Here is a 544,793-nt window from a genome sequence, read left to right on the forward strand (position 1 = left end):
GCCAGATTCACTTAACCAATTTAGCTTAACTGCAGTGATTCACTTAATAACCGTGGCAAGAAAGATTGTAAATTGGGGCAAAACTCATTTATTATTTATTTATTTATTAGTCATATTTCTATGCCGCCCACTGTCCAAGGACTCTGGGCGGCTTACACCAAAGACAGTATACTAAATAGCATATTGCCCTCAACAATCTGGGTCCCCATTTTACCCACCTCGGAAGGATGGAAGGCTGAGTCAACCTTGAGCCGGTGAGATTTGATCCACTGATCTGCTGAACTAGCAGTCAGCTGAAGTAGCTGCAGTACTGCACTCTAACCACTGCGCCACCTTGGCTCTGTGGTTAACAACTTAACAACTATCTTGCTTAGCAGCAGAAATTTTGGGCTCAACTGTGATTGTAAGTCAAGGATTACCTGTACTTTATGCAGCAGCCTGTTACCAATTGACATTTCAGTCAGGACGTTTCTCATGATATCCAGCTGAACCTCATGCCTTGTGCATACTTCATCCTTAATCACCATATGCACTATACATGTATCTACGCATACACAAAGTAGGAACTATTTGTTTTAGCTATGAAAAAAAGTGGAGCTAAATTCTGTGGCAACAAAAGCATTGTCTAAATTTCACGGAGTAAAGCAATATTCACTATTATATTTTGATTAAATCTACAAAAGAAGTTTTTAAAAATGTTTAAAAAACTATCACCTGTAAGTCAAATATATGTAATGATGGAAAAATATGTGCAGAAGGTTCACAGAATTGCCCCCATCCCATTTACATTAATATAAAAATACATGCAAATCTTTCTCAATAACTGGTGCTTATTGGGTATGGAATATCCTCTAGCAAATAGCAATAAATTAAAGATTAATGCCTTCCATTTTCAGAAATAGATTTAATTATTGATTCTCTGTAGATGTTTTTTATGCTCACATGATAAAAAAAAATCTGATTGTATTAAAAACAAATCCATTAAAATAGAATAGAGTTGACATGTTACTTTTCTTCTTTTCCAGCCTATAATCAGTATTTCCCTTTGGGGACTGCAAAACAAAAACATTGTTAGGCTTCTCACCACTGGGACAAAATACTCATATATACTAATTTACTTTTCTGTTCAGTGCAGCAAGCTGAAGATGTGTTTTATTTTTCCATATTAACCCTTTTTTAAAAAAAGAAAAGAAAACTTATTAAAAGAACACCACACAGTGCTAAGGGAGAAGATACAGAACAAAGCTGATATTTCAACTGTGACCATAAGTTCCATTACCTTAGTTTGTAAATAAAACCAGCTGTAACTGTATGATTCAAGAAAACATGTTCCACAGTATTGCACTGAGTTGCATAGAAGAAAGTATCTCTACATACATTGTAATTAAGAGAGAGAACATTTCATAAATATTAAAGGCATGAGAGGAAATCCCTCTATTTAAATGCTCAGAAAAATGTGTACTTTGTTGATATATAAAATAATATAAAATTATAATATTGAGATATTATATATACTCAAGTATGACTCAGTACAGTGGATCTTGTTCACAGATAATCACACAGAAAACTGTAATTAATTGAAAGAATATATTGACTGTACAACATTGTAAGTAAATAAAACATACAAGAAATATAAAGGCAGTACTCTACGCTGTCATCGCACAATCTTTTTTTTCCCCAGGGAATATTAAAATTGAGTCAGTATCACATTTTTAGTGAGACTATTATTTCATCAGAAATTATCATCACAATATGGACTAGCAACACACATGAATATGGAATTAAAGTTGTAATATTACTGAACTCTTGAATGTAAAAGCTATCTGCAGAAGTTACCTTAAAGGAAGGATAAAAAAAGTAAATGAAATGGAAGGGCTAGATCAGAAGGATCTTATATTCAAGTCAGTTCTAAACTTTTCAAACTAAATCAAAAGTATAACAAAAAGAAAAATCTGTAATTTACACATAGCAAAGATAGTAGTTCCATTATTAAAGACAGGATCTGGAGCTGTATTCACTATTTGGCAGCCATACCCATTTTGTTCAAAAAGTGAATGTTGTAATGAAAAGCAGAATTGAGGTGCTGAGCATTTAAGTATATTCCTGTCATCTCCACTCAAGACTGTTTCAAAGTAAAAATGAATCCCTAATGAACATGAACCAGGTTTCAGCCATCAACATGATCCACAGTGTTAGGGAGGTATTTCCAACATCAAGTTCCTAGTTGTAAGGAATAACATCTCTCACTGCTGATGTGAATTTAATATATATGGAATAATTTTGTAAAAGTAAATTCATTCATTGTGTGTTAAAATATTGACATATAGGCAGTATAGGGATTTTCAGTTTGTCCTGAAATGAACTCAGGCTAAGTGAAGCATTTCTGGGTGTGTCAACAAATTTAAGCGTACTTGACTCAGCATTTTGTAAGATCCAGATTTACCATCACAAAAAGTGAAATCTATTGTCACAGAATCAATATACCACAGGGATTGAGGGATGAAAACTATTATTATTCCAAGATGGTGTTTATTAAGCAATCCTTACTTTGCAAAAAACCATCCTACTGTTTCCTGAGTATTTTATCAGGTGAGGTGTTCTGAAGTGAGTTATAGAAAGTGTAGTATAGTAGGGTGTGAACTGTAGTTTCAATAGTCCCTTGTCATCAGGAGCACAGTCTGAGCTTGTATGGAATTATTTTATGTTAGCTCTCCAAAACTGCTATGGGAAGTGCACTGCAGCATGCTAAAATTAGTGCCCTTCAGAATCTGGAAACAATTATATGATGTAAGTATCTTGCTGTTTTGAAAAGAGAAGTTTGATTGCTCAAAAAAACACTGTTAGGAAGAGCAGACTGATTTTGTTGGGCTTCCAAGTCTTTGATAGGTTGTTTAAATCAGCAGCCCCCAACTTTTTGGGAACCAGGAACCGGTTTCGGGGGGTGTGGTTTCGCATGCTGGCTGCATCCCGCGGATGGGGCTTTGCTTGTTATCGCAGCCCAGTTTGTGGCAAGCTGTGGACCGGTGCTGGTCCATGGACCAGGGGTTAAATACACTTGTACCCCATTAAGAGCACTTCCCTCTTAATTTATATTAAATTGTGTTATTTTTCAACAATAATTTTTATTTTTCAAAATCACTTCTAGCAAATATTTTAAAGACGGAGTTTGAGAAACAATACACAACCAAAACTTGTAGAGAAAATTTACAGTTTTATTTCTGACCTCTGAGATCTAGGACTCATTCTAGACTATTTTTCAGTAAAATGTATTTGTTGTCAAATATCTGTGTGATTGGTAAATTACATAATGTTTTTGGTCATGTTTGGAAAACAAGTGACCAAACAAAACAGATCAAACCAATACATTAAAAGGTAGACTAGAATTCATTAATATAAAAATACTGCACATATTTTATGTTGTATAACAGTAGGGGCATATCAATACAAATTTCAAAACTATTTGAAGTTTGACAATACAAAAAAGGCTTTTGTATGTTATGGAACAGGAAATATGATGAATTGCAAAAATGATTTATAGAGCCTATCTACCCATACTAGATAGGGATTATTTTGTTAGTATAATGAAAAACTATTTGCTTTAACACACTGAAATGATTCAAATGGAGTATGACATTGGGAATTTTACAAAAAAAAATTCAACCATGTATGTCAAAAGCAAATAAGTACAATAAATTGTTTATAAAATTAAGAAAAAAACAGTTACCCAAATTTCATTGATAAAAGTTTAATGTAGAGTTGCTTATAAAAATGGAAAAAATATTACACCATACAACTAAGCATCCTGGCTCTGACTATTAACTACAGGGATGGTCATGTCAAAAACAAAGTCTAACTTCAGAGTTATCTGCTTAAAAGGAAGCAAACAAACAAAAACATCTCTGCAAGTAATAGGATGCTTTACCTAGTTCTTAAAGCTAATTATAAAATTATTTTTAACTGGTCCAACAATTTCTTCTTCTAGCAGAACTGTAAAAAGAAAATAAATATTTATGAGATAGGCACATATAGTAGTAGGTTCACTCCATTTGTTTTCTATAAATGCAAATATGCATATTTTACTTCTTGGACATATTCTGAGTATTCTACTTTAACATCAGGATTTATATCAAAATTCACTTCAATTTTAAGAAGGTTTTCTTTTTTTTGCTTTAATTTATATGCCGCCCTCTTCCGGAGACTCAGGGGGGCTTATAATGCGTTAAACAATAGCTTTCACACTTTCGTATATTTATACAAAGTCAGCTTATTGCCCCCACAATCTGGGTCCTCATTTTACCTACCTTTGAAAGGATGGAAGGCTGAGTCAACCTTGAGCCTGGTGAGATTTGAACTTGCAGTAATTGCAAGCAGCAGATGTTAATAACAGTGCTTTAGTCCACTGTACTACAGGCTCTTAATTTTAAGAAGTTAATTCAAAAACATAGAGGATCTGTTAAATCTACTTTTCTTGAATTGCAGATATCAGTTTTACATTCAATTTCATATGCAGAATCCTCTTTAAAAATAGATATATCCCAGAATGGCAATTACGAAAATTCCACTTCGTATATTTACTATAGTTTTATTGCTAACTCTTATAAATTCATTAAAATAAATATTATATTACTGTCTACATTCTGAAATAGTGCCCTCTATTTTTTTTAAAAAAAGGTTCCTCATAGAGCAAATGTAAACCAATAATCAAGTTAAGTATACTTTTTCCAATAGAAAAAATTAAAAGCTTCTGACAAAACAATCTGTATATAATAAGTTTATCTTGCTTATTATAAGTAAATCTTGCTACTTTAGTTTTCCTCTTTCTATTATCATTTATGCAACATTTGGCAAAATCTGACCATAAAATTATAATATTTGCATTCCCATCTTATTTCTCTTTTAATATTAGGCTGCTTCATTTTCATTATTCTGGTTAAATATATATAGAACAACGAAACAAATGCTTAATAAAACAAAAGCTTTAACATTACGAAAAAGAACCAATACTGCACAAAATACAAACGAAGCTAGTTATTTTTACCTTCCATCTGTTTCCACATTCATTGCATACAACAAAGGTTGTCATAGGTTCATCGGCACTTCTGGTCTGAACCTACCAAAACAAAAACAAAAACCAAACCCCAAACAGCAATGTTACTTGGCTATAGTTATATAATTTTCTTAATTTGTGGTACTACAAAATGCAATCTGATTTACTGATAAAAATAAGTGAACCACCCAAAAGCCAAAACTCTCTAATCACAATATAACACATTAGCTTGAATAAAAACGTATATGATAAGATCAAGTTAAATGCAAAACACCATACAAACTAGTCAGCTGCAAAGTGGACATTGAAAATGTAAAACAATATGAATAATAATACAATTAGAAGTCAAGCCTAGGAAAGTGCAAAGCTCTTCACCTGGGGTCAAAATGATGCTAATGTGGATATTAGGCAAGCCTCACTGGAATGGAATTCCATAACTGGATGCCATCTCAGAAAAAAACTCTGTCCCTTGTAGAAACCCACCTTACCACCTTTGAATTGTTTACTCAGATATAAAAGCCCAGTTTGTTTAATCACAGTTAATCTTTTGGTTACTTAGTAATGTATGCTAACAGTAACTTTTAATTCAATATTACAACTTTAGTCCAGAATATCAATGAGTTCATAATTTTCATATGAAATATTAAGTGAACCCACAATCCTTCTCTTTAACAGCTAAGATTCTCTCTTTTATGCCTCTGTGACAGATGAATTTTTAACTCCAATCTTCTCTAGGCAGGATAGCGAGCGGTAAGAAAACAGAGTATAAAATCTGGCAACACCAAGAAGACTACATTTTGCCCGTCATTACTCTCAAAAACAGTTTTCCATATCTTATTTGGTTATGAGTGTTTGGGAAAAACATTCAATTGTGCTTTTGCCTTCTTGTATTGGGAATACAGTTAAATAGGGAGTGAAGATTTAGTGCTAAATCTGATGTGGAGAGAGAAAAGCTAAACATCAAAGAATATGCCCCAATTACAGATTACAGTAATGTTCTATTTGAAAAATATACTGTATCCCAAGACAGCCAAATTATGGTTTGTTCAAAATTATATTTCAAAAAATTATAGATAGATAGATAGATAGATAGATAGATAGATAGATAGATAGATAGATAGATGTTACTAACTCCAAAAGTTAATACTGTGATGGGCATGTAGAAATGTCTAAATCACAAACCAGAGTATCTATAAAACTATATATTTTTTAACTGTTAAGATAGTTGAATCTTTTTCCTGCCTTGTTGGTTCCTTATAATATGTTGCGAGCATATTATTTAATATTATTTAATGTATTTCACAAAATTGCAAATGATTGAATGCTGCTTGAATACCTGGGTGTAAGTACAGTTCTTCTTTTTACATTTACCACAGGTAAATAGATCAGTCTGTGTTCCTCCTGTTTTAGCCATCTGGTGCTCTCTTATAGCTTCTTTGGTAAGATTCTTCCTCATTTCTTTCAGTTCATCACTTGCCATCTCCTATAGTGAGCACAAAAAAAATATTAGTTTTACACTTTTTAAATACACACACATACATACACATACTTTATTTACTAGGCAGCAGGCTTACCCTTTAATTTGTGAAAGCAAAAATATTACTTATATTTATGATATATGCATTAACCTTATTAGTTAATATTAGATTATTCTACATATCGGATTATCAGATTCCTTTTGGAGGCTTACAAAATGACGATTTATTTTACTGAAAATCCAGTTTAAGGACTAGAAATCATTCTTGTACGTCAGCCTCTAAAAGTTATCAAAAGATAATACCGAGTGGCTGCTGTCTGAAAATATAACATAGGCCATGTATCTTAGGTATTGTACAATAGTTTGGTTATTATATAGAACTTTTAAATGTTTTATGCTACATAGCTGCCTTCAGGAAAAAAAATATTTTCTTCAAATGGTTGAAGTGAACAGATTCAACATAATCTGATTATATATACAGGTAGCCTTACAAGGCAGTTGGGACAGGAATTTCCATTACTAAGCAATGAAGTCATAATACAGGCAACCAAGTTAGGAGGCATTGTAGATTTAAGGTTTTTGATCCCTCTGCTGCTTCTGACTGTTTTTTACCATAGATATGGTAGCCTAACTTGGGCTGAAGATTCTAAGGACCATCAGGGTTTTAAGCTATTCTGAAAAGTCAAAAAAAAAAAAAAAAAGGAATAAAAGAAGGTAATGGCAAAGGGTTCTGTATTATTGCCAAGAAAACTGAACTATCACCTCCAGGAAGTTGAGCTCAAACTGAAGTATTAACTTTAAGACACTATACCCATAATGGCGAATCTATGGCACGTGTTCCACAGGTGGCATGCGGAGCCATCTCTGTGGGCATATGAGCTGACGCCCAGGTCAGCTCCACCGTGCATGCCTGCGCACTGTTGGCTAGCTGATTTTTGGGTCTCTGATGGGAGACGTGTGCGCATGTGCAGGGGGTTCACTTGCGCATACATGGGGGTGGAGTGGGTGTGTTGCCCCCCCCCACCCCATTTTTGGTTCCAGAAGGCTTCAGGGACAATAACAGGGGTCGCACGTGCATGCATGGGGGGCGTGGGGAGGGCGCGTGCGCATGCAGGGGGTGGGTGGCGGGACCTGGGATGGGCGTTGCATTATGGGTGTCGGCACGTGCACACACGCTTTCGGCACCGGAGGAAAAAAAGGTTCGCCATCACTGCACTATACCCAGTTAGAGGAGTGATCTTTCCGGCATAATACTATCTATATCAACTGAATGTAAGTCTTCAAGATTTCAAGTAGAAGCTTCTCCAAGCCATATCAGGAGATGCCAGGAACTGAACCAATGACTGCACGCAAAGCATATGTTGTTTCATCTATTTGTGCTATTCTATGGAGACTTGACAGCAGTAAATTATAGCCTTCTATGTGCTAAAACATGTGAAGTATAAATTTAAATACTTTATAGTATAATTTAACAATACATTCAGAATTTTTTCTCCCAAAATACAAATAATATTTTATTTTTATTTTGGAAACAAAAAAAAAATCATAGATTTTTGCTTAAACAAATCATGTAGACAGGAAGACTCTGATACTATTTTCAACTGAGATATGTAAATGTTGTTTTAATGTGTCAAGTAAATGTGGGTTCATACTTGTATCTTAGATTAAAGAAATAAAAATTATAATATGCTGAATGTTTATTACCTCTGCTGACATTTTAGCAAATCTATCAGGAGCTATATTTCCACATAAAACATTTTTTCTTAAATTAGGATTTTTTGTATCTTTAAGATTTGCTATCCTGCTGCGCACTCTATTTTTATATTTCATGTCAGTATTTTTTAGCTCCTGAAATATAGGTATTCACGAATTAAGGAAATAATGTGTAAAACACAGAATTGATTTATTTTACAAATATCTGACCACATTTTATAATTGCATTTTTAATTAATAAGAGCATACATATGTAGAAACTTAACTAAATTTATATTAGCCAAAATATTGTTTGTCTTGCTTATATGAATTAAATATGCACAAAAGCAATGCTATTTTAATGGTATGATATTTTAATATTAAAATATTTTAATATTAATTTTTTTAATAATCTCAGCTATCTCAAAGGCATGTATACACTTTGTACTGTTATTAACAAATCCATTAATATATACAATAGTGTAAATATATATTTTTAAAAATATATCCTTTTTCTACCATACAATTTGTTTAAAATATTACCTGATCTAAAATACTTTAATAAAATTTATAAAAATATAAGTATTTTAATGAACACAATACAGACTAATGTAAAAAATTATAGGAGCCCACAAAAAATTAAAGAACCAAATATTTTAAGAGAGATTAAGAATTAAACTACAGAATAAAGTAGAATTTTCATTATATAAGAAAGGATATCTTCTTCAATCTGAGAACCTAGTTCTTCGTCATCAGCACCAATAGCAATATAATCATCTGAAAAATAAATTAATTGGGAATCAGTTTTTTGTAAGATGATTATATACATATATTTAAATGCAAATAAAATTATGTTTAGTAAAATGTGCTCCAAATTATACAGTACTATAACTGCAGTGGATTCTATCCAGAACTAGAGAGTATCATAAAAACAAGACAGAAAAAAAAAGTACAAAAATAAGTGTAAAACAATCACAAGGTGGCAATCCAAACAACAATTCAAACATAAAACATCACAAACAGGGGAGTTCCATCCACCCTACCCCAAGGCCTGGGTAAATAGATTCTCAAGGCCTTCTGGAACATCAGGGTGGGAAGCATATGGATCTCAGGGATAATCTCATTCCAGAAGGCAGGCACCCCTAAAGAAAAGGTGAATTTCCTAGGTATTGAAAGAGGATACCATTTAATTGAGATGACCCAAAGCATACCACTCTGCAACACTAATGGGCTGTTGTTCTGCCCATATCAGATGGGCAGAAAGTGAAGAAGATAGGTAGCTTAGGCCCAATACCATATATAGGGTTTTAAAGATAATAACCAGCAACTTGAATATTTCATTTGGACCCTTAATTTGTTAAGACTCTGGGCTATTTATTTCTAGAACTGAAAGAAAGTCAGTTCTTTCAGTTCTCTTTTTCACTTGCCTCTTTGAATTAGAAATTAACTTTCTAACACTTTTTGCAGTGAAGACTTCCATCTGATATTAACTGGTCCAAGAAATTTCACTAGGTTATTTTTCTACTAGGTCATTTTTCACTTCACTTCTCCACTGCTTTTTTGGTGTAACTTATAACTTTAGACCAGCAGAAGACTTTCTACAGTACTGACACAAGACATTTCTTTATGTAATATTGGATGTGTATCCGATCAACTTAACTGTAAATTCAAAATTGCAACAATTATCAGTTCAGAGCTAAGAATAACAATTTAAGGCCTATTGTGATCCGCCAGCAGCCTGCGGAGCTGGCAGCGGAGTCGGACAGCGATGAGGCTGAGGAAGAACATGGGCCAGTCCTGGATGCTGGGGAAAGGCCAGATGAGGGCTCTGCGTCGGAGGAAGAGATGGGGCCAGGGTCATCAGGGAGTGATATGCAGACTTTGGAGCCTCCAGAGGCTGACGGTAGAGAGGCAGAGGAACAGGAGGTGCCTGTTCCTAGTGCACGTATGAGAAGAGCTGCCAGAAGGCAGGAGCAGCTAAAGCAGAGAGGACGACTCGAGAGTAGGGCCAAAAGTTGATTGGCCCCTCCTATAAGGCTTAAAAGACCAGCAATGGCTCTTGGCCTCTTTGCCGGAAAACAACCGTTGAGAGAATTGCTTCTTGTTTGGCTGTAGTTATTTCTTCTGTTCCTGAACTGTTGCCAAGAAAAGCCTTTGGCAGTTTGCCTAATTATCCCAAGGTCAGAGATAAACTAAAGACTGGTGTTTTAAGGACTTTACTTTCATTTCATTTAGAATATGGCTGAGAATGAGTTAATTCTCAGCTGTTTTAATAAAATCTGTTTGTTTTTTGGAACTGTTTACATTTAATATCAACTACGTGGGCCTGGGTCACAACAAGGCCATTCTTAAAAAGAAATATGATAAATTCACAGCAACTAAAAATAAGCACACATACTGCAACATATAGCGGATCCTCTAAAAAAATGTTTTTCACCATGCACTTAATATTGAATCACAGCCGGTTTCTTAATAGCCTTGCATTTTGTATTAAATAAAAGTAGAAAGAAAATATGGAATCGAATGAAAAATAAGTATAGCACAGTACTATAATTCTTACCCCCCGTTTTAAGAGCTGCTGCCAACATTTCTCTGCATTTCATCCGTACAGAATCAGATGTGTTTGGAGCCCGGGGAAAAGAAGAGATATATGCGTCTGATGAAATGTTAGAATCCTCTTTCTTGCTGTTTGAATTGCTACTGGAACTGCTAAATAGGCAAACAGACAAACACTTTTTTTTTGTTCTGTTTCATAACGAATCAGCAGGATCCATAAGGGATGATTTGGACCCTCTTTATCACCCACCCAGACACTGCTTTTATTGATCAAATGACCCTTTTAAATATCTAAATCAATAAACAAATCTTCCTGTATTAAATATATTTCCATTTGTATAATGAAGTTCATAAATGCATAAATAAATATTCCGTCAATCCCAAGTGTTAAAGTAATACAAAAATGAAGTCTCTCCTCTGTACATATTGATTATTTCTGACATAAATATTCCAATCTAAACTGACAGGATTTCATTTAACTAAGTGTTAAATGTTCCTGTACATGGTATAAGACTATTCTGTAATCTTTTTTCCATATATTCTTTCATCATGTTCTTTAATATTACCCTTGAGTTTGTACTCAAGTTTGTAAACATTAGGATGACTTAATGTTAGTAGTCTTCTACCATTTAAGCAAAAAGGTTATAAGAAGTACCTTTCTTCCCTCGCTTCAGGACTATTTTGTGACGATGATGCCGATTCTTTTTTCTTGTCTTCAGATTCTTTGTCATTTGATGGTCCATCTAAAATGCATATATAATACATAAAAGCAATAATAATTCAGTTGATGAAATAAGGGGATGTCAATCCAAGATAAATAAAAGATTAGGGAATGCCTGACAGCAATGAATGAATTTAAGTAATTAATTAATTATATGTGATTAATTAACTAATTAGCTTTATAAGACCAGGTTAGATAAATCTTTGCTTCCTGTTCTTCTTTCTCTTTTGCCCTTTATGTAGCCATTTCATTCTACTTAATTACTATTTAGTTTTGTCTAATCTCAAGATGACACATAATACTAACTATGCATAACTGAGACCTACCAACAAGCATCAGAGGCACAATCGACTTTTCTAATTCTTAATTTAAAAAATGAAAATAACTATCATCATAAAGAACATTCAAAGAATATTCTTCTGCTATTTTCTAAATCTACATCTATTCTAAACTGCTCTTTTCCACAGGTAGAAAATTAGTATTTTTTTCCACGAAGTATAGCTAGAAGGGGGATATGTAAGAAATAAATCTGTGGGTAAAAGTGTTACATTTCTCTGTCCCAGTGTAGCAACTCTGAAACAGCTCATTGAACCCCTCTCTCCATGGTAACAGGATGAAAGTTTGGATGTCATAATAGTTTAAAATATAGGGAAAATACAAGGAATAAAATCAAGAAAAGACAAATCACAGGAAAACTCTTGAAGACAGAAAAATGTATTATCATTGTTAAGGAATCAAGAATCCAAGTAAAAGGTAGAAGTTGGATTACAAAGGAAATAATTATCCCATGAACATTACTGTATCTTAATCTCCATATGCTACAGTATACAATTTACCGGTACATCATTCTGGTTATAGGCTAGCTAAGATCCTTGTCATTCATATCAAGCTGGACAAACTATAGATTTTTGAGAGAATTTTGCAAGATAGATTCATCAGCACTGTTTAATGTAATGTTCTTTTTTAAAGTTTACTGAAAGGTTACTGTAGTAAGACTAGTTTCAAAAAGGTTTCTATAATTTACTGATCCATCTTCAAAATGCTAGATTATTAATAATTATTAGATTGTTATCTTTCTTATGCATAGTTTCCCAAATATATTAATTATATTTTAATAGTTGTAAAACTCTTCGTTTATATTTTAAGTTTTCACTATATTCTCAGTGCATTAAGTTTGAAGGTATTATTTTTTTTAAAAAAACGTACATTTCAAAATGCTCTTTTCCCATGCTTCAACCATTTTAAATTGTCTAACGCACATAATAAACTACTTGAGAATATTCCAGGATATCCAACCTCCCCCACCTGTAAACATATTCCTCAGATCAACTAAGTAGTCAGTAGCACATAGAATAATCAAGAAGGAATATCTCTTAAGGTATGTTATAGTTTCATTCATCACCACAGCCAAAAACCATAAGAAGAAACTGGATATACAAGACCAAGAAAAGGAATTAATATTTAGATTAATTTGAAAATCATCTAGCAATGAGAAAATGCAAAAGTTTAGTGCATCTGTACCTAACAATTTCTTCCATGATTTAATGAGAGATTTTGCTAGAGATGTAACTTCTTCATCTGTACTTTGTTTCCGAATTGCATTCACAGACATTCCAATTCTTGTAGACTGAAAATTAAAATATTTAAGATCAATGACAGGTAATTGTAAGATGATATATATATATCCCATTAAATCTCCCCCTCCCAAAAATATGTTGGAATAGTTATTGGTTTGGTAAATATAAGAAGTTTCTAAATCTGGTATCAAAATTGATACATTGTAAATAATTATTTAAAGTTCTGGTTAAGATTATGGTGATAGATAAATGATATAAGATTTCTTTATTTTCTTAAAGGTAAAGTATTAAGATAACAATGCAAGTTATTTCAAGCAGTTTGAAAAGACATTAGGAACACTTTTATGATAAGGAAAAACATTAAATTTTACTTAACTATTTTATGGCTACGGTATGATAGAGGTTAACTTTCTTGATTTTTAGCTGTATTGCTGTGCATAAGTTTCAATTTAAATTTCTTTGTGAAATAAAACTGAGTAGATTTTAAAAAAAGATACAATTTTAAAAGTTTCACATAATGATGGAGACTTAAGTCTAGTCTGACTTATTTCTTACCTGTAGCAGAACCTGTTTATGCAATTTCTTTCTTCTTCTTTTTATATATTTTCAAAATAAAGCATGCTGATCTACTACTATCTATTGTACTAGAAAAAAGTGCATAAGGAATTCTTATAATTGAACAAACCATCCATTGTTCATAGTAAAAAATTAATACTCAATTTCCAATGTTTACACAAATGTGTTCTGTTTTAATTCTATTCTACCTGAAACAATCTCATGTGTAACAAAAAGAACATAAACTAAAAATCAACTGTTCCTTTTCTGTTAGCTATGTGTTCTGGAGCTAACAGCTTTATGTATACACATCAGTTTAGAATACTGATTTCATACATGCTTGCATAACTATACCTAGATTATTTACATTATTAAACATGAATATTTATAACAGACTAGTGAGAAAATAGATATCTTAGGTGAATTTTATACTTTCACTCCCTTTGAAAAAATCATAGATTCTCTGATCACCTCATCTGCAATTTCAGTCACCAAGGTGACAGATCTCTTCATAGTGATCTGAAGAGGCAACTACTGTAGCTTTCCTTTAAATGTCTTATGAGACTAACTCATATCCTGATTTTATGAAAAAATAATGTCCTTTTTATATATTTTTTATCAGCTTTCTGCATTTTGTAGAATAATAATTTTTATTTTTTATACTTTTTAATATTTTCTTTTTAACTGCCCAGAATCACTAAAAGTTAGGTGGCATATAAATTTATAAATAAATAAATACACATCTCCAAAATATGAGACAATCACTGAAGCTCAACTATCATAGGATACAGGATATACAGGTAGTACTCAACTTACAACAATTCATTTAGCTACTGTTTGAAGTTACGTCACTGAAAAAAGTGACTTATGATCATTTTTCACTTACAACCATTGCAGCATGCTCATGCTTATGTTATCAAAATTCAGACACTTGATAACTGACTCATATTTATGACAGTTGCAGTGTTCCCGGGTTATGTGATCACTTTGTGCAACCTTCTGACAAGCAAATGGGAAAGCAGAATCACTTAACAATTGTATTACTAAATTAATACCATAGCTGCAGTGATTCACTTAACAACCTTTGCAAGAAATGTCATAAAATGAGGCAAAACTCACTTAACAAATGTCTCATAGCAAGAGAAATTTTAGGCTTAATTGTGGTCGTAAATTGAGGACTACTTGTATAAGCATCACAAATCTACTAGCAAGATCCAATAATCATAACTAAAATTATTTTTCCTTATCAATACATTTATAGCATTTATGCTTGAAGTGAAGATCTGACAAATCATTTTCTCTTTGTAAGGAATCCGAAATATCACACTGATGAATGTTAGCTTCTTTATCTCTGTGTTTACAGCATAATCAACTTCAGTATTTGCAGACAAAAAAAAAAAAAAAGCATACCTGTAACAGTTCCAGCGTCATGGGTATATTCTTAAGTTCCTTGAGTAAATCAAGAGCCCCACCCTGCAAAATACATTGAAGATTAAATATACCTATTGCCATATACTTTAAAAAGTCATCTTCAAATCTATGATATAAATGCTAATGAAAATGATACTGCTATACATTTGAAAAATATTTCTTTATGTTTGTTCCACGAATTGACAACTCTTCTCTTCCTTAAAAATGTGAACTAGGTCCATCCTAAAGTAAAGACTACCTAAAATGACATTTAATTAAAATATTCTGAAGACTAATTTTTCCAATATCTTGCACAATATTTAAATTCAGCCTAAAGAAAAATTATAGAATTAGCAGAAAAGCAAATACTATCCAAGATGTCCCAGGAGGAGGAAGCTACGTTGTCAATAATTTTTCATTATATTTTCACTTGTTTATACAGTCTTATTTCTATTTAATGCTGAGCTAATTTATTTTTAAACATAGTAAAAAGGGGGAAGGGGAAAATATACTTTACACAGCATTCAAACTGTTTAACTTCTATAGGCACAATCTATCAGTTTTAGATTATACTCTTATATTGATCTGATTGAAAAGTTAGATTTGTAAGATTTATAAAAATTTACTTCTCTAGCAACACGTAAATCATAAGCATCAAAAGAAATATTCTGGTAGATATTATGAAATAGAATTGAATTGTAAGAGTAATTTAATGGAGTATAACCACAATATATTAAAGGGACATATTTGTATCAACTTTATTTTTACTACACAGAATTTTCCTTCTATTGAAATAATAAAATTCTTTTTGTTGAAAGAGTTTTAAAAAACTATCAATTAATGTCAACTTTATATTCATGTCACAATTATTGAGCACTGAATCACAACACTCCACAACTATAAAAAATCCTATCCAAGAAAGGGAGACAATTCAAATTAAGGCAGTTCCCATCAGACTTTGGCTTCATGTCACATAGTGTTGTAACTCCGACTCCCGAGCCTGACCTCATGGAGGAAGAGGACTCAGAAGGTGAGGGGGAGGAACTGACAAGGCCTCCCTCTCCAGGACTCTCCTCTCTGGCAATGCCTGAGGTTCCATCCGAAGGCCAGGAGGAACAGCCTGGGATGGGCCAGGAGGAAGGCATTTCAGAGCACCCACTGATAGAGAGTGATAATGATGAATCCTGGCTTGATGTCAGGCAGCATCGGAGGGAGAAGCATGCGCAGCAAAGGAAGAGGCGTGGGAGGGCCAGGGATTGAGCTGAGTCACTGAGCCATGCCCCACAAGGGATAAAAGGAGGCGTGATTGCTCGGCAGGCTTTGTGATGGACAAAAGTTTAAACTCTAAAGAATCACATCGTGAATCCTGCACTTCAGCTCAGATATATTTTGGACTAAACTCTTGTGGATAATTTGTCGCTCTGGAAACGGACTGCAGATAAGGCCTCTCCTGCTTTTGGGGAGTACTAATTGGACTTGGCAGGCGTTTTACAGTTAGCTGCCAGAACTCTCGTCTGCCAGGAATTCTGGTCTGTTTATACAATAAATTATTGGCAGGCGTGTTTGATACTGCATTTGTCTGTGTGAGGAGGACGGGGGACAGAACACATACATTTTATTGCAAAAAATAAGGAATTCTAGTGATAAGAAAGTATGAATAAAATGTCTTTTGCATAAGGCAAGCCCTATTCAGGACACATGAGAATTTAACCAGTTAGTAAGATTTGTCCACTTAAGACCCCAACAGATACATATATACAAGCCTAGTAAAACATGTAACAAAGTTATTCAGGAGGTGAAGAAGTTGCCTTTCCAAAGACAAGATCAAAAGAAATACTGTATTTTTCAGTCTATAAGTCGCACCGGAGTATAAGATGCACCAAGATTTCGAAGAGGTAAAGAAGAAGAAAAAGGGTTTTGCCCTCCCCGGCTCCCAGGAGCATTCTGCAGGCCTCCCAAACACTCTGCGCGTCCCATTTTTGCGAAAAACAAGCCTGTTTTTCACAAAAATGGCACACATGGGGTGGGGTTTTGTGAGGCCAAAAATGGTTGTATTTGGTGTATAACACGCGCCAACATTTCCACTCTCTTTTAGGAGGAGAAAAAGTGTGTCTTATACTTTGAAAAGTACGGTGTCTTATAGTCCATAAAATTACTAAAATTTTCACTAAAATCACTAAGACACTACAACCACCATAAATATATGCCAGTTGCCAAGCGTTCAAATTTTGATCACATGACCACAGAGATGCAACAATCATAAAGGGAAAAAAGATTATAAATCACCTTTTTCAGTGATGTTATAACTTTGAATGGTCACTAAATGAATAGCTATAAGTCAAGGACTAAACTGATTTTCTTTTGTTAAGCAGTATTTCTGACAGCAAATCTCAGTTAATTTCAAGATAAAATTTCTAAGAAACTGAAGCCATCTACATGAAATATAACTGTAAAACAGGCATTAAAACAACATTCAAAAATACTTTCTAAACACTTTCTGAACAAAAATACTTTTTGCACAATACAAACACATACACAGTATTTGCTTTTTACTCTTTCATTAATTTGCAAAAATTTAACATGTACTACAAAATATGTCTAAAATTAATAATTTCAATTATTACTGCAATTTTCTTTCCTTATCAAATAATACAAAAGCTGCCGAAGAGGCTTTGGATAGTGAGATGGGCAGATAGATGATAGATGATAGATGATAGATAGATAGATAGATAGATAGATAGATAGATAGATAGATAGATAGATAGATAGTTAGTTTCAGTCATAACCCTGAAATTATTAGAACCTTTCCACCATAGACATGTTCATTAATACTTTATTTATCTCATATCTAAAGATATCCTCATTCACATATGTTTATAGTACAGTTACTTTGGTTTTAATATATTGTTCTACAATATTTACAAAATAGATGTCACTACTGATATTATGGCTTTTGTTCTTTATCCTGGTGCTCTCAGATGTGTTGGGACTACCAGAATTCCCAGCCAGCTTGTGGCAACTCTCTACAAAAAACAGAACAGTTCTAAAACTGCAGTAAAAATACATGACCTACAGATTATTAAGTTCATGGGGCCTCCAAACCATTTTTATGATAGCTGAGTCCCTAAAATATTACAACACTCCCCCCACTAAAAAAACCCAAAACCCTGCAGCAAAGGGTAAATATACACAACAACCAAAAAAAAACAACAAAAAAACAGAAACCTAACCAGGCATTTATATGACATTACTGTTTTTGAATCTTCAAAATTTGATTCTTGTATATTAAAAAAAAATGATTAAGTTGGCTGTGTAATACAGGTAGTCCTCAACTTACGACTACAATTGGGCCTAAATTTCCACTGCTAAGCAAGGTAATTGTTATGTTTGCCCCATTTAACTACTTTTTTGCCAGTTTTTAAGTGAATCAATGCAGTTATTAAGTGAATCATGTGGTCGATAAGTGAATCTGGCTTCTCCCATTGACTTTGTCAGACGCTGGTTGAAAAGATTACAAATGGTGATCACATGACCCCGGGATAGTGCAACTGTCTTAAATACATACCAGTTGCCAAACGCCCGAATTTGGAACATGTGTCCATGCGACCATGATGATGATATAATGGTCATAAGTGTGAAAATCTGTGATAAACCACATTTTTCAGTGCTATTGTAACTTTGAATGGTCACTAAACTAATGGTTGTAAGTTGAGGACTATCTGTACTAGAAGATTTCCAATTGCAGCAACTGAATAATGTCACACAAGCATTAGCAACACAAGTTCATTACATGGTCTAGCAGCTCAAATGCTTTATTCCTAATGAGAATTTAAAATAATGTATACCTAAATGCTGGTACAGAACATGGTAATCTTTTATGGAAAAATTCTAAACAGCAGTTCTGCTCAGAATAAACACATAAAATGACCTAAGTATACATGGGATTGTAGTTTACATGTTAACTCTTCCCAGATAGACAGATCACATGCCCTATTTTTTAAATGTCTACTGGGAATACTGGGGCACGGTAAATTTATCAACATTGAAAGCTACCTTACATGAATCAGTCCCTTAAATCATATCCATTATTCCACAGATAACACAATATAATCTATACTGGCAAGCAGTGGTCTCCAGGATCATATGGAATTTTTTTTCAGTTAGACACAGAGCTGCCACAGATCAAACCAAGAATACATCAGGAATTTAGAATTGAAACTGTAAGCATACATTGTGGGGGGGAAAGGAAGATTCTATTGAAAAATTTCTAAAAGCTGTGCCTGAATCCTATAGGATTTCTCCCTCCTCCTCTTTTTCTCTCATATTTTACTTTATGCTATCATCATAAACTATGCTAAGGTTTCACTCAATTTGGTGGGTCTTACCTTTCTTTACAATTCACATAATTAAAACTCAGCTTTAACAACTTAATATTAAAAATATTTTAAAAGTATATTTAATTTAGCATGGAAAACAGCAGATATGAAGATTCTAAACACATAGAACTATTGCTAATCAAGTGTTTATGAACTTTGGAAATAATTCTATCTATATTTTGAAGTTTGATTTAAAACTACTCAATGACACATGACTGTAGTCTTTATTAGTCTTTTTTAAAATACCACTAAAATATGATTCTATACTCCAAGTCTTAAGAGTCTATACACAGAGGTGCTGCTGTCTATAACAGAGAAAATACTTTTGTGCCTACTCAAAAGTAACTTCTACTAAATTAAATATCATTTATCTCAGGTATGAGTGTATAGAATGGCAGCATGATGCACATGGAAAAATATTAAGTACACTGATTCTATATCTAATAATAGGAAAAGCTACTGCTTACCTTTTCTTGTCTAATCTTACTCAACTGCTCTTGATTTTTGAATATCCATATGTGCAACTTTACCTCTGTCAACTTGAACCTATTCATTACACAATAAGGTAATTCATTACACTAAATATACTATAAAAAGCATTAATAGTTACTAATATCACTATAATAAAAGCAATTATAATCCTTAACAATACTACCATATCATGGTTCAAGGGGCTTAAGAGACCCTAATGTAAATGAAAAAATATCTGTGCACAAGACTGCATATTAAATCCATACTAAAATAAAGAATATGAGAGAGCTTGTCAAAAGTTCATGTAATTAATAACAGAAACTTCTTACCCTTCTAGTGGCAAGGCTGGCTTTATTCTAAAATTCATTGTATGTGTGTATGCATTAAATAAAACATTTTAGCAGACAATACTACTTTGTGCAATATCTCAGTTTGTCTTTTCTGCAAGTAACTATATTGAAAATAAACTGCAACATATATAAACTAGAACTGCAATTATCCCAAGCTAATGTTTTTATATGAAGTTTGTGATTTTCATGTAGCTTTGCATCCGAGTATTTTTATGGTTGTTTCGTAATGGTACCAAGAAGTTTTTTCTTGGTAGTCACAGAACACTTTTGCTATACAATGCAAATCACCTATTTCTTAACACCAAAATCTGAATTCTTCCAATGTACTTCTTCATTTCACAGTTGGCACTTGAAATTGCTCAGAGATGCAGAAAGTGGTAGCTTAGGAACATCTAAAATCCAGAGACTCCCTCTCTCTGGAACAGGTAATGGAGTGTTAGATTAGTGTTTTAAACTTACAATTCATAGAGTCAGATTAACAGAGTTGAAAGGATCTAGTAGGTCATCTAGTCCAACCCCCCCACCACCCTGCCCAAGCAGGTAACCCTATGTATCTTATAATTATATAGTATGGACAGCATTTTGAATCAAACCTTTTGTTTGTTGATTGTAAATAAACATTACAATAAAACACTTCCAGAGTTCAATATCCACACACAGTAGTACTGCAGTGCCGCATTTAAATGTTAATAAGATGTTTGGAAACAATCTCAATGGATGCTCAAATTTACAAGGGTTAAAACAATGCAGTGTACTGAATTACAACTGCAAAATGGAAGTTTGATATATACCTATAGGGTAAGCGTCTTTAAGACATTTTAGACTATGGATCCTCTAACTCCAAATAACCAGAAAAGTCACAACGTCTTCGGGAAAAGGAGAAAAGGGGCTGGCATCGCATTATAAAGAAGAGGAGAAAGGTAGCATAGTCTTAAGGATAGAACAGCTTTCCAACAAAAAAATGTTCCACAACATTAATCTGCCCCAACTCTCTTGGAGGCTCCAGTGGGCTCTAATTTCTGATTTTCCGGAAGTGAAGAATTGGGCCTTTCGCCAGGGCAATAAATGCCGCCACAGGACGCTTCCCCTGGATTTGAACTCGACGTACGACTACGGCTCCTTAGAAACCAGGAGAGCTACCACAACTGGCCCAGACACAGAGCTCAGGGTCCCCGTCACGCGAACTGCGCTTTCCACAGATGACAGTTGGAACATCACAAAAGAGAAACTGCTCGCGAACGAAGCCTGCCCTCCAGTAGCCCCTCATTTATCACCCCCCCCCCGGAAAAAGGCGGGCGCCCCGTTGAGGTGCAGCGCCACTGATTGGTCGGACAGAAGTTGAAGTCGGGCGCGCGAGGGGGCTAACGGATATTTCTCCCTCCCTCCCTCCCGATGGACCTCACCGCGTTCTTCTTCTGCACCATCTTGTCCATCTTCTTAGCGATGCGGATGATTTCATCTTCGGTGCTCATGGCGGCTGCCGGGTCCGCGGCGGCGCCTCTCTCTCTCTCTCTCTCTCTCTCTCTCTCTCTCTCTCTTTCTCTCTCTCTCTAATGAGCGACTGAGGAGGAGTGAGCTTCAACCTTCGATGCTCCTTCTACGCCACGAATGCCGACGCTTTCAGCGCAAAAGCAAAGATGGAGCCGCCAAATCACTGTCGGGGTCGCTGTGAACATCAACCGGCCAGGAGCGACAGCTCGGCAGCCGTAGCGCCAGGCCTTGCTGATCAAACCTCGGTAAAGAGAGCCAGGAAGTGCTCTGGAAAACCGAAAACATCGATTAAGGGGGAAAAAAATGGGGGGTGGAGCTTCGTCTCCCTTCAGAGTTCCGACCGCTCAGCGGAAATGGAGGATAATAAAGCTCTGCGTGGGGAGAAGGGAGGGAAGAAGAGGTTGTCGTTGACCGAAAATGACACGGAGGTGTAGAATCTTTGTAACTTTGTAATGTCAGGACATTGGGCTGAGAGTTGTTCTGTCTTGGCAAATGGAAAAAGGAGTAGCAGTGGTTGCGATCTCGGGGAGGTAACATAACTCTAGGCGTGAGGACCTCCAGGTACGTTGGACTACAAAACCCATGACTCGCAGCATGCCCAAATGATGACACTAGTTTGCAGTCCAATTTATTTGGAAGGTTATGGATTGGAATGGCTTGTCAAAGAGAGGTTTATCTTCAAGGATCCAATTTCCTGAAATTAAAACTACTGTAGTTTGCAAATTTTCTCATTTGTATATTGCTTTTTTGTCCTTTTTGTTAAATATATAAAAATTAGAAGTTCTCATTGGCATCCTTCAGTCTCAAGAGACTATGATATCGTGCTCTGGAAAGAGGTCCTAAAACAGCATCTAGTGTGACTAAAAAGTCCAATTCGAGAGTGGCAATCCCTCCCACATTCCCCTGCCCAGGCCCCCCTCCCCCCCCATTTCGCTGGTTCCGGGACTGCCTCTTTGCCTCAGCCTGCCGAACAAGTATCTCTTCCAATTGGAGAAGGCCATGCTGCGTCTTTAGCCTCCAAACTGAACGATCGGAGGTCAATGTTTCCCAGTTGTTACTGTCCATTCCCAGGGCCTTTAGGTCCCTCTTGCAGATATCCTTATATCACAGCTGTGGTCTCCCTCTGAGGCACTTTCTCTGCACTAATTCTCCATACAGGAGATTAAAAATTTCTACTTAAAAATTAGAAGTAGAACAATTCTAAAACAGTATTTTAGAACAGCCATGGGTGCAAACTTCTCTGTAGGCTTTAAAACTGTACTAAAGTATTTAGGGCATTTTGAATAAATTTATTTTGATCTAGAACGCAAGAGAAAATATAAAGTTCAGTAAGTCTTTGGCAGGTATATTTAGTATTTATTGACTGAAGGAAAGTATCAGTGATTACTGATGTATTAATTTAAATTGTCAGAATGGTTTTGCAATTATGTGCATTGGGATTTCATGAAGAGATGGATTTATATGTAGTTCTACTTTCCATTGTAAACTGTAATAAAGTACGTTTCTGACAAAACTTCTGCCTGAGCTCATTTTATTTTTCTTGTGAACTGTATAATACCAAAAAAGCTATTACAGAAGATTAAGGTTCACAAAGCATCTGTAGTTTTTTTCTTGCAACAAAAATAATGCTACAAAATATATACTTTACTTACCATGGAAATAACTGATTTTTTTTGTATCTATACCTGCTTCTGCATGTTTATAACTGCAGTTTGAATTGTGTTCACATTTAAACATGATTAACAATGGTTGCTTTGTTGATATACTAAGTCACACAACCAAAGTTTGTAGCCAAATTTTATAAAGCCCATTTTTATTATTATATAGATTGGTGAATTATAAAATATGAAAATGTGCTGACCAAGTAATTCTACTGATTCTATTATGTCCCTACATAATGATTTACCTAACCATGTATAGTGCAAATGTGTCTAATTTTAATATAATGGTTTCCCCAAGCCTTGGCATTCTGCATCAGCTGCATGGGATGATACTGATTCAACGTAATATTTATTTTTATCCTGTTTAAAAAGCAATCCAAGGTGGTGAACAAATCTTTCTTATTCTATTTTCCCTAAAACACAATCCTATGAGGTAGATTGGGATAAGAGATAGAGTGACTGGTCCAACGTCACCATCTGGCTTTCATGTTAAGGTGGGACTTGAACTCATAGTCTCCTGCTTTCTAGTGTCTTAACCAGTATATCACACTGGCTCTCTTTGGTTTATGATATCTATTAATATGCTATATATTTTGCTTAATATCTTCTAGGCATCTGAAGGCTTGCCTGTTATATATGAAACACATAAACAATTGGATAAATTTTGTGAGCCGGATCATTAAAGTATCTTAGTGAAAAGTATGAATCCAAATATTGTTTCTCATATGCTGCACTTAGTTTTTTTTAAATGTATTTATAACTGTTACTATATTTCTTTAATCAGGGGTGTCAAACTCAAGGCCCGTGGGCTGGATGCAGCACACAGAATGCTTAGATGAAGGACCAGCCCACTGTGGCCAGAGCTCTGTTTTCAGCTCGACAGCCTCCTGCAGTGCTCTGCTAACGAAAACGGAGCTTGGGACAGCCGACACAAATGATGTTGAGTTGGCCAAGCCCTCCCAGCCACGTCCATCACACTCCTCTCCCGAAGTCAAACAACCCTGATACGGCCCTCAATGGAACCAAATTTGACAGCCCTGTCTTCAATGAACAATTTATCATTTTTCTTGTTTAATAATTGTAGAGATGCAAATAAGGGATATAGCATTTGTCATACAACCAGAATTGTTTCATTCATTGATTGTTCAGAATTTATTCACAGTAACATATTACAATTTCCATCTAAGATGTTTCAGTAGAAGATTTCTTGCCATAAACATAGTATAAAATCAAAGTGTTATCTTAGCTATGAACCTCCTAAAATATAAGATAAAGAAAAGCCAAATTGTTTATAAAATACTCCAGCCTGAACATATGGCTTCATTTACATCCTATACATACTTTCTGGAAACAATATTTGAGTCAATAGCACCTATTTATTTAAAAAATGCATTTAGAATTTACTGAAGTGCAATACACTTCCTAAGGCAAACATTCAATTAACATACCAGAAATTCATGTTAGAGTATGCCTTCAGCAATTCATTCACTGCAATGAACACTATATTTCAAGATAAACTTAAAAACTAACCATATCAGGATAAAAATCCTGATGAATTTATTAGATTTGCCTCAATTGTCACAGCATTTAAGGTATGATATAATACAATAAAGACTGGCAATTTTATTAAAACATTCCAAGTAAGAACAATTTAATACTCAATACTCTAAAGTTTGATTGTTCAGCAAAGTATTGTATGTCAGATTCCAAAGTAAACTGAACATTATTTGGGGGCTACTATATTTTGATGTCAGTAGTTCCACATAAAGTTTTTTAAATTAAAAAATGAGATTAATCAAAGTTTTGGTTTGTTTTGCATTTCTTATGTTTAAGATAAGAACTGAAGCAGTTACCATTACATAATAAATATTTTAACAGACTACTTTCTGTTAAGCCAATGTTCGAAAATCTTGCATGTTTATCGCTTATAAAAAATCTCTGAATACTGTCAAAATGCTTTCTTCTTGGAGCATGTAAATAACTAGTCTCTAATAAAAACAAAATAAACTGATAAAATCACTGTTCCCATATTCAAGTCCTATGTACACAAACTCTCGCAGAGATTCCTATAATTAAAATAGTTCAGAGATGCTTTCAGTACAGAAACATTTACTTCTTTCAAGAGCCAAATTCAGTTCATTAGAATCCACAATCTGCATTTTAAAATATTGTTTCAGGATGCAATAGGAAACAAACTTAGGTTTCCTTGCTTTCCAAATTCCATCATATAACTAAATAAAGAGTAAGCCCAATTAAACCTCCATGATATTGGCAATACACACAAGAAAACAATTTACAATTTGAAGTTATGTATTCCACACACAGCTTTCTTGCCAGTTCTTTCTGCTGGTATATAGATTGCTCTCAGTTTAATTATCTAAAGCCCAGCAAGTATCAAGAAACATGCCAGAACCTACACAAAAGTGCTAAAGGCCATGATTTACTCCACCAACATGTAACTGCAATTATATTTTTAATTCTATATTTTAGTGCTTACAAGCTGCAGATATGAGTGATTCCATTAGGTTCCGTGTCTCCTCTTAAATAAAATCACATTAATGAATAGAAGAAATTTCAGAAGATGCCATTTCACCATACATAGTAGCAATGTGATGCTAAAAAAATCAGCAAAATATTGGGATATGGTAAATGGCCTGAAAGAGAAAGAACATGTCCAGTTTTTTCCCCACACATACAATATTGACCACAAAACTTGTACACTATTTCTAAAGGATTCTTACAATTATGCTATAGAATTATGGATTTTTTTTATTTCTATATGTACACAAAATACATATAGAAGTAACATGTATGTATAGAATTAGCTGTTTATATGTACAAAACCTGGAACTTCTGCAGGAACGTGTATTTATCTGAAATAAAATTTCAAGTCTTAAGAATTTAGATGGAAAATTTGTCATGACAAAGGTGAAGTATCTTATTTCTGAATGACCTGGTCCAGGGACATTGAAAATGTTGCTTGCACAAACTGTTCCAGAACAGCTAGTTTGCGGTGCTCCGCACCAAACTAAACCATGCTTTGTTATTCAGTGGTGGAGGAAACAACAGAAAAAAGCCAAGGCTGAAGGGTTGCCTTGGTGATGGCATACTGGATATCAGTCGCAACTGGGGAGAGAAAGCAAATGCTAGAAAAATCCTCTGTAGGGTGGGTGGAACAGACAGGCAGTGTGATATGCCATGCTGAATATCAGCGGTAGTGGTTGAAGGCAGGCCAGGGGAAGAGCAAGGAGATGGCAGCAATGCATATGCCTTGCTTAAGAGGAAATAATGTGCACCAGTCTTATCCTAACTTTCTCCAAAAAAAACTACCCTGGTATCCCTCTAGATTTCGTTTTGAACAACCAAACATTACATTTCTGCTGAGCTGTGGTAGATTTAGAACAGCTCAATCAAATTTTCACACAGTGATCTTTTTCAGCTTTAAAATAAAATATTCTTTGTATGCACTCCTCCTCGTCTCTTGTCAGTTGATTGTGCAATGCTTTAAACAACAACCTTGATTTCATTTTTGATTTTTTTGAAGCAGAACAAATTAAGACTAATACATACAATATATTTTCTGATTTTGATTTTTAAGAAGTTAGCTACTTAAAAGAGCTTTTGAAAGCTCAATTTTTGCAATATATTAAAATTTCTAATGACTTTTGTTATATTCTATGTATAATTTAGTGACATCTATGTCTAAATTTATCTCAGTAAGGACAGCTGAATGAGAAACATTTGTTATAAAGATAAATACTTTTTTTAAGATTCTAAGTAGCAGGGTGCACATTTAAGATAAAACACTGCATTCCTCCAAGGTGTAGGGATAATTTAAAGACTTGAGTCTTACCTTGAACATGCAATAATATTGGTTAAATGTGAATGTTAAGAATACTCGTTCTACCACTGCATGCTTAGTTTTATATACTGCATATAGAAGTGTCAATTTAGCAAGTAGTAATATAACAGGATTTGGGGGAAAATCTTGCTCTGAATTATAAAAGGGCTCCATACTTTAGATTTGGAATGATCTAGCAAGGAAGAGAATACCTAATTATATTCCAACATGCCTTTCCACTGCCATATATCTATGTTATGGCCAATGGGATTTAAAAGGAATATTGTTTCTCATGAAGTTATAGTTTCTAATCTTTGCAATACAGTTAATACTGTAGGCACAGAGATGCTTTAGAAATAGCTACATGAAAAAAAATCTAGTACAGATGATGCTGGTGTATTTAACCAAAGGCTTCTCATATATTTCAGTCAATTGGAGGTAGGTGCTCGTCAATAAATTGCTTCACATCCATCATTTCCTATTTAGGAATGAAAAACAGTAATTTAGTTTAGATGGTTTGATACTAATATTCTCTTAACTACTACAGAAAGAACTGGGCTCCTCACCATGCAAGGAACTTTTTGTTCTGATCTTCAATCAACACTACTACTTCACTAAAATCAGGTTTTTCATTCAGTGTCCTGATTTATATCTTCAACTTGTCTGGATTAAAGTTATAACCAATTATATTGAAGCAAGCGCCACTGAACTCATAGCCACTGAACTCTCATGATCACAATTGCCAATGTCAGTTTCCCACAAGCAAAGTCAATGAAGAAGCCAGCAAGAAGTCAAAAGTTGCCCTCATGTGTCTCGCTAATAAACCCACATGGTCCTCACTTAATGATAACAAGTGAGGCTGTTGGAATTGTCACCACTCACTCCATGGTTGCATGATGTCACACAAGAGTTCCTGCTCCCAACTGCTGTTGTAACCTAAGGACTACATGTACCTCTTAAATTATTTTTTTTCCTGATTAAAATAACTCATTCTTAATGTAAAACAATAATTACCTCAATACATGAGCTATGCATCATGCCTGAGTACATTTTGAAAGTTATGTTGCCAGGGTTTAACATTTTCTTTAGTGTTTCAGAAGTCACACTTCCAAACATTAAAGGAACCAAAGGATCACGATCACCATGGCACTGGAGAATAGAAATGTCTTTGTTGATGCAATTGATGGAACCCTAGAAAAAATGTTACAAGAAGTCACATTATGAGAGCAAAGCATATTACACAGGCTGTTTATTTGTTATATGTTCATATTTTTATTTCAGCCTACCTCTAAGCAGCTTTATTCCACCATCCTTTTTATCTACATAATCATATAGTATGGAATGCTACGCAGAGACAGTATTTGGTTGGTATCATTTGTTAAGTTTTGTGATCAAATAATTCTTCAAATTTCAGGGTCTTTAACCCAGGACTCTACATTTGCCGTTTTTGACATTTTTTTGAATACAGGATTGGAATCTAGATATCTTTGGTTTTCTGGCAGACAGTGGAATTTATTAATCCCTTTAAAGTTACTGCAGCATTTGTAAAGCAAAATAAACAATATAGCAAAATAATTATTATTATTAACCAGTTGTAAACTTTCCAAAATTGCTGGCAGTCAGCTTATAAATTTAGTAAATTATTATGGTTCATCACTGTCAACCAGATGTTTAGGATGTCTGGCATTTTTATCAGTCTACAAAGCCCTTCCCAAGGGCCTGAGATAGGCAGATTTCGATGTTTGTTGCAGGATGTAATCTATTCCAAGCAAAGCTACCTTCTACAATTGATCAATGGTGATTTTGTAAATGCCAATGATATTCAAATGGTGCTCCAGTTGTTTTGGGATTGCACCCAAGAGGCCTATTACTATTGGTATTACTTTTGCTTTGTTTTTCCACAGTCATTCTATTTCTATTTTCAGGTCTATTTTTGATTTTTCTCCAGTTCTTTCTAGTCTGCTGCCTTCAGGTACATCCACTATCCAGACTTCCTATTTAAATACTCATATTCTAAACATTTCATTTAAAGTCATTCAATACATTGTGTTTATGAAATGCTGGTTATATTTTTTCCATATTTAGCCAACAAAGAAGAGGATCTTAAAGATGCTATTAAAATGCTATTAGGATCTTATATTTGACAGTATAAATAAAAATTAACTCTCGTTTTTATGAAACCAACCTGTGGAAATGAAGTCCGCAGTGGAAGCCAACAGCTGAGTGCTACAACACCCCCTAACTTCTGTTGCGTTGTGAGGGCAGTGTATAAAGATAAAGCTCCTCCCTAATAAAAATCAACATAAAGTCCATTAGTAGCGTCTTAATCAAATACTGAACAACAAACACAACTTACTTTTAGAAACTGGAATTTCAATTATATTTATTTTATAATATTTAAGAAACTAGTCAAGCATTTATAATGCAGTAGCATTAGTTGTTGGATTGTCACATCAACTAGTTTAAGTGTAGAAACACTTGCCAGAAGTACATTTCTGTCTTTCAAAATACTTTTGTTAGTGGTGTATCACTTTCAAACTTCTTTTGTTAACTATGAAGCATTTATTGTGCAACTGACATATCTTATAAGAATTTTAAAGGACATTAAGAATCCATGGCTGTAGTCAAGTCAATATTTGTTTACTTCTGAGTACGGACTTAAAACTGTGAATCTTTGTATAATTGTTTAATCCAATTCATAAGGTATTTTAATGTAAATCATTTATATGCCCTATATATGTGTTATCTTATATTATCCCATGTACATTTTCATGTTCATGTTCATTTATTTAAGAAGCTAGCACTTGATGTGAACATGGGATTAGGTTATCAACCGGAAATCTAATACTATTTGTGTTCCAAAAATGTCACAGACACATAGACAGAATTATTTTAATTCTGCTATACAAGAAAAATTTATCAAGACAAAAGCATTTGCTATAAACTATGCAAAATATATTTTGGATAATACAAAATTACCAGTATGATGAAAACAATAATAATTTATATGTCACCTCTCTCCCGGTGACTCTACATATATGTAGAAACTTCTGTTTTAGTATTTGTATTGGTCTGAACATCGTTATTCATTCTGTACTCTGAAGGGAAAAAGAAATTTAAACAAGCATATCAAATCTACCAGTAAAACTAGATTGTGTTCATGCTGCTACAAACTAAATACCTACAATAAGCAAGGACCTAAATAACCATAACTGAAAAGGTGTTTGGGAACTTTTTGTAGAATCAATATTTTGATTGATAATCCAAAATGATTAAAAGAATGATTTGAAATCCAAGTAATCAGTTAGTTACAAGAGTTTTACCACACTGTTAGGGTTTCCATAGAATTGGAATTGTTGTATCAGTATTACCTGAGAAAATCCTCCCAAAATTATTCTGTTTGAGGGTATTCCATTCCTTACTTCTTGTTCTATAAGTGTGTTCACTGAAAGAAAGAACTGAATGTTAACTATGTTTATAAAAGAAATATCAGACTACCATAGATAGATACTATGGATATAATACTTATTTAATGGTTATATAGTTCCCCTCACTTTGGAATTTTCACTTTAGGATGGGTAGGGATTGACATATTAATTTTTATTTTTTACTATTCTATTTTCTTATTTAATTTTGGAACTATATAGATTTCACTGTTTTACAATGAAGCCTAAATAAAATAATTGGTTATATTTATGCAATAATTACTTAATATTATTAAATGTGTATTTTAAATTATGATAAATTTCATTTTTAGTAAGCACAATTGTTAAAAAGAGTGTATTACAATATGTTCTATTATAACCTTAAAAATACATTATTTTCTTGTGTTTAAAAATAGGTGATACAAGTGGTGTGTATATCTACTGAGGCAACAGATGAATATATCAAGGATCAACTTGAAACAGAAGTCTCTAGGGTTAAAGTGGTTAAAGCAATGGTGAAAGAATCCAAGAAATATAAAGTGAAAAATATTCATAGTTATTCTCAAAAAAACCATCAGTATTTATGGAGAATTCCTTTAGAATATGATACTGTAAACAGTTGATAAACTTTACAGGCGACACAAATCATCATTAAGTCTATCAAAATTTCAAGGCTCTTAAATGCAATGCTACATATTATGGCAATGCTTGTTCTATTTAATTATTTAATTATGGTAATAATTAAGAAAGGGCATATTTAGACTCATTGTATAATTCCAACATTTTATTTCAGCAATCAAATAAATCATATGGAATCTAATGAGTTGAATCTAATGGCTGGGATTTTTAAGTCACACATCTGCCTCTACAAGCAATTCTTAATTCCCCCCCACCCCACAAATGCACTAAAGTTTCTCCAGAGCATACTGGGGATTGAAGGGACAGAATGATCAGAAATCCTGTTAAGTGAGCATAGTACAAACCAATATTGACCAAAATTCCCATCAATACTACTGGCCCATTAGTACAGGTAGTAGTATAGTTCTTCAGCTGCAATAATTTACACAAGAGTTGTTCAAATTGTGTTCAACAGAATACTAGGGTTGAGCAAGAACTTGCTGGGATTCTGTGAATCCCCTGCCCCAATTTTCAATCACAGTAGAAAAAGTAGGACTGATATTCAGTTTGTACCAACAAGAACTCGTGTGTATTTAAAAGGAAGACAGTATGCGCTCTAGGGAATTCTTGATGTTAGAACAAAGTTTGCAATGTAATCTGACCAGGTGGAAAATCTGGGCTGATTGGAAAAAGATGCTCTTCAACAGGAAGAAATGGAAGGTATTATATTTAGGAAGGGAAATATGTCATATGTACAAGACTAAGGATTCATAACTTGGAAAGGATTTGGGTATGGCCACTGACAAGCTCAATATGAGCCAATAGTTGAGATAGCTGCTAGAAGAGCTAGTGCAATTCTGGGTTGTTTTAGAAGCAGCACCATGAATCCACATACCTAAAATATTTTATGTAGCTGTCCATCAACAAAGGGTTAGAGTTCTCCATCACGGAGCATTTTAAGAGGTGGCTGGACAGCCATGTTTTAAGAATAGTATAATCTTCCTGATACTGGGAGCATTTGACTAGATGATTGTGTTCCCTCCCAACTGCACAATTCTATGAGTCTGTATCATTTTGCTGCCATCTTCTGATCATCTGGATTTCTTCAGGATAGATGATATTCTCAGTGCTTGATTTTCACAGAAACCGTTCTTGCTATTCAATGCTATTTTTTAAAATCATATCAGACATATTATTTTCATATGTAGTTTGTTGGCTGGAGTACGTATTTGTTTATTCATTTATATGGCTGCTCACTCAACATACAACTCAACAGTACTGTTTATGTAAGAAGATTATTTGCACTATTCTATAATATCAATGGAACATAGCTAACAAAATACATGTTTATAAGTAGAATGGAAATTGGTAAATTCCCAAGCAATTATAATTATGTACTTCATAAAATAAAATATGATTATACCATTTTCTGATGCTTGTTTGATTCCAGCTTCATCTTCCTGTGAATCTGGAGCAAGTCCAAAAATATCGAACCTTTAATCAAACAATTACATTGTATTATATTATGCAAGTAACTTCACAATTATTAGAATAAGCATAAAGTTATACAGGTTCAATCTTGTATCCAGCAGGCTTAAGCTCAGCCTTCCAAATATACCTGTAACTGAAAACCAAGCCTTGAAAAATGAAATCTCAGGATTTCTAATACTTTTCATAGAATAAGGAACTCCTTTTTCTTCCAAACATCCCTATCAGCTAAAGCTGTTCTGGTGAAACATACCAAAAAACATTTGCTCAACAAGTTCATATAAATACATTTAGGTGAAAAGGACTCATGAGAATTGGCAAGACAAAAATTAGCCAACTGCAGGATAAAGTTTTTCAGCTTTATATCAATCCCTAACACTGTAAAATTGGAAAAGGGAACCAGTCAGGCGCCACAAAGAAGTTGTGCTAAATTTTGGCTTCAAATTTGAGACCGGTGAGTATACAGGGTAATGGAAATATCTTCTCAAAATATTTAAGGATGTCAGATGAACTCTATGCATTTTCACCAGAACAGTCCCTATGGATTATTTTTACTACTAGGAAAATGAAGACTTGCTCAAACTTGCAGCCATCTATGTTACAGGATAGTTCTTGGACCCTTTGGCAAGTGCAATATCAATACTTGAGTTCTAATTAGTCTTTCTTGAAACACGTGGGTAGGGCCTTCAATACTATTTTAAGACCAATAATATTCTTAAAAGTACTGCCTACATAATGTAGAATAAAAAGGTGTCTTCAAATAAATTTTGGGGAAGAAAAATGTATGTCATGGAGATGGCCCACCAAAGAATTAATATAGAAGTTGAATAGGTGTTGGGCCAATATGCAGTCTTGTTTTAATGCCTTTTTCAGTTTTAAAAGCACTGGTGAGGGCATGGGGTTAAATCTTAATCTGAATGAAATGCCTTTATGTATCATACATATGAAATGAAGTAAATGCTGGTTGATTAAGAAGGCCTCCAACTTCTTCCATAATTTAGCTCAGTATATGGAATAAAACATTGCTTAAAATCAACAAAAGCAATATAGAAGAAGATGCGAGAAATATTTTTCAATGAAGTGCTGCAATACAAGGTTCTGATTAATGTCAATTGACTTCTTAAAAAATCCATCTCAAGCAGACGTTCTTGTTTCAACCAGTTCCAGAATGTCCACTGTAGGTATCTTGCATCAGCTTGCTGCTGGTGTTGAGGAGGTCAATAGCTCTATAATTAGAAAGATATCATCTCTCTTTTTTATAATTAGGAACAAATATTGAAAGTCTCAAATCCTTGCAGATTCAGCCAAGGAATCAATACAGGTAGAGGGAAGTCAGATTAGAGGCCCAGAAAACCAGATTGCTTTTAATGGCCTGTATAAGGATTTGGTCATGAGTGTCCATGTTGACAATTGTTTTATAACTTGCATAGGATTCCTAATTCTACAAAAATGTCCTCATAGATTTCAGAAAATACATTTCCTGACTCCTGAGGAAGTATACATAATGATGCACTGTTATGAGAGCTTGATGTGATATGCCGAAATGAGGCTGAGTCATTAAATGTTTCTGCCTGAATGAGTTGTATCCAATTGTTTTTCAGGACTTCCCTTTTCTTGCACACCAACTGTTGTTTATTGTATGCCTTCTGCTGGAAAAAATCCAGTGCAGCTGTACAATAGTAGGTACATAACAAAAGCTATTTTTATAATTAACACAGTCCTTTAAGTGGTAGTGGTGTTGCTAATTATTGTGGGTTAGGCAGTATTGGTTCTCTTTGGAAAAAGTGTTGTTCTTCATTAGTGCATTAGGGGATATCTAGCTGATGACAAGGCAAATTGAACCCTTTGAACGAGATCTGAGTCCAAAAACTCATTTATCATTTGATTTAGTTGATGAGGGGTCCACTTGGCAAGAACTTTTAAGACTCTTAACTGCGTGGCCATTTATCATTCTGATAAGGAAATAACTCATACATAAAGACTCTTTGAATGCCATAATGAATGCCATTATGAAGCCATAATCTGTTCATTTGTTTGTAAGTAAGGGAGAGTTGGCTGGTTGAAAGTTAGAAGCATGTGCTGGATAAGTGAAAAAAATGAGATCTGGAAGTTAAGCCTTGAAGCAGGAAGGTCATTATTGTCTTGCAGTTACCCATCTATGGGCATTGACATGGATTTCTAGAAAGAGTTGTTTTTTCTGCAGGGCACATTAGTAATTGGCTGCATAAACTACTTGAAGATGACTGATGGGACAGACTGCTAGAGTGTTAATATAGACAGGTTCTGCTGAAGTTTTAACCCCCTAAGTACCTCGACAATGTGTAGATCAAAGGCTTATTGGAAGCATGGCTGCAATATTGTTTAGTCATTGTAATATAAAGATGTGTCTGCTCATAATAGATAAACATCAAGGAAAGCCTAAATGATGTAGATAGGGTGGGGGGAAAGTAGGTACTTGTTTCAGAGGTTACCTCCATTATCACTCTGCTCCAGAGAGTGGCTTGAATTGAATCTTTTGAGGGTCAGGAAGGCAACCTAGCTTCTCCGTTATGATTTCAAGGGGGGTGGGGAGAGGAGGGGAACCTAAAGTTATAAATCTATTATTCGTGATTCATGCTGATTCTGTAGTATGGATATAGGAGTTGATCTTTGTCTGTTCCCTGCTTTATTGGGTTTATGAAATCCAGCATCATTACTGGAACTGGTCTGAATTCTTTTCTTTCCTCTATATGACATTTAAGCTATAAGGACTGAACTAGAGGGACAAAGCCAGTTACAAGCTGAGTCCTTGTTTGAGGAGCTACTATTAGTAGCCAACTTGGCTCCTTGCCCCTTATAAACTATAGACAGGACACACTTGTGGCCCAATCCGATATATCTTATCAAATATGTCATATGAAATTAAAATCAGTGGCTAATTAAGTCCCTTTCCATTTATTCTTCATTATTATTTTTTTTAGCATAAACAGTATAAATCACAGGAATAAATAAGCACCAGAATGTTTCAAACTTAAAAACAAAGAACGGCGGGGAAAAAACTAATCCCTCACTTACCAGGAAGGCATGGCCATATTCATGTTGAGAGAAACTGGCATGACGGGCCTTGAAATTGTGTAAAGAAAGATTCAAGTTAAGTCAGCAAGAATGTTTTAAATATTCCTTTCTGCATTTTAACAAATGTTAAACTATTTTTTTTGTTTTTACTTTTTTTAAATCATAGAATTGCATTATGCTGTTCCCTAATACATCTCTTTTCCTCATTTTTTATCACATTGTGATAATCTATATTAATATCTATTCAAAGTTTAAAGTAGCTTAAGGATATTCCAGAGAAGATGAAACAATTGTTTAAATTCAGGTACCTTGCAAAATTAATCATGAAATGCCAAATAATTAGAATACAATTGACATCCTTTTCTTTTAGGATTTAGGACAGATGCTTTTCTATATACCTTAGGTAAATAGATTTAAATATCTAAATCTATCTGAAGTCCAATTGTTTTTCTTTCTTTCCATTTAATTTCAAGACCTGGTACTCTATTCAATTTCCTGTTTACAAAGAAATACAAACACTAAAATGATGGGACCATAAAGCTTTCACTAATATACTGTCAATCCAAAATAAAGGGAAGTTGAATTTATTGTAAAATAGAATTTCTGACTTCCTGCATTGCTTTTACTTTCTTGTAATCTTTTATGTTTCCCTGTGATACCGTTATCTTTTTATAATCCAGTCAATAGTGTCAGAATTCTTGATGATATTCAGCCATGCATGCATTGCTAAGTATGTGGCATATTCCTTAGATATACACAGTCCAGCCCAAACAGGTTTTTGTAACTATTTGTTCTGTCAAACAATTAAAAATTTTAGATGGCGGTTCTGGGAATTTGCTTTTCTGCCCTATCTCAGCTCATGGTAAAATTAAGGAATAATTGGGGAGAAGGGCGGCATAAAAATTAAATAAATAAATAAATAAATAAATAAATAAATAAATAAATAAATAAATAAATAAATAAATAAAAACCTTATAAGTTAAAACAACTTATGGGTACTTGCTTCCTGACGTATTACTACTTCTATTAAATTGCTCCTCACCATCGCCAAGCAAATGGTTAGCCCTGAAGAAACTGCTGGTCATAATTCTCATGTCTCTCATTAAGTTTAAAGCCCTATACAAGAAATTAGTTTAGGCTTTGAGTCACAGCTCCCTGGCAGCCCACTGAATGGAGTGGGGGGGGGGACGACTTGAGAAAGAAGAAAGGAAGGAAGGAAAAGGTCAGAAGATGGATGGATAGGGAGGGAGGGAGGGAGAGACAGGGAGAGAAAGCTTTGTGCTTCATATAATGTGGAATGGAACTCACTGCTGGGGAACTCACTGTGGCCAACTCAATGTGGCAACTCAATGTGAGTTAACTATAATATTGTTATTACTAATAATATTAAGATAGGAACAAGTCTAGATTACCGTTATCTCTCATTAAGTTATCCTGCGGAGAGTTGTCCCACAGCAAGTTGGCCATGGCGAGCTGTCCTGCAATGAGCTGGTGATGGCAAGATGGCTGCAGCAAGTTGGCCACAGCAAGCTGTCCTAGACCTCACATAATGTGTGATTACTTGGTACACAGGAATTTACAGGAAATATCTATCTATCTATCTATCTATCTATCTATCTATCTATCTATCTATCATCCATCCATCCATCCATCCATCCATCCATCCATCTCAGTGTTAGTTTTTTTGTTTGTCCCAACTCATTGGCTAAGAATTAGCAGTAGTACTTAGACTTACAGTATATATAGGTAGTTTTAGACTTACAACAGTTTATTTGGTGACCGTTCTAAGTTACAATGACACTGAAAAAATGATTTATGACTATTTTTCACACTTATGATGGTTACAGCATCCCCATGGTCATGTGATCAAAATCCAGACATTTGGCAACTGACTCATATTTATGACAGCTGCAGTGTCCCAGGGTTATGTGATAACCTTTTGCAACCTTCTTATAAGCAAAGTCACTGGCGAAGCCAGATTCACTTAACAACCACATTGCTAACTTAACAACTGCAGTGATTCACTTAACAACTGTGGCAAGATAGGTCATAAAATGAGGCAAAATTCACTTAAATGATTCACTTAGCAACAGAAATGTTGGGCTCAATTGTGATCATAAGTCAAGGACTATGTGTACTCCTCCATAGTGCTTTACAGCACTCTCTGTCTACAATGTCAGCATACTGCCCCCAACAATCTGGGTCCTCATTTTACCGACCTGGAAGGCTGAAGGCTGAGTCAACCTTGGGCCAGTCAGGATCAAATTCCTGGTGTGTGGTCAGAGTTAGCTGCAATACTGGATTCTAACCACTCTGCCACCACAGCTCTTAATTAGGTAGGCTGGAGCTTCTTCAAAATTAAGCAATAGGAATAAAGAAGCAGATCCAGGGAAAAAGAAATGGGTATCACTATGGACTTTTGAAGCCAGTGTCTTAAGAGCGGAAGGGCTGCTTTTGGGAGGGACTCTTTCTGAAAGAGGTGGGGAACCTTTCTTCCACCTTTAAAGACACAAAAAGTTAGCACTTTGATGGGACAAAAATGGCATGCTGGGCCGATGAAAATAATTTTTGGGGTCCAAGCTTAGTTTCCCTAGCCCAGCGCAGGAATTTCCTTCTGTACATAGAGAGGAGCTACCTGCCCTCTTTTGGCAGGGAGCTCTTTCCCTCTGTCTTTTCAATGATTTACAGTTGCGTAGTGACTGCACCTGGAAGAATTAGGGTAGCAGTCATTGAGAGAGGCAATCACATGTAATTTCTTTCTCATAAACGGGTCACATAATTCTTTCAGATTTATTATTGAGAACTGTAAGGAAACAACAACCAGAAAATATTAACATACTTACGCATGTGGACAAATATACTTTACGTGTGGACTCCTAATACCAGCAAATGCTTCTGCCCAGCCATGCCTATAAAAATATGAAAAACAAATTCCCATTCAAAATCTTCTCAGCTACTGGTACTTAATGTATTTCTAATTTCCATTAATCTCTTCTCAAATATGGAAATAAAAACTATTAATAATCTTAACATTCAGAATTGTAAGGTGGTCTGTCTTGAATGGAGTCTGATTCTTGGTGATTTTATCATCATGAACCCTTCTTAGCAACAGAAATGGTTTGTTACAGCTTTCTTTCAGGATGCTTACAACTTTCCAATCTAGTCTTCCCAACCTAGTCTAAAGCTATGGGATTTTCTGGTAATCTCCTATTTAACCTAACCACCTCCAACCCTACCTTTTCAAGAGCATTTAAGATCACTGGGATATTCTGACTGTAATAGATTAAATTTACTTACGGTAGCAAAACCGGTAGCAAATTAAACCAATTTTTTTCTACATATTGTCTGCTCTTTAAAGAGCCACAGAGTGCCATGCCTTCTCTGTATAGCACCTACTCTGAAGAATGATGCCCACCCAGTTATCAGTATCTCTTCCACCTAATGATGTTCCAGGGATCTTTAAAAATATGTCGGTTCTCTTAGGCTTTGGGGTTACATAATACTATCAGCATTCCATGGTATCTGGGTGCTACAGATTTTTAAAAATATTTTTCTTTTTCAAATTGTAAGCTGCCCAGAATCATTCTGGATTTAGCCAGCTCCTAAATTTAAGAAATAAAAATTTCAAGATGTAAGATCAAGTATTAGGTACATGAATGGAGTTATGAGATACTAAGCATACTAAAATTATCCAGGTGTTCTTTTCTACCAAGAGAAGAATACTGGGATTTTATCTGCAGTACTCAATTTGTAATATTACAAAATCTAGGAGTATATAAATAATTCCATGGATGACACTCTGCATTCAAAATGACTATTTCAGGAGTTATGAAATTAGAACTTTGGGACTATTTTTTTTCCCTCCAGTATTGTTTGATATAGTGTCACACACACACACACACACACACACACACACACACACCAGAATTATATAGTAAGATTTTATAGTGTATATTTTCCCACTTTATGCTATACTTTTTTAAACAACTGACCTAAATAAAATATGCAGTTATTTTTTAAAAATGTTTTTAATCCATAAAGAGAAAATATTTCACAGTATAGCATTCCCTAATGTTCCCTTCAAATGCTAGTGTTCCATTAATAAAATGGAAACAATTTTATTTCCAATGAAAAAGGCATTAAAATTGAGGTACTTTTCCTTTCAGCATTCATATCCTAGATTACCAGGAACTTTTCACTCAATAATTAAGAGTACAATACATTATATCTGCACCTCCTAACAGGCTTACTAAATTCTAAACATTACTGACTACATCAGGACTTATTTCTGAATATATGCATATGAAACTTCACTCAAGATCATATAAAAGATTTATGTCTAAAGAGAAATCTACAAGGAAGTTTTGTATGAAAAATCCTATTCTTGTTTTGACTTAATTGTGGCAATTTTAAGTCAAATAACAATCTGCACATACTGAATTTTATCAAAATAACTAAAAAGGACTATTCGTATAATTCAAGTTCTTTCATTAACTGAATCTTTAAGAATTAAATCCAGAAACATGCACTAATATCTTCCAATATCCAGTTCTCCAATTAATACTGGTACCATTAAGTCAGTTTCAACTCTTAGTGACCACACCATCTATCAAATGAAATGTAAACACTAACTTCAGCACAGCAATTAATGAACGCTACATTTTTTTCTTTGCAAATTGCAAGTAATAAAAGGTGTTTCAAAAGTACAGATTGTTTATTTAAAAAGCCATTTTACTTACCCAGTATCTCCTAATCCATGGAGAAATATGACCTAGAATTGGATAGTATATGAATAGCGTTACTACATGCTGGAAAGTTAGCTCTTCAACATTGTTCTGTTCTTATTTCCCATAAATCTAACTGCAATAGACATTGCTAAAGACAGTGTGCCCATTTAAATATGACAAATCTATTAAAAGGACATAATTTTGGTAGTATCACCAAGTGCACTCTTGACATATTATTTATAACTGCTACATACCTATATACTGTCTATGTGGACAAAAAGAGAGAAATGTATAAGATTTTCAATGATTGAAAATCTGAATAATTTGTATTATGAATAGCATATTTTTGGCATTTAATTAATAGCAATTTAATCCATTCTTTACTGACAACTGTGCTTAGAAAGGGACGTTGACTAACCTGAACGTCCGTTTTATCCTCGCTGCGACGACATTCCACTGATTGGGATACTCTCAGTCTCACTGGACAGCCTGGGTGCCACTCAAACTTCCTCTACAGCTAGGATACGCCCACACCTCCTGCGCACGTCCAGTCTTTTCACGAAGTTTCATCTTCATATCCTTGATTTCTTGCTTATGTCCTCAATTTCAGACTATATTCTATCTCGGACTGCAATCACTGTAGCTGTAGAGGAAACAAAACAAATTCCCCCAACCTTGGCCAGGCGATGGACTTCAACAGGGAGGGACGGAATGTCGTCGCAGCGAGGATAAAACGGACGTTCAGGTTAGTCAACGTCCCTTTTTCCACCTCGCTGCTCCGACATTCCACTGATTGGGACATACCCAAGTCTTTCTTTAATGGGAGGGTTTTGAATCCATCCCCTGGCCCCTGTTGGGAATTACGTATTGCAAAACTCTTCTACCGAATGATGCATCCGCTGAAGCATATGCATCCACTCGGTAATGTTTAATAAATGACGATATTGATGACCATGTGGCCGCTTTGCAAATATCTTCTATAGAAGCCTGTGTGGCCCAAGCAGCTGATGTAGCTGCACTTCTAGTAGAATGTGGTACTATGCCTCCTGGTACCTGGTAACCTTTCCTTTTATATGCTGAAGCAATGCAAGCCTTAAGCCATCTACCTATTGTAGCTGAAGATACTTTTTTTCCCATCGTCGATGGTAAAAATGATATCAGCAATGCTTCCGACTTACGGAATGATGCTGTTCTTGTAATATAACACTTCAATGCTCTACGAACATCTAATGTATGCCAAGCCTTCTCTAATTGATGTTTAGGATTTGGACAGAAATTAGGTAGTACAATGTCTTGAGATCTATGAAATAGCGAATTAATTTTTGGTATGAATACTGGATCCAGTCTCATCACCACTCTGTCTGGAAAAAATATACATAGATCTTTACGAATAGACAATGCTGCCAATTCCGATACTCTACGAGCTGATGTTATGGCTAGTAAAAAGGCTAGTTTTATTGTAATATGACGTAAGTCCGTATCTTTAATAGGTTCATATGGTTCCGAAGTTAATGACTGTAGTACCAAGTTTAAATCCCAAGTTGGATATCTGTGTACCACTGGTGGTCGTAAATTTGCTGCTCCATGTAAAAATGATCTAATCCTAGGATCTTGAGATAAAGAATGACCTTTGTCAGTATTTAACACTGTTGCTAGTGCTGCTACCTGACGTTTTAATGTAGCTGGAGCCAGACCTTTGTCAAATCCTGACTGTAAAAATTTTAGAACATCTTGAACATTCGCCGAAGTAGGATCTGTATGATGATCCAAAGCCCATCTGGCAAATTTTTTCCACGACGCATTATAAATACGTATGGTTGCTGGTCGTCTGGCAGCTTGAATAATATGAATTACTTCATCTGGTATTTGGTCTTTTTTTAGATGAATCCTTTCAAGCGCCAGACGGTCAACTGGAACCATTCTGGCTCTGGATGATAAATTGCTCCTTGACTCAGTGACATTTTGTTTACTGGCAGCTTCCATGGTTGTTGGATCGAACAATCCCTCAGGTCTGCAAACCACTCTCTGCGCGGCCAATATGGTGCTATTAAAATCAGATCCGCTTTCTCCTCTAATATTTTCCTGATGACATGTGGAATGATGGGAATTGGAGGAAATGCATAAAGTAGCCCCCGAGGCCATTGAACTCTCAGCGCATCCAGAGCTTCTGCTCCTGGAACTTGAAATCGGGAAAAAAATCTCGGAAGCTGGGCATTCTTTTCCGTTGCAAATAGATCTACCTCTGGTTTTCCGAATCTCTTGACAATCTGCTGAAACAAACTCGGGTGCAACTTCCACTCCGATTGGTCGATGATTCCCCTGCTCAACCAATCCGCTTGTTGATTTAGTGATCCTGATATGTGTTCCGCCTTTATGGAAAGGACGTATTTTTCTGCCCATTCCATTAGTCTTTCTGTTTCGTCCATGAGAATTTTCGATCTTGTTCCTCCTTGTCTGTTCAGATGCGCCTTCGTAGTCATGTTGTCTGTTAGAACTAACACATGTTTTTTTGTTACTTGTCTCTGAAATTTCTTTAACGCCAATCTGACCGCTCTCAATTCCAACAAATTTATGCTTTGTTGTTTCTCCACCTGAGACCAAGTGCCTTGTGCTATTTGAGATCCCAGATGGGCCCCCCATCCACTTAAACTGGCATCTGTGGTCAACTTGATTCTGACTGGCTCTAGAAAAAGAGTTCCCGCACTTATTGCAAAAGACTTCCACCATTCTAGTGATAGTCTCACTTTGTGAGGAACTACAATTTTGTTTTGAGAATCCGCTATGCCCTGCCTTTGGAAAGGCAACATTAGCCACTGTAGTTGTCGAGAATGACGTCTGGCCCAAGGCACTATGTTTATACAAGAGATTAGTTTTCCTAGCAGTTGAGACAGTAGGATCAATGAAACAGTCTTTTGTGATAGAACCTGAACTATCAGACTCCGAATGCTGGATTGGCGCTCTGGCGATAGATATACTAAGCCCTGTCTGGAGTCTATTACTGCTCCCAGATGTATAATCCTTGTTGTTGGTACAAGGTGACTCTTGTCCCAATTGATAGTTAATCCATGATCCTCCAATGTTTTGAGAACTACAGTTCTGTCCTCGTTCGCTCGGTCTATTGAAGACGACAGTATCAATATGTCGTCCAGATAACAGACAATCCTTACTGATTTTTCCCGAAGTGTTGCTGCAACCGCTGCCATCAACTTCGTGAAAGTTCGTGGGGCCGATGAAAGGCCAAAAGGCATAGAGCGGTATTGGAAATGTCGATTCGCATAAGCGAATCTTAGATATTGTCTGTGCGCCTGGTATATGGGTACATGTAGATACGCCTCCTTCAGGTCGATGGATTGCATCAGATCGTTGGATCGGATACAAGCCAATACCGACCTGAGGGAGTGCATCTTGAAGCGGCGATATCTCACATGAAGATTCAACCGCTTCAAGTTGAGGATGGCTCTCCATCCTCCCAAGCTCTTGGGCACAAGAAATACTATTGAATAAAATCCTTTTTGTATCTGGTCCGGTGGAACTAATTCTATGGCTTCTATTTTTAGTAAATGTTGAATTTCCAGATCCATGAGCTTTTGTTTGTCTAAATGCTTTGGAAAGGGGCATTGTATAAAACAATTTGGAGGAGTTGACGTGAACTCCAGTTGTAGACCGTCCGATACTGTGCGAATGATCCAGTTGTCCTTTGTTGAAATCTCCCACTGGTGGTAAAACAACTGGATTTTTCCCCCAATGGGACGAGGAGTCAATGAGTCATTTACCCCTGCGGAATGAGCGAAAGCTCGTTCCTCTGAATGGACGTTTGAAACCTGTCTGGCGTCTTCCTCTATCACGGAATGTTGCTCTTTCCGAAAAGCTGGAATATTGTTGAAAAGATGATCTAGGAAAATAGGAACCGCCAGGTCCCTGCTCTTGCCGAAAGGGCTGCCTTGGATATGGTGAGAAACGACGATCTGGACGTCTATATGATGATGGTAGCACCTTCTTTTTATCACGTCCTTCTACTAATATTGCATCCAAAGAAGAACCAAATAAAGACTGGCCTTGATATGGTGCAGCTGTAAGACGCCATTTTGATTTCATATCGGCTTTCCACTGTTTCAACCAGAGTAGTCTACGAGATGTTATTGCGGAAGCCAACGCTCTGGATGCAAATTTGGCTGCATCCAAAGCTGCATCAGCCGAATACTCTGCTGTAGCAATTAGCTTTGCTAGATCATGTTGGGTTCTTGCATCTTTTGGAGACACCCTCTCTTTCAACTGTCGAAGCCAAGTTAACGAAGCTCTATTAAAAAATGACGCAGACGTTGCTGCCTTAATAGCCCAGGCGGCCGCCTGATGAGTTTTTTTGAAAGTCATGTCTGCACGTTTGTCTTCTAGTCTCAGACCTTCACCTGCATCACTAACCAACATTGATGGTGAGGTAAGGCTAGCCACTGATTCATCAACCGAAGGTAACAGAAGAAGGGATTCCAATTCAGGTGAACTACAATAAAGCTTCTTATCAAAAGAGTTAGGACCTAATATAGATCCAGGTTTCTCCCAGGGTTTCTTAATGACTTGAGAAAACAATTCTGGTAAAGGAACATAATCATAGTCCTTAGATGGAACTGGAAATAAATTGCTAGAAGTTCCGGCATGTGAATTTAAATCCAAGGATTTATCACTACTCAGTTCCATATTTGTTGCTATCCTTGCTTTACGCAGAAGGGATTTAAACATTGAGGGCTTAAATAGACCTTGAAAGGCAGGTTTATCGACCTCCATCTCCTCATCGTCTGACAACTCAAATTCTTCCAAACAATCTAACTCTGGATGTTCCTCCTCAGTATGTCCACACTCAGCCACCAAATGGTGAGTTGGATTTTGATGAACATTAAAGGATGTCGATGGTATTGGTTCTGCTAAGAACCCAGACTGTTGTAGCCCCGCTTGAAATATGCGTGTAAAGGTTTGTGAAAGTAAGGCCTGAAAATCTAAGTTTTGGCCTTGAATTGACCCTTCTCCCACACGGAGGCCAGCGGCCGTAGGGGTGAAAGTAGCTTCAGGAGCATGCTGAATTAAAGGTTGTTTACTAGTCTCCACATTTACCCTGCTCTGGGTATTTGAATACAAATCATTAGCTGACAAAGGCATGTCTTGAGTAACTGAAGTAAACTCATCTTTCTGCCAAACACTCTGTTCTTCTTCTCCCAATGGAGAAATTAAAGATTCACTAGTTTGAGGTAACAGTATCTCCTGTTCCTCTCTTTGGGGTCTAATTTGAGTAGCCATTCTGGCCTTATTAAATTGCTTTTCAAGGGCATTATGCCTACGTTGTTCTTCTTTTGAAGGCTTTTCCACCTGTCTAGACATAGGTTGGTCCACAAACTCTCTAGTTCTAGCCTTCCCTTTTTTTGATTTAATACCCTTAGGTGATGGCATTCTTGGAGGTGAGACAACTTGATCTAGTTCTGAGGAAAACTCCTCTGTCATTTTTTTTTTTTTTAAATTATAAATATAAACCCCACAATAAAATTGAGAATAAGAATAAATTGTTACTTTCCTTTGAAGAATGAATTCAGGAGAGTAGAAATTGACACACAATGTCTGTGGTCGTTACTTAGTATCCTCTTAAACAGCCTCAAAACAGCTCCTGCGGAAGGCACTCCCTCAGACCGCTCTGTCAATTAGCGGCTAGGCACTTCAAACGGCAGACAATTAACAGCAAGATATCGGAGCCTCAGGCAACGCTCCTCACTGCAGCCTCTTTCTATTGCCGGTAACTCTCCTGATAGTCGGAGTTTGCTACAGCGCAGGGACTCCCAAGCCGCTTACAAATAGATTCAATTGAATTTAAGCTATGGAGGGTTTTAAAACGAGGGCGGTTATCCCGGCGCGCCGGTTAACCAGCTCCCCGCTCGCGGCTCCAACGGCTGCTTAGAGACCGTTACTAGGTCTGCTTTCTTATGCGCTGATAGATCTATCCCAAAGCGGTTAGCACCCCAGCCAGGAAACGCGAAAACCGCTCAGCGCTAAATCCTTTTGTTATTTTAAACGGAACCCTCCTAATAGCAAATCTGGTCTAACATTTCACTAAAACACCAAATCTGACAGTTTTGACTGATCGCAAAAGGCACACCAGTCTGATCACCTAAGCCTGAGTGAAAAGACTGGACGTGCGCAGGAGGTGTGGGCGTATCCTAGCTGTAGAGGAAGTTTGAGTGGCACCCAGGCTGTCCAGTGAGACTGAGAGTATCCCAATCAGTGGAATGTCGGAGCAGCGAGGTGGAAAATTATTAATCTATTCAATATTCTTAATTTAGGTTTTGAACATTTTTATTTTTTAATCCACTATAATCTATAATGCTAGAACTTGTTTTGTCTTAAGTAGAAAATAAGTTATTATTTATTCTTTCTTCTATGGACGAATACAAAATATTCAAAGGTTTTTGGCAGGATTAACAATCTTTCTTGAATTGAGCAAGTTTGAAGTTACAGCAGTGCTGAATGAAGGGACTTACAATTGGTAATGTTATGGCTGTTAGTGTCCCCATGGTCACATGATCAAATTTTGAACCTTGGCAGCCAGTATTCACTTACAAATGCAGATGGACTTAAACTGCCCCAATTTATCTCCCCCCCCATGCCCTTCTGGCCCCTGTACTCTGCAGCCCCTCACCCTAATTGACATTCACCATCTTCTTGCTCTCATTGCTGACTAAAGCATGCCCAGTCTGGTCTTTCACGAGTCAGTTCCTGGCTGTACAAGATAGGGTGGATTTGATTTAAATCGAGTTGATTTAAATCACAATTTAAATCATGATTTAAATCACTAGTAAAAAGGCTTGATTTAAATCAACTCGATTTAAATCATAATTTTTTAAAGAGCAACTGTCATCTCTGCTACTCCTTTGACCCATTGTTGACTCACCGATAGTCCCAGTGTTGCAGAATATACAGCCTCATGCTACATAACTAAGCTCCATTTCATGCTGAATAAACTAAATTAGTTATGTATCTTAAATAGAAAACTATCTTACGATAGATTTTTACCCCAAAAGTTTTTTATTAAAATAAATTCGATAAAAATCAAAAAAATCCGATTTAAATCAAAAAAATCTGATTTTGTGATTTTTTAAAAAAAATCATTGATTTTTATCCACCCTGCCTAGCCCTAAGTGCTGCCACAAAATCCATAGTTTATAATTTAGCTATATGCTATGTGAAAACATATCTCCTTCTGATGATCCTGAATCTCCCCATATTTAGTTGCAGTGCATATCTTTGAGTCCTAACGGGATAAGATAGGTAAAAGAAGAGTGTCAAGAGTAAATGAGTTCTGAATAGAAATGTGCAGAAAATATATATTTTATGATATAGTACCGTGTTTCTCCCAAAATAAGACATCCCATAATAAGCCCAATCGGGCTTTTGAGTGCATGGCAATAAAGCCAAATACTTATTTCAAAAAAATATAAGACAGTGTCTTATTTTCGGGAAAACACGGTAATAATATATTATTTTATAATATAAATATAAGCAAGTTTCAGATGTTTCTGTAGAACCTTTCTAAATCAGTTAGAGTTCAAAGAAATAACTCATCCTGATTCCCACCTTTACCTGTATCACCAATATCTCAACACATATTTCACCAACCTGTCCACCCACAATATTTCCAACATTTTCTCTTCTTTTCTTTACCTGACATCCTTCAGCGGCCAATGCTTAACTCCCACTGCATAGTATATCAGCGTGCTTACTCCATAATCTTCCCAGAACATTCTCTCTTGCCTCTCTCAGATGCTACCAATATCCTTACTTTTCCCATTCTTCCATAAAACACCTACTCAGAGCACCTACATTTCAGACCACATGGACCAGAAAACAAACCCATTTTGTTCCATACTCAAACCAAACATTTTAAGCACAAACAGATTGCAATGAATTATTTGAATCATGAAACTGTTCACTGTGTTTTATTATTAGTGTTGAAAGAAAGTAGAGTGAGTATAAAATAGTGTTCAGAGAAATTAACTGTGATTTAGTCATATAGAAAGATTTAGAACTGAATTACAAATTTTTTTTATGAAAAGTGAATGGGTTGAAAGGAATTGGAAAACTAAGAAAACTGCAGTTATATGGAATTGAAGAAGTCTTCAAAACACAGAATTGGTCTATATTTGTGATATCAAAGGTAGATATGAAAAGTTACAGTGAATAGTACTGATGTAAACTACATTTGATTATATTTTCTTTGCTTACCTGGTGCCCTTATTTCTTTGCTATGCTATTTTTTACTTATTTGCTACATTTTGTATAGACCTTCTTACCCATAAGAAAATAGCACCTCAGCTAAGTATGTAGGTATGATTTTTATCCTTTTTCTTAAAATATTGAGAGTGGGTTGACATTTTCATGTCCATGATAACTCAAAGATCACTTTTTGGTCACTGGCAGATCAGATTTCATTAACACAGAGATGAAGTTCAGACTTTTTCTGTCAATGTATATAATTTATATCTTTTCACACTGAACTTAATAGCTATACTGAAACTGGATCTCTTCACAATTCCCTTTTTATTTTATGTCTTTGAACAGTTTGTATCATCAGGAAATGTAGTCATTAAATGTTCATCTAAAATTAAATTTTGGGCATCCAAAGATATCAAATTATCTACCCTTCATCTAAAATCATAATGATCCAATAGTATTGCTAATAGAAAATAGGTGAGAAATATTCTGTACAACATAATTCCATTAAGGTTTTTTTCACAAATTTCACAATTTAGCACTTCAAATCATTTTCTTTTAAGGCTATTTTTTTAGGACACTCTTGAATGGTAGCTGACATTAACACAATTCTTGCTAATTCACACTTCAGTTATTTTGATGCAAGAATTCACACCAAGCCACTTTGGAAAGACACAATTAAAATGGTGAAAAAGTGATTATATTTCAGCTTAAAATATAAATGTGTTCTCTTCCCTATACAGCATCTTTTCAACAATTTTATGTCATGGACCTGACTTTTTTTTTTTTTTTTTGCTTTTTTAAAAAAATACTACCTACACCCTTTAAGAATTTACAGCAGACTGTAAAACATAAAGAGTTTTTCACATAGACTTTGAAGCTAACTCATAAAGTATTAAAAAGTTAATACTTTAAGAAGGAAATTACCAAAAGCAGCTGTCCTATTTAAATTTCTAAGCATGTTTGATGACCTACTAGGAAATGAGAGCGCGGTGGACACTGCTTGAAAATGTAAGTATCAGATTATTAATCTTGCATTCTTGCTATTCGACCAAAACCCCTCCAGATCGCAAGCAAACGGTCAAGACTCAAAGACCCTCAGAAAAGCTCAGGCGTTTCTGGGGCAACATGGTATTTCCAAGAAATAAAGAGGGCGTCGCGTCGGAAGCCTCCAGAGCCAAGTCAATGTCAGAGGCGGCCAAGTCGCCTGTCCGGTCAGAAAACATCTGCATGGGTGAGTCTATGTTCGTTACTCAAAAGCAAGGCCCGCTGCAGGAAGCCTTGCTCAACCTGAACCGACCCTTCCTCCTCTTCTCCCTTTGTCCGACCAGCTCCTATCCCATCGCGCCTTCTTGCCTGCCGCCCCCCCCCCTCCCCCCGGAGATAAGAACCGCCAGGAAGTCAGTTATTCACTCACCGCGGCGGTGGCCTTCTTGGCGGCCGGGACAATGGCTGGGAGCGGAGCAGACATGGTGTTGCCGCACATACACTGGGCTCCCCTCTCGCGTCGGCCAGTCAGACACTGACGGGGCGGGCGGCCGGGAGGTGGGGAAAGGAGCGGCACAGGAACCCGATTGGAACCAGAGAGACGGAGGTTACTCAGCAGGCCCGCCTCCCTTCCCTGGGAAGGGTTGGGAGGAGGGGGGGTGCGCGTGCTCCCGCTCCCTCCTGCTCAGTTGAGAGAGAGCGGAGGCGGCCGTTGAAACGGGGGCGGGAAGGAAAAGGAACGTTCGAGCGCGAGGTCCTTATGCTCCCGCGCGTGCGCTCTGCTGGTCTACTCGGCGTAGGCGGCGGCTCTTGCCGGAGATTTCAGACTTTCAAACCCCTGCGGACCCCCGTAAAAGCCGGCCAACGGCAAGGGATTCTGGGAGTTCCCAATTCGGGTCACGTGGTTTCGTCTAGAGTCCGCTAGATGAAGCCTTGAAATATTTTAATAAATATTTTAATAAAAAAAGTATTTTAATTTTAGAGGGGAAACTAACCGGATTTTTCTTTCTTTTTTTCTTTTGCTTTTGATACCGTGCTTTTTTTTTAGCTGATGCGAAGATCGGCAACATGCGATCTTCCAAACGCTGCCATCATTCCTCACCATAGAATTACTATTCCTTTTGACAGTTGGGCTTCCATCAAGAAGCGGGGCGGGGCTGTCATATTTTCCATCTTTAAAGAGCAGGTTTATTAAAAGTAAATAAATAAAACAAGGAGACAATCGAAAATTCTCTTCCTCCTGCTTGTCTCTCCAAAGAGACAATCCTCCTTCCTCCTATGTTTTTCCCCACCATTCTTTGAGGTGAGTTGGGCTGAGAATTAGAAATGGCTTCTTGTTTGAGGTGTTACTCTGCCCATTAAATATCTTTCACGGAGGGAAAAAAGACTTGGAGCGATCAATTCCCTAAGGAAACGCGGCAGTTGTTCAAAAGAGAAAGTAATGCCAAAGCCTCAGATTTTGCGAGTGCTATTAAAAACCCTGCGCGTCCATTTTTAATATTTGTATTGGAAATGTAGGTTTTGTTTTAAACCCACCTGTTGGTATATGGAAAAATGGGGTAGGTGTAGTCAGCCTGCACCAGTTCTGACATGTAATTTTCATTCTAACAGTTAAGTTGGTTAAACCAAGAGCTTTAGGTGACTATTGAAAAACAAAGTTTTTGAGAACCCAGTGCCGTATTTTAATTGACAACCTTTTCCAAAACAGCTCTCCAGACAGCGCAATTTTTAAAAGTGCATGTTATCAAAAACAAGCCATGGAATCGCTATGCATTCAGATGCACAAGTGGTTTAAGAGCATTACTTTTCACACAGCCCCTTTGCGTCTTCACTACCGCATTATAGTTTTATCTACCCCATTATAGTTTTACCAAAATCAAACTAAAAGGATCCCACAGAAAAAAAACTCAAGAAAATTTCCATGTCCTGCGTTACAATATTACCCAGACCAGAGGTCTTCAAACTTGGCAGCTTTAAGACTTGTGGACTTCAACTCCCAGAATTCTCCAGCCAGCATAGCTGGCTGGAGAATTCTGGGAGTTGAAGTCCACAAGTCTTAAAGCTGCCAAGTTTGAAGACCTCTAATCCAGACCGTAACGCTGCGACTTCCCGACAACTGTTGCCTCTGCTGTAGTTTTCACGCGCATTGACATTGCAACAGCCGCAATCGGGGTGAAAAGCAGACCGTTAATCAAACCGTGAGGGAGACTCCTCATTTTTCGTTCCTCTCTGTCTCCCTGCGCCTGCGCAAGAGGCCGCGTGCGAGCCTGCCCCTTTCGTGCAGTGGGACTGTTCTCCTAGCTACCGCCCTTGGGATTAATTTCGCTAAGGCGATGGCGGCTTCGCGGGCGCCTGGCGGAGGGAACAGGATGAAAGCCTTGGAGCTGTTGCAGAGCCTGCCTAGGGTCAGCCTCGCCAACCTACAGCCTAACCCTGGGTCCAAGCGAAAGGTGAGTTGAAGGTTTGCTAGGCTTCTCGCTCTCCGCTGGGCTGCTGCTGCTGCTGCTGCAATGTAGGCCGCTTTTGCTTTGGTTTCGCGGAAGCGAAGGAAAGCCAGGCGTCCTTCGCCACGTGAAGTCAGCCCCGGGGATTCCCTTCTCTCCCCCATCCCCTCCGCTTTGCTCTTTCTGTAGTTTCTGCTAGTAGTCTTTACCTTTGTCCCGCATTCACTTATCCTATATTAGTGTCTTACGATTTTCTTTCACTTGGATGTTTTCTCTAATCCTTTTTAAAAAATATGCTGATTTGTTCGATTGCCGAATAAGAATAGAATATGGAAGGAACCTTGGAGGTTCCTGCTCGGGCAGGAAACGCTATATCAGGGGTCAGCAATCTGTGGCTCTGGAGCCGTATGTGGCTCTTTCATCCCTCTGTTGCGGCTCCCTGTTGCTGATTGGCTCCACAATTGATAGGGCTTACGGTTAAGATAGGTAGAGGAAAAAGGATGCCACGCTAGGAGGAGACTATGGTGGGGGAACCAGACTTCCGGTCAGCAGAGGAGAAAGGACCCCACACTAGGAGACTGATGGGGAAACCGGACTTCCGGTCGGCTCCAGAATTGAACAGGGGCTTCCAGTTAGGACCTTTGTGGCTCTTTGAGTGTTTAAGGTTGCCGATCCCTTCCCTAAACCATTTGAGATAAACGGTTGTCCAATCCCTTCTTGAAAAATTCCAGTGTTGGAGCACCCACAACTTCTGGAGGCAAGTTGTTCCACTGATTCATTGTTCTAACTGTCAAGAAATTTATCCTTATTCTAGGTTGCTTCTCCCCTTGATCAGTTTCCATCCATTGCTTCTTGTCCTGCCCTTAGGTGCTTTGGAGAAAATAGTAGAGAATATAAAGTTGTTTCAGTATCTTAATGGTGGGGAAATGAGATATTTTACAAGGGTTTTTGTGCATTCATACTGGAATAGAGGTGTAAGGAATGGGATAACCTATGAGAACAAAGGAGTAAAAGAGAAGGCCGAAACTGAATTACATTTGAATATGAAATTCATGTTAACATATTTTTCTTTTTAAGTTTAAAAAACAAGGTCGTGGAAGATATAATCCTCCAAAGAGAACTGGCGGCCAAGCAAAATCTGGGTCACTCCCTCGATTAGGCTTTGAAGGTGGCCAAACACCATTTTATCTGGTTATTCCAAAATATGGCTACAATGAAGGACATCAGTAAGTTTGTTCAATTATTATATGTACAAAAATGTGAAATAACATCTGCTGGTGCTTCAGCTAGTGTTTGTCTTCATGTACATTGAATTGTCCTATAGGTGTAGTATTTGCATGAATCCAAGATGACCTTATATAATTGACAGATGGAAATGTTGTCAATGTACATATTTTCTAAATGGTGTCCAATAATGATAATAATTTATTATCATCTTAGACATAAAAGCTGGCTAGGTGACTTTGGACCAGTCATTGTTTCTCAGCCAACCCACTTACAGTTGTTATGGGAAAATAGGGGGTAGAAGTATTAAGTATGTTTGCTCATATCTATTAAACTATGTATTAATCTATATAATGGGATAAAGATTTTATTATAACTTTATTTTTGTAAGAATGTGAAATTAATCTATTCTTTCCCACTGGAACCCTTCTTCAAATCTGATTACAAATGACTTCTGAAACAACTGATAGTTGATTTTCACAATGAAAAACAAATGAACCTTCTGAGTATTTTGATGTACATTCATCTAAATTGTAATGATTAGGTTAACATTTTAAGTAGTGTTCTTAGAAGTGATAGAATTGTCCTTTAAAGTCTGTAATTCTCATAATTTCATAGCTAATAATACAAGGGACAGTTGAACGAGAGTGTGTATTCACAACAATTTAAATTAAGGAAGATATATTCATATATAATGTGTATCTTTAAGAGTGGCTTACTTATCTGTACTCACTAGAAGTATCAAATCTTTAATCCAATGAATAATCAGGGCCATAAATTTCATTCCAACATTATAAGAATGACATCTACCATGTAAGAAGTATATTGTTCAAAAAATATGGACATCTAAAATATTGAATATTCAATGTATTCAATATTGTATTCAGTATTCAATATTCAAAGTGTTCAACTTGAAATTAAGTAAATAATTTTACCAGAACATGATAATTTCAGGTCATCAGAAAAACACTTGTTTTAATTGCATTATAACTGATATTGTACTTCCTTTCTTTTATCTTTGTATTTGCAATTTATAGCTGTTAAAGAGAATTATTTAAAAGACTTTGTAAGAGGAATGTGTACCTTTTTATTTCTGAATTGTTAAGTGGCATGCGTTCTGTCAGTGCACAGTATTAAGCTGTCTTTGTTTTGCAAAACATGTTTGCCACATAAAGATATGTAGGCTTGAGTGAATCTGTAGGATTGCAGAAGAATATTCCATAGATAGAACAATTTCATCTTTCATTGAAGATGGTTGTCCAAGAACAATGTACTGATGTATTATACTATCAATATTCTTAAATTACTTTGAATTGGATTTACTTTCTGAATGTTTATTTTCTTTTCATTTCACAGTCTCAGACGTCAATATCCACCTATCAGTCTCAGAAAGCTGCAATACCTTATTGACTTAGGCAGAATTGATCCCACGCAACCAATAGATCTTACCCAACTGACAAATGCCAGAGGTGTAACACTGCAGCCATTCAAAAGACATTATGGTATCCATCTTGTGGAAGAGGCAAGTCTATAACATGTGTTTTAGAACTTAGTTTTGAAAGTATTCTCATTCCCCCAGCTCCCCACATTGATGTGTTGGTAAAACGTGGCTGCAGTAATGTAGTTATTGAACAGTTTCAATAATATTCTCAAACCACTGTATTTTTGTTTTGTTTTTTGTTAGTAATGAGGTTTTTTTCTCTAGGAGCTTTATGCATCTGAATATTTTCAAAACAATTATTTAATAGCATTTTAGAAACATCTACCCCCATAAAATGGCATATAATCAATCCGAAACGACCATATTCTTAAACTGAATGGACTACAATTTCAGGCTAAAGGCTATATTTGTCAGAGCTCTGTTACTGTTAGGAAATACCTATGTAATTTATAGGAATTATCTGGATAGGAGACCAGGAAGGCAGAAAATGAAATGTAATCATCCCCAAAGGATGATCTAACAATGAGTTATCAAAATAAAGTTACTTTTCTTGTGAGATGTTACTGTATAAGCATGAGAATATGAAAAGTATGGGTGATCCTCGGTTAACAATCACTGTTCAGTGACTGAACTTAAAGTGGCACTAAACGAGTGATACTTAAAACTGTCCTTGAGGTTCCTGTTGTTGTAACCTTGCGGTCACATGATTGCTTGACAGCCAGACTTGATTTTCCACCATTTCTATCCCGCAGTCATGTCATTGCCATTTGTGAACTTTCCTGCCGGTTTCCCACAAGCAAAGTCAACGTAGAAGCTGACAGGAAGTTGGAAGTCACAATCACAACAAAAATTCCAATCCCAGTGAGCGTTATTAAGAAATAACTAACTATACAAATTCTATAATGTTTTTCCTGCTTTCACACTAATTAATAATGTGTTGTACTTTATGTACAGTGAAGAAATATTTCCTTTTTAAAAAAAAATATATTAAAGAGTTTTTTAAAAAACAAAAACATATTTATTTTTTATTTTTATTTTTTTAATTTGATTTATATGCCTCCCTTCTCCGGAGACTCAGGGCGGCTTACAATGCGTTAAGCAATAGCCTTCATACTTTTGTATATTTATACAAAGTCAGCTTATTGCCCCCACAAACTGGGTCCTCAATTTACCTACCTTAGAAAGGATGGAAGGCTGAGTCAACCTTGAGCCTGGGGAGATTCGAACTTGCAGTAATTGCAGGCAGCTGAATGTTAATAACAGGCTATTAAGTCTGCTGCGCCACCAGGCTCTTACATCTTTACATCTTCTTTTCAACATCTTCGCATCAGTAATCCATATTTATACATTTTCTCTTTCTTATCTTAATCTATCTTTTATACATATATTTCTAGTATATCATATAATATATATATATATATGTGTGTGTGTGTACAGTTAATATTTCGGGTTTCTTCCCGTGTAATTGTAAACATATCCCTAAAAGGGTAGTAGCAACGTTTCGACAAAATCACATTCGTCATCTTCTGGCTAAAGTTCTCGGTTTGGTGCTTATGGGCAAACTGTGTGAATGTAACTGACGTTTTTCTATGAAAAGAGGCAAAGGTGCATTCTGATTGGTCAACAGTGCAGTTATATTCTGATTGGCTGATGACGTAGCTGTATTTTGATTGGGTGGAAGTGCTATCAAAATACAGTTACGTCATCAGCCAATCAGAATACAATGGCACTGTTGACCAATCAGAATGCACCTTTGCCTCTTTTCATAGAAAAACGTCAGTTACGTTCACACAGTTTGCCCATAAGCACCAAACTGAGAACTTTAGCCAGAAGATGACAAATGTGATTTTGTCGAAACGTCGCTACTACCTTTTAGGGATATGTTTACAATTACACGGGAAGAAACCCGAGATATTAACTGTACACACATATATACCTGTGAAAACTTACATAAACAAATTATATAGATATAGATATAGATACACTTTTAATCTAAATATTTTATTTACATTTAACATAAACAGGTACCTAGTTTCCTTTTCACAATTTATATCTTCCCATTTATTTCCATATTCTTCCACCTAATGAAGAAATATTTCCTAATTGAGTAATCCTTGTTTCTGGAGTTGTGAGTCGGTTAAAAACGAATATTGAAACTCCCAATGGAAAGACTCTATTTCTTCTTTATCACAGTACGACTGAATGTAATGATGAGTGCTCCAGAAGGCTTGTTTTCAAATTTAAACCTGATCCCAATTACAATCCAGACCACTATAACTTGTACCAGGTTGAATTTCCTGGCTGTCTTCAAAGACAGTACAGTACAAAATAAACTCCACTAATCCTGAAATAACAGGCTGATATCTTGCATTTTAGAATGGGCAGGTGGATGAATGATATTTTAAAGTGATGTTATGTAATCTAACTTCAGTTTATGTAAACTTACAGGGTGCTGATACTTTTGCAGCAAAAATAAACATTGAAGTACAGTGGGTATCTGAACTAGCCATAGCTGCTGTTGAAAAAAATGGTGGTGTAATTACTACAGCTTTCTATGATCCAAGGAGTTTGGGTAAGAATTTTCAATACATCTTCATGTCCTTTGATCTTGCCAAATATTGTTTAAATACATCAATCTGTCATTATTTAAAAATAAAAGCTTTGCAACAATAAAAAAAAGGATCTGTGATATTTTTCACCAGATTTAATCTGAATGTTAGTTTTCTAGTCTTTGCCCTACAGGTATCATTAAAGCAGAAAAATATGATCAGGTTTATTTTAACAGTACAATATACAAAATGTAAGGAAATGTATTTTGTATCTTGTGTTAATACAATTATTCCAGAAATTGGATTGTTAATTTAAAGTAATATTTTATCTCTTTATTCCATGTTTTATACATAGAGGTTCTTTGCAAGCCAGTGCTATTTTTTCAGAGAGGCAAACCTATTCCAAGGCGAATGCTTCCTCCTGAAGATCTTGTCCGTTACTATACAGATCCTGCAAACCGAGGCTACTTGGCTGATCCTTCAAAGGTTGCTGAAGCAAGGATGGAACTTTCCAAAAAATATGGTTATATCTTGCCAGATATTACCAAAGATGAACTTTTCCAAATGCTGAGTACTCGGAAGGACCCTAGGCAGATTTTCTTTGGACTTGCTCCAGGTTGGATAGTAAATATGTCAGAAAAGAAGATTTTGAAACCAACAGATGAGAAGTTGCTAAAATATTACAGCTCCTGAATACTGAAATTGGATATGCCATTTAATGTTTATATGTAATATAAATAATATTGAATCTGTTGTAAGAACAATACTATAATAAAATATGAACATTTTTCTGCATTAGAGTTTATTTTCTTTATGTCAGATGCAATTTTTAGTATGATCAATCCTCAGTGTACACAGACTTATTCTGTCCCATCCTTTAAATCACTTACTGCAGATTTCTGGGTTTTTTTCCTGCATTGCTTTCTTCTAGGAGTCCAGTAAATATGCCTTTCATATCCTTTTAGCTTGGAGATCCAGATAGGTAGCAAGTTTGTGTAATGGTTATGCTGATTTCTTGTTGGTGGTTCTATATATTTTTATACTTCAGCTGCTGAATGTGTATGTTCTTTTTTATAGTTATGTCTTTTGGTGATTTCTGTTGTTAGCCTTCCACAGTCAATCTGAGATAGATGAATGTATAAATTGAATAATTGACTGAATAAATATAGGATCAGATAATGGCATCTTAAATGTTTGAATAATAATTTAAAATACTGCAATTATTTTAAGGTATATCTAGTATAATTTTTTAAAAAATAGTGTTTAAATTATACAAAGATATTCTCTTTACAAGTGAGGCTTTCAATGTTTTGTTTTAAAGCACCAAAGCTTATTCTCTTTAGCAAGAAAACATGTTTGTGCTGTTCCATCTCCTTCTACTGGCTCACTTACTTTTATATTTTGATCGCTATATCAGATTAATAACTCCTTTATGGGCAACAAATCTATTTATGCCAAGGAATTGAAGAAGTAATGTTGGTATGGACAGTGTATGTATTTATCAATGTATATTTACTAGTGTACTCAGAATAAGAAAGTATACATCGTTTTCAGAGTTGATTCTCAAAGAAAGTTGGGGCGGGGGAAAGGGAATTCTAAGAGCTTTCTGCTAACTAGAAGTTCCATAAGCACTATAGGTATATATATATATATATATATATATTTAATTTGATTTATATGCCGCCCTTCTCCGGAGACTCAGGGCGGCTTACAGTGCGTTAAGCAATAGCCTTCATACTTTTGTATATTTATACAAAGTCAGCTTATTGCCCCCACAAACTGGGCCCTCATTTAACCTACCTTAGAAAGGATGGAAGGCTGAGTCAACCTTGAGCCTTGGAGAGATTCGAACCAGCAGTAAATTGCAGGCAGCTGTGTTAATAACAGGGTGCTTTAAACCACTGTAGTACCAAGGCTCTTCAGTTTTTTTAAAAACCATTTATTTGGTCACAGATTATCTACTTGCCATATTTGTCAAGGGGACGGAGTGTGTGCGTGTGTGTGCATGCATGTAATTCTTTTTAATACCTCTGCAGATGACTATACAGATATATGACTATTAGAGATTAAAGTATGGTGGAGTATCGGGTACTGGAATTCAGCTGAGTTATGCATCCCTACTTTTTGTTCATTTCATATGTTTAAATGATTAATGTCGGATGGCAATATTGATTAGTAAAGACTCGGATATATAGATTTTGTCACTTCTATGCTATATTGGACAGGTTTCTTTAAGGTGGTTACTTTAGTTAAAAAATAAAAGGCAATAACTAGAGCATAGTTAATATAATATTTCTTTTTATATTGTCCTGTCCTGTATTCTGATATTAGATTAACAAGTTATATCTGTTTTTGCAGGCGTGATGGTTTAATTTGAGAGAGAATAAGGACAGGAAAATATGAGTAGACTTCCCCCATTGGATAGCACAACAATTCTTTTTCATGAGTTGATTAATTATTGCATTCCAGAATTTGAGACATTGGACAGGGAAGCTAATTGACTGGCAGTAAGATCGGAAGTTACTCCTGCAATGAAGTGTAGGCAAAAGTGTCTCTCTCTAAAATATGTTTACATATGTTATAAAGAATAGAAGACTTATTTCCACTCAGTTCTCCTAGGTTTGATGAGCAAGTTGCTGTATGTGTTTAAGGATACTGTTCACCACATTCTTAATATAAAACATACATACTGTAGTGTTGTATTCTAAATAAACTTCAGGTGAAAGGGAAACTCTGATAAAATGATAATGGGGAAAGAATGAAAACAGGAAACAGATGTCTAGTGACGTGCACTGATTGGATAGTACATATTTGTCAAGCACCCTTGTAGTCACAAGGCAGCTGTATCCTGATACCAATTTTGTAATGCTATCAATATGTTAAAGAGCCAAAACTGCCACGTTCCACAGAATCCGGTTGTTTTATTTTAGAAAGGTAATTATGATCAACTAAAAATTAGAAAGGAACAAAGATGGCAATGCTATATTTAAGAAAAGAAAAACCACTAATTGTTTTTAAAATCCTCTCTTCAAATACTTTCTAGAATTTTATGATAGCATTATTTTATATATTAGTTTTAAATCACATTGCTGTAAAGAATTTCCTACTTATTACCTATCAAAAGCTTATCTGTTACCAGATATCTACCACTGCCCCTTCCGCCGGGTAATTTTTCATATGTTGACTTCTTTTAATACGAGCCAACCAACTCCTCAAATCAAAGAACTTGTCTAAAAGCCAAATCTGTTTTTCACAGATTCAAGATGAATTGTTGCTCCAGCTTTCCTGTTTTGTTGTATATGTAGAAATCCAAAAGTGCCATAACAGGAAAAGCAGTCGCTAAACTTGCTTCAGGATAAAGGACTTACCCTAGTTTTAGCCAATATATATTGAAGAAATTGTTGCAATGTTGTGAAACATTGTTTACTGAGGATGAGAATTGGCTTTGGGCCAAAAAGCTAACTCAAAAGTGAAGATTAGTGAAGAACTATAGAAATATTTGTTTCCATTGAGGTGAGTTTTATTATGTTGTAATTATATATGCACATCTAAATGGTTTGATCATTGGGCATACGCTAAATTTTAGGAGGATTGATAAGTCTAAGGTACTGCTAATGATGTATCGATTTCATTATCTTCCAAGCTGTCTTGTACTCATTCCAAAATGGAAAGAGGTGAATGTAAAAAGATGGCTTTGAAGTTTGTCTTTCAGAATAAAATTAATAATGAAAATATAATTGCTATGATAATATAAACAAATGTTATTTTTGTTTCGTCAGATCTCAGCTTTTCAATTCTGCTAATGGCTATTGGCATTTATTTTGGAGATGCTTTGTAATGCCAGTTTATAATCCTTGAATGTAGGCAAGTAAGTATTAAAGATGGCCATCACCAGGACAAAGAATGGGATTGCTTTTTATTTATTCATCACTCCACTGAACAGATTCTAATAAATAAGAATAAACATTTGAGGTATTTATATTAGAAATAATGGGTAATGAGACATATCACTGCAGTCAATACTGGCTCCCACTGTTGTCCTAAACTGTTGCAAATTTGTTACTGATTTCATTTGCTTCTTTGCGTGCATCAAGTGTGTGCTCTGCATACAAATATGGACTCTGCATGTCTGTGTTAATGCAAATCACAGAAAACAGCAAAAGAAATTAAAAGGTAAGACATAATAGAAAGCAAATATAGTTAAATCTGGTTTACATCAAGACCATTCTTTGTATCCCTCTATAACTATGTCCTTGCAAACCATCCTTGCTTCCACCACATTCACAAGCTGTTTCATACATAACTTTGCTCTTCAAATTTTTCATCTTTCTTTTTTCAACTCAGTTCAACACAATTTTCTTGACACCATTTTTACAAGTTAGGTGATGTAATAATCACATATTTTCTTAACAAAAAAATATTAGAGTTGGCAATGTGCACGCTCCAATTGCAAACCGGTAGTAAAAGTAAGTAGAACCCACCCCTGACATACATACTGGATGATAAGCTTTGCCTATCATATTCTCATTATCTAGTCAGACGGGAGAATCTGGGACAGTAAATGCCATCTTAGAACCATATCTTTGTTACTATGATTAATGAGCACAACAACCTGGCCATAGGTTTCACCTGTGGCTGAATTTGCCTAAATAATTCAGTTTATATCTCCTTTCATTTGTTGCCATTTTAGGCCATCTGTGGCTATCATTCTTACCTTCTGCTGAATGACTCCCAAACAGTATTTACAAACTTTACAAACAAGTATTCTCTTAATTGTCATTACCAGCAATGTGGTACAGTACAGTAATGTCTGTCTGTCTCCTAAGTTTATTCCCGTAGCACAATCTCTAACATACTAGGTTCCATTCCTCGAAACAATACAAATCAATCCTGTGATTCTTCAACTTCAGTTTCCAGTACTCTGAAATTACACGGGCTCTTCTCACCTGGTTCAAGAACAACCTCACTGGCCTTTTTGCACTTCATCTCATCTGTGAATGGGAGGAATGCAAACCGGACATTCTGAATTCTCAGCACAGAAGGTTTTGACTCTGTGGAAGTGCTATGCAGTCACTGGCTGTTCCTGGAAAGGTAGCAGAGGATAGGTGTACACTATGCTTCCTTTGCTATTTCTAATTGCTTCATCCTTACAAATTCAAACTTTCTGGCTGGTTGCATAATAAGGTGCCTAGAGCTGCCACATATTCTGAAAAGGAAAAAACAAGAATTGAAACACTGAAGTACCGTAACTTTCCCCTTGTCTCCTTAACGCCCTACTCCCTCAATCTGATCCAAAAGAGAGAGTTTTGTCTGATGGACATTCTGTTATTTGTATTTTACCTCTCTTTAAAAACTTAATAAAGTTGAATTTTTTTTTAAAAAAAAAAATCTGAGATGTTGGACATTCTGTCTCCTCCAGTTGAGGAAGAAAGGGTGACCAAGCAAAGTGGGAAAACATATTCCTTTCCCCTGCTGAGGTTTGCTATTATACTTTGTAAAGAAGAAATCTCTTCTCATCTCAAAACACATGGTGGCAGCAGCACTGTGCCTGGGGAGGAAAAGGCTTTTATCCCAGCCATGAGATTAAGCAAAGACATAGTGTTTGGCCCAAAGTTGTTTTAGCTAAATGAGGGCTTGATTTTAGACCAATCCTTATCCTTTTTCATTTTCAGACATTCTGAAGCCATATAGGATCATTATAGATGATTCAAATTCAAATATAAATAAATAAATAAATAGATTGAAGTCATAAACCTATAAATACTTCTTTTGGAATAAGTCCCATAAAATAACAAAATTAGCATTCAGCGAACTGCTCCCTTAATATCTAAATTTATAGGTATGGTAGACAAGTGCATGGCTTTTGGAAGTATTGGGATTATCATTCCTGAAAATCATCAGGATAACAACTAACCCTACTAATAAACAGTGCATGTACAGTTGATTCATATTTGTAAATACTTATTAGCTAAAATTTATTTGCAACTCCCAAATTAATATTCACAGTGCTTTCACAGTCATGTGTGGACATGCAAAGCAGCAAAAAAATTAATTGCCCAATACTGATGTTTCCAGTTGATGTTTCCAGCTGTAATTCAGTGTTCACAGTGACATTATAGAATGTACTTACTTTGAATAGCAAGAATTGCTTACATTATTTTGAAAATCTCGTGTAAGATTTTAAAATAAACCATCAAAGCAAAATAACTAGAAAAATGTGCATATTTTGGAAATCATAAAACCATTTGAAAAAGGAAGACATGCCAACAGTTTCAAAATGCAAGCAAAGAAGAATACTGTCAGATTATCTGATGGTCAGAACTACTAGTATTTACCTGTAGAAGGCAGAGAGATTTTATAAAAAAAGAAAAAAAGAAAGAAAGAAAGAGAGAGAGAGAAAGAAAGAAGAAAAAGAAAGAAAGAAAGAAAAGAAAGAAAGAAAGAAAGAAAGAAAGAAAGAAAGAAAGAAAGATACCCACAATGAACACCAGGGGAAAGTATTACATTTCATTTAACTTGGAGTAATATTTTCTTACTCCCTGATATCTTATATCTTATAATATCATCTAATATCTTATAAAAGGATGTTAAACTACCCAATAATTATTACATGTTAAAACAAAGTGATCTTTCCTAACTTTGCTAATAAAGCATGCCAAATTCTATTTGTATTCTGAAAAAACAGCCTTTGCGATCTTATGACTCTTAAATGTATTGACACCACAAGTCCAAGAATTGCTGGACAGTTACAATGCCAACTGGGAATTTCAAGAACTGGGGAAACTGGGAAGACTGCTTGCCTCAAATCAACATGCCTCGGGCAGTGTAGCTTCAGCATAATTGAGATGTCCTCCAGATTCACATTTGACTAAGCAAGTCTTCTGCTCACACAGGAAAGAACATTCAAGGTATGTTTTATTTTGATGGCTTTAGGTATTGTGACAAGGAGGGCATGACATTCATTATTCCAAAAGAAGTGTGGATAGGAAAAACAGCCTTGTTCGATCAGTAGTTAGGAAAATGGCAGTACCAGCCAGACCTTGAGTTAAATAGTACAGTAGTCCCCAGCAAATGTACAGGAGCTGATTAGACTGAAGATTGAATGACCACATTCAATAGTATCCCCAAAATGTGATCAAAACAGTTGACAGTGGCTGTAACAATGTAATCAAAGCTATGACCATTTTTATGTGTGTTGCACAATGATGCACAGTAAAAAAACAAAACTAAACTAAACTTTAACCACGCTGTTACAGCCCCAATACAATTTTCTTTTCCATATCTTTGGACAACTCTGATTGTATCTGCTCATGAGTGACAAATTGGCTTCCTGACATAAGACAAGCTGTACAAAGTGCTCTGTACTCTAAGAGATGGGCATGTTCAGTAAGAAGAGTCATGTGATTGCCACTACTACTCCAACCTATTTCAGGGCAGGACCTTATGTTCTGACATCAGCAACATCATGGTCATTGCTAGTAGCAGGCAAACAAAATTATCTGATAAAGTTTTCTTCTTATATCTTTAAAATATTAGATCTAGGACAGGGATTCCCAAACTTTTCAGTTCATGGTGCCCTTAGTGCACAAAGATACAACAACATAAATGGGTAGTGCAAACATTTAAAATATCTATGGCAACTTTGCGAGTTTGCTGTGCCCTGGCGCACAGCTGGAAACCACAGATTTAGGGTATTTTTCTATCCCTTGCATTTTTGGAGGCAGATTGAAGGAGCTGAGCGGTTTTCCAGTCTTGGGCAGAATTGTATTTTCACTCATAAATTACTGTGTGTCATAGCAGTACAGAGAACCATCAAAATGCAGGAAAAGGAATAAATCAAAACAACCACCAAAAAATGAGATATAAAAGCTAGTGTTATAAAATCTGATAATCAGATTATCAGGCAAAGTCCATCTCAGAAATCCATCAGAGATTTGTTTACAAAGGGAAAAACACTCCCGGTATGGCACAACTATGTTATGCTCTTTTCAGGGAAATAATTTGACATTTCCATCTCTTTGTGGTTGTTACCATATTTTTGGGAGTATAAGATGCTCCAGACTATAAGACGCACCTACCTTTTTGGGGGAGGAAAACAAGAAAAAAAAACCTGTCTCTACCTCCCAGCAATTTGCCTCGTTGCAGCAAATAGCCCATTTCAGCTTCAGCTTCAGCACAGCCTGATTAGCACAATCAGCTGATTGTTGGTTGGATCAGCCCCTCAAAGATCAGCTGTTTCAGGCTGCAGGGGTGTGGGGAAGGCTGTTTTTGCCCTCCCCAGGCTCCTAGAAAGCCTCTGGAGCCTGGGGAGGGTGAAAAATGGGCCTTAAGGGCCCACTGTGCCATCATGTGCTAAAAGGGGGGGGTACATGCGCAGGGGTGGGGCACATTGAATTATGGGTGTGGACACACACATGGGCAACTTCACCATGCTCCCGCCGCTTTTGGCACGCGACAGCAAAAAGGTTAGCCATCACTGCCATAGCCTATTGCTACCTCCATTTGCCCCATTTTCCGGTGGGTGGGTGGGGCTACATTCGGTGTATCCTCCGTTATCCCCTTCTGCTTTTGCCTAAAAATCTTTCCTAACATCAGGGTCTTTTCCAATGAGTTCTCTCTTCTCATTAGACAGCCATAGTATTTAAGCTTCCGCTTCAGTGTCTGCCCTTCCAAAGAACAGTCAGGGTTGATTTCCTTTAGGATTGACTGATTTGATTTCCTTGCAGTCCAAGGGACTCTCAAGAGTCTTCTCCAACACCACAATTTGAAAGCATCTCCTAAGCAATAGCAAATCTATTTTAAAATCTATCTTTTTTGTGATTTTAAATAATTTTACTTTTCACAGTGCTTTTATTGCTTCCATTTGCTGCCTTGAAATCATTGATAAAAAATTTCAAGGCAGCAAACATTAAATATTAAACCTTATTTTCTGTATTACATTTATTTGTATCCCACCTTTATTATTTTTACAAATTCAAGGTAGCGAACATATCCAACAGACATTTGTTCTCCTATTTCCCCACAACAATCACCCTGTGAGGTGAGTTGAACTAAGAGAGAGTGACTGGGCCTAGGTCAACAAGCTAGCTTTCATAGCTAAGGCAGGCAGGACTTGAACTCAAGAATTCCTGCTTCCTATCCTGCTGCCTTAACCACTAGTCCAAACTGATTTTATCAAACTTAACCACTAGACCAAACTGGCATTTTAGTATGTTTGCCCCCAAATGAAGAATAAACAGAGTAAGGACAAAGCAATCCCAACTGGACAGTTTTACTCAGTACTTCCACAACTGCCCTAGGATTTGTTCTTTGTGTTGTAACTCTTTAAGGTGAGAGGAAATCCAATTTGGTGTTATACAGGTAGTCCTTGACTTATGACCACAATTGAGCTCAAAATTTCTGTTGCTAAATGAGACATTTGTTAACTGAATTTTGCTCTATTTTTACAACTTTTCTTTCAACAGTTGTTAAGTGAATCACTGCACTTGTTAAGTTAGTAATATGTTTGTTACGTAAATATGGCTTCCACATTGACTTTGCTTGAGAGTAGGTCGCAAAAGGTGATCACATAATCCCAGAACACTACAACCATCATAAGTATGAGTCAATTGCCAACTGTCTGAATTTTGATCACATACTGTAATCGTGGGGATATTGAAACGGTCGTAAATTTGAAAAACAGTTATAAATCACTTTTTTCAGTGCCGTTGTAACTTTGAACAGTCACTAAGTGAACCGTATAAGTCAAGGACTACCTTTAATTGAGGCATCAGTTTAGAAACTGTGAGTTCTAGTCCTGCCATGGGCACTGAGCCAGCTGGGTGACTTTGGGCCAGTCACTTTCACTCAGCCCTAGGAAGGAGGCAATGGCGAACTAATTCTGAAAAATCTTCCAAGAAAACTGCAGGGAATTGTTCAGGCAGTCTATGAGATTCAGATTATGGCATAGGAATACTCTTACTTTCTCTTGCCAAAGTGATAGGAATGAGTTCAACTAATGCATAGTTGCTTCAATGAGTATTCCGCCTCTTTTTAAAAATAGATATGATCTAGCACCAAGCCAATCCATTTCTAATATCTTTTTTAAATGGAAAATTCATTTAAACGTATTCTTTTTCTGCAACTCCACTCGCATTTCTTGAATAGGAACAGGAACCGGCAGAAACAGCATACATTGAATGGCACAATCAAGTAGCTGGCATAGTGTACAGGAACATTTGCATAGCATATGGGCTAGACTCTCCAAAGACCAGATGGGAGATTCCACAGAAGTTTCTGGAGAATAGTAGCGCTTAGATTCTGTGGGACATCCTTATCCAGACCGGCAGGCAGGGAATGGCCAATCAACCAGACATTGTGGCAGTAAATAAAGACCAATAGGCAGTGCTGGTGATAGATAAAGTGGTGGCAAGTATGAGAAGCTGAAGAAGTACCAGGGCCTGAAGCAGGAATTAGAGAGGATGTGGAAAGTAAGGATCAGATTGACTGCAGTAACAGGTAACAGTAACAGAGTTGGAAATGACCTTGGAGGTCATCTAGTCCAACCCCCTGCTGACACAGGAAACCTATACTAGGGATTCGAACCGCGAACTGCCGACCTTTCTGACCTTTCTGATCAACAAGCTCAGTGTCTTAGCCACTGAGCCATCTAGCCAGACAGTAAGGCAAGGAGCACTCAGGATTGTGATTCCTAAACTGGGAGAGTGGCTCAAACAGATCTCAGGAACATCATAACTCCCTTTCCAGAAGAGTACAGTTCTAGGTACGAAATCCTCAAAGTCCCAGGCCTTTGAAGAAGACATACTACCTCACTAGGGGTGAGAAGGGAATGTTTTATATATAAAATTCCAATAGCCTCAACCTCATGTATCATGATTTCTCTTTAACAAGTACCCAGATTAATGTAAAGTTTTTGTTGTTTTATTAACATCTTAGAGTTGCCAATGCAATTAAAGTGGTCTAAAATTTATCGTTGTTGTTTTTCATTGTCTTCTTACCCTAAATGACCCTAAATGTGATTCCCAAATGCCTGAGATGATTAAGGATTATTTTTTGAACTTCTTGTATGCTGAGTTTCCTTTGTAGCACAGGGTGGCACTTTTCTGTGTACTAGAATTGTGGGAAAATCAAAGATTGTGTCATAGGGTAAGTACAGTGATTTTGGCTTGCTCATGTTCTTGGCTTCTCAGAATAGAGGATGGAGTGGAAGATGGGGTTATAGTTTTTCTGACTTTTCCATTGAAAAGATTATTGCTGGAGAAACATCCCATCTCTTCCTTTTGTGGGTCTTTGCTTGCTGGGAACTTTATTCTGTTTCCCTGAGGTGGAGCTCAGCCCTGCCCCATTTCCTATTGTAGAATTGTTTTACAAATAAACTACTAGACAGCACTTGGATATAGTTTCCTATGAATTTTCTGCATAGATTCTATCCTTCCCAGCCCAAGGTCCAAGTGACTTTGTCCAAAGCAATCATTCCCTTTACATGTTCGCCAGATACTTGCATTGCACTTATTTCTAATGCAGATGTCCGTATTGATACTTTGAGACCTGACCCCTCCTTCCATGCTGCATGTGCATGGACCATAGAACTGCATTTGCTCTGGATCTCACAAGGACATTGATGAGGAGGAGGATCTAGCTAAAATACAAGGCGATTGTACACAAAGCAATATAGAGCTAGTTGCTAATTTAAATAATCTGTCGTTTAAAAAAAAATGAGAGGAATTTTGTGCTGGATATGAAATAGGATTCCTTGCTTCTGTATCAAGAAGGTTTGACGTAAGTGCAGTTGGATGGCATAGGTCACAGAAGGAATGTAACAGGCCAACCACCTGCTGCAAACCACTAAAGAAGTAAGGGAATCAATGGATAAGTAAGTATAATAAGCCCATTCAAAGCTTCTTTTTCTATCTTGAAAGCCCAAATAATATTCCTCCCTTATGCAACGAAAGCTAGCCTGCATTGCATTTCTGTGTTACTATTGTTGTAAACTGTTTTGAGGCATAAGGTAATCTTCTCGTTTAAAAGAAAATCAAACTGATGCTGGAGAAATTTCTGTTTCTTACACATAATATAGCAGAATGTTAGTGTATTCATCCTTACATGCATCATTTTTTGTCTAACTAAGCAAAGATGTCTCTAAAGCACAAGTTGCTTGGTCTTTTCATATATATATATATATTTCTGTCAAGTTTAGTAGGAAATCCACACAGCAACAGTGAGAATGTTTATTGTAGTTGGGGAACTTTTGCCCTGTGAAGTCACCTCCTTCTAGTCATCAGTAGCTTTCTGATATTCTATCACAGGAAATTCCTGGTAGCCCACAAAAGCAGTCCCCGGAGTGCAGCTGGTAATAAGAAAAGTATTACACTCCAATCACAACTGCAGAGGCTGTGTCATGTCCATAGCGGGATGGTGCACCTGTGCCCTGCAAAATCTAAAACCATATCTTTTCTAAGACAATGTTAAAATGCACTATAGAAGGGACAAAGGTCAAGTGAGTCCTTATTGTGCTGGACTTCATTGAAAACAAAACAAAACAAACAAAAGTAGTAGAGGATGTGCTTTGTCTCCTACAAGGTATTAGAGGAATATATTTAGGTTTCATGCCTTTGAAGAACATGGTAACTGAACCATATAAGTGCTCTTTTTTGAAGTAGCAAGGAAGTTATAATCCATTAGCAGTAGGGTGGGCAAAAGTGGGTGAGGAAGACATTGGTTTTATTTCATAAAAACCATAGAGCTTTAAGGGACCACTCAAATTACTATTGAGCCAAACTCAATGTTTAAAAGAATCCAAAATAAAGCTCCACAACAGATGGCTACCAGTCTCAGCTTGAACATATCCATTGAAGGAGAGATTACCACCTCTCTTTATATTTCAGTTTTGTGTGGTGGTTAAAGTGCTGGTATAGAAACTGGAAGACCATGAGTTCTCCTTCCTTGGGCATGAAAGTTGTGTGTGTGTGTTTAGGCCAACCTTTAAATGTTTGGTGGTGTTGTAAGGAAAACTGAAGATAGGAGCATTATTGTATGAACAGAGTGCTTTCTTAAATCGTATAAAATAAAGATGGAATATAAATCTAATAATAAAAACAGAATAGGTAATTTATTCCACTACTGAATTGCTTATAATGTTAGAAAGTTTTTCCTAACATTCAAATAGAATTTACATCTCTGGGACTAGAATCCATTTCTGCTACTAGTGTGTCCATGAACAAATCTTGCCCCTCTCTGGGATTTAATACCTGAAGAATATTATTTGTTCCTTTTTCATTCTTTTCTCAAGGCTAAATATATTCACATTTTTCAGTGTACTGATTGGTTGGAAATTAAATTATGGGCATTTGTATACCAGTCTTTAGTATCAAACTCTGAAACTCATCTCAGAAAGAATGTTTTATATTTAGAAAATTGTTGCAAAAAGATGAGGAAAAGCTGACTCATAAAAAAATGTGAAACTGAGCATCCCTTTACGGTATGTTTCTCTCTTTCTCATGTTCACTTTACCTCAGAGACTACATCTAATCTCGCAAAATCACCATGTGCTGTGAAACATTATGATCTCTAGGATACTATATAGTTTTTGCTGCTGCAGTTTAATAGTTTTATTCATCTCAAGCAGTTTAGACAGTGAAGACTGTTTTTTTTTTCTCCAAATCACCAAACACAATACTATACAATTTACAGGATGCAAATATCCCCAGGCACCTTGTACAATGACTTTTAAAAACAAAACAAAAAGCTTCCCACCCCCTCTAAAATAATACACATTGTAAAAACTGTACAGTAAACAAAGATGAAAACATTCAGCTCTTAATAAGCTACAACGATATTACAGAATTGTGATAGTTTTTGAAGATAGCCTTCTCTAGAAGAGAAGTGGATGGAGATTTCAGGTATTTCGATGGAGGACCTAATTTTGCAATCTTACATTAAGCAATCTAATTCCGTAGTGCAGCAGAATTTTACAATCTATAGGCTTCCAAAATTACTTACAGAAGGGAGGTGGATGTTAGGAACAATAACAAATTGACCAGGCAATACTATGAGCATAAGTACCACTGACATTGATGCTTGCTTACATAGCACCCTTTCTTACCTCTTTAAAAAAGATTTCCAGGTATATGTAAGTGTTCATTTTTAATTTCATGTATAAACATTTTCTACAACAGAATAATGCTTAGTATTACTAAACTAAATATGTTTAGTATCCATTTTGTCAAAGCAAGGACTATGTAACCCCTACAAGGTATTTTATTTCAGAAGACTTTATAAATGACACTGTATGATCAAATTACTTTTTCTTAATCATAATTGATTTTAATTTTTGCTGTAATGTATCAGGAATGTAGCTGCAACTATAAAGCATGGAAAGTAACAGGCAGAAGAAAAACATTGTTTTTCTTCTAAGGACACCTAATCATCACCTCCCACACCCACAAATAAGCTTATTCGGAGCAGAATCTGAAATTACTTACCTGAACCTCTGAAACAATTATAAATTCTGTGCTGTAAATTTCAATCTTGGTACCAGCTAAAACTAAAAGCCATAACCTGAATGTTTTATTGCAGTGGCCCCCAACATTTTGGGCACCAGGGCCCATGTTCTGTGGAGAGAGGTTTTTCTGTGGACTGGAAGGGGCGTGGTTTTGCATGCTGCCTGCATCCCGCAGATAAGGTTCCTCTTGTTTGTGTGGTGTTTCTGGCATGCCGCGGACCAGTGCCAGTCAGCAGACCAGGGGTTGGGGAATTCGGTTTTATTGTACGACTGTATATAGAATTCTTTCTTTTGTGTGAAAAATCCGCAAGCTACACTGTATAATGTATGCCAGGTTTTGTGTCATTCTTATGATTTACATATTTTTATATATTTATTTATTAATTTATATGCTATCCATCTCACAGTCACATGTCTCAGTGGTGAACAACATAATAAAACAGTATTAAAAAAAATTGAACAGTAAGCATAACATTAAATTAAGAATTAGCTAAGTTAGCAGTAGCATACAATGGGGTGGGATCTTCTATTCAGTAACCACTTTGTGGTGGTATTAGATGCAGATGGGATTGTCACAATCATCTGTCATTTTCCTGAATGGGGAGCATGAAACTAGGTAAAAAAAAAATGGGCAGATTATGCTTACTTTGCCCATAACATCCAGTTCATCTTATCTGTGGTTTTCTTTGAGCTGCTATACTAACTCTGCACTTACCATTTTGTTCATCCTGTATGAAGTCAGCAATCCTATTTGATTAGATTGTGAATTGTCCTGTAAGCTGCCTTGAGTCACAATGTGGAAGTAGGCGGCAATATAAATTTTCTAAATAAAATAATAAATAAATTTCCAACTAAGTTATACTCGTGTTCTATATAGGTCTTTTTAAGAACTCTGGTTGAGAAGGGAGGAGGATACAGCATGTTCTTTGCCTTTTATTCAGTTTTAAGCCCTCATATGGACAAGCAAAGTCATAAACAGAGCTAATATTAAGGGGGGGGGAAATATTTGTTTTGATGTATAAGCATGGAATGGCAGATAGAATTAACAGAACATTTCTCGTTGATTATATGCTGTAGGAATGCATGAGTCACTGGACTACTCTTTGATCTTAATCCTGACAACTCATACTTCTATTTATTTATTCAATTTAGGTGCTGCCTGACTTCAGCTCACTTACAGTATATGTGCCCATATTATGCATAACACTGTGGGTAGATGGAGAAACATATCTGCTCAGAATTTCTCAAATTCCAAAAACTTCATTGTTTTGGACAAGAAAAGCTGTGAACATTTGTGGCAATGCACAATTATTGGGATGGAGCTCATGTGTCATCAGAAATAAGCAAAAGTATGCTTTTCAGCCTATTGATCATCATGTGTCCATTAGGACACTTAACGTGAAAAGAAATCAGGAGTGTTCCACAATCACATTTGCAACTGCTCAGAGATCTATATAAAAACATTTTATTTTAGCACTGCATCGTGCTGAATCAAAAAGGACAGCATTTCTGTCCTTTTAAAAAACTACTGTTTAAATCTGATCCATATCTAGCCAGACTGAAAGTCTCACAGACTACTACTGTTGGTCAGTGAAAAGTTGAAGTTTGTCTTTGGCTTTATGATAGTGAACACAATTTGCATGAAAGATGGAGGTAGGGGGAGAGATCAAACCTGGATCTGTTATTAAAATCTCTTTAAGAAGCTCTTCCTGGTCCAATTCAGAAGCTAAATTGGTCTTTGATGAGCCTTAATTTTGTGTGGCTCTGTTTACAGCATAGCTGCAGCAAAAGGAAAAACAAATGTTGCATTAAATTTACTTTAGGGACCTTTGTCTTTTGCTCTCTCTTTCAGTCTCTGGCAGCATGTCAATTTCTATCTGTTGACGACAAAGCTCCTTCAATTGAAAACAATTTGTGGAAATTAATAAACATCTTTATTGAGAAAGGTCACTGGCAAATCAGAACAATTAATCTCCCCATTTTCAAGGACATATTAAAGATCAGCTCATGGAATTCACAAACCTGCCCATCAATAGTGATTTTGTTGATTGTTTCTGAAATCTATAGACATTGTCAGTCATCCAGGTCATGGTTGTCCCAAAGATGCTTTTTTTGTTTCTGAAGTCTTTTGCCATTTTCATCTGCACCAGAACACATGGAATTTGCATGCAATTTTAGCAGCTGTTTGCTGACTAAACAACTCTTTCAATTGAAAGCCTAGAATTCCTAGTCAACATGGATAACACATTCCAATGGTTGCAAAAATGGAGAACAACACTAAACCAAGGACAACATTGGAGCAGTGGACATTTAAAGTCTTCATATAAAGACTTTTTATATTTTGACTGGCACCTGTAAATAAGTATTATATGGAAAGTGATGAGAATAATGCAGAAGGCAACGAGGCACTGGTTCAAAGAACTTTCTCATTACTCATTGGGACAGCAGATGTTTTGGTTTCATTCCAGGGAAAGCAAGTTACAAATGGATGATGCTTGGCCTGAATTAGAAAGAGGTCTGGTATATAGTTTTTATCACATTTGTAACACAACTAGAATTTTGAAGCACTATATGCAAAATAATTTTGTGAGAAGTTGTAGGTGTAAGATATATCAGAGACATGATGAGAGCTGAAGGGTATATATTCACAGAAAAATATGGGAAGCAAAGTCATGAGAGCAGCCTCAACACATACGCATGTATGTATGTATTATGTATGTATGTATGTATAGGATAAGAAGATATTCAAGACTCAAGCAGGAATATTATGATCTATTACCAGTTGTGTCTCATACCAGTTGCTTCACTTTTTGCAAGTTCACCTCAGCCCTCTTACGATCCACACTGCACTCATTAGGGTACAGTATTGCCTATCTTGATAAGAATTAGCAAGCTTCTTTTCCCATTATTTGGCCCCTGTTGTAACTTGAGTCTGGTGTGAATGCACTTCAATGAGTATAATGTACAGTAGATACTTCTTAGCCAATGGGGATGATATACCTACTGCTAAGACAAGAGCATAAAATTGAATTACTTGTAAATTAAATTACTTTTAAATTAAAAAGCAGACAGATAGTATATTTGGATGGCAAAGGATCAAGCTTAATCAAGGAGAAAGAATTTTCTCTTCAGAGAAAGAGTAGTGTGTATTGAAGGATATGGCTCCAAAGGAAATTACTGTCTGGCACCTATGCCTATTTCAGCTTACATGATACAACTGTGAACAAAGAAATAGCTCTGCCTACCTTAAAGAAAAAGATTAAGTTCATTAAATTGAACAAGAGTAGGGAATGCATACAAGCAATTTTGAAACTTTTTATAGCAACACCCTAGCCCCAAATCTTGTAATGATTCTGTTGGGACCATTTCCACACTATACATCACTTAAAGCCATACAAAGCTTTGGTGAAACTGTCCCAAAATGTCTAGATATATATCTTACTATGATGCTCAGAGAGGAAATAGAGGTGAGAGCATGGTTGTTACTTAATAACTTGAATTTATTGGCTCAAATACAACTTTTACCCAGAAGGAATGATTCCATTAGTTCTGAAGACTAATTTCTATCTTTGTAGCAACAAGTTACTATGGGGAAACTTTAATTATTAAGGCTTGTCATTTGAACAATTGCTTCTTTTGGAATATAGTTGAGATAAAAGAATCATTCGAGAAATGATCCTAAATATAGAATTTCAGAATGAAACCAGGCATATGCACCAGAGGTGGGTTTCAGCAGGTTCTGACCAGTTCTGGAGAACAGGTAGCGGAAATTTTGAGTAGTTCAGAGAACTGGTAGTAAAAATTCTGACTGCCCCTGCCCCCATCTATTCTCTGCCTCCCAAGTCCCAGCTGATCAGGACAAAATGGGGATTTTGCAGTAACCTTCCCCCGGAGTGGGGAGGGAATGGAGATTTTGCAGTATCCTTCCCCTGGAGTGGGGTGGGAATGGAGATTTTACAATATCCTTCTCCTGCCACAGTCACCAAGCCATGCCACGCCCATCAAGCCACACCCACAGAACCAGTAGTAAAAAAAATTTAAACCCACCACTGATATGCACATATAACACATTTAAGTTAGCATGACTCACTGTAGAAGGGACTTGGGCAAATACTTTAGCCACTCCTGGCCAGCAAAGAGCTTTTCTTATAACCAGACTATATTTTGCCCTCTATAGTTTTAATGGGAGATTTACTGAAGTGTTTATGTGTATGAGAGTTTGTCTCTACATCTGAGAACATCACACATTTTCCACTGCCCCTATCACTGTCATTAGTGTCAGTACAGTGGATACAAAAAGTCTACACACCTCTGTTAAGTGCCTGGTTTTTGAGATGTAAACAAATCAGACCAAGATAAATCACTTCAGAATTTTTCCACCTTTAATATAACATATAAGCTGTACAATTCAATTGAAAAACAAACTGAAATCTTTTAGGGGGGAAATAATAAAAAATGTACAACAATATAGTTGCATAAGTGGCCACACCCTTAAACTAATACTTATTGAAGCACCTTTTGATTTAATGATAGTATTCAGTTTTTTGGAGCAGGAGCCTATCAGCAAGGCACTTCTTGCCTTGGGAATCTTTGCCCACTCTTCCTTGCAAAAGCACTCCAAATCAGTCAGATTGTGAACGCATCTCCTGTGCACAGTCTTCTTTTGGTCAATCCACCAATTTTGATATGGATTCATGTCTGGGCTCTGGCTGGGCCATTCCAAAACTTTGATCTTTTGCTGAAACCTTCCTTTTATAAGTCTCATAAAATACTCTCTTTAACCTACATTATTCCACTTCTTCTGGCCCCTTCTTCCAGTTTGAAAAATACAGTTTACTTATGCTCTTTCATGGTTGATGAATAAACAGATGTTAGATCTAAAATTAAGATCAGAAATAGTGTAGTTGTAATATCAAACGTTTCTTCTCAATTTTCTAAACAGCAGCAGTCAAACAAGACTTTTAAAGGATACTCCATTCCATCCTCTATTTCTTCCTCCTTTTCTGACAGCTGACAGTGTTTTTTGACAATGAGCTTGCTCAGTCTAAAATCAACTGCAGTTGGGTTGGCTTGGTTCTCACGTGAGCAAATGTTTCTTAATTTCCATTATTGTAGTTATTTTGAAAACAATGGTATTCTCAGAGAAGTTATGTATCATTAGCCTCATTTTGATTATACAGTTAGCTCCTGATCTGTATTTAGTTGTGCAAAATTTCTAAATTTTATTATTGCTCCATGCTTCTGGAAATAAATGCATCATTAATAATATTTAATAATATTAATAATATAATTAATAATATCTAGAAATACAGTGTACAATTTTAAACACATATTCTGATCTCTGAGATAATAGAGGCTATATAGAATTGCACACTGAAGTAACATTTCTTTTTTTTTTTGTAAAAAGTTTTTTTTAATTTTTTTACACATACACAAACACACACACAAACATACAATGTATTTTTGCTGAAGAGAGTATTTGGCCAGTTAACTAATTTAAACAGTTTTTAGTCATTTCAACTAAAATTACAATTTCTATACCTCCTTTTTGCCATAGTATTTATTTTTATCTATTTTTTACCAATATTACCCTTCATTTTCATCTCTAATTTTAACCAAATTTCATTTTCCCCTTCTATTCTATATTAAACCCCTTCTCATTGTCATCTGTTTTTGTATCTTTCATCAAAGTAATTAATTTTGTGGTGTTACAATTGTTCAATTCTTATAGGAATGAAGTAACATTTCTTGATACAGGATGATCTGATTAGAGTTATCGATATCCTGATTTTAAAGGTAAAAACACTCCAAAAATATTTAAACAATCATAAATAAAAATATAATTATTATTTAACCATCCCCATCCCCATATGCAGACATACATACCTTCACATTGGACAATTGGCCTGTGATGGAGATGGAAGAATTCAGGTGAACAGGATTATCTGATGGTTATTGCCTACTTTCTCCCTCTTGAGGGAACCAATTAGTAATGATAGTAAATGCTAGAGTCTTCATTGAAGTTATAATTGTTTCAAAAAGAAAGAGTAAAGGTCAGAATTATTAGAACTGTTCCTATAGTGTTACATTATTTAAGACGAATGTGATTTCTCTACAGGTTTACATACTGATGATTAACCAAAGGTATGTGGAGGATGGAAATACCATTAATTAGAATCTATAACAGGTATCTGATTAAATCTGGCTAGAACATTAACATCCAATGATTATAATGTCTTCCTTAAACAACATTGCCCCTGTCTTAATTTATCAGATATAAAAAGAACTCCTATAAATGAACGCCGATGATTAATTCCTTTGCATAGAAGATTGTGGAATGATACACAGTTAGGGATGAATGTTAAAATGTTAAAATAAATTTTAAATTGATTTTAAATTGGGTTGTTTTAATTTACGGCCAAAATATTTAATTATTTTAAACTGCTTTTAAATTTTGTATGTTCTGTTTTTTACTTTGGCTGTTTACCGCCCTGAGTCCTATTTGGAGAAGGGCGGTATAGAAATAGGAACAAATAAATAAATAAATAAAAACAATTGTGGAACGATACACAGTTAGGGATGAATGTTAAAACAACAATTAAAATATTAAGGCTACTGTACCATTAGGTTGAGATGTTTTTATGGGCTTTCATAGAATTCACATACTGGAAATTTTAAGTCCAATTTACTTTATGTTTATGTGGTTGTGTTTATAGTACCTGTGTAAATCCTATTGCTCATTTAGAACCAGAATATTATGATGGCAATGGGTTTATTACATTGTGTCATAATAGTACTAGTATACTATGCTGGCATCAATCCCAAGGGATACATTGTGTTAACCAAGCACCAGATTATTTGTTCATTAGTTTTACAAAGATATTTATATCTCAATTTTCCATTATTAAAACAATACACAGGATAGCTTCCAGCATATGAAAATAATGAAGAAAAGGTCAGCATTTTTAAAAAGTGGCATAAAAGTTGCCTGGACTAGAAGATTGGTATCCAGAAATACAGCCTGACAGCCAATTTCTTCTAAACATTTAACAGCCTTCAGATGTGTTTGACTTAAATGCCCAATTTCCCTACTAGCTTGGACAATTATAGAATTAGAAGTTCAACTTACCTGCAGGACATAATATTTGGAATTATCTGCTATATACACTTAGCTAGAACTGTAGTTCTGTTAAATTAAACTAAACCTTCCTCTGTGTGAGTGTGTATGTTTGTGTGTGTTGTAATTTTTTGTCTTCTGCCCAAGGATCTTTCTGAAAGAACAGAATGGAAGCTCTCGAAAGTGATGGACAAATAAATAAGAATGCTCGGAATTTAGCTTTAGCACACAGTCTGAGAAGGTAGCAGCTCAGGAAGACTATCATAGGCAAACATATTTTATTTCTTTTAAAAAAAGAGTAATATAGTGCCCAATCATAAAGGCAGGTGGTTTACAATCATGACATCTATAACATCAGCATTAAAACATCCCCCAGTCCCCCCGATAATATCACATCACTTCTTTAGACAGAAAACATATAGCCAGAATTACCATTTTCTGTTAAATTTATTTCACAATCCTTACAGAGCTCATGGAATAACAAGAAACTCCCATTTGGCTAGTAAAAAAAAGCAAAGGATTCTAGCTAAGCTTGGAGGAAGAGAGACAGAATGTCTCAAAAAGCGATATTCCCACATTTTTTAATTGTGCAATTAATCTTCCCATGACAGGCTTTTTAAAATATATTCTGCAGCTAAGACATGGCATTGTTAAAGAATTAATCCATTCAGAATCCAGGACGCATTCTAGCAGCACCCAGAGTTATGTTGGAATTGGGCAGTCTATAAAATTAATTAATAAAATTGTATTCACTGTTGATGAGCTTTTGGGCCTTCCATAATGGCCATCTAAAAAACCAAAAGAGAACTTTGGTAGGGTTTTGTTCTCTGAGCTTGCTGTTTAGCTCCCAGAGGTTTTGTTACCAAACTAGGTAACATCTTCAGTGGGGCTTTGGGTGACATCTCTTGTTCCATTTTTCTTCTGTTTATATAGGTCTTGTGTGGTATTATGGTCAGTTGGTTGTGTGACTGGTTGTTCACATGGTGAGGGGGTTGATCAGATCCGTCATTGATTGGTCATTTGGATGATCCAGTTTCTTATAGGTTCATATGCTGGTTCTAAGTCAATGTATTTATTGATGGATCCATTTGTAGAGTGCCAGGCTTCAATCAATTCACACGCATCAGGGGTAGGTTCTACTTACCTTTACTACTGGTTTGCAATGGGGTCACGCGCGTATGCTTCTGCACATGCGCAGAAGCTTCCTGATGACATCGGGGTCGGTGGGTGAAGCCTCCCGCTGATTTTACTACCGGTTCTATAGAACTGGTCCAAACCGGGGGCAACCCACCACTGACACGCATGGTGAGTTTTTGGCATAGCCGATGACTTTGGTTTTGTTCCAGTTGAACTGGTTTTGTTTGTTGTCAATGTGGCTCAATATCAGGGACTTAGGACTTCTAATTTTAGCAGTTTTAAGAGTTATTGATAGCTGAGGACCATTTTTCCCCAAAACTTTTTGCAATAGAATAAGTTTCTAGAAGAATAATAATTTATAATCACAATAATAGCAGCAGCAATAACAAAATGATCAAAGATTTATATCTGAATAAAATTTGCACATGGAAATATGATTGCTACAAATTTGGACATAGACACTGTAAGATAAATAGAAACACAGGACATGTAGTGAAGATTATGGCCAGTTTTATTTCTGCCTACCGGTATTTGATTTGTAATTAGATTCTAACTATTGTTGCTTTATTACTTTTAACCAGGAGTTGCTAAAACGCTTTAAACTAGCAAATAGTTCCTAATAGAGAACTATAAAGTAGGACCATTGGCCATTGCAGTAGAGCAGTGGTTCTCAACCTGTGGGTCGGGACCCCTTTGGGGGTCGAACGACCCTTTCACAGGGGTCGCCTAAGACCATCAGAAAACACATATTTTCAATGGTTTTAGGAATAATTTTATGGTTGGGGGTCACCACAACATGAGGAACTGTATTAAAGGGTCGTGGCATTAGGAAGGTTGAGACCCACTGCAGTAGAGAGTCATCCTAAATGTTAATATATGTGTGTCCAATATTCTGGATGGCATCAATATACCTCCTGCATTTCTCCTATGTAGCTGGCAATATCATTTAAGAGGTTTCAGAACATTTGGACTATGACAGATGTTTTTGGGACATTATAACCTTAACCCTAACTCTTCAGCAGTAGCTTTTAAGATTCATGATTACTTGTCTCTTTTCAGTTCAAGTTCACAGTGATAAATCTTTTTTTCCCCCAAAGATAGGTGTGGTGTACTGATAGCATTCATGATTAAGTGTTTTCCTGTGTCAAATATAGCCTGTCATATACCACAAAGAGACCCTTGATTTTTATACAAACTGATCTGGCTGCTAACAGGCTCTATGATATTTTATAGTAATACTTAAAATAAATCTTGACACAGGAAAGAAAGTACAGAATTATTGTTTTAAGTGAACTGTGAGTGCTTATCTTCAAAGTGGCAGGGTTTCCATTGTATTTTGTAAAACTGTTCATTGCACTGGTTACAGAGGTTAGGTAGTATATAAGAGGATGGAAATTCCCAACATATATTCCACGTACTACAGCTGACTGTAAAATAAAAACTGGTGTATATACAGATTTTAAGAAATATATATATATATTAATTTGATTTATATGCCGCCCTTCTCCGAAGACTCAGGGCGGCTTACAATGTGCTCAGCAATAGCCTTCATCCTTTTGTATATTTATACAAAGTCAGCTTATTGCCCCCACAAACTGGGTCCTCAATTTACCTACCTTAGAAAGGATGGAAGGCTGAGTCAACCTTGAGCCTTGGCGAGATTCGAACCCTGCAGTAATTGCAGGCAGCTGGTCTTAATAACCAGCTTAATAACAGGGTGCCTTAAACCCCTGTACTACCAAGGCTCTTTACATTTTCTTTACATTTATTATTTTTTAGGGAAATCTTACATGAACCAAAATTAGAATTTTTATAATTCATATTTGTTTTTTAAACTGCAACCAAACTATGTGGCTAAAACCGGTTTTAGCTGTGTTAGTGCAAACTAAGGCTATATGCAGTGAGATTAATTTCTGGATAAACATGCAAAGTATTATGTTGCAAATGCTACAAAAAAAGCAAGGTTTTGTGTTCTGCTAAAAAAAATTAAATACCCACAGTTGGATGGTATTTTTATGACTAATATTACAAAATAGTAAGCAATCATATTAACAGAATCCTTAATCAGCTGGATGATTAAAATGGGAGCGATTGAGAAAATGCTGTTTTGAAATCACAACGCCTGGACTCAGTAGTCTCAATTTGAAATTTAAAATTTAATTTTTTTAAAATGTACTTACTTAAATAGATTTAACTTTCAAAAGTGATCTATCAGACTGGAAGGTCATTTCGAATATCTTTTCTTTCCATGAAACTTTATCTCGGCAATAGTTGCATCATTCACAATTACAATGTCTGAATTCCACAAGTTAATATCTGAAAAGTGAGGATTCAGTATGGAAATACTATCAATTTGGTTAAGAGGGAAACATATTTTGGCTGAGTTATCAGTTTCATTTTTGTTTTAAATTTTTCTTTTCTCTTTTTTAAAATTGCAAAAACACCAGAGACTATATCATTATTGCTAAAAGTGTACATTTAAACCTTAAGGAGGTTAAAGTGAGATGTGATAGACTGAGCAGATCCATTAGGTTTCTCAGTGCCAACTTTGTCTCTTTGAAGCTAAAAGAAGTGGTGAGATTGTTCAAGCCAACATCTTTGGTTGCTGTGCACTCCTTATTCATAGGGAGCCTGCCTAAATTGTTGTCTTGGGTTAAAAATAGTATAGAATCTCCTGCTTGAGCAGGGGGCTGGACTAGAAGACCTCCAAGGTCCCTTCCAACTCTGTTATTCTGTAATTACATCATTGTTAATTACAGCAGTCCTGAGCGAGAGACAATGGTTAAAACAAATAAGACAAAAAAACAAGATAGGAATCCAAAAGCAACTACCGTTTTGTATGAACTAAGAGACAAGACTCTGGAAACTGCAGAGCCTATCTCAGCCAATAGAATGAGATTACTAGCCCAATCTTAAACCCAATCTTTGGTCTATGGATTTGGATTGAATGCTACTCAGTATGCTGAGTGTCAGTTAAGAACAGATTTGAAATATTCTCTCTGGGCTTTCAACTATTTAGCCAATCCCAAATCATCAAAACTGCATTTGTCTTCACCAGGTATGTCAGGAGCTGGAGTTTAGAAGTGTTTCCAAATTCAGCCCTGCTGTTCTCATGGAGTAAGCTTGGCTACAACCTGGCTGGAAACTTCATGGAAAGCTCCAAACAATCAGTCATGTGCAAATTATTTTCAGCTTCTGTTAATTACCTGCTGGCTTTGTAAACTTCAAGGGAAATCATGAGAAGTAGGTGTTCCAGAGCCTTGCGGGATCCTTACAAAGCTTCATCAGACTTAGGATTCCTCCTTAATACTACTCACCCCTAAAGAACCTGGTAGAAAATCCTCTCCCCTGATTCACTCATTACTTGAAACAATGTCTCAGCACAACTCCAGATTAGAAAATGGTAATTATACTGATAAATCCTTCACTAAGAAATGGTTTTGAAGTTTTTTTTATTTCAGAGGCATTGTTTGCAATCAGACCAGTATCATTTCCATTGTGTGCTTGTGTACCGTGGCTGATAATGATGTGAACACTAGGAAAATTACCCTCTTCTCAAAGCATCTACGTTTTGAAATGTTTATCGTGTAGCCCCTAGAGTCACATGCAACTTGGCAGGCTGCAATAAAACTCAAATCCTTTTGAAGCACTGATTAGGCTGGGGCTTAAATTTTGCTTTTATAGGGGATTTAGGCAAATGTTGCCACTGCTTCTGACTTCAACAAGGCTATGCATGCCTCATTACTTGTTTTCCAACACTGGATCTCAGAATGACTGTTAAAAGAAATGAAACACTCCACACAGCAATATGAAAATCCACTGATAGTTCATGCCAAATATTGTATAATGTATATTTATAATACTGGTATTTTTGTACATTTATATCTACAAAATATAAATTCATTTGTATAAAATATGAAGATCAAAATATTAAGACTATGACTAAATTCATCCCGCTGGGCTACCACCCCTTTTTATTCCAGAAGAAATTTTTATTTATTCCATAACATTCAAATATATGTTAATAAGGGCATTTATATTCCTTCATCAATATTGGCCTGTATCCAATTCCATATTTTTCAGGAGGGTTTTCTAAAACTTCAGAGGACTACAAAATAAGATATTGTTTTCATGAATTTTCATATGTTATCTTGGAATTCAAGCCAGACTTTTTTTTAAACCAAAATTACAGTCTTTTACAGTATTGTTTGATCTGGAGGCATAGGACAACCCAGTCATTTTTATTCAAAAGCAAATTAACTGGCTATAGGAAAGTTTATAAGGCTGCATCCTTAATCAAGGCTAGGTCATAGGAAGGCAGATTCTATAAAAATGTTAGAAAAAAATACGGTAAGGACAATTTGAGAATCAGTAAGGCGAAGTTTTTCTTCAATAGATTTCTTCTAAAAATGGAAATCCTTTATTAAGGATGCTTCATTCCAGATTTTGCACTAAATTGAACTCAGTGTTCCTAATAGCTCTTTCCAAATGTATCTAAGACAAGGAAGACCAAGAATTGGTAAGACAACCAATTCTTATACTGTATATTGCTACACCATCCTCAGTATAGATCATAAGCAATTTAATAAATCCTCCTAAAACATTTATGTTCAATGTAAATTATATTTTAAGCATTGTCAACTTCGCATATTAATAAACTTTCTTATGTTCATACAGTATATCTTAATTTAGAATAGCACCTAAACTGGGTCTCCAGATGAAAAATGAGAATTTAAAATACACTTTTATCAAAAGTTAGATACAGAACCTAACATGGAACAAATATAAATTGCCCATTTTGGAATTAGAGGCTCGTTTTTCATTAGAATCACCGTGTTAGTAGACAACCATGTCTTTTCAATCTTTTGAAATTAGCAATCTACAAATTAGCTCATAATTCTCATAGCATAGAGATAATCAAATCTGGGAATAATCATCTCGCAACAGAGATATTTTTGGTGTGGGTATAGTGTTTAGCTTAAGCAGGAGAAAGTGGTGTTAATAGCGGTATCCTCCAAGGCAGTGTTCTAGGACCAATACTCTTCATATTATACATAAATGACGTTTGCGATCATATTATAAGCAACTGCGTTATCTTCGCCGATGATGTAAAAATATTTAACACCACAGACAATGCTGCTATCCTTCAAAAAGAACTTGACTTTGAAATTCTGGGCTTAGAAAACTTAGAACTATGCCACTTTTGGTATGACCTAAGCATAGCTCATAAAATTATCTGCTACAATGTCCTACCTGTCAATGACTACTTCAGCTTCAACCACAACAATACACGAGCACACAATAGATACAAACTTAAAGTGAACCGCTCCAAACTCGACTGCAGAAAATATGACTTCAGCAACAGAGTGGTCAATGCCTGGAATGCGCTACCTGACTCTGTGGTTTCATCCCAACCCCCCCCCCAAATTTTAACCTAAAACTGTCTACTGTTGACCTCATCCCATTCCTAAGAGGACTGTAAGGGGCGTGCATAATAGCACCAGTGTGCCTACCGTCCCTGTCCTAAAGTTTCCTCTATTTGTATCTATTTTATGTATCCAATCCATGTTTATACTTATGTTTTAAGCAATGTCAGCAATTCTTGTCAGACTGCATCTAAATTCAAATCACTGCAGTTGTGGTATAGGTGAAGATAGCAAAAGCAATGAGCTTTATTTCCTTCTTTTTTGATAATATAAACCCATCCTACTCAACTATGGGGCATTTGTAACTTACTATTTTGGAGCCATTCAAGGCTATGAAACTGATTGATGTTTTAATGAAAAGGAGCAGTGCATCTTGTAATATTAATAATGATAGAAGTTTCATCATAAAACTCTGTGGAATGGAGCTTAAACAAAAAAAGTTAGACTGCTTATCCCCACACTTTTCATAGCAAACACTGCAGCCTTACTTCTTATTTATTCAGACCACAGTTAATTTGAAGCACAGAGCCATCTCAGAACTAATTCTCTTTGAAGTGGTAAATCCCTGAGCCTTATGATTTTCGGGCCTCACAGGATTCAATGGTCCTCTATCCATACAAAACAAGTAAAAATCTCCACACAGAAGAAATCATTTTGAAGGTTCTCTGTTTAACTAAAACATTAGCTCTCTCTTTAAACTTTTTCCATGGAAAACCTTTGGGGGGGGAGGCACATGACAATGATACTGCTAGACACAGAAAGATCTACTGTGTTAGAAGGCGCCTTTATCTTTACATTGAAGTTTACCAGTTGTGATTTATATCTTAGCTCAGCACTGTAGCTGAATTAAAATATACAAGTCTCCAAGATTGCTCTTCGGCTAGCACATCTTGGGGTTGTCCAGATGTTTGCTGCAAAAATATGGACAGCTGCCAAATGTCAGCAAAATATACAGAAAACATTAATTTTTTGTTGTCACCTTGGGGTTATCCAAGTGTTTACAACCCATATATGGTAGCTCTAGTCTAGGCCAATTAGACTGCTCAGTGGCTGCACCTCTTTAATTGTATAATTATCATTAAATAATGATAATTTATTTCAGATAATAACAAGTTGTGGGGCTTTTAATACAATTCCCAAGACAAATCCATTGACTACTCCAAAACCTGTCCACTTTTCCTCAGAATTTAAATGCTGCCTTTATTTTGGAAGTAGAATCAAAATAATTTAAAAGATGTTTGTTTTGTTCTCTTTCCAAGTTATTGTTGGCAAAGTGAACAAGATTAAAGAAGGGGGGAAAAGCCCACAATTCTGTATCTCTTATGACTAAGTCAAAATTATTCTGACATGTAAACTAGTGTATGAAATCCAAATTTGTAAACAGCCCCTTTTCAGACTGGACTGATGGTGATAAATTGCTTGAATTATTGTATAATGATGGAAAGTCCTTTCAATTTGTAGTCCAATTTTTTGTCATCATTAACATAATGATAAGCTTAACATGTTTCCACTGTTCTCTTTTTTCCAAACCTTTACAGTGTTCAAAGAATTATGAACACCCACAAAATGGAATTACCGGTAATATATAAAAAATGCAAAACAAAGCTACTTTAGCTCATGATCATATTATTTGAACACTGGTACTTTGAGCATAAAATATTCAATTAACTAATTATATCTATATCTATATATATCTATCTACCTATCTATTTTATATTATATATATACTGTATATAATAAAATATATAAAAGATACCAGTATTTTGGTAATTTAATAATTTTAAATCTACCGAAATATCACAGAGTTGTCATATTTATAACTATAGTTATTATTAGTCTTCATTGATGTTTATGCATCTATATTCTAATTCCTTATCACATATAGCCCCTTTTCTGTTAAAAAAATAGTTTAATAATTCTGTTTATAAATAGGTATTACAGATATATTATTTGGCAAAGAAGATGTTAATTCTTCTAGAGGGTTTCCAATACACGGAACATTTCCAGCCTGCCTGCTCAGAGTTGCGAATCTACACTTATTACATAGTGTAATAAGTTATTACAAGTCTGCATGGATGTACAGTTCTTTTTAAGCTCACTTGTCTCGAGGAAACTTTGCCAAAAATAATATTAATCACCATTTAACTGTCCTAGGCCTCATTTTTGTCCATGTTACAAAATCTATACATTACAATCCCATTTCATGCAGAGGAACTCACCTTTATACTTGCAGATGAAAAGCTGATTTCTTCAGTTAGATATTAGCTATGTCAAATAAAACACATAATCGGTGTTGTGCTTCCTCATCCTTCCAAGAAATATTTCTATGTGAACTGCAAAAATAGATTCTTTTTATTTCAGAGTACCCAGAAACAGGGTTTCTCAAGCGGCCAATTAAATAAAATAATTGATGTCCTTAAAACATACAAAATTGAAGTTTATCTAAATCTAAAAGCAGTCTTCCAAATTTGTAAAAACTGTTTAGAAGTCTGTCTCAGAAACTCATTTAGATTAATTATTCTGGGATTAAATAGAAGAGGAACCTTGGAAAAACTAGAAAGGCGGAGTTGAGAGTGGTTGGTTTCAATCCAGATGAACTGTCTGTTCTCATTATTTCAGCCAGAGGAACTAAACCGAAGGACAGAATGAATATCCAAGTCTGTACAGCAGACAAGGACACCAAAATGTGAAGGGGGTCTGAAACCCGGGTATTTAATGCACCATTCCCTGTTGCCATCACAATGAGGCATTGTTGGGTATAGAATCTGTGAAACAATGAATCCTTGATAGGACATAATACCTATTCAGCTTCACACAACTTGCCCTTAAAAACATCCTTAGCTCAAATTTACCTTTGTTGCACATAATCCAACAAAGTGATTGACTGCTTCTGTACACATTCATCTATTTTGTGTAGTTCACTGATGGGCTTATCTCTCCTCCTCTGGAAAAAAAAAATAGGCTCAGCACTGACCTTAAAAAAACAATGACTGTATAATTAATGTCTATATCATTAATTAGCATATAACACAAATGATTCCTTAGGATAATATGGAAGAGTCACTTATAAAGTTTTGTTTTGTTTTTTAGAAAATGCGACTAGAGCATTCCTTAAAGCCTGCAGATTGAAGCATGTGCTTTCTATAAATTTCCTCTAATCTACTATGTCCTCCAGATTTATTGTGATTGAAACTCAATTACCACCACCATGAACAAAGAAACTCCCATGTCCAACATACTGGATGATGCCAGATTAGGAAAAAAATATTTTAACTGCTTCTTGGTAATTAAATTGGAAGAATCCACACTGCCATCCACTATATTCAAGACAAGAAATTTATGTCTGAGAATATTAGAAGATTGTCAAAATAATATGCACAATAGTAATTTTCTATATATCTGTCAAATTCAAAAGCACAGCCATGTACTATAGCAACAGATTTAGTTACATGAGCATACACATGCAGATTTGATTGAAAAAACAAGAATAAACATTTATTTGAGCAACATCCCATCCCCTGCATACAAACAGCTATTAATGCAATCTTTTGAATTGGTAAGGTCTCTTATATGTCAAATATGATAGTATTTGTACCATTTACTAAAAAAAATTTTTTTGGCTTATTTTTGATTTAGTGCACACATTACTAATGCAGTATGTAAATAATGATTTAACAGCTGATGTATTATGTAAATTCAGCCTATTTTTTTTCAATTAACCACAGTTAAGCAGACAAGGCTTACCACAAACAGAATGCTGTGTCAAAGGTTGCGCTTGTACAGCATGCTAAGGCCAGATTAATGACCCAGCATGCTGTCTGAAGCTGGACATTGGATCAAAATGTGGTTAAAACAGAGTAGCGTTACCACCCTTTATACCCAAGGTTTGTTGGCTATCCTGCCTAAATTCCTATTTCGTATATCCAAAGGATTTGCAAAAACTCAAGATAGATCAGGAGGAGAGTTACAGCTGCTACTGAAATGGAGCTTGCTTGAGCTGACTTGGTATTTGATTTTCATTTTCCTGCAGTAGATTTGCATAGATTTCAGAAGTATTTTTAAACTATTTTTTCAAAAGGAAAATAACAGTCACCCAACCACCCAACCATAGAGTTGTCTAGTTACCACTGAAGATGCTGTTTCCAAGCAACCTAGATATTGTTCTATCAGTAAGTGCCTAGCCATAAAAATGTCAGACTGGGATAAGTACATTGGGAACCAAATATACTACAGATAATACTGCTGAGGGACATAAAGCATCCATTATAGCTTCTGCTGTAGCTTGGATATTATTTTTCCAAAGCCTGGAAATTTGGAATCTTCTGAAGCTTTTTTATTTCCCCATCTATAAATCTATTACATATCAAAGTCCACAATGTAGACTTTACTTTTTCGTAGGCACCTCCAGATTCCCCAGAAGACTGTGTTAGCTTAAGAGCTGAGGTGGCACAGTGGTTAGAGTGCAGTACTACAGCTACTTCAGCTGACTGCTAGTTCAGCAGATCAGCGGATCAAATTTCACCGGCTCAAGGTTGACTCATCCTTCTGAGGTGGGTAAAATGAGGACCCAGATTGTTGGGGGCAATATGTATACTGTCTTTGGTGTAAGACGCCCAGAGTCCTCGGAGAGTGGGCGGCATAGAAATATGAATAATAAAATAAAATAAATAAATAAATATTTTCTCTATCAATAGGTACAAAAATTGTTTCACGCACTGCTCTGGACAGTAATATGAGATTAATATTGAGATTAATATTAATATGGTGGTGACACAGTGGTTAGAATGCAGTATTGCAGGCTAATTTTGCTGACTGCCAGGAATTCGATCCTGACTGGCTGAAGGTTGACTCAGCCTTCTATCCTTCCAAGGTCAGTAAAATGAGGACCCAGATTGTTGGGAGCAATATGCTAACTCTGTGAATCGCTTAGAGTGCTGTAAAGCACTATGAAGTGGTACATAAGTCTAAGTGCTATTACTATTAATGGAATAATAATATGGTAGATCCTGAGCTCTAGTGGGAGGTCATACAGACTAGCCTTGCCTATGTTGCACCTATCATTTTCTACATTCTGCAGTTTGTTAAGAGTCTGTACACATGCAAGATACTCCTCTCCATTAGTATAAGGTCTGATGAGTAAAAAAAGTCTCATTCTTAGAATTCTCAGAACTTTATGCAAAATCATTGTTGTAAATCTCTTTCACTTGCCTGCTGTGCATAAGGGAGGTTGGCCTACACTGGGCCAGACATCAAAAAGGCAGCTAATTCAATTGTCCTGTCTTCATCATGGCCATACAAAGCCTGCCTTCGATAATGGTATAACAATAATTTCTTAGAGAGTAGATAGGCTCCATTATGCAGCCATAATCATAATAATTGCCTGCCTTAATTCAGATTCATTTTAGTATCGTGCAAGAACTTGAGCTGAAATGAAAAGGAACATATGTTTTTGTGGTTGCCTTGTTGCTTTGCCTCTTAACACAAAGCACCTTAAAACTGACTTTTGGACCATCTGCTTTTAGCAATGCTATTTTGTTAGAAAATACACTGAATTGTTCAAGGTTAAAAGGTAACACTTATTTTTATGCTCCCTCCCTAGCCTCTAGATTGTCATTTGCTACCTATCAGTTGAAGCCTCTCTTGTGCGAAACATCCCTTACCTGATTTCTCCCCTGGGAATACTGTGTTCCAAATGATCATTCCTACTAGAAGGATGCTTTTGAACATAAAGGAAACATCTTGCTAAGTAACTTAAATATATTGTGTGAGAGAAAGTATGCTCTGAATCATTTTAAAATTAGCTCTTAATCACAGCTGAAAGTTGAGGAGCCAAATTCCCAAAGTTCACTGTTGCAAAGGAGCCAATATGTATAATGTCTGATTAGCAAGCTAGGCTGCCATGTAAATATTGAGTATATTTACACAGTGGCATTTTAAGATGACGTCAATTCTTTTCCTTTCCAACCTAGTAAACTGCCGTGACTCAGTTCTGGTGCTAAACATTTAAAAGATTAAATCGAGGACACCAGAGTAATTGCTTTAACAGTTACTTTAAGGATTTCCCAAGCAGAAGCATCATCTCCTGGGATTTCACGAAGTTAAATAGGATATAAATAGGAACAAAATTCACCCTCACTTTTAAAAGATTGCTTAAAAACAAATGGGTTGGAGATTAGGGAGTTGTTCTGTTTAGGTTTTTTTTTTTTAACAGATCAAAATAAGGACATAATAATATGTAGATTTTCAGCCACTCAACTTGTCCACTCCTGACATCCAATGGGCCTGTTTGGGTTTCAAAGAGAGCTGAAACTATCTGCTGATGTACTACACAGTCTGGCAACTGCCTAGAATAGGGAGTCTTCCTGAGCTCTAGACATAATTGCACCTATGCAGCCTCTCCAGGCACATCACTCTTATTTCTCTGTGGTTCACAGAAGAGTTGAGACCATTGAAAAGGTCAAGAGATGCCTGGAGTTCCACTGAAGGAAAACAAAGAATGAACTTGATCGAACATGGGATAAAGTCATTATTAAGGTTTACCTCATGGTGATGATTAGTGAAACGTCGATACCTCTCAGGTCTTATAGGTCCACAGAATGCTGCCCAGCGGCCCTGTTTAGGGTCACACAGATCCTCCTTGGGAAGGGTGACCAGGAGATCCATCTCCAAGGTCACATGGAGGAATTTTCAAGGCATTTAGAAGATAAAATCAGTCAGATTTATTCATAGTTAGATTTCAAGCATAGGGCAGATCCCAAGAAATTGATTTATCCAGTTGTTATCTGGGACCGATTTGATTTTGTAGACTTGAGGAAGTGGTCAGGGTCATGTGAAATATAAATACCACTACCTGCATATTAGATTCATGCCTCTGCTGGCTGGTTAAGGCTGTCTGGGAGGTATCAAGTGGTTTGCATTGGTGGATTCATTCTTGTCAGACAGGTATTTCTGACTCCTTTTAAGGAGACACTGGTTTACCCTCTAGTCAAGGAACCATTGCTGGGTCCCTTCATATTGGACAATTTTCATCTAGTCTAGAAGCATTGCAACTCCAGAGGAACATGGAGGAAATGGATTATCTGGACCATTTTCAGGCAGGTTTTAGGCCTGGATTGGTTTAGGTTTAGGTACAGGATTGTAGCTGGATTGGTTGCATTCATGATCTCTGGTGGGAGAAGGATCAAGATGGTGCTTCCATCCTAGCTCTCCTTGACCACTCAGTTTGTATTAAGAACAAAATTTCAGCCACTTTTTTAAAATTGACTTTCCTCTTTCCAAAAAGCTTATATTAATTTTTATTAATTCAGTTGACATAATTCTACTCACTTAATGTTTCTTTTTTGTTTATAGCAGATCATTCAGGATCACAATCGTACTTCTTGATTAAGTTAAGTTTCTTTCCCTTCAAATGTAATCAGGGCAAACCAGATTTTCTTTCTGATTGGCTTCACAAATTGCACTGTATCATATTTATTTGAAACCATTGTTTATCAATATACTAAAATGCAACAAATTGGCTGGATTCACACAACACAGGAAGCCAACTATGATTTAGGACAGTGTGTAAACCCAACCATTTTATAACTTCCACCTCAATCTCTACTGTTTCTTCTTTGGCAGGCCAAGTATTCCACTGTTGAAAAATGATTATGTAACCTGAAACATTTTCATACATGCACACTGGGCAAATTCTTAATCTGACCATATTTCCAGAGGATGTCCTTTAGCAAAAGGACTAGACTTTAGGCAAAGCCCCAAGCCCTGGAACAGAGTGAAAAGTGAGTTTGTTTCCCTATCTGTCCCCTGGCTGTCCAGTTTAGTCAACATGGTGGTGAGAAGAGTAAAATGCTGCAAGGAAGGAACAATTTAAATCAGTTTCTCAAGTCAGATCCAGAGGTCTTTATTTTATGTTGTTACACATCCTAAACTTTATTCTTTGATTTAGAACAGTGTTTTTCAAAATTTTCAATTTTAAGATTTGAGGACTTCAACTCCCAGAGTTTCCCAGCCACCAGGGAAATTCCGCAGCCACCAGGGGAATTCTGCTGGCTGGGGACCTCTAGGAATTGAAATATACACATCTTAAAGTTGTCAAGTTTAAAAACAGCGATTGAAAGGATTATAAAATATAAACAGATTACCAGAATACACAGCAATAACAACAATAAAACGAAACAAATGAAAAAAGAAGAAAATTAGATTATGGTCACACATAATCTGTGTACCCACGAGTTACTGAATAAATCACAATTTCATGTATTTACAAATCAGACTAAATTGTGAAATCATAGTTTACTTATTACAATTTGTACAATAAGGAAAGACAGTGCAGACAACATTCTGCTTTAGCATGGTGTGCAGGCCCAATCTTAGCATTACTCAGTTGTTGTGCATTGGTTATGCCGAAACCTGAATGTGTATGCTCCCAGATTGTTTCCACCAGACACTCTAACAGGGAAGGCGTTAGCAGAAGATAGGATGAGTGTCGGAACTTATTCACTTTTGTCATTTGAGCTGACAAAATGCATTGTTCTCACTGCACTGGATCCTGGGCCTCTAGCCCAGCTCACTCTATGGCCCATCTCACAGCTGATAATAGCAAACCAAGTCATTGGTTTGCAAGAAATAAGAGATATAATACCTCAAAATATTTTTATGTACAAGTAGTCCTGGACTTACCACAGTTCATTTAGTAACAGTTCAAAGTTACAATGCACACAGAAAAAGTGACTTATGACCATTTTCACACTTATGACCATTGCAGCATCCCCATGGTCATGTGATCAAAAATTGAACTCTGGGCAAATGACTCATATATATGACGGTTGCATCACACCAGGGTCATGTGATCCTCTTTTGTGACTTTCTGACAAGCAAAGTTAATGGGGAAGTCAAATTCATTCAACAGCTGTGTTACTAACTTAACAACTGAAATGATTCACTTAACAACTGTGGCAGGAAAGGTGTAAAATGGGGCAAAAGTCACTTAACCACTGTCTCATAACAGAAATTTTGGGGTCCATTGTGGTTGTAAGTTGAGGACTACCTGTAAGTTGATGTTTCTTTTCAATAGTCTCTTTTCACATATTTTATACTACTGTAGCTGTGTGTTGAGTGCCTTCTTCAGAAATGGTGATATTTTTCAATGAATATGCCAGTTTCCTGTCTTCACTTTGCTGCTCCTAGATTCAGTTTAATAGAAAACAGTTATGATAAGATTCAAGACATTAGAAAAATCTACTGAAACTGATTCTTATGCTTAGTGATTCTTTCACTGAAGTAATGTGCAATGCTTGCCATCAAAGTTCACTGAAGTTAGTTGAGAGAGCTCTGTTTACTTCAAAGGGCCTTGGATCAGGGCCTCAGAGTACACTTTAAGAAAGCCCATAGAATTCCAGCCTGCTTAACATGTTTATCTTTGATAAGATTTGTAAGAAATGCAAATAGAATACATTTACTCAGAGTGATCAGCAAAGCTTGATAGTGTAAAGCAAGTTCCAGTATACAGCATGTCCTAGAGATTCTGTTATATCTTAACAAGATATAAAACACCTCTCAAAGAATGCTTGTTTAGGTTATCAGCTGATTCTCTTTCAATTCAGTAGCAGAAGAAAAGAGGCCTGTAGAAAAGAATATAAATAATGCAGTAGGTTGCTATTATTTTTACCTCATTCAATACTTATATTTTAAAAAATTATATATATATATATATATATATATATAGGAAACCATATGTGGTATAATGAGGAAGCTATTGGACTGGCACAGGTGAGATGCAAGTTCAAGTTAAGGAAAGGAAAGGAGAACAAAGAGGGAAGGGAAGGGAAGGGAAGGGAAGGGAAGGGAAGGAAAGGAAAGGAAAGGAAAGGAAAGGAAAGGAAAGGAAAAAAGAAAAGAAAAGAAAAGAAAAGAAAAGAAAAGAAAAGAAAAGAAAAGATTTGTGGAGATTCAATTGTTGCAAAGCATTGATAGATTTAAGGACACTGACTTAAGTGGACAAAGAGTTGAATCAAGTGACTTCATGAAAAATGTTGAAAAATTAATGCCAGGGTTTTATATTTGCAGCAGAATGTTCTGAATTCTGCTATGTTTATACCTTTCCTAAATTCATATGCCACAAATTGAACCTCAAAAATATCTAGGTTAGTTAAATTCAGAGTTATATTTTATAAAAAAAATCTCTACACTTTAGTTGTTTAAAGGAAGTTTCAGTGCACTATTCTACTCCAAGTTGTAAGTTAGCCTTGAATAACAAAACAAAATAAACAAACAAACAAAAAATAGGAATTTATTTTACTCCTAATAAGCTACCCATGGAAAATAGTTCCATGGGTAGCTTTAGCTCTCACTATTCTAAAAAAAGAGCCAAACCTTATTTTCTTGACCTTTTAATTTAAATGAAAAAAAATAGTTTTGTAGAGTTTTGTTATTGTTCTTAACTGTTTTAACTGCCTTCGAAGAAAAGGGTAAGAAAAAAATTACAGATCTGGTGGTAATTTTACAGAGCTAAAAATATACAAAAACGATGTTGCAAGCTCTCTCTACTCCCTAGAACGCCTACAGGATGGAATTTGTAAGTAAAACTTAGTTTTTCCTTAAAGAGGAATGGATTATTTTGAATTCTAAAAATAATGCCTAAACTGAACTTTTTGCTGGTAGAGAGAAAAATGAGGGAAATCAGTTTTAGAATTATTTTAAGAACTCAATCCCAATTGTCATAAGCATGAAGAAATTATCATGTGATTATGTCTATGGACACTCTTAGTTATCCAGGTCATGGTTTTCCCAAAGGTGCTTTTGTCAATTGGCAACTGGACTTCATTTTTCCTTGAAGACGTTTCGCTTCTCATCCAAGAAGCTTCTCCCATTTTGAAGAAGACAAAAAAAAAGCACCTTTGGGATTATTATGTGAACATTTCAATATCAAACCAAATATTTGCTTTGTACAATGCAAAATTTCTGTGTATAAGATGCACTTCCCCCCACCACAAAAAGTGGGTCTTATACAGTGAATGTTGCCAAAGCTCCGCCCACCTGCCAGCCCCCACCCTTCGGGCTCTGCCTCCCAGCAATTTACCTCCTTGCAGCAAACAGCAAATAGCCTGGCCAGCTTCAGCACAGCTTGATTTAGTGGCCCCCACTGATCTAACCGTCAATCAGCTGCTTGTGCTAAATCAGGCTGTGCTGAAGCTGACCAGGCTTTTTGTTGCAAGGAGGTAAATTGCTGGGAGGCAGAGGCAGAGGCAGAATTTTTTTCCCTTGTTTTCCTCACCAAAAGCTAGGTGCATCTTATACTTCGGAGCGTCTTATAGTCCAAAAAATACAGTAGGTAAAGTCAAGAAGAAAAGGAGCAATGGATTATTATAGTAAGGAAGAATAACAGAATCTGAATAGCTCATTAAGAGTTTTTTTTTCTGATCAAAATGGGATCATTTTGAGTTCCTTTCTCACTTTCTCAAGGCTGAGTAATTTCCCCCCTCCTTTAAGGGTTCATTGGTCCCTCTCCAAAGAGATCTATATTCTTTCACAAGTTTCCTGGATTTACAGTATGGTAGCCATAATGTGGTTTGTTGGGTATGGGCTTAGGTCTGGGTGAATCCAGTTAATTGTAGCACTTAGTGTATCATGGTTAAATAAATCATGGCACAATATGGAAACCAAATATGAGTAAGTGTAGCAGTATTCTAATATTTTGGCAGTTAAACTAGAAAGGTCTGTGTCAACATATTTGTACCTCTATCTACTGCATTGGAGAAAAAAGTCCTATTATAAATACCCATATTTCATGTTCTTCCTGAATCCTGAAATTAATGTCTAAAGTGCTAAGAAAGGGAAAATGAATGAAATTAACATCAGGAAGAAGCCGATATATGGCTCCTGATGAAATGTTCATATCTTCTGAGCTATTGTGTAGTTTATCTAATTTTCACAGCTATCTGATCAGGCCTGTTTATTTCATAGCTGAATTATTGCTGAAGTTTGAGAGGGCATTGCTGGAAACAATGGAGTGAGTTAGCAACATTAGTAATTCATTTCCATGAAATGAAGCCCGGTTCATGAGACAGTTTTCCCTTGGCCTTGGAACTTACTTCACTACAGTTTTAGTGTTACTTCTAAAGAGAGAATCAATTATACAGTATATTGGTTTAAACATGGATGTAGCTTCAAACTGTGGGCATTGTGGTGATCATGAATACTTTTTGCTTTGACCACCTCTATTTTGTGCCTTACATTATTTACTTGCAGGCCTCCTATATATGTGTATACACACACACACACACACACACACACACACACACACACACACACACAGAGCTGAACTGGGAATTCATACAATTCATGCACTATCCAAAATTAGAGCATATAACTACTGGTGCAAAGTCAATGAAATGGAGACTGATAGACTCCCCAAGTTATGTTTACTAGAGCAAATAAAATTACAATCATAAATCTCCTGGATAACCAAACTGACAAATTTTGTAAGAAGCTGTAGCCTCGCTGTCTCTTGTGTACCAGGAGAACAATTCAAAAAAAGAACTGCCCAAAGAATTAAGAATATAGAAGCACAAAATGATATAGCTATCCCAGTGGTGAAATTCAATTTTTTTTTATTACTGGTTCCGTGGGCGTGGCTTGGTGGGCATGGCAGGGGAAGGATACTACAAAATCCCCATTCCCATCCCACTCTGGAGCCAGCCAGAAGTGGCATTTGCCGGTTGTCTGAACTCCTCAAAATTTCTGCTACTGGTTCTCCAGAATCTGTCAGAGCCTGCTGGATTTCACCCCTGAGCTATCCTTAGTAAAGTGGGTAACTTGAAATGGCTGAGCAAATACAAACATACTTTCCAAGTAGACAGCTATTTGAAGTTACAACTGCCGAAACATCTTAGGGAGATATTTACGTGAGCGAGATTCAAGCAGCTTGTCACAATGGTCAGATATGGGACATTCCATTCTATACCCTACAATGGACGTCTCTGCAATTACGGAGCAGCAGAGGTAGAAGACCTGACTCACATCCTATTTGATTGTTGCTTGTATCTTATCCTATAACTATTGCACTCTTATTTTAAATTGTTTGTATAAGATTTTATTGGCAATATGTGTTTGCACCTTGTACTTTGATATGGCCTATAGGCTAATTAAAGCTATCGTTTTAAACTGTATTTTATTCCAATTTCATTTTAAATCGTATTTTTTTCCAATTCCATTTTAAATTGTTTTTATCATCTTTTAGTAAAAATTTGTGTCTAGAACTCTGCACTTTGATATGGCCCAAGGACTAATCAATAAAGTAAACTTTAAACACACACACACCAGAGTTGGGTTTCAGCAGGTTCTGACCAGTTCTGGAGAACCAGTAGTAAAAATTCTGACTGGCTGCCCCCTTCTATTCTCTGCCTCCCAAGTCCCAGCTGATCAGGAGGAAATGGGGATTTTGCAGTAACCTTCCCCTGGATTGGGGATGGAATGGAGATTTTACAGTATCCTTCCCCTGCCACGCCCACCAAGTCACACCCTCCAGGCCATGCCACGCCCACCTAGCCACACCCACAGAACCGGTAATAAAAATTTTTGAAGCCCACCACTGACACACACATCACTTTCCAGAACACCAATGGACAGTTTTTAACTCAGAATCCACACTGGATTCCTATTTTTGTCCTTGGTAATTGTTCCCTTTTTTCAGTTTTGCACATTCATAATCTCACTGATGGTGAAAAAGAGAAGAGCCTCATACTGTTCATTCTAAATTGTGTCTTACAATTGCCTACAGAGAACTAAACTGAAATGCTTTTCTTTGAGTTGGTTGAAAGAAAAGAGCAGGGGAGGTTGAGGTGATTCTTTTATCTTTTCTTTTGTAGGCAATGAAGGCATCTGAACTTAAAATGTTTTTGATAATTCTATAGTGGGCGCTCTTGTGCTAATTCCCTAAAAATAGAATGGAGATGATTCAGAGTTGTCTTTGCTGCCACTGGCCTTGTAGCCCTGAGAACATACCCTGATAACAAATAGATGGCGGCTATGGTTGTGCAACAACCACACAATCAATCAATAACCCTACTCGATGCTCAAAGGAAGTAAAACAAGTTAGCCACACTCTTTACTCCCAGTCATGTTCTTCCTTAATAGATTGCAGAGTTAGGGTGCCTTTAAATGGACTCTGAAGATAGCTAGCTAAGCTTCCAGGACCATTCCTTTGCTTAGAAAAAAAAAAAAGTTGCATGTGTGAGGTACTGTTTTAAAAACTCTTCTTGTTCTGTACAACCTTGCTGAAAGCACAGTACTAGTAAATTGTTTTAATTACACATTATTTGAGAACAAAGTGTACTCCTTTGTGCTTGTCACTGGACACTCTTTAGTAATAGTTTAAAGAAGTTGGCCTGTGACAGAGCTGCCAAATCAGCATCTGAAATACCATAAGTCAGGGGAGGAGATCTGGAATGGTTCCCATGAATCCATCTTTGACTGTTCTTTTTTTCTCCCAATTCTGAACCAGAAATGGATTGGTTCCTTATATATATCTATATGCAAGGAGGCAAAAAGTAGATAAAAAGGAAGTGGAACGAACAGTGATATGCCCTATTATATTTGAAAGCCGGGGCAGATCATTTTTGTGTGTCTCTCTTTTTCATTACTGAGAACTACTTTAATGTAGTGGTTAGGATTTCATTTAGCCACTATATCAAACTAGAAACCAGGAAACTGAGTTTTAATTCTATCTAATCTATCAGGTTAGTTGGGTGATTTTAAATCAATCTCTTTCCTCAGCCATAAGAAGCAGGAAATGGCAAACCATTTCTGAAAAACTTGCCATGAAAACTGAAGGGGGGCAGTCAGCAGGAATCAGAACTGACTTGAAGACCCAATTATTTTCCTCCATCTCTGCTGCCCTATTGCCTGTAAAATAATTGATCGGCCTGTGGGCAGCAGTGATCCAACTACTCACTTGTTATTAGCTTCCTTGTGTCTTTGCCACATCCCTGTTACTGCATTGACCTAGGGCAGTGTTGGCGCCAGAAACAGGAAGAACAGCTCCCCGGCGCACATGCATGGGAGCACCGGAAACCGGAAGAGCAGTTCCCTGGTGCACACAGATTCTGGCGTGCGTATGCATGCCGGTCACCTGGTCTTTTGGTTTCTGGTGCACACGCATGCATGAAAACCAGCTGGCCGTTATTAGCTTCCTTCTGTCTTTGACACATCCCTGTTACTGCATTGACCTACGACAGTGTTGGCGCCAGAAACCGGAAAAGCAGCTTCCCGGTGCACACGCACAGACCGCCGGAAACCAGAAGAGCAGTTCCCCGGTGCACGTGATTTCTGGCTTGTGCATGCGTGCTAGTCACCTGGTCTTCCTGTTTCTGGTGCACATACGCACATGAAGACCAGCTGGCCAGCATGCATGCATGCACCAGAAACCGGAAGGTCAGCTTCCCGACAGACACATGCACAGCAGGGTACCGCTCTTCCAGTTTCTGGTGCTTTTGCATGCGTGAAAGCCAGGTGGCCGACGCATATATGCACACCAGAACCCGGAAGAACAACAGGTAACAGCTGGTGTGCCTGGAGAGATGGCTCTGCTTACGGCATGCGTGCCATAGGTTCGCCATCATGGACCTAGGGCAAAACACCTTCTTGGTATGACACTAGGAATGAATTAGAAAATTTCAGAGCCAGAAAAGGGAACATTTCACAGTGCTATATTTTATTGGAATTCCTATCCATGACATAGACAAGCAAAATGTTTGTTAATATAATTACTGTTAATGTGGCTATTCATGGAATGATATATAAAATGCTTGGGGTACAAAGTTGTAATTGTTGATAATGGCCCACATTTGTGAACATTAGATAATACATTATTATTGGCAGTGACAATTGACAAGGTTTTATTTTTGCTTGTACACAATTTGCTTCTACAATGCATTAGTCTTTGAAAGTTTTTATAAAAAAATCTTAACACTTTACTTCTATGTGTTGGAGTTTATCTTTCTTCTCTTCCCTTGATATTGATTTAACAAAGAGTTTGCTCTCCCATCACTTTTTCTTCCAAATTCCACATACCCTGAACTCAGTATTAAAAAAGTATTCCTAGTTAAGAATTAATAATTCCTTTAGTATTGTGACTTTATATCTCCAGTTACTTTTGAATAGAATAGTTTATTTTGTACTACAGCAGTGAGGCAGGTGGAACAGAGTTTTTCTTCTTCCTGCAAAGCCTTATAGTAATTGGTCCAACACACCTGGAGGGACAACAGTGGTGAAAACTCATGTAATACACCACTTTTAAAAACTTTTCACATCTTTAAAAAAAAATTCCCATCAAAAGAAGCAGATGGTTGGGACTGTAATGTTTTTCTTATCTGAGCTTATCAGGGACAAGGTTTAAATTGATGGAACTTGTTAAAATATTTAGATGTTTACTGGAAATCTTGCAGAACACTTGAAAAATTTGGGAGAGGCTGCTAGGCTCACGAGTGGTCTCTCAAGATATCCCACAATTGAATTGTCCCGAAGCAGTCAGTTCCTCCTTAACTTACATCTAGAAAGCAACCAATTGTGTGACATTACAGTCAGTAGTCCCTGGGGAGACTAATGGAAGGGGAAGAGGGGGTGAGGTGGGTAAAGGCTGAATCAGATTGAAGTATCCCTTTCTAGTTCCTTGTTGGCTGCAGCTGGGCCTCACCCACTTCTTGCCTTTAAGTTGTCGGTAAGCCAGTGCCAAGCGCTTCAGCCAAGGAGCTGTTGATGACATGTGAGCTCTATTCTTTCCAGATTGGTTTTCCTGCTTTGCTGTAGGAAAAATAAATGAAAGCTGTACCCCAACAAATATGACAGGAAAAATAACAATACTTGCATGGGGCTGATACCGGATCTGTGCTCTCTCAGCTTCTCTCTCCCTCCTCTCCTCCTTCCCAGCAACTAAGAAATAGTCCTAAGGAGGACTATTTTCAAACTAGGGAAAAAACAATCTAGAAGTCACTAATTATTAAGCAAAGAATAAAACCATAGGAAAACCTGGAAAAAGGAGGAGGAGGGGGGAGGAGATTACTAATCTGCTTCAAATATCTTGATCTTCAGGCAGTGTTTCTCCAATTTCATACAACCATCCAAAAGAGTGTACTAAAATAATCTGGTTCTACAACTTGGATAGTTGGTTGTAGTTACACAAATATTAATATCTCAGTTACTTCCACATGGAATATCAGTTCCTGATAATGTTAAAAATCCATCAAGAGTTCCATATGAATAGTGTGTTGAAATTTATCTTTCAGCGTTTGCTAGATTTTATTTTATTTTTTTGCTTTTGAAAAATGTTTTCATGTTTCTGTCTCATTCTCTTTACTGATGTGAATGTGCTAACAATCACATCAGAGGTGAATCTGCTAACAATCTTCTTCACCATAGAGTATGGAAACAAGGTTGTAAAGAGACACAGGAAGAGAAGATACATCAACAGAAAAGTGAAAGACAAGTACAACATTGCTTACACTTTTATCTTACTTTTCTTTCATACTGGAATTTAAGATAACAAATGTAGAGTTGTGAAATGTGCTGATTAAATCAGAGGTAGAGAGTGTGGACCTGTCTCTTCTCTTTTCCATTCACCTTGTTAGTATGGTAAATGTTAAGGGGCACTAAGAATTATAGAATTCTTATTACCGGTATTTAAGTCTTATAAGAATTAAAGAGCTGAAGAAGCTTCTTGGATGAAAAGCAAAATGTCTTCAAATAAAAAAAGCTAGAAAGTCCAGTCTTGAAAGTCTTGAAAAGTCTTGAAAAGTCTTGAAAAAGAATCTTTGGGACAACCATGACCTGGATGACTGAGAATCTTCATAGACATTTAGTTATGTACTTTGGGATGAATAAGAATAATATTTAGCAATATTAGGAGAGCACACATATCCAACCTTTGTAGCTAATTTTCATGTTTCAAATGCCTTCAGACTATCCAAGTGACTAATATAAGAACTTTAGTAAGTAAAATTGAGTAAGTTATTTTCCAAATTTTGTACACAGATTCCTGGGCTTTTCCTGAAGATTAAAAACTGATATCACAAATAACTTACACGCTACATTTATGATACCTGCTTATGTCCTTTAAGTATAGCTGTTTCATATGTTAAACATGCCAAGAAATTAATTCACCTTTCATCATTGGTTGCCATCAATCTATACAGCAACTAGACAGTTTCTCTTGCCACACATGCTGTACAGCTTTGGATTTGTGGAGTTTCATCCTTCTGCAATAATAGTTGATCCTCACTGACTTTGAGATTCTTGTGTGTGACAAAGGCTGTATTTGTTTGCTGTTCTACAAAGTAAAGGAGAATTTTGGCACCTGATAGCTTTCTTTTAATTAGCTTTGATAAGTCTTGCCTTAAACAATGCTAGTTTAGATGTTTTATAAAGAAATGGCCAATCCCCCATTATTCCTAATCACAATTACATTGTATTGGAATGTAAGCACAATAAGAGTTTTAGCAGCAGATTGAAAAACTCAGAGATGAAAGAAAAGACAGACAGGTGTCGTGGAACTTGAAATGCTTCTTTGTAAATAGAGATGGAGTTTTTAGTTTTCATGAAGCTAATGTGAGAATCTAAACAAAACAAGTTCTACATTGATATCTGAAAAATATTACTAGTATAAAATAAAATACTTGGGAGTCAGTAGATTCTTAATTATAACAGTACAACTTTATGGCATAATAAATGTTTGTGGATAACAATGAAAATACAATCATATTTATAATCCTGTGTATTTCATTTGCAAAATTCCATGAGCATTTTTTAAATATTTCCAAAATATAGAATATATAAAGTATATGTCTGTACAGTTTATGTGCAATGAATGGGAAGAATGAATAAAAGTAAGAACAGTGTGAGAGTTCAGAAGCACTAAGAAGTATGATTTTGGATAGTACGGTTTGTACTCATCAGTAAATAAACAATGTAAGAAATGGATGAGAATGCTGAAAATTTGATTTACTAGTACAGAACTTGTAAGACATTGTAATAGCTCAAAAGCAGATCTGCGGATAAGAAGCTGTTAAACCTTCCCATGGATTAAATGTGAGGTACAAAAAAGTGTGAGAAACCTTATACCTTAATCCATAGACAGCCTTAAATGCTGGGATTTAATTAGTTTCTCGTTTACATTTTATTTACCTGATCTCCATAGAGTATTATTGTCTTGGGTAAATAACTGCATAAATGATGATGCATAGACATCTGCCTTCACTTTAATCAAAATGCTGATGGAGATTATTAATTTTTATTAGCTGTAGTACATTGAATCTAATCATCAAGGATCTTGATCTCAATAAACACATCAGTTTCATAATGTTACAGTATTTATATAAAGAAAGAGAGTCAGGTAGAAGCCATAGATATGCACATATTACATTTGTGAAAATATATTTCAGAATACACAGTTTATCTGGGGTGCATTTCATAGGAGTTAAATGCATATAACAATGCATTTCATGCAATGCCATTTTTGTATGATTCTTCTTATTGTACTTTTCTGTCTTTTGCATATGTTACATCTTCATTTTGAGATAACACCAATTTTACTAGAATGCCACCACTGATGGAATGGTTCATATTGGTTGCTCTATAACTTCTCTTGATTGTATACCATTAAATAATTTACCTAACTGTTAATACAAGGGTAACTTTAGAGAGACAAAATGCAACTTCATGAGATGGAAAACTCAGCTAACATAGCAAAATTAAAATTAAACAATAACATACTTCTAAAGTTTCTATGGGATCCTTCTATTATTGGCCACAAGAGGTCAGGACCTTTAATCACAAAAATGTTTCATCAATAGCTATCATTTGCAAAAGGGAAAGTGAGAGATGAACCAATAAGTAGCCAAAGATTTCCTATTGTCCATTTTCATCCTTTAATTGCCTTCCAATTCCTGTATATGAAAGTTGTATGTTACTTCCTGGTTGTATTTGTACTTCTCTCAGTTTCTAAGTCTATGGGAAAATCTGGTCATTCTTAAGCTTCCTGTAACTTGTGATGTCTTTTCTACAGGTTCAGATAGCTTCCAGCAATTAAATGCAATAGGTAGATAATAAAGAAATGAAAATAAGGTCCTGGCTTTTAAGTTTATTTTTTTAACAAATATATAAACAGGCTGTGATGATCTTTGCAGAACGAAGCAGATTAGGTGAGTGTAAGTTTCTTGAGCAAAGAGTTTGCTTTTTTTGCTAAGCTCCAGCAAAATATTATGAAATTCTAGATATCTTGGGAGACCACCCTAAGGGATATAGGGTAGATCTTATTTTCCTAAGGCTGATTGGTGAGCTTTGTTTTTAAGGCTGTGAGGGGGATGTTGCTTGGGTGATACTAGAATACTCCTTTTGGCAATTTTCATGCCCTATCTTCCTAAAATCAAAATACTGACATCAGAAAGGCTTCAAAGGAGACACGGAGCATCCCACCTTTCCATCATGCCCCCCCCAAAGGACTGAATGCAGAACAAGGTCAGAAGTCTGGAGATATTCATGAGCATGGAGGGTTGATAAGTCCTTGTCATTCTCTGGAACCAATGTTTCCTATCATCTCTAGCTAGATAAATACTTCAGCCCAGTAATTTCTTGCACACAAAGCACTTTTATTTATAAGAGCTTTACTATTTATTATAGTCGAAGGAGAAGCTTTGAATATTTACAGAACGATGCATTTGCACCATTTCCAACTTCAGTGAAGTAAATATGGATGGCTGATCAAATGCAACTCAGAGCACACTTTGGTTTCTGCGCTAGAGTAACTGGCAGGTTTCATGTTAATTTCACCATACAGACTTTGGCTGAAACAATATCTCAGTAATAGGCACCTGATATTTACATGCTGCTGTAACAATAGTGTGCTTTGGCTCATTATGTGGTTTTCCACTTATCATGTGAAGCAGTCTCATTAAGAATATTGTCTTTTGTATACATGTATATACAAAACTTTTGTATACTTGTATACAGGTGGCTAGCATGCAAGTTCAGCATGTGGTTGCATCACTAAGTGGTTAGTCGAACTGTGTTGTGCTTTGAAGCTTAATTACGCTGTGCAGAGAATGGATCCCAGCAAATGTCTGATCATTTCTCTCCAGCAGTAAGCTTCTCTTGGTCTGAGAAATTCCTGCCATGTATTTAGGGAGCAGTGCACAGTTTACCAATCTTGCCCAAATAAGACACAGCTTCACATGTAAGTAAAACAAAGGAATTATCTCAAATGCAAGACATATATTTAGCAGTTTTAAACAATAAGTAATTTAGCTTTCAGGGATTTCCTTGTTTTCAGCAGTAATAATATGCAGTGGATTATAATGTGTTCTTTTCCTGCCTTGTTTTTAAATGAATACAGAATGGTCTTGTATTCATGTATACATTAGGGAAAAGTTTCTTACAAACAGAAGGAAGCAATAAGTGACACCCAGTATCTGGCAGTAATAACTATATTACTCAACCAAAATTATTTTCAAAACCAGAATATTGGTGTAGTATTTTTTCCTGTATCTTCATCTACTAAAACACCAATAGCAATTTTATACACAAACATCCATTTATTCATTCCTGGCATTGATATTTTGCCATTAAGACTGCAATCTGCAATTAACAAGGGAGTATGATAAAGGGGTCCCATTTCACCCTCACATTTTTGTTTAAAAAGCTAAAAATAAATGTGAGACTAACAAAGAGATGGCAACTAGAGTTATTCAATTCTGCAGATTCTCATGTTTTCCATATATATGTCCACAGATCAACAGAAGACCAAGATCAATCATAAACTAACTGTCCCCATCCAATTGATGATAACACACGAAGCCATTAATAAGTTGATTAAAACTAAGCCACAGATGAAAATGGTTAAATGTTTGCTATACAAATTAAGCTCAGTTACACCATGGTTTGCTATATTAGAGAGTCTGGGAAACATTTGAATATTTATGTGTACGTTTCATTTTCTGGAATGCTGGACTATGCTTCAGAAGGACTACTCTAGCTTTAAAGCATAAAACCCAAATAAGCCTGTTATGTTATTGTTCCTGCCATGACTTTCATATATTATTTGATGGGTATAGTCACCATTTTAAGGAAATTGTGTTGAGACCTTGCAGGTGCACTCATATTGGAGATGTACATGTTGACTTGTTGATGAAAAGTTTTCTTCTTTTGATGCACATGGTTGATGTTTTTTATATTAGTCATCATATGGTGGGTATTTTCTGGGATAGTCACAGCTGTTGGGCATGTTTCCAGAAATATACACTTCTCTCTACTGCTCTTTTCTTATTGATTATTCCTCTGGGAAGTGGTTTTCATTCCTTCTGCTCCTGATTCTGCTGATTGGCAGCTTCCTTGTTGGTGACAGGACAGGCTCTTGTTCTACCAGAGAATTAATCATATGCCTTAAAATAAATCAAATAAATATATAAAGGATTGACTGTACTTGCTCATGTGTCATCAGGGATCATGAATGTGGATGAATAATTGTTTAGCTTCAGAGAATTGTCAGATTGCTCAAATGTCTCCATAAAGTAGGATTTTTTTGGGGGGGGGATACAACCACTGCCTTTCCAATTCTAATTCATTACAGATGAACATTCAATGAACTTGTGAAGTAGAAGTTTTATACTGCTCCTATAGAAGGATTGCTTAGCTATAGTATATGAAAACTGAATTGAAACAATACTTATCAATCATAGGGAAGGAAGAATGGGAGACTAATTATGCACAAAAAATCCATTCCACATTAAGCAGTGCTTAACCAAATGCACACATGGGAATGGAAAGCTCAGCATCCAGTTATCTCTGTCAGTGGCTTTACATCATGGGACCATACTGAGTGTCTGATTGTAGCTTCACACTTGCTCATGAAAAGGAAATTCACTCACCCCACTTTTTCCTAACCCTATGCATCCCCCAAATCGACTCTTAAACATCAAACTCGTCTTCCAGAGTAGCTGTAGTGGAGATGGACAGGGTGTAATCATTGGTTCCATTGGCCAGTGGTATTCCATTTCTAGAGATATTTGAAGAACCCAAATATAATCCTGCTGTTCCATTGTAGGTTTTCTTATTCTTTTATGCAAAAATATTATACCTCAAATGCCATGCCTCCATCATACTTTTGGAAAGTGTTATCTGTGATAAAGATGTGAACAGAGTCTTCAGGTTAAGCAGAATTTTAGGTATAGTAATTAAGCAACTGTGGGGAAACAAAGTTAAATGTTTAAAAAAGACATTTAAACATTTGTCTTTGGGAGGGAGGACTTTCCCTTTTGTTCAGTGATCTGCTTCGTACTGAGGTTAAAGCAGGGGATGGGGACAGGAACATGCAGGTGGCTTCGGGAAATGTGCCATCGAAAGCTGCTCATTTTTAGCTATGGCATAATGGAAGCATTTTTGTATTAAATCCATTTCCTTCAATATGGTCAAGGTCAACTTGAATTGCTATAAACAAGGAGCTTTGCTTCCTAGAGCCAGCAGTGGAGAAATGATGTTTTTGCTGCAGTCTTGGCAAAACCCACACAGGCAAAACAACAAAACTAGAGAGGAGATACATTTTCAATGGGGACAGCTGTGCAGATTTTTGACTCGTAACTCTGCTTATCTTAAAAAAAAATAGATTCGGTTGTTCTGCAGCCTGAATACAAGAACCTGTCCTGCTCCCTTCACTTTGCAATCGTTCTTTCTGGCCTGATAGTACTTCCTTCCTGACCTCTCATGGCTTCCTGTTTCAAGCCTTATCACTACAAAAAACTTGCCACTGGGCTGGCTAGGCCAATTGGAATGCAGGATTTCTATAGTCCATAAATGGAAATCTGTTCTTTTTTATCCTTTAAAAAAAAAAAAAAAACCTATCATCTTTGAGAGGTCAATCAGTTCTTTTCTCCCAATACACTGATTCTTTTACAGGTTCAGAATAAAATATCGGAGAAAAGCTGTATGCAATGGCAAAGTTGAATTGTTTGTTTATTTATTCAGTTTGTTTGAATATTGTTTATGTTGTTTATGTTTATGTTTATTTGATTTATATACCTCCCTACTCCCAAAGAACAGCCACAGGATAAAAACACATAAATACAAAATTTAAAACTGAATAAAACCGAATTAAACAATTTGGCCGAAGACAGATTTAAAACACCCCAATAAATTAAGAATGAATTAAAATTTAAGTTTTAAAAAGGGAAAAAAGGGAAAAATTAGGCCAGGCCAGCCTGATGGAATAAAAAGGTCTTGAGACCGCGGCGGAAGGTGCGTAGATCCGGGATCATCTGTATCTCCGGGGGTAGCTCATTACAGATAGTAGGTGCTCCCACAGAGAAGGCTCTCCCCCTGGGGGCCGCCAGTCAACAATGTTTGGCCGACGGGACCCGGAGGAGCCCCTCTCTATGAGAGCGTACAGGCCGGTGGGAGGCTACTGGTGGCAGCAGGCGGTCCCGTAGATAACCAGGTCCTAAGCCATGGAGCACTCTAAAGGTGGTAACCAAGACCTTGAAGTGCACACAGAAGACCACCGGGAGCCAGTGCAGCTCGCGCAGGAGAGGTGTTACATGGGAACGCCATGTTGCTCCCATAACCACCCGCGTGGCCGCACTCTGCACCAGTTGGAGCCTCGAGGTGCTCCTCAAGGGGAGCCCCATGTAGAGAGAGTTGTAGTAGTCCAGGCGGGAAGTGACGAGAGCATGAATGACCATGCGTAAGGAGTCCTGATCCAGAAAGGGATGCAACTGGCGAATCAGGCGAACCTGATGAAAAATCCTCCCAGTCACGGCCATCACATGCTCTTCTAAAGACAGCCGTGAATCCAGGAGGATGCCCAAGTTGCGAGCCCTCTCTGTGGGGGCCAGCGATTCGCCCCCAATAGTCAGTGATGGCACCAACTGACTATATCGGGACGTCGGAAACCACAGCCACTCGGTCTTGGATGGGTTGAACCTGAGCCTGTTTCTTCCCATCCAGATCCGCACGGCCTCCAGGCATCACTTCAAGGGCATCGTTGGGGTGGTCCGGGGTGGAGATGTACACCAAATTATATTAATATAATTTGTATCCCAATGTTCAAAAGCTAGGGAATGTTGAAACGATTAATATTGCTAGTGAGTATACTGAGTGTTTGAAAAGAAAGTGAATAAGTAAACATGAATTCTCCTTTACCTGGTTTGCAAATAGTTTTGGGTAGATGTGCTGGATGAAGTATATTGAAATCAAATTGGTGAAATCAAAATTGATCAGTGGGACTACTTTAGCCTTACTTTCAACATCCTCTATAGTTCCTCCTTTAAAAACCTGGTACGTCTGTAGCTTCTCATACTCCTTCTTCCTGATGTTGTTGCCACTTGTCACCACAATATTTACTAATACCGCTACTGTTTACTACTACCACAGGGCATGGTTGATTGACCAGTATTTGCCTGCCTGTTTTCTTCTGGAAGTCCCACAAGATCTTAGCTTTGCTATTCTCCACCTTCTGTGGAATCTCCCACCTGGACTCAGAGGGTCTGGTGGTCCATGTAACGTGCAGGTGTTCCTGTACACAATGCCAGCTACTTAGTTATAGCTTAGTTGACAAGGTACAACGAAGTATATGCTGTTCCTACCTATATCTTATTTAAAGGGGGTCCATGGTGAAGAAAAGGTTGAGAACCATTGGTTAACACATTGTGGTGGGGTGCAGATTGTCCCACTGAAATTAATTTTTTTTTTAATTAGGAAATTGTGATAATTCTTGACTGCATAGAAGTTCAGTGGTTGCCAATGAACACTGTCCAACAGCATAGAAAAAAAAACCATAATGAATTAAATATCAATGATTATTTCAAAATGTAAAAATTATCACTGACTGAATAAACAGATTGGGCTAGAACATATGGTGTGTCTGGTTGCAGCTTTCATAAAAGTGCCAATAGGGTAAAAGTTCATATTCTTTTGCTTAGGGCACCAAGCTAATGTTGCTAAATGACTATTGTCTTGAGAATATTAATATTCCCTTCACATTGTGTTTATTTCTCTTTTTTAGCCTGATTGCCTGCTTGTGCCTGATAGTGGTTATGTTTGTATATGAGCACAAGGTTATCTGATAGCAATTCAGAATGCCACGAGATAAGCACTGTTTAAAATGGGTTCAGGCCAAAACTGTATAACTTGGGATATAATTTTAGAAAGTCTCATCAACAACAGAAACAGTCCAATGTACTTCAGAAGAAGCCACTATATGATCATCTCAGAGGAACTTTTAGGCCAGCAATTCACATTGAATGTTAGAATGCATTGGATAATCCTATTCAAGACTGATCAGTCCAACCATAAGGCAGAATGAAGCAGCTGCCTCTGAGGGAAGATCCTAGAGAACACGTACTGGAGGTGTTGGAGAATAGAATTCTCATGAATGTGTTTCTCATGACTTGATCTTTGACCTGTAACTGATGCAAGGTGTTGCTGACATCCCTTCAGTTCTAGTATTTGAACTAAAATATATAAATATAGTCTTTTTTCTTAAGCACGTTATTATTTTCTTAAGCATGTTATTTTCTTAAGCATCTCCGCCATTGCTCCTGCCCTTTGCCCCCAGGAGTGAGGTCAACTCCCACCTGCTTGACCTTCCATAAGAGCCTCTAAACCTGACTCTGTCGGTTGGCCTGGGGCTTCAATGGGGGAGCATTACATTGGAGGTGATTGATAATTAATAAGAGATCCCACCTCCACTCTGCTCATCCTACTCCTTCCTGCCCCATTTCTTAGTTAGATTTGATAATTTGTACTTTTATAGTATTTTATTTGTATTATATACTTTGTATAGTTTTATCCTTTAACACTGTAAGCTGCCCAGAGTTACCCTGAGGTAAGATGGGCGGCAAATAAATTTAAAACAAAATAAATTATTATTATCTGTTCAGAATCGCAGCTGCCAGTTCTCTAGTTGGAGCTGGCCTACATACACACTGAGTTCTTCCCAAGAACCTAGGATATTGTAATGTATTGGTTTAGTCTGTGCATCAGTGGTGGGTTTCAAATTTTTTTACTACCAGTTCTGTGGGTGTGGCTTGGTGGACGTAGCATGGCTTGGTGGGCATGGCAGGGGAAGGATACTGTAAAATCTCCATTCCCTTCCCAATCCAGGGGAAGGTTACTGCAAAATCCCCATTTCCACCCAATCAGCTGGGACTTAGGAGGCAGACAATAGATGGGGGTGGGGCCAGTCAGAGGTGGTATTTACCGGTTCTCCGAATGACACAAAATTTACGCTACTGGTTCTCCAGAATTGGTCAGAACCTGTGAAACCCACCTCTGCTCTGCATGCTATATCTAAAGTAATTGGGGGTTGTGGTGGTGGCGAGTAGTCTTCGACTTACAACAGTTCTTTTAGTGACTGTTCAAAGTTACAACAGAACTGAAAAAAGTGACTTGTGACCATTTTTCACACTTGCAAGTGTTGCAGCCTCGCCATGGTCATGTGATCAAAATTTGGAAGCTTAGCAACTGGTTCCTATTTACAACAGTTGCAGTATCCTATCTTTTGCAACTTTCTGACAAGCAAAGTCAATGGGGAAGCCAGATTCACTTAACAACCATGCTACTAACTTAACAACTGCAACGAGGCACTTAACCACTGTAGCAAGAGAGGTTGTTAAATGGGGCAAATTTCACTTAGCAAATGTCTCATTTAGCAACAGAAATTTTGGGCTCAATTGTGGTCCTACATTGAAGACTACCTGTCTTCCTCTAGGAGAAAATGAGTCTTCTAGGAGAAGGGTTCCTAGAGGCTTTCTTGGAAATCACGTTGCTGGTGTCACCCCATGGCATGAGATGACAAATGAGAATTGAATGGAGAGAATAAAAACAGAGATGCATTTGCAATTGTTTTAGCATGAAGCAATATGTTATTACAGAACTCCTTAGGTAAGGCAAGTGAGTTAAAACATGAAACATGTTGTGCAATAGTATCATTATGCAATTACCACTTCTTACATGTACTTATGCCAAACACTGGATGCTAGTACATAAGAAGGACATCTGCATGATGACATACATCAATGGTGGGTTGCTCACAGTTCGCCCCAGTTTGGGCGAACTGGTAGCGGCGGCAGTGGGAGGCTCCGCTCACCCGCCCAGACGTCATCAAAAACACTCTGCACCATGTGCTCGCAAAGCGCCCGTGCACGCCCACGCACTACCGATAGCAAGCCGGTAGCGCCGGCATTTGAAACCCACTACTAACATACATGTTGTGATTTTGACATCACTGCAAATGCTACTGTCCTTTTTAATTTGTAAGCCATGGTATATGATTTAGTTTTTTGTTTGAACAAACCACTATAACTTCCTCAGCTCACCCTGACAAGCCTTAGTGTAGCATTTGAATTCAGCATTGTTGAATGGACAGTAGGAGGGGACCTCTTTTCCTCCTGAAAAAATATTTATTGAATTAAAATTGGGAAACCCCCAAATTGCAAGGCCCTTGACCTCACTCACTAATTTAATCTTAGTATCACTAACCCCAGCTTGGGGTTTGCTGGATAACCAGGACTGCCACTAACATTGGTGTCAACAAAAATCAGTATAATAATGCTTGATCTTTTTTGTGAAAGAAGTGTGAGTTTACCTTGAATTCCACACGCTTCTAGCCATATCTGAAAGGAAGAGATATGCATATCTTCCTCTGGAGAGTCCTTTGTGTAGTATATTTGTGCTTTAAGGTCCCTCCCATGGGATTCTAGCAAAGGTAATTTAGTCATGTGGATGAAAATGCAGAGAGAAATTAGTACATTCTGAATAAACCTGAAATTAACTTGTTGGTTATTATTCTTTATTATGTGTTGGATTAGCACTTGCCCTTCCATCAGAAAAGATTATTAAAGACAGCACCTTTTTGCTAAATATATACCAGTTACCTCCTCTGCTTTTTCCTGATCACATACAAACAGTAACAGCAGCTGTCAAAGAATCATTTTGTCAACAGAAATCATTAAAAGTAAACCCCCAATTGATCAACATTTATATTAACAATTACTTAAAATGATGTGATATACAATGCTTATGTTTTAACACTTGGGACTGTGTAAGGCCTGGGCTTTCAGGCCACAGAGCACTTACTGGTTTCCTTTGCTGTCTGATTTTCTTCTTCATTTCTTTTAAAATAACACACTGTCCTTCCAGAGTAAACAGTGAAGGGAAATAGACAAGTGGATACGTCACCACAAAAATATCCAAAGAAGTGGACTGTTGAAATGAATAGAAGCCATGGCTGTTGTTTCATTCTGTTTCTTTCAGTAACTTCAGTAAAGTCTATAGGTTTTTTTTTAGCCACATATAAACTAACGTATTTAATCAAATGCTCTGTGCCAAAAAATGTCCTAAACTAAAAACCATATGTTTTGTTTATGTCACCTATTTTTACAGCTTGAATCCAACTTCCTTATGCTTTACTGCACAAGAGCAGAGGCTGAAGATCCATCAGTCCTTGTGGTAAAGCCAACCATTCCCTTGCAGCTTGGCAGTGTCCCTAAGAAGATAGAAGAGGTTTGGCTTTATTGTGGGGTCTAGATTAGAAGGAAAAAATATTGGGAAGGGGCTCTAAAACAGCCTCCCCACCCCTTGCAGTAAATATACCCTTCACTACTACAGAATATAGATCACAACATTTAATATAGGAGAGCATTTTGACAAATCAGTCTTCCAAAAATGGAATGGGTACTTTAATGCCTAATCTATAGGAGTGTAGCTTTATTGCTGTAAATTGCCTGCTTAAGGCATTTCCATTTCCTTCTCTCCCCACCCCCACCCCCACTCCATAGAATCAGAGAACTGATAGCAGAAAACCTACTGCCTCCCTGTTGTCCCTCCAAGAAAAATACTTCCCTCCCATTGGAGGGAGACATTTCCCTACTCCATGGTTTGGGGTGCAGTTTTGCAGGTCTCACAAAAGATTAATGGAGAGTTGTCAAACCTGTCAAAGTATCCAATCCACCAGGACTGAGTGCACAGCTTTACCCAATAAGCATGCAACTAAAGAGCATTTCCCTGATACATTTCTCCTACTAATTCCCAAGCCCTAGCAGTCCATGGACCTGTGCTAAATCTGACATGGTTGGCAAGAAAAGTAAGAGAGATGGCTTTTACACAGCAGGAGAGCCTTGAGTCTCCCAGTGCTGTTGAATGGGCCTGAGAATTACTACCCAGAAATTGGATGGGGAGGGAGATTTATCTGCAGAAACCTTGTGGCTAATAGAAGCAAAGCAGCATCCTGAACCTAACCGTATTTTGATATAAAATGCCACAGGAAAACTGCACAACATGGTTTCTGCCAGAAAACATCATTTTAAAACTTGAAGGAGAAAAAGATAAGTTCAGGTTGTTTTCTCAGTGGGACTGCTCTGTCTTGAAGATGACATTATCTGTTTCTCTCTTCTAAACACAGTTTAGGTGTCTCCAGCCTGTGGTTGGCACGCTGTGTAGAACAGCCCTTCAAAAAGAAGAGAGTTGGCTGGCAAATTTATCCAACTGACATAAAGTACCATTGGTCCTTCATTTTTTTCAAACTCTACCAGCAATTAGTTACTACCAATTCTAACCTTTAGTTTAATTTTTCACTCCAACAGACATTTAGCTGAAATATTGCAGCCTCATGACAATGCCTCTCATAATACAGTATGATATCTTTTACTAGCCTGCATGAAGTTTTATTTGTTGTGCAGTAGCTTTCTTTAGACTAGTTTCCCAATGCATTAACAAACATGATCACTTTCATGGTCAATAGGATGCTATAATGCATAATGCATAATATACATGCACTTTAAAAAGTAAGGTAAAGGCTCCCCTTGCACATATGTGCTAGTCGTTCCCGACTCTAGGGGGCGGTGCTCATCTCCATTTCAAAGCCGAAGAGCCAGCGCTTTCCGAAGATGTTTCTGTGGTCATGTGACCGGCATGACTAAACACCGAAGGCGCACGGAGCACTGTTACCTTTCCAACAAAGTGGTCCCTATTTTTCTACTTGCATTTTTTTACGTGCTTTCAAACTGCTAGGTTGGCAGAAGCTGGGACAAGTAACGGGAGCTCACCCCATTACGTGGCACTAGGAATTCGAACTGCTGAACTGCTGACCTTTCAATCGACAAGCTCAGCATCTTAGCCACTGAGCCACCATGTCCCTTTTTAAAAAAGTAGTGTTAAATTAATTTACAAATTATAGTGGAGAGATGGGAAAGACCTTACAATGCAAGAATTTGCTGTTCCAAAAAGTTGCTAAATAGTGATCTAAACATCTTTGTACAATTGTATAAAGTAGTAAAGGAAGCAAGTCGCCTACACATTAATATGCTCCTTGATGTTCCTCTGAGAATGACCTTTATGTCTGTTACACATCGCCTTCATAACTGAAGTTTTCATTTCCCTGTTTTGTTGGCAAATGCTGAGTTTGACATTTTGGCTTAGACATTTGTTTATGTGTATACATTGTCTTGAAAATTGAGCAGAAAATGATCCCTGCTTGACAGAGAATTATATCAGCATAAAAATCCCCCATTTACTTCCAAATGAAGAAACAGAATGTATAGACTATATTTCTTGAAGTAGCTGAGAGTTCTTAGGAATTTCCCTCCCAATATTTATTTCGCTGATGTAAGGGTGAAACTGATTCTTATTTTGGCTCTGCTGGCATCTTTCATTATGATTTGTGTCTGTTTCCATTTGAAGTGTCACTGCAGCAGAAGTATCCAACTATTTTTTGGAGCCAAGAATAGCAAATGGCCTTTAAGGGAAGTCCTAGGAGATGTACTTCAAAAAGTGGGGCAGGAACAAAAGAACATTATTTATTATAATGTTATAAAATAACAACTTAATTCCATTCTAAATATAAATGGATTTAAATTAAATTTAATAAAATACACATTAGACCCATTTTTTCCTTTTATCGTATTGAATATTGTGACTCAAAAATAATATTTTTCAGAGATCAGAGTGCAAACCCAAGGTTTTGAGACTTGTGACTGCATATCTCTGGGCCAGAGGCCGGCAACCTTAAATACGCAAAGAGCCACAAAGATCCTAACCAGAAGGTCTCCTTTCAATTCTGGAGTCGACCGGAAGTCTGGTTCCCCCACCATAGAGTCTCCTCCTAGCGTGCCGTCCTTTTTCCTCTACCTGTCCTAACCAAAAGCCCTATCAATTGTGGAGCCGACCGGTGACAGGGTGCCACAGCAGAGCGATGAAAGAGCCACATGTGGCTCCAGAGCCGCAGGTTGCCGACCCCTGCTGTGGGCGAATAATATATACAGCATGTCTGATGCTCACTTTGCAGAAATGGATCTCCATGAAAGGCACAGACATCCACTGTAACTCAGAGGGAACTATCAGAAGAAATAAAATAATTGCATATGTCAGTTTTGGGTCACATATAATTAGCTTATTGATTAGCATATAGTTAATTTATATATATTATGATAGTTATTTTTCCAGGTTTTACCTGAAGAATAGGTAAATGTGTCTTAAATAATTGATCGATTGTTTGATTATATACTATCACATCATTCTTGATTCTTATCACCTATATAGATAGATTTTCTCCATGGCACTCTGTCCCTAATATGGTCCTTCAAGCCTTTCAATGGTACACTCATCACCACTGTGGCAGAATCTATCCACCCTGTCATCCTCTTCTTCTCTTTCCTTCTACAGGTGGTCATCGATTTAATATCATTTGCTTAATGATGGGTTGAATTAACAATGGCTTTGAGGAAGCCTAAGCCACTTTTGACCATCACAAAACATGGGACCAACCCTTGCAGTCACATGATCGCAATCTGGGTTCGCTATTGCACCCTGCAATCATGGGTTCGCTATTTGAAGTCAATGGGGAAGCTGGCAGGGAAGTTTGCAAGCTTCTTCCCCCTCCCAAGAAGACTCCCTCTCATCTCTGCGGGTTGGCTGAATGAGCTACTGATTTGTTTTATGATCCATTTGTTTTCTTGGCTATCGACCATCTTCTCAGGAATCTCCTCCAAAACCAAAGTTTTAAAAAAATCAATATGTTTTCCATCCTATTTCTTCAATGTCTAACTTTTGCTTCCAAAGAGTGTCACAGGGAACACTACCGCTTCCACATTTTTTATCTTTGTAGGTATACACACAGCACAGAATCTAAATATTTTCTCCAAAGCCTCAGGTCTACTGTGTTACTTTGCACCATATTTCTCGACTGCTTGTTTCTTTTCTGTTGATAGTTGATCCTAAAGGCAGAATATATCCACCACTCAGTACCTTCATTATCTGTTCTAACTCTGGTTTGTTCTACCTATTATCATTAGTTTGATCTTCTTTATGTTTAATGGCAGTCCTATTTTTTCATTGTGCTTCTTGACTTTTATTATTTGGGCTTGTAGATGCTTTGCATTTTTGGTATCAGATTAGAATCATTGGCAGAGCACAAGTTAGTTTCTTCCTCCAGTCTGAAGTAAACTTGTATAAAAATAGGCCTTAATAAGATTCAAATTATATTGATCTCCATTTCTATCTCCAATCACATGATTTAAGATCCTTTGTTTATGAGGCCTTAAAGCAAAAAAAAATTACCTACTGTATCTAACAATTGGGATTTCCCTTCAGAACACTAGCTTTAAAAGTAGCAAAATTTTCTTTCAAACTCAATATAATTTCTCTTTAAATTTGTAAACATGGCCATAAATTTGCATATGAGTAACCAGCCATTTGTAATCTGAATTTTCTTGCCTATTCTGCAATAATGATTAGATGACCAGATATATTCCAAATGATTAGATCACCAGATATATTCCAAAGAGATATATTTAAAAAAGAGCTGGTTTTGAAAATGAGTATTGATAGCTAATTTTGTTTATGAGAACATTGCATTCATACGCTATGTGGGAGATGGAAAACTGCTTTGGAATAGAATTCCATTCACTTCTTCACATGCACAGTTCACAGGGATAGGTGTTATCAGGCTGATACTGTCTTATCAGCGAAACCTTTGCCCTTCTAAAAGGATGAAGGAGAAGACTTGACTCTTCATCTACATTCGTCTTGCAAGACAGTGCCTGCTCAGCCTTGCTGAAGACTGGAGACATTCTGTTTTGTTTTGTTTTAGTGTTGTTCTAGATACTGTTGTTAAGTTATGTTGATGAAATACTGGACAATGACAGGATGATGAGTATTATTTTATATTTTGACTAATAAGAAAAAGCAGGACAGTCATTTACAACTGACGATCAAGGAGTTGCTTTACCTGAAATGTAAAAATGAGAGGTGAAACCTGCATATCTTTTTATACTGACTTCGGTGTGCTTATTCTGACCTGAAAGGTTATATAGCAGAAATGGAAAATTTTATTTCTGTGAAGAACATTTGACCTAAGGGATAATCAGTGGTGGATGTCATTAAGCATAGGTGGAATATAAAGCTCTTTATGCAATCATTCACATGTGTTATCTGTTCATTTTGTGAAATTAGCTTAAAAGTAGGCATGTATATAATTACATGCCGATCTCAGCTATAATATTTCAAAAACAGGTCTTTATTTATTTGTAGGTTTTAAACTACTACTCTTTTATTCTGATTTATAAAAACTAAATGTAAAAACAAAACAACAGAAAAAGCAAATTAAAGCATAAAACCGGGGGGAAAATAATTAAAATATCCATTAAAATTGTGAAGAATTAATAACATTTTAACATTTGACATTTTAAAATAATAGCTGTTATTTTTGAAGGCATTTGCAATAGCCATTCACCCAGTTTAAATGGAAAAAGATAATTAAAGAGATTAGATGAATATTACATTATCACTTTTATGTCAGTCCAGTTGACTTAAGAACAACATCTAATTTGAAACCAGATCTGGAAAATACAACTTTGAGGATTCTTGAAAACATAAGAGGTTCATAAAAAGGTTTGTAAAGAGTAACTTCAGTAGAAAGATATGCATATAATCAGGGGTGGGTTCTACTTACCTTTACTACCGTTTTGCAATGGGGCTGTGTGTGAGCAAAGTGAGCATGCATGCTCCTCTGCACAAGTGCAGAAGCTTCTGCACATGTGCAGAAGCATTTTGATGACGTTTGGTCGGTGGGCGGAGCCTCCTGCCAGTTTTACTACCGGTTCTATAGAACCAGTGCGAACCAGGGGCAACCCACCATTGCATATAATGGGTTGTGAAAAATAGCAACACATGGGCTGTAATATATATACATTTAAGCATTGTTCAGTAAGATATCAGCAGCTAAATATAATACTGAATTATTTTACAGCTAATAAAACTACTGAATTTCCTTTTGGATAGTTAATGTTTCAGGGCTATTTCTTGTATCACTTAAATGTGATGATTCACATGGAGCTTGGCTGTCTGTCAGGTTAAGATGAGTAAGACTCCATCAAATGGGTAAAGAGAAATTCCTTCTAAAAAAAAAGACTGAACTTAATCCCTTTCATCAAAAACATTTATTTCCCAGATATCATTTGAACTTCCTGTCAAACCTCCTCTTATTTTCAAAGGGTAAAATAACAGCTCCAGACTCCCAATTTAACCCATATCTTATCAGATGGAGACTGGATACAGATAAAATAAAGCTATATTAGCTGGAAAACCTAAGATGTCTTGACATATTCTATAACCTTATGTTGCCGATGGTATCAGTGCTTATAAAGTAAGGGAATATTTAGTATAATAAATGCTCCATATTTAATCTCTGACATTTTCAGTTGAAAAAGTCTATATTTCCCAATTGAGAAAAGTAAGATAGAGGTCCTTTCCATCAATTATTCATCATATATATGCTATTCAGCCGGTTCAAACCGGTTCGGATGAACCAGTAGCGGAAATTGCAGGTGGGCCCAAGCCAGGGGTGAAATGCAGCAGGTTCTGACAGGTTCTGGAGAACCAGTAGTGGAAATTTTGAGTAGTTCAGAGAATCAGCTAATACCACCTCTGGCTGGCTCCAGAGTGGGGTGGGAATGGAGATTTTGCAAAATCCCCTGGAGTGGGGCGGGAATGGAGATTTTACAGTATTCTTCCCCGCCATGCCCACCAAACCACGCCCACCAAGCCACACCATGCCCACCAAGCCACACCAAGCCCACCAAGCCACACCCATAGAACCGGCAGTAAAAAAATTGGATTTCCCACTGGCCCTCGCCCTCTCCCCTGCCCCGGCTCTATGTTGTCCTATTTTGGAACATTTTTGAGGCCAGGCTCATGTGTGGAAGGCACGGAAGGCCGGGCACATGCGCAGGAAGCACGCACATGAAGCAAGCGCATATGCTCGGGCCGACCCTTTGGTAACAAAATGTGAAATCCACCACTGCCTACATAGCATAGGGCTTCTTTATTCCCACAGTAGCAGTCCAGGCAATTTGATTCAATGGGGTTGGCATGCTCTGGATTCCTCAGATCAAGCAGTACCATCTATCAGGACCCTGGAAGCTTGATTTCTCTGTTGTGATTCTTGCCATTTTGAATGAGGTTCCCTCTGAGATCCAGATGGGTTTAAAGGCCCTCTGGTCTTAAAGATCTGGGTCTTCTCCCAGGCTTTGGCTAGAGTAGGGTAGTTGGAGCCCCTTACTCTGTATGTATGTTGCTGTTGGCTCTATCATCTGTGTATTGTTCATTTACTTGATTGCATATTGCTGTGTATTTTTATGCTGTGACCCTTTGGAGTCAGGCAATGCCCAAATTGAATAAATACATAAATAATAAAATTAAAGAAGGATAATAGTGACTTTTCAAAATATAGCAAAACATTTTTTCTTTAATTTTAGGTTTATTTTTAAGAGGGCTATTCATTTCTAACAATGCCAATAAAGACTGTCCAGGAAAGGGAAGTTAGGTATAATGTAGTATAGTTGTCTGCTGTATAGCTTTACTTCCCTGACTGGTAGAAAATATTGTGCATTCATTATGCACATAAACAAAAAGATTTTCAGTGAAGCAATAGTTTCCTCAAAGCTTCCTTGCTTTTTCTCTCTCCTGTTCTCTTTCTTTGATTGCATTTGCAAACTGTAGGAATGAAACATTTCTGAGTTTCTAAATTGCTACTTGAAGGAATTCCAGCTGTTAGAAATGAAGGGCCAAATTTCTGCCTTGCATAAAATGTACTTGTGATAAATTGAGGTCTCTTTGACCGAATCAAAATCTACAGATTGATATTTCTTTTGTTGAACAGCTTCAATTTCATTAATTTTACAGACAGTAATTACAACAAGCTGAATTTATGGAGAACATAAAGAGAAATTAGTGAACCACATCTGAATGTCAACATGCTCAGCTTGCTGTGAGCTGCTCTTGAGCTTTTGGTGGGCTGTTGTTCTAGCATCTGGGAGTCCTGGTAACTCAGATTTAAAACATGGTGTGCCTTCCTATCATTTGCCCAGCCCTGACTACTTGCCTATATATTTTTATCCTCTCTCTTGGTGCCCATAATGTTTATGAGTTAGAGAAAACGAGAGACAAATCCTGCTTTTTTTTTAAAAAAAAAATTAAACTTTTATTAATTTAAGAAACCACATAATACATTTATAAATGCAAGTAAAACAATTTACAACAAGCATCATCTTAATGACATCTACCTATAATATCTGAATTGTTACAATATCAATATCCTATATTCTTCAATATACATTATTTCTCTCACCTTATATAATGATATTATTTTATTGATATCTGGTGTCTCTTTCTTAAATTTCATTTGATGTAAAAATTTATTTTACTCTATTGATATCTTTTCTTTTATTTAATTTTTCTTTCTTTCTTCTTCTCTTTTTTTTTCACTTCCCTCTAACCATTTATACCACTTTTGCCAGACCAGATAATATTCAGATTCTTCCTTTCCTTGGATCTCCTTGGTGAGTCTATCCATCTCAGCGCATTCCATAATTTTGGATATTAATTTCTCTTGAGTCGGGACCTCTTCTTGTTTCCAATTTTGTGTGTATATGATTCTTGCTGCAGTCAAAATGTGTGTTATTAAATATATTATTTCTTTTTCATATTTGCTTGTAGGTATTCCTAATAAGTAAGTTTCTGGTTTTAATGGTACCTTTTGAGTTATTATTTGTTCCAGTTGCATTTTTATATTGTTCCAGAATTTTTTAGCTTTGGGACATGACCACCATATATGATAGTATGTCCCTTTATCCACTTTACATTTCCAACAGAGTGGAGATGTACTGGGAAACATTTTAGAAATTCACGCCGGTGGTAGATGCCACCTATAGAACAATTTATAAGCATTTTCTTTGTATGGTACAGATAATGTTAATTTATTAATACTTTTCCACAATTTTTCCCACTTATTTAATTCTATTGCATACCCAAAATTCGTCTCCCATGTGATCATATTCTCTTTAACTACTTCCTCTGCTAGTTTATATTCCAATAGAAAATTATAAATTTTGGTTATTAATTTCTCATTGGGGCCTAATAAAATTTTATCCAACTGATTTGGTTCCATTTGAATTCCAGTTTTTTCCGTATCAGATTTATACCTGGATTTTAATTCCAAATATTACCACCACTCTATTTCCACATTTTGCATTCTCAATTCTTCTCTTGTTTTTAGTTTTCTTTCTTCATTTAAGATGTCCTTAGATGTTTTTAATTTATTTGTATCTATTGTATTTGGATAAATATGTGCTTCCATTATGGAAGTCCACCTAGGAATCCTATCATAGTGATATTTTCTGATTTCATTCCATATTTTAAGCAAATTGTCGCTTACAATATGTTTGCGAAATTGTTCTTGTTTTGTAATTTTCTCTTCCCAAAGATATGAATGCCATCCCCTTGTTAAGTCAAAACCTTCCAATATTAATGTTCTTATGTTTTTGAGTTCGATCCAATCTTTTATCCATATTAACGCTGAGGCTTTGTAATAACTCTGCCAATCAGGGAGTCCCATTCCCCCCCTCTCTCTTTTGTCTTGTAGATGTTTTAATTTAATTCTTGCTTTTTTCTCTGCCAAATAAATTTTAATATCATTCTGTCTAAATCTTTAAAATATGTTCTTCCTGGGTTTACTGGTATTACCCTAAATAAGTATAACACTCTTGGCAGAATATTTATTTTAATGGTAGCAATTTTGCCTAAAAGAGACAATTGGAGTTTTGCCCATCTTTCCAAATCCTTTTCTATTTGTTTAGCCAATTTAATATAATTGTCTTCCTTCAACGTTGATATTTTGTTTGTAATCCATACTCCTAAGTATTTAACTTTCTTTGTTGTTTGTATCCCTAATATATTTTCCAATTCTTCTTCCTGATACTTGTTAAGATTCTTTGTTAAAATTTTAGTTTTTTGTTTATTAATTTTCAATCCCACTACTTCTCCATATTGTTGTACTTTTATCATTAATTTTGGTCCAGATTGTATGGGTTTATCTAAGATGAATACTATATCATCGCAAATGCTTGCAGTTTATATTCTTGATTTTTTATTTTTAGTCCAGTTATTTCTGTATCTTTCCTGATTTCTTCTAGTAATATTTCCAATGTTAATATAAACAATATAGGAGATAATGGGCATCCTTGTCTCACTCCTTTCTTTATATCAAATTGTTCAGTTATATCTCCATTAATTTGTATTTTTGCTGTTTGGGTGTTGTATATCTTTTTAATCATTTTTATAAATCTTTCTCCAAATTTCATCTCTTCTAATTGTGCTAATAGAAATGCCCAGTTGAGATTATCAAACACTTTTTGCGCATCTAGGAAAATTAGAGCTAATTGGTTTTCCGATCTTTGCTCATATAATTTCAGAGTGTCAATAATTGTTCTTGTATTGTTATGAATTTGTCTTCCGGGAATAAAACCATTTTGATCAGGATGTATATAGTATTTGATTAGGTTATTCAATCTCTGCGTTATAATTGATGTGAATAGTTTATAATCTACGTTGAAAAGAGAAATTGGTCTATAATTTTTAATTTCCGTGGGATCCAAATCTTGTTTTGGTATTAATGTGATTATTGTCTCATTCCATGACTGCGGAATTTCAGCTTCCATTATTGCATCATTGAAAACTTGTATTAATATATCATCTAATGGTTGTTGGAATATCTTATAAAACTCTGCTGGTATACCGTCTGTTCCCGGTGTCTTGTTATTTTTTTGTTTCTTCCTCGCTTCTATTAATTCTAACATTGGTCTGAGATTGGTCTGTTCAATAATTCTATATGTTCTTCTTCTAATTCTTGAATCTTTATTTTATTTAAATATTCTATGATATTTTCTTCTCTAATCTCTTCCTTTGCGTATAATTTTTTGAAAAATTCCTTTGCAATTTGTTTTTTGTCTTCAATATTCTGGTATAAACAACCATCTACATCTTTTAACTGTATTATAATATTCCTCTGTTTTTCTATTTTTAATTTATATGCTAACCACTGTCCGGTTTTGTTTGCTACACTTGTGTTTTTCTATACTACTGAAAAATAATTAAAATTTGGCCCTTTTTCTATTGAGGGCCATATTTCTACAATTCTGACTGAGATTCATTAGACAATCATCCAACCAATTCAATTTTCTTTAGTTATTGTATCCTGCTGTGCTGTTTAATTGAAATAGAAGCCAATCTTTTAAACAAATTGATTCAGTATTAAATCTATTGGTGGAACCTTCCAAATGTTGGTCATTATAAAATTTGAAATCTGGTATTGTGTTAAACCATGGTTTGGTTAACTATAGATTGTTGAATGTCACGATGATATGGGTTCATTTAATACACTAACCATGTTAAGTATTATTGAACAGTCACAAAATAGATTTACACAACATGTTAAGCCAACATATGAATCTGGTCCAAGAATCAGTGGGTCGTTAAGTAATGAACTCAAATGACCATGACTTCTGATTTCCCCATTGATTTTGTTTGTGGAAAGGGAAGGTAGCAGATTATGATTGCATGAACCATAGAATGCTGGAATAGTCATAAATTCTGGCTCCTGAATCATGATTCCATGACTGCAGGGGCTCTGCAATGGCCAGAACTTTGGTCTTGAGTACCACTTGTTCAGTACCCTGTTAAGTTCATATTCCAGGTTTAGAAGGCATACCCCTAGATACCCTTAAAACAATCCAAGTGTGAATTTGCTAAATCTGTGTGGGTGTAGCCACATCATCACATCTGAATATCATTTACACCATACTTAATTTATCCATCATTTTATGAAAAAGCCACAATAGCTAGATTCCTATTCATCACTAAGCTATGTTATATATAAGAGACAATTGTTGGGTTCTTCTTGCCATAATTGAAAATCAAATTAGCCATGTCATTGCTTTGGTCAACTTGATCAGTTTAAGTAATACATCAATGTTTTCTAAAAATTCTGTATTTCAGGGGTCTTCCTGAATCTTGGCACATTTCATGGACTTAAACTTTCATGGTTCTCAGAAAAGGTCTTGCTAGAAAATTCTGGGAATTGAAGCTCATGTACTATATCTGTGGGGTGCCTAGGATTGGGATGGCTGTGTCCTCTTCTTTAGGATGCAAAAATGAATGTTGTTCATAAGGAAAATAAACATGCCCAATTAAAATTGCAGTGAAATATAGGTACATTCTTACCTTAGTATAGACACATATAAGAAAATTCATCAAAGCTTTGGGTTGCATTAAGTTAGAATTCCGTAGCTTAATTAAAAATTATATTTTTCCCTCCGTGGATTAGGGAAACATACTTACAAAAATGCACAATGACCCCAAAATAGGATCCAACAGCATGAAAGGGTGCCATTCAGGATCAGGAAAAGCTTGAATGGCTCCTGCATAAAGCCAGCCGTTGCTCTAGATTGCTTGATTTCCGTACATTGTGGCATAGTTGTATATGTCAACAGACCAGTGGGTGTGAGCTGTCTTTCCACACTCATGATTTCACTGCACAATCATGAATTTAGCAAAATACTAGAAGAAGTTGGAAAACCTTACCCACTAACTTCCTAATGGAAATGCGCATGCTGCAAAATGTGCTACAAATAACTTTTTGGAAGGTGTATTTTTCTCTATAAATATATATTTATATCCTAGAATGAATGTAAATATTGCAAAATTCCCAGTCTTTGATAGTAAAGTCATAAAACTGAGGGATAGATGGAAAATTGATTATGAAATAAGTCACAGGATCTCATCATTCAGATTAGGACCATATATAAGGTTTTCCCATGCTAAAATTTCATTCAGACTCCTTCCCCAATTTTGTTAGTTTCTTTAAGAAGAAATTTGTATTGGCATCAGAACAAATTTCCTTTTAAAGCAAACAGCATATTTAGATGGAATTATTGGGTTGCTAAGAGTTGACAATTACTTGATGGTACATAATCAATCAATCAATCAATCAATCAATTCTAATCCAGGAGAACTGGGCTGCGGTTAATCTTCATCTCATCTGAATCAATCTTCCCACTCCCCTTACCTCTTATACTTGACGAAACCCCCAGAAAAATAAAGATATCTTTAATTTGAAATGTAGTTTAGCTTCCAATGTAAGATAATTGTGAACAGAATTACAGGCTTGAAACTATTTTATCCTTAAAAAGCAAGAAAGTTGGGCATTAAGAACATGTGGACAGTTGTATACAGCTATTCTGTTTCTAATTTCTGATATAGCTTTTAAAATGCAATAGGATATGGTGGATTTATTCCGGAGGAAGCAATAGGTATAGCTATTTCTCTGTCTTGACTTGCTGATATCTTTAGAATTGCTGTACTTCTAAAGGACAGTGGATGACAGTGGCAGGCTAAATGTTTAAACTGGCTCTTTCTTCTCCAATCTGATTTAGAACTGGAGGTGGGACACAACTGAGAATGCAAAAAAAAAAAAAAAAAAAAAACACCAGGTAGGAAAGAGTTCACCCTGCCCTGGCATTTGCCTCCTACATAACTTCCTCCTTGCTGGGAGACCAGATGAGGATAAATGATCACAGAAGGTGAAATGTGGGAGGGCCATGGATAAATGCCAGTTTGACACTGCTTTGATGTTTTCATTCTTAGGATCACCCAATAGATATTTGATGCTAATCTAGATTTTTCAAATTGTGGATAGTAGACTACAAATATTTGAGAGTTTCCAGATGGAATTTCTTCTCGCATCAGGTGTAAATTTATACTTTGGATTGTGATTATTTGGGTTAACTGCTTTGAAGTAACTGTAAACTCCCACATTTCAGTGAAATTAATTGATTATGTGCCATCAAGTTGATATAATTAGGGGGCAGGGCAGAAGAAATATTAAGACGAAATGGTTCTATATTTTTGGGTTGAGAAGCATTTTAAATAGTTTCAAGACTGTAATGCTTAGATTCAAGAACCTAAATCTAAAGTTAAAATACAATAGGAATACTGGTGAATTCTGTCACAGGGCTCCTATTATGACACTTCTTTATTATATATGTGCCATAACAAGTCAAGACAAGGGTTATTGAGAGAGAAGAAGAATATGGCTTATGCTCATCCTTTAAACATTGTTTGTGATTTTCAATATATTCCCTTTAAATCCTCTTTTCAAAAGTACTTTATTTTTGTTGAGATTGCTCAATGCCATTCCTTCATCAAGCAGCAGCTTTTTAAGCATAGGAATTTGGAGCATCATCTGTTCGTGTTACAGATCTACATATTGATTTTTGTACCTCTCAGTGGCATCACCTGAAAAATCTAAGGCCATAGCAGCCATCCTGTGTATCGATTCCAACCCCCTGTCGCCAGGTGAGTGTATATTTACCATGCTGGGTGTCTCATCCTACACCTGAGATACAGCACAGAAGCTTTCTTGAGGGGAAAGGGCACAGATGAAAGGATCCAAGTTGCTAATGATTAATATTAAGGCCAAACTAAAAGGAGATCAGCTTTCTTGGCATTCTTTCATCTCTTGGGTTTCCTGTCCCAATCTTTCCTACCCAGTTTCTAATTTGGGGCTAAAGTGGATGAAATCTGTAATTAATTCACTTTCCTTTTCTTCCTTTTTTTTTAAAGCAGACATTGCCAACACTTAATCTGGATTGGGATTATGACTTTGGGCAGGGACCTGATGCATAAGGCCTGCTTTTCCGTACCCTACATTGCTCTAAACACTTAAAAATACTTTTTGCAATAAAATTAGAGAAGGAGATTTACATTACGAAAACATTGGGGAGGAGAAAAGATGAAAGGCATTCAAATAATACTATAGCTCAGATTCAATATGTTGCCAAGAATGAATGGGTTTGAGAGAGAACTATGGAGACCCAGATATGAATCTTAATGTATTGTGTACTCCAGCTCTTTGTAAGAAGGAAGTTATCTGTATTCTCCCTACAGCTTTCAGAATGTTCTTAGTTTTATAATCCCAAAGGGAAAAAAAACACAAAAATGTGCAAAATAGCAAATTTGAAAAGAACCTATAGTTGCTAACTCATCTTTTTACTACTACTGAATTTATTTATACTACTATATACTACTTATACCACACATAAAAGTAATAGTATTCTCAGAAAGTTTAGTATTTTGAGCAATTGCAGTCTACTCCATTCAGCTTTCCTCATATAAACTCTGGCTCTCTTCACACAATACAAATAATTTAAAATGGTACTGATTCCAGACTTAGTCAATGTTACAAAAATGCACAAAGGAATATAGAATTATCCTAATTAAAGCAGACATCTTGACTGAAAGCTCCATCACCAAAGCTGTGGCTAATTCCTTCATTATTTGCTATTGGGTTGTTGTTTTTTTACACTTGGAATAAAAGAAAATCCATGGAAAGAAAGTGAGAATAAAGCCACAATTGAGACAATACAGCTGAAACAGCCCATTTTTGTAGGATCTCTCTGGCCCAGGCATGTCCACTCATGGCCCGTAGGCTGCATGCAGTCATGGACAGTTAGTAATGCAGCCCCACAAGATCATAACCTTTTAACATTATTTATGGAGTTTTAAGAAGTCACCTAATTGGTTCTAGTTCTGTCTGTTGGCAAAACTGACAGCTTGATAAATTTGGGGTGGGGGTGGGGAGAAAGGATGAAGAAATAGAAGTTGAGATAGCATGGTATACTTGGTTGATCAGTGACACACAGGTATTTTCTAGTTACAATCTTACCTGAAGCTACACTGAACACTCACCTAATTGAGGGTTTATGTCATTTAAATCTGTAAGAGAGGAATAATCTTCCATCTGGCCTGTGGACACAAAGACATTTATCTATCATCTACCATCTACCATCTACCATCTATAATTATCTATCTATCTATCTATCTATCTATCTATCTATCTATCTATCTATCTATCTATCTATCTAAAATTTCTATTTCATCCTTTCTCTCCCCCCCACCCCAAATTTATCATGTTTTACCAACAAACAGAACTAGAAGCAATTAGGTGACTTCTTTAGACTCCAAGAGCTTCTGTTAAATATTTTGTATTGAAGACAGGTTAGAAATACCATAGGAATTATAGTACTGATGAACTTCATAAGCAAATCCTAAACATAGAAATAATATGTAAGCCTTTTTGCACCATGTTCTATCCCCCCCCACCTCCCAGTATAACAGGTAGCCCAATTTTTTTTTTTTTTTTTTTGGCCTGGGCGATTTGCACCTCACTTGCTTTCGTAATGGTCAAGTTTTCTATTACGTTGCTTCTCATTGTGTGAGATCGGTCACACTAAAGTGACTTTGTAACCTTATAATTAGGATAATATATTTACATCTGGCATCTTGCATTCTCCCAACAGAGAGTTAGAGTAAAAGTTAGAGTAAAAGGAGAATGCGGCAATTCTGTCTTTCCCACCTAAAGAATTTGCTATGATATGAATGTAATGGAAAAGGCCCTGGTGGATGCTAAGATTACAAACCCAAGGTGTCAACTTGGGGGGTGTTCTTTCCCTTCTAAAATTCAGTAAAAGTAGCCCAGAGATTGCACAGTGAACTTTTGAGATCAGCATTCTTTATTTTATTTTTGAGAATGCTTGTCATTGGATTAAAGAAGTCTTAGCTGATTGTGCTTTAGTTGATTGATTAATGAATAGAATTAGTCCTCTGTTGGTGGGACTACCTCCATTTCCTAACCCTCCTAGATTGCCACGGCCAGGGAAAGGGTGTTTCCTTATCTTTCTTTTGCTTATCTTCCTTCCTCTGCTCTTAATGCCCTTAGTGGGAGGGAATTAACTGTGCTAACTCCAGGGCATGCAAGATTGAAGTGGGGGATAATGTCAGGAGGAAGAAAGATCCCTAAACAATCCACCTCTCCCAATTTTCTCCACTGTCAATCTGCAAATGGGATATTAGTGCCTTTAGAGGCTTCTATTTGATATATTGGGAGGATTCCAGCAATGTAAGTTTCCCATGGACAATAGACACAGAACGATTTAACTGGTCTTTGGCTGAGGTTTAGGATTCTTTGGAAAATGAATTATTTTAGGTAAAATTTGTGTATGTTGATTTTTAGAACATTACACAGCAATTTGGTGTACAAATGTACATCAAAAGCCCATTGGAACAAGATGGCTTCAACTGCTCAGTTGAGGCTAGCAAGGTGAGAGCTCCTTCTATTTTGGGAGGTATTCATAAGGCGAGGTATTCATAAGGCAGGGGTGAAATCCAAATTTTTTTACTACCAGTTCTGTGGGCATGGCTTGGTTGGTTGGCAGGGGAAGGATACTGCAAAATCTCTATTCCCACCTCACTCCAGGAGAAGGATACTGCAAAGTCCCCATTCGCTCCCCATTCCTAGGGGAAGGATATTGCAAAATCTCCATTCCCACCCCACTCTGGGGCCAGCCAGAGGTAGTATTTGCCGGTTCTCTGAACTACTCAAAATTTCCACTACCGGTTCTCCAGAACCTTTCAGAACCTGCTGGAACTGTGTGAATGTAAAACAAAAAAACTAAAAAGAAAACTGCTTTGGAAACATTTTCAGATATCCTTAAAGAGGTTGCTTACTTACTGATGGGGCAGGCGGGGGAGGGGGGGAACTAACTAAAAAGAAAGTGAGAAGTTCATAAATTAAATTAGGTGTGCACCTAACAATGAGGTTCTTGAATATTATGGAAAAGCCTCTCCCCCTCAACTCCACCACTCCCCAGGGTGGTTTTCCTGCCAAGTTCCCTGACATAGTCCCAACATTCACAATGCAGATTGAACAGTGATAAAGTGTGTAGGTCACGGTCATGAGTAACTCTGTGCACCCTGTCACATGAATGCCTACGTTCTCCCTTAATAGCTATTGTTTGTTTTTCAGTGTTGACACAAAGAATTGAAATGTTGTGTCTTGTTTCCAACTCTCTGCAGAAATTGCCATTTCCTTACCCAGAGTGGGCAAATATTTGCATGGGCAGTCCAATGGATCAGTGTATAGGAGATACATGATCAATTATAAGGCTACTGAAGTCCATAATGTGACAATTATTCCCACAACCAGTTTCAATTCAATGGACAATTCAAGATAATGCCAATAAGTTGTGTAGATCTGTCATCAAGTACTGGATTCAACTCTTTGCATTTTCCTATGGGCTGTACAGAAGACCAATTGTTGATGATGGACCATATACAGATAAGAATTTACATGTGCACTTACAAATTTACACATAAATTTGAACAGGATTTCCACAAATGTATTGTTTGCATATTACTTGACACAAAAACAAATGTGCCTTTTTTTTTGGTCACAAATCACTTTGTACACACAGTTAATAATTGTGATATGTATGTTTCATAATTTATTTTTAGGTTTATCTCTATTATAAATATAATTTCTACAGTAATAAATGAAGCAGCTGGATATTGATTATGACTGGAATATAAACATAAACATTTTGTGCTCCCCCAACTTCTCTCCTTCTCTGCCCATTCAAAATTATGGCAACAAAATAATCCAACAAATGTGTACGATGTGTAAAAATTGGCACATTACCAGTTGTATTTGACATGACAATTATAAGAACTATCTTTAAGAACTCATATCAGATAAACTCATTAGCCACAAGATTTCTCAATGGTATTTAAAAATAATCAGCATTGAAACTGAAAGAATGTCTTCCATACAGGTTTTGCATAGAAAGAGTACAACAGTTTCTGGTTTTAGTAGAGAAATATGTAAGAAGCTCTTTTCCAAACTTCCCCTAATTTTTGCATGAAATGAAACAACCTATTCTTTAACCTAGATAGCCCTCAATGCTTCAAGTTATTTAACTGTATTGGGTTCAAGTCATTTAATTATATTGTGTAAATTTCTGGCTCACAGTCCAGAAATCTCAATCTATTTCAACAGCAGTCTTTATTTCATCTATATCCAGTTAAAAGGAACATTGTGTTTGCATCATGGATAGAAGATAAAGTAAAATTTTCAAGTTGATAGTGATCAGATGTATCAAATAATGTATCTGCAAATAATACACTTTTAGAATATCATTCCCCTGGGACTTAGATTGCCCCATTCTTCTGATCTTTAGAAAGGCTGAACACTTGTCTTTGTCCTCCAGCTTTGGGTCTAGCAGTAGTGTAAGCCTTGGCAATGTCTATATTAAATGGATATATGATTTATATTCAGCAACTGATTGTGATTTATTGAATTTTTAATCATAGTTTTAGGATAGCGGTTTGCTGTTGTGTTTATTTTTTTTTGTTTCTCCTGTTGTTTTAATTTCAATGTCTCCAAATACTACCCAAATATCACATGTAAGATGTTGCATAATATGATGTAATAAGCAATAAATATATTAATAAAATGGGAAGCCAACTGGTGGATTTCCCACTGTTACTTAGAATTGGTTCTGCTCTCAGATCTTCATGGGGTACATACACAGGTGTAGCATATATTGCTGAATTCAATACATTATTATTATTTTTTTTTTTGCAGGATTTCACACCTATCATTCAGTGGAAAAATCCCAGTTTAGCAAAGTTTCCTTTGATGTAATTATTTTAAATCATATTTATATGTTTGGTGTGAAATCATGAAATTAGTCCTGCTAAGCAATGTGATTTCAGTAGCTTAGTATCCAGCTTCCACCTCTCCTTTGCTCACAAAGAAAAGGCATGCCCCCCCCCCACACCCAACGACTTGGCCATTGGAATTCAGTAGCAAAATGGCCATATTAAGACAGTGCGCTTTTGCTTCTTTCCCCTGCAGATAGAAGATGGACATAAAGGCAATTCTTCTTCTCTACCTCTAAAAACCCAATTTAGAGGGAGGGGGGATGACTAAATGTCTACGATGCAGTTGCTTAAGAGTATGAGTTACAGCCTCTGGAGGAAGTTGTCCATCTCTGTAATAAAGCAAGTTAGTTGCTTTAACAAACACTTCAAATTGGTAGTTGTTGCCATCTGTTCACCTGGTCATGCATAGAATTTCACAGTATGAGCCTGGGGAATGTCACCATGCCTCCTGAAGTTTTTTGTTTATGGTTGTTTGCAGTTGCATGTTGAAAGTCAATCAATCAACTTGGCAGTGCTACACATGAATAGTCTGATGTGTGATTGTTGCCCAACTCAGAGTGATTTCAAGCAGTTTTTACATGGCAGCTCTTGCCAGCTCACACTTTCTGGCAGCTCATTGGAAGTGGAAGTATCCAATGGAAGAGGAAGTAGATAGCTATTTTCTGTTATTTCTGGTATATTCAGATGTTGCCATATTGGTCCCATGTTTTTTCCAAAGGACAATGATACAGCCGGTAGTGCCGGCTTTCTAGAAGGAGGGGGGATAAGCCCATAGAGCAGAGGTAGAGAACTATGGACCCTTTATGATTTGTGAACTTCAACTCCCAGAATTCCCATGGCTGGCTCAGGAATTCTGGGAGTTAAAGTCCACAAGTCATAAAGGGGCCATTAGTTTCCGACACCTGCATAGAGGCTATCACTCAGTCTAGCCAATTTGAACAACTATCAGCCAATATCCAATATCTTCCCTCTTTGGGGTGAACATTTCTGAGAAGATGATGGAATATCACTTACCTGGGGATGGATGGCTTAAGGCAGGGGTGTCAAACTCAAGGCCCGCAGGCCGGATGTGGCCCACAGGGTGCTTAGATCTGACCCGTAGGCCCACCCTGGAAACAGCAAAGGACTGGCCCACGGTGCATCTGCCAGGAAAAATGGGGTGCATGAGGGCTGTGCACGGGCCTCCTGGGCTCCATTTTCGGCAATGATGGCCTCCTGCAGACCTCTGTCAGAGAAAATGGAGCCATGCGGTCCTCCTGGGCTCCATTTTTGTTGGCAGAGAGCTGCAGGAGGTCGTTGCAGCCGAAAACAGAGCCTGGGAGGGCTGTGCACTGCCCTCACGAGCTTTGTTTTCGCTGGCATAGCAAAACAAACTACTAGCAGAAGTGACATTTGATCACACGAGTGATGTCGAGCTGGCCACGCCCTCCTGCCCCCTCCCCTCTGAGGTCAAACACAACCCTGATGTGGCCCTCAATAAAATTGAGTTTGACACCCCGCCTTAAGGGGACCCCTTCTGCCTTTTAGCCTTGTTAATTTCTAAATTTTGATTTTTGACTTTTAATTGGATTCAGTTAACAACTGTTACTAAATTAACTGCAGTGATCCACTTAACAACTGTGACAAGAAAGGTTGTAAAATGGGTCAAAATTCATTTAACAACTGTCTCACTTAGCAACAGAAATTTTGGACTCAATTGTGGACATCAGTCAAGGACAAACTGTACTATAGTTTGTCCTCACTTAAGAACCCTACTTGCAAATGGAATCTCTGTCTCCTAAACAAAGAGGTTGTTGGGCAAATCATAACATGCCCACTTAGCAACAGCAGTTCCAGAAGTCACAGTTGCAAACATTATGTAAAGTTCTCACACTTTTCCTGCCCTGCAATGCTCATCTCCATTTCATCTCTCCCATCCACCTATTTCCACCCCATCTCTGTCCTTTTGGCTTCCCTGCACTCTGCTGTTGCGTTTCCCCACTGCCCCCAACTGATCTTTCCCATTTCCTTCCACTGCTGCTCAGGCAGCTGTTGGCCCTGTGCAATTCTTTTGTGATACAATATGAGGCTTCCCCAAGACCATGAGAAGGCCCATTGAGGCCTCCACAATGCTTCAAGCATGAGGTCTCATGAGAACACTTGAAGACCCACCAGCTTCCTTGGCCAAGTGTTCCTCATCAGGAGTGGCAGGAAGAAGATGGTAAAAATCAAGAGTGGAAGGCAGCAGGAGTAGGCAGCCACATACTCCATAGTGACCAAAAGGGCAGAGATGAGGAAAGAGGAGGAGATAGACAGGTGGGAGGAACTGAAGTGTACAATATGATCATAAATATGGATGCTCTATCAAGTACCCAAATTTTGATTATGCGACAGCAACAGTGTTGCAACAGCCATAACTTTAAGGACTGGTTGTAACTACCATGTGTTTAGTGCCATCTTTGAAAGGTTACTGAACGAATAGTTATTAAGCTAGGACTACCTGTGCAACTGAAAGTCCGAAACGATAGCAATTTCTGTTAAATGTTCCAGGTAGTAATTGGATATTGAAAAACTGCCTGACATCTGTTAGAACATCCAGGACTGGTTTAAATGGATCAGTAGTTTGACCTGTTCTATTCACGTCTGTAGTATTTTGAAAGAGAAGGCTGTTATGTGCCATTAAATCGAATTCATCACCCACCCCCATGAGTTGGATATTAGATGTGTAATCTGGTAAATAATCAAATGAAATCCCTTGCTTCGTTTGGCAGCATTGATTCCCCCCACTCCCAAAAACGAATGTTTCACCTAGTGCCAGCAGGGGAAGATTGTTGCTGCCATTAAGAGAAAGGCACAATGTGACAGATCCCTGCAGGAGTTTCTCCAAGGAGCCTTCCCTCAGAGATATCTTGCTTTCTCTTGTGTGACTTTATCCCAGGGCAAATGCTGCAAAGGCCAGCCGCGGCAGGAACCTGGAGGTAACTCCGACTGGGGTGGGGGAGCAGCAGCTTTCCTAAAGACAAAGCCATGAAGTCTGGAGCTGTAGCCAGATTTCCTTTGCAAGGTGAGGTGTGGCCAGCTCTTTGTGGGGAGCTGCTGGAGAAGGATCCACACCCTCCCCCAGACTGGAGAGCCTAAGGCTGGCCATAGGCCAAGCAGCCAGACGCCAGCCTCTGGGCTCTCGGCACTGGGAGAGGTCGCTCGTCCTGGTTATACAATGGCATTATCTCAGACTAACCACCGCTGCAGAAAGTCTCAATGTTTCCTGTCCTTGGGGTAGCAGCACAAACTGTCCGTTTTCCTGCCCATTTTCTTACACATTCACCACCACTTGGTCGCCAGGCAAGCTGAGCAAACGTCTACAGTTCCTTTCTCTCTTGGGATCTGCAGCCTAGGCAAACTGCAATTCTGGCTATTTTTATCCTCTTCTGTCATGACTGACATGGCTCTGAGTCATACGAGAAGAGGGAGTAGGCTCCCACTTTAGATGGTTTAATATCAAAGCTGCTGGAATCAATGTTTTCCATTTCACATTTTCACTCTATAGGATATTCTGCTATCAGTAAAAAGTTATTTGTTATTTCTTTGAATGCATAAAAGTTGCTATTTACTATGCTTCTTTTTGAACGTACGATTAGTCAGATTTGTGCCATAAGAAGATTTTGACTACCACTTTTTGGGTGTGAGTGTGTGTGTGTGTGTGTGTGTGTGTGTGTGTGTGTGTTTATTCAGGTCCATACAGGGAGATGGAGAGAAATAATAAGAAATACTTTCAAGCTATTTAGTCTACAAATGCTAATCTCTAACTTCATGTATTATTACTGCCTTTAAAAGAAATTCAAAACCACTGTATAATAAATATGAATTATTATAGTTATTGCATTGTTACTTTTTATTGAGTATCTTTTTAAATATAATATTTTTTCAAATATTTACATTATGCGCAGTTTTTTCCAATTCTTCACCATTGAAATATGCTTAATCATTCCAAATATTCTTCTTAATAATAGTTGTTCTCGTTAGTGTTAAGATGACAACAATGATTTTATTACACATTAAAGTGGGCATTACCACTAAGAGGCAAGGAAAAATAAACAAAACTAGTCCTCAAACCAATGTTTTTATGAATTTATTCTTTTCATTGGAATGAGAAATATTAGGAAATTGTGTTACTGAACTTCAGAACAGATGTCTATGGAGATTCTCAGTCATCCAAATCATGGTTGTCCAAGAAGCTGGATGAGAAGCTAAATATCTTCAGAGAAAAACAAGAAAGTCCAGTTGCCTCTTGAAAAAAAAAAACATCTTTGGGTTCAGAAGTGATGATTATAGGAGATTTCAGGATATGCATTTGACCATTCAACCCCATTTTAGAAGCTGCAAGAGCATAAAAAGATATCTGTTCAGTCATGGACTGGGTTATTTATAGCCATTATACCTAGTAATTATTGTATTTTTCGGCATACAAGACGCACTTCCCCCCCCAAAAAGTAGGTGGAAATGTCTGCATTTGGCATGCATTGCGCATGCATGTGCAGCATGCATTTGGTGTGCACTGCACAAGTGTGTGCACATAGCATGTGTTTGGCATACACTGCACATGCATGCACAGCGAACTGGTGGCAAGCCTTGGAGGATTTTACCACTGCTCCACACATCCCATTTTTGGCCTGTTCCAGGCAACGGGGATAGGCAATGGCAGCAGCAATCCCCACCGCCTGGAATGGGCCAAAAACTGGATGTGTGGGCGCTGAAAATGAGGCACACGGAGGCTGAAAATGGGATGCGCAGAGGCTGAAAGTGGGGTGCGCAGAAGTGGCAATAGGTGGCAGCAGTGATGGGTGTCGACAGCAGTGACAGGCAGTGGCGATCCTACAGTCTGGAACAGCTGATAGGCAGTATTCAGGGAGTCAGATCCAACCACCAATCAGCTGCTTGTGCTAAATCAAGCTATGCTGAAGCTGACCAGGCTGTTTGCTGTTTGCTGCAAGGAGGTAAATTGTTGGGAGGCAGAGGCAGATTTTTTCCCCCTTGTTTTCCTCCCCAAAAGCTGGGTGCATTTTATACTCCGGAGTGTCTTATAGTCCGAAAAATATGGGACTGATACTCAACCTGGTTGGTTCAAAAGTGATTGACTTCTGGAAATCAATTGGAAACATCGTGGTAGCGCCTTTTCTTCAATGCTAGCACTCCTTTTTCCGAGGGCTTTCATTATAAATTGTTCTGCTGGAGCAGGTTTAGAGCAAATCATCAAGTTTAAAAAGTAGCTTCATTGGTTGTAAATATATTGCAGGATTTTTTAAAAGACATTTTGCTGAATTTTCAGATTAAACAAAACTGAGATTGTAGCAGAAGCTATAGAAATTAAGTTAGATGATCTGGCCCAATCTGATGTAATTACCAGTGAAACGTCTTCAGAAAGACTCCAATCAAAAAGAGGAAATTTTGAATACTTTTATGATTCCAACAGATGGACTTAATTTTTCTAGGAAAATCTTTCAGATGAACTATTGTTTTACAGACTATATGTATTTTAGCTTGGAAGTAATTTCTTAGGATTCCCGCTTAATTCAATTGGGGTTTGCTTTCAGACGAATGGATAAATTAAGGCAGATTACAATCTTGAAGTATCATGTTAATATATTGTTCTAATCAAACAGTATTTGATTAGTGCTGCTTAGCCTTTTTTACTGTGCTAATAGCTGGATAAATACGAAGATTTCCCAAAAACAACCAGCATACTTTCAAGGTGCATATGTTCTTCCATTCATGAAAGTACTTCACTTCCTACAAATGAATTAAAGCTTAATTAGAAGTTACCTACTTTAGGAGCTAGAGATAAGCACACACACAAAAAGAGGACTTTTTTGCCTGACCCATTTTACTGCCTGAGATGAAGCCACATACCCATTTTCACCGTCTTGTTTATTATATGCCCAACTCAGTGGTGAAATCCAATTTTTTTTACTACCGGTTCTGTGGGCGTGGCTTGGTGGGCATGGTGTGGCTTGGTGGGCGTGGCTTGGGAAGGACACTGCAAAATCTCCATTCCCATCCCACTCCAGGGGAAGGATACTGCAAAATCCCCATTCCCACCCCAGTCCTGGGGGAAGGATATTGCAAAATCTCCATTCCCACCCCACACTGGGGCCAGCCAGAGGTGGTATTTGCTGGTTCTCCAAACTACTCAAAATTTCCGCTACCGGTTCTCCGAACTGCTCAAAATTTCCAGTACCGGTTCTCCAAAACCTGTCAGAACCTGCTGGATTTCACCTCTGGCCCAATTTACAAACAGAAAACCTCATAAATATTTTGCCCCTTCCTGATGGTGAAATGCAAATAAATAATCAAATTGCATTTCTTTTATAATGACAACAACCAAGTTAATTCCCCAATCTGCTAGAATCCAGTCTGCAGTTTAGGATATGTGATCATAATAATGTTTTCCTCCAAAAATAATTACTGTAGGATACATTAGGGTACAATAAATATATATATTGAACACATTCAAACTAATTGAAATAAATATTGTAAAATAGTACCAATAATCATGAAGAATCTATCTGCATTTATTTTTTGAATACTAAAATAAGATAGTGAAAACTCATACAATCTGTCAAGCGATATTTATGGCTTTATTTTGTTGTTGTAAGGCACCCAAAGTTGCCTTGCAGTGAGATGGATGGCAAACAAATTTAATTAATTAATTAATTAATTAATTAATTAATTAAGAAAGAAAGAAAGAAAGAAAGAAAGAAAGAAAGTCAACAAGAAAATTATTATCCATTTTTATTTGCAAAAGAACAGATGTATACATTTGGAGTTTTGCTTGTGTATTCATGTCATATATACATTCCCCAATTGTAGATAAATGTAAGAAAATCACTCCATATAACATCTTTTGTTTTAGAAGTCTAAACGGAAACAACAAAATGCCTGTGATTTTCTGGAAACCAAATGGCATTCTATTATAATAAATATGGAAAGATACTGGCAGGTAGAATTTTTCTTCCCTTTTTCATAGTAATTAACTTGAACATTTTTTCCATGTATTTGTTTAATTTCAAAAAAGGTGCAAAATTCTGATCAACATCCTAGAATTGTCAGAAAATAAAACAATTCTTTAATATAACTGATGGCAAGTGAACAATTGACTTTTTAAGTGGAACTAAGCTTGGCAATTTTATTTTCATTTCCTTTGACTAATTTGTTCTTCTGCTCAAAAGCAAAACATTCCTTTGGAATTGTGTAAAGCAGGTGAGTAGCAAAAACTTCCACAGTATCTTTTGCCTTTATTAATGCAGATGCTCCAAAACAAATACCTAATTTTCTGTTGTCGGAAGTCTTTCTGACTGTTTTTGATACATTCCATTGCTGGATAAGAACATGTCTGCTTAAACAATTAAATGTTTTATATAGTGTTGACTGGCTGGATCTGCTTGCAGGTTTTTGCCAAGAATTTTGCCCAAAGACCAGATAGGTCATATAGTTCTTCCTAACTTTACAATCCATGTTTTGTCTCATTATTTTGTACAAGAATCTATCAGACAAATAATGACTTACTTTTTCCTTTAGTCTGTCATAGTTCTATGTAACAACTGGGATAATTTGTGGCCTTGACAATATGTACTATTGTTATCAGTATGATGTCTCTGCATTTCAATAGACTAAATTTGTCTTAGTTTTAGTTTTCCAAATAGCAACCTTTCCTGTATTTCATGGCTAGTCACTATCCCAGTGAACTTGTGATCAGAGGAAGATAGTCTATTATTATTTCTACTATTACCATTACTTTTCTCTTGCCTATTGAGCAAGGGACAAGACCTCTCTTCATTTTCAGCAAAAGATTCCTTAATTCTTCTTTGCTTCCATCTGTGAAAATATTATCAGCATATCTCATGCTTCTGTTAATTCTCTCAATAATTTAAATTTTAATATCTGTTTCTTATAGTCATGAGTTTTACATAACATATTTTGCATAGAAATGAAATAAGTTGTCACTATATAATTCTTGCGCATCATAGTTCCCAAACTCGTTAAAGTTGCTTTCTGGTGGGAGATTTGATTTCATCTGATTTAGTCTCTCATTGTAATCTGACAGGTAATGCTAATCAAATTGTTATCCATTCTCTTTCCTTCTGAATCTGTAATTCTGAAGATACTAGATGTGTTGGGTCTTCGTTTCAGAGATATTTCCCTACCCAAATAGAGAAATAGAATGACCAAAGGCAGGCTAAAAAAATAAGTGGAAGCAGTAGTGACTTGCAATTTCTAGCCTGATTTCTCATTGAGTTTCCTTGTGTGAATCTGGCAGGAGTATTGGAAATCTTGCCTTGCCTTGCCTTGCCTCCCCTCCCTTCCCTTCTCTGCTTCTGGGTGGGGGAGGGAGCAAGGGATTGCAAGATTGACTGGGAAACTGCCATGGAATGTTGAAAATGAAGATCACATGGCCACAATTGCAACCCAGCAGCACAGCTGCAGCCAGTATCACTGCAGCAGCCAAAACTTGGTTCAAAAATTGTTATCCTATAATGCATGGTTTTACCTAGTTACTGGTCTTAAAAGCAAGAGTTTTAGTAGTATATACATTCTATAGTCAAGATGAAGTTATACAATTATTAAATCTCTTTTTAGTTTGGCCAAAGTCTGGAGAAAAAAACCCAAGTATTATTTTTTGATTATAAACTATAAACTATAAACTTTTCTCTTGTACTACATAGTACTCCAGCAGCTGTATTCTCAACTTTAATAGTTTTGATTCCCAATTTCTGACCTTACAAATAAGAATCGAATCGAATCGAATCGAATCGAACAGAACAGAACAGAACAGAACAGAACAGAACAGAACAGAACAGAACAGAACAGAACCATATATAAAGTCTATATAAGACCATTCAGTCCAAGCTCTTGTTAAATGCAGGAATCCAAACTCAGAATCAATAGTTGTTTAGCCTTCATTTGAACACATAAAAAAAAAAAATTAAAATGAAGAAACGTCATCTCTTGGATAAGTAGTTCCACAGTCTAAATGCTATTACTATTAGAAAATCTTTTTCTAACATTCAGTTATCATCTATCCTCCTATATTGAATTACAGGAAGGCAGATCCATTATTCTGTTTCTTGCACTCTGGATTATTCAGAACTGGTCTTCAGCTTCTATGTGATATTCTTCCATGTATTTAAAGGATTCTACCAAATAGTTTTTTAATTTTCTCAACGTTGTATATTCTCAGTTCTCTTAGTCTCTGTTGAACCATTGTACAGTAATTCAAGGTGCCTGCTGATCCACCTTCTCTGATTCTGTTCTAGTTTGTCTGAGTCATGACAAGGACTAGATATCAAATACAATTATACCAAAGCATACCAATATTTTTCCTTAGGTGACACTTCAGTTGCATATAATTCCCTTTAAAAGAGAAGTTTACCAGAGTAATGGAAAATTGAAAGTTAAAATTCCTTTCTTCTCCCGGCAAATGCTTTTCCATTTCTATCATGGAATTTGTTTCCGAAGTTTATAACTCGTTCAAACTAATTTTTCTTTCTTGGGAAAGGCTTGGAAACTCATAATACTTGTTCTATTGTAATCTTTGATGTCCTTAGGGAACCTATAGTGAAAGTGTAATTTTAATTTTGCTAACAATTTGAATGTAGGCCCCTCTTGATCTTGAGGCCCTAGGCTGAAGCCTAGTTAGCCTATAGGAAAATCCAGCCCTGCATCCAGATTAACTTCTTCCTGAAAGTTTCAGTTCTGTATTTACTTTCAAAACTATATCCCACAATCCTCTTGTAAAAATTCTCTGTGGCCTAGGAAACATGAACGTCAGAAAAGGTTCTTCTATCAAGAATTGCTCCCTTTTCACCTGAATTCATCTGTTTCTATGTGATTTTAGCAAAACCTAATTCTATTCTCTTTTGCTTCTCTATTTTATTTTTGTTTTAAGAACATGATTACAGCCCAGATATCCATCAGAAGGATATTTGTTGTTTTTTAACAACTGTATTTAATAGACCAGCATTTGTAATATTAGAAGTTATATATAGCCATCATAAATGACCCATGCATTCCTTCTATATTACCGTATTTTTCGGAGTATAAGACGCACCGGACTATAAGATGCACCTACCTTTTTTGGTGAGGAAAAGAAGAAAAAGGAATCTGCCTCTGCCTCTGAGCAATTTTGCCTCGTTGAAGCAAACAGCAAATATGCTTTACTTTCATTTTCGTTTTCAGCATAGCTTGATTAGCATAAGGAAAAAAAAATCTGCTCCAGCAATTTACCTCCTTGCAGCAAGCAGCAGAGCCCTGCACAAAACAGCTGAGAGCAAAACAGCTGAAAGTTGGGAGGCCGATCCAATCAACTTGTGCTAATTCGGCTGTGCTGAAGCTGAAAGGAGCTGTTTTTTCTTGTTGTTGCTGCAAGGAGGTAACTGCTGCAAGGCAGAGGACAAAGGATGGGGGCCAGTGGGTGGGCAGGGCTATATTCAGTGTATAAGACACACCTAAATTTTCACCCCCTTTTAGGGGAAAAAAAGGTGCGTTGTATACTCTGAAAAATACAGTAATTTCTCTGCTCTCTTTTTTGAAACTATCTAAACTGGTGGCCTTAACTATGTATTCTTTAGTGAATTACTGTACATATTTAAATTATATGTCATACTGTTCATATATACTGTAACTGTTTAAATTATATGCCATACAAAGAAATATTATATTTATTAATCCTGAATCTCTCATTATATTTTATTGCAAAAGCCCAGGCCCTAGTATTAAGAGAACAGAAAAATACTTCACAGTTTTTTTCTTTCTCTTATACTACATAGGGTTGTTTTTCCCATTCAAAGATGCCTACATACAGCTGCCCTTTGCTTGAAGGCTATTCCCCTCATTCCCAGATCTTTCTCACTCATATATGACTGTCTTCTCTCAGTAACTTGGAACGTGCCTTTTATTTTGGTTTATCAATAAACCGTTTATCTAGGAAAGCTCTGATCTCAGCTCTCTGTTATCATGAGATCGGGGATCTCTACTACCGAGAATAAAATGCCTCGTGAGTCAGCACAGTTGCGAAAACCACATACAAACAAAATGCTTGATTTGGTTGAATTGCAATTGGAACAAGTCAGAAACTACCTTATGTTCGGTAGGAAGAAAGCACTATTAGCCTTTGGTAACCAACAATCAGAATCTGATAACACCATGACAGATTAATACATTTTATTTAAAAACATAAAATAATAAAATAAAACCTGTCAGTCTGAAAAGGTACTACCAGACTCATTTGGATTCATAAATTCTGCCATTTTCAGCTGCTCAGATGATTATGTCTGAAAATATTTGTTTTCAGTGAAGCAATAAATTATCAAGAGTTTTAAAATAAAGCTATTTTGAACACACTTCAAGCTCAGTTTTTGACATTCAGCATCCCTCCAATTTTATCTTTCTTGGTCACGGTATTTGCTTGTTGATACTGAACCACTGATAAAAAGCAGTGCTCATGTAGCCACCTTGTGACATTTTAACCTAGGTTCAAAGCATCCTTCACAGTGCAAGTGCTCTGAGAGAAGCTTTGAAGTTCTGCTTCTGATCCACTTCATAATTTGCTATTGTCTTTGCTGTTTGCTTTGGTGAGTTCTGTTTGCAAGAATATGAAGATAGGGCAGAATAATTGAAGCATAGTCTTTCTTTAAATCTTGCAGCAGATAATTACTTGGGAACACACATGTTTTTAAGCAAAAACTCCTAAACCGGTCTATATACAAACATTCCATATATTTTTACATGTGTGTATTGAACATGTTCATAGTGTGAGTTTGGGGTTAGAACTTAACATGGGAATCAAGGTTGAATAATATTGTTTTTGAGCTTATCTACGAAAACAGTTAAAATGCATCCTATTTGTTTTTGCATCCTCATCTACAACCCAGTTAAGCAACAGGTAAGTTCCTCTAATGATGGTGCAGTCTCCGCACAGGGCTACAGGGAATGCTAAATTCTGCTAATCCCACAAACACTGCTACGGCCTCCTGATACTGGTTTTTCTCTGAATGGGAAAATGAGATCCAGCTTTGTCAATGCCACTTTAAAAACAGCAGCGTATTGCTGCCTTGTGTTTCAAAAGGTGTTCCAATTGTGGGAAGTGGTTACAAAAGATGACTTCTAGTCAGTGGTGAAATTCAATTTTTTTTACTACCAGTTCTGTGGGCATGGCTTGGTGGGCATGGTGTGGCTTGGTGGACATGGCAGGGGAAGGATATTGCAAAATCTCCATTCCCACCCCACTCTGGGGCCAGCCAGAGATGGTATTTGCCAGTTCTCCGAACTATTCAAAATTTCTGCTACCAGTTCGCCAGAATCTGTCAGAACCTGCTGGATTTCACCCCCGATTCTAGTACTGCAGACCACAGGAGTTTGAAAGGCTGCTGAGGTTTATTGCTATGAAGCTGTTGGAAGAAACATCCTTCTAGGTTCTGCTCCAAGTGGGGAAAACAGACACTGGAAACATGGAGACTGCTTGGAAAGATGGTTTAATGGTGGACAGGATCACATGGCTTGAGTTCCTGAACAGAAAAGGGGCAGATACAGTAAATCCTCGGGTTTTTATGCTCTCTCTGGCTCTGCATTTCTTGGGGCCCTGAAAGAGTATCCTGATTGGTTGTCAGACTCCCAGGGGGTGGGGGCCTTGCTGGCTGATGGTCACATGTGCTTCCCAGGTCACACGTGGTGAGTTTCTGCTGCTATTGTGTAGAGGGCTAATCCTATCTTTGACAATTCCTACTATGGCTCTGCCTGAAGGAGGTAGATCTTTGTTATGTAGAGTAGACTGGCCCAGGCCTTAATGGCCCATTGACAAAGGGTGGGGGCAGGAAGATGGGAGCTGCTTTGTCTGTAAAATATAATTCTCATATTTCTCATCCAGGGAAATATAATATTCTGCCTTTTTCATATTTCCTAAAATATTTCACTCTTCCAGGAGAGGGGTGGGTGCTAACTTCCTACAAAGCTTTTAAGTGGTTTAATTTAATCTTTTGTTTTAAATATCTCCTCTTACACAGATTGCCCCTCAAACTGCCTCCATATTTTTTTTCCTTCCTTTCTCTTTCTCTCTCTCTCTTTTTCTTTCAATTTTTTTTTTGTTTTACAAAACAATGGATGGATGTTCAAACATGCATGGACCATATGAATGGGGAAATGATAGCAATTTATTTTATTTCACTGTCAGTTAATGGGAAGCTTGAAAAGATAACAAATGAACAGTAATTGACTGATACAGTAATTCTCTGCATCTCGTAGGATTAATCCATGCCTGGATTAATCTAGGAGATGTTTTAAAGTGGAATGAGAAGGAGTGCAAGAAGCAGAATATATTTAAAAATAAATAAATAAAAAGATTCAATTTTTCCAAAAACTTCGATGAAATAACTTAGAAAACTGGGAACTACTGGCAACCATTTAACAGTGAGAGACATTTTTCTCATGATGTCAATGTTGTTTCTTCTTTAGTATAGGTCAATGTAGCAAAATAAACTCTGAAATTTAAACAAAAAGTGTGATTTCAATTATGCTGAATCCAATAAGCATGAATGAGTTTAAACACAGCAACTTCTGTTGGGGTCAATCAGCTTATTTAAACAATCTGTGGACCTTAACAAAACACAAAATTATTTTAAAATCCAAAATTATATAATTGAGTTATATAAATATAAGCCTCAATATCCTTATATAAATTAACACCAATTTGCTTCCTTACCCTAATAGCTCCAGTTAGGAATTTTGCCACTATTGAAGTCACTTTATGCATTTGAACATTAACATCACATTAATTTGGCTGTCCAAGGGAAGGTGTTAAAATTCAATATTAATTTAGTATTATACATGCTATAAAAGCAGCATCTGTGTATTTGTGCATGCGCATGGGTCAGTATCTGCAAGATGGCAGATGCAGCATCACAATTCAAGCCCCAATTTTTTAAAAAATGTGCATGATATCAATTCATATACAAAATGGATAGGGCTTGGATTGTGATGCTGCATCCGCCATTTTGCATATTTTGACCTCAAAGAAGCTAAGCTAAATGATTTCCCATCTGATATGTTATGGGGATGACAAAAGGAAATTAGCCCCTTTGAAAGAGTGTGTCCCTTTAATAACCAGATATAGTGTCAATAGAACATATACTTTTCTATCAAAATTCTATGTTAAGTGTAATGGCCTTAAATCATTACATTTTAAATATAAAATTTTGGTACGTTTACCAAAATTTACCATACATGTTGGTATCTATGAATTATATCTGCTATGTTTAATTATATCTATGGATGTATTTGTTAATTTCTCTGTGTTGAACAAAAAGAACATAGTTACTTTTCTCTTGTTGAGAAAACAGCTGAACAAGGACTTTTAGTAAACATCTCTAGGAGATTGCCTTGCACCAAGATCCTGGGAGTAGTAACATTCCTGAAGAATTGAACAGTAGTGACATGATACAGAAAGTATGCACAGTAAAAAATAACAGCTATAAAGCCAGTTTCAGGGATATTGTACATTTGTTATTTATTTTAGTTAAAAGAACATCAAATGTAAGTTTCACTTTGAAAGGTCCCAGGTTAAATTCTTATCATTTCTAGGTATGGTTAGGAAAGAATCTAGTAATTAACTACTACTACTACTATGACTGGATCATTATGAAAAACATATTATGATGATCACAGCATACATTTTAATCAGAAACAAATTAAGGAAAATATTTGGCAAATTGCTTGAAATCAGGTTCTCCTCCCATTAAGAATTATCTCTAAAATAAGATAGCATAGAGCCGAAAGTGTAGACAAGTGCTTCACACATTTGCTACCAGTCAAAGTAGCCAATTAACAGGTTAGAGACATGGAAGTTGCCTTCATCTATGATCTGGCATTTGGGTTATTTTTGAACACAAGTTTAGCACTGTTCTGAAAAAGCAATGCATCCATATTCAAAATTAATCTAGCTGATAGGTCATAGAAATGAAGGATGCTTCTGCATGTAAATGATAAAGAGAAGAACAAATCCTCAGAATTGATCCTAGAGAAGAAGGTGTTCCACTTGTAGCCTTTTTTACTTGTATTTCAATACATAAGCCAATGTCTATCACAGCTTATTATGAAGTATCAGATATCCACAAGTCTATCTGGCCCTCAAAACATACATGAAGTCCCTATTTTCTTCTGTCTCACATTTTCCCTTTCACGGTCCACCATAAATCATATCTAGGTTGATGATATGATGCAGTTAATGCTATATCCAAATACATTGGGACTCATTTTTTCAGAGAATAAGGAAGATGGCCTTGGCAGAGATATGCAGGAACCATTGCCTAGGCCAGGGTTCTGCAACCTTAAACACTCAAACAGCCATTTGGACCCTTTTCCCACAGAAAAGAAAACACCAGGAGCCACAAAACCCTTCCCGTGCCTGATTATTTCTTGAGTGGCCACAAAACTAGCATATGTAGTTGAATTGAACGTTCCATTTTCTTTGGAAACTTTTCTTTTCTTGGATTTATCCATGGTTATCTTACCGGGGTTTGAAAAGCTCAATAAATCGCGTGCCGGCAGGAGTCGCATATTGGTGGTTGTAACACATATTTTGAGTGACAGGGAACTGCAGCAGAGGGGTGAAAGAGCCATATGCGGTTCCAGAGCCGCAGGTTGCTGATCCCTGGCCTAAGCAAAAGAGGTTGGAAGGTTAAGATAACACTTGGAAGTGGCTCAGGCAGATACTTCCCTAATTACTTGAAATATAAGAAGGAGATACGCACAGCCAGATTCTCATGATTCTGTTACTATAGCCAATCTAAGTAAAAGTCATTTCATTCTTTTTGCAATGTTGATTTTTTGCTTTGGTCCATCCAGTGAGGCTGACAGTATTTAAAAATAAATTTATTAGTAATAAATTATAATAAAATTAATAAATTGAGTAAACGTGCATGGGATTGCATAGAGAATTGGCGAAAATATTAGCATATTTATATATTTAGCCTTAATATGTTCTTTCAGAATTTCCATCCTACTTTAGTAATTTAAAAAAGGAGTTAGGCTGTCACTAGTAATATTTCTGGGCACTAATTTTCCATAGGAAGTCTGTGATTCACTAAGTTATATTACGTTCCTGATGTTTCCCTTGCTAACCTAACAACCTATTCTCACCTACAGGATCATAATTATAGGGGAATTAGTACAAGGAACAACAATTTCAGAGAGAAGGTTTGGTTAGTGGTTAAGGCGTTAGGCTGGACACCAGGAGCTTGAGTTCTAGTCCTGCTTTAGACACGAAGCCAGCTAAGTGACGTTGGGCCAGTCACTCTCTCTTCATCCCTAGAAAGGAGGCAATGACAAACCACTTCTGAAATCTTGCCAAGAAAACTGCAGGGATTAGCCAGGCAATCCCCAGGAACCAGCACTGGCTTGAAGGCAAACACATGCAACAACTCTGTAGAAACCAGATGGTGAGACAGATCAACTCAGTATAATAGAATAGCTATATGACAATTTTAACTGAGTGGGAGGGCATCAAGATCCAAAAACAGCCTTATTTTAAACCCCCATGGAGAAAAACTGTATTTGATAAGATTCATATGCAAGGGATTCTGATAAATATCCATAAACAATGTTTGCCTACCTCTACACTTACCTTGCTTTAAAATATAAGTGACAACCAGTCATTGTTAATAGTCCAATGTTCAGAAGTTTTGTTCTTATAAATATTGTGCTGTTCCGTGTATTAGTCAGAACAATATGTGCATAAAGAGACTGGGAGGGATATATTGATTCTAGCTTAAAATATAACTTTGAATATTTTGGTATAATTATTTCTTAGTAGGCAGTATTCCAACTGGTACCAATGCATGGGCTGTATTACCGTCACTTGTTTTAATTTAGAAAGACTATTCGCTTTGACGGATCAATCAAGAACTTTGAGAATTCTTAAAAATAATGATCTTAACTGATTTTACTTGAAAAACTCAAAGCAATTTTAAAACTTCCCCAAGTCATAAACAATCTTGCTAACCATTACCCATTTCAAAACTCAGAAAAACCTCTCCCATCATTACACCCAATCATTCCATTAGATTAAACCTACATGAGCATAACATTAAATAAAAGCTCAAGTACATTTGAAAATCTTAATCTGGAGGTTCAAATTCTGCCAGCCCATCACTGTAAACTGTCTCCTGTTCCTCTTTGGTTCCTTCAAAAAAAATTAGATGGGGTAATTGAAAATGTCTGCAGACAGAAAATGTAAATTTTTAAAATTGGGTCACATTCATCTCTTTTTAGGGAATTGCAGAATTCCTAATATAGAATGGCTTGTATACTTTTCAGTTTACCATGACTTACTCTATATCTGCAATTTTATTACAATTATATTTACTTAAACAGCTTACATACTGCTTTCTATATCAAGAATATTTAAAAACAAATGTGTTATACCCTATGGCTATATATTGTATACTACATATTATCTTCTATATTATGCCAGTATTTTTTTTTCCACCGAAAAATTGAGAATGAAAGAGAGCAAACATTTCTATGATTCTGTAAAAAAAAATATAGGTGAAGGGTTGTTCTCCAAAGTATGGCTCAATTGAGTCTAGACTAGGAACAATACTGATTTTGCATTGAATCATTTCATATGAGAATTGGAAAGAAATTGGAAAGAAATATTTTGGTGGTATAGTTGCCTGTTACAAAAAAAAAAAAAACCCCAACCCAGAGGAGGTGATATGGGTGTTTAAAATAACGTATCAATCAATAAGGGCAGCATTTAAAAATGAGTAGAAAATATTTAAAAAGTAAATCAATCTAATATATTGTCTGAAGTGAGAGGAGCAATGTCTTTCCTACTATCCTTTCCCAAATGTATTTTGATTCTTCTTTAGATGGTGGCTCCAAGAAGTAGCACTTGTCTGATTCTCATCCTTTAAACAAACAACTTTCAAAGGGAATTAAGTGTTGATCTGGAATGATACTGCAAGAGGTAGCATGGAGGTTTTGCAACTCTACAATCAGTCAAGTCAGGGAACCTTAGAATATCAATATAATCCTGTTATTCAGTCTGATCAGAGACAAGGACCTACCTTCAGTGATAAGGCAGCCTTCTAAAAGGTGGGGATTTGTAGTTTAAAAGAGAGACACTGAACACCGGTAGAGTAGTCAGATAAAAGTATAGGGTAGAAGGCAGTCTTTAATCAAATAAATATTGGCTGTTGACAGGTTGCCTATTTCTGTGATTTAAATGCTTTTTAAAAATGTTGATTACCAACTAAAAGTATGAAGAATGAAGATGAAATGCTCACATGAAGAGGTTCATGGATGTTGGGGTGCTGTCAGTAATTAACCTGCTTGTCATTTAAGCAGCATTTCTGTGGGGTTGTTTACTCTTATAAATTTAGCATCATTGGATTTTAATTGATAGGTTACATTTGGATTCCTGGAATTTAATCTCAGATAAATCTGATTGATTGCAGGGCTTCTTGGCCTTGATTATGTTTAAAATCTGTTAAATTTGTTACCAAATAAATTAAGTTGATAATATTAATGTCAGGCTATATTATTATTATGATGCCTATAATGAAAAACCTTTCTCCTACACTATCCAGTATCCCAGCACCTGTATTTTCTATTTTAATAATTTTGATTTCCAATTTCTGACTTTACACATGAGATTAGAATCATACAATTATAAGGATCTATAATAGACCATTCGGTGCAAGCTCTTGTTAAATGAGGGAATCCAAACTCAGGACCAAGGACTGCCTAGCCTCCACTTGAACATGTAAAGAAATGAGGAAACATCATCTCTTGGGAAAGCTGTTTCACAGTCCAAATGCTGTTACTATTTGAAAATCTTTTTCTAATATTCAGTTGCAATCTTCCTTCCTATACTGAATTACAGGAAGACAGATCTATTATTCTGTTTCTTGCACTGTGGATTTTACAGAACTGGTCTTCAGCTTCTGTGTGATATACTTCCGTGTACCTCAAAGGTTCTATCAAACAGTGTCTCAATTTTCTCAAAGTTGAATATTCCCACTTCATTCAGTCTCAGTTGATCCAATGTACAGTGCCTGATGATCCTCATTCATCTTCTCTGGTTTTTTAAGATATCAATATTTATTTTAGCTGTTGCCATGTTAACTATTTTTTAGAGATAAATAAGCTCCCTTTCCTTTCCTTTCCTTTCCTTTCCTTTCCTTTCCTTTCCTTTCCTTTCCTTTCCTTTCCTTTCCCTCCTTTTTTCTTTCCTTCCTTTTTTCTTTCCTCCAGGAAGTAAAAAATAAAATCCTGAAAAATAGGCAATCTGGCAATCATTTCTGTTTTTGCTGAGAAAAGGAGCTCATCTCATTGAGGTTTTCAACTTTTCTTTAAGTAAAATTGCTTTATAAAAATAATACATTTGAAAATACCAAAAAGCAATCAAAAGCTTTGCAACAAGGCACTTTGCACACACATTTTGGCCTGGGTTTGAAAGGATGGGGAAACATCATTCTTCAAAAAACAAATCATCTAACAAATAAAATGGGACAAATACTGAAAAGATAGAAATTCGCCAAAAGTATTCTCCTCTTCAATTTACCTGAGAATAAAGCATGAGCCATTTATTAGAAATGTAAGTAGCTAATTAGACATATGTAATTTATCTTATACAATCTGTGGGGAGAAGCAAAAAGGGGGTCTTTTGACTCAAGATAGGTGTGGGAGAAGGCATTGCACTGACACTACTGCATTTGGTGGGGGTTTTCAAAGGGTGAGCTGGAATAACCCAATAGCACAGCATTTGCTAGTTTTTATCCTATGTGTATTGCATTCCTTCTGACTCATGGCCAACAAGCGTTGCCTTGATTTGTTAGGTGTGCCAGTCATGATAGGCAAAGTGACTGTTTTTCTTCTCTGGGTTTGGTGCACTCCTCTTTAGGCATATCACTAGTGATTGCTTAAGGAAGACATCCAGCAGCAGCTCATTGCAGCAGGAATGGGACAAATCTAAGCTCACTTTAAGCTTTGTCTCACTTTAGGCTGGTTTGCCTGTTCCTCTTCCCTAAACCCATTTGGGCACCCCTATGTTAAAGTAATACAAAGAAATCAACGCTTGGGAAGATAGCAGGGCAAGATAACCCCAGAGAAAAGAGAAACAAATCCTGTCAGGATTGTGTAACAAGGTAGATCACAAAACTGTTGGGCAGTTAATGTTACTTCAAGGCAAGGAGGTGGATGGACATAAGTGAATCAGAGAAACACAAGCAGTCAAGTTAGCAAAATAAAAATAAAAATAAAAATCCCAGGTCAGCCTCTCTCATTATTTTCTGGACATTGCAGTAAGACAATGCAGGGCTGTTGTTTCTAAAAGTAAAACAACCCGACTGCCAACCCCATTTCATAATAAATTTAAAGCAGAAATGGCTGTGATATGTTCCCTTTCTTCCCAAAATAAATGAAATCACATGTCCTTTCTTCTTCCCCTTATAATATGGTAGAAATCTTCTCTCATTTCTGCCTAGCCTTGTTGGAAGGAAGCTTGGGCAAAAGGTGGAGAGGAGATGGGTGAAGGGAATGCAGGAAACAAAAAGATAAAGGAGAGAACAAGTGTGGAATGATATTTAGCTGATTGAAAGCCAAGAGTAGTTTGACTTATTTCTGTGCGAAGGAACTGCACAACTCTCTCTTTATATGGAAATCAAGGGAAATGGGCCACAAAGTGCTATTGTCGGATTGAACTACATCCAATATGTTATCAGTTAAGGAAGGAAAGGAAATAAGGAGAAAAAAAAAGGAAATAAATGGATTAGCAGTTGGTCCTAAACCCATTTGATTTGCAAATCTCCACTGATTATATTTAAATATAGCTTCAAAGGAGGGCTTGCAAAGAGCCACAGGCCCAAATGACCTGAAATCCTCTTTTCAAGTGTAGATGTTGGAAAAAGGTACTCTGGGAACCTAAGCGAAGCGCCCCGAAGTCATAAGAAACCCAGAACTGGGAGAAACAACGTTGAAAACCTCACGTAGTCATTGAAAGAAGCGCGAAGCTCTTGCAGTCACGGCCGAAATGTCACTTGTGAGTACACAAACAATAGCGGCAATGCTGCAGTTGTAAAACAGACTTGGGCTCAGTGGAAGAGAAAGACTTTTTTTTTACTTTTACATTTAAAAAAAACAAAGAATAGAACGCTCGGACCGAATACAGTTCACGAGATCCTGAGAATTTTCGAGTCTGAAAAAAGGAGAAATGTTTTAGGCTAAAGATAAGGGAAGCAGGATTCGTAATACCCTTTCGCTGCTTCAGGTTACAGGATCCCTTTGGTCCATTCACGCTTTTCATGTTTCTGAAAGCACTTTTAATAGAGTTGTTTTGAAAAGGAATGACAACACCCGCTCCCCCCCTCCCCCAAATACTCCGATCAAGGCACAGTTGTTGTCTCCGCTATTTCCGCTTTCCAGGTGGGTGTCAAAGAAGCGATCCAAAGACAGGTGCGGGAAAGGCCAGCCTTGCCAGTCAATAGAAGGGCACTGGAGCCAAACAGAAAGTTCTCCCCGGGGAAGAGACCCTATTGCATCTCTTAGGATATTTTTGGAACAAGCCGCACGCAAATCATTGTGGCGCAGCTTGCGCACAAAGCCAGTTTTACAGGGCAGCGCCCAGGCGTACAATTAGTCGACGACATTTTCCAATAGGAAACTTTCAGACCGTTCCACTCCTCTCTCTCCACCCGTTCGCAGTTAAGTGCCTTAAGGTTCAGCCTCCTATTGGGGCGTACGTAGTTGTGTGTGGGGGGTGGTGGTGCAGATTTAAAACGCTGGCGTAAGGTGTGCGTGTGTAATTTCAACTCTCCCACTTAAAAATCCCGGGCGGGGAAATGGGGGCAAAGCTAAGTCTGCAGAGGCGCCCACGAACAATAGGAGCGTGTCTGCATCTCTGCGTCCTGCGCTGCTGAATTCTGCCTCCGTGTGTGTGTGTGAGTGTGTGTATGTCGGCCTCCTGAGATTTGGGCGCCTCCACCCACTGCCCCCCCCCGGAGCCCTCCCTCTTTTTTCTCTCGCTTGTCTTGAGAACTAGCGGCGGCTCTCAGGAAGCGCGCCGGATGTTTGCTGCGTTTCATGTGGCATTTGTGGCCGCCTCTGATAACGCTGCCGAGAGAACCGCATTCCGTCCGTCCCGTCCCCTCTTCCTCCTCAAAGCCCCCCCCAACCCCACGCCACGCTTGGAAAAGCGGTTGGAAGGGGAAAGAAAAAGAAAAGCAGCGCCTGCTCGGGGTTCTCGCCTCTCCCCAGTTCCAAGCCGCCACTTGATAAACGGGATTTCGGTGTGAAAAGGCCAAGGCCACCGGCCACTTCGAATTGAGGGCTCTCGAATTGAATTGAAGGCGGAGGGGAGGGAGCGGATCCTGCTAATGCTACCTTTATGCTCGAACCGATAACTTTTGAGGGGTTTGTGTATTTTTTTAAATGCACGAACTGAACCTATGGACACGATTCTGATTTTTGACACGAGGTTATTCTAATCCCGCCGATCTCAATTAAACACCCCAGTCTGGCCGGGGAATTCTTTCTATTGGCAAGGCGTCCGGCCAGGAGGCTTTAGGGGAGAGGAAAGAAAGGGGTACACGGTCCTTTCTTTACTTAGAATCAGGGGTGAAATCCAGCAGGTTCTGACAGGTTCTGGAGAGCCAGTAGCGGAAATTTTGAGTAGTTCAGAGAACCGGGAAATACCACCTGTGGCTGGCCCCAGAATGGGGTGGGAATGGAGATTTTGCAATATCCCTCCCCCAGGAGCAGGGAGGGAATGGGGATTTTGCAGTATCCTTCCCCTGCCACGCCTACCAAGCTACACCACGCCCACCAAGCCTTGCCCATAGAACCGGTAGTAAAAAAAATTCACCAGTACTTAGAATAGACAAAGTAGAATAAAAAAAAAACCATATGAAAGAACATACGAAGAACGGTTGCATGAATTGGGTATGGCTAATCTAGAGAAAAGAAGGACTGGGGGTGACATGATAACACTATTCTAGTGTTTGAGAGGCTGCCACAAAGAAGAGGGGGTCAATTTATTTTCCAAAGCACCAGAAGACAAGACAAGAAACAATGGATGGAAACTAATCAAGGAGAGAAGCAACCTGGAATTAAGGAGAAACTTCCTAACAGTGAGAACAATTAACCAGTGGAACAGCTTGCACCTTCAGGCGTTGTAGGTGCTTCATCACTGGGAAGTGGGGGGGGGTGGGGGGGTTAAGAAAAGACTGGACAGTCACCTGTTTGAAATTTATAGTGTCTCCTGCCTGAGCAAGGGTTGGACTAGAAGACCTCCAAGGTTCTTTCCTGTTCTATTCTGATTGATTGATTGAAGTATCATCTAACAACAATTCGTTAGGTAGGTCTTGCACATACGGGTCGGAGATGCAATGGATTTAATCTGTGAGCAGAGGAAAAGCAGGGCAGGGCAGAGCAAAACTGGTGTGGACATTAATGCCCACATGATCTATGTCAATTAATTATCATTCCTTACCTGTTTAATAAAAACCCTGGAGTTGTCAATAAAGTTTCGATGCCTCTGATTTCAAATTTACATGAGACATCCGGCCTGGAACCAATGGGTTCGTCGTCCCCGGAGCAACGAGGGCAAAGCGGGGTTCTTAAAAATGCCAAAATGGTGGCAACCGGCGCACAAACGAAACCCCGAGGTTTTTTTCCTCTTTTTTTTTTACTTGTGTCGCAAGCATGAATGGGTTTCTATTGTATTGTCCACAGATGCCATCTTTACTTTCTTGACTCCCATTTCCTGCTCCTAATGGTGGTTATTGAGAGTCTCCCCAATAAATAAGTTAACTTTCATGCTAAATGTCTATGGAACTGAATAAGCTTCTTAGATGAGAAGCGAAACGTTTTCAAGGAAAACCCCAAGAAAGTCCGGTTGCCTTTTGGAAAAAGCACCTTTGCGCACCCACTCATGCTAGTTTATTCAAGATTCAGAGCACTGAGACGTTAGAAGCAAACGACCTCCGTGATTTCGAGTTGACCGAGGGTCCTGCCAAAGGCGCCGATTCTTTGCGATTACCGGTGTAATCTGTTCCTGCCCAACCTTTTTCTCTCTAGCAGCAACGAAATGCAAACGCCGCATTTACCGGACGTCCTATGCTGCTCCTTAGAATAAAATACAGGTGCAAAGCTGCACAGAGGCGGTGGCTTGGCAAGCGAAAGACACCGGTTTTGCCGCCAGGGCTTGAAGGGAGGGTCAGAAGATCCACTCTGAAGCCAGACCCGCTTGGAATAAAGTCCCTTTCTAAGAAACCGCCGCTAACCGGCAAATACAAAAATCACGACTTTCGGATCTGGGCCGCGAATCTACTATTGGGATGCCCAGGCGCGAGGCTCACCTGCCGTCTTCCTTCCGTGCGATAGGAGGAGGGGGGGGAGAAGGAGGGCAAATAGGTCAGCTTTCCTCTTTTTGAGGTAACTTTGGGGGGGCGGGTGATCCCATTACATAGCGAAAAGCCCGACTTCACTGACTTTGCGGAGCCGCTAACAACCATGAAGTAAAAACTTAGCGCGCTGTGGGAAAGCCCCCCCCTCCCCCCCTGGTCTTCATCAGAAACGAGAAGGGAGTGTGAGAACGCAGCCCTTGGGGGAACACGAACACAGGCCAGTCTGAATCGCGGGTTTTCTGTGGAAAATTGTGATTTGGGGCTGATCTCTTAATAATTTCGGGCGCAATCGCTTGTGTCAAGATTGGCGCGGTCAGGCCACTTCCTCCGTAGCTGCTGCGGGAGTCGTAGCTACTTTTAAACGGTTCTGCTCTTCCCTGGGGCAGCTGCAATAGGCTTTCTCGTGATCGGAGGGGTTGGAAGTGTTCCGACGACGGGACATCCCAAGGACGCTTCGCACCATTGAAGAGGCAGCAAAGGAAGGGAGACCGGGGGGTGGGGGGAAGGGACGGCGAAGGGGGATTCTTCGTTTTCAAAACCGTCATTTCACTTTTATGGTTTGAGAGGGAAAACTTGAAGCCAAGGGGGAAAAAATCTAATCTTCCTCTAAAGGAAGATCTCAGCATCAATCTATTTGCACAGGAGTTGCAAACACACATCACAGTGAAAATTTTTGCAAAATTAAAAAAAAAAAAGTACAGTATAAGGCATTTTCAGATCCAGGGTTTTAGAGTCATTTGAGGATTGTAGCCGATCTTCCAGCGAAGCTAATCCACTTTCCACAGCAGCAAACTTGAATTTGGAGTTAAGATTAGGATTACAACGTCTAGTGGGCCACAAGTATTAATAATAATATTCTATAGGAACCCAACTTACATCAAGGAAGCAGAATCAAATGCCAGCCAAATAATAATAATAAATAAATAAATAAATAAATCTTCTGAAGCTACCTGGAAAGTTACCTGTTCCTATGATAATGGTACGACCTCAAGTCCTAAAGTGTATTCTGATGTATCTTTATCTGTGAATAAATCGCACTGGGGCTGCCCTATTAAATATGTTTAGAATGGCAACCTTCAATTGCTAGCTAAAATAGAGTAGACGAATATACTTACCAGTAAATGTTATGATGTAAATCAAAGTAAATTGTTCAGTATCATAACGCAATTCAAACATTATGTCTAATATATGAGGTTCACGGTATAGCTATTTTAATAGAACCAATATAAAAGGCACGGCTAAAGCTGAAATCGCTTGGAAGAACATAGACGACGTATCAGTTACTTCCGGTTGTAAGTATTTTCACTTTTTTCGACATCAGATTTACTATATCCGGACAAGGTTAAAGTCAGTTTCAACAGCTTGTCCAGGGTATGTTAAAAGTAAATGCATGTGCTAAAACCCCTTTCACTTTGTGTCTTAATTGTGACAACGCATCACGCCATCTTGCTCGTTTAGACTTGCTTCAACCTAGAACGAATTCCTGTGCTGGAATAATCAGAATTAACAACAATTAAAGAAGCAAACAGATTAAATCAATACTTTTACAAATAGAATTACCATAGTAAATTTGTTTACAGTAATTGCCATATTTATCGTATGAGAATATTCCAAAATGTCAATATGCATACTAACAACATACAAATTATTAAACGCGACCGCAATGTTTATAAAGAAAGCAATATCTAAAAAGTAATTAGTCCATAAGCCAGTTCTTAAAATAGAATTGCTTATATGGTATTTGTTAGAACATATCCTGTCTGGGAAACGCGGTCCAACAGACAGGAAACGGTCGAAAGAGGTCGAAAGTGCTTAATCTTCCCTCCGTGCACGTAGAAGCAAACTATCTAACACGAACAAACAAACATATTTTCACGGATAAACTTTTAATTTTCCCTTTTCTTTTGTCAGCTCTAATAAGTCATTTTCGAGTCTCTTACTTACTTGAAAGTAGATCCCATTGATCTCAATGGAATTTACTTCCACGTAGACTCAGGTCATGGAAAAATCCACTCCTCGGTGAAAAAGGTTATTTCTGGCTCAATCCCATACAGGTGAATTGCAGATAAAACTGGTCCTTTCCTCGCTCGCTCAGACTCTTTGGCCACACCCACGCCGTCCGATTGGCTATTGCTCAGTTTAAACGGAGCCGCGCGGTGACAGCCGCCAGCTACTCAAGGACTGTCGGAGCTCTAGGCTTGCATCAGAGGCGCTTCCAAGCTTTATTTGCAGCGAACGGCGAGGCGGAAGAACTACTAACTCGCTCGGCTGCTCGCCTTCTGGAGGCACCCAGAGGGGCCCGACACTGGCCGGGCCGGTGGAGCTCTGTGGAAATGAGCAGCCCCGATGCTGGATACGCCAGTAGCGACGACCAGGCGCAAGGACGGTCCTCTCTCCCTTCCGTCATGATGCAGTGTCAGTGGGCAGAATCGCTCAGCCCCTTAACCGATGGCAAAGGCAAAGGCGAAGCGGCAGCCGATCAAGTACAGCAGGGAGCCTCGGGCCGGGCCAAAGGGGAGACCCGCATTCGCCGCCCCATGAACGCTTTCATGGTCTGGGCCAAGGACGAACGCAAGCGGCTGGCGCAGCAGAATCCAGATCTGCACAACGCGGAGCTTAGCAAGATGCTGGGTAAGTCCAATAGGCGTCGGCGGAGCGGTCGATTGCTGGGAAAGGAGGCTGAGAAATACTGCGCAGTATTCCTTTTTTATATGCCATGTCATCCAAATATTGCGCAGTATTTATATGCCATCCAAATATTGCGCAGTATTACTTTTCTATGTGCCAGCCCGTCGCGGAATAACCCCTGTTGTCTTCGGAAATGAGACTACGGCAACTTTTGTAAAGGAACTAAAGCAGCAGGCTCGTGACCCAATAGACTCGTTTGTGATTTTTTTTACAGACCGTTGCGCAATCCGACGCTAATCCAGGGGATTTAATTCCCTGAATCGACGATGATTTCTCCGGCAAGCTTTTAGGAAAACACTTAAATTTTCTGGAAATTGCCTCACTCTCCCAATAGGCGGGCAAAATCCTCGGCAGCCTTCTCATACTCCGCTAAAGATATAAGATTTCATTGCCCCGCAGCTCGTTAACAGACGGGCCATTGGAAGAACCAGAACGGGGCGAATGGAAGAATCTAACTCCAGCTGCACCCGGCCATTGCTGGTCACTGCTCTTCTAGCGGCGCAATGACAATCGGGTGATTCCAAGAAAACGGTTTATTAGTTACTGCCACGAACTCAAAAAAAAAGTTCTATAAACAACGACGCCTTGCGGTTATCGGCTTTTCTTTGGTAGCTTCTTCCTGGGGTTTTTCGCTTACTTTCCACATACTGCGGGCCGCAGCTGGGCGGGATCGAAAGGGGACCCAATGGCAGATGAAAACAGTCGCTTCCTTGGTAGAGGAAGAGGCCACAAGTTAGCTAGTCGTGCCATAAACCAGGGGTCTCCAACCTTGGCAACTTTAAGCCTGGCGGACTTCAACTCTTCAATTCTGGGAGTTTTCCAGGCTTAAAGTTGCCAAGGTTGGAGACGCCTGCCATAAACCACCACCTTCCCTAAGAAAGGTGGGTCTGGGTGGGAAAGCGACTCTCCGGCAAAAGCAGTGAATTCCCCACCACCACCCACGAGCCCAGTCACAGCTTGGCCATCGGTTTCCGCTCACTCCCGATTTCTCCTTTGCCTTGAACAGGACAGTCGTGGCGGGCGCTGACCCAGGAGGAGAAGCGCCCCTTTGTAGAGGAGGCGGAGCGGCTGCGACTGCAGCATATGCGGGACCACCCCCACTACAAGTACCGGCCGAGGCGCAGGAAGCAAGTCAAGCGCCTTAAACGCAACGACGGCGCAGTGGACGGTGGGAGCGGCTTCCTTCCAGTTCAGCATCACCAGTTGGGCCTGCCCGGAGAGGCGGGAAATGGAGGCAGCTGCGAGGGGCTCGGTCTTTCTTACGCAGAGCAACCGAATTACGCCGGCGGAAGCTTCCATTACCGGGACTGCGCGCCTCTCCCGCTGTCGGCTTTGGGCACCCATTTCGGGAACTACAGCCTGCCTACTCCGGAGCCCGAATCCCAGGGGGGCGCCTGCGCAGAACCTGTTTTTTTCCCGCCACCCCACCCGGAGGAAGGCGGCTGCCTGCTGGGCCCCTACGGCTACCCGACGCCGCCCGGGTCCGAGTATCCGTGCAACGGCGTCCCTGCCGGCGGCCACGGCAACAACGGCGGTAGCCCCAATGTCGGCGTCAGCCTTTTCCGTAGTCGCTTCCCGGTGCCCTTGGCCTCCTACCCTTCCTCGCCCGCCCCGGACCACGCTCAGCAGCAGCCGCAGCCACCCCGTCGCCGAGCGGAGGCCCCCGCGGGGCTCGAGCAGCTGCCCCCGCACGACGTGGACTTGCTGGCAGATGTGGACCGCGCCGAGTTTGAGCAGTACCTGCCCTTCACCTGCCGCCCGGGCGACCTGGGGCTCCCCTATGGGAGCCACGAAGGCCCGGACGCCAACGCCGCTGCCTATTACTGCGCGGCCGCGGGTGGGGCCGGAACGTATCCCGAGTTGTGAGTCCCAACGTCTCCAGGCGGGTGATGAGGGCGGGACAGGTGGACCCCGCTAAATACTATTTATTGTAATTTATTGACTGCGCTTCTCTAATGGCCGTTTATGGAAACAGAGAGGGAAGGAGCTCCCGAGTTTCTGAAAACCGGCACGTCCAGAGGCCGCGAGGCTTGTTCTTGCAGGAGTCTCACTTCGCGGGAATACAGGCATATGTTGCCTTGTTCAGGTTTTGTACAGAATGTGTTGGGCTTGGACTAAAGCACCCCGATTAAAGTTTGACTTGGAACAGCTTGGCAATAAAAAACAAACCTGCCCCCCTCCCCAAGAAACCTTCAGGTGGTTTTTACACCAGGGTGTTGTGCAGTTGTCTCATTCTTCAGAGATTTTACCTCAGAAAATAACATGCCATGAATGGTTGAGTAAGCCCCGCTAACTTTGCACACACAACTTTACAATTTTGCTTTGCACATCACAATACAATATTCTCATAAAATCCAAATCAGTTGCGGTGGGCCTTAATGTGGCTGGGTAATCTTGAAACTAGAAGGTCCCAGCTGAGCTCCTGGAATGGCTTCCCCATAAAGGAGACCCCACAACATCTGTTGTGGTTTCCCTGGGCCAGTGTGCTTGCGAGAGGCCGATTACATGGGTGGGGTCAGGAGGTAGATTCCATAATACTCTAGTCTAGTGTGAAGTGAGACCTAACAAACTCCCTAGCGATTTTCAATAGTTTTCAACCCTTTGGCCTCATTTTCTTACCCGGAAAGCATTCCAAGCAGTAAATACTGAAAGGATCCCAAAGATAATCAGACGAGAAAACATGAATGCTTTTGCCTGGCTTAGATCTAGTGTTTGAACATGCTTCGTTCCAGTAAATGTCACCTACTGATAGTAGGTGTTGGGAAAGTTAGTTTAAATAAAGAGTCACCTTCCCTCACAATATTCTCCAAAGGTTCATAGCCTGCCAAAGTCTTCTTAGCCTTAGAAGGTGTGTTTTAAATCTGATGTGCATTTAATGCCTATTATTAGTATTAATTTGAGCAAATTAAATGTAATTAAATGTGCTGTTTCTCGGTTCTATTCCAAGAAATAGAATTTGTATACCTTGCTCCCTACAGAAAAGTCTTTGACTTTAGTATCTAAGGAGATTACAATCCTGAGTTGTTTAGGATTGCAGTAAATGGGTGCAAGTTGAGTATTTGACCACTATACTACTGCTTGACTCTCACTTTAATAAGCTGAACTGTTCACACTTAATATCATCAATTTAGGACTACCAGAGCCAAGAATCAGCAAAAATTGGGATAGCAACTAAGAGAAAACCTGGTGTCTCGATGTTTTGCAGCTCTAATCAGGTAATGAATTGTTGCAATTGATGCAAATATATATATATGTGCCAAAAATTTAAAAAGATTATCAGAAAAAAAAATATATGGAGGGGCCAAGATGTAGAAAATCTTGTTGCCCTCTTAAGTAGGGCATTACCTAGAGTATAGTCAACTGAACCAAATGAAAATGCTGTTGAGAATTTGCTAAGACAGTATCGTTCAGAAGAAAACAAGCAAATTCAGCCATCCTAAATTGATAGCAGTCATAAAAAAAACTGGATCATGTGTCAGAGGAAGGGAAGGGCAGGAGCCTTTTATATTGATATCCTCTTATTTTGTACCTGTTGGCAGTAGCACTACAGTAATACTTGCTATTAAAAGTACAGAATTTTTCTGATTTTGGTCCATATCTGTATCCCTTTATAAAAAGAGTATGAATATGATGCATATTTCCTTTCAACGTAGAAAACAAAGGCAGGTAGAATGTATTGTGATGGATATGGGTTGGAGTCTGCCTTGCAGCAAACAAATAAATCCTGGTAACACAAACCCTCAAAGAGCAAGATTGAGATTATACAATATTTGTGTAGTAAACCTGTGGATATGCAGATAAGTAATTTCCCATCTCGTTGCCTGTAACCTGAGTATGAAGACTTACTCAGGAGTATGTTCCATTGATCAGGATTTAAATTTTGTAATAAACATGATTAACTTTTTCAATTCCAAGTGTCTTGTCTTTTATTTTAGTACTGGGAAAAGCTCTAATCAATCCCATTTTACGCATATTTCCCCCAAGGACATCTGGAGGATTTGAGATTCCATCTCAAATCTCCCCCTCTTCTACTTCCTCTCCCTTTCACTCTCTCTCTGAATTTGAACCCTGACCTTTTGGATCTAAATTGAGGAATTACTCCCTAAAATATGAATAGCCATTTCCCTGAAAGTCTTCCTATGTAGGCTTATATGATACTTTGATTTCAAGACTAATACTACAGCATGAAAAGTCAGGTTGCAATTAGTTGGATTCAAATATTACATTAAGCAAAAAATTAAAATATCCTCAAATAAATCACTCTAGGGCTTAATATCCCAGAAAATATTGTTTCATTAGGCTGTACTGTACAACAAGGTAAGTCTTACCGTATATGGAAATAAAACACGTAGCTTATTTCTTATTCAAACCTTTTTGGGAATCACATCTTCAGCAGAGTTCAGACATGCTTCCAATTAAAGGAAAGCACCTTTATTAACTAGACATTTTAAAAGATTCCTTTGCTATATCAACGTAACAACTTGGTATCACAATGACACAATGACAGTAAAATCAAGTATTTTCCTCACTAAGTGGGCAGCAGGAGAAAGTTTTGAGAACATGGAGTAGCTGAGGACTATACAATACTCACTCCTGAAATACACATCTGTTCCTAAGGAATCTGTCAATAGTTAATCTAAATTGAGTTGGTCACTAACACAGACTTCTGGAAAAAGTGAAAGTGCCATAAAATTTATACACCATGGCTTGTGTTGGATTAACCAGGAAAAGCTAGTTATTTTCCAGAACAAGTAAGATCATAAGTCTGCTTTAAATATGGGAACAAAGCAAATGCCAGTCAAGGGAATATATGGGGATGATGTAAACTATAAATGTATACATCTGAATGGACACGCTGTGTTTTACCTGTCGCCTAGTTCTGTATTCATATAATAGGAAGAAAATCCCTGTTAAGGTCAATGTGCTGAGAAGGCCTGCTGTCACTCGCAGCCTGGATGCCTCACATGCTGGTCACACCCACACCCAGCTTAGTGAAGGAAAATAAGTCGTGATATGTCACATGACACCACGAGTTTGACACCCCTGAGCTGGAGGATATCCAGTTGCCTGCCATTCTTTAAAGTATGGCCATAAAAGTGGAAATGCAAGAGCCAAAACACTCTGAAATTGTCACAGAACATTGCAGGGTAATGGAATGCTCATGATTCCAGCTAGCCTGCTGGCCAAGATGGTGCCACTGAGTATGCTTAATTCTTACTCATGTCTTACATAGGTACCAAACTCTTACGTGAGAATGGTGTCAATTTGCTACATAAATGATTTTAAGGAATTAAAATGGAGACCCAACCACAAAGTGATATATTCCTGACCTTAAATGGTCAAAACTCAAAATGGAGACTGCCCCAAATAAGTAAACAGGAAGGTACTAGCTGTTAAAGTCTTCTCTCCCTTCTTCTGTTCCATCATTTCCATTCTATTGAGTAGAAAGAGCTAGGGAGAAGCAGCCCCACAAAATAACCTGGCTCCATGCTACAGGTGAGAAGGAGTACCTTGAATTTCACATGGAAATTCAGTCAGCTTGTGGAACAGAATTGTAACTTGAGTATATCAAGATGGTATTCATGACTGCCCATGATGCTGCATTCTGAACCCAGTTGCAGTTTCCAGATAGTGAGGGCAGTCTCACGTGGCGTGTAGTACAGTAATCCTCTCAGGAGATGACAAAGTTGTGAGTGACATGAGCAGTGCCTCATGGTCCAGAAAAGGATTAGGGAAATGAAGGCAAGTAAACCCAAAGGTGTTTTTTCAAGAGGCAACTGGACTTTCTGGTTTTTCTTTTAAAAAGTTTCACTTTTCTGAAGAAGCTTCTTGGATGAGAAGTGAAACGTTGTCAAAGAAAAACCAGAAAGTCCAGTTGCCTCTTGAAAAAACACCTTTGGGACAACTATGACCTGGATGACTGAGAATCTCCATAGAAGAAAAGTAAAGTTGTACAAAACCCACTTAGCCATGGCTGTTCCTTCTCTTCAAATGGGAACTATCAGTCCAGAAAGACTACCAGATTATGCATAAATCCTATTTCAAGTAGCACAACCCCATCCAGAACGAAAGACCATTAACATTATTATTACATACAATGTATACACAGTGATAAGATGAAAAAAGTGTATATATACGAAGCATATTTCTAAGATATAATTTTGACTCCACAATATCTAAATCACTGCTCAAATATAAAAACAATAATTTTATTGGAAAATAATTTCCATTGCCCAGTATCTCACTCACATTTGGAGAATTGCCTGTGTTTTGTTTATTTACTTTAGATATAAGACACATAATGGTTGGCCTTTTTAATTTCCAGCCCATCAAGCTAGATAAAAACACTACAAAATGAGGCTAATCCTATGGATACACACTTACACTTTTTTGTTCTTTAGGCCAAGTAAGTGGATCTTACCTAATTGGTGAGAAAGTAGATAAAAAGCACTTTAAGTCTTTCTCAATAATTATGTGCTGTGTTTTTATAACACAGACCTTTATAATTAATGACTTAACTGTCCAGTTAGTTAACTTAGCATATTATGTTTTTAGTTCTAATTGCCTTGTAAATTGTTTTCTTGCAATAGTGAGTAACGTTGAACAGCTTAGGTATTGGGACATGTTTCATTGGAAATGATATATATAATACAACCGTAAATATATATGTTCAGCTGTATAATAAGGTAATTATTATGTTTGCTTAGAATCAATCAGACATTTTGATAATATTTTTATTTTAGGAAAAAGTAGCATTTGCGAGGAGGAGGAGGAGGAGGAAAAGTGGTGGTTGATATTTCTTTTTGTGGAAAAATAAAATGGAGTTTGTACAGAGAAATGAATGCTCAGAAACTCAACAAAAGACTCATCCAAGCAAAATAAAATCAGATTTTTTTTGATTCTATGAATATTAGTGTATGTGTTACCATGACAACAGGACTTTTGAAAGACTAGTTAGAAAAGAAAGTATGGCAACTATATTAGCTACGTAGCTCATGAGCAATCAAGGATTTGCTACTGTTGATTATGTAATCTTGTAATCTAAGTGTTGATGTTGTGGAAAAAAAGTAACTGTTCTTCTGTTCTCACAGATAATAGGATATTATGTAAATGTAATAATGTGTGCATTCATGGCATAAACATTCTAATATCTTCTCCTAAAAAAGGATAATATTCTTACCAGGCCATACAAATACAAATAATCCTTTCCTATGAGTAACTTTAGGGTATTAAAAATCCTGAATACAGAGTGATTTTATTTTCTTCCTTGAAGTTATTCTCTAAATACTGGATGTGTTTAATGGGATTTTGATCAGCCTGTTTTAGATTTGAAAGCTACTTGGTAAATGGGGAAATAACCTTTTGAAAGAATGAGTGAAAATAATAAGGGAGTTCCTGCTAAAATGGAATAGTGCAATGCTATATAGGTCATTATTGTCTTCTCTGAAAGTTGTTCACAGGAGAATCAAACAGGAAAGGATTTCTCTATTTTTGTTTGGTTGTGGCTTTCCACTAGCATCTGTAGAACCCCTGTGGGTTCAGCATTCTGTGGAAATGAACCTTTGGCCAAGCTAATGTTGCTCTTCCTATATTTTTTAAAAAATCAGTAATGTTCTTATGAACATCCTACACCTCTTACCAGATGTTTTGACACCTGAAGTGAATTTAAGCTTATATCTTTTGCGATTTCTTACTTTTATTTATTATTTTGTATAGTCTCGTAGAACAATCATGTTTGTTTCATATTTTGTTTTCCCTACTTCATCCTCTATTTTTCCTACTTAATATGAAAAGCAATACAGTACTATTTATATAATGACACTTAAATGTACTTCAACATAATTACTACAGTTTTTAGCCTTGGATCCAGGTGAAGCATTGTAAGATTGCAGATACTTTTAGATAGGTAGCCAAATCTTCAGACAACCAGTCTGGTGTAATGATTGAGCCGAGGTGGCGCACTGATTAGAGTGTAATACTGCAGCTACTTCAGCTGACTGCTACTTCACCAGATCAGCGGATCAAATCTCATCAGCTCAAGGTTGACTCAGCCTTCCATCCTTCCGAGGTGGGTAAAATGAGGACCCAGATTGTTGGGGGCAATATGCTATTTAGTATACTGTCTTTGATGTAAGCCGCCCAGAGTCCTCAGAGAGTGGGCGGCATAGAAATACGACTAATAATAATAATAATAATAATAATAATAATAATAATAATAAAGGTCTGAGGCTAGAAACTGGGAGACCGTACAGTTCCTAGTTCTGCCTTAGGCCAGCTGAGAGACCATGGGCCAGTCATTCTCTTTCAGCCTTAAGGAACAGGCAATAGCAAACCATTTTCAAAATCTTGCCAAGAAAAATTGCAGGAACTATTCCAGTTGCCAGGAGTAAAAAAAAAACAACAACTGACAACAAAGCATCAAACAAAACAAAAGAAGCTTTTCCCCTCAAAAAAAAATCAAAACAAAAAACTCAGAGAAACAAACCAATTACTGTATCCAGTAATTTGTGCCACTGTCTTTTAAATTATCCTAAAGTTATTGCTTGTTACATTATTAGATTTGCAATGTAAGACCCTAACATTATGCAAGAAAATAACTTTAGGATATTTCAAAATATATCATTAAACAAATTGTAAAACAGCACAGGGTGAAGAATAATAATTGTTGCTATCCCATCGAGACTAACAATCCATTAAAGAACTTTAGACTGTTCCAGTGTTTCATTTCTTTAATCCAGTATTGGCTAATCTTGATTTAACAGGTGTAAATTGAAGAAACAGAGAAGTTGTTGATAGTTCAGAGCTTGACTGGCTCAGAGGCTAAAGCACTTAAGGAAGCTTATGAGGATCTTGGGGTTTTTTGGGGGGTGGGGGGAATAGTTTACTTATTAGCAGAGGTCAGGCTAATCCAACCTCAGGTTATAATTATTGTCCATTAAAGTTTTAAAATGCAAAGCAGGATGAGCCATGGGGCAAATACCATACGCAACACACACACACAACATACACACACATACACACAATGATTAAAATTCAGCACATCATGGCTACATGATAACTTAAGTAATTGGTCCTGCTGATATTTTGGGTTTTCCTGAAATTAAAAATAAGATTAGTTTTGATTCCAAATGAATATCCTGTTTAATTATACAAATGAAATGAAAGTGCTGTTAATTCCACAAGAGCTATAATTTTGTGAGAACCATATTTTTTTTTTGTCTTCTGCAAATCTTAAATTTATTATACTCCAACCTATCGAATTCCTGATGGCTAGTTCCCTAATCAGGTACATACTTACTCAGAATTGTATTTACATTTAAAGCAGAAGTTACCCTTAAAAAGAAAAAGTGAGCCCACTTCACTTTTGAGCCTCACCTATAAGTAAATATAGGAATAAGAAATATTCCTATATCTAGGAATAAGAAATAAATGTGGGCTTTTTGCTCACCTTATAAAAAGTAGACAGGGCAAAGATAATGATAGACAGGGCATATAAAAGTAGACAGGGCAAAGATAGACTTAAGACTTTATTTGATTCACCATTAATTCAGATGAAATAACTTACAATACTGTGATTTCTTCCTCAACAGGTGACAGCCCCTGGTTGATCTTGTCAGGGTTCAGAAGATAAGCAAGGGCAAACTCAATTAAACATTGTCATACTGCTAGAGAAACACAAGGATGTAGTGTAGACTAAGAAGTCAAAAGACCCTGGAAGAAGTCAATGGCAAACCAACTTGATAGAAAAGCTTAAAAAAGAGTGCGAAGTATACTTTCAGGTTATATTGTAAGTATTCAAATATATTTTTAGTGCTATTAGAATTCACCACAACTTGAAGAATGATAATTGGAGCTCTGAAACAAATGTAAAACCCTAGAAGCATTGGAAGAGAAAGAGGAACCAGGCTGGAAAACAGGAGACTGTGAGTTCTAGTTCTGCCTTAGGAATGAAAACTGGGTCTGTGGGCCAGTTATTCTCTCTCAGCCCAACTCCACTCACCTGTTGTTATTGTGAAGAAAACTGGAAGAGGAAGGAGTATTAGGTATGTTATCTGCTTTGAGTTATATAAAAAATAATAAAGGCAGGAGGAAAAAAAATTAAAAACTGCTATGAACCAGACCGTAGTATTTTATTGGAAACATATTTTTCTTTGTTATTATAAAGAACATATCAGTGATGATAGGAAAACATGCTGTTTTCATTTATATGGAATTTGTTTTTGTTTTTTTTAAAGGAAAGCAATTTAGTGCAATTTACCTTCAGACTTTTATCTGTCCTTTACTTTCAAGAATGTTCATAGGATGTAGTCACAAAAGTCAATATGGTACCTATGGTGGTACAATCAAAGCTCAGCTTGAGTTTTTTGTGTTTGTGAGTTGCATAAAAATGATAGAACTTTGTTTGCCACCATCTTTCTTTTTTTAGAGTTTATTCCATCTTTATTACTTTATAATTAAATTGAGCAAGCAACCCAGTGGTGGGTTTCAAATTTTTTTACTACCGGTTCTCTGGGTGTGGCTTGGTGGGCGTGGCATGGCTTGGTGGGTGTGGCAGGGGAAGGATACTGTAAAATCTTCATTCCTTCCCCACTCCAGGGGAAGGTTATTGAAAAATCTCCATTTCCTCCCAATCAGCTGGGACTTGGGAGGCAGAGAATAGATGGGGGCGGGGCCAGTCAGAGATGGTATTTACCGGTTCTCCGAACTACTCAAAATTTCCGCTACCGGTTCTCCAGAACTGGTCAGAACCTGCTGAATACCACCTCTGGCCAGCACCACATCCTTGTTAGTCCTATGAATTATTTTTGTCTGTAAAATAAAGCAAAATGGGAGAGTCATATCTAATTATTTCAACTAGGGTTTTTTATAGAAAAAGGAAAGGATTTTTAATTTAGCAACATCAGAAATAGGAAAAATTAAGTTTCACATTTCTGTTAGCCCACCTGTCTTTGTTTCCTACTTTACTGACCTCTGTCTGCCCTTTAAATGATAGATTAGCTGTGAACATCCTTTAAAAAAGGAAATAGTGTTCTATAAAATTCACACCATCATTTCAAATTTAGCATCAGGATCAGGACATCCTAAAATAAAATCTGTGTCAAAAATAGATTTGTGCATGTGTGTTGGGGAAACTGTCAGGTTGAAAGCAAACAATCTACTTAAAGTTAATCTGTGAGAAAACATGTATAAAAGGAGTTATAGTATCTTCTTTCTTTGCTTTGTATTGTGCTGATAAGAAGGGAAGCTAAACAATAGCAATAACTTTGATAAATCAAACTAATAAGAGCCAAACAAAATAAAAATGGAAGCTATATAAATCAGAGCCTATAAATATATTACAAATAACACATTCAGATTTATTTAAATCAAATAATGATTTAAATTTATAATCTCATGATGCTTTGAATTTAGAACACACACACACACACAATTTAAGTATGCTTGAATGATTGTTTACAATACAATGCAAATCCATAATTATTTGTGATACGTAAAGCAAAATATAACTCTTTTGCACACTTCCATTAAGTTTACAATGAATTCTTACTTTTAGAAATATTTGTTTACACTGTCAAATTTTATAGTAGTTTTTATTATTTATTATTCTGATGCATCACTCAAAATGACAGAAAATCTAACTGTGAAGAAGCATAATGATTGTGATTATTAAATACAATAATGTATTGTCTTCAAAATTCGAGCTTGCACAATAGGGTAAGATGAATCATTCATATTTATAAATTGAACAGTTAATTCTATTAGGGACAAAACTCCCATCTCCTATATGCATGATGGTGAACATATGGCACGTGTGCCACAGATGGTACGTGGAACCATATTGGTGGGCATGTGAGTGTTGCCCTAGCTCAGCTCCGGTGCAAATGCGCACACCGGCCAGCTGATTCTCAGGCCTTCGGGGCCCACTGGAAGTTGGGAAACAGGCTGCTTCCGGCCTCCTGAGGGCCTCCGGGGGTAGGGATGGGGAAGGCCAGTTTTTCGCTCCCCCCAGGCTCCAGAGGCTTTCTAGGAGCCTGGGGAGAGGGAAAAACAGGCCTAGCAGGCCCACCATGCCATTGTGTACCAAAAGCGGGGGAAGCACAGGGGGTCACGCATATGCACTGGGGGATGAGGTGCATTGAATTATGGGTGTGGGCATGCGCACGCACGACCCCCACCACGCTCCCCCCACTTTTGGCACACGATGGCAAAAATGTTAGCCATCACTGTCCTAAACAATGAACTATATATGACATGAACTCAGATCAAGCATTCTGACACAGAGGTCAATACTGAAATACAATGACATCAACATCAACAATAGCATCTCCAGTGAAAATGTCAGAGATGCTATCTAGAACAATATTGACAGAAGGTAACGAACAAATCTGGAAATGATTCCCTTCAAATATACATTGTGGCAATGAGCAGTGAATTATCAGCAATTCTCTTGAATAGCGTTCCTTTCAAAATCAGTTTGACTCTTATTTTGTTGGTTATTTCAAAAGCCATTAATTCTGTCTCTTCCACTTGAAAGTAAATTTGTGATGAGAGAGAGCCTCCTACTATTGGTTTGGGTCCTTATTTATTTTGTTGTTAGTTCTTTATTACTTTCTTATAAATAAATAACCAAAACAAGAAGTACAACTTTTCTGCATAGAACAAAACTTATATTTATATGCTATTCTAGCCACAGAACCTCAATTAACATTTAATTTATAATAGTTAAGTTGGCGTCTATCTTGCATAGAATCTTTTTTTAGAAAAATTGAGTCTTGTTTTGCAGGGATTAGATGAATCTGTATTCTCTACTCAAGACAATTATTTTATTTTGGTCCTTTGAATCAATCTTTTTTATGTATAATTTTATTAAAACATTTAAACTTCTCTCTCTAAAGTTACATCATATTACTTTTCTTTGTATAATTAATCCTGATATCAATATCATAATTCACTAGTTCATTTTTTTCATTTTTGCACAAAAAGTACATGCTTCTAATCAGCAATAAATATAATGTATTTTCTCCAAGTTAATTTATACATTTCAGCAAAATCTATTAACTTCACCAATCATTTCTTCATAGTAAGTTGTGTTGGATCCTTCCATCTCTGGAAAGTAATATTGCTGCTGTGTATGCAGTGATCTTGCTGCTGTGACAGCAGCAGATTATTTATGGAAATAATGTTCCATGGTGGTCCTTGGAGTTGGTCTTGACTATTTCCAGCTGCATCGACAAGTCTTTCAATTTTCTTGAAAGTCATTTGCCATTGCCTTCTTCCTAAGGCTGAGAGAGAGTGACTGGCCCAAGATTACTTGGTTTCTGTGCCTAAAGCAGAACTAGAAGTCATGGTCTATTGCAGGGGTGTCAAACTGGCGGCTCGCAGGCTAGATGCATCACGTGTAGCCACACCCACTCCAGCTCCATGAACGGGGAAAATGTCACAAAACCTTGAATGACAGCAACGTGACGTGGCAAGTTTGATACCAGTGGTCTATTGAATTCTAGCCAAGTGCCTTTAATCAGTACAAAAACTGGCTCTTTAAGAGAATAAAATCTAAACAATTAAAATATAATTCTAAGTGTTATTTTAATATTTTGGATTCCTCCAAACTCCAGGTTATGAACTTCTTAGAAAGAAAAAAAAAAAAAACGGAGAGAACACACTCAATGCATAAAATGCATAGAACATTATGATTCTGGAAATCTGCCTTTTCCCCTTCCATTAACTAATTCTGCATCTTGAGTTTATTTTTAAAATGAAGTGGAAGAATGTACAGTGTATGCTGTGATTTATGATGAACAGCATACATTGAGCAAATGTTCATATATATTGGGATATAATGGGGATTAGACTTGTAATGGGGTATGGGTTTGGACATAATGTTAGTTACTCAGTAGTCATATGCATGCAGTATGACTGTTTTAAATAAATCCCAACAACCAACAACATAGGTAAAATCCAGTAGAATTCCCTGAACCACTTTCCCCAATGTGTTGCAACTCAGCATCTTTCAGTTTGTAGTTGAGTTGGGTCTTCCAGATCTGGGCTGTAAAACTCTGGATAACCACTAGATGGATGTTTTGTGAAGCATTGAAAACAATAAAGTTTTGTTGCTACCTACTAGTTGTTTGCAATTTTGCAGCTGATAGATCTAATTGTGTATAACCCTAGAATTCTATTTGCTATAACAGTTTGCACTAAAGAGTTGACTGACGATCCTTGTTCCTTGGCACATCTGTTGCATTTCTTAATAGTGCACAGAAAGTGCCAATGCTAGAAATCTAGAACTAGACTTTTTATATTTATAATTGTTTGGCAGTTTTACTCAATTTATACACACAAACACAAACATACATATATACATATCTCATTTCTAACCTGTGCTAATTTCTTAGATGTTAAGTACAGTTGTGAAAAAAATATGACCTTATGAACTCTGTTTAATCAGATGATTAAGTAGCCTACTTTATTTATTTACATAGTATATCCAGACAGGAAATATTCCTCCTCCCCACTGCTGCCTTGTTTTTGTGATTGTGTAGATCATAGATATTGGCTACATCTGTTTCCTGTGGAGTAAGCTCATGCTACTTGTGCCCAGCAGAGGGCAGACTTGCTGCAGTTTTGGTGAATCCTGCAATAATAACAGAAAATGCCAAATATTTAATTTAATTATTTAGAATAAAATGTCCATATATGCAGATATACATCAGAGATTTGTAGAGTTACATATGTAACTGAGCCTATGACTGAATCTAGAAAATAATTAAATCTGGAAGACATTTATTGAAGTGGTAGATTTGGAAGAAATGCCCCAGTTTTCATATAAATAATTCAGACAATCTCATGATATATTTTGACCTCTTACTTTTATTTGCACAAGGGAAAAATTAATCTGAACTGAACTAGCAGCAATGTTACATATTCAGGTCAAATGCTCAGCTCTACCTGACAGTCACCTGAACTTAATGGCTCAACATCTAGGTATGGTAGATGAAAGTTGATTAACAGAGTTAATGAACTGAACATGAAATGAAAGTTGGTTAACGGAGTCCTATTTGTTACTTCTGTGACAGGAGACTTCCTAGTTCCTTTCCTGTTCCCTTTTTCAGAATCAGAAATATACTAGATAATCTGTGCCCTGTTGGGTCATTGTTTCAGAGAAACAGGGTAACCACTGGTGGGCAAAAAGTCAGTGAGAGCCGGAGCAACTTCCAACTTCTTGTTGATTTCACCATTGAATTTTCTTGGGGAAAGCTGGCAGGGAAATCTTCCTTCCACCTTCTTTCTTTTCTTCCCTCTCTGTTCCCCTTCCTTCCTTCCTTCCTGCCTGCCTGCCACCTATCCTGACCTGCCATGTCCTTTCCTTACCAATAGGCAGGTAAGTGGCTGCTGCTGGGTGGGGAAGGCAGAGACATATTATAAGACTGGCTGGGAAATGGTCACAGAATATTGAAAAATGGAGACCATGTGACCATAGGAGTAGCCCAGCACAACAGTATTAGGTAGTAGCACTGAAATAGCCATAATTTCCACAAATTTCATTCCCTTCAGTCAGGAGTTCTGGATTTTGGATGCATCCTATGTTCTATCCCTGTAGTGTTTTGTATGATCTTACCTGTCAGCTCTTCAAGATAGACTGGACTAGGAAATCTGATACTGCTGCTATTATAAGGCTATAGTAACAGAAACTTGCAATTATGAATGCGCTTCCCTCCCTTCCTCCCATTATTCTGTTAAGAATAAAGAATCGGGGAATCAGAGATCTTTCTCAAAATATATTTCTATCCCAAACTCATATTTTGTTTGACTGTTGCCTTGGATGTGTTTTTTTCCACCTGTTTTTCAGGGTTACTCCTCCTCCTCATTTCATTATCTGACCTGTTTAATGGTTATGATGACTGCAGAAGTCATGATATAAGAAGAGACGTTAATAGAAAGTATAATTTATACATTGTTTTCCTGTATCCTTTCATTGGACCTTTCATGCCAACATCAACCCTGATGTAAGTACAGATCCAAAGTATTAAAGTATGAGACTATGATCAATAGTGTATGACGACGAGAAAGCAGTAACATGAATGGTTAGTACTGCACTCCTTTAGTACAGTGATCCCTATTTCTGTTGTGTCTTTTATTAATATAACTTCCGGAAAGCATGATGCTCAAATTAGAAATGTTTATTATGCATCATTTCCAAGTGCAGGTGGAATTATAAAGGGATAAAACAGATGTCTGCTAAATGAAAATTTCGGCAATTATTTCTGTCTTAAAATTGGTATTAATTGGATGCATCCTTCAGAAGACATTGAGCATTCCTTATGAGCAGCATTTGAAACATACTGTTTAAATAATGAATTATTTGTGAATCCCACATATTTATAGTTATATGATAACTGTGAAAAGTTTATAATGGAATACTTATGAGAGGCTTATAATTTAGGATATGAAAAGGACTTCATATTGTGGATTTTGTTATTTCTTAGTAAACCTGGTTTATGAAGCCCACGTAAATGAGTGTGTGTATTTGCAGAAGATCCTTTGACTTTAATTCCTTTCTTTCTTACTGCTAACATAAATTGCAAGGTGTTTTTCAGCTTCTTAGGTCACCCTTCAACATACAAGCAACCTGATTAAGAAATTCATGCTGGGTCTGTGGAGATGGTAAGAGATAGAAAACAGATTGAGCTATAAATGCTGGGCACTTTGCTCTGTGCCCAGCAGTTAGCTGCCTGTCCTCAGGTATCCTAAAAGAATCTTCTTTTAGAACAGGGCTGTCAAACTTGTGGCCCGCGGGCCAGATGTGTCACATGTTGGCCACGCCCACGCCCAGTTTAGGGAAGGGAGAAAAAGTCCTGCTATGTCATGTGATGCTGTGACGAGGCAAGTTTGACATCCCTGTTTTAGAAGGACGGAAATACTTTTAATTTGAAGTCTGAGCAATATTTGTAGATGTAAGTAACCCAGACCAAGTATGTATTTACCCCAACGTGTTATTTCAACCACTATTTCATCAACTATATCAAGGTAATAACTCACTGGGGAATTATTATTTTCATCCTAGAATTAAGCCAGTCTTCTGAGCTCATTTTGTGTTCAGGATTAAAAAATAGTTTTCTGCTGAAACAATGCCTCACCTCAGCAACAAGGTGTTCTAGGCCGCACTGCAGCCTTTGTTTATTAGTACATGTAAGTTACGTGACTTGTTTTGGGATAATTCCATAGGCATGGATTTATCCTTTACAAGTTATTTTCTGTTATTTGGACTCTTAGTTAGAATGCCCCCCCTCTTCCTCTTTAAAAACCATAGTTTTAGAATATTTAGATGTATTTAAGCCCTGTCATGTCCTTCAATGCTATTTTCTTTTTCTTGCCTCTTCTCTCTCACTACATGCAATCTAGTATGACTATGACAACATATTCCAGAAAAGAAGTAAATTTATAAAGCAATGGAAGCGAGGAACCTAGGGACAGAACAAAATGCCCAAAGTTCTCAAACTGCTTGTCAGTTTAAACACTTCCCTTTAAAAAATATAGCATTTGAATTTTCTTGTTCAATAATCAAGTTTTTTTGACCCCACATAAAATGGCAGAAAGCTCTAAAAACAAAGCAAAAAATAGAAGAGAAGATGGAAAATAGGAAGATTTGCTAATATAAAATAAGGCAAGAGTGAAACTGTACACATTGAAGTGATATAGACAGCATGCATTAGCTATGTTTTTGTTTGTTAAGTGCCCTAATTCATGTATTCCTTCTCCTAGTTGAGCAGAAGAGGGGAGATTGTATTGGCATATCCATCAATTTAGCACCCAATTGCTAGAGAACCACAATAAGGGTGATAATTTAGACTATCAATTTTGGGGAGTCACACACATATGTGAAGGGTAATAAACCATTGCATGGGGTTTTGTGTGTGTGTGTGTGTGTGTGTTCAGTTTCTTGTAGTTGTAAGAACACTTGCTTGAAAACTTATTCTACTACAATCAGTAACCTTTACTAAATACCAGCAATTTGATGTAGTCCAGATCACAAAACAGATTCTGCAAGGATTCCTGGGATGCCCCATCATTGTGATAGCATATAATAACAGAATCTTGAAAACCTATCAGAATTTTATTATGGTCCATTTTATACCAAACAAAATAAAAGTGGAATTGTTTTGAGTTTTTTTCTCATGCTTTCCATTTTCTCAGGACTGCATTTCCTGAGAAAAGCATCATTTTAGTTTAGCCATTGTCTATCTACCTCTTCCACATATTTCCAATCCATATGAGCTTTCTTTTGTCAATTGGCCCCACAATACTTGCTGATATTGCTAATCTGTCTTGTTTTAGATCTCTTTTGTGAACGCTTTTTATCAAGTAGGATCCATTCTATGACTGCTTTGCTCCACCTGTGATCAGTTCTTCTTACTATGTGACCAGCCCATTTCCAGTTTTTATATCTGGAGAAGAACTAGATGTAGTAGACCACTACATATACCTCGGCAACGGATCTCAGTGGAAGGAGATGCAATAAAAGAAATTGAAAATGTGTTAAATATGGTTGGCAGGCATTCAGCAAGCTAAGCAGAATTTTCAAGAACAATCTCCCCCTATGCATTTCCATTATATCTCCCTAAATGGCACCTTCCTTTCAAGGTCATCACTATATCTTTTTAGAGAGTCTAAGAGGATATTAGGAGATAGTATTCATGCAGTATCAATCTTCTCATGATTAATTCATGTACCACATGACTGTCAAGACTGCATAATCCTCAGAAAACAATACATAGCTCCTCTGTTTTCAAAAGTTTGTTTGTTGTTGCTATAGCACCCATACAATAGGTAGTGCTGTGATTGGTACTAAATCAATAGCTGGACTCCTGCTCAGGAGAAGAATGTTTGTATATAACAGCAGCCTAATTATGTTGAGAGCAGCAGACCAGATCTTCGGACTTGGATTTTAGGGAAAGAGCTCTCCTACTCGTTCTTTTTACTATCTGAAAGAACTCTAGGAACGTGGTTCATCCTTCAAGCGCATCCAGGAGATGCCAGGTACAATATTGTTTATTTATCTCAGTAATTTTTTTTCAACATATGAGAAGTTGGTTATTCCATAATTAATGATAAATGGTATAGTAGCAGAAGTTTCAGGGATTTTTGTCTTTGCACAGGATCAGATTAATTCTTCAGCCTTTAAAAATCTTGAAATTATTGAAAACCTGAAAGATTGAAATATAGCAAACCAGCTTTCCATGATCTTAAGCACCATAATTTTGATTTAACGGGAAGAACAATTTTGTTGCATGACAGACACTATGCAAAGCAAGAGTTTACAAATTTATCAAGGCATTATATAGGAAAGTCCTATATGTATTTGAAATATGTAATCTTTGATTCAGAATTACTAAAGGACATTTGGATTGTATTGATGGTATTTAACTTCAAGTCAAAACTGAGGACCATACAGTCTTAATTGATAATTAGTTAACTGGTATAACTTTTCTATTTTTATCCCTATGGTCAGATTTCTAGGGGTATGGCGCTTGGATGGACTATGGACAATGAACTACCCTCAACATATGAGGAACTTGTTTTGGAGAGAGATAGAGATAATAAATCCCCTGATATGTGTATTAAGTTTATTAACTTTGATAGTTAGATTTGAAAATAAAAAGATAATGTATTAGAGAAAGAATAATATAATGACATTCATAGTCTGATTCCCTTTTTGGAATTCTTTTTAAATAAGTAATAAATATATTTCTTTTTTTAATACACCAGATTCTTCGCTAACATAAGCATAATTAAACAGTGAGACCTGCAATTAATCCATGTTCACTTTTCTAGGAATAAATATCAGTGGCACAGGATTTGGCAGTTACCATGTAAAAATTTTACAAGGGCAAAGGAAGACATCTGTCTTAAAATTATAAATTTAAAATGTTTTAGTTAGCCTAAGTTTTCTCATAAAGAAAATTCTTCATGGATTGGGTAATCATTAGATGAATTGGCTCAAACTAATCACACTATCAGGGTTTTTTTTGTTTCTCAAAATCAAAAATATCTCATCTTTCATAGCATTGGCACTGGCATTGATGAGGGATGAAGAAGAGATATACCTGGAAGGCCACATATTTCCACTCATGTCTCACGAAAGAGTTTAACTTCTAAATCTTTCTGGTTAGCTCCTTACATCTCCATTCTAATATCCTGGCTTGACCTGCGTATAATTTTTGCTTCTGTTATATCACAGCTCAGTTTCCTGCCAGACAATTATACCTTTTCTGCCTTGCTAATCTATATACAGGAAACCACTTTTTAAGACTTTTTTTTTTAAATTGAAGACTGTGGAATTTTAAAAAATTATACATATTTATGAAAAACATCTGATTATTTTTAAAAGAAAAACAAATATTGAAACAAAATATAGTTTTGTAATATTATGCATTTTTTTCATGCATCTAGTCCACTCATTTTAAATCTTAAGAGGATGATGTATATAGTGACATATTTTAATTATATTTTACTGATTTAAGAAAACTTGAAACAGCATAATGTTTAAACTATTTCAGTATTTGATCTTGGCTGAAGTGAATGTTGAACATTTATATTAAAGATAAGACTTTTGTGTCTTTTCACTGAAAAGCCCATATTTTCTGTTAATTATAAGCTAAATATTTTCTGGTTCTTCCCCCTCTCCCCAATTGCTTTCATAGGATGTCTGATAAGAGATTTCCCAATGTATAATGTATAATTTTAAATAATTCTCAACCATTCATATATTATACACAGATGCAATATAGAGAGAGTGGGTACAGAAATAGGCAAAAGAGGCAGTGGTAAAGTTAGGCAGATTTATTGCTTGTGGACAAGAACTGGGAAAAGTAGAGATCACACCTCATTCACTGATGTGATATCTTCAAACCACAAAGTATGCTGTAAAGAAACCCCTTTTTTCCTACTGGAAAGTTGCTTTCCTCTTGGAGGCTATTAAGTGGATGAAAAAAATCAAAGAGTAATTGGAGCCAGGCTCAAACAACGATGGAGATGTTTCCTTTTTTTCTTATCTTATTCCCTCTCCCTCTCTCCCCTCCCTTTGCCCTTTCTCTTTCTCTTGCTGTAAACTATGAGAAAGATAGGCTTTATTTAGGTCTGGCTCTAGCCTAAGGCCAAGTAGACGCTGGTTTAGGGTTGTGAAATTTTAAGGAGTGCCAAAATTGAAAAGACTTCTGAAAAACATAATAAAAAAGTGAAAAGCAGTAGGGCACACTGCATCCGCTTGAGGGTTAAACAAATTTACCCCAGAATAAATAGGGTGAAAATATCCGGGGCTGAAAACTGTCACTATAAAGTTCAAACACTGGAAATAAAAAAAAGAAACAAGTGAGTGTCTTTTTGAAAGTCTTAACAAAATCAGAAGATGAGTCAAACCATGAGGGGTGCCAGAATATAACTTTGCCTAGGGCGCCGACATGTCTAAAGCCAGCCCTTCCTTTACTAGAATTCTGACCTGATTTGTTGCTGGGAATTTTTGGAAATTAGGCTGAGGCCACATGAAAGTAGACTAAGGGCCACAAGCTGCTAATTCTAGAAAAAGCAGCCAACATATTTTAGATTTGATGCTAGTATAATGACAACAGTGAAGCATTGCCTCACCAGGATGGAGTTCATTGATTCAACTATTAATAGCAACTATTTAGCTTAGTTCAATTCATAGATAGACTTTGCAATAGCATATAGTGAAGCAATTTATTTTTCAAAGAGTATCCCTTATTTACTTATCCAATGGAACATTTATGGTTTTTTTTTCTTTATACATGTGTCTAGGAGAGATTTCTGTTGACTTTGTGTATCATTTACACCATGGCAATACTCTTGGGTTTTGTTGATATGAATCATACTGCCTTGGTATCATACTGAGTAAATTAATAACACATAAAAATAAACAGTGTCCTTAGAAACTGTAAACTGATCGTGAAATTGTTCAGGGTTCCTGGAATTTTCTTTTTTAATTGACTTTGGTATCCTGATACACCAGAAAAATGTCTCGCACATGATTGGGTTGATAACAGTTACATGAAAATTATTGTGTTCAATTTATAAATTAAATTGATAAATTAAATTTATAATAAAATAAATTTATTAAATTTATTAAATTTAATATTTAATTTATAAATTAAATATTATAAATGCCCAGGGAGGGAATTAATTTTTTCTGTACTTAAGCATACTGAATTCACATTGATGCTTAAAGTTTTGCATTTACAAAGTCATTGTAACCCTTTATAATGAGATTTAGATTTTAGGGCAAGGCAGGAAAGTTCAAAGCATATTGGTATTTCTACGTGGGCCTTACCTAAATCCTGTTTTTGTGCACTGGCATCTACAGATTCTAGGTGCTCTCAATCCTCTGTTATACTCACAACTCCTGGACAGCATAGCATAATCTATTAAAGCAGAAAAGTAATTCTGAAACATTATTCCATGATAACTTTAGCTTTAGTCATATTTAGTAAATGTTAAACAGGTTTGATTGGAACTCAAGGCTTTTTAAAAAAGAATACATCAAGAAAAGGATCAGGAAGAGTTTTGTTCAAATGCTTTATAAGTTAGTTAATATGTATTCTTCTGATAACAGTATTGCAAACTGGGGGCAGCTTCCTTTAAAAATAAAAGCAGGGAAAAGTGTAGAGAAAAATGAACACTACTGTTCTGTATTGAGGCAGTACAATATTTTGAGAGATGTTCCTCCTTTAAAATAAGACTAGTAATGCTGAGAGTCAAATTAGGTTGTTTTTTTCTCAAGCATGCATAGGAGTCAGAACTGGATATTTCGTGCAGAGAGGGACTAGATACTATCCGGATAAAATACTTTGCAATATAATGATTAAAATCTTTACAAATAAATATTCTGTTCACAATACAGCACCGATCTGGCACTGCATAGTTTATAGGTACAAATCTCTGGAAATGGTATGTGGTACTAGCCATATCTGTTTTTCACATATAAGGGGTTACTTATGCCATATATGGACATATGGCAGAGGCATAGAAAGTTGAAAAGCACCTCAGGAATACATTTTTCCTTGCCAGAGCCAGGGGTGTTACAATAATAGATAACAATTCAATTAATAATTGGAATTGCTCATGAAGAAGCAGGTCTCTCCTTCTTTTAATTTTGGAGAGGAAATTAACCTAGGAGGATAGGATGGTATTCAAGGAGGGCAGAGTGCTGTGTGAACCCAACCTGTTTTGCACTAACTTCCTTCTTTATCCCCATTCAAAGAATCATCTAATTCAGGGGTGTCAAACTCGCAGTGTCACGGCAGCGTCACATGATGTATTGTGACTGCCCCCCCGCTTTGCTAAACTGGGCGTGAGCATGGCCAGCAGGTGACGCATCCGGCCCACGGCCCGCGAGTTTGACAGCCCTGATCTAATCTAATCAGTAATCAAGTCCTAACTGGAGTTCTTTTTTTCTTAATGTTTAAATGTTTCTTTCCCCTTGACTTTATTTAGGGAACTGGCTGAAAATAGGGCTGCTGTGGTGATTTGTTCTACTTCTTCTGAGGGAAGTGGACCTGGGACACATGGCTTCAACAACTTAATATTGATTCACGCAGCCTTGGTATGGCTGCTGAGTATCTGCTGGCCTTAATCCAGCATCAAATTTACAACTGGTTTTCATAAAAAAAAAAAAAAGCAAACTGCCAAGATAATACCTGTAAGAAAAGAACTCACTTAACACCGTTCAACCTCACTTAATACTGTTAACAGGAAGTGCTTCATAAATCATATATTTAAGTTTAGATTTAATATCTTTAAATGGCACAAATCAACTTTTAATACCTCTAATGGCACAAATTAAGAAAAGCTATATATTATCTTCTTGCCTAATTTAAAAGTTTGACTTTTTTCTTCAAGTCACTCTTGACTCTTAGGAACCATATGGACTTTCTCCAAGATGATGTCCCCAAATCTAGCTTTTGAGGTCTTCCACTGGTGTACTCCTCACCTCTGCAAGTGATTCCATCCATGTTGCTGCTAGTTCCTTTCCTTCCACTTTTCCAGCAATGGAGGAATAGCCTGTTATTCAGGGCTTCCTTGAAGGCTAGCGGGGTAGGGACACTGAAGACTTATTAATATATTTAATATTTAGAAATAAAAAGGCTGAACAAAAGTGGATGCATACTTTAAATACTCCAGTAATTATAATCAGCCATCAGGACATTAACTCTGTAGGGACACATCAACAATCTAAAATATTGACAGCTGTAACTTAAATCCTGGTGTTTTTCTCTATTGTTATTTGTGTCTGGACATCTAGATAGCTTCATCTTTAATTAAAAGGAAAAGAGTCTGCTCTTTCAGATTTAGCAGCATACCCCCAATTATCTTGTACAAGAAGCAATTAATTTACTATTTAGTTCCCATGGAAACCAAATTGCTGTTTAATAGAATCTATTCAGACTCTTTATTTTAACAGATTGTCTGGGCTGCCTTTGTCCAACACTCTTCTTTTCCAGACTCTCATTAGAATTTGATTTACTTTATTTTTACAATGCTTCTCCTGTGCATAATTTAGAGTAACATGGTTATTTTCCATTTTAACCTCACAACAACTGTGTGGGAGTAGATTGAGAATTTATAACTGGAAGATCATAAAGCAAAACAAGAGTTTGCTTTCTCCTGTGCACATTCATTGTTGTAGGTCTTAAATAAGCCTTGAAATGAACAGAATAGAATAGATTCTGCACTCTTCATTTAATCTTATATTTATATATGGTTAGGTACTATATCTGATTAGTAATACATTAGTCACAGATTAGACTCAAGGGACTACTGTTGCAATTAAATTAATAGTAAGTACAAGAGTATGTGTTGTATTAGTCCACAATTTATCTGAGGCTTTCAGTATTATCAAATTGCAATAAAGCCTAATCAATAGGGATTAGTCTTGATGCATCATGTCATAGACAGAAACAGCCTCAGTAAAGATCATTTCTCGAAAGCAACAAATCAATTCAGGAAAATAAATCCATAAACCTATCCATGATCTATTCCCTGCCATGGAATATATGACATAATTTCTGGCTGCTTTACTCTATTTTTCTAAAGCTGCTAAAATATTGAATGATGTAATTTCTTAATTTCTTTTAATTTCTTAAAAAACATGCACCTTGTAAATTGTTCTATTTTGAATTGTATTTTGTATTTTTCAAGAATCAAATTCTTTTGGCAATCTCAACATAATGGGGCATCATGTTAATGGGTGTCCTAGCATATGTCAGCCCATTGTTCTTTGGTGATTACTACTGGCTGTTTGACAATCATTTTTGCACTTGGTTCATAAGACACAACTTAATGAAGTTCATGGAAAGTAGTCTGGCATGGAAAAACTAATTTGAGGGCAAATCAATCTCAAATCTCAGCTGTTTTAAGAACACACATAACTTACTTATACCTTATTTAATTTATATCTTGTATTTATAAAACACATTTCTAAGGCTGCCTGGCTCCAAAGTGGCTTACAAATTAAAGAAAGATGACAGCTGCCCAGAGGAAACAATGAAAACTGTCTTCTCTACACAAAACCCAACTTAATGGAATCTGTCAACCATCCTAGCTCAAGGCCTAGAGCAGGCCTGTCAAACTCCTGACCTATGGGCCAGATGTGTCATGTGCTGGCCATGCCCACACCTGGTTTAGTGAAGGGGAACAAAGTCCCTATAAGTCATATGATGCTGCTGTGACGAAGTGCGTTTGACATCTCTGGCCTAGAGGGAGAGAGCCATATTTAAAGGCTCATTTAAAGGGAACAGGATAGAGGCAATTGGAAGCCCTTGGAGGAGGAGAAGGTGCTGTAACAGAGATGTCCCCACTTCCTAGGTTCCATTAGACGACACTGTTTAATCAATGGAACCTAGAGCATGCTGACTCTGCCTGATAGCATACAATGGGCAGAACCTTGGGGGAGTTTCTCTTTCAAAGATTACATATTAATATTTTAAAGGCATCTCTTTCTAACCTATGTCTTCATCCCATTCAGGAAAATCTGTTCCTATAATCCTTGGTATTTTTAGGATTTAGAGACCATTAATTGGCCAAAGAAATTTTCCTACAGGATCTTTTTACTTCAAATAAAAGCTAGATACATCATTTCTACTCTTTCCTTATGCTTAATTTGATCTAGGCTGCATTTTTGTTAAGCTTGCTAAATATTGCAAGGACCACTAAGAACATGAAGTTATGAACAATGGTTAAAATTGGAGATATCACTAAAAATGAAGTATATTTGAGAAATACATTTCTAATTTATTTTGCAAGAGGCAATGCTGAAGCAAAGCCGATAGATTATACAGGTTAGGGCCAGCAACCAGGTTTTAATGTACTGACATTTTTAATGTTCAATGTTCTGTTATTTGAGCATAAAACATTCTGCACCAGTTGATAAAGTATACCTTCTTTTTTGTTTTCAGTCAGAGACGCAATCCTATTTCTACCTCTTAGTAGACAATTATTGTAAATTTAGAAATGTTTTAATAGGGGAAAAAAACAACTAAAAGACTGTACTTTGGTTTCTCTATACCACATACCTATGATAATAAAATAAGAAATAAGCTCTTTTTCTCCAAAAAGCTTGATAATTTCATTAAATTGAGATAATTCACTCACCACCTTCCTTTTCCAAGCAGTAAAAATACGGTCATTTGCATATTCCATAAGGATCCCCTTTTGGTCAGTTTTTCCTACAATGGCAAATTTTCAAATATTCTATATGTGCTGATCTTTTAAATAAAAATAGGCTTCAATACAAGCTTCTTGTATTGCAGGAAAGGGGAAACAAGATAGGGTAGAAGCCGAGGGATAGAGAAAGAGCTACAGGGAGTCCTCAACTTACGACCATAATTGAGCCCAAAATTTCTGTTGCTAAGTGAAATATTTGTTAAATGAGCTTTACTCCATTTTATAACCTATCCTACCACAGTTGTTAAGCGAATCGCTGCAATTGTTAAGTTAATAACATGGTTGTTAATTGAATCTGGCTTCCCTATTGACTTTGCTTGTCAGAAGGTCGCAAAAGGTAATCACATCACCTTGGGACACTGCAACTGTCTTAAATATGAGTCAGTTCCCATGTGTCTGAATTTTGACATGTGACCATGTCTGTAACGGCTGTAACGGTTATATAACTGTGAAAACAGTCATAAGTTACCTTTTTTAGTGCTGTTGTAACTTTGAACGGTCAATAACTTTTGTAAGTTGAGGCCTATCTGTAATTGGATAGATATAATTTGGTAATTATATATTCTCATCCAATTGTTATACTTACAAAGAGTAGGATAGAACATAATTATTATACTTAAAAACAAAAATATAGTAAAAACAATAAACAGATGGGTATGAATGTTAAATTTGAACTTTTTAATGTGGTTTAAATCAGGGTTCCCAAACTTTTTGGGGCTGAAAGAATTTAGAGAAAGTAGTCTGTAGTCTTCCACTTGGAAACTTGATATTGACAGAGTGGTTGTTTGAGGAGACATATGTCACTTACTAATTTTAATTTACTAAAATATTAGTTCCCAATCCTTCAATCATCTTCCACAGAATGCTTCTCACCACTTGCCATTTTTTCTTTCTCCAGGCATATTGCCAAATGAAATGGCAGGTTGCAACCAATTACAGTTTTTATTTTCTGAAAAGGCTTAGAGACCTTAGATCAATACAAGAAAATTTGATCTTCCTTGTGTTGACCAAACAAATATCAAGAATGTTCAGTGCTGCAGGTTAGCTGCAGATTTGTTTTTCCATCTTGTATGATTTTCTATTTTGTTAGCCTCCTTCATTCTGCTTTTGTAAAACAACTATATCTCCCATACTTCTCCAGATAGTGAGATCTAGATGAAGAGATTATATAATTCACGGGATTGGGTAGAATAATGTTACCTTCTTTCAGAGTTGTCAGGGATAGATACTATGCTAATGAAAACAGAATTAATTGGTTATCTACATACTACATACAAAGAAATAATCGCATCAAAGATCAATAGGCCAGCATAAAGAAGATTGAATACAAACTATTTTTTTTCAAAAAGCTAAACAATATTAAAACAAAAATTACACAAAATTTAAAAACATAAAAATACATTTAATATGCATAATTACAGGTTTTACATAATTACATCTGACAGTATTTAACCAGTCCTGCGCAGAACAGGCAACATATGTTGTGGCAGGATAAGTCTCTGGAAGCAGCAAAGAAATATGAAATTGTGCTGTGAGCCCTAGTTATTTATACAATAATGCTAACATGAATGTAGTACAGGGATTGGAGAACCACATGTGTAGGAATATATGTATATAGGTTTTTCTGGAGTCTTGATGTCACTTTAATAGTTTTTGATCATTGAATTATATTTTTGTTCTCGTTCAACACCCTTACATATGTAAGCAGTCACATATGTTTCTTTCATTTCATTCATTCTTTTTTTAAAAAAAACTTGCTACAGTTTTAGACCAGAGACCGATTCATTCATTCATTCATTCATTCATTCATTCATTCATTCATTCATTCCATAGAAAATATTCATACCTGAAAGTTCAGAATATAGAATTCACTCTTCAATAAAGTAAAATTGAAAAAAAAACAATGAAAAATATTGATCTCTGTGTGAAAATAATTAATCCCATCATTGTTCATCTGATTTAATTTCATAGATAAAAGAATATAAGCTTTAATACAAAAGAACTAAAGCCTTATGAAGGATAGTGTTAATCAGTCATTTTAGAACAAACAATTGGAATGTTATGTTTGTCCTAATGAGTTTAAATGATAAAATTAATCTTACTGCATAAAAATAAATGTTTCAAAATCATGGGAACCAGCTATTAGAATTGTAGAATTAAGTTGGTTTCTTTTAAATAAATTATTCTGGTCAAATACAAGCTAATCTTAATACATATTTTTACAGATAATCCATCAGAAAGATATTTGCTAGTTAATTAAATCATATCATTGTTTTAATGGTTACAATATCCAAAAAGAATTTCAGAAACCACCAGACTATGTTCTATGGATTACAAAATATTCAAATATTGCAATAAGATTTTTTTGGGGTGGGGGGGGAAAGTGATTTTGCCTTTGCTTAAAATCTGCATAGTCTGGATTGTCATAGGATTTCTTTCTTTTTCTTTTTTTTTTACTGTGCTTTAATATATATTTTAAAAAAGCCCTAAGAACAAAAAGATGACACAACAAGAAGAAAAAACCCTAAATCAAAACAGTAACCTGAAAGCAAAATGAGAAAAATATTGTAAACAAGATAAATAGGAAAATAACTCAAGATTTAAATTAAATCTTGACCACATGGTTCTTAGCAATACATTGTTAGTAAGCCAATTTATAGATGAGGGTGAGTGGATGGGTGAGCACATACTTGGTATTGTGGCATAGTGAGTTATTTATATAGAATATTTTTTTAAAAAACAAACATTGATTTGTTGAAACTTCAAACTTTTTGTTCCGTATTTCTTGCACTAAGAGTATCTGTCTCAATGAGTACCTTGAGTTGTTTCTAAAAATGAACTGTAAATTTGGAGTCATCCAAAACTCTATATCATCATCATTATGCAGGAATTTGTTGTTACTGAATGATAATATATTTAATTTAAACTGCTGTGACTTTACAATTGCAATATGAAACATTAGCTGTATGATGGGATTATCTCAAGCAAATATTGTATAAATGTCTATACTAGACATCCATTATATACATTGTTGCAAAAGTACAGAATAATAGAGAATTATATTCTGATTGAAAACAAGGCTTGGCTTAAGAGGTGGTTTTTCCAATAATAGAACAATATGTTTCATCTAGTGGATCATTTCATTGTCAACTATGTGATACAATGAAGATCAAAACCATATTTGCTACATGTTGATTTTATTGCCACTTTGATTCAATTGATAGGAGTAAGCTATGGACAAAATTAGCAGTTAATCATACAATTTTTTTAAAAAAATTGATTTATATGCCGCCCTTCTCCGAAGACTCAGGGCGGCTTACAATGCGCTCAGCAATAGCCTTCATCCTTTTGTATATTTATACAAAGTCAGCTTATTGCCCCCACAAACTGGGTCCTCATTTCACCTACCTTAGAAAGGATGGAAGGCTGAGTCAACCTTGAGCCTTGGCGAGATTCGAACCCTGCAGTAATTGCAGGCAGCTGGTCTTAATAAGCTTAATAACAGGGTGCCTTAAACCCCTGTACTACCAAGGCTCTTGTCAACCTTCATTCTTTTTGCAGCATCCCTAAAAGAGTTCAAACTGATTTTTTTCCTATAAACGACTTATCTAATTTTTTCAGTGTTAAGCAAGGTTATATCCAGATTCTACTTCTTTTTAATTTCTTTGACTGAACCATGTAACCATGTAACTGAACTGAAATTACAAAGAAATGTAATTTCTTTGACTGAACCGTGTAACTGAACCATGATGATTTTTTTCAAGTAAAATTATGTAAGAGTTATTTACAAATAACTCAAGGGAGCAAAGCAAACATATCCAATTTACGTTCTTCCTATTTTCCCCACAACAACCCTGGGAGATGATTTGGGCTGTGAGAGAGTGGCTGGCCCAAGGTCATCCAGCTGGTTTTCCTGTCCAAGGTAAAACTTGAATTCATGGTTTGTTGCTTTCCAGTCCAGTGCCTTAACCACTAGACCAAACTCTATTTAAAAGTTTATTTCGGTCAAATACTATATGCGCAATCATTTCAGAGCTTATAAAACTGTGTGCCTGTTCTTTTATATTTCTTGCTATTTTTGTGTTTCATAAACATTGAGGGAATATTGTGATGATTAGATATCATATGACTGAAATACAATGTGTTAACTAAAATCTTAACTGGAAGAATGGTTAAAAATAAGACATTTTCAGAAACCTCCGTGGAAGGTCCTAAGTAGGCTAGGTATATTTAGAGAAACCTAACCTAGATTTTCTATATTATGATACTTTCCTTTCCAACTGAATCAATTTTTCTAGGTCCATAATTTACTGAATGATCCAATTTAAAAAATCTCACTGGGTTAAAGGTTGTCAGAATTCTGTGATGTGAGCAAAGTACAGATATTTCTTGTATCCCAAAATCAATCATATTAACTTATCTGTTTTTTCAGCTTAGTATTTTAATAGAGTAACTCACACATTTAAAAAAAGCCTTACTAATTATTGTTCCCTTGGAAAATCTTGAACAGGAGGTGTAAATTGGAAGATTGATAGTAGGTATTTGAAAGCATGCTAGTCTATGTTCTATAGCTTTCCTGAGTAATAGAATGCTTCATTCAAAATGAAAACTTAGCAAATCATTGTCAATAATTTTAATTTGAAGGAAACTGAGACATAACATAGAATAACAATAAAAATCCCACTGAAAGCCTTGACCCACATTTATTTAAACAAGATCAAAGGGTTAATTGCCACTCCAGAAATGGACATTGTGCAGGTAGACACTTCTCATAATGTCTGCCAAGCTCAGTTCCCTCTATTTTTCAAAGATGATTTTAATTAAACAATAGAAATACATGGGAAGTGGTCACAATTGTATTGGACTCATGAAACCCAGTTTCAAGTTGGAATGGGAACATTTAGGCACTGACCTTTGGCCATGCCCACATTGGTTACAATTGGCAGTGAGAAGGGTGATCGTGGGGGCTGTGGAGAGGAACTTGCAATGGATAGTGGGCGGGGTGATCACAGGGGCTAACCCTTTGTGCACTATACCCCCACAGCTTCCATGATCTCTCCACCCACTGCCAATTGTGCACTACACCCCCAGCACCATTGCTATCACCCACTGCCAGATTGGCTGGTGGATATTTGACCAGTACAGTGAAATGCCTGGGTAAAACCATACCTCAAGAAATGGGCTGGGATGAAGGGCTGGGAGTGGGAGGCTGAGGCGCCATTGGCAGTGGACAGTGGAAGAGGAAAGCCACTGTGGGTCAGCAGCAGTGGTTGGCTGGCAGCGAAGTGGGTATCGTCAAGGGTAAGCATCTGTATGTCCTAGATCAGCTCATGTGCATCCTCAGCTACAAAATTCACTGAGTGACTTTGAGACAGTCACTTCTCTCTCAAGAGGTTTCTCTGAGAAACCTCTTGAGAGGATAAATAGAGGGGATGCTTTGTATGCTTCTTTGTGCTCCTTATGAAGAGTGTCTAACAAATAAATTTGTTTATAAGAAGATATCAATCAGTTCTTTCTATCGCCCTGCTTCCCACAAGCTTCCAAGCTAAGTATAGTGTATCTGAGTAACCAATCTCCAGATAATTATATTCTTAGATTAAGGAATGATTTCAAGATATATGTTGTTATCAGTTAAATTACAACAACGAATCATATTCTTCATTCTTGCAGTGATGTTGACAGATTCTACTTATCAAGGAGATAGGTGGGCATGGTATACCAGATAGTTGAAGAAGTAAAAGAGGCATTGGAAGAATATTTGAAGGATAGTGAAGAAGATGCACTGAATCTAGTATATCATGAATATCAATGAAATCAAACTTTCCTACAAGGAAGATCAAATGAAGAATAGAAAATAGACATGGCAAGACAAAGAAGCAACAATGATGCATACGTTAGAAATGAGAAGACAGCAATAGGCACCAAATGTCATCTTCTTAAAGAAGCTAAAGAAATAGTGGACCACCTAGTTAGTTGCTCGAAGAAGACTGCAGAGACTGATTACAAAAAATAGCATGACAAAGTAGCAACAGTAAAGCATTGGAATATCTGCAAGAAATATCATTTGCTTACAAAAAGACACTAAAGTGCTCTGGGACTTCAGAAATAGACAAGCATCTGCCACATAATCCTCCCAATTTAACAGTTGTCAATAAGAAACAAAAAATGTCTGGATAGGTGCAGTACCAGGAGAAAGCAGAATTGAACAGAGTACAAAGGCCTGGAAATAGAGATAGACTGTCTGTGGCAAAAGAAAGCAAACATAGTAATAATAGTAATAGGCACCTTGGATGCAGTCTCAAAAACATCTGGAACACTACTTTAACACTATTGGCATTGAGAAAATCACCATCAGTCAATTGCAAAAGGCAGTTTTACATGGAGCAGCTTACAGCCTGCAACAATATATTTAATTAAGTAAGCTTAATTCAATGACAGCTGTCTATTTCATATCTTTCGAAAGCAGTTGATAGGTAGATAAAAATGCCAAATCCAGTCTAAACATCTCACTGACTATGTGACAAACCATAATTCCTTGAAATCCAGATGGTTTAACAGTTGATATTAGTGTTAGCTTTTTCTGTATTTATTTTTCATCTCACGATTACTTGGATTTTGGCACTCCCAAACTCAGTATCAGTATTTTTTTTACAAATATTTTTGCTTGTCCCAGAAAAAGCTGGAATCATTGAGAGCTTCCATTCTATTAAGAGGGCTGCATAAGGATGATAGGACATATCTCCACTCACTTGCCTTCTGGTAATAGTGTTCTGGGATTGGCCTTGCTCACCATAGTAACCATACTGTGAACAGGACAAAAATCCATCCATGGCAGTCATTTTGTGGGAGCATTGAATGACATACATTCTTAAAGTTCTAAATGCACACACCCCATTAAAAAGTTTGTCTACCTTTGACTATGGATTGAATGTCAACATGTGGCTAAATCTATGATCATATTTTTTTAATAGTAAACTATGATTGGAAACCAGAAGGTTTTTTTTTTTTAAAAATTCTGAAATGCTATCTGGTGAACTACTCCACCAGATAGCATTTCCTCACACAATAGTTCAAGATACATGCAAGACAGATATTGAATGGGTTCAAGCAATATAAAAACCAAATGAATCATGTTGGCTAAGTTTTTATATAATGCTAAGATGTAAACCATACTTTTACTTTTTTCTGAGCCATGATTTATTGTTGGTTTAGCATTGTGGTATTTATTGTCCAATGACATCATTCTATATAAAATGACCGGTAGCTGTTTTCAGATGACACATCAGACCCTGATCCAGCATGCTATTTCCCTGAGATAAAACAGAATATGAAACTGCTCTTCAGATGATACACTGGCTGGGCAAGTTAGTTTAACCTGACTCCTCACCCTGGGTTTTGGATTTTACCCTCCAATTTCAGTGCTGACTGATTACAATGCTCACACGATATGCTAATCCCAACTTAACCCAATTAAGCACATTGCACGAGCACAACAAATGGTTGTAAAGTCACTGTGGAGATTCTTGGAACTCATGTTCTGCAAAGGAATTAAAAGTGAAGGATATTTAGCCAATATTTATCAGAACATTCAGTGCAAGAAATGCTGAGTTGTCTTATTGAAAAGGAAACTATTAAAATTTGAAATCATTCAAAGGTAGCATATCTGACTTATATTTAAAAATAATTTCCAGTAGCTAATAGACATTTTGACCATACAGAACAGAACACAAATCTATGTTGCGTAGTATTGCCTGGGCTATTTTAGATATGAAATTATTGTTTTAGATGGAGTACTTTAATGAAGTTTTTACGAATTTGTAATGAATCACATTCTGGTATATAATTACTATCATTATGGTTTGTTGCACAGTCAATCAGATGTTTATGGAATGGAATTTGGTTTTTTTTCTACCTATCAAGTCCTTCCCAAAGACCCAGGATAGGCAGATGACATTGTTTGATGGTGTTAAAGGTACCATTGCAGGATGTAAGCTGTTCCAAGTAAAGCTTCCTTTTGCAATTGAGTGATTCATTTCTCTTCTCTTCTCTTCTCTTCTCTTCTCTTCTCTTCTCTTCTCTTCTCTTCTCTTCTCTTCTCTTCTCTTCTCTCTTCTCTTCCCTTCCCTTCCCTTCCCTTCCCTTCCCTTCCCTTCCCTTCCCTTCCCATCCTTTCCCTTCTCTTCCCTTCTCTTCTCTTCTCTTCTTGCCAATTTCAGCAAGTAACTATTATTACTATCAATATATTATCAATGCATCAGTCCTAAACATTTATTTAACTGGAAAAGTGTAACCCAAGAAGAAGAAAAAATCACATCTTTGAAGCAAAGCAATATCTACTGGTCACCTTAAAAATGTGTAAAAATATATCCTAAAAAAATTGGGGCAACCAGTTAAGAACCCTGATGCATATCTGCTGTGCTTTCATTATGCCTCCTGTACAGTTAGCATGGCAGGCTTGTAATCCTGTCTAAGAGGAGAAGTTTCAAATCTGATTATACATTTTGTAGTAATTAGATGGAACAGTTGCCATCTGGAGATCAGCATCTTACATATTTAAAGCGTCATAATCCCCTGTATGTGCAGAAATACTGATCAAATGCAATTGCTTGGTTGTCAACCCTTCTTGATGCAGCCTTTTCATTGACTGGAAGGAATCTATGGCAAACTGGGTAGAGCCACAAAGAAAGAAAACCATAGAATTGGATGATCTAGACTCATTTGCTCCACTAAAAGTAAGGACACCAGGAATTATTGCTCTTGGAATAATCTTTCATTATTTGGCTAGATGAATATAATTATCAAAAGAATTTATTCGGAGGATGAAAATGGCCCTGAGTTTATGCTCTACAAGCTGGAATAATGATATTAAAAACCAATAGATTGAAGCTCAGTTCCAGAAGATAATTAACAACCAAAGGAAACTGTGAATACTAATGGGAAAAATGCATAGCAAAGGATTTTTTCTACCAGTGCTTCAGGATTTTTACACACACACACACACACACACACACACACACACACACACACAAATTAAAGAAGAAATGTACTAGAGTTAAACTAACATAACATGGAATGTTTTTATTTAATTTTTCTGTGTAAGAAAGCCTAATTTGAGAATTAGTAGGGAATTATTTTCTAGCTGTTTTTCAGAAAAAGAAGAGCAAGATTTATTTTATATTAGGTATAACCCTGAGTAAGTATTACTAAACCAATTGTTTGATGTTAAGATCCCCCCCCCCGTGTTAAAGTGTTTAGCATATTATTCAGTATTTTTTATGGTACATTTTTAAATTCCAAAGATCATTTCAAAGAGGAGCTACTTTTTAATATTTAGAAATGATAATTGTGGATCAAAAAGTGTCAGTGCAATGCACCATCATAGTACCTCTATGACCTGCAATTATATACCTGATATACAAGAATCAAAGTGCAATCCTGAAACCATCTCCAAATATGTGTGCATAGGATTGCTCAATTGATTATAAATCAAACATAATGCATCTATGTTTCCAACATCTGCCGCTAAGGCTAGAAGCAAGGGAGGGAAAATAATCTTTTACTCTTTGATAATATGTTTTTAACTTCAGTTTGCATTGAATCATGCTGTTACTTCTTAGTCCTGTAATGCAAAGTATGTATGCCTTTTTCTAATAATACTAGAACTTTGGGTCATCCAATGAATCTAAAAGGTCGGAGAGTCAGGAAAAAAGAGAGAAAATATGTATAGTACAGTTCTGGCTATCACTTTTATTAGATGAATGTATTTATTTAGCATATGGCGATGACATATACATGGATTTGCAATATTTACTTACATTTCACATAGATTAAAAACACAGTAAAATATGAATGTTAAAAAGATATATATTTAGATAGCAATGTCTAGGCAATCTAACCATTGAAGCGCAGCTTCATTTATGTGAGAAAAAAAAATAATCAGATACTGGACTGGTATATGCTCTCAGTTTACAGCCAGTCATGATATAATCTACCATTTGATGTGGAGCCTGCAGTTACATTGAGGGGAGGATGTGCTGTATGAGGTACGAATCTGATTCAAGATTGTCCACTGCTGGTGTGGTAGTTCAAAACCTGGCGCCTTTTGCGTGGGGTGATTTATATATCTACCAGTGCTGGGCTTTCAACAACCCATTTGGCTTTCCATTGAGAATCAATGTTAAAGTTGTTAAGCAGATGTTGGCTTAACCAGTGGGGGCTTCTTGGATTTGAACTTTCCAATGGTTAAATGATGAAGGTTGCTATGTGTCGTGGAGGTTAAATCAATGTACCGTAAAACCTTATCTCTATAACAATCTACTATAACAAATGAGACTTACTAGCAGTTCACAATAAACTGTTTTTATTTACATAATAATAAAAACAATATCTATTCAAATACTAAATAGTATGTCATTCCTTTTCTTAAATATCCTGTCAGATATATATATGTAATCACTCTATATGTTTATAGTTCTGGCTACTCTTCTTCAGAAGAAGGAGTCTTTTAATACATCAGATCTACCTCTGATCCCCAATCAGAAATCTCCTAACTGCCAACTTACTGATGACTAACTGTCTTCAGAACTGCCTTTCAACTGCATACTGACTGCAGAACTGCCTTTCAACTGCATACTGACTGCAGAACTGCCCTCTAACTGCCCTCTGACTGATAACTAACTTTCTGTCAGGAATCTCCTTTTATACTGTCCCATTGACAGTTAGGGGAGGAAATACAAAAGCCCTGGAGATTCAAATCCATCAGCTGCCTTCTGATTGGCTCACCCACTTGTCCATTCCAAAAGCCATTAATAGGCACAGCAATTGAGAAATAACTTTTCTCTCACAGTATGCACTGATAGGAGTGAGTTGTTCATAATTCTTCATATTTTGTCTGTATTGTCTCACTAATGCATCTTGTTTTTGTAAAGCTGGCAGTGCTATATAACTCAGAATAGAAAACCAGCAAGTTGGAGTGGCTTTAATGCATCTGCTTATAACCCTCATGATGTCATTGAGTCTGGTGTCTAGCTTACTAATATGGCAGCTGTTGAGCCATACAGGAGCACTGTATTCTGCTGTGGAGAGAGACCAGCCCTAGAATTGATGTTCTGAGAATAGCAGCTGAAGTTCCTCATTTAGTTCTGCTTAGTTTCTGGACTATGTCTTGATTTTTCTGCTGCATTCTCTAGATGTGTCTCATAGGATAGAGTCCAATCCAATGTTATTCCAATGTAGTTCGGATAGGAATTGTAAATTGTTGTTTTAGTAAACCTTCAGGATGTCATTTGCTAGTTTATTATTGAAGTGGAAGCATGTAGCTACCATTTTGTTGGTGCTAGGAGTAAGCCTCCAGTTAGTCAATGAAGAATTTTGCCAAGATCTTTAGATCTTTGGAGAGGAGGCTATCTACCACCTCCATGTGTTTTCCTTGCACTGCTATGGCCAAATCATCAGCCTATCCAAATTTGTATCACCTTGTCACTGGCATATTTGATATATATAAGTTGAATAATGTGGGTGCCATTACAGAGCCTTGTAGGAAGCCATTCTTTAATCTTCTTATCTTACTTATGTTTCCCCCCATTATTTCCTCCCATTAGGTAAATGATGGGAGATAAAACCGTATTGTTAATCAAGATAGGCACATATGGTCTTCATAAGTACACTTTAAAACCCAATTATGGGGAATAGTAGTATGCAAAAAGGATTGCCTACTTAGCTTAGAGATGGGCTTCCCAGAAATATTTTGCTGACTTCTAAGGGAAATAGGTTGCTGCATTAAACATAACTTTCCTTTTTTCATCCAGTAAAGTTAGATTCTTATATTTGTAAAATATACCCATCTGTTAGTTCACTGCACACAACAATTGATCTATACACAATATTAGTTAATTGGCTCTTTTATTTAATATTTGGTTTAGTGTGTCAAAACATCTTGTAAGCACTCAAAAAAAATCTTTTTTCCATTTTGAATATAGAGCAAATCTTGGCATTAAAAATACACTCCTAATATACTCTACTTAATATTAATAATTTAATAAAGGGGTTGGGAGGCAGAAGGAAGACACTCAACAACAGACTAAATGTTAGATAGGTAACGGTAAAGGAAATAGCAGTAGGTGAGTTTTGGAGATACACAATTATAGCCGAAGAATAGAACCCCCCAAATTTGTCAATGGAGCTAGATTTTTTGCCTCCTTCACTGGATTTCTAAAAGTGGTTTGGGAGCACAGGTCATTTATCCCAGGCAAGGAGGAGTTTTCCTCTTGCAGGGTACCACTCAACAATGAATACATCTGAATTCCATGAATAACTGAACAACATGTTAAGGAAGCCCAAGAAAAATTAAACAGAGTATGAAATATTTAATCAGATGAATAAAATCAATCTTTGTATAAAGTTAAATTGGGTTTTGAAATGGACACAACCATATATAATACGTAATAAGTATAATAATAAAATCTTGAAAATGCTTGGTTATAAATTAATGTATACAAGTACACTTCTTGAAGGAAGTTGATTCTTCTATTTTTCCATGGTTTTCTCATCAAACAATATCCAAGTTGTAATTAACAGATGAGGGTTAAACTTTGAGTGTCCATGGGTATATTAAGAGAGATATATGTATATAACTCTCTGTCTCCCCCTCCCCTCTCTGTGTTACAGAGAGAGACAGAAATCAATGCAAGGCTATGGTGAATTTTCTTTCTGGGTTGTGCTCTATATTTCTTTGCAAAGCTTTGATTTGCTGGATTCATTGACCTTGAACAACATGAAAAAATATTCTTCTGAATAAAAATGTTCATAATGTGGGAAATAGGAAATGTTGCAGATATGTTTGCTGTTGAAACAAAATCCCTCTAATTGTTATTCTGGTGTGACTAAGTACCTATTGCTAAGTAAAAATATCTATTGTACTAAAATAAGATCTGTGAAAATATGTTGGACAATTCTGCTTAAATCTGCAAGTAAAGATATCAGCTAGATCCTACCAGTCTTTGTGAAATTTGAAGATAACAGCACAGACCTATTTAAATCATTGATCTTGGCAAGCAATACTGTTGTTGCTTTTGTTGAAATCTCCTTTGTTGCCTGTACATAAATTAGGAAAATGTTCTACTTGGGATTCTGAGACAAAACATTGACTTCTTGCCTCTTTATTTCCAGATTGCTTTTAGAATGAGTAAAACATCTTCAATCAGCAACTCAGTGATCCAACCTCCCAGTTCACAGAGTGAACAGTCTTTATCTGTGCGCCCATCCAATGTCATCGAACCTAGTGTGGCCAAACGGATCTGCTTTTATAAGAGTGGAGATCCTCAGTTTAATGGAATTAAAATGGTTGTCAATAGCCGCTCTTTCAGATCATTTGATGCTCTGCTTGACAACTTGTCAAAAAAAGTTCCACTGCCTTTCGGAGTAAGGAACATTACTACACCCAGAGGAGTGCACAATATCAATAATCTGGAAGACCTTGAAGATGGAAAGTCATACATTTGTTCCCAACAAAAAAAAATCAAACCCATCAATTTGGAGGTGGCCAGAAGAAAGCCATTGCCATGGCAGATTAGTAGGCCCATCAGTGCTCGTCGTAAGGCTGTACAGTTAACCAGAGAAAGCAAAGGGAGTATGTTCCAACGGGATAGCACTATACGACTGAGCACCCCTAAGAAGTTGCTTGTTTTCAGAAATGGCAATGCAAAAATCCGGTGTACGGTTGTCTTGAGTAAGAAGAACACACAAAATTTTGAGGCCTTTCTGGACCACATCAGTGAATTAATGCAGTATTCAGTGTTGAAATTATATACTACTGATGGGAGAAAGGTAAGATAACTATAAGATAATAATCAAATATGTTTCTTTTTGTGGAATTGGGAGAGGGACTTCTTGTGAATCACACAATATTTCTGATGAAGTGCTCTTCAGTAGAGGTACTTTTACTGTCAAAGTAGGCCCTCGAAAGAAACAGTTTCCCTAAACTTTTATAGCAAATATTGAAACTGAAGCATATGGATAGGTCAACCATTTTTCTAATTTTACTAAAAGCATATTTAGTATGGTAGTGAGCTGGGTAGCAAACAAAATAAATTTTACTCAGCTTTTGTTACTAGTTACTAGTTACTAGGTCAAGTTCTTACATTTCAGCATCCATTTAATAGATTTCTTTTATTTATTTATTTATTTATTTATTTGTTTGTTTGTTTGTTTGTTTGTTTGTTTATTTATTTATTGCCTGTCTCACAACCCAAGTGCCTCTACAACAAATTTATTATTATAAAAATTTTCACCACAGAAATCAAGAAAAATAACCTACCACCTTTCCAAGTCTTTTATATTTAAAACAGCTGAGTTATGTTGTCCCGTATTCCCTAGTTATTACTAGATACTTCAGTATTAAGAACATGGAAGTCTTGGAAGCACAAAGTAAGGAGGTCTTGGTATATGCAAAGAACTATCCTTGTTTTAATCTGCACCTTCCTGTTCTACTTCATCTGTGTACTCTTGTTAAGGAGCTTTTCCAGGGCATCTCTAGGAGCGTCCTCAATCTTACTACTAGCAATTAGTCACATCATAATCTCTTAAAGGCTATACTATGCTTAGACTTCTCATGAGGCATAATTCTTGTTCTTTTTCCCCCCTACAAAGACCTGAAGCAATTCCATTTCTCCTGTTCACATCTTTATTTTGCCCCAGAAAGAAAGCACAAAAATAAAGTCCCTTTGTCGATTAGCATCATTTGGTCTCATTTTATAACAAAGAAAAGCAATAATTTTTCAGGGCAAATTATTGTTATATGTGTTGCATTAAAATTGCATATAATTCTGTGTATTCCAGTGCATTTTTTTTTAAAGAAAGCACTAAGTTGTTTGTAAAATTAATTGGTAGGAGAAAAGTGAAGTTGCCATGCTTCTTTCCATCACTACTGCAGAGAAATAACAGCTTGCCAAAGCTCATTTTAAAATTAAAACAATTTGGGGATTTGTTTATCTCTAATATTTATTAGGCTCACATAAACATTACAGTTTATTTAAATTTTGAAAAGTTATATTGATTGTAACACTAAACCCTAATGAGAGTTCCAAAGCTGTAACCCCGAGTTCCAACTGCAAACAATTCTATACTTTTAGTACACGCACACATACACACACACAAAAAAAACTGTAAATACATACATACATTCCTTATGATTTCATAAGAGTGAACAGACTTGTGCAGGCAGAGGAGCTAGCTATCTCTAAATGTTTCCCTGCCTGCTGTCTTCCAGCAGATTTCTGTTTTTCAAAAAACACAGTTGAAATATTTTAAGTTTTCTTTTCCCAAGATGGCTGTAGTAAAGCTTTGATGAATATTTAATATCAACATTTCTTTGTCAAACTAGAAAAATGCTAGTACTGTGATGATAGAAGAGATTTAATTATGATTTAGGGCTGTAAAATCTTTTTTAAATGTTAATTATGATTAGGGATGTAACATTTTATTTAAAAATTTTCATTGTTACATGAACTTTTCTTTCTATTAGGAATAAACTACCTGCTAGACATATTCATGCTGAAATACGCCATGGGTTTATAAAACTTTTTAAAGTTTTCAAATGAGAATATTTCAGTTACTCAACCTAGTTTTTTGTAGAATTTTTCTGGTTCCCAGGGATATTTAAAGGAAGTAGAGATAGGTAGCAGGTAGAAAACAGAGCAATGCTAATAAAAGGAAAGAATGATATATCAGTCTGAGAAAGGGAAAATCTTGAAGTACAGGCTATGGTGTGCTGAAGACACCTCTCAAAAGCTGATTGAATTCTGGAATTTTTTGAGCTGGCTGAGAGAAGACTCTACTTGCTGTGCCAATCAGCTGTTCTGTATTTACTGATGCTGTGGTAGTAATGGAGCCACACTGCTTCAGTTCTTATCTATTTACCAGCACACCACTGAATAGACGTGACCAGGAAAAGAACAAGAGGATACAATAAGTGTCCAACCAAATAAAGCAAAATGACCAGGGTTGCGGTAATACAATCTTAGAATGTCCAAAAGTCCAAGAGACAGATTGTGGCTAACACTGGAAGGGATTTTCTTTCCCTGTATGTGTGTCTGTGCAATACTACAAGCTAAATGAGGCATATATCTAGGTTAGTATTTATATTATTTCCTCCATCACTACCAATACCACCACTACTGGATATGCTGTGCAAGCCTAACCAATTGTTACTTTACAATTCAGGGTTTTGTGCCAGCTCAAAGTATGGGTTAATTGGTAACTGGGTTAAATCTGCTTTGTTTGTTTTTTATTTGTTTATTTAATATGCCACCTATCACACTCTACAAAGTGACTATATAAATGAAACCAATGTATTTTGAGGATATTTTCTAATAGTTATATATGAGAAAGAAAGGTTGGGGAAGTGATCTAAAAAGAGGGTTAATTTATTTATCACTTGCTTTTTCAGGTTTCCAACCTTCAGGGTCTGATATTGTGTTCTGGAGCTGTTGTGGCTGCAGGGAGAGAACCCTTTAAGGCAGGGAATTATGATCCTCGTAGGTATTCATTGCCTGCAAGACTTCCGGGGGTCTCCAGTCGTGTCCACCCCCAAGCAAATCTCAAGTCAGAGAGCAGAAAAAGTAAGTTTCTTAAGTTATCCCCACTTTTCCCCATTATTTTAAATTATCGATAAGATCAGCCTTAGCATTAGGTAAAACAAATTGGCCAGCTTGGGAAACTGATTTTGGGTATTATGAAAAAGATAACAAATGGTTAATTAATTAGTTAATATGCTGCTCCTGCTGCTGCTGATTTAGCCTGGGCATTGGGGAGACAGAGAAAGGTAGACAACAGTGTTATTTTACCCTTTAGGTGCCAAAATAATTTAACTTGCTTTCACTCTTCACTTTGAAATTGAAAGAATGTGAAATGTCATTTGTTCGCTTCAGAAAACAGGCCTGCTTTTATATTAAGGGGGGGGGGGAAACCAAGGCAAATCTCAAAGAGCAGACTGAACATTACCAGTAGTCATGTGTCAATCACTTTGTTTCATCCCAATCTACTTTGCCCGATTGCTATAAAGGGCAACTATGAATACTAATTGAAGGTCCTTGAAAATTGAGTATGTGAAAAAAATAGTGGGTAAACAAACAAGCAAATTAATAAATATGAGAAATAAAATACACTTACATTCTATAGCTGAGCAACCTAACTATAATCTTAAGTAAATTTAAAAATTTGAAATGAAAATCCAGAAGAACATGGAGTCTGTCTCAATGCTTGGAGATTTTACTTGCTGTCCAGAATCTTTCATATGTACAAAATGTGACTCTGGGCCATTAAAAGTTATGCTAAACCAACATTAAATGGACACAATAGCGTCTTTAGTGGCTCTCTAACCTGTTTTCTATAGTCCCTCCCATAGCATCAGTTAGAATTTGTCCCCCTTATCTTTCAGTCACTTTTTGTTCTTAGAAACAGAATTATGATGATTATGCAAGCAAGGATAACATAGGGTAACTGTACCAGTAAATTGATTTTTACAAAATTCGTAACAATTTTTACAATTTTTTTTTTTGGTTCCTTCAAGCAAATCTTTATTCCTGGAAACTGCATGGACAAGTCCCTGGTTTCTTTGGCAAGTTTTTCAGAAGGGTTTTGCCCTTGCCTGCTTCCTAGGGCTGAGAAAGAGTGACTGGCTCAAGATCATCCAACTGGCTTTGGGTCGAAGGCAGGACTAGAATTCACAGCCTCCTGATTTCTAGTCTGGTGCTTTAAGCACTACACCAAACTGGCTCTCTAATTTGATGTTAGCTATACTTTAATTGTTAATACTTGCATACTACTGGCATTAAGTAATATGGCTGTGCAGTTCTTTAGATTCTAAAGAGGTGCTTTGGGACGCTTGTGGGTTCAAATGAAGCATCTGACAGCTCTTTAAAGCAATTTAGTGATCCTGAGAAGTGATGCAGCTGTTTTAGAAACCAGTAGGCAAGCACCATGCCTATGTTCCCACACATTCTGAGTTAGACATTTTGGAATTGAATTTGAAAAATGGCCAGCTCTATTAATTAGACCTTTAAATAAATACGTGCAGCTCAGGATATAGGTTAGAAAATCAAGGAAATTTTTAGATACTTTTTTTTTTTTTTGCTGAGTCAACCTTGAGCCTGGTGAGATTTGAACTTGCAGTAATTGCAAGTAGCAGATGTTAATAACAGTGCTTTAGTCCACTGTGCTACCAAGGCTCTTTACTTTACTTTCTCTGATTCGTCTAGGAAAAAAAAATGAAAAGATTAAAAAAAAGAAAAGAAATATAGTATGTTCATGTGTTGACAACTTCTTTCGTCCCAGTTGCCTTTAATCCTAGGGGAAAAAAAGTTTGCTTTAAAACTTGACAATAGATGCTGAGTGAATATTCCCACGTAGGCACTTTTTCCTGAATCACTTGCAATCATATGTATATGTGCCCACATAGTTTAAATAATCCCAGATTCTGATGAATATTATATAATTAGTTATTTTATTATATCAATTTATGTAGCAATCTCACAACTGCTAATTAATAAAAAGGAATTTCAGTGCATACGCAGCCCCTTTATTAGGAATGCTTTTTTTGTTTGTTTTTGTCTAATGTTATCTGCATGTTTTGTACTAACAATGATTTTTTGTGTGTTTTCTTTTGCCTCTTTGCTACCTGTCTGCTGCTATTTTTATGGATGGTTATGCTGGATGACTATCTTCCACACTTTAATCTAACCTTGTCATGTTGTGCTTTCAATAAATTGCTTGAAAGTGAGCGGGATTCATATAGATTCAAGATCCAGAACTCAGATGTTCTCTGCTTCTTCTTATAAGGAATACAGCAATGATAACAACTCAGATTCCTCTTTTATACCTGACAATGACACGGGCACAATAAAAAATTGTTTGCATGCTGATGAAGTTTACCCTGAAGAGCATTTCACTGATGACATTGAAAAGTCTGTTCATCTTAATCAAGATGGCAGTATGACAGTTGAGATGCGAGTTCGATTCAAGATTAAAAAAAAGGAAACTATAAAATGGACCACTACTGTTACTCATGCTGGCACTTCAGGAGTCATTCCAGAAGATCAAACATCTGATTTAAATATGTTGACATATAAAAATCCCACAGAGGAGTTCAGCATTGCTGAAAATGATGTCCCAATGCAGCAAATCTGTACAAAAACGATCAATCAAAATTCTGCAAATCAATTGAAAACCAGCACTTATGACATCTGGCAGGATCAACTGATGAACACAGAGTTGAGGCAGGAAAGAAATAATGATCTTAAACTTAATTTCTCTAGACCTCCTACTCCTGGGCCTAGAAAAGTTAGTCAAAAGAAAGCATTAGTTGAAAGTGTTACAGTGGTATCAGACACAACTGTCCAAAAAAAGATGGTAGGTCAATTTTCTGTCAGTGAAGAAATAGACAATGGCAAAACCAAATCTAAGCACTGTATGATTACTCATGCTAGCAGCCAAATAACAAATGTTACTAATCCCCAGATTTGTGGCGAATGCAATAATCATACACTGAATCAAACTGACCAAGAGGAGAAACAAATGTTGAGCAAAAGCGCAATTAAAAAGTCCTTTGATCTGCCTGAAGAGGATGGATTATTACATAATGTTTTGGAGAAATCAGTTGTAGAGAAAGGGTTACCTAACAGTTTAACACCTGAAGGCTATTCTAGTATTGGACAAGGACAATCTTTGGTAAAGAGGAATAATACATCTATACCGTGTTTATCTAATAAATGTGATGCTGTAGAACAAGAACTAAATTCCTTCAACAACCATTCAGAATGGTCTCAGTTAAAAACTAAAGAAATTATATATGACCAATGTCAAATACACCATTGTTCCTCATCATTGCCTCCTAAAAGCAATAATACAATTTGTAAATATGCTCCAATGACTCCTACGTTAACAGGATCTGATTGTATTACTGCTATGCTCCTCTCAGATGAAAGCCAAGCTACATCATCTAGTGACAAAAAGAAAAAGAAGAAGAAAAAGAATAAATTAGATATAGTGAAACAAAATGTAAGTTCCCCAAAGGACTCATATGACATTTCCACTGAAGGTACTACAGAGAAAAATGTTAACACCTGCACAATTCACAACACAAGAGAGATGATGAATCATTCTCCTAACCAGTTAGCAATTCATAATAGAGAGCTTGCATTTCCTATTGGGAACTCTGATGGTGCTATTAAAACCATAAACACCAGAGGTGATTTATATAGCCAGGTTTCAATCACATCCCAGCAGAATGATTTACAAGATAACATAAAGAAAAATCTAAATAGTCAGTTATCCCACCAAAGTAGCAAATCTATGAAAGCTGAAGATCTACTATTAATAAAGGATAACACAAAACATGAATTTGAACAGATTAAAGATGGGACATGTAAAGCTCTTAATAAAATAGAACGACCACCTGCTTCACTAAAGCCTTTAACTGATTTAGGAAATGGTCAGAAGGCAGAAGATAAAAAGGGAAAGATTATTTCAACTAAGTTGATAAAATCATCATCAAAACACAAAGAAGTGAAAAAGAAGAAAAAATCTGAAAGTGCTACAGGTAGTACAGACAAGGTATTGGATGAAACGAAAGTTTTGGATACTCTGGGGGATTCAGACTTTACAAATGAGATTACAAAACAGTCTCTTGAAAACTACATTCAAACCTGGTTGCAAAATGTATATCCAAAGGCTGTGAGGTCCCCCAAACCCTGGGCTCCTATAAACTCGATTAACAAGAAATCACATCACCTGACAGTAAAATCATCCTTAGATAAAGAAAGCAAAGAAACTGGGAAGAATAATATTCCTGAAGATAAATTGAAGAGTACGTTAAATAATCTCAATGAAGTGCAAGCTTTGGAAGAATCATTTAAAGAATTATATGAAACACACACAGATTGTTTAAGAAATGCTGATGGGATCTTGAAAGATGAAGACAAATATTTAATGCCATCAGATAACCAGGAAAAAGCAAAACTTTCCATGTGTGATATCATACATAAATATAAAAAAAAGCTTCAGGAAGAAACTGGTCATGCAAGATGTAATTCTGAAAGAAATGTTCAAGTTGATCCTAAATCTGTCCCAGGTATTGATGAGCAGAAATATTGCAAAAATAGTCTTCTGCTACATAAATTGAAATCAGCAGTTTTCAATCTTGAAAAAACTAAAACTGGATGTCTCCAAAATTTAAATTGTCTTTCAGATGTTTTTTCTTCTTCTCTCCTTGGATCTCCAGCCAATCTTCTGCTAGTTTGGCTTCTACTAAACCTGAAAGAAAGTTTGCCCTTTATAAATAAAGATGAGATGGTGGGAACTAGTTGCAGTTGTTCAGAAATCTTTATGCTATCACAATATTTGAAACAGGTTGCAGCTAAAGAAGAAGATGAAAACTTAATGACAGCTGCATCTGACATGCAGGATTGCACAGCAAACTGCTTAATATTTTCTGGGGTGCAAATAGAAAAAGAGGAATTAACATATTGCCAAGAAAATATTGCTGTGATCGAAACTAAAAATATACCAGGCACGGAAGAACAAGAAAAACCAAATGAGAATTTAATCATGAATGACAGTATAAATTCTGAAGAAGTTTTAGATGTGAAAGAGGTAGCAGAAGAGTTACAGAGCAACTGTGAAGAACAGCAACCATGCAGCAGGCCAGCAGAAAATTCAGATATGTATGAAACGGTTGTGATGCAAAATCTAAACTGCACCAAAGCACAATCAGAAAATGTGGTTTCAAATGAAGACTTTCTTGAAAAAAATGAGGCTATTCCATTGGAAGAATTAGAGGAAAAAATCCCAGATACATCATTAAGTAATGAAAAACCTAAGCTATTTGCAGATTCTAATGTCACTATTTTCAACACTAGTGATCATACTAATGGGCAGATTTTTGATTTAGAATCATCACATGTAGATGATGAAGAATTAAATATCTTAGAAGAGCAAGAATATATAACATCAATATGCGAAAGAGAACATTCTGATGAGAACCTTATTTCAGCTATTAAAAATACTACAAATGAGAACCATGTAGAAAATTCTACAACGGATAATCTAGAGGAAAATGATTCTTCAGTGGAAACTTCAGAGCAATTATCAAAAACTTCATCACAACCTTTCGCTTATGAATCTAATCAAATTCCAATCAATACCAAGGATAAGAAATCCAGAGTGAAATTAATAATAAATCAACTTGAGTATGGATCTCATTCAAATGCTTCTTCAGAGTTGAAAAAAACCATTGGAAGTCCTGGCACATCTGATTTGTCTGATTATCGACCAGAAACTGATGAAAGTGACAGCAGGTCTAGGCCTTCTACTGACTTGTCTGATGAAAGTACAGATGAAGCAATATATGAAAAAGGCTACAACACAGGCTATGTAAAAAGAACTATTGAACGTCTTTATGGTAAAGCAAAAACTGCATTTAAACCCATTTCCAAGCCTGGTTCTCCATATTTGGATCAGATGCTAACCAAAGATACAGAAGTTCCCTTACATGTAATCAGCGATAAAATTCCCTTGTTTGGTCAAGTTCATAATGGATGGCCTGAGGACAAAGTAGCTTCTTCATTAATATCATATGATAACCATGATTTAAATGCAATAAGCGATGAATATGCTACTTTGCCAATCCCTATATTCAGCCTTAATGGGGAAGAAACATATAACACTGATTGTTCACTGCAAAATGTTAACCAACAAAGTGAGTTTAAGGCCCAGATTGCTGAAGATGAAGGGATACTGATCGATAAAGGAAAATGGCTTCTTAAAGAAAACCATTTAATAAGAAAATCACCCCCTGACAACAATGGAATGTATGGCAATATGGATACAACATCAACTGATACTTTTTTTGACAATCATAGTAGTGATGTTCCATATTCTCATTTGCAGAATATGGAGCTAAGGTCAGCATTGAAAGAAATATCATCTTCTGATTTGGAAGATATGGCAAGGCCTTGTGGCAATGAAGGCAATTACTTCAACATGCCTCATAATAGTGATTCAGAGCCTTTTCCTCATGTTTCAGATATAAAATGCAAGAACAGCCCAAGTAAGAGGAAGGAATACAACACTTCTTCAGAATGTTGCACAGAGCTGAACAGCTATTCCCCAGCATTCTCAATGGTCGATTTAAAATTACCCAACAATCGAATACACCCTCTGGATCAGATTACAGATGATGCACTAGTTCGGACCCAGCCGACTAGGAATGCTACTTCAAACAGGAATAGGCCTGAGACTCAAGATTCTTTAGATAGACTCCATGCTATTTGTGGACAATATTGTCCTATACTGACAGCTCTCATAAAGCCACTGAATGAGCAGATCAGAGGATGTGCTTATCAAAAAGCGTCTGATATTGAGAATCTAATCTGGCTACCATATTTGATAAATAAATCCATAGGGAAAGATAAATGTATAATTAAACTCTGCAAACCTCATGATCAGCTGAAGATCAGCTGCATGAATAAGATTTCAATTAACATTTTTGGAAGACATTACACTGAGAACATCTTAGATATTATAAATTGTAATAATTTTAAGTTACCTTTATCTCTAAATTCTCTCTATGGTATCACAAAGATTACTAAAGGAATGCTATTAAAGTCAGAGATACACAAGAATCATGAAAGTAGCACAAGAAAAGGTGATGCTCTTGATGGGATAACTGTAGAACACAATAATAATTTATCTAGCTATCAAAGCACAAGAAGTAATGTTGATCAATTTGTTGAGGGAGAAAGGACTTCTTTATTAGAACATTTTATAGTAAGTAGTCAAAATGAATACTACCAAAGGAATTTCATAAAAACGAGTTACTGGGAAATAACTGTATATCTGAAAGATAGAAATGTTCAGTCTTTGCAACTTTTATTAATATTTAAACAAAAACAATCATTCAACAAAAATTATTTTGGGTTGCTTGTTTTTCTCAGTATTTTTACCTTTTCTGTAGAAAATGCAGACTTTTCACCCAAGAAGTTCAGGTAATATTAGAATAAAGATATGTTTTTTGTGTCTATCTCAAGATGAAATTGCAAAACTCCATAATTTTATTAGCTTTGAAGAAAAAGAACTGTGAATAAATATAGAATAGAATAGAATAGAATAGAATAGAATAGAATAGAATAGACAGACAGACAGACATCCTAATGGTAGTTGACAAAGAGCAAGTAGCACCTGAATTGATATCTGAATATGGAGTCACTCAAACAGAAGACAAATGTTCAATTTATCAACTTAACACTGCCGTTTCCACCTTAAAACAATCTTCTTGTGTCATCCAGTAATATTTAGTGTGATACACGAGTATATATTAGTACACATATATTTATATTATTATAAGTATATATAATATATTTAAGAACTGGGTATTTTATCAAACTGTTGACTAAAATTAACCTCCTATAAAATAAAATGAATTAATCCTCCCTCAGCAGATACCAACCATTCTTTTTTTTACACACAGAAATAAACTCTACACACACTATTTTTCTTCTTTGAGGGAGCAGAGAAAGACAAAGAAGAAATGAATGGGGATAGGTTGAAGGGAAAGTGTAGCAGCTGCCTTTGGAAAGCAAGAAAAAACTAGATAGAGAAGAAGAGCAGAACAAGATAGAAATTAGGTGAAAGCAAGAGCGATGGCAATTGAAAAGGGGAAGAAAGGTGAGAGAGAGGGAGAAAAAAACACCCTGCTTAGGTATTGGCAGTTTCCTGAACTGAAATTAATTTCCTCCAAACACAAATTTAATTATCTGTAGCCGATTAATTCAGATGAAAAAGCAGTGGTACAAGTATTCCAGCAAGTGAAATAATTTTCAAATTAGAACCATTATATATCATCAGGGAGAAAAGTTTCTGTGTCTTTTACTCAGAAAATTACAATGCACCAGAGGGAAAGTGGTTTATTTTCCTTATAACTGGGAGTCTGCAGCTGGTTCTTTACATAACTAATTGAATCTTAGTAGTAAAGAAACAACTTTTACAGACATTAACTGAAAGAAGAGAAAATCAAAGTTCAGTAGCCCTTCCCGCTCATTGGGCAGATTTTCGAAAGCAGTCATGCTAATTTGAAATTCTTCCTCATTCCTTTTCTTTCAAAACTATTCTTAACAGCAATTTTAAGAATCTCAATTTGCAGGTAATTGTTGCAAATATACTGTATATCTGTATTTGTTGTTAATAAGTATAATAATTTTCCTAATGAAACACTACATTTTTATTTTGTGGAAGTTCAAACTAAAGGGGAAGAAGTTATTAAGTTCTCTCTCTCTCTACCCATGCAACTTTATTAAAACTTTATTTAAAAAAACACTACAGCATAACTAGTGCAACCTAGGTAAAGGACAATGTTCCCATATATCAAAAACATTCCAGAAACAAGCAAAAACCTCTTGGCATCATTGTAGCACACAAACCAAGCAAAATCCTCCAAAACATCTTGAATAAACCAAAAGACCCAGTACCCCACAAGAAGAAAAAAGAGGTATCTTCTACAATATCCAATGCAAGACTGCAAGTCACTATAAAGGCATGTGGCAGAAGACTAACATCCATAAACACCAACTAGTAGCCAGAAAGCATGATGAAAATTCCTTAAATCTCACAACACATGGACAGATTCAACGACAGACAGACAGACAGACAGACAGTCAGACAGACAGAAATAGGCAGTAATCCCACATTCACTCATACTGATGATGTTACTTAGTTAGGTAATGAAATGTCTACAACCACAGTACCAAGAACTCCACAGCTTATTCCTGAGTGACATATATTCTCTTGTAGTAAGCTGTTTATGTTATGATATTCAAGATCAGAAACACTTGAAATATTTTGATATTTTGATGTTTATGGAAGTAGCCATTTTTGTTCTTCAGACATGAACTGCCTATATTTTTTGGCATCTTCCTAAATTGAATGAGATGTACATTCTTAAGCCTTTGTTCATATGAATCTTAAGAATAGCCGATCCCCAATATTATGTATTTTCCAAAGTTTCCTTTTAAGCATTGAAGAAATATGAAGGAAGAATGGGATGGGGTCAGTTAATATTTCTTGGAATAAATAATACTCTTTAAATGATCAGGAGAATTAGCAAAGAAGAATTTCTGAATTTCTATCAAAGCTCAGGCAAATGAAGGGGAAGTCCATTCATGACTCTCCTTCACCATGAGAAGATCCGACAAATAACAGGACCATGGAGCTAATCTATATTTGGTCCCAAACTTCAGTCCTCGCATAAGCAACCAAAAACATGCATGCATAGTGTTTTGGTTATGCCAGAAAAAATGCCATTCTTATTTTTTAAAATTAAATATATGATTCTTACTAATCATTCTTAAATAAATAAATTTCTAAAGTTGGAAGAATACCTGCATACACAGAACTAAAATAAGCTACAAATTGGTACTCATTTTATTTGCAAATTCTGAAAATGTAGAAATATTATTGTCTACATATTTGACAATAAATATTGTCTGACTCTGACTCACGGCTCGGCTGAAGAGCTGGTGGCCGCCTGGGACAGGATGGCTGCTGGCGCTTTGGACCAAGTCGTGCCTTTGCGGCCTCTGACCCGTCGCCGAGTTTACTTGGCTCCTTGGTTTTCCGAGGAGCTGAGGGAGATGAAGCACCAGAAAAGACGCCTAGAGAGCGGTTGGAGGACCAGCCGTTCCGAATCTGACCGAATACTGGTGAGGTCTCACATTAAGACCTACCTAGTGGCAATAAGAGCGGCAAAATGTAATTATTTTTCCGCTCTTATCACATCTGCAGATAATCGCCCAGCCACCCTGTTTAGGGTGACCCGCTCCCTTCTCCATCTGGGAGTACGGGAGGATCCCTTGCAGGATCGGGCTGAGGATCTTGTACAGTATCTGCACGATAAAATCACTCAGATTTGGGAAGGCTTGGTCTCTGACTGGGTAGGTTCAGGAGGGATGATGGAGGCAGGTCTTGAGAATGTTATCTGGGAAGAGTTTGACCCAGTGGCTCCCGAGGACGTGGACAGGATTCTGGGATGGCTGAACGCGACCACATGTTTATTGTACCAGTGTCGCTCCTGGTTTGTGCTGCCTCCCAGGAGGTTACACGAGGCTGGCTTCAAGGGATTATTAACACTTCTTTGAGTGAGGGCGTCTTGCCTTCCACCTTGAAAGAGGCCCCTCTTCAAGAAGCTCTCTCTGGATCCGGCTGTTTTGGCTAACTACCATCCAGTCTCCAACCTTCGCTTTGTGGCGAAGGTTGTTGAGAGTGTGGTGGCGCGACAGCTTCTGCAGTACCTGGATGAAGCTGTCTATCTAGATCCACTCCAGTCTGACTTCAGGCCTGGGCACAGCATGGAAACGGCATTGGTCGCATTGGTGGATGATCTCTGGAGGGCTCGGGATAGGGTTTGTTCCTCTATCCTAGTCCTGTTAGACCTCTCAGCAGCTTTTGATACCATCAACCATGGTATCATGCTGCGCCGGTTGGAGGGGTTGGGAGTGGGGGGGCTCCGTTTAACGGTGGTTCTCCTCCTATCTCTCTGACCGTTCACAGTCGGTGTTGGCAGGGGGGCAGAGGTCGACCCCAAGGCGCCTTATTTGTGGGGTGCCACAGGGGTCAGTCCTCTCACCCCTCCTGTTCAACATTTATGTGAAGCTGCTGGGTGAGATCATCCATGGTTTTGGGGTGGAGTTCCATCAGTACGCTAATGATACTCAGCTGTACATCTCCACCCCAGGCCATCCCAATGATGCCCTTGAAGTGATGTCCCATGGCTGGAGGCCGTGTGGGTCTGGATGGGGAGAAACAGGATCTGACTCAACCCTTCCAAGACCAAGTGGCTATGGCTGCCGGCGTCCCGATATAGCCAGCTGGTGCCATCGCTGGCTATTGGGGGTGAGTTACTGGGCCCCACGGAGAGGGCTCGCAACTTGGGTATCCCCCTGGACGCACGGCTGTCTTTAGAAGAGCATATGACGGCCATGGCCAGGGGGACTTTTTATCAGGTTCACCTGATTCACCAGTTGCATCCCTTTCTGGATCGGGACTCCTTACGCACAGTCACTCTCGCACTCGTCACCTTCCGCCTGGACTACTATAATGCTCTCTACATGGGGCTCCCCTTGAGGAACACCCGGAGGCTCCAGCTGGTGCAGAATGCTGCCGCGCAGGGAATTATGGGAGTGATGGGGCGCTCCCATGAGACACCCCTGCTGCGCAAGCTGCATTGGCTCCCGGTGGTCTTCCGACTGCACTTCAAGGTGTTGGTTACCATCTTTAAAGCACTCCATGGCTTAGGGCCTCGGTACTTACGGGACCGCCTTCTGCCACCGATAGCCTCCCACTGGCCAGTACGCTCCCACAGAGAGGGACTCCTCAGGGTGCCGTCGACCAGACAATGATGGCTGGTGACCCCCAGGGGGAGGGCCTTATCTGTGGCAGCACCTGTCCTCTGGAACGACCTGCCCCCGGAGATACGTAGGATCCCAGATCTCTGTGCTTTTCGCCGAGCCCTTAAAACTTTTTTATTTCATCAAGCTGGGCTGGCTTAAACCTCCCCCCTTAGATATTTTTAATTGTTAATTTGATTTTAGTTGGGGTGTTTTAAATTATTGGGCCAAAATTTGTTTAATTCTTTCTTTAAAATTTTTTTAAGTTTTGTATGCGATGTTTTTATTCTTGGCTGTTCACCGCCCTGAGTCCTGTGGGTATAAAAATCTAATGAATCTAATGAAATAAAATAAAAATAATACATTATAAATACCAATGAAATAATTTGGACATTTGTGTATGGAACATTATACTTCTATTCAATAAATTGTATATGTTCTTGAAATACAGTGCTGAAAAAACAATAGACCTGCTGAAACTTTCTCTCAATAGCCCCACTTCTGGTCATCTTCAAGATCTGGTCCAAAAGTTTCTCAGTTGTCTGGAACAGATTTGAAGATGAGAAGAAGCTGGATCAGGAAGAAAGAACTGTTCCTAGTGATTGAAGCTACTTCACCAGGAGAATTGCATCATGTTAAATACATCAGATAAAATGCATTCATGCATATAATAGTGAATAACTGCTTACCGATTACTATTCAGAATTCTACTTTTATATTACAATAAATCTCCATATAGTAAACATTAGCAAATATAGAGTGTGATTCTTAAAAAAAAATCAAAACAATCTAAACCAACACAGATTGCAGAATCATGTAACTGAAACTATTTATATGCATTCAACCAAGGCAACTCAGATAGGCTATCTGAGGGACCATCCCAGCTTCAATTGCTTCTGTCTGTTCAGTACAATTAAACAGAGTGCATTTGCTAGGGATTTCATCCATTTAACAGTGTCATCTTGTAGGATCCAGAAAGTGTGGCAGCGTCTGCCCTCTTAGAGATTTGCACAGCTTCCATCTCCATGATAGTTGGATAATTGTTGTAAGCCTGATTTTCTCCTAGACCTTGGGATGGTTGAGGGAGGCAAAGCATTGTCATGTTTGTTTTGCTGACTTGGTATATTATTTTTCCAGTCAGCTAAAGTTCTTTTTACTTGTTTCTCCATATGTTGGTTTTTATTTTTAAACTGCCCAGTGTCCTTAAGAATTTGGCTACTGTAGTGTCTAAATTTGTATGGATGGATGCATAGAGAGATACAGAGAGATAGTCAGATAATAATTTTCATATCCCTCTGCCTTATTAATCCTATCTAAAGTCTAAGTTGAGTAGCAATTATTTCTGGTTCATATTTCCTGATGAGCCAATGGTAGCTTTTGTTTTTGTGTAAATAAAAATGTACATTCTGTTAAAACAACGTTTATCATTAAGCTTGCCGTCTTGGACAGCAAATATAAAGGAATATCATTGGTTGAAAGATTCTGTCCCTGTGATTCTGAAAACATGGAATCTTCTGGACACGTTCTTCTTCACTGCTCTTTTTATAGAGGCATTTGAGCAAAATTTATTTTCCTATAATTAATAGGCATCCTGGCCATTCCTGTACTGTTTATCTTCAGTGGTTGCTTAAAGACAAACTTTATATTCACAGCACAGATAACTAGATTCTGCACAACAGCACTAAAGATTCACTGGAACTTGATGAATAATCCATTATAACTATTTTATACAATTAATGCACCAAATCTTTTGATATTATCACCCTGTTGTATTTTAGTACCTAATAACTATAGGCTTTCACAATTTAAGGATTAATGTCATATTATAGCTTAGGTTGTGTTCTTGCTGACATGCAACTGATAGATAGCCTGCCAAATTATGATTTTAACATAGATTTTATTTGTTATTATTTTATTCTAAACTTTCAATTATATGCTCTTTGAGTATTTTTAATTGTACTGGTTTTTGATTGTTATAAATATTTTGAATTGGAATTGGAATATCATTAAACTTACTGTAGTGTCCTGCATAATAAACAATAAACTGAACAATAAACTGAATTACTATTATGAAGTTGTGATATAACTGAATAAAGTAAAATAAAGAATTTCTGATTAATTTGAGTCCTAATTTGCTTGTGAGGTGAACAATCTAAACTGAAGGCCAATGCCAGGCTTGGTGACATTACAGGTAGCTGATTTTAGGAATGATTTTTGTAAATCAAAGTTGTCTTAATTTATTTTTTCAGCACCTGCTTTTGCAAGATGTAAATCATTACTATTCTCAGTTTATGGAAAAGAGATAATAAAATATATCCTTAGAGGCTAACCATGTAGCTGACTTTATATGTGCAAATCTATATTTACTAGACCAGAACTAGGGTCCAGATGAGATATTAGGGTACAATAGTAAACATGAATCAGATGTCTGATCTTGTTCTCAGCATGGATTTGGTTTAATCATATAAAAATTGTAATTGAGTTGAGGTCTGGTGTACCATGGCAGATATCCCCATAGCAAATACTCTGGTAATATGCAGAACAATCTGACCACTCACATTCTTCTTGGGGTCATTAATAGAAATTTCTTTTCACCATTTTTGACTCTAATATTAAGATAGTTTAGTGAACTAGATACAGTGTTACTCTACTGATATGTATAGTAAAAGGTTTACCTATAACACTGTACAGGTACAAATCAAACTTACTTAGCAATGCATTGAGTATGTTCTGTCCTACAGTTTTAATACATATGGATTATGATGTCCCTTTCCTTTGAGGAATTCAATTCCCTCCCCCACTGTTTATCTTTACAATATCAAACTAGTGTATGTGTATGGGGATAGATTAGTCTGACCTAGTGCAAAGGTACTTGATGAACAAAGTTACTTGATGAACTTTATGGAATGGATTTGAATTTGGGTCACCCTGGTCAGAACACAGAACCTTAACAATTACATCACTTGCTGACTATGATAACTGAATACGCAGAGGGAAGTTTTGGAGCCACTTGTTATTCTCCTGGAAGAATGGGAATTATTGACTAAAAAAAGAGAAAGAGAAATAATAAGGCAATCTGACATGAGATTGAACATGAGAAATTTGGATGCTGTTTAACTTATATTTTTCTGAGTCTTATAGAGACAATTCTTATATTACAGAGGAAAACTAGCAAGGGATGATTAATGTGTGGTTAAGGCTACAAAATCTGGGTTGCAAAAATCAAGGGTATTTACTTTTCTGCATCCTTTTGCTGCCATCTAGTGAATGTCCATTTTTTTGCAGCATTTCCCTTTTTTGCAGCCCAGATGTGAAAGGCCATTTTCTGTATGATATTGCAAAGTACAGTTATGAGAACAATTAGGGGAAGCTGCTAATTCTTAAAAAAAAAATAAGCAGAAGCAAATTTCTTATTTATTAGGATAGCAAAAGTTTAGAACTGCTTAGTAAAACCTGCATGTCAGCTGTACACAGTATTTATATTTTTCAGGATTCGTTTTATTAAGACATATTAACTAAGTGGTACCAGTTAAATTGCCCAAGGAAACAATTATTTCCACCTTCAGAGAACCAAAAGAAGTACAAACTACTTGGAAGGAACAAAATATTTCTTTATCTTTGATATCTAGATTGAAGTTTTGAAACCAGTTTTTTTTTCTTTTTCTTTCTTTAATACTGCTCTGTTGGATTAACAAATGAGCATAACACTGCATTTTAACAATGAAGAAAAGTCTTTATTAAAAAACAATTCTATGCCAATTTGTTGCTGTTATCAATAGTAATGCAAGTCATTATTGAGGCACAAGTATCGGAAGAATGAACCAATATAAACTGCCTATGACAGACTTCTTTCCTGAATAATTAAGAGAGAAGATAAGAAGATGGGCCCCAAATAAAGATGACTGTTTTAAATTTCAGTCAGGTTTATGGTAAAAGAGATTTGTGTAAGAAAATCTGGTTTAATTGGTCAGATTCCTTCTCCAAATGGGGAAAAAGGAGGAGAACAAAGAAAAGATCTTGTAAATTTTGTTTACTTTTAAACATATATTTAGAACATATTGATATTCTATGCAATACCTGAATGCTGAGTAAAAAGACAGTGAACTTAGACTCCATCTATTCTGCGTTTATATAGCTTGAACTGAAAATTACTCTATCTGTATAAACTTCTAAGGGTTATTTGGTGTATATTTTCAGCAGGTATTGATAAATATTTGGAATTGTCTTGTTATATATGCTTTAGAGACACACTTTACATTGTTTAATCTTACTTCCTAGTTATTGAAGGAGATATTGAATTATGTTTTTAAATGACACTGCCCTTAATTTTATTATTGTAAATGCTACACTGTATTAAGAGATTAATATTAATATTATCACTCTTACTGTTGTTCTAAATATAATTTAGATAAGGAATCCACAAAGTCCAGGAAGTAAATTTTTATGTACATTATTTTTACAAACTGTATATTAATTTCACTTTTATTAAATATTGTTATAATTGTGTGTTTTAAACAGTTTTTCATTCCCTAAAAGTATACCAAATAAAAGTATATTAAATAAAATAAAAGCAATCTTCAATACACACCATTGAATAAAACAGCCAATAATAAACCAGCTGCTATAAACCAAGATGTGCCTAGATGTGTAGTAGAACTTTAAAGAAACATAAGTAATTTGAAATTCAAGTGTCTAACAACTGATTTAGGGAAGAGCTGATCTCACAGGGATGGAGATATTCCCAATGGCAACATAGTCTTAAATAACGTTTTATGTTTCTGTAGCTATGAAATGGAAGGTAGTAATTTTTACCAGTGACCAGCCATCTTCAGGAACCAGTTCGCAAGTTTATATTACTTTATATGGAGAGCAAGGCAATTCAGGAGCTGTCTTTCTATATGGGGAAGATAAAAAAGTATTTGAAAGAGGAAGCACAGATACTTTCATGGTAAGGTATTTATTATAACAAGAATTTGGAATGATGCCATTTAATTAAAAATTCTTATTTGTTTAATATTAGTAATATGTGACTATGTGTGGGAAACAGTATCACTTCGTATCATTCTGTCATTTTTTGTTTTCAACTACCACAAGACTTGAGCCAAGTAATTTTATTTAAATTATATTAATTGCAATAATAGCAACAGCACTTATTTATTTATTTATTTATTTATTGGTCCAATTTATATGCCACCCTTCTCCGTAGACTTAGGGTGGCTTACAATGCATTATAGCAATAGCCTGCATTCCTTTTTTGTATATACCTGCTTATTAGGGCTTTTGGGGGCCCCCTAAGCGGTGTTCTATACAAAGTTGGCATATTGCCCCCACAATCCTCAATTTACCTACCTCGAAAGGATGGAAGGCTGAGTCAACCATGAGCCTGGTGAAATTCGAACTTGCACTAATTGCAGGCAACTGGCAGCTAAGTGTTAGCACTTAACAGCACTTTAGTCTGCTGCACCACTGAAGCTCTTAGACTTATATACTGCTTCACAGTGCTTTACAGCCCTTTCTAAGCAGTTTACAGAGTCAGCATATTGTCCCCAACAATCTGGGTTCTCATTTTACCGAACTTGGAAGAATGGATGGCTGAGTCAACCTTGAGTCGGTTAGGATCAAACTCCTGGCAGTGAGCAAAGTCAGCCTGCAACACTGAATTCTAATCACTGTGCTACCACAGCTCATAATGATGTAACTGCTTCAGTTTGTGACACAGCTCAACAACAGGTACAATGAATACAATTTCTGTCACTGTTTTTCCTCTTTGATCCTTAGCTTGGTAATTACTTGAGAAGAATATATAAACAAATTGGTAGGACTCGTTCAAATGACTTGGTTTTGCTTGTTTTTGTGAGAGCTAATTCTCACATGGTAAAAAATACGGCTTGATATCAATCTTTGCACCGGTTGCAAAGACGGAAGGAGCAGAAGCCATTTCAAACTTTTATTTTACGTAAATAGTTTTATTTTACAAAAAATGTATAAAATTACATTTTATATACAACAGTAATTGAAAGTATATCATAATGCCTAATATTTTTTTTTTCAAAAATAAGACTACTTATCTAAAGTTAAGTATGCTTGAACATCTATTTTAGATGTTTTTTCTCTTCTTCTTCTTTTTTCTTTTTGAAGCTGAAGGAAATTTTGACTACTAACACACCAGTACACAGTTCTGTATCTGCCATTGCCCCTTCCTGAATATAAATCTAGTAAAGATAGTAATACAGCTTTAGCCTATTTATTGGTAGATATTGCTGTTTGTTGTTAAGGGACAAGTAGATCAGATGGGGAGGTGTCAGAACTTTTAGAAGAAAGGAGGAATCAGAAATGGAATGTTTCTGGAATTCCATTGGCTGCCTGCCTTTTGTCTATTCAAATGTATGGGACAAAAAAGATGCAAATTGAAATACAGCTGCTGGCAGCTCATAACGCTATGAGTTTATTTCGTGCTTTGTCAACACAGTATCATTTATGACTACACAAATGTAATTGTGTAATTTTGAGTTTAATAAATCATAGTTCCTGAAAAATGTAGATTAAACTGAACAATAATCGCTATAATAAAAGAAATTAATCAGTAATCTTCATATGCTGAAATAATTCTGGCCTCTAAAATGATCATTGTAAATCTTTGAATTTATTCTAGTTAATACTCTGTTCCTCAATTATGGTCTTAGAGTTTCTGTTTGATTGCATTATATTTCAATCTTCACAATGTCTGAAGTTTATGATCATTAAGATCCACATAATTTTGAGGGCAACATGTTGGGAAGAAATACATGATTATCTAGGTTTACTTTAGTATGAAGTAAAATTCAAAGTAACGTCATAGTTTCATTTGAAAATGTAGAGGTTTTTCCTCTGGAATTTCCCTAAAAGTGTTTTGATTGGAAGAGTATTATAAACCTTATATAATTAAATAAGTTATAGTAGCATACTTGTTTTCAAAAAGATATATGATCTACTATTTGGTTTGCTATATTATGCGAACAGATTCACACAGAAGATTTGGGAGATCTATACAAAATACGAATAGGACATAATAATTCTGGAGAAACCCCTGCCTGGCACTGCAAAGAGGTGACATAAATAAATACTATTTATTTAGTTAGGTCTATATGCCATTCTACTGATAAATGAACTGCATCAGGGGGTGGGTTCTACTTATCTTTACTACCGGTTTGCAACGGGGCCGCGCACATGTGCAGAAGCGTTTTGATGATGTTGGGGTCAGTGGTCGGAGCCTTACTACCATTTCTATAGAACCGGTGCGAACCGGGGGCAACCCACCACTGAACTGCATATACTATAAAACACTTGTTAGATTTGAAAAGCTTAGAAAAATGAAAATATCACCCAAAATATCAGTCATGAACATACTATGTGCTATATGACCAGAATGCTAGGATATAGTATGTTGCTTTCTGATTTTGTGGTTGAAATAATGAAAATTTAAGGAATGGTCAGCTATTTGAAAGAAATGTTTGCCATATATTTTCAAGAAGAGGATAAATGATGGGAGACAGTGAATGATATCAGTAACACTGAATAAGGTTGGGCCAGGAGGGGGGAGTCCCCCTCGTGGATATATGCCCACCAGGCTTCCGTGCATTTCATCAGCCGAGGGCTCAGGGTAGGGGCGGGGGGGGTGGCGGTTATTATAAAGGAAGGTCTGGATCCAAGGGAGACCACTGTTCCACAGATAGCCGGATGTGAGTCCCTCTTTGTGAAGTGGGGTCGTGGAGTACAGATGGGCTTGTTGGTCATGTACCTGGCTCCCTGCCACGTGGCAACGGCCCTGCCCGAGCTGCTTAACGTTATAGCCGAGGTGGCGGTGGACACCCCCAGACTTGTCATCATGGGGGATTTCAACCTGCCATCTATCGGTGAAACGTCTGAGGTGGCTCGAGAGTTCATGGCTTCCATGACGGCCATGGACCTTACTCAGTTAATTCATGACCCCACTCACACAGGGGGACACACTCTGGACTTAGTTTTTGTCTCTGGTCAGTGGTTGAGTGGCCTTGATATAGGGGATATAGCCATCGAACCCTTGTCATGGACTGACCACTCGCTCCTTCAACTAGACTTTCTAACTGCTGCCCCCCACCGCAGGGAGGCGGGACCGACCAGGTGGTTCCGCCCCAGGCGCCTGATGGACCCTGATAGGTTCCAGATGGAGCTTGGGCCATTTCCTGAGATTCTGGCTCATGACTCGACTGAGGACCTGGTGGCCGCCTGGGATAGTGCGGCTGCCGGGGCCTTGGACCGAGTCGTGCCTTTGCGGCCTCTGACCCGGCACCGAACTCACCTAGCTCCTTGGTTCACCGAGGAGCTTAGGGAGATGAAGCGCCGGAAAAGACGCCTGGAGAGTAGTTGGAGGACCAGCCGTTCCGAATCTGACCGAACACTGGTGAGGTCTCATATTAAGACCTACCTAGTGGCGATAAAAGCGGCGAAAACTAGCTATTTTGCCGCTCTTATCGCGTCATCAGATAATCGCCCAGCTGCCCTGTTTAGGGTGACCCGCTCCCTCCTCCATCTGGAGGTGCGGGATGACCCCTTGCAGGGTCGAGCTGAGGATTTTGTGCAGTATCTGCATGACAAAATCGCTCAGATTCGGGAAGGGCTGGCCTCTGACTGGGTATGTCCGGACGGGATGACTGAGGCAGGTCTTGAGAGCGTTATCTGGGGGGAGTTCGATCCTGTGGCTCCCGAGGACATGGACAGGGTCCTGGGACGGCTGAACGCGACCACATGTTTATTGGACCCGTGTCCCTCCTGGTTGGTACTGGCTTCCCGGGAGGTGACACGAGGCTGGCTCCAGAAGATTGTTAACGCCTCTTTGAGTGAGGGGGTCCTGCCGGCCGCTTTGAAAGAAGCGGTTGTGAGGCCCCTCCTCAAGAAGCCCTCTCTGGATCCGGCTGTTTTAGCTAACTATCGTCCAGTCTCCAACCTTCGCTTCGTTGCGAAGGTTGTTGAGAGTGTGGTGGCGCAACAGCTTCCCCGGTACCTGGATGAAACTGTCTATCTAGACCCGCTCCAGTCCGGCTTCCGGCCTGGGCACAGCACGGAAACAGCATTGGTCGCATTGTGGATGATCTCTGGAGGGCCCGGGATAGGGGCTGCTCCTCTATCCTGGTCCTGTTAGACCTCTCAGCGGCTTTTGATACCATCGACCATGGTATCATGTTGCACCGGTTGGCGAGGTTGGGGGTGGGAGGCACCATTCTGCGGTGGTTCTCCTCCTACCTCTCTGACCGGTCGCAATCTGTGTTGACAGGGGGGCAGCGGTCGACCCCGAGGCACCTTGCTTGTGGGGTGCCACAAGGGTTGGTCCACTCGCCCCTTCTGTTCAACATTTATGTAAAGCCGCTGGGTGAGATCATCCGTGGCTTCGGGGTGGAGTTCCATCAGTACGCTGATGACACCCAGCTGTACATCTCCACCCCAGGCCACCCCAATGATGCCCTTGAAGTGATGTCCCATTGCCTGGAGGCCGTGCGGGCCTGGATGGGGAGAAACAGGCTCCGACTCAACCCCTCCAAGACTGAGTGGCTGTGGCTTCCGGCGTCCCGATATAGCCAGCTGATGCCATCGCTGGCTATTGGGGGGGAAATCACTCGCCCCCACGGAGAGGGCTCGTAACTTGGGCGTCCTCCTGGATGCACGGCTGTCTTTGGAAGATCATTTGATGGCCGTGGCCAGGGGGGCTTTCTATCAGGTTCGCCTGATATGCCAGTTGCGCCCCTTTCTAGATCGGGACTCCCTACGCACAGTCACTCAGGCACTCGTCATTTCCCGCCTGGACTACTGTAACGCTCTCTACATGGGGCTCCCCCTGGGGTGCACCTGGAGGCTCCAGCTGGTCCAGAACTCAGCCGCGCGGGGGATTATGGGGGCGACGAGGCGCTCCCATGTGATACCTCTCCTGCGCGAGCTGCACTGGCTCCCGGTGGTCTTCCGGGTGCGCTTCAAGGTGTTGGTGACCACCTTTAAAGCGCTCCATGGCTTAGGGCCGGGGTACTTACGAGACCGCCTTCTGCCACCAATAGCCTCCCACCGGCCAGTACGCTCACACAGAGTGGGCCTCCTCAGGGTGCCGTCCGCCAGACAATGTCGGCTGGCGACCCCCAGGGGGAGAGCCTTCTCTGTGGTGGCGCCCACCCTCTGGAACAACCTCCCCCCAGAGTTACGTACAATAACAGACCTCCGGATTTTTCGTCGGGCCCTGAAAACCCATTTATTTCAACTAGCTGGGCTGGCTTGAGTCAAATTTTAAACTGATTTTAAATTGGAATTGTTTTAATCACGGCCAAAAGATTTAATTATTTTAATCAGTTTTTAGATTTTGTATGTTTTGTATGTATGTCTTGTTTTTATTTTCGGCTGTTCACCGCCCTGAGTCCTATATTGGAGAAGGGCGGTATAGAAATTTAAACAAACAAATAAATAAATAAATAAATTATTGATTGTTTGCTTATGTTCCACCAAATGAGTGTCAACTCATAGCAACCACACAAATAGATGTTTTCCAGGAGGCTCTGTCCCAATTTGGTCTTTTAAGCACTCTAGTTTGAACATGTAGGTCAGAGACAGGCCTTAACATGGATAATCAACTTATTTCATTTGTTGGCAATTAGAGTCATATAAATTATCCTCCCCTGCTGGGCAGAGAAAAAAAATCTTTATGAACATGCACAAACACATATATACATACATACATACATACATACATACATACATACACCCAAACACAAATAACTTGGATGTCATCCTAATCACGCTTTAAGTGTAAAGTTCATATAGTCTCTCAGTGAAAAATTTTCATTGCTATAGAATGTAATTAATAGGCTTGAAATTTCTTTAGGGTCTCTTGAATATTACAGGGCATGGAGTAAAAGCATTTTGTTCACTTTGGACATACAAAATCCTGTTCTATTCTTAGAATTCTAAGCACAGTTATAGGAAAGCATACATGCAAAAACACATGCAAACATACTCATATATATAACCTTTGAATTGCATTCCACGTGGAAAGGTCATATCATGCCTGTAAAATGAATATGAAAAATGAATCTTTTTTTAAAACAGAAGCTCAGCAATTGGTCCTAAAAATGGAATGTGATAACAAAAATCTCTACTCCATTTCTGGATCTTGGATCTTAGAATAATCTAGATTCAATTGTCTGTCTTTCAGCTGCAATTGCAGAATCTCGTTACAGGGGAAAAATATGATTTTTCTGTTGAAAAATGGCTGACGCAGGCTCAAGATGAAGGTGAAATCAGCCAGGAACTTCCTGTTTTGCATCAAGGGCAGCCCATTCTTCCAGGTAAGCTTCCAAAATAAGAAGATTGCTGAATTCTGCTCATTGAGTAATTTCAAGATATTTATGTGTAAGAATTTGTTAAATATAAATTTAACTTATATGTATATATATAATTGGATCTGACAGGCGAAAGGGATGCTGTTTGCTCCCTCCCACATGCTGGGGTAGACCAGGTGTCTAATAGAAAAACACTTTGTGTGTGTGTGTGTGTGTGTGTGTGTGTTTGTGTGTGTACGTATACGTATACGTATATGCATACGTATACGTATACACACACACACACATGATATATATAATAAATTTTGCAATTACTAAAGCTTCTGAATTAATTTTCAAAGGCAATAATGCAATGTGCCACAATTAAGATATTGCCACACTTTGAAATTCCATGGTGAATGCCTACCGTAGCACATCAACCAATGTCTAGACATTGAGACCTCTATATGCATAGACTATCTACAAGTTTTCAAGCAGCCTGCAGTATCATCTAGAACAGACTAGAATAGAATAGGTTCCTACAGCTAGGTTCCTACAGATAAAAATATTCGTTCCAGGTTGAGGAGTATTAGGAAAGGAACAACAAATAAAATCTTTTATATAAATCACATCTGGCATTCTGTACACTTCATAATCAGTGTACCTCATGGAATGGATACATTCCATTAATGTATCAATGGAAAATAAGGAACAAGAATAGCCAAAAGGATGAAAAAAACTGGAATAGTACCTATATGAGAATCAATTACTAAAAATTGGGATAATCCATTGTAACCAAATATAGAAGAGTCTTGATAAATAACTATTTATACAGCCTAAAGAACTTTTCTTCCACAATATATAGAGATGGCTGTCAATTTAATACCTTTGAGGGGATTAAATATATTTCATGGTGGAAAAAACTCTTAATAGTGTGTAAACGTGATTAGCAGTTGGGTTGGCCACTGAGGAAGAATAATAATAAATTAGTTATGTCTTCAGCTTAATACAGAGCTCCAGATCATTTGTTTTGTCAGGTTTCAACTTCAGGGACAAACAGATTTATTTATTTCTGTCTGCCTTCCCTGATGTGGTAGGAGAGATAGGTAGGCCATCAGGTTGCATTTTCCTTTATCCAAGGAGTATTGACAAGACTTCAAAGAAAGGCCTTTTCTGTCATGAAAACTCCATTCTGGAACATCATCCCCGTAAAATTAGGTTGGCCCACACACTGCTGACCTTTTATAAGTATTTGAAGACCTGGTTCTGTGCCTAAGCCTAGGGTTCCATATGTGAAATGGAACTGATCTCTTGGGTATATTGAGGACTTGTTATGGTTCTCCAACCACTCCATGTTTTATTTTAATTTACCCATGTTTTAATTGTTTTTAAGTGTGAGCCACCCAGAATCATGTACTTTAAATTGTCAGCTAGATACAAAGAATAAATATGATATTGATACATGTTGAGACAGCAGTATAAAATAATTGTACACAGAACATAATGTACGTAAATTTCTTTCTTTTTTTATTTTCAGTGGCAACGTACAAGGTGCATGTAGTAACTGGTGATCTCTGGAATGCTGGGACAGAAGCTGATGTTTACATAGCAATCAATGGAGAAAAAGGTGACACAGGGTGCCGACAGCTGCATAGGTCTATGAAGTCTCAAAAACACATGAAAGGACAAGTGAGTGAATTAAAGTAAATGCCCTCTTCCCATAGAACAAACTGCCAAATAGGTATACTATATATGAAAGTCCTTTTTTTACCTAAAATGTAGATAAAAAAGGTAAAGATTTCCCTGTCAGTCACATCCAACTCTAGGGCATGGTGCTCATCTCTGTTTCTTGGCCAAGGGAACCAGCATTGTCTGAAGACATTTCCATGCCCATGTGGCCAGCATGGCTATACTGTATGTTGAAGCTCATGGAACACTGTTACCTTCCCAATGAAATGGTACCTATTTATCTACTTGCATTTGCATGCTTTCAAACTGCTAGGTCAGGGGTGTCAAACTTGTGGGCTGTGGGCTGTATGCGTCACACACTGGCCATGTCCACCGCCAGTTTAGCGAAGGGGGAAAAAGTCATGATATGTCATGTGACAACAACATGACGACGGAAAGTTTGACATCCTTGTGTTAGGTGGACAGGAGCTGGGGCAAGTAACAGGATCTCATCCCATTGCATGGAGCTCAGATCTCAAACCTGGGTTGTCACTCTCTAGCTGACAAGCTTAGCATCTTTAACTGCTGAGCCATTGTGCCCAAAATGTATTTTTTGTCTTTTTCCCCCTAGACATTTACGCCCAGTTAAATTGAATCCCATTTTTGTTTTCTAATTTTTCCATTTGGCTCATCATTTTATATATTGGGGTATTTGAACAACATAAGTTACCTTTTTGTCAGTGTTCTCTTCTACACTGTCCAAAGTCACATTGTTTGAGTTGAGTACCATTATAAATGTGCAATGTAAATAAAATGAGTTCATGTAAATATAACACTTTTTATAATTCAGCAACGGCTATTAATTTGTATAGATCTGCATCACAAACAAAATTTATTAAAAATAACTTCATAGAATTATAGAATTATACATGCCCACACTCCTATATATTTTAGGAAGGAAGGTGGATTAAATATGATTATTCCTCTTCCTCATCTTTTAGTCAAAGAGATATGACTCCCTTTGGTATTTTACAGCATAAAACTGCTAAACATCTATTTACATATAAAACTTACAGCAGATGTACAGAACAGTTATTTGTGGGGAAAACCTTAAATTTTTAGCGTGAAAAATAAGTACTTCCAGCACTGCTAAGTCAATTTAGCTTTAATGTAGCAATTTTGTGACCATGCTATCTTCTCTCCTTTAGTTATCCTGAGGCAATATAACCTTGTAGAAACTAAATTTAAAGAAAATTATAAACAATTTTAGTGTGTGTTTGTGGCTTTAAAAATGATTTACCATAGTTTAATTCAATTAATTGGAGTAAAATGTCTTAATGATTTTCTTAACTTGTGCATTTAACAGTAATTGATTAAAAGTATTTTTTCCATTGCTCTTTTAATATAAATGGAAACTTGTTTAGGGTTTATGTTTCACATTTACATATGTGGGTTACTTGAAAGAGAATGAGAGAAGACAAACACGAATTCTTAAAATTAAATGTCTGTTATTTGCTTGATTGCAGACTGATACATTCTCACTTGAAGCTGTGCATCTTGGACATTTATATAAAATTGTTATAGGACACAATGGACTTGGCTCAGGTCAGAAATTTTAAAATGTTTATATACTTCAATGACATAGAATATGATATGTTTTTTTCATAGAACTATTGGGAGTTTAGGAATAAAGATTTTTGAAGAAAAAGCAGCACCTATTTATGGAGAGCAAATTATTATGGGAAATCTGGGCATCCTTCCCCAGCACTGCTTCTGATACCTGTAAAAAATAAACATTGTTTAACTTTTACACATTATATGCACATTTTGTAGATGATTTTTTTTCAGACTCCATATAGAAAGTCTTTTCAATAATTATATTGGTATTTATTTGTAAATAATTTCAGTTTTCAATGCAGTTTATTCAAACTATTCCATTTTTAAATTTCTTTAACATTGATTCTTAAGTATTAGAAATTATTGATTTTTTATTTTACACATTATATTTGTATAAGAATAATAAACTGGTTTTCAAAAGTAAAATGTAGGTATACAATTGTAGGCAGCAGAATACTGTGCATTGAATGCACAGTATTCTGCATTCAATGCTATAAGCATAAACCCAAGGAAGGGTAAAACTGCATCTTAGATAATTAACATAACTACAGTATTTAGAAAGCTGTGTGTTCCTTCAGAAAAATGGATAGTAAGAGCATTGGGACAGATAGTGTGGCTCACATAGCCAAATACCTGAGCATGTTTTCCAATGCTTCACAAAATCTTAAAAAGTGGGCTGATACATTTCTGGAGATAATTAGAAATAGTATTAAGCCCAAACATTCTAGGACCATGTAAGTTAATATCTACCATTTCCCAGCAAAACCTATTTGTTTCTGAACTTCCTTCAAGAAAAATAGGCATGAAATTGCTCTGATCTTTTATAATTAGAAAATGAACTTTAATATTCTACACTTTTTTGAGCATGTGAACTATCTTCAAGGGCAGGCTTTAGCTGGAGATATTACATAACCTGTGATACTAAAGTCCAGATTTCTACTGTCAGGTTACCCTGATTTTGCTAACAAGCCAATCACAACTATAAATTATATGTCCTTGACACACAAGAGTTTAGAACTTTCCCTAAACAATCTACATTTGTATGGATCAGTTTCCATTTATCATCCTAAACAGGTATGCACTTTATATTGCAAATTGTTCTGGGGTCACAGCTGTCTTGAATTAGAGATAAGAAATGCAATAAACAAATAAGCAAGCAAGTGAATATTGCAGCACTGTATACATTATTTAAATGTAATACAAAAAATGGCTAAAGTTTGTGTGATGCTCTTTTATCAAGTATGTAAGCTTGCAATTGAGAATGAGTCAGCACAGAGCTATCATGAGATTGCAGTGATATTAAAACATACTTGACTTGATTTCACTATTAAGCATAGAATATTTATATTCTTACCTAGGAAATGGTTGGTTTCTGGAGAAAATTGTAGTCCAGGATCCTATCACAAATTCAGATTATATCTTCCTATGTTACAGGTTTGTTCAGTTCATTATTTTTTTAAATTATAATAACTAGTTCACAATGTTGACATTATATCTGATTGGGACAACTAAGATAAGAGAAAAGCAAAGCTGATAATTGATGGTCCTTCTGGCTGAAGGAGCTTTCCAGGACTAGCTGAAGTTGACTAGTCCCAGGAGCTGACTTTTCCAACTCTTTGATGTTTGGAAAAGATGAGGAGCAGGCAAATTAAGGAACAAAGTCCCTTCAGCCTCAGATTCCTTAAAAACTATTCTCACCTGTCCCTCAACCCTGCAGCAATTGTCAAACTGAACTTTAAAACAGCTGACTGATAATGAGGAAAAAAATTGTCAGCTCAAATTAAATCCCATGTGGCATTCTCATTTTCAATTCTTCCTTAAAACACTATTGAGTGACTTTCAGATATTTTTCACTTTTGCCATGTATTTTAAACTTCAGCCACAGTAGATTATCTCTTACTTGGGCTTCATGCATTTCAGGCTTTGAATACAAAATTGTAAATAGGTATCAAAATACAAAACATCTAAAGTACAGATGTGCATTCACAGATATATACGAACCAGTATTGCAGATGGTAAAACTCTACATGATACACAAATTACATAAATATTCAACTGTGGCAGCAGGCTTCTAAAATAAGATCTGCAATCTGATGTACATTGCCCTCTTTTGGCAGGTCAGCAGCACCGCTCTGTCATCACACAGTCTTTGAAAACAAAGCTTGGCTGGTTGATTATTCTTTGTTAGAAAGATAAGTCTATGAATGGAAAGACTTTCTTGACTTCATTGAGATCTGAACATATGAGTACTTTTGTGTCAAGACCTAAATGCTCTGCTTCAGCAGTTATCTGTAAGACAACAGCTAGACTACAAACATCCTGATGATCATTAGATGGCAGTCATAGTTATATTTTTCTCTTTGCTGCATTTAATGGTCATGTGGAATTTTACAGCCCATATACAGTATATTAGTCTTATGGGAAGACCACAAATTGAATTCATGTTTTCAGCAACTGATATAGAAATGTAAAGTGCCTTGGATACCTGAGATAAATATATACCTAATACTAATGATATACTGTACAATTTGAAGCTTTATTTCTGCCTGAAATCAACATGACTCTTGATTTGCTTTCAAGAAGCAAAATCAGGGGCAGTTTACTTCTAATTGTTTTCATGTGCACATACAGAAAATCTGTTATGTATTTGAAGTCTATATTTTAAATATCCTTGGCCTTAATGTTTCACGTGCCCATGGTGGCAAAACCTTGCCAAAATATCTGCTGTCCTGTAAAATCTTTGTTACTCTTGGCTTTAAATGAATTTAAATGAATTAAATGGTGGCTGCTCAAGGAAGAATGTTCCCAAATTATATCATATTTAAGGTACTTTATCTAATCTTAGATCATGCAGCTCAGCCACATCGATCTGTGGCTGTTTTATTTTTATGTGTGCATACATTATGTATGTATATTGCTTTAAAGCATATATAACCATAATAAGTATGAAAAAAGTAAATATTTATTTATTCTTGCTAAGACTTATGTGCACTTTAATGGCATAAAATTAAGCAGCTTATACTGCAGTGTCATATTAAGTAGCAACAGTTACAGGAATAAATTCTTGAAATGCAATGTAATTGTAGGAATATTTTGTCCATATCAATTATATATTCACTTTGTTTAACTCAAATATATTTATTTCCTGTCTGAATCCATTCCTGATAGTGCTCTTTTAAAATAAACTATCCTCTCCTTTTCCCACACTAAAAACATTAATGACTACAAGAAAGTTTCTATACAGTCTTAAATATATATATTTTTTATAGAAAATGATTTGTTTGTGCCTCGGTATGCATGCTTGTATGTCTCCAGTTCTTCATTCTGAAATATGTATCAGTTTAATGGATTTTCCATTCAAATTTTTCAGCATCTCTAGCCTGATCTTTATCCAATCAGGTAGCCATGTTTTCTGAATAATTAAGAAATGGCCCTATGTGCAACCCTGATTTCATGCATCTAAAGTTTTTAATTAATAAAATATTAATATTTTTGGTTTAAATAATAGCATGCCAAGACTTATTACATAATATATTTCTCCCCAAAAGATGGCTAGATCAAGGAGAAGATGATGGCAAAATTGTCAGAGAACTTTATGTCATTGATAATTACACCATTGCAAGTAGTAAGTATAAGCCAAAGTCCTTGGGGAAGGACATTCTCTGAAAAAGTCACGGTATCATTATGTTACGTTACAGTACAGTACAGTACATTAATTATATTATAGTAATTATATTATATCACATCACATTATATTATTACATTACATTGCATTGCATTACATTACATTTTTTGTAGCATCTAGATAATATAGACTGGGTTTCCTAAAGTCTAGTGAATTGTATGATAAGAATAATATCACTGGATATTTCTTTGAGACACAAGGATTAGCAAAGAGCTCAGAAGCTGAATAATTCTAAATATTTACTTCACAGGAATATCTACTTTTAAATAAATCTGCCTAGACTTGCAATTCTAGACTAAGTAAGACAGAACTCAAGTAGCAAACAACCAAGTTCACAAAGGCCAAAGAATCAAGAAAGGGAGAGTTGTAACACAGAGCAACTAAGCCTTATTTTGATATTTTGAAACCTCCCTTAAGTTTCAATAAGGGAAAAGTAAATTAAGAGCCTGAGATTTAAGTCTTTGGGGAAAATGAGAGCTTTTAATATAGCAAAGTTATGGCTGTTCTTGTTGCAGAGTCCTCTACTGTTGGAAACCATTAAAGCACTAGATATAAACATTATTTTTCATAAATGCTGAGGGCTCCTATGGTCATCATGCCCACCAGTTAATGGAGTTAGTCTCTCGTCATGGAAGACCACTTTTTACACTATATAATTTATGAATTTCATTGGAATTTTATTGGACTTAAATGCATTGGCAGGCAATTTTGATTCTAATGGAGTGATGTTTTTTTCTTATATTTTACTTGTATCAATATTTGCTTTTCCACAGAACAAGAACTAGAAATCAAGAGAAAGAACATGGTAAAAAATTTTTTTTAAAAAAAGTTGAAAATAAATAAATTCATTTGAAATCTACAGTAATTTCTCTGCTTCCTTATCCTCCACCCTTTATATGTTCATTTCAAATTGAATGGCTATCTCCTTCTTGAGAAGATAAGAATGCCATGCCACTCAATGGCCATTTCTCTGTGCTTTTGACCATTCAATTGCTTTGATAAAAATAAATGCAGTAAAATCAAGAATGGGATGGAAGGTGAGACACTGTCTGGAAAATACTCTTTAGATTCCTTTGTGAAGTGCTTATGAAGAATAGGAATATTGTGAGGGTAGAAATAGTGAGAAATTTTCAGGCTACTTTGAAAAGTCTTACTAGAATTTGGTTAATGAAGCCATTGGCATCTGGAAGTGCACAAACCTAACATAAGAGAAAGAGTCTGGTGTAGTGGTGAAGACATCAGGCTGCAAAACAGAAACTGCAAGTTCTAGTCCTGTCTTGGACACAAAGTCATTTGAGTGACCATGGGCTAGTGACTTTGTCTCAACCCTAGGAAAGAGTTAAGGCAAGTCATTCTGAAAAAAATTGCCAAGAAAATTGCAGGCAATCTCATAGATTCAGATGAGTGGCGTGGTGACCTAGATGAGGAGTTCTCACCTCACAATCAGAAGTGTGTGAGTTCAATCCTAGGTAACAGCAGATATTTGCTCTTTGAGTGCAATGAATAATTGTCTGCTGTGAACTCCACATAGGTGTCAGGAAGGGCATCTGACCAGTAAATGCTCAACTCCATTCTTGCCCCGACTCCACCCCGATGCAAAGGATTACTCATAGATTCAGTCATGATTGAAAAGAAGAAGAAAAAAGTAAGGAAGGTTCATATAGTGTCTTTTATGGGATGATAAGTTGTTTTACTTTGTTTTACAATACCTCTAGTGGGCGGCTGAGAAATGGAAATTTCAGAAAGGCAATATACTTCAGTTTTACAACAAGATGACCCATGGTTTTATACATCTTAAACAAGGCGGAGTGGTGGATGCCGTTGGTGACAAAAAAGACAAATATGGTAAATGTTGTCTATCTAGTGACAAAATGAGAATTCTTTAGGGATACACAGGATGGACATAATCTTAAAGCATATTTTTTATTATCCTGTCCTACAGAGTAGCAAAGCAAAGAATCTTAATGCTTGTTTCTAGTAAACAGACTTTTATTGGATTTGAATGAACTGTTCCATATCATTACCTTCATCTACTGTGTATCTGAAGTGAACCATCCATACTCCATAAATTGCTCCTAGCTTTTATGGAGCATTTTGCAACCTCTAGTTTACCCCGAGATTGCATCACTACAAATTAGTAATAGACACTGCAAAATGACATGTGGATAATTCTCCATGACTGCTGCAAGATCAAAAAAAAATAAAATTGTTATTTCAGGATAAAAATTCCAAAGGTTCACAACTTTAAAATAAGAAACTCATTCACAGACCTAGTGGCCTTATATTTTATAAATTATTTATTTATACATACTAATACAGATAGTCCTTACGACTATCCTTACGACTAGGACGATAGTCCTTACTTACCTGGACCCAAAATTTCTGCTATTAAGTGAGACATTTGTTAAGTGAACTTTGCCACATTTTACAACTTTTCTTGCCACAGTTGTTAAGTGAATCAGTATAGTTGATAAGTTAGTAACCTGGTTGTTAAGTGAATCTGGCTTTCCCATTGACTTTGCTTGTCAGAAGCTTGCAAAATATGATCACTTGACCTTGGGACACAGCAATGGTCATAAATATGAATCAGTTGCCAAGCATCTGAATTTTGATCACATGATCATGGGGATGCTGCAAAGGTCGTAACTATAAAAAATTGTCATGTCACATTTTTCAGTGCTGTTGTAATTTTGAATGTTCACTAAATGAACTGTTGTAAGTCAAGGACTACCTGTATATAAATAAACATTAGTTGGTAAATCGTCTTGGCTGCTGTATATATGTTGTTTGACTTTTTAACCCTTTAAATTATTTTAAATTGTCTTAGCTGTTTTTTTTAGTTTTAGAACTGTAATCTAACCAGAGTCAGTTGGCTGAGATGGGCAAATACAGAAAACTGAATTAAATAAATAAATATCAACAGGAAGGAAAAAGAAATGCCACGTGTTTTCATAGAGGGAAATTTCATGCAATTTTTGGGGGGATTAAAGCAACTCAATATTACATTATTATGAATATCTAATTAGGTTCTGTTTTTGTCCTGAACAAATTAGGTCTTTTTGAAGTGGCAGCGAAGAAAGGAAGCCTCTGTGTTTTTAGAAGTCATCCAAACCCACAGCTGGCACTTGCGCTTGCTCATGGCTCAGTCACAGGGATGGTAACCTTTTCACCATGACTCCTATCTTTTTTTCCCATTGTGTTTGCGCTCGAGAAAGTTGATAAGACCTGTGTGAGAAGTCATACCAAATATTGACGAAAAGTATGCAGTTAGCTCCATCAAGACTTTCCATCCTATATTTAGATGCCATTCTTTGGTTTCGCTATCATGCCATTTACTGATCAACTCTCTTCTTTTTTGGAAGGAGGAGAGAGGTGGGAAACTACCACCAAAACCCCTATTGTAGCTGTGCAGAAATGCTTTCACAGACTTGCAACAATCTTACGACACATTTGTTTCATACAATAAAAATTGCAACCAGGAACTGATCAATATAGGATGATGATACTGAAAGGGAAAACACAGCAGCAACGGGAGTTGAGCTTGAAAAGCCATTGTGCCATTGTTGAAGGAAAGTCTGGGCGGTTTTACTGGCACATTATGCTGAATTATTGTAATATTAATGTTAGTAGATGAAGTTATATTTCAGTTAATATTCTTTTTAGTCAGAAGCATCACCCATAAAATTGCAGTAATACCAGTAAATGCTGAAGAACTAATCCAGTAATCCTATTTCCTGGTTTAGATTTTATAATACGTTTCATCTTCTTAAACACAACAGAAACAAATCTGTACCGCTATAGGAGAGGATAGGTTCGTGCTATTCGGTTATGCAAAGCTATAATAACACTATGATCTAAAATTATATCCATTTTCAAAATGTCTATGAATGTGGACTAATCCCATTTTGCTCTTTATTAGAACTATGGGGATAACCACTGTGAACTGCAAGTTCATGTTCAGCCTAATCATTGCACCATACTGGAATCGTCCCAGAATCCAGGCCAAATGATTTCTTTCAATTTACAAGGCACAGTAGCCGATGATAACACAGGCTATGCAGGGCTAACCAAGGAGTTTGTGGTCCACGTGAAGGTAAGAGAAAAGGAAAAAGAATGGAATATGATACACAAGCTGGTGCAAATAGTGAATGAACAGCTTTCAAAAGACAATCAATTTCTACCCACTAGATGGAGCTGAAGACTGCAATAACTTTGCAAAATCATTACTTGTAACTCCACAGTTTCCTTAGTTTGTTGTATTCTTATATCAAATGAGATTAAATTATTGGAGGTAACATAATTCAAAATGGGAAATCTGAAACCCAAAATTATTTGCAGATGGTTCTGTTTGCTGATTTATAGGGTATATTCCACAACAGTGCCATAATTTTGCTTGCTACAAGCTACTGCCAGTTCCTCTGCCTGAGATCTGATGGGAGCTGCAGCGGAGCCGGAAATCAGTCTGATGACTCTTCCTGGAAAGTTCATAAAATCAGCTCTGGGATTTGTATGTTTGAAAATGCAAAACACCCAAAAATGTATCTGAGGATCAAAGACGGTCAGTGTAATGGAATGGTAAGAAGTTTGCATTTTCTAAGCAATAGATGGATTTATTGAATAAGAGATACATTTTAAAGCTAGTTCTCATCAAATAGATGAAAGCAGGAGACAACTGATCTGGGCTCATAAACTAAAAGACTACCTGGATAGGAGATAATCAAAACTGAAGACAAAACTATGAAACTAGAAAAAGAAAACTCCATAGATGTTTTTATGAAATAATCAGGAATTAAGCTTAACTTAAAGGAGACTTTATAAGAATAATATAAATCACTTCAGATACATAGACTATAACCAATAAAACATTTTATAATGTTTACTTTGTGGGAGTTTTTCCCAGAAAAAAAAATAACACTGGGTTTCTGTACAAAAATTACAAATCTTGTCTTAGGTTCACTAAAATTCTCTTGTTAATTAGAAGACAGCCAAAACATTGTCACTAATAGGTGTGAGAAATTTTATAGTAATGATGGTATCACTAGATTGTAATGTTCAGTTATGTTATTAATAAAATGACAGAGCTTTAGTCATCTAATAAAAGTTTTTTAAAGAACAAAAGTAGAATAATAGCTGCAAGTCATCTAATTATTTAATAATTTTTTATAGAAAGCGAATTGGAGACTTCCTACATTAAAAGTAGTATCAATATACAGGAACTATATCTAAAGCCCATTCTCTCCCTTCTGGTGTTTAAATATATTAAATTTGAGGAAACATCATTTAGATTTTACTATGTAATGTCTCTTCCACAGTGAAAATTGATCAGTCATCCATGATAGAATCTGGTGAGATTAATTTTAAATCAGTCTTGTGTTCTCAGTTATACAGGGAATTATAAAAGCTATAGTTAGATATATTTGAAAAGTATTTGATTCAGAAAGATTGCTCTTTGGTTCTTTTAATGTTAAGTTGTTGGGAAATAAGATATTATTAATATTGAATTGGTTTTTTGTATTTTTGTACAAAAATGTATATTGTATATGGAAGGAAGGGAGGGAGGGAGGGAGGCTTTCTATACTGCAATACGTATCAAAATTCTTTTACTTCATGAAGTATGGTTCATACTTTGAGAAAATTTGATATATAAGTAAATTGTTTCCATCATCACATTGAAAAGTCATATATATCAAAATTCCTTTAATTCATGCAATATGATTCATATTTTGAGAAAAAAAATGATATGTAAGTAAACGGCTTCCATCATCACGGTGAAAAGTGCACTACCAACAGAATCCACAGTAAGCTATTATTCCTAGCACATCATCATCCTATTTCAAGTCAAAAGAGCTGAGATAGTAGTTATGTGATCACAGTAGAAACCACATTCCCTTGGTCCATGTTAATGCATGTATAAAAGGGCAGAGCTTCAGCCATTTATATATTCTTTTTTTTTTTAATTTGATTTATATGCCGCCCTTCTCCGGAGACTCAGGGCGGCTTACAGTGCGTTAAGCAATAGCCTTCATACTTTTGTATATTTATATAAAGTCAGCTTATTGCCCCCACAAACTGGGTCCTCAATTTACCTACTTTAGAAAGGATGGAAGGCTGAGTTAACCTTGAGCCTGGCGAGATTTGATCTTACTTTAATTGCAGATAGCTGGTGTTAAATTACAGTGCTTCTGTCTGTTGAGCTAAACCAGGCTCCTTTGACCTTTCTGCCCAACAAGCTCCTGCCAATTCTCAGTCAGGTTTTTCTGAGTTTTCTTATAGCAAGTTTATCTTTATTGACTGCTTTCCTAATCCATTTGCTTTTTCTTATGTGGCCTTCTTCCTCTGAGACTTCACTAGGATATCTTCTCCATCAATTCACCATCTATATGCTTGGAGACCCAGTCATTCTGGCAGCTGCCTTACCCTAAGGCAGCTAAGCACACTTCTTGCTCCACCTTTTTCCATTAAAGAGAGAATGTATGCAATACTTAAAAAAGAAAAAAATAACATACCTGGATAGCATGTTCATATGCAATAGTAATTTATGACTGAATGTTTAGAAATATGCCCTATTGTCATAAGTACATGTCATAAATATTATGAGAGCCAATTTGGTATAATGGTTCAAAGTCTAGAAACAGGGAGACAGGGAGTTGTAACCCTACCTTGAGCACAAAACCAGTTGGGTAACCTTGGACTAGTTATTCTCCCAGCCCTGGGAAAAAGACACTGATAAACTGCTTCTGAAGATGTTGTCAGAGAAATTTCAGGGACTTGTCCAGACTGTCACCAAGAGTCAAAACTAACTCATAGGGACAAAAAGAAAAGAAAAGAAAAGAAAAGAAAAGAAAAGAAAAGAAAAGAAAAGAAAAAGTGGGGGTGAATAAGAATGAAACCAGTTACCATCATTGAATGTATTCAGGTAGCCCATATTCAGACATACTTTAATCTGGATTATTGCACTGAACAAGGGATGAATTATCTAAATGGTCTTTTCCAATTCTGTACGTCCATAAATTAAACAGAAATATAATATATCCCAATACTGAGGAAGATTTCTGTATGCTTCTAGAATATATAGATGGATAATTTGGAACTACATTATATCAATTCTTGAAATGCATTCATTTTAACCTTTTCTTTGACAGGATAACATTTCAGAAGGTAGATATTCTTAGAGAAAGGATTCTGCTCTGGTAGCCTTGTAAATAGAGTAGAATCTGACCATTTGCCACTTAGCTATCCAATTCAAGATAAATAATGAAAAAGTCATATGGCCAGATAACTAGATACTTTTGGTGTTGGTGTTTTGTATTTAAAATACAAAAATTACTGGTACATGTGGTTGAAAGAAAGAGAGCATTTGAACATTTTAGTTAAATAAACACAAACACAAACAAACAAAGTAAAGTGATCTCATATCACAGAAAAGTTGCTGCATGACAGATTATGTTGGGAAATACACTGAACTGGCAGGACAAACCCTATTTAGCAAAATCTGGCCTTGTCCAGTTTGTTTAGGCAACTGCCAGGGATCAGTAGCAGCTGGTGATGGAAGAGAGGCTTACATTCCGTGTCCTGTGACCATAAGTTGACTCCTGAAAACATTGTGGACAGGTCCATGTAGGGTTTTTTTTTTGCAAGAAAAGTTGATTGCCATTATCTTTGTCAGTATTTTTTTTTAATCCAATATTTAGAAATTTCCCATCCATATCCTAACTAGGTCCAGCCATGCTATGTTTCTGAGACCAGAAAAAGGCCAATAGTTGAAATGGTGAGGCATAAAATTATACCTAAGAACAATTATGTTAGTCCTATTCATGTTGATTTACTACATATTTTAGGGCAAAGGAGATGTGGACTGTCATTTCAAAGTACAAAAAAATTTAGAAACTGGGTCTGTAAGTCTTGAATCGGCACGGAACAGAGGAATATATTTTGGCCTTCTGCCTAATGGTGAGACCAAGCCACTTGTCGATACTGGAGAAAGCAACGTTTTGTTTTATCCACAAGTTGTCAAATGTATGTACAAAATAATTATTTGCTTAAAAAATACATGGCTTGCAATTTCTTTTTTAAAACACAAAAACTACTGGTAAAAGTATGTTTAAGATAATGATATAAATGAACAGCCCAATTATTAACAATGATATGATACACATTGCATTACCTCTACTACATGACTTAGGAATCTGCTGCTACATTTTAAAATGCATACAAATTGTACAGCCTTTCAAACCTAATAAATATTTATTTCTGCCAGACTGATAAAATTTTTTTACTATGTTGTGATTACAAAATTACAGGATTGGAATTTTCTAGATCAGATTTCAAGCAAAATGTCTTGTCAAGTTCTATGTCTTCCCCAGAAGATTCTGGCAGAAATGTGTAATAGCTATTAAGTATGAATATAATCTTATTATAAACAGCTCTTTGTAGTCTGTGATATGCAGCAAGGATGATATAGAACAATTTTATTTGAAACCCCACAAATTGAGCCCATTTTTCTCCCTGGTTTTCATGGTATTTTAGACAGCATATGTGTTTGTGTTTTGGGGGGGCAAGCAAAGTCAGGTCCAAAATTAATACTGTAAATTATTTCAAAGCTGTTTTGCTTTGTATAGCTGTATCAGTGTGAAAATAGTGTTTTCCTCTTCTTATCCAACACAGTTATGGCTATGGATACAGTTTGGTATATAATAATAATAAATTAAATATATATGCCACCTGATTCCCAGTAACTCTGATGATATGATTGCTGAAGTGGTCAGAGGCTGAGATCTTTCTAACCTGACAGGCCACTTTAAACTCTTGTGAACATGTCGTCTTCTTTCCAGTTACTAGGGAAATTTCTCTTCATGACCATTTTGACTCAGACTTCAGGAGAGGTCATAAAAGCATCTGCCCAAGTAATGCATGGTCTGCACTTTCCAGAATGTTTGACTGGTATCATGCGGGGTCCTTTATGAATACCATTCTCAGCTTTTTTGAAAGATCACTATACTTGTGTATAAAAAAAACAGGCCCACTACCTTCTTCCTCTGTTGCGCAGAAGCTCCATTTTAACTGGGAAAGACAACCAGGTTCTATCAGCATTCTGTCGATAATTCTGTCACCACTGTGTGCACATAAGAATTTTCTCTTATTCTGCCAACAAGGGTCTTTACACGGCCAAATTTCTCAAGCCATGCCATGGCTAGGCTATTTGTCAACACCACTCTAGCAGTCTTGCATAAGAACATTAAACTCTTACATGTAATTCATAAGAAAAGAAATGTACATAATCTGTACATAATCTGTACATAATCTGAAAAACTGTAAAGCTGGTTGCCCTTTGGATTCATGGAAAATTTGTACAGAAATAAGAACTGTTTTTAACTGCCTTTGAAAAGGTTTCCAATTTTTTCCTCCTTTAAATGATTTCTATTAAATTTTAGTTGGCAGAAAAAAGCCAATGGAAACATCTGCAACTCTTGCCCAGCAGGAAGAAGTGTTCAGAGAATCTAAGCAGCAGTTTGCAGGAACCCAAGATCTAGTGTCTGGAAGACAACCAAATCCTCCTCCTTCAGGTAAAATTCATTCATTCATTCATTCAATTCAAGTCAAGTCAAGTCAAGTCAAGTCAACGTGATTCAATTCATCTCAACTTAACTCAACTTCATTCATTCATTCATTCATTTATTCATTCATTCATATCAATCACAACATGTTGAAATGGGTTTGTTTCATTTTCAAAGTATTAACCTATCCTTTCTTGTACATGTGAACATATAAGACCATGTGCAAATTATTGTAAAAGTTTCTTTCTCAATAATGTGTAGGGTGCAAATTTATAGTACTGGTTTATGATTAACTGGAAATGGTCAGTTGTAACAATCCTTAGGCCAGGGCTGTCAAGCATTTGCTTTTCATGCCAAAAGATTTTTTTTAATATACAAATGAGGCTAGGGGAAAAAAATTCTTTGGAACCTTGGAATGCCAATATTCATAAATAACATACTTGAGTAATTTTAGATTTTTTTCAGATAATTAAAATGCATGGATTTTTTTTCTTTCAGATTGCATTGCTTAATTAATAAATATATTTTTTGCCCTATATCTTAAATTCAGTTTAAATGTAGATTACAGGAACATCCAGGCTTCAGAGAAAAGAAAGTAATGAGCAGCAAAACAATATTTTGTGTATGGGGTAAGAGAATAGGTTAAGTATTATTTAAAATGCTTAAAGGTATGTTTGGAATTACTTACATAAAGATTATACATATTTAGGCCAATGATAGGAAACAAATAAAGCGAAATATTCCTACACATAAAGAACTAGTGATAATAAGCTTTTTAATAAATATGAATATGCATTGACAATCATTTCCAAGGAATACTGTTTATCTTCATGACTTACTTCCCAGGAGCTGAGAAGACTTCAATAAAATCTATGCTCTTGTCAGATAACATAACATATAAGATGTGCATAGTTCTAAATAACTGATCGTTCCTGGGGAGGTATAATTACTTTTGTTTTGTTTTTTGGGGTGGGTGGGTGGGATGGGATTGAAACACAAACAAGCAAACAATTTAACATCCCAGAAAAGAGTTAGGGTTAGGTGTTACGTGTTGAGTGGAGCAGAAAGAAAGTGAGATATTTCTCCAATTATTGCTCTGAAATTGTCCACTTTATATTTGTAAGTCAGCAGTGTTGCCAAACTTACCACAACAAAGTACCCAAAGGAACCCAAATCTTTCAAATGTTATAAATTGGTAATGGCTAAAGCATTTCCTCCCACCGCACCCCCCAAAATAACTGGTTAAAATGTTCACATAATTTTAGCCAATTGATATAAAACTACTAGTCTGAAAGGCTTTTATTGGAATTAGTTTTAACCAGGTTGAAATCCAACAGGTTCTGACAGGTTCTGGAGAACCAGTAGCGGAAATTTTGAGCAGTTCGGAGAACCGGTAGCAGAAATTTTGAGTAGTTTGGAGAACCAGCAAATACCACATCTGGCTGGCCCCAGAATGGGGTAGGAATGGAGATTTTGCAATATCCTTCCCCCAAAATGGGGAGGGAATGGGGATTTTGCAGTATCCTTCCCCTGCCACATCCACCAAGCCACACCATGCCCATCAAGTCATGCCCACAGAACCGGTAGTAAAAAAAATTGGATTTCACCACCGGTTTTCACATGCTTATTTTGTTGTTATAACCAGTCTAGTTTACCCTCCATCTATTAAGCATTTGTGTATACAGATCTATGTGTTTTTATTTGTATTTGTCATGGTTGATTTGCAGTTTGATTCCCTGAAGAATGATTAATCTAGGGTAGCAACCATTCAGTTTTCAGAAAATAGCAAATTCCATTGGTTTTTATATCTAGAATTAATTTTAATGGTGAATTTTTAGAATAGTATTTACTTACTGGAAAAGCGCTGCAGGCATGAACAATGTGGCAACATTACCTATTACCTTCAAATGCAGAATATATATTGATTTTTCCCACTTTCTTTGGCCTCTGTAGGCCTGCAATTTAAATGCAGTAGCATTTTTCAACCTGTTTCCCAAGTTCTAGAAATCCCATATTTCTCAGGCAAAACAGTCAAAGCCTTTATTGGCTGGGAATTAGAGGACTCATAATCCAACATATTGGAAAGCCACCATTTTAGAGAATGTTACCATTTGTGGGGTATGGCCTACATCTAATTTTTCTCTCAAAGTACTAGACAATATTGATGTAAATAGTTCACTTCATTCAGTTCACAAGAAAACTGAGAAGAATGAGTTTTAGTTTAAATGTGGTATTTTTTAAAAATGCCAGTCAGTCAAATACTGATAATTACAACTTTACAAAACATGTAGGAAATATTTTCAAACATAATTTTCTCTATTCGAAGAAAAAAATGGCTATTGAGCATGTCACAATATATTTCCTCTGTTGTTTGCAGAAAGCTTTATTTGAATCACTGGACTTTGCCCATTAAAATGAATTAATCATGCATAGGTTGGGGACAATTAACCATCCTTAAGATATTAAAGAAAAAGAGAACCAGGAGACAGATCATATTAGGGAAAGTTGATGTCATAAATTGTGTTAGAAAAAATACATACAAAATCAGATATAGTTAGAGAAATGCCTGCAAACACACACACACACACACAAAACACACATAAATTTTCATGCAGTTTTTTTTTTAAAAAATAAAATACCCCCCTCCCAAATGGAATGAATTAAAATTTGAATAATGAGAAACTAAGAAGACCAAAACATGACAGATTTGTCCACCCAGAATTAAGGAATGCTTGGAAAAGACTGCAGTCAATTTCTCTCAAGCTGAGGAATCTTCCTTTTGGCATCTGTCTCATGTTTCCTCTAGTTCAGCGGTTCTCAACCTGGGGGTCGTGACCCCTTTGGGGGTCGAACAGCCATTTCACAGGGGTCGCCAAAGCCCTCTCTCGCCTCCCCCCCACGCCTTCACTCACCCTCACCCTCTGCCTCTGTTGGATCGCCCGGTCGCCGTTCGCTTGCCCCGCCCACTCCCAATCTATTGCTGCCTCCGGAGTCCCAGCTGATGGCTAGAGGGAAAAAAAACTTTAAATTCTTGCCGCGGGGCTTCAAACAGCTAGCTGCAAAGAGGTAAATTCCTGGAGCAGATTTTTTTCCCTCTAGCTATGCTGAAAAAGCGAAATTGAAAGTAAGCAGGCTGCAACGTGACAAAATGAGGCAGAGAGATTTCTTTTCCTTTTTCCTCACCAAAAAAGGTAGGTGCAAAACTGTAAACAATGGGAAATTTAGGGCAAAAGAGGAGAGTTCCAAGATTTTAAAACACAAAAGAAAAAAAGCTCTATTTAACTAGGGAATTGTAATAATTGAGATACTATTAATTGGTTAAGTTGTGGTTTGGAGGAATATATGGGGGAAATTATTTGGTTTATTATTATTGGTAAATATAATTAATTGATTTGTAAGAAATTGGATTGCATGGAAATAATTGGAATATTCATGTTTACTCAAGCACTCGTCACCTCTCGTCTGGACTATTGTAACGCTCTCTACATGGGGCTCCCCTTGGGGTACACCCGGAGGCTCCAACTGGTGCAGAATGCGGCCGCGCGGGGGATTATGGGAGCGACGGGGCGCTCCCATGTGACTCCTCTCCTGCGCGAGCTGCATTGGCTTCCGGTGGACTTCCGGGTGCGCTTCAAGGTGTTGGTGATCACCTTTAAAGCGCTCCATGGCTTAGGGCCAGGGTACTTACAGGACCTCCTTCTGCCACCAATAGCCTCCCACCGGCCAGTTCGCTCCCACAGAGAGGGCCTCCTCAGGGTGCCGTCGGCTAGACAATGCCGGCTGGCGACCCCCAGGAGGAGAGCCTTCTCTGTGGTGGCACCTACCCTTTGGAACAATCTACCCCCAGAGATACGAGTGATCTCCGACCTCCGGACTTTTCGTCGGGCCCTAAAAACTCATCTCTTTCAGTTAGCTGGTCTCTCTTGATTTTATGATTTTATGGTTGGTTTTAAATTTTGATATGGATTTTAAATTGATAAATTTTAAACTATGGGCCAAATTTAATTATTTTAAATCTATTTTTAATCGTACTTTATGTATAAATGTTTTATTTTGGCTGTTCACCGCCCTGAGTCCGAAAGGAGAAGGGCGGTATAGAAATTCGAATAATAAACAAACAAACAAATAAATAAATAAACAAATAAATAAATAAATAAATAAATAAATATTGATTAATATACAAAAAAGATAGTTATATAACTAATTGATTTATATTAATATTAAATATATTATATTTATATTAAAATGTTGAATTTTATTTTTAATTTTATATTGAAATGTTGAATTTAATTTTTAATTTTACAGTTTTTAAACAACTGTATTACATAATTAACCAATGTGAGGATGGATATAAAAATAGATGACAATGCGAAGGGGTATAATATAGAATAGAAGGGAAAAATTGAATTTGATTAAGATTAGAGATGAGGATGAAGGGTAATATTGTTTTTTTAAAAAAATAGATGAGGAATAAATATGGCAAAAAGGAAATATAGAAATTGTAAATTTAATTGAAATGACTAAACACTGTGTTGGAAGAAATATCCTTCTGGGTTCTGCTCCAAGTGGGGAAAAAGACACTGGAAACATGGAGACTGCTTGGAAAGATGGTTTAATGGTGGACAGGATCACATGGCTTGATGGGGCCCATTGTGTTAGTTTCGGTTGCTGTTGTGTTGCAAATGTCCTTTGACAAAGGATTGACTTTCTGCCTCTGGCCCATTAACAAAGGGTGGGGGGCAGGAAGGTGGGAGCTGCTTTGTCTGTAAAATATGCTTCTCCATTTCTCATCCAGGGAAATATAATATTCTGCCTTTTTAATATTTCCCAAAATATTTCATTCTTCTAGGAAAGGGGTGGATGTTAACGTCCTACAACTGTTTAAATTTGTGAACTGGCCAAATACTCTGTTCAAAGAAAATACATTGTATGTTTGTATGTGTGTTGCTAATTATTGCTATTTATTCATATTTGTTCTCTTTTATTCTTTAAAGTTTAACAATTCATTCTTTATCTTAATATCTTTACATTTGTTTGGGGTTAGCTTTCTTCCCTTTCATCTTTTTTATTGTACAGCAATCTTTCTCCTCAAACCTACCACCTCTGTCTTTTCTTTCCTTCTTACTTTCTCTTCCCCCCTTCTTCTTCTCCCTACTTCCTCTTCCTTTCTCCTTCTCCTCCTCTCTTCCTCCCTCTCTTACCCTCACTCCGACTCTAATTTCCCTTCCCTTCCTTCATCCCTCTCTATTGCTGTATCCTTTTATGCATATGGACTACTCAGAGGGCTGAAAAAGTTATTTTTGACTGGTCCTCGCACTTTTGACCAGTCCTCGAACTTACGACTGTCCTCACAATTTTTGTTTTTGCCCTATCTTGTCACCATGGTGAAGAGAAGCAGTTGTGAAATGAGTGACACAGTTGTTAAGAATGCTACAATGGGCATAAATGATGACCAGTCATAACTGCGAAGACTGGTCAAAAGTGTGAGGACCTGTCAGAAATCACTTTTTTCAGCCCTCTGGGTAGTCCTTTTGTGCACAGGGACTACTCAGAGGGCTGAAAAAGTTATTTTTGACTGGTCCTCGCACTTTTGACCAGTCCTCGAATTTACGACTGTCCTCACATTTTACGTTTTTTGCCCTATTTTATCACCATGTTGAAGAGAAGCAGTTGTGAAATGAGTGACATGGTTGTTAAGAATGCTGCACAGGCATAAATGTGAGGATGGTCATAAGTGTGAGGACCAGTCAAAAGTGCGAGGACCTGTCAGAAATGACTTTTTTCAGCCCTCTGAATAGTCCCTATACATATAGCCATGGCCACCCAGTCACATGACCAGCTAGCCACACCCACCCAGTCACATGACCTCCAAGCCACAGCCACAAAATAAGCCACGCTCACAGAACTGGTAGTAAAAAAATTTAGAACCCACCCTTGGTTGGGGGTCACCACAACATGAGGAACTGTATTAAAGGGTCGCGGCATTAGGAAGGTTGAGAACCACTACTCTAGTTGGAGATATGCCCCAAGGAGGCAGCAAAGTGTAGCTAATTTGCATTTCTTTCTAGATGAGAAGGTAGACTAAAGCTATTACTGAAAAGTCTGGGGGAAAATCTTCCATTTGCTGATAGAAGCAACTTCTGATTTTAAAAAAATGCTGAGGTCACAGTTGAGAAAAAAAGATCATAGGGCATCAACACACCGTATTATATTGATTACACCCCAAATTGCAATGAAGCCCTTTCAATTTAATTCATTAATCCACTAATCCCACAACACTATTTTAATATTTCTCAGTTCTGCTTTGATTTAGGAAAAACTAAAAGGACCTAGCACAAGCACCATGCTAAAAAATCCATTACATGGATTTTTTAAAGAAAGTATGATGTGCAAATCTGTCCCAAGAAAGCATCACAGATTCTATATCCCATTGTGGATAGATCTACACATCCATTGAAACACCAAGTAGACTGCTGCATTTGCTGATAGGAAATAACCCACCCCCCCAATAACAACTTGCCAACAGGCATAACAGTTTTTAACAGTAACAGAGTTGGAAGGCACTTTGGAGGTCATCTAGTCCAACCCCCTGATCACGCAGGAGATCTGTACTAGGGATTCGAACCGCCGACCTATCGGATTGACAAACTCAGTGTCTTAGCCACTGAGCCACCTAGTCAGATTATATAATACTTCCTGAGATAAGCAGAAGAGCTGTTGAAAGCAAGCAAATGAGTGGAATTCAGTCAGATACGCCTGCTGAAAGTATGGATCCCTTGGGAGATTATCTGCGGCTCAGAAAGGCTGCTAATCTGGTGAATTTCACTTTTTAAAATAATTCCTACTTAAATTGTTGCTTCTCCTTCGCCATGCCTCATCTCCTTCTACTTTTATTCTTTCTTTTTCTATACTTCCCTTTTCAGAGCAGCCATCTTTTCTAACTAATCAATTTCTATCTGTTTTCTTTTTTTGCTGTTCCTATTGTAAGGAGGGAAAGAAATATATGCACTGTTTCTTTTTGCAGTGTGCATGTGGATAAAGAATATTTGATATAACTTATTTATTTTATTTTACTTATTTATTAAATGTATTTGCTGCCCATCTCAGTCTGAAGTGACTCTGGGCATTTGTCAGCATAAACATTATATTAATGTCTTAAAAATTAAGTGAACCTGGAAAAGGAGCACTTTTGGAGCAGTGGGTTTTTTATTTTATTTTCATTTTACTAACGGTGAGAACAATCGTCCTCCTAGACTCACAGCTAAGATTAGAGCAACATCTGACAGCTGTGGCTAGTGGGACCTTTGCACAGGTTCGCCTGGTGCACCAATTGCGACACTACTTGTATCAGGAGGCTCTCCTTACAGTCACTCATGCCCTTGTCACCTCACGGTAAGATTATTGCAACACACCCTACTTGGGGCTACCCTTGAAAAGTGTTCAGAGACTACAGTTGGTCCAGAACGCAGCTGCGTGAGCTGTAGTAGGTGCACCTAGATACACCCACATTACACCAATTCTCTGTGAGCTGCACTGGCTCCCTATTGGTCTCCGGTCACAATTCAAGGTGTTGGTTATTACCTTTAAAGCCCTACATGGCTCAGGGCCAGGTTATCTTTGAGACCACCTTCTGCCGCATAATTCCCAGCAACCGGTAAGATCCCACAGAGTTGGTCTCCTCCGGGTCCCGTCAGCTAAACAATGCCGGCTGGCGGGCCCGTGGGGGAGGGCCTTCTCTGTGGCTGCCCCAGCTTTCTGGAACCAGTTACCTCCTGAGGTCCAGATCATCCCCACCCTATTGGCCTTCCGAAAAACGGTGAAGACCTGGCTTTTCCCGCAGGCCTGGGGCCGTTGATCTCGCTCTTGTGATCTGGCGAGATCCAGCCATGAATGGCATGAATGAGTTTTTAATGTTTTTAATGTTTTTAATTTTTAAATGTTTTTATAATGAAGTTTTAAAATGTATTGTGAGCAGCCCTGAGTCTTCGGAGAGGGATGGCATATAAACTGAATTAATTAAATTAAATTAAATTAAATTAAATTAAATTAAATTAAATTAAATTAAATTAAATTAAATTAAATTAAATTAAATTAAATTAAATTAAATTAAATTAAATTAAATTAAATTAAATTAAATTAAATTAAATTAAATTAAATTAAATCAACCAGTGGAATGGCTTGCATTCAGAAGTTGTTGGGTACCCCATCACTGGAGGCTTTCAAGAAGAGACTGGATAGCCATTTGTCTGAAATGGTACAGACTCTCCTGCTTGAGCATGGGGTTTGACTAGATGATCTCCAAGGTCCCTTGCAACTCTGTTATTCTGTGTTAGAGAACTAAAGACGAGTCTGATGACCTTTGAAAAGTTTTGCTCTGTCACATTCCTGCCCAGAGAACCTGGATGGTTGATTTTCTCACCTTTCTGAAGTTAAAATGGAAATTATCCAATTCTCAAAGTCAGGACTCCTTAGTCATGACATTAGTCATGGCAGTGCTCTGTAAAAAGTCCCAAGCAAGATATTTTCTCATTATGTTTTTCCTTTGGGTTTAATTTAAACTGTGGAGATTGCAGCACATTGGAGATGATAGTCCTGCCATGACTAATTGCAGATGATTGTGCAGAGAAAGCAGGAAATCCATGCACACAGTTTTGGCCATTTCACAAACAAGTGCAAGAAAGTGACATTCCTCCCTTGAAGACTTCTTCCCAAATCTTCCCAAATTCTGGGAAATAACACTTACGAGAAAGTCTCTGTTATAAAACCAAATAGGGAATGAATGCAGGAGAATGTATCTTGTTGCCATCTGTAAAAGTAGGACTTTTTAAGTGTCTCTCACACTTTCTCACCTTCGTTTGCAGAAGTAAGGAATGTGAGTCTTTTAAAAGTAGAAGTGCCATCTTACAAGAGGTGGAATAATGCCAGGAGATTTTTTACTTTTCTTAGTTTCTCTCAGTTTCATTTGCTGTTCCAAACACCAACGGATTCTGAATCAGAAGTTCACACACACCCGCATTTTTGATAAGTGAATGATTCAAGTAATCCATAATTAGCCTGCACAGGATTTCAAACAAACAAACAAAAATCATTAATTCAGTGTTACCTGTCTTTCTCTGTCCTTTGTTTAACATTTAGTTTTTAAAATGTCAAGTCTCAGATTTCAGATACATGCCTATCAAGTGATTGCATGCTTGGCTGGCAACCAACTGTTTATTGCTTCCTTGGGGGAAGGAGGGTACTTTTAGGTATCCAGTTGCAATGTTTACAATGGTTTTTCCCAGTAAGTGGCAATTATATCAAGCCATATAATTTATAGCACATGTGGTCAAGCAAAACAACCTTTCTTTACACAGTCACCTTCCAGGTCTGTTGAGATTGCAACATATGCTAGGTAAGATTTATTCTGAATGCATCAGAGAAGGGCATCAGGTTAAGAAAGAGTAACCTATGGAAAAATACATCCTTTAAAAGCTATTTTTCACTGACATCTTAGCATGTTTGATTTTTTGTGCAAAAGCAAAAAGTGCAAAGTACAAGGTGAAACATTTCTCAAAATGCTTAAATAAATCCTTCCTTCCTATGCTGCTTTTGAAAATGGGATTTTTCTAGGCAGTGCACAACCATCTTTTATAAAAGTTATCCATAAATAGTTAAAAAGACTAATATGTATAACTAAAATGTCTACAAAGGATCAAATCAACTGTGAACAATAATTTGTCAGAATATTTGCCAAATAACAGGAACTAAAATGTTAACACTTAATTGGTATCTGAAATGAGATGGTTCAACATTAGAAGTTCTAAGGACCCTTTTAGTGATGTTGGACAATTGTGGACAGTGCTCTTTTTCAACTATATGGAATTTATTGTTATTAATTTAGTTTAGTTATTTATTAAATTGGTTTGCTATCCATCTTGCTGCAAGGTGAATTGATGTTGCTGCACCAAGAAACTTCATTACGTGTGACAGTTGCCACATGGAAGAATTTAGAACCAGAATTTAGGACTACATTTGGTAGCCTTGATGTTAAAAGTGTTCTTCACACTTATGGCTTAAATTTTGTTTTTTGTTTTAGTTATGCCAGTTAATCAAACTATTATGACCCTATTTTTTTTTTAAAAAAAACCTTCCTCTTTTTATCTTGTTTTTGAAAGAGACTTCTAAATGCATATCCATCTTGATCTATTGACATTTTATACTTTTCAGAGGAAATGATGACTATTCAAAATGAAAAGTCCCCTTTTCCTTCAGAGGATAAATGGAAAGTATTCATACTGACAGGAAATTCAGGAACTCAAGCAAATGTCACTCTCTGGATATATGGAGATGAAGGTTCTGTTGGACCTATTATTCTTGGCAACGACAACAGAGAACAACTGTTTCTACCTAGAACTGAAGATGCATTTCAGGTAACTAATGAAAGCTTGGCTGGATTTTTTTTCCCTGCAATTCATCTTCCTTTTGATGTTGAAAATACATTTTCCAAACTTGCTACTTGAAATAAATCTATCTAATGTATTTGTGTTCAGTATTAAATCAGTTCTCAATATAACAAATGGCAAAGAGATCCTTTACTTTTTCCTTTCCTTTCCTTTCCTTTCCTTTCCTTTCCTTCTTTCCTTTCCTTTCCTTTCCTTTCCTTTCCTTTCCTTTCCTTTCCTTTCCTTTCCTTTCCTTTCCTTTCCTTTCCTTTCCTTTCCTTTCCTTTCCTTTCCCTTCCCTTCCCTTCCCTTCCTTTCCCTTCCCACCCCATCCCACCCCACCTCATCCCATCCCATCCCATCCCATCCCATCCAGTGGTGGGTTGCCCCCAGTTTGCACCAGTTCTATAGAACTGGTAGTAAAACCGGCGGGAGGCTCCGCCCACCGACCCCGACGTCATCAAAATGCTTCTGCGCAGGCGCAGAAGAATGTACATGCAGCCCCATTGCGAATCGGTAGTAAAGGTAAGTAGAACCCACCCCTGATCCCATCCCATCCTTTCCATGTTTACAAGAGCAGGGACAATCTAGAAACCAATTTTCTTCTATTCAAGTTAACTCTTGGTAACTTCATTAAATTATTTACTGTAGAAGTAATTGATCACTGCTTTTCTCCTGGATGGTTTTTTTCCCTCTCATCCTAGCCTACACAACTGAGCTGAGGTTTTTCTTTCAAACTCAGAAGTACAAATGGTGATGGATACTGAGATGTTCAGCAGATTAATTTTTGAAAATAAAATTATAGAACCAAAGGGATGGAAAGGAATTTAAAAGTCTTGGGGTGAAATATCTGTCCAAGATAGCAATCTGTCTATTGTCCTAGTTAAAAGGCTGTCCACCCTTTGGTTGAAAACTTCCAGTGATGGAATGTCCACAGTTTCAGAAGGCAGGCTGTTTCACTGCTTAATAGTAACAAAATCCTTTTTTTGAATATCTCCTACTCATATGAGTGAAAGCTTCCACTTGGTTCTTATCCATGGTACTTGGATGCTAAGGAAAATAAACCCATACCCTCTTCCTTGAAGCAATCTTTCAGTTATTGGAATGTTATAGTATAAGACCTACTTCTTAGCTGGGTCTGGCTGTTTTCCAATATATAAGGTAAATGGCTTCATTTTATGAAATGTATACTTTATTCTATATTTTTCTAATGGATTGCAATATCTTGCATATTACAATTTATAGATGCACTTCATTTTGAGTAATGCACTGACATCAATGGATTTTTTTTCAGTGGCCTAGAGTCTGAATAGTATTGCTGGTCACTTATTAGCGTTTTCAACTATTTTCAAATTATATTATTTTAAGCCTGGTATCCTCTACATTTGTTAACCATGGAGGCTGACAAATTCTGAGAGTTGCAGTCCTTCCTCTCCCCAAGTTGTAATCATTAAGTTATGAAAACTGTCTAATGTTTGTTATAAGCATCAGATGCTGATGCTGATATACAATTTAGGACAAGAAATTTTGAAATGTAAACCACAGTAGTCCAGTAAATGGACATGCAGATCTCATACTGCATAGAAAACATGTGAGTTGAAGTTATGTTTGCCTTGAAAGGATGATGTAATCCAAAGCATTTAGTCATGGGGGAGAAAATCCTTGCCAGCATATCTTATTATACAATGGTAAATCATTGTATTGATGAACAAAAAAAAAAAAACAAGTTAAAATTTATCAAGCTGATCTAGCAATTTTTAGAGAACAGTCATGCTATTGGGTCAAATTATTCAATAAGCATTCTGAAGGCATGGTAGTACAGAGAATTCATGTACAGAATGTAATCTTTCTCTTCTTCAACATTTCAGATCATTGATCCGCCACCTCCAAATTGTGAATTGCTATTAAAGACAAACAAACCATCCTGTGGTTTCCTATATCACACAGTCATTATTTGTTTAACCATAGTTTACTGAATAGGATATACTGAAACACAACAATCCATGAACAATGATTTACAAACTACAATGTCTGGACCAATAGAACGTTCAAAGCTATGACACCATACCTTTCTCGGTTGGTGGGAGAATTTTGAGAACGTGCTATGAACACTTAACAAAATGACTGCCTTGGTGAGAAATGACTGAGCTTGACACTTGTACTTTGCAGCACTTTCTAATGAAGATCATTTGAATGGGGCTTTTTCCTAAAAAATGACTAAGTGCTTATTAAAAAGGATTAATGTTATACATTAAACATAAATCCCTCTCTAGTTGACAAGAAACTTCATAGATCTTTAAGCTTTCCAAAAAGAGAAAAAACTCTCCAACTTTTCTTGTGACTTTTTCAGTAAACTATATTTAAACAAACCAAACTTGTAGTTTGAAAAACATGAACTAGTTGATTTAAAACAGCTAATTTTGTATGCATGGGAGGGGAACTTATCTTGTTCTAGGTGAAGATTACAGATAAGAACATGGTGTAGTTACAAGTGTTTTCCAAGGGAAAAGGCAAACCGGATAGTTAGTTAAATAAGTATCTAGATATGAATGAATGGACTGCAATAAGACATTGTGCATCAGAGCTACCCACCGTGTTTTTATTTAGAAAAGCCATAATTTAAAAATCATTCTATAGAAGATATGCTTTTTGAGAGTCTCTTCTTAAAGTGCATATGATACACAAAGCATGAAATGATTTATTTTTCAAGTTAAATAATGTAGTTATTTAATTTAAGAACAGCTAAGACACATGGACTATAGTAAAATGTGTATGTGTGTGTCTATCTATCTCTAACTTTATCTCTCTCTGTGTGTGTAGATAGATGATAGATAGAGAGATAGATATAGATATAGATGATATATATGTAGATGTAGATGTATATATGGATATGGATATGGATATGGATACGGATATGGATATGGATTAGCCTATGGGCCATATCAATGTACAGGTTCAAAAACATATTACCAATAAAATTCTAAACAAACAATTTAAAATGAGAGTAGGGTAAAATACAATAGTTAGAGGATAAAATACAAAATGAAATAAAATATAGTAATAGTAAAACTACTTTTTGAAATATGTGGATGACCCAGAATGCTCTCCATTTTTTTCCCCTGAAGACTTGCACATTTAGCTTAAACATACCTTTCAATTATATATCTTTTTCATCAAATGTGTAAACAATCAGTTTACTTATAGTGTTTGTCTTAATATTTATTTAAATTAATGCAGATTTCTGAGGTTATACTCAACTTGAGATTCATGTTTGGTTCATAATCTTACTTTTCTCACACACCACACAATAGGATAATCAGCTGCCCTACCCTCTAGGAATCTCTTTTCCAGGTGTTCTACAATCACTATAAATCTTCGTACAAACACTTCACTCTTAGAACATCTTCCCACATTGATCTACTTTAATCTATCAGGTGGTTATATTCTGACATTACCTCTTTGTCTACCCATCTTGACCACTGATGTCCATTAGGACTTGACTCTGAGATTCGTTCTTCACACTATTAACTTTTAGCAGCTGGTGTCAGTCAGTTCTCAATTTCAGGAATACCTTCTCCAAAGATCATTTAGATCAGGGGTGTCAAACTCAAGGCCCAGGGGCTAGATCCAGTCCACGGGGTGCTTAGATCTGGCCCATGGGGCTACCCTGGAAACAGTGAAGGACTGGCCCATGGTGCCTCTGCCAGTGAAAATGGAGCTCAACCGCGGGTAGCATTCCCAAGCTCCGTTTTCACTGGCAGAGGGTTGCAGAAGGCCATCACAGCCAAAAATGGAGCTCAGGAGCCCATTTTCTCTGGCAGAGTGACATTGAGCTGGCCATGCCCACCTTGGCCATGCCTACCCTGGGCCCCCGAGGTCAAATACAACCCTGATGCAGCCCTCAATGAAATCGAGTTTGATAGCCCTGATTTAGATTATCTTTGTCTCCCCAATCATCTACCTCATTTTTCAATCATGATCACCCCTCACATCCTGCACATAAATTGTTTCAACTTCTACCTTCAAAACAATGCTATAGGGCACTGCACACTAGAACAACTAGACACAAGGACAGTTTTTTCCTGAATGCCATCACTCTGCTAAACAACTAATTCCCACAACACTGTCAAATTATTTACTATGACTGTATTATTATTATTCTCACCCTTCCTAGTATCTATCTCTTCCCACATATGACTATAACCATGTTGCTTGTATCTTTACAATTTATATTGTTTTATTTTTTTCCTAGTATGATTTGATTGCTTATTAGTAACCTATGACCATCACTAAGTGTTGTATTTTATGATTCTTGATGAATGTATTTTATTTTTCTTTATGTACACTGAGAGCATATGCACCAAAGAGAAATTCCTTGTGTGTCCAATCACACTTGGCCAGTAAAGAATTCTCTTCTGTTCTGTTCTGTTCTGTTCTGTTCTGTTCTATTCTATTCTATTCCTCAAATATGCAAAATACAGCCTTTCTTTCCTTTTAATTTTTCACTAAACAATGTGTGTAAAGTTTAACAATACCTGAAGAGTATTTAAAAAGAGGTGGGAGTGGAGAGGAAAAATAGGTAAGAATTTTGCCATGACTAACTTGCTCTGGGTAACTCACCATGAGACAACTCACCACAGGACAAGATTTACACTAATATCAAAGAAATAGTGGAATAGAATAATCAAAGAAAAGATGCCAAAGGAGGGCCAAAATAAAATGTGAATGACAAAAATTAAAATATTTTTAAATTATTTTAAATAATTGAGTTATTAAATTGTCCTTCAGGAAGTTGGCCATGGTGAGTTGTCCAGTCGTGAGTTAGTCATGGTGAGTTGGCCATGGCAAATTGGCTGTGGCGAGTTGGCCATGGTGAGTTGTCCCATTCTCTTTCTGTGAAGCTTTTTCTTTAATTCTTATCCATCCAGGGCTCTGATCTGTTCGGGGCAGTGCTGGATGGTGAAAGGATGCAAGTAGAATAGAAACCAATGGAATAGTTAGTTCCTGGGTGGTTAGACAATGTATTCCTCATCACAGCATCTTCTGTTTTAAAATTCAATATTTATTATAAACTCAATATTTATTATTATAGCAACATCATCTCCCATTTGACAGATTGTCCCTTTAATAATTAGTCCTTTACCCCAATTCTCTGTATCTGGTGAAGAATACTTAATGTCCTATTTTCCTGATTTTCATTTGTCTGAGCTTATGAGAATTTAAGGTTTTCACAGCCTTTAAAAGATTACACATCATTGTTCCTTCAAAGTCTTGCTGCTTCACTCTCTTTGGTTATTAGGAATCTTGAGTTCAAACTGCATTAGTTTCTTTCAAGATCTGATAAGGGATCAAAAAGGAAGAAAAGTAGGAATGGGGAGATTTTGAATTATCTAGGTCAAGATGGGAGATGAACTTTTGAACATGAATTGAATCAAGAACGAAAGCTTTAAGTATGGCTTCAATACTTTCTGATCATATCATTGTCTATCCAAATAGGTATCTTGGCACGTTCCTTGGAAGTATTAGCCAAAAAGGATTATCTTTGCTATCTGGCTAGTTCCTATAAAAGATAACACACTGAATTATATGGATTTCTAATTTGATTAAAAACAAATCAGGTTAATGTTTAGTGTCATGTATTAACCGAATCATTTTGCTGATATTACAGATCCTAGTTAGCACCAAGTCATAACATGGTATGATATGTGAATCTACTAGTCTCTGTATTAATAATCAATTATCTTATCCCAATTAGTCAGCAATATTTTATTACATCTTCTCAATTACTCTGGTTCTTTAGTATCTGAACATCAACTATCAAAAAACTTGATTTATATTAAGATCTATAATTGAGCATACATAGTATAGGCCTACTTAGCTCTTTTTGTACTGAAGGAAACACTGCTTCCCATTTCTAAATCAAGGAAACATCTTTTCAAAAATTCAACTCTTTATTTAAGGGCATTCCAATAGAAAATGTTATGGAGATTCTCAGTCATCCAGGTCATGGTTGTCCCAAAGGTGTTGTTCAAAAGGCAACTAGACTTTCTTGGTTTTTTCATTGAAAACATTTCGTTTCTCATCCAAGAACTGAAGAAGCTTCTTGGATGAGAAGTGAAATGTTTTCAGTGAAAAAAAACAAGAAAGTCTAGTTGCCTTTTTAACAGCACTTTTGGGATTCCAACAGAAAAAAACCACCTAATTCCCCTGCTTTTTAAAAAAATATTTTTCAAAATAAATGCATAAATAATAATAAATGGATGCACAGCAAAGTGTTATCTCTAGCATGCTTTTGAATCCTACATGGGAGCTGCAGAATTTTTAAGGAAGAGGTGGGTGTCTATATTTGACCCCTATGCTTGGAAGTGTGTTCAGTTTCCAAGGAAAATATAAGAAAGGGGAGGGGGAAGTGGGAAGTTGAGGGAATAGACAACAACTGCACTGACAAGCATTCTCAGGCGTGTTACCATTTGTGTTCATCATGACATTTTGGGGTGGAAAGATAAACTTTCCCCATGCCCACAACATGTTCTTAGAATTCCTAATGTGCTCATTGTCTGCTGTGTACCAATTCCACTGCTACAACTATCAGTGTGGTTTACAAAGATATTGTCATTCCCCTGGATTACAGAATAGTGGTATGAAAGGATTGAAATGTATTTAGATTTAACAATCTAGCCATACAAACCAATAGCTCTGGTTGGTTATGTAATCTTTCCCATTAATTGATATCAAAAAAATCTTAAAGTGAAAAAGGCTGAAAGAGGACAAATTTCTGATCATGTCAGAGCAGTTGGTATAAAACCAATAAGATCTCATTGGTTTCCAAGTGATTAAAATGGGATTATTTTCATGAGAGCCTTCAGATTATTTGGTATGAAACTGTCCGGTAAAGGTTTACTGAATTTATATTGTTATATAAAGTGCACTGTATAGAGAACCAAGAGAACAACAGAGATGGAACACAATATTTCCTGGATATTTTAGAAACAGAAGTTTAGATGGAGAGAATGCTTTAAAATGAAAAGCAAGTATTGAAGATTTAATTCTAATTAAAATCTGTACATAAAAAGTCAGAGGCATTGTGGAGGGAGGTCAAGTAAGGCAAGAAATGTTGTATTGCAAGCTCATTCTCCCACCTTGTCTTTATGAATTTTATAAACTTACCCCTCTTTCTCCCCTCCCCCAAAGTGGATTAGATACTGGTACAAATAAAATCTAAGGATTACAAATATATTAACACAGGCTGTATTTCAAATTAAATTTCATAATTTGTCTAGATACATTTTAATACATTTCTTCTTAATTAGTTAATATCCTAATCAAACAATTTCTTAATTTATTCCACAGCTTTGTCTTCATAATGTTAAATTGACTGATCCATGCCCATTTAATATTAGATTGTTACATACGTAGTGGAGCATCTGTTCCCTGAATCTCAAATGATACAGAAAGTAATGACTGTACTAAATATAAATACTTCACTTTATGGCTGATTTAATGCATTAATAGATCAAGTAATCACTTATATATGGTGAAGAAAATGTGTGCTTATCACTGTATATATGACTTCATGAAAAAACAATAGTGATGATGTTACTGATCATAGAAATAAATATCGGTGTATATATATGTGTGTGTGTATGTATGTATATATGCATATATGTCTGTATATGTATAAATACACATGCATGTCTACATCCATATCAAATAGTACTTTATACAGTTGCATATAGAGGGACACAGTGGCTCAGTGGCTAAGACGCTGAACTTGTTGATCGAAAGGTCGACAGTTCAGTGGTTCGAATCCTTAGTGCCGCATAATGGAGTGAGCTCCCATTCCTTATCCCAGCTTCTGCCAAACTAGCAGTTCGAAAGCACGTAAAAAATGTAAGTAGAAAAATAGGGACCACTTTGGTGGGGAGGTAACAGCATTCCGTGCGCCTTTGGCATTTAGTCATGCTGGCCACATGATCATGGAGACGTCTTCGGACAGGACTGGCTCTTTGGCTTTGAAACAGACATGAGCACCCTCCCCTAGAGTTGGGAACGACTAGCACACATGTGCAAGGGGAACCTTTATCTTTACCTTTACCTTCACCTTCACCTTCACCTTCACCTTCACCTTTATCATTACCTTACAGTTGCATGGGTGGTTGGTCTTGAGAAGGTGCTTTGCTTCATAGAGAAGAGACCAACTGCTTTGATGTTAGTAGAGGCACAATGCTTTGCTCACTGTTGTGATCATGGAAGCACATCATAGGGGTGTTTTGCTTTTTTTCCAGAAAACAAAGTGTCTCTTCAAAGATCAACCCAGCCCTAGTGCTCCATATAAATCATAGGACCTGCATGCGGCAATGATTGTGTCACGCTATGTTCCTATCTCTTTATCTTTTTATATAACATAACTATTTCTTTGTGACATGTTGTATCTGTTTTTATTTCTGACTATTCAGGTTGAAATGAAAGATATTGGTAACATTTACAAAATCAGAATAGGCCACGATGGATCAAGTCAATATGCAGACTGGATGTTGGAAAAGGTCAGGTTCCTGGTACACTTTGCAATGTTTCTTATTCCCTGTCACTGAATATTATATGTTAGACCAATTACTCCATCTCATGGCCTCCTAATATGTTGGGACCGCTAGGAATTCAGGAAGTTGATGTAGTACAGCTAGAAGACAATAGGTTAGCTATTTAAACAGATAAATAGATGCTGTTTCTTTTTAAACAAATGAGCAAGAGATTTTTTTTAAATAGCCCAGAATTGTCTTGATGCAATATGAAATATTGTTCATCAAATTATATTATCATATAAGTGCAAGCCATTTGCTGAAGACCTGGCCCTGCCAGCTGGCTTGGAGCCACAATGGAACAATATCACACTGGAGTTGGTTAATGGATTAGAAATATCTTACCTTCCTACCTGCTCCGTTCCTCCCCATCTTTTAACTGCAATTTCATTTTTAATTGTAATTCTATTTTACTGTTTTTAAATATATTTATATTTTAATCTTTTAACGCTTCTAGTTTTATAACCTGCTCAGGGTTGCTTTGAGGTTGAGTGGCAAATAAATCCAATAAAGAGAGAAATAAGAAATAAGTAAATATCCACACAGGTGTGGACTTTCTAAAACAAGTTCATGATTAACATCTCATTTCAACAATACATTCAATATAGATTATCTTCTACCTCTTAACCTGGCAAAATAATTACAAGAAAATAATTATTTTCTTGTAAATATATATAGGTTGACAAAATGGGGTGCATTAAAATAATGACCAGTTTTTGATCTTCTCTAAATGTTAGGGCAGGTCACAGAACCTTTCAGTACTAGCCATGCCAGCTGGAGTTCCCAGATACTATAGTACAGTATGTGGAGGCCCATAACTTTCCCATTTTAGTTCTAAAGAGCGTTTACCCCAGTGCAACCATGATCCCATTTTATTGTCTTTTGCTCACAAGACCAAGTAAATTGATTATTTCATTAGAATACCTGTATTTGCTCTGCAATACAGCTATTGGAGAAGTAGATTGGTCTTTTGTTTAGTATCCTATGCAGGGTTGTGTTTTATTCTGTAAGCTTAATTTACAAAGAAAAACTTTTAATAAGACGTACTCTAATAGCAATAGTTGCTAGTCAAGGACTTGTACTGTTTGAAATAGAACACTCAAAATGGAAGTGAAAATATTTTCAGTCCAACTCTCATTCTTTCAGAGAGTCTGTTATTTTTCTATTTTGTTGATTCATTTTCCTTTAGTATCTGAGTCCAAGGTTCATAAGTATAGTTTCTGGATTTGAAAGGATGACCTTCATTCAAAGAAACACGTAACTTACTGGAACATGGGTTTTTCCTGGCACTGTAGCTATTTTGTGTATATCAGCAAAGGGAGCTGGTCTAATAAGGACAAAGCATTAGAACATAAAGTGATCAGGTTTATTTCTGCAAAAGTCTTTTATATCAAATTGAAAATGTTCAATGTTAAAATTCAGTTTAAAGAAATTAAATCAGGGACTGCTTTCTGAAGCTAACTATAAGAAAGAGGTATGAATAAGTTATTGGTTATCCTAAGTTTTAATTTTACTTTCTTTTATAGTTGCACTGCAATTGTGGCAAGACTCCGCAGTTAAAACCAACCCCACAGTTTTATGCAACTGTTTCCTGTTCTTTCTTTGATAGGTAACATTACAACATCTGAAGACTGGTAGAATTTTGAAGTTCCCCACAAACAAATGGCTGTCCTGGAATGAAGGAAATGGAAATACTGTGTGTGAACTTTCTGTTGCAGAAAATGGAAGAAGCCTTTATCCAAGTAATCAATTTATTTTCTATCCAGGAAGTCTAACAAGTCTAACATGCAAGATGATAGCTGCATAATTGAAGTCCTGTTCCTTTTATATATTAATCATATATACAACACACTTAAAAAAGATGCAGGTCTTCGGTAATGAAATCTTGGCTGCTCTTTTTTTTTTTTTTTAAATACCCGTTCACCTTCCATGGTGGATACTTTTGACAAAGAAGTATAAATATGTGAAAAGAAATACAATATATTGTCCTATACCAAGTTAGCTTTAAAAAAAAAAAATCTAAAAATTATTTTAGAATGTTGCTGGCCAAAGTTTACTAAAGTTCCAACCGGAGTTCCCAGGCATATATCTACAGATTAGGCATTGAACCTGGACCTCCTTTTGCCAATCAGTGTTCTCTACAACCACTGCAAGAATATAATTTATGCAAAAATCTTGCTTTCGTGGAAGAGATTAGGTTGTCCTTTACCCACTTACCTAGAATAAGTCTCATTTCATTTGTAGGTGTTTAGTATTGAATAGAGAGTATAGAACTGCTGTATTAGATGGAGTGAAATAATCTGGATCCTATTCTCTGCACTCTGTGGAAATGAACAGGGAAAAAGTGGTGGTTACCATATGGGACCTCTTTCCTCTTTGACCCCAAAAATGTTGTGTTTAGGCACCTTTTAGGAATTCCCTTTTTTATGTTGGCTTTGCCTAGCTTTTAAAGTCTGTTCTTCCCCCATAATTTGTTCCTTGCTTTTAATGGATTTTTTACATTCTGCTTTCAATTCCATTTTTTTCTCTTGTTCTATACCAGTGATGGCTAACCTTTTGGCCGTGTGCAAAAAGCGGAGGGAGTGGGGGAGGGGGTTTGTGCGCATGCGTGCCCACACTCATAATTCAATGTGCCCCATGTCCCACCCCCATGCTCCCCTGTGCATGCGCGCACGAACCCCCGTGCCCTGTTTTGGGCCTAGCAAGCCTCCCTGAAGCCTCCGGAGGCCAGAAATGGCCCATTTTTGCCCTCCCAGGCTCCAGAGACTTTCTTGGAGCCTGGGGAGGGCAAAACTGGCCTTCTCCGCCACCCTGGGGGCCCTCTGGAGGCCAGAAATGGCTCATTTCATGACTTCCAGTGGGCCCGGATAGCCCATTTTTCACCCTCCCAAGACTTCAGGGCTTTCTTGGAGCCTGGGAAGGGTGAAAACAACCTCCCCACCACCCCTGGAGGCCCTCCAGAGGCCGAAAACGCCCTCCAAGAGCCTCCACGCGAGCCCTGTACTTACCTGGCATCCAAAACGGGCCACGTGGAGAACCCTGGAAGGGGAGGGGTGGCATGGGCGGTGCCAGCTGAAAATCAGCTGGCCGGTGTGTGCATGCGTGCTGGAGCTGAGCTAGGGCAACGGCTTGCATGCCTACAGATATGGCTCCGCATGCCACCTGTGGCATGCGTGCCATAGGTTTGCTATCATAATTCCATACCATATTTGATTGCATTGTAAGCCACTTTTGTATTTTTTTTAATAAGAAGAAATATGGGGATGAACTTTGTTTGAAGGGGGAAAAAAACACATTTTCTTTAGAACTAACATGCTTCACTTTTTCAGTGCTTCTTCTACAAACAGTGTGTTCCTCTCCTAATGCAAAATCATTTTGATGTTTTCGAAAACATCATTTTGATACCTCCTCTGGTAGTTCCAATAGTTTTAAAAGTCTTTTTCACATTTATGACCCTTTCAGTCAGATAGCAAAAGCACCAAGGGAGGTTCCTGTAGATACTCCAATGTCTCTTCTTGCTAATGCAACTACCCAGGAAGGGAAGTTGTACCCTCTCCATTCCACAGTTAATGAAGTGTGTAGGAAGTGAATTGCCTTAGCAAAGTCAGTTATGACTACTTCAACACATGGATTTGGCATAAGCCATGCCAATATCCTATATGTCCCAATATGGTGAAGATGCCAATTTTTGGTGCATAAAAATGGTGTCATTTGTGTGATGAAACCATGACACATGTGATATCATTCTCCTCCTTTGACTCCATACAGTTTGTATATCTCTAATTTCAAATAACAATCATGAGACTTTATGGTAAACAAATACTGTATTTGACAGTAAATCTAAGACGAAAATTTGTTTGTATTATATACATTTAAGTCATTAATGTATTTTGAGCTATGATTCTCTTTCCCTAGTTGTGAGTTATCAGATTTATGTATCTACTGGGCATCTGGAACACGCTGAAACCACTTCTTCCATTTATCTGTGCATATATGGAGAAAGAGGAGATTCTGGTTTGAGACTTCTTGCTAAATCAGACCAACCTATAAAATTTCAGAGAGGAATGGTAAGTATGCTTAAATAATACATTCATAATACATAAACTATTTATTTATAAGTTAATTATAGAGAAACTAAATGTAACTTTAATGCAGAACATTACATCAATTTTGAAGGAAATGGAATCAAACTTCAGACTTTAAGTCACCATTCAATTTACCTATATCCTGTTACATCTTATAATATATTCCGTTCTGTACAATATCTATATCCAGATCTATTTATGTCTAAATATCCTGTTTTTCATAATGAAAAATTATGTCTCCCCTCCAACTACCACTATGAATAATGAAAAACAGGATTCTAAAAATATATTAAAGAAAAGAAATGATACATCAATAAAAAAGGAAGAAAACATGCAAAAATCTTTGAGCAAAGCTTTCAGTTTTAGATGTTTAAATGTAGATATGTGGATTACGGAAATGTATTGAATACGAGATAGCCATACTTTTGACATTAGAATAAATTGTGTTGATTACTTGGTTATTGACTACATTCTTCTTGTGGTGTTAAAGTCTATTGGAAAATATTATGTACAGAGACTTATCCAAATGTGACATAGTTGGTACTAGAAGTACTTTAGTAAGTCTGGTGTCAACCATGTCACGTTCTGGTAAGTCTCTGTATGTAGTATTTTCTATTGGAAAATACTATAGAAGTATAGAATAGAATTCTTTATTAGCCAAGTGTGATTGAACACACAAGGAATTTGTCTTGGTGCACACGCTCTCAGTGTACATAAAAGAAAAGATACATTTGTCAAGAATCATAAGGTACAATACTTAATTATAGTCATAATTAAGATAACCAATCAAATCATATTAGGAAACAGTCAATATAAATCGTAAGGATACCAGCAACAAGGTTACAGTCATATAGTCATAAATGGGAGGAGATGGGTGATAGGAATGATGAGAAGAGTAATAGTAATGCAGACTTAATAACTAGTTTGACAGTGTTGAGGGAATTATTTGTTTAGCAGAGTGATGGCATTTGGGAAAAAACTGTTCTTGTGTCTAGTTGTTCTGGGGTGCAGTGCTCTATAGCATCCTTTTGAGGGTAGGAGTTGAAACAGTTTATGTCCAGGATGCAAGGGGTCTGTAAATATTTTTACAGACCTCTTTTTGACTTGTGCAGTATACAGGTCCTCAATGGAAGGCAGGTTGGTAGTAATTGTTTTTTCTGCAGTTCTAATTATCCTCTGAAGTCTGTGTCTGTCTTGTTGGGTTGCAGAACCAAACCAGACAGTTATAGAGGTGCAGATGATAATTCCTTAATAATTCCTCTGTAGAACTGTATCAGCAGCTCCTTGGGCAGTTTGAGCTTTCTGAGTTGGCACAGAAAGAACATTCTTTGTTGTGGTTTTTTGATGCCGTTTTTGATGGTAGGTGTCCATTTTAGGTCATGAGATATGGTGGAACCTAGAAATTTGAAAGTCTCTACTGTTGATACTGTGTTGTCTAGTATTGTAAGAGGTGGTAGTATGGGAGGGTTTCTCCTAAAGTCCACCACCATTTCTACGGTTTTGAGTGTGTTAAATTCCAGATTGTTTTGGTCGCACCATGAGGCTAGTTGTTCAACCTCCCATCTGTATATGGATTCATCATTGTCTCAAATGAGACCGATCATTGCGAACTTCAGTAGTTTAACAGATGGATCGTTTGAGATGCAGTCATTGGTATATAGAGAGAAGTGGAGAGAGCACACAGCCTTGTGGGGCCCCTGTGCTAATTGTACAGGTATCTGATGTGATTCTGCTTAGCTTCACCTGCTGCTTCCTGTTAGGAAGCTTATGAGCCATTTACAAGTGTGTTCATGTACCTGTAGCTGGTTTATCTTAGTTAGAAGAATGTGTGGAATGATGGTGTTGAATGCTGAACTAAAGTCTACAAAGAGGACCCTTGCTTAGGTCTTTGGAGATTCAATATGTTGTAGAATGTAGTGCAAAGCAATATTAACAGCATCATCTGTTGATCTATTTGCTCGGTATGCAAATTGCAGAGGGTCTAACAGCGGATCCATGATGGTTTTCAAGTGGGACAGCACTAGCCTTTCAAAGGTTTTCATAATTACCCAGTAAATATAGAGACTTATCTTAATGTGACATAGTTGGCACCAGAATTACTGAATTACTTCTAGGATATTATCCATAGTTCAAAAGGTTTGCTACTATGACAATTTAGCATTTCAGTGGCACCATTTGATGCTGTTTCTTCTTTTTCAGTCATTCCTTATCAGTGTATGATTTTGGTTCTAGCAAGGGTTCTAAATAGGTACTTGACAGTAAGTACAATGTTTTGTCCCACTTGCAGTGACTATTGTATTACTCATTATTAATCAGCATTACTGTTCTACCATATGTGCATCACATTATATAAATTGCAACAAGAAGCCAGATGTGAAAGGGTATTGTCCATACTAACTAGAAGCTAGAACGCTTGAACTTTAGTCATTTTAATACATTTATTCCATGACCAGAAATTTTGGTGGTTTGATTATGTTTGGGGAACAACAAATAGTTGAGGATAAGTCAACTAATTGAGGAGAGATCTATAAATATAAAGAGGTAGGAAAGTTGGATTTCCTAAACACTATTTCAACACTGAGCTTATGATAATCATTGTTTATTATTGTCTGAATTAATGTCTCTTCTAGATTGACATGTTTGAAATACAAGCGGTGTCACTTGGAAATCTACAGAAAGTGCTGCTGTGCTGCAAGAGTGATAACCAGTTGCAGGACTGGTACTGTGATAAAATAATCATCAGAGAATCTGGGAAAAACTCAGAAAATATTTTCATCTGTGAAAGGTTGTATTTGATTTTAAAAGAAACTTGCAAAACAATTTCTTGATTCCTAAATTGGCAATATCATGTCTTTATGTTGCCAGTTATATCATTTTCTTGATTTTTACCTCTATTTCTTGCAATGACACAAGAAATAGCATCAGCTAAACAACAACCAAAAAATGTATCCGAACTTGATTCACTAGAATAACAAAATCACTGGAGAAACACTTTGCTTTCCTCTTACAGATACTGTTGTTGGGCTCAACTCATATGAATAGCAAACCACTTTTACAGAGAGAATACCCAAGTTTTATTTTCAAAACTCAAAGGAAGCTCACTCTATTCCCTCCCTCCCTTAATTCTGCCTCCCCCTGTAATTCTCTTATTCCCCCCACCAGGTGTCTAGTTAGAGGATTTCATAACTTTCTAGAACCTAGAAATCAGGAATGACTCTAATGCCTAAAAAGAAAGGGTTCCCATGTCTTTAACCATTGTCCAATAATGGGAATATGAACAGACATAGACGATAATCCCCTCTTCTGCTTCCTGATACCATTTTATATTCTCATTTCAAGCCAATTCCTACATCTGTTACATCACCCAGTGCTGATACTGTAATATCAACTTAGTTTTAACTGAGCAATAATTCCTTTATTTTAGAATTAGAATGGTATATAAAGTACTATTCCATTTCCTATTGGTTCCCTGTTTCTTTGTATAAAGAAGGCCAGGTGGTTCACCGTTTAAGGGATTGCTTAAGGGAGCTCCATACCGTATTTTTTAAATATGTACCTGGCTTAAATCATGTGGGTAGATATTTTTAAATACCAGAATTGGACTACACATTTCTTCCTCTTTTGTATATGTTCTTTTTAAAATACTAATAACAAGTATTCCACTTAAAGTCCAGGGATCAACAAATCTAATGGGTTCTTAATGGTCCATCAGGATTTATCAAACTTAGAAAGAAGCCTTTTTTTCAATAGAAGGCAACCCAATGTCTTTCATATAACTGCAATGACCAAAACAAGACAGATATAATTTTAGATGCAGCCAGTTTTTCAACATGAGCTTACCATCCCCTAGTAAACGAGCATCCATTTCTGCTTTTCATCTCCTGCATATAGTGGAAGACACAGTGTTTTCTCTAAATTGGAATGTGAAGTCTTGTTTTCCACTTTCCAATCTATAGATGGACAATTTTTCTCACTTCAAAAACACCTGACTTAAAAATAACAGCTTCATATTTTGAACATGTATTTCTTTTGCTTTATTTTTAGATTCATAAGGTATTTTTGTTTCAGTTCTGTTGTGAAAAGAAGTACAATATTTAGTCTCTAAAAACTTATTATAGTAGAGTGATACCTTTATTAAGATCAATCAAATTAACATGTGTTGACAAACTCATTGTGTTGAGTTTTCAGTTCTTTAGAGCTATTTATCAGGAAGGTTAGTACAAAAACAAACCTTGCTAATTTAGTTTCTACTAATAAAACTTTTTAATAAACACCTTTGCTGTCTTCAATCTCTACTCTACCTTCTCTGATGTTGCTTGAACTGGTCACTTCACCTACTACATAGTATGACCATATCTCTAAAGCCGACATAATTCTTTGCACTTCCTACTTTCTTTTGTAGTTCTTTTTTTTTGTACTTTCTTTCTGTTTCCTTCCTCTACCCTGTTCTTCCTTTTATTAAGATAATGCCTATGTGTTTTACATTATGAAAGTACATATGAAATATCTCTGCATAGGAATCTGTATTAATCCCAGGTGTATGTACCTTAAACCAGACTTTAGCAATGGTGAAGAAAACCCCCCTTAAACCTCGCCTTATTATCATGATCTTCTGGGGGGGAGGGAATCAAATTTCTACTTGCCAACTCATGTGATTAAAACATATAATTTTCCCCTTTGCAAAATTTATTATAATTTTCATTACCTTTCTTTCTTGAAATTAATACCTTACCTTTGTACAATTGAATGGTTACAACATGATACTGTCAAATATTTTGTGTAGATTTTTTATTATCATGTGTTAAAAGCTTTGCAGAACATGGAAGAATTATCATCTTGTAAGTATTCCTACTGAAAAAGTCATCCCAATTAGATTGTTAGACATGGAAAGACATAATAAACAAGTTATATTTTCTTATCCCTTCCTTCCTTCCTTCCATTCATTCTTTCTTTTCTTTTTCAGATGGCTGCCATATATGTCTCAAGGAATAATCCATTCAGAAATAGAGCTCTTTGTCCAGGGTAAATTATATAAACAGAATTTGGAGGGAGATTGAATTTCTAAATACAATCTTATTATGGGCCTAGCACTATTGAATTACTATTGAACAAACATATTGGACTATTTTGTAAATCAGTTGCATATAAATTGGTCAAGCATGAAAACCAAATACAGACATAATGATCAGGATTTGCTGAATCTGTAACTCCCTATTATCCATACTACCATAAGGCTTCCAAATATGGAAGCCTTATGGTAGTATGGGAAGCCTTACAGGGAGGCCTTCAATAAGGAATTTATTTTCTGTATAATATTTGGATATTTGCAGCTCTGATTAGGTATAATAAACCTAATTTACAGTAAGTTTGGGGCAGAGTACAGTGATTATAGGCTCATCTTTGTGCCATTCTGCCAATTTCATATGAAGATGCTTAATTATATTTGTCCTCATGATGTTTCCTTCAACTTGTCACTAGTTTACCTCATATTTAGTCTCAAATTAAGCTTCTCACATTTATAGCAATATTTCTCCTCTTCTTACAAAGCTATGCAATACAGATGATCTACAGTGCCTTTGTAGTACTTATGTTGATGCTACAGTCAGGGACTAGGCTCTGCCCAGATCCCATTGATTTCATAAGGCTGCTGTGGACCCTCTGTGGACCCAACCCTCTGGCTCCCGATTTCATGATCATTCTGCTTTTCAAAGCAGGAGAGTTCAATTCTTTCAAACTGCTCCTGAACCAAATAACCATTTCATCTCACTCTTCCTCACACTATTGTCAAACTTGACAGTTGGTTGCTAAGGCTCAGAGAGGAAGGGAGGCAGAAGAACTGGGGCAATGAGCAGCTATTTAGCCACCAGTTGTCCAATCTCATGGAGCTGATTCCCTAGTTTCTCTTACCAGAGGGATCTATGAGATTTGAGACTGGCAGCTATATAACCAGACACACACACATACCTTATCTTGCTTCTTGTGCCAATCTGCCAAGGCCCAGGCAGCCCTGTGCTCGATCCACAGCAGATGGTGCTGCCTTGTAAAGCAGAATAGCACTTCATGCTTTAGCAGGCAAAATCATCCCTATCCCCACATGGATATCAATGGGGAGTGACATCTGTCTGATATAGTAGCAGCTGCATGGAATAGTATGAGATTTCTGCTCAATGAAACAGTTGAGCACATCCTTCTTCTCCCATGCATCATTTGGCTCAGGACCAGGTTCTGACAGGTATTCTACTCATCTGTCAAAACCAGCTTCTTGCTTTGAGAGAGCAATTGGTGTTTGTTTTTTTAACCAACAGGTGATGCCAGGGAAACCCACTAATCACTTTCCTTAAATTGTCCTACTCCATGAACACAATTATTTTTATTTTCTTGGTTTGTCTCGGATGCAAATAAAATTAATATTATTGTATTGTTGTGCATTAACTGTGTGAGAATGGCAATGAGGCAACTCCACATACTGTATATTGGTATTATTTTCATCCATCTCATGGACTGAATGAAAGGACATTAATACAGACATGAGGAGCAGTCCTGCAAATTATTCAAAGAACAATAGAAAGCTGGCTGCTTTTAGATTTTTCAAGTGTAGCAAGCTAGTTTGTGAAAGATATTTTTTACTTCTGCAGAAGCAGAAGAGTTAATATCAATTTAGCACCTCTTCCCTCCTTCCACATTTTATTGTAACCTGACAACTCTATTATTAACTGCACTGCTGTTTTATTTTTGGCAGAAATGCAAATAAATCATCAGTTGAAAATGCAAGAGGAAGAAAATGGTAAACTGTTCCATTGCTTTTTCTTTTAATCAACTTTAGAGCTAAACTGAAATGTGTGGGGGTGTAGGTTCTGTGAACATCTTTGCCTCCTTTTAACAGACACATTTTCTGAAGGGAGGAATGTTATGAAGAGCAATAAAGGCACTCATATAATATCTCTTTCTCCACAATTCTTGTTGAGAAAGAAATTCTTGCTTTTATTTTGAATTAGTTCTTTCATTATCATATATCCAAACCTGTTAACTATTCACAAAGGCAATCTGTATTGAAGACACTTTTTCTTTATTCTGGCAATGTGACTTTGGTCTCTCTTCCTGATGTGATTTCTCTTTGATTGGCATTTTATCATAAATAAATGTAAAGAGGAAAAATGTGGTTTATAGCAAATTATGCACCCATCCACAGTTAAAAGAATCAGAGGGTATGAAGATTTTGCATACAAGAGGGAGAGAAATTTATGATCCAGTTAATTTGGATCCTTTAACTATGACCAATAAAACATTAGTCCTGCATGGTTCCTAAACAGAACAATACTTACTGTTTAACTATCAAAAGAACATTTTGAAAATGTATATTCCAGACAAGTATCTGATGCAAGTAGATTCTGACTGATACATTGCTAAACATCACACTTGATAATTAGCATTTTATAAATGTATAGAAACATTTAGATTTTTAAAAAATGTATAGAAAAATATATTCATGGTGGCATTCACAATATAAACACTGGCACACATTTGAAATAGTTTTAATCATGGTTCTTACTTTTGGAGTGCAAGTTGTAAATGAAAGAACATATCTGAGAACATGGAGAGTTACTTAGAAATTTGATCTCGGTCAATTCTAGATAGAGTCAACTACTTCTGTAGCACACAGTGGGGGAATCCTGCTGAGGATGTGCCCGTGCTATATAAGAAAATACATTTCTAATTTCTAGTACTAGTTTGCTTATTATAGTAGTCTGATATTATAATAGTGATAGAGGGAAGTACCTCTCCTACCCTCTATTAAAGCTATCAGTACAAGAAAATGATTAGGACATTATACTACCAACCCTAGTGTGTGTATATTTATTAATATACAGCTCTGGTAGCGCAGCATGCTAAAGCACTGTTATTAATATCAGCTGCTTGCAATTATTGCAAGTTCAAATCTCACCAGGCTCAAGGTTGACTCAGCCTTCCATCCTTTCTAAGATAGGTAAAATGAGGACCCAGATTGTGGGGGCAATAAGCTGACTTTGTATAAAATATACATAAGTATGAAGGCTATTGCTTAACGCATTGTAAGCCACCCTGAGTCTCCGGAGAAGGGCGGCATATACATCAAATTTTAAAAAAAAAGGTCATTTTGTGTCCCACAATAGCCTTTAAGTGGCTTACAATTTAAGCCATTAAATAATATATTTTACCCTTATATTGAAAATATGAAAGAATGTGAAATAAGCTACTAAAATTTTTAATTACAAGACACTTTAAAATGGATATCCTTCCCCCCCCCCCAATATGTCCTGGATTTGATCACACAATTCTGTGCACGTTCTCTAAGAATAAAATCTATTTCCACTATTTGGTATAAATTATTTCCAGGTAAATCTACACTAGAAAGCATTTTGATGTTGCACTGAAGACCGTTGTGTCATCTAATTCTATCTGCTCTTAAAACATTATCAAAGCATAACCTTAGTTTACAGTATTTTACCATCCAGCCACCCCATCCCTGAGCACCTGCTTTTTCTTTTAAGCATTCAATTGTTCCCGTTTCCTAGGCTTAGTGATGCATTGTTTGCAATAAAGCTGGTACTGCACAGCTCTCCAGGCACCGGGTAGTTACTGAGATAAAACTGCTCTGTCAGTGGAACTCATTTTAATTTTGTTTACCTGCAGGAGAAGATTGGAAAATCACTATAGTCACTGGAGGTTTTGAAACAGCTGGCACAACAGCAACTGTGTCCCTTTATGTTTACGGAGATAACAAGGCTTCAGGTCCTCTTATACTGGGATCTGGAAAACACCAGCTGTTTAATCCCAACAGTACAGATACATTCCAGGTACAATATGACTTCATACAAACAATGAAGAGTAGCTGAGTTATTCAAAACAGGTTTATTCTAAGGTGAATAAGTGACAGACATTTATAATGCTTCTATTGTAATAATTTCAATTCACATTTCATTGTCTCAGTGGTTCATTGAAATAACATGTAGCATTCCTGGAAGAACTGAGTGATTGCATATTTATGGCACCAATCATAGTAAGATTAGTTACTAAGAAGATAGTTGGAGTCTGGGAAGATACTAAGCTACTATTACTGTATAGATCAACTTTTCTTTTCCTTTCTGATGCATATACTGCTGTTATTTACATGCTATAAGACAGAGATTGAGTTGTTGCACACAACTTGGCCTGCTTTGAACCATTGATTTCAAGCTTTAACATTTCAGCCTGCCAGATAATTCTTAGGACTCTTTATCATGACCACATTAAAGTTCTTGAGTTGAAAGCAAAATATACTAAAATAAATTGCACTACTCCAATAAACAAGTTTCATTCTGTCTCAATGCTAAAATCAGTGAGTGGTGCAATAATGCAAGATAATTTAAGGGCAATGATTGGGAGAAATCCAGGTTGCTTCTCCTCCTAGCCAGTCACTTAGTGTTGAAGAAATGATCATAATGTGTGATAGGGCTGTGTGATGGGGAAGGCTTGTACATGATGGTACTTTTCCATGCTAGAAGCCTGTTAGTTGTGCTTTTTGTGAATAAGGGCTATGACAGCATCTGAAACACCACTAAACCTGGTTGGCAAAAAATAGTTCAGATGACAAGTAGTATTCACGATTCATGATGGGGCTTTATCATGTTAAAAAATACATAAAAATTGATGCTCCTCCCCTCAAGGTAATGAAACCAGTAGGAAAGTATAGCCCTATAAATCTCTTTCTTAGCAGCAGCTTCAAAAAATTTAGGACAGGATGAATAAAAAAGAGCTGGTAGAAGTTGGCTCTCCTCCCTGATTTAAATCAGCAAGAGCACCAGTCCCCTTTCCCTCTTTTTTGATTGATCTAGCATTATTTGAACTCTTTGTTAAATATGTACTTAAAAACAAGTTTAGTATTCTTTCAAAACATCTACCATCCATCCATCCATTATCCAAGTAATGTTTTAATGACTTAATGTTTCTTTCCAAATGTCTAGATAGTGTTAGCAGATACCTTTGAAGAAGCCAGGAATCCAGACTCTCATGTAATCCAAGCCAAAAGCACCATAAACCACCACTAAGGCAGTACTTAGCCACCAGAAAGCAGCAGCTTCAGGTGACAAATAGGATCAGGGCCAGTTCCAGTCTCTGACTATGTCATCACCACGTGATCAGAGAGGCTCATAGATCAACAAGTCTGGTATTATGAGAAGGGAGAAAGTTATTTTTAAATGGTTAAAGACTCATTTAGATTGCCACCTTGCTACTTAGAAAAAGACCTTGCTAATATGTCCTTTAAAAACAGAAGGACAGGAGCATACAGATGTCAATAGTACTCACTTAATGGCTAGAAGCGGGATTGACAACTCTGTCACTTAGCAACATGGTTGGTCAGTGAAACATCATGTGAACACACAAACTTGCAGCCTCACTTCCACTGTGGCCATTAAGCAAATCACCTGCAGTTGTTTAAATAAAAATCATGTGGCTATGATTGAACAGAAATTCTAGAAAGCTTCTGGGTTACAATTTTAAAATTCACTACTAGCTGTCCAAAATATAGTCTATTTCCATTACCAGCCCAGCACAGAAATTTTCAAGCATAGCTAACAACATATTTCATTTTGCAGCTGACTATTCATTTTCTTGGCATTTTCTCTTGGAATACTTGCTCAGCTTCCCATTTTAGAATAAAACTATGATTTCCAATGGTCCACCATCCAAGCTCAAGAATAGTTTTTCAGCCAAGATTGGCTAGGTAACCAGGAAGTCATCAGCTATTCAGCTCAACTTGAAGAAAACTTTGATCTTATTTTATTATGAAATGCATGAATCTTCATTTTATCTGAAAATAATCCAAAAACACTTTTGCTTCCTATTAACATTCAAGACATTTGAAGGGAGAATAGCAGGCTGTGGAAGATTGTATCAGATGATATCCCCAGAGAAATCCAGTAAAAACTAATAAAACATACCAGTTTCATGGATGACATAGAACAAAGTATGTAGCTGCCTTTATGCCCTTAAGATGGTGGGATGGGATAATGGGAATTGTTACCCAATAAATCTAAAAGGCACCAGTATGGGGAGTAGATGCACAATTGCCCACATAATGTAAAATATAAAAGACATGTAAAATGATGACAATTAACAAAATTAAACTAATATGTATTGTAGTAGCCATTGCAACTACCAACATTACATTTTATCCCCTTTCAGAAATAATTATATTTTGCTTTAAAAAAAATTAAAACTGTCACCTTCCCCTAATCCAGGTGTAGATATTGATTAGAAGAAGACCTTGAATTTGAACTTTGAAGTGAGTTCCATTGATATCTGAAAAATCAATGTCTCTGGGACTAAGTGACAAGCACAAATTAATGGAATTCATTTCAAGACAGGAGACAATACCTCCCATTCTCAGTATTTGTCTGTTGTTTTGATTAATTGTATAGATTTAATTGCTCCCAAAATAAAATACGTGACATGAAATGTACCTTCAGTTACAATAGGTATGCTTCCTTTTGGTATCGGAAATTCAGTTCTGTTGTCTTTTCATAAATCTGTAAGATGCCTTATACTTAGTGCATTTACATCATGTGATTTTACACAGCTTAGTTGTACAGCTGTGCAGGGTTGTCTAATCTTGATGGCCTGATTAGGCCTTTTTGCAAGTCATCTCATATATCTTCCATAGTCTACTACTCTCTAACAGCCTATAATGAGGAAACCTAAACAGTTTTGATTTTGTCTTTTGAAAGAATACATGAAATTTATAAGCAAACTCTCTTATTAGATTGCCCTGAAGTGCATCATATTTTATAAAGAATGATGCAAGAATTTTCAATCTTAAGCTCTTTTTTTCCCTTTTCTTGAAAAGCATCTGTGAAGAAATTTTCTATAAACAGTCCTTTCAGATTTCATGTATATGTTGAGATTGTTTTATGGAAAGGATAGGAGAGTCATAAGAAATAAGAAAGTGAATGCATTTCTTGGAATACATTATCATGAACTGAGTTGAATATATGTAACATTAATTTACTGGTATATGTATTTTTTCAGGGAGCACTTTGCCATGAACTGAGCTAATACTAATTTATATTAATTTATAAAATACTCACTAAACCATATTAGCAAGCAAATTTTATGCCAAAACATATTACTAGGATGAGAAAATGTGATTGAGGTGAAACTAATGGTAAAAAAATGTAATCACCAAGATGTCACCATTCTCCAGCATCAGTAATTAGAGCAGTGATCACAAGGCTCAGTTTGATTTGAGCGAAGACCTATCAATCACTGATTTTCCCCTCCCTCCTGCTCTACAGTATGATCCTTTGCCTAGACAACTTTTTTTTTTAATTGCTGCCATGGTTTCACTCTTCAAAATTTGGAAGTTTTGAAAACTGGATCAGGAATGGAGACTTGTGGAGGACCAGAATTTGAACGGTTATAGTTGTAGCATGTCTGCCTAACGCCAAATAAATAATAATATTCCAAATTTCTATTTCTATTTAAAAGCTCAACTTCAGCAGAATCTGGTGGATGCTTATTTGTGTGAAGCTTTCCAGAAGTTCTTTAGAGGGGTATTTTTGGATGCTGAATATTGAACATGAGACCATTTGCATGCAAAAAGCTATGTCTTTGCTGTGATGACAAACCTTAACCCCCTATGTAGTCAATGGAAGTAAACATTTGTATTAATTACCGTATTTTTCAGAGTATAAGACGCACCGGAGTATAAGACACACTTTTTGGGGAGGAAAATAGGGAAAAAAATCTGCCTACCAGGTATTAATCTGGCTTGCTTCCTTAGTCTTGTCAGCTTCAGCACATTAGTTTGCTGGTTTTGAGCGTGCACACACACTTTTTATCCCCTGCTTGGGGATAAAAAACAGCTTCTAAAGCACAGCTGAGAGGGAGCAGCAATGAGAAAAGCAGCAAAGCATGGGGATCGCTTCACTCGCTAGCATCTTGTTAGGCCTGAAAAAAAGCTTGTAAAGCACAGCTGAGAGTCAGAGGGAGCAGGCAAAGCAAGCTCGGAAGATCGCTTCATTTGCTAGCACCTCGTTAGAGCTAAAAAAAACTTTGAAAAAGCTACATTTGGAGTATAAGACGCACCCAAATTTTTAGCCTCTTTTTTTGGGGGTGAAGTGCGTCTTATACTCCGAAAATACGGATTATGAAAAACTAATAATCCAATGTTATAGAACACAGGGAATAAATGGGCCATTACTTGGTTCTCTGGAACTATGCAAAGATCCCCCTATATGTTGCTTCTATTTTCAACCTAAATGCACAAAATATATTAATAGCTTTTAGGTGCTATTGTTTTGCTAACATACTCTGGATGTTCTTGATAAAGATGTGAAGTGGCTATGAATGAAAAATAATTCCTCACCCTACTTTCTGCATGTTGCAGACATGTTAGAAATACATTTATATAAGGTACAAATATAAGAAATGTTGACAGTGATGGATGTGTAAGCATCTTTATTCCTTGCAATAGTGAAATAAAATAGAAGACAGAAAGGAAACCTCTTATTGCATTGTACTGGCAGTAATATTCTTAAGGTTAGTAAGTACTGACAGAATGTCTTGAATAAGCAGTAGTTGTATAGATTTCAGCTGTCTGCCCCTTCAAAACACATCACATAAGTTGGCACATCTCAGCACAGTTGGCAATCTGTGCTTAACGGTAGTTTGATAACTGGAACACTAGGTGAATTGAAGATAAAGCTTTGTCAATAGGCACACAAATGACACCTGCTATATCCTTTGGTTGTTTTCCAATAATTTGGAAATTTGAACAAGCTAAAGATTCAGAACAGACTGTTCAGTACAGATAGAAGCTTATGTACATACAGATGAATTGGTGGTTTTGTGCATTTCTTAAAATATATGAGCACATAGACTGTACTAGTGGATGAAAATGTAATACAAACACTCCTACGTACTCTCATGGAGTAGAGTGAACAGCCTTGGTGTAAAGAACACTGCTTCTTTACAAGCAAATCTTTAAATGTGAAATTGCTGCTGAAGGATGCCTGTTTTTTATGATGCAAGACCAGGAATTCACAAATATGATATGAAATATGATACAGTAACAAGGAAAAATTGCAGAGTGTCACTCAAATGGTAATTTTCAATCTTTTCAAGGAAGGAAAGGGATTATGAGATGAATGGTTGAGAGTTGGCAGGATTTTGGGGCTGGGGAATGCTGGTGACTGTGGAAATTGGGCTGGTAGAAATTATTGAAGAGAAAAAGAGGAAGAGAGGAGGTTCAGTTCCCAGGAGGAAAAAACAAAGCTATCAAAGGCGTGCAGCCAGCCGTGTATTATCAGGTAGTCACATTAAGATTGTTCTTGTAGCAGATATTGTTTGGGCCTATTTTCTTGGTTTCAGGGTTGTGGTCTATTAAAACGTTATTCTGTAAAAGCTGCTCATTGAGACCTTAACCTTCAGTAAGGCCCATTTCTCAACTCTTATCTACAGAATTCAGTGCTAACTGTGAACTTAAAGTTTTCCTGCAAAAACTCAATCAAACAGAAAAGAACCGGAAGGGACCTCGGAAATCTTCTAGTCCAACCCCCCTCCTTAAGCAGGAGACCCTATACCATTTCAGACAAGTGACTGTCCAGACTCTTAAAAACTTCCAGTGATGAAGCACCCACAACTTCTGATGGCAAGCTGTTCACTATTAGGAAGTTTCTCCTTAATTCCAGGTTTCCATCCATTGCTTCTTGTCCTGCTCTCTGGTGCTTTGGAAAATAAGTTGTCCCCTTCTCTTTGTGGCAACCTCTCAAATGCAAACATCATCTTCCCCACGCCCCCAGTCCTTCTTTTCTCTAGACTAGCCAAACCCAAACCCTGCAACCATTTTTCATATGTCTTTCTTCATACTGGAAAGAAGGGGTAGCCTCTCAGCTTCCAAAGGTAGTAGCCCTTCTTTGAAAAGGAAGGCTACTCCAAAGACAAATGTGCTGTGGGTGATCTTATTTGTGATTTGGCCAGGGAACCAGAAGGAAGGCTATGGGGAAGTGATGATGCATTTATATGGCTCCACATTCACTTTGGTCACCTTTGCAGGTCCCTGGATATTCTTGGTGTAGAAGTATGTGGGGGGACCAATCAGTAACTGCCATTCCTCCCAATACATCAGATGCTGGGGAGCAATAGAAGAAATAAAACAAGAGACTGGTGTGAAGCATTACACTGATATGGCAATTTTCCAAAAAGAAGGAGGAAAATTCCATTTGGGGGGAGGGGCAGATAAGAAGCAACATAGCCCAAAGCTGAATAGGAGGCATAGGCAGAGAGTTAGGATGGCCTCTCCCTCAAATATCCCAAGTTATATCCATTAGGGTGTGAATAGTAAGGGTTTAGTTTGGCAAGATTCTGTCTAGGGTATAAGCAAATTAAAAACTGAACTTTGGCTGGTTCAATCTATGTAATTCTTGGGCTGGGTGTGAGAGATATTCAAAATATAACATGACTAACAGAGGCATCCAAGTATACGTAATATGATTATATTCACCTGTGTTTGACAGCTTGTTGATGAAACTAAAGTTAGCATTTTTGACAAGCAAAATAATCATAGTTTGTTTAACTAATTCTAGGCCTATCTTCCTTTTATAAGCAATGCGTTTTTAGTTTCTGTGAGCTTGGGAGGAATATAAAGCCAGACTAGGAATAAGGTGGGAAACTACCAGCAGGCTGGGCATTCATTTTCACTTCATGCATAGTTGCAGTTAGTAAGTTGACAGCAAAACTGTCAGGTACTAGAGGAATCAGGAGATCTGAGCAGTTCAAATGGGTATAAAGATTTATGGCAGGTTTGAACTCTCTACAAGAATCTGAACTACTAATAGTCCAAGCAGATTGATGGTAGCTAAAAGTCACAGGAATTCAAGTTAGACTTAGATCTCTTATGGGCCCAAAGGAACTCATGACTGATGATCCATTTGACCACTCTCTTGGGCTCCACCCGGTCATCTCCTACAAAAACCTGATTTCGAATAATACACAAGAAACTAATGATGTTGGGACTTAACATAATTCAGGAAACAAAATCAAATAATATTTTGCATTGCATCTTTAACTAGTTCAGCAGAAGGAAATAAAGAAGTATACTATATAACACTCTTTAGCTTCAGTGCATGTTTACAAGAAATATTTCATGTGGTTACTCATCTGATATCCTGTCTTTGGCATAATGTATTGTCAGTGAATTCAGTACTACCCTTCCAATGTTTCCTTCTGTCATTTTTTTTTCTTCCACTACATTGTATCTGATTCTTGGACCCTGCCTAGACAAGTCCCTGCAATTTCTTTGCAAAGTTTTCAAAAGTGATTTGCTATTGCCTGCTTCCTAGGGCTGAGAGAAGGTGACTGACCCAAGGTCACCCAGCTGGGTATGGGACCAGAAGTCATGGTCCTCCTGTTTCTAGCTTGATGTTTTAACCACTATACCATATTGGCTCTTCATTTCATTTAACTGTGTTCAAATGTTACTGCTTTTACCTAGCGTAATAATATATTTGTTAAATGTATTGTTTTAGGATTAATATAGTAAATGCAAGAAGTCTTTGATAATCTGTCACTAAATCTCTTGTTAGCACTCTAAATAAATTTATTACATTTATACGTAAGCAAAATAATCCTTAAGCAGGATAGCAATGATATTTAGGGTAAAAGTATAACTAAGGCCATTAACACATTTAAGCTTGACTCAGTTGGCTCATCTTTGAATGTAAAATTTTAGTAGAATTAGATAGAATCTTCTAATCATGTGGGTTGAGTCCTCAATATTTAAGAGTTTCATATGATGATGACATATAATATGTATCCACAAAAGTTCCAAAATCAGCAATAGAGTTTTTCCCCACATCTCTTTCAGTTTCAATTCTTGCAAGTATCTCCAAGGGTGAGGGAACTTTTGGTAATTGTCCTTCCACTGGAAATCTCATCTCCTAAGAAAAATGTCCTAAGAAAAATTAAGCTACCCACTTTAGTACATTTTTCATCATTGGGCTATGACCTTCTTATTCTCCCCCAGGCCTTCTAAACAACATGCTATCTTTATTTTATGTTAATGATAGTTATTGGAGGATTTGTTTATTAACATTTTGTTTTCATCTTATTTAATTATTTAGATTTATCTGTATGGGTAACTGAAATATAATGAAAGCTTTTCTTATCTGTTTATATTTTCCAGATTAACCTAAAAAATATTGGAGAACCATATAAAATCCGAATTGGCCATGACAACAGTGGAACAAATCCCAGTTGGTACCTGAATGAAATTAGATTTCAAAAGATGAATTTGCCATCTGAGCAAGAAATATATTTTCCTGTCAACTGCTGGTTATCTGAAGACCAAGGAGATGGAGACACATGGAGAGAAATACCAATTAGGAGGCCTAAAAAAGAACTTCTACCATGTATGTCTATAATATATAATTCTTTTTAATTCAGCTATATGTGTATTGTGTATTAGTTTCAATTACATATTTTTATTATTCATCTTATTTTCATCACAGTGTTATGAAAGTAAGAAAATAAGAATAGGAAAACTTTAGATGTTAGGGAATTATACTTGGCTAGTATTTTTCAAAATACTGAATAGCTCAAGTGTTTACTCTCCAGAAATATATTTAAAATGTCCCAAGATCAATGGATTGTTTTCGCAAGTTCTACATTCTCACTTAAGCATTTCCTGAAAAATATAAATTAATATACTGCCTTGTGTAGTACAGAGGAAATCTAGACTGTTACACTTTCAGAACTGTTTTAATAAAGTTTATTTGACAAGACTGTGAACTTTGGCAAGTTACAATTATCTAAATATTGTGTGTTAGGGAAGAATTATTTGCACAGTCTTGCACACAGTGAATGAAATAAGAATGTAAATGACTTTAGCAAATGAATTAGCATTTAATAATGGTGGAAGCTAGGAGGAATTGTGCAATCAGCCAGACCAATGTTATTTAATATTATTTATTATATCTAAAAATATTCACAGTCACAAAAACTTTAGGTTGGTTTTCTGAAGTACTGAACCATTGATAGAACCCAAAAACGTAGTCTAAAAAGGGAAATGAAGGTACTAAAGGCAAGCAACTGCATTCCCAATTTAGCATAGTAGACCTTGTCATTTATCAATATATTATGCTTTTAGTAAAGAGAACCTGAACCAAAAATAATTACAGAGTAGAATGCACAATCTGAATAATATAGTCTAATAAGACAGAATAATGGAACTATGGAAATATATGCTTTGCAAGATATTTGGGCGATGTTCTTTGGAATGTCCTTCCCAGACCAACCACACAAATATATAAAGTTTTACTAATAAGGATTGGAAACACAAATACACACACACAATATAGAGACACGTTTCCCACCAAAGTTCAGCAAGCTTGGCTTACCAGTGTTCAAAATCTAAGTGGCACATTGGAGAGTAATCAGACGCAGCCTGAGGGTCAAAGCTTACAGCAGATTCATCAGCTGGTCCAGCTTTAAAATCAGGGTTGCAAGGTTCATAATTCATAATTCAAGTTACACAAAATTGAAGCTAACAGTGATTATCATCAAAGGAGAGCCTATGCTTGCTGTCCATTTTAGAAGCAAACCTGGTGGATGGTGTTCCATGCCCTCAACTTCAGAGAGCAATGGAAGTTATGACTACTTTTGCTGTTTGCCCTATCTCCTTTGCCTGCTCGGGTGGCAGTCAGTCTGGCAGCACTGGAGCTTACAAACTGAATGGAAACAGAATTTCTTGCATATCAACAGCTGCCTTTTGGATGCAGCTAAATAAAAGGTGGTGTTTTTTTTTACAGTTTTTATATGGACTACTCTTCTTGTTGGATATAATATTTTTCAAGTAAGATATTTGTTCAACTTTATTAATATTGGCGCTCTAATGGCATGTTTATCTTTGCTATTCCTAGTACTTTATGGTTATTAAAATGTATTTGACAAATAAAAGTCAAATAAAAGTAAATGGAAACTTTTTAAATCTGTTAGATACATCCTAAATTTGTACATTTATGACTTCAAATTACTTATTGATTTTGGCTCATTTAAGTTGAATATCAATAGACATTCAACCCTACTATGGATTTTTGCTACTATCTTTTACTATCACAGAGAGTACCGTTTTGGGCCATCTGCATTTCTAGTTGTAAAAGGGTAATTGTATAAAAGCTTAGAAATAGATATTATATATAGGTGTTACATCAAAAGAGACAAATGACTCAAGACATCCCATTACAATAGAAGGTAATATATGTAGCTCGGGGTTGAACTGTGAATCCCTGGTGTTCTCTGAGCTTGGTTGTTTGCTTGCAGACATTTCATTACACAGCTAAATACCATCAGTGCAAATGAGTGTGGCGTTTGCTCCCTGTTTATATACAGTAGTTTGCCCTGCCAGTGTTGGTGGGGCTATAGTTTTGTCTTTAGTAGGTTCCTAATAGTTCTTTGATTAGGGTATTGTTTTCTGCTTGATTTTGTCTGCTTATCTGAGGTAAGCTGCTGAAGAGGATGAGGTCTAGTCTTTTTGTTTCCTTCTTAGCTTTTTATTGTCTCTTTTGAATAGTATGTAAATGTAGTTTATCTCTGTGTCTATTGATAGCCGATTTGTCTGAATGCTGAGTTTCCAGGAATTCTCTAGCATTTTTGGATTTAGCTTGGTTGAAGTTAGTCACAGTTTCCCAGTTAAAACTATGAGTCTGTCCTTGTGTCATGGTGTGTTGTGTAATTTTTGTTTTGGTGTTCATGGATACGTTCTGCTAATCTTCTGCCTGCCTGTTTACATAGTGGCTGTTACAGTTCTTACACTATATATCCGTGATGGCGAACCTATGGCACACGTACCACAGGTGACACACGGAGCCATATCTGTGGGCATGCGAGCATTGCCCTAGCTCAGCTCCAGCGTGCATGTGCACACCGGCCAGCTGATTTTCGGGCCTTCTGGGCCCACTGGAAGTCAGGAAATGGGCTGTTTCTGGAGAATGTCCGTGGGGGTAGGGAAGGCCGCTTTCACCCTCCCCAGGCTCTAAGAAAGCCTGGGGAGCCTGGGGAGAGCGAAAAACGGGCCTACTGGGCCCACCGTGCCATCATGTGCCAAAAGTGGGGGTCACGTGGGGGGGTCACGCACATATGCATGAGGGGGTGGGGTGGATTGAATTATGGGTGTGGGCATGCGCATACACGGCCCCCCTGCGCTCCCCCCGCTTTTGGCACGCGATGGCAAAAAGGTTAGCCATCACTGATCTATAACTTGCAATTGTTTATATTATTTTCCTTATCAAATACATTAATTTTGTTTTTGATGACTCACTTTTCATTTCTATAATCCTTCTTACATAACACAATCTATGTAACCTTCACTGCAAATCACTTGGATTATCATTCAATAATATCTGTCTACAAAATACATAAGCATCCTAAACAAACCTCTCTAACACCAGAAGCATTCTTTATACATTTATTTATACATTAACTTTCCTGCTCAGTGCTGAATCATTTGGTGAGGATTGTATTAATTCTCTCTCACGGGAGAGAATTTGTACCACTCTTTGTACCACTCTTACTGCATTCAACAATCAACCTTCACCTTGATACCAAGGCAAAACATTATAATTCATCCTTATTCATTTTATCACATCTGTTCTCTAAATCAACAAATGTTCAAAAAACTTTCAATTTCTGATTCATATACTTCTCAATATATTTACTGAAGTATAACTATTTAGTTTACATATCCTGTTCAGCATCAAACCATATTGAATTTTTAAATTTTCCTCAGCATTCCTTCTCATCCCGTTTTAGTCAGGATTTTGCCAAACATGAACTAAGACATCATTTCATAAGCAAAACATGTATCTTTTACCGTTTCTCCAGCTGCACTATTTCACAAGATTTACAGTATGTCTTTCTTTATGTTGTTTTTCTTAGACACTAGCTCCTTCCTCCCTCCCTCCCTTCCTCCCTCCCTAGGCAGTGAACAAATGAATGAAGAAACAATGATAGAAGCAATACAATAGACAATAATAATATTATAATACCATAAACTGGAATACACTGTTACTCTCCTCCCTAATATCTTCAAGAATAATCAGGTATTATTAATCTAGTGGGACATGGTGAAAGTCAGGGTCATTGTCATTTTTGGGCAAAAGACCAAAAGAGAGCAAGGATGTCCTTAGAACAAATATAAGGTCAACATAGAGGCTGAAAACATATAATCAACTTTATATTTAAATTCATGTTAAAAATAAAGAGTTGTGTCTTTGATCATGCTGTCATAAGTAACATGCTGTTACTTTCCTCTGCAGACACCTCTGCAAAAAACAGAATTTCTACTGAAAATGCCTATTTCTAAAATTAATCAAGGGAATATTTAACAAATATACTGTGCTTTTCTCAATGCATTTGCTTCAATTATACTCTTCAAATGTTAGCACCTTTCTTATATAATTTTCAAAAACCTCCTACCAGCATTTCCTTATTTTAGTTTCATCCCAAATAAATCGATCACTTTAATGTTTAATTCAATTCATTCTGTTGAAAGCTCCTGATTTAGACTGCTTTACCCAATTTTAAAACATTTTTTCCCATCAACATTCATGGCAGTTTCTCTACATTCAAGTGTTCTTTCCTCCATTTGGATATATTGTTTACAGTGATCTTTTCAAAGCACCTTTTGCTTTTTATCATTTGGATATCAGCTATTTTTTTCCTGTTGTTTTCCTCTTTCACTTTATCGTAACATTTTGATATTTTCCATTAGGGTAATTCCACACACTTCTGTAATGTTCTGTTGCAAGCAGCTCCTATATCTACTTTCCTTATACCTATTTTCCATTTATTTTATTAGAAGATTTACTAAGTTTTCTAATACTTTTTCATACTATTTATTCTAGTGGTCATACTACTTTCACTTCTTTTTTTTCATATCCATTTGCCCCCAAATCCAATATTATTGGTCCTGTGGACAATTGTCTTTGGAATGTCAAAATGCAACCACTGCAATGAAAACATACCTTTATAGAAATACAGTATTTCCAGACTGAGTAAAATTGAACAGGCACAATATTTCTAATACCCTTCAGAAGGGGAGCAAGTTTAACAAGATACAAGTTATAAAAAGTCTTTAAAAATTACCATGTAGGAACAACGGCAATGCAAAAGAAATTAGACACTTGTACAATAAAATGGACTTATGTGAAAGTTCTTTTCAACCCTGGAAGTGCTGAGAGCAAACATATCAGACAGCAAAGCAGAGCCTGAGAACAAATTCTTTACCTTCATCAGTACTTCTTTCATGCTTTCAGTTTGCCTTTCTCCAGCTATAAATACTATCTGTTCTTCCTTGACAGTTTTGACTCAGGAATACAACAGTACTGTGCCTGTGTGACATAACAGCTTAATTAAAGCCCATCTCTTAGCACCGCAAATATTCAGATCTCATGTATTTCAAAAAAAACATTACCCCTTCTCCTCAGGAAGTACAATCTTGATTGCATTAATTAAACTTGTTTAATTTCTGCTCTTTTTTTTAATATATTGCTTGATCCTGGCTATTTCCAGAGAGTGAATGAATGTAGCTATTGAAACCAATTTCTACCTGTTAAAAGAAATATCTTTAGACTTTTGTTTGAGTTAGTAAATTGTATTTTCCTACAGTGTTTCTCATTTGATGGAAGCTATGACAATTCCCTGTAGGCTGCAGTTTGATGCTAATTTAGTGCCACCAAATTCAAGGTTCAATGGCTTCAAACTGCTGCAGAAAAGCAGAAAATCTGGCCCTGAAAGATGGTTGTATTACCTTATATATCGCCATGCTTTATTGCTATACAAATGACAGTACTTTGTTTTCCCTTGCTGGTACATAAAAGTTTGGAAATGATTTTGAATTTTATGACTAGCACAGTGAAAGCCATGGGAAAGATAGCTAGAGACCTATGGCCAATTCTATAATCAGCTAGTTTAGAGAAGATTACATTCTGACATAATAAAGTTGCCCCCATTAGCAAATCAAAATCTTCCATTCAATCACTCATGCCCTGTTCGTCTCCTGATTGGACTATTGCAATGTGCTCTATAAGGGCCTATCCTTAAAAAGTATCTGGAAGCTTCAGCTGGTCAGAATGTGGCCATGCGAGTGATATTGGTACCCAAAGAAGGGCACATATAACACCTTTGCTCAGTGAACCACACTGGATGCTAGTTTGCTTCCTGGTCCAATTCAAGGTGTTGGTTATCACCTATAAATACCGTCATGGTATAAGACGAGGTTACCTAAGGAATTGGCTTCACCCCATTACATCAGCCTGTCTCACTTATTCAGGCAGGAAAAGTATGATGCAGACCCTGTCAATCAAAGAAATTTGACTGGTTGCAGTCTAGAAAAAGAATTTTTTGTCATTGCTCCTGCATTATAGAACATCATGCCTCCACGTTCCTGGCTTTTATCAAAAGTGTCAAAACTTGGCTATGCAGCCTTGCATGAGGGGCACAGAGAACCATGTAACTGTGGGGTGGCGGATGCCATGAGAATCCCCCCATTTGTATTAACTAAAAGCCCATCTTTGATTTTTTTTACCTCCTTGAAATTTTATGTTATATTTTATAATTTTTAAAATTGTAGTCTTAAATTACTTTTAATATTTTAATGTTAATTTTGTATGTTGTTATATTAATTAGATTGTACACCATTCAGAGCCACTCTCTGAAGAAGATGGGCAGATAAAAAATAGGAAATCTAACTAACTAACTAACTAACACTTTCTTAGAATATTTAAGCTTTAGTTAAATCCTTAGAATGTTTGTCCTGCCCTTTTAGCTCTACATGTTAAACAGAAAATATGAACTGAATTCCATGCATGTGTAATGAAAATTATTCTGTTACTTTTAATTCAATATGAACATTTTTATAAGCAGTATTAGTCTTTATTTATCAATCAAATTTATAAGTAAAGAGGTCAAAAAGTCATATAAACACACATACACATCACACAAACACACACAAACAAACAAGCAAACAAGCAAACAAACAAACAAACAAGGTTTGATAAGCAGTAGAGTCACTTGAAGTTTGCAGTGTGATACAGCTGCAATAAGTGAAGCCACATTTTATGCAGTTATCCCAATTTTCATGGTGTGCACAACACACTGAATTGTTAAACAACCACTACAGAGTTTCATATACCAGGCTAAAAAGTAGTCATCTGGTTTGAATCATGCAAGCATTGCCTTTATTTTTTAAATTCTGTGTGGCCTTAACTGGAGACAGAGTGCTTCCCAATAAAGGAGAATATTTGTAGCTCAGGGTTGAAATGAAGGATCCTTGGTGCTCTCTGGGATTGCTTCAGTGGTGGGTTGCTCCCGGTTTGGTTTGGTTCTTCTGAACTGGTAGTAATGGTGGCGGGAGCTCCACCCACCCCTGATGATCTGTGCATGCGCAGAAGCTTCCATTGAGAACTGGTAGTAAAGGTAAGTGGAACCCATCCCTGGATTGCTTGTTTTCTTGCAGACATTTCATTACCCAAATTAAGTGCTAATAAAGAGTGCGGTTTGCTATCAGTTTATATTCTGGTGGCCTGCCCTGTCAGTGTTGGTGGGGGTGGTCTTAGAGATTCTTTGGTTGGACTGTTGGCTTTTGGTTTACTGTTGGCTTTTGGCAGTTTCTTGATTGCCAAATCAAGTATTGATTTGATTGTTGGTCTGATAATAACCTTGGAGTTAATCTATGCAGATCTGGGTACTGATTACTGGTAGAGAGATGCTTGGGTATTTTTGTTCCCCTTTGGGCTGGTTGAATATCTCTTTTGCATAGTCTATAGATGTTGTAAATGTCTATGTGTCTATTGATGGTTAATTTGTCAGAGTGCCAGGCTTCTAGAAATTCCCTGGAGTTTTTGGATTTGGCCTGGCCTAGGATTGTCACATTTTCTCAATTGAAACTATGGCTAAATCTGTTTGTATGTTGTGAAATTAAAGAATTTTCATCATGTTTTCTGACTGCTAGTTATAAAGTGCCTTGCATAAACCTGAAATATTATTTAGGGATCTAATGTTAAATTATCCCTGAGCATAACACAAAGCATATTTTACAGAAACGAAAAAAAAAATAACAACAAAGCATAATGTTTCAAACAATGATAAAATATATGCAGAGTGAAGAGTAAATTACAGTTTTTACAGATAGAAACACGCCTGTATGTACGTGAGAGATTGTTTATTTTTGCTTATCCTGTAAATGACCAAGAAGATAATTTTTATCTTGGCCTCAAATCCTGACTTTTGATGATTTGACTGATATTTTGTGAAGTGGACTACTTCTCTGTTGTCTGCTTCTCTCGTGAGAATCATATATCTATCTATATCTATATCTATATCTATATCTATATCTATATCTATATCTATATCTATATCTATATCTATATCTATTATTTATTTATTTATTTATTTATTTATTTATTTATTTATTTATTTATTTATTTATTTATTTATTTTTAAATTTATATACCGCCCTTCTCCCTGAGGACTCAGGGCGGTGAACAGCCAAGTAAAAACATAAACTACAAACATTAAAATACAATTAAAAATATATATATAATTTTGGCCCCATGATTAAAAACAATAACAAACAATTAAAAACATTTTAAAAAGTGTTAGGCCAGCCCGGCTTGCTGGAAAAAGAAGGTTTTAAGGGCACGGTGGAAGGCACCGAGGTCTTGGATTTTCCTTATATCTGGGGGCAGTTGATTCCAGAGGGTAGGTGCCCCCACAGAGAAGGCCCTCCCCCTGGGGGTCACCAGCCTACATTGTTTGGCTGATGTCACCCTGAGGAGGCCCTCTCTATGGTAGCGCACAGGTCGATGGGAGGCCGTCGGTATATCTATATCTATATCTATATCTATATCTATATCTATATCTATATCTATATCTATATCTATATCTATATCTATATATCTATTTGTTATTTGTGCTGCTGCAGTTTAGCAATTTCACAGGACTGAAGTAACAGAACAAACCATTATTTCACTTGTTTTAAAATGTGTTATGCAATAAAAGTGTGATATGCTTAAGAATGGCCATGTTAAAATTTAGCTATTCCATTCTTGAAGTTTTCAAAATGGGAGAAAATTAAGATTTGAATATCAACCCAGGCTATGGATTATATCGGACAATTTGTTGGTATGTTGCCAATATGTGCTTAGGTTGAAAGGACTTACATGGTCATATATTTCTCTGATATGGGCTCATGCATGAATAATCTCAATAGATTATTATTATTTATCATATTTTATGCTGTTTCCTATGTTCAGGAAATTTCACAACGGGCCTGCACTAATATGTTGGGGCAACTCTTGTCTAGGACTTGCATCTAAATTTTCCTTATTCAAGAAGGAAATGGAGAATGCACCAAAATGAATGATCAAGCGAAGAATCTCAATTATAGAAATCTCAGCTCTGGATAGCTAGACTTTGTGTTAAGAATTCATTTCCTATATTCACACATATAATCAGACATCTTTTAGTCTTAATATTGAATGGATACTCAATATAGTATAATCAGAAGCTGACCTCAGGATAAACCTGCCACGACACTCAAACTATACTTACATTTTTCAGACCAATAAACTCAGTGATCAAGATTTTATCACAATAATTCCCCAGTGTATGTGCTCATCAACTGGGGGGGGAGAGTGAGTGCTTTCTTCCTTTTCATTTTTGCCTAACCTTTCAAAGGCAATGTCTATTACCCAGTATTTGTTTGTTAATGAATCATGTATTTTTTTATCAACTTCACTTGACAGCTGTTGTTTACTGAATCCTGTCAGCATGTATAGAACAGACAGTAAAAGATTTAAAATTTTGCATGTTTCCAAAAATTAGTTTATAAATGCTTGTCTGCATCCTAGGGCTGGGCCTCTGGGCCTTTACTGAATAGCAGCCGTCTGTTTTCAGAATTACTTCTTTCAAAAAAAATGATGCTTAAAATTACGCATTGATTAGAATGTTGTAGTATTTGGGAACTTTAACAAATATATTTTGATGTTTTAAAAGACTCACAATTCTATATCTATCTGAATTATGACTCCTTTACAGCAACAGAATATAATTGTTAAAGTTCCCAAATACAACCAACATCTTATTCAATGCATGATTTTAAGCTTCCATTCATACTCATACATACACATATATTTCTGAAGTAACTCTGAATCATCATAAGCAGCAGCAGTATTTGTGAAACTAGGTCCCCAACATGAAACCCATGGACGCTAATGTGCTTGCAGTTCCAGCCGATTCATTACTGCTTGTTTTTCTCTCTGCCTCACTGACTTTTTTGTTTTGTGATCAATTGGTTCCAGTTGAGTCTGTGGACTTTCCCTTTTTTCCTCAATTTTCCTCAAATACATGGTTTTGCCTGCTCAAATCACTTGATCACCTGATGCTCTTTATTGTGAAGTTAGGATTGAACGCTACCAATTAATTGGTAATCTTTAGAACTAGGCAGGATTCCTTTAAAAACAATTATATATTCAATATTCAGTAAGTTTCTCTAGTCATAATACTCAAGTTATTATGAATACCTACTGAGCAATGAACAACATACAAATGCACACAGACAATACATTTTGTCTTCATTTCAGTGGTAGTCTACGAGATCAACGTATATACCGGGACACAGCCAGGTGCAGAAACTAATTCAAATGTGCATATCACTATCTTTGGAAATCAAGGAGATTCTGGAAAACGTAAACTTCAGAAGTCAAGCACTAATAAAGTCACATTTCAGCGTGGTCAGGTAAAGAAAAATATACAAAATCTGATTGGAATAAATAAGTAATTGACAACACAATTGAATTCAGGTAAACTTAATTTGAGTTATAAAGCTTGAAAAGCATATGTTGGCTAAACCAAACACAACACTTAAGACCAGGGGTCCTCAAACTATGGCCGGTAGGCCACATACGGCCTGGCAAAGCCATTAATCCAGCCCATGTGGGACCATTAGGCTACCTCACCCCACATCACTCCACCTAGGCGCTGGCCCCCCCTCACCTTCTGGAGGCGAAGAAGGCCAAAAATGGAGCATGTGGAAGCCACGGGAGGCCAAAAACAAGCCCATTTTTGGGCTGCAGAGTGGCACTGGAGGCTGAGGAGGCCAAAAACGTAGGAGGGAAGAGAGAGAAAGAGAAAGACACAAACACACACACAACACAGCCACATCCCTTCACTAACCTGCTTTCCACCCCCAGGAGCAGGGGTGGGTTCTAAATTTTTTTTACTACTGGTTCTATGGGTGTGGCTTATTTTGTGGGCGTGGCTTGATTATCATGTGACAATTATTTAGGATTTAGCAGAGGTACTGGTCTACCAGGCTTTTAACTGCTTGCAGAGCTGTACTAATCTACTCATGTATTTTTGCAGGCACTGGTCTACCCATTTATTTTTGCAGGCACTGATCTACTCATGTATTTTTGCAGACACTGATCTACTCGTGTATTTTTGCAGGCACTGGTCTACCCATTTATTTTTGCAGACACTGATCTACTCATGTATTTTTGCAGGCACTGGTCGACCCATTTATCTTTGCAGGCACTGATCTACTCATGTATTTTTGCAGGCACTGATCTACTCATGTATTTTTGCAGGCACCGGTCTACCCATTTATTTTTGCAGGCACCGGTCTACCCATTTGTTTTCTTTTAACACTGATAGCTGTAGGGCGGCCCTTTGAAGCCCTGCAGCAAGAGTTTAAACAGTTTTTTCCCCTCTAGCCATCAGCTGGGACTCAGCAGCAATAGATTAGGGCTGGGGCCAAATAAAAGGTAAGAATAAAGTGGGCGTGGGTGGGGGAGCGGGGGGTGTCCAGAACTGGTTCGGTGACATCATATCATCACTGCTACCGGCTTGGCGGAATCAGGCCGAACCGGGAGGAACCCACCACTGCCCAGGAGCATAACAAAGTTTAATTCGTATGTATTGTTTAATGGACTGCCAAATAGGCTATGCCCACCCAGTCACATGACCACCTAGCCATGCCCACCCAGCCAGTCCGTCCCCCCAACAGTCTGAGGGACTGTGAATTGATCCTCTGTTTAAAAAGTTTGAGGACCCCTGCTCAAGACAGATTTTCTGCATTGTGTAGGAGCATATATCTACATACACAGATTCCATCCTTTTAACCTGTGCATAAGTATATGTATATACATATATGCATATATTTTTTTAAAAAACCCAAGGAGAATTTGTGATTTTAAATAGAAAAGTTGCTTGATTATTCTCTTTCCTAGCACAGTTTGCATTTCCCCCCTTTTTCCCTTTGCTTATGAAACAGACACAATGATGTAAGAATGAGGGCAGAGGGCAAAACACTGGCTAGAGGAAATGCTGGTCAGCAAACTGAGAACTCTGTGCACGGAAAGAATGCCAATGATGAGTATGCCTGAAAATTGAAGCAAGGCTTTTTCATAAAATTTTGAGATGGAGGTGGTGTCTGTAAGTTTGTGCCTTGAATTCAAGCAGGGCAGGGAAGTCAGAAATGAAGGGACAGAATGAACTTCCTGTTTCTTCTTCCAGCGATCTCTGATATCAGATTTCAGAAAAGAAACAGGTCCCACCAATTTCTATTTATCAGAAACTTTAGAAAGAGGCTTCTCAGTATATCCAGGTTTGGGAGCTCCCAGTTAAGGGAGGCTCATCTTTTATTTAAGCAGTGTTTGGCCTGACAAATAACTGATGTCTTTCTTTTGTGCTCTGTTCTAAATTTAATTATGTTTTTTATTGTTTGCCATTGTTAAAAAATAAATCTGTTCTTATTTTATTTCATGTCTTTTAATTATGTAGATATGGTTTGGTTATTTCATATTGTAGGTATTCTTACTATCAGCTGCCTTGAGCGATTGTTGTTGTTGTTGTTGTTGTTGCTATTATTGAAAGAAGAGCATATGTATGTGGCTAAATAAAAAAGGGCCTGTGATTGAGGTGTGTCAGAATTTTTGACTGAAATCTCCAGTTACTATAGCAAACAGGTTGTGTAGCCTTCAGACTGAGAAGCTTTTTGTGAAACTGTCAAAGTACCTTCTGACTAGGGTCATCAAAAAGCGGTGCCATGTTGCTCTCCAATTTTAATCTGAGTTCTTAGATAGGCTTAATATTTTACTTTTTAAAGAAGTTTGCAAAACTTTTTCCTTAAGTTCAGCTACTGAAAGATTTAAATATTTGAGTAGAAGAGGCTGTAAATTCCTCTAGGTCCGTGATGGCGAACCTAGGACACGTGTGCCAGAGGTGGCACACAGAGCCCTTTCTGTGGGCACGCGTGCCATTGCCAGCTGCTCTTCTGGTTTTTGCCGTGCACATGTGCACCAGCCAACTAGTCTTCGTGGGTGCTAGAGCGCCGGAAAACAGCCTGAAAACAGCCCCCAAAATGGCCAAAAACAGCGAAAAAACAGGCCGTTTCTCTGGCCATTTTTGGGGGCATTTTCAGGCCATTTTTCAGGCCGAAAGTGGCCTGAAAACAGCCTGAAAATGGCCTGAAAATGCCCCCCCAAATGGCCAAAAATGGCCAAAAAACAGGAATGTGTGCGCCGGTCAGCTGGTCTTTGGATTTCTGGTGCTCCGGCATGCACACCTGCATGCACATGCACACATGTTCCGGTTTGGGCACTTGGTGCTGAAAAGGTTCGTCATCACTGCTCTAGGTTCTTGGTTTAACCTTTGTTCCTAGTAGCAATGCCATAATACTACGTTTCCTCTTTTGTTCACAGGCAAGTAGGTAGCATTTAACTCCTAGTTTGAGGTAAAGCACATAGCAAGGAAGACACAATAGAATATTCTGGAAAAGTGCTTGTTTCTTTTGTAATAAAACAGAGGGAAAAAGTATCTGCCTGGAAAATGAATTTCAAGAACAAAATGGTATACTAAAAAATTAAATTATTGAAAAGCTATTATGAAAAACCTATTTAAAAATTCTTGAGATGGTAGTTTCTTAAGTAATTTATACATACTTTACATTGTAGCAATTTCTATCAATACATTTGCACAATGAGTATGCATTATACAACAAATAATAATGTGTGCTGGTCAATCATCCAATCAATCATTCCAAGGTCTGCCATTCACTGTTTGGATTATACTGGTTTCCCCACTTTTTGTTATTTACAGACTGATGTCTTCTCTGTGACGGCTGTATCACTTGGAGTTCTGCATAAAATTGTCATTGGCCATGATGGAATTGGTCCAGGTAGAGCTTTTTTTCCCATTGATGGATAAGTTTCAGGGTCTGTTTTAAAATGAATGTTGATTTTATTATGTCTCGTCCCACCTTTGAAGATCAGGCAAGTATATTTTTTTTCTTGCAGGAACATAGAGCTTATATGTTCTGCATAATAACATATTTTATAAAGATACTATATTTATGGGAGAATATTAGCAGTGGAAAGCTTTCATTTTATTTAATTTCATATCCTTATTGAATTTCTCCTAATTTTTGGTTCATATAATATGAGGAACCCAATCAGTGGTAGAATTCAATTTTTTTTACTACCGGTTTTGTGGGCGCGGTTTGGTGGGTGTGGCTTGGTGGGTGTGGCAGGGGAAGGATACTTCAAAATCCCTATTCCCACCCCACTCTGGGGCCGGCCAGCCAGAGGTTGTATTTGTCAGTTCTCCTACTATTTAAAATTTCCGCTACCGGTTCTCCAGAACCTGCTGAATTTCATCCCTGAACCAAATATGCTGCTTCTCTTTTGTATGTCACATTAAGCACTGTGATGACTTTATTTCTGCTTTCCCCTCTCCCCTGATTAGTAATGAGCTTGTGAAATCTTCTAATTCGTTATTGCTACTTTCTCCTAGCATATACAAACAACATCAGTCTTACTAAACCTGGTGCTTTCCAGATGTTCTGGGATTTATAATTTCAGAACATCTGGATAGCTTGAAATTGGAGGAGCTGTATTAGTCTGCCTCTTGAAATATTGCAAGAGCGTCCCCCAGGTACCAAAATATAAATACCACTGTTCATAACAGTGGTTTAAATCTAATTGGAGATGTAATTCAACACATCTGTAAAATATCAAAACTATAGAAGGCTGAATTGCAGGTATATTTATAGGGGTTAAGAAGCAAACATATTTACCCCATAAAATGTGTATTGCATTTTATACTTCAAGAATTATATGGAATATCTATGTTGTGTCACTTATAAATTAAATGACATACAGTCAAGACAGAAGTGACTCTTCTGTCCATCCTGTACACTTATCATTGAATCTCAGGTAGCGGATGGTTCCTCCAAAAGATTGTTATCAGATTTCAGGAGGAAGCAGAGAGTAAAGAAGAAGTAATTGAATTTCTTTGTAACAGGTACGTAACTGATGAATGCCAATATTTTAAATTATGTCTTTAAAAGCCCTGGAGTTTTGGGAAGGTTGTTTAGGTGTTCATCAATGCACATTTAGTACTGACACACAGAGTCCCCTTACCAATAGCATATCTGTTATCTGACATTATTTGTCTTTTCCTGAAACGTGCTGCTATAACATGTTATATTTATTTATTTATTTATTGGATATATATTCCATCTTCCATTACTAGACTTAGTGTAGCATATATAGCTTTCCCTCCTCCTGCTTTTTTTCTGCGGCAGCTTTTAGCAAGCTTCCAAGGCTGAAGGTAGACTAAAGGTTTATCCTGGGTTATCCAGTCCAATATTTTAACCCACACACTGCATTGGATACCTTCATTATGATCATGTTTTATGTTCATGTAATGGGACCAATCAATATAATCAATCTGGTATATGTTTATTCAAACTGAGTTCATATCATAGTGTCACAGAAAGAGCCTAGAGAGGCCACCAAGTCCAACCTCCAGGTCAGTGCAGGGATCCTTCACTATAGAATCCCCAACAAATGATCAGTCAGCCTTGATTGAAACACTTTCAGCAAAAAAGAGTCCACCAATCCCAAAGGACCATGAGCTTGTCATTGAGAAAATGACAAGTACAAATGCATATTTTTTTCACTAAGCTTTTTAAATTTTAATTTAGGTAACTACTAATTTTAATTTGATGGACTTTATAAAAATTGTTAGCTATCTTTAGTAGCCTTTTGAATAGAAATGTGGGATATGAATGAAATGAATACAAAAATAAACCTTTTCATAAGTCATATATTTCCTCCATATTAAATAGAGCAGGAAAGAAAAACTTGCCCTACAACCCCACCACATATACCTGAACTGTAATTCCTAGCAGCACTGGTCTATATGGCAAATGATGGGGAATATTGAGAGTTGTAATTAATTAAATGTTTGAAGGGCCATAAATTCTTCATCCCTGAAATAAAAAAAAAACTTTTTTGTGTCTACTTTGTGAAATAAGATTTAACAATTGATAATTTTAAAGTTTGTTAAAAGGGATAAAATATAGTGTTTGTATAGCGCATTTACTAAGATTTATTTTACTATAATTGCTGTCTTTTTTCCCCATGGAAGATGGTTAGATGAGTACCAAGATGATGGGAAGACTGAAAGAGAGCTAACTGCCAGAAGTAAGGATGAAATAAAAATCCCTTGTACAGTAAATATATCCAAAGTACCAAATTGCTAATTAAATATAAAGATATAGCAACTTCTGGTAAATGATAGTGCTGATTTTTTTTTTTATTTCAGAAAATAGCAATGCATCAATGGCATATCCTAGAGGTAAGTTGTACATTATGTTCTCTTCTTCTGCTGCTCAAATCAAATCAAATCAAATTAAATCAAATATCCTTTTTACCGTCTTTAACCAGCCTTTACAGTAAAAAAGAAATAGTTTGACACATCAATTCACTATTGGGAAAGAGAAAAAGCCAACAGGACCATAAAATGACATTATCTAACTATAAGTTTCGTGCCGTTGTATAACTTGGTGAATATATTTGGCCATCTGATATGTGAATTTGGGCTTAGCATACCTTTAAAAAGTAATAAATATAAAATCATAGTTGGAAATGATTGGGGAGATCAAAGCACATATCATAAAAAAAGACACCATATGAGGACCTGAGCAAGAGTTTCTACCTCTCTGGTTCCACAAAGGGAAACAATAGAGCTGATAGCAGGGCCTCAAGGGCTCAAGGGCCTCATCTATATTCGCTTAAGTTTAGATTATATATCTACCCCTCAGTAGAGGGCTTTTTGGCTATCTAACATTTGACATTCGGGGCAGTGGCAATATCATTTTGATGACCAATGTCCCTAATTCTTCCTTTCAATATTGATTTGGCCTTCTCTAGAGTTAATTGACCTAAATATTTAGGACTGAGGCCAAAACTGCCAAGTTCTATACTGATGCGGTGCCAGTCAAATTGGTAGCTGTTTTCTTGTGCTGTTAATTTTGCTGCTTGAACTAAAATATCATTACCATGTTAAGTAGACATATAAAAAGGCAAATTATATTTTCATGAAAAGTTATCTGAGTACTGGAGATGCAGACTCATAGATTATGATTCACAGAAGGGGCATATTAAGAGATTGCACTTTAAGTATTTCACTAAGTTTTTTCGCCTTCTGATCTTTACTATTCTATTCTAAAATGAGTCAGAGATTCCTCTGAGACTAGATGCAAGACTTGTTTTGTTTATGCCAGCATCACCATCCTTCATAAATGGGGATATCTCCCCCAGCAAGCAAATGGGAACAGATTGTGAAATGACAGCAAAAGTAGTTTCAGACTAAAGATGAACAGGATTTTCTCAGAATATTCAGAAATGTGAAGGCTAAATATCGCACAGAAAGATCTTTGCAACGGGAATCCATGGATAAAAAGGCTTTTTAGGCAGCTAAATCTTTTCACCTGCTGCTATTGCTCCAATGATATTCTCTTCTTCTTAGATGTAATTTTTTCCTTGTTTCATCAGACTATGCTATAACATGCACAATATTGTTATTGCACTATTTTTATCATTTTGAAAGAATTGAGCAGCTTGTTCTAAGGATTTGTCACACCCTTCAAGTTTGAGGACTACTGTATAGTGCCAGAATTCCTAGACAGCATGCTTAATGAAAATATAGAGAGTTCCTCCACATTAGCAATTGAACTGGTCCTGGTTGGCTTTATATCTACACAATCACACTCTGTCATTGGTATTGAGTAGCAGAGCTGATCAACATACTGTACTTCACAGCAGTAAGTGCAGAAGAAATCACTGCAAGGTCAGTTCTGTGCTTGCAAAAACTGAGTGAATTACTCATGCCCTGCTGAGAATTATTATGCTACTGTCTGAATCATTGCTTTTCCCTCTTCCTTCTGGATTCAGATGCCAGCAGGCTGTAATTTCTGTTTTTCTTCTGAAAAGAGGGTCAGCTTTCAGGATATACCTCCATTTGGAGCCAGTTGAATGTGTTGACAAATGAAGATGAGATGGTAGTGTAGTTGTATAGATGCTGATTTCTTTACTCTTCCATTAGTTAGCTGGAAAGATACCTTTTGGCTGAACTATAGATTTCTTTAGAATGGGAATATTGGCAGTAACATTCTCAAATCACTAGCTGGGTAGAAATAGCCTGGATGTTGTAGAACCTAGAGGACTATTGGACAAAAGAAAAAAAAGGCATCATTTCTTTAGAACAAATACTATTTTCCAAATGATTCTGCTAGTGTTCTCAGGAAGCCTTGCTTTATGTTCACTTGATCACAGATATACATAGTGGAGCTGTTTATTTATTCATCCATCCATCCATCCATCCATCCATCCATCCATCCATCCATCCATTTTCTATAGCAAATCTCAGTCAAGAACTGAACTTAAATTCAAACAGCAGTTACATTTTGGGCTTTCTCTAGGGTGCCAGTAGTGGTCATCTAAATAAAACTAAAATAAAACTAAAATGGTCAGGGGATGAATATGCATACTACTCCAGCTCCTGCTTTCTCACTGTATTCATTCTGCATGATTGTTTAATTCCACTGATTTATAAAGGCATCTCTGTGTTCGCACAAACATGAATAGAACTTGACTGATTGTACACATACAGACTGAAGGGATTAAGCAGTAGAGTTTCATATGCAATCCATTCCCAACTTTATTTTAAAGCCTTTATATGGTCAAGTAAATGCCTAAACATAGTTTTTTTTCTGTACCTTTGGCATCATAAAAAAGCTCTGGTATGTAATTCAGATATCTGAAATAAAGTCATTTTTAGCCTATGTACTTTGCTCAACACACAGCTGATGTAAGACTTTGAATCAACATTATATGGATGTCTTTTTAATTTTCCAGTATATCCTGTTATTTATTGGAGGTCTCCTGTGCCAGAGCTATTCCAGCCTGATTCTAATTCATTTCAACAAAGTTCAGTTGCCATCTGTTGAGTTTAGCAATAAGTGGGGCATGACAGTTCCATATTTAATGGGTATCATAGAATGATCTGAACATCTAAGTCTATTGCTTTTCTTTGACACACAAAAAACTAATGTTTCCAGTCTATAGATTTATTATTTAAATAAGTAAATTCTGGTTTGCTCTCTAAGCAAGATATATCCTTGTTATCTTTCAAAACTTGTTCATACAATAATACTGCTTTGAAGCTTTTATGAAAGTTATTCTCATGCCATCATTTTAGCCACAGGGATAGGCATTTAAGTTGGTATGGGATGTGAGGATAATGACTGGATCATGAAGTGACAGAAAAGAAAAAAAGCAACAGTAGTCATTACTGAATTGCTTCTAGAGAACAGATTTTTTGGTTGATGGAAAAATCTATAGGAATAAGCTACTATATATATTTTGCATCAAAGGATCTTAAATTCAGTCTCTAGCATCTCTGATTAAAAGAACAATGTTTTAAAAAGCTAGGAGAAACCTTTGTTCACTTCATGGAAATAATAATGGAGTTTTCCTGCCTTTCATTTACTTTCCCCCCACTTTCAGTACAGGTGCAGCAAAATTTTTCATAATGATTGCCTCTTAGTTCATTCTTCTGCAATATGCTTTGGGATGACACTGGCTCTTTTCAGTGTATTAAACCAGGTCAGTTAAGACCTAATAGCTGGTGGCTTCTGGTTTGGCTTCCGTCGCCGCCAGACAGTCCCTTGAGACCGCCAGCCCCGTCGCCCGTAAAGAGCTGCCTTTACAGCTGAAAGGCGGCTCGAAAAACTCCATTTCCGTAAGGAAACGAGAGACAGAGCTGGCGAGGGCAGGTAGAGCCCTCTGCGAAGTCCCCAGAGTTCTTTTTTTGTCTCTGGGGAGGAAGTAGGATGAGGCTCCCTATTTTCGCTCACCGCTGCTCCGGGCTTCGGGAGAACTCTGCGCTTTGCAGAGCCAGGCGATGGGCCCAGACCAACTAACGAAAACTAACAGATTCTTTGAACAAGTAGGATGAAATCCGGACCTGGGACCCTAAATTGCAAGTATTTCCAATAACCCTAAGACTGACTTTAAAAGTAAAGAAGAGTGGAAGGGGGGGGAAAAAGAAAGTTTAAAATGGTGACTGGCTGAGGCTTGAGAAGAAAGCCGAAAGCGAAAGTCCTTCTGTTTGACTAGTTCAATATGTTACAAAGTAATTGAGACAACAGCGCTGGCTAGAAGTGAAGAGAAAAATTCCTATTTCATGCTTCTTCCTTCTTAGAGACTTGATATTGATATTGTTTGGAGAGAAGTTTTCTTCTTTAAAGGGAAAAAAAATCTGTTTGTGTGGCAGGTTGGCGTTAAAACTGACAAAGCCAGACAACCAAGCTGTGGGGGGGGGCTCCCCCATTTATAAACCACATGAACAAGTTTTGAGCTTGCAGATGCAGAGGAATGGCTTTAAAGATCTAACGCAATTTGTTCTGGAGGAGATGGCAAGACATGATGAGATTGTGAACCAGAACCTTGAAAAATTTAGACAGGAAATTAAAGAGTTGGTTCAGCAAAAGTATGATAAATTCAAGCAACATATGATAAATTTCTTAGACGCAATGATAAAGATGGATAAAGAGATTAATTTAGAAATAGAGTCTAAAATGAAGGAAGTTGATCATAAGATTTATAATTTGGATAATAAAATACAAAGAATTGAAAATGATTTAACAATGATTCAAGAAAATAGCTCAGAAGTAGAGTCAAAAATAAAGGAAGCTGACAACAAGACTTACAGTGCAGATAATATAAAACAAAGGATTGAAGATGAAGTCACAATGATGCAATTCAGATTTATGGAATTTGCGGTCAGAATTAGGGGAATACAGGAAAATAAAAAAGAAGATTTGAGAAAGATGTCTGCTGAAGTTCTGGCTGGGATTTTAAAGGTTAGTCCTGAAGAGGTATCCTGTAAGATTGATAAGGCCTACAGAGCAAATTCTTGGTTGGCAAAGCAAAGGCAGTTGCCTAGAGATGTGGTGATTTACTTTACCGATAAAGGAATAAGAAATGATATTGTGCAAAAGTCTTTTAACTCCACTCTTGAAATGCATGGAAGGAAGATTTGGATATTTAAAGAGCTGCCGCCCAAGATGTTAAAAGATAGAAAGGATTTTGGATTTTTGGTGACTGAGCTAAAGAAACAAAAAATCCCATTTAGGTGGGATGCTCCAGTTGGAATAATATTGAGATATCAAGGAGAAAGATATCAACTAAATACTGTTGAAAAAGCAGAAGAATTTTATTATAAGGTTCTTAAAATGGATTCAACATCTCCATGTATAACACATGAGGGGAATAAAGAAAAGCAAAATCAACAAGAGATTGAAACCCAGGCTAAGCAGATGGAGGTGGAGGTAATGGAAAAACAACAAGTTACAGAGGCCTTTTTGGATGAGCCACTTTTGGATTCTCCTTCAGAGGTTATAGTTGGATTACCTATAAATACAAGAGAGGCGGCTTTGGATTCTAATGTGATGACTTATCAAGTTACAGACCAGCATGGAAATCAATCAGTTGATATACAACTCATAGAAAGGCAACCAGGATGGAGATCTAAGCCACAAAAAGTTAAGAAGAGAAGAAGCAGGTCCTACAAAAATAAAAACTTTTAGACTAAACAACAGTGTAATGCCAGTTACTTAAGAGACGATTAAATACATGAAAATATAGCTGAGGCAAAGTATTGGTTTATACTATTTTGAGGAGAGTGACAGATCTCTGCAGTGCTGTACTTTTGGGATGTGGAAGGTGGCCTTAAATTGAGTGGATTGGAACTTTCTATTCTGGACTCTTTGACAAATGGATTATGTTTATGCTGAGCTACAAGGCAAAAGAACTATGGGATTGGGGCATGCAGAAGATCTGGTTGTTACCCTAACACAGTGGTTGGAATGAATAATCTAGATGAAAGACATTACAAAAGACACTATATGGAATATAAATATAAAGTCACTCGGGTGGTTTTTTGATATATGAAAACATTTATTATTGATGGGGGCAGATGGTAATTGAAGATACCGAACATACTGTTGGAATTAGAATTTGATGTTACCCTAACATGGGTGATGGAATTAACAATCCAGTTGAAAGACATTATAGAAGATATCATATGGATTACAAGTTTAAAGTCATTTGAGGATTTTATTTATATATGGAAATATTTTTTTTTAGTGGTGTGGGCAGAAGAACAAAGATATTGAAAATATTATGTATGGTAGACCTGTAGGACCTGTAGTTTAGGAAAAGGGATGTTATGTTATATTAATATATGTAAAAGATTTGAATTAAGAGATATATGCATGGGGGAGGAGGAAATGGATAGATTATGAGCAGAAATTGCTAAATCAGGATTTATTATATAATTTTACAGCTGAATGTTGCTTTGAAATGTATAGTATAAGGGGGATATAATAATATTGTTAGAAAGAAAGGGTCAGCATATGGGAGGTGGAGTAAAAAGGATGGTAAAGTATTATATAATCTGTTACTAATTTGGGTTTTATTTTGGAGAAGCCACAGGGGGAGGGGAGGGGGAGGGGGGGTTAGGAAGGAGGGGGGAAAAGGGGAAAAAATCTGTATTTGAAAAACTTTTTCAATAAAAAAAAAAAGACCTAATAGCTGAACTGATACAGTCTGATAAACTGCGCTAGTGAGCTCCTTAGCTTGTTTAATTTTGTGGTATAGCATGTTAGGCTAAATCACCTCATTTGCTTATTATATGACATAAAGTATTATGTGAATCAAGACAAAAAAATTCAGTAATTAGTTTAATCATGTTGTATGAACACAGCCACCCTGTCCCACATGGGTGATTTAAATCACTAGTCAGTAAGGCTTGATTTAAATCATAGTTTTCTACATAAAGACTAATTCTTGCTGGTATAACTTTAATATGCAAGTAGATGAAGATTTTTAGAATAACAACTTTTCATATTAGTTTTTTTATCCCCAGTTTAATAGGTTAATCATTCATATTTGGACAACTTTTCTGTTGTACTTAGGAAGGAGAAAAATAATCATTACCTTAATAATAACAATTTAAATAGATTTATTCAACTGAAACAATAACATTACAGCATATGTTATTTGCTTAAACAAACATCCATGTTTGTTAATTAATTTGGCTAAACAATATATATATATTTTAAGAAACTTAGACTGTCAGCCCAGCCTACACATGAAAAACTTAAATACTGTCCTCTGTAGCTCACTCGTCATCTTCATCTTCTTCTTTGTTCATAATCTGGAAAAGAAAAACAAGCTTTCCTACTTTAACGGGTCCCAAACGATTTCTCAATTTAGAATGAATGAGTCCAAAGGAAGAGAATATTCTTTCAACGCCTGCAGAAGAAGCTACTGCTGTTAAAAGTGAAATCATTACTTGAACAGTCTCTAAATCCAAGTGCTTAAGTGACTTCCACAAGTTCACTGGTGTGACTTTCTTTAAAATATCTTCAGCAAACATATATTTCTTGAATGGATCCCCCTTAGCTTTGAAGTTTATTATAGTTGGCATTACAAATGGATGATTGCTGGATACTCATGTCATAGCTAACTCCTCTTCCTCAGCACTTAAGTTTTGACCCTGATACTGGATATTGACAATATTTGCCAAAAAATGAGCTGGAGACAGTACTTGTCCCATTCGTTTTTTTAATGCTTGTAATTTAATTCTGTCCATGTGTAGTTCTGTTTTTAAGTGTTCACTCAGTTCCTTCCAAATTTCAACAGCATCAGCAATAAAACAGCTATTTTTCTGTATTTTGTTTAAAGCTTCAGAGATGGGTTTCAGGATGCTCAGCATATGTTCAACATTTCTCTTAAGCCCAATGTTGAGGATTTTGGCCGTGACAGTGCCATCTATTTTATCTTGATTTTCTTCACAAACTGTCATCAGAATAGGCCAGTTCTTGATATACTGCTCAAAACAGTCCACCACAGAGTTCCATCTAACATCTTGTGGAAGCGTTAGCTTGGTTCCACCCATCCTTTTCAGAGCTGCTGCAGCAAAATGATTGTTACGGAAGTATTTAGCAATTTCAACAACATTAGTCTTTATTTCTGGAATACTTAAGTCTTTGGCTAAGAGATGCAGCAAATGAGCACTGCAACCATATGTTATTAGCTTTGTATTCCCTTCCTGCTCTTCTAAATTTCTTCTCATCTTGGATATATTTGCAGCATTGTCTGTGACCAAACTGTATACTAGACATTTGAATTTTTGTTCACATGTTATTATAGCTTTTACTGCCACTTCTTGTAGGTATTCTGCTGTGTGTGCATTTCCTGACGTATCAATTGTTTGTGCAAGGAAGACTTTCCCTTCTTCTGTTGTTATACAAGCACATACAATAGGATCATTGTGGACATTACTCCACCCATCAATACTTAGGTTAACAATTCTATCCTCCAGAGCTGTTGCACATTGCTCCATTTCTCTGTCATACACTTTATCCAGCAGTTTCCCTGCAACATCTGTTCTGCTGGATGGACTGTATCCTGGTCTCAGTGACTGAACCATATTAATGAAATGTGGATTCTCAGTCAGACGGAAAGAAGAGTTCGTTGCATAAACAAACTGGGCAATTTTTTCATCAATTAACTCTTTTTCTAATCTGCTAGTTTTTATCACAAACTTATCTATGGTGGTTCCAGGAGGGAAGGGTTTTTTCTTTCTTTTAGTTGATAGTGATATGTGGCTGTGAGTGTCTGATGATGATGATGCTAATGAAGCACTATCCTGGATGGATAACTCTGAAACTGTAGAATAGGAGGATGGTGATCTTGAAGGTGGATCGTTTCCAGAATCCATGAATTCCCCTAAACAAAAAAGTCAATGCTGTTATTTTATTGTTTATACAATTTCTGCTTATTGTACACAGCACTACCCCAAAAGGAATATTTGCTTTTCTTCATAACTGTACAAAATGACAGTAACATGCAGTAATAATAAGAAATATAATTTTGCTCAAACATGACAGTTCAAGACAGTCTTTAGAAATATGATTCAATAAAAATGTTTATCAATCTGAAAATCCTGCCTGTTCAAATGTGTTTCTTTGGTCATCTTCATCACAGCACTTCTCATGATGTTGCCTCATTCGGGCCACCAGGCCTTGCATTTCTTTGTTGCAGTGTTTGCAGTTTGCACGCATGCCTGCCTTACCGATAGGTAAAGGAACTTCATTAAAATATTGCCAAACTGGGTCTCTTTTATGTCCTGCTGCCATTATAGGTTTTTTCCTCCAAGAAAAGAATGTGATAAACCTCAGGTCATACACACAAAAAGATCCAAAGACTTGTCTGTCTGTGGCTGTGCAGTATTGTGCTCAGAAAGTTTCACTTTCATTTTGTACTGCTTGTCTGCTTGCCCCTTCCTCCTCACACTTAGTTTCACTTTCTTCTTGTGCAGATCTATTCCACTCCAAACAATCAGAAAAATATTGTTTCTATTCTATTCACTGAACTTCTTGAAACTTAGGACTGAAGGGGTTGATTCTGTATTCATAGGTTTGTAGAACAATAGGATTAAGGTCTTTTTCTCAACTCTGTTCATGTTATAACATTTTTGCTCTGAAGAAGAGGCATGTGATCTCTGCTGAGTCAAATTCAGTTTTGAGAACTGCAAAAGTAAACCAAGCATCTATGATAATATCTTGTAGGCAGAGAAACTGCCCAATAATCTTACAAAAACCTCTGGAAGAGCATGACATTGTGAATGGATTAATGGAATTTATTTAGCAAAAAAATTAAACATATACAGCCTTATTCTACATAATTAAAAAACTAATCTTTATTTCATGATGGAATAACCTTTGGATGGTAATATATTTTCCTCAAAAAGCATTTTATTTAAAAAAATCCGATTTAAATAAAAAAAATCTGATATTTTTTATTTTTTAAAAAGAATCATTGATTTTTATCCACCCTGCTGTCCCATGAAAAACATCTGCACTGGGTTCAGGATTGATTAAAGACTTCATAAATAGGGACCAATGAAACTGAGTTACTGCAAGAACTACATGTTTCATATCTGATTTACAGTAACAAGTCTAAATTTCTAGAGGTATATCCAACTACTGATTTGTTTTTTCACCAGATTTGTAGTTATTGAGTCCAGTGACCCACCTGAGGATAATATATTGGTTCCAAAGGGAAGGAAGGGGGATGAAAAAGCTTTACTGTATGTAGAAAATACAAAAATAAGTGATAGTAATGAAGAAAGGAGAGGTTCCAGGTAGTATGTAAATAGAATCACATGTAAATATCACAACACATATTATGCAGTCACCATGGTTCTCTTTATAGTTTAGTAATCAAATCTCCTATTAACATATAACTGTATAGAAATATATGGATTGTTTCTTCTCATCCTCTCATAGCATTATGTCATGTAAGCTGTAGATGATATGATCCCTATATGTGTTGCACTGATGAAATATCTAGTAATCAGCAATATGAACAACTGCACATTTCCCTCCCCAGTGTGATGGATACATTGCAGTCATGGTTGTTGCTTCCATTCCTTCACAGGGCAGTGGAGAGTGGTGGTGAAAACAGATCATGATTCTCCAGAGCCACGGACATCTAAAAGAACCCTTGTAATTTATGGCTCAAAAGGCAAAAGTGATGATCTTCTCCTGTCTTCACAAAGTTTGGGATATGTGTGTTTCCAACCTGGAGCCACTGATGAATTCATTGTAAGTTATTGTCACACAGAGACTGAAGTGACAGCTTGCTTTAGGCAGAGGACAGAAATCCTGCTATAAGGGGACCAAAAACCATCCCTTATTTACTAAGAAGCTCTGAAATATTATTTATGTTTCTCTGCATGTTCCCCTTCTTCTTTTTTCAAGGTATAAATACTTCTGAGGATACTGAAGGTATGGAAAGCAGTACATGCCTAAAATCATAAGCAATGAGGTCTGTGGAGAATATGTGCAAATTTATACAATTATCATATAGCCAATAATAATAACTCGGTGATAACATTTTGGGAAGAAATAAAGAAACACTGTATTAAGAAAGTATGGTTTGCAAGTTTTAAGTGTTATTAAGTGACATGGCTTAGTTCATTGCAGATGCTCTCCCAGGCCTTCTTTATTTTCTAATGTTTCAGTCACTATAAGGGTATGATGAGAGCCGAGTTTGGGTCTCACAACTTAATCTCCAACAAAGCTCCAGGTAATACTATGCCAGAAGTACTGAAGAAAACTAAATTGATGGCTCCCAGCCATCTAATGTTGACTGGAACATTGCTGCCAGTAGTCAGGAATCTCCCAAGAGACCAATAAATCTGTTGTTTTGTTGTTGCTTAGTTGCTCATTTTTCAGACCAGATCACTGCATCTGTATGTCTTCATCAGTATTTTAGGCATATTATTTCCATGTAAGTTTGTATTCACAGGTAAATTTTTTGTATATTCTTCTTTTGTAAAGATATGCATAACTTTGTCTGTCCATTGGGCTCTTTTTATTAACTATCCCTTATGCAATCCATCTTCTATATACATTTTTAAAAATGAATATAGAGGAAGTATTGCATAAGGGTGTTGCATGAGTTCTGAACATAATTCAATTATTCTTCTTGTTGCTTGGATAGGTCTGATTATGAATCTTAAATCCTTTTATTTATGAACAGAAAGAGACAAAGAACCCCAGTGCAGGTCCAGGAAAATGCATTTCATAGCATGGAAACAACATGGGAGAAAAACTTCTTCTCATGCCTGAAAAACAGCCTTTTGGAAGTAGTTTATGAAGCCTTCTCTTACATATCTGAATTTTTGAACAAATTAATAGTGAAAGACAATTCCTCACACAGTAAAGTGTTAAACAGAGGAAACTATGTTTAAAATGTCTTGAGCATGGGCATAAGCAAAAGATAATGGTGGTTAACTTTCATTTGTTTGTAGATAATACTGCTGGATTCCTTTTATTTTAATTAAACCTACTACTGATTCAAATGTTGCACTCCTATGTAACAAGTATTGGTGGCATATTTCACAACTGTTTTTCATAAGAAACTTGTGTTCATTTAGGGACAATTCATTGGATTGTCCCTTTCACGTTTAGGTTTGTTATTCAAATTATTTTTGCCATAACCATTCATTGTGATTGAATTGCTAAATGCTGATACATCTCCACTCTACAATAGGTTGACACCTTTTTTTTCCTTGTTGTTTTTGATTGACTACTTTACCTATACAGTGTTTTAAATGCCTATTCTTGCAAATCATCATATTTAGGGCATTGAAGCAGAAAATATAGCCTGGCTTATTACTTTTGCTGGTAGATTTTCAAACAGTGAAGCAGTTTAATTCAGTCCCATCTGACCTTTATGACATACTGAAAGTGGAATCTATTACAGCAAAGTCTGTGGGGAGAAGGCCTCATTTCAATAACAGAGTAATAGGCTATTAGAAAAGCTAGTTTTTCATAAACTGCAGTTGTTTTCTTCCTTAGTTATAACTGAGCATATATGTGGAAAAGCATCACATCTTTCCACACTTGATGTCCAAATGATTCTGCCTACCTTTTCCCAGAATAAGAGAAAAGGTAGTGGAGAACCTTAATCAGTCGGTATTGTCATGTCTAATTTGCTCAATCTGCATTTATTGACACTCTATAACCTTACATGATAAAACCTGGACTTTTTATCATTTATAGTACAATTCATTGTTATAAGAATCTACACAAAAATGGATAAATTATTGTCTGAAACAAAAAATGTTAAGGAAAGCATGTTATATCAGAGAAAATATTTGCAAAAAAATCAGTGTAATAGGAAAGTTGCATAAATACAAAGAAGTGCATGTGACAATGTAAATGGATGTTCATACAGTTTTTTTCAGAATTTTTGTAAAAAGGACAATCTGAGCAATACTGAAATTGACAGACTCACCTGTGATTAAGTAATTTTAGGAAATGTACAGAACCCATGAGGAACAACTGATGCTACTAGTATTAGGAATAGATTATCAATAAATATGTAGATACATATATCATCTAATTAAAATTTTAGAATGTAGTAATAGTTTTGTAATACCTCTTTTTTGTTTGTTCTGGCTCAACTCCATCTAGCTCTAGTTTAGCCACTGTCTTAGTGTTAATTTCCCCCAATGTGTCTGACTCACTATGGCACATTGTAAGAAATGAATAAAATAAGAGCCTTGGTAGTACAGTGGTTTAAGGCACCCTGTTATTAAGCTGGTTATTAAGACCAGCTGCCTGCAATTACTGCAGGTTCGAATCTCGCCAAGGCTCAAGGTTGACTCAGCCTTCCATCCTTTCTAAGGTAGGTAAATTGAGGACCCAGTTGTGGGGGCAATAAGCTGACTTTGTATAAATATACAAAAGGATGAAGGCTATTGCTGAGCACATTGTAAGCCGCCCTGAATCTCCAGAGAAGGGCGGCATATAAATCAAATTAAAAAAAAAAAAAAGGAAGGCAGAGAAATTTTCATTGCCTAGTATAAGTAGCCAGTTAAGCCTGTCCTCCAGCTCATCCTCCTGAATGTTGGAAGTGATAATAATTCAACAGAGCAAACAATGCCTTCTTTTATACATATTAAAACTCAAGATGAGAAAACTGAAATTTTATAGTCAACTTTGGTGCTACCCTGATCTACAATTATGTTTATAGCTGATATAAGAGATTAGCCACTAAATTCTCTGATCTCTGTTCTTTAATAGTCTGCAAGGTGTGATCAAAAAAGTCAAGATAATTGAAGTGATAGTATGATTTAAGGCTCCATCTAGCTTTTATGTACAACATGTATAAATATCAGCTGGAGCTTCAATCACATCATCATGGTGGCCCGCTTGACATTTTTGAACCTTCCCTGCAGAAAAACCTAGACAATGTATTGGATGTCTGTGGGAGATCTCTCATGGCCACTTTTCTTGTAACTTTTCCCCTAACAGTTTAGTTCCTGTTGTACCGAAACACAGGAATAGTTGATGGGCTGCTCTTTGTGCAAGAAGTTCTATTTTTTAGAGAAACAGAGTTGAAGGGGGATTGGTTGGGAGAATAACCTTTCTGCAAAGTGGCTTGGCCTTGTCTCTCATGCTGCTGACACAGCTCTGAGGTAACAGTTATACCTGCTGAATAAGCAAGCAAGCTTTCTGTACATCAAGGCTTGTGCATGCAAAGAGAGATTTCTTTCCCTTAAGTGCCCATTTTGTGTTTTCGTTGTCATTCTTTCTTTTTTCATATATTTTCCCTAAACACACTACTGATTACATTTGATGTTACACAAAAGATGACCCATACTTTTTAGGAAGAACCAGTATAATATAAACATGTTTCAGAAACATTTTGCTTGCTCCAAAACTATTTAAGTTACTTTTGTTAACTTTGTTATCCTCTGTAAACAGTCCTTTATTTCTGAGGCTATTTAAATGAACAGAGGTTTTTTTTAATTTCATGAATTCACATATTCTCATTAGTGGCAACACACAACTGGTTGCCATAGGAATAGCTGTGTAACATTGCAATTAACAGAAGATTGCAAATTCAGCAAAACAAATAAATGGAGAACATCAAAAATCTTGATTCAATCAACTATACTTAATAAGGAGCAAGCTGTAAATAACTGAACACCTTATGTATAGATTTTTTAAAAAACAAAGCAAAATTTTTAAACCATAAATTTGATAATAAAAGCTAATAAACGCTCCTTTGAATCAAGCTCAGGTTCTGCTTTTTCCCCCCACATAAAACAAAATTGCTTGTTGGTTTATAATCTTGGTATTTTCTGGCTGTGTCTTATCTAAATTCTAATCAGATCCAAACTTGCTTAGCTTTTGGAGATCAAGCAGGATAATCTCAGGCATGTTTAGGCATTAGTGAATTGGATATTTGCTTTAATCCAGCACTTTCAAGAAACATCAAGTGCATGTATAAATCTCAGCAAGAGCTTTGTCACTGTTTTCTGAGATTTTTGGCTACTTTACATATTTGTTAGCCCTACTAGGTAGACCAACAAGAAAATCAACTCACAGAAATTATATTGAGATTGCTTTAATAACAAAATTTTGCAAATTTGATTACAAAGAGCCCTCAATTTACCACTACTTGTTTAGTGACCGTTCAAAGTTACAATGGCATTGAAAAAAGCGATTTGTGACAAATTTTCACGCATTTGATCCTTGCAGCGTGGTTACATAATCAAAATTCAAATGCTTGGCAACTGGAATGTATTTATGACTGTTGCAGCGTCCCGGGATCACCTTTGGCGACCTTCAAGCAAAGTCAGTGGGGAATCCAGATTTATTTAACAACTGTGTTACTAACTGTGTTACTAACTTAACAACTTCAGTGACTTACTTAACATTGGTGGCAATAAAAGGTTGCAAAATGTGGCAAAACAACTCTCTTGGTTACCAACAGAAATTTAGGGCTCAATTGTGGTTGTAAGTTGAAGACTAATTGTATGCTGCACCTCTTCCTCCTGGTAGGTCAATGTTTGAGCCGTTTCTGGATGTTGTCTCACTCTTCTGGGGTTAAAAAATATTTCAGTTTCTTTTTGCCCCTTGCAAATTTTTTATTTGCAACCCTGGAACATCCCTTGATATTACTGAGTTTGTTTTAAAGCTGTCTACATAACTAGAGACCCTGGTGTAATTCCCATACAGGCTGTCCCTTCCCAATTTACTTTTGACATCTTAAATGGAAATGCCAAAGGAACCTGCCACATTGCAAAGACAAACACCAACTTTCACGAATATCATTATTTTAAAGTATGGCTTCAGATTTGAAACAGGCTGCATGTTTAAAATAGTTAAGACTGAAAAACTGAAGAATCATTAAAATGTAGATGCAATTTGCTTAAATAATAACTATAACTATGTGAATTGTTTGAAGTTCACATCTGCGCCTGATAACTAAAAGTGAAAGGTAAAAGAATGAATGTGAAAACTGCAGGGATTTGTTTGATAATTATGTCTTGGAAAGTGCATTGTTGAATTTTGAATGGGAGAGTACAAAAAAAAATAGTGCAGTGGATCTTTATCGCAAGCAAGGGATTTTCAGGACATAGTCTATTTTTGCTCTTTAGATGTCTTTGAAAAGTGTATGAATGTAAGAAAGAAAATTGATGTACATTACTTGATTTAGACAAAGTGCAAAAGTGACTGGAGCTGAGTTAGGTAATGGTTTGTGTAAATATGCAGCTTTAGCAAGAATACAAGTCATGTTCCTGCAAAGTTGAGTTGATATCGAGATTGTTACCCATGATTTGAAACATGTAAAAAAGATTTTTATGCCATATAGAAACCAGGTTTTCAAGTAGTTGAAATCAACATTGTGAATCAGTGACAGCCTAACAATAAAGAGTGAGCAATACTTTGTGGTGTCTAGTATACAAAGAATAAAAAATAACATCAGATCATTGTTTGTTACTGAATGCATTTCAGTTTTCTCTGTCATTGAAATAATTTCTCTTTCTTGGCTTCAACCAAATTTCAACCATGGTGAGGGGTTTCCTATTTATCTGAATAAATTTCAGTCCTTGCAGTCAGATCAGTGGTGGATTGCTCCTGGTTCTATCCGGTTCGGGCGAGCCGGTAGTGGTGATGATGTGACATCACTGAACTGGTTCTCTTTGGCTGGGAGCTGGGCCCTCCTACCCGCTCCCGGTTTATTCCTACCTTTATTTCTCATTTTTTAGCCCAGCTGATAGGTGCGGCAGAATGGATTGTCACACCTCAGCTGCAGTGGTGGGATTCTGCCGGTTCTAGGGGGTTCGGCCGAACCCTTTGTTAAATTGCTGGCTCACCCCGCCCCTTGCCCCGCCCCCCGCACCACTATTTATTGCCAATAAATAGTGGTGGGCGAGGGGTGGGGCGAGCCAGCAATTTAACAAACGGTTCGGCGTTTTTTTGTAATTTTATTGGCCTGCGAAGCTTCAGCATATGCTAATTAGGCCTTGCTTAGATCGGCTCCCGACTCTCAGCTGATTTGCTCTCAGCTGTTTTGCTCAGGGCTCTGCTGCTTGCTTTCAAAGAGTGCTGGAGCAATTTTTTTCCCCCTAGCTATGCTGAAAAAGGAAACTGAAAGTAAAGGAGGCTGCAACGTTGGAAAATTAGGCAGGCAGATTTCTTTTCTTTTTCCTCACCAAAAAAGGTAGGTGCAAACAATGGGAAATTTAGGGGAAAAGAGGAGAGTTCAAGATTTTAAAACACAAAAGAAAAAAAGCTCTATTTAACTAGGGAATTGTAATAATTGAGATACTATTAATTGTATATTGTGTTGAAAGCAGAAATGGTTAAGTTGTGGTTTGGAGGAATATATGGGGGAAATTATTTGGTTTATTATTATTGGTAAATATAATTAATTGATTTGTAAGAAAGTGGATTGCATAGAAATAATTGGAATATTCATGTTCATATTGACTAATATACAAAAAAGGTAGTTATATAACTAATTGATTTATATTAAAATGTAGAATTTATATTAAACAACTGTAATATTACATAATTAACCAATGTGAGGATGGATATAAAAATAGATGACAATGGGAAGGGGTATAATATAGAATAGAAGGGAAAAATTGAATTTGATTAAGATTAGAGATGAAGATGAAGGGTAATATTGGTTTTTTAGAAAAATAGATGAGGAATAAATATGGCAAAAAGGAAATATAGAAATTGTAAATTTAATTGAAATGACTAAACACTGTTTAAATTTGTGAACCGGCCAAATACTCTGTTCAAAGAAAATACATTGTATGTTTGTATGTTGTATGTGTGTTTCTAATTATTGTTATTTATTCATATTTGTTCTCTTTTATTCTTTAAAGTTTAACAATTCATTCTTTATCTTAATATCTTTATATTTGTTTGGGGTTGGCTTTCTTCCCTTTCATCTTTTTTATTGTACAGCAATCTTTCTCCTCAAACCTACCACCTCTCTCTTTTCTTTCCTTCTTACTTTCTCTTCCCCCCACCCTCTTTTTCTCCTCCCTACTTCCTCTTCCTTTCTCCTTCTCCTCTTCTCTTCCTCCCTCTCTTACCCTGACTCCTACTCTAATTTCCCTTCTCTTCCTTCATCCCTCTCTATTGCTGTATCCTTTTATGCATATGGACTACTCAGAGGGCTGAAAAAATTATTTCTGACTGGTCCTCGCACTTTTGACCAGTCTTCGAACTTACGACTGTCCTCACATTTTACGTTTTTGCCCTATCTTGTCACCATGGTGAAGAGAAGCAGTTGTGAAATGAGTGACATGGTTGTTAAGAATGCTGCATGGGCATAAATATGAGGATGGTCATAAGTGTGAGGACCAGTCAAAAGTGCGAGGACCTGTCAGAAATGACTTTTTTCAGCCCTCTGGTTAGTCCTTTTGTGCATATGGACTACTCAGAGGGCTGAAAAAGTTATTTTTGACTGGTCCTCACACTTTTGACCAGTCCTCGAACTTACGACTGTCCTCACATTTTACATTTTTGCCCTATCTTGTCACCATGGTGAAGAGAAGCAGTTGTGAAATGAGTGACATGGTTGTTAAGAATGCTGCAACGGGCATAAATGTGAGGATGGTCATAAGTGCGAGGACCGGTCAAAAGTGCGAGGACCAGTCAGAAATGACTTTTTTCAGTCCTCTGTAGTCCCTATGCAGATAGCCACGCCCACCGGTCACATGACCAGCTAGCCACCCCACCCGGTCACATGACCAGCTAGCCATGCCCACCCGGTCACATGACCACCAAGCCACACCCCCAACTAAGCCACGCCCACAGAACCGGTTGTTAAAAACATTGAATCCCACAACTGCTCAGCTGGGCAGAAACCTAATGCGCTTGTGCGAAGCGATCGCGCACAAAGCACATGCATGAAGAGAACCGGTGGTAACACCGGTTGGAACCCACCACTGAGTCAGATAAATTATATCCTATTATGCTGAAGGGATTTTCTGATGGTTTGACTGCAAGTTTGATCTAATGGTTAAGACACAGGCTAAAAATTGGGAGTTCAAGTCCTGCCTTAGTCATGAAAGCCAGCTGGATGACTTCGGATGACAGTCATTTTCTCTTTCAGCCCAAGGCACCTGACAGGGTTGTTGTGGGGAAAATAGGTGGAGGAAGGTGTGTTGGATATGTTTGTCACTTTGAGATGTTTGTAAAAATAATAAAGATGGGAAATAAATAAATAAATAAATTTCTTTTGGGAAAAAAAACTTGGAAAACAACTAAGTGCCAAACAACTATAAGAGAACCTATATTCATTAAAGCTAAAAAAGAGTATAGAAAGAAATAAAGACTGGTCTATCTAACATCAACATATGAAGTTTCTAGAGCAGGCCATAAAGAAGTAGACCTGTGAGCATCTTGAAAACTATAATTACCAGAATTCAGGATGCTTTTGTCAACAACAAATCTTGTCTGGCTAAATATATTTATGTTTTTGATTAGGTAATTTTTTTTGAAAGACTGGGGGTACTACAGACATATACTTTGGTTTCAACAAAGTATTTGAAAACGTATTTCTGACATTCTGTTTAACAAGCTATTTAAAGTGTAGCATTAAAGAAAGACAACTGATAATATGTTAACACTTTTAAATACCTGAAAGAATATCAAACGGAAGGACATCTTCTTAGTCTGGAATACAGAGTGGCTATATTAATTTTACATATTAAAAAAATGAACAAAATGATAGACTCTGACAGAAAAAAATCCATAATCTGTAAGAGAAACTTGACAATTGAACCAATTCTCAAGACAAGTAGTGGGTTTTCTATTGTTGGATGTGTTTAAGGAGAAGTGTAGAATGTTAGTGTTGGATTATTACACTAAATAGCTAGTTTGATTTTGTATTAATCCTGCATTGATTTTTTTGAGGAGGTTCTTATATTTGGTTGTGAACTTGTGGATCTTCCTCCTGTAAGATTTTTTTTCCTCAATCATTTTAAGTGAACAGTTGAAAACTATAAGTATGCAGACCATAAGCTATTTTATGAGATAGTCTCCACCAGATAAATTATCTTTGTAATCAGGACAGTTACAAAAAATCAAAGGCACATTGTATGAATCCATTACATAGGTTTAAAAAAATAGGAAAGTGTGGGTCTCTTTTGAGCAGTGGTCGGTTGCTACCAGTTCCCCCCGTATTGGATGAATCGGTAGCGGCGGCGGTAGGAGGCTCTGCCCACCTGCCTGGACATGGGCAGAGCCACAGAAGTTCCTGTGCATGCGCAGAAGCATTGCGCACAAGCGCAAGCACCCATGAGCGAACTGGTAATGACGGGCTTTGAAACCCACCCCTGCTTTTGAGATGATAAAGCAGCAAGGAAATTGGATTTTTTTCCTGTATTAGTCCATGCTATTGACAAGGATAGGAAAGTAATTAGGAAGTGTATTTTTCCTTTTTCTGTCCACATCTAATTTTTGCATTATTCTCTATCAGTTCTTTGTCTGCCTATGTAAATTGAAAAATCCAGGGAGAAAATGAAATGTAAAAGGCATTGCATTGATTTTCTTGGCATTTTAACAATTCAAGATAGCAGCAACCACAAAGTGACATTCATGATTGAAGTAACAAGGTCACAACAGGTCACAACAGAGCCTTTTGATCTAGCATCTAAACATCAATAACACATAAGTACCTATATCTGCTATAATAAAAAGGTAATATAATTTTAAAGATATAAACTTGGTTAAGTTGAACATTTAAAAAAAAAAACACAACTGTTTTGAGTAACCTAAACCTTGTTTCACTAAATAGGGTTATTCCTATTCATGCAATATGTAGGGATGGATAAGCGATTAATTTGATTGACATTTTAGTGCAATCTAAGTTTAATATTCTAATTTTATATTTAAGCCAATGTACAAATTTAATATCTCATATCTTCAAAATAGATAACCTTCCAAATTTTGCAATACAATTTACACACACAGAAAGAAATAAATTAGGAAAAAAATCAATATAAAACATCTTAGAGAAAATTGCTTGTAAAAATGTGGGGAAATGTAGTAAAAATACAGATATTTTAGCACAAACATTTAAAAACAGCTTCTAAAGGTAGCACAAACATTTAAAAACAACTTCTAAAGGTACTAAAAGAAATGGAATGAATCAATATTAAGATATCTGCAGAAAAATGAGATTCTGAGGGAAAATATATCTTTTGTCTGTGGTCTGTCAGCCAAATATCCCCTCCTTATTTTGAAAGAGTATTATACATGTCATCTTGAACTCCTGGAAAAATTGCAGGATATAGATGCAATAAATAATTGTATTTGTAACTAGGAAGTCTTCAGTATTTGTAAAGTAAATGATAAATTTAATTTAGTGAGAATGCTATATATCCAAAGTGATGGGAGATGGATTGTCCGCAATATGCTTTTCTGCTTCTTGAGAGCAAAATGTCCTGCATTTCATCATGTTGTTTTTGTTTTGTTTTGTTTTTTTTGTTTTTTTTTCCTGTTGATACTTTGTTCTTCCATTTCCCTTAATTGCAGATTGAGTCTAGAGATGTTGGAGATGTGTATAAGATTCGGCTCAACTGTGATGATTTGGTAGACTTTGAGGGTTGGCATTTGAAGTCTTTGCAAATGGAAGAGCTACATGCTAGTCAAGAGGTGAACTTTGACTGCAACTGCTGGTTCTCCCTTAGCCAAGAATGCAAAGATATGGTGAAGGAATTTCCTGTAGTGAATGAAAACCATAAAACTTTGTCAGGTAAAAGAGGGAGAAGAAGTAGGAATACCATGAACTAATTTAGCCTCTAGTTTATTTTCTGATTACTTTTAAATTCTTGATTGAATTCTTTTGATATTGTATTTCAATTGTTGATATAATTGGTTGGATTGATTCCCAGAGTTTAAAATACTGATTTATTTTTCACCATCCTTCATAAATGATTTATTAGTTTACTAAATGCATTGACTTATTTATTTTATTTTACAAACACATGTGTATGTTTGTACATGTCTAGGTGTGTAAAGGAAAATAAGTCAATGCATTTAGTGAAATGAATGAATAAAATGAAATCATAGTATACATTGTATCAGCTGTCCTAATCTATGAACATTATTATCAGTTTTCAGCAAGGAGCAACAACAACAAATAACTTCCAATCACTAAAATCCTCTCCTTCTTTCTTGCTACTCCATTTGTGACTCTGGGCGGCATACAACAGAGCTAAACAAAATACCTGGCAAATAATAGCTGCCATATCTACTTATATTGATGTCATATACAAACTCTAATGCAGAGGCAATATATGAACAATGTCCTTGCTCGGATTAATGGAACCACAGTGGAATTTAATTTTTTTTCACTTTTTTTGAATTTTCCATAAAAATTAAAATAAAATGGAGTAGGTGACATTACAAGTTTGTTGCACAAAAGCTTTAAATATATATGTGTGAACATGTGCATGGTAAATGCATTATGGTGGTCATGGTCATTCCAATCTTTTCTTTTAACTACCAGGGATGATTTTTGTTGACTATCTTGCTAATAGGACAACAAATGATTATAGCAATGATAAACCAATATAATATTGGCACCACTGTGCTGTTGTGAAGCCATTGGATTGGTTCTGGACTATGAATAGCTTTTTTTGTAGTGTTTCCATGTCCTCAATAGTGAGAACTACAGAGAAACATGGGCAGCAGGTGGTAGTTGCTAATTATGTTGAATTTATTGCCAGGCTTTGAGACTGAACATTTTGTGAAGTATTTTGAGTATTTTTTTTAAGACACACATGCCTTTTCTTCATTGCAGATAACATATTATGAAGGTATTTATGAGCTCCAAAATACAATCCTCAAATTGTCTATCTTTCTGATAGACAATATTATAGTATGATTCCATTAGCATAAAATGTTTTGCTAAGATAATACAAAGGGTTGGTTCTCTTATTCTCCTCACAAATCTGTTCCAGGGTTTTTTCTAACTCATCATACTCAGGAGATGAATAAATAAGATCTGCATGAGCTGCTTTCTTGTCACATTTCATCAGATACTATGGACAGGACAATCAACTTGCACTTTTGAAGTTATCATTATTTCCTGATAGCTACTGCAAATAGTGGACTTAAAATGGAGAACTATTTAAAAAATCTGACCTGGATATCTATTGAGATTCTCAATCATCCAGGTCATGGTTGTCCCAAAGATGCTTTTCAAAAGACAACTGGACTTTTTTTTCCCCCCTTTGAAAACATTTCGCATTTCATCCAAGAAGCTTCTTCAGTTCTGACTGAATGGTGAGGAATGGAAGGTCTTATATTATTTGCAGTCATCTGGTCTGTTAGCAGTCTGACAGTTGTTGAGGCCACTTAAGGTTACCTGAATCAGAGTGCAAAAGGGTATGGCACCTTCTTGGTACTGCTGAAAGGACTGTGTTGTAAACAGGCGACGGAATGTATTGTATTCCTCCCCTTCTGCTGAGAGAGGCTGTTCAGCTTTAATATAGATGGCCTCTTTGACCCCTCTTTCACACCAAACTCTGTCCAGAATATGGCTATCTGGAATCTATGGCCCTTCTGGACAGAAAAGGTAGTTAGAACAATTAATCAATGGAATGACTTGCTTCCAGAAGCTGTGGGTGTTCCAACATTGGAGGTTTTAAAGAAGAAATTGGATAACCATTTGTCTGAAATGGCATAGGATTCCTGCTTGAGCAGAAGGTTGGACTAGAAGCCCTCCAAGCTCCTGTTCTGTTATTCTGAACAGCCCTCTCTCAACAGAGGGGGAGAGATATTTCCTGTCTACAACATAATACCACCTATCTCCTGTCCTGTCACAGTCTCAAGAAGTCTCCAAGCTCATTTGTACTCTGATTCAGGTGACCCTGGAGGTACAAATAAATCCCCAAGAGCTTCAATGACTTTCAGAGAGCTAACGATTGACGTTCAGAGTGCTAATGTCCAGATGATTGCAAAGAATATAAATACTTCAATTCCCCATCATTCAGTCAGAACTGAAGAAGTTTCTTGATGAGAAGTGAAACATTTTCAAGGAAAAAAACCAAGAAAGTCCAGTTGCCTTTTGAAAGTCCAGATGTTGGGACATCTAAAATGGATCAACAATCAGGAAAGCTCAGTACCACACATATCCAGGGACAGGGTAGTAATACCTAAACCTTTTGGTGTAGGTTAGAGAAGAACAGAAAAGTTTCTCTGTACAATATGGGATACATCACAGAGAAACCGTAATCAGGGTTTCATCAATCATTCAGTCTCAAAGATACCAACACCTAGGAAACTTTAAGCCACAAAAAAGATAGAACCGCTAATATTTTGGATGGAGGAAAATGTGATTGTAGGATTATTTGCTTAACTTCAGATTGCCTAACCCATTTGTTGGAGAGAAGCAATTTTATATACCGTATTTTCTGACGTATAAGACAACTGGGCGTATAAGACAACCCCTGAAATTTCCTGTTAAAATATAGGGTTTGGGCTATACTCACCGTATAAGACTACCCCTCTTCCAACGCACACCAAATAAAAATTAAAAAACATCAACTGGCTCACCCACAATGTAAAAGCAGCTGTACTAGACCCAAAATGGCCCCTGCAAACAAGCAGGAACCTCACACAGCCACAAAAAGCCCCAAAAAAAAAACAACTTTCACACTTTACACACACACAACACAACACAACACAACACAACTCGCTCACCCACAATGTAAAAGCAACTGTTTTAGACCCAAAAACAAGCAGGAACCTCACACAGCCACAAAAAAGCCCCCAAACCCAACTTTCACACTTTACACACACAAAATTCCATATACAGCTTTGTGAGATTTTGTGTGTTTGTGTAGTTAGAGTGAAACACTACAAAAACATACTAAATCTCAGAAAGCTGTACAAATATTATTTTATTTTATTTTATTTTTATTTTTATATGAAAGCTAAATTTAAAACTTCCTAAACTTTAAATGGTTAGGTCTAAAAAAGAACAACTAAAAAAACCCCCAATTAACTATTTTTTTTTAAAAGATCCCAAAGGGGAAAAAAACTTACCCAATAGAACAGGGGTCTCCAACCTTGGCAACTTTAAGACTTGTAGACTTCAACTCCCAGAATTCCTCAGCCAGCTTTGTTTTGCTGGCTGAGGAATTCTGGGAGTTGAAGTGCACAACTCCCTGCCTGCTTGATTGCAGGCAGGGAGTTGCTTGCTGATGGAATGGATTCAGGCAAGCGAAGCAAGGCAAGGCAAGCAAGCTGGAGGGGGAAAACTTTTTTTCTTCTCCATGGCTGTGGCGATCCTAGCTGAGTTGCCTGATTAGCAGATCGTCAGAGCTTGGATCGTCAGAGCCATGTGAAAGGAGAAAAGTTTTTCCCTTCTCCATGGCTCTGGCGATCCCAACTGAGCTGCCTGATTAGCAGATCGTCAGGGCTTGGATCATCAGAGCCATTTAAGGCTCGTCAGAGTCTTTCGGGCTGGTCTGCCTGGTTACAGGAGAACGACACCCAGCGTATAAGACGACCCCTGACTTTTGAGAAGATTTTCATATGTTAAAAAGTCGTCTTATACGCCGGAAAATACGGTAGTACAATAATTTTCTCATCATTAATTCTTCATTTCAAATGTATTACTATATGTAATTAAAGTAAGCCCTCTTATTTTGATGGCAATATTTGGCTGTCTGCGACACTCACAATTTTATTTGAATTATATACTGTATTTGAATTAAAGATTCCTGTTTTCTTTTGGTGGTTTCTTTTTGTTTTAGTTGAACAAAGCATATTTTGTTAGCACATTGAAATAGATATGTTTTTATGTTTGTGTATATAGATTAAAACTGCAATGAGCACTGTTCATCTAATATTGCTTTTTTTTGCAGTATATAAATATATAGTCTCTGTACACACTGGAGATCTCTGGGGATCAGAAACCTTTGCAAACATTTATATAACAGTTTATGGTGAACGAGGAGATACAGGTATACGGAAACTTCAAGATTCCCTTATTAAAGGAGAAAAATTTCAAAGGAACAAGGTAAAGGAGAAAATACCAATATTATTTAAATATGAGTCAATAATAATCAAAATATAATAACAAATATTTGAATAAAGTATTAGCCTCTTATTTTCATGTAGTTACTTTGTAATTTGTTACGTGGAAGAGCAAACATTCCTTTCTTCCTATTATAGGCAGGGCTTTGCACAGCAGGGGTATTACATAGTCATCAAGCATCATTTTCAAAGGAGAAGATATCATGAAATAACAGGGCAAAGGAAAGGGAAGCAAGCAACTTCGTGCTAGCCATGTTGAATACAGCACCAACCAAGCAAAGCTAATAATGAGTGGGGAGTTTGTCACGGGCTTTGACGAGTTTAATGAATGGATCTAACATATAGAAGTCAAAACAGTTCTTCAGATTAGTTTTCCTGTGTTATTAACCCAGCAAAGCAAAAGAAATCTTTACTTTCAGTTCTAAGTAGCATTCCTTTGCAAAGGTTACTTACAACTGGGTAGCCATTTTCTGTCCTCTGTTTTCTCTCTTCCAGCCTCCCTTCCCTCGAGAGGCAGCAGGAGAAATGACAGACTTAAAATGATTCAAAAACTTGAGTAATTTTCCTATGAAAAAACATTGTAAAATAAAGCAGTCTTTACTATTACTCTTTACTACATGTAAAGGTTTTTTCTTTTTCTTTTTCGGCAGTCTTGCCTTGTTATGTGTGTGGACTAGCATGTCAACTAAATTCAAATGTTGCCAGTTCAGTGCTATCCTTTTCTTCCTACTTAGAGATTGGAAAGGAATAGTTATGCTGACTGGCATATTCTCTCCTAAACTGTCAGTCTCTTGCTCTGGCTGGCAGATGATTTCTCACTCTCTTTTCTTCAACTTTCTGTGAAAATTGTCTGTATTATTTAGTTTCATCCCCCAACCTTCCTCATCTTCCTTCCTGAACTTTCAACTCTCTGCTCAAAGTTCCTTAAGTTGCTTCAAGAGGCTTGCCCTAGGGTCTCTTAGAACTAACAATAATTCTTTCATAAGAATTTCCATAGCAGCTCATTGTGCTTTGTTTGTTGCTTGTTTTAATCAACATGTTACGCTAACTAATATTCCATAGACACTTCTTCAATTCTTCAGTTGCACACATCTATCAACTCCTTCCCAAAGTTCCTCTTGCTCAGTATCTTTTTGATACTCTGGCAAAATACTATCCATGTGAAACTGCAGTATTTTATATGTCCTATGCTCAGCTTCTATTTGTCTGCTAATAAGAACAGACTGTTTAGGAACCATCATAACAGATGGATCACTTTTGCAGGCTATTACATGGAGAAGGGTTTGACTACATCAGAAAAGGCAACTTCTAGATTTGCCTTAGATGATGTCAGATAAATCTGGCTTACCAACCTGATGCCTCCAAATATGAGTAGGCTACAATTTCTAAAATTATTAACCGGCACACCAGTATATATTCATGAAATTCATTAATCTATGCAACATTGATTGAACTGTATTTCACACACTTATTATATACACACAAAAATATATTTTCACATTCACATATATTCTTTACTAAATTGTTTTGTCTTTCTATCCATACATATTTTTTTCCATTTTGCACCGAATAACCGTTTCCCAATTTCTGCCTTATTTTATACTTTCCTTTCCAATTCACATCTCTTTTAGTAATGAAATAGGTTTGCTCTTCTATGTGTACTAGAATTACAATCTTTCAGGTGTTACCAATTTATTTTGTTGGCGTGATCTATTTGGCATAAGTAACTCTTTGAGAAGTTTATTTATTTAGGGAATTTATATTGCCACCTATTTGCATTTATATTGCCACCTATGGCGACTCAAGGCGGCTTACAGAATATAAAACACCACATAAAAACAATAAAACTAATAAAAGAAGTCTTTTAATAAAATAATATACTAAAATCACCTTACATTAGTAAAGTTGCACCTTACATTAATTGTTAAGATGAAATTTCTGTCAACGGTCTCTGGGTTTAAACATTGAATATTCCTTGATGTGATTGAAGATTCAATATTTAGAATTATATTCACGGTATTTTTATGAGGTTTACATTTTGTATGTAACTCAATTTCATTTTTTACAGGTGGATTCCTTTTTAATAGAAGCAGTCTCCTTGAGCCATTTAAAAAAGATAGTTGTAGGACATGATGGAGAAGGCTATGGTGCTGGAATATACTTAAAAATGGTAACCATTAAGAAATCAGAGAATTCTGACAAAGAATGGATGTTTCCATGTTGGAACTGGCTAGATACTAATATGGGAATCTGTGATACTGTTTGTGAGATTAAAACCATAGGTAGGTGCTTTTATTCGCTAATCAAGTTGATTATATTTTGCCTTCTGATTTGGCTAAATATGCATAAAATATTGATATCTATAGTTTATTTCCAAGACTCAAAAATAACAATTGATTTTAAATAGTTGGAAATCCAAAAAATTATATAATAGCAACCTTGATGGTAGATTCTGAGCTATGATAAGAATACTATTTTATTTTCCCATTGTGTCAAATGAGCTTTTCCTCCCTTAAGTCAATGTTGGTAGCCATAATTTTATAAAGAATAGTATCACATACGCCATGTTCCTATTTAGGTCCTGATTGCACGTATATTTCATTGGACCCATTTGTTATGCCATCTGTCATTATTATTATACTGTTTGCAGATGATACAGTTTGTGTAACGTGGCTTACTTGGAGGAGAACAATAAATTAGGACACTAAAGAATTCCTTAAAAATTATCTTTAGGAAAGAGGCTGAAACCTAACTGACATCAATTAAGAGTCCTAAATCTTAGATTTAAGATTAATAAAATGAGAATTGCATGTTAAATCTTTAAAGGATAACTGTTTATTTATATTGATGAGGTGTTATCCATGAATTGTTGTCATGGTTATAGCAAAAAGAACTCATCACTGTTCTATAATTGTGACAAAATGAAGCTCTGTGTTTAAGTCCTTTTGGTAACAAATTAGGAACCTGAATAATTCTTTGAAATCAGTGGAATTTAAGAATTATGTAGTAATAGCTGTTATAATAATATTATTATTGCTTTAATTTCTATTAAGGTAAAAGAAGGGTCTCCTCTTCAAGATATTCTCCAATTAATCAGCAGATACCTGGTTTATGGATAATGAATATCACTGGATCTGACATAAATGCTGAAACTGATCCAATGCATTTTACTTTCAATGTTTATGGAGATAAAGGTCACAAAAAGTTGGCACTGCAACTTTTAGGAAAGACAACACAAATCAAAGTAATGTGCCTTTTATTTTAAGGAGAAACAAAAAACCAGTCATGGATAAAAAAAAGTCATGTATAAATGTTGTTATAGGTGTATTGCTTCTGCATCTGGGGCTCGATAAAGGAGAAAAATAATGGTCTGAAAAACTCAAAGTGCTCTATATATACTAACATTAAATCCTGCAACTATTTCTTTGGAGGTAATTCCTCTGAGAAATAATCTTTTTTAGGCAATGACCTCAAAAATGTTGGCAAGTGAAATGATGAGTTATTAAAAATAATGGTGACACAGTTTCAATGAAGCCACATTTGTTTTTCATATCTCAGGATACTGTGGAATAAAGTCAAAGTTCTGGTCATTGCTTTATTGGATGTACAGGTTTCTTCTCCTTTGAATCCATGTAAATTTTCTTCTATTGCAGTGTTGAAAGCAGCACTCTGAACAATATTAGATAGTTTTGCCTAGCCAATTCAGAGCAACACAATTTCAGGGGCATTGTGTAAGATTAAAATAATAGCCTATTTTAATTCTCTATCTTTGATGAGTGTTAAGCTAGAAAAGGAATGCTGTGGCAGGAAGGAGAAATGAACCCCACAATTTTTTTTCAATTCTGACAACTATCTAAAAATGGATATTCATTTATTTTTTAAAAAAATATATAGCATGGATATAAAATATAGGTACAAGGGGTATGAATAGTTTCCTTGAATTCTTATTGCTGCATAAATGTTGCTGCATTTAGATGGCATTTCATAAAGCCAACGTAACAAACACTTTGCTGATGTTAATGTTTTCAAGCCTATAAATGACAGATCATAAATCAATGACGCCATAAATTAAAACAAATTAAAATCAAGATGTACTATAGTTTAGAATTATATGAAGTAATTTGCACTTAATTAAACTAAAATAAACATAGCCATTGTGTATACAAACCAGAGAGTTACTGCTGATGGTTCTAAACCTTATATGTGTATTCTACTTCTTGAATATGTATTTGCTGAAGTAAACTTTACATTTTTAACATCAGATATATGAATATCTTCCACAGTTTCTTTAAAATATTTTATAGAAGGAATACTAATTTTCTAATGTTTATCAAATTAAATATATAAAATTTATATAGTTAATGTCCATAAAATAGCCATGTGACTCAAATATGAAATATTTTTTCAGGAGTTTAATATCTACTTCAAATGTCTGAAGAAGTGCCATTTTTTTCCCTACAGTTTTTTTTTATATAGTTAAGGGAAATTCTAGGCAGTAGCTTGAAATTATTGGTACCAAAAATAAAACTATAGGTAAATTAAAGCTTTAATTGTGCTATTTTGATTTTATTTCCCCAAATATATAGGATGAATTGACAAATGTTGGATCACTTTTCAAGATTCAGATATCCAGTGACCATGCTCAACTAAAGGAGTCCTGGCATATGGACATGTTGCATATGAAACATACAGATACCAAACAAGAGATGTGGTTAAATTTTGATTATTGGTTTAAACCCAATGAAGACATCTGTGTTGAATTGCCAGCATTTTTTGCAGACCAGGATCCTTTGCCTGGTAAGATAATTTTGCTTTTTTAAAACCTAAGTTTAAAACCTTTGATAATGTTGCCTACTGACTGAATAAATGTCCAAAGACTTATTTTAACGGAGAGTGTAAAATGATGGATGTCGCAAGTCCCTGAAGTTTTCTTGGCAAGATTTTCAGAAATGGTTTGTCATTGGTTTCTTCCTGGGACTGAAAGGAATGACTGGTCCAAAGTCACCCAGCTGGCTTCATGCCTAAGGCAAGACTAAAACTCACCATCTCCTGGTTTGTATCCTGGTATTTAACCACTATACCAACCTTGCTCTTTACACATATTATAACATTATCTTTATTCCATGAATTCAAAGGCCAAGCCATAAAACAATTGTCTAGTTGCAGTGCTCAGAAAAATCAGATGTTGAAAACAACACTTTTCAAAATAACTAGCTTTTGTTTTGTGTTGCAACAATCAAAATGGTCATTCTGAGAACAAGACATATAGAGTATCCCTAGTCTAAACCATTTTAGCAGGGAAGTCATATCCTTCCAATGTCTCCATATTTCATGATACATCTATCATAAAAGCCATGGTGGCGCAGGCTATTTCTGCTGACTGCTGACTGCCAGCAGATTGGCAGTTCAAATCTCACTGTCTCAAGATTGACTCAGCCTTCCATCCTTCTGAAGTGGGTAAAATGGGGACCCAGATTATTGGGGACTCTGTAAACCACTTAGAGAGGGCTGTAAGACACTGTGGAGTGGTATATAAGTCTAAGTGCTATTGCTATTGCTATGTGGATAAATCTGTCAAATCTACCTATCCAAAACATTTATTTCCTGATACAAACATAAAGCTGATATTGCAAATCTCAGACTTTAAAGTAATCTTGAAGACTATTTAATTCAACCCTCATCTGGATGCAGAAAATCCAGAATTCAAACATTCACAACAGATGACTGTCTAATTTCTGATTGAAGATCCTAAGAGAGCAGGGGCTCACCACTCTCCAGATGCGGGTTGGAACTTTATTTTATATAGACCTTCAAATATGATATATTTGAAGCAAGCAATCTCATAAACCAAAAGAAAATAAAAAGAAATTCCTGGTTCCACATCCACGAGTACTTTGCCCATCTATTTTGTGTTATGGTCCAGTCTATTGTAGCCCTTAAGTCAACACATTACCCCTTGCCAAATTTTTAATATTTATACTTGCCACCCAAAAGTTCCCACTATTGTCCTGTGTGCTAAACTGCTGTTGTTCATGATATTCAGTCACAATGTTTACCCCTGTAACTTATTGAAAACAAGCTGTGATTAACAATAATATTTTTTTCATGATATACATCATGATCAGTGGTATGTAAAAGCCTAGCCATTAAAGTGTGTCAGACCCCTTCATATTTTAATTTTGCAGTGCCAGTGACATATTTCTTAAGGGTTCTTTCAAAAAAAAAAAATCATTCACATTTACTAATAAAGTGATTCACAAAATACCAGAAACTTTAAACTCATCCTCAAGAAGACCATTTGAAAACAGTGGTCCAAAATATAATTATCCCAAAATAAGTTCTGTTGTGACATAGGGGGAAATCTTCTACCCATATATTGAAAAGTCAGTACATTCAATTTAGTGGGATATTCCTAGGTAAATATTCTAAATTAAAATAGCCACTTCACTGGCTGATTTTGTTTTAACTTGTTTACCTTAGCAACTATATATATTCCAGACTTGACACATTTTGAATTGCTTTTAAAAGTTTAAATATTACAAATTTTAAATTCAAAATGGGAAAAATATACTGTACACTGAGGATAATCTGTAATTGGAAATAATATTTTTATTCATTCCATATTGCACTGTATTATTAAAAATCTTGCATTCTCTGGTTTCCCCCAAATGAGTACAGCATTACAAAAAAGCAGGAAAAATGAAATGTGAAAATTAGTTTATTGAAACTGAACAACATCTGATGGCAGAGCTTAGATCTTTCACCAAGACATCTATTTTTCCACACATCTAATTAAAAAGAAATAATCCGCTGAAGGAACACACAGAAATTTGGCACGGGGTATGTGTAACAGCTTTTAATTTTGTGCACATACTGGAGCACATATCTCTAAAATGTGTGCTGTGGCTCGCTTGCATAGCATCAGATCTACCAAAGTTCATATTGCCTGATCCCCGCCCTTCCCGGTAAATGGAATGGAAAACTTCTCTCTTCTCAGCCTCTGCTTTTGCAGCAGGAAAACCAGATAGTTCTTGTTACCAAGGGTGCAGTTTAATGAGAATGTCTTTGTACTCAGTCCCGGATAAAGAGAGCACCAGTGCACAGTATATATAAATTCATTAATCTGATTTGAAGAGCAGTTATGCCAAAAACAGCAATAGAAACATTGCTTCATCAAGAATACAACTTGTCAGGTCTCTGCACAGCCCTTTAAAAACATTGGCCCAATTTTACTGTTCTTCATACAGTAATGTAAACATAAAATCCCCACTGATAATAAATTATATTTATCTTTCATAGTTTATCCACATTAATAAATAAATAGCATGTAAATAGCTTGGAATGTCCATTGCCTACAGCTGTGTCTGGAACTCTGCAAGACTTTTATCAAGATTTCTAATTATGTTCCTCAGTAAAAGCTAATAGTGTTTACTAGACCAGCTTTCCTAATACGTCACTGTCCTGAGGTGCTACTATTCCATATCTTAGAACTCAAAGTCCACATCACTATACCATGACTTGCATGAGTCTGATCTTTGTGGATACAGATATATCCCAGCATTTGAATATTTTTTCCCAATGCCTTCATGACTGAGTGGTAGTCTATGGTGTATTTCTTGATTGCTAGTTCCTTTTCTATAGATGGTTGATCCCAGTGGTGGGCTGCTGCCGGTTCTGACCAGTCATTCCAACGATCAGTTGGACCCGCCCACCTGCCCCTATCCTGTTCTCGCCCTATCCCAGTGTTGACGAACTTTTTCGGCACCAAGTGCCAAAACGGGAGCGCGCATGTGTGTGCACATGTGCTGAAAACCAGAAGAGTAGATGATCTGGGTTCCGGCGTGCCAGCCAGTTGGTCTTCACATGTGTGGGACTGCCAGTAACTGGAAGAGCAGCCGCCTGGTGTGCATGTGTGCGCCGAGAAGATGATGTTCTGTTTTCTGGCATGCACATGTGCACCAGCCAGCTGCTCTTCATGTGCACATACATGCCAGAAATCAGAAGACAAGAGGACCGGTGCGCATGCGCATGCCGGAAACTGGAAGATCATTTTCCCGGCGTGTGGATGCGTTCCAGGCGGCTGCTCTTTCTGTTTTTGGCGCTCCTGTGAGCGTGAAGACCAACTGACCATCGTGCCAGAACCCAACAAAGCAACAGGCGACAGCTCGCATGCCCAGGGAGATGGCTCTGAGTGTCACTTCCAGCATGCATGCCATAGGTTTGCCATCACGGCCCTATTCTGTCTTATATTTCCTTCTTTCTGGCTCAGCTGATTCGCACGGTACAGCTGATTTCCGTGCCTCCGCTGTTCTACTTACTGGGGCTGTCTTAGAAGGTAAGCAGCTGAGCTTCAAATTGCTGTATTTTGAACGCTGTGCGCAAGCAGATTAGACGTACATGCGCGTGCAAAGTGCACGCTCACCGAACCAGTTGTTAAACCAGTTGCAGCCCACCACTGGTTGATCCTAAAAGGCAGAAGCTACCCACCCTTTCAATATCTTCATTGTCAATTCTAACCAAGTGTGTACCAATGCTGAAGAACTCACAATGCTCGTTGGTGGAACATATGACTAACAAAGCGAATGTCTCAACTGATGAGAAAAGAAGAAGGTTTATCAATTCAAAGAAAGAAGTTATGCAACAGAAGCAGATTTTTTAAAATTTGATTTGATTTGTATAGCCACCCATCTACTAAGGGAAATTCCGGACAGAGAACACAAATAAAAACATAACCAAATTGTTCAGCTGAACTAACTCCTCTCTGAAGAACATAGAGGAGGTTCTTGAAATACAGAAATATTCATTGCCAAGGCAATGATCAGATAAAAATGGGTTGACTCCAGGTCAGAAAAGTGATTCATGAAAATATGTCAGATGTCATCCACTCTCCAAGTGGCATGAAGATAAAAGAGGAAGGAGAAGAAACACATTCAGAGTTGCAAAATACTGCTACTGTAACTGTTCTAGTCTGATCTACTTTATAGGGTTGTAACACAGTCAAACAACAGACCAAGTGCATGGATACAGGTAACAACTAGAAGCAAGAAACATGTACAGACTGGAATAGGAACAGTTTCGGACTTCTACGGATGAAACAATTTCAGAGAATTCAGGAAAAGAAAGAAATCAGCAGAGCTAGTGGCAGGATGATGGATCCCTAAAGGGTAGAAAGGATGCAACTGTGCCCTATAAAAAGATAAAGAGCAAATAATAGCATTGTAATTGGTAATTCACTTCTATGGGGAACTAAAACAAACATATGCTGACTGAATCCATAGGCTCTGAAGTGATCGAGAATATGAGAGAACAACTACTAAAATTATAAAAAAAACATTAACTATTATCTTTTCCTGCTGAAATACATAGAAACAGATAGTAGGGCAAGGACAACAAAATATCAAATGTTGGCAGTAACTTCAAGACTCTGAAGAGTAATCAGGTAATATTCTTACCTATTCTATCAGAACAGAAAGGGACATAAGAATACTACGTATCAGTGGCTGACTATCAATATGGCATCAAAAGAGGAAATATGGTTTCTGAAATTAGGAGTTAATCTAGATGAAAAACTACTACCTCAAATCAGTTAAAAATCACACACACACACACACACACACACACACACGCAGTCAATGTGTTTGGTCAAAGAATGGAAAGCTTGATTATAAGGACTTCAAGCTGAAGTCTGTGGAAGAAAGAAATGGACACCCTGAAATAAGGCCCTCGGGGGTGGGGGGGATATTTACTAAATAAAAAAGGAATGTTGCTGAAATAGAGCCTCTTAAACTATTCACTGAAAAATCATAAAGAATATTGGCTCATACAATTCATGGCCTTCGTTGTCTATACACTATTGTTCAGAATTTGAAGATAAAAACAATGTGAGTTCCAGTTCTGATGTACAGCAGTTACAGAATAGAATTTGTTCAAAAGGATCAGAAGTCTTAGAAAATGGAAAGAAATTCTATTGTATGTTAAGAATATCCATTCCTGCTCAAAAATCAAAATGAATGAATATCACAATGATGTAAAGATTTTCTGGGGTTAAATAAGTTGAAGAACAAGTAAAAACAATACTGTTGAGGGTATTTATTGTCACCCTTTCTATTCAAAAGAAGATGTGGCTAATGTCTTACAAGAGCAAATTGCATATATTTCAAAAGGGCATGCAGTTGTAATGATGGAAGATTGTAATTATCCAAACAAATGTTTGGAGACAAACTCTGCCAAAAAAGGTCTTTCAAGAACTATCTCTTTTGTGTCTTTTATTTTCTTTGTTTCCCCCATTATTGATATGGATTCACTGGATATATGGGAGAATGATAATCAGATCAGCAGATCATACAAAGCAAGGGGTAGGGGAGACATAGCCCCTAGATCAGGGATGTCAAACTGGTGGCCCGTGGGCCAGATACGGTATTTTTTGGAGAATAAGATGCATCTTTTTACCTCCCAAAAGGGGGTGAAAATTTAGGTGCGTCTTATACACCGAATGTAGCCCTGCCCACCCACTGGCCCCCACCTTTTGGCCTGTGCCTCGCAGCAGTTACCTTCTTGCAAGCAAACAGCAAGAAAAAACAGCTCCTTTCAGCTTCAGCATAGGTTAATTAGCACAAGTTGATTAGATCGGCCTCCCGACTCTCAGCTGATTTGCTCTCGGCTGTTTTGTGCAGGGCTCTCCTGCTTGCTGCAAAAAGTGCTGGAGCAGATTTTTTTTCCCTAGCTATGCTGAAAAAACGAAACTGAAAGTAAAGCAGGTTCTTTGCTGCAAAGTGACAAAATGAGGCAGAGAGAGGTTTCTTTTTCTCTTTTCTCACCAAAAAAGGTAGGTGCAAACAATGGGAAATTTAGGGGAAAAGAGGAGAGTTCAAGATTTTAAAACACAAAAGAAAAAAAGCTCTATTTAACTAGGGAATTGTAATAATTGAGATACTATTAATTGTATATTGTGTTGAAAGCAGAAATGGTTAAGTTGTGGTTTGAAGGAATATATGGAGGAAATTATTTGGTTTATTATTATTGGTAAATATAATTAATTGATTTGTAAGAAATTGGATTGCATGGAAATAATTGGAATATTCATGTTCATATTGATTAATATATAAAAAACATAGTTATAACTAATTGATTTAAAAATATTGAATTTATATTAAACAATTGTAATATTAAATAATTAACCAATGTGAGGATGGATATAAAAATAGATGACAAGTGGTATAATATAGAATAGAAAGGAAAAATTGAATTTGATTAAGATTAGAGATGAGAATGAAGGGTAATATTGGTTTTTTTTAAAAAAAATAGATGAGGAATAAATATGGCAAAAAGGAAATATAGAAATTGTAAATTTAATTGAAATGACTAAACACTGTTTAAATTTGTGAACCAGCCAAACACTCTGTTCAAAGAAAATACATTGTATGTTTGTATGTGTGTTTGTCTAAAAAATTTTAAAAAAACTTTTAAAAACAACAACAACCAAAAAAGGTAGGTTATTTTCTTATACTCCGAAAAATATGGTATGTCACATGCAGGCCACACCCATTCCAGCTCTGCAAAGGGAAAAAATGTCACAAAACGTTATGTGATGGCAACGTGATGCCGTGAGTTTGACACCCGTGCCCTAGATGGAATACCAAGGATAGAGGGATAAGTGAAAGTGAAAGGATGAAATAAAACAGAAAATGCAAAGTAATACATTTTGAATATATTTTAAGGGGAATATTTGGTTTAGTAATACTACTCACAGAAAAGATCTTGGTTTGTAATTGATTGAAAATTTATATAGATTAATAGTGCAATGTGGTTGCCAACTAATCTCAACAGTTCTTCTCATTATGATGCTATATATTTCTTTTATTTACATCAGTTGTTGAGTATTCTATCCATGTACATACTGGAGACAGGAAGAAAGCTGGTGCCAGTGGCAATGCTTATTTTTGTATTTGTGGAGATAGAGGTGACTCAGGAAAACGATGGCTTAATAATTCTAAAACAGGACCAATCACTTTTGGTAGAGGACAGGTAATATATATATATATATGTATATATTACGTAATAGGTATGCATATGCTTTTAATAGACATGTTTCAAGTGTAAAGAATGATTTCCTTATTATGTAATGGCATGACATGGAATTCTGTTTAACTTTGCTGTATCCATTTGTTTAGTCATCTTCCCTATTATTTTAATGCATTCTGTACTTCTTGATTCAGATCTGTGTAGGATCAGTATAAACTAACAACCCTTTGCTACACTCATAAAATGTGACCATAATTTTCATAGATAGTCTGTAGGTAATGCTACTTAATCAACAATTGAGAACTCTCACATGTCTTTTGTTAACAGCAAATATATCCCATGATATCAGCTACATTCAGATATATAGAACTGATTTATCATGGCCTTAGCTATCGAATATTTGAAACAGCACCATAAGTTGTTTTAAGAACTGCCTAGAGCTTGGCGACCTATTCTTATATAGGTGGCAACTCTTGTCTTTCTTTTTCCTTTACCCCAAAAGTACAGAACACAGTAATGCTCTCAGTATTTCAAGGTCAGCTGAAGTGATGACAACCATGAGTTGGCTTCAGATTACTTCTGAGGAATTGGAGAGTAGAAATAGTGATTCTGAACATATTTGTTGCATGATTGATGAATAAATTTTGATCAGTATAAGCTGCCATAAATAGGTTCAACATGAAATATCAAAACTCATAGGCAAAACTTGTTATGATACGACAAGGACACAAGTTATTAATATAACATTTTGCAGGAGATAGGAAAAGGAAAAGCAATGAGGCTTTAATGAGCAATACATAATGCTATTTAAAATCAACCTTTCTCTACCATACATTATAGAAATAATATAAATTAAATGATGAATGCCTAAAAGCTTAGAATCCTACTCTAGTCCAGTTTATAACCTTTGAATAAGGTTAAATCTAAGATGCTTCAGAAGAAGTAAAGTCTCTTTGTGTAAAAATCATAATTCATTGGATTTTATTTGATTCTAGAAGCTCTGTTACTGGAACAGTGAAGAAATCCAGGAAATACTGTATGCTTACCTAACCCTATGATTTAATATTTGCAATAAAATGAAACTACTCACTGACACTTAAGATGTCAGCTTTATTGCACAACCTTTTGCTATGACCTTGCAAAAATGATTTATATATATTGAAATGTTCATCTGTGCAGAGAAAAGACGTTGTGTTTACTGAATTTACCCATTAATAGCTGATAGAGTTTGCTTCATACAAATTCAACTATATTAACTTTTCTCAAATTATAGATGGATGTTTACCATATCAAAGGAGTGCACCTTGGGAAGCTGAATCAAGTTATTGTGGGGTTCAAAGGTTTGAACAAAGGTATACTTTGACAGAGGGGTGGAGGGAGGGGCAAAGAGACAGAATGTGAAATGGAGGAAAAGCATTACAATGAGTCCTAGAAAGACTATTGCAGTGCTTTGTATAGTAAGTAGGAAAACCAAACCAAACGTTGCAATGCAAACATTGTAAAGAGGAATGGGAAAACAGCAACTCAGAATAATTAGAAAAAGGCACCAATCAATCAGAATAGAGCTGGAAGGGATCTTTGAGGTCTTCTAGTCCAGCCCCCTGCTCAAGCAGGAGATCCTATACCATTTCAGACAAGTGACTCTCCAGTCTCTTCTTAAAAATCTCCAGTGATGAAGCACCCACAACTTTTGATGGCAAACTGTTCCACTGGTTAATTGTCCTCACTGTTAGGAAGTTTCTCCTTAATTCCATGTTGCTTCTCTCCTTGATTAATTTACATCCATTTTTTTTCTTGTCCTGCCCTCTGGTGCTTTGAAAAATAAGTTGACCCCCCCTTCTCTTTGTGGCAATCTCTCAAATACTGGAATACTGCTATCAAGTTCTCCCTAGTCCTTCTTTTCTCTAGACTAGCCAAAGCCAAAGCCTGCAACCATTCTTCATATGTTTTTGTCTTCAGGCCTTTAATCATCTTAGTTGCTCTTCTTTGCACTTTTTCCAAAGTCTCAAACTCTTTTTTGTAATGTGGTGACCAAAACTGGATACAGTATTCCAGGTGTGGTCTTGCTAAGGCTTTCTAAAGCGGTACTAATATTTCATGTGATTTTGATTCTATGCCTTTGTTTATACAACCAAGGATTTTACTAGCTTTCTTGGCTGCTGCCATACATTGCTGGCTTATATTTAAGTGTTTGTCATCTAGGACTCCAAGATTCCTCACACAGTTACTGTTTTTGAGTCAGATTTTACCTAACTTGTACTTCTGGTTTTTCCTGTCTAAGTATAAAACCTTGATTTTCTCCACATTAAATTTCACTTTGTTGGATAGGTCCCATTGTTCAAATGTGTCAAGATCTTTTTGGATCCTGAGCTTGTCATCTGGAGTGTTGGCTATTCCTGTCTGCTTAGTGTCATCTGCAAATTTGATGAGTTTCCCTTCTATTCCCTCATCTAAGTCATTTATGAAGATATTGAAGAGTAATGGGGCTAGGGCGGATCCTTGTGATAGCCTATTGCTTACTTCCCTCCATGTAGATGTAGTACCATTAAGGACAACTCACTGAGTACAATTTGTCAGCCAGTTACAAATCCATCTGGTGGTGATGTTATCTATCCCATATTTTTCTAGCTTACCAAGAACTAGGTTGTGATCTACTTTATGGAATGCCTTGCTCAAGTCAAAGTATACTATGTCCACAGCATTTTGCTGGTCTAATAATTTAGTCACTTTGTGAAAGAATGATTGGTTTGGCATGATTTATTTTTAACAAACCCATGCTGGCATTTAGTTATAACTTTATTTGTTTCTAAACGTTCACAGATCTGTTTTTTTATTATCTTTTCTAGTATCTTCCCAGCTATTGATGTTAGGCTGATTGATCTGTAGTTTTCTGGGTCTGTTCCCTCCCCTTTTTTTTTGAAGATGGGAACATCAGCTGTTTTCCAATCCTCGGGTAATTCCCTGGTATTCTAGGATTTTTGAAAGATATGGTACAATGGTTCTGAGATAACATCTGCCAGCTCTTTCAGAATTCTGGGATGTAATACATCAGGTCCCAGTGATTAATATTCATCAAGATCAGATAGGTATTCTCTAACCATTTTTGTGTTTATTTAAATTTTTATTTCTAGTCTGTCTTTTACAGTTATGTTTTTGGTAGGCTGGGCTATAGTTTCTGTTTGCATTAAGACTGATGCAAAGAATGAGTTAAGCAGTTCTGCTTTTTTCTGCTGCCATCTTCTCTCTTAAGTGGATCTACTGTTTCCTTGACTTTTTTCTTGTTATTTATATCTTGGAATAAACTTTTTATTATCTTTGACTTTTGTTGCAAATTTTTGTTCATTCTGAGGCTTTGCTTTCCTGACTTCATCTTTGCAGATTGGGTTATCTACTGATACTCTGCCTTAGTTATGAGTCTCTCTTTCCATTTTTTGTCCTTGTCCTTTTTGTTTTTCAGTTTATCAGAGAGATCGTTGTGCAACCATGAGGTCTTCTTCTTGGATTTCTTGTTTTTCTTTTTCAGTGATATTGTGTTGGACTGGGCTTTTATGATCATATTTTCCAGAATTTCTCATACTTCTTGAATTGTTTTCCCCTTTAAGATTTCCATCCATGGAATTTTTCTTAGGCTTTCTCTGAGTTTGTTAAAATCAGTTATTTTGAAGTTTAAGACAGTGGCTGGATTATGTTCTATTGCTGGTGTTTGCATTATATTGAATTCCAATATGACGTTGTCTCTCTCATTCAAAGTTCCGGCAACTTCAACTCTCTCCATCACTTCTTCTCTATTAGTAATAATTAGGTCCAGTATAGCTTTTCCTCTATTCCCTCTATCTTTTGGATGACAAAGCTGTGAGCTAGGTTGGTTAGGAATCTGCTCTCCCTTTTGCTGCAGAGTTTGTCTCCTAGTTGATATCAAGGTAGTTAAAGTCTCCCATTACTACTGTGGTATATTTCCTACATATATTTGTTAATTGTTTAGCAAAATGTTCATCTATTTCTTCTGCTTGGTTGGGTGGCCTATAGTATATACCTATAGCAATGTTTTATTTTATCCTTTCATATTGAGTCATATGGATTCTAGGATGTTTTCATCCTTGGTTTTGAGATGTAGTGATCTTTTATATATAATGCAACTCCACTTCCTCCAACACCATGGTGTTCTGGCTTCAGGAGAAAGGGGGAAATGATACCCAGGAAGATGGGATAAGACTAGAGTTTCTCCACAAATCCCATAGAAATATTACAGAATATCTTTGCAACATTTCCTCTTCAACAATACACTTAAACCCAATTATACACTAAGGCAGAAGCTTGTCCACCCCAAGGATAAAATACCCAGATACAAATTGTGCAATGTCGTATACACAGTACAATGCAGTGAGACATGTGCAAGTCTAGTTGCCTCTTGAAAAAGCACCTTTGGATCATTGTATAAAAAGTGGTTAATCAAGTGCAGGTAGTCCTCAACTTACAACAGTTCATTTAATAACCATTCAAAGTTACAATAGCACTGACAATCATGACTTGTGAGAGTTTTTCACACAACTATTGCAGCATCCCCATGATCACATGATTAAAACTGAGCTGTGGGAACACTGAAATGTAATACTGATCTTGGATCAGTGTAGCCTTTGAATATTTAGATTCCCAGCCATAAGTTTATAACCTCAGATGCAAGAAGTGACACAAGAAGGATTTTCTATATATACAGGTCAACTCAGTTTCTATCATAATTGAAAAGAGAAATCAAAAAGTAGTCTCCCTTAATCTGGCACTTTCAAGATACATTTGGAATAGTAGTCCCAGAATAATAACAGGATGCAGAATGAGATTGGGATGGGGAGCAGCTACAGCAAATTACACAAATGTGTTCAAGAATAATGGAAGATGTATAGCTGCAAATAACCAGTAGGTATTCATTTTTACCTGAATATCACCAGTAATCATGTATTGATTTAACACCTAGCATAGATCATACATATTCACTTTAAATTCATACAGGATATATGTTGCTAGGCTATGAATTAAATTTACAATTCAGTTTGTCATCTTGCATGTGTGTAGTTCTGTCCAAAATTACTTTGATTACTGTTCTTTCATTTTAAAGGCACCATGACAGGATCATTTGCAGAAATTATTGTAACAAAGAATCTCAAAATACACAAATACTGATGCCATCAATATTTTTACACTATTTGAAAATATAACTGGATTTTCACTTCAGAAAGCAATAGGCCTTTTCAAGTAATCTTGTTGAACACTTGAAACCTTAAGAGTATAAAAGAAAAACAACACAAAGTCCTTCCATTACAGTGTTATTTAAGCTTTCACGTAGTATCATTTTTAATTAACTTGTTTATACAGTGTGGTCTGTATAGCTGTTATTACTTGGGTAAATCAAACAAACATAGAAAGTTGAATGGTAACCTTTTTCTTTTTTCCCCTCCTAGATGATTGGTTTCTAGAGAAGATAGTAATAGAAGAAACAAACTATCTTTTTACTACATATACTTTTGTTCATAATAACTGGTTGCATCAACAGTCAAAAAAGGATTTTACAGAAGCTTTAATCCCACTACAAGGTCACGTGTCTTGATTTTCAAATTTGAGATACAAAGATAGACATAGATGTACAGATGTAGAGATACAAAGATAGATGTATGCATGCATGTGCGCATTTGCCTCACATAAATTGTCAAGCAACTTTTCAAAATATTGTAGGAATGAGTAACATAGGTTGTCTTTTACAAATAATATTACATATATTTTAGTAAATTTTTCCAGTCTCACAATTTCTTCTAAAATACCCAAAAGGCTTGAATATCTTGACTTATTGGGCCTATCTAAGAGTGCTTAGATTTAGACCTATGCAATTCAGCCCCAGTAATATCAGAACTGCCAATTTAGGAAACAGTGCACCAAACCACTTAATTACTGAGAAGCCCAATAGAGAGGCTCTATCCATATTCAGATGCAACTCTTGGTTTGATTTTATAATTCAAAAGTACCTAAGTCTCAAGTTAGCTTCTTATTTCTAGGAAGTTTTGTCTTGCAACTTGCATCTCTATGATTCTCTTTGTTCTGTGCTCAAGGCATTTGCAGAGGTCCAGGTCCTTGGGATTAGAGGAAGATGCCTTGATTTAATCTTCCTACATACTAATTCAAAGATTCTGAAGGCTGTCCTTCATTCTTTGAATGTTGATTCCTCTCTGGGCATGAAAGGGCTAGGAATGTATGGTAAATTACAAACAGTTTAGGATTCAGTCTGTTTAAAATTCAAGTTACAAAGAGTGAGATGAGGCAGGAAATGGATCAAGTACAGAAATAGTAACAGAGGAAGACTGATTTGATCATCTTGCAGTTTCTAAGGAAACCCTCATATTACAGCATGCAAAATTCCATTGATTCCAGAAATCTTTTTAAAGTTCCATTCCTGATTGAGAAATTATGGGCACCTAAAACAATTTGGCAATATATTACTCCAATATGCCTAATTTACTGTTGACACAACAGTACACACAGGTACACTCTTCCTTCTTTCTTACTCAGCTTTGTGTTTGGGGAGCTTTAGATTCATTCTATTTCAAAAGAAACCTGCTTTGATTCCTGAAATCACTTCAGAATTTTGGTGAATTTAAAGCACATTTGTAATTCACACCTCAATTTATTATAATGTTACTCTAGAACAGGGGTGTCAAACTCGCGGCCTGAAGGCCAGATGCGTCACATGCTGGCCATGCCCCCAGTTTAGCGAAGGTGGGAAAAGTAATGATACGTAATGTGATGCTGTGAGTTTAACACCCCTGCTCTAGAAATATTGGCAACATGACAACATAACAGACTAAATATAACAAAATAATAAATGAGTTCAGATTGATTTTTTAACTGAAACCTAGGATCACATTTGTATTTCATTCAGAAATGACAGAAAAATCTGGCCCCATGAAAGGTTTTGAAACAAAAAGCCAAGGACAATGGAGACTGTGGATAGACTTTGTCCATGTTCCAGAAAAAATGCCTGAAATAAAAATTCTTGCCTATGGAACCAATGGAGTATCATTTGCACAGAGAGTTCAACATTTTAAAAACGAACCCTTTCTGGTAGGTTTCTAGTTGATAATATTGCAATTAGGATGCAGAATCTGCTTTTTCTACTTAGGTTTACCACACTGTTGTCATCATCTGAAACTGAGCACAAGAATGTAAAAAGCCTAAGAGTCATAATAGGAGAGGATTAGTGTCCTTTATAGTCTGCTTCTGAAGTTCCAAATGCATTTGCTCATTGAATGGATGACACAGAATGCTAAATTAGATATATGTTGTTAAATTCCAAAGGGAAAAGTATAAAGTTCACATACTGAAGGAATGACAGACAGTGAAAAGTGGAACTGACATCCTGAGGACTTAAAGTATTTTCCAACCTTTGATGCTGATATCTTTATCTTTTGGTTTAATTGCTCTTTTAAAACAGATTTAAATTTGAATGCATATAAATGTAGATATTTTAAAATGAAAATGCAGACATTTTAAAATAGTTAGATAGACAGACCTATACATGCAGAGAGAGAATCCAAATCTATTTACCATGTGAATTTATAGTTGTTGTTGTTTTTTTCCTTTAACAGTTGAGTATTGGTGATATTGGTCAAATAACAAAGCTTTCCTTTCTGTCATCCTGCTCAAATTTGAATAAAGGGATCAAACTGCATAAGGTATTGCCTTGCTTTTACTTATGTTAACTTTCCTACTTTAGTATTGATGGTATTTCAGCAATTTTGTGCCTTAAAAGTACAGCTTTTTAATATAATTTTTATTGAAGAAATTTTAACACTATGAAAACAATACAAATATTAGAAAAGAAACAAAAATGGAAGAAAAGTGAATAAGAAAGAAAATAGGAATAGAAAGCAAAAAGAAAGAAATGTTATAAAGCGTCAAAATTTTGTTTATATACCTTTATTAGATTGTTTTAAAGTAACACATTCATCATTTGTACATAATTCTTTTTCAAATTCTGTCTTATATTCCAATCAAAAGTCCTTTTATCTACTTCAAATCTTTGTAGTAGTTGTACATAACAAAACTATTTCTTTTAGGTAAAAATTCATACTGATCTTCATGAATAAAGTCCTGTAAAACCATATTTATTCTCTCAACTAATATCATCATTAATAACTTATAATCATTACTCAGTAATGGTATTGTATGATAATTTTTGGTGAAGTCAAGTCTTGACTTTTGTTAGGTGTTAATGCTATGTCAGCCTCCATTCAAACTATCTGATATCTTTCTAATCTGTAAAATAGAATTCATCAGGTTTTGCAATGTTTGTAATAATTTATCTCCAAAATTTTTATAAGAGGTTGCTAAATGATCTGGTCTATATTTACACCTTTTTAATATCTTCACAAACTTCCCTTATTGTAATGAGACTATTCATTAATGGTTTCTCTGTGATCTTCAGTAAATTTTGTTTCTTTAAATATTCATCAGTCTTTGCCAGGAAATTTCTTCTCCCTTATTGGTGAAATATTTTTCATCTTTAGATTATATGTTTTTATAGTATTTCCATCTTGTAACTTTAATATCTCTTTCTCTTTTTTCTTCTAACCCTTTCCCTGGCTTATTTGCAAATTCAAAATTCTTTTCTTTTGCATAATTATTTTTACTTCCTTTTTTTCTTACTGCTAACAAAGACAGCTACCATTGTAAAAGTTTAATTTGTTGTGAAATCATTTTCATTTTGGGAGAATTTCTTTAATTCTTTCACTTTTATCTGATCTAAAATCACTTATTTTTGACTTGTTTCTCTTTTTTTCTAGTTTACTATTATACTGTATAAAATATTCCCTCATAAAAGCTTTATTTTAATTTCAAACCATTTTTATGTCTGTACCTTTATTAAGATCATTATTAAAAATATTTTAACTACTTTTTACAATCTCCCATTACTGTTTCTTACTACAACATAGTTTTGTTTAACATTCAGTCATCTGAGGAAAATAGTTTTTCTTTTAAAAATTGAAGTCACTGGATTATGGTTTGAAAAAGTCTTTGACAAATACCAGTATCTCCATTTTATGACACTAATAGTCAAATTCAATCTTGAAAAGGATCTGTGTCTTTCAGAAAAACAAGTGTATTTTTTTGCATCATCATTTTTGCATCTCCATGCTAAACTTTTAGTAGTTTACCTTATGTTATTTTGAAATATGTCTTAGGAGTCCTGTCCTTTTTTTGACGACATATTGCTCCATTCTAATCTTCCATTGAATACCAATTTTTGTACAAGTCCATTAGTTTGTCCACATGTGTATTGTTTTCTGTTTTGGAGCATAAATTCCAACTAGAAAAATCTAGGACCCATGCAGAGAAGTTTATCTGTCATTATCATGTCAGTATCAGTTTTGGTTGCAAATGTGGAAACATTTATATATAAAAAAATCAATTTCTTTTTATCTCCTATTGAAACAAATTCTTTACCCAAATTTCTGCAGAAAAAATATTTTATATCCATTTTTCTAATGTGTGTTTCTTGAAGACAAATTACGGTACATTTTGTTTTAATTTTTTAACATATTTGTCCTTCCTTCCTTCCTTCCTTCCTTCCTTCCTTCCTTCCTTCCTTCCTTCCTTCCTCCCTCCCTCCCTCCCTCCCTCCCTCCCTCCCTCCCTCTGTTCCCTTCCCTTCTCTTCCTCTTTCTTTCTTCCTTCTTTCTTTCTTTCTTTCTTTCTTTCTTTCTTTCTTTCTTTCTTTCTTTTTTCTTTCTCCCTTTCTTTCTTCTATTGATATTCCACATTAGAAATCTACAGTTTCCACTTCATTATTATTTGCTTAATCTTTTAAGATGCCCTGTAGATTGTTCAATTTCTTTCATTTTTACAAACCTTTTATCAGATCTGACAGATTCAGATATCTGCTTTTCTATTTTTTCAAACAGTTTTTTGTAATGTTTCTAGGACAATTTATTTTTCTGTCAGTTGCTCTAACAAAAGTTGCCTTCCCTCATCTTGCTTTGCAGCTTTTCCAATGGTAACCATTATTTTATTAGTAAAAGTAAGTGGATTACAAAGAGGCGAGCTTTTCTCCCTTCCCCCTTTTAGCTTTCTGGATACCCTTAAGGCTTTAGTTCAATTTGTCTTTCCCTAGTTTAGATGACACAATCCATCTCATGTTACACTTATCTCCTTATTTTATAACTTCCTTAAAGGAAATTAACTTTTCCTTTTGTTGTCAAATAATCAACGTTCCCAGGAAAATCTAATCTGTTTGAAAATGCTCAATGTTTGAATCAAAGGTTAATGTGGAACCTAGAAGAAAATGTGGTCTCTAAGCAATTATGGAATCTAAAGTATTCATTGTTGTTTAGGAATAAATAAGCTCTGAGACTAATCCCCAAAAGATATAAATAAAGACATTGTTTAATGAGGTTCAACATCATTGAATAGCCTTTAGTAGAATAAAGTAGTGCAATTTAGCTTCAACATTACAAAGACATGAACAATATTTATGAAACACCTATTTAATTAATTCCAAGTAATGTCAAAAGAAGAAAAATGCATGTTTCAAATGAAGTAAATAAACAAACAGTGATTGACACCTAAGTTAGAGAGATCATTTCCAAGAAAAAAGAGTCAGTGGTAATTATTGTCCAACTATTAAGCATAAAAATATTAGTAGTTGATTTATTGGATTTGATTTAAAAGCTTCATCCTTCTAAGCATCCAATCTGTCAGTACCCAGCATGTACTTATGAGTCATTGGGATATAGATAAAAAGGACAATGGCTTGTAAGGTAATTTAGACTAGAGAATCTAGTTTTCATGGAATAGTATCAGTATACTTGGAATGTAATTGCATTTGAAACCATTTGTGGAACATTGACAAAAACTAGCTAGTAGAATATCCTTCATGTAGCATTGGTGATCATTACAATGAGGATGACTTGGAATATTGAAGAAGGAAACTTAAAATACTGGAGGAGTAAAAAGTAAAGCACATGGATTAATAAATTAAGTGAAGGAAGAAAAATAGTTATGTCATGTGCTGCAAAGATGATATAAAGATGTAATATGAATGATCTTATTCAGTAGAGATGATGAATATTTACAGGGAAATTAAAGTGTAAGTTAATTGTGAATAAAAATATTTAAAAGTCTGAAACTATGAATTGATGTAATCTAGAATATTGTATGTATTCATGAAAGTAGAACTCCTTATGTAGGTGTGCTTATTATGTTTCATTGCTTATTATGTTTCATTGGTAACATTATTATGTTTCTATTGGTAACAATAGAAAAACCACAGAATAATCTTAAGAAAAATTGTGGAACATTCTGAATAAGTATGACTCAGGATAAAAAACATATTTTGTAGGGTGATCTGAGGGAATGAGAGAGTACCCCCCCCATGAGCTATTTGGAGACTTAAGAATAATTAATGAAAATGGTGATTAGTGCCAGGTTATTTATTTATTTAAGCAGATCTATTCATTTGTACACATGGTAAAGGAATATATCTAAATCTAAACACATCATTGATTTGATTTTTTTATGATGAAAGAATCAATGAAGATATAAGGGTGATGGACATTTCTGAATGTGTAGCACACTGTCTTTAATTAGTTTTAGGAATGGATTTAAGGAAGAAATGGACTTGGAAAATACTAAATGAAATAAACATGAGTGAAATTACTGCTGCAATGTTAAAAAATAGTAAGACTACAAGTGACCATAGTGTAACTGGAGAAATATTAAAATATAGAATTGGTTTGCTTATTAAATTACTGTGTGATTTATTTCATGTTTGCGAAGACTGCATCTGATAACTGGAAGGGCATTAAAATTCAATGAGAATATAGAAAATTTGGGAACTGCACTTTGGCTTTATGCCAGACACAAATTGTGCCGATTAGAGTTTTGCTCTTCTGCCAGTAATTGGAAAAAAAATGCATCAACGTGAGAGATTAAATTTATTATACATTTGCTGGTTTCGTAAAAGGATTTGATAAAATGAATAGATTTGCATTATGGAAATTTTGGGTAATATTCACTTGAAAGTTGCTCAATGGCATAAATGATATGATTGAAATAAAGGATATATGAAATAGTTCATCACTGAGCAGAAAATAAAACAAGGATATGTTGTGTCCTCTAGTTTATAGCATATTTATGGATAAATATGAAAGGAATCCTTTAGTAACCATAGAGATGTTTTTGTATGGAAGGTAAATGTGTAGAGAGCATTTAAGATTTATAGATATATAGAGGCATAGTGGATGATGTTAGTATAAACTTCTCTATATCCTTTTTCTTGCTTTATTGTTTTCTACTTTATTTTACCCCAAAAAGGAACAAAGTGACATATAAATGTATCATCCTGTTAAGAATAATATTTTAAACACAATTAGAAAAGGAAGGAATAGGCAGTGTAAAGCTCCCTCTTTGCTGCTAGTATGTATTGTTGTATTTTCCCTGATAGTAGCTGTATAAAAGAATTCTCTCTCAATAACTGTCTATCTAAAGCTTTATGTAAAGCTTATACTTAAAATATTAAAATAGTTGTTCTTGCACCAAATACATAATATGCTCCATAATCTATTATTTGTCTATTATCATGCAACATTTTAAAGAAGCCAGGTATCAGAGTTGTATTAAAAAAACGGAATAAATATGTAATTCTTATAGGAACAATGTCAAATCCAGCTTTCTATATTTCAAAACATAAATCAGAAAATTCCTGTTTTTCTCATTTGGATACATCGATCAGATTTGTCTTTCCCCTTCTATCCATTAGACCTGTTCCATGATTTGAAGCAGGGTACTTTCCAGTGAGAAGAGAGCAAAGAAAAGTAAAGAAGTAATTATAAGAGGAAATAATTATTTTTCCTAAAATTGAAAATGGTCATTTCCTGTATAATGATGAATGTAAATTTCAGAATGTTAACTTTCTGAGCTCCATTTTCAAGTAGCAATTGGAAAGTGGGTTCCCCCAATTTGACAGCACAGTGGAAGAAAACATGGTAACAAAGTGAGATAAACCCTAAAGCTGAGCCAAAAGTTTACACGGCTTCCTTTAGATTTTTTTCATCAGAACAAGGCTGATTTGAGGAACTTTACATTACATTTTTGGCAGCAGCTGCCACCATCCCAGCTGCTGGATGTCTGAAGTTTTGCATAAGCACAAGGCAACCAATCTGTAGTTCCAACATCCCACGTCCCATGGTCAGTTTATGTTCACTTTACAATCACTGCAGTCACTTTACAACTATGGCATTTGCTTAATGACTGCAGCAAAAAAATGTCATAAAATCATGTGAGTGACCTGCTTTATGACGATCATAACTTCTGATCATATTGGGCAGGTTCCATTAAGGTCATAAGTCAAGGACTACCTGTACATGTCCCTACTTCCTTATACCTTGCATAGGTATGCAAGACTACTTCATTAAAACAAAGGAAAAAGGAAACAAAAAAATTGTGATTGTTATTATCCTGCAGGTGCGGATGAAAGACTTGGATACTAAAGAAGAATTAGGCTTTCATCCTTTAAACCGATGGCTTTTTGAAGAAGACGGGTCAGGAACTGTGACGGAACTAGCAGTAGTAAGACCAAATGAAGCTCCTCTCAAAGGTACATTGTTCGATAACCACAACATATCCCTTTCTTTCAAACTTGAGAGTGCAGAAACATAACATCCAGGACAACTCTTAGGTGTCAACACTATAGATAACTGCATTGCAGTCATACTGATGGCTGCTGGGACAATACTCCTCCAAACAGGCGGCTTCAATGATAAAAATCTGTATGCTATTTTAGAGAGGGATGGAAAAAAAGTAAGTGATGAAACTGATGAAAGATGAACATATGTGAGGAGGAACAGTAGCACAGATGAGGCCAGGAAGAAATCCAGGCATGGGAAGAAGTTTGTAGGGAGGCCAAAAATGTTATATCAGATAGGGATGAAAAATAAAATAACCAGGCGAATAAATTGGTGACATATGCAAAACCAGGCTCTATGGTGACATAGCATGTCCTTTTCAGGATTGCACATCAAAGTACATATTTGAGAAAATATGTCCAAAAGTATGACATTTCATACAATCTCTTTGTTGGTAATTGATACAGATGAGGAAGATGTGTTTCAGTTTCTGAGAGTTGTAATCAGGGATAGGTTCTAAATTTTTTTACTACCAGTTCTGTGGGCGTGGCTTATTTTGTGGGCATGTTTTGATGGTCATGTGACAAACAATTCTTTAGGATTTAGCAGAGTACTAGTCTACCAGGATTTTAACTGCTTTGCAAAGCCGTACCGGTCTACCCATTTGTTCTTGGAGCGTACCGGTCTTCCCATTTGTTTCTGGAGCATTCTGATCTACCCATTTGTTTTTGGAGTGCACTGGTCTACCACTACACTGCCTTTTACTGCTGATCAGCTGTAGGGCAGTCCTTTGAAGCGCCGTGGCAAGAGTTTAAACAATTTCTTGCCGCTCTGCCACCACCGAGAGCATTGGAAACCACTTTCAGGCAGCTTGGCCTCAATTGCCAATCTACCACCACCGAGCGGTTTACAAGGAGCGGATCGGTTCTAGCTGATCAGTTGGGAGGCTTCTTGGCTTCTTAATTTAAAGCTAAGGTGTCTTGGTTTTTTTTCCTCTTCTTTGTCAAGTGAACCCTGGTTTTTTCCTTCTAGCTGATCAGCTGGGAGTTGGGAGGCAGCAAATAGATTAGGGGCAAGGGCAGGCAGAGGTGGTATTTACCGGTTCTCTGAACTACTGAAAATTTCTGGAGAACCAAAACCCACCACTGGTTGTAATGTAGTAGTTAAGTTGCTGGCCTTGAAATCAGTTTAGGCATAAAAGCTGGGTGGGTAACTTTGTGCCAGTCATTCTCTCTTAGCCCAATCTATTTCACACAGTTGTGAAAAAATCAGGAGTGGGAAAGAGTGTTATGTATGTCTACTGCCTTGAATTACTTATTCAATAAAAAAATAAAATAGTTGGAGTGATTTTCTTAAACTGTTCTCAAATCACATGTTACTGATCATGTGATATTACATTTATGCATGATTTTTGGGCAATTCCATTTCTACAATATATTGCTTTTTTAAAAAAAAGAAAAACCTGAAAATTGCCTTTATGGGCAAAAACCTTTAATTTTTATTATTTTCCAAAACCATTTAAGTTAAACAACAGTTTAATTTCATTGACATTATTAGGATTTAGATGTTAATGTAATGATACTTACTTAGAAATGAGTGAGTTTTTAATTGCAGGTGTTGCAGGATCAAATAACTAGTTAATTTAAATCCAGCAGATTTTATTTAACTAGATTTGACTGGGATTATAGAATTTTCATTCAAAAATGCTTAATGTAGAAATTTCATTACATTCCATACAACTAAAATGCAGGTGTAATTAAGTCCCCTTGGTTTCAGATTAAGTATTGCTAAAATTTCTAGAATCCTTTGAAAAATAGGGTTACATAGATGGTCAAACACTGACATTTCCTTCCTATTCTAATTCAGAGACAAATAGATTGGCAAAACTGGTTGCTTGAAGTGTAATTTCTATATACTGTTTGTTTAGTTATTATTATAAAAAGAGAGAGAATTTTGTCCTTTGATTAAGGTGCATATTCATAACTATGAGTCCTTACTCAATCATCTTTCAAAATGATTTTTCTAATGTAATAACTAATATTAATGTTGATCAATGTTAAGGAAAGATCCGCTTCCTTATACTAGTTTAATTGGTGGTAATGTTAAAATAGGTTCAGAAGGAAAGCAAATAATTTTGAACAAACTGCATCTTTTTCATGAAAATCAGTGCAATGAAGATTCTAATTAAAAGTAGCATTATTAATTCTATAAACAATATAAAAGAGAAAAAAATGTTTCTCAGTTTTTATATAAGATCTAAATCATTTTTAATTGTACACCTGAATCATTATAACATCATTAATGTGGGGAAAAAAATCTGTCCAGAACAATAAACTTTGGTTTAATACTATTGATGTTTTAATAATAGGGTCTTTTATACATTGGTATCCTATGTTCAAAATTAGATCTAAAATAGCTGCTACTTCTATTATAATAAATGGTAAATCACAATGTACTGTACTGTATTAAAAAAGAGGCAGATGTCATAGCTACGTGTATGTTTGTTCAAGAATCTTAGAAATATCATTAAGGCTGTAAATGTACTAGAAAGAAACCCTGAACACGTTGGACTTTCTGAGTAGAAATTATAGAATTGTATTATCAAGCACATTTTCCCCTCTTGAAAACAGGTGTGATATTCAAGCTGGTACTCAAACTTGTAGAGCTGAATTGTGTTACAAATTAAATCTCATGTCCCAGATTTCAACTAGGCAGCTATGTTCTTTTTGCTTAAAAAATAGAATATAAAAGTACCTGGTTTCTAACAACTATATATAAGTTATGGCATAACAGAATCATTTAATCAGATGAGATAAATGTATTTAGAAATCTCTTCCCTGTCCTGCTAAATTTTCTTTATTTTGTGTAAGAATGAGTAGCCTTTTTCTTTCCTTTTTTTTGTTTAAATGACCTTCTTTTTAGTTAAGGGCCACAGGAAATCTGACTGATAAAATTATAGGGTAGTATTTTCAGGCTCTTTTTTTTTTTGCACCTTTAGGGAACTGGAAGTTAAGAATGGTCATAGTGCTTCCATTTGCAGGCATTTAAGGTATTCCTTTGCCCATTAAATCCCACTAGAACTAGGAAAAATTAGTTTATAGAACATAGAATAATAGAGTTAGAGGGGACTTTGGAGGTCTTTTAGTTCAACCCTCTGCTCGAGCACAAGACCCTATACCATTTCAGAAAAATGTTGAGTTTTAAGCGGGACAATGCAAAGCTTAAGATGTCAGTTTTGATGCTTAAATTTTGTACCTACCCATCCATACAAAAGAAAAAAAAAGATCAAAATGATCCCGTCAGACTAGTGTTTCTTTAACTTTTTTCTCTCAGGATCCTTTTAAAAATTATGGATTATATTTATCAATATTTATCATATTACAAATTAAAATGGTCACATTCACTGCTGCTACTGCAGTGAAGGTCAATATATATTCTCCCCTTACTAGAGAGATTGCCAGGGAGGACAGACGACTTTTATATAGGCTTTCTCCTCCAAGACTCAAATCCGGCTACCACTCGGGAAGTGGCAAAATTCTGTGTCGCTGCAATGTCCACAAGAATTATAGATGTCAACTGGGGCCAATTTTTTGGAGATCTCTATAACAATTATTGGAAAAATACATTTACTCACATACTTATCAGCTCTCCCCTTCTGTAAATTAGGGAATGACCCTAATGATTTGAGATTATGTATTTTCATAACAGGGATGTTACTATTCATGATTAATGTCAGTATTATTTTTAATTTATTGTATGTCTATTGCTGGTCGAGGACCGTAATAAAGTTTTATTCATTATTCATTCATTGACAACTATTTAATGGGATTTTAATATTGTAATATTTTTCAACATTGGTTGGCAAATAATTTTAATTTCACAGACCCCAAGGGGTGTCTTGGGGGACAGTGAAACAATGTCTATAGAATTTTGAGAAGTTGCAATTGGAGCTGGAGGTAATCACAAGTAATCTGTGGGGCCATAGATTCCCGTTAAACCTACCATTAGTTGCTTATTCCCAACTAATCTTCAAAAATCCTGTTTTATTGCAGATACTTGCATAGAGGATACAACTAATTTATAACACACTGTGACCCTTATTTCTATATCATATTTCCTTGTGCTGTCATGATATATGATGCCATCGTCTAACAAATAAAGCAAATAGAAAACCTCTGATTTTATTAATCCATACTATAACCAGAAAAGGGTCTCTATTCAAAAAGAAAGTAATACAGGCCTAAGGGGTCTCAGAGTTAGCAGAAGTCCAAGAAAAGGGTCTGAGGTAGTCCCAAAATGCATAGTAAGGATTCTACATGCTCAGCTATCTTAAGGTTATCTTGTGTGCCAGTTGCACCCATTCCTAGATTGGAAGGTTCTGCTCAAAGTCACCCATGCCCTCATCACTTCCTGGTTAGACTATTACAATACACTCGGGAACTACTGCTGGTACATGCATTTTGGGATGCCTTATGAGCCACGGTGGCGCAGTGGTTAGAGTGCAGGCTACTTCTGCTGACTGCCGGCTGCCTGCAATTTGGCAGTTCAAATCTCACAAGGCTCAAGGTTGACTCAGCCTTCCATCCTTCCAAGGTGGGTAAAATGAGGACCCAAATTGTTGGGGGGAATATGCTGACTCTGTAAACTGCTTAGAGAGGGATGTAAAGCACTGTAAAGCGGTATATAACTCTAAGTGCTATTGCTATTGCTTACTGCTGTGTGAGCTGCACTGGGTGCCAGCAGGTTTCTTGGGGTCAATTCAAGCTACTGTTTGTTACTACATCAGATTATTTACAAGGCTGCTTTTTCCAATGTTTTATGCCTGTGCCACCAGTTTTGACCTGATGGACATGCTCTGGGACCCTTATGTGAAATAATGTCAACTGGTGGTACCCAAGAATTATCCCTTCATTGTCATGGCACATCCTTTGCACATCCTTTTCTGTGGGTATTGCCCTCCCCCCCTCCCACAAGCACATTATTGGCATTCCAGAAGGTCTTGAATACCTGACTTTTCTTTCAGGAGCCAGGAGGTTATTTTGGAGCCTATTTTGTGTATGTGTTTTTATGCTGCAAAACAGTTTGTGAGGAGCTTTGGTCATTTTTAATTATGTCTTGCCTTATGATTTTTACATTATGTTATTTTATGCATCCATTTTGTTTTAAACACACACCATTATTTGGTTAAGATGGGATTCTATGTAAAGTAAATAAATACAGAATGACAATGGAAAAAGACAGAAGAGATTATGAATGACTGAGTCATCAACCACAAGCACATTACACTATTATCATCTGTATCAAAGTTGATAGCAGTTGGCTTCATACACTGTGCCAAGCCATAATAGGACTAATTTAACACAAAGTTAGTGAATTCAAAAACTCAATAAAAATATTGAGTTTAATCAACAAACAATTAATGGCTTAATGCAATGTATGAATCAACCTGTTCATATTAGATCTTTTTCACTGGCTTGGAAATGCATGCTATGATTTATTGTATATGCTGATTTGAAATATGCATATGCATAACATTTTAATTCTGATATCTTAGTTTTCAAAGCAAATAATGCTTTATAATATGATATGCATTTTCTTTGTTATCTTCTATTGGAATAAAAAAGGATGACTGAGCTGTTGAAAATTCAGATTGTTGAATTGTTCTCTAAACATGCATACCAATTTTATTTTACTATGCTAATGCTCAAGAGAGATACTTTGCCATAAGCAAAGACACAGCAAAAGTAGAGGTTTTGAGTATATTTTACAGACAGTTTTCTTCTTTTAATTTTTAATTGTTTAAAATCTGTCAAATATTTTTAAATGTTACATTTTACATTTGCTTGGGGTCTTCTTTAGGTCTACAAGCAACCCAGAATTTAATATACAGCTTTAGTCTGTACATGTCTGTACACAGCAGGCTGGCTAAAGAATTTTAGGAGCTGAAGTCCATATGTGTTAAAGTTAAAGTTGCTAAGATTGAGACCACTGGTCAGATTAATGACGTAGCACTAAGTACTATTTAGTCTATGAAAGTATATGTGAGTGATTGTTTTATCTCTTTACATGGATTCTTTTCACATGTTTTTCATCTGATGTTCTATTACAGAAATTACTTACTCAATCAGTGTTTATACAGGAACATTACCTGCATCTGAAACAGATGCAAATATCTTTATTACGCTATTGGGGAAGAATGGAGACTCTTACAAAAGACAACTGAAGCATTCAAAGTCATGCCCACAGTTTGAAAAGGGTCAGGTAAGTATGGAACACGTATAGTTATGTTTCGGTTCCAACTGCCACTTGGGCATGGGCGTGACAAGCACGTGAGTCATCCGGCCTGCAGGCTGGGAGTTTAGACATTCTACTCCCCCTCCCACTTGAAAGGAGGGAAGGGGATAAGATAGGAGAGGCCTCTGTGGGGCAAGTCTGAGGGAGAGAAGGGGATAGGAGAGGATCAATGGAGCCAGACTGAAGGAGAGAAGGGCGATAGGCGAGGCCTCTATCAGGCAAGTCTGAGGGAGAGAAGGGGAAAGGAGAGGCCAATTGTAACTACTCATTAATTTTCAAGCTGTAAGTGTCGATTTATCAAGCCCGATCACATAGTTTCATAGCGGAGCACAGGTATCCAGCAGAAAATTAGGAGAATGCTTAAGCTGTCACAAGTAATGAGTTATCTATCTCATTCAATCATCCAAGAACTACAATTCTGAATAAAAGGATTTTTGAGACAGTATTCAATATTATGAAACCAATCTGTTAATGTTCATACATTCAAGATGTTGACATACCCATCAAAAGATTTAGTCGCAATCAAATTGCAAAACTCAAGATCTTTTCCAGACAGATTTGCTTTCAATTAAAACTGCTTCCTGGCTGCTTTCAATGCACACTAGTCCATTGCATTTACAAAAGTACCTGTAGTACAAATTCCTAAATCATGAAATCCTCATTATCATTTTTAAAAGCTTAAGTCATTAAAATGCTTTATAGTAAAAAGAACTGTTAATTCTTTGAAAAAGTCCCAATGCAAGTAACTTTTTGCAGCAATTCTAATGAAACAACTATTGTTGAGGAGAAGAGAGGTATCCATATTATATTGCTATGGCTTTTAGTGAATATTGGTCTACCTATCAACACAGAATGCCATGATTGTTATAGCTATTTCCTAAATTATGACCAGCAAAGTCTGAATGCTAAACAGCAGAGATTCTAAGTAACAAATATAACATGAGATATCTGTGTTCAGTATAATATATCCCTTTTCTGGTCACACCAAATCTAATTAACACAATGTCCTGCTGTTTGATTACAGATCTCTAGTAATTAAAAATTAATGTAAAATTATCTAAGCAATTGATTTACTTCCCCAAGAGATTTCTGGAATGTCTTATATTGAAGAATTCTAAGAGGACATTTAAAAACTTTTTCAGATGCTAATTTTTATCTACTCCCTAGGACAGGGCTGTCAAACTCCTGGCCCGCAGATCAGATGTATCACGAGCTGACCACTCCCACACCTGGTTTAGCAAAGGGGGGGAAAGTCCTGATACATCATGTGACACCCCTCTGACGATGCAAGTTTGACACCCCTGCTCTAGGATGATGATAGTGTTTGCAAACTATTATTGATGCAATGCCAATTTCCAAACTTCTATTTATCCTTGCAAAAATCATTTGCATTTCCTTCTTCTTTTAGAGATGTAGGTAATTCTCAATGAACAACTATTCATTCAGCAACCATACAATGGCACTGAGTGATAAGGACTTATGATGCATAGTATCCTTCATGCAGCTACTGCAGCTTCTCTATGATTATGTGATCACTATTCAGACACTAGTGCAAGTTATTTGATAAAGGAAAAACAGAATTTAATTACATCATAGGAAACAAAACTGGTTTCTATCACATGAGCTATCTTTATAGCTAACTGCTTTTATTGGTTTAATGGGTTAAATCACGGGTATCAAACTCGCGGCATCACATTGCTGCCATATGATGTTTCACAACATTTTTCTCCTTCACAAAGCTGGGTTGGGCATGGTCTGCACATGATGCATTCGGCCCACGGACCGCCAGTTTGACACCTCTGGGTTAAATGAATAGGAAATGTTCTTTGCACCTAGTTGAAGCAAAATTTAAATCAGAAAAGTCCATTTTAAAGAATCACTTTTGTCTTTCAGCAGCTAGCATTTCCACAAAGGGATAAATGGCATAACATAAAATTTCATTTTAATAAATTGTGAAACTAAAATTTCGTCCATCATGAGGAAAATCTGTTGATAACAAAGTATCTCTTGAACAACTGTTTCCCAAATCTATGTTACTGCGATATAGGATGTGCTTAATAAGGGATATGAAACTGGAAAGGAATAAATAAAAGGAAGATTACTGTTGCCAGAATTAGTATTATGCATCAGTGTATTGTACTGGAACAACAGGATTTACAATTTCCATAACAAACTCAAAAGTGCTAAAATGTTCCAAATAATTTTCAATATGTTTTTTCATGCCTGTTACCTATTTTGGTCTTTTTCATACACTTGCTCATTAAGCATAGCATTTGCCATGGTAACTGTTTTGTATGATGATAACTAAATATATAAAGGTAAAAATATCAGTTATTCTTTTTTTTCAAGAAAAATGCAATATTTCCTGAAGACTTGTAATCATATGAATATTTAGATTTTAAAAGATCTGATTAAAATATTTTCAATTTCTTTTCTTAAGGTTTTATTTAATTTGTCTTAATCTACTACTATAATCATTCATTGAAGAAAAGCTTCCTTTGAGTCAAACTTAATTTCTTGTGACAGCATAGATATATTCATGCTAATGTCTTGGCAACAACAGGGAAGCATTTTACATTGCCTTTTCTTCAGTTTTTAAAAAGTCCTAGATTATGGTGGTGATCCAAATACTAACTGGGTCCATCCTTTGCTTAGCTTTTTTAGACATCAGCTAGGATTGTCTCGATGGCGCCAAGCTGCTTATTATCCATCTACTCCTTTTCTCTCTCAAATAATATACATTCATTCCCTAACAGTTTTTCCTAATAGCAATAGCACCTAGACTTATATACCGCTTCATAGTTCTTTACAGCCCTCTCTAAGTGGTTTACAGAGCCAGCATATTTCCCCCCATAATTTACCTCATTTTACTGACCTCAGAAGGATGGAAGGCTGAGTCAACCTTGAGCCTGGTGAGATTTGATCTGCGAAACTGCGGGTGATCAGCAAAAGTAGCCTGCAGTACTGCACTCTAACCACTGTGCCACTGTGGCTCATAGTGTTCTAAATGTGACTTTAAATTTTTGGAGAAGGCAATATATTGGGTAGTCAGGGTTTGCTCTTGATACCTAGGGCATGATATATTTTTTGTGGATTAGCCACACAAAATAGCAGGAAATCCAGATTCTGTTTTTCATAAAATTGTTAAATTGGGTGCATTGGAAGTATTCAAATGTTCCTTTAAAAGAGACTTGAGAAATGCATAAAACTCGGGCACTTAGACTCTACAGCTGTTTCACAGTTACTCTTTCACCATGTTCCCTATGTGAATTAAATATACTTTATAGTTGTGCTTATATAAAAAGCTTTTTATCGAATTTCTCCTTTAAAGCATCTTGTTATTTCATAAATTTAATCAGATTTAATGAAGGCATGTTTTTAATAGATGTTTTTAAGCCTGTTTGGTTGTACCAGGGTGAAGTCAAATTGTCTTATTTCATTGAAGTGATGCACCATGTTCCGTCAAGGCAAAGGCTTTACTGAGACAGAACAACTTATCTCTTCAAACAAATACAGCAACTGTCCATTAAAATATTCCTTAGAATATTTCAAAGCTCATTTGTAGCTATTTTTTTGTAGAATATTAAGTGTAATACATTTCTAACAAATCCAAATAGACTTAGGAGTCATTATGTCATTCCATACCACAAAATGTTTTTAAAAGAGAGAGATTCTTGCTTCATTTTTTTTCTTTATCATATGGTTATTGCAGGATATGGTTAAAAAAAAGTCAAGTTAGGAGCTTTGATTGCACTACTGAGGTTACAATTTTGCCTTTTGGCCTTACTGTGGACACCTATTCTGTACAACCCTAAAATATGCTGTGTAGCAGGGGTGGGTTCTAAAACTTTTTACTACCGGGTCTGTGGGCATGGCTTATTTTGTGGGCGTGGCTTGATGATCATGGGACAATTCTTTAGGATTTAGCAGAGGTACTGGTCTACCAGGCTTTTAACTGCTTGCAGAACTGTACCGGTCTACCCTTTTATTTTTGCAGGCACCGTTCTACCCATTTATTTTTGCAGGCACTGGTCTACCCATTTATTTTTGCAAGCACCAGTCTACCCATTTATTTTTGCAGGCACCGGTCTACTCATTTGTTTTTGGAGGCACTGGTCTACCACCAAACTGCCTTTTACCACTGATCAGCTGTAGGGCGGCCCTTTGAAGCCCCATGGCAAGAGTTTAAACAGTTTTTCCTTATAGCCCATCAGCTGGGACTCAGGAGGCAGGTTGGGGGTGGGGCCAAATAAAAGGTAAGAATAACGCAGGAGGGCGAGGGGGGGCAGAACCGGTTCGGTGATGTCATATCGTCACCGCTACTGGCTCTGTGGAACCGGGCCGAACCGGGAGGAACCCACCACTGCTGTGCAGAATCCCCTATCACTATTGGTTTGATTTTGAGGTTAAACGTAAACTGTGTGGAAGTCTGAAGGCAAATTATCTCATATTAAGGCCTTCAATTTCTGCCACTATCAAATGATTATTATTCTACTAGCAAGGTTTCTCATTCATGCTATGGTGATTTCTCCTCAAAGATGTTGACATATCTTTTATAATATGCCATATATTACATTTGGAAGCCCCACTGCATGGATATTGGTTAGAGTCAATGCATTTTTATTGTTGCTTAATTTTGATTTATTGCTGTATCATAATTTTATGGTTTCCTTTGCACTCTCTTAGTGGCTTTCAAAAGAATATCAGAAAAATGTATATAAATAGATAAACATTAATTAAATAATTGTATGATATAATTATGTTTCTATTAATATGGATTTCTTCCTAATTACCTATTGGTAATTCCCTTCACTCCCATCTAAAAATAGATAAGCATCTTTGCTATCCAAGCAATTGATCTTGGGATGTTAAGCTCAGTGTTGGTGGAACACAATAACTCTGGTTATGGAGCTGGATGGTACCTTGACCAAATCTTGATACAAGAATTGGGGAAGAGCGATAGTCAGTATGTATTCTCATGCCAGCGATGGTTGGACAGTGGTGTTGGTGATGGAAAGATGAAACAAGAACTGCGGCTTCTTGGAAAAACCAATAAAGAAAGTCTGACAAAAGATGTTCATGGTAAGATATACAATAAAATGCTTTCAAGCTTCTATTTTTATGCATCTTTGTCTTTCCTGGTTGGATCAACTGAGAATAAAGACAGGTTTATCAGAACAATATCTTCAATGCAAACTGTATATCCTTGGCATTTAGTAAAGCTAGGTAATGCAGTTATAATATTTAAATAAAAATAGATAAGCACCTGGAGAGATTAAAAAGTATAATCAATGGTTTAAATGAGATGTGGGGATTGAATGCACCGTGGAGAGAGAAAAGAAAATATAGAATTCTCCATGCGTGAGACCTAAGGCTGTTGGATTTGAGACTATTTCGTCACCTGTTCTAGCTGCGTTTTCTTTCTTTCCCCCAGTCACTTTTGGGAATAGTGCTTTAAATTTTGATTAATTTAAATGATCATATTACTACTCCAAAGACAAATATTAACTCAATATTCTTATTCATTTTTAGAAGGAATAAACTTTTTGGAACATATATACTCAAAAATACATTGTATTAAATACTCAAATTTGTTTGTCCCAAAGGTGTTTTTTTTTCAAGAGGTAACTGGACTTTCTGCTGAAGAAGCTATTCTTCTTTAAAGAAAAACAAGAAAGTCCAGTTGCCTTTTGAAAAAAGCACCTTTGGGACAACCATGACCTGGATGACTGAGAATCTCCTAGACATTGTATTTGTTTCTTCTGCAGTACTATACCAATACACACTCATATTTGAAATACTGTTTCAATTGTGATTAGCTAAAACAAGGAGTGTGGCAAATAAAATAATTCAAGTAGCAAGGGATATAGATCTGCTAGAGTGTTCTCATTGGCTATATGCTCACAAAAGCAGGAGCTTATTAATTTGATTACCTTAAATTTCTACTTGGAGAAAATCTCTAATTCAAAGTGATGCATGGCTGAGGCAACTTTGAATTCATGGTGCCATTCATAAACATAACATTGTATTTATATTCAGGGGGCACAGTGACAAGGACTTCCATGACAAGGTCTTCAGGTACTAGCTAAACCCTATCTTTGAATTAAAAGTTTCTATAAAATGAAAATAGTATCTTTCTCAGACACTTTTGTGAAAAGTCCCAGGACTACTAAATAATTTATCTATGAGTATTATATAAATATAATAGTGTATGATTCTACAGGATAATGTAATTAAACTCTCAATTATTCCATCCATTTTATATGTTCAAAACTTCTAAATTATACTACTTATACTATACTATAAATTATAAATTCTACTATAAACAATTAAACATTTTTTTACATTTCAGATGTAGCATCGCAAACAAATTATTTCTTGTTGATTTCTAGGGAGTTGGGATGTCACTGTTATAACTAGGGAAATGTCAGATAACTACGGGAACTCTAAATTAATTCTGACAGTATGTGATGACAAAGGTACATCAGCTGCAGTCTTCATTCCCAAAGGATCATTTAAAAGGGCTAAGACTTACAAGACATCTTTGGAGCTAGATAAGAAATTTAATAAGATTTGCAAAATTCGCTTGGAAGTAGAAGACTCAGACAGAGAAACATGGCATTGTCATGAGGTAAAATTTAATTATGCATTAAGACATACTTTTACACAAATGTTCTTTAATATTATAATTTACAAATCTATTCATAGACATACATGATGATCTGGGTTTTTTAATCATTCTATATCACAACAAATCTCATTGATTTCAGTAACTCTAAATATTAAGTCTCGATTCAACACATTATGATATAGTTTCCATACTATGGCAGGAAATGGAAAATAACACTGTTTTAAAGGAAACACATTTTCTTTAGGTCCTGCTCACTTAGTTTATTATTTTATTTTCTTCTTTTCTATAGGTGAAGCTTCAGAATAAAAAGAGTAAGGAAACTTTAGAAATACCATGCTGCCGAGATTTTCCAGATAATAAAGGATGCACAGTGGCTGAATTTCCGATTCTGATAACTGGCACCAGGTTTTTAACAGGTTTGTTACTTACCAAACAATCAAAACAACTTCCACAAAAGCTTACAAAGGACATTTGCCTCCCACGAAATGAAAAGGAATGAAAAGAGTATAGTAAGCCACCTTAGGCATCAATTCTTAAAATTACATACTAGATGCTATGGCTGATGCCAAATAACAGTTAAGAAAGAAGAGTAAATGTTATATTCCACTTCTAGTTAGAGGTTCTGCTTTTGGGGGAGAAAGTGCTCCAATCTTTTTTTTTTTTTTTTTTTTTTTTTTTTTTTACTGAACTGGTTGAATCATGGTTCCTTCTTTGTGTAATGCCAGCACTAACAGTAATTGCCAGAATTCTTGCCATATGCAAAGCTATTTTTCTCCAAGGAAGAAAAGTTGGAAAAGGATGGGAAAGCAGAAAGACTATCAGCCTGCTGTTATAACAGGACTCTTTTTTATTGTGATTTAGATCCTTTGTTGTATTCTCTGTTGTGGTTTGTTCTTATATTGTGTTGTCTAGAATCTATCTCCATTGTTGTAAGCCAGTCTAAGTGGTGGATAAACAACTGACAGGACAGGACATACTTTTCATTAAAAGTTGTCTTGTGAACAAAAGGGATATGAATTGTTTTGTTTTGCTTTGGGGGCCTTGTCAGCAATTCCAATTTCTTCAACGAAGCTTACATGTACATGTCATACATGTGCTGAAGCTTCTTCCTGTATATTTTAGAAGGTGAAAGGCAGGTTGTTTTGCGAGTCAAAATATGTTTTGCATAAATCTTTATCAAAGCAAAGCCTATCTTTGTATAAACCTAGCACATTTCCTGATTACTAAGAGAGCTTAGCAACTCAATGAAAGAAACTACGAACTATAATATAATTACTACCAGTAGCATTTAATTTGATGGGGACCCTTCCAGTAGCAGCCAGTAGTGTGTTTAATATATACACATAATTCCAATTTTATGTACAAGAAAAAAATACTTGGTCTCTTCCAGTCATTTCAGCACATTGAACTGTATCCATGTAGACCAAAATCCTTTAAGGAACATTTGAAAAATCTAGATATATCCAGTCCAGTAAAGAGACCATTTAAGTGATACTATGTTCCAGTATATAAAATACTTTTATTCAGACGTTGGTACAAGCTGTTCTCTGTTGCTCCAGAAAGCAGGATTAGAACTGATCGACATGAAATTTAGGATAAACATATGACAATGGAGTAAATACTTTCAGGAACAGATGTGCCTGTTAGATTTAAGAAGGGTAATCAGATCTATAAGAAATACTGTATCTATCCTGTGGTACAGATCCATATATTCAGCAAGAAGGTGAATGACATAGCTTTCAAAATCTCTTTCACATATATGATCTCCTTTAACTGTTCCAATAGAACAGGGTATCTGTAGCTCAAGACTGAATTGTGGAGTTCTTGGTGCTCTCTCAGCTTAGTTGTTTGCTTGCAAATGTTTCACATACCCAACTAGGTTACATCATCATGTAACATTTACTTTAATTTCTTGTTTGCTGCTGTACTTAAACTTGTTTTAATAATTTTATTAGCTGTATCTCTGAGTGCTTTTTTAAATAAGAAAACAGCAAAATATTTTAATTATCTATCTATCTATCTATCTATCTATCTATCTATCTATCATCTATCTAATCTATCTATCTTTATAATATATGTTTATTAACTGATCTGGGGTTGTTGGTTTTTTTTTTTTTGTCTTTAGTTAAACAATATATTCTATATATCTCAACGGATTCATCCCCAAAGTCAGGCACAGACTCTGATGTGTATGTCACTTTAAAAGGGACAATGGGAGACACAGGCCGGAGAAAATTATTCAGGAATGAGCAGGGATGCTTTTCTGAAGGAAAGGTAAGCTTTTCAAATAAATAAACAAAAAAGGATATATGTATGATTTCTCCTAATTAGAGAGATATATATAATAGTACTCTTTGCTAGACATCTAGAAAACAATGCTAATTGAGAATGTGATGGAGCTTAAGGATGGAAATGGAACAAGGGAGACGGCCTTGAGAGAAAAATATCAGAAGAAATTACAAAAGAAAAAACATTCTTTGGATTATAATATTATAAATTATAATTTAAGAAAAGGTCTTTTAAGAAAAGATCTATGGTTGGCATATCAATCAAAGCCAATAAAAGGACTTCCTTCCTTTTGCCTCAGCCTGTAAGATTAGAAAGAATAATTTCCATATTCTTCTCCAAACTGGCTATTTATTCCTTCTGGGAGAGCATATTCCCATTTGGAGAAGGCAGATTTACTCCTCACAACAAACACTGCTGTCTTATCTGTGATGTATTTCAATTAATAATATTTTACCTTGTCCATTACTCACTGCAAGCAGTCATTCAGAGGTGTCATACCATTTCCTGAAGAACATAGAGAAATAAATCTTGGTGTCAGCAATATACCTGTTTTAAGGATTGCAGCTGATGAAGTAGGAACTACTTTCCTTTCGCTAGACATGGTGACAATGTAAACACACAGCTGCTAGGCTTCAAGACCACCAAGCACTGCACCAAATACTAATTAATTTGGAAGGACATAAAAAAGAAGTTTCAATCCCTTCAGAATATGTAAAAGTCACTTACATCTTTGTATTATACTTGGTGGTCTTTTATAGTGTATAACTTAATCCTAACTTAGTCAAGCCATGTCTGTGACACTTCTGACAAATTAGGCTGAAGAGTTGAGGAAGTCATATTGCATCCTGTTCAGGGATGTCTGACACTGACAATATCCAGTTCTAAATCTGAGGTTCTGCACCCACTTTCATATACAGTAGATACTGACAGCATTGGAGACAGAATGGAAACTGGAGACACTCTTATTCTGAGAACCAAGAAACTCAAAGAAATTCCATGTGAAATTCACTTGGGAGATAGAAAGAATATTACTGCAAAGCAGTCGTAGGATTCAAAATTTTTTACTACCGGTTCTGTGGGCGTGGCTTGGTGGGCATGGCCTGGCTTGGTGGGTGTGGCTTGGTGGGCATGGCAGGGGAAAAATACTGTAAAATCTCCATTCCCTTTCCACTCCAGGGGAAGGTTACTGCAAAATCCTCATTTCCTCCCGATCAGCTGGGACTCGAGAGGCCAGAGAATAGATGGGGGCGGGGGCAGTCAGAGGTGGTATTTACCAGTTCTCCGAACTACTCAAAATTTCTGCTACCGGTTCTCCAGAACTGGTCAGAACCTGCTGAATACCACCTCTACTGCAAAGATATGCCTCCTATTCTCTAGGACTATTAAATTTAGGGCTATCATTGTTACTCAAATGCAAATTATCATTTGATGTCACTAAAATGGCACAGTGTTTTGAATCTCCTTACTACCGTCTAATGGTTGCTTGGAATTTTGGAGCCCCAGATATATTAAATCTAATTAAATTTGTTGATGAGAACATTCAAATATAAAATATATTTCATTTCATTTATTTAGCACATTTCTATGCTGCCACAATAATCTTACCCCTTAAATAGAATAAGTAATTCAAGTTACATTACAACAAATATTAACATAGCATATCCTAGAAATATTACACATCTCATTAGAAATTTTGCACCTCAGTAACATATAATCTGATTGCCTATAAATACCCTATTGTAGTTGGGGAATAATAGATGGGCATCTGCAGAACTCTATCTTTCCTTTGAATGATGTGGTCAGTTTTAAACTTGAATTTAAACTGGCCAGATCTTCAAAAAAAATGGGGGGCGGGAAATAACAAATTGACGCTAAATATATTATTTGATTTTTAAGTGTAGTCCACATTTAAATTACATTAGCAATAATTAGATTGCTAATTATAGATTGCACAAATTAATTGTAATGATGCTGATTTAGGAGGGGAAGCTTATACATTCTATGGATTTGAAATTATTCATATAGCTAAATTAATGGGTTGCAGAGCTATGCAGAGAAGAATTTTGTTACAAATGTAATCTAAAGGTTGGCAGCACCCCTAGAACATCAGGGAAGGTGGCACTGGCATGTAGATTAATGGTTGTCAAATAAGAATAAAGCATTAAGCTTCACTTTCCTGTTGCTTTTATATGCTTGACAGTTTTATAGAGGCTGTATCAATCTCATTCTTCTGTTTATTAAGACTTTGCTATGCTGACTGTGGTCCTTCTAGGTGGATGTTTTTCCCATAAAAGCAGTAGATATTGGAACTCTGTGTCAGCTTATTGTGGAAAAAGGAAAAGGCTCTGCTTGGCACCTTCAGAAGGTTATGGTGAAAGAACCACAATGTGAAGGAAAAGAGACACTCTTTATGACACAGACATGGCTGAAAGACACAACTGAAAAGAAAAAATATGCCTCACTAACTCTGAATGCTACCGGTCAGTGTTATCTAAGACATTTCTCATTTGAGATTCAATGTGAAGAGTCTCCTTCTTAATGCCAGAACATTCCTATTTATTCTAAGCTTGAATAACAGAAAGTACACTATGCAGAATCTTTGCTTATGACAGCAACAACACAAGCCAACTTAGTAATAAGATTGTAGAGAATTAATTAAATGTTACAAGTTGCAACCAAGTACAACATAAATTTGTGGAAGTGTCTGTTATCAACTATTTTTGTCTTTGTGACTCCTTCAAAAAGCATTGGGGAAAGTGCTATAATATCAAGAAATATTCTCAATTATTCTTACTGCTTAGGAGATTTATTAATATGTTTGATAAACTATTATTTATTATCAAAGGGGAATTTTATTTCTTTCTTGTTGTATCTTTTGGTTTTTAATTTTTTTTTAAGATACCAAAAACCTTTTTAAAGGTTTTTTTAAAGTTTCCATTTGTTTTATATATTCCAAGTTAGCCATGAAATCATATTTGTTACATTCTGGGAATGGCCCCTGATTTAACAAAAAAAATTAATAATAATAATATTTCCATCCCTTCATATTTCAGGGAACCAGAGACAGGAAAAGCTGGCATGTAACAGCAAAAATCTTGCTGGTTACATCTTTAAGCTTTATTCTATCAATAGTTCCAAGTATGAGCTTATCAAGCATTATGATTCAAACCAGCTTTTTTTTTTTTTTGCCTTTTCTTTCCTGTTGTTCATCTTCTTCCTTCTCAATTTCTATCTTTCCTGTTTCTTATTCCTAGACACTTTGAGGCATTGAAAGGCCTCATATTAAGTTTTAAAAAAACCTTCTATATAAAAATAACTATTCCTGCTTTTCTGGTAATAAGACCAAAGACATGGCTTGGTGCACTCAAACAGTTCTACTTTTCAATATATTAGCATATTTAAACCATTAAGATCCCAGCTACACAGTACAGTAAGCTATGGCATTGGTTTAACATTAACTGATGATGCAAACCTATATGTGTTCTGCATGGAGTCAGAAACCACAGCAGATTCCATTAATCTTCCAGGAAACTTTCTCCAATTCTCTAAGGAAAATATGAATATCAAATATTTGAATGTAAGTTAAGAAATGTCTAGTATTCTTTTACAAAGAAATATTAATTCTCTCTTTTTAACTTTTTTTTATTAGAAGTACTGGATAAGGGAAGCACAACTGCCTCATTGTTATCAAGCCAAAACATGAAATCAGGTATTTATGTAATACCAATCCATGATGCCTCGGGTTGTTTAAATAAATACTTTGTTTTAGAAATATTTTGCTATTGTTGGCAATATCAGTTTTTATCATTATGTTTAAATAGTGAAATATATTATCTAACATTCTAATGTAACATACTTACTGATTAATATATAACTAGATTTGAACATTCTTTCCATAATGCTGTTTTCTTTTATTCGTTTAGATGGTCTATGGAAGATATCTTGCACTACATGTCGTGAAGATTCATCAAAAGCATTTGAAGAGTCTTGGGAAAACATTACTAAACTTATTTGGGTGTTCTATGGAAACAGTGGCAAATCTGAACCAATTTCCTTGACGACCAAAACAGGAATTCAAGCTGATGACAAATTGATGTTTGATGTAAAATCAATATGTAAATTATTTGTATAGAGAAAAACAGAGATACAGTTAGCTTTTCAATTTAATAAAGAAATCTTTCCATCTTAGTCTTACCACTAAGGTAGAGTGAAGCAACTGTCTCACAATGCAGGATCTAGAGAGTTCACAGAGTGGCTATCTCTCACTTTTTCCTTTAAATCTCCTACCCTGTGGCTGGTAAGCTATGAAACTGTCTATTTGAATCTTGCTTTATGCAAAAAAAAAGAACCAGTCCTGAATTCTTTACTTTTGCTGATTATTTTATAAAATGTCATTTAACTATTGGTATATTATAATGAACACATTTAAGAAAGACCAGTAAATAGAAGATAATACTAATGTGTATTATCATATGAGTATCAAAGATTTGCATTTGCACATCATTTTCTTTATTTATCAATCCATGTTTTTTCAAAAAAAGGAGATGTGGACTTAGAAAATAAGATTTTTTGAACTCTCTATTTTAGCCTGAGCAATCAGCAGGAATAGACAATGCCTAAGAAAATGTCATTTCAAAATATTATTTAATGTCATTTTAATCACAGTGGAAAACTACTTATTCTGCTATTCTCTTTTAGGTATATTTCCCATCTGATCTAGGAACACTTTATAAAGTGAAGATTGGTGTTCATCTCTTGGGAGAAAATATATGGCAATTGTTTCATCATTTCAAGATCCAGAACACTGTAACCCTGGATACCTTTAGTCTCTCACTAAATGAAACATTTCCTCTTCTTAATGGAGACCAGTGGCTTGAGTTCCCTATCGAATGGCCATTAAGGAAAGCCCTTTCTGGTATGTATCCCTTGGCATTTGGCCACTGTGTAGTCCAGAAATTACAACTTAAATGCTTATCAAGGAGATCCATCTTAATTTCCTTTAATTAATTGTACCATAAAATGACAAGGCCTCTATATATTGAAAAAAGTTACTATTTTCAGGTCAATATTTTAAGGTTAAGCCTTTGATTAGATTAGTTTGTGTATCAGAAACTGTTGACTGACAGACACTAATACTAGAGAGGAGAAAGAGGTATATTTATTTCCATTATATTGTAGTTTAAAGGTCTAGGGGCACACTCTACTGATAGCAGATGAGAAGGTGTATTTTTGAAAGATATATTGGTTCCTATGCATTACTTATACAAGAGTCTTGTGTCATAGCAATGTGAGAGTTGCATTCCCTTCACTTTTGTGATGAAAGACTGGAACAGTCCTCAACCTCAACCTCCATTGTTGATACTACTATTTATAGTGGTGCTGTCAAATTATCCAGAAAATATTCAGACGATCCAGAATGCAGTGGCTCACACAGTTTATTGCAAGCCTAGACTTGTGTCACCTCTTTTGTGGGAGCTGCCCTGGCTGCCAATCTGCTTCCGGGTACAAGACAAGATATTGGTTATAACTCTTAATGCCCTACATGAGTTGGGGGCAGTCTAGTTGGAGGATGACTGTTCCCCATTACACCCTTTCAGCCCACCAGGACATAAGGGAAGAGAAGTCCCCTGCTAGGGAAGTCCATGTGGTAAGACCACGAAAAAGAGCCTTCTTGGTGGTTGTTTGTAGTAGGCTCACTTCATTTAATAAATAAGAATATATTCCATGATATGTCCATATCGCCACTGCAAATCAATGAAATGCTGGTAAAAAGCCAGTTATCATCAACTGTACATAGTCTGATAATTGTAATAAAAGCAGCGTGAAGACATTCCAAATGGTTAATAGTACAGTCTGTTTTATTTCCCATACATTTTTGAGATCATATCTATAATGAGATACAGTGTATAGACATGCATTCAACAGTGTTATTGGATTTCATATGAAATGATATGCATGTGAAAATATATATCCATAAAATAATGTCAGAAATGGATCTAAATCACAGTTTGGATATTTGCCACATGCTAGTTTTAAAATCTGTTCATGTTGCTTTTTTATGGTGAATGTATAAGTAATATTAAATTATTAAACTGGGTATTAGATGTAAACATTGGTGAGTGTTTTGGAAAAAATAAGTAGGAATGTATGCATATATAATCATTTGCAAAAGTGAATTTGTATTTCTGAAGAATGAAAATAATTGCCATTGAATTCAAATATTTTATTAAATTACATTAGTCATGTTAAATTAAATGCTAAATATTTTATGTAACTGAGCTGAAAATGACTCAAAATAATTTAATACATGGATCATAAGAATCCTTTGTTTAAATACAATATATTTGATTTTTCTAATATTTCACCAGTAATATTAAGTTTGTCTGACACATCAATATTAGTAGTTGTATAAGCTAGTTGAATAAGAGTGCTTCATTCAAGCTAATTCTGTTTCACTGAATTCAGTGGGACCAGATCAGCTTAATACTTTTATAGCTGTTGATTTCTGAATGTTACTGCTTGGTATTTTTATCATTGTAGTGTTTATTCGCTCAATATAGCTGTGTGTTTCCATTTTTCCAACCAATCAGCCATCTGCTATTTAGTTCCTACAGGCAGTAAAAACATTGTCCAGATGTTGGAAAAGAGTTCTTTTCTCAAGAAACCACTTAGTTTATTATTATTAATACCAGAGAGCCAATTTGGTTGAGTGGCTGCAATACTGTAGATTTATACTGATTGGTAAAGGACTGTAAAACTGTAAAACAGAATGGATAGATTTATTTAACTTTAGTGGTGAAATATATACAGAGCTACCTTTTCTACTTCCATTCAGACTTGAAATATACAAATACAGATGATGTAAAACTAGAAAGAGTAACCAATATTAATAAAACAATCAGAATAAAAAGATTCTGAACAAGCTGAATTACTATATCAGAATAAAATAACAAAATTCTGCATGATTAATTCTAAAATTTGGATTTATAGCAAAGAAACCTAATCATAAGTATAAAATGGAAGTAATCTATATGGTATCTATGGTCTAAGTTATTTAGATCAATCTCTTACCATGTCATCCCAGGTAACTACTGGGGTGTAGAACTACACATGTGCCTTCATGATGGGCATACATGTTCAGGTTACCTTCAGGTTGGACTCACGTTTTACTCTATGTTGTGCCTTCTTTGAAGCAAATCCAGCCACAGGCAGTCCTCAACTTACAACCATAATTGGGAACAGAATTTCCATTGCTAAGCAAGGTGGCTATTAAGCAGTGGTGGGATTCAACTAATTTAACAACCAGTTCTCTGCCCTAATGATTTTTTCCAACAACCAGTTCGCCAAACTGCTCAGAAAGTTAACAGCCGGTTCTCCCGAAGTGATGCGAACTGGCTGGATCCCACCACTGCTGTTAAGTCAATCACACCTGATTTTATGATCTTTTTGTCATAGTTGTTAAGCAAATTGTTTCAGTTGTTAAGTGAATCATGCAGTCATTATTTATTTAATTATACTGCACATTTTTGAAGTGCCCATTGCTCTCAAAGAGGGACTCCGGATGATGTACAATAAAACATCAAAATATAACAATTTAAATTTTAACAATTTTAAAGTTAACATTTAAAAATTTAAAAACTATTAAAAAAAAAGAAAAGAAAAGAAAATAATTCTTTTTTAATTTTAATTTAAAAATTTTAAAAATAAAAAATAATAAAAAATAATAATAAGTATAAAATTATAAAAAATAAAAATTTAAAAATAAAATAAAAATTTAAAAATTATTATAAAAATATATAAAAAATAAAAATTTAAAAATAAAATAAAAATTTAAAAATTATTATAAAAATATATAAAAAATAAAAATTTAAAAATTATTGTAAAAAATATAAAAAATAAAAATAAATTAAAAAATTTGGAGGCAGGAATAATTAAACCCTGTTAAAAATTAGTTCACAAAGGCAAGAGGTGGGCTCTCATGGCACCAACCAACCCCATGAGTGTGTGCAGATCCATTAAGGAAATCCAACTTCCTCCATTGACTTTGTGAGAACTTGCTTTGTGAGAAGGTCACAAATGGCAATTACACAACCCCGGGATGGTGCAACTGTCATAAATACATGCCAGGTGCCAAGCATATGAATTTGGAACATGTGACTGTGGCGATGCTGTGATGGTTTATTTTATTTTATTTTATTTTTATTTTATTTTGAATTTGTATACCGCCCTTCTCCCTGAGGACTCAGGGCGGTGAACAGCCAAGTAAAAACATCAAATACAAATATTAAAATACAGTTAAAAATATACATATATAAATTTGGCCCCGTTAATTAAAAACAATAAACAAAACACTTAAAAACACTTAAAAAATTAGGCCAGCCCGGCTTGCTGGAAAAGGAAGGTTTTAAGGGCCCGGCGGAAGGCACTGAGGTCTTGGATTCTCCTTATCTCTGGAGGCAGTTGATTCCAGAGGGTAGGTGCCCCCACAGAGAAGGCCCTCCCCCTGGGGGTCACCAGCCTACACTGTTTGGCTGATGGCACCCCGAGGAGGCCCTCTCTGTGGGAGCGCACGGGTCGATGGGAGGTCGTCGGTGGCAGCAGGCGGTCTCGAAGATAGCTAGGCCCTATGCCATGGAGCGCTTTAAAGGTGATAACCAATACCTTGAAGTGCACCCGAAAGACCACTGGGAGCCAGTGCAGCTCGCGCAGGAGCGGTGTTACATGGGAGCGCCATGCTGCTCCCGTCACTACCCGCGCTGCTGCGTTCTGGACCAGTTGGAGCCTCCGGGTGCTCTTCAAGGGGAGCCCCATGTAGAGAGTTGTATAAGTGTGAGTACTAGTTGTAAGTCACTTTTTTCAGCAACATTGTAACTTCAAATAGTCACTAAACAAATAGTTGTAAACCAAGGACTCCCTGTTCTGTAGGTAGTGCAGAACATGATAACACAATTGTTTCAAAGGTTTCCAGTGTTCTCTTTTCTCATCCCTATGCTTCAGGAGCTTCATTAATTGTCTGTGGCCTCAAGGGTGCTTTTCATGATTTTATTAATAATATATAAAGCCCTTTATGATTGAGGTCTGCTTACCTTGCAGAGCATTTCAAACCTATTTCCTTCCCCAAAGAGACATAATTACAAGGATGAAATGCTCTGGTCATTCTACATTCCTGGCTAGAGTATGCAGAAGGTAGGGTCTTCTTGGTGGATGGATTTAGATTACAGATAGTCCTCGACTTACAACAGTTCATTTAGTGACTGTTCTAAGTTACAATGACACTGAAAAAAGTGACTTACGACGATTTTCACACTTAAGACCATTGCAGCAGCCCCATGGTCACATGATCAAAATTCAGATGCAAATTCATATTTGAGAGAAAAATGTATTATTCCTGTAAAAAGCATAACCTGAGTAACGCCATTTTAAACACCATATTTAACCTTTATATAACCTGATTTATATAACTTGGTAGCGAGGACATGAGAAAGGAAACTGTGTTGTTCCTGTGATGCTTGTTTTGCAGGATATATGATGCATACAGGACATATGATGCATATTTTTAAGGAAATAAATGTTTTGGTACATTCCAAAATGGGCCTGCCTGATTCAAAAGAGGAAAAGCCTACAAATAACGATACCAATCAACATGGTACATCTGTTTGGGGTATTTTTGTAGGGTATTCCTAACGGGAATTTCCAGGATGGAACATGAGAAGAGGAGCCAAAAATGTTATATAAGACCTGAAAACAATACCCTGTGGGGCGTTTGCATTGTATTGCTGTACCTTGAAAACTGTATTTAAACCATGTAATCGAAGTGATCAGATGTTCTTTCTTTCATGGGAGAACCCTTTTGCAAAAGTTTGAAATATATATATATAGCTATATATATAGCTATATATATATATATATAGCTATATATAACAGAGCAGATTTATTATATATATATATATATATATATATATATATATATATATATATATATATGTTTTCTCAGGTTTTCGCGGGTGTTTGTATGTAGGTCTTTGGTTATTCGGGTCTTCTCCCACGTAAAATTGGAAGTGTCTTGGCGACTTCGTCGAAACGTCGCCAAGACACTTCCAATTTTACGTGGGAGAAGACCCGAATAACCAAAGACCTACATATATATATATATATATAATAAATCTGCTCTGTTTTCTTGTTCATGCTCTCTGTGTCACTTATTATAAGGTAATGCTGATTTTCTTCATTTAACAATATTTATGACGGTTGCAGTGTCCCAGGGTCATGTGATCATCTCTTGCGACCTTCTGACAAGCAAAGTCAATGGGGAAGCCAGATTCACTTAACAACCATGTTACTAACTTAACAATTGCAATGATTCACTTAACAACAGTGGCAAGAAAAGTCATAAAATGGGGCAAACTCATTTAACAAATCTTTCACTTAGCAACATAAATTTTGGGCTTAATTGTGATGGTAAGTGGAAGACTATCTCTACAGGAATTTTTTCCTGCTCCAATATTGTTGGAGATATTGTTAGATACAATATCCCCCAAAAATATTTGAACTGATTAGCAGAATAATGTGGTTGTTACAACAAATGCACCTTCAAATTACATTATCAGAAATGTAGAAATCAGATTATGAGGAGTAATTGGTTAATTGCACAGAGCATTTAGCCCAGTTTTGATTGTCATATTTTAAGAACGGTTTGGCAAAGAGGGCTTCTCCATAGAAGAGTGACCAGGATAGTTAGATTGCTGGGCCTTTGAAGTTCAGTAAAAATATCCAGTTTTACCATGGTAAAAAGGAGTGGTTCAAGTAACCTTTGAATCTCACTCCACCTTCAAAAACAGGATGTCACAGAGAAAATGGAATGTGATTTTTCTGAGCCCTGACTATATTTGGCCCCTCAGGCCTTGAATCCTGATGCCAATCTATTAAAGCATTGATTTGGTTACTCTGTTATCTGAATCATTCATCTGACATACTAGTTACTCCCCAAACCTACTCTAACATTATTTTTTTACTCAATGTTTCGATTCCTCCAAATTTTACAATGATCATTTTGCATAATTGCAATTTTCATGTACTGTGTAAAGTGTGCTTCAGGTTTGGAATACGAAATCCTTTGATTGTGGGATTGGTTCAATATTTGGCTGTGTGGATGACAAAATGAGAGATCTGGATGGATTACTGGATCAAATAGACTGAAGTATCTGCTTTAGCAATGCTTTCATCAGTGCTAAAAGGAGAGAAAGGAGCAAAAGCACTTTGGGAATATAAAAATATGCAGTACGTGTTTTTAGTTATATCACTTGCTTAACTAATGATGAATTCATGCAGAGAAAATATTGCATCATGTGTATACTGGCAGATAGCAGGAAAGATTATTAAAGTAACAAATAATGGAATGATGATGCCATCTGTTACATCAGATTTTACATTTGTTTTTATTTTACAGTGATTACATATGATATAAAAATATTCTGTAGTGATATTGTGAGCAAAATAAGCATGGTGCCTATCTCTCTGAATGTATATGGAACCAATGGAGATACTGAAGACCGAAGACTTTTGTTGTCACCATCATCTACAATTGAGAAAGGAGAAATTGGGGAGGTAATTCAGTTTTTTACTGTTATCTGAAAATTCAGAATAAAAATATATTTCAATTCCAAATGTGCATTATATTTATAGACTAGACTAGACTAGACTAGACTAGACTAGACTAGACTAGACTAGACTTTAAGTCAAGGTTTTTCTGAAATGGTTTGCTATTGCTTGCTTTCTAAGGGTAAAAGACAGTGATTGGCCGAAGATCACCTTGTTGGCTTCGAGCCTAAAGTAGGATTATGGTATCTAACTTGACACCTTAGCCACTTCACCAAAAGAGAGAGAGAGAGAGATACAAGCAGATTATTTACACACACACACACACACACACACACACACACACACACACACACACATTGAATACATCACAATTTTCTGCCTTATTGAAATATCTTCTGATATGTTTAGTCATTTACAGGTCACATAGATGCTGTGGATTTGGGAAAATTGCACAAAATTGTCCTTCTCATTGGAAGCACATCGTGTAAGTTTTTTTCACTGCAAAAATGTTGATAAGAGAACTTTGCAGTTTAGCACTGATGCTGCATATGTATAATCAGTAGTATGTAGTATAATAGTATATTATCTAACCTAACATAACCTCTTTGAGGTTTCATTAAATAGTTTAAAAATAGGAAACAGCATTATGCTGAGTAAGATCATTGTTCCATCTAGAACAATATAATTCATGGTGACAGACAGCAATTTTTAACAGTTTCAAGCAGTTCCTCCAGCATAATTTAGAAATGCCAGGAACTAAGGCTCAAACATTCTGGAAATGTAGACTCCATGTTCTGTCACTGAATTTAGAGGAAATGTATTTTTTAAATGACATTTATTTGAAAATAAGTCCTACAGTCCTCTCCTTCTATCTGTAAAAAATATGGGAGTTGCAATAGGTATCATAATGACAGCTGCAGACACTGTGGATATATTAAATAGAAAAGGTCTCCAGTTTGTGATTTAAATGCAACTACTTAAGATTTAAGAAGGGATAGACTTGTAATGCTATTATTTACTGATACTTAATATATTTTGATAGTAGTGTTGGCATGAAAAAATGTTTTAATTATCTATTGCTTCTAATGCAGCCTGCAAATTGGCAATTAAAGCCTTGCACTTAAAGGAAAATTTAAAACAAGAGCCTGTGTACATATTTGAAGTGAACGAGTGAGTATGAGAAATATGAATCACCAGGGACAAATTTGGGGAATTAAGAAAGGGAAGCTGATCAATACTTTACTTTGTTATTATGGTGTACTTACTACCAAGGAGGAAGGAGGGAATACTTTGGATTTTTCTAATTTGCATGCCAAAAACAATCTCATTGGCTATCGATACCATAGTCCTTGGCAGGAAAAGGAGATGAAATCTTTGGTTCTCTTTGTCAGGTAGCAAACTACCTAGCAAAAGTTAATGCTCTAATTTTCATTGCTATGTTTCTTTAAAAAACAAACAAAAAAAAAAACTGCAGACTGCACACATAAGATCACTGCAGACTGCACACATAACCATTTGATAGACAGCAAGTATGCAATCCAAAAGGGGTTTTGCTTGTCCCAAAAGATACAGTTAGGTGATAATTAAGTAGAAAAGGCATTTGTTCACAACTGCGCTAGTAAGATTCAGAACCAAGTCAACTCCCTAAAGCTCCAGTTCATATCAAAGCAACCTGTATTCTGAAAGAGATATGGGACAAACAGCCACGGAAAAGGGTAAGTCCAACTGAAGGCAAAAGATTAAAGTCTTTTATAGGAGACACCTATAAAAATCACAGCAACAGAGTAATTTGAATCTTAGAAAAAATTATCATGCAGGATAAGCATACCTGCCAGGGAGATTTTTTGGAAAAGTTTCACCAGCATGAGTAAAACAAACTATCCTTCTTCCAGCAGCTATCTAATCCCTTCTTCTGCTGCCCACTGTTGGCTGTTAGAGAAATGGTTCCCTCCTTAACAGCTGTGGCAACAATAGTTTGCAGCCAAGAGACCCTGTCAAAACTCACACCTGTGACAGTGGGAAAGTCACGAACTTCATATTACCATTCAGAAAATATATTCAGAGACATCATATTAATATTAATTATGCTCTTCTTTATATTATGGACATTTTTTAAAATGTGTGCCTTCAAGTCAATTTTAATTCCTAGTGATTGCCCTGCAGTTCTCTTGGCAACATTTTCAGAACTTCATCCCAGATCTGAAAGAGACTAACTGGCCCACTGTCATCTGCTGGCTTTGTGTTAGTACTAGAACTCATTATAAACTCTGAGTTTATAATCAGTAGTATTTCTCAACCTTAATAACTTGGATTTCATAACCCAGAACTCTCCAGTCAGTGTGCTGATTGGAGAATTCTTGGGTTGAAGTGTGCACATCTTGAAGTTACCAGGGTTAAGAAAGGTGCATAAGACAAAACTGGATCTCAAGGAAAGAAATCTTTAAAAAAAAAAACATTTGTTTTTTCTTTATTAAATGTCATATCAAATTCTGTACATGTCTTGTTTTAAAAATTATTTCTAGAACATTCCATCTGGACATTGATAAACCTGAAATAAGGAGAGAAATCCCTCTCTCTTTGGTTACTAAGGAAGAGAATGGACCAGAAAATCTGACAGAACATATTATTAAAGTATACACTGGTGATAAAAGAGGGGCAGGAACTGATGCCAATGTTCATATCATTTTGTTTGGCGACATGGATACATCCCATTTAATTCAACTCAAAACCTCTCTCGATCATCGAGATCCCTTCGAAAAAGGAAAGGTAAGTAATATTGCCCATACATATATTTTTTAAAAAAATTGGCCATATCAAATATTACAAGTTTTATATGAAAATATATATCCCTGAGGATTTTGCTACATATTTAATATTGAAGTGGTAATTAAGTAGATAATGCACAAATATATATATATATATATTGTGTGTGTGTGTGTGTGTGTGTGTGTGTGTGTGTGTATATATATATATATATATATATATATATATATATATATATATATAAATGTTTGTTTGTTCAAAATCGTAAATCTCCGAAAGTTTTTCACCGATTGCTTTGAAATTTTGATACAATGTTGAATTCAAATACGCACGTGTTTTTATATACCTATATCATATACATGTCACACCTGTGACAGGTAAAAACATTGAAAAACATTGAAAAACATTGAAAAATGGCGCCATCTACTGGACGTAAAAGCAACACACGCTATACTAAATATTATACGCTTTCATTTCAATGTTTCCGATCCATTTACGATTTCCAAATTTCCAATTTTACGATTCCATTTCAATGTTTCCGATTGCATTGTTAAATTGAATTTTCATAGATTTTGATTTATTTTCATTTTGAGTTAATTATTTCGTACGACATTATGTTGGAATTGAGCTGTGCCGTAATCCTCTGTAGCTCAGAACATGCCTACTTTGCGTCTGTCCCACCAGTCTTTTTACTCGGTCGATTGGATTCAGATCTCAGTTGCCTTTCTCTACATTTCTTTTTGGACTTTAATGTCGCAGCACCACAATGGCAGATGTGACCCGGGTCTTTTCCCCTCAGCGCCGCCACCGCCCAACCCACAAGCAAAAGGCGGGAAATGTCAACCGCCGCGAAGCATTCTCCCTACTAACAGAGTATGCTGTACCTTTGGCAGGGACCCCAATGCCATCTGTGGTGCGGAGAGCTGCGAAGGTGACGGTGGTTATACCGGCAAGCCGGGAACCCAGATCTTACACCCGCAGCAAAGTATCCTCGGAGGCATCCAAAGACAAACCTCTGAATCCCCAGAAACACAAACTCATCGATGGCAGCCCGGGCGGAGGCCTCCGCTAATCCCACGACCCGCAGCTCTCCCAATACAAGCACCAAATAGGTAAAAGTCCAAGAAAGCAATTGATTAAGTGACATTAAAGTCCAAAAAGAAACGTAGAGAAAGGCAACTCAGGTCTGAATCCAATCAACCGAGTGAAAAGACTGATGGGACAGAGGCAAAGTAGGGGTGACCTGAGCTACAGAGGGACATTATTGGCACTCGGTCAAAAAATATTGTATACCCACAAGACTGGGCCACAGCAACGCGTGGCCGGGTACAGCTAGTTCTAATATATAAATGTGTGTGTGAATGTGTCCATGTGTGTGTGTGTGTGTGTGTGTGTGTGTGTGTGTGTGTGTTGTGTGTGTGTGTGTGTGTGTGTGTGTGTGTGTGTGTGTGTGTGAGGAGGCAAGTGTGAGGCCAACAGGAGTGGGAGTGCAGCTACTGCTGGGCCTGCCCTCTCCGTCACACTGTCTGCTTGCCCATGGCTGAAACGGGCCAAAATCTTGGCATGCCACAGCCTCTACCTGCTCTGCCTGCTGGTCCAACTTCTGCTGGGACACTTCTCGGCCATGGGGGCTCGCCAGGGCTCTTCGCCATCCTGGCAGGGTGGGTGGAGGCCATGGCGTGCCAAGAGCTTGGCCCTGATTGAGGCACCGGGCAAGCAGACAGTGGGATGGAGAGGACGGGGCTGGTGGTAGCTGCCCAAACACTTTTCACCCAGAGGGAGATGAAGCTTTGTCTGCTTGAAAAGGGGACAGTTTGAAATGGAACTAATTACTCCATTTCAAACCGTCCCCTTTGCAAGCACATGGAGCTTTAAGTTTCCGCCATCTGGAGAATGGCTTTCTGCCATGAAAAGCTCCACTGGTGCAAGAAGCCCCACCTCATACAGCCAGACATGGGTGGGCTTAATTAGGGCTTATTTGGGGTGGTACAGTTTATATCAGGTGCACGTGTAAAAATCAAGCTACATCTTATTTTCAGGATAGGTCTTATTTTCGGGGAAACACGGGTATATATATATTTTCAATGAATATATATATTTATATTTATGCATTATGATAAACCTGTTTACTATCTCATTCATTCATTGATCTTGTGCCAGATAGCATGGCAAAGTATACATTTCTTTTTGCTGATGTTCTTATTACTCTGGCCAATGCTACTTTAAAAACTGGTGGTACAACCAGATTTAGAGCTATATAGATAGAGGAAGGATAATCGTCCTTGGGATGAGCCTTGTCCAGCACATTGCCTTTAGAATTCCCATTTATTCTTTGCAAGCTTGATGTGAAGATTAAAACAGGGAAGTGGGAAAGATAAAAGAACTGGAGGAGCTCCATTTTAGGGAGCAGTTCATCCTCCAGTTTCTTCCAATGGACAGCAGAAGAGGAGGTAACTTTTAAAAATCTGAGTCTTAGGTTACACACAAAATGCTGAATTAAGAGAATAGACTATATTAAACCATTGTTTCCCTATTGTATTTAAAGTTGTTCTCAATGGGAGTTTATCTTGATGCTGAGTGCTCTGGGTTTTGACATCAAACTGGACTTAATCTTAGTACAATTTGGTGTATTCTACAAATGTAGTCAATGAGGCAAATATGAATATGGCAACTTTTTCTTTGGTGGGATTAATTGCCATTGGCTGTTAATGTACACTTATTGTAAACAGAGTGTCCTATCACATAAAAGGTATAAGTAACATGTTATATTCTGCTAGAGAAAAATATTCCAGAATCTGCTTAACTTTCCTTTATCCTTCTGACCCTGAACAAATTCATTTTTGTCTTTAGAGAATTAATTTAACATGAAAGAAACAGTTTTGTAGAGGTCAAACAGTTGTTCCTCTTGAAAAAAAAATGCCAGCATTGCCAAAAATAACACTAAAAATGAAAAAAAAAAATTTTAAACCAACTTAGTAGGCTATTTGAAAGATTTCGTCATAATTAGAATCTAATGACTTCTCTTTATGTCTTCAAACAAAGGTTTATGTATCATTAAAAAGAATCATATAAAAATGGAAAATACAAGGTGTTTTTTTCAAACTAGCTGGAAGTTCATTATTTTTTAAAATTATTTTCTGACATTAATAAGAATTGTACCAGCATAAATTTTCTTATTCTTTTTGCTGATAATACAGCCACTTTTTTGAATTGTCAAAGGTAGCCTCAAGTACCATATTTTTCAAATACACATTAGTTTTTGAGGGAGATATAAGATACACATTAGTTTTGGGGAGGACAAGAAGAAAAAAAATTCTGCCTCTGTATATCAGCATCCATTGGTATTCATCTGGCTAGTGTCCTTGTAGCAAACAGCCTGGTCAGCTTCAGCATGTTATAGCAGCCTGATTCAGCATGAGCAGCTGATTGGTGGTTGGATCAGCCTTGTGGAATACCGCCAATCAGCTGTTCCAGGCTGTGGGGATTGCCACAGCCCATTGCCGCTTCTGCGTGTCACATTTTTGGCCTCCGTGCATCGGGTTATCTGCCTCCTCATGCTCCATTTTAGACCCCTTCCAGGCTACCGGGATCACCACAGCACATTGCCGTGTGTCACCAATCGTTGCCTACATGCCCCATTTTTGGTCTCTGCGCATTGCATTTTTGGTCCGTTCCAGGTGGCAGGGATCGCCACCGCCGATTGGCACCACCTGGAACCGGCTAAAAACACGACACATTGAGGCCAAAAACAGGGCATGCAGAGGCTGAAAATGCGATGCGCGGAGGCCAAAAATGCAACACGCTGAGGTGATGTGCTGTGGTGATTCCCGCAGCCGGATCAAATCAGGGTGTGCAGAGGCTGATAACACAAGGAGGCTGAAAACAGCAGAAGGGTGGAGGCTGGCGGGTGGACAGGGCTTCAGTAATACTTGCTGTATAAGAAGCACAGACATTTCCACCCATTTTGCGGGGGGGGGGAAGTGCATCTTATACTCTGAAAAATATGGTGCATGTCGTGTTTTTAATAATTAAGAATAATTAAGAAAGCAGAAGAGAGATCTGAATTTGAAGGGCAAAATGTGACTGGAGTTATTGAGCATTTATATGGTGCCCTCCTTAGTCTGCTTGAGAACCCAGGAAGTCACATCTGGTTGAAGATGATTTGTAGGTGCCTGTATATACTGTGGCCATCTACACACAGTGCAAATAACATTTTCTTTTTCAAATCCAGATTGCTGCACAGCTCCAGTTGCTATTTATTCATCTGACTAATGAAACTGAATATGTCTGTTATTGTGACAAAAAGCAAATCTGTATACAATTCTTTTTTTTTTTTCAATATCTGGGAGAATTAAATTCTTGAGCCAGCCATTTTTATGCTGTTTCTTAGGTATCAGAAAAATATTTTTGATTTTCTTTTATTTTTAAACATGGTTTATTTCGATGAAGGCAGAATGCTAGATTACTTTTCCTCTTTCAGTTTTTTAATTCAAACATTTTTTAGTTGTTCATAGTTATTTTACTTGGAATTTTGAAATGTGATTGAAAAAATATTAGAACTAATCTTTTTGGATTAGCCCAAAGCTACAGCTCCTTTTTAGGCTGGTTTTCCTTCTTGTTCAGGACCATGTGGTAGAAAGAATTCAGACAAAGACAAAAATTATTCTTCTATCTGATATCTTCAGTAATAATAAAAAATCCTATATATCCTTGACCCTGCTTTAATTCAGACTAGTTCTTCATCAAAGAACTTGAGAGAAATCAAGGGGTTGCCAAACGTATAGATATTTGGAAAATCTCCAGACTACTTGGCAGTTCTGGTTTCTTGGCAGAGGGACATGGAGTTTCATATGCAATGACTGTGGCATGTATTTTGATGCAAAGGATGCAGCTGAACTATATTTAGGGAAGCATTCACACCAAGTAAACATAGCATTTTCCAAAGTTTGACTTATCATAATTGAAAAGCTAATTCTATTTTTCATTTTAAAGTCTGATACATTCAAAATTAAGACAAAGAATATTGGAAGGCTGCAGAAGATTGAAATTGGGCACGATGGGAAAGGGTTTGGTAAGTGTATTTGCATGACTTGACTAAATTGTGTTTCATAGGTGCTATAACATCTATACAGGAAGCCTTCACTTAATGATGCTTTTTTGGGACTGGACTCTGTAGTTAAGCAATGTGGCTATAAGTAAAAAGAACATGATGAGAAACCACACCACATATATCATATAAATCCATTTCATATTTTATGATTTATCTAATAAATCTACTTTGTTTTTTTTTCATTTACTTTCAGAAAGCTTGATCTTTAATCCTTTCAAATAATGTCCACAAGCTGATTTCTTATCATTTTCTCTTTATCTCCTCTCAGAAACTCGTTCACTAGCTTAACATATCTTTTTTGTACATCCACGTTAAAAAAGTTTTCCAAGTCATTCTTCTGATTTATTATTTGTATGTCTCCTTTACTTATTAAGACATCATCCAGTTTTGTTTGTAAATCCATTGTGCCATCTTTTTCCATATGTTTTATAGTCTGGCATTTTTTGATCCATTTGCAGATCACCCTTAGTCTATTTTGTCTAGTAAAATCTGTTCCTCTGTAGCCTCTGAAAAATCTGTTTTTATAGGTGCAAACTATCTTAAGACTAATTTCTGGACACAGTGAACCAGAGTCACTTGGTTAAGTGCCTATAAAAATTGAATGAATGACGGAAGGAAGGAAGGAAGGAAGGAAGGAAGGAAGGAAGGAAGGAAGGAAGGAAGGAAGGAAGGAAGGAATATTCTTGATTTCTTCTACAGTCAATATTGCTCCGCTGTTATAATGGGTCTCTTCTCTTTTACTTGTAATCTTTAGTTCTCTCTGGTTTCCTCTAGTCAACCTATTCTTGTCCTGCTAAAAGTTTTAACTTTTAAAAAATCAGTAATAAGCAATTTCCTAAGGTGATTAAGAGAGAAAATAGGAATACTCTGTGTCCAATTGAAGGCATTGAACTGTGGCTTAGCCAAGATTATTTTCCCTCTGGTTCCCACAGCAATAAAACCCACCAAAGATTGTTATTTTACAAGGTCTTTGTGAAAAGCTTCTATATGGAGCAAATGTTCCAGGACTGGTGATCCCAGTCCTCTCTTTGACCTGGAGGAGTTCTGAAGAGCCAATCCATTCACCAGCTACTCTTTCTTCTACAGCCATCTGTTGTGAAACCATATTCAGTTTGCCATTTTGTCTGCCATTGAAGGATGAGGCTGTAATTATAAATAAAAAATAATATGGGAGACATTTTTTTTAATTTTATTTTTCACAGAAAATGATAAACTGGGGTGCAAAATTAATTTATGTTATTTCTGATAACTCTTAATGGACTTTTGTTGATTTGGACTGAATGATAAGATTTTGCAATTTGTTTATTGATAAGAGATGAAATATAGATTTTTTTATTAAAATACTAAACAAAGGGTTAAGTTACAGAAGTTGATTATACTTTCCTGGAGGGAGGATGTTCTGCCCCAGTTTTGGATTCCCAGAGAATGTGACACACACCAAGCTTCGCAAACACTGTTTAATTCCAAACAAACCCCTTTCAAGAATGCAGGCTTCCCATGCAAAGGGTCCTTATCAAAGTTATTAAGAACAAAGTCCGACAAAGGTTGGCAACCAGCCCAGAAAACCAGATATGAGAAGTCGCTCACTCTCCAAGATGCTCTGTAGTAATGAGACATTGTTTCTAGCAAGAAAGCACTAGCTGCGTGTGACTTAAATAGGCTAAGGGAGTGGCCAATTATCCTCAAGCCCTACTCTCAAGTAGACCTCCTCCTCCTGAGTAGCCACTCCTGCCTTTTGGCAGCCCTGCATGCCCGATCATTGAGGAGAGGCTCCTCCACTTCGCTCTCTCCACTGAAAGGAGCCTCTGGAGGTTCTGAAGACCTGGCTGAGTCTCTGCCTCTGGCATCACATCCTCTTCGGTCTCCTCGCTGTCCGACATGAGCACTGGCTGCGCAGTCTGCTGGCGCGACACCACACCAGCCTCCTCATCGTCGGGATCACCATGATCCACGCAGGCCGCTGGTGGGCCACAACAGAGGAGGAGTCATTTCTTTATATAACTTTATTTTTTATTTTTCTCTGCACTTTTTATTCTTCTTCTTTACCTTTTATATTATTCATTTCTTTCTAAAATTTATTAGCTGTCCAGTTGCGCCCCTTTCTAGATCGGGACTCCCTACGCACAGTCACTCAGGCACTCGTCACTTCCCGCCTGGACTACTGCAACGCTCTCTACATGGGGCTCCCCCTGGGGTGCACCCGGAGGCTCCAGCTGGTCCAGAATGCGGCTGCGCGGGGGATTATGGGGGCAACGAGGCGCTCCCGTGTGACACCTCTCCTGCGCGAGCTGCACTGGCTCCCGGTGGTCTTCCGGGTGCGCTTCAAGGTGTTGGTGACCACCTTTAAAGTGCTCCATGGCTTAGGGCCTGGGTACTTACGAGACCGCCTTCTGCCACCAATAGCCTCCCACCAGCCAGTACGCTCGCACAGAGTGGGCCTCCTTAGGGTGCCGTCCACCAGACAATGTCGGCTGGCGACCCCCAGGGGGAGAGCCTTCTCTGTGGCGGCGCCCACCCTCTGGAACAATCTCCCCCCAGAGATACGTACAATAACAGACCTCCGGATTTTTTGTCGGGCCCTGAAAACCTATTTATTTCAACTAGCTGGGCTGGCTTGAGTTAAATTTTAAATTGATTTTAAATTGAGTTGTTTTAATTTACAGCCAAAATATTTAATTATTTTAAACTGTTTTTAAATTTTGTATGTTCTGTTTTTTACTTTGGCTGTTCACCGCCCTGAGTCCTATTTGGAGAAGGGCGGTATAGAAATGGAAACAAATAAATTAAATAAATAAATAAATAAATAAATCTTACCACAAGGCAACTCTGGGCTTATGCTTGGTTTGCATTATTTTATCTTTATATTTGAAATCCTTAAAAAAATAATAGTATCTAACAAAATATGACCATTGCATTTAGCAATGGCAGTTCCAACAGTCCCAATTGTCATTAAGCAAGGAGAGTGCATGTTGTTAAACGACCAGCCGACATGACCGTGAATTATTACTTCCTGCTGACTGACTTCCTGCTAGCTCTTGTCACTCAGCTGAATATATTTCACAGGATAATTCTGCTTAATGACACTGTAGAGAGTCAAAAAGTCACCTCTTATATTTTTTCATCAAGTGAGTAAAAAATAATATCTTGTCACTGTTTAGTTGACTTGATTGACATTTGGAAACTGAGTCTAGACAGCCTTGTTGACAGAATTAGCATGTGGTAGCCAGCTTATCCTTGTTTGTGAAATGATTTGGGTAACTTTATGTTTGTATGAATAGTAGCTGCAGCTTTTATTCAGGCATTTGAAAATGGCCTGACCTAGGCCAGTCAGATCTTTATTCTCATTATTATTTTTTACAGCAAGTGGCTGGTTTCTTGAAAAGGTAGAAATTACAGATATGTCTACAAATGAATTCTACAGCTTTAGGTGTAACAGGTATGTTTTGCTTGTTTAGATTTCTATTGTTACAACATTCAACAGAAATATTAACTAACCAATATGGCTGGTAGTACAGTGGTTAGAATGCAGCATTGCAAGCTAACTCTGCCCGCAGCCTGGAGTTTGATCCTGACCAGCTCAAGGTTTACTCAGTCATCCTTCCAGGGTCAATAAAATAAGGACCCAGATTGTTGGGGAAAATATGCTGATTCTGTAAACAGAGAATGCTGTAAAAGCACTGTGGGGCAGTATATACGATATTTTTCGGACTATAAGACGCTCCTGACTATAAGACAAACCTATCTTTCGGGGAGGAAAACAAGAAAAAAAAAAGCCTCTGCCTCCCAGCAATTTGTCTCCTTGCAGCAAACAGCAAACAGCCTGATCAGTTTCAGCACAGCCTGATTTAGTACGAGCAGCTGATTGGTAGTTGGATATGCCTCCCAGAATACTGCCAATCAGATGTTCCAGGATGCGGGGATCACTGCTGCCCATTACTGTTGTCACTGCCCATCGCCACTGCCGCCTATCGCCACCTCCCTGCACCCCATTTTTGGCCTCTGCGTGCCTCATTTTCAGCCTGTTCAAGGCAGCGGGGATAGGCAGCAGCGGTAAGCTCCACCACCTGGAACAGGCCAAAAATGGGGCATACAGAGGTGGTAATAGGTGACAGCAGCAATGGGCAGCAATGGTGGCAACAGCTAATCTGGGAGGCAGATCCAACCATCAATCAGCTGCTTGTGTTAAATCAGGCTATACTGAAGGCAGAAGCCAAAGGGTAGGGGTAGGCAGGTGAGCAGGGCTTCAGCAACATTCACTCTATAAGACGCACAGACATTTCCATCCTCTTTTGGGGGGGGAGTGCGTCTTATACATTGAAAAATATGTTAGTCTAAGCGCCACTGCTATTGCTAATATTACACATCAGGAAATATTTTTTCCTTTTCCAAGGAGAAGGAAAATCACAGATGCAAGGGAAATTGAGAATCAGTAGGTCTGAGCTTCAGGCTATGAAACAGAGGGATTAGTAAGTGGTCAACAGCATGTTCACTCAATGCAAATGAAATCCACAAAATCCCCATGGTTTTCATGTCTACAGGAACTTCCCCAAACTGTGCCTTTCAGATATGTTGAATTACAACTCCCATAGTTCCCAGTTGGCATGATCAATGGAATTAGGATGGGAAAGTCTGATCAAATGTACCTTCTCTTTCAATAATATATATATATATATATATATTCTTTATCAGATGGCTGGCTAAAGATGAAGATGATGGACTCACAGTAGTACAGCTTTACATATAATTTTCTGAAACATATTTGAATGTGCTTCCCCCTTCACTTCAAGCTGATTCAGTTTATTTGTATATCCTAATTATGAAAGAACTATAATTATCATGAAGCAATATCAAAACAATTTATCACTTTTTAATAATTTCATTGAGAATGACTCTAAGCATTCTAAACACTTTTATTCAATTATAGAATAAAAGAAATTCATTGTTCTATATGTCTTAGTATCATTGATACTTTCACAACATTTAAAATTGACAGGGTTTTTATATATAGGAAAAAGAAAAGGCAATTTATGTCAGTCATGAGCAAGCACATAATGAAATCTTTTATTGGAAGTTTATTTTTATATAAATGAAAGTACTTTTTTGGTAACATCATTCACAAGTAGCTTATTCTAGTAGACAAAATATTTTCAAAATGGTTATAGAAAACTGTGGCACCCACATGAAATATTTGCTTTATAAAGAATACTTTTGAAGCCAAATCCCAAGAAGGCTCACTGAACTGTGTCTTCTCATCCTCATTCCAATGGTGACAGTACTTATATTGTGTGCATATCAGAAGGAAGGAAGAATTGTAAATATTTCTTTCTTATGTCTATAAATAATCTTATTAATTGTGAAAATGGCATATCACCTTTTGAGGAAATGGTAAGTTTATAATGATAGTTAGATGGAACTAAAAAGCTTTTTATGCAATCATTTGTCAAGATGCACTGTTCAAATAACCAAATAATGAGAAATCAAAGAAAAATGTATAGGTTTTATAAAAAGCTATAAAAATGTATGCTTTATTTTAATGTATATTCATTTTGAAAATTAAGAACTCTTTGTCAAAATGCTAATCAATAATATTCTTAGATATAAGAATAAATATTTATAATAGTACTATGTTAAAAATAACAATATTTTCTGATTAAACAAGGAAATGGTTTTAATTGTTTTACTAAAAAGTCTATATTTCTTCTTGCATTGCTAGGATAGATACTGAAATGAGTGTAAAATGTGATCCCTAGAGTGCAGAAATGAGTTTAGTCAGTATCCGTATTCATTATACAGAATCACTTTAAACTTTTGTTCTAGTGTGTCTTTCATTAATAGTTTGCAATATGAACTTGCCTGATGCCAAGTGTAAACAATACTACCTTACTTCATTTACCTCAATAATACTCAGTAACATCTTTCAACAGTTTATTTGGTCCTTTTGTCCTATTTTGTCCTATTTAAAACGAGGCCCTAGGAAAATATAACATACTGTTGAATGGTTTTTTAAAGAGCAGTTCAAACAGTATTTGCAAAACCCACAAGGGAAATTTCAACAGGAGTTCCATTTTGCTGACCTAAAGCAAAAGATTCCTGGAAATTGAGCAGCTGAGGTCATTTTCAATAGAAGACAGATCAGTTTATATACAAGATTTATATTCATTATTTTCTTAATTTCCATTTAAAGCCATAATATTTTACCATGTATTGGTAAATATATACCATATATTGAGATATTTCTGAGGAATAGGACAATAATTTCAATTTAATCCAAGTGTTTTATGATTAGTGTATCAATGAAACTACTGTGAGAGTAATTTCTCATGAAATGGCTTATTATGTGAAAACTGCAATCTACAACTTAAATTGATCTCCATAAAATGGCCATAATTGCAAAGTAGAACAGCTATGTTATCAAACAGGTGATTTAGTTCAAAATCATTCTGCATCCTTGGTTATATATTTCTGAACCATGATTCAGATTTTCCAAAAGTAAAGTATTCAGATTGAGTTTTAGTTTCTTAGTTTAATTAATAAACTTTGGCAGCATGTATTACAGATTATGTGAGATTCATTGATTTCTTTTTGTGAGTGAATTACATATTGTACCAAAAATGTGCCTATTTGCTGTGGGACTCATGCAGCAAATGAAAACTCATACCTCATAACAAAAGGGTACAGTTCAGTAATGCTACAACTCATAACAAATAATCTATGGAAAAGTAAATCCAATATTTAAAAAGAGGATAGGCTTACTATTGAAGTATCAATATGATCAGTGAGCAGGGCATTGTTTCTGTCAGGAATGGTTTTCTACCTCACCAGGGTACATGCTGACTCGTGTAATTTTGTTACACTGCATGTAAGAAAGCACTCTATCTAAGGTTTACATCTAAATCAGGAATACAAAATGTGGCTATCCAGATATTGTTGAATCACAACTTTCACAATTGTTATTGTGGCTCAGATACATCTGAAACAGCACATTTTTTGTTCCTATGAAACTCTGATATTAGACAATTTTGAAAGATAACATGAAAAAGAAAAAAAACCCCACCTGAACCACAAGATGTGTAGCAAATTAGTTTGATAAACAGACAAACGAACAAAATTTAAAAATCAAATATTTATTTCAATAGTTTCCATGGCTTCCTGTGCAAACTTGCAAAAACAAAAGCCATTGTCTCAACTTCATTTTGGATCTTTTTTTTTTTTTTTTTTTTTGCAAATGTTGATCATTTTCACAATCTTGACTGATGTTTGGAGTCATTCTGATGTTAGACATTACTTATATGATAAAATAAGCCTTGAATTATGAAATTCTTGTATTTATCTTCAACATTCAATCAATTTATAAAATAAAGAGAACTTTCATGAAATAAAGTAGTATATGCATATTTGTATAAATTACTGTCAACAAGGTTAATTCAACAAGATTGGAATGAAAGAAATATTTTGTTATATTAGTGCATAAAAATTAAGACATGTTATTGAATGACATTTGTGGGGGCTTCATTGTGAAAAATTTAAGGCTAAAATCTGACCTACTCTTAATTGGAAATAAATTGCTTTGATATTCATAAAAGTTCTAAATTAATTTGTTTAAGACAGCAATTAAACATGAAAAAATTCTCAGTAGATTTCTAAGTAATCAATCATGTCAAAATATATTTTAGATGCCTCAGATATGCGAAAGAAGTGAATTTTATAACAGAAAACTCTAAAGTCTAGCCTTCAACCAGTTTCTATAGAGACAGATTTTTAAAAAATGTTTACATCTATCCATAAATAACTCAGACAATGGGTACAGAAATGGTACTCAGCTACAGCTTCTATTCCCTTTACAGAGGACAACAGCCTTGACCTGCTGATGTGCTAAAACAATATACATTAAGGATTTAATGTGATTTTATTAGAGAAGTAAAATGGGGAAATAGAATTTATCTCTTTCACAGAGCAGTGTTTTGTTATTCTTTGACAAATGTTTACATACCTTTGGTACCATACTAAATGATCAAAATTATGCAAAATTTGTACTTTAGTAAGGAATAATGTCTCAAGCACCTTAAGGGTAGAAATGAGAAATGGGATACTTTGGCATAATTTCATGAATTTGTAGCATGAAACCAAACACTGCAAAATTGTTTTGGAAATTATAGCTCATATAAACTATATTTCATGCAACTCTAAAGCTTTACCACCACAGTAAAACAGTAAGAAAACATACACATTAGACCACTGTTTCTAACCTTGCAATTTTAAGATGGGTGGACTTCAACTCCCAGAATTCCTCAGTCAGCCATGCTAGTTGGGGAATTCTGAAAGTTGAAATCCACTCATCTTTAATTTGTCAAAAATGCTGCACTAGATAGTATACGCACATACACACACAAACAAAATAAGCCAATAGTTATTATAGCTATATCTTAAACAACTTAGATAGGAATTATTGTTATATATGTATGTCTTAATCCAGCATCTAAATGGGTTCAAATGGTTTAAATGGATTTTAAGAGGAGTAAAGGTGGCGTGGGAACAAACAAGGAATCTCATAGAAATTCTCCTATTTATAGGATTCTAGGGTCCAAATGTTGTGTTATATTACTTCTATAGTTTTGTATTGATTTTTTTTAAAAAAACTTCAGTTAGCTGCCTCTGTATTAGGACAAACTTAAAATATTTTATATTTGTAAAAAATGGTTTTCTGTGTCATGACTCAGGTAAAAATTTTCTCCTTTATTTCTATACACGGGAGAAGTGTGAAAAACCTCAATTTTCATTAATATTTTTTTCTTTAAGAAACAGTAAACCTGTTCTTTATGGAACAAAGGCATTCTTACTTATACTCTAGTGGAGCCTCATTCAGGAAGTGGTTAGACTAGATGATCTTTAATATAACTTTTAGATCTTGATTCTGTATCTTGATTCACATACAAAAATTTGGAAGGATTTATATAATTGTAATCAATATTCTAACTCTTAGATCATAATAGAATAAGGACTATGGGCTCATATCTTTGGGCACAATTTGCTGCATTTTTAACTAATAATTTTATTTTACAGAATACAATTACAATAATACTATTCCAAAACATTCTGTTATATTGTTTCAAAAGTCTTCTTGTGCCAGATCCTCACTTAGAATATTATCATGGTGTCTTCAAAGACTCTCTAAAATGCAGTATGTTTTATTTTGAATAGACACATGTGGGATTATACTCTAATGTCATTGTCATATTATTTGCTTACAACTCTTGTCCTTTTTCTCTTCCTTTTTCTCCTTTTCCTCTGTTCTCTGCTCACTGTCAAAGCATAGATTAAATATTTTTCTTCAAAATCTCACATGGTCTTTGAAGTTGATAGAAACATATAAAGGACTGTGTTAAAACAGTTTCTAAGCATGCTAATTTTGTTTGCATTATGTTAAATAAGAATATTTTGTACACAATTGTATCTTTTAATGAGCTTAATTGAGAAATTTAGCAACCATAAAATAAGTGGACTGTATTTGCAATTCTTCATTTAATAAAAAGGTTTCACTGTTGAGCACAGGGGATGAGTCTGTGCTGCCTGCATCTCAGACTGAAGCACAAATGGTTCCTGTAGTCTGCAATTTTTCTGGAAATCTGTTCATACTCCTTCACCATTTGAAGGGTGTTCATCCCAAAGTGCGTAGCTGAACGTCTATGGAGATTCTCAATCATCCAGGTCATGGTTGTCCCAAAAGTACTTTTTTAAGAAGCAACTGGACTTTCTGTTTTTTCTTTGAAGACATTTCCATTGCTTAGATAAGAAGCAAAATGTCTTCAAAGAAAAAACAGAAAGTCCAGTTGCCTCTTCAAAAAGCACCTTTGAGAATGAGAAGTGTGATTATAGTAATTCTAATATAGTAAAATTATTCATAGTAGTTTATTATTCTTGCATCACTTGTGAAATCCATTTTGCAGAATTTCAGACAGTCATAAATTACAGTACAGCAGGAGTGTCAAACTCGCGCCCCATTGGCCGCATCTGGCCTGCGGGGCCGTCCTGGAAAATGTATGGGGCTGGCCCACATCACTTTGGCCCTGACTACCCACATCACTTCAACCTGGTCTACCCAATGCGAAGAGGTAACATCGGGCCAACATTGCTTCAGTCCCGTCTACCCAATGCAAAGAGGAAACATGCCAGCAGTTTGGGGAGTGGCGTCAAGCTGGCCATGCCCACTCAGCTGGCTACACCCACCCAGTCAGCCACACCCAGTGAGTGGAGTCAAGCTGGCCACACCCACCTAGTCAGCCATACCCACCGGCCTCCGAAGTCAGCCAAAGCCCTCAATGAAATTGAGTTTGACACCCCTGCACTACAGCATAGATTTGATATTCAAAATCATTCAAGTTATTTGGTATCAGAATCCTACCCCAAAAATTCTCAGTCCCCTTACACTTTAAAGAACAAGCCATCCAACAAAATCATTGAGAAACTTTCCCTCCCCCCCCCCCGTTTGGGAGAGCTAAAATCAGCAGCCTCAGATAGCATCCTCAGTGTTTAGTGCTGAGATCTACTATGTTATGGCAAGTTCAAATTATTAGATGGAAAGAAGAATTTAAAGGAAATGAAATCCTAAATTATAGTATGTATGTTCATTTATGTGTGCATACTTATACATAGACAAAAGGAATAGGCAAAGAGGAAGTCTTGAAAGAGATTAATTGGTCTGCTAATGGTTATGCTAATATGGCTCCTTAAGTAAAATGTGCTTAAAAAGGACAATTTACTTTAAAATTGTCCTTTTTAAGCATCACTATATGTAGAGATGGTGCCTGAAATCCCCAAATGTCAAAAGAGAGGAATTATTAGGTATTTATGGTGGTTATTATGTCAAGAGGTTAGAGATGAAAATCATTTTTAGAATTTCTGTTTTTCAAAAGTGGCTTTCAAGAATGTCTTGTTGCTAAAATCAATTGTGAGAGTAACTTCTCATATTGGTAAGTCCAGAAGCAAATATCAAAATGTGAACAGGCAGACAACTCTACTGTCAGAAACATGACAGGCATTCCGCATCTCTTCACTGTAAATACACACACACACACACACAAAAGAGACAACAGTTTTGTCCCCAAAAATTGTTTATACATTACTTCATTCAATAAGGATTGACTGGAATTTTTCTAATCTTTTTTCTGATAAATATTGCTAACTAGGGCTCTAAGAAATTGTCCAAATTGAAGCAGAGCTTTTATTAGTCAAATATTTTATTTGACTTTTATTTTGCATTTATTATTTTATAAGTAACTTCAGACAGGGAATATATTTAATACTCCTTCTTCCTATTTTCCCACAACAACAACCACAACCCTGTAAGGTAATTTAGGATGATAGTAAGTGACTGGCCCAGTCATCCAGCTGGCTTTTATGTCTAAGGCAGGACTAGAACTCAGTCTGCTAGTTTCTAGGCCAGCACCTTAACCACTCCACCAAACTGGTTCTTGATTAAGTAGAAAAAATGTCATTGTTTTTAGTGGTGTATGAGAAAGGCAGGACTTTAGAACAAGTGTGTGGCCATAGCAAAATACTGTTGGTGTAATATAGCCTCCAAATTTTTGAAAAAGGCTAGAGACCCATCTTCAACAACTTTAGGGAGAAGAGATTAAACCAGGAGTGAAATCCAGCAGGTTCTGACAGGTTCTGGAGAACCAGTAGTGAAAATTTTGAGCAGTTCAGAGAACTGGTAGTGAAAACTTTGAGTAGTTCAGAAAACCGGCAAATACCACCTCTGGCTGGCGCCAGAGTGGGAATGGGGATTTTGCAGTATCCTTCCCCTGGAATGGGGTGGGAATGGAGATATTGCAGTATCCTTCTCCTGCCATGCCCACCAAGCCACACCATGCCCACAGAACCGGTAGTAAAAAAAAAATGGATTTCACCACTGGATTAAATATATATTTTGTTGCACAATTATCAGTCAGTTTTTATGACATTCAACTAAGACCATAGTTAACATTGTGCTTAACATGTTTATTGCTTCATACAACTTCTGCATAGTTGTGATAAAATATGCAAAGATTAACTATCCCATTCTGAAAACTTTTGAAGTGTTTTGGGAAACTAAATTTTGGATTTAAAATTTATGTTAAGCCATATCTTCACTAGTGATTATAACAATTTGTCCACATTCACCTAATTTTAGCTTCAACATTGTTTCTAATTGTGCTTTAAGAACATGCTCGTATGAAACAGATTTCGTCTCATCCATAGCGAAGGCCATTTAACTTTGGGGTTTTTTTTCCTGATCTACAATGGATGTAATGTTTCTTATCTTCATCTGGAATATGCCTTGCTATTTGTATAACGCATAAAGCTTCAGTAGCAGACATGGGAATGATGTCATAGAAACTGGGATTTACCAAAGTCTTCTTGGCAATTTTTTTTTTTTTGCTTCTGCAAACATTCCTCCTCCTGACTCCAGTCACCTCCAACTTCCCTCCTTTGCCATTTTGTTTTATGCTGCTTAATTAACAGGACCCCAGAAACGGTGCTGTACAAAACTGTATCCTAGTAAACACCACACATTAGGAATTTGAAGCACCTTATCTAGTGATTTTAGCAATACAACCATTACATGAGGTAGCTCTGATCTCTGTAAATGACCATAAAAATTCCAGGTCCCTCCGTTCCTCTAATAATCTTGATCCTCAACCAAGACCACAAGAAAAAGCAGTACATAAAGACTTGCCTCCTATTCAGAAAATATTATAGGGAGCAATTGGCAGATTTCTCCTCATCCTCTTCTTCCTCCTCCTCCTTCCAGGAATTGCCCCACATCAACTTGCTTTTCAGTAAACTGTTAGGACACTATCCCTGACTGGCCTTGCTACAGTAGCACAGAACAGCTATATAGAGACAGAAAATTATGCTGGCATGCTCTGTACAATCTCACAGCCTGGAGCACATCATGTTAAGTCAGTTGTCATGATATGCCCTACATGCTTTTCTTAAGACTGAGGAAGATCTCCTGCTTCTCTTGTCCCATGAAATCACAGAACTATGGGTAAGAAACTCTTTACTTCCACCTGACTCATCTTTTGAGCTTAGACAAGTGTCCATCAAAAATAAGGTTCTAGAAGATCCAACTGTGCCTCACATAACTGTCAAATGCAGTGTGTCTGATGAGGGGCTAATCTTCTCTGGCCTTACTTTCAGCTCTACACAGTCAATTTCATTGAATTGACACTAATGTCCCATCATTCCCAATCAATGGAGATGCCACATGGCTTTGTGGCAGACAACAAAAGCATCTGGTATGTCAGTGTTTCTCAACCTTGGAAGCTTGAAGATGGGTGGACTTCAATTCCCAGATTCTGGGAGTTGAAGTCCACCCATCTTCAAGCTTCCAAGGGTGAGAAACACTGTGGTATGTCAAAGGCATTTCCAGCTAAGCCAAAAAGGACCAGCGACACTAGCCTTCTGAAACCACGCTAGCCATAGCTTGATTCCAGTGCCAATGCCAGCCTCTGACACTTACCAATGCAGAGAAGATGCTGAGCATAAAAAGGCTTCTCAGCCACGGGCCCTCCTCCCTCTGCCTGGTGGCACATAAATCTGAATAGGGGAGGGTAAACGATCTCTCCGAGGTGCCACCCGCCCCCCGCGAAATCCCTCCCTGCTCCCTTACACCACCTGCTGCTAACGACGCTCCTCCCGCCCCGCCCCGTGCCCTGAGGTGACAAAGCAGGCCGTGCTAATGAGGCAAACGTTTGCCTCCTCTCTCTCCCTCGCCCGGCAAAGGCGGGAAGCCGCCAGCGATTCCCGCACTGGAGGCCTCGTTATATTCCCTCTTCTCTGCACCTGTTCTCTGGAATCATCGTCCTTTGCGTCCATGGGTGGCCCCATGGGGAGCGCCAACTTCCAGAGAGCCCTGCGTTGCCAGCTTCCCTCCGGAGCTGCCCGGCCTCGTCTGAGCTTTCCCACCCGCCTTCCACCACCCCCCGAGCTCTCAACGAGTCCTCGGTACACGCCCCCCCCCCCCCGATCAGCACCGCTCCTCCGCGATCGATTTCAAGAGTGGCAGACCGCGGAGAAAAGGGGAGCGGCAGCAGGAAGACTAGGAGGTCGCTTCTCCAGGCAGGAGTGGAAGCGCTTGTGCCTTCAGGTGTGAAGGTGTCTCTAGGTGCCTTTGGCCTCTCCGTTTATGAAATCCCTGCTCGTCCTCCTCCTCCTCCTCCTCCCGGTCTTTTTCGTTCCAGGCAGCCTCTCAACCAATCCTCCTTGGAAAATCTGTTGAGATACCAGCCATAATTGCTCACATTTCCTGACCGCGAGTGGATCCTTTTCTCTATCCGCGAGGGAGCAAAACCAGGGACTTTCTCCCCTTTCCTCCTAGGGCAGACCTCGCGCCCCTCCACACACAACACACACAGACACACACACGCACGCACGCCTCTCAACAATCGAACAGCCGACCGGCAGTTCCTCTATGCCCCCTCAGGTCCCCTCTTCCTGTTGCATGTGTGATTTCACCGAAGTACCGTCGCTCCCCGATTTCTGTCTCTTTCACACACACTCACACACGCCCCCTCCCCTCCTTTCTGGGCGCCACGGCTATTCCGCGTGTATGCGTGCGCGCGCGTGTCTGTATGTATGGGGGAGAGGGATGAGGTCATCCTCTTTCCTGGCGTCAGTCAGCTGGGTGGCGGCGGCGGCAGCAGCAGCAGCAGCAGAGGCGAAGCAGAGGGGCGGGCCAGGCGGAGAAAAAGATGTGCCGGTGTAAGGACTGCTCCGCAAGCCGCTTCTGTCCGGGGCTGGGTGGGTGAGCGGGGCTCCCTGCAGGCAGGCGGCGCTCCAGCAGCGCCTGCAGGAGCCAGTGGCCCAGCCCCACCAGCTCTTTGGGAAACCTAACGAGGAGAGCGAATTGTCCGCCGAGCGAGCGAGCGAGCGAGGGAGGGGAGGGAGGGGGAGGGCTAAAGGGTGCTCCCGGACTGGGTCCCTTTCGCTGCCGCCGCCGCTTTCCATCCGCATCATGGCCGCGAAGTCGGACGGGGGGCGGCTGAAGATGAAGAAGGGCAGCGAGGTGGCGTTCACGCCACTGCAGAATTCGGAGCATTCGGGTTCGGTGCAGGCGCTGGCCTCGGGCTTTTCCTCCGGCGCGGAGGGCCCCGGCAGCGCCGAGGATGACGAGTCACCTGGCGGCGGCGGCTGCTGCAAGTCCGGCTGCGGGAGCCGAGGGGACGGCGGTGGCAACGGCGGGTGCCGCTGCTGCTGCTGCTGCGGCCGCGGAAACAGGGCGGCCGGGGGCTCGCGGGGCTCGGGCGGAGGCTCGTCGTCGCTGTGCCTGCGGCTCGGCAGGGAGCAGCGGCGCTATTCGTTGTGGGACGGACTCTGGATTCTGGCCGCCGTGGCCGTGTACTTTGCCGACGTGGGCACGGACCTCTGGCTGGCGGTCGACTACTACCTTCGAGGCCAGCGCTGGTGGTTCGGGCTCACACTTTTCTTCGTGCTGCTCGGTTCCCTCTCGGTGCAGGTCTTCAGCTTCCGCTGGTTTGTCCACGACTTCAGCAACGAGGACGGCGCCTCGGTGGCTCCTGCCTCCTCCTCCTCAGCCGGACACGGCGAAAGCAAACTGCTGGTGAGCAGCGGCTCGGCCGCGGGGGACATGGATGCCGGGGCCCGGCCGGCCACACCACAAAGGCAAGCATCCAATGCCAGCAAGGGCAACGCAACTAATAGCAGTAACAGCAGCACCACCAATGCGACCAGCACTACCAGTGGAGGAGGTGGAGGTGGCGGCTGCAGCGGCATCCGAACCCCCAAGACCAGATCTGCCTCCTGCGCCTTCTGCATCTGGCTGATGCAGTCTCTCATCCACATCCTGCAGCTTGGGCAAATTTGGAGGTAAGACACAAGCGCCTCAAACTAGCTTTTATGAAGTCCCTACACGCTGGGCTTCAAGGAAGAAACACAGGGGGCTTCTGATGGGTGGAAAGTGCCCCAGGTGACTCAAAACTTGTTATCTTCTAGCTACCTACGGGATCAAGGCCTAAAATAATTGATAAAACTTGAGAGATTGGAGTATGAAAGGGGGTTGGGTCATGTGGCACAGCAAATCTCACCTTACTCTTAGGAGTTCATGCAATAGTGCATAAGTTGTAACTGAGTGTATCAACCTGTAATTTTTAATTGACGCGTTTGAATGAACTGACTTGCCAAGGTAGCTAATCCCTGTGAATGGTTATACGTGCAGTCAGATAGAATGCACTATCAATGGAGTCATTTACAGCTGAAACACACAATGGAGAATTGCATTGTGTGCAATGCATCCTCCTTGCCTTCTAAGATTGGTTGGTTTCAGTCTTACCTTAGCTTAAGGAGACATAGATGTCACCCCAGTTTCTTAAGAGAAAATACAAAACTTGGTGTTTGTTTTAGGAAGAACACATAGAAAAGTCTAACATCTTTACTAGATGCCAACCCATAGTGAAGTATTTCTCTGAAGCAGAGTTTTAAGATACAGTTGTTATTTCTGAACATTTATGCGTGGTTAAAAGTAACTTTGGAAATGGTTAAACAAATAGATTACAGGCAGATGACTTTGAACTCCTGCTCTTCTGTAAAAGTGTATGCAAAATACTTAGAACAAGAAATAACTAAAATTTGAAACATTATAAAGTCTCTAAAACCTGAGTGTATATTGCATCCTAAAAATCCCTGCACATGGATGGATTATTAGTTATTAGTTATTTTTATTCTTTACACGGAAACAGTAGTGGGTGTGAGTGTGGGTGTGTTTAGAGCATTATGACCTAAGACAAATCTCAAAGTATATTTTGTATTCAGCAATCTTATATGCCTCGTGTTAATGTAATTCACATAGCACATTCTATAAATATTGTTTTTATGCTGATTTGATAACATATTTCTAAACTTGTTAATGACGTTGAAAACCTTAATACCTGTACATTTAATAAGGAATAGAATAGGGTTATTGCATCTAATATATTGATAATTTGATTTTACACTATAAACCCACATAAAGAACTACTTTAAAGATAACAAAAGATTGCTTTCATGTTATTGTTTTTGTTACAAAAATATATATTTCAATTAAACTTTCATTCTGGCATATTTAAAATAATATTTCTGAATAACTATAATAGCTAAAATGCTATCATTATATGCTGAATATAATTAAAAATATTATTATTCTAAAATATACTTACCTTTATTTGTATTATTCCAACCAATCTTAAAAAAATATATTTTTATTAAATTGGTCACACCCTTGTATTCACTCACATGAAGAAAGCATGACCATTATCCAGGGCCGTTGTTATGTCCTGACCTTGGGTTGGGGTGGGAACTAGAGAGTCATATAAGGTTTGAATGCATTAAACAGGTCAATGATGTACCAAGTAGGATTGTTAAGTGTATGTTATAATATAAGACGGGGGCTTTCAGACAAAATTGTGGGAAAAAGAAGGCCCTTAAACTAAGATGCAATATATATGCTATATAAAAAAAAATAGAAGATAGAATTATTGGTTATATATTAAGGTAAGAAATACATTATCTGGGTGAAATTTTGAGGCCTGCCAGCACTATTTATTTTTATTATAAGTATGGGTTTCATTATTTCTTACTCTTCAGCCAGAAATATTAATAGGCACTCAGTGAATATTTAATGTGTGGAAAATGAGAAGAATTTTGTATGTACAGGAATTATGTTAATTGCAATTTTAAAAGCCTTTTTTCCCCACAGAGATGGTTATAAATAATTGTGTTGGTAAAAGCTTCATAACTGTTGTGTGATGAAACAAAATTGTGATGTGTGACTAAGTTTCAAAAAGTATATATTCATTTTATAGACAAGTATTCTTATTAAATACTTATTTCTCCAATTTATACCAGAGAAAAGGATGGCCAGTGAGTTATATGGAAAGTTTAATCGTGCTGAGAATTATTTTGCAAATATAATTTCAGTAAAATTCAACTTAAAAAGATTTACTTCCAAGTATCTTTGCAGTGTTATAGCTTTAATATATGATCACTACCAAGGTAGAAAACTACACAAACACACTGTTATAATTGGTAAATCATCAAGGGAAAGCAGGAAACACTTTACTCAGGAAAATCACCAAAAGGGTAACTGCCTTAGTTGTCCATCATAGATGTTTTGGGACTGCACCCAGGGCACCTTTTACTATTTGTAGTATCTTTGCTTTCTTCATCCATAGTCATTCTACTTCTATTTACAGGTATTATTATTAATGAATAATACCTGTAAATAATGATAATAATTTATTGCCATTATTTCAATTAAAGCATGCTAATTAAACATTAATGGATTAATGTTACTATAATGCTTGATATATACAGTTTTATATCATATATATATTACATGATTTATTCACAATTATATTTATAAACTTTTGATGTGAGAAGAACAGTATATTTAAAGAAACCAGCCATCTTACAGCATGAATTATAATTATAGAAAAAAAATTTCAGCCAGAGTTGAAAGATCTTGAATGGTGTGAGCAGTACTTTCTTATAGCATTCTAACTTGTGTGTATTTTAGAAAGAATATAAGAATTAACATTTTTGTCATTTATAATATGGCTACGGTCAATATATATGCATATGGAGATTGTGAGTATAACTGATAACAGAATAACAGAATTAATAACTTCTGGAGGCAAGTTATTCCATTGATTAATTTTTCTGCCAGGAAATTTCTCCTTAGTTCTAGGTTGGTTCTCTCAATGATTAGTTTACATCCATTGCTTCTTGACCTGCTTTCAGGTGCTTTGGAGAAAAGGTTGACCCGTCTTCTCAGCCCATTAGATAGTTGAACACTGCTATCATGTCACCCCAGTCCTTCTCTTCATTAATCTAGACATACCCAATTCCTGCAACCGTTCTTCATATGTTTTAGCCTGCAGTTCCCTAATCATCTTTGTTGATCTTTTCTGCACTCTTTCTAGAGTCTCAACATCTTTTTTTATATTGTGGCAATCAAAACTGAATGCTTATCAAAGTCACTTGGAATTTGATTATCTATCTCCCATTATCCAATATATAGTCTTAAAATTATTCCATGCAAAAATAAAATAAACAATAAAAAATAAAATTATTTTCAAGATAATTAAACAATTCAATAAAATTTGGAATAAAATAATATTATAAAATATGACAAAATACAATCATCAAATGCCTGAGAATCTTCTTTAAAAATGGGTTTCATTTCATATTAAAAAGAGAATAAAACATCTAGGTAATCACTTCTGGGAAATTCTAAGGGCAGCTTAACTTTAGAAGTTCTATCTTAGTTTATCAACTAATTCCTAATGATAATGGGATCCAAACACCTGCCTCTGACTCAGACCTCTGAATATTTCTGAATTACTAGAATGTCTAGTACTAAGAAATAAACCACTAATGTTGCTTGGGGTTTAAAAGTCAGTCATTAATTCCAAGTATTTGTAACAATTTTTTATATTTCCAAATGGCATATTCACTCAGACTATGCATCCCAGAATCTTTATAAAATAATTGCTTCCTTTGGCATCTTTGCTAAAAAGCCTTTATATATTTGTAAATTAAGTGGAAGCAGCATAATTTTTATAATGGGAATAATTTGTTATGGACATTCTTTAACTGCTACGTTTGCATCAACAATAATTTCTAAATTAACTGTAAAGACAATTCCATGCTCCAATCTAGCAGGATCCCATTGTAGTTTGGTTGGTATTCCTGGTGCCTAGATTGGCACGGTTAAAAGCAGACAGCCTGAATTCAGGTGGTCCATTACAAAATGCACAGGCATCAACCATTCCTCTGCCCAGAAATAAATTATCCTTAGCTCACAAATGGGTGGGAAGAGAGGGCATAAGATGAAAGAGAGGGAGTCTGCCAGTTTTATATATGCTTTTCTAATATCTGTAATAAAACAACCCTATTGATGGATTCATGTAAGCTTGTACCTTTAATTTGTGAGCATTCTAGTTCCAGTATTAGTCTACATTAAGACAAACAATTGGCCTGACCTGAACCCGTTTCTACCTACCTTCTAAGTTTCTCTGAGTTCTGATTTGTCTCCTGGTTACTTCTGCTGATGTATCATAAAATCCTTCCTTCCTTCCTTCCTTCCTTCCTTCCTTCCTTCCTTCCTTCCTTCCTTCCTTCCTTCTTTCCTTCTGGCATTTTTGTCTTTTTCTTTCTTTTCAATTCCATGTTCCTGTTCCTTTCCACCCTTCTCTCCATCCTGATTTCCTCCTTCCATTCTCTCAAAACATGAATTGCAATTACTGTAGCTTCAGGGGTACAAGGATGTCTAAGAATTGCTTAATAGCTGAAATATTGTCAAATCAGCATTTCTGATAATGAAAGAAGCAGGGAATTCAGAAGCAGGGAATTTTCTGCAGGGAAGGGCTTTATGTAACTCTTTATCTTTCTCTTGGTTCAAATGGTGCATGGTTTCCAATCATTTATCCCATCTCGGTTTTACAATAATTCTTTGCAGAGATCGCATTTGCTGTGCATTACTGAACAAAATATAATTTAAACTGAGGGTGTTCTAACTTCCTGGTGAAAATGGTTTCTGATCACTGAAACAGTACCTTAGCTGATTGACGCAGACAATACGTATTGGGAGAAGACCAAAATGAAAAAGCAAAGATAGTGACTGCAATTCAGCCAGCAAATATCATTTCTTCAGTGGTGATTTATGGCATCTATGTTATCATCCAACCATTACTATGTCAATATATCAGTAATGAAGATAAACTATATCACCATCATGATGACTGGATGATACCATACTGTGCTCTAAATTACTAGTGAGAAATAACCAAAAGGTTCATTAGCTAGTATAATTTTGGCAAGTTTGGCAAGGAGCAAATTATATTTTTAAGTCACTTCTGAAGCATATGAGAAAAAGAAGCAGAAGTTTCAATTTCTACCAACACACAATGATTATTTATTTTAAAAATATTACTGTGAATGATTTCATGCAGCATAACAGCATCTGCAGCATAAATCTATAATGCTGTAAGCTGTCCAAATCAAATCACAGGAATTTTATTAAGTCTTCTATTGCTCCCATATATGACACTTTGTTTTACTAAGTGCTTCAAGTTCATATATTAAATACAGGTTATTTTGTCATGTACCTACTGAGTAGCAATTGTGTTTTGGACAAATATTATCATTAAGGTGCCTACACAAACTTTAATATAGATTTTATTAATAGCTATATTGTAGTATGAGTCTACTAGTTTACCACACTGCAGGATATATCCTGAATATTAATCACTGGACTAACTAGATTATTGAAATACAGGGTGTACCTTGAAGCATGTTATCTTAAGGATATTGGCTCAATCTTGTTAAGCCAATATGCATTGCATGGATATTTTGACTTCTACTTTATAGCAATAATTTATATCCTTCTATCTGGATAAAATGTAAGGGAAAATTAATGAATTTTTAATGAAAAATGTTTAATGAATTAATATTAGTAAATATTGGAGTGCTATAAGAAGTTCAACAACCTTGTGTTCATCTTTGGAGTCAGTTTGGGGTACTGGTGAAGGTGCTGATCTAAAAACAGGAGAGCATGACTTCCTAAGTTTCTCTTAAGTTTGAAAGCCAGTTGACTTACTTTAGGCCAGTTACTATCTCAGTTCAACCCAACTCACAGGGAAAAGAGGAGACAGGAGTATTAGTTATGTTCACTGCCTTGAGCTGACCAAAATATTTTTTAAAATGCAGGATAGTAATAATATAATAACACATTTTTAACGAAACAATTTAATTGTACAGAAAACCCCAATCAATCTCTTTGCCACAAAACAACACTAATTTTACAAGCATGAGTATTACATGCTTCTATACCTGGTCTTTTTAGATTTGGGGACTTGGTTCTTTGGATGATGACAAAAGAAGTGTCTACCTTTCTGTTCCTCTGACTAAATCTGTTGTTCTATATTAAACTTTGGTCTAATGCATTTTGCTGAAAGAGGAAAATAACACTTTAAAATCCATCTGGGTAGCACAGATGTTTGCAGAGAGATTGGCAACACAGCACCTCCTGCAGGCTGTTATTTTGAAAGTGGAGCTCAGCTGAAGGGAGAGGAACTGAAAGGAAAGTTGATTATATAGTAAACCTTGTCCTCCTTCACTTGAGCCAAGTTTTATTTTCAGAATAGCAGTTTGTAATAAGCCAACTGATTTTGGCAGCTGGGACTACCTTAGTGGTCTTCAAGGACCTCATGTAGAACACACTGTAGTAATCCTTGGTAAATTGAACAAGAGGTACGTGAATATATGAAAGGATTCTAGAAAATTAGCAAACTTTATCTTAGTTCTTTTAGACTTTTTGTATGATTAGTTATTTAAACCTTGCAAAAACAGGGTTGTGAAACTCCCAGCCCATGGGCCGGAGGTGTCATGTGCTGGCTATGACCACACCTGGTTTAGCAAAGGGGGAAAAAGTCCCAATACGTCATGTGATGACTCTGTTACGCTATGAGTTTGACACCCTGATGTAAAACATTTGTCCCTCTTCATTTTCCTATGTAATTTTAATTCTTCTATTCGGTTTCTTCTTATTTTACAATTCCTATTTAAAAAAACTTTTGTACAAAATATTCCATCTACTAATAAATAAATTATTTCCAATATAGATGTTATAACATAGTATTCATACTGTATATGAATACCTCAAATTCCCAAGGATTTTTAAAAGACATTTTGCAATGGAACAACCATAACTTAATGAATAAATTAATCCTTAATGATAAAATCTATGTTAACCAAAAAAGAATACTTTATCTATTTTTTCTGAATCTGTTCTTTTAATAATATACAGACAGACAAATACTAGAACATAAAAGACCAGATTCTCCATGTTTTCAGTATGCATACACTCAGAAACTCAGCAAGCATATTTCTTGAAAGTTACTGTGGATAGATTCTGGGACTATTGACTTTCTGGTTGCATAAAGTTTATGCAACCAGAAAGCAATAAAAATTAGGTCAATATAAATTAGAAAGATATTCATCAAATATATCACTACAGGTTGATTCTTTGCCTACAGAATTATTACTGTATGAAGATTTTTATTTTGTATTATATATACAAAGTTAACAATTTTATCAAGGATGTATCCAGTGGTGAAATCCAAATTTTTTTACTACTGGTTCTGTGGCGTGGCTTGGAGGGTGTGGTATGGCTTGGTGGGCGTGGCTTGGTGGACATGGCAGGGGAAGGATACTACAAAATCCCCATTCCCTCCCCACTCCTGAGGGAAGGATATTGCAAAATCTCCATTCCCACCCCACTCTGGGGCCAGCCAAAGGTGGTATTTGCCGGTTCTCCGAACTACTCAAAATTTCCGCTACCGGTTCTCCAAACTGCTCAAAATTTCCCTACCAGTTCTCCAGAACTTGACAGAACCTGCTGGATTTCACCCATGGCTGTATCTATGATGTCACTATGATAACTACATCTTTTAAATCTTTGCTGGACATCCTGAATACATTTTTGCCTTAAGGGTAGGTTTTATTTGGTACTCATTAGACTAACATCATAATTTATTTTATTGGCTGCCTTTACATTCAACAACTGTAAAAATTTAATTTTGATGGGTAATTTTATCTTTTTATGCCTGTATTTTGAACTGTTGTGACTTCTGCCCTTTTTGACTAGGAATACTGATGTACAGTTATTAGAAACTACATGGACCTAGCTGAGCCTGCTATACAGTAAATGCTAAAAATGTAACACTTTAATAGCATTAATTATTTGGTCTTAATTTAATGTTTAGGAATTAATTGACATGATATTTCTGATACCAATAGGAAAACTTTTATATAACATGCTTTCTTTTTCACCACACAAGATCATCTTGTGCAGATGTTATTCTTAGCAAATATTTTGGTGATGAATTATAGTTACTGAAATTATTTCTTTACATTTCTCTCAGTGTTAAATTGGAGAGCAGAGTATGATCATGTGACATGGCCAAAAAATATTCTGTGGTAATCTAGGAATATTTTTATGTCACCATAGATTATTCAGAATTTAGGACAGATACGTTTTCTGTACAGTCTTCTTTTTTACATTAAGCAATATTTCTACCTCATAATGTATTAACCATAGGCTCAGTCAGCATTTGCTTTTGTCGTTATCCTTCTCAATTCTGTTTATTGGGTAATGTGACCATAAGAATACAGCCATAACTTGTAGCTTTTTATAGCAGGCCAACTCTGAACCTACTCTTAATTCAGGAATACATATGTTCCTGATGTACCATATCTATCAGTAATATATTTGACACTGTCTATAATGAAGTGTTACAATTTATTACCCGGTAACCGAAAAATGTTTGTATTCAAAGAACAAGAATGGAAAAGGGGGTGTAAAGAAACTTCTATCTCTGTTAAATTTTATTTTGCTATTGCCAGTCCCTTGATGTGGTCAGTTAGTATCATTCTGAATTATTTCCTAGAGTTTTAGCTATAAGAGCCAGGCAGTGCTTTAATTTTGATTTGGAAGAAAAGTTCTGGAACATGCAGGGATGTGAATACAATACTTATGTCTATGACTTATTAAATGGCCTGCATTTGTTTCTAGGGTTATCCAACTGCTAAAAGATTTCAAATTAAACCAAATCCTTTAAATCAAATCTGAAGCACTTCACAGTCCTATTAGTCCAATTTTTTGTCATCTGAAAATTCGGCAAGCATTCTGTCCACCTTTTCTTCCAAGTCATTAATAAAAATGTTGAAAAGTATATGATTCAGCACTAAATCGTGATACACCTCACTTGATTTCTCTCTCCAGCTGGTTAGGAACCACTGATAAAGATTATTTGAATATGATTTTCAAATCAGCTGTGCATCCACTGTGTTGTCCGGGTTTGTAACCCGTATTTAACTAGATGGTAAGCAGAATGCTATGGAATACTTTCACAAATACTTTGTGCTGGAATTAATTATTGAAGTTTAATATATACTAAGTCTATTTAGAGGTGTACTACTTCTTAGGTTTTTGGGTTTCCATGAGATATTAGGATCAACATAAAAAAAAAACTTCTGTTTCAATTTGGGCAGTGAAATCCTGGCATTCCAGGCAGCTTCAAAGAAGGAGTTCAGAGGTTGAATGTGGACCACTCAAAGCCCAATGCAATTTGATATAATTATTTCATCTTTAAAAAAACAATCATGGTAGTTGTTAGAATAGATTAATGTGAGTTTTACTTTTGATTGTGGGGTTTTTTTTTAGGACAAAATGCAAAACAAAATAATTTATATTTGTCAGAGTATTGTGCAGTTCAATCGTCATGGCAAATGAAGTGTTGCTATGTTGCCAATGTTCTCTGAGTATATTAACCATAACACACAAATCAGGATGCTTTGTCCTACTAGTAAATTCTTTAAAAGACTCTTTTATTTTGAATAGAGAGATTCCATGGAGTGTGAAAAAGCAACTTAACAGAATATATGTGAGCCAAGGAAGAACACTGGTCACGTCTAATGTGATAGCAGAAATCATTTTCATAATTTTAATGTCACATCATCAAATTTCAAGAAAAAGTATTTTTGCAGTAGAAGATTCAGAAGTTTTATTTTTTAAAGATGTGTTAGGAAGTAATCCGCAAAGCAATTCTTTGTATAAGATGATCTAAATCTTCCATGAAAAGGATACCATATTGATAGATCAGTGGAGCTTAGTAAATCAATAAGCATTGATGCAGAGTATAATATGAGTCTTTCTATAAGTAATTACTAGTTAAATATGCGTACTGTCAGAAATATTATGAATGTTTAACTATCTCTTTATCTTCAGCATCTGAACCTGAAGAACAAACATAGCAGAAAAGAAAGAAATCAATTCATATGACTAGAGGGAAAGCAGACAATAAAAATAACTTTATAAACTTTTTTAGAATATCATATGACTGATTAGCAGATAGATGCCAAGGCTTCACATATTTATATAAATAGTAGCTCTACCATTCTTCACCCATTTAATGTATACATTTTCTAAGTTCATTAAGTTGTATATTTATTAATTAATTTATACTTATTTATGCTACTTTTATTATTTTTATAAATAACTCAAGGTGACAAACATACTTAATACTCCTTTTCCTATTTTCTCCTCAACTACAAGCCTATGAGATAGGTTGGGTTGAAAGAGAGAGATTGGCTCAAAGTCACTCAGCTGGTTTTCATGCCTAAAGTGGGACTAGAAATCACAGTCTCCTGGTTTCTAATCCGATGCCTTAATCAGTAGACCAAACTGGCTCTAAGAAAACATTAGTTCTAAAAAATAATCAAATACTAGTAATGTGGGGATGAAATGGAAACCTTGCCTCATTTTTACTGTGCTTCAGCCAGTCTTTAAAAATTATTGGTCATCTTAGAAAGCAATATATCAAATTAAATACATTCATATAAATTTAAAACCACTGATATTTATATAGATTTATATCAAAAGGTGGCATGAATAGGGCATTTTCAGAGGCTATGGGAAATAGCAGAATGCATCCTTGCTATTTTCAAGCTAATCAGAATAGAGCTGGAAGGGACCATGGAGGTCTCCTAGTCCAACCCCCTGCTCAAGCAGGAGACCCTGTAACAGTGATGGCTAACCTTTTTTGGACTGAGTGCCCAAAGTGCGCATGTACCTGAACCCCAAAATGCAATGTGCATGGCCACCCCCCTCATATGCCCTCCCGCGGATGCGTATACCCCGCCTCCTACACATGCACAACAGAAACCTGAAAACCATCTGGCTGGAGGGGAGGTGTGCGCGCATGCGCAGAGAAGCTGAACTGGGGCAACGGCTCGTGTGCCATCAGAGCGGGCGCTGTGTGCCACCTCTGGCACGCGTGCCATAGATTTGCCATCATGGCCATATACCAATTCAGATAGGTGGCTGTCCAGTCTTTTCTAAAAAACCTCCAATTATGAAGCACCTACAATTTCTGAAGGCAAACTGTTCCACTGGTTCATTGTCCTCACTGCTAGGAAGTTTCTCCTTAATTCCAGGTTGCTTTTCTACTTGATTAGTTTCCTTGTTTCTTGTCTTGACTTCTGGTGCTTTGGAAAATAAGTTGACCCCCTCTTCTTTATGGCAGCCTCTCAAACACTAAAATACTGTTATCATGTCACCTCCCATCCTTTTCTTTAAACTGACCAAACCTAAATCCTGCAACTGTTCTTCATATGTTTTTGTCTCCAGGCCCTTAATCAACTTAGTTGCTCTTCTTTTTCTTAAAGTCTTTTTTTGTCATCTGTCAAGGGGTTTGATACTGCACATGTCTACCATGGCAATCATTAATAAGTGGTCTGATTACACTGCAGCATTGGCTTTTTTTAAAACCCTGGTGCACCTGTTTTTTTTCAATATTACCTTAATAAATAATATAAATATGGTCATACAAATTCAATAAATGAATTAAAATGTACATGGTTCCAAGCAAAGCAAATATAATATACACAATATAATTCTAGTTTTGTCAGATCTTTTGACAATTCCTCTGTTAAAGATTATAGATTATAATGTGCCAATAAGGGGGAAATTTTTACCAGATTATTTCATAATCTGTGTATTTCAATTGTTAAACCTTGATATTTTACAATTGTTCTGATTTCCTCTTTAACTATTTTGGGGTTATTTGGTAGGAAACAACAATACGTAAAACTGTTTGCATTATTGTATTTGTATTATTTTTGCTACTCATCCATGTATTTTTTCATAAATTGAACAATTTTGCTATAGCCACTGGTTAGATAGCCCACTGTCTTGTGGTTCTCTTTACATATAAAATAACATATTTGCTATTATTTCTAGCTCTTTAAAATTTTGTTTTTAAAGCACTTGTGGCTAGAGCTTGTTTTGGGGCTATAAATAATGAGCCCTGTATTTACTTTTATTATTATTGTTATTATTAGAGTTTTTGCATTCCTCTTGTTAATTAGTTTAGCATAATAAAATTACATTAAAGAGATAGTTTTGTACTCAGCCTATTAAGTTGGGGGAGGGGAAACCCTATTGTAAACAAAGCAATTAACCGAGATTTACCAGAGTGAAGCAAAATTCAGCAGAAGATAATTAATGGGGCTGATACAACTCAATAATAACTACTTAGAACTCCAAACAATAGTGTGTGAATGTGTATATCAGTAGGACAGATTATAATTACTGTCAGCAACCATTTGCTCTTGGTTAATTAGAAACATGTGATAACTGATTATACTTATTACTGAATTAAGGACTATACTATGATTTTTAAATATAACGTGTCTTTTTCTTATCTGTTTAGTTATACAACAGATACATTGATAAACACAGAAACATCTATATACTACTAAAACTCTTCTTTTTCTTTCTGTTCAGAATCCTGATAATTTAATTTAGACGTAAATGTAAACATGCACCAGTGATGTGCATGTTTACATTTGTGTTAAATGTAAACATGCACATCATGTCTATTAAGGGATGTGTTACTTATCTATTAAGTGATGTGTTAAACAACCGTTGACCTTACTAAATTCCTCAATGCCTCCAACAATGGCACAGAGATTCTAATTCAGAGATGCATCTGCCTTGAAAGTTAAACTATATAAACTATATAAACATCAGGAGGTGACCAAGTTGACCTCAAGTAGTATTTTATGGCATTCTGTATTATGTCATAAGCTGTTTTTTAAGATAATATTTATATCATAAAATGTTTTATAAAATTTGCCAATTTTCAATTACATGGGAGTCATGGGTTCTAGATTTTGGACACCATTTTGCCCTTTCGTGGTACCTTGGTTCAAAAAAGTTTGCGCTACGGTGCACTGTTTCACCCAATTAAAGTTTCCAGGAATCACAGTTGTAGTAGTGGATAGATGTTTCTACAGTATGTTTATTTTTTCAAAGTATCCATTGTATAACTGAACAGATAAGAAAAGGACATGTTATATTTAAAAATCATAGCATAGCCCTTAATTCAGTAATCAGTATAATCAGTTATTGCATGTTTCTAATTAACCCAGAGCAAACGGTTGCTGACAATAATTATAATCTGTCACTAGTCTGCATCTGATCCAGATTCTTGACTTGTTCAAGATGGGCTAGATGCAGACTAGTGATTAAGAATTTATCTGAACCATGACATGAACTTCTTCTTAGGCATATATTTAGGGCTAAGTCTCCTTCCTTCAATTTTCCACTTATGAGAACATTCAAACAAATGTTCATATTTATTACCATCCCAAACCCAACTACGGAAGATGTTAATTTTTAAAAGTAATGTGTTGGTTGAGATGTTTTTCTGTCATTTTTTAAAATAACTTAAAAGCTTAACATCCTTATAGTAGTATCAAGTTATTTGAAAACAGAAGCTCTTTCTCTTCCAGAGAAAATCCTGTATCCAGAGTTGATACAGGAAATCTCAGAAATGTGTACTCTTCGAAGAGCCCATGCATTTTATAACAATCTCCCAGGGATCAAAGAAAACCCTAACTTACCTCAAAGATTTTATAATACTATATATAACCCCAGTCCAATCCAATGCAGATATTTTCTTAGAAAAAAAACAACTTCATTTCAGGTACTATTCCATGTCTCTAAATCTACTTTGAATCCAATGGTGAAGCACTCATTTTGCTCCCATCAAAATCTGTGATAAACATTTGTTGATTACTATTTATGAGTGCAACTATGTTAATTTCCAGGCGATCATATTTTGGGACTGCATGTCACCTCTCATTAAACATTTGGACATTGGCCAATATTGGTAATCATTAGGAATTTATCAAGTCCTAGGTTAAATTCTGTTCAGAAGGATTTATATAAGATAACATTCCAGTATATCACAACTGCTTTTTAGAACAACTCCTGATTTGACTCTGGAAGACAGCACACAAAATAATAACATTTTGATCTTGTATTATATTGCTCTATTTCAAAGTTTCTGGTTCCTGTTGTCTTGTACAGTCATTTTGTGCAGAAAAAAATAAATTATGTTCCTTTCAAAAATGACTTCCTTCTTTAATAATTTATAATTTATAGATAGTTTATGAAGAAACATATGTAAAGTAGTAGTAATTTAATAGATGAAACAACATAGGTATATATGATTTACATATACTGACAATATAAGGAATATTTACCACATGGCATATTTGGATTAAAAATGGCATGTGATTGTAATGTTGCTATATCTTTTGAATGAAAACTGCATAACTTAAAAATCTCATTAATCTGTATTTTTCTCAGATTATTGAAATTTACTTGGATATACCAGAATTTATAATTTAAATTGTACCTCTAGAAAAATAACTTGAATTTGACACAAAATTAATTTTAATTTTAACTCATTAAATGTTAAGATAATAATTAAAAAAACTGAATTATGAATAGAATCATTGGTATTCATTTGTAGTTTTTAGGAATATACCATCACTGGAAAAAATATTTCCAAGATATCAATAAGTAAATGCATGCTTGCTTACAACATTGTAATTTTTTAAAAAAAATTTCTAAGCATAGCTTTTTAAAAATTGTTTAAAGTTGCTGGTACAATAAAATCAAAGCAAATTCAGTCCTTCTACATTTTTATTTTATTTCAAAGAATTATATCATAAAATACAAAATCAGGAATCTTAGAGTTCGCACTATAGAATTTAAATTTACAGTAAATATCAGGCCTTAAACTTGGGCCTGAAAAAAGTCATACAATAACCTGTAAAGAAATCACAGCTTTTTAATATCTGTTATCCACAAGTTAAACTCTAGGCTTCTTTCCCATACTTTTCTGAATCTATGTATACTTGGTGAGTTACTTAATAGCTGTTTAAAAACTGTTAAGAAACATTCAGTTCAAAGTATATGTACATTCATAACCAGTATACACAAAATCACCACAAGCATTTCTTATTTAGTTATATTTAGTTATACAAACAATATTAAGCAATCAAACGCACATATCATATACCTTTATCTTACCTCCTATTTAATGTTGAAACATTTGCTAAGTATGCCATTTAACATAATACATAATTTGCTAATCTTCATTTCCATACTGATTCCCTTCTAACTGACCATTTCATAATATGAATTCTCAAAATTAACAGACGTACAACAAAGTATCTTACTCATTTTCATACATATTTGGGGAATAAAACTGTGCTTGACTTCGTAATCATAGTCATCCTCATCTCTTGAATCCCTTTCATCAAATTCTACCAAATGCTTTCCCAAGCATATTCAATAAATTTGTTCCTGGTATATTTTGCAACATTAAACACATTTTTTTCTTTGTAGAGGGAACCAATAATGGCATTTTTCCAAATGTCAGGCACAGATGCATTGACAATTCACACACACATTAAACAAGTTGGACAGCAACTGCATAAGCAAGCCCCATCCATAATTTAACATTTTTCCAATTACTTGTCTAGTCCTGTAGCCTAATCTTTTTCAGCATTGTCACAGGATTTATTATTTCCTTTTAATCTGGTTTTTTTCTCAGACAATAACATTTATAGCATTCATTTAAATCAACATAATACTTTATTTCCCTCCTCCTTCTCCCCCTCTCCCCTCCTCCTCCTCCTTCTCTTTCTTCCTTCTACTTCAGGTGTCAAGAGAGATTTCCCATGTACATCTCTAACATTCCCTTACTTCACTTTGATTCTCAGAAATGGATCTGAGAGTGACCTCTTTTAGCATAATGATGAACATTACTTTTAACAAGCCACAACTACCCTGGCTCCTCCCTCATAACACGGTTATGGAAAATAACACTAGCTTATTTTAATTGTCTCATTTGTATAGGTAAAGAAAGTATTTAAGCCTTTGACCAAAACCTGGTCATTCTACAGTACAGTCAAAATTTCAACATCTTCGCCAACAGGTAAAAGCAAGATTTATCAAGTTCTTTATCTGGAGCAGAAAATTTTCACTGCAAAAGCTCTTAAGAACAGATAGTCTAAAACAGACGAGATAGTTTTCTGACAATGTCTACAACATCCCTCAGAACATTTTCCAGAAAAAATTATCAAACAGAATTAAAAAACAAACAAGCAGACACATTTCATTTGTCAGAAAACTTTAATAGGAAAGTAAACTAATCAAGTTTTGCCTAACTACCAGGTGATTTGTATCCCATTAAGTATGATCATCATCGCCCACAGCTTGAGTGATCAACTTCATCATACACTGATTACATAGTTACAAATGAACAGTTATCACTTGGAATTGTGTAAAGGTTATTTGAAACTTCTTTGTATACAAGGGACAATTACATATTGTCCTGAAAAGAGGCCTTATTTTTGGAGTATAAATATCTCAATTCATCTACCCTTGACTAAAGAGGGTTTGTGTCTCTGTACTGATGTATCGAGGTTCTGATGCACTAATGATGTTACTTAGTTGGATAAGGAAACATCTGTAATAAGCCAAGCTCAGAGAACGTCAAGGCTTCCACAGTTCAATCCTGAACTACTATATTCTCTTCTATTGATATTATATCTATTATATCTATTATATGCGTTGTTCCCAGTGAACGGGTATTTGACAGCACACTGAGTACTGACAATTTCAGTCCATTGATTTTGTCTAAACTACCAAGGAAAAATAACACTATGTTTCTGCTCAGTGCTTTTCTACTTTCCATAATATTGCCTCAAGTGCATTCTTTGTAAAGCTTCTGATATTTATTCTCTGCATTTCTCACTGCACTATCTTATTGTGAAAGTTTGTATAAGGGACATCATACACCAGGGGTGTCAAGCTCGTGATGACACATGGTCACATATCACAACTTTTCCCCCTTTGCTAAACTGGGGGTTGGGCATGGCCAGCACATGACACATCTGGCCTTTGGGCCGCAAGTTTAGCACCCCTGTCATAGACAGAAAAACATATGAAGTTATGATTCTGTGAACTATTTGGACCCTTCTTAATTTTAATAATTCTGCAAATGATCAAAAAGTAATTTTGTAACCAATTTTTGCAAATCTCTAAGTTGAAAAAAACTGAATGAAATCACAGTTTCACTTAGCGACTGCTTTGATTAGTGATTGAGTTGCTATCCCAACTGAGTTGCTAAATAAGGAGTACCTCCACATTTACAGTGCTGTTAATTAAAAACATTGGAGGAAGTTTTTTCCCTCATTTCGGGAAAAAAAAGCCCTTTGGAATTAGATACTATCTTTTGATATTCTTTTTAAAATGAGTTCAGGTGAAACTGTCATACTTTTCAGTTTATGGATATCCAGTATTGCTATTTTTATTTGCCAAAATTAATCAGCATTTACGATCTGATGCAAACTATTGAACCTTTCTTTCTGTCTTACTTTTGTTCTTTTTTAATTCTATTATAAGATTCCATTTACATTAAACCAGGGATTTCCAACCCCGGGCCGCAGCCCAAAACTTTTAGGAATCTGGTAAATGTGGGCCAAAAGGAATCTGAACTTTTCTATTGTCAACTCCCCAGTTACTAGAATTTAAGATATGGCCTGGGACTCAGCCTTGGAGACTTTGTGGCCATTGATGTACTGTAGTTTGTTAATTCATTCATTCCTATTTTTAAATAATCTAGATTAGTGGTCATAGTAATTATAGCAGTGAATTTCATTATTTATCTTTGTTTAATTAAACTATGTAATATAATTAATTTACTATTTAGCTTCAATTAATAAACCCTTGTAGTAGTATGGTGACAGGGTATGTGGGGGGTGAGGAAGAGAAAGAATGCAAGAGCAGCTATTTTAAGGAACCAATTAATTATTCATTATTCACTAATATTAATATGACTTTTGAAACCATCACACTTCTCCCTCCCACCCAACTTTTATGGTAGTCTGAAAAAGAAGGTCTGTGAAATTAAGAGAAGAGAGATGCTAAGCTCCCATTCATGTGAGATTAAAAGGACATAAGAATTTCCACACACACACAGACACCAGAGCATCTTTTCCCCTTCAAAACCAAAGTGCCACATATTCTTAGCACTGATGGTTACAGGACGACAGGAGACTGACTGAAGTATGCTGTCCAGTTTGTCAGAGAAAACTTTGGCCCAGTGAGGCAATCCTTGATATCTGCCCTCCTGTAAGCATATTGTTAAGAATGTGTGGCACTTTGGTTTTGAAGGGGAAAAGATACTTTGGGGTGTGTGTGTGTGGAAATTCTTACGTCCTTTCAGTCTCACATGAGTGGGAGCATTACACCTCTCTGCTCTTAACTTCACAGACCTTCTTTTTCAGGTTGATTTTCCCATAAAATCATGCCCAGTGACAGACATGATACTATGAGGCAGTCTTTGATATCTGGTCTTACTTTCAGCCTCCATAATTCTCTGAGCTCCTTGTGCAAAGTTCCATTCCATGTCCAGCAATTCTATTGCAATGGTAGAATTGTAACATTTTTCCTTTATACAAAGGCGAACATATGAATGAATTGTCTGTCAAAGAAAGGAGGAGGTAATCCATCTGACATTTCTAATCTAATCTGATCCAACAAATCTGCCTCCTAATACCAATGTTTCCAGAACATTTCTATTTGGAATAGGGGTACAATGAAGTTTTGTCATTTATCTGGACTTAGTAATATTTCTAAACGAAATATCATATCCGATGTTTTATTTGTTGAGCAATTCATTATTTATTCTGTATTTTTCCTTTCTATGAAATAAATTATTACTTTGAGTGAATTTTCATGAGGCTATACCCAATGTAAACACACAATTCCTATTAAAATATTTCAGGATTTTGCTTCAGTTGTTTGGATAGTTTAAATTAAAATGACTTCATTTCTATTATTTCATTTCATCATCACTATTTGTACTTCTTGAGGCAAAATTATTTTCAATTCTCAATTGATTAGTCAGTTACTGCTTTTTCCTTTCTTCTATGACCCTTTCCTTTTTACTTTTATTTTTGATAGTGAGAGGATTAGGATATCAGTTCTGGATATCCTAATTAGGATATCAGTTCTGGATATTCTCCGTGGAAGTAATTTGAATCAGAAATATAGCAAAGTACAGTATATAGCAAGTTGTACTCCAAAACTGAGCAGTTGGAATCTCTTTTGAATATTGAATTTTTATAGTTGTCTCAATAAACACATGTTGTTTTCATTTTGAAAAATTAGCAGAACAAGAATCTTGAGATGATTCAGTTGGTAGCACAGATATGGTTGTTAGGTTTACTGGACAATACAATGAATAACAATAGACAGATACAAGATGGTATCTACTGAAATAAATACCATCTTGTATCTGTCTATTGTTATTCATTTTCCTTTGTCTTGTATAATGGAATAATGTCCATAATACAAAGATAATGTTAAAAATTAAAAGGAAATGTTTGTTAGGTCCAGAAATATTGGGACATCGACACAATTCTAACATCTTTGGCTCTATACACCACCACAATGGAGTTGGAATGAAACAAACACAATGTGTGTTAACTGCAGACTGTCAGCTTTAATTTGAGGGTATGTACATCCAACTCAGGTGAACGGTGTAGGACTTACAGCAGTTTGTATATGTGCCTCCCACTTGTTAAGGGACCAAAAGTAATGGGACAATTGGCTTCTCAGCTGTTCCATGGCCAGGTGTGTGATATTCCCTCATTACCCCAATTACAATGTGTAGATAAAAGGCCCAAAGTTCATTTCAAGTGTGCTATTTGCATTTGGAATCTGTTGCTGTCAACTCTCAAGATGAGATCCAAAGAGCTGTCACTATCAGTGAAGCAAGCCATCATTAGGCTAAAGAAACAAAACAAACCCAACAGAGAGATAGCAAGAACATTAGGCGTGGCCAAAACAACTGTTTGAAACATTCTCAAAAAGAAGGAATGCACCGGTGAGCTCAGCAACACCAAAAGACCCGGGAGACCACGGAAAACAAGTGTGGTGGATGACCGAAGAATTCTTTCCCTGGTGAAGAAAACACCCTTCACAACAGTTGGCCAGATCAAGAACACTCTCCAGGAGGTAGGTGTATGTGTGTCAAAGTCAACAATCAAGAGAAGACTTCACCAGAGTGAATACAGAGGGTTCACCACAAGATGTAAACCATTGGTGAGCCTCAAAAACAGGAAGGCCAGATTAGAGTTTGCCAAACAACATCTAACAAAGCCTTCACAGTTCTGGAACAAGATCCTATGGACAGATGAGACCAAGATCAACTTGTACCAGAGTGATGGGAAGAGAAGAGTATGGAGAAGGAAAGAAACTGCTCATGATCCTAAGCATACCACCTCATCAGTGAAGCATGGTAGTGGTAGTGTCATGGCGTGGGCATGTATGGCTGCCAATGGAACTGGTTCTCTTGTATTTATTGATGATGTGACTGCTGACAAAAGCAGCAGGATGAATTCTGAAGTGTTTCGGGCAATATTATCTGCTCATATTCAGCCAAATGCTGCAGAACTCATTGGACAGCGCTTCACAGTGCAGATGGACACTGACCCAAAGCATACTGCAAAGGCAACCAAAGAGTTTTTGAAGGGACGGAAGTGGAATGTTATGCAATGGCCAAGTCAATCACCTGACCTGAATCCCATTGAGCATGCATTTCACTTGCTGAAGACAAAACTGAAAGGAAAATGTCCCAATAACAAGCAGGAACTGAAGACAGTTGCAGTAGAGGCATGGCAGAGCATCACTAGGGATGAAACCCAGTGTCTGGTGATGTCTATGCGTTCCAGACTTCAGGCTGTGATTGACTGCAAAGGATTTGCAACCAAGTATTAAGAAGGGAAAGTTTGATTTATGATTATTATTCTGTCCCATTACTTTTGGTCCCTAATAAGTGGGAGGCACATATGCAAACTGCTGTAAGTCCTACACCGTTCACCTGAGTTGGATGTACATACCCTTAAATTAAAGCTGACAGTCTGCAGTTAAAGCACATTATGTTTGTTTCATTCCAACTCCATTGTGGTGGTGTATAGAGCCAAAGATGTTAGAATTGTGTCGATGTCCCAATATTTCTGGACCTGACTGTATATGACCCAGTGGTGGTTTCAAAAATTTTTACTACCATTCTGCGGGGGTGGCATGGCTTGGTGGGTGTGGCTTGGTGGACGTGGCAGGGGAAGGTTACTGCAAAATCTCCATTTCCTCCCAATCAATTGGGAATTGGGAGGCAGAGAATAGATGGGGGAGGGACCAGTCAGAATTTTTACTACCAGTTCTCCAAACTACTCAAAATTTCTACTACCGGTTCTCCAGAACTGGTCAGAACCTGCTGAAACCCACCTGTGATATGACCATACACAAAGCTCTTAATATTGCAGATTGCAGAATACTACTTTGAAAATGGCATCTTCTAGTGAAAGAATTCCGATTGGATCAATCTGCAGATTGACCCAAACATGTAAAACTGTTTATTTATAGAAAGCATGTCAGGGAAATCAAGATGGAATTTAAAGGATATAAAGCTATCATTTTCTTCTCTTTATTTTTTGCTTTTGAATAACATTTAAATACTATTTAGATAACTATAGCTGCAAAAAACTGGGCTACATGTAATATTATGCAAGAGTTCTGCTTGTGTAATGGAACTTTCCTTTGCTAGAGGTGAAAAGACACTGAAGATTTACAGCTGAAGAAAGAACTACTGGCAGATGCTATTCTGGTAGCAGAATGACATCACTGGAAAGAATCATTAATTGATATAATTTTAAATTACAATTTTTATTTTAACCCTTTTTGGGGAGAAAGGGACAAGCCCCCTTTGGTTGCATAGATACTGGAAAAAACAAAGGAGAGTGGAAAAGAAATGAAATTTGTATTTTTTTCTTACTGATACCATGCCATGACTTATATACTTGCATTAGATGTTGGGTTTTAAGTATATAACCATGCCATTTATCTGATGATGCCATGAAGTCACCTGTTTTAATGTTGGCATTATTACTGCTTGCTGCAGATACTGCTGACTGGATGGAGATATGTCCAGTGCGCTCACATTTTCAGTTCCGGGCGAACCAGTTGTTACAGTATGTGACGCCCACTTCTGGATATGTCATGCAAGTATTCTAGGCTTACCCTTTTATGCTCTTTTTCATTTTGAGATTGAAGAGTGTTGGAAATGGGTTGGGTGTTTTTGGCATTGTTCTGCGCTTTAAAATGCCAGAAAAATGTTCGTACTTCAAAACCAGGAAATCAAAAATCCAGCACCCCATTAATCTATTCCAATTTTCTAGCCAATGTTGTGTTAAGAAGCCAATAGACATTTTACTTTATTTCATAATTGCGGTTTTGGAGGATTTTCCCTCACTTTAGCTTGGGTTGTACTGGTGATAATACTGGAAATAATTTATTATTAAATTTAGAATGTTCTTAAATAATGAATAACAGAGTGATCTCTTTTAAATCTTTTTTGCTTCTGTTACTAGGCAGTTCTCACGGACCAGTTCTTAAGGCCAGAAGGCATACCTCCTGAGCAAGGAGGACATTGGTCTCTTGGTTTTAATCTGATTTCTGTAAGAATAAATGGGTTGCCTGCCCAGTCTACTCTACTCCATCTCTGGCACTTTTGTCTAGCTTAAACAAGCTGATAGGAGAGGTGACATGGCTCTATCAAGCTCTGCAAAACTGAAAAAGGCAGCCTATAAGAAAGTAAGGTCAGTGGAAGGAGGCTCTCACTCTAATAGTGGAATGGTCCCTCCAGTCAAATAAAACTTGGTCTTATAATCACCTTTTGTCTTTTCCTCTTGAGAATAGTAATTATTCTGTGCAGAAAATTAAGAAGTATTTGTGTATGTTGTTTATCTTTTTTATTTTGTAAAATAAGATTACATTTTTTTTAGTTTTCCAAATTTTGGGGTAATAATCAGAGGAATTAAAACGCCAGTTTCTTATTTGTATTGATTATCTGGAATAATTTGGTACTGAGTTTTATGACCCAAATGTTTTCTTGCCATTTTTCTTCTTATTTACCATTTTTATGATAAAAAACTGTAACGTTTATAAAATAAAATTCAGAAAGAGCAGAAAAAAGAGTTGTAAAAATCCAGCAAGGGGTTTTAAAATAGGTCAGAAGTCAACTAGTCATAAATCGAGAGATTGTAAAGCTTCAAAAAGTGCAATTAAATCCTAGGAATGCTTAAGAAAGATGAATAGCTGAAGGGAAAACGTGTCACTTCTTATGGAGAATTGTGGGAATCCAGCCACTCTCTTCTCCATCTGTGCATCATCATCTGAAGTTCATCTCAGGTCCTTCCTAGGAAGCAAAGCCACCAAATAACCAGCCTTGGTAGCAAAACCAGCTGTTCATCAGCAGGAGAAAAAGAATCTCCTATCCATTCAGCTCACCATAATGGGAGTGGGGGAGCGACATATTTTTAAATTTCAATTTATTTAGTTTTCAAATAAATTTGAATTTATTGAATTCATTCATCGAATATGGAAACTAATCCTGAAAATTTAGATATACATATAAAATTCTTAGTTTTATTCTCGGTATAAATAGTATTACTGTATATAAAACAAACAGTTGCAACTTATTAAAGGATATGCATTAAGCCATGCAACATAATTTAATGCAGATACTATTCCTAGGGTTTCAAAGAAGCATCACACAAGAGAAATTAATGTGAAAGTATCTCATCATCTACAATATATGTGCTGAGTACTTGTATTTTCTAATTCAGTTGGAAAGTGTAACCTAACTATGCCTTTTATTTAAAAAAAATAAATATTTCATCACTGCATATAATTTAAATTCAAAACTGAATCTGCAGAAGCTGTTCAGTTTATCAGTTTAGACTATTATGATATGTGGCTGATTTTTTTCCCCCATTTTGTTCAGAAGCTGCAGCTGGTATAGGATGCTGTTGCCAATGATGGGGCATCCGGTTATAAATGTTTCTAAAGGTGTTTTTAAACTCCTATAATAGTAACAACTTAATATTATTAGCACAAGGTGGTCTTAATCACTATGTATTATTTTTTCAACTATATTGATAACATAAACAAATGTTTGGATTCCTACAATTTAATTAGAACAATTAAGACAGAAAGTTCGTAGCTGACTAAAAGATGTAGTACTTGGGTGTCTGTTGAAATATTATTGAAATGAAGTTGAAATATTATTGAAATGAAGTTGAAATATTATGAAAATGATTCTATGATGTTAAAAGAAGTATAATTTACATATGTGTGTGTGTGTGTGTGTGTGTGTGTGTGTGTGTGTGTGTAGTTAATATTTCGGGTTTCTTCCTGTGTAATTGTGGATATATCCCTAAAAGGGTAGAAGCGACGTTTCGACAGAATCTCATCTGCCATCATCAGGCTTATGTGAGGAGTCTTTTGCAGTAACTGCCGTTACTATTTCAAATCTGGTGCTGGTAGTCTGGGATGGCTCCACCTTTTCATTCTGATTGGTTGGGAGTCCCAGTATGTGTTTATTGGCTTGGCTTCAGGTGTATGGTTGGTTTTTCTCCACTAGGTGGCAGGGCTTCATCTTTGTGGCTGGTTTGAATATGATTTGGTTGGGACTTGTACATGCTTTTTGATTAATACTTGATCTATGTTTTATATTTGGTGTTAAGATTCGTCTATCTATGAGAGCAGGTTTCCAAATAGTAGGCAGACGTGATGAAGATGAAGCCCTGCCACCTAGTGGAGAAAAACCGACCATACACCCGAAGCTAAGCCAATAAACACATACTGGGACTCCCAACCAATCAGAATGAAAAGGTGGAGCCATCCCAGACTACCAGCACCAGATTTGAAATAGTAACGGCAGTTACTGCAAAAGACTCCTCACATAAGCCTGATGATGGCAGATGAGATTCTGTCGAAATGTCGCTTCTACCCTTTTAGGGATATATCCACAATTACACGGGAAGAAACCCGAAATATTAACTATACACACATATATACCCATGAAAACTTACATAGACAAATTGGCTATTTCATTCATTAAGATCTCGGATGTCTTCTGCTTATGTTCCCTTTATTTTTTTGAGCAGTGTGTGTGTGTGTACTTTTTTTTTAAAAAAAGATATACGAACAGAATTATATCAAGTGCATAAACAAGGAATAAAATTCACCCTGATATCTAATAATTTTACAACAAAAGTTTAAGGGAAAGACTATATTATCTCTTTTAATACCTTTAGTAAAATATAGCTATTCAGTGTAGAGTTCAGGAAAGTGACCCAAGTAAGTTTCTTTAAAATGTTAATATATAATTGATTGAATGATATACTTTGAAAAAGATTCAAAGTAAGCTTCTCTTACTCTGTATGTGTTCTCTTCATACAGAGAGCTTTTGGTACGAGATGTCTCTCTATAGCTTAAAATAGAACATTCTCAGGTACATCCTTTCAGCATTGTGTTACCAAAATTCTAGTTTTATGAACTTTTCATAAACTTCAACAGTATAAAATTGGACATTGGTTGAAAATGTGGGGTGGGGACTTCAAGTAGCAGTAAGAGACTGCAGGATCATGCTTCTTAAGCAATATAATTCCATTGCAGACACTTTTTTATATTATATTATTATTATTATTTTAAATGTCCTTCCCTTTTCTCTCCATTATGTTTTATAAGGATTAGAATTACAACATTAAATTCCATGTCAGCTTTGAAGGGTATATTATATGAGTGTTTCTGTATTTGCAGTTGTCTTTTTTAATGCATTAAAAAAAAAATCTATCTAATATGAGCAATCTAGGAAAATAAATGTTGCTTATTTAGTATTAAAGAAATCCAAGTATTCCATATTATATATGAAGGAAAGACATTATTTTAATGTAATTGGCTTCAGTTATAGGCTACATATTGTTTAATTTTACCCATTTAATCAGTTGTATATTAGTAGTAAGTTTTATAGAGTCTAGTTTGCCTATTTGTTTTATTTTAAAATAATTATCTGTTTAGTATTCCACCATTTCCTTGGATTTAGTTTTGTTTAGGTTTTTATGTGTCTAGTGTTCGTGTTTGTATATTTAAATTCAGTGGATATTCCTTTATTTCTGTCTATGTTTACATCCATTTTTCTCAAATGTTTCCGGGCATAGAAAGGTAATGTGAGTGAGCAGACAGTGAAAAATTATGTATAGGATACTAGATTTTGAATTTTAATAAAGATATTGTAAAACTTTCATTCACAAAATTGTATATGCTTTTCAGAATCTTTGTATTGCAATAGCTGTTCTTTAAACACAATACAATACCTTTGTCCTATGATGAATGAATAAACAGTGCAGATCATGTGGAACTTGGAGTTCAATACATCATTATAAGCAATTGGTTACAAGTCTATAAATTATGAAAAAGATTTCTAAAACAGCAAATTGTATTCTAAAATATAATTTCTAAGCAATTAATACACAAAGGAGTACAAACTTTGTTGGGATTCCCAACACCATTTAATTTGTTCATATTCATTCTTTAGGTTTTTTTTTAAATTCAGTAATTAAAGATTGTTATTACAATAGTAAAAATTTTAGAAGGAATAGAATAAAAACAAAGAGTAAAAGATGGAGGAAAGAAAAAAGAGAAAGAGAAAAAATGTAAGAATATTTAATAGAAAAAGAAAATAAATGTATAAAGAAGGAATTTCCTATTGTCATCACAAATACAAACAATTTTAATAACTTATCATTTTTTCTTAAAATACAGCTAGTGATCTCTTCTTCCAATATATTGTTTCTTATTTGTAAACAAATCTATAAAGCATCAAAATTTCAGTCCTGATGTCAGCAAAAGTCCATTAAATCACTAGAAGTAACAACATTTCCATTTTAGGGTTTTTTTTAAAAAAATAAATATTTTAAAATATTTTTTAAAATATATTTAAATATTTGGGAAAAATTAAATATTTAAATATATTTTTTTATTTTAAGAACTGAAGAAGCTTCTTGAATGAGAAGCAAAACATTTTCAATGTCAAAACCAAGAAAGTCCAGTTTCCTTTTGAAAATATAACCTAGTATTATTGTACCTTCATTTTTTTCTTTGTCCCTTCTTACAAGATTCTTCAAAATTTTAATTAGCATTTTCTGTAAATCTAATGTAGGAAAATTATCCAAGTGACTCTTTAGGTTTATTGTTTGTATATCTCTTTTGGTTATTAAAACATCAGCCAATTTATTTTTTATTTTCAGTGTAGCAATATTTTCCATATTATTTTGATAATCTATCATTTGTAAATCTACTTTTAACTCAGCCTTGATTTTGTCAGGTAAAACTTATTTTTCTTACATAATATTGTTTGAAAGCCTCTCAATAAAGGCAGATATCTCTTTAACATTATTAAAATTGATTTCTAGATCCATTTTTCAAAAATGTTCTTCAATGTGTCCAATGTTAGAATAGTTTGCTTCATTCTGTAATTGTAAATTGATATGTTTTCTTTGTTAATCATAATCTTTAGTTCCTTCCGATGTCCAATTATTAAAATCTTCCTTATTCCTCCTTAAAGTGCAGTCACTGGCTTACTGCTTATGTTTAAATCAATTTCAAGGTATTATTTCAAGGTTTTAAATCCTATCTTTGGAAATCTACACTTCTCAGCTTTTGGCTTCTTCATATTCGCATCCCATGACATATTCTCTGCACCAGGAAAATACCGCCACTGCCTGCCTTCTGGTTCTCATGGTATCCTTCCTTTCAAATTGAACATAACTAAAGATTCATGATTGAACACTAATCCATGTACGTATTTTAAATAATCTGTAGCTGTATTGTAAAGGCAAATGTAGTGTAGTTGAATTTAAAGCATATAATTATGAATGTCATTTAAGTACAACTTTGGTTCAATGAAATAGCTTGTGTGTTGAGAAATGGATTCATATACTGCACTCACACTAAGTTGTCTGTTATGATTCAAAATTATATATGAATCAGACCACTGTGGCTTTTTTTAAAAACAAACCATACATCTATGCATACAACTATAAACATCTTTATATTTACCTATAATGTTTTTAGACATATTCCATGAAAGTTGGATATTGTGCCATTTTGCCTGGTCCCTGTAAAGATTGGAGCAGGAAGCTGTAGTGAAGGATGACATTAGAAAAATAAAAGCAGACAGAGAGGATCATTTGCAGCTGCATTTTCCTGGATTAAGAGGAAAGCTAATGTCTCCTTTGAGCTTGATTCCTTATGACTACATGGATATATCTGTATAGTTTTTCTTGACAAGAGTACATAATTTGCCTTCTCAAGTAGGGTTTATTTTTTCCATTTCTCTCAATCTAGCCTGAAGCTCCAGGACTCCCAAGCAGTTTTCCATCCAAAAATCAGCTAGAATCAAGTCTGCCTACTTTAGTTTTTTTCTTCATTTAATCAGCCAGTATCAATATGTGTTGCCACTTATGATAAGAGTATCAAAAGTAGGCACAACAAGATAAAGAAGACTTTGCTCTGGCTTCTTTTTCCTGAGTGGTTCTTTCACTAGCTATGCTGTGATATCAGACATTTCTTTTTCATCATGGAGACCTAGGAAAAGCTTAGTCAGCCAGTCTGATTGTTCCTATCAATTATAGTACTCTTCTCTTTTTCTTTTGGTTGCAAAAGTAATGAAATAATGGAGGAATGTTATTGAGTAAATAGATGCTGGACTTAATAACATCCGACTCACACAATATAGTGCCTTTATTAAGAATATGAAAGCAGGGATCTGAAATAGGGAAGAGAACTAGGGATGCTAGATCACTCTGGTTAAAATCCAAGTTAAAGATGTATTAATTCCAGACCAATGATCTTTCAAGCAATCTATCAGAGATTCCTTGCAAAATGATCTTAGCCAAACTCCACCATATATTAATTTTGCTGAAAGTGTTGGTTCCACACATTATCTCCACAGTATTGTCTCCCACAAATATCAGTTACTCTTGCTTGCTGTAATGTCCTCTCCTTTGCCTTTTTTGGACGATTCTATAACATGTCAACAGAACTGGGTCTCTGACCTTGCACTGTTGAGGAAATTGAAATATTTGTTGCTATGTTGTCTTTTTAATAGAAATGTACAATGTATAGCACAATACTCAGGCAGGTCGGAAACTAATTACCTTAGTCTCTTGCTAACTGACCAGTCAACAGGGATTCATTGTAACCTGGTACTGCATCAGACCTATGATTAAATGTAAACAACTCCTCCAAGTGAGGTGATGCTGAACCTTAACTAAACTTCTATTACTCAATATATTTTCTCTTCCTTCTTCCTTCCTTCCTTCCTTTCCTCCTTTTTTTTCTATTAAATATGCACATACTATTTTTCTATTTCTTTGTTTATTGTCTGGACCATAATTGTCTTAATCCCAAAAAACTAGCAGGGCTTCAGCATGTATTAGATTTAACATAAGTTAGTGTAGCTTTATATTCTTGTAGTGTTTTAAAAATTTTAGTATCTCTTACATTCTATTATAGTTATATCCCCCATTACTTATAGCATCTAAATTATTCATTGTAAAATTAATTGCAATTTTATAGGATTCTTTCATGTTTTAATTCCTGTACTCTATGATTTTACATTAATAATATTGCCTTCACCTATATTCTACCAATATGATGTTAATTTTTAATTCTATTTTAGAGTAATTGTTATGTTATTAATTATAACCAGATCGAAAACTGACATAAAATTGATTAAATAAAAGCAATATCATTAAAATATGTGAAAAATCTCCCATCCAAGCAAGGAAAAGATATGGATGAAGCTTCTCAAAAGCAAATGGAAATCTTTCAGAAAGGCCTGAAGTGTACTTATTTGTCTCCCAATAGATGTCAGATTAATTAAACTCTGTCAAGCAGAGTCCTTACAAGAAATTAATGCTTTTCTAAGCTATCTTCTTGAGTACTTTCAAGTTGAGTCGGAAAAGAAACAATAATTATGGAAATAAAGGAAAAAGAGATTGAAACCAAAAGAATAAAATAGAAACCAAAGAATAGAATCCTGTTTCATTTGAATTTAAATATATCCAGATATTTATATCAAAAGATCTAGAGAATTAATTTTGCTTCATTCTTTCATCTGCTCCAACGAATTTCAGTAATCATTTTCATCATAAAGACTGGAATACGTATAATTATAATGAATACAGAGTAAGAATTAACAAAACAAATACATACTCAAAATAAAATAAAAATAATTACAATCTCGTTGCACTTGTTTTGTGAACAAACTGCCCCCTCAGAAAAATATTCACTACAAATTATTCATTCTGAAATAGTAGAGGGGAAATAAAGCAAAGTAACTCAGAAATAAGGGGTCATTGAGTCACTTAATCAGACCTAGAAGGGAAAAAATAGCAGAAAATGTCTGGCAAATTTGCTTGCTTTTTCTTTGTGGACAATGTTATTGTTCTTCTGGAAAGTTTGCTTAAAATTCCTTAAATTTTACTTTGAATGTTGATATTTCTTACATTTGGGTTAGAAAAGTTCTATGACCGCTTGCTTGAACTTAATTAAAAAATTATTCATAAATTAATGAATATATCCTAATTAATGACATTTTAAACAAAATTGGGTCTGATTTAGTAAAGAGGCACACAGCAAAAATAGTTTGACTTTGTAAAGTATTAAGTCAACATGCAACATTGCATTTTGGACAAACATTCGGATCTACTAATTACATTTCAACAAATGCCAGAGCTCTTATGGGTAAGGATGAAACATAATACTACTAGTTTTTAAAGTTTGAAACACTAACACTTTGAATTTAACTCATAAGAAAAAAGTTGACTAACATAACTTGCTCAAAGAAAGTTAAACGATGGCCTTTCTTCCAGAGGGAGCAGGACATTGGTCTCTTGGTTTTAAATCTGATTTCTGTAAGAATAAATGGGTTGTCTGCCCAGTCTACTCTACTCCATCTCTGGCACTTTTGTCTAGCTTAAACAAGCTGATAGGAGAGGTGACATGGCTCTATCAAGCTCTGCAAAACTGAAAAAGGCAGCCTATAAGAAAGTAAGGTCAGTGGAAGGAGGCTCTCACTCTAATAGTGGAATGGTCCCTCCAGTCAAATAAAACTTGGTCTTATAAATCACCTTTTGTCTTTTCCTCTTGAGAATAGTAATTATTCTGTGCAGAAAATTAAGAAGTATTTGTGTATGTTGTTTATCTTTTTTATTTTGTAAAATAAGATTACATTTTTTTTAGTTTTCCAAATTTTGGGGTAATAATCAGAGGAATTAAAACGCCAGTTTCTTATTTGTATTGATTATCTGGAATAATTTGGTATGACCCAAAGTTTTATGACCCAAATGTTTTCTTTTTATTTATAATTTTTCTTCTTATTTAGCATTTTTATGATAAAAAACTGTAATGTTTATAAAATAACCAAGATTCAGAAAGAGCAGAAAAAAGAGTTGTAAAAATCCAGCAAGGGGTTTTAAAATAGATCAGACGTCAACTAGTCATAAATCAAGAGATTGTAAAGCTTCAAAAAGTGCAATTAAATCCTAGGAATGCTTAAGAAAGATGAATAGCTGAAGGGAAAACGTGTCACTTCATATGGAGAATTGTGGGAATCCAGCCACTCTCTTCTCCATCTGTGCATCATCATCTGAAGTTCATCTCAGGTCCTTCCTAGGAAGCAAAGCCACCAAATAACCAGCTTTGGTAGCAAAACCAGCTGTTCATCAGCAGGAGAAGAAGAATCTATCTGTTCAGCTCCCCATAATGGGAGTGGGGGAACGACATATTTTTAAATTTCAATTTATTTAGTTTTCAAATAAATTTGAATTTATTGAATTCATTCATCGAATATGGAAACTAATCCTGAAAATTTAGATATACATATAAAATTATTAGTTTTATGCTAGGTATAAATAGTATTAGGGTATATAAAACAAACAGTTGCAACTCAATCTGCTTTATTAAAAGATGTGCATTAAGCCATGCAACATAATTTAATGCAGATACTATTCCTAGGGTTTCAAAGAAGCATCACACTAGATAAATTAATGTGAAAGTATCTCATCACCTACAATAAATGTGCTGAGTACTTCTATTTTCTAATTCAGTTGGAAAGTGTAAGGTAGCTCATTATGCCTTTTATTTAAAAAAATAAATATTTCATCACTGCATATAATTTAAACTAAAATCTGAACTAGCTGTGATGATGATTACACCTCCCACAACTGTGTTGGGAGCTTTTTTTTCCTGTGAAAATGGATCCGTCAAAAAAGAACAGATCCTGTCTTGTTGGCACCAATTATTATGGTTTGTGCTCTGAAGTTATTTCAGTTGCCTACTGTACAAATACAGTGTCTTACTTTTTTATTTAACCAAATCATTCAACCAGAACATAGCTATACATGTTATCCTCTTTGTTGTTCTTGCCCAGAATTGTTTAAAATTCTGCAAATGAAAGGTTATTAAAATTAATGTAATTAATCTCACCTTAATAAGTGTCAGCTTTCCTGTGAACATTCTACCATGGTTTCTCCCTTGAATATGTATAAAGTCAAGCAATAATGAACATCATCTATATACCTGTAGTCACATGCATGCTAGTTTTCATTTCATCTCAAAAAACACAGAGGCTTTTAAAACTAATTAAATTGTACCAAGAAAATAAAGCTTGCCTGTTCCAAGAATGTCATTGTTGTATCTTGATTTTTCAGCTTGAAATGTTAACTCTATTTTTTTGTCAGTTATTCTTGTCCAGAGCACCTGGTACAAGACATTCTTTGTTCAACTGAATTAATTTCATCTGTCATTTAAGATATGTTCCCATATGAATTTTGGAAGATATCCATGACATTCCTCTGAGTTTTTCCACAAAACATCCATTTTGTTCAGGTGCTGATTCTTTTACAACAATAAGAAGGTTTTAAGTATCTTCCCATTATTGAGACAAGTACTTGATTGTGTCTACTGGACATAAGAGAATTTATTTTAAGTGGTTTTTGTAAAAAAACAAAAACAAAAAAGAACCTCAATGAGAGGAACTTTAAGTATTATATAACTTGCTGAAATACCTTTCTCATTTATGTATTTACTGATGCAAAAATGTCCATGAATTAAAGGGCAAATTTGAACAATGCAAATTACAGATATGAAATTTGCAAAACAGATTAAAAATATCTAAGTGTTTTTGGCTGATTGGAAGAAAGCTATGTGAAACAATAAGAAATTTAGTTTTTTAAGTATATTTTTTAAATTTAAAAATATATAAAAATGTATAATAGGGAAAGATATTTGTTTCTCTCTCTTTCTGTCACTGACAAGTGAAGCACAACTTTCTGGTGAGCTTTCAGATTACAAAAAGCATGGTTTGGGATTTCCTTCCATCTGATTATAATCCGGCAACCATTGCTACTTTTTCAGTATTTTTGAAATTTCCATTAGGCATTATGCCTACTCATCACCTACTTTCATTGCACACTTTTGCTGCCTGCCTGCTCATCATTGAAAGCCTAAAGAAGAATAGATAAAGCTAGCTATGTGATTACTAAATTGTGACTGCATGAGCTATATGCCACTGCCAAAGACTCTTAACTTTCTAAGAAAAAGTTGGAGATCTGGCTAGAAATAGGCTGATACCTGACTTTCTCTCTTAAGCTCAGCTGTCTATCCTGAAAAGATAGCACTGCCAATGGACAATGTTAGTGGTCACTGTACATAGCAAAATCCTGGGGACCAGTTTGTTAAAACAGCATTCAACTTTGATAGTAAAGCATACTTTCCTCTATTAAAATATAACAGACAAAAATATATTTGCACAAAGCCCACGTTCATCCAAACAGAGAGAAAAAGTTCAAATGCTTTTATTTCTGTTCTCTCTTTCTCTCTCATGCACATAAGCTGTACTAATTTTACAATGACTTATATGGGATGTGTAATATAGCATAATGTTTCAGTTGTACCTTGATGGGGAAGACCTAGTTCAAGTCCCTATTGAACTGCAGTATTCTCTGGATGAATCTGGATTCATCATTCTCTTCCATTGAGGTAATTTTCATAAGATTGCTGTGGGTTAAACATGATGATGACCTCTATTCCTCAAGGAAGAGAATCTTGAACTCTCAAGCGAAAAGACAATGCTGCTTTTAAAGTCTGTGTTACAAATTTTGGTTTCTGTCCTGATCATAAACAGTCACAACTTGCTGACTTTGGGACAGCCTTACCTGCAGGGGCCAAATTACTCCATAGCAGGGAACATCCCATAAGGATTCTTATTTTCAAATCGCTTCCAGCCATATTTCTATGCAAGGGACTTTCAGCACTTGGACTGGATAGGCAAAGTTGTTTAAAATATCAAATATATTGTGGACAATAGCATTATTAAGGTAGAACATCAATAGATTGCTGTAAAAGGTAACAATTTCAGATTTATATATTTATATTCAAATTCCACAGCCATTCCTCAAGCTCACTGGCCAACTTTCACTTATCATAAAATAATAATCATACTTCATATTTCATATCATACTTCAATTCATCAATAGCACAATCTGGATGGTATCACTGCAGGTAAAATTGGGATAACACCAGTGGTGGGATTCAGCCAATTCGCACCACTTCGGGAGAACCAGTTGTTAAATTATTTGAATCCCACCACTGGGTGACACTCAGATCAATCCAGATCTGCTAATCCTTTTTCACTCACTCGGTACATAAAAACTTAAATAGCCAGAAAAATATTGTGGCAATCTAGAGAAATCTTGTTTCATAAGGGTTTATTCGCACAATTTTGTACTTATCATGGAAGGTAGTGAGTTAAACTCTCAGTTGATAATTTGGAATGATCCAACTCAATTGAGGGGAATTACTTTAGCTTCAACAAACCTAGGACAATTTGAGGATAAATGTAATTCCAATAGATTTAATTGGCTTGGTCAACTGACACATTTTCCCAGTTGCATAACATGCTAACTCTTCACATATCCCAAGGTTTCAGAGGCAAAAGCTATAAATAGATACTATCAGAAATCTTCCATGGCTCAGATCAAATTATTACACTTTAAGCCTTGGTTTTCTCTATATATCTATATTTTAGAACTATGCAAATGCCTACAGGATGTGTTTCATTTAGTTTTCCTTCAGCTGCTTTGCTTTATGACTTTTCCTAACTTATTATTTCTTAATATTTATTAGCTTATCCATCAATTTTGGACAATATGCTTGGAAAACCTTGTTGAAATTTGATTTTGATTTTTATAGTATAATTCAAGCGCTATAGATCACCATTCCTACACTAAAACATGAAGCCTTCTCTAAATACATCTAATCGGAAACCACAACATACCTTTGCCCTTTATGAATAGTGGTTCTGCATAATATACCCGCAAGAAGTAGAAGTATTAAAAAAGTCAAGATGGAAGATATGCCGGGGTAATAAAAACCTTGTCTCTATTGCAGGGGTGTCAAACTTGATTTCATTGAGGACCACATCAGGGTTGTGTTTGACATTGGGGGGCCGGGGTGGATGTGGCCAGGGTGGGCATGGCCAGCTCAATGTCACTTGTGTCAGGGACACCTATGGTGACCCGAGCACTCTGCCAGTGAAAACGGGCTCCCAAGCTCCATTTTCAGCTGTGAAGGCCTCCTGCAACCTTTTGCCAGCAAAAACAGAGCTTGGTAGTGCTGCCTGTGGCACTTGCAAGCTCCATTTTGGTTGCAATGGCCTCCTGCAACCCTCTGCCAATATAGACATAGCTCAGGATGGCCACACGCAGCCCTCCCGAATTCCATTTTCACTGGCAGAGGCACTGCGGACCAGTCCTTTGCTGTTTCCACGGGCCAGATCTAAGCACCCCATGGGCCAGATCCAGCCACCGGGCCTTGAGTTTGACACCCCTGCTCTATTGTATTTGCACTAACACTGCCATACATACAAAAAGATGAGGCTTCAATCATGCCGCCATGACTTCAATTTTGAATCTGGGAAACAAAGACACACTCATTCTTTATATGCCTAAGGTGCACCTCATTTACACAATCTCTGGTTTGTTTCTTATATTAGTCTGTAATAAAACTGATACAGCTTTTTTCTTGATAATAAATGGCTCAGAGAGGTAAGTAATTTTATTAAAATACATGAACCAACACTCTAAATGTAAATTAGTTTTCTATGAATCTATGATGGACTCTGTGCCTTTTAACATTTTCAAACCATTTTAGCTGTGAAATTCTGGGACCTAAAATCTACACAGCTTCAAATTGTAAAGGTTTATAAAAACTGATACAGACTAACTTTGACATCTCACATAAGAGAAATAGCACTAATTCAAACACTAAGCAAATTGGCTGCATTGGTTTCAAATCATCCAAAGTGGAATAATATCATAACAATGGATGTATTTGGGCCATTATGTTACAGCAAAATCATATAGATAGCTGTTTGTGCCTTCTTTTTATGGTGGATTTTACAGGAAGGAAGCTAAAGTTGTTCCCAGTAGCCAAGGGCTATAGTAGTTTTGTCCAAGTGAAGTGAAATTTTGCATAAAGGGAACGTTCCATAATCTACCAATAACTTATTTATGACTGCAGATTGCAAGCTAAATGATTAGAAAATTTAAAAATGATATATCTTCATTAAATACTGCAATTAATTTTAAAAAGAAACTAAAAGGTTATGTTTAAGATCTATGCAATAAATGAGAAGGATATACTGAGGGACAATGTGCCAATGAAAGATTTAAAGACTGAGAAATTCCTGCCGATAGCCCCGCTACCGGACGGTCCTTCTCGGACCCCACAGTTTAGGTTTGACTGCGGTAGTGTGGAGCACGTCCTGATAGTCTCAGGGGCATCGTAAAGCCCCTGATTGATCCAGGAAAGCTCCTTTTCCAGTGGCGGGGTAGCAGCCATCAAAGCTGCCAAGTCTGAGGCAGTTTCAAGGAAAGAGAAGGAAACAACAGAGGATCGGATCGGTGAGAGCTTTAATTTTTAAACAATACAGAGAATGCCCTGAGGGGGTAATGGATTTGGAGATTGAGAACAAGATGAGACAAGTGGCAAGTTTAAAGTGAAAAGTTTTTTTTTTCTCTATTCTATTTGGCTACTTAGTGAGAAGGACTTAATTGTTTTACTTTCACTACTGACTGAGACCGGAACTGACTTGAGAGAGAGAAAGATCAGTAGGACATTTACATTTTGTCTTTTTAAAATAATTGGTGGATATTGGTTGGTGTATTTCAACTGAAGCTTTCCTTTTTTTTCTTTTTAAAACTTTTCTTTTTATTTTTTCTTGGTAATTTTTTATTAATTTTAGAAGAAAGACAGGAGAGTGTACAACATTGCCATTTGCTGGAAAAGAAACTTTGTTTGCATGTTTATTTAAGTAGCAGTTTGGAGCTATATTCTAGTCAAAATAAAGAGGCTGTTCTGCAAGGCTGATAAGACTGCTGAATATCTGAGAAAGTGGCTTATCTGTATTATTTATACAGATGTTTTTGTTGGCACTATTTGAAGCTGAAGCAGAAGTCTTGAAATACTATAAGAAGACCTTGACTCTTTTTGGAACTGCTACTTGACATCTTTAACTTTTCCTTTCAATATTGTGGTTAGAGCAAATATCACTCTCTGTATGCTTTCTGAATATTAAAAGGACTATTTCTTCTATTTTTTTCCTTTTTAATTATGATATTTTTATTTTATTTTATTTATTTTTTTGCTTCTAAAATTTTGACATAACAGTATTGGATTAAGGCAAGCAAAAGCCTGAAGATTTGTTGCTTTTCATTTTTGTTTTATTATTTTTATTTTTTGTTTCTTCTTTTATTTTCTTTTTCTTCCCTTCCCACATTTAAAGGATTAAGGTTTGGAAGAAACTGAAGATTTTGAATTGATTGTTTTTCTCTTTCCTTTATTTTTTCTTTTTTGAATTTTTTTCTCTTTTCCTTTTTCCACCTGATTGGATTACAAAACGAGTATAAAAGTAGCGACAGTGGGAGCCACAGCGACTACACCATCTTCTTCATCATCTGGAGGCCAACGCACCATCCAGGCAATGTTGCATCAAGAGAAAGAGAAAGAATCATCAACACAAATGATCTTACAAACACTTTAAAGAATGGAACAACAACAAAGGATGGAACAGCAACTGTTGAAGACGGACGAAAAGGTGGTCAATATATAACAAACAATGTCAAAATATGAAGAAAGATTGGTTAAGTTAGAGGAAAAGGATGACCAAAAGGAAGAAAAAATGAAGGAAATTGAGAATAGATTGGGAGAGGTAGAACAAGGAACATCTGGCCTAATTGGATGGGAGATGAACAAAGTAGAATTTTACTTAAGATTTCAAAATGTGGAAGAAGAAAAAGGGGAGAATTTAGCTGAGATTATAAATACGATGCTAGCTGATCTCTTAGAAGTTACTAAGGAGAAAATGATGGAAGGAGTTGATGAAATTTATCAAGTTTACACTGGATATGCAATGTGTAATAAGCTCCCAAGAGAAGTACATATAAGATTTACTAAGAAATCAATCAAGGCACAAATTCTTCAGGCTGTCTGTGATAAGGCCTTGAAATATAAAGGGAAAGAAGTGACAGTTTTGAGACAAATTCCAAGAAAAGTCAGAGAGTTAAGAAGAGGATATCAATTTCTGATCAAAGTTCTGCTGCAAAAGGGGATCAACTATAGATGGCTGTTTCCAGAAGGAGCAGGCCTAACATGGCAATTCCAAAGATACAGATTAAATACAATTGATAAAGCAAGAGCTTTCTATGAAGAAGTCCTTAAAGAGAAAGAAGTAGATATGGAAGTTGAAACTCAAACAACAGTAGTTCCAATAAAGTTCACTGAAGAAGAATTGATAATGTTGGAAACAACAGAAGGAGCAGTTGGTGGAGTTGTGGAACATAAGGAACAACGTGAAGCTAGATCGACTAGAGCAACAGAACCTATTTATAAAGTATGAATATGGAAGAAAGGAAATTAATTTCAATTAATGTAAATGGACTTAACTCGGCCAATAAAAGAATAGTATTTCAAAAGTTAGAAAAATTAAAATTTGACATTATTTGTTTGCAGGAAGTGCATATTAAAAAAACAACATGAACAACTATTGATTCAACCAAAACTTGGCAAAACTGTTTTATCATTGGCACAAAGTAAAAAAAGAGGAGTTGCTCTATATATTAGAAATGTATTAATGGCAGAGCAGAAATACGTTGACCCAGAAGGTAGAATTTTGATGGTGAAAATAATTGATAATAAAAAGAAATACTTTTAGTAGCAATCTACGCTCCTAATAACAATCAAAGTGACTTTTATAGAAAACTACATAATAAAATAATTGAAATGGAGTATGAGAATGTATGATGGGAGACTTTAATGGAATTGTGGATGAGAAACTAGACTACAAAACACACAAAATAACAAGACATAGTAGAAAGGTATTGCCTAGATCCTTTTTTAAAATGATAGAGGAAATAAACTTGAAAGACATCTGGAGGGAAAGAAATGGGAAAAACAGATAATATACTTTCTACGATAGACATTCATCTTGGTCCAGACGAGATATGATATGGACAACTATGGAATTGACTTTGAATATTGAACAAGTGAAAATAGACGCCAATTTATGGGTGGACCACAACCCGGTGATTGCTATTTGGAAAGGGTGAAAAGATAGATCTAGATGGACATTAAATAACACAATACTAAAAGAGAAAGATTTTACACAGAAAATGCAACGAGAGCTGGATTTTTTCTTCAAGGAAAATAAGAAAGAAACATTGATACAAATTCGTTGGGATACAATGTAGGCCTTTGCCAGAGGACTAATTGTAGACTATATAAGGAAAAGAAATATGAAGAAAAGACAAACTCTTAAAATATTGACAGATGATTATAAAAGATTTGAAAAGGAAATCCAGAAAGATCCATATATGAAAGATGTAAAAATTAAAATGGATATTACAAAGCATAAAATGGATCTACTGGAGAAGGAAGAATTAGCTCAAAAAATAAGAACTGCCAACAGAATTGCTTTGAAAATGCAAACAAACCAGGCAGATGGCTAGCATATAAACTGAAAAAAGAAAGAGAATCAAGGAAAATAATACAACTAACTGACCATCAAAGACAAAGCAGATTTGGAAATAAAGAGACGGGGAAAATAATACAAGAATATTATACACAATTGTATAAGAAAGATACAATAGAGGAGGATAAAGTGGCAAGGTATTTACAAAAAGCAAAACTACCACAGATTCCCAAGGATGTTGAGGAGATGCTGGATGGAAATATAACGATGATGGAACTAACTGAGGCAATTAAGAAACAAAAGAATGGACCAGATGAACTGCCAGTTGAATATTATAGGACATTACAAGAAACTTTATCGATCCCACTACTGGAGGTTATGAATGAAGTAATGATAAAAAAGGAAATACCCCAAACATGGACTGAGGCTTACATCACATTGATTCATAAAAAAGAGACAGACCCACAACTAATCAAAAACTATAGGCCTATATCCTTGCTAAACGCAGATTATAAAATCTTTGCTACAATATTGCAGAAAGATTTAAGAGATATTTGAATAACTTTATTCATCCTGATCAAAATGGATTTTTGCCAAAAAGACAAATTAGAGATAATATAAGAATAATTTTGGATACTTTAGAATATTAGGAAGCACATTCTGAAAAGCAGATGGCTTTGATATTCTTAGATGCACAAAAAGCCTTTGATAATGTGAATTGGCGATTTATAATGTTACAAATGGAAGAGATGGGCTTTGGTAAGAAATTCTGTCAGGCAATTGAAGCTATATACTCTAAACAAAAGGCTAATGGAGAATTGACTGACTTTATTGAAATAGAAAAAGGCACTAGACAAGGATGTCCATTGTCCCCATTATTGTTTATATTGACATTGGAAGTCTTAAATAGAAATATAAGAAAAGAAAAAGAAATAAAAGGTATGAAAATTCGGAAAGAAGAATATAAGCTGCAAGCCTTTGCACATGACCTGGTCTTTATTATTGAAGAACCATTAATGTCAATAAATAAATTGTTAGAAAGCATTGGAGAGTTTGGAAAAGTAGCTGGTTTGAAAATTAATAAAGATAAAACAAAGAAAATAACTAAAAATATGTTGAAAAAGCAAAAAGAAGAACTGATGGAGATTTCAAAGATCCAGGTCACGAACAAGGTAAAATATTTGGGGATACAACTGACAGCGAGGTGTAGTTCTCTTAAGGAAAATAATTATAATAAGGTTAAGCGACAAATAGGACAAGATTTGGAAAAACGGGGGAACTTGCAATTATCTTTGATTGGTAGAATTGCAACTATTAAGATGAACATTTTGCTTAGAATCTTGTATCTATTCCAACCAATTCCGATAAAGTTGGATAAGGAATTTTTTACAGAATTGAATAAAATGATACTGAAATATATTTGGCAAGGGAAAAAGGCAAGAATAAAAATTAAGTTGTTACAAGATGCTAAAATGAGGGGTGGTTTGGTTTGCCTAACTTTGAATTTTATTATCAAGCAGCTAGTTTAATGTGGATCAAAGAATGGATATTATTAAAAAAATACCAGATTATTACACTTGGAGGGACATGATTTATTGTTGGGATGGCATGCCTTTTTGTGGTATAAAGGAACTAAAATACAGGGGTATTTTAGAAGACACAAAATACGTGAAGCCTTATGGGAGAAGATTAAAAAACATCACTATTTGAAGATTCCGGTCTGGATATCTACAATTGAAGCTTTCTTATATCCAGTGACGTTTAAAGGGAAACAAATTATAAAATATAAGGAATTATTGGATGAAAAGGGTGAATTTAAATTAAAGCAAGATATAGAAGATCAGGGATATAAGATAGATTGGTATATGCAAATACTTTCTAGATACTGAGAAGTTCTCAAACAAGAAGGTTTTTATAACGGTTTGACTAACTTAGATAAGATTTTAATGGGTTCTGATGATCATGTAATTAAAAAGCTATATGGCTACTTATTAGAGGTAAAATTGGAAGAAGAACAAGTTAAAGAATCAATGATAGCATGGGGGAAGAATTTTGGTTATGGTATTGATTTAAAGAAATGGCAAAAATTGTGGTCACATAATTACAAAACGACAATGTCTACATATAAGGGGAATTTGTATAAGATGTTTTACAGGTGGCACCTACCCCCGACGATGACAGCCAGAATGTTCCAGAATAAACCGGAGAAGTGTTAGAAATGTCATCAGACCCCAGGATCTTATTACCACATGTGGTGGTCATGCGCCGAAGCAAGGAGATATAAAATACACATGTGGTTGGAAAAAATGATAAAGAGACATATTGACTTTAAACCACAGATATTTTTATTAGGGATCATACCGGAGACATATAACAAAGAATTGCAATACTTAATTGTGAATCTTTTGACAGCAGCCAGAATTGTATTTGCTAAAAACTGGAAAGGAAAAAAGTTACCTAATGATGAAGAAATTATTAAGAAAATAATGGAGTGTGCTGAAATGAGTAAACTGACATTTGAAATAAGAGCGCAGGAAGATAGACAATATTATTTGATATGGGATTTATTTTATCAATGGATAGAGAATAAGAATTGGAGATAATTATGATAATTATGATATAAATGGATGTTGAAATTTTTGGAAATAAGCTAGCATGTTTAATGATAAATTGAAGAGAGGAGGAGCACAAAAAAATGTCACCAACCGATACTCTGTCTGTAATTGTCTGGAATGATAATGTTTTTATGTTTGTTTTTGTTCTTAAAAAATAAACAAAATTAAAAAAAGAAAAAAAGATTTAAAGACTGATGTATTTGTACAATTCAGCAACGATTATGTGTAGATGAAAATTTGTACCATGATTGTCTGCAGCCATGTGGGAAAGCTGAACTGGCAGTGTAGCACATCAAAATGCAACTCTAAATATAGGAAACAATAGCACAAGGAGTGTCTTAGCACACATGGAGATTTATTTGCCACTCCTTTAATGTAGGGGATCAGACTAAACGGTATAATCCAGAATCCACTGCTGCCCACCATTTTGGAAATGAAGCATTGTCTGGCGGTTAGTGTAATCTGTTACCATATGTTCTTTAATAGATTCTGATTTTTTCCAAAGAAATGCTTAACACAGCATCTCTTTGGAAAAGAATGCTAGCTGCTTTATATATTGTGCAGAAGATGTGCCTGGTTTTATTGGTAGCCTATCCATGGTCTAGTTAAATGGTGAAATGTGTATGAGAAGGAATTTAAACAATTTTACCTTGCTATCTCTTAAATGTATCCTAGGACTACAATTCTAAATTTATAAAGTAAATCTTTGAGCTCACCATAATTTGCCTCTCAGAAGATTATGTTAGTTATTAGATAGCCATGTAACATTTGCAGTAATATATTTCATATTAAATTATTTTATGTAGAACCAGGATATTACAACAGATGTTACTGAAACTAGACTGAGCTTTGGAAACCGTGTTAGCAAAAAAAAAAAAAAAAAAAAAAAATCTAATAAATTAAATGAATATTTTTTTTTATTTAGTTAACCCTAACTGTACCTATTTTATTTAGATGGCTACAAAATGTATTTATTTAAAATTTATTGCAACCTAAATTTTAAAATCACAGATTAAGAATCAGATGGATAAAAAATGCAAGGGTATTGCTATGCCAATAGTATATTAGAATACCATAACATTTTCAGGATCTTGCATGCAGTTGCAGTAATATAGCTGTGAAGTAAGCAACCAAGGTATAAAAATGATACGATAACACAACACTGTACAATGCTGCCTGCCAATACAGAACAGGATACAGTGAAACATGACTGTAGTATCCATACATGGATAAAGGCAATCCAGGTATAGTAATGGAACTATAATGCTATATTGATAAGCATATGTCAGATGAAACTTTTATTGTTCAAGTGGTTTGTCATATGTGGAGTATGGTATTACAGAATTGGCAGCTTTCCCAGGCAACCCAGACAGGATAAACTACCAGATGAGCTAATTCTACTTTATTGTAAGGCTACATTAACAGATTCTTGCAAATCTGAAAGTTAACTTTTGCCACCATCTCTTTTACAGCCTGATAAATTAGGGAGATCTTTCTGAATTTCTTTCTCTCCCTGTTATGCAACTGCAAGCTGTACACTCTCTTAACTTATTACTCCCTAGGGAGTATCTCTTACCCTTCTTACCACCAGTCATTTCAGTATATTGTACCATTACTAGAGCTCAGGAGATATTGCCGCAGATAGGAAGAGAAAGGAGAAGGGAAAGGACGAGAGAAATACAAAAGGAAAACTAAGAGGCTCCTGTACCTAAAACTGTTGTGTTGTAAACAGTTTTAAGTCAAATTTACCTTCAAATGTATGTATTTGGTATGTACGGTATTTAGATGTTCAATTATACACTTTTCAAATCTATTCCAGGTAGCAGTACAACATCTAGGCTATGTATTTACATGGGGAAGTAAATGAATCCTTGACTAGCATGAAATTTTACAGTATCTACCATGTACAAATTTGGGACTGCGAAATTTCAGACAATTGCTAGATGCATATTTGCAGCCTACATCTGTTAATCTTAACAAATTATAGGATCTATGAATGTAGGTTGTATAACTTGCAGTGACTGTAATCAGTATAATTGTGATTTTTGAATGCAATATCATGTGGATAATAGATGTTGAAGCACTCAATATATAAATAACAATGAATTATGAAATGGAAGATTGCTTAAAGGAGAATATAATATAATACCAATAGAAAACCTCTATTTTCACTGGGATGAAATGTTGGAATTCATTTCCCCCTCATTATTCTGATGCACTGACTGTTTGCACATTACTCTAAGTCATAATATGTTGAACTCTGGTAAAGTTAGAAGTTATAATTTAGAACATGAAAAGTAGGTGAACCCAAGGGTACACACAATTCAGTATTGTGGTTTAAAATGATGTTTAAATCTAGACAATAAATAAAATATAAAGTATAATTTTAAAGAGCTGATAGTGTATCATTTTTAAAGATTGTTTAAACATTTTTACTGAGATGTCTTTCAAAAATTTGTATCAATACTTAAGCATAATTAGAATTCCTTATGCATAAAAGACCTTATCAAAAATAAGAAACAGAAAAGAATGTTGCAAGCACAAATGTTATCCAGGCTAACTATGTTGGGTGACATTTTAAACACAGAAAATAAAAAGCTGATAAAATAATGCTGACCTTTTAGTCTAAGAAAATAAAATTCCTGATGGCTAATTTTGAATTCAGTGAGTATCATGTACATCTCTGGACACAAATACACCTTTGTGAATAGGATAGGAGCTAACATTACCTTAGTCATTTCTCCTTTAAACATTTATCTGAAAAGCAAAGTATGAATGTGTGGAAATTATTTGGAAAAATAGATTAGTAAAATAAAGAATGTGCATGCATATCATAATTGAGAAAAATCCTTATATTTTCCTAGCTTAAATATAGAATTCTTTATTGGCCAAGTGTGATTAGACACACAAGGAAATTGCCTTCGGGGCATAAGCTCTCAGTGTACATACTACAATAGTGATAGATCATTATCATAGTCATTGTAAAAATACATTCATCATAAAACATTAGATGCAACACTTAGTGACAGTCATGGATATTAAATAAGCAACCAACATAAATAATACTAGGATATTAAATAAACAATATTAATCATAAGATACAAGCAACAAAGTTATAGTCATGAGAAGATAAAGAGATAAATAATAGGGAAGATGAGAATAATGATGGTAATACTGCCTTTCTAGATTGTTCGACAATCTTGTGGAAATTAATTGTTTAGCAGAGTGATGGCATGAGGGGAAAAAACTGTCTTTTTTGAGTCTAATTGTTCTGATGTGCAATGCCCTATAGCATCATTTTGAGGTAGAAGTCGAAACACTTTTATGTCCAGGATGCAAGGGGATACATTCATAGCCCTCTTTCTAGCTCCTGCAGTATATTCCCAGGATCATGGTAATAAGTGGATCATTCTGGGCCCTCTGCATTACATTATAATGATTCTGCATGGGAGAAAAGAAGATTCTTAAGCATCAACATAACAGTATTGCAGACTGAGGTTGAACACTGCTGCTGCATCAAAACCATTTATTTCAACGTTAGCTGCCTTACATTATTGTCCTTAAATTAAGTGAGCAAAGAGCATTTTAGATTTTGTTCCAAAAATCCAGTTGTAACACTTGTTTGCAACTCTTTAAATCAGCTGTTACTTAAAAGTGGCTCAGGCAGATGACTCCCTGATTCACTGGAGTTTAAGAAGAGGAAGGACATACAGCACAATCAAATCTGTAAGATTGTATTATTGCAGCCAATCTCAGTAAATATATTTTTAGGCTTCCTTAAAGTTGATTTCCTGATCTGACCACGCACATTGACAAATAATCACTTGGATTCAGGAGATTCTTCTTGTCAGAAGGAAAGTTACCAGCAATGTTAAAGCAGACTGTGATGTGCCCATTGCTGAAGACGTCATACCTGGATCCAAGGATTTGAGTAATTTTCATTTGATCCCCAGTCTCTTCTTTTTAGGCTATGTTCTTGTGACGGTGGTTGAACAATTTCATAGTGCCCTAATTGAACTGGATTATTTATACTTCTTTTAGATATAGCACAGAGATAGCATTGGGTATTCTCTCATTTGGGACTTAAATGATAATAGTGTATCCCTCCTCATTCTTTTGGACTTTTTGCATTTTTGTACTATATCAACAACTACTTTATTGAACTGCCTACAGGGATTGGAGACTGGAAACATGGTTTGAAGTGGTTCTGCCCCTTCTTTAGCAGGCAATTTCTGTCAGTGGGTAAGGGGGAGATAATAAATTAACCTGATAGACTCTGATATGTGAAGTGCTTCAAAAGTCATTCCTCTCTTCCTTGCTCTTTACAATCTATATGAAAGCCTTGAATAAAGTCATACAATAGTTGGGTGCAGTATCATCACTATGCTGGTGATACCCGCTTTTTCATCAATACCCTGAAGGGTATTGCTGATGTCTTTTCCCATTGCCTGGTGGATGGAAGCATCTGGATGGAATAAAATAACATAAAATTATATTTCTTTATCAACCCTGCAATCTACCCCAATCAGGCTCATATATGCCAATCTCAATCGGACCATTTTAGTCAGAAATTGTGCTGTATTAAATGTCATTTTCAGATTCTGGCCACACGTGAGGTATGTTGTTTTAATATGGACTTCCCACTGGGCCATAGGTTTAGTATGTGGATCAAGGTACTTATCTCTTGCTCCCTTATATAAACAGCAATCGAATAATATATGAGTCAGATCTTCTACCTTTTCAGCTCCACAGATACATGTACGTTCATTGTATGGGATAGAATGGAATCTCCCAAATCATGAACTAACATGAAGAAGTTAGTTCATGATTTGGGGTAACCTAGCTTCATCTGCTGCACAATCACAATTTTAATGATATACAATGAAATGGCTATAATAAGTCAAGTTCTCATAAGTACCAGAATGGATTGCTACAATCCATTTATAGGACTGTCCTTAAAGGAGAGCAATTAAAGAAACTGCAGCTGATCTAGGATGCAGCAGTCAACATATTTAAGAGCTCCTGGCAATTAGAACACATAAAATTAATTTTGTGAGTCCTGCACTAATAGTCTATTAGTTTTTGGGTACGATTTAAGATGACCTAAGGTATTGACCTATAAAAACATTAATGGCTTGGCACCTGCATACTTGCAGGACTGTTTGTTCCAGTCGTAATTGGTCCAACCCATTAGAACTTGTAGGGAACAATTGCTTGTACTCCCACACTTCTAAAATATGAGGGGAGCCATGGCTTGAAGACACTTTCATTTATTTTTGTTTATTTGTTTTGTGGCAACACTGATGCTTTGGAATGGCCTTTCTATAAGATCAAAACTCTCTCCTCCTTGTGACTTTCAAGAAACTATTGAAAAGGGGATTATTTCATAGGGCTTTCTCTTAAATTAAGTATTGCATGACTTTTTCTTTTTAAAATGTTTGTTACTGTGTGTATCTTGTCTTTGTTATTTGTTTCAAATTGTGCTGTGGATGTTTCAATTCTTATTAAATAATACACTCTGCTGGCACTGGTAGTGCTAGACCAGGGGTCTGCAACCTTAAACACTCAAAGAGCCATTTGGACCCATTTCCCACAGAAAACAAAACAGCGGGAGCCACAAAATCAGGTTGGGTGTGGCCAACTCGATGTCACTTATTTCACCCAGTCACATGATACACACTCCAGCCACGCCTACCCAGGTTTTGTGGCTCCCGTGTTTCCTTTTCTATGGGAAATAGGTCTCTCTCTCTCTCTCTCTTTCTCTCCCTCCCTCTCATTTCTCTCTTTCATCTCTTTTTCTTTCTCTACCTCCCTTTCTTTCTCTGTCTCTCCCTCCCTCTCTCCCTCTCATCTCTTTCTTTTTCCCTACTGCCCTCTCCCTCCCCCTCTCTTTCTCTCCCTCCCTCCCTCCCTCCCTCTCTCACTCACATCTCTCTCTCTCTCTAATCTTTCGCTATCTTCCTCTAATCTCTCTTTCTGTCTCATCTTTCTCTTTCTCTCTTCTTTCTCTCTCTCTCTCTCTCTATCTCTCTCTCTTTCTCTGTCTCTCTCTCTCTTCCCAGTCCACACACCCAGGGAATAACTGTAAGGAAATTCGGCCACGTTCCCTCTGCCTCTGGAAAGATACAAAAATAAACCTTGCATTGCAAAAGGAGTGACTGTCAAGCTGTTACATCACAGGGCCACAAGGTTGCCACCTTAGATCACTGCACATACTTCAGAGAAGCATCATCCCAAGCAGCAGCACACACACAGGCATGCTGTGCATCCTGCAACTCGGTCAAAAGTGGGCAGAAAATATAGTGTCCGGGCACCCCGAAAAAGCTTGGCAGGCAAGTACAGTATGACACACACACCCCATTACCAAGGCATCATCTGCTGAATCGTTGCAAAACTGGGCAAAGGCGGATAGACGGAAGCAGACAGAATCGAATCAAGCCGAATCTGTCTCTTTCTCTATGTCTGTCTCTCGCTGCCCGACTGCAGCAGGAAATGGCAGGCAGCTACTTCTGGCCTTTGCTGTTGCTGGATGCGCAACCTGTTCTCCACCTCAAGGGAGACAGTTGCCAGGGGCGAGTGGGGCAAGGTCGCATTATGGCTCTGCATCGTAATGGGCTCCAGGAGAGGGGGGAACCAGTCTGCCCCATTGTGAAGCGAGCTTTCACTGTGTTCCGCAAGGCACTGTAAGAGCAGTGGGCAGGCCATGGAGGGGGTATTGGGTCTTCTTCCTGCCCCACGCCAAATGGAAAGCCAGCCAGGCTTCTCCTCCTAGACGCTTTCTACCCTTTCCCCTGCTCCCTGCCCCTTACCCCCCACTCAATCCCACTTCGGGACAGAGGAGCTCGTGCTGGAAACGTGTGTTGGGACGATGTCATAGGGCACCTTCTGACCCTCCAGCATGTGACCCGCAACTCTCTGTGATCCTCCAGGCCCGGCTTGCTGAGGAGGGGAAGGATCAGCCCTGATGCCTCTCCTGTCCCCCCCCCATGGCCCCAGCCATTGCTGCCCACCTTCCTCAAAGGTGCAGCACATTTCAAAGGCGGCAGCTCACGTCTGGAGGTGCTGAATAGTGGGACAGCTGTGAAAGCTGTGCCAGGCTCTCCACTGACTGGCTTGCCAATGGGGGCACTTCTGTTGGCACAGCTGCCCCCCTTCTCCTGGGCTTTTGTGCTCGGCATTAGGCCGGGGAAGGGTAGCGCTTAGCACATCACCATTCTCTCTCATCTTTCTTTGCTGGTGGCAATAGCAGATTCCACAATGAAGGCGGAATCTTGTTGCTGCACAAAGGCTAGTACAGGGGCGCTTCTCTCCCACACTAAGGCTCCGCCCATCGCCACGTGACAGGGTGACAGTTCTTTCATCCCTCTGCCGCGACAGAGCCACAGGAAGCTGCAGCAGAGGGGTGAAAGAAGAACATGCTGCTCCGTAGCCGTGGGTTGCCAAAACCCGTGCTAGACTGAGGCAACATAAAATTGTAATCAAATAATGAAACTAAAGCAGCAAAGTTCTTACGCAAACTTCCTAAATAAACCTTCTTAAACATAAATCCATCTTTTTTGACATTAAGGCCTTTCTTACCATAGAATTATTAGAAATATTGGAAAGACTAAAATGCTTATTGGTTTAACTTTTACTATTGGATTGCCTTTGTACATTTGAAAAACATTACAATGATTGTTTTTATATATTTTTTATCATGCCTTTATTACTTTTATAAATAACACAAGATGTCAAATGTACCTAATACTCCTTCATTCTTGTGTCATAGCCTTTTGAAGAGAGTTGGCTAAGAGATTGTGACTGCCTCAAAGTCATCTGCCAGCTTTTTTGCCTAAGGTAGAACTAAAACTCCCAGTTTCCCAGTTTCTAGCCTAGCGTCTTAACCAGGGTGAAATCTAAAATTTGTTACTATCGGTTCTGTGGGCGTGGCTTGGTGGGGGGGGTAATGTGACTGGGTGGGCATGGCCAACTTTTTTTTTTTACCTTTAAAAGCATTTTTTCTACAACCTTAAGAGGTTGCAGAAAAAAATACCTTTAGAAGCCTCTGACGATCAAGCAAGTCAGCTGGGATCGCCAGAGGCTTTTAAAGGCATTTTTTTTCCTCGGCTGAAGAGGTTGCAGAAAAAAATGCTTTTCGAAGCTTCTGACGATCCCAGCTGAGCCGCGCGATCATCAGAGGCTTTTTTAAAAAACTTTTAAAAGCATTTTTTCGGCCAAAGAGGTTGTAGAAAAAATGCTTTTAAAAGTAAAATAAACAGCCTCTGATGATCGCGCAGCTCAGCTGGGCATGGGGGGGGGCGCAGGGATTTTTGCTACCAGTTCTCCGAACCACCTGCCGCCATCGCTACCAGATCGGGCGATCCGGTCCGAACCAGGAGCGTTTCATTCCTGGTCTTAACCACTAGACCAAATGGTTTAGACCAGTGGTTCTCAACCTTTTCTTCACCATGTATCCCCTTTAAAATATGTTTTGTGGCCATGGACCACCAAGACTTAAGATTTAAACCATAACATTTCTTCAAGCCTTTGCAGACCCCCCTGTGACAATATTGTGCTCTCCCCAATGGTCTGTGGATAACAGGTCAAGAACCACTGGCCTAGACTATTTCCAAAGAGCCCTATAAAAAGCTAAAATACTGGTTATTGCAAATTAATTGCAAATGTTTGGGGAGGCTATTGTACATCTTCTGAATAAACATGTATTTGATTTATTAAATTATTTGACTTATTTTTAACATTATACTTTCTTGTCTTATTTTTTAAAAAAATTGGTGAATTTTATCTTTTAAGAAAGTCGGTTAGATTAAGCTAAAATATAATATTAACAATTAAATACTACACAAATTCAGATGGCCAAATTCTGCTCTGTAAGTTAAAATTAAGGCTAGATCTCTCTGCCTTGTAGTTCTTAAAATGCAAGTCTCTCTCGAGAGGGAGGAGGAGATATTTGCTTGTAAATCCACACTTTTAAGAGCTAAGTACTAAACCCTCTGCCTAGCAGACAAATCTTTCACTAAATAGTACTCAGACGTGTTTGAACATTCTCTTAATAGGAACAGTCCCCTGAGTGAATGCAATAAATGTAAATTCCCTAGAAAGAGGATTTGCTGTTCAACAACCCACTCATCTGAACTTGTTAGGTGGGATTCTTTAACAGAACTAGTCTGTTACAGAAAATGCATATTTTATACAAGACTTGATGTGAAATAGTCTCTGGCTCCATACTGTTTTTCATGACAGAAGGTATAATATGAATTATTAAGAATAAACAAACACGTGTAGGCTGATTATATAGATGATCACAGTGATTCTCAATCTCCAGGTAATTTCCTGCTTGGATTACTGACTCCTATTATTCTCTGAGGAATGTATAAATACACAGAACCTTAGGCTACTGGATTTTACTTCCTTTTGTTATACTATTCATTCATGCAATATGTATCTATTTTTCCCAGACTTGATTGCTTTTATGGAAAAGTTATGGATCTTTCAATGTGAAATTAAGTAGAAAGATATAAGAAAAGGTTTATTGGATTAATTTTTAGAAGATACTACAAAACATTTGCAAGGAAATTTACTAGGTACTGACCATGTAATTCTTTGCCTTGCCATGTCTCTTTTCTATTCTTTATTTGATTTTTCTTTATAGGTCAGTTTTGGCTTGTTGGTATTCTGTAAGCCTTCATGGTGAATTAGCTTCACCATGAATCTTCTTCACTGTCTTCAGATATTCTTCCAATGGCCTTTTCTTCTCCAACCATCTGCTGTACTTGCAATATTTCATGCTTCTTGCATGAAAATAGTCTTATCAGTCACTACATGGATGAAGGACATGATTCATTTTCCTTATTTTTGTAATCTTTCTATTCAGGTCTTTTAGTTCTATTTTAGTCCAATCCACTATTCCAGCTGTGCATCTAATACTGAAATTGCCCAATTGTTGGTATTTCTTCCACCGAGTTTGGCCTTTAAGACCTTCTTCACTCTTATGATGTATTCACTTCTTTCTTTCTTCTTGACTTTAACTGTACTTGATGTTGTCAGCTTAAAGAATGCCTAGGTATCTGTAGGTACTGTCTTCATCCAGCATAGTTTAGCTGGCTGGAGAATTCTGGGAGTTGAAGTCCACAAGTCTTAAAGCTGCCAAGTTTGAAGACCTCTGATCTAGACCCTCAATGTTCTCTCCATAGGGCACTTTTCACTATTTTTCCTCTGGTCATGAGGATTCAAACTCTGTTGCAATATTTTGGGTGCATATGAGGGCAGTATTGAGCAGCGATTCTATTTCAGATGTGTTTTTCCATACAGCATCAGATCCTGCATGTAAAGGAGGTGGGATAGCCTTGCAGATGTTTTTTATGTTTGATAGCCATGGCCTGACTTGTTTAGTATTGTTGGCAGAGAAATCAGTGCAATGACAAACAGTGAATTTCTTAGAAAAATTCCACTCCTGTTATTCCACTCATCCAGTCTATCACTATTGACCAGCAACCATGTCCTCCACTGTGCTATTGATCTTTGCACAAAGCTGATGTTTCTACTAATTCCTGTTACTTCTAGGCACTTGATTATCCAATCATGTAACAGGGAGTTAAATGTGTTCTTGCAATGAATCCAAGTACATTCAAATTAGTTTTCTTTCTCTTGCAATTTTCACATATCTTTTCAATTAGGAACTGATCTTTTGTTCCTCTATTAATATTATCCTGATTGTACATGCTGAAGCAACATCTCAGCTACCTATAAGTTTCCTTTTATTTTACTTAGGATTCCATGTTGTAAATTAACCATCAAAGATATCCATTTTTCTTGGATAAAAATACCCCAAGGAATTACAGAACAGAATTGGAAGGAACCTTGGAGGTCTTCTAGTCCAACCCCCTACAGGAAACCCTATACCATTTCAAACAAACCCATTTAGTATTTGGTTTAAAAATTCAAAGGTCAATGTATCCATGGATAGCTTACACATGAGTATATATAGTTCGACACTTTGCTGTTTGCTTTCTAGATATTCAGATGTTATATTATTCTTTGTTCAGAACATATTCAGTGCCCAATTTATTTTAAAAATTATCAAACTCCAACATATTTGAAAGAACTGAGCTTTAAAATTGCATCTTTATAATAAAATCAATTTAGATTAAACGTTATAATAGCAACCTTGATATGCTCATGAAAGTTGAGTATCAAATAAAAATATTTTTATGGATATCCAAGTTTAGAACAAAATGTCATATATCCCTAATGTTCATATGAAAACTAATGTTCCCTCACACTTTCGTATTTGGTTAAAACTAATAAGCAAACATTTCAGGAAAAAAATAGTTCCATAAATGTTTGTATAAACAATAACTTCTGTTGAGCTAAAAATACAGTGAATTTTTCTGGTAACTAGGCAACAAGAAAAAAGTCACTTACCTGAATTGCAGTTTGTTTTATGTTATTTCTAAATCCTAACTATACAGATTTTTATTCTCTGTTCTTTAAAGATGACACAAAGAGTGCCTGTTTATTGTTTAGCTAAATTGCTTAATGTATTATTCGATACAGAAAGCAAATAAGATAATCTCTCCTTTATCTGTAATCAGTCATTAGCTTTTTATCCCTTATCTTTTTATAAATGTTTGAATATAATATAGCAAATGGCATACTTAGGTAACTTGCATAAGTATCAGAATGTAGAAGGCATGAAATCAGCATTTTTCTTTTATGCCAAGCAATTCAAATATTGGTCCTATCTTATTTATCTTCATAGAATATATACTTTATTTTTATGTGCTGCTTATTTTACACTTAACTTAAAGACAAGGTCGATTTTTCTGCCTTCTCTATATATAATTTGATATGAAAATGGAACAACTAAAGGAAAATGATTAGATACCTGATATATTCAATTGACTTCTAATGTTTTCATCTCATTCCCATCCATTTCTTTTCTTTCTCTCACCTACTTTTGAAATATTCCCAGCAAATAATTCAGAAGACAGATGTGAATCTTGATTTGAAAAGTGGGACATGTTTCATCTTCTAGAGAAATTTCAAACTTTTTCAGGCAGTAGGACTTACTAGCTGTAAAAAAAAAAAAAAGCAAAATTCTGAAATCTCTGATCAAAGCTCAAATTGTAGAAAATTGGTTCATTTAAAGGGGTTGGGGTTGTACCTCTTTTTCAGGGAATGCCACAAAACCTCAAAGATTCCTCAAGGCACAGTTTGAATAACCCCAATCTAATATATGTTGTCAATAGTTATATAAATATTTCAGAGTTGACTGGTGATAATCTTATGCTTGCTGTTAAGACCACTCAATACTGTAAAAGTTACAATATTAATTCAAAGTAATGAGTCTGTCAATCCTCACTAAATTGGAGTATTTTCAACATGCCCCTAGAACTTGCCGTGTGGAACTGCTCTTAAAGAAATAGTAATGGCGGTAATTTTATTAGCCACTTAGAATTGGAGTGAAAATTACTTTCATAGTTTAGCAGGGTTTGTTTATTGGATTTATTTAGCTACCTATCTGACTTACAGGTAATTCTGAATGGTGTTCTTACTTGAAATCATGAATCTTTTTTGAAAAATTCTCCAATATACATAAGATCACAGAGTTGGAAGGCATAATTTCGGTAAGATCAATCCCCTGCTCCGTGCAGAAATCCAAATTATAGGACCTCAGACATATGGCTATCTAGGCTCTGCTTAAATAAATCCAGTGATCAACTGTATCCACTGTCAAACTGTTCTTGTTTTCTAAGTTTAAATTAGAATCTATCCTTTTATAACATGTGTTCCCTAAAAAAAAAAAAAAAATCTCTTAAAATGTTCATTTGGGAATCCAACATCATTTGGCTGCAAATCATGCCATCCAGACTCACCTTATAGGGGAGATGAGCAGCATAAAAAATTAATAAATAAAAATAAATATCCAACCAGTTCTAATATATTGCTTCTGAGGGGTCCTTGATGCTCTCTGAGTTTGGTTGTTTTCTTGCAGATGTTTCATTACTCAAACTGGGAAACATCTTCAGTGTTAGTGAGAAATGGGGTTATTTTATGTTCTAGTGGCTTGCTCTGTCAGTGTTTGTGGGACTTGTCTTGGTAATTCTTTGGTTGGCCTGTTTGGCCGTTTCTTGATTGGGGTATTGTTTGCTTCTTGATTATTGTGTCTAATGTTAATGTTGGTGGTAATATCTGCTCATCTGGGTGTTGATTGTTCGTGAGGACATATTTGGGTCTTTTTGTTCTCTTCTTGGCTAGTTAATATTTGATTGTTTCTTTTGTGCAATATGTTGTTTATGCCTATGTTTCTTTAGATGACCAATTTGTCAGACTGCCAGGCTTCCAAGAATTTTCTAGGGTTGCCATGGTCTAGAATGGTCACAATATCCAAGTTGAAACTATGGTTAAGTGTGTTCATGTGTTGTGAAATTAAGTAGTCATGTCTTTTGACTACTAATTGGTTTCATGGATGTGCTCTGCTAGTTTTCTGCCTGTTTGTCCTATCTAATTGCAGTGTGATTCTTACACTGTATGTTGTAGATGACTCCTATTTTTTTTTCCCTACAGCTGCTGTGTCTTTTGGTTTACTTAGAATGTTTCGGAGGGCTTTAATTGGTGTGTGTGATATGCTGATGCCATGTGTTTGCAATAGTCTATTGGTGGTTTCTGAAATGTTTTTGATGTATGGCAGTGTTATCCTTTTCACAGCTTGTGTTGGTCAGGCACTTTTTGATGAAATTGTGTGGATATCCATTGTGTTGGAATTTATTGTATAGATGATTTCTTTCCTCTTTTGGATGTTCAGGGTTTTATTTATTTTTATTTTATTTTATTCATTTGTCAAGATAACAGATATAAGTATAAACAGATATAAGTATATTAGATAACAGATATAAGTATAAACATGATTATGAATCCATGAAATGAATATGAATAAAAGGGGACAGTAGGCATGTTGGTGCGCTTACGCATGCCCCTTACAGGCCTCTTAGGAATGGGGTGAGGCCAACAGTAGACAGTCGAAGGTTAAAGTTTTGGGGGTTTGGAGAAAAAAAACCACAGAATCAGGTAGTCCATTCCACTACCATTTAGGTTGCTGCATTGTGTTTGTGCTTGTCTAAATAGTGTTCTTATATAGCTTCTCTTGTGGGATGGTGGGTTGTTATTTTGCTAGTGCAGTTCTTGGTTGGGGTGGGTGACTTTTTGGTAAACTTGTGTTTTTAGTTTGCTATTGCAGTCTCTGCTGATAAGGCTCTTCAAGAAGGTTAATGTGTTGTTTTCTGCTTCCCTTGATAGCACTACAATGACTAACACTGTTTAATCGCACATTTATTTAATTAATTCATTTGTTTGACTTTTTACCTACTTCAGTCCATGCTCAGTGCTTCCTTCTGGGTGTCCACAAAGATTGGTTGGGAACAAAAAAGTCAAGGCTACAATGATACGATGGAAGCCATGTCCTTTTTTCACATGGCTCATACCATGTGAAAAAAGAGGCAGGACTACTACCTCAATACCACCTCAACTTTTTGAACCCCTTCCAGAAGTCATCCCTGGTTCCTTTTGTGGAACTTCTTGATTTATGTAGTTAGAGTATTTGCTTAAGTCTAACTAGCCATTAGTTGAACAGTGTGTGTGTGTGTGTGTGTGTGTGTGTGTGTGTGTGTATCTCCATAATTATAGATGTAGTTAATGGATTCTGTTTAATAAATATTAATCATTTTAATCATTTCTATTTAGCAATCTCTAGAAAAGTACAGTATTAAACTTACTAATATTTACACTATATTACAATTTTAGCCTTATTCTCAAACTTTCTTTTTAGATACTTCCATACTATATATTTGGGCATTCGGAGTAGACAGAGTGGAGAGAATGACAGGTGGCGTTTTTATTGGAAAATGGTCTATGAGTATGCAGATGTGAGTATGCTGCATTTGCTTGCTACATTTCTGGAAAGTGCCCCACAATTGGTCCTCCAACTCTGCATTGTTGTACAGACGCGCACCCTTCAGGCCCTTCAAGGTAAGGATTTCCCTATTCCTTTTTTCTAGGTTTATATCTATGTATATAAGAACCTGGGTTAGATTCACAGTTTAATTTCACGGGCAATAACATTGCTTCATCAGATTGCAATCAAATTAAAGATCTTTAGAGTACTTTTCAGAGATAAAGTTACATCAGATTTCTACAAGACTGGACATAATATATATGAGTTTAACATATTTACATATCTAATTATCTTCTGTACAAAGTCTAAAACATAAATGAGCCATATATAGTTCATACGCCATCTGCAACCCCATAAAATTCTTGGAAGAGCAAAGTTGGCATGGCAAGTTTCTCTTCCTCCCCACCTCTTTCTCCGTCTCTCTCTCTCCCTCCCTCCCTCCCTCCTTTTATCTCTATAGATATAGAGACATAGATAAATAGAGTTCTGAAAATAGAGTTCACATAACAATCCCTGCTAACACCATTACTCAAACAACTGCTTTATTCTATTATAAGTATTCTAAATTAATTAAATATTTCAAACCCCAAGCCCTGGCTTTCCAAGGAGGCAGGTATTTAAAATATGTATTCATTTTTATATTAAATTAATCCATAGCTAATCTACTTCCTTATCTCCTCAAAATACAAACAACTAAGATCTAGGATAATGGCACAAACTGTCAAGTTGGAATTTGTACAGAGACATCATAGCCATGCAGTAACAATGAACATCAAGCAAATAGCAGTAATACAGAAACTTTGTAATTCAGCCATGTATATGTATCAACTGATTTTATTCAATTTGATAAGAGCAAGGACTGATAATAAATTTTAGGAAAAATCAGGTTTTTGATATTATTTTCCCTTCCAAGTTACTCTATGAATGATAATTTTTCTTTAGAAAAGTAAGCCAACTGTTCACAGAGGCTCCATTTGCATTTTTATGTACATAATACACAGGAACATTCTAATACATGTGCATAAGTTTAAAGAAGACATTCCACCCACCTCCCATTTGCATAGAATAGTGTTTGAAATCAGGCTTGACATTTGAAATATTCTGATTTTAAGAACTGTATCTTGAGAGGGTGGCCTTTGATTAGAATAAGTAGACAGTTTTGCATGTTTGCATGTCTGTTTGTGTATAAGTTTGTATTCTATTGCTAGATCTTGCCTTTAATGATTAATCTGGTAATGTCAATGATTTTTCTCTCTATATAATACTTCACATGCACATTAAAAAGCATAAATAAATGGAGTACTGTTTCTTAAATCATATGTTCTGCTGTTGGATCAATTAAGAAATAGAAATTCATTCTAGCATTTTAGAATGCTTTAGCAGACATCATTATAATGAAAAAATGTTTTTGTAGTCATGATACTTCTATCAAAATTCAGTTCCTTTGCTTTAATGCTCTATATTATTATGTACCTTGTTACCTTTAAAATCTGTGTTGTCTTTTTACAGATGGATATACCGGTAATTAAATATATGCTCGGGCCGCAAAATATACCTTTGTAAAATAAAAGACTGATATTTGAGATAGTATACTATTTTTAAGACCAAATTACTTTTAAATATTAATCTCTTCTTTTGTTATTCTGGCATACTAGGTTGGAACACTTTCATTTTTTCTAAATAACAGAATTTATGCAATGGGGCTCAGGACACTATTTGTCTATTTACTACCAGAATGGTTCTCTGAAAACAAGATGGGACCAAATTTGGTGTGATTAGAGAAGAAAACAAAGTTTGAAAAATGGCTAGATCAGTCTAAGGGCTGGAGAAAAAAATAGTCCGGAAAAAAAATTCCCCAGTGCAGCTCTATGGAAGAATAGTTGGAAAGTTGTCCAGAAAGTTGCTCACTGTTCCATTCCAAGCGCCCTCACTTCAAACCACATGATCCAGACTAGGAGCTCAGCATTTGCAGCCTACCCTGCACTTTCCTGTGCATGCGTACACCCAAACACATTCAGTTGCTCCAAGAGGGCAACTGAATCCATTTTGGATTCAGTTGGTCCAAAATCTAAAGATTTTATATCCATGCATCAGCTGGTTATACTCTCATAGACACACAGACAACAGATGTGCAAACACTATGATTAGTTTATGGTGACAAAGTACATGCAAATCAAGATGCATCATGTTACATAGTTACAAAGAAGAAAATCTCAGACCCCTCTATCATAAGAATCCAATGTGAACTGTAATGTTCAAAGGGTAATGAAATGTACATTAAAATGCCACAACACAAATCCTGGCCTTTCCTATTTCTGCCCTGTTATTGTATTGTATTTGAATCTCGTGAATTAAGTCAGATGTCACAACACATATTTCATTTATCACTGTTCAGGTATCCATGACTCTTAAGGTTGATAAAGGGATTGAAAAGTATTCCAAAAAAAAAAACATAGATGCATGTTTTCCGTACTTTGTCTTCTGTTCACTTGTGTCCAATTCTCTAAGAAGGACAAGTCCCTGCAGTTTTCTTAACAAGATTTTTAAAAGAAATGGTTTGTCATTGTCCCCCTTCTGGGGTTCAGAGGGAGTGATTTTCTCAAGGTCAACTAGCTGACTTTATGCTTATGGTGGGAATAGAAAGCCAGATCTCTTGTTTCTAGACTGATACCTTAACCGCTACATCAAACTGGCTATATTTAAACACTTCTATTTCATTTTGGGGAAGGTGGGTAGAGGAATTATGTCATGTCTATTGACATTTTTTCCAAAGTTAATGTCAATTTTAGACATGAACTACCCTACCTGCAGATTTGCAATAAATGGCAGACAAATCTTACACAAGTGATTTTCTACCATGTTTCCCCGAAAATAAGACCCTGTCTTATATTTTTGTGAACCCTGAAATAAATGCTTGGCCTTATTGCCATGCGCTCAAAAGCCCGATTGGGCTTATTATCAGGGGATGTCTTATTTTGGGGGAAACAGGGTATAGATGATAATGAATAACTCTTTTCTTCCCTATTAATTATTAAATTAAAACTGATATTTTTATTACACTCCAATAATCAAAAATAATAGTTAAAATTGGACAGATACCACATTACTCAATGGCTCACTCCACGTTGTGGAGAGGAACATTTTGTCAGAAGCTTCTGATGGTTGCCCCAAAAACTGGGAGTTGCAGAATTGATGCAGAATGAATCTTGAAGCCAAAGCTCATTCTTCTGCTGATAGTTCACAGTAATGGGTACTTCTTCACTATGTCTGATTGATGCCTGCATAACCAGTATCTCCCCTACTGACTTACATAGGATGAAGAATCCCTGAAATGTCTGCTAAACTCCTGGTTTCACTTTCTTTCCTCGTCAATCAACGTGGGCATGATAATAGTCCATTATTTTGATAGTCTCTTGCTCCCCTTAGCTGCAGATAAATTTTCTTTCTTCCTAAACATTCACAACTCAAGAAGTTTCTTTGGGTTGCCTACTATGTTTCTACCGTATCAAATCAATTTTAAGGGATGAAAGAGCTTACATTTCCTCAGAACAATAGATTAGATTAACATGCAGTGGAACTTCTCTTGTTAGAAGATCAAGCTGTCTAAATCTGTTTTGGATAATTCACAACTGTATAGCATTTAACTTAGCATAGTAACTATTGTTAATAGATTACTTAAAATTTTAGAAACATACTCAAGGCATTCTCTAAATGCTAGCATTGTTTAATGCTTTAGGCATTGAAGTAAGACTGGGGAAACTCATATTCTGTGGCTTAACAAGTCCCTGTTAAGCCACAGAAACGCATTGAATGATAGTCAATCACTATCTCTCAACCCAGAGTTCTTTTGTGGGAGGAAAAATTATGGAATAAATGTAACCCTGAACCACAAAAAACAAATAGGATATAAAGGTAACAGATTAAGTTGGTAAAGATGAATAATATTATCCTGATATATGAATGCATAAATAGAGGAGAAAAGAATATACATTCACATTTCTAGGGAAGTTAAGCACTAGACATTTTTAAACTAACTTTTAACTGACAAGTGTTGTGATTTTGTTTTATCCTTTAGAAAGGGCAATCTTTTACTCAAGAATGGAACATAATGACAATTCACTGTAGATGTTCAGATAATATAATATTTAAGAGGCTGAAACACTATAGAACTGTATAAATGAAGCTTAATTTTTCACAGCTGTGCCCTGTTGCAGCAGATTTTATTTTTAAATACTGAAGCAATGCCTTTTCATTTTCTTTTTTTGCTAAATGCAGCCTCAGAAGAAAAGGCCAATTGCTATGCCAATTGTTCAATGATCAATAGACATCCTTTTCAACGTTTTCAGAGGATTGTGGCATTAGAATTATTATTCAGCAACTTGTTTTCTTCTGTTGAGAAGACTAGTCATCAAAAAGATATTTTGTGTCAGAGCCCTAGAATCTAATTTATCTTACATAAATACATTTATGAAACAATGAACATCAGTTAGATCCTTTACAATGAAGAGAACACTGTCATGTTAGATTTTACTAGGCAGAATAATGCATACAATTCAATATTCAAGCAGTTCTTTCTCCATCCAGATCTACTATCTGAAAATGCCAATGAAGAGCCATTTCCTCACACACTGTGCAATTGTCTGCAATATTTCCATTCCTCTGTAGAAGTAGTGCTATAAGCATGAAGATGGGCTTTTCACTGAGTTATCAGGGCAATTTGGAAACACCACAAATATTGAATTGTACCCAGGAGATGTCAAATAAATCATGCTTCTGAATATGTACATTTTATTTATCTCATTCAAGCCTTAATTTTTTTGAAATAATTTCTAAAATCAAACAGTGTAAATAGGGATGGGATTGAGCTAAATCATCTTTTTTATACAGTAAATTTCTAAGTATTTACTGCTTTCTCGAACCATGTTGTCTGGTGAGATCTAGAAGAGATGGTTTTCTTGAATTTCTGCCATCTACAAAGGATTGAGTAGATGAGATTGACCTTTCCCTATGATAGCACCCCTTTTTACAGAAGCTTGCCCTGACTATCCAAATCTCACCCTTATTATTGCACTACCGAAGAACTGTAAATACATGGGTCTTTGGAAGAATATTTGGACATATTATGTTTTTGATGACTTTTTCTTTCGTTTTTGAACTTCATTGTCTTTTTAATTTAATGTACTATTTATTTGTGAAAATAAGTTTCTCACAGCCTTTGGAAATAAGTGACAGATTTATATTTAGTGCAGTAAATAACACCTATCTATAATACTGAATAACTTTCCCATTAAATAGTGAGTTATTCTTTATGTGATTTGAGTTGCCACAAGTGCGATCCATTGAACTTACCCAGTAGAGGAAATTCATAACCACTAAATCCCCAGGAATCTTTCCTTCAATCTCTACTTAAAAACATTCAAATTCATTCTACTTAAAAACATTCAAAGGACACTCTTATTTACCGTATTTATTTACTTATTTAGCACATGTATACGGTGACCCAATTCACACACATTGACTCTATCATCTTCTGCCATAATGTTTTCATTGTTGAACAGCTGTTACTGTGAGGAAAAATTTTCTAATATTTAGCCAAAATCTCTTTCCTCTGAAAGAATTCTGAGCAATTTTGCTTCATTTTTTCCATGATAGCCATTCAAATATTAGAAGACTTCTATCATTTCTCTCCACTGTCTTTCATTCTGAAAGCTGAAAATATTCAGTGCCTCCAACTATCTCTCAAAAGTTTCTTTTCCATAGGCCTTTTTTCTTGATTGCTCTCCTTTTAAATATCCATCCTAAAATGTGACACCAGAACTTAGGCAATATTCTAGGTGTCGCATGCTCAAGTCATAACACAAAGGAATAATGAATCTTGATCTTGACATTATAATGTGATTGATTCGGTCCAACATTGCCCTTGGCTTTTCTGTAGTTGCATTATACTGTTGGCTCATGGTCATCTTGTGATCAAGAGTCTCAGATAATTTTTTCACTAATATGCATTCATGCCTATTATTTCTACTATCCACATGCAGGATATTGTATTTGTCCCTTTTGAAACTTATCTTGGTTTTTTACAATTTTTCTGGCTTTGTTGATATTTTCCTCTAAAACTTTTGATAGAATAACTATCTTTTGTGTCATCTGAAAATTTGTTAATCATATTGTATAATTCCTCGGGGACTTCCTGTTGATGTCGCAGCAGGAATGGACTGGAAAATAGTGGGCTCTGATGAGCCGCGTGAAATCCAGCCGGACTAACCGCTGCCAGGAGGCTTTCAAGCCATAGCCATCTTGCAGGGACGGTCAAGAAGCAGCAGCAGGGGTGGTGGCCATTTTATGGTCGCCACCTTGAAGCTGGGACAACCGAACCAAAGAATTGTGCAGGAGTGGCGATTGGACGGAGTGCTAGAACTGGGTGAGATAAATGCCAATTTATACTTAAAAAATCGAAATTGAAGTTTTAAAAGAATTTCTGAACATTGACTAGCGGCTATTTGGCATATGGGGGGGGAAACATACACGCGGAACAAAGAGAAGGCGTGGACTGTAATATGAAGAATCTAAGAGAAAGTTTTGGATTTGGAAAATTGGGAAAAGCAAAATATTTTAAAAAGGGAATAAAACGATTTACGGAACTTTTAAAAATCATTGGACATTTTGACAAACAATTGGATAAAATAGCCTGCTTTGTAATGGAGTAGAAAAGAAGAGTGCCATCTGCTGGAGGAAAGAAAAAGTACTGTAACATTCTATTCAAATAGATAAAACAGAAGAAATAGCACCTGGAAACTTCGACCTTGGCCATATAGAAGAAGATAATTTGGACACTGTGAGAATATTGAAGGAGTGACTGTGTTTTACATCTGGGTGGTTGTTTTATTTCCCTTCTCTTCTGGAAGATAGCTTTATAATTGGATTTGACTTGTTGAATTTGAATAATTAATAATTGAGAAGAACATTTTAACTTTAAAGAACAAAGGAATAATTGAAGAAGAAAAGAAGAGATATAAACTATATTGACTTAAAATTCTGGCTAAGTGCATAGAGATATAATTGGGGAGGTATTAGTAACCTTTTAAATTGTTATAAAATGAAGTTGTAGATGTATGAAGATGTGTGAAAATAAGCAATTTGACAATATTATTAATTTTAATATTAATGTAAATTAAAATGGACATTTAAAATATTAATTGTAAAGAGAATAACAATGTTGAAATCATGAAAGTGACTATTTTTGCAAAGAAGAAGGAATAGAACATGTTTGTGATAAACCACAGCAGATGGAAAGGTGAAAATAAGTAATCTAAGGATATTAATTTTGATAACAATGTAAATTAAGATAAATATTTTATTGTTAATGATTGGGTAGAAGGAATTAGAGAGACACTTCCGGAAATGGAGAAAGAATGTAAACAACTGGAGTAATTGTAACTAAGAAGAAGCATAAGGCGTAAAGTGATGTTATTTATAGAAAATTGAAAATGATAAAAAAATAATGGAAAGAAAATAATACAGCAGAAGTTGAAATAAGAAGATATGGAGAAAAATGATAAATTTGTGATAAAGGATACACACAAGAGACAAATATTGGGGGGAAATGGGAAGATTAAGATATATTATAATGATGATTTTGATTATGTATAAGATGTGACCTGGTCAACACTGTTCATAAAATATGTATGATGAAAAAAATTTTTTTAATAAAACTTGTCTATAAAAAATATTGTATAATTCCTCATTAAACACACAGAGTGTAACAGAATTTCATAGTACGCCACATAAAATTTTATATAGCTTGATATTGAGTGATGTACATTTACTGGAAATGGCAGAGAGCTTTGTATCCATCTAATGGTAGCATAGGCCAATCCATAATTTGTCATCTTCTCTAATAGAATCCCATGGAATAATTTGTTGAATGCTTTGTTGAACTTAAGGTACCATAGTCATCATTTTTCCATAGCAAGATCAATTGGTCATTCTATGCAAAAGATCAAATTGGTTTGACATGATTTATTCTTCATAAGTCCATACTGGCTCCTTCCACTCTTTTACACCCATACTTATTTACTAATATTTACTAATATTTACTAATCTGCTTCAGAGTTTTCCATAATATTAAAGTCAAGCTCATCATCTGCAATAACTTGATCTTCTTGTTCCCTTATTGACTATAGGAATAACATTTATTTTTGTCCCAAGTTCTGGTATTGTGTCCATTCTACTTGATTTCTCAAAGATTACAGAAAGAGGTTCCAAGAAAATAACCACAAGTTCTTTCACAACTCTTGGATGCTGGTCCAGGATCTTAATACATGATAGGCAGATAATACATGATACCTGATTCCCTAACTTTGGATTCCACTTCTTTCTTCTTTCAGTATATTAAGCTTAGGTTCATCCAAACACAGTCTTCTGTGAGAGAGAAGACCAAAGCAAAGTAGGAATTAAAAATCTCTGCCTTTCCCCCCAAAAATGTTATCATCCTAAAATCCACTCCTACCAGTTGGATCATTCTTTCCTTCCTTTATCCCTTCTTTTTCTTTTTATCTAGCCTTTTTATCTATTACTGTTGGTCTTCCTTGAAAGCCTGGGTGGGCCTAGGTAGATCCCCTTGTCTCTTCTGCATATGGAACACTCAATAATGCAATGAGGATTCTGGGTACATTGGTTTTTCAACCAATGTCTAAGTAGTTAATCTTTTCTATTACTACTTTTGTCTCTTTCCCAAATATCTTATAATACCCAAGAAGGCATTATTCAAATCTTAGGATATCCTTATCAATTTATAGAACATCTTACAATAATATTTTGATATTTCCCCTTTCTTTTGTTTATTTCCAAATATTCTTGACTTCATAATTAGATTTTTGGATCTCCATACTAGTGTATACTTCGTTCACATATCATTCCTTTTACGTCTTCATTTGAATAAATTATGTCTTTCAATTGCAACATTCATTAGTTTTATCCCAATATAGAGTAATTTTTGCTAAATCACAGTTGATATCCTGTGTTAAATCTTGTCCTTCCTCGTGTTTTTCCCCATAGTCTATGCTTTTGTACAAAGAGATTGAATTCTTGGATCACATAATATGATTTATCTTTCCTGTATTTACATGCCCATGGTTGGATGTCTCCACATTCTGTATACCTCTTCTCATCCTATTCTTTATATTTAATGCCATAGCATTTTCTACATTCTTTTCTTCCTTCCACACAAGGTTCAGAACTACATGAACATATTTTTCCAGTTGTCATGAGAGGCAGCCTATCTCTTGCCAGCAGTCCCTGATCTCGGATTTTTTGCCTGTTTTGACTTGTACTCCTAAGTAGTACGGTACTACTATTGATAGATTGAACTGTTTTTTTGTTTTGTATAAAGATAGATGCAAACAATGAATTAAGCAGTTCCAGTTTCTCCCTTCTACCCATCAACTCTTTGCCATTCCATTAGTGGACTGATCCTTTCCCTGACCATTTTTCTTGCTTTGTTGAAGCAAGAAACTTGTTGAAAAAAACTTTTTAAAATTATTTTTGGCATTTGTTGCATCCAAACTGCTTCATTGGTACCATCTATGTAGTCTGTTGTTCAATGCCATTATTTTACAATATTTACTATTATTATTCTTCCTTCCTGTACTGCAACATTCAACAGGAAGGAGAGAAATATACACGTGCTAAATGTTCTACAGATACTATCAGTGCTTTCACCCCTGCCAAATTCTTTGTAGTCCCTTGCAGAATCTTCCAGACTATGTCTGCTTGGATCATTTATTTCCACATGGATGAACAGAAAGGGATACCTGTCAATAGACTTAAACTATCTTTGGAATCTCTCTCCATCATAGTAAAAAGTGTGTTCCCCAGAAAGGCTTCTCTTGAAAGGCTGTCTGGATGATGGATTGCTATTTGAATTCCTCTCAGGGGGGTCTTTAATCAGCATCACCCATCACTGCTTCTTCAATGCAAAGGTAGGAATCCTTTCCTCTCCAGAAGGATTCTTTGAAGTAGAATCTTCTTCCTTGGTCACTGGGGTCTGTACCAGCTGCTTTTTTATCCAGAGACCCATAAACATCTTCAAACCATTGTCTTCAAGCAGGGGTTGGTTCTACTTACCTTTACTACCGGTTCGCAACAGGGACAAGCATGCGCAGAAGCGTTTTTATGACGTCAGGGTCAGTGGGCGGAGCCTCTCGCCAGTTTTACTACCGGTTCTATAGAACCAGTGCAAACCGGAGGTAACCCACCACTGTCTTCAAGATGCTGCTTTATTCTTTGAGGTCCTGGGAAGCCTGTTCCAAAAGACAATTAGGAAATATTTGTAAGGGTAGTAAGTTAGAACTGGTTTTCTCATTTAATAACTGATTTTAGAGGTTGTTTGGCTTAAAATACATACATTTCTGAATGCCATGTCTCTCTCTCTCTCTCTCTTAATTAGATCCACCTTCAAAAACATTATATATTACCAACAATAGAATATATATTACATGAAGTGCAAGTACAAAGGAACCATCTAGTTTTCTTTGGATTAATTTTCAGGTAATATAGACCTGATAAAAAGGAGTTCCAGTTATATATTAAGGGAATTGGTGCAGCTCTCTTTCAGATTCAAAGACCAATGTATTAAGAAATTGAGGATTCCTTCAATGCAGTGAGCAGATGTTGGGCCCTGATATGATTAAATATTGTGTAACTAATATCTGTAATTTTTGCTGCCCAAGGAATGTACATGAAAAACAAATATAATAAACTGTCTATCTCTTCACTTTCAAATAGCAGAGCTATCCAGACCCTGATCTACAATACGTATGACTTTAACCACTTTCTCCCTTGAATTGGAGCTGGAAGCCAACTGGTAGCCATAAAAGCCTCCTTAATTTACATGAGCAAATATTGCCAACTTGCATACTGGACCAGATGAGGCTTCCAAGTGGATTTCAAGAGCAGCCCTATATAGAGCAAACTGCAGTAGTTTATAACAAAGATAATAATAATAAGACGTAAGATTGGTAACATTTAAGATAAGCCTCAAGATACATTCAGATTCAGATTCTAAATCTCTTAGTTACCAATGTTACTATCCTTTTTTCTGTTCTGTAAGAAACAATTTTGTTTTCCATTTACATTCTATTTTTATTTTTAAAAGTGATCTGTCTCTGTAACAAAGATCCAACAGAACAAAGGAAAGAGCTTGGTCCTTTCTTTGAAAATGTGGTTTTAATTTTATTTTCACTAGGATTTTGCACCATAATAAAGGCTATGGAAGAAAATGTCAATAAAGGTTTTGAGCCATATGTAGCCATATTCTTTACATCGCTGTGCACCTGCTGAAGATGATGTCTTTAACAGAGTGGCATTGCTTCAGATTACTATTATGTAAGTGAATGGAGAAAAATCTTTATTGGCTCTCCATTCATTGGCTCCAGATGGGAGTTCAGAGGACATATAATGGAAAGAACTGAACTGATATCAAAACATTTGTTAGCTTAAAAAATCAAAGAAATGACAGCCAGAACCTTACAATGCAAAGCTGATTGCAGACAACAAGCCCTGCTGAGAGCTGCCAAGAGTATGGGTTTGTCAGCATTTTAATTCCTAGTTAGTGTTCAATCACATCTAACATCTGTTTGTTTGGGATGTTTAGAAATGTCTCCTTAATAGAGATGAAGCAAACAGAGGGTTTGAAGCTTAGACTTCTATATTTTAATCTCCTACATTGAGAGAAAAAGGAAGGAGGAAATTAAAGCTATTGTTCCTGCATCATCCATTTTTTTTCCAACCACCAGGCTGTATATCATTCATACTAAAATCGTGTCAATCCAAAGAGGAAAGCTAAAATAGCTAAGCAAAGAAGAAACTTGATATTATACTTATGATATGTAATAAATCAATAAAAAATAACATCTACAGAAATGACAAATATGTTCTTCAAGAGCAAAATTGACGTATTTTCCCCTTTGTGCATGTAAAAAAAGAGAGAGATATTCCTTTGCACAAAAAATGAACAAAAGCAATTCCAATATGTAAAATAAATACATTTATTTAATCAATAATATTAATATTAAAATTAGTATTAATTTAAGATTTAAAAGCCAAAGTGGCGCAGTGGTTACAGTGCAGGCTACTTCTGCTGACTGCCGGCTCCCTGCAATTTGGCAGTTCAAATCTCACCAGGCTCAAGGTTGACTCAGCCTTCCAAGGTCGGTGAAATGAGGACCCAAATTGTTGGGGGCAATATGTTGACTCTGTAAACCACTTAGTGAGGGCTGTAAAGCACTGTAAAGTGGTATATAAGTCTAAGTGCTATTGTTATTGCTAAAAGTTTTACAATTATAAAAATAACATTATAAAATTTCAAAAGGTGAAAAATTCCAAGATGGGGAATTAGCAGTTGTTAATACCGGTGGGGGTTCTTATAGTTGTGTGGGAATGTGGGTTCCCCAGGCAAGGGTGCATAGCCAAGTTTCGATCCCTTTGCAGAAGACCAAGAGACTGGGGGCTTTCCTCACCTTTAAAGACAGAGTTAGTGGCAGAGAAGGCCCTCTTCCTAGACCCCACCAGTTGATATTCTACAGGGTCTGCAGCATATTTCCCTGCCTGAATAAGTGGGATGTGGTAAAGCTGGTTCTATAGGTAGCCTGGCCCTATGCCATGTAGGGTCTATAGGTGATGACCAATAGGTCAAATTGCACCCAAAACCAAACTGGCACCCAGTGCAGTTTGCAGAACAAAGATGTTATATGTGCCTTTCTTTGGGCATCCAATATGGTTTGTGCGGCTGCATTCTGCACCAGCTAAAGCTGGTTGGATTGGCTTTCAAATAGGACTAGGTATACATAATGTTGGTAATGTCAGATATTTCTGGCATATCAAACCTGCAAAACTAACCTCCCTCTGTGTGTGTGTGTGTGTGTGTGTGTGTGTGTGTGTGTGTGTGTTGGGGAGAGAAGTACTATTTGTACACTCTTTCCACATATGCTGTTGTAATTTGTTCTCTAACCTGTATTATAGCTGTTTTTCATAGTACATGAAGCGATGAGCACCAGTTTGTGAAGAGACATCTGCCGGTTTTATCCACTTGATCTTTGCTTAGCTAATTTCATTATTCATCATAAAGTCTCAGAGATTTTCACTTAGTCATTGCACATGAGAATATATTTGTAATCTGAAAAAATGTTCCAAGAGAGGCCAGAAGATCAGATTGCTTCTGATGTTTCAGTTACATGAGTTAAACAGCATGTTATGAGATATAGCTTCTAGGAAGGAAATTTAAGGAATATAGCTGGTGAACTGGGGTCAAATTTAGAAGACATTCTCCTACTGTGACTTCATCCAAATGGAGAGAGAGCTTTCCAGGCTTCTGATTTCTGCTTTTGAGTTTCTGTTTTGTCTTTATATGATTCATAGTTTGTTACAGAGAAATGAGGGCAATTCCAACTTCTGAATAAAATCTTTTATCAGCCTCAAATGTCACCATTAAATATCTGGCCATGAAGCAAAACCCATCCATTGCAAAGAACTCTCCAAATAAATCACTTAACAGTATCAATCTTTGTTACCATAAAAAATTTCTCATTCATATTAGGGATAGGAGTGATTATATTTTTGGGTACTTGTGCTATGATAGAAGTCTTGCTAGTTTTCTTGATTTAATCTGATTTACATACATATTGAAGAGGCCCAGTTTGGTGTACTAGTTGAGATATCAGGTTGGAAATCAGGAGACTGAGTTTTAGTCTTGGCTTAGCCATGAAACCAGCTGGGTGATCACACTTTGGGTTACATAACACTCTCTCTGTCTCAGGAAGAATGGCAAGCCACTTCCAAAAATTTCTGCCACAAAAGCTTCAGAGAGCAGTTGCCACAAGTCAAAACTGACTTGAAACACTAATTGTGGTGTATTGAATCAGACAAGCAAGTAGAATTCAAATGGTAACTTGGCTTCTTATCCAGAATATTATTTATTCCATAAATAATGTAGCAAATAATAATACTGTCTTTATTTTTATTATATTTGAAATAATCATATCTGGTGAATTCTTCATGTCTCGGTACACATTTAAAAGCTTGCACTAAATTATGTTTAAATATGAGATGTGATTATCAGTTGACATTACGCATTACAGCCTACTAGGAAAAGAAGCCAAGTCACTCACTAGATATATATTTTAAAATTCCAATATATAGAAATGGAATTTAAGAAGAAATTTTTTTTAGAAAATAGTTGCATGGCTTTTTACAGTAATTTGGCATATCTGCTAGATATCATTCATCGTTTTATGAACAACTAACATCTCTAGTTAGCAGTTCTAAGGTAATGAAATATTGGTTCAAGTAAAGTGGGAGAATCATGCAAAAAATGGAAAATGTAACATTCCGTATCTTGGAAATTAGACTGGATTATTTTAGGCAGATTATATTTTGTACAATCATCCCACCATCCCAATGGCTATTTCAGGAAAAAGACTATTAAATGTTAATATACAAGATCATTATTATGGTATCTTTATATTAATCAAATTGAATCTTTTAATTTGTGCCATATATAGAAAGCTCTTTTGTTATGAGATAAAAAGCACTTTAAAATCTATGTTAAAAAATAATGTGAAATGTTCTATTTTTTTTAAAGTCCAACTTTTCACTACTTTTTTAGCTGTTTTTATCTATCGTTAACATAATACATTATCTTACTGTCTGGTTGCCAGAATACAGAATTGTTGTAACTTTACCTTTACACGTTATGACACTTTCTAACATATGGTGAGAATTGAATCTTTTAATACTGACTCATTAGTCACTATGACTTATATATATTCTCATTAGCACCCAAAACTATGTTACTATGTGAATTAGCTGCTGGTAATGTTACAAAGTGAGAAATCAGTTTTAGCTTTAATATAACACCTGTATCACATTAAGCATTCTAAATCAGGTTTATCTGATATATGTTAAAATGTGAGTTGACCTAATTGTATTTATTCTATATTCAAGATTCTATTCAACATCGAAGAGTGAGAAATAAGCATTATAACCACCACTGTTTATCTAGTGCAGTAAATTGTCATTTCCATATCTAACAGTAAGAATAGAAAATATTATGCCAGATACACATTGCAATATATTTTAAACATTGGCACTTGCATTAAACAACTCTTGAGTTTATTGATTTTTTTGTCAAAAATGAATCAGTTTGAGTTTTACATCAAATCAAGTATGTAATCTAAGGTACATCAGAACCCGAATATATAAAATTATCTTACCAAAGCCAAAGGTACCGTATGTTTCAGCGTATAAGACGCATCTTTTTCCCCCTAAAATGGGGTGAAAATTTAGGTGCGTCTTATACACCGAATGTAGCCCCGCCCACCCACTGGCCCCACCCTTTGGCCTCTGCCTTATAGCAGTTACCTCCTTGCAAGCAAACAGCAAAAAAACCCAGCTCCTCTCAGCTTCAGCACAGCCTAATTAGCACAAGTTGATTGGATCAGCCTTCTGACTCTCAGCTGATTTGCTCTCAGCTGTTTTGCGCAGGGCTCTGCTGCTTGCTGCAAAGAGGTAAATTGCTGGAGCAGATTTTTTTTCCCCTTGTGCTAATCAAGCTATGCTGAAAACGAAAATGAAAGTAAAGCAGGCTGTTTGCTGTTTGTTGCAAAGGCAAAATTGCTCAGAGGCAGAAGTCAGAGGGAGATTTCTTTTTCTTCTTTTCCTCACCCAAAAAGGTTGGTGCGTCTTATACTCCGAAAAATATGGCAATTAAATGGAAATTATAGAATTATACAGGATGAACACATTTTAGAAGAGCAGTCCCCAATCTTTGCAGCTTGGTGACCCATCTGGGGTAGGGAGAGGGAGGGGAATTGGACGGCACAAGTGGCAGGCCAGCACAATGCATGTTTTTGTGCATGCAGCCCTTGCAAGTGCCCGCTGGCCCACCTCTCTCACAAGTAGAGCTGAATGTGTGTGCACTCACCACCCAACCACTCAAGCAATCCATTTCTGATTAGGCATGGCCTGATAGTAGGCCGCAGCCTAGGTGTTGGAAACCCCTGCTTTAGAAGACTTAAGAAAATTAGTGCTGTTTGGGGGTATTGGGTAGTTTCCATGTAAGGCAATTGACACTGATCCATGACTTTGGATCCAAAGTCTAGACACCTTCAGAAGAAATTGAAAATGGAAGATGTTTGGGGATTGTTGTCAAATGCTTCCTGGGATGCATGCTTTTTATAAAGTTTCAGTAAGTATTTCAGTAAGTATTAGGGAAAGAAACCCTATTCTTTTCAGTTTCATTGGGTGTAGTGTGAAGGTGTTAGCCTAAAAAACAGCCGGGAGTAGGTTCAAGGTCTCCCTTAGCCATGAAGGCTAGCTGGGTGAGCCAGTCACTCTCTCTCAACCCAACTCACCTCACAGGGTTATTGTTGTGGGAAAATACTGTAGAAGGAAGAAGTATTAGCTATGCTCACCACCTATGAGTTGGTGATAAAATAAATAAGCAGGATAAAAATCTAATAATCTTCGTTGTCATTATCTTCATCTTCAACAATCATCATCTCTTGCTTTCCCTTCCCACTCTCTTTCTTAAACCACTTATAATGTGAATTGCATTTTACCCCATCCCACTCATTTTTATTTATTCGGGTGAGAATAGATACTAGCTAGAATCATCCCTTATGCTTTGGATGCACTAGAAACCAGTTTGCCACAACTGGATTCTGAATATAATTTATTTTAATCAATTTCTGACATTAATTAATTTATAGGTACTGAGCTCTTGCTTCCAAGCAGATGTCGAAAAGCAAACACAAAGAAGGATACTAATGCTTGGGAAATTGCTTGCTCCAGATTTGATTTCTAAAAGTAATAATGATGATTTTAAGGCAGTACCTTTCAAGATGGTTTTATAAATCTAGGTTGGTTTTAAATAATTCTTTTGAATTTTCTTTGAATTGATTTTCAGAAGAATAGTATAGGTAGATTTGTCTTTTACTGGAAAGGAAAACAGTGATGACATGTCGAAGCCAAAAAGAACTCCATTTCCCCTTCCAAGCCTTGACATTTGCAACCTTGGACATGCACAGCAAAGCTTTCTGTACATCTGCTCAATATCTGCTGTGATATTCTTGTGCAAACAAACATGTAAATGTGTGCTATGATATTTCCAGAATTTATATAGCATTGAATCGTAAAACTGAAAAAGTAATACATCTGATGTTTCATGTACTTTGACCTTTATTGTTTGGACCATAAAACCTTGTTAATATCCTGACTTATATTCAGTGAAATTTTGGAATGAGAATGCCTTACTTCAGGCTTATCTTATCTTCAGGTCAAGATAAATTTGGGGGTATTTCATGAGTTAAAAAGAGAATGTTATATTTAAACAAATCCTTATTTCTGAGAGAAAGAATCACAGGTGAACTTTAGAAATAGGCACAAAATATCTTAATATTTTAAATGCTAAATAACTTCCCTTCGTTTTTTTTAAAATAACTGTAACATCTCTTTGCTTCATATGGCTTTCCATAATACTTGACATATTTAATAAGTTTATGAATTAAGATTTTCAGTAGTGAACAATTATTACAATGAAAACAAGAAAATTTGAATAATTTAATGGTCTGTTACTAAGCTCTATCACAAGTAGGTAACCATTTTAATTTGCTTAAACAAAGGGTGGAAAACAAAAGAATTGCACAACTCTTGTGAATGAAAAGGAAAGATTCATTTCTATGTCTATATCTAGATATTACTAGAAAGCTGTATGGTTGGCATTTATTTCTCAATTGCATTTTTTCTTTAACATCTTAATGCTTAGTTGCATTATTGCTTCTTCCAATTATTTGATTGTTTTGACTGTATTTTGACTGAAATGTTGTTATCTATTTAAGCAATTCTAAATGGATTAGAAAGTGTAGAATATACATATTAAATGAGAAGATGAATAGACATATATAAAAATATAGTTTTAAAACACTTTAAATATTCTCACTGACCCTTAGCTTCTCTTTTATTGTTTTTTCCCCATTCTGTGCTATTTTCCCAACAATACTCCTTTCTGAAGTCTAAATCTGCCATAAATAAATACGTAAATAAGATTTTTTTACCACTTTTTTGTGGTTGAGTATTTTTCTCAATTATTATGTATTTGCTTATTTATCAAATTTATATAGTTGACCATCTCACAACAACTCTGGTTGGCATATAACAATTAATTAAACAAAAAGTATATAAACATTTTTACATTATTAAAATGTAAAAAAGAACATTTAAAAAAATGGAGTGGATGTTCACCATGGAGGCATCTCAGGATTCTATTAGTCCCCTGGGACCCTCCTGCCTGATGACATAGCCAGGTCTTGAGGGATTTCTGGAGAATTAACAGCAAGGGAGCCAGCCTCACTTCAAGGGAAAGAATGTTCCATAAAGTGGGTGCCATGGCACATGCCTGGGACCTACCAAATGTAGCTCCCTAACAGACAGCACCAGCAACATGCCTCCTCTACCAGATCTGTTGTGGCCCATCAGTGGCCTGTGCAGTTAGTAGCTGATTCTGACAGCGAGGAGGCTGGTGTGGTGCTGCGCCAGTAGCCTGTGCAGTTGGCACTCTAATCGGACAATGAGGAGGCTGGAGAAGATGTGGTACCAGAGGCGGGGATTCAGCCAGGGCCTTCAGAACCTCCAGAAGCTCCCATAAGTGAAGAGGAAGAAGAGGAGGAGCCTCTTCTCGATGCATGAGCATCGAGCTGCGAAAAGACAGGAGGGGCTCCTCAGGAGGAGGTCTCCTCAAGAGTAAGGCTTGGGGCTAATTGGCCACTCACCTAGCCTATTTAAGGAAGAATGATGACTGATGCAATTTGCAGTAAACATCTTCGTTCAAATTCCTTCGCATCTTAATTTGGCTCTTATTTCTCTCTTATCAGTTTTCCTGCAAATTGTTTCTGGGCATCCTGCCAACCATAGTAAGATTATGGTTATCTGAAATACTGTGCCTCAGAACTGAGTTATTATTCTTTGAATTCTTGTCGGCTGTTAATGAAGTTAAATTAACAGCCCTTGTTCAGAAAAGGCTGATTTATTGTACTTGTGTTCGAACAACTAAGAAAGTTCATTAGTAGTCTTTAATTAGTAAATTAAGGTTTGTACAGACTTTGTGTGTGCTGCGTTCTTTGGGGTCCGTACCTGGGGCAGAACAAGATCTGATGGGATGGGCAGATATAAATGAGGAGAGGCGGCCCACAGATAACCTGGCTCAATGCCATGAAGGGCTTTAAAGCTTAAAATCAACAGCTTTTTTTCTTTCTCCTTTTAATATATTTATTTATTGTGTTATATATACATATACATATACATATACATATACATATACATATACATATACATATACATATACATATACATATACATATACATATACACATACATACATGCATGCATGCATACATATATATAGTTGCATACGTTGTACTTGTATAATATAATCTTTAATAAAGTTATGGGGGGGAAGGGAATTCATCACTTTTAATTTGACCTGGAAGCAAACTGGCAACCAATGCATCTTGCAGAAGAGAGGTATATCACCTTCTGTTCTAGAAGTACACACACCTGCCTGCACCACTACATGCTACATCAGAGGAAGCTTCCAGATACTCTTCCAGGGCACCCTATGTGAAGTGCATTCATAGTGATACGATTGGAGATTACTAGAATGCGTGTGACTGTGAAAAGAGCCCCCTGATCTAGGAAGGGGCACAATGGTACACAATACAAAGATGTGCAAAAGAACCTACTCTTTGAGAAGGTTCCCAGATTTTGCATTGGGTCTGCCTGGACAGTGTAAACCCATCCAGCACCAAACATGGCATAGGCCTAGACGTGGCAGACAAAAACCTCATAATCACTCAGGGTTTAGTCTGTTGTTTCCCATCCAGACCCTCAAAGACTCCACACACCAGGATAAGATATTGACAGCATTGCTTAAATTATCACGACCAGCCATGTATAACTGGGTATCATTAACGTACTGATGAAACCTCACCCATGGAGGCAAATAAGCTCACTCCGCCTCACGTTAGATGTGGAATATCTTGCAGTACTCCACATAACAGGGGCCAAAGATGGGATCTCTGCCCCTCCACAGCAACAATGGCTGAATCAACACTGAAAAAAGGATGCCAACCCCACTCATGCCACTCATCTCCAATCCCCTGAGCCAAGATTGTATGATCAATAATATTGAAAGCTGCAGAGAGATCAAGTAGAACAAGGATAGTGCATAACCCAATCCCACCCTCACCAGAGTTCATCCAAAAGCATGACCAATATTGTTTCTGTCCCATATTTAGGTCTACTGAAAAGATCCAGATAATCCTCTCTTTTCAAGGCCCTCCAAAACCTGCTCTGCAACCACTTTCTCAACCACATGTATGCATTCTACATACAAGAATTTTAACTAAGAAAACATAACAGGTTGCTTTCACAATTTCAAAGACATTTAATCTCTACTATCATGTCCTACTCACTTAGGCCTGTTCATAGGATAGCTAACAAATTGCTTATTATAGCAAGTTTACAGTCAAAAGCAAAACAGACATTAAATTGTGCTGCAGTGCCACCTAGTGGATTATATGTATCGTGAATTGTGTGAATATTTTTTTTCTGCTTTAACAAATTACATGTAAGTGATATATACCCTACTCGTTAGCAAAAACAGTCCTTTTCTTAGCAAAATATTCATGCATCTTTTTAATACTTCAGTATCTGTATGGTTGTTTTAATTTTAACAAAGAAAAAACAATACCAACATTAGTATAAACTGCTTTGCTACGTCACATTTTAGTGTATCCTTCCAAGATTTTGGGATAATTGTACTTTCCCTTGTCTGGGAAAATAGTAATTACTTGGGACTGTGCTGGGATTGGGGTTGAGGGAAGAGCAAAAGAAAATTGTACAGTTATTTTTGGGAAAACTCACAACCTGACCAACTTTCTTGCTCGCCTACATATTTAATCAGAACTGCCTTGCCATATGATTTAACAGAAAAATACAATATTCCAACAGAGGTGTTCCTATATTCAGCCTGTTTGGCCATAAAATTAATTCAAAAGGAATTAATCATTCCTTTGAAGTGAGGTTGGTTTGGTCTGGGATATAATGTTAGGTTTTATATACTGCACTTTCAGGAGAAATCAGAGAAATTGTAATGGTTTCAGAGATGGTGAATAACAATGATCAAAACTAGAAACTAAATTCTATGAAAAGAGACTGAAGGATTTTATGTTTTAGCCTTGAGAAAAGCTCACTGAGGATGTCAGAATGATGCTTTCTTCAAATACCTGAAAAGATGCTGCTTTTCTGCTGAAGAAAGATAAGATCTGTTCTTACACATTGCAGAATATGAAATAATGGTTATAGGAAGACAGATTATGACTGAATATTAGAAAAAAAAACCTTCTCAATAGTAGAACCACCAATCCTGAAAAGTGGCAAATACTAGACAGACCTTTACTGGAATGTTCTCCTTGAATTCCTGCCCTGACCAGGGTGTTGGACTAGACTAGGGGTCAGCAACCTTAAACACTCAAAGAGTCATTTGGACATGTTTCCCACAGAAAAGAAAACACCGGGAGCCACAAAGCCTGGGTGGGTGTGGCCAACTTGACATCATTCACTCCCACCCAGTCACATGACCCTCAGCCATGCCCAGCCATGCCTCATCCCTCCCCTCCCAGCCACCTCTTGTCACACTTGGCCACGCCTCGCCTCCCGCCTCAAAGGCCTCAATGTATCTATAGTTCTGTAAAAATGTTGTTCACCTTTTTCTTTCTCTCTCTATGTCTATCTGTTTCTCTCTCCCTCCCTCCCTCCCTCCCTCTCTCTCTCTCTCTCTCTCTCTCTCTCTCTCTCTCTCTCTCTCTCTGATTCTGATTCTCTGACACCTCATCTCTAGCTGGGTCTCGCTCCCCAATAGACTGCCGCAGGAAACAGTGGGTGGCTATTTTATTAATATGGATTTTTATGTTTTACATCTTTTATATGTTTATATAGTTATATCTTGTTGTGTGCCACCAAGAATCGCCTTTGGTGAGCTGAGTGGCTATTTAGATTTGATAAATAAATACTTTCTAAAATCTAAGGCTAACTCTGGGAGTAAGTCCCTTTCCACAGCCAGTCTCATCAGAATCTAAGGCAAAAAGGACCCAAAAGCCAATGCAGTTTCTATAAAATCATTTGCAGGACTGAACTATTCATATAAAACCTGGGTGAGATTACAAGATATCCAAATACCTTGGAAGGGAGTGGAGATAAAACCTCCAAAAGCAAAGCCCATAAAAATCCTTCTTCCAGCCCTTGTTAGTGCTGGATGTGCCTTGGTTGTTCAGGGAGATGCGCGACCTGCTCTCCGCCCCAACACACCAGCCCAACTCACGCCACAGCCAATGCTGCTTCTGTTGCTAGGGACAGGGTCACATTGTGGCTCTGCATCATAATGGGCTCCAGGAGGAGGAGGGGACCCCATCTCCCCCATTGTGAAGCATGATAAATTTCACTGTGCTGCACAAGGCGTTATAAGAGCAGCAAGCAGGCCATGGAAGTGGCAACATCTCCAAGCCCGAAGTGTCTTACAGCTTCGAGCCCGAAGTGGCAAAAGCTGCCTTGAGCGCAAATGTACCGCGATGAAGGCGGAATGCTGTTACTGTGCAAAGACAAGTACAGGGATGCTTTGCTCCCGCTCTGGAATATGGAACAAGTCTCCATTCCCCACCGTTGCCCTTATCTTCTCAGGCCAGGTGAGGAGTGACTGGGAGAAGAGGGGCGGGTGGTGGGATCAGCTGACAGGGAGCCGCAGCGGAGAACTGAAAGAGCCACATGTGGCTCCAGAGCTGCAGACCCCTGAACTAGACCTTTCCAAATGTTTATTCTGTGTTCAATATATTTTTAGTATATACATATGTCAGGCCATTATTATTTTGATTTTCTAAATCTTAACCAAATATCAAGTATATTGTCCACAATTGCTGGGACATTGGATTTGAATTTATAAGATAAAACATTTTTCACTTGCACAAGTAGGCATTTCTTATTTTAAAAATTGAATCTGTTTCCTCTCACAATCGAGGAATATGGATTGAATCTAATAACACCATCATAATAAGGTAGGCCATCAGAATTTGGAATTTAGCTAAGTTTATGCCCGTGCTGAAATAAGAACATTTCAAACAAATTTTCATCTTAATCTTTAGATGTTTTTCCATAAAATGTCCTAGTTCTCCCACAATTCATCTGTTGAAGGGTAGCACATAGTGCATCTTTAATTGAATTCTAAGTCTTTGGAGATTGGTGTGTGTGTGTGTGTGTGTGTGTGTGTATTTCAAGCTGTTATATAATATTGTTGTCTTATCTTACTAGTGATATACTGCTGACATACTGTTACAGTTTCTGCCTGTAGGATAATTTTTGTCTTGTAAGTTTTAATGAGTTCATTACAGTTATAGTTCTTAAATAAACATTTTCAGTAGTTAAAAGTTCCCCTACATCTTTAGATGCCTGTTACAAAACGTCATTTATCAGATTACAACCTTCCATCATAATTCTTCTTTTGGTGGACCCACTGGAAGAAAACATACACGGGATTGTACATAACGTGATCCTTTCTACTAGAAATGTAATGAGATTATGCATGTTTTTTTTTTCAAAAGTGTCCATCTTTATTAATGGCATGTCCTATATTTATTGCCTTTTCTTTTCCTGTAGGTCTTACTGCAGCAGCATCTCTAGTATCTTTGGCATGGGCACTGGCTTCATATCAAAAAGCTCTTCGTGACTCCCGGGACGACAAGAAACCTATCAGCTACATGGCTGTAATTATTCAATTCTGTTGGCACTTTTTCACAATCGCAGCCAGGGTGATTACTTTTGCTCTCTTTGCCTCTGTTTTTCAACTATACTTTGGGATCTTCATAGTCCTTCATTGGTGTATCATGACTTTCTGGATTGTCCATTGTGAAACAGAATTCTGCATTACAAAGTGGGAAGAGATTGTGTTTGACATGGTTGTTGGAATAATTTATATCTTTAGTTGGTTCAACGTCAAGGAGGGAAGGACACGTTGTAGGCTTTTCATTTACTATTTTGTGATCCTTTTGGAAAACACCGCCTTGAGTGCTCTTTGGTATCTGTACAAGGCTCCTATGATTTCTGATGCATTTGCCATACCGGCACTATGTGTGGTGTTCAGCAGCTTTTTAACTGGCATTGTTTTTATGCTGATGTACTATGCCTTCTTTCATCCTAATGGACCACGATTTGGGCAGTCACCAAGCTGTGCTTGTGAGGATACTGTAACCGCCTTCACTCTTCCTGCTGAAGTAGCATCAAGTACTTTAAGGTCTATTTCTAATAATCGGAGTGTCACAAGTGACCGGGATCAGAAATTTGCTGAGAGAGATGGGTGTGTACCTGTCTTTCAAGTGAGACCAACTGCACCTTCAACCCCTTCATCCCGACCACCAAGGATTGAAGAATCTGTCATTAAAATTGATTTGTTCAGGAATAGGTATCCAGCATGGGAAAGACATGTATTGGACAGGAGCCTCAGAAAGGCCATTTTAGCTTTTGAATGTTCTCCTGCTCCCCCACGACTACAGTATAAAGATGACGCCCTTATACAGGAGCGATTGGAGTATGAAACAACACTATGAGTAGAATGAATAAAGAAAACTCAGTGCAACGGCTAAGATGCATCCAAATAAAAGGGTAATAATAGGGCCGTGGCAATAACTTAATTTCATTCTACAGCAGATCAGGAAGCTATAGCAGTGTCCTTAGTCTGACTACCATCATGATTATCATTTGATCCACTGTACCACAGTCTATCTCAGTAAGCCTAAAAGAAGCAGCATACAAAAACCTCAATGAATCATTATTTTTGACTGAGAAATAGGCTTAGTTTGATTATTCTGATTTTAAAGTGCATTATACGGAATTTAAGAATAAGGCAGGAAGGGTTGAATGACTGACATCCAACACACTAGTGAGTGGGGTTTTCTTTTCTTTTTTCCTGTTTAGATAAATCCCTACATATATTTTTTAAGCTTAGTATGTTTGCATACTTATTTACAAAACAAAGCAGCAGTTTAGAAAAAATTGTCAGAACTAAATTCATACAAGGCGATGTTACTGTTATATGAATTCTAGTTTCTATGAAAGAAATTAATATAATTATCTTGCATAGGTAAATCATGAAACATTTTCAAATGAGGGACATTGAACAAAGCATTAATAATTTTTCTCTACAGTTTATAATCAAAGAAACTATTCATTTTTATTTTATGAAATTTTATTTCCTTTTTTTAAACAAAAACCAATATTTTATGTACAACTTCAGGGTACTTTTTAACAGAAATTCTATGCAGATGATTCCCTCTTCCCTCCTCAAGTTTCAAAAAGAATTGAGAGTTTGGATGGTTATTAAAAATGTAAATTAAATGATAATCATGATTAAATTTCAATTGCAAAAACAAAAACAAAAGAAAAGGGAGGGAGGGAGGGAGGGAGGAAGAGAGATGGAAAAATACCAAAAAGGTATATATCCCATATCCTGTGAAGATTACATTCAGAACAACAGCAAAAGAGAATAGGTGTTTTAATCTACTGCATTTGAATAAAGCATCACAGAATGCTATAACCTTTTAGTGCCAAATATTGTGTAATTACAAAATTAATATAATATTATGGTTTGAAGAAGAGATAATGTGTGACATGTCCTAAAGAAGTTGGAAAGAATACATTGTACTTTCTACAATTACAGTCAATGGTGTTTAAGCAAAAAATATTCCCTGCTTTGTAAGCATATAAACTACAGTATATACTTTATAAATACTGTAATCTACAGTAATCTACCTTATGCACAAGATTTTCTTGAAGGGGGTAAAACTTGTTTCATTGTACTTGGACATAATACAACATTGTGTTTCAGTTTCACAAAAATGTATTTCAATGAGCCTTGGATTTAATGCTACCCCACCTCTTGTCATCTGAAATGGCATCTAATAAGATCAAAAGTGTCCATTTCTATTCTAGATGAAGTGCAATTTCACTTGCCATGTTAAGATTAGTTAAAACAAATGATTTTCATGTGTATCTTAATGCTCAATGTTTTTCCAACTACTCATATTTCTGATTAATAACATGAAACTTTTCTTTGAGTAGCTAGCCAAGGAGTGTCAAACTCATGTCACGTTTTCATCACATGATGTATAGCGATTTTTGCCTTTGCTAAAACTGGTGGGTGTGGCCAGCACATGATGCATTTGGGCCGCGGGCTGCGAGTTTGTCAACCCTGAGCTAGACAAAATTAATCTAAATTTCATTTTTAGGTATAATTTTTGTTTTTAAACAAGTTAAAAGTTAACACAAGCTAATAAAAAGTAAGGAAGAAAATAGAAAAAACAAAAGCAAAGAAAAGCAAAAGATGCATGAAAAATGCTCCCAAAATAATCTAAAATTTCAGTATTCCCTTCACAGGTACATCAAAAGAAGGGAAATACATAAATCTAAAGTTTACTGTGGCTCACTTTTGTACAGCTAAACTACACTTTAGCCTTATATCCAAACCAGCTAACTGTCAAAAATTAGTTTTGCAAATAGGTATCTGGGCATGATTCCAAGAAGTATCTTTTCTTACGTTAAAAGTATCCTTGATGGTGCTTTTGGTTGCATTAAAGGTGCAAGTCAAAATTTGATAGTATTTTTTTTAACAAAAATTGGTGCAAACTGGAATAACTCATGGATTATGTCAATATTTTTGTAAAGCAAAAACTCAGTACACAAGTTGTTACTTTTTATAGGCAGAATCTTTTCACCTGTAACTCATTATCTTTATTAACTTAGTTTAAAAATTAGTCCATAATTATATCTGCTAGTCATTTGTAAATTATTATAACTGCATAGTCTTGATGCCATATTAGTTTGTTTCACAGTATCATGCAATATGAAAATGTCCATTGCTACCTTTCAAAACTGAAAACTTCAGATGAGTGCTTCAGATTTAGTGCAGTGTGTACAGTGGATGCTTTATAATGAATTCTGATGAACTCTAAACTATGAAATAGCATTTTGCAATTTGGAATTCTCCAATGTTCTTGGGAACTCAACTTGCAGAATGTGAAGCCACAACAGTGGAGAATTGTAGGTTGGAAAAAACCAATTTATAATTAAATTCAGCCTGAAATTTTGCAGATTCATAGTGAGATTACAGTTTGCTTGTTTCTACTTCAGTTAATCTCCAGATAGTGGCAAGCTGTATTTTCATAATGTTTCTGCAATATATTAGAAACTTCAAAAAGTGAGATAGTTCTTTGTGTTATTCTTTAGCAAAGGTATAATCACCTATTGCAAATATCAGCAAGTTGTTTATGAATATAAACAGTTACAGTAAGCAGGTATGTGAAGCAGATTTTTGTACAGTTGTATTGACAGAAAACAGCTTCCCCTCCAAAAAATAGCTCTATGTAAATGTGTGTGTCCTTCAGCAGTCTCCTTTGCAATTGAAAATGTCCCACTTCAATTCAATTGAAGTTTAAGATTATAATCTCTTTAAGATTATGACATATTGAATTTGCACTGCTTCAAGCCAAAATGCAATTGTATTAATAACAAAAGTTATCTCATTATTTCAATAGATATACGAGTTGAAATTGTGGGATCAATATGCGTTCAAATACAAACTCAATATGTATGGGTGGGCAATATTGGTCCATTACTAATTTCAAGCGGCCCTCAGTCTGATTTCAAAAATTGAAAAATCTGACAAGAATGGTCCATCCTTTTCCTGAAAACTTGCTGCCTAGGGTGAAAGAGAAGCAGTTGTGGGCATCCTATTGTGCACATGCAAAACAGCAAGAGGAGGGGGAAAGATGAAATAAAGTGAATGCATCATCTCATACTCTTCCCTGCCCCTGACATCCATTGTTTCAGCTTTACCAAAGTTCTCCAAGAAATTTTTGTTGAAGGAGGACAGCCTTTAACAGCACAAAGATCACCTCATCTGTATGTATGTGCCGCATGAATTTCAACAAAGCTCCTCTCCATCAACAGCCTTGCATTTGTGGTTCTTTTCATAGCATGTCTTTTGCATAATGTTACGTCTGCCATTATAATGTGTAGAACAAGATACAATATAAGAGAAGAGGAGGTTTGAGTTTTGCAAAGTTTGTTCAAAAGTGATTAACAGCATCATGTTTGAATAGAAAGGTCTGAACAAAAAATGCTTGTTTCTCATTGGGCTTTTTTTAATAGTAAATAATATGAATATTTTTTGGAATTTGTGAGGACTACCATGTTTTAAGATTGAACTAATGGGTCCTGCATATATTTGCATGTTTTAGTAATAGCTATCTTATAAAAGATAATTTATCAATTCAGAGATATAATTCATTACTATGATATTTTTTCATAGTAATCACACTATGGTGATTTGGACAATTTTCAGAATTCCATGAAGACAATCTCTTTCTTCTCTTCTTTAACTAGGAAGGAGCCTTTATATTCACAGAATGGCCCTTCTTGATGTACCACGATGTTTAATTATTTCTGTCTTGATATGGCTGGAGTTGCCTACATGAGTTTTTGGTTCTAATATACATAATTCTGTTGTAATACTGTGCAAAGTCTACAATACAGTTCCATGACATACTCTTCTCTCTTGAAAACAGGATTCAGTTTTTCAGTTTCAGTGTTATGATGATGCATAATTATTTTACATGATGTCCTTGAACTTATTTCATTGGTGTAATTTTACAGGAATAATGTTATTATTCTACCATATTCATGTTCCCCATTTTATTTCAAGGGAACCAGTGGCAATATAAACTTTCACAAAACTAATGCTGGTGCATTCTAGGCAACCATTTAACATATAAGGCTCAGCCAATGCCTTCCTGCTACCTACACCTTCTTTTCCATTGACAAGTAAGAAAAGAAAAATGACTGAACTTTTCTCATTATCTATTCTTAGATGCAAAAAGTAAAAATTTTAATTCACCTTCAATTTGCTACAGCTTTTTTTCCATTCCCAAAGTGGACTAAACTTTGGACTAGTGGATTTTAAAGAGGCAAAATGAGTACTTGCTTCCATCCCTTTCTCCAAGGAAGGCTCATTTTACATCCTGGCCTCACCCACTTTTGGAGAGTAGCTCTCAATAGCTGTGTAAACACCAGACAGACCCACAAGCCAAAGGATGTTGCATATTTCTAATATGCCTTCTTGGGCTGCCGCCATGTTAATATACAGTGGTCCTGTTTGTATAACCTATTTAACTAGATTGGGACGGGGTGTAAACATCTTGCATGGAGTCAACCTTGGGGTACTTTTTTGTTCTGACAATGCTAGAATGGTTTGGGGCTAAGTTAACTTTCCCCAGTTTGCTACATCATTTGAACAAGTATAAGGGGATGAACAGAAATGTAACCCTTTTTTTCTGTCTTAGAAAGGTAATCATTACATGGTATCATCTAATTTGAGTTTCAGAAAAACATCTTTTCCTTCATTCTACTATTCATATTTGGTAGAGTAAGTACAGGAAAGGGCAAGTTGTCTAAATTTCCCCTCAACTGCATCAGCAATAGTTCTGATCTCACTTCACCAATTGTTTTTGTTTTGTTTATTTTTCAATCTCAACTTTTTAAAAAAAAATAAATTAAATTAAAAGCTTCTTACTATGTTTGCAAAAGCTAGGAAGCCAGTCATTATGTGACCAAGAAATTTGTATTACTTAGTATAAGCAGTTGTACAATTGTACAGTTTATAACAGACAAATGACTACATCAATGTGATTTTGCTCAAATATTTGATTTTGTCAGAAATGCTCCCTCCAAATGAAGCCAGTTCAATTTCAAGTTTGCTTCGTCAGCCCCATTTCTTCTCTTTAACACATCTACCTCTGGCTCCATTGACACAGTAAAAATCTCACTCCTAGTCTTGAAGGTAGCATTATTGCCTGAAATACTCTGATAAAGAAGTAATTGCATTATCTTCTCTGCCATCTTCAGAAATGTTCTTTCCCACCTTTGGTTGCTATGTGAGAGGATAGCAGGCAGTGGTGAACCTTTAAGATCTTTACATACAGAGATACACTAAGGACCAACAAACCATATTTTCTCTCCAACAGTGATGGTTGTTTCTGTTTCCAGGATTTCCAGCAGGTTTCCAGAGTATGTAAAAGTCGTAACTTTTTTTGTCATTTACCATGGACTGCAGCTTTCCATGAAGTTGCTTAGACATTAGTTGCCCTTACCCCAAGCTTCTGGTTAAAACACAATAAGAAGCATAACCTAGTTGTGCTTTCTTCATGGGCTCACTTATTGTGACAATAAAACTGAAGGGCTAGAGGTTCATAAAGCAAAAGTAGTATATAGGTTTAATGAAAAACAAAACAAAATAATAATAAACTTTGTATGACTGCTTCCATTACCTTCCTGGGTCCTCTAATACAAATAGGCTCACTATTAGCATACTCATTCTTTGCATGGCCGTGGTGATAGAGCTGCTTTCAGCTGGTAGAAACTATGATTTTGCAGTGTGAACTTGTAAGGACAGTATCTTTGCTACTCAGAGTTGATGGGATGCATGGCACTGCTGTTGCTTCTTAATGGCTTATATATGTTGGCATACCTAACAGTCAAGGGCTAATATGAGAGGAGACATAGCAGAATCCTCGAAGACAAGAGCTGAAGCTGACCACCAGCAAGCCCAGAATATAGAATGGAAGAAATTAAAAGAAATTCAGTAAGATGGAAAATGAACTGAAAGTGAATGGGGTTTTGGCAGGGTTTTTTTTGTTTGTTTGTTTCTTTCAACAGGAAAAACTGAATTCATTTTTTTTTTCTGAAAAGAAAAAACTCTTTACTCTCCCTGTGCAGTGCTCCCCAATATTTGTCCTAGTGGTTCTATTGAATAAAATGGATAGAAAAATTTCAAAATACCTTTGAAACAGAGTTTGAAGTTTAATATTTCTGTCAATTATATACACGTTTTTTTACTGGAAAATGTGTGGGAATTTCTGCCAAAGCTCTACTTAATGGGCATTATCTTGTAATTGCTGGTCCAAATGGAAGTGTCATTTTGATATGTTACCTTACCACTATTCTATTACTGTGTTTTTCTTACCTTATATTGAAATGTCTGACGTGATGCCTTCCAGGAAGATTGAATTTCAGCCTCAAGAATTTCAGTCTGTATGATCACTGTACCCATTAGCTATGAATTCTGTAACCAAGATGGAACCTGAAAAGGCATAATGCATTTTGCTGTTATAAAATATCTGTAAAAACATGCATATGTACCACAACATCTTTGTACTGAAAATCAGATTGTTCTTTTTCCATTTTTGTTTCTTGAAGAAAGATAGACTATATTGGTTTGGGATGACTCTAATAGAAAGACTACACTACAATAAATGTTTGCATATAGGGCATGATCTAAGAAACATGAAAAATTGACAAGATGGGATCTTATGAAATGTTAAAAACATTTGAGATGCAGAAAACAGATGGGGTGTAATATATTAATTTTGTTTATTTGTGAAATTCTAATAATGCAAAGCCATTTGATTGTTGATCAACTACATTTCCAAGAGTTGGAAACTTATACCACTATTTTTCTGGATATGTTTAAAATCTGTGGGTTGTTTTTTTTTTTTTTTTTTACAGTAGACTACCTCAGCAAGCTTTAATTTTCATTCTTTTTAAAATTTACAACATTTGGAAAGCAAAATATTTTTCAAAATTATACCAATTAGTATTTAGAAAGAATAATCTGGGGAAGGGAAAAGATCCACCCTAGATCATTTAGGAATATGGGACACACTTCCTCACCGTGAAGCATTTATGATGATGTTTTCAGGCAGACCAGTTTCTGTATTTATTTTATATCTTTTGTAAAGAAAGAAAATACTGGTTGCATCTAATTGCTGGGTCTGAAGTGGAAACTTGAGTAAAGTCCAAAATCATACCACCCTTCATCCACTTGGTGGCAGAAGCATACAGCTTTTCTCCCTTTTAAAAAAATATCAGGAATATGCTAGTATCAGAACTCACTGTGTCCTCCATCTGGATTACTAGATTTTGATCTTCGGCTCAGTATCCATATAGCTGATTTAGGAGTGTGAGTCTATGACATGCAGTTCAAATATCAAGGAACCAACCCATATAAGCTGCTTGTATATGCTTACTTTGTCTTAAGAGTTGTATTTTTCCTATTTATAAATTAAGGGTTTCCCCTCACTTTGTTTCTCCTGTATCAGTAATCTACTTATAAGAAATACCAGAAAAAAGTAATGAAAAGTTACCCTTTGCAGACTAGAAAATGGCCAATAATTTCTCAGCTCCTGTTGTAAACTGTTGCATTTTAAGCAGATTGTGCTAATTGTAACTGTGCTTTTACTCAATAGTTACCATTATCAGATCATCTTTTTGTTTATGGGAACCATGTAGATATATTTCCCTCAAGCACAGTGACTTGAGTTGAATGATATTCATGACAGTTCTTGTGCTATGACCTGTAAACATTGTACAAATGTACTTGGTATTTCGTTTGAAATGAAGACTCAAATAGATAATGGAACAGAAATCCTTCCTGTAAATACCTATATTCAGACTCCATGTATACAAACATTCCTTTTGAGTCCTGGTTGTGAAGAGTGTCTTGATTGGCTAGAGACCATTGCCTTGCACTGACAGTGGTTAAATGTGCTATAGTAAAGAACACAGTGTGTGAAGTATTTGGTGTACTACAGTACCATAGTTCTTTTGGTCTGTTAAGTAAGTTACAATTTGTGATGAAATGAAATTCAAAGTAGTGCTTCATACTTAAACATTTCTTTGAATACAACTTGATTTTTCTTGTAAAACTTTAAAAGAAAACTTGAAAAATTTTATATATTTGGATTTTGTAGATTTTTTTTATTTTATTGCAACAAGAAGTACCAAATCATTAAATAAAGTACACTGTGGTCATTTTACTGACACTGTGGAGTTTTTTTACCACAATATTGGCCAGCTCAAATGGGTGGTTCATTTCACCTTGTGCGAGTTAATAATCACACAAAGGTGGATGGGAACATATAAAAATGTTTATTTCTGTGCAGAGATAAAGAAGCCAGCTCTGGGGTTAAAGTCTCAAAACAAGCATTCCCCGTGTCCCCTCACAACATTTTTGCATCAGCAGTTTTGATTGGATGAATACATTTTCCTCACCACACACTTTAACTTCTAGCAGGCAGATTTTCCTAGCTCTAAGGGGGGCAACTAGGTGACTTTTTTCTTTCTAGGAACTTCCAACAGCCTCTTGTGGTGCCATCAACAATGCCTCATTTTAATTAAATATGCAGTAATAAATATGGCATGTATATTTGATAGCCAAGGACTTGTATACGAGTTCATTATATACAATTCTGTGCATATCATAGGTATTTTGATCTTTAGGTCATTCCACACAAGGGGCCTCATAGCTTTGTTCCCTTCGGGGGAAACAGAGTCTTCCAAGCAAAGTTCTGGCTGCAGCAGCCCCTCATTTTTTATTGGCTTAGGGGCACATTTTCTGCCAAAGGGATTCTTCAAAATAAAGATGATGAAATGCATCTTTCCCATTGTTACAGTCTGTGAAAGAACATTTTTTTTTTAAAAAAAAAGGGTAAAAAAGTATGGCAGATTTAATGAGATATCATTTGGTAATTTCACTTCTAAACTGTAACATTCCAATAACATACATTTTACTGCTATTTTGTTGGCATTGAGATACTTTTGAGATACATTCTTTGAGGTGTCCAGCCTGCCAAGGCTGTGCTTACACTTACACCATAGTCATGAGACTGACTAAACTAATAAATGGTGCTGCCTGTTCTTATGTTCATGACAAAATAATAAAATAATAAAATAATGTTCTTGTATGGTTTGCAGCAAGGTTTAGTCTAACCCTGCTGTTCTGGTTTATCATGTATCACATGGAAAAAAGATAGAGTGTTTTTATTAAAAAAAAAAAAACTTTGTGCCATTAGTTCTTTTTGTTCTTATTTATCTAGAAATTCACAATACAAAGCAAATACAGATAACGACATTTATTTTCTGAACTGAAAGCTTTACAGTCTCTCTCACACATTCACTCAGATCCCATTCAAAGTATACCTGGCCAGACTAGCATCAAAGTGGAAGCCCCCTGTGCATGGTACTTTGTTCTGTGTGATGACTCTGATGTATTACATTTCCCATCACTTTTGTATAAAAAGTTCTAGCAAGATTTACCTAGTCCTGGTTTTCACTGAAGTATCCACTGGTTTAGCTAGTCCTGGTTTCCACTGAAGTATCTAACCATTAAAGCACTGAAAGAGCAATGTCTTCCAGAAGATATGGTGCAACCCTTTCAAAGTTTTACCTAGACACAAAAAACTTCCCCTGGTACACAGACACAGAGAGACAACTGGAAAAAGCTTTTAAAGCAGCCATTTGAGGTTTCCAGACAATGAGTTTTTAATGTCTTTACTTTTAGAAGTGACACCTCACTAATGCTAAAGCATCTACAAAACAATACTTTTGAAGGCTCTCCAAGCCCTAGTATTTAATACTACTGAAAACATATAATTCTGTGTATTATTTTTTCTGTTTATTTCATTTATTGTTCATCTCGATGACTCTTGCTTGCCTCCATTTGATTGTTTTATGTATATTGTCTTTTTCTTCAATAAATATGGTATTCAAGAAAAAAAACACTAAGAACAATAGAAGGCACACAGTAATTTAATTACTAATTTAATATGTAGGAGATATTGTCTAATTACTTCAGTTTTATTCAATAGATATTTTACATCACATGATATAAAAATAAAGAAAACAATATGGAATAATGCAACTAAGATAACTTTGTAAATATTCTTAAAAATAAAACAACATTTCAATATATTACTATCATTTAAGACCATTATTCAGAAAAAAAAATAACCCGCAGTAAGCATAACCCTGATCTCAAAATATTTATGTCAGTTTCTTATTTCACTCCTGGAAGTGCCTTACAAACACGTTTTAATCATCCAAACATTGAATAATGATCATGAAGGAAAATAATTAAAAAAATAAATGAAATTAAAAATAACTTAAAGTAAAAGCAATGCATTTTGCAACAACTGAACTAAAAAAATATTAAAACTGTTAAAAATTTAAATGAACAGAAATAGCTTTCCTAAATATAAGCATTGGTCTCTCTTTACCTGTTGGATTACTGCTCTATCTCTTTAACACTTTGCACAAATCATTACAGAAGTGACAATTTGCCATGATAATTATCAAAAGGTCACAATACCAATTTGCTTCGCACAATTTCTTTTTAATGTCTTAAGGGAAATTAAGCACATTTAAAAAATCTTTTAAAAGAGCTGTGTGATGGCCTAGACGTGAAGATACTTGCCTCCTGATTGGAAGATTGAGAGTTTAATCCTAGGCAGCAACAGATGTTTCTCTATCAGGGCTCAAAGAGAAAATATCTGCTGCGAACTCCATGTAGGCATCAAGAAACAACATCTGGGCAGTAAATGCTCAGCTCCATTCAGTCGTCCCGATCCCACCCCAAAGCAAGGGACTACAGAGTCCAGGTATAACCTGCATTGCAACCATTTTTTTCTCCTAAACTGAAAAACTGTAATAAAATTATATTTCCTGTGCTGTCTAATACAGATATCAGGTTAAATGCTATTTCCAGTTTTAAAATGATTTAAAATTATAGTCAGCCCAAAGTTCCTTTTATGTACAATCCTATTAATCCAATTTAAATACTTTTCATAAAAAAGGAATCAATACCAGCCTGATTTGATAGAGAAATTAAAGACAACTTCTACTACACTGGAGAATGCATAGAAGAGAAAAGAAATCCACATTTTAAGAAAAGTATCAAATTTAGTTCAAAACAGTTAAAGCTTACATACTAGAAATAAGCTATAAATTGGATACATTTCCCAAAAGCCTAAACAATAATTTTTATATCTTATTCCAAAACAGGATTGGAATTAAAATCAAAAACCAAATCAAAATTTGATTGCTTGACTACTTGCGTGAATTTATGACAGTTGCGCTGTCCTGGGGTCATGTGATTACTATTGTAACCTTTCCAGCCAGCTTACAACAAGCAAAGTCAATAGGGAAAAGTGGATTCACTTAACAATTGTGTGATTTACTTAATAACTGCAGCAGTGGTGGGTTTCTACCAGATGAACTGGTAGTGGCGGCGGCAGGAAGCTCCGCCCACCCACCCAGACATCATCACAGACGCGCTGCGCATGCTCAGAAGCGCTGTGCGCGTGCTCACAGTTCCAAACCAGTAGTGAAGGTAAGTGGAACCCACTACTGAACTGTAGTGATTCACTTAACAAATTAGGCAAAAAGGTCATAAAACAGAGCAAAACTCACTTAACAACTGCCTTGCTTAGCAATGGAAATTTTGGGTACAATAGTTGTAAGTCAAGGACTACTTGTACTTTCCTGAGCCATACATGTAACAATGGTTTTTAAAATCTACTTTTTAATAAAATTATACATTTGCACAGCAAATAAAAAAATATTATAATAATTCTTAAATAATACATTACATTAAAATATCATTCAAATAATATCTTCACAATGATTTGCCAAAGTTATTTATTGTCTTGTTTCTCTGTTGCAACTCGTTCCATCAAGGCTCTCCAAACATTTCCTGGTATTTTCTGATGTTTGTCTATTAAACACCGAAGTGGATTCTTTGTCTGTGAGGGGAGAGAAATATAAATGATTCATTATTGCATTGTTCAATGGTAAATTACATTTAAAATCAAAAGCAACAATGAATACTTTTCAAACTACAATATAATATTAACCAGACATTCAGTAATTTAACCCTGAAATTACCAAATCCATACAAATTCAAAATATAGAGAGCTCTGTGTATGGAAATTAGTTTTCATCCTACAACTTATTCTTTAAGCATTACAAAATCAAAAAATAAACAGGAGTAGATTTCAGCCATGCTGATCCTGATTTTTTGTTTGTTAAAAAGGAATCTCTGCCCACTGCTGAATGGCAAGGCATTCTGAAACTCCAATCTCCACTGAGCAATGAGAAATCTTTAGGATCAAACTGCTCTTAGAACATTAATTCTGTATTAAACCATATATGCTTGATAATAATACCAAGTTATTAATCTATAAAAGGGAACCAGTTAATTTTAGAAGATTTCATAGAGTTTCATACTCTATGAAATCTTTTTTCATGTTCACTGAAAAAAGTGTTCATGATCAAAGACAAACACTAATCAGGCAAAAAAATAAAATAAAATCAAACTGTAGATAGGATGGGACCTATCACTTCTAGTCCATTTGAAAGTTTCTTGAGGCTCTAAGACTAATGTGACTGGAGACTTTACAGATTAATTCTTTTATATAATGGTTCCAATATCACTGAATTTTCCCTAATGATTTCCCTAATTCTCCGTGACATTTGTTTTTTGTTTGTTTGTTTGTTTTTAAGTTTGCAAAAGCAGTGTCAGCATTCCAGAAAACCCCAATTCCGAATAAAGACACGGAAGCAAGCATTTTCCAAAATTCTCTTTACTAGAATAGGTAAATTGGCACATCTTTGAAAACCCAAATCTGAAAGGTCTGGGTTTTCCCTCAGCAAGTCAAAACCCCCAAAAACATCCTCTCACTCCCCAGTCGATCAAATGCTCCAATCAACGTCTGTCCCATCTCGACTCAGCCCCTGACCACTCCTTCTCCAGATGCTGTATTGCCTTGACCTTGACCAACAGGAAGAATGCTATTATGTCTACTAACAACACCTCTATTTAATCCCCCTACTTTCCCACACATGAGAAGGTGGCAGCATTGAAGCTTCCGGCCTAATATGGCTTCCAAAGCTGACACATATAAGATGATTAAAGAAAGAACCAACTTAAAATCAAGGACAAATTTCCTGATAGTAAAAACAATTAAGTGGAATAGCTTACATTTAGAAATTATGTGTGTTCCATCATCAGAGATTTTCAGAAAGAGACCAGACAGCCATTTGTCCAAAATGGTAAAGATTTTCCTATTCAGAAGGAAGTTGGATTAGAAGAAGTGTAAATTCCCTTCCAATCCTATTATTCTATGTTCTATAAATTTTGAATGGCATTTGACTGCTGAGCATCACGATCATGCTGTTGATAACTGATATTCTTTGGGCTCTAGAAAGATCTTTATGCTATGTAAACCTTCTTAGAGTACTTTTGGTTTTATATTACTGAACTATAAAATAGATTATATTTTTGGTTTTTACTTTGTAATGAACTCATTAATTTATATGCTACCTTCCGAAACAAAAATAATTCCACAGAGTTCAGAATCAATTCATAAAAAATATTTAAACTCAGTATCTAAATATTTATACTAAAAAGAGATATGTATTAAGCATTTGATAAGAATGCTTTCTTAAATGAACAGTGCAAAGAAATAAAAGAAAACAATAGAATAGGGAGGACCAGAGATCTCTTCAAGAAAATTGGAGTTATGGAGGTAATGTTTCATGCAAAGATGGGCATGATAAAGGACCAAAATGGCAGTGACCTAACAGAGGCAGAAGAGATTAAGAAGTGGTGGCAAAATTACACAGAAGAACTATACAAGAATGAGCTTAAGGTTCCTGATAACCACAACGGAGTGGTCACTGACCTCGAGCCAGACATCCTAGAATGTGAAGTCAAATAGGCCTTAGGAAATCTGAGCAACAACAAAGCTAGTGGAGGTGTCAGTATTCCAGCTGAGCTATTCAAAATCTTAAAATATGATGCAGTAAAAGTGCTACATTCAATTTGCCAGCAAATTTAGAAAACTCAACAGTGGCCACAGGATTGGAAAAGGTCAGTTTACATTCCAATTCCAAAGAAAGGCAATGCCAAAGAATGTTCAAACTATCGCACCATTGTACTCATTTCACATGCTAGTAAGGTTATGCTTAAAATCCTACAAGCTAGGCTCCAGCAGTATGTGGATTGAGAACTACCAGAAGTACAGGCATGATTTCGAAGACGCAGAGGAACTAGAGATCAAATTGAGGCTTTTGAACTATGGTGCTGTAGAAGACTCCTGTGAGTCCCTTGCACTGCAAGGCGATCAAACTGGTCAGTCCTAGAGGAGATCAACCCTGACTGCTCTTTAGAAGGCCAGATCCTGAAGATGAAACTCAAATACTTTGGACCTAATGAGAAGGAAGGCCTCACTGGAGAAGAGGCTGATTCTGGGAAAGAGTAAGGTCAAAAGAAGAAGGGGATGACAGAGAATGAGGTGGCTGGATGGAGTCACTGAAGCAGTAGATGTGAACTTAAATGGATTCTAGAGAATGGTACAGCACAGGAAGGAGGAACACTGAACTGGAGGAATGTTGTCCATGGGATCGCGATGGGTCAGACACGACTTCGCAACTAACAACAACATTAAGCATTTAAAAAACAACTGGAAAATACTGCTGAAACATAAACAGTGAATAAAATACAAGAATACTTTGTAATTGAGAACTTTATCTAGAAAATAAATCAGTAGATACTGACAGAAATTTGATAACCTTTCATTCACCTTAATTTTCAACCGAATCTGTCTTTTTGGTACTATTTATCCCAATCAAGATTTGTGTGTTTTGATTCACAATCTGAGTCCCAAAAATTTTCTTTGAACATCCATTGATATAATATACACTGAAAGTATCTCAGCAATCCATCCAGGAGTCTTTATTTTATTCCAGTAAGTTGGGATCAATCTATTAATACTTTGAAAGGAAATCTTACTTTTTTGGCTAGTTCTTCTGCTGTTATGTTTGGATCATATGGAATAGGATCTCCAAAATATGTCTGCAGTTTAACTGGAAAATTTCCATACAGAGGAAATATTAGGAAACGAAGATACTCATATATCGATCTTAATAATTCTGATTAATTGAAAAAAGAGAGATTAATAGGATATCAGGTACAATTATATATTTTTACTCACTTATTCATTTTAAAAATTCTGAGCAGTAGTGATACACTCACAAACTTGTACAAAGTTGCTTCCTGACACAAATCTGAATACCTTGGAATTATTTGCTTGCTTCCAGTGTCAGCTCTGCATTAGGAATTTAAAGCTACATGGCAGCTCGGTAAAAATGTTAAAGAACAGATGCCAAGCTAAAAGATACCAAGCTAAAAAACTAGGAACTAGTGAAATGAGTCGAGATCAGAACAGAAGTAACTGGAATGAGAAGCAGTGTTTGCAATTAGTTGTTATATTGATGTGAAATGGTCTGGAAGAAGTTTGGAAATGGTCTTCATGCAAGACATAATCTCTAGTTTAATCTAAAAGGACTGAGGCATTATACTGAACCAATAAGGAAGCAAAAGAGCCTTGGTGGCACAGCAGACTAAAGTGCTGTTAAATAACACCAGCTGCCTGCAATTACTGCAAGTTCAAATCTCACCAGGCTCAAGGTTGACTCAGCCTTCCATCCTTTCGAGGTAGGTCAAATGAGGACTCAGTTTGTGGGGGCAATAAGCTGACTTTGTATAAAAAAGAACACCGCTTGGGGGGGGGCAAAAGCCCTACTAAGCAGGTATATACAAAAGTATGAAGGCTATTGCTTAACACATTGTAAGCCGCCCTGAGTCTCCGGAAAAGGGCAGTATATAAATCGAACCAATAAATAAATAAATAAATGTGACAAAAGTTTTTAAAAAAATGGATCAAGGTAAAGATGTGCCAGAGTTTTCTGGAAGTCAACTAATTCTTGAGTTACAAATGCAATGGAGCTTGCTAATTAGGGCCAGAAGTCAGGATAAATGTTAAATGAACTGCCTCAAGTAATGACGTCACCCCTGTATTCCTTAAATGAATGTACAGGTTGTTAAGTGGAGAATGGGATGCATTGGGGGAGATTCTGGGAGGCCCAGTGCAGATACATGCCCACCTACTTTGGCATCCCCAAGGCCTTCCCCAACCCTGAGGTATCCCTTGGGGTTCCACATGTTCTTCTCCACCTTCGTTGCTGTTACCTTTTACCATAAACCATTTCTGGAAGCTCCATAGAATTAGAGCAAGCTGTTCCTCTCTTTGGTATCTCTAGAACACATTGAGCTCAAAAAGTTTATCCTATCTAGGACTTTTCTCATCTGCCTTTAGGTTCCAGCTAGGGCTCTAAAGGTCCTTAAAGGAAAAAAAACAACGCTCAAATACTCCATTTGCTGCACATGTTGGGCTCTAGCCTAAATTAAAAGGTATACAGATTTGAGAGAAGAGGGAGGGAGTTTAGCTTCTGCACCTAATTTGAGGAGGTGGGGGGAGGAAGAAAGATCGAGAAGTCTTTCCCTCCAAACTTTTATTGTTATATTTATTGAAAAAATGTGGCTTTCTGGGAGAAAGAGAGGTTAAGCAAGGGAAAGGTTTTGAGAAGCTCATCCTGAAACTGTGCCTTAACATGCAGGACTGATTCCCAAAGCCTAGCAAGAAACAGGATAGGGTTTGCAGTTCCCCAATGGCCAGCTGATCAGGGTAGAATGCTCCAAAAGCAGCTACCATTTCCAAAAGGAATTGCTGGAGTGCTGAAAATGGCAGCTGCTTCCAGGAGCCATAAGGAGCAAGGCTAAATGTTGCAGAGTCCTAACAGAGCAGAATGTGGGGGGGGGGGGCGAGAGGGGGACGCTGCAGCATCCCCATAGTCAATTGTAAGAGCGAAGAGAATAGTAGAACTCATAATGTCCCAGATTCTAGTCAAGCACCTTAACTACTATACTAATCTGACTTTGTAATTGAGTTAGTTTTCCAAATTGTAATCTCTCAAAGAAGAAATATCAAATCTCAAAAAAATGTTAAAAATTCTACATGTCCACACTGTATTGTAGTGCAGGTTAAGGAGATGAACTTAATTCATCCAAAGTACTTAAATCTAGGTCTGTCCTTCATGTAGATTGCTGGGCAATTTTGGATTGAGACAGATTCATATATTCCACAATACTATTGATCTTGAAATAAAAACAGAGGAAATCCAGATATGTTACTTTGAGCTGTGAGAGAAAGACAGAATATAAAAGAGAAAACAATGGCTTCTTTTTTAGAACAGACCAATTTATTTATATATTAGAATATGGTAATAAACACCAGAGCATTAAAATTATTTATAATTATAAGCATTTAAATTATGTCCACCACTATAGGCAAAAAATGTAGCCAAAGCAAGCTCTAATCAGAAGGAACAAAATGTAATCATAGATGACTTAATACGAAAAAGCACAAACTAAGTTGCTTACTTATTTGTCCTCCAACTATTCGAATATTTTCTCGAATATTCTGTGTGAATGTAAGAATGATGGGCTGAAAAAAATAGAGTGATGAAAATAAACATTAAGAATTTACAGTATTTTTCTTAATTTACTCCTGTCATAAGTATCTGCTTTTTGTGGCTTGCAGAAGTGTCATACTAATTAGAGGAAATATAACAGAAGCCCTACATAGAGTTTATGAACCCTGAAGTAGCTGTAGTGGCACAGTGGTTGGAATGCAGTACTGCAGGCTATTTCTGCTGAGTGCCGGCTGACGGCAGTTTGGCAGTTCGATTCTCACCAGCTCAAGATTGACTCAGTTCCATTCTTCCAAGGTCAGTAAAATAAGGACTCAGATTGTTGGGGGCAATATTCTGAGTCTGTAAACCACTTAGAGAGGGCTGTAAACCACTGCAAAACTGAATATAAGTCAAAGTGATATTGCTATTGAAAGGTAAATTAAGATAAAAGAGTGCTAATTGGCCCAACAATCTATGACTGAGGATAGACTGACTTTATCAGTCCAAAATCTCAAAATCCCTACCACACTGACTCTCCCTCTTTCCATCAGATTGGTTCCTATTGCTTAAAATTTGCCAGAAACGTTTTATTTCCAGAAATGTTATAAATGTTATATAGGTAGTCCTTTACTTATGATTGGTCATTTAGTGACTGTTCGAACTTAAGACCAACCTATACCGTCAGTGTAGAACAGCAGCGGATCTCTCTACGCACTTACTTATGGCGGTGCTGCAGCCCTCAACCCAAGGAGCAGCCGACCCCTCCGAGGCGCGCGCTCTCGCGGGTCCCCCTCTGGGAAGCGTGGTAGGGTCGGAGGCTGGCTGGGCTCTAAAGGAGCCTCGGTGCACGCACTCCCAATACCGCCCTTTGGGAGTGGGGAGAAAAAGCAGAAGGAAAACTGGGGTCTTTGGGATGGCGAAGCGTTTCCTACCTTTGAAAGGTGGCGAGGGAGACGGACGGGCTTGTTTTTCCTGGCTAGACTGACCCGGGTTAGTGAATACCGGCCGGTGCGGGGAAGAGCACTGGCAGTGGTTCTTTTTGGCTGACCGGCGCCGTTGCAGCCTCTGTGGCTAAAGCCTTTCTCTCTCGCTCTTGATTCCCACGAGGTCTGGACCCTTCCCTGCCCATCTGTCCTGAGTTCTTCTCCATGGCTCTCCCATCCCCGCTCGGAAGAAAATCCTGCCGGTATAACCTGAAGGGAGGCGGCTCTGCTTCTTGAAAGGCTCCTAGGACAATTCGTTGTAAAGGCGAGAGTCCCGAGGGTCTTCTTCCTCTGCCACTGGGAGAGTAACCCTGCAGATGCCGGAGAGAAGAAACAATCATATTGAAAGCTTTGCGGCCCTTACTTTGGTAGGGTTTTGGTAGGATCAAAGGAAAAATAAGGGAATCCCTTTCCCTTGGTATTGTCACTCCTCCTCATTTCACCTTAGGTTCAGTATTAAAATGCGTGAGGGCAACAGTGGAACGGCTTCCCTTCAGAAATTGTGGGTGCTTCATCATTGGAGGTTTTTAAGAAGAGACTGGACAGCCACTTGTCTTAAATGGTAGGGTCTCCTGCTTGAGCAGAGAGCTGGACTAGAAAATCTCCAAAGTCCCTTCCAGCTTCTATTCTATTCTATTCTATTCTATTCTATTCTATTCTATTCTATTCTATTCTATTCTACTCTATTCTATTCTACTCTACTCTACTCTACTCTACTCTACTCTACTCTACTCTACTCTACTCTACTCTAGCATTCACCGGTTTTCTGGCTAAAAAGTCAGCAAATGTAATTTTTTAGAAAGTGGGGGGAAAGGGCGTTTTCCAGCCAACTTCTTTGAAAGCAACAGCATTTCTTCAGGATTCTACCCTGCATGGAGTAAAATCTATTTGATAGGTAACCCTGTTGCTCTCAACTACGTGATGGAAAAGTCCATAGTAAAAGCTAAGCAGGATTTTAGCATGAGACTCTTCAAGGACAGTTCTATGCTGCAAAGTTCTATGATGCAATAGCAACCTAGGCTAAAATCTCTCTTGGCTTTTACTATGGACTTTTCCAGACAGTATTTCTGAAACAGCACATTGACAACCTCCTTACCTTGAAAACTGCTCCCAGAAGCTCAAAAACGTTTTTTGAATTAGTAAACTAAATTTGATTTTAGAAACTAATTAAATGGATTATATTTGATTTAATATAATTCAAGAGCTTCTAATATTGTAATATGAGCTGCAAAGGCAAATAGGCTGGCTTCAGTGGGACATGCTTTGTGTTTTTTTTTAAACCATAAATTCTTTGCAGTTCACCATTATAACTTAAATTTACAAAACAATTTTATATCATGAAATCTTAATGTGGACTTGCTTACTGACATATGCTTACTTCAGTGATTTTGAATAATCACTTATTAAGTACCTTGCTTGGTGAGATTTCCTAACCAACTGTCATTGGGCTGGGCTGGCTTAAATAACAAATTTTAATGGGTGTTTTAGTTTTGTTTTTTTTTAATATAGGGCCAAATTATTTAATATGTTTTAAAGTGTTTTTAAACTTTATGGATATACGTGTTTTATTGTGGCTGTGCACCGCCCTGAGTCCCTCGGGAGAAGGGCGGTATAAAAATTTAAATAATAAATAAATAAATAAATAAATAAATAAATAAATAAATAAATAATAAATAAATAATTGTAAGAAATCTAAATACCTAGATAATATCTGAAAATTGACCAGATGTACAGCATAGAAATAGTATCTTTTATTATTTCCAGAGTTTTTCCATTTTCTTCAGAGCAATGATTTATGACTCTGAAGGACACACATTAATTAGGCCTATTTCAAAACAAAGAAATCTTACCATGTGAATTAGCTGCTCATTGCAAAGTTGTTGTTGTTGTTGTTGTTGTTAGTTGCGAAGTCGTGTCTGACCCATCACAACCCCATGGACAATGGGGTCTTCAAGCCTTCCTGTCCTCTACCATCCTCTGGAGTCCATTTCAGTTCACGCCTTCCGTGCTTCCGTGACTCCATCTAGCCATCTCATTCTCTGTCGTCCCATTCTTTTGCCCTCAATCGCTCCCAGCATTAGGCTCTTCTCCAGTGAGTCCTTCCTTCTCATTAGGTGGCCAAAGTATTTGAGTTTCATTTGAGTTACAAAATGAGAAAATTTTAGTATGGCACATGTATCATACTTGGCATTTGAAATCAGTTTTATCTGATATAGATTAATAAAGGACTAGATCTATTTGCATTTATTCTATATGCAAGATTCTATTCAACACAGGAAAAGTAAAAAATAGTTTTCATAATATCACCTTTTAACCATAAATGGACACCACCACATCTAATTGTAAGAATAGGAAGATTGTCAGATGCACATTGCAATATTTTTTACATATTAGTCAGTATTTGCATTAGAAACTCTTGACTATATAATACATACGGTATTGAGTAAATATAGATTTCAGGATACTTATTGTAAAAAAGGAGAAATTCAAAAATTATCAGTTTGATTTTTACATCAAACCAAGCATGTAATCTAAGGTGTATCAGAATCTGAATATGTAAAAATACCATACAAGAGCCAATTAAAACCATCGCTACATAATTTTGTTCCAAATGTCCTTACTTTTAAAAAATAAAAAACAAACTTTGTTCCTTTAGAGCAAAGAAGCCATATTGCAATGTAGCAACGTGTAACAAGCCATGCTTGTTTATAATATAATTATCTACTCAGTAGAGAATTTAGCCCTAAATTGTCACACCTGACTAATTATGGGATACTTTGAAAGTTATTACTCAATCACAAAACAAAAACTTCCCAAAGATTATACCAATTAATTCAAAAAAGGTTTTTGCATAACTGTGCTGGATAGGCTGGCTACTGGGGAAAAGATTAGGAGTTCTATTATTGCAATATGCTATATCTGGGATGCCCTTGAAAAGTATCTGGAAGCTTCAGCTGGTATAGAATGTGGCCATGTGAGCAATCTTGTGCATCCAAAGAACAACGCATGTAACACCTCTGCTGCGCAAGCTGCATTGGGTGTGGTTTGTTTCTGTATCCGATTCAAGGGGTTGGTTATGAGTTGGTTACCTTTAAAGCCCTTTAAAGGTAACCCTTTAATCTGGCATGGGGCCAGATTACCTACAGAAGTGTCTTCACCTCGTTATATAAGTATGTCTCACCTGGTCAATACCAGGAATGTATGTTGTCAGTTAAAGAATACCGATTTGTGGGGTTCAGTAAAAAAACCTGCTCTGTTGTTGTACCTCTCCTTTTGGTGAGATGAGGGATGGGATGGGGCTCTAGTCTCTTAGCTTTTTGGAAATGACTAAAGGCACTACTATCTTGTTCTGGGCTCATACAGGAGCACACAGCTGTGGGTCTGGTTAGCACTGTATAGGCCATCCTCCAGTGGTGAAATCCAAATTTTTTTACTACCGGTTCTCTGGGCGTGGCTTGGTGGGCGTGGTATGGCTTGGTGGGCATGGCAGAGGAAGGATACTGTAAAATCTCCAATTCTACCCCATTCCAGGGGAAGGATACTGCAAAATCCCCATTCCCTCCCCACTTCTGGGGGAAATATATTGCAAAATCTCCATTCCCACCCCACTCGGGGGCAAGCCAGAGGTAGTATCTCTGAACTAAAAATTTCTGCTACCAGTTCTCCGAACTGCTCAAAATTTCCACTACCGGTTTTCCAGAACCTGTCAGAACCTTCTGAATTTCACCCCTGCCATCCTCCTATCTTTTAATTAATATTTAACATTGAATTTTAACTACTCCTGCCTGGTAATTAAATTTTTATATATGTGTATTTTTATAATTTTATATGTTTTATGTTTTAGAAATACACTGCACAGACTCCCTCTGTGACTCCCTCTCCCTTTATTTATTTATTGATAAATAAATAAAATCTCAATCGGTCCACAGCTTCTCTGCTTTTTCAGTTAAATCACAGGAGAAGATTTAAGATTATTCTGTTATCCACGTTAAAGGGGAGTTCTGTTCTTGAGAAACTGCTGGCAGAATTATGGAATGAAATAAATTGTAGCATATTTAGTTACATTTAGATTGTAACTGCGTGAATAAATAACCATTACCTGGTACATTATGTTTTATCTATTGGAAACTAAAATGTGTTTGTTGATTCTGAAAGAGGAAAATGAAATAAACATAATGAAATTAAGCTCCTCCTGGAATTACAATTCACAATTGTAAATTTTTTAATTTGATTTTTAGGCTAAATTTTAGCTTCTATTTTAATATCGCAATCATTATTTATAAAATCTTATAACCAATGTTCTCAGATAGAATTTCCCCAATTTATTTTGGCAGACTATTTGAAACTCTTGAAGATTCAAGCCAAATCACACCAATATTCTGTTTCTCAGGATCTGAGTGAATAGTACAACTGGAACACTCATTACTTATTTATTTTATTATTTATTTATTTATTTGTCAAGAACATATTAGGTATGGATTGGATACATAAAATAGATACAAATAGAGGAAACATTAGGACAGGGACGGTAGGCACACTGGTGGTCTTATGCATGCCCCTTACAGACCTCTTAGGAATGGGGTGAGGTCAACGGTAGGTTAAAGTTACTTTTGGCTACATGTTTTTCAATGATTTAGATATATTTGTTTTTATTTGAAACCATGATGGAAGAGCATACATATCTAATGCCCAGCTATTTCAAAGGTATGCGTAAATTGTTTTGTTATTTTCAGACATTTTTTTTCAAATAGGATAACTCAAAAACTATGAAGCATCTAATCCCATTTTACTGACTAGTTTCAAGATTCTCATGATGGTTCATTCCATTAAATTATAAAGGCATAGGAATATGCCTAATCCCACTGGTATTTCCTAGCCTACTTTCCAAAAGGTATTTCATTTTGTTCTGAGAATGTTTAGCAATGACACTGTTGAAATGTGTTGTAGCTAAATACTTATTGATGTAATTAAATACTCCATTTCACTAACATCTAATCCAATTTGGGCTCTGCGTAATTCTGACCTTTGTAAATACTTGATCAGGTTTTGACCTTTTGCAAGGTTCTTGACATGAAACAATGCCAAATCGAGATTCAGAAAAACAGGACTGTTGTCTTACAGGTAGCCCCTCCCCAAAAAAAGATATAAATTTTTCTATACAGAATTTTCTAAATTCTAAACTATAGAATTTAGCTATACGATATATATGTGGCTGTTACACGTGTTACATGGGAATTAACTTAAAAATCCTCCACATTATTTTTATCCTCTGCTTATAAAGATAATAAATACTTATTTTATGTACTCAGATATAAAATGTATATAAAGAACGATTATATTAATTGTTCTTTATATACATTTATATATATATATATATATATATATATATATATATATATATATATATATATATATATATATATATATATATAATATATTAACATAGCCTATAGGAAGTGCAAGTCCAAAATACCAGTTTCATATAAAAATTAACTATATGTGGAAACATTTATTAAATTGTATTCTGATTTATCAATGAAATTCACTCTGAAAAAATGAAACCTGGTTAATATATGAAAAAATAGCTTCAATATGTATTATCCACTAGGTGGTACTGCAGTACAGTTTACTTGATCTGTTCATGGCCTTCTTTTTTTTTTACATTGTGGTTTTGGCTACAAATTTGCTTTAGATTTAGCTATCCTGTTAACAGGGCTAAACGAATAGGACAAGTTAGTAGATTAAGTGTCTGAAGTTTTGAAAGCAACTGTTATGTTTCTTTAGATTCTTAGACTTCTATGTGGAAATTTCAAACACGGGTCACACATACATACATTAATTGAGTAAGTGGGTACATAGCAGTTTTAGAGGACCTCAGAAGGAGCAGATTTATCTAGATCTTAGCACTTAGACTTATATACTGCTTTACAGTGCTTTACAGCCATCTCTAAATGGTTTACAGAGTCAGCATATTGCCCCCAACAATCTGGGTCCTCATTTTACCCACCTCGGAAGGATGGAAGTCTGAGTCAACCTTGAGCCTGGTGAGTCTCAAACTGCCAAATTGCAGGCAGCCAGCAGAAGTAGCTTGCAGTACTGCACTCTAACCACTGCACCACTGCAGCTCATTAAGACCTGAATATGGGATGGAAACAGCATTGGTCATGCTTTTGGATGACCTCTGATGAGAGTGGGATAGGGATAGGGTTGTGGATCCATCCTTACCCTAGTTGATCTTTCTGAAGCTTTTGATACCATCAGCCATGGTATCTACTTGGATTGACTCAGGATGATGGAGTGGGTGGCGGCAGCATAGCATTATGCTAGTTTGCTAACTTTTTCAATTCCACTGAATAGTTACTCAATAAATAGAATATTCATGACAGCTCTTGTCCTGTAAACATTATACAAATTGTATTTCATCTGAAATGAAGACTCAAATAGATAAATAGAAATATTTCCGATATATACAGTACCTATATTCAGACTCCATATATAAAGTCTTTCTTTCTTTCTTTCTTTTTTTATTTTGAGTCCTGATTGTGAAGTGTCTTGATTGGCTATACATCTGTGATGGCGAACCTATGGCATGCGTGCCGGAAGTAGCACACAGAGCCACCTCTCCGGCACACCAGCCATCGCCCGTTGCTCTTCTGCCAGTGGGGTCCCCTCCTCCTCCTGGAGCCCATTACAATGTGGTGGCTCTCCTCCTCCCCCTCCTTCTCCTCTTGCAACTCCTGGCCAGCTGAATGGGGGCAATTATCTAGGATCTTCTCAAATTTTCTTCTTTCATCAAAGAAGTTATGGGGAAATCTGACACACTGGTAATAATCATTTGGTCTGCATTAAGAATGGGAGAGGTATTTTGCAAAGTCTGTTGGCACTAGCATGCTTGTTTTCAAGCTGAATGTTTTCATCTTTGAAAACATTCATTCAGCTGCTGGGTCTGGAAGCTCAGACAACTCCTTGAAGAATTTCTTAGGTTGTCTATAAGTCTACACAAGGCAATACTTTCAGTGGAAATACTCACAAGCAAAGCAGCTGTATATATTTCAACTCAAAACATTCTTGTAGGAGTAAATAAAGTTACACATAATGCTTTTTAGAAAGTTAATAAAGTAACTTAATCTATCAGAGACAACATTACTCAAGAAGTTGATTATGATCTGTAAAGGTAAAGGTTCGTCACGCACATATGTGCTAGTTGTTCCTGACTCTAGGGGGCGGTGTTCATCTCCATTTCAAAGCCGAAGAGCCAGCTCTATCCATGGTCATGTGGCCAGCATGACTAAATGCCAAAGGCGTACGGACCATTGTTACCTTCCCACTAAAGGTGGTCCCTATTTTTTTACTTGCATTTTTTATGTGCTTTTGAACTGCTAGGTTGGCAGAAGCTGGGACAAGTAACAGGAGCTCACCCCGTTACGCGACACTAGGGATTTGAACTGCTGAACTGCTGACTTTTTGATCGACAAGCTCAACGTCTTAGCCACTGAACCACCATGTTCCTTATGATATGTAGAAGAGTATAAATAATGCATTTGTTCATGCTGGCAAGTTTTGGATAGGGACTGGATTGCCACCTGTCAGAAAAGTTACTAGCAATCAAAACTGACTCAAAGGTGCACAAAACATTATTTGATGGCTTTCCTCCATCTGATATTACTGGGAAGAAGTTAGGGGAAGGTAACAGATTGAGGGAAGCTCATTGTTGCATATGCTTAATCTCAACAAAGAAAGATAGTTTCTCCTCTTCTTTTCAAAAACCTCCGCCTGGTACTGATTTTTTCCCAGGTTTACCTTCGCTGAAAACGAGTAGATTAACATTTTAATACTAGAGCTTAGGTCAGCAGAAGAGGAGAAGGAGGAAGAGGAAAAAGTGACAATAGAGGGGAACAGAATTCTGTTGCTTTTCCTTTGATCCTACCAAAACCCTACCAAACTAAGGTCTGCAAAACTTTGAATACAATCGTTCCTTCAGTCCGGCATCCGCAGGATTACTCCCTCAGTGGCAGAGGAAAGACACCCTCGGGACTCTCACCTTTACAATGAATAAAGGAGCCTTTAAGAAGCAGAGCCGCCTCTCTTCAGGTTATATCGGCCAAGGAGAAGCCAAGGAGAAGAACTCCAGGAGAGATGGGCAGGGAAGGGTCTGGAGCTTCATGGGAATCAAAGGGGGGGAGCAGTGGTGGGATTCAGCCAGTTCGCACCACTTCGGGAGAATCGGTTGTTAACTTTCTGAGCAGTTTGGTGAACTGGTTGTTGGAAGGAATCATTAGGGCAGAGAACTGGTTGTTAAATTATTTGAATCCCACCACTGGGGGGGAGGCTTTGGCCACAGAGTGTCAGCCAAAAAAACCCCAATGCCAGTGGTGCCCCCCTCATGGCCGGCATTCACTAACCCAGATCATCGCAGCCAGGAAGAGAGATCTGTCCGTCTCCCTCACCCTTTTTCAAAGGTAGGAAATGCTTCTCTCTCTGCAAGACCTGAGCTTTTCTTCTGTTTTTCCGTCCCACGCCCAAGAGGGCGGTATTCGGAGTCATCGCTTTGGGAGGCACTCCGGGCACCAATGTTGCTCCATTGGTCCATGAAACAAGCCAGACGACATACCGTGTCTTCAGAACCTGCCAATCCGTGTACTTGAACTTAATAAATTAACTATTTTGGCTGATCACAAGTAAGCCTGGACTAGACATTGAAACTGTAGGAAGACGGCCCCTTTAGAGAACAGAATTGTGCGATCGAAGTTAGTGAGTTACTGTAATTCCATAGTAAATCGTCTTGTCATTCTTAATTTCTGTCCAAGGTCCCTGTACCCTGCCGAAAGTAAGGCAAGACTTTGGCGTATGCTCTTTTTGTTCTTTCACACTTGCTGCTTTTCATTTGTTTGACGCATTTTTGCGCCCGGGCTTGAATATATAATGCAAAAAATTTTAGATGTGTACTTTATTTGCATTTTAGAGTTTAGAGCAGTGGTGAAATCCATTTTTTTTAATTAAATTTTTTATTGAAAATTATTAAAAAATACAGAAAAAAATATAATAATATGGATAGAATTGCAGAGAGTAATATAATACATATAGAGTTTTAAAGTATCAATTTTCGCCTGGAGAAACTACAAACTTCCATTAAGCTAACTCATCAAAAGAAAGAAAAGTTTAACTAGAAAAAAGAATTCTCAATTGTCATGCAATACTCCTGTAAATATTTACCCACGTTCACATTAAGGTTAATATTTTCATTTTTCTTAAGATTTCTTTTTTTGCAGCCAAGCATACCATCTGTCCCAGCTCCTATATACCCCCGACTCTTGTCTATCTCACATTTTTTTTATTACCAGTTCTGTGGGCGTGATGTGGCTTAATGGGCATGGCAGGGGAAGGATACTGCAAAATCCTCATTCTGTCCCCACTCTCGTGGAGGGATATTGCAAAATCTCCATTCCCACCTACTCTGGGGCCAGACAGAGGTGGTATTTGCTGGTTCTTCGAACTACTCAAAATTTCCGTTAGCGGCTCTTCAGAACCTGTCAGAACCTGCTGAATTTCACCCCGGTTTAGTGAAAACTACTGTATTACTCATAGTGTATTATTTCCAAGGGGAGCCGTGCTAGCCTTTTGCAGAAAAACCATGAAAAGTTTTATGACTTTTATGTTAAAATTTGGGTGGGTAGGTTGTACTTTATCTCTGTTTTATATTTTCATACTAATGCGTAATTTTCTTTATGCATATATTTCAAATTAAAATACCTTCTGTTGCTTTTATGAGGTTCTGGTCAAGGATACAAAGACTTTACTTGATAGAGAATATTAGTAGCTGGGGTTGAACTGTGGAGTCTTTGGTGCCTTTTGAGCTTGATGGTTTCTTCAGATGTTTCATTAGCAAACCAGGTTACATCAGGTAAGTCCTAGGTGGCGTGAGACCAAGTTATCTACGGAACTGTCTTTGTCTTATCACATCAGCCCATTCTGCATTCATGCTGCAAATACATGTGTAAACTGTGAATTATAGGATTCCTATTGGCAATGTCAGCAGGGGTGGGTTCTACTTACCTTTACTACCGGTTCGCAACGGGATCGCAGATCGCTTCTGATGATGTCAGGGTCAGTGGGTGGAGCCTCCCACCAGTTTTATTACTGGTTCTATAGAACTGGTTCAAATCGGGGCAACCCACCACTGAATGTCAGGGAAGAAATCCTTCTCTACCATTGCACCGGTCCTTTGGGGCATTGCAGCCCCTCAGAGGTGAGCCGGGCCTCCAGTCTCATGGCCTTTCAGAAATGTCTAAAGACCTGGCATTGCTATCTTGCTTGGGGCTCACCTAACAGCACAAAGCCGTGAAGCTGGTTAGTACCATAAAGGCTCTCCTCTCACTTTTCAATTAACTTTTAATCTTGAATTTGAACTATCCTTGCCTATTTAAAATTTTATGTACAATTTTTATGTTTTAATATTTTGTTTGTACACCACCTACAGTCCCTCTGTGAGGGAGATGGACAATGTCCATATTTGGTAAATAAAATCTCAATTGGTCCTGTCTCTCTGCTTCCCATGCTTCAGTTAAATCACAAAAGAAGACTTTTAAGACTTATTCTCTTATCTACATCAAAGGGGAGTTCTGCTCTTGAGGAACTGCTACAGAATTTGACTTTTTCCTGAAGAAATTAAGAGAGATTGTGTAATTTATTTAGGAAAATGTATTTGTGGCTTCTCTGCCATTCATTTTTTAGGAATTCCAGAGCGCCATTTCTGCTCAGCTCTTCTCCAATCAAAGTTATTGCACACCCTGCCACATGAAACTTTAATTTTGCAGGTGAACTATGTTCGTCAAAAAACTGATAGCTAACTCCAGACAATAGTATACATGTATAAAACTGAGATAATATGCAAATCAGGAAACTAACTATCAAGTGTGGTAAAAGATGCAGAACCCAGATGTCAATAGAAACCATCAATTACTGTCACATATGTATGGAATGAAAAAGTTGAAAAAGACAGCACGGGAAGAACATTGGAAATCTCTTGATGTGAAAAGGAAGAGAAATTGATGATAGCCAGTTTGGTCTAATGTTTAAGGCACCAAGCTAGGAAGCAAGAGACTGAGTTCAAGTTCCACCTTAGTCATGAAAGCTAGCTGGGTGGCCTTACCAGGGAGCCAGTCTCTCTCAGTTGAACTCAGAGAGTTCTTGTTGTGAGGAAAATAGGGGGAAATTGCATTCAATAACTGTAAGGTTCTAGTTTTTTTCAAAAGGCAACTGGATTTTTTGGGCTTTTTTCCCTTTGAAAATGTCTTGCTTCCCATCCAAGAAATTTTTTCTAACTGATGGCGAATGGAAGAATCTATATTCTTTGTAGACATCAGGTTGTTATCACATTGAGGGTCAGTTGTTGCCTTTCTGAGAGTCCTTTTAGGCCACTTAGGAGTTTATCTCTATCCTCAGAGTCACCTGAATCAGAGTGCAACTGGATGTGGAACCTTCTTCGGAGTGCTGAAAAGACTGCATTGTAAACAGGAGATAGGTGGTATTGTATCCCTTTCCCTCTGTTGAGGCAGAGCTATTCAATTTTAACACAGCCTTTCAACAAACACGATATACATGCACACTTTTAATCCAGAGTACATTTAAGACGGAAGCTTGTCTATCCCAGGGACAAAACACCCAGATACAAACAGAGTAATGTTGATATGCAGTGCACTGCAGTGAGGTATGTACAGACCTGGGCAAACTAAACAAGCACTTCACAAACACATGGCACAGGAGAGCAAAGTCATCAGGAAAGGATTCAGCAGTCCATCTTCATCTGAAAGAAAAGGTTCGCTCTTTTGAAGGCAGCAAGGTTCACATTCTGGACAGAGGGCATCATTGGTTTGAAAGAGTTGTCAAAGAGGCTATATTAATAGAGGGGGAGAGATACGACATCACCTATCTCCCACTTTCAACACCGTCCTTTTAGCAATCCCAAGAAGGTTCCATACCTGTTTGCATTCTGATTCTTGAGGATACTGTTAAATCCCCAAGTGGCCTGAACAACTCTCAGAGTGGTTAATGACCAGATGACTACAAAGAATATAAATCTTTCTATTCCCCACCAGTTAGTTAGAACTAAAGAAGCTTCTTGGATAAGAAGTAAAATGTTTTCAAAGGAAGAAACCAAGAAAGTCCAGTTGCCTTTTAAAGACAAAAAGGGACAACCATGAGCTGGATAATTCAGAATTTCCATAGACACATGTGTTGGATGTGTTCATTGGCTTAAATTATTTCTATTTGTAATATAAAATAATAAAAACAGGCTATAATGAAACATACATGAATGAATTGATAGAAAATCAATGGGTTAAGGCAGGGGTGTCAAACTTGTGGCCTGTGGCCCGGTTGTGTCACGTGCTGGCTCTGCCCCTGCCCAGTGTAGCAAAGGGGGGAAAAGTCCCGATATGTCACGTGGCACCATCGTGACGATGCGAGTTTGACACCTCTGAGTTAAGGTTAGGGGAGATGATGTTGCATCCTAAAGGCTTTAAGGAGAGAAATAGTTTCCCTTTGTGGTGCTGAAGAAGACAGGCAGGATTTGCTACAAATCACTCTAAGTATTCCTGCTCTTACTCTTCCAGAAAACATATACAACTCTTTCAAGGTTTTATCCACACACAAAGACTTTCCCTGGACATAAGATAGAGAGACAACTGGAAAAAACCTTTAAAGCAGCCATTTGACAATTAACTTACTAATGCTAAAAAAATCACTTATGAAGGCTCTCCAGGTATTTAATGCTACTGAAAACATATGATTTTAGTATTTATTTATTTATTTATTTTATTAGATTTTTATACCGCCCTTCTCCCACAGGACTCAGGGCGGTGAACAGCCAAGAATAAAAATATCACATACCAAATTTAAATTTTAAAAAAGAATTAAACAAAATTTTGGCCCAATCAGTTTAAAACACCCCAACTAAAATCCACTTACAATTGAAAATATCTAAGGGGGGGAGGGTGTTAAGCCAGCCCGGCTTGATGAAATAAAAAAGTTTTAAGGGCACGGCGAAAAGCATGGAGATCTGGGATCCTACATATCTCTGGGGGCAGGTTGTTCCAGAGGACAGGTGTTGCCACAGAGAAGGCCCTCCCCCTGGGGGTCGCCAGCCGATATTGTCTGGCCGACGGCACCCTGAGGAGTCCCTCTCTGTGGGAGCGTACTGGCCGGTGGGAGGCTATCAGTGGCAGAAGGCGGTCCCGTAAATACCCGGGCCCTAAGCCATGGAGCGCTTTAAAGGTGGTAACCAACACCTTGAAGCGCACCCGGAAGACCACCGGGAGCCAATGCAGCTCATGCAGGAGAGGTGTCACATGGGAGCGCCCCGTCGCTCCCATAATCCCCCGCGTGGCCGCATTCTGCACCAGTTGGAGCCTCCGGGTGCTCCTCAAGGGTAGTCCTATGTAGAGAGCATTACAGTAGTCCAGGCGGGAGGTGACGAGTGCCTGAGTGACCGTGCGTAAAGAGTCCCGATCCAGAAAGGGACGCAACTGGCGAATCAGGGGGGCCTGATAAAAAGCCTCCCTGGTCATGGCCGTCATATGCTCTTCTAAAGACAGCCGTGCGTCCAGGAGGACGCCCAAGTTGCAAGCCCTCTCCGTATGAGGATCCAGATTATTGGGGGCAATATGCTGACTCTGTAAACCGCTTAGAGAGGGCTGTAAAAGCACTATGAAGAGGTATATAAGTCTAAGTGCTATTGCTATTTCTGCTTTATTGTTTCTGGCTACTAATTATATTTCTCCTTGCTTTCATTTGATTGTTTTATTTATATGGTCTTTTTCTTCAGTAACTATGGTATTCAAGAAAAAAAAAAACTAAGAGCAATAGAATGCACACAGTAATATAATATGTAAAGATATTTTCTAATTGTTACTTCAGCTTTATTCAGTAGGTATTTTTCATCACATGACATAAAAATAAAAACAGTAAGGAATAACTGCAGATAAAATATGTTTAAATATTCTTAAAAATGAACTATATTTCAATCTGTTACCATCATTTAAGTGATTTAAAAGCTTATTCAGAAAAAAAAAATATCCAGCAGTATCCATAACCCTGTTTTCAAAATATTTATGTTTCCTATATCACTCCTGGAAATACCTTACAAACACTTTTTAATAATCTAAACATTGAATAATCAGTCTGAAAGAAAATAATTAAACAGCAAATGAAATTGAAAATGCTAATTTAAAGTAAAAGCAATACATTTTGTAACAGCAAGAGAACTTAAAAAAAAAATCCTTAAATGGAGAGAAAAGGTTTTCCTAAATATGGGCATTGGTCCCTTCTTTACCTGTTGGATTACTTCTCTATCTCTTTAACACTTTTCACAAATCATTATAGTAGTGACTATTTCTAAGTCCAACCTTTTAATGATAATTATCAAATGGTCATCATAACAATTTGTTTCCTTTTAAGGTCTTAAGGGAATTGAAAAGTAAGATTAAATGTGATCATATAACATCAGATTTACATTTACCAAATACAGTAGATTCAGTGGATAATAAGAAAGAAAATATTTGTCATCATTTACTATTAATAAATAGTTAAAGTAGTGCATGTCGCAATAAAATATTTGATGTAATTTACTTCCAGAAAAAAAGTATTTTCTTTGATAGCTACATGTCTATATCTTATAATATATTTCCAGGAGTTCTATTTTCATTAATTGGATACATTTCAATGCTCAGAGATCCCCATCCCACTCCAAAAATCCTGACAGAGAAATAGGCTCATGGCAAAACACTCTAGCTTTACATGGCATCTTCTTAAAACAATTTGGATGGAGTTCCTTATGCATGCCGAAATCTGAAAAAAGATTATATAATAAATACTTAAATTTTTAAAGAAAGTCCTGCTTTATGGATTATAATAGTTAGTACAGAACCACAGAATGGTTTTCATATAAGAGCTCTGGAGAACTATCCTTCCACCCAAAAGTAAAAATATTGGTCAGAACATTCTCAAATATACTTTTCTTCCCCAAAGTTTGAAGTTATTTTGCATTAATGAAAACAACAAAATAAATATCCTACGTATATACCATCAATAAGCTACTCATAAGTAGGTTTGGACAGTTATAAATCTGCACAATAAACATATATGGAATGTTTAAAACAGAATCTAACAGAATCCCACTATGAGGAATCTAAAAAACATTCAGAATGGCAACATGAACAAGGATTCCTGCAGATTTTACTCTGCTAGTTGTTGCTGACTATCCATGAAGGGCATTGTAAAAAAAGTTGTCAATAATCATTCAATCATAGGTCTGAACATATATATAGCAAGCCACAATGACATTTGTAGTGCAAATGATACAATAAAGAACTTGTGTCATGCTATTTAATTCAACCATTTGACTAGAGACATCCTTGATTTAAGATACATGAATTGACCTATTCATTAATACTTAGCCCACTCTCTATATTAACTGTAATCAAAGTGGAGAATACATGTTCTTGGGAGACAGATACTTCCCAATAAAAGGATTAACATTTCACCTTCCTATGCAAATATTCTCACTTTGATGGCATTGTAACCTGCTATATAAGCCTCTGTTCGAATGATTATTGATCCCAGAATCACTATAGTAAATAAGGCACATCTTGGTGGCTTTGCACTGTCTTGGCACAGAAGTATACCTATAATCTATGAATTTTAATTTCCAGGACATACAAATTCATAATAAATTAGCAGTTTGCCCAAAATGTAATACTTCCTGGAAAATAGCAAAGCAATTTCTACTGCAGAAATTCTTCTTTATGCAGTGCCAATTCATATTATTTAAAGGTAAAGGTAAAGGTTCCCCTCACACATATGTACTAGTCGTTCCTGACTCTAGGGGGTGGTGCTCATCTCCATTTCAAAGCCAAAGAGTCAGTGCTGTCCGAAAACGTCTCTGTGGTCATGTGGCTGGCATGACTAAATGCCAAAGGCGTTCGGAATGCTGTTAGCGGCACTAGGGATTCGAACCACTGAACTGCCGACCTTTTGATCGACAAGCTTAGCGTCTTAGCCACTGCATCCCTCTCATATTATTTACAAAGCCTTAAATTAATTTTCTCTTTTTAAGTACCAGTATACGTAGTACCGGTCAGTAAAATAGAACTAAATTCTAAGTGTAGTTCTAAGTATTAATGAATACAGATACTGGATCTTTCTCGCTCATATAAGTAGCTTCTCCATACATAAATTTGATTACTTTAAACTTTTGGTAACTGGAGAATACATGAAATAAAAAAATCCAAGTTTTACAAAAATACAACATTTAATCCTGATCCATTTAAAGTTTACATTTAATTTAAGAAGTACTATAAATAGGCTATGTATTTGAGGCATTTCAAAAAGCCTAAAAATCATTTTTACATCTTATTCCTAATTAGGATTGTGCTTTTTAAACTATAGTTTTATTTCTGTGAAGAGTTGAATTTATACTGAAAGATTTACTTTCCTGAGCAATACATGTAACAATGATCTTCAAAGCCCGGTTTTCTGTAAAATTATACATTTGCACAGCAAATAAAAAACTATTGTAACAATTCTTAAATCATATATCACATTAAATATCATTCAAAACATTTTTCACAATGATTTGTCAAAGCTATTCATTGTCTTGTTTCTCTGTTGTAACTCTTTCCATCAAAGCCCTCCACACATTTCCTGGAATTTTCTGATGTTTGTCTATTAAACATTGTAGTGCATCCTTTGCCTATGGGGGGAGTGAAGGATAATAAATATAAATTATTTATTATTGCATTGTTCAAAGGTAAATTACATTTAAAAATCAAAAGCAACAATGAATCCTTTTCAAACTACAGTATGACATTAACCAGACATTCAGTAATTTAACCATGAAATTACAGAACCAACACAAATACAAAATATATAGATTTATTGTTGTGGAAATTAGTTTTCATCAGACAATCTATACTTTAGATACTACAAAATCAAATAATAAACAAAGGAGTAGATTTCAACCACGCTGTCCTCAGCTGCTCTGATTTTGTGTTAGTTAAAAGGAAATTCTGCCCTCTGCTGAATGGCAAGGCATTCTGAACTCCAAGCTCCACTGAGCAATGTGAAATCCTTTACAACAAACTATTCTGAGGACATTAATTCTGTTACTAACCATATATGCTTGACAAAATTCCAAATTATTCACGCATGAAAAGTAACTACCATAGTTAATTTTAGGAGACTTCATATAGTTTCATACTCTCTCCCACATCTTCACTGAAAAAAGTGTTCATGATCAAAGACAAACCCTAATCTGGCAAGAAGAATAAAATAATTATTTTCATAAAAGTGAATTAGTGCATGTAGGGTGGGACTTATCACTTCTGATCCATTTGAAATTTTGTTGAGGCCTTAAATTTAATCTGACTGATAGACTTTAGCTACAGAATCTTTTTTGTAAATGGTTCCAACCACAGTGAATTGCCTCCCGAAGGATATGCAGCTAGCGCTCTCTCTCTCTCTCTCTATTTTTATTTTTTAAAAAAAGTTTGAAAAACCATCTTTAATGGCTGCTGATTGCTAAGTTTTACTATCATATTGTCGATAGGTGATCTTTTATTCTTTGGCTCTATAAAAGTTCTTTAAGATATGCAAATTACATCATAATGTACTTTTGCTTCTATATGATTGAACTGTAAAATATATTTTTATTTCTATAATTTTAATGAACTCACAAATTAAAATGCTACCTTTTAAAACAAAAAAGAATTCCAAATAGTTCTGAATCAATTCATAAAAAACATTTAAAAGCAGTTCCTAAATATTTAAATTATAAATAATCGACCATTATGCATTTAAGAACAACTAAAAGTTTAAGAAAACTGGAGAATATTGCTGCTACGTAAATAATGAATAAAATTCAAGGATTCCTTGTACTTAGGGAACTTTGCCTAGAAAACAAATCAGTAGATATTGACAGAATTTTCCTAACCTTTCATTCAGCCTAATTTTCAAACAACCCTGTGTTTTTTGTACTATTTATTTGAATCAAAATTTATATGTTTTGATCCACAGTTTGAATCACACAAATGTTCTCTGAACATCCATATAGTATAAGATGAAATTATTTTGGCAATACATTCAGGAGTCTTTATTTTAACCTTGTGAGCTGGCAACCAAGATATTCATATTCAAAAAGGAAGATCTTACTTTTTCGGTCAGTTCTTCTACTGTTGTGTTTGGATCATATGGAATAGGATCTCCAAAATAAGTTTGTAATTTAACTGGAAAGTTTCCATACAGAAGAGCTGGTGGCAAACGAAAATACTCATATATCGATCTTAATGATTCTGATTAATTGAAAAAAGAGGGATTAATAGGGTAGCAGTTACAATTGTATATTTTTACCCATTTGTTCATTTGAAAAATCCAAGAAGTAGTGATTCAATCACAAATCTGTATAAAATTGCTTCCTGACACAAATCTGAACAAGTTAGTGCCATCATCTTGACCTCTGCATTAGGAAATTAAAGCTGCATGGCAGTTTGCTAAACATATTAAAGGATAGAGAAAGTTATCAGGCTAAAAAACTAGGATCTAGTGAAAGGAGAGGAAACAGAAGAGAGGTAACTGCAAGGAGAAGCAGTGCTTGCAGATAGTCGCTATACTGGTTTGTAATGGTCTGGAACACGTTTGGAGTCTGGAAGTCATCTTCATGGAAGATGTCATCTCTAATTTCACCTAAAAGGACCGAGGCACTTAGAAATCTATAGAATATTGCTTCCTAACACAAATCAGAACAAGGTAAGGATGTTGTGCCAGAGTCCTATGGAAGTCATTACCATAAAATATGGTGATGTCCATTAACCCAAATTATTCTAAAAGCAGATATGTAAGTTGATGGAAGGCAGTTCTGTGAATAGTGGGAACAATAGCACTTAGTGATAGCACTTAGACTTATATTCTGCTCCATAGTGCTTTATAGCACTCTCTGAATGATTTACAAGTGTCAGCATATTGCCCCCAACAATCTGGGTCCTCAATTTATTGACCTTGGAAGAAAGGAAGGCTGAGTCAACCTTCAGCTAATCAGGATCAAACTCCTGGGCTGTGGCCAGTGTTAGCTGACAATACTGCATTCTAACCCATGGTCAAAGAGAAATATGCTTCCACCACCTATCTATGAATAATGTAGAGATATCTGGTTGGCTACTATATTGCTGCTTCTTGCTTTACCAGCCATTTAGTAGCCAACCAGAAACCTCTACATTATTCATAGATAGGCGGTGGAAGCATATTTCTCTTTGACCATGGCTTAGAATGCAGTATGCTTCTTGCTTTATCAAGAACTGTTCTTATGAGTTATATTTGTCAACAATAATTTTAATTTATATCCACTTTATTTTATATAGCAAAGGTACTGGATATAATGTTGCTGCCTCATATTTTACTCACAACAATCCTGTGATACGACTGACTGGCCACAATCACCCAATTGGGTTTTAGGCCTAAGAGAATACTAGAACTCAGAGTGACCCAGTTTCTAGTCAAGCACCTTAACCACTATACTAAACTGGCCTTGTAATTGAGTTTGTCAATGTTTTCAGGTTTTTATTTTGTAAAATTAATCTCTCAAAGGAGAAATATCAAACCTCAAAAGCAAATGATAAAAAAATTCTCTGTTGTCATGCAGAACAGCCAACAAATTCTACATGCCCAGGCTGTAGTGTAGTGCAGTGATTAAAGAGATGAACATGGATTTCATCTGCGGTACTTAATTTTGTCTATCCTTCATGCAGATCTCAGGACAACTTTACATTGAGACAGATAAATCTATTCCAGAGTATTGTTGATCTGACTTTAAAAACAGGGGAAATACAGATATGTTGCTTTCAGCTGCCGCAGAAAGACAATATATAAATAAAATAACGGTTTCCTCTTGTAGAAAAGGTCAAGCAACTTATTTATATGTTAGAGCATGTTATTAAAAACCAGAGCATTTTATTTAAAATTATTTCCAGCACTATAGGCATAAGAGTCAAAATAGCTCTAATCAGGGCGAACAAAATGTAATCACAATTGACTTAATACAAAACAATCCAAATAAAGTTGCATACTTATTTGTCCTCCAACTACTCGAATATTTTCCCGAATGTTTCGTGTGAACATAGGAATGATGGGCTGAAAGAATAGATTAATGAAGATATGTATTAACAATTTATTTCCCATAATCAACTGATATTTTTTTTACTAAATCACAAAGTTAAATACTTGGATCTAAAAGCAGATAAAACAGATTAACTGAAAAATGAAGAGAAAAAAGTATAAGAAACTATTTCTTTGTCACATTTCCATCTAGTAGTTGATGTAAGAAACTAAAGTATCTTTCTTTTTTTGTAAGCACTCAGTGGGTGAATTTTGTAACTTACAGAGAATTTGAGTCTTAGTCATCCATTCTGAATCCAACCTTCTCACTACAAAGTTAGATAAGTTTTCCATTATTGCTATTTCAGTATTCAATCTCTAGGAATTGTAGGCTGCACTCTGAGAATATTTCAGCTACAATGTTAAATAAATTAATTTTTTTTCACTGCTCTATATACCTGCAATTTTATGCATGAAGTTCTTCACATTTCAGAAAAGCAAAATTGCTTGTCCTGCAAGCAATTAACAAAATAGAAAATTATCTAGGACATCTCAAATTTTCATCTTTTATCAAAGACGTTATGGAGAAATCTGAGATGCTGGTAATAATAATTTTGTCTACATTAAGAATGGGAAAGGCATTTTGCAAAGTGTATTGGCACAAGCAATGCATTCATGCTTGAAAACATTCATTCAGCTGCTGTATCTGGAAGCTCAAACAACTCCTTGAAGAATTTCTTAGGTTGTCCATTAAAGTGTGTGAGGCAATATTTTAGGTGGAAATACCCTCAAAGCAAAGCAGCTGTGCAGATACATCTGGAAGGTTCCTGAAAACCCACGGAAGCTTCTAAGGGCTGTATCTGCTTCAATGCTTTAAAAAACAGGATTTCGCTGATGCCAACTGGCTTTCCAATTTGTCCCTGTGAAGACTGCAGTAGAAACAGTGATGCATTTGTCACTACAAAAGTAGCGACCAACCAAAGGAAACATAAGATAAACCCCAGAAAGACTATATTAGAATTTGATTCATAAAATTTGGATTACCGGTATTTGAATTGTTCAGTGTCAGCTATTAATTAGCATTAACCTGGTATTAAGTAAAAATTACCATAGTACATAATCAGGGGTGGGCTTCAAAAATTTTACCAACGGATTCTCTACCCAATTGCTGGGTGGGCGTGGCCATGGTGGGCATGGCCTAGTTGGCCTCCTGCACCATGGCAGGGGGTTGTTTTTGCCCTTCCTGGGCTCTGGAGGCTTTTGTTGAGCCTCTGGGAGGGCAAAAACAACCTCTCCAGGCTCCTGAGGCCCTCTGGAGGCTGGAAACGAGCCCGTTTCTGGCCTTCCTGAACTTCTGGTAGGCCCGTTTTTCGCCCTCCCCGAGCCTCCGTGTACGCCCTGCACTTACCTGCATCCAAAAGAAGTACCGCGTGGGGACTCCTGGCAGGGGTGGGGCGGGGTGGTGGAGCCAGCCAATAGTGGTATTTGGGGGTTCTCCAAACTGCACAGAATCTTAGCTAGAGGTTCTCAAGAACCACTGTGAACGCCCCGCAGCCCATCCCTGTACATAATGTCATAGTATTTATATAAATATTATGGGAAATTTGTATTGAATGTATCTCTGAATAGATACATTCTCACCTTGCCCTTCTTAATACATAGTTATGACTCTTTTTAATGTGTATACAGTTATAGGATTACATCAGCTGTTTTTATACGGCAAAAAAAGCCAAACAGAGGACCAAACTAGAAAACTGCTCCTTTCCCACCCATTGCCCAATGCCAAAACCACTTTTTTCCTAACTTTTTTTCTGAAAAGTTGGAGAAATTTGAAAAAGACTGAACTATTTTTAATTGATTTTTTAAAATAATATATTAAGTGATTAAAATGTAAATTAAATTAGTTTACATAAGGAAGTATAGCAAACCAATACAGAAACTAACATGCTCAAGGAATACATTTCATAAGAGTTTCTAGAAGTGTGGAAAATATTTTTTAAAAAGATCAGAGTAAGTAGAACTTGATACCTCAGATTCTAGTAAAGCAAAGAGAGACTGTAAATAAACTCTATAGATACAGTCTGATACTGGTGTGTCTCTCTCTTCCCTCTCTTCCTTCAACAGTTCTGATATAGTGATGTATAAAGTAAAAAATACATTATTTTTTAAAAAACTACATGGTTTTCAACATTAAATTTCCCTTTCCTGCTTCTAAACATGGCATGCATAAACAGCTGTAATCTTATATTCCAGTTATTCCCACAGAATACTTACCACTTTTGCATCAGTGGCCACTTGAGCAAACCCTTTACGATTTTTCCACATAATAGTATAATTTTCATCACTGAACAGTGCTTCCCGTACTCCTCCTGGTGAAATTACCACCAGTCCTCCATTTTCTAATACTTTTCTACATTCTTCCTGCGATCCATGCAGAACACGGATCACATCAATTAATAACTTTATACCTGGAATTCATAAGAATCTGTTGTAAGACTAATATTGATATAAAATTATGATATCTCAATAGATACTATATTTTATTAGAAAAATATAGAATAAACAATGAATTACAAAGCAGATATAAATTATGAGAAAGACAAAAAGGATTAGATTTTCACTAATCCATATCTAATCAAATACATTCAAATCAACGATCAGTGATAAGAATTATAAATTTATAATTTTTTATAATAAAAAATTATCCTGATAAGAAATCTACCAATTAATATCCAATAACCAAATATTGTTATAAAATTTATGCAGTATATATTTTCTGCTGTAAAGTCTACATCATATTGATAATTTAAAAAATACTTTTTCTCAACTATCACTACCTGGAAACAATTTAACTATAAGGTAGCTACAAAAGGCTTCATGATAAGAAATTTGAAATCCAAAGCCAATACAATGGTATACCTAAGTTACATGGGAATTCACTTTTCTTTTAAACAGAGTGCGGCTGTGTAAGACTTCTGGATAGGAAATTAAATCTTAACAAGCCATACTTGATTAATTAGTAACTGAATTGTTATTTAAAATAAGAAAATAATTTAGTTTACTGCTACCTTTCAATATATACATCACAACCAAAATGTGAAGTAAAGCTTATCCATACTGTACATTATTTGAGATGTATAGTTTTTCTTAATTGCTCAGGACAATTACCTGGAACTGAAAACACAAAATGATCAGCAACTACATGGAGGATTCTTTTTTTCCTGATAAAAACAGTGGCTGCCAAGTAGAAAAAGTCTAATGGAGTTGCTCCATGATAAAAAATAATCACTGCTGGTCCATTTGGTAGTTTTTCAAGACCATGTACCTCATAACCTGAAACATTCAAGGTTAGCATGTGATACCAAGTTTATTTAACAAAATATTCTTAAGGTATTAAAATTATGAAACTGCTGAGTAAGATACCAACTATAAATACATTACAACGCATGGCAATTATTGTTATATTATAATTCCATTTCAGTTGAACATCTTTGTATTAATATTCGCCAATTTGTTTATTACTTATGCCAATCAGACATACGGCCTTCTTGTTTTGGAGAATTATCATCATCAAAATGAATTTGGGCTAGCTAATGAAAAATAATTGCTTCTGGATTACATGGTTTATTTAGGATACAGAGATACCAAAATCATAAATTAACATATATAAATTGAATTTCTTAGCTTCTTGTATAGCAAGTAATTCAGTTTCACAATCTTGGTTATTTTTGATAAATGCAGTTTTTAAAGCATTTTTAAAAACATTCCTATTCTATATAGGAAGTAAATATAGCATGACAAAATATGTAATGGCTTTCTTCTTAGCAAACAAGATCGAAAGAGGCAATCCAAATGGTGAAGTTCTTAGAACATATTACTGGTTTGTTGCACAGTCAGTGTGCTGTTACGTGCCTGCTTGGGGGTAGGGCTTATAATGGACGCACATGTAATAAGCTAGGGTTTATTTTTGGCATTGGTCTTATTTTCGGGAAAACACAGTAACTTTTTTCTTGAGTTGAGTGTTCTTGATATTGTCAGCTTTGAAGGATACCCAGGTATTTGTAGTGATCAAGTTCATCCAGACTCTTGATGTTATTTCCATAGGGCATCTTGATTCCTTTGTTATTCACTATTTTTCCCCGTTTGATGGTGGTGCAATATCTTGGCTGTATATATATGAACAGTTTGAGCAGCAATTCTATTTCAGATGGTGTTTTTACATATAGCTTCAGAGCATCCATAAATGATCTGATGTAAAGTAAATATAAAGGAGGTGAGATAGTCTAGCAGATGTTTTTGATGTTTGATAGCCATGGCCTAGGTTTTTCAATATTGTCAATAGAGAAATCAGTGCAATAATAAACATATAAGTTTATTATCACTGGTGATAGTGAATCTCCTTGAAATAATCCTCTATTGATATTAACTTTTCCCAGTCTTTCATCATTGACCTGAAACTGTGTCTCACATTGTGCCATCAATCTTGTAGAAGCACAAAGCTTCTAATGTTTCTTCTGATTCTTGTTATTTCTAGGCACTTGATTATCCAATCATGTGGCATGGAGTCAAATGCTTCTTTGTAATCAATGCATGCTACATTCAAGTTCATAAACACAGGGCACAACATAGGAGAACAAACCCATCAGAACAAGATTCAGCAGTTCATCTGCATTTAAAAGACAAAGGCCACTCTTTTGAGAAAGCAAAGTCCCCATTTTCACTGGTTTGAAAGAGGGGTCAAAGAGGCCATCTATGTCAAAATTGAACAGCTCTCTCTTAATAGAGGGGGTGGGATATGACATCATCTATCTCAATCTACAACACAGTCCTTTCAGCAGTTCCAAGAAGGCTCCACACCCATTTGCACTACTCAGGTGACGCTGAGGACACAGATAAATCTCCAAGTGGCCCCAATGGCTCTGTAAAAGAATGCAAATGACCAACTGTCTGCAAGGAATATAAATCCTTCCATTCCCCACCAACCAATCAGAGCTAAAGAAGCTTCTTGGATGAAAAGCGAAACGTCTTTAAAGAAAAACAAGAAAGTTCAGTTGCCTTTTGAAAAAGCATCTTTGGGACATTGGATAAAAGAGGTTCTAAAATGTTGAAATTGGAAATGTCTACAGGTACTCTTAACTTAATCATGATATCTTACACACTGGTGAAAGATGATCTCACCCAGCAGCATTATGTAGATATTAAACAGGAGTGAAGAAAGCACTGATCCCTAAAAGACCTCATAAAGCAGAAGGCATAAGTAGATTTTTTACTCCTAATTAATCTTTTGTTCCCAATTAATATCAACTGAAAACTGAAAAAGGCTTCGTCGGAAGGTAGTGAACTGGGACAACACAATGTTCCCCATTCCTAAACCCCAGAGCCATTCCAGAATACTACGGTTGATGGTATCGAAAGCTGCAGAGAGGTCAAGTAGACCAAGGGCTTGCTATCCTCTTGCTCTAACTATGCCCATCTAGCTCCTACCAGAGATCCAAAAACAAGATCAATGCTATTTCCATCCTATATTTAGATCCGAAGTCCAACTAAAGGGGGTCCAGATAATCTGCTTCAATTTGGATCCTCTGGAACTACAGCATGACTGCCTTCTCAACAACCTCCTACAAAAAGGGAAGGATGGAGACAGGATGAAAATGTCCATCAGGATAACGCTGAGTAACAGCTTTTTAAGGTGGTGAACCACAATCTCCTTAATGGACTGGGGCATCACCCTCTCATCCAAAGATGCATTAACTACTGTTAGCACCCACCAGCACATCACTACCTGGGAAACTTTTACCAACCATCCGAGTCATAAATCTAACTCACAGGTGGTAGAGCTCACATTCCTTAGGATCCTGTCCACTTCCTCAGGAACAGGGTCAAATTCCCATGGCACGACTTCATATAGACACTGTCTTCATTTCTGCACCTATAAGACTCTAGGGGTTCCAGGGACCAAAAACATGGAAAGTCCAGCCAGCAGCCTATCATTCTCCTTACAAAAAGGTCCAGCTGTCGTCCTTGGGGCAGTCCAGGAGAGTTCGTGTTTTCCACAACTTCCAACACTATCACACAGCCAGTGCCATCTTAATAGAGGGGACCATATCACAAAATTGCACTTGAGCTCCTGAAACATACCATATACCACTATCTGTCACTGACACTGTCAGTGGTCTGACACTGTCAGTGACAGACAGTGTCACTAATTTTGTCCCCAAATTAGGGGAACATTTCTCTTATATTTCTATATGCCCTTTTTTTTAACAAGGTTTATTTATGCATTATCAACTTAAGAAAGGCGAACTTTATAAACTAAAATAAAATGAATCTTTGACATGATACTAAAAGCATTGTTTTGAAAAATTACAGGTATTGGAACTAAGCATTATTAAATTATCCAATGATTTTTATGAATGTATGCCCTTCAGACTGAGGATAATGTAAGTCACAACTGTCATGCACAAGAATGGTAGGATACTTACCATTCCATATTCTTGCATGAGCATACCACATAGTTGCCAACACTTGTCTTGCACCATCCCAGAAATCATTCAAGTAACCTTCTTTTATGTCTGTCTTTCTTTTGTAAATATGAACAATGATAGCCGAAATATAAATGAGGAGAAGAATAACTGCTGGAAGTAGAAAACCTATGAGTAGTGGCATAAATAGCCATGTGAGGTAGATGAGGTAACTCAGATATTCTCCCAAGCGTTCCACTCCAGTCCATTCTTCTAATACATAAAACATGCATGTTAAATAGGATATGGGTATCTGTTCTGTACCACAGGATTCATTTTGGTGTATCATGTTCTGTTTAAAAAAAGAAATAAAACATAAAGCATTTTAAAAGTCTAGACCATCATATATTTGTCCTTGAATTGTTAATTTGACTTTTAACTATTAATTTGAATGATTACAGAAAAAAAATGTAAGAATGCTAATCTACCCATGTCTCCTAAGAAATGAGTCCAATTCAACTTAATAAAGCTTAATTCTAAACAAATGATTATAGAACTGCAGAATATACTGCATATAGAATATACTATATTGTATATAGTAAATAAACATGAACTATTGTATATAGTAAATAAACATGAACTATAGTCATGGCCAAGTGTACCATCTGATCTAAGAACAACATATTTGAGATTTTGACATACTTGCTTAGCTTGAAATTCTTGATTCTAACTTCATGTACTACTAAATAGCAATACAGGTTTTGTAATAAATATTATGCAAAGCTTTCATGTGATCCCTTATTTTAATGCTGTACTCTAGTATCACTCTTCCATTACATTATATCAAAAGGAAGTCACTTCAAGCAATGAAACCTAACATCCAAGAAGGTATAAAAAGTCAATTCCACATCCCTACAAATGTAAGAATATCCCCCTATTGTTAAATATCCATTTTATACACAATAGTCCAATTCATGCAAGGCAAAATTATTGAACACTCAAAATGAGGACCCAGTTTGTGGGGGAAATAAGCTGACTTTGTATAAATATACAAAAGTATGAAGGCTATTGCTTAACGCATTGTAAGCCGCCCTGAGTCTCCGGAGAAGGGCGGCATATAAATCAAATTTAAAAAAAAAGAAGACGACGACTGAATTGGTGATATGTTCTTGAAATGATCTCCTATCTCTTCTTGCAATTTTCTCAAGCTATAAAAGTTTGAAAAGGTTGCTTCTTTACAGTAAAACCACAAAGAATCCTGTGGCACCTTAAAGATTTCCAAATTATTACCACATACATTTTTCTGGGCTATAGTCTATTAGAGGCAACATCAGTCAAGAAACTGGTTATGTATACATAATAGATTTGTTTATGATTGGCAGGTTTTGGACAGGGGCAGCATTGGCACCTGTCAGAAATTATTTTGGGAACCTTTGCACCAAGCAAGTCAAGATCTGTTCTGATTGACACATTCATGAAATAATCTAGGTCAATTGTATCTCTTAATTAAGAAACACACTGTCTTTGATGGTTTTCCTCCACCTGGGATTACTCACTTACTGGGAAGAATTAGTGTTGCAACTCATCAGGAGGATAACAGGCAGGGAAAGTGCTTTGTTGGATATGCTTAATTTCAAGAAAGAAAGACGATCAGATGCAGCTTCTCCTCAGCTCTTCAAAAATCTCTGGCCGGTACCAATTGTTCTCCAGGTTCACCTGTCCTGTAAAGGAGTAGATTCACATTTTAATACTAAAGCTGGGGTGAGCTGAGAAGGAGAAGGGACTTTGGTTGCTTTTCCTTTGATCCTACCAAAACCCTAACAAGGTAAGGCTCGCAAAGCTTTCAATATGATCGTTTCTTCACTCCGGCATCCGCAGGGTTACTCTCCCAGCGGCAGAGGAAGAAGACCCTCGGGACTCTCGCCTTTACAACGAATTGTCCTAGGAGCCTTTCAAGAAGCAGAGCCGCCTCCCTTCAGGTTATACCGGCAGGATTTTCTTCCGAGCGGGGATGGGAGAGCCACGGAGAAGAACTCCAGGACAGACGGGCAGGGAAGGGTCCGGACCTCCGTGGGAATCAAGAGCGAGAGAGAAAGGCTTTAGCCACAGAGGCTGCAACGGCGCCGGTCAGCCAAAAAGAACCACTGCCAGTGCTCTTCCCCGCACCGGCCGGTATTCACTAACCCGGGTCAGTCTAGCCAGGAAAACCGGCCCGTCCGTCTCCCTCGCCACCTTTCAAAGGTAGGAAACGCTTCGCCGTCCCAAAGACCCCAGTTTTCCTTCTGCTTTTTCTCCCCACTCCCAGAAGGGCGGTATTGGGAGTGCGCGCTTCGAAGGGCACCGAGGCTCCTTTAGAGCCCAGCCAGCCTCCGACCCTACCGCGCTTCCCAGAGGGGGACCCGGGAGAGCGCGCGCCTCGGAGGGGTCGGCTGCTCCTTGGGTTGAGGGCTGCAGCACCGCCATAAGTAAGTGCGTAGAGAGATCCGCTGCCTTTCTACAAAGGAGGGGAGGCGCGGAGTGAAACCAGCCTTAAGTGGGACCTTGTTAAATGAACGAATAACCCCGATATCTCGCCTTTCCCCGCAAGCCCCAAGCAACCTACCGGTTTCCCCCATTCCAGTTGTATCCTTCTACGAAGTTGTTGGCGCCGCCCCCGTTGCTCCATAGATGAAATGAAAATGTGGCAAATCCTATTGCCGGAATCGGCCGTGGTTTACCCAAATTGTGGTTTCATGAAGTAAGTATTTTGCCTGATCTGTAATCACCCTGTGCTCAAGACTCTGAGTCAGGAACCAGCAGATCTCTTTCAGTGAATTCAGAATACAGATCAGACCCAGTGAATTGTAGGAATCCCACGTAGCCCATCGTCTTGTCACTCTAACAATTTCTGGCTCTATCAAATTCGAGGTCCCCGGACGCTGCCGAAAGGAAGACAAGACTTTGGCGCATGCTCGTTTTGTTCTGTGGCGCTTCCTGTTTTCTCATTTGCTCGACGCTTTTGTTCGCTATATATTGTTATATAGCAAAATGCAAAAAAATTATGACCCTTGTGTTATAATTGGGAAGGGTCTGTTTTATCTGTTTTTTTTTTTTTTAATATTTCGTGTTTACTTTCTAATGCACAATCTTCTGTATGCATGTATTTCAGATTAAACTGTTGCTTATATGCTGTTTCTGGACAAAGACCTTTACTTGAATTAGTAAAACTATTACAATTCAGAATGAAGCAGATGAACCTAAAAGATTTCGGCTTGTCTACATTTTAAATTGCTCTAAGAGGCAAGAAGCTGCCCACATAACTTTGACTAGAAGACGCTCATCCGCCCGTCCCCCCCCTCGTCCCCCCTTTTCTGGTTCCACCACAAAGTGCTACTGCTGAGCATGAATGACTGACTAATGAAGGTCTATAGCAAAACATAGTAAGTTTAGGTGTGTAAGCTGCTTGTTCTTAGTGGTCAACTGAGATGCTGCAGGAATGCCTCCCTCATCCTCATTTCTCCAACTAAGCATGGGTTGCAGGAACAGAAGGAAAGATATTGGTATAATCTGTATCAAAAGACCTGCTGGCCATTGCTTTATCACATGGATTTTCCGTACATATCCAAATACCTACTAGTAGACCTCTGACCAGGTTTCAAAATTTTTCAAAATTTCAACAAAATTTACTACCGGTTCTATGGGTGTGGCTTGGTGGGCATGGCATGGCTTGGTGGGTGTGGCAGGGGAAGGTTACTGCAAAATCTCCATTTCCTCTCAATCAGTTGGGACTCAGGAGGCAGAGAATAGATGGGGGTGGGGCCAGTCAGAATTTTTACTACCAGATCTCCGAACTACTCAAAATTTCCGCTACCGGTTCTCCAGAACTGGTCAGAACCTGCTGAAACCCACCTCTGCCTCTGACGTGCCCTGAATGGCCCTGCAAGGAGAGTTAGGCAGAGAGACATCAACCCATGCTCAGAGCTTCGACCTACAAGCCAATAAGGAGAATGATACAGAGAAAATGGAGTTCCAGGTAAAGCATTCTGCGATTTGTACTTGGGGGTGGGGTGGGGAGAGAGGATGAGAACACCCATTTTCCTTCTTTTCCTGATGTCTTGCCTTTTATTGTTTCTTTTCTTAGGAACTGGAAGGAAGTAATGAAAAAGCAAGCATTGACAGAGTGGAATGAAAAAACAATGTCTCCGACTTCATTTAAATAGTTAAAATAGGGATATTTCAATAATTGGAATATTAAAACGATCCTTGAAATGAGCTCTCGTTACTGTATTTAGGTTTCCACACATATTGGCTGCTATTCACCATATACTTCTACCAATAATGGACAAACTTTAAAAGCCTTTGCCTCACTTTGGCTCTTACCCAAAATCCTGATAGTCTTTCCACCCCTTCATTCGACTTAAATGAAATATCACACAAAAATATCCCTTCAATTTTGAGAAAAGACAGAAGTTTTATGATAACAAGTCTGGACTGTGGCAGATGGGGTAAGATGGTGAGTGAATGCCAATGTTGTGAATGCCTCTTGGGTAGCACATGAGGTATAAGGTTAGAGTTAACATATTTCCTTCTTGTGCTATCAGACGTTTCTTAACCACTTTTTAAAAGTTCTGCTCTGAATGGATACTAGTACTATATTCAAGGCGATCTGTGTAATATCATCTGCATGTATTACACAGATTGCCTTGCTTGAAGTCCCAAACACTTCTCATTACAAATTTTCCCACCAAAGCCTGGGTTCATATTTCTTAGGTTTTCATTCTAGGAGGTGAAGCTTTGTGATGATATTCCATTGTAGGAAGTTAGCACCCACCCCTTTCTTGGAAGAGTGAAATATTTTAGGAAATATGAAAAAGGCAGAATATTATATTTCCCTGGGATAAGCATGTTTTGAAGCAGCTCCCATCTTCCTGCCCCCACTCTTTGTCAATGGGCCATTAAGGCTTGAGCCAGTCTATTCTACATAACAAAGATCTACCTCCTTCAGGCAGAGCCATAGTAGGAATTGTAGGAATCCAACAAAGATAGGATTAGCCCTCTACACAATAGCAGCAGAAACTCACCATATGTGACCTGGGAAGCATGTGACCTGGGAAGCACATGTGACCATCAGCCAGCAAGGCTAGCTAAGACCCCCACCCCCTGGGAGTCTGACAACCAATCAGGATACTCTTTCGGGGCCCCAGGAAATGCAAAGCCAGAGAGAGCATAAAAACCCAAGGACTCCCTGTATCTGTCCCCTTTTCTGTTCAGGAACTCAAGCCATGTGATCCTGTCCACCATTAAACCATCTTTCCAAGCAGTCTCCATGTTTCCAGTGTCTGTTTCCCCACTTGGAGCAGAACCTAGAAGGAGATTTCTTCCAACACCATGAATCATTTTTTGGTTCTGGGTCATAATGAAAACCTCTTGTTTATTGGCTGTCATGATCCTATAAAGAAAATTTTCACCTTCATGGTCATTGTGTTAAAATTACCAGCAAGTTTAAATTTTTTTTATTGAAAAGAAATACAAACAATTTTCTCCCCCCACCCTTTCCCCCTCCCCACATAATAGAAAATGTGCATTTTCTTATACATAATAAATCCTACATATACATGTTTCCCTTAAAGAAAGCATTAAAATAAGGCATTTTAATTAAATTCGGAGTTGCTCTTCTTCTCTTTCTTCCCTCATTCCACAACAAACCTTCTTCTTCTCCTCCTTTCTTTCCCTTCCTTCCCTCCTCTTCTCTCCTACTTTCTCCTTCCTCCTCTCCTACCTCATCCTATTTACTTTTCCTTTCCCCCACTTCTCTATTCTTTCCCCCCTTCTCACCTTCACTCCTACTCCTGTCCTTCCCTTCCTCCTCTCCTTTCTTCCATTCCTCTTCCTCCCTCTCCTCTTCCTACCCTCCCCTCCTCTCTCCTTTCTAACTTCTTTGCTGTGAAATATTCTCCTCCTTTAGTATCTGAGTAACTCCTGTATTCTAATCGTAGATACTTTCTTTCAGTTTCTTTTCAGATTTATTCTATCTATCTGCATTATCATCCTAATTGTACATTTATTCTTATAATCTTCTAACTATTGCAACTTAATATTATGATTTCATTTATTATTACATTTCCCCCACATCATTTCATTATTTATACATTTCCTCCACATTTACTTTTCTGTTAAAACATTTCTCTAATCACCACTTTTTTCCCACCCCAATCCTTATCCCACCCTCCCCACCCACCACCCTGACTTCCCAGAGCAAAAACAGGGTATAGCATCTAACAAACATATGCTAAAATAAACTAACTAATTATAAAGTTCAAAACTCCCACATGTTCTTTAACTCCCCTTGCTCCAATTCATCAACCTCCCTTTTATAAATTCTCAAGACCAATTAAGTTAAATTCATTCTTCCTAATTATAAAAAAACTTTTTCTTGATGTATAATCCAATACTTTAGCAGTATTACGAACAGTAAAAATCATGAATTAATTTCATTTTCATACCCTCGAACATCATTCTTTTTGAACATTACTCCCTAATAAAATTCTGAATTTAACATTAATCCTCTTTCCTTCAAAAAATTGGGCATCTTGAAATCTTACACATTTTATCTCATATATCTTTTAAAATAATATAATCTTATGTTAAACATTCTAAAAATCTCTTAATACCATTAAAACACATATTTACCAAATATAAATTTCAAAATCTACAGGAGGATATCTTTCAAATTTTCAATTAACCATTTTAATACCTCTAACTTTTTAGAAAGCAGCCCTTTTACTATCCAAAACTAATTATCATTTTGTAATAGAATTCTGAATTTAACATTAATCCTCTTTGCTTCAAAAAGTTGGGCATCTTGAAAGCTTACACAATTTATCTCATATATCTTTTAAAATAATATAATCTTATGTTAAACATTTTAAAAATCTCTTAATACCATTAAAACACATATTTGCCAAATGCAAATTTCGAAATCTACAGGAAGATATCTTTCAAATTTTCAATTAGCCATTTTTAACAAAACCAATGTGACTAAACTTTCCAATTTATTACTAGAGTCTTCCTTCCCCAAAGAAAAAAAGAAAAAAAAAACTTAATCTTCTATTCTTCTCTTCTTTCTATATTTTTTCCAATCCTTTTTCCTTATTAATTCTTTCAACATTGTTCTTTCCCCCAATTTTATTTTCGAAAATTTAAAAATGTTAATTTGAGGTTGATGTATCTGGAAAACTCGCTCTCTTCTTGAAATAACTTTTTCTAATTTAAAGTCTCCATTTTGACTCTTCTTGCTTGTATAATCATTCAATTCATTCCTTTGTCCATAAAACCAAAATTTGTTGCCATGAAGTTTGTCAGCTTGCAATAAAGAGTCTATTTGTTGCTTTTCTGTCAGTTGAATGGAAACGTCTGCTGAGACCTCTGTTCCATTTATGCCAATCTCCCTTTCAGTCCTGACAGCCTCTTGATCCTCCAAAATCAGAATCCTCTGAGTAATTTCCTCTTTTTTCCCATCCAACAAATGTCTCAGCTCCTTGTTCCACACAGCACGGAGACAGCAATAAAACACAGCTGGATACATCAATTGGAGAGTGAATGCTGGTTTAATGCTTTTCATCAGTTACAGAACAACGCCAAGCTACAAACTTTCAAAGTTGGCACTACGAGCATCCGTCTCGCAACGCTTTATATCCTAGTGCCCCACCCCTCTCTTGATGAAAGTGTGGCTCAGCTGTGTTGGGATGAGTTGTAGCAACGTTTCCGGTTTCCTCATTCCGGGTTCCTCCGCGTCCTAAACGCAATCCCTCCACCGACACCCCTCCACCATCTCCCGTGCCGCTTATTTCCCGTGCCCCCTCTACGTTGTAGTTTTGTGGGGATGTGTTACTCTTTCCGATCCGCCTTCCCGTCCCGGTTGTATGCCGAGCACGCCGGGCTCGACAGGCGGCTCCCCTTTCACCAAGGTCCCCTCTGGAAAACAGAAAGCAGAAGGGTTAGCATCGGTTGAGGGTTTCCAGGGATAACACTTATGGAACCGGTGTATTAACTGATCGGCTGCGGTATCCCTTGCAAGGACCCAACTGGCTTCCTCAATGGGATATCCCTTCCATTGTACTAGGTATTGTAGTCTTCCCCTATGAAGTCGGGAATCTAATATATTTTCTATCTCATAGGGATCACCACGAAAGGGGGGGGGGTGGATCAGGCGTGGGTCTCACAGTGTTTCAACAGGCTACTGTGGAATACTGGGTGAATTTTACCCAGAAGGGGCAGGAGTTTCAAAACCACGGTGACCGGGTTAATAATTTTGCTAATGGGGAAGGGGCCCAGATATTTGGGCCCTAGTTTGCGGTTAGGTACCCGAAGTTTAATGTATTTAGTGGAAAGGTACACTAGATCCCCCTCTTTAAGAGGCTTTAATAGTGCCCGTTTCTTATCAGCTTGGGTTTTGTATTCGGCTACAGCCTTGTCAAGTGCTGTTTTCATCTGGGCCACAATGCTTGTATTTTACCTCCCCCCTCACTAGGGGTTACCCCTGCACGGGTTTGAGCTCTGGAATAACGACAAATTCTTGTCCCATGACTACTTGAAATGGCGTGTAGCCTGTACTCCGGTGCACGGAGTTATTATATGCCACTTCGGCGAATGGTAATAATGCGGCCCAATCAGTTTGTTGATAAGACACATAGCTCCTAATGTAACGTTCCACCATTGCATTGGCCCTCTCGGCTGCCCCATTAGTACTAGGGTGGAAAGCTGAGCTAAGTCCCTGGGAGGAGCCTATTAATTTAAGAAAATTTCACCAAAACCGTGCCGTAAATTGTACCCGCCTATCCAAAATGATTCTACGGGGTACCCCATGTAATCGATATACGTGTTGTACAAATAGCTTGGCTAGTTTTTGGGCAGAAGGCAGACCGTGACAAGGTATGAAATGGGCTTGCTTGGAAAAAAGATCTATAACAGTCCAAATGACATTACAACCGTGGCTTTGTGGCAGATCTACTATGAAGTCCATACCTATATCTTCCCAGGGTCTTGTTGGATTGGCTACATTTTGTAATAGACCGAACGGCTTTCCAGGCCTGGGCTTTGCTTTAGCGCATGTTACACATTTATTTACATACTCTTCTATGTCTCGTTGCATATGAGGCCACCAAAATTGGCGTCTCGCTAGATGTAAGGTTTTTAGAAACTCAAAATGTCCAGCCACCTTGACATCATGGCATTGTCGTAGAACCTCGCTTCGTAGGGACACAGGAACATATAATTTGTTATCCTTCCATGCGCACCCATCTCTGAGTACCACTAGTTGGGGATGTTCCGCCAACCAGTTATCCGTTAGCACAGCCTCTCGAAGTTTGGCCCTCCACCCTTGTGGTCGTTCTGTTCGAACTCTATTGCCAGCTGCTATAGTGTTATTGGGTATCATCGCTTGTACGATGTCTTCTCTTCGGCTATGGTATTGTGGCATTTGAGATAACGCGTCTGCCAGAAAATTTTTTCCCGCGGGAAAGTACTTTAATGCAAAGTTGAACCGTTGAAAATACTGGGCCCATCTCACTTGTTTAGGGGACAGTTTATGGGGAGTTTGCAACGAGATTAGGTTTCGATGATCTGTCCATACCTCAAAAGGGGACTTCGACCCTTCCAAAAGATGTCTCCAGGTAAGGAGTGCCCATCGAACAGCGAAGGCCTCCTTTTCCCAGATAGCCCATCCCCGTTCAGCCGGTGTAAATTTCTTCGGCGTGTATGCGCACGGTTGTAATTGACCCTGCCTGTTTGGTTGTAGCAAAACAGCCCCCACAGCCACGTCGCTGGCGTCTGTTTGCACTATGAATGGCTTATCTTGGTTGGGGTGTTGTAGAATTGGTTCCTGAGCAAGCCACAAGTTGTCTCTCCTGTGGTCTCCTTCCTTGGGTGCCCCCTGAGCTCCCTCTAAACCTGAATTCCTTTAGCCCCAGATCCAAGTCAATAGCTGCCTTAAACCATTCCGACAACCGAGGTGGCAGTCTGCGGTACACACAGGCCTGTCGGATCTCTCTATCTAGACCAAGGTGAAATTGGTGGACCAGCATCCACTCTGGCCAAGCCCTCAATCTGCCTGCAATTGCACGGAACTCCTTTACGTACTCCCTAGCCGGCCGGCCTCTCTGACGTAAAGCCACCAATTCGCCCTCAGCTTGTTGCACCCATGAATTGTCTTCAAAGCAAACCTGAAGACCTGAAGCAACCCTACATCTGTCAATTCTCGGGCGTGGTCACTATGAAGGTCTGCCACCCAGTCCACCGCTTCTCCCTTCAAGGCTGTCGTGATGGTGACCACCATGGACCACTGGGTGGGGTAGAACTGTCCATATAAATCAAAATAACTGAGGACTTGACTCAAGAAAATAGCTACCCTGTCAGAACTGCCATCAAATGTTGCCTGTAGGGGAGGTGGACCCCACATCAGTTGAGGTTGCCAGGGTCCCTGTCCTGGAGCCCCTGCATATCCAGGGCCCACGGGGGCCTGGGGGGTGGTGGCTGGTTCATTCCCTGCTGTCCCAGGGGCCCCCGGCCCATATTGGTTGGTCATCTATCGCCCGGGGTGGACAGCGCGGCTGGAGAACGCCTCCCTCCCTGGTCGGCAGCTGTTTCTACCTCCACCACCACCCCAGCGTCGGTTTTGCCCGTTCTGGATTTCGTGCTCTATCTCCGGAACCCTTTAACTTTAGTTTAGGGCTGGTCAAACGAAACTGGGTTGACCCAGATGCCTCAGACCCGTGCCAAGTGGTAGCTCGAGACTCCACCTCTTCGGCCCAGAGCTGCCACGACGGGGCGTCTCTAAAACTACTCTCTCCAAAACGGTCTCTTAAGACATCCAAAGTAGAAGAGCCGAGTCCCGTTAAGTAGCTCCACTCGCCCACCTCCTCGTCATCTACTCAGCGTCTCTCTCTCCAGCGCCAAAAAGGGTCACCCGATGAAGCAAAGGTAGAAACCTTCCTCCCTGAGCCAGCTACTGCCGGGCTTCGCCACCAGTTCTCAGGGGGGGGTGAGGTGCGTCAATAAGTTTCGTCTCGGCTTCATCCGTTTCTCCCTCGTCCTCGCCGGGGTTTGGGGCCCGTTCCTTCGGTCTCACCACGGGTTGTTTCTTGACCAGGACCGCCGGCTGGATGGTCACCCCCTCCGCCAACGTCTCTGCTAACATCTCCACCAACACCTCCGCTCCAGGGTCCGTTCCTTCCCCATTCCAAATCTCCAAATGCACCTCCAGGAAGAAACTAGAACGAAGGGAGCGCCAACTTTCTCTCAGCTCCTTGTCCCGCACAGCACGGAGACAGCAATAAAACACAGCTGGACACATCAATTGGAGAGTGAATGCTGGTTTAATGCTTTTCATCAGTTACGGAACAACACCAAGCTACAAACTTTCAAAGTTGGTGCTATGAGCATCCGCCTCGCCCCTTTATATCCTAGTGCCCCATCCCTCTCTTGATGAACATGTGGCTCAGTTGTGTTGGGATGAGTTGTAGCGACATTTCTGGTTTCCTCATTCCGGGTTCCTCCGTGTCCTAAACACAATCCCTCCACCGATGCCCCTCCACCATCTCCCGTGCTGCTTATTTCCCGTGCCCTCTCTATGTTGTAGTTTTGTTGTGGATGTTTTACTCTTTCCGCTCTGCCTTCTTGTCCCGGTTGTATGCCGAGCACGCCGGGCTCGACAAAATGATTATGGCTTTCCAAGCTATATTTTTGAAAAGCTCTTTCAACTGTTTTCAAAAGAGCGGAGGTGAAAGAATCTAAAAGTTCTTGAAAAGCTTTAACAGTCACAGCTTGAAAATTTGCTGATTCACCAGGCAGTGATCCTCCAGCCTTATTGTCAGCCATGTTTCAGACAATTTATATTTATCCAGCTATCAGGATGACAATTCCAACTATTTTTCACACAGTTTAAAAATGAACCTTAATTGAGATCAGTACCAAGTTCTTTTCCTTGCCGCTTCCACTTTAAAACTTTCTCTTAAGGTGTAATCCAGTAGCTGTATCAATGTTACAAACGTTAACAAGTGTTAACAAGCACTTTCCCTAGTAGCTTCCTCCTCACGCCCTCAGGCGCCATTTTCTCATTTTAAAACGGAGTTAAAGGATTACTTGCAATTTTTTTTCTTTTTTCTCCTGATTCGCTCTGTCTGCAATCAAAGTAAAGATGTTAGAGGTCCCCTCCTTTATTATAAGCAGAATTTGGTCGCGGCTTCTAGCTCCGCTTCCGCGGAGTCGTCCCAGGTCCGGAGCAGCTTGACAGGCTTCTATAGGAAGCCCACACCCTTCGCGCCCCAGGATTTCTCCTAGGGCACTTGGGGGGCTCTACGGCCGCCTGTCAGCTCTTCTCTCTCCCCTTTGCCCGGGGAGAGGGTTTTTCGCTGCCAGACAGCTGTTTTTTGGCTGTTCTGGCGGCATTTACGGTGCCGGGGATCGGGCACTCATGAAAGAGCATCAGCGAAGCTCGCGGAGCCAACCGGAAGTCCCAAGTTTAAATTTTTGAAGCTTTCATCTCTGCCAATTAAAACATTTAATGTAATTTATCTGGGCACTGACTTTTGGGTTAAAAATATAAATATGCATAAATATATATATATTTTTTAAAAATCATTGAAATATGTCTATAAATCTGCTTATCTTTGAGCCTCAAGTTGGACAAGAGGATTTACATCTTTATCTGGTGTTTGGAAATGTGTAGCTTAATATTAAGCTCTACCCTTCTGTTTTATTTGATGGAAGATCGAAGAGGTCTAGGTCACTGAGCTGGAAATGAATACCTGAAGATGGACTGCTTAAAGAGGAAGTTCCTTTTAATTTTCAAAAGTCTAGTACAGAAGTCGGCTCCTGAAAGGTAGTCTATAAAATGTCCCAGGGGCCTAAATTATAGGACAAAGGTGTGTGTGTGCATGAGTATATGCAAAGGAGAAGCATGGTCTGTGGAAGAGGGGTGTGTGAATGTGCATTTGTGTGTTTGTGTTATTCTAATGGTCTGGCAGTTCCTTTTATTATTTGACTTCTAAGACTATTGAATATTAGTTTTTTTTAATGCTCATGGAATTACGTAAGTCTTTTTGAGATTTTCTTTGTTAATCCTTTCTGACTTGATTGCATCACTTCTAGCAATGCTTAGTCTTGCAACATGGTATTTGTCTCCCAATGTTCCCAGCAGATCAAATTTGGATTTCTAAAAGGCTTTCTTTATTATTTGGGACTCTGTCCCATCCACAACTGTAACAATGTGATAAAATGGTTACGTTACATACTAACATAGAGAAAGTTTCAATCTTTGTATTAAAACAATTTAAAAAATCAGTGGATAATGGAAAAGACTGGCCTCTAAGAAAAAAGAAAGGTGCTGACAGTCATAGCAGTTTAGCTTTCCTTAATCCATGTCCCTTACATCTTCAGAATTTCCAGTACTGTAAGCATCGCCAGAGTTTCAGTATGTCTCAAAGTCTTCAAAAACGTATAGCATCCAGAAAAGGACTGGATGGCAATGTGTTAAACATGCCTCCAGAATATCCAGAATATCCAGAACGTTTTAGAGAACTGAAAACTGGTTTGTAGACTTAATTATCCAATTTTGCATATTCTGGAGAGAAATAAACAAGCATCCAGTATCCAGCAGCACAAAACTGCTACTATTTTGTCAGAAGAACTTGATTATTACAAGGAATGACATGAAGTGCAAATACAGAGTTAATGACAAAAGGCCACATATTTTAGAATTAATTTCATTCTCTTTTTTTTTCTTTTTAAACTGATAAGAGTAGGTACCTTGTGAGATATCTTGAATAGATAGGGTGTATATAAATGAAATAAAGATACGATGTAATCCTAACATTTCCAATAGCCACAATTGTATCAACTAATGATCAGTTTTCCTACAT

The 544,793-nt window shown here is 36.5% G+C and overlaps 8 protein-coding genes and 5 long non-coding RNA genes across 19 annotated transcripts; 7 read left to right on the plus strand and 6 right to left on the minus strand.

The window, feature by feature from the left end:
* Positions 1–3,191: 3,191 nt before the first annotated feature.
* Positions 3,192–23,679, minus strand: TCEA1 (transcription elongation factor A1). Of its 4 annotated transcripts, none has more exons than XM_034429774.3 (11): positions 21,636–23,679; positions 19,879–19,957; positions 15,036–15,098; positions 13,015–13,120; positions 11,428–11,515; positions 10,777–10,925; positions 8,937–8,993; positions 8,229–8,383; positions 6,384–6,530; positions 5,039–5,110; positions 3,192–3,987 (listed from the first exon to the last, which is right to left on the minus strand). In XM_034429774.3, the coding sequence occupies exons 1-11, from the start codon at positions 21,689–21,691 to the stop codon at positions 3,979–3,981; spliced, it is 981 nt and encodes a 326-aa protein (XP_034285665.1). In that variant the 5' UTR covers positions 21,692–23,679; the 3' UTR covers positions 3,192–3,978. The 4 variants fall into 4 exon arrangements, with proteins under 4 accessions (XP_034285665.1, XP_034285667.1, XP_034285666.1 ...); XM_034429776.3 differs by lacking the exon at positions 21,636–23,679 and adding an exon at positions 21,024–21,525; XM_034429775.3 differs by lacking the exon at positions 19,879–19,957.
* Positions 22,150–25,184, plus strand: LOC148114913 (uncharacterized). The gene is made up of 2 exons (XR_015733381.1): positions 22,150–22,284; positions 24,169–25,184. It is a non-coding gene; the product is annotated as an uncharacterized LOC148114913 (long non-coding RNA).
* On the minus strand, positions 24,510–50,659 carry LYPLA1 (lysophospholipase 1). The gene is made up of 9 exons (XM_034429779.3): positions 50,199–50,659; positions 40,550–40,581; positions 38,654–38,719; positions 35,811–35,858; positions 32,692–32,762; positions 30,597–30,670; positions 29,411–29,512; positions 28,240–28,416; positions 24,510–27,703 (listed from the first exon to the last, which is right to left on the minus strand). Exons 1-9 carry the CDS (start codon positions 50,265–50,267, stop codon positions 27,650–27,652), a joined length of 693 nt encoding a protein of 230 aa, XP_034285670.1. The 5' UTR covers positions 50,268–50,659; the 3' UTR covers positions 24,510–27,649.
* A 1,178-nt stretch (positions 50,660–51,837) lies between these two features.
* On the plus strand, positions 51,838–58,221 carry MRPL15 (mitochondrial ribosomal protein L15). The gene is made up of 5 exons (XM_060681976.2): positions 51,838–52,218; positions 53,290–53,438; positions 54,793–54,958; positions 57,326–57,449; positions 57,782–58,221. Exons 1-5 carry the CDS (start codon positions 52,102–52,104, stop codon positions 58,117–58,119), a joined length of 894 nt encoding a protein of 297 aa, XP_060537959.1. The 5' UTR covers positions 51,838–52,101; the 3' UTR covers positions 58,120–58,221.
* An 18,065-nt stretch (positions 58,222–76,286) lies between these two features.
* Positions 76,287–82,512, minus strand: LOC148114914 (uncharacterized). The gene is made up of 2 exons (XR_015733380.1): positions 77,813–82,512; positions 76,287–76,803 (listed from the first exon to the last, which is right to left on the minus strand). It is a non-coding gene; the product is annotated as an uncharacterized LOC148114914 (long non-coding RNA).
* A 78,603-nt stretch (positions 82,513–161,115) lies between these two features.
* On the plus strand, positions 161,116–165,560 carry SOX17 (SRY-box transcription factor 17). The gene is made up of 2 exons (XM_034429780.3): positions 161,116–161,595; positions 162,659–165,560. Exons 1-2 carry the CDS (start codon positions 161,298–161,300, stop codon positions 163,516–163,518), a joined length of 1,158 nt encoding a protein of 385 aa, XP_034285671.2. The 5' UTR covers positions 161,116–161,297; the 3' UTR covers positions 163,519–165,560.
* Positions 165,561–180,629: 15,069 nt separating this feature from the next.
* Positions 180,630–392,428, plus strand: LOC117672798 (lipoxygenase homology domain-containing protein 1). Of its 2 annotated transcripts, none has more exons than XM_034429781.3 (59): positions 180,630–180,690; positions 201,553–202,209; positions 204,830–205,001; positions 221,600–221,763; positions 223,815–223,901; positions 228,022–228,154; positions 229,665–229,816; positions 231,322–231,400; positions 232,771–232,846; positions 234,961–235,037; positions 235,871–235,902; positions 236,813–236,942; positions 238,151–238,254; positions 239,017–239,190; positions 239,460–239,672; positions 242,936–243,113; positions 244,529–244,660; positions 254,858–255,060; positions 263,529–263,615; positions 265,258–265,390; positions 267,564–267,715; positions 270,364–270,518; positions 272,697–272,755; positions 274,473–274,517; positions 276,404–276,567; positions 284,934–285,159; positions 295,390–295,544; positions 298,907–298,985; positions 300,022–300,109; positions 301,241–301,296; positions 301,418–301,450; positions 311,668–311,834; positions 322,599–322,818; positions 326,942–327,096; positions 329,182–329,395; positions 330,167–330,357; positions 331,700–331,910; positions 338,983–339,137; positions 340,408–340,486; positions 344,588–344,719; positions 346,057–346,238; positions 346,763–346,849; positions 352,638–352,770; positions 358,908–359,059; positions 363,922–364,174; positions 365,485–365,723; positions 366,013–366,139; positions 367,849–367,997; positions 370,285–370,492; positions 371,662–371,721; positions 371,936–372,114; positions 372,711–372,927; positions 379,459–379,616; positions 380,019–380,094; positions 380,702–380,780; positions 382,133–382,376; positions 387,366–387,444; positions 390,844–390,919; positions 392,173–392,428. In XM_034429781.3, exons 2-59 carry the CDS (start codon positions 201,565–201,567, stop codon positions 392,225–392,227), a joined length of 8,460 nt encoding a protein of 2,819 aa, XP_034285672.2. In that variant the 5' UTR covers positions 180,630–180,690; positions 201,553–201,564; the 3' UTR covers positions 392,228–392,428. The 2 variants fall into 2 exon arrangements, with proteins under 2 accessions (XP_034285672.2, XP_034285673.2); XM_034429782.3 differs by lacking the exon at positions 180,630–180,690 and adding an exon at positions 199,129–199,246.
* On the minus strand, positions 183,997–221,703 carry LOC117672799 (uncharacterized). Its single transcript, XR_004593374.2, has 3 exons — positions 221,628–221,703; positions 188,314–188,387; positions 183,997–184,085 (listed from the first exon to the last, which is right to left on the minus strand). It is a non-coding gene; the product is annotated as an uncharacterized LOC117672799 (long non-coding RNA).
* On the plus strand, positions 207,196–212,459 carry LOC148114915 (oxygen-regulated protein 1-like). The gene has a single exon (XM_087888846.1). The coding sequence runs from the start codon at positions 207,196–207,198 to the stop codon at positions 212,425–212,427; it is 5,232 nt and encodes a 1,743-aa protein (XP_087744972.1). The 3' UTR covers positions 212,428–212,459.
* Positions 392,429–402,135: 9,707 nt separating the features above from the next.
* On the plus strand, positions 402,136–485,726 carry XKR4 (XK related 4). The gene is made up of 3 exons (XM_034429785.3): positions 402,136–403,353; positions 460,833–461,032; positions 484,716–485,726. The coding sequence occupies exons 1-3, from the start codon at positions 402,482–402,484 to the stop codon at positions 485,660–485,662; spliced, it is 2,019 nt and encodes a 672-aa protein (XP_034285676.2). The 5' UTR covers positions 402,136–402,481; the 3' UTR covers positions 485,663–485,726.
* On the minus strand, positions 455,858–483,384 carry LOC117672801 (uncharacterized). Of its 2 annotated transcripts, XR_004593375.3 has the most exons (3): positions 483,249–483,384; positions 471,084–471,259; positions 457,880–458,080 (listed from the first exon to the last, which is right to left on the minus strand). It is a non-coding gene; the product is annotated as an uncharacterized LOC117672801 (long non-coding RNA). The 2 variants fall into 2 exon arrangements; XR_009620164.2 differs by lacking the exon at positions 471,084–471,259 and having other exon boundaries at positions 455,858–458,080.
* A 32,466-nt stretch (positions 485,727–518,192) lies between the features above and the next one.
* LOC117672802 (DGAT1/2-independent enzyme synthesizing storage lipids) lies at positions 518,193–533,695 on the minus strand. Of its 2 annotated transcripts, none has more exons than XM_034429787.3 (8): positions 533,501–533,695; positions 532,455–532,619; positions 530,920–531,250; positions 527,606–527,770; positions 526,712–526,905; positions 524,410–524,473; positions 522,503–522,642; positions 518,193–521,045 (listed from the first exon to the last, which is right to left on the minus strand). In XM_034429787.3, the coding sequence occupies exons 3-8, from the start codon at positions 531,245–531,247 to the stop codon at positions 520,938–520,940; spliced, it is 999 nt and encodes a 332-aa protein (XP_034285678.1). In that variant the 5' UTR covers positions 531,248–531,250; positions 532,455–532,619; positions 533,501–533,695; the 3' UTR covers positions 518,193–520,937. The 2 variants fall into 2 exon arrangements, with proteins under 2 accessions (XP_034285678.1, XP_034285677.1); XM_034429786.3 differs by having other exon boundaries at positions 532,459–532,619; positions 533,501–533,538.
* Positions 532,576–536,408, plus strand: LOC117672804 (uncharacterized). Its single transcript, XR_004593376.2, has 4 exons — positions 532,576–532,659; positions 532,777–533,139; positions 533,519–534,910; positions 535,019–536,408. It is a non-coding gene; the product is annotated as an uncharacterized LOC117672804 (long non-coding RNA).
* Positions 536,409–544,793: the final 8,385 nt, after the last annotated feature.

Source organism: Pantherophis guttatus, chromosome 3 (genome assembly GCF_059756535.1).
Source record: "Pantherophis guttatus breed Tessera chromosome 3, ASM5975653v1, whole genome shotgun sequence".
Taxonomy (NCBI): domain Eukaryota; kingdom Metazoa; phylum Chordata; class Lepidosauria; order Squamata; family Colubridae; genus Pantherophis; species Pantherophis guttatus.

Coding starts and splice junctions, on each gene's coding strand:
- TCEA1 (XM_034429774.3), bottom strand. CDS start 21,691: ATGAAATCATCCGCATCGCTAAGAAGATGGACAAGATGGTGCAGAAGA. Junction 15,099..19,878: donor GTAAGATTAGACAAGAAAAG/GTAAGCAGTAGC, acceptor TGTATTTTGCAG/GGTGGGGCTCTTGATTTACT. Junction 13,121..15,035: donor TGACGCTGGAACTGTTACAG/GTATGCTTTTTT, acceptor TTTAATTTTCAG/TCTACAAGAATTGGAATGTC.
- LYPLA1 (XM_034429779.3), bottom strand. CDS start 50,267: ATGTGCGGCAACACCATGTCTGCTCCGCTCCCAGCCATTGTCCCGGCC. Junction 30,671..32,691: donor CAAACAAGCATCAGAAAATG/GTATAATCATAT, acceptor TCTTTCTTTCAG/TGAACACACTTATAGAACAA. Junction 28,417..29,410: donor TGCGGACTTCATTTCCACAG/GTTGGTTTCATA, acceptor CATTTTTTCTAG/GGTTCCATCAATTGCATCAA.
- MRPL15 (XM_060681976.2), top strand. CDS start 52,102: ATGGCGGCTTCGCGGGCGCCTGGCGGAGGGAACAGGATGAAAGCCTTG. Junction 52,219..53,289: donor ACCCTGGGTCCAAGCGAAAG/GTGAGTTGAAGG, acceptor TTTCTTTTTAAG/TTTAAAAAACAAGGTCGTGG. Junction 53,439..54,792: donor GGCTACAATGAAGGACATCA/GTAAGTTTGTTC, acceptor TTCATTTCACAG/TCTCAGACGTCAATATCCAC.
- SOX17 (XM_034429780.3), top strand. CDS start 161,298: ATGAGCAGCCCCGATGCTGGATACGCCAGTAGCGACGACCAGGCGCAA. Junction 161,596..162,658: donor GGAGCTTAGCAAGATGCTGG/GTAAGTCCAATA, acceptor TGCCTTGAACAG/GACAGTCGTGGCGGGCGCTG.
- LOC117672798 (XM_034429781.3), top strand. CDS start 201,565: ATGAGTAAAACATCTTCAATCAGCAACTCAGTGATCCAACCTCCCAGT. Junction 270,519..272,696: donor AATATTTTCATCTGTGAAAG/GTTGTATTTGAT, acceptor TTTCTTTTTCAG/ATGGCTGCCATATATGTCTC. Junction 298,986..300,021: donor CCATGATGGAATTGGTCCAG/GTAGAGCTTTTT, acceptor ATTGAATCTCAG/GTAGCGGATGGTTCCTCCAA.
- LOC148114915 (XM_087888846.1), top strand. CDS start 207,196: ATGTTCTCTGCTTCTTCTTATAAGGAATACAGCAATGATAACAACTCA.
- XKR4 (XM_034429785.3), top strand. CDS start 402,482: ATGGCCGCGAAGTCGGACGGGGGGCGGCTGAAGATGAAGAAGGGCAGC. Junction 403,354..460,832: donor CAGCTTGGGCAAATTTGGAG/GTAAGACACAAG, acceptor CTTTCTTTTTAG/ATACTTCCATACTATATATT. Junction 461,033..484,715: donor CACCCTTCAGGCCCTTCAAG/GTAAGGATTTCC, acceptor CTTTTCCTGTAG/GTCTTACTGCAGCAGCATCT.
- LOC117672802 (XM_034429787.3), bottom strand. CDS start 531,247: ATGATACACCAAAATGAATCCTGTGGTACAGAACAGATACCCATATCC. Junction 527,771..530,919: donor TCATGCAAGAATATGGAATG/GTAAGTATCCTA, acceptor TGAATGTTTCAG/GTTATGAGGTACATGGTCTT. Junction 524,474..526,711: donor TGGCCACTGATGCAAAAGTG/GTAAGTATTCTG, acceptor CTATTCTTTCAG/CCCATCATTCCTATGTTCAC.